This window comes from Mustela putorius, unplaced genomic scaffold (genome assembly GCF_011764305.1).
Source record: "Mustela putorius furo isolate JIRA1106 unplaced genomic scaffold, ASM1176430v1.1 tig00000585_pilon_pilon_pilon, whole genome shotgun sequence".
Lineage (NCBI taxonomy): Eukaryota > Metazoa > Chordata > Mammalia > Carnivora > Mustelidae > Mustela > Mustela putorius.
In genome coordinates, this window is record NW_025421424.1 from 12,830,108 (window position 1) to 13,334,458 (window position 504,351).

Consider the following 504,351-nt stretch of genomic DNA (forward strand, 5'->3'; position numbering starts at 1 on the left):
ATAGCTTGCTTTAAAATTGGCAAGACAGAAATGTGTTGCCTACTAACAGAGAAATCCAAATTTCACTCTCACAGGGCAAGTTTCTGTGATAGGATCAATTAAATGAGAATCAGGTGGTGGTGGAGAGGAGCCTCTAAGCAAAATTGCTTGTGCCCCAAGGCATCTTGTTTCTGTAGCTCTTAACCCTGCCACTGGGACAGACTGGGTGGTCACTGCCAGTTTTGTGGAGACTCTGGCAGACCTGTATGGGTCTGGCTAACTGGACTCCCACTCCTGCTGGCCTCATCATCCACCTCTGTTATCTACCCACCGGTAGGACAGATGACCGCCATGGTATCTCTCTAGATGAGGGACAGCTTGTCTTCTCTCTGCCTTAACCTTTTATGCCCCACAGAAATATGCCTAGTCCCCGAGGGTTAAAACTCTTAGAAGTCCACTTCCAGGGCAGCTGAGTTGAGGGGAGTTCTGAGGCAGTTAATACTATCCTAATCCTTAGCCCTTTGTGACAAGGCCAGTCTACTGCTCTTGACTCCTCCCACCTACATGGGCTGTTCCTTTTAGAATTCTCACTATTCTTCCTTAAAGTTCAAACACAGACCCTCTCATTTCTAACCCATCAGACAACTTACAAAAACTTTGAATCTGAAGGGGAAGGATTTGGGGTCTTCCAGAAGTCTTTATTTCCCTCTATTAATTTGTGGGTACATAAAGCTTGGGGTCAGACTCTCAGTAATTGTTAAACTTTAACACAAATGGATATATTAGGAGGGGCTTTATGCAAATCTGTCCTCATCCTGAGTCTGGGCCAGCACGTGCCCAGCCAAATTATCTTGTACTACGTGATACAATAATTTGATTTAAAAACAAAATTTGGATCACACTGAATATTCTCTTTTATGACCTTCATGTTTTTACTTAACTTCATGAACATCTTGCTACAACAATTTGAGGCATATATTTCGAGTTTTTTCACTATCTTGAATAGTGAAGAGATAAATACCCTTTTACAAACATCTTTGGATATACCACTGATTTTTTCCTTGCGATGATTTCCCAGAAGTGGAATTTGTGGGCCAAAGGGCACTCCACTGTACTCCAAGACCAGAAGCATATGGGGCTTTGCAAAGGGCTGTCAGTAGTCATAGGAAATAACTCAGAAGACATTCTTTTATGGCTTTTCTTTTAAATGGTCTATAAGAGAATGCAATTAAAGCTTAGAATTGTTCACATACAACAGCTACTTCGAAGTCCCTGGATAACAAACTAGATAGTACAGTTAACTGTTCTCTCTCAATATATCTTTTATTGAATATATCTTTAATATTTGCTCTTTAGCAAAACATAATGACAGCGGTAATACTAATGACTTCCAGGAAGGGTTTTCCCTAATGCTCTGAGTATTTGTGTGTCAAAAGCAGAGTCTTTATATACTTCCAAAAGAACAGCAAATGTAGTGGGGTGAGGGTTGGAACAAAGTTGCATCTCAAAGGCTTTTGTGTTCTTGGGAAGATGCCTAGAGAGGTCAGGAAGTATTTCCTGGTGGGGATAGAGCTGGCTACCTCTCCCATCAGACTGTAGCATTAAGAATACTATGTTCTAATAATGTGTGATGTTTGTCATTTTGGCTATTAGTTTGTCCCCTGGGACCCTCTTCTAACCTTTTTACACACCCTGTAGCATGTTGGCTCTAGACTTGACATTTTGTCTTTTTCTTTAAAGGCATAGGGAGACTTAGGGAATCATCTGTGTTTGCCTTCAACACTGTATTTAAGAGATAAAGAAGCAATTATTTCTCCCCTCAGGTAAGCTCATTTTCTGTCAGGAAGGTTCTGCCTTGATCCCTCCTTAGTTAATCGTAGGGACAATGTAGCAGTTCCATCACCATAGAAGCCTGTGGTCGGCTGCTACCCCAGCAACTTTAGAATGCATGAATAGAATTGCAGCATATGGATAGAACAAAATGCCAATCCCTTTGTACTCTGCAAGTCTTCGAACTGCAGACATTACCTATGCATTATGCACTGGGCACCTGGCGGAATGTTGAGATTCAGGGCGGAAGAGGAACACACTTAAGGAACTCAGACAGACAGGAGGCAAATATAGCAGCAAGTATTTATTCTATGATGCTATAATTTATAATGGTTATTTGTTCAAAGGGCAGGAGATGTGAAAGGAGACGGAACACCTTGGACAAAGGGCCAAGGAGCTTTTCTTGGAGGATATATAGGGGTTTGCCTAGCAGATGAGTGGATGAGGAGATTCCAGGCGAAGAAACAGAATGTGCAAAGTCATGAAATTGTAATAGTTCATGACGTATTGGGTTAAACATCAAGTATTTTAGTTTTGCTATTAAGATATGGAGGTGGGTGGGCAGGAAATGAGGCTAGAAGAGTATCGGGAACATGTGATGAGGGCTCTCATATGTCACATGTGGGAGACACCATTAATTGTCCCCTGATATTTGTTTCCTCCCATCTTCAGTGAGCAATAAACATGCTAGCTGGGCACATAGAAGCTCAGATTGAAGACTACATTTCCCAAACTTCCTTGAAGCTAGGTGTGGCCTGGTGGCTAAGTTCCCTAATTAGAAGATACCAGGGCAGGTCCAGGGAGTCTGCCTTGAGGTACTTAAAGACAGTGAGCATGAGAACATCATTTTTCTTTGTTTTGTCTTTGTCCCTTTCTCCATCTAAATTCTGAAAAGCAAATAACACCAACCATATGGACCAAGATAGAAAGGCTGGGAAAAAAAAAAAAAAGATAGAAAGCCTGGGTCATTGATGCTATGGGAAACCTTACAGCTCCACACCACCTATGCAGATTTCTACCTGAGAGAGAAATAGATTTCTATTTCGTTTAAACAACTATTACTTCAACTTTTCTCTCTCTTGCAAACATACCCGATCCTAACTAATACATTATGCAAAGGAGTGTAGATTTTGTGCTGTTGCTGATGGATAGGCAGTGGGAAATTTGATGGGTGAATTGCTGCAATTTTGAGACAGCATCATCATCAGCGTTGCATAAGACAACCATCTCATGAGGACACTGTGAAGGATGGATTAGTGGGAGAACCACCTGAGGTAGGGTAGGGCCACTCAATGAAGATGCATTGGCTTTGTACTGGGTCGGATGAGCCAAACTGGAATTAAATGTCCCTTCCCTGTGTGGTTGTCAATTAGGGCTGGCCCCAAGAGAAATTTCACAGGATTTGGAAGGGGAGCGGGGAACAGCAGCAATGTTTATATGGGAAGTGGATGTAGGGTTGGGTGCCTTTGTAGCTCACACATGGTCAGGAATTTGCTGGTTCATGTTCTTGGCTGCAGGGAGCAGCTGGGTCTGGATCTAGTCCAGCTACCATTGATCTCCTCTTTCAGCTCCTCTGCCTCTGGGCCAGCAGGGGTTTAGATTCTGGACAAAAGGTGAAAGCTTTGAGGTGCTGGGAGATGAGGGGAGTTTCAGCTTTCCTCTTGGGCTCTAACCTCCTCTTGTGGGTTCCAGTTTGTCCTTGCTTTCCCTCACTTCCTGCCCACCTATCCTTACTAGCTGCCTGCCCTGCTGACTGTAGGCCAGCACCAAATGAAGAAGGGGCAGCTGTACGTTGACTCCTTAACCAACTCCCCAAAACTAGCGTTTCCATAGTGTAGTGGTTATCACGTTCGCCTCACACCAACTCCCCAAAATGGCACTAAGTCAAATCCCTGGACTAGGCCTCCTCATTCTGAGTGGTTTTCTCTTTTCTGATTGAACCCTGATTGATACTGAATATGAAGATGGTCAGGGGAAGACTGGGACTTTCTTATTTACCACCGTGTCCCCAGAGTCTAAAATAGTGCCTAGAACTAATAGAACATAGTAGATGCTCAATAAATATTTATAAATGAAACAGTTGAAGAGGGTGAATAATAAGAGAACTTTGAGAGGCAGAATTAATAGGATTTGGTTGTTGCCTGAATGTGGAATTAGGAGAGAAGGGTACAACAAGCAGGACCTCATTCTTTTTTTTTTTTTTTGCCTGTTATAACTGGGTGAATTTGGTGTCATATTCTAAGATAGGGGATATGGGAGGGGACCAGTTAAGGTGTACTTGCCAAAAGGGCTCTTTCCAGGATGATACTGAGTCGAATGAACCACAAGGCAGCTCTTGTGCTGAAATGCTTGTATTCATAGAGACTCTTAAAGCTATGGGATTGAAGGGTGAAGCTGAGACAGCATCTGCAGTTCCTTTTGGCCTTAGAATCCTGTGACAGTGGGGAGAAGATAATGGGTTCCTCTTTGAATATACAAAATCTAAGGAGACTATGGGATGTTCTTAATTTAAGGAGACTGTGGGATGTTCTTAATTTAAGGAGACTGTGGGATGTGGAGATACATAGTAACCTGAAATTCAATTCATACATCAAGTAAGGGGTCTAGGCCAGGGACTGAGTTTTTGGAGTCATCTGTGTAAGAGCAGTTGTTGAGGCAATGCACATGCTTAAATGAGTTTAAATGTTATTAGGAGACAAGACTGGAGCCATAGGACCAGCAGTGTATAAGAGTCTGGCAGAAGAGAAGCCCATTAGGACAGTTAAGACAGTGGTCAGCTGAAGTAACAGGTGATCCAGGAGATATGGTCCTAGAAACTGAGGGAAGACATGGTTTCAAGAGAAGCACCATCTATTGTGAAACATTCAAGTAAATGAAAATTTAGAGGTGTGCCTAGGAAAAGTACTTTCTGTCACACCTTGGGCTGAGAAGCCAGTGTGAGGTGGGTTGGGAGTGGCTGGGAGGAAGGGAAATGGTTGTTGATGAATGAAAACTATGCTTTTTTTTTTTTTTTAAAGCTTGGCTGTGCAAGAAAAGAGAGATTTGGGATAGGAGTGAGAAAGAGTATGGGAACCAAACAGGGAATGGTCAGAAAACACAGTGGGGTTTAAAATCTCTGCGGGAGTTTTTCTGAGTGACAACAAGGTTTGCATGGGGACTTGGGAGTGGGTGACTGAGGGGTACAAAATGAATGAAGTCACTGGATTCAAGGCCAAGGAAGTTTAGGCCTGTATGTGGAAATAGTCTGTCAATACCCATTGATCTTCAAGCAGACCATGGTGAGACGGTGAGAAAGATGACAACCTGAAGCTCATGGCGAACATGCAGGAGTAGACAAGAGATGGACGTACCTCAGGGGAGGAGATGAGAAGAGCTCGTCATTCTTGGAGGGCATGGGTCTCAAAGGAATAAGGGGCTGTTCACTTAACCATAAGTGACTCTTAATCTCACAAAACAAACTGAGGGTTGCCGGGGGGAGGGGGTTTGGGAGAAGGGGGTGGGATTATGGACATTGGGGAGGGTATGTGCTTTGGTGAGTGCTGTGAAGTGTGTAAACCTGGTGATTCACAGACCTGTACCCCTGGGGATAAAAATATATGTTTATAAAAAATAAAAAATTAAAAAAAAAAAAAAAGAAAGAAAAAAAAAAAGACTCAATATTAAATGGCTACGTTCACGACCAGGGGGATCAGTGGAGCATAACTGGGGGAACCACCTATTGATTCAGTGATAAGTGGGAAGAGGGAGGTAAAACATCTCACATGGGAAGGATTAGGCTTAGGAAGGATCCAGATTTCCTCAATGGTTTTTAACCCTGGCTGCACGTTAGAATGTCCTATGCCAGTCCAGTTCTATCAGAATGTCTGATAGCAGCATCAGTAGGGCGGAGCAGCACTATGTTGTAAAGGCCCCAGGGATTTCCAGTATGCCGCCAGGCTGGCGGATCACTAATGAACAAGGAGTCCTTGGGCGTAAAGAGGTCTCACTGCTGAGGCTGACACGGGGTTGGGGTGAGTACTGAGTGGCACCTGCTTTTGGCACCCAGGGCGCAGGATGTATAGCGGGGCCTCTGAGTTTGGGGTGCATTGATGGTCTGCAGCTGAAGCCCTTGGCCAGCAGGCCTGCGTGAAGCAGGGCCCAGGTGCAGAGCATCTTATCACTGCCTGCAGCTGGGTGCTGATGCCGGGGAAGGACAGGAAGGGGGGTGGCGCCAGTGTTATTTCGCACTGGGAGGGAAGCTACTTGTTGAGTTCTGTCATCAGTCCTTGGTGCTACATTTGAAAAGAAGCATGACAAATTGGGCCTGTCTTGAGAGAGTAAACAGAAAGGAGGCTGGATTCAGGAAATCATGTCACATTAGGAGTGAAAGAAGGAACTGGGAATGGGGAGAAGAAAAGCTTTTGGGTGGTTCTGACAACCATCCCCTTGAAAGGCTGTCTGTCCTGTGGAAGAGTGATGAGGTTTACAGCATTTGGCTCCAGAAGGCAGACCAGAGAGTGGGAATTTAAAAGAAGAACTCATCTTGGTGTGAAGGAAGGTATTTCTTTTTTTTTTAAGATTTTATTTATTTATTTGACAGACAGAGATCACAAGCAGGCAGAGAGGCAGGCAGAGAGAGAGGAGGAAGCAGGCTCCCCGCTGAGCAGAGAGCCCAACTCGGGGCCCAATCCCAGGACCCCAAGATCATGACCTGAGCTGAAGGCAGAGGCTTTAACCCACTGAGCCACCCAGGTGCCCCTGAAGGAAGATATTTCTAACAATTAACTTCCACCACACTTGAGACGGTCACCGTATGAAGTGGGGCAATTCTTTAGAGTTTTTCAAGAGGTTAGATGACAGATCTCTTAAATAGTGTAATAAAATTATAGCTGTACTTTGTGTAGGAGGCTTGATATCATGGTCATTTTCTTTCTTCCTAGTCTTAGAGTCTAGGAAACTATTTAATGTGAATATTAAAAAATGAAAAACAGGAATACCTGTGTGGCTCAGTCAGTTAAGTTTCTGACTCTTGATTTTGCTCAGGTCATGATCTCAGGGTCGTGAGATTGAGTCCCACACCCAGCGTTGTGTGCTGGGGGTGGAGCCTGCTTGAGAATCCCTCTCTCTCTTCCTTTCCCTTTGTGTCTCCCTCTTCCTTTCTCTAAAAAAATGAAAGAAATAGAGAGAGAAAGATAAAGACAGACAACTAAAAAAAATCCTTGGTATATATTGGCCAGTGTCTTGGGAAAAACAAAATATTACAGTTTTTTTTTTTTAATCTAGCTTTATTCTTGGGAAGTATAGGTAACAGCATTATTCAAGCTGACAGTTTTTTTTTTTAAATTAAAAATCAAGAACTTATTTCAAGATATGTGTGTGTGTGTGTGAGTATTTATAGCTTGAGACAATAATAATATTTATAGATCCTGACATTTTCAGAAAAATCTATTGGTTAAGCCTCACAGTGTTTCTGTTTAAGTAGGTCAGTATTTTTACAGGAGTAGAAACCTGAAAAACAGAGAAATCTATGTGACTTGAGGAAGGTCATAGCTGAAGTCAGCATTGCAGCCAAGAATAACCAACTGCCATTATTTGACAGGTATACATCTCTAACAGTGAGCTCAGACTGGATACATAATAAGAGCATATAAATAAATATAGTCCCCATTCAAATGGATTTCCACATAAACCAAGGCAGATGACAATTAATACAGAAAGTCGGTGGCTTGTGTTCCTTAGGGAAAGGCAGTAGGTATGACCTTGATTTCTACTGCTAGGTCCTTGTGAAGGAACTACATCATAACTCTTTAAGAATGGCTCACTCTAACATGTTAAAAATTTTGGAGAGATTCAGAAAAAAAAACATTTTTTGGGGGGTAGAGATTTTTTAAAAAGGTTTTAAGGAATGGGAGGTCAAAAGAGGTGGTTTTTAGGAGGAGGTGGTAGAGCTAATTTCCCAGATAATTTTAAGGAATTAGATACAAAAATATTCATAGCTGCCCAGAGCTGCAAGACATGGGGACAGGTAACTGAGAGCAGGAACTTGATCTTCAAGAATGCAGACCCATCCTTTCTGAGGGTGCAAAGAGAAGGTTGGTGATACCTGCCGATGTTTAGGCATGCATAAGGGTAACAAGATGATGATGATGATTTTGTTGTGGTTTCACCTTTTAAAAAGAGTAAGTAGAACAGGTGAGACAAACTAATCCCTTCTGAGAGGGTAAGGACAGCTTACTGCTTATTAGAAAAGATAAGGAGGGGGGGCGCATGGGTGGCTTGGTTAAACGTCTGCCTTTAGCTCAGGTCATGATCCCAGGGTCCTGGGATCAAACCCCCTCACCCTGCTCTGTAGGGAGTCTGCTTCTCCCTGTGTCCCTCCCCTTGCTCATGCCCTCTCTTTCTCTCTTTTTTTTCCCCCTCTCTCTCTCTCTCTCTCAAATAAATAAATAAAATCTTTAAAAAAAGAAAAGGTGAGGAGATGAAACCCCCTCCTCTATGAAGAACATAATACCCTCTGCAGCTCCTGAGAACAGTGTGTGAAATGATGAGTCCCCAGAAAGTCTGAGTTACACAGGCCTTAACTTTAGATATCAAAGCATAAGAGAAAGTAGAAAGTTCTTCCTAAAATAAAAAATAGAAACAGTGTTAGATTCAGTGGCCATTATAAGAATTGATGTTTATGATATAGGAAGCTATTTATTTTTACTTAAGTTTTAAGCCTGTCATGCTGATGTCTAATATGCATCACATACAGGCTCTATTTTATTCAAGAACTCTATTTCTGCAGAAGAAGCATGTGTCCTAAACTGTGAACTGAAAGCTATGACACCAGAAATCTCCATTTAGGGAGATACTGGACTGGCGGCCCAGGGAATCACACTTCTTTGGGGATAGATTCATCAAACGATAGAAACTAGTGTGTCTCTAAGTTATAGGATAAGTGAAGAACCCATCCTTAAGCAAAGGCATCCTCACATGTACTTCCATCTCAGGCCTTGAAGAGCTGGTCACTCTTCTATTTAAACAGACTGTTAATGACTAGGCAAGTGGTGAATTTTCAAATACAAAAAAATGTTTAGCTCTGGTATCAGGTAAAAGGGAAAACATTTCTTTTGTCTAGGATGACTGTAATGAGGGAAAAGCAGTGATGTAGAGGTGACAGTGGCAAATGATGGGTTTGGAGTGATGGCCCTCAAACTTTGGTGTTCATCAGAATCACTTAGAAGCCTTGTTTTAAAAAATACACATTCCCAGACATTACCAAAGAAGACATGCAGATGGCAAAGAAGCAGGTGAGAGATGCTCAATGTCATCTATCATTAAATAATTGCAAATTGAAACAACAATGAGATATCACCACATGCCTATTAGAGTTGTTAGAATTCAAAAACTCTACACCACAAATGCGGCGAGGATGTGGAGCAGTAGAGACTCCCATTCATCCTGACGGGAATGCAAAATGCCACTTTGGAAGGCAGTTTCACAGTTTCTTACGAAGCTAAAAATAGCCTTACATAGGATTCAGCAATCACACCTTTCAACTAAACTGAGGAGGTATTTACTCAACTGAGTCAAAAACTTACGTCGACATGAAAACCTGCACACAGATGCTTATAGCAGCCTGAATTCTAATCACCCCAAACTAGAAGCAGCCAAGGTATTTTCTAAGTGGATGGACAAATAAACTGTGGTACATCCATACAATGGAATAGTATTTGGCAATAAAAAAAATGAGCCGTCAAGCCATGAAAAGACATTGAAGAGCCTTTAATGTACATTGCTAAATGAAAGAAGCCAGTCTAAGTCTGTGGTTGCCAGGGCCTTAGGGGACAGGGTGAAAAGAGGGAGTAGGGAGAGCACAGGATTTTTAGGGTGGTGAAACTGTCCTGTATGATACCATAGTGATCTGTACATGTCATTATGCATTTGTGAAACCCTGTTAGGGATTTACAACATAAGAGTGAACCTTAACATGTGAAAATTGGAAAAAGACATTTAGGAGGTTAGGGGGTCCCAGGGAAGAAGGCAAACTGTGACAAGACAATCTAAGGGTGTTACAGATGCATAAAACACTCTCACTGGACTGTGACCTGATGGCTTTGGAAGTGAGTAGAGTTTGTAAGATCCAAGGCAAAAAAGAACGCACAGAAGTACTGGCCTCCAGTCAGAAAGTTGTTTCTCACCGAGGTAAGAGTTAACTATTCTGATACCACTATACATGTATATATATGTTGGGATTGAACAATAAAGTAAATGAATGGTGGCTGGTGGTTGCCAAGTTTCTGACTGTTAGAGTGGGAGTTTTCAGAGAAGGGAAAATGACCTGTGTGTAATGAGTTAGAATTGGGGGCTTTAATAAAATTTCATGGCACTATTGATCCAGATGGTTAACATAGAAATATTTACAGATACGTATACACACACATAGAAACGGCAAAGGTGCACAGGGGCCAACTGAAAGCTCCAATGGCCAAAGCCAGAACATTTTGAGCAACAAAATACAGTAGCTTTAGATTATAATCCCAAGTATTAAATAAATATCCACAAGTACATACAGATATAAATATTGAGTAAATTAATAAACTGGGGAGAAGAGACAAATCTTCCATTCAGAAAAACTTCAAATTAATTATGTAGATCCTCCATCTTATAGGAGGGAGAGCATACCTTCCCCTCCTCACTTGTGGGCTGCACATAATGACTTCCTTCCAAGGGAAGGAGTAACTTTATAGTAGAGAAACCTGACAAACACTATTTAAGCCAGATGATCAAGGTCAGCAATGGTCATAAATAATGTTGATGATATGTATCATTTACATGCTGCGATGAAAATGGAAATTTACCTCTGTGTTCTTTCTCCCCAAAACTCATAATGCAGAGTCTAATCATGAGCAAAAGACTGGACAAATTCCAATAGAGGGCCTTCCTACAAAATAGCTGACCAGTACTTTTTAAAACTGCCAACAGCATCAAAAACCAATGTGAGAAACTGTCACAGCTAAGAGGAGCCTAAGGGTACATGACAACCATGTTATAATACGATTTCCTGTAACAGAAGATGAGCATTAGGTAAAAACTAAGGAAATCTAAATACACTTTGCAGCCTTAGTTAATTATAATATATCAGTATTGGTTCCTTAATATTAACAAATGCACCATAGTAATATAAGATGCTAACAGGGCACACTGTGTATAGGGCACACCGGTAGCTTCCTGTATTACTGCCTTTATTTTCTGTAAATCTAAGACGGTTCTAAAAAATAAAGGCTATTCATAAAAACACCAATTCAAAAAATACACATTCCCAGCTCCCACTGGATGATTCTGATACACTTCAAAGTATGAAAACTACTTATCAAAATGTTCCAAAGTCAAGAGAAAGCTTGACTTCTAGGCCTTTTACTAGGTCAGCATATACCTTTTAATATGCTAAAAAGCAAACATAAGATCTTAGTGAACCTTGCATTTTTTTAAGACCTCTGTCTCCTCAGCTGGGTTCATCAGGTAGAGGAAGCTGTCTGATTCTGGAAGGGGAAGCAGATGACAGCTCCACAGAAAGAAGTGGGGAGAGACGTGAAGGGTTTTAAACTCCCACAATTCAGGGGCTAGAGACAGCTAGTGGGACTATTTGTCACCATATGAGATTTACATTCAACATGTCATCAGCAATATGTAATTATAAAGATAGTCCTGGCTTCCGAGAGTTGACAGCTTCCATGTTCACTACTGGCTTTGATTATTGAATGACAGGATAACAAAACTAGAAGAGATTAGAAGGAATAATTGGCTTAGTATCTTCTCTTCTCTTGGGTAAAAACAACCTATATATTTTCCCCTGCAGTATTGTAATGGGAAAAGCAATCTTACATTCATTCTTTCTCTTTCCTTAAAAAGTAAAATAGGTAAAATGTGACAAAATTTTAGGATAAACAAGCTTGGGTCCCTAAGGATGGGGATTCCTCAAAGTGGCAACATCTGACTTACAAGTGCCCTGTATGTACGAAGCTTAGTCTGTGCTTATTAACTAAATCAGAAGAGGGAAGAGTGTTCCTTAAGGCAGTGGGTTGTCTTCACCCTATGCACCTGCAACGCTCCAGAGCATTAACTCTTAAAGTGTGCTCCCACCTCCGGCTTATTCTCTGCTTCCCGGGTCTTGAGTCACCATGTAACGGCTGGCTGGTCTCTAGTATCTGCCTTCAATAAAGGTATCATTCATCATGTCACATCGGTTAGGAAAATGTAGGCTAACAAAGTGGAGTGACAGTGAACCTGGAAGTATGGTTATTAGAGAGAGGGATGGAGAGACAAAAAAAACCCAATCCAGGGACACCTGGGTGGCTCAGTCAGTTAAGTGTCCGCATTTGGCTCAGGTCATGATCCCAGAGTCCTGGGATGGAGTTCCCTCATCGGGCTTCTTGCTCAAGGGACAGCCTGCTTCTCCCTCTCCCACTCCCCCTGCTTGGGCTCGTTTGCTCTCACTCACACTCTCTCTCCCTGTCAAACAAAATCTTTTTAAAAAGGGAATTAAATTTCCTCAATTTTAAGATGAATACTTTCTCACAATTTTTTTTTAAAGATTTTATTTATTTATCTGACAGACAGAGATTACAAGTAGGCAGAGAGGCAGGCAGAGAGAGAGGAGGAAGCAGGCTCCCTGCTGAGCAGAGAGCCCGATGCAGGGCTCGATCCCAGGACTCTGAGATCATTACCTGAGCTGAAGGCAAAGGCTTTAACCCACTGAGCCACCCAGGCGCCCCTCTCACAATTTTTATTTCTGAAAAAAAGATATACCTTACAGTTGGTGTATACATTCAGTGTGATGTTGCTCACCAAACCCTCTCAAATTACTTCTAAATTAATGTTGTGTCTTACAGGTGACCCACCTTAAGAATTGAGAAGATCTGGCAGTCAAAACATCTATGGAAGGTGAAAAGAACAGTCTGAATCATTTCCCCTGTGAATCTAGTGAGGACCATTACAAAGCAACCTTATTGGGGCGCCTGAGTGGCTCAGTGGGTTAAAGCCTCTGCCTTCGGCTCAGGTCATGATCCCAGAGTCCTGGGATTGAGCCCTGCATTGGGCTCTTTGCTCAGTGGGGAGCCTGCTTCCTCCTCTCTCTCTCTGCCTGCCTCTCTGCCTACTTCTGGTCTGTCAAATAAAATAAATAAAAATCTTTAAAAAAACAAAGCAATTTTCTTTTCATCAAATTCTAAACATGCATTTACTATTACTCTTTTAAAATTAAAATTGCCTCCAAGGCTTTTTGCTTTAGGGTCAAGATAAAATAAGAGGGGCTATATTTAACCCTTGCCTGAAACAACTAAAGAAATGGAACAAAATATATGAAATAACAGTTTTCTTTCTTTAGATTATTTATTTATTTATTTGACAGAGAGAGATTGGGAACATGGGCAGGGGGAATGGGAGAGGGAGAAGCAGGCCTTCCACCAAGCAGGGAGCCTTGATCAGGACTCCAGGATCATGACCTGAGGAGAAGGCAGATGCTTAATGACTGAGCTACCCAGGTGCCCGAAATAACAGTTTTCAAGATGTTGAAACATCAGGGCGCCTGGGTGGCTCAGTGGTTAAGCCGCTGCCTTCGGCTCAGGTCATGATCTCAGGGTCCTGAGATCAAGTCCTGCATCGGGCTCTCTGCTCAGCAGGGAGCCTGCTTCCTCCTCTCTCTCTCTCTCTGCCTGCCTCTCTGCCTACTTGTAATTTCTCTCTGTCAAATAAATAAATAAAATCTTAAAAAAAATAAATTAAAAAAAAAAAAAGATGTTGAAACATCAGTCACCAAAGATTGGTGATCTGAGGAATGGGAAGGAACTGAGGTGAGCCCTGGAATGACCCTCACGGATTGCCTGGGAGTCCTCAGGCCTGGGGTGCAGGGAAGGATGTGGTACTACCATCTGGAGAGGGAGAGCAGATTTCACATCACGGTAATGGGTAACAGGATAAGTCATGGTTACCATGAAGTGTTTTGTCCATTTGGAACATATTTAAAAACTATTGGCCACCTAGATTTCTTTATCTATAATATAGATATCAAGGTGTTTATCAGGGTTAGGTGGAATTAAGTATTAGTATTTGGGGGGAAGTGCCAGTACATCAATGCTAGAATCTTTCTGGATTTTAGAAGCATGAGAGAACTGTTTGATTATAGCTGAGTGTGGGTTATAGTCCGTGTGAATGTGTGTGTTTGCGTGGACACGCATACTCAACAAACAGACAACAGCTGTTTGGTTACAGGATGAAGCAGGCCAATTGGGAATTGTACAATTATTATTTCTTTGCCCAGACCTTACTCAGAACTTCCTGGGTTCTGCAAGATTGGCTTGTGATATGAGTAAAGAGGAATGTACAGTATTCTACCTGATAGAAACAAGTTTCTACCTGAAACAAGGCTCTTTTGACATGGTGTCTCCAATTGGACTGAACCACAAGTGGTTTTGAGTTTGCTTTTGATCTCACCATGAAAGATGAAATGCTGAGCGAGGCCATTTATCCATTGTATCTGTGGCCTATCAGGGGATAGTTACAAATAGAAGCTGGGTAGAGGAAAACATGTGCAGGCCTGGATATTAACAATGATCACCTCTAGCCTGCAGCTAACCCAAAACTGGTGACCTTGAGTACATTAATGACCCTGAGACCAGGCCCCAGCGAGAATCAAATAAATAAGAATTAGTGGTTGTGGATTTGAGCATCAGTAATTTTTTTTTGAAACATTGTGGTGATTCTAACATACATCCAGGTATGAGAACCTGTGACTAGTAATTGGGAATTATAACTAGTGACTAGTAACTGTCTGTAAGTTCGCTTCTAGATCTTGGGGTATCAATCGAAGCTTAAATTCTGGCAGATGACAGGCCGTTAACTGTCACGGTGTGACAATTTATTTTTGTTGTTAATTTTTTTCTAATTATGATAATTAGCTCCTGCATTGGCAGACATCTGTAGCTTTAAATCCAGTATCTGGAATGATATGTCCAGCTGGGGCCTGCGCTTCCCACCTCCCAGGACTAGCTGAAACAATGTGTCAGTCTTTTACTGCTCTTTCCTGATAGTTTTAATGAACTTCCTGCTATTTAAAAATTGTGCTGGCAGTGTACCCTCTCTAGGCCATTTGCTCATTGCTAACAGCTGGTTATCACCCTAATTAGAAGGAGTGTTGGCTTTCCTTTTAGTCCTGTAATTTAGGGTGCAGAAGCTGCCAAGCTGAGGTCAGTTTTGTTTGTGGGATCTGAATCTTACCAAAGTGACCTTGACAGCTAAAACTTTGTGTTAAATCTATTTCTACCATATTAGAGGATATTTTTTCTTATTAATCAGGTCATCAATTGTAACCAGATATGTTAAAACCTTACAATATTCTGCCAAATAAATTAATGAAAGTATGATAACATATCGCCTTTGGAAATATTATTTTATATATTTGTATTGTTACTATTTTATAATATGGAGGTCATAGAATTATGGAATCCTGGAGGGGATTTATAGGATCACCATCTTCCTATGGAATAAAGAAATCTCTTCTATGATGTTACAATGACCCCTGTCTTCCAGATATTTCTAGTGACTATAGTTTGTTGTTGTGTTCATCCATCATGATTTGTTTCTTCTAAGCATTTGTTTAAACTTTAGTATTTCTAATATCTATGCTGAATTCAAGAATTATACAGAAATCATGATTTATTTCTCACACCTTCATGGGAGAAGAATGACAAGTACCAACTATAGCAATACAGTGAGACAAATGCTCCTATGGCTGTAGATTTTTCTGGAAGTCACCACACTGGAAAGTAATTTTGCTTGCAACTGAGAGGGAGCAAAAGATCAGGGAAGTTTCGCAGAGAAGATGATATATGAATTAGGTCTTAAGGAACCAGATTTTCCGGCAGAAAAGATAAAGAGGGAAGACGGTAACAGGGATACAATGGAACCTCCTAACTAAAGCCTCACTTTTATCCTTGTTTCTCTAATTATTTCTCTCTCTCACATCTTTGCCTAAGACCAAGAAGAGTATATAATTTCGTTACTCAAAGTATGGTCCATGGACCAGGAGCTTGAAAGAAGTGTAGACTCTTAGATCCCACCCAGATCTACTGAAGCAAGAGCCCAGATACTTCTGTGTAGAGGCAGTTTGAGAAGCACAAGGCTTGTGCTCCATTCCTTTATCTCCCATTCAGTCTTTGGAAAGGGCTTATTGTATCTTATACAATATACAATATATAATATAACTAATGTATGTATGTAGTTTTCGTAGTCAAATAAGTTTACAAGTTCTCTAACAAAAAAAATGGCAGACCCCTTTTCTGTCCCTCTTTATTGCCACTAATCACTTCCTAGAATTAACCCCTTTTAGATCTTTCAGCCATTTTTCTAAGAGTTACCTCTAACTCGAAAATTTATATGATCACATTATTATTTATAGGTTTGTCTATTTTAGAACTAACCTGTGCTTCCTATCACAGAACGTAAAAATTTGACTTTTTTACACAACCACCTTGACTTCCCTTCCTTTCCCTTCATCCAACATAATTATAACACAGTTCTGATTAAACTAATATTTAGTATTTAGAGTGTTACGGCTATAAACGTTATTTGTTAAAATAAGTAGTGTACTTTTAGAATTTTTTCCTGTAGTTAATTATTGCCTTGCTTTGTTAATTTGTTTAGATTTTTATGTACTTGTACCTAGACCTAATTCTTCCTTATCTCTCCAACAGTACTGTAAAAATCCTATGAACACAGTCAAAATATTCTATCAGTTTCATTTGTTTTCCTTGGATCCCTTTCTTAAAATCCTATATCCTGGGGTGCCTGGGTGGCTCAGTGGGTTAAGCCTCTGCCTTCGGCTCAGGTCGTGATCTCAAGGTCCTAGGATAGAGCCCCGCATCGGGCCCTCTGCTCAGCAGGGAGCCTGCTTCCCCCCTCTCCCTCTGCCTGCATCTCTGTCTACTTGTGATCTCTCTCTCTCTGTCAATAAATAAATAAAATCTTTAAAAAAAAAATCCTACATCCTCTTGTTCTAACCTGGATTGGCTGCTCTATCGGCAGTTAACACAGCTGTCATCCTAGAACTTACTGCTCCCATCTTCCTGGGAAATTCTTTTGCCTCTCTTCTTTTCTAAATTCTCAGTTTCTAGAATCTCAGGATTTCCTACTTTTTGGGTTAAATTTTCATCTCTGTGGAGCATATCCTTCAGAGCTTCTGGAAAAAAAAGTTGTGCTAAGTATATCTGCTGGCTTTTAGTAACTTTTATGGTTTTCCCTTGCATGAGAGAGGGAACTAATTTTCCCAGAATTCTTTGCTAGCAACATCCTTGTTTAGAGTAGACCAATTGAAGGTACTTACGTAAAATTTGGAAGGAGGAAGTAGGATAGGGTTTATTCCTCTCTCATCAGAAATGGTGACAGAATAAATAAAATCTTTAAAAAAAAATGGTGACAGATTAACATGAACTTTTGCAGTGGCTTTCTTACATTTTGCTATTAGACCTAGCAGTTGTAATTTTACCAGAAGAGTTATGTGGTTTCCTGATTGCTTGGTAGCGCCTTCCTCCCACTTTAGCCCTTTCAACGACATGAGATGACTACATTAGATCATTTCCTGTTAGGACTCCCTATGATAGATATTTTTTTTCTGATTGAACACTTACTAAGAGGGCTTTGAGAAATAGACATTCTAGGGGCACCTGGGTGGCTCAGTGGTTTAAAGCCTCTGCCTTTGGCTCAGGTCATGATCCCAGGATCCTGGGATCGAGCCCCACATCGGGCTCTCTGCTCCATGGGGAGCCTGCTTCCTCCTCTCTCTGCCTGCCTCTCCGCCTACTTGTGGTCTCTGTCTGTCAAATAAATAAAATCTTTAAAAAAGAAAAATAGGCATTATAAAATAGGAATTTAAGTGGTGTCTGGCTGGTTCAGGTAGTGGAGCATGAGACTCTTGGTCTCAGGGCTGTGAGTTTGAGCCCCACACTGGGTATAGAGATTACTTAAAAATAAAACCATTTTAAAAAAGGGAATTTAGGGATGCTTGGGTGGCTCAGTTGGTTAAGCATCTGCTTTCGGCTCAGGTCATGATCCCAGGGTCCTAGGATCAAGTCCCGCATTGGGCTCTCCATTTCGTGGGGGAGCCTACTTCTCCCTGTCCCTCTGCTTGTCCCTTTCCCTGCTCGTGTGTGTACTCTCTCTCTCCCTTACAAATAAATAAATAAATTTAAACTTTGTTATTTGGAGTAGCTAATATTTGAAGAAATGATGACCTACCTAGTGGTAATTATTATTAGCTAATGACAAAATAGTTGCATAAATTATTACCTGTACTTGCATAGCATGAAGTGCCCAATATTAAGGGACAGTTTTGGGAGACAAAGTGGCTCCTGCAATATTTGGATGTTGTTGGAGTGAGGACAAAGGAACTAGTAGATTGTATATTTCTGGGTGCACTGGAGAGATTACAGAAAGAAATGATGAGGGGCACCTGGGTGGCTCAGTAGGTTAAGCCGCTGCCTTCGGCTCAGGTCATGATCTCAGGGTCCTGGGATTGAGCCCCTCATCGGGCTCTCTGCTCCATGGGGAGCCTGCTTCTTCCTCTCTCTGCCTGCCTCTCTGCCTGCTTGTGATCTCTGTCTGTCAAATAAATAAATAAAATCATAAAAAAAAAAAAAAAGAAAAAGAAAAAGAAAGAAATGATGAGCTTAGGGTTGTAAAATGTCTCCTTAAGATATTCTCAGAAAACCAGAATACTTACATGACTTCCCCCAAATAAAAGCTTACTTTTTAGAATTATGTAACAATGTAACAAAACAGTATAAGAAAACAGTGTAACAAAAATGACCAAAAGTTTGATTTTACACACTGAATAATTTGCAAAACAAGTGAATTTATTACCTCAAGAAGTCTGATATGTGAAAGAAGGTAGAACATATTACAAAAGAGTGTGTTGCGGACTGAATTGTGCCCCTCTCCCCATTCATGTGTTGAACCCCTAACTCCCAATGTGACTATATTTGGAGATAGGACTTTTAAAGAGGCAGTTGGCGTTAAATGAGGTCATCAGGGTAGGGCCCAAACCCACTATGACTGGTACTCCTATAGGAAGGGGAAGAGGTACCAGGGATGCAAGAAATAGGTCTCAATAGAAACCAAACCTGCTAACATCTTAATCTTGGACTTCCAGCTTCCAGAACTGTAAACAATTAATTTCTGTTGTTTAAGTCACTCAATCTGTAGTATTTTGCTATGACAGCTCTAGTAAACTAATAATATCCTTTCAGAGTATTTTACCTTTATCAAAACTTTGGGAGAGACATTAGTTAGAGGAGCACCAGTTTTCTTTGAAAGAGCTCTTGTGTCTGTCCCTGAAGGCCCTGAGTTGACAGCTGAAGATAGTGCCATAGAAATGGTCTCTTTAATTTCATTGTGGATGATGGATCTCAGTGACAGAGTGGCAACCAATAATGCCAAGACAAGGTGAGACTGAGACCAAATAGTGATAATTACAGTGGTTTAATCTATAGACGTTTTTAAAGATGGCTAATTGATCATGAAGACATGAAAAATTGATCCCTAAGACTGATACAGATGGTCAGCATTACTTTTTTGTGACAAGGTTTTACTTCATCTATAAAATAGAAAAGTTCTAGGTCTGTGAGTAGAGGCTTAATTTTAATCACAATGGAGAGCTAATGTTTTTTAAGATTTCTAGTCCTGGGCTCATTCTCAAATCTATAACCCCTTGATTAGAAGGGAAGGTTAGTCTCTTGGAGGAAGACTCCTATGACCCTTGCTATAACTATATTATATGTCTTCTACTGAAAAATTCCAAGGCTTTTCTGGGATAACTGCCCACTGTCTCTGAGCTGACACTACCTCCTAGAGTTACAAAATGCCACTGCAATCCACTGGTCAAAATGGAAGTCCATACAGGTCAGATGATATGGTGGATTTTATTATTATTTTCCAAATTCTCCATTTTCTCTCCCTGAAGTGTCTTCAAGAAGGCAGGATTACAGTGTGCTATGTTTGGCTATGTGATTTGCTCTGACAGGTGGAATGAAGGCAGGAGTGATATGTGTCACTTATGGACAAAAGCTTTAAGACACATTTTTTAAATGTTTTATCATGTTTTGTTTCCTTCTGTTGCAAGATAGCTAATGCTCCAGAGAGTAGCAGCAGCTATTAGCCTGAGTCCTGGATTGAAGACAGTGTAGGATAGAGCCATACCCAATAAATAATGGCATGTAACATGAATAATAAATTATGCTTTGTTTTTATAAGGCACCAGTATTTGGGGCTATTTGTCATTTCTGCAGAGCAAAGACAGTCTTGACCAATGCAGGTGTTAGATGGAGTTTTGTCCCAAGTCTTCTATCACAGTGAACCCAATGGACCCACAGATCTATGTTGTGGTTATTTCCCCAGGGCCTGAATGTATAGTTGGAATAGACATATTAAAAAACTAGCAAAAAAAAAAAAGAAAAAAAGAAGAAAGAAAGAAAAAGAAAGGAAACTAGCAAAATATTCACTCTGATGCATAGCTTAAAATTTGTTTCAGTAGAAAGGACAAATTTGTAAACCAAAAGCAATATTGAATCTCTAGGGGAGCTGCAGAGATTAATGCTACCGTCAAGGACTTGAAAGATGTATGGTTGGTGATTCCTATTACTTCTTCAATTATCTTTTCTGTTTGGTCTGTGCAGAAGACAGATGGCTTCTGGATGAGAGTAGATACAATAAACTTAATCAGGTGTTTAGTTTAATTTCCTCTATTGTTTCTAATATTTTCTTTTTGTTGGAATCAACCAACATGGTTTCTCACATCTGGTATGCAGCTACTGATCTGGGAAATACTTTGTTTCTCTAAACTGTGTAGTAGCAAAGACCAGCAGAGCAGTTTGATTTTACCTGACAAGGGCAGTAGTGCATCCCACTGTCTTCTTGCCTGATCACTGCCCTTGATCTAATGCTGCATTCTCTACTTGCTATCCTTGAGTTGGACCTCTCTTTTTTCTATAAAGAAGAGTAAATCTGCTGCCTCTGGTTTTTTAGGCTTCTGGGATCTTAGTTTGTTCATTAGTTTTATTCCAACTCTGGCTGTCAGTATGATTCAACTCACTTTCCATCAAAAACTGTCAAAAACATTTGTCTGATGCCACCTTGTCTTACTTCATATTTACAGATTTATTCTTTTTGGGTAGTGAGGATTTTGTTCATCACAAATGCTACATAAAGACTTTAAAATGTGTTAGTGTGAGAAAATTATACTTTCCTCTTTGAGGAGAAAAGTGGGAACACCTGGTCTTACAGAAACTCTGAAGCTATTGATCAGTTCACAGGGAAAGGCAGACATTCCAGCTGCAGAGTGGTAAGATATTACAGCAGAGGTGAGAGAAGGGGAAGAAAGACAAGAGGGAGTAGGTATTTGGGAAAATTCACACACACACACACACACACACACACACATGTGGAGGAAAAGAGAGGGGAAAGAGGGATTGAGAGGTGTAGAGATAAATGTTGCTTAGGTTGAGAAGATAAAGAAGTGAGACAAAATGAGGCATTACAGATGTTTACAGCTAATTAAAAATGCACTCCTCACTGTCTTACTTACATGTCAGATTTTTTCTCTTTGAAGAGGAACCATGTTGAGTCTGTAACAAGGAACCCAGACGTTTTACTTTGGGTTACATTTGTATATTTTTATTCTATTTCAATGGGATCTAGTGGAGAGGAAGTCAAACATATGCCCAGTCTGTCCTTTCAAACTGTTTTTGAATTAAACATATTGAAAAGCATCTGGATGACTTCCTCCTTTCTTCTCATTTATTTTGTCATTCCCCTTTATTGTAATATTTAACTTGCTTATCCCAATTTAAATATTTGAAGATCATTCTTTTTGATGGAAAATATGGAAGCAAAAGTCAACATGTCTTCTCTCTACCATCTCTTGAGATTACACTGAAACAGTAGTTGCCCTTAGAGTTTGTGGTCGACAAATGGAGGTTTTTAGATTTTCTGTTATAATTTTTACAGATAGAGAATTAAGGACAACAGATACCATTTCTACCTTTACGAAGTCTATACTGGTAGCTATTTATTTCAGGTTTTATGTCTATATGTCTATCCATTCCCACCTGCCTTCAATGTATAGTTTTATATATGAGCTAATCAGAAAGCTTTTATGCAATCTCATTGATTTCTTTAATTGTCTCTACACGTTTCTCCCACCAGGACAGGATTTTCAGGACTATATACCTAGAATTTCATACCTTGAAAATATTGGAACACTCTAGTGCTAAATTCCTCTTCAGGACTTCTGGTCATGTCTATCCTTTCTCTAAAATAATCAAATATCCTATTTTCTTAAGCATATGTCCAACATTTTTCATCTTTCCTTTCCTTCCTATTAAAAACTCCAAGTGACACGGTTACTTCCTGTTATATTCAATTGCCAACCACATTTCCCTTATTTCTCAGAATTAGGTCTGGTACATGAGTTCCCTTTGTGCCTTCCTGTGGCTTCCAAAAGATGAAATTACAGGGAAGGCAAGTAAAGACTGATACTTAATTTTCAGCAGAAGGGGACTTTTAGAAGCTGTTGATGTCATTAGTACAATTCCACTCTATCCTGAATTTTTAATCTCTATTAGGAAAGTAATGACTTTCCTCTAGCTTGGTGCTTTATGGAGCATGCCAATAGCATGCTCTTTCTCTTTTTATCCCCAACTAAATATTTTCTAATTTGCATGTATTATCAGAATACTAGATTCCCAGACAGGGCTTTACTCTAGAGTGACTTACTCGGGAGTGTTGCCATTTCTCTGCCTCCTTTCTTGTGTATCTGCTTTTTATTAATGAGATAAGCCCTTCCAATATTTGGTTTTAAGTTCTATCTTTACAAATCTCAGATTATATTTACTGTACTTATTAAAATTTCCTGTTAAGCTGGCCTGTTCTCTATTCCCTGTACTTTGAAATGCAGCACTCTCTCCCCTCCACTTTTTTGTTTTGTTAAAATATTATAAATCATTAGGTTTGAAGTTTATAGTGTTATGTCAGGTAAGAAATGCTAGCTGTTATGTCAAACAAACCTACCTCCAAATCTCAGTGGCTTAATATTATAAAGCTTTAATTTTTTGCTCCCACAGAGTTCAAAGCAGATGTTTCTGCTTAGTGGGTAGCTTCCATGTGGTTATTTGCAGACCTAATCTCCATCTTGCAGCTCTTCCCTTTTCTGTATTCGTGGAGTCCTGGTCTCTTCAGCCAGTAGATAGGGAAGACAGAGAGAAGGCAGCGAATCCCAAAGGAAGTTTTTAATGGGTTCAATCTGGTAGTGGAGGACAATACTTTTGCCCTCATGGCATGGACAGTAACGAGAATCAGTCATATGGCTATTCTTAACTGCAAGGGAGTCTGGGAGCATAGACTAGCTATAGGCCCAGGAGTTAAGAGAAACAGCAGCCAGTCTCTGCTTTTTATATAAAATATCTGCTTTTTTATATAAAATATTTTTTGAGAGTTCTCCATTTTGTTTTAAAGTGATTTTCTAGTGTCATAGTGTTATATTTCCCCTTCATGCCTGAATTGTCACAGTGGCTTCCTTGTTTTCAGTTTATATTTCTGACAGTACACCCTAAAAAGCCCCGATAGATGTATCTTCTTAAAATCCTGTTACCATCATGTCCTTTTCCTAACTTTCCTCATGCCACTTCATAATTTCTCTGTAATTTATGATCCGCTTTACTAATCTAATTTTTTTTTTTTTAATGGAAGAGAGACAAAAATGATGAGGGAGGTGGGCAGAGGGAAAGAAAGAATCTTAAGCAGGCTCCATGCCCAGCAGGGAGCCTGATGCAGGGCTCCATCTCACAATAGTGAGATCATGAACTGAGCCAAAATCAAGAGTTGGACGCCACTCAGACCCCCTTACTTATCTAATCTTATCTCATATTAATCCCTGCTCATATTTGTAAATTCATGGTGAGGTGGTGGTAGTGGGTCTGGGATTGAAATACCTAAATCCTTTGATGCTACAGTCCTCTTCCTTAATCCAAATCTGTAGTACAAGGCCAGGGAAATGACACTTTTCAATATTCTGGACTTCAGATTTAAACTACAAACTGCTTTCTAGAGGGAGACTGTGCAGAAACCCCTTTGCACAGGCAGCATCTTAGATGTACATAATCTCTGAGTGGCCTACCTGCACTCTCTCCCTGCACTCTGTCCACACCAAACTCTTGTCCCTAAGCATCTTACTATTTTGCTAATGGGAAAACTGAATCTAAGGAGAAGCAGTATATCAGTTAGTTTTTGCTACATAACAAATGATTACCAAACTTAGTGATTTAAAGCAACAAGCATTTGTTATTCCTTAGGATTCTGTGGGATGGCTGGGTGGTTCTTTTGGTCTAGGCTGGCTCAACTGGAGTAGATGGTTTAGAATAGCCTTGCTCACATGTCAGGGGACTCAGGGTGGTAGGGAATAGCTTGCTCCCCTTTCTACATTGTCTCTCTTCCTCCAGTGTGGTCTGGGCTGTTCATATGGTGGTCAAGAGATGGCAAGCTCCAATGCACAAATTCTTTTACTATCTCTTCTGACATCATCTTAAGCAGGCTGAGGAAGGATAAAGGAGAGGTTCCTGTTGACTTAAAACAGATCTGGTTAAAGCTGTCCACTCCAGTTATCCCTAAAGGAAATCAACAGGAAAAAAAAATATATGATGGAATCAGGAGAGAGAGAGAGAGAGAGAAAGAGAACAACAAGAGACAGAGGAGGATGTTGGGAGGTAGAGGCAGTTGAGAGAGAGAGAGACTGATCATACTCTGATCATGTTCCTAAAATGGTTGCCCAATAAATGTCCCTGCTCTTTACCTGTCCATATCAGCATAGCCTCTTTTTTTGGGAAGAAGGTGACCTGGAAGAAAATGGGAGAGGGAAGGGGATCTTGGAAGTTTCTCTAGCTCGGGGAATTTTGACCTGGTAGGGAAATAGAAAGTGGGGTGCTTTCTTGTTGACAATATCATAAAGAGTAAAGGTACTTACAGGACGTTGATGGGCATAACATTGCCAACATGTTTCGGATGCCAGTGATACTGGTCTTCTCTCTTTCCCACTTCAAAGTTTACTTCCACCTGAGTTTGTGATGCTCTGTCTTATTTAGAATGCCATCTTGGCTTCTACAACTGTTCAAAACTTGTAAGTCCTTTGTTTCAGATACTACTAGTTGCCTATCTAATATGCATTCTCTTCTTTTTTGTTACTAATAGAATCAGAGTTTTGTTTGGGGCACTTATATTTTGCCAGCTTTTGGGGGGTTAGGAAGGTTTATCTAACACAGTTCCAATTTATCTGCTGGAGATTGTCAAAAAAATTTTGCTTTCCTGATATAGGTACCACTTTTTCCTCTTTTTGCTTTCTTCCTGTCTGGGATGAAGATATTAGGCTGGAGAAGGAGCAGCCACTTGTGGCTATGAAGCAACCATAAATCTGTAAGCCACATGCTAAGGATGGAGGAAGCAAAAGTTAAAAGGAGCCTGAAGACTTGACGTCATAGTCACTTACCAGTCTAGCCTTGCCCTCTTTCAGACTCCTTGTACTATGAAAAAAATAAGTGGCTGTTTGTTTACAACATTATGATAGCTTTTGGTGACCTGCAAACAAAGGTGATTCCCAACAGACAGTTTTCAAAGCCTTTTACATATCTCGTGAAGCCCTCCCTATTTAATAAATCTTAGTCTCTCTCCTTCCTGACTGTAACAGCTATCCATTTATAATATGATATAAAAGTTTTCTGTTGCTGCTAAACAAATTACCACAAGAGACTGATCATACTCTGATCATGTTCCTAAAATGGTTGCCCAATAAATGTCCCTGCTCTTTACCTGTCCATATCAGCATAGCCTCTTTTTTTGGGAAGAAGGTGACCTGGAAGAAAATGGGAGAGGGAAGGGGATCTTGGAAGTTTCTCTAGCTCGGGGAATTTTGACCTGGTAGGGAAATAGAAAGTGGGGTGCTTTCTTGTTGACAATATCATAAAGAGTAAAGGTACTCTTTATGGGGCTTAAAAAAATTCAGGGGCTTAAAACAACAGAAATCTATTATTTTACACTTCTAGAAGTTAGAAATCTAAAAGAAGTCGGCAAAGTTGTATTCCTGATAGAAATTCTAGGGAAGAATCTGTTTCTTTGTCTTTTCTAATTTCTAGAGGCTGCCCATATTCTTTGGTTTTTGTCCCACATCATTCTAACCTCTGTTTCTTTTGTCCCATCTCTGCCTCTCCTGCTGCTCTCTTATAAGGACCTTTGTGATTGCAGTAGTCCCACTAGCATAATCTCAGGTAATCTCTCCATCTCAACATCCTTGATTTAATTGTACCTACAAATTCTCTTTTGCCATGGAAGGTAACATCTTCTCAGAGATCAGGTCCTGTCTATCGGGACCCCTGGGTGGCTCAGTGGATTAAGCCGCTGCCTTCGACTTAGGGCATGATCCAAAGGTCCTGGGATCGAGTCCTGCATCCGGCTTCTTGCTCAGCGGGAAGCCTGCTTCTCTCTCTGCCTCTGCCTGCCTCTCTGCCTGCTTGTGTGTACTCACTTGGTCTCTCTCTGTCTCTGGCAAATAAAAAAAAAAAAAACCTTTTAAAAAAAGACATGGCTACCTTTGGGGGATTGTTACTTTGTCTACCAGATAGACCCTATAATTGTATATCTGTAATACATTTTAGTCCAAAATTATATTTCATTTAGCTCTATATTTTATGTCATTTCTAATTATATTGTGTATGTCTCATTTGTTTGTCCCAGTATAAATCCTCTGGGGGTGAATATCATCCGCAGAGCTGGGCATATACTATCAATCTTAGAATTTCATTCTCTTCATCGAAAAATGCTGTATGTCTCTTTGGTGTAAACACAAACACTGAAATATCTTTATGTTTAACTGACTACAGTGAAAATTTATTCACTTTCCTCATTTCCCAGGGGTCCCAGTTCTCAACATGTAATAAAAATATGTAAGCTCTTCTTGCCATTTGAAATGACGTGGATGGAGCTAGAGTGTATTATTCTAAGTGAAATCAGTCAGTCAGTCAGAGAAAGACAGATACCATTTGATTTCACTATGATGTGGAATTTAAGAGACACAACAGATGAAAACATAAGGGAAGGGAAGGAAAAATAAAATAAGATAAAAATAGAAAGGGAGGCAAACCATAAGAGACTCAACTGTAGAAAGCAAACTGATGGTTGCTAGAGGGGAGGTCGGTGGGGGTGGACTAAATGGGCATTATGGAGGGCTGTTGTGATGATGTTCTGTGTAAGTGATGAAATCACTGAGCTCTATTCTGAAACTAATACTATACTATATGTTAACTAACTTGAATTTAAAGAAAATCTTGGAAGAAAAAAATATGTAAGCTCTTATAATAAGCCTAAAATAGAAAGCAGTCTTCATTAGTGCTTTGTAATCAAGTTTCAGGAAGAGTCTTAATGATATTTGGTTCTTTTTTGGCACCAGCTAATGGGATGTTTGACTTATTTAGCTGTTTGTTTTTTGTTTGTTTTCAAATCCTTGTTTAATTAACTGATTTTGAAACTTTTTATCATTAAAAAAAATGTCAATACAGAAAAGTAGAATGAATCATTCAGTGACTACCCATTAAGCTACCATCTAGATTGAGTAGCTTATGCATACATCCTGACTGGGGGTTGGGGAGCAACCCATTTTAAAGTAAATTACAAGTAATTGATTTTGATTCAATGCCATAAAAGTGACAAGTTATGTATACTTCCTCTGTTTTATGAGACTCATCAAATTATGATTGAAGTTGGAGGATACCTCATTATATTATAGATTTTCCCTTGTTAAATATCGGTGTACTTCAGGTCACTGTAGACCGGCTTTCTTCTCTTACTAGAACATCTCTGTAAACCATTGTTTGGTTGACTTCATGTAAATTTTATTTTCATAGCCATAGCCTCCACATTCCTCTTAATTTCTTAACTAGTTTCCTAGAAAAAAAGTCACTTAATTCTCATTTTATTTGGGGTCAGATCTCATTCCAACTTGCTTTAGCAATATTTGCAGGCTAGGAGACTAAAGGAGTAAAAGCTTTGATCTTGATTTCTTTAATTCTTTCACATTTGTGCCACATCTATACCAGGTTTTGACTGCTTTGTTTCTTTCCCAGAAGAAAAGCATTTGGACATAATTTTACTTAAAATCTGCTTGTGCAGTTCTTTTGCTCTTGCTTCTGCTAAAGGAATCATGAATGTTCTTCTTGACTATCTCCAAGAATTTTCAGCAATATTAGAACTACCCATTGTCAACCTTAAAAATGATCAAAGTATAGCTTTCAAGCAAGGAAAGCATTGGAACTTTTACTCTAATTCTCCCATTTCAGATAGCAACAAAGTATCTCAAACACACACATCTTTCACTTGAAAATTTAAGTTCAACAAAAATCTTAAACTTAGGGACTTTGGTTATTAATGAATCTGATTGTTGCTTTTACCAACATTTTGCGCTGTCTGGATGAGCAAAGCATGTTGTTTATGAAAATATTTGGGAGGTAGAACTGGTTAGTATTCTCCCTCTGGATTCCTGTTTTTCTCTGCTTCTGTTTAGGATAAAGATTCACAGAATGCTTTACCCCATGCCTAGGTGATACTGTCATGTTCATTATTCAAATAAAATGGTTTGTCTTTTTAAATGTAAATCCTTTTCTATGCTTTATCGAAGACATTCTCAAACTCTGTTCTGTCTTTCCATGTCAAGACTTTAAACTTCTGTTTAACCGGTGATTATTAGAAAATTTTAAATAACATTATTTCACATACTTTACAGAGTAATCTCGATCTTTTATTGCCTCAGGTAATTCTCCTTTTTACCATAATTTCTGACTTTAATTAGTTTAAAACCATCCTTTTTTTTGTTTTTAGGTGTTCTTATTTTATCTTAAAAAAATAAATATTAGAGTTAGAACCTATTATTTCCTACCATGTTGATCAGAAGCCAAATCTAGGGGAAAAAAACGATGTAAGTACTATCATGAAACTTCAGGTTGTATTAGAAAAAGCCTACAGACAGTCTGAAATGTTATTCTGAGAGTTGTGTGTCATAAGACCAACCACTGATATTATAAGTAAATTTTAATACAATAGTAAATATTATTTCTAGTCATATTAAACAATTAGTGTTCAACGAATTTTCAGAATCATCCAGAATTGATATTTTATTTTCAGTATTTGATTTCATCTGAGACCACAAAAGTCCTCTAGTTAGCTGCATTTAATGTCTACTCAGCTTCACTTTGTATAGTCTGAAGGACCTTAAATAATTTCAGAGGAATGTTCCTTCTCAGAAAGGAATGTTTTACACTTAGAACAATAGAAAAAATACATTGTGAAAAGAGTTCAAATGACAGAATTCTTAAGCTGTTATTGTTCTGACTTCAATTCTCTGATACCCACTGGGTGTCCTTCAGTTTAATTCTGACACTAACCACCCAGAGTTAGCACCAGACCCCACAGGTTTAAAGGTTCAGTCTTCTACAGGACTGTCCCCCCCACCCCCAACACACCAGCCACAAATCTCAGGGGCCACTCCCACTTCTGAAGACTGGCCCTAACTGCTAGGGTCCTTATGACCCTTTCAGTTTCAACGATTTACTAGAATAGCTCCTTAGACTCACTAAAAGTGTTAGATTTAGTATTACAGCTTCATTATAAAGGATTCAAGCAGCTCAGAAATGGCCAAATGGAAGACACACATAGGGCGATGCATAGTGAAGGGGCTGCAGAGCTTCTTTGTGTCCTCTCCTCATGGAATCCTTGTGTATAAGCCATCAATATGTTCATCAACCAAGAAGCTCCTCCAAGCTTAGGTCCAGAGTTTTTCCTGGGGTTTTGTTACTTAGGCATGATTGCTTAAATTATTGACCACGTGATTGAACTCCGTCTCCAGCACCCCACCTTCCCTAAAGGTCTAGCTGCCCAAAGTTCCAACCCTCTAATCATTATCATTAATTGGTCTTTCTGTGGCCAGCTCTCACCCAAAAGTTCTCTAGGCACCCACCAGGAGTCACCTCATTATACTTCTATCACTCAGTGTATTAATGTGCTATAACCAAGTACCAGAGGCTGGATGGCTTAAACAATGGAAATTTATGTTCGCACAGTTCTGGAGGCTAGAAGTTCAAGATCAAAGGGCCAGTAAAGATAATTTCTTCTGAGACTCTTCTCTTTGGCTTTTAGTTGACCATCTTCTTCCTGTGTCTTTACAGAGTCTTTCCCCTCTGTCTGTGTCCATGTATTCACCTCCTAGTCTTATAAGGACACCAGTTATATCAGATTAGAGCCCACCCTAGGACCTCATTTGACTTACCCCTTTAAAGACCCTATCTCCAAATTCAGTCACATTATGAAGGAATGGAAGGTAGGACTGTTGAAGGCCATGAATTTGGGGGTGACACAATTCAGCCTGTAACACTCAGGAAATTCAAAGTGTTTTTGAAACTCTGTGTTAAGAACAAGGGGAAAAGACCAGGTATACTCTTTATTATACCACAGTATCTTTACATACTCCATTTGCACATGTCCTTATGGAACTCCTCTAAGTTTTGGTTAAAAACTATGTCATAGAGATGGATGCAAACAAGTGCTTTTGTTCTGCTGCCTAGAGAGAGGTGAGGCGGGCCACCTCTTTGGAGGGAATACACTGTCTTCTATAATTCATATCCTGAAGACCCTGAGAAGCATCATGTTTAGTTCACTTCATAGACAAAATCTGGGAGGGTGCTGAAGGGAGACTTCCTTAATTTCAGGTCCTCTTTCTGCTGTTGATTTCTTCATTTCTTAGTGTTGTGCATTCTTTCTCTCAACTCAGGCCTTCTTTGGACGCCACTATCCAAACAATGTTTCAGGCATAATGTTATATGTATTTTTCTGAGTATGCAATTTTTTAAATATTTTTTTTTATTTATTTTAGATGGGAGGGGGAAGAGGGGGAAAGAATCTCAAGCAGACTCTCTAGTGAGCACAGAGCTAGGGATGGGGGGTACGGAGGGACTCCCATCTCACGACCCCCAGATCACGACCTGAGCTGAAATCAAGAGTCACATGCTTAACTGACTGAGCATCCCAGGCACCCCAATTTGGGCATTTAAATCACACTTTTACTTCTTCCTAAGATATTTGCACTCAAGTGTTATTTTTTCATATACTTACACTCTTGAAGTCACCCGAGGGTGGTGGCTTTCCAAGTCTAAGTTTTGTGCTCAGTGAAGTGTAAGTGATACTTTTAATTTTTTTTTCTTTCTGTGTTTTGTTGTTTCTGAATGTATCAATTGTAGGGTTGTAAAATTTCTCAAATTCATTCCAATTTTTTAATATGTATATACCTTGCCAAAGTACAAATGTCATTCCTTTGACAGGGACATTATCCATGTTGCTTGTTACAAATTCTAAATATTTTATTTAGGTCTCACCTTCCCTTTGGCTATTGAAACCTGTGATTCCTGAGGGCAGGCAGTTGACCCTGCACAGCACAGAGTAGGAGATGGAATCAGAGTTGGGGGTGGGGCTGTTCTCCTACTAGTTCCCAGGGTGAGAGGGGTAACTGAGTTTGATTTAAAGACTTTAAGACAGAAGCATTTCATTTTAGAATTAGATGGGGAGAGGGGCACAAAGCCTCCCTAGTGAGTGCAGAGAAACAGATGCCAAAAGACAACATTTTACACACAGTTAACAAATGCACACTCACATCTTTATAAAATACCAGAAGGAAAAGAAGGAGTAAACTGTGCATAAATTCAGATTTCGTTTACTCATTCTGGTTAATCATTTGAAGGAATAATCCTGACATACTCATTCACAAACATGGCTGCCTGGGACCGCAACCCAGGGTGTCTTTCATATAACATCTTGAGAGTGTACAGTAGCCAGATTATTTTCTTTTTGTATGAGTTCATTCTTTCCATGCTATTCAGTATACACTTTAAAGCAGAGTCCTACATGTCAAGCACCTAGTGGAAATAGATGGTCTGAAAGTTATTGAAGAAATTCTCCATCGAACTAAAAAGTGAGAATTTTGTTAGGTTTTTTTTTTTTTTTTAAGATTTTATTTATTTATTTGACAGAAAGATCACAAGTAGGCAGAGAGGCAGGCAGAGAAAGAGGGGGAAGCAGGCTCCCTGCCTGATGCGATGCAAGGCTCGATCCCAGGACCCTGAGATCATGACCTGAGCCGAAGGCAGTGGCTTAACCCACTGAGCCACCCAGGCACCCTGAGAATTTTGTTAGTTTTAATGATCTTAGTAACTATTTGTAGGAAGTAGGTGAGGCAATTTGTTTTCTTAACTGTAAAATAAAATTTTTGGTATAGATGATCTCCACTGTTTTTCCAACTTTAAAATTATAGGACTCTGTAGTCTCTGTCATGATTGTATACCCCAGAGCAGTAAGTGCAAATATAATTGGGGTTTATTTTTTCTTAATTAATTAATTAAATTTTTATTTATTTTCAGCATAACAGTATTCTTCATTTTTTTTTTTTAGTATTCATTATTTTTTCACCACACCCAGTGCTCCGTGCAATCCGTGCCCTCTCTAATACCCACCACCTGGCTCCCCCAACCTCCCACCCCCCCGCCACTTCAAACCCCTCAGATTGTTTTTCAGTCCATAGTCTCTCATGGTTCACCTCCCCTTCCAATTTCCCCCAACCTCCCTTCTCCTCTCTAACTCCCCACGTCCTCCATGCTATTTGTTATGCTCCACAAATAAGTGAAACCATATGATAATTGACTCTCTCTGCTTGACTTATTTCACTCAGCATAATCTCTTCCAGTCCCGTCCATGTTGATACAAAAGTTGGGTATTCATCCTTTCTGATGGAGGCATAATACTCCATAGTGTATATATGGATCACATCTTCCTTATCCATTCATCCGTTGAAGGGCATCTTGGTTCTTTACACAGTTTGGCGACCGTGGCCATTGCTGCTATAAACATTGGGGTACAGATGGCCCTTTTCACTACATCTGTGTCTTTGGGGTAAATACCCAGTAGTGCAATGGCAGGGTCATAGGGAAGTTCTATTTTTAATTTCTTGAGGAATCCCCACACTGTTCTCCAAAGAGGCTGCACCAACTTGCATTCCCACCAACAGTTGTAAGAGGGTTCCCCTTTCTCCACATCCCCTCCAACACATGTTGTTTCCTGTCTTGCTAATTTTGGCCATTCTAACTGGTGTAAGGTGATATCTCAATGTGGTTTTAATTTGAATCTCCCTGATGGCTAGTGATGATGAACATTTTTCATGTGTCTGATAGCCATTTGTATGTCTTCATTGGAGAAGTGTCTGTTCATATCTTCTGCCCATTTTTTGATATGACTGTCTGTTTTGTGTGTGTTGAGTTTGAGGTGTTCTTATAGATCCTGGATATCAACCTTTTGTCTGTACTGTCATTTGCAAATATCTTCCCCCATTCCGTGGGTTGCCTCTTTGTTTTCCTTGACTGTTTCCTTTGCTATGCAGAAGCTTTTGATTTTGATGAAGTCCCAAAAGTTTATTTTCACTTTTGTTTCCTTTGCCTTTGGAGACATATCTTGAAAGAAGTTGCTGTGGCTGATATCGAAGAGATTACTGCCTATGTTCTCCTCTAGGATTCTGATGGATTCCTGTCTCACATTGAGGTCTTTTATCCATTTTGAGTTTATCTTTGTGTACGGTGTAAGAGAATGGTCGAGTTTCATTCTTATACATATAGATGTCCAGTTTTCTGAGCACCATTTATTGAAGAGACTGTCTTTTTTCCACTGTATATTTTTTCCTGTTTTGTCGAAGATTATTTGACCATAGAATTGAGGGTCCATATCTGGGCTCTCTACTCTGTTCCACTAGTCTATGTGTCTGTTTTTATGCCAGCACCATGCTGTCTTGGTGATCACAGCTTTGTAGTAAAGCTTGAAATCAGGTAATGTGATGCCCCCAGTTTTATTTTTGTTTTTCAACATTTCCTTAGCAATTCGGGGTCTCTTCTGATTCCATACAAATTTTTGGATTATTTGCTCCAGCTCTTTGAAGAAAACTGGTGGAATTTTGATTGGAATGGCATTAAAAGTATAGATTGCTCTAGGAAGTATAGTATAATTGGTGTTTGTGAAATGTAATTCGTTTCCAACTGAAAAATATACTGTAAGTCACATGAATCTTTTTTTTTTCCATATTGCACAGTATTCTAAGATTCTTAGGTTGCCAGACAGAAGCTGGTCATGGGTAATATACATCTTAATATACATATAAATATTTTATTTATTTATTTATTTATTTTGCCATTTCCACAAGCTCACTGGAGGGACCTGGTCTAAGGATGTTTTTCTTCCTCAAACAACTCTTATACCTGCCATGAAACCAGAAATGCCAGAAGAAGAGATATATTCCTATTGCTTATGTCTTATCTTCTATCAAGGCCCTGAGTATGAATAATGGACTAGATGTTCTTGGCTTTTCCATTGAATAGATTGGGATGCTTTTGGCTGAATACCCAACTAAAAGTGACTTAACAATAAAGAATTAATTAGCTCACATAGTGTTAGAATTGGTTAATTGCGCGCTCCAGGTCAGATTTCAGATTTCTTGGCTTTTCCCTCCTGCGAGCAAAATAGCTACACCACTGCAAGCCTAGTGTGCTCACAAGACAATGTCCAAAGGCAGAAAGGATACTACATCTCTACTATCCTCTTTTTATTATGGAGGCAATCTTTCCTTGAAGCCTATAGCAGACTTCTCATAGAGGCTGTACTATATTACATCCCTGAGTGCATGGATTCATGGACATTCTGTTAGCAAAGGAGAATGTAGTCTGAATATATTAAGAAGGCAGTCAGTAATGTCTACCTCATCTGTTCTGGCCAAAATTTTGACACCAAATCTAATTGGAAGGGAAGGCATAGAAGGTATTTTGTTCACAAGTGTATACATAGGGGTGCCCCTCTCTTCATGCTTTTAGCCCACTTCCCTTAGTTTTCAGGGACCCTGGATAGCCACTGGTAAAGGTAGGATTGAGCCAATAGATGGTGTGATGTAAGAGCAAGGGACAAGGAGGGATGCCTTCATGGCTCAGTCGGTTAAACGTCCAAGTCTTGATTTCAGTTTAGGTCATGATCCGAGGGTCATGAGATTGAGCTCTGTGTCAGGCTCTGTGCTGGGCATCCTGCTTAGGATTCTCTCTCCTCTTCTCCCTCTACCCCTACTCCATACCCTGGTTGAGCACATACATGTGTTCTCACTCTCAAAAAAAAAAAAAAAAAAAAAAAAAAAGAGCAAGGGACAGGGATCCACACTGAAATAATGAATGGGTAGAGGCCCAGGGGAAGGTTGAGAGGGAGGCTGAAACTAATGGTAGTAGGAGAAGGGCTGCAAGCAGAGTCTGGGAGTTTTCCAGCCCTGCATACCCTGATGGCCTGCTTGACTCTTGCTGAGCAACAGGGAAATTTGTCACAGATTTCTATGCCTCCAAATGCAGGATCCACTGACATTTTACATATCTGTAGGATGTTTCATCTCAGATAATTAACCAGAAAGCATATAATTATCTCAATTCTCTGACCTATTGCCCAGGGGTAGATGATCCAGATACAAATAATGGGCTCTTGACTTCTGATGTTATATTTGCTTTCTTGGGATTAGGGATCATCAGCATGGGTGTTATTCTATTTTAAAAACCTATTTTGGTATTCATGTAACATGTAATTAATTGGCTCATGTCATTTGCTCAGGTTTGGTCAAGTTGTTGACTTGAAGTCATTGTGTGGGTTAATGTGTAAGTGCTTTAATGAGAGCACAAGCTTTTAGGACTGAAGCGCTGGAAGAAATATATGAGAAACTCTGGCAAGGCTGCCTACTATGTTTCTTGGCATGTAGTGTACACTCAGTACATGTTCCTTTCCTTCCATTTGGCTCTCTTCCTAATTGCCATTTTCCAAAATTCTCAGCAAAATGACCTCATCCTCTATTTTGGAACATCTCTTACCCCAACCGCAGAAGATCAGGAAGAGTATAACCAGTTATCTCAGACAAGATGATAAGAAATGAAAAGATAGAAGGAGGGGCCTGACTCTTTATCATATGCTAAACACCTATAATATAAGTGTTATGGATCCTAAGATGAGCTAAGACACCTTCCTTGCTGAAGGATCTCACAGTCTGGGAAAGGAGGTGTAGGGAGAAAGAGTGTAAGGTTTGAGGAGCATGAGGACAGAAACTTGTGCGAGGTGCAGGTGAGCACTTAGAAGGGGCACCTAGTGTGTACATGCTGGAGGCGCACCAGGGGCCATCAGGGAATTTTCCTTGGGGTGATGATCTTAGTGGCTGGTACTTGGTCCTAACAAGGACCCTTGCTTACCCAAGAGGGAGATTGAAATAGAAGATGTCATTTTTCCCCAGAAGTCCTGAAGAGAGCCAAAGAGCAGCCGTTATTCATTTTGCTATGGGCTTTTGGTCTATACATTGTGTATTAAGAGGCTCCTAGGCAGCTCCCTTTCCTGGGCACACTGAATCCTGGTGATTGTTTTGGGAAAATATATGAAAAGTCCACACACCTAAGCCACAACCCTTGGATTTGGCTTCAGTAGAGATCTGGAACAGGGATGTAGAATTTGGTTCTGAGGTGTAATCAGGATAGACGAATGGCTGGAGTAGAATGAGAAGGGTGAATGAGAGGTAGCACTACTTATTTTCACATATGTTACCTCATTTAAGCTTCAAAACTTTATGAGGGAGAGACTGCACAGCTAATTTGTGAACAAGAAAGCTGAAGCTTAGAGAAGGTGAGGGAAATGCCTACGGTCACTGAGTGGATGCCTGACAATCTAGACCTTATGGTCAGTCCTCCGCACTGTGTCTCACATGCCCCTTCCACTGTGTAGCGATTCACTTAAATATTTCATTGTGTCCTTCACTTGGAGGTTTTTTGGATCACGAAGGAAGAAGGATACCAGTCCCACCAGAAACTTCTAGATTTTGGGGGTCAATTCCTTAACAATTCTCTGCAGGATCTTTTAAGGAAAATGGAACCATACAATGAACATTGTTCTCTACTGGAGTTTGTTAGCAGAAACAAAAGTGCTGTTTACTTGACTTGGACTGTTTTCCCCTAGAACGTGCCTGGATCCTTAAAGTGGCGGTAGCCTGTAAGAACACCAGTATAGTCATTTGATGTAATCAGACATGGAACACAGGCAAGGGTCCTTTATTCATTTTTCAAATACGTATTGAGTACTTTATATATACTACAAGTACTTTAAGTTATTACATGAGTTCTTGAATTTACTGGGAAAATTAGTAATTTAAGGTGGCAGTTATATAGATCTGCATTCCAGAAAAGCAGAAAAAATATTTGGCCCCATTTTATGCCATTGCTCTTGGTTATCATGTGCAGTTGGTGATATCCTCCAATTGAAGTTTAGGTTCATGCCCTTTGATGAAATTATTGGTCAATATAGGCCTCTATGGAGAGGAGGAAGACATAGAATACTTTGAGAGCAATTAGCCCTAAAAACTCAACTTCACAATTTTTAAATTCTATATATGGAGTTCTTTGGGACATCTGACCATTTCAAGGGTGTAAATCATATGTGTCACCTTCATGCTAGCATTGTGTGGCAGGTAAGTGACAGGATTCAAGGGCTGCAGAGGCTTCCATGAGCCCCAAACCCTCCTACAACAGGACAGGGCCAGACCCACTGGCCAGAGTTCTATTTGGAACCACAAGCCCTGTTAGCTTCCTGCTTCTCATCTGTGAGACCTGGCTGCCACCCAAAATGTAAGCCCTTCTGGACAGGATTGCATGTTCTCATTCCTGGGTTGTTTTGTGCATTTTAGCCCCTGACTCATCCTCCCACCGCTGTGCCTTCCGCCAGTCTTTCCAGAGTGTCCTCTGCAATCCCCATTCAGCCGTATAGCTCCTGCCCCCTCACACACTTGTTTGTCACAGAATGTTCCCTCCGCTTCCACACCTTCACCCAAACCCAGCTCTTCCCCAAGGGTAGGGTTTGCAGAGAGAGCTTGCTCTTTCTCCCTGGCCCCAAGGACCAAAGACATGGAAAGCAGCAGGAGCATCCTCACAGCTCCCTCTGCTACTTTGGGTCTTTTCTCTGGTATTTAGTTGCAAAACCCCCTCTTCTTTTGAGGCTCTTATAGCCCCCTCACACCAGTCCTCAGTGGCCACATGTGCCAACCAAATGTGCTGTAAGTGTGGACGTTTTCCAAGTCTTAGTAAAAGAGAATATAAAATGTCTCAATATATGTATATTGGCTACATACCAAAACATGAGACTATGTTGGATATATTGGGTAAAATAAATTATTAAAATTAATTGTACTTATTTCTTTTTGTTTCATAAATGTGGCTACTGAAAAATTTTAAATTACTGAAATGGCCGCTATTTGTGCCTTCTGTCACTATGTTTCTATTAACTAACACTGGTCTAAGCACTGCTAAGTTCTATATGGATATCATACTCTGACCTCTAAGTCTTCATTCAGCTCCTTGGTGATTTCAGTGTGTTGGCTGAGGTTTTTTTTATGAATTTAAAAAAAAAAATTTTACTGATTTTTAAAATGGATTATAAAGTAAAGCATTTTCACTATATTAGAAAATGCAGATCATAAAATCTTAGTAAGTGGGCAGGATTCATTCATATAAGACAAGGTATATAGTGCGTTTTTATAATTTGCTTTTTATACTTTCCAGCTTGTCATAAATATCTTACTGTGTCATTATATATTCGCCTGTGACAATTTTTTAAATGGTTCACTGATATTTTCCTCTAAGGGTATGTGCCTAATTTATTTTGCAGTCTTTGCTAACTGGGCAGTATTTTTGAATTTTTCTGTTTAAATGAAGCAGAATGCTTGCAAAGAGGGAATGTGAAATTTTTTTTTAAAGATTTTATTTATTTACCTGACAGAGAGAGGGTGCTCTGTCCTCAGAGAGCCCAAGTAGGCAGAGAGGCAGGCAGAGAGAGAGGAGGAATCAGGCTCCCTGCCGAGCAGAGAGCCCGATGCAGGACTCCACCCCAGGACCCTGAGATCACGACCTGAGCCGAAGGCAGTGGCCCAACCCACTGAGCCACCCAGGCGCCCCTTGAAGTTTTTATTTTTAATTGTGTTATGTTAGCCCCTATGCAGTACATCATTAGTTTTTGATGTAGTGAAGTGGTTTTTAAAGAGAGGAATGTATTTAAAGATGCCAACATTTTCTAGCTATAGAAGGAGCAGGTCAGTCACAGAGGAGCCCACCTACTTATTATCTGTCACACAATTGTCACATGATTTTAGAGTAAATATTCACTAATTATTCTTAGAAAAACCCAGAAGTTAGTACTATAAATCAAAGACAAATTCAGACTCAGATGGTAAGTCTTTCTATGTGGGGTAACTACTATCTTTTGGGGACATGGTTTCCAGGTGGCGAGACTCTGGGTCTTCTCTTTGTGAGAGGGTCCTCTCTCCTCTTCTCTGGAAAATTGCTAGTAGCCAGGCACCATCAGACGGGGTTGAGGTCCCAATAGCTGGGGGTTGGGGGGGGGGTGTACAGATAAGGGAGAGAGCAGCAGGAGAGCTGAGAGCACCACCCAGTCAACTTCGGAGGGCACATGTCCAGGGGAGTTGACCAGTGAGTCTCTGCAGGGATTATGGAGTGTGCTCTGTCCTCAGAGAGCCCAAGGAATACTTGTGGGAGACTCCAAAGTGGGCACTGTGGTCTTGGTTCCCTTAATAGTCTTAATAGACTAGAAACTATTAAGCCAATGATTGCTTGGGCTAAAAAAAGGCTGAGATTTCCTACCATGATTGCTCCATCAGAGGCTCAAATCAAGTCACTTGAGGAAATACTCAAAGCAAAAGTTGTCCCTAGACAGGAAACGTGTGCAAATTATTATTTATTATATGTCTTTGTGGATAAGGCACACAATATAATAACAGTTAAACCAGACACACAATATAATAGTTAAATCAGACCTATCAGAGCCAATAATTTCTAATGTCAGGATTTCATCAGATATAAAAAAGGGGGTAAGTATGGTTGTCTTAAATGGATTTCTTGGGGCATCTGGGTGGTTCAGTGGGTTAAGCCTCTGCTTTGGGCTCAGGTCATGATCTGAGGGTCCTGGGATTGAGCCCCACATCAGGCTCTCTGCTCAGCAGGGGGCATAACCTTCCTGAGAGCAGGTACCTTTTATATATCTTTCAGTATTAACCCCCAGCATCCAGAGCTGAGCCCGACCCATATTAGGGGCTCAAGAACTATTTGCAGAATAAGTGAATAAATGATGGTATGAATGGTCTTCATAATTACACCCTATTCAAAGAAAGATCAGGTTCCATCTGTATTTAAAAAGTGCTTTGATTGAAAAAATATTTTAGTTGGAACATTAACAATGGAATCAATAGAATCATAGGAACTGCCAGTTTCTGATTTTTCTGAAAGGATCATGGTTGGAAGAACAAATATTGTTACAATGTCTGTGCTTTTGAGAGCAATCTGTACCTTCAGTGAAATCCCTATCAAACTACTATCAACATTTTTCACAGAGCTGGAACAAATAATCCTAATATCTGCATGGAGCAAGAAAAGGCCCTGAATAGCCAAAGGAGAGTTGGAAAAGAAAACCAAAGCTGGTGGCATCACAATTCTGGACTTTAAGCTATGTTACAAAGCTGTAATCACCAAGACAGTATGGTACTGGCACAAAAACAGACACCTAGATTAATGGAACAGAACAGAGAACCCAGAAATGAACCCTCAACTCTATGGCCAACTAATCTTCAACAAATCAGGAATGAACATTGAATGGAAAAAGGTTGTCTCTTCAACAAATGGTGTGGGGAAAATTGGACAGCCATATGCAGAAGAATGAAACTAGACCATCTTCTTACACCATACACAAAAATAAATTCAGAACATATATGACAGGCCTAAATGTGGGACAAGAATACATCAAAATCCTAGATGAAAAAAAAAATCCTAGAAGAGAACACAGGCAGCAACCTCTGTGACCTCAGCTGCAGCAACTTCTTGATAGACGCATCTCCAAAGGCAAGGGTAGTGATCCAAAGGGGCACCTGCACCCCAGTGTTTATAGCAGCAATGTTCTCAATAGCCAAACTATGGAAAAAAACCAGATGTCCATGGACACATGAATGGATAAAGAAGATGTGGTACATATATGCAATGGAATACTGCTCACCCATTAAGATGAAACGTGGATGGAACTAGAGGGTATTATGCTAAGCAAAATAAGTCAATCAGAGAAAGACAATTATCATATGATCTCACTCATATGTAGAATTTAAGGGAAAAAACAGAGTATCATAGAGGAAGGGAGGGAAAAATGAAACAAGATGAAATCAGAAGTCAAAGAGGGAGACAAACTGTAAAAGACTCTTAATCATAGGAAACAACCCAGGAGGGTGGCTGGAAGGGAAAGGGGTGGGAGATGGGGTCACTGGGTGATGGGTATTAAGGAGGGCACGTGATGGAATGAGCACTGGGTGTTCTATGCAACTGATGAATCACTGAACTCTACCTCTGAAACTAATGATACACTCTATGTTAATTAATTGAATGTAAATAAAACAAAATAAAATTTGAAAAAATTTTTATTTATCATGGATTAAATGGCATTTCTCCTGGATATATGGGACCTTGAGAAGCTCACAGGGGGCCCATAGCTCAAAAGACATAAGAAATGACAAACTCAGAGGGGCAAGGCAAAGGCAGACTGTGGTGAAAATAATTAGTGATGAACCACTTTGCAGAGAAACGGGGAGGGGAGGGGGTCCATGCTCACTCTCCCTCTCCATGTTTCTGACACCATGTGACTTGTGTGTTACTTGTGAAACTGCTTTTTTTTTTTTTTAAAGATTTTATTTATTTATTTGACAGAGAGGTCACAAGTAGGCACCGAGGCAGGCAGAGAGGGGGAAGCAGGCTCCCTCCTGAGCAGAGATCCCAATGCGGGGCTCCATCCCAAGACCCTGAGATCAAGGCAGGGCTGAAGGCAGAGGCTTAACCCACTGAGCCATCCAGGTGCCCCAAACATTGCTCTTTCAGAGCTTTCACTCCTTTGCTTCCTGAGGCAGCTATTCCTTCCTTTTGAAATTCAATTAAATCAACCCTAATGAGTGGCTATGCATAAAGAGGGCTCTTATTTACAAAACACAGGGAACAACAAGGCAACATTAATTAGGATTGTTATAGCAAATGAGAAAAAATGATTCTCTACCTAGACAGTGGTCAGCTTTCTTCTTTCCGACACCAAGTCTCAGACTTGAGAGAGAGAGGCCTTGTGGTCTTTGTTTTTTGCTGTGAGGATGATGTTTAAGAACAATACCACTAAATTTTTCCTTTGTTCTACAGTCTTGTGTCAGTCCAGCCAATCACAAGTCACTATTTTTATGCTTTTGCCATACTGAATTTTCTGAATAAACACAGACAACCGCATTTTAACAACAGTGATAAAATACGTTGTTGTTGGTTTTTTGTTTTTTTTTTAATTCTGTAGGCCAAGGGCCACATCAGTAGGAGGGTTTGACATACGGATTATGTTTATCCTTTGATCATCTGTCATTTTGTTAGAAGAAAGCATATGCCATCCTTTGCTCTGTTTCTAAAATAGATTCAGAGGAAGTGAGGAATTAATCTTAACCTTAAACACATTGAGCCCAGTATTTCCTATCCAACTGTAGAATGCACTATCTAGTTTCCTACACCTCGCCCTTACTAAGTTTAGGTCCTTTGGGCCAGCTGTTAAGAAGGAAGAGAAGGGGGAAGGGAACATTGCTTTAGATGGAGAAGGTGTTACACTGTCCATTATCAATCCTGGCTTATTTTCTCCCAGCTTCATTTCCCATTCCCTACCATGACAGAACCGAGCAAGACCAGAGATAATGACCCTTGTGATTTTTCAGACATTTGTTCCAAAATGGGATTGGCGTGAGTCTCTTTCTCACTGTGTTCCCCTTTGTTGCTATGTACAGTCAGCACATCTGTGACGTGTATCTTGCCCATCTTAGTACTTCCTAGAAAAGCAAAGTTTGGGCTTTTTTTTTTTAATGAAAACTGATGCTAACAAGGGAGGCTCCGAGCACATCTTCACCTCATCTACGCTGCACATGGATGCAGCTGGTGTGGTGCCGCCACATGTGGCGAATTTGTGTTTTAAGATCTTTCCTCATTGAGGTTAATGCTGCTCAGGTGGCTGGCTTTGCAGACAACGCAGTCAGCATCCTTCAGAAGCTACTGCTACTGCAGGTGGTGGTGCTTATGCATGGTGTTCTGCTCTGTGCTTAGCACCCAGACCTGGCTCATGACGAGTATTCAGTAAATGCATTGCGAACTGAACTTGAGTTAGTATCTAAGTATCTGTTGGGGGTGCTGGTGGCCCTCTGGTACAGGTGAGCTGGTCCCAGAGTTCGGATCCTACCAATGCATTTCAGTGGAGGGGCTGCTTCTGCCCTGCTTCTCTCCCACCTCTTCAGCCTGCTGCCCACTCACTTCCCATGCCCTCTGCCAGAGCATGCTTCTGCTTTCCACATGGGCACAGAGAGAATCAGAGCGTGCCTGGCAATATCTCTGGGTTCCATGCCTTGGTGACATGGCAAGACTTGGTGAAAATCTGTATGAAATGAGCTGTGGGAAGAAAAAATAACCATGAAAAATCTCCTGTGTCCAATGAAATCAAAGCTGCCTTTTTCCACTTCATTTGTGGAAATTTAAAAGCACTCCTAAAGACGAAGCAAAGATGAATACAATGAGCGCTTGTGTCACCATCATCTAGCCTCAACTGCCATCTGTTTCTTGCTAGTTTAGTTTATGAGCTTCTTCCAGTTTTGTGTTTGTGTGTGAGAGTGAAACTTTGCCTTACACAATGTGAGCTCTACGTATTTCCATCTCACTTAGGCAAAAATAAAATTCCGTAAGTGAAAACTTTACTACTGAGTCTTTTGTTATGATTGCCCTATTTTTAGGTCCTGGGACTGGCGGTTCCAGAATGTTGCAATTAAATGCTCGTAATGTAGAAAACAGCCTTTCTCCAAGGCCTCATGTCCCCTCCATCAGTGGCTTTCGGCCACTTCCTTCTGTCTGATTGAATTCTTAAATGTGTCCTTGGTGGGCTGCTGGTGGAGCTGGTGTTGCTTTGTCAGTCTGTCTACTTCTGGCACCCACACACAGCAAGTACAAGCTTCCTTTGGGCATTTGAGACCACTGGAGCTCAAACTTGTCTTAATTGCTGTATTTTCAGTGAATGTTCTTTTGTCACAGTGCAATGACCCATTTTTTTTTTCAACCACAGAGCTGATGGAGATGGGCTGCCAAGTCACATTGGGGGATTGACTCAGAGTCGGGAGCAGTGGGCAGCGCCCTGTGCACATGATAATCCAGCCATGCATGGTTTTTATAGAATACTTTCATTTTATAGACTGTAGTCTGCTATTGATGCAGTTGAGAAAGATAAGGTGATGTCATTTGTTTCGATTTGCATGCTAATCAAATCAGAATAATCAAAGGGAGCCCACAAAATTACCAGACCATCTCATGAAAATTACTCCTTGACCAAATATCATGCCTTGGTTTTAATGATTAATGAAGAATTTGAACAGAGCAGGAGAGAATAAGCCTTGTCTTTGTGATATACATGCTTCTGTCCCTGCAGTTTTCAATATGCCGGTCTTTTCCTCACTTAGATTAGAACAAACTCGACGGGATGATTTATACACATAGTATGTTTAAATGGGACTTGGAAGAATAAGTTTCAGATGTGCAGTGAAGCACACTTCCCAAAGGAGCAGTAAAGTGATTGCAGTGGTCCTTGGCCTGCTTCCCCAAGATCCTTTCCTTGTCCTTCCCTTACGGGCTGGTTCCCTGGCTTCTCTGTCACTTGGCTTCCTGTTGGATTCAGCCAGTGGAAAGACTGAGGGGTGGGAAGAAGGTATAGCCCAAGTGCATTTCCTCTGTAAGAAGTTACCACAAACTTGTGATGTAAACAATACAAGTTTAATATCTTACAGTTCCGGAGGTCAGAAGTCTGAAGTCTTACTGGACTAAAATCAAGGAGTCGGCAGGGCCGCCTTCCTTCTGAAAGCTCTAGAGGAGACTCCATTGCCTTTCCTATTCCAGTTTCTGGAGGCTGGAGATTGGAGTGGAGACAAATGGGGAACCTCTTTGCTTTGACCAATGATGTGAGAATTAGCAGAGGCCCTACCTTCCCCTTGTAAGAACGGTCTCCCTTCCCTCCCTCTCTGGGCAAGGTTATGCAACAAGGTGGAGCTGCCTGAGGGATGGCAGGGATTTGAGCTATGTGGGGCCTCTGGTTTAGACCAGTCCAGCATCTCAGTGCAGATATGACTAGCTCCCTAGCCAGAGGGTTCTGTTCTTTGAAAAAGGACTATTGAAGACAAGCTGTCAAAGCATTTGTGGGAAGAGGCTTTTTTATTTTCCTGAAGCTCTTCCATTTACTTTTTGCATGATCTTGAACAAAACAACTAGTTTTTCAGCCTCAGGGTCCTCATCTGTTAAAATGAGACAGTCAGGGGCACCTGGGTGGCTCAGTGGATTAAAACCTCTGCCTTCTGCCCAGGTCGTGGTCCCAGAGTCCTGGAATCGAGCCCCACATCGGGCTCTCTGCTCAGCAGGGAGCCTGCTTCCCCCCTTTCTCTCTCTGCCTGTCTCTCTGCCTACTTGTTATCTCTGTCTGTAAAATAAATAAAATCTTTAAAAATAAAAAAAAATTTTTTTTTAAATGAGACAGTCATACTCAACTTCAAAGGTTTGCATGAGGGTTAAGTGGGTTAGTATATGGGAGAGAATCACTAAATCAATGTAAGCCTTCTATTGGTTAATTCTAAAAATACTTACTAAGCACCTCCCATGGGCTGACTACTGTCCTAAGTTCCTTTTCTTGTGAAATTTTCTGTCTATTATGAAGGTAGACATTATTCAATTAAGAACACTAATGTAAATCTAAAAATAAGCATGGCTTGAAAAGTACACGGTTCTTTGAGATCATATGAAAAAGCAGCCTGACTGTAACCAGAGGTTCAGGAAAGTGTCTGGGCTGTAATTTGAAGGATGAGCAGGAATTAACTAAAAATGAAATTTATTATGTACTCTACAGTGGTTAACTGAACATAGTAAAAAATAAATAGACAAAAGAAAGAAAAAAATGAAATGTAAAGTAATTGGGGAAACAGCAGGTGCAAAGCCCCCTGGAGTAGGTAGAATATGTTGTCCAAGGACATGAAAGAAGCCCAAAGAGCAAAAAGGAAATACAGGATGAGACTGGGTAGGCAGGTGGGGCCAGACCATGCAAGATCTTGGCAGGATTTTAGTTCTTATGCAAAAGCCAATGGGGAGACAATGAAAGATTTTAGGCAGTCCATGTGGGTCTATGTCCTAGCAGCTTTATGATTTAGCAGATGACTCTGTCTACAGCCTGGAGAACAGATTGGAGAGGGTCGAGAGAAGATGAGAGCAGACCAGTTGGAGGAGACTCGCATGGCCTAAATCAGAGCCTGAGTGATAACTTGTATTAGGTGAGCATGGAGACTGAAGGAGAGGTAGGGTCTCAACTTGCACCTGGGATGAACAGTGGTGGTGTTCTCAGAGGCAGAGGAAATTAGAGAGAGCTCCGTTGGATGGGGGCCAATCATGAATTTGGTGCTGGGTATGCTGAGTTTGAGGAGTCTGGGTGGTAGCCAAGAGAAGATGTTCCATTAGCCACTCAGGGGAGGTCCTCTCTGGAGTTAGAGCTTTGAGCATCATGGGCTTATCAATAAGTAGTTACTTGGGCATAGGTAAGATTGTCTTCCAGACAAGCTAAAGTATAAGGAGGCTTTATTCTGTTCCAGGCACAATTCTAAGCATTTTACTTGTTTTAACTCATCTGATCTCCATAACTGCCCTTTGAGATATTTCCCCTATTTTACACATGAGGAAATGACGTAGCAGAGTGTTTCCATACTTGCTCAGGGTAAAACAATTAGTGAGTCTTGGGGCCAGGGTCCAAACCCAGGCCAACTCCTATACCAGTGTTATTAGCTGCTACAGCACACGCCTCTCTCCATCAAGGCTCATAGCTCCTTCCTAGGACGCTGACTGTTACACACGCACTTTCTAGCAAAAGCTGTGCCATTCATTTTCGGGAAGGTACAGGAGATGTTGGTGTTTCTGGTTGCCATGGTTTGCATAATATACATTCCTCACCTGCTGGAATCCTCCTGTTTTGAGTAGCAGCTGCCAGAAGCCAGCGCCAACATAGGCCGGCAGCAAAGCAGAGCACATGGAGAAGTGGGTGAGGGTGAAGAGAGGCATGCAGCAATTACCATCTCAAGCAAAGACATGTCCGAGATGCCTTTGGGTTGCCACAGGGTTCCATATCTCTCCGCGGAGGGAGGCTGACCCCACAAACAGGTAAACACTGTTTGCAATAAAACCGATTGTAATTACTCACAGCCCAGGAACGCTTGGCCCTGAGGTTAAATGATGAGCTGTCTGCGTGTCAAGGGAGACTGTCAAATGTTCCGTTCGTTGCCAAGTGAAAAAGACTCTCTAACTTTACCTAACATCCTAACAGCGCTATAGTGTAACACAGACACCTTCAAAAATCAATTGCCTCCAGCGAGTTCCATGTCCCTGAGAGTGGGGGGAGGATGAGCCTCAGATAGTTATATAAGCTCCTGATCTGAGCTACAGACGGGCGGTCTCTTTGAGTGCAACGCGCTTCTTGTCCTTTCCTGCAGTGTGGTTGCAGCCGACAATGGGTTCAGCCACAGGCAGCTTAATGCCCCATACAGTGATTAGATAGGATGAACAGGCTCACAGTGGCCGGTCCTGTTGCACGGCTGGAAAACGAAGTACCGCACGTAGCGTGCCGGCCGCTGCAGCAGAGTGCCCCCTGTCCCCAGCCGGCTAAAGATGCCAAGGGGAGTGGCCAGGCTGCACCTGGAACACAAATTCTCACTGTGTTCCTGTCCGTCACACCCCCTTCGTCCTTGGGCTGGGGATGGGTCCCACTGCCTCCTGGCTACTTTCTTCACTGCAGGACCGAGCAGTTTGCTGAAGACATAATTTCAGGGCCCAGAAGGCAACCGGAAGTTGTGAGCTAGCGTTCCGAGCAACATTTACGAGCTCCCGTTCAGGCACCGACTGTGTCTCGTTGCAGGAGCTTCAAAGAAGGAGGCAGAGATTTGCCCTCAGGAGTCTGGGGTCTAACAGGGATGTGATTATCTGTGCTAAATCTCGTGCATTCAGAAAAACTGGTAGGATTCTGAAAAGGGGGTGTCAGGGTGGCTGGCTATTCTAGGTATAGAAGGAAACTCAGTTGGTAACTATAGGTTTTTACCTAGTACATGACGGCCTTTATGGTAACTTGAGCTGTCTCCACACAGGTTAAGCTGTCTCATGAGAGAGTGAAGTTCTGTGGTGTTTGTATAAAGAGCTGAAGACCACAGATTAAGGGGGTTCTTACTTTGAGGTTTGAACTTCATGCCCTGCAGAGTCCTCTTCTACTCAGTTTCTGTTTTTCAAGCCCTTCAAGATGACCTTTAACCCCCTCTGAGAACGTTTTAGCTTCCTAAGAAGAAAGGTGAATGAAAATATGCAGACAAAGATAATTTAAGCATCATAAGAAGTTTGTTTTTGTTTTTGTATTGGAGACTAAACGAATATGCAGCCTTCTCTAAATAGAGCGTTCTATGTAAATTGACACCCTTTTAATAGAAATAACTTAAATAGAATTGAGTGATAGGATAGTCAAAATTATTTTGAAATGTTCCCCCAAAATGGAGGAAACTTCATGATTCTTAAGGCCAGATAGGATTTTTAAAAATATGGTCAAGTTATACTTTTTAAAAATGGGCAATACAAGCACATCTTAAAAAATCAAATATACCGAGTAATCCTGCCTGCCACCTCTGTCCCTAGGGACCTTCCCCAGAGGCAGCCACTGTTAACAGCTTCTTACGTGTTTCTCCAAAAAAAAGAGATATACCTAAACAAGCATGTGTGTGCACAGCAGGCTCTGTACACTGTCCTAAAGATTATATTTTGAAAGTGTTTCTGTATCATTGCTTAATTATACTTAATAGCTACAGAGTATTTGGTGTTATATATTTTATAGTATATATTTTCAATATATCTATATTTATAGATAGACTATGCTATCATTAGGTACTATACAGTATAATAGTGTATATTATAATATAGTACATTATAGTATATGTAATATACTATAGTATGTCCTATACTCTGCATAGTAGTTCTTTGTATCCATGTTCCATAATTCATTTCACCTTGGACTGATCTAGTGACACCACTATCATCTCCTTCCTTTTCTATTAGAATGTAAAACTCCACAAAAGCCAGAACTTTATCTCATTGGTACCCAGAACCCACATCCCTCAGAACTGTACCTGGAATGTGGCAGGTATTTAATAAATATCTGGTAAATAAGTGAACAAATTGCAGGAAGAATATTTGTTTAAATTTACTTAAAAAAAAACTTTTACTTACAACCAACAAATTTTTTAAAAATTGTTTCTATTATAGCAGGAACATATCTTCATTATGACATTTTGAAAAATTGGAAAACTGGAGATGTTAAGAATCATAGTCTGGTTGCTCAGACATTACCACTGTGAACATTTTGTTATCTTTCCTGTCAACCTTTCCTCTATATACATTTTAATGTAGCTGCGATTTCATTTTTCCCATCAATTTTATCCTTTCTTTCTGATAGCATACTAACATAGAACATTTTTATTCAGTTTATCAAGAATTTCAATAAGCATATTTTGAAATGGTTACTCAATAATGTAGATACATTTTTAATTATCCTTTTCTGTCTTCCTGAGTACTTGACCATCTTTTCACATTGGCCAGGGTACTTCCTGCTTGGTGTAGTGGAAGTGAGGTATGGAGCAAGACTGAGGTAGTACTTAGCCTTTGACATGCAACCAGGATCAGTCCGCAGGAGAAAGGATTTGCTATTCCTTTAGCCAAGGCCCTCTCTGGAAAGTTACAATCGAGCCTGGATGGCCCAGATGATAGAGTTCTTCTGTGGCATGAAGAATATGCTCCTTTGGGCTTCAACAGCAAAGCATGAAGCTTGCTGCTCAGTAGATAAAGAGCTGTTTAAGACAAAGGAAGCAAAGTAAAAGTTTGCTCTCTTTCTGTCCCGGGTGCAGGTGGAGAGAGAGGAGAGGGGAAGAAAAGAAAGTGAAAGAATTAAGTTTGGGTCTCGGTTTGCAGTGCATTTTATAACTGGACGGAGCTAAGAAGTTCCAGGACACCTATTCCCCCCCCAGGAAGCCTATGACCCCCCTCACCCCCCGCTGCACTTCCTACCCCCTGTCACTTACATTTAAGATTTCAGGAGACTTCTGTACTTAGTTGGGTACCTCTGGCTGATTAAGAAAAAGGGCTGTGTGGTCATAGTGCACGAGAAAACAGTCCAGTTGCCACTTTCTGGAACACTACTCTATTCCCAGAGGTGTCCAGACTGAGTTGAAAGCCAATGAGCCTGTATAGATTGTTGTGATGGAACAAGGTAACCCAGCAGCAACGCCTGGGGTGAACTGCAGGCCAGAGGCTAGAGGGGCCTGTAACAGCTGCTTAGGGGTGTTCAGCCCTCAGAAGCCAAGGCAAGGCCTAATCAGCCAAGGTGCACACAGGGCCTTGGCAAAGCCCAGAGATGAGGTTGAACTAAACTAGCAGCTGTCTTCATCAGTGAGTGTTGGCAAGTCACAAACGATGCTTGGGTCTGCTCCAGAGACCAGAGGAGGAAGCAACACTGTTTTTGAAGGCACCTTTTCATTTTTGCTTCCAAAAGTACAGATAGGATGCCCCCATATAGTCAGATGCCATCTTAATGAGAGAAGCGGGGGAAGCAGAACTATGTGAGAGATTTAGCCTTTTAACCAAGGAGGCTGAATACCACCTAAATTATCAATGCAGACTAAACTTTAAATCAGGTCAGTGAATTAATCTCCCCACCACTAATGAGTGGAATAAATCCAGAGGAATTAGAGGTTAAATAAATTATGATTACAGCTTTTTGGATATGTAAGTTGAAATGTGATTTATATTTTATGCTTCTTACTGAATACACTATTTCATTGAGTGACTGTTTCATAGTGAATTACCCATTCCCTTTTGGTTGGAATTTAAGTTTCTCTAGTTTTGCATTGTTAGAGATGCTGTATGAACAACTTTATGCATTTAAACTTGTGGTACACAGGAAACACTAAACAAATGGTTCTTCAATGAACTTTGAAATGACATTTTCATGGAGAATGTAGACTGGCGTATGTATGAGACCTGAGCTTCCATGTAACAAGGCAACACCTTGCTTGTTGTTGAAAGTGGAAGATGAACCCATAATATATTTTATTGCTAAGAACTAGAGTAAAAAGAGAGATAACTGACCTTCTCTGCATTATAAATGAACAGAATTTTTGAAGTATGGGATCGAGAGAGAAGAGAGCCAAGGGTAAAGCAGCCCATTCTGAGAAGGGGAGAATAGACTTCTAGGAATAGAAATATCAGTCAAGGAATTTTAAGTTGCCTATCTGTTATATATATGCTGTCATGGCCCCCATCTTTGACAAAGTCTTCTATTCTCACAAACACTTCTCTGATGGTTTTATCTATTTTGTTGGTTTGTTGATTGGGGGTGATGAAACTTAAGCAAAGGGATTGAATTCAATATCTGGGTCTGTATGAGGAGGAATTGGGACCACACAGGTGAGATGATCTGTGATGATCTTTGAAATGAACATTCAGTGCCAGTGGGAGCTCCGAGCTGGAAGGGACGACAAGAGCTTCAACCTCCTTGCTCCTAGCAATTCAGAAATGTTGGGAGGCCATGGAAATTTCCCAGTTAGTAGAACAGAGAACTGAATCAACCTTGTGTATTTATTAGGGGGATACTGACTAACAAATTGTATTTCTGTGTATCTTTGCCACCATCATCCAGTGGAAAGGGGGGGGTCCCCCTCACTTGTGTTAGAGATCCCCTCCTCTCCGGTGTTCTCTGTGGCAGAATACATCCATCATCAGCCTATCAGAGGATACAAACAATAGCAGGTTGGAGAGAGTTCATGGAAGAAACTACATAAGGGGATATAATTACAGTAGCTTACATTATTTATTTTAGGTAGCATAAATTAGTAGGCTAATTGGCTGCTATTTCTCCCTATTCCTGTCACTACTCAAGTTATTTGAATCCGTTCTTGTCAAGGAAGAAGCATACATTTTGTAGGGCTCTTGGGTCTGCTGCTTGGTACCAGATTGAAACCAGTCTCCTGACTATTTAAACTTCAGCACATTTCCTGGACTCTTCCTCAGTCTAGAAGTCTCTCAGAACTTGTTTTCTTTCTTCAGCATGTACCTCTCTCTGGCTTCAGAGAAGAGCTCTGTGTGTTCTGTATGAGCATGAGCCTTTTCTAGAGGTCTTGCTTTGGTCACTTAACACATTCCTTTTGTGGTGGCCGCATGAATTGCCTACCTGCTCCCCACCCTTCTATTTTCTCACCTTTTTTGTTTCCTCTTTTTGCTTCATTTCCTCTCAATTTTGCTTAGGCTGTTTGTTCACCAACCTTATTATAAGAGGTCAAGCCTCCCTGGCCTACATCTGTGTTCATTGTCAGCAAAGTTAAGCCCATATTTGATCTTAACAACTCTCTTCATAGCCAAAATGCCTTACAATGTAGCACATGAGTGTTTGGGGAGATAGACTTTCCTCTGAGTATCTTAAACATTGAGAGGTAGGAAATCATCACAGCAGATGATTAATGGAGTATGAATAGGGCTCTCAAAATAGGCTGAACATATTACCAATGAAAAGAGATTATAGAGTAGCGCACACACACACACACACACACACACACACACAAGGCAGTAAACTTAATTTAAAACATGACTTAATTTTATGAACTACTGACATCCCTTGGACAGAATTTCCAAAGCCAGACTCTGTGTCAAATTCCTTTCCTCTTGACTTGAGTGTTAGCTGTACTTGGCAAGCAGGCTGGGAATTAAAGGGCCTGCCCGGTACCACCAGATGCCTTATATCAGCCCAAAAGAATGGAGTTGAAAACAGCCTGATAACCTGACTGTAGGCAGTCTGAAGCTTGGCATAGTATAACATGAGGCTCATGGGAGAATGACGATGAACCTTACTGGCAGACTGCCCCTGCTTTCCAGAGGTGGAAAATGGGAATAGAGAGAGTGTGGAAGAGAGGTGGAGGAGACCACAAATACTTGTGGAGACCACCACTCTTGTGGCTTTCACCTTCAGAAACGAGAAATTGGAAGATATTTGAAGTGTGGGGGTCTGGAGTTTGATAGAAAACAACAAGGGACGCCTGGGTGGCTCAGTTTGTTAAGCAGCTGCCTTCAGCTCAGGTCATGATCCCAGCGTCCTGGGATCGAGTCCCACATCGGGTTTCTTGCTTAGCAGGGAGCCTGCTTCTCCCTCTGCCTCTGCCTGCCATTCTGTCTGCCTGTGCGCGCTCTCTCTCTCTCTCTCTGACAAATAAAGAAATAAAATCTTTAAAAAAAAGACAAAAACAAAAACAACAAAACCCATGATTACTCTGTAAAGCTAATATTCGCAGGAAATTTTCCTGGGTTGAGACACCTTTGCTAGGTTAAGTTCAAAAGAGTGTTTTTCAACTGGCGAACTTCTTTTTTCCTTTCCTCCTTCCTGTTACCTCATGTTTAGTGAATGCATTGAAGGCTTCACACTTTAATGTGCTTTAATGTTTCAGTTAATGTAGTGTTTAATAACAAGGTCAAACTGCATATGGATAGAACTTGATACATTGATTGTATCTTTCATGACATACAGTCGCTCATGTCATCACAACAAGGAAGGTAAGCAGGCAGGTAATATCCATCCCATTCTACACGGGAGGAAACTGAGACTCAGGAATTAACTTGCTCAAGGTTAAACTACTGCTAGAGATGGAATCAAAACCCATGTTTTCTGATTTGGAAGCACTTGCTTTTCTGTTAGATCTCTATTCACACAGGCTTTCAGCCCTGAGTAATAAGAATTTACTGATATGAACTCTTTTCTTGACTTTGGTTGTATTTGTCTTAGTATAGGATATATAAATGGTGTGGGGCACCTGGGTGGCTCAGTGGGTTAAAGCCTCTGTCTTCAGCTCAGGTCATGATCCCAGGGTCCTGGAATCGAGCCCCACATCGGGCTCTCTGCTCAGTAGGGTGCCTGCTTCCCCCTCTTTCTCTGCCTGCCTCTCTGCTTACTTGTGATATTTGTCAAGTAAATAAATAAAATCTTTTAAAAAAAAGAATATAAAAATGGATTTTCTTCCTGTAACTGTGGCATCAAGCACTTACTCAACCAACATGTTGAACATTTGGTAGAGTCAGGCCCTGAACTCAGCTCTGGGACTACAAAGGCCAAGAAGATGTAGCCTTTGCTTTTAAATTGCTTTTTGTTTATTTCAGGGGACATCACCATAGGAAGATAAGTTATCAAATTATTTAATAGATACCCATAGAGATATATGAACAAGAAGACCTAGGAACATTGAGGACACAGCATATAATTTTACTTGAGAGAGTTAGGGAGGGGGTGATATCAGAGCTTTGTCTTTGAGGAAAGGGGTCTACCAAACAAAGGAGAGGGGAAGAGTGTTCTAGGGCAAGGTCCCAGAGCATGTATGACATGAAGTGAAGAATGTGCACAGTGGTCTGAAGTGTGGTGTATGTGGTAGGGAGGTTAGACTGGGTAGGGTAGGAAGGAAGACTTGTAGAGATCTTTGTAGGTCAAGCTAAGCAATTTGTGTTTTCTCACGTAGGTACTAAGGGAAGCTGTATCTGGTTAAGAAGAGCTGTGTGGTCATATTGCACCAGAAAAGGGTCTGATTGTCTAGAGGATTTTAAACTGGAAATTTGATGTATAGAGGAAGATTCAACGAGATGGGCACATTGATACTTTTTGGGACTCAATATAACTTGTTTGAAAATTAATTTTTATACATGTAGTGTGGTGGTTCTCAAATGTTATTATGTACCAGAGTTATCCCCAAGGCTTGTTAGAAGACGGATTGTTGGAACCTACTCCCAGAATTTCTGATTCAGTACAGCAAATTAGAGAATTTGCATATCTAACAAGTTCCCAGATGATACTGATGCTGATGCTGCAAAGTCCAAAATCACATTTGAGAAGTATTGTCTTGGGGAAGGTTTCTTTGCCTGGAGAGGACCTAGAAAGAATAGGTCTAATTTATTAAAAAGCAAAATTAAAATAAGAGGTATTTTTTTCAGGTATTTGAGATAATACAGATTTTCTAAAAACCTGACCAAGGGTTGCAATCATAATCAAACAATATAAAAAATAGAAGTATGCATGAGGCATGGTGCTAAATGTTATACGAAGGAAGCATTTAATTGGACATAGCTCCTTGCTCTTGGAGGTTCATGATGATGCCTTGGGAAAGGCTACAATGGATAACTGACCATCCTTCAGTTTACCTAGTGGACCTTCTACTATTTTTATCCCAGAAAAGACTCAGAAAATAGAACTGTAGCTGAGATCAAAGTTGTCCTAAATTCTGAGATTTTCACCAAAATTATGTCGCATTGGCAAAATTTTGGGCTGGAGGAAGGAAGTGTGCAGCAATCACAGACCATTTTATCATGTGACAAAATTGTCTTATGACCAAGAATCATCTGACAATTAATTGAGCAGAGATAAGAAAAACCAAGAACTGAGTAATAAGAAGAACACCACCATTTAGAGTACGGAAGTGGTCATGTAATAAATGTGTGACCCAGCAGGGCTTTTTGCTTGTTTCTGAAACAGATGTCTCTAGAATTCTTTGCTTCAACCTCTGCTCTAGGATGCAGTATGCTTTGTCTCAATTGTAGACAGCCTCTGAACGTGACCTCAGTAGGTTTTAGTCGAGCCTTCTAGCGTCTGCTGCAAATAACCCTCTCTTGACCTTCAGTCTTTTTGCTCATTCTGGGGAGTCTGTGTCATAAATATTGATAGAGAAGATGACTTCAGAGCAATGCATACAGAATGAATGATGCTTCTGTGATGTGTTAAACCATCTTCCTGCCTTAAAGATTGCGGGGGAAGAGACAGGCATTAGAAGAAGCCATTCTTACCAGGACTCTGCACTTGATTGGCACTTGCCCTTAAAATTTTGGGCCTCTTTTCTAAGTGGCACTAACATAGCTCTCCTGGGTGTGACTCTCCGACCCCGCTGTGGGCGGATTGCTCTGCTCACAGTGTGAGAAGATACCTCTGTCCATCTGGATTATTGCAGTCAGCTACAGGCTCATCTGCCTGCCTTTGATGGCCTTGTGTGTCCTCCTTTCTCTTTAGATGGGGGTCGTTTCGACTTCTGAGCCCAGACACACAGTGGACTTGAACCCATTGCAGGCATAAAGCCAGACTTTGATTGGCAGGTGAAAGTAATTTTTGGCTACAAAACAGAACCATAACAACAAGAGCAGCAGCAGCAACAACTAACTTTTCTATGACCCTCCCTCAGAGCCAGGCACTGCTCTGAGCCCTTGACCCATATGGATTTATTTAACCCACATGAAAGATCCAGGGAAGCACATTCTTTTATTCATCTCCGTTACAGATAAGGAAACTGAGGTCCAAAGTGGGTAAGTAACTTGCCTAATTCCACAAATAGGAAGTGGCGAAGCTGCGATTCTTAATCTGTGCTCCTGACGCATCCTCCTGGGGTTTAAACCAATGCTCTTCCATTTCAGTGTTTGCTAAGCTAGTTCCTGCTCATCTTTCAGGATCAGCTCAACTGTCCTCTTCCCTGAAGCTCTGCCTGCTTTCCTTCCCACTCTTTCCCTGATGAACCAATCGCTGCTTTATCTGTGCTTCAGTAATTCCTCGTACACGCCTCGTACACGCCTGTGCTAGGTCGAGGGATACACCTGTGAGTAAAACAGACCCAGTCCCAACATTATGGATCTTTGTGTTGGAGGCCAATTACCTAATTAAGAAGGCAGGTACTGGGGGCACCTGGGTGGCTCAGTGGGTTAAGCCTCTGCCTTCAGCTCGGGTCATGATCTCAGGGTTCTGGGATCGAGTCCCGCGTCGGGCTCTCTGCTCATGGAGAGCCTGCTTCCTCCTCTCTCTCTCTCTCTCTCTCTCTGCCTGCTTGTGATCTCTCTCTGTCAAATAAATAAATAAAATCTTTAAAAAAAAAAAAGGCAGGTACTGAATATTGTAATCACATACAGTAGAGGGGCTAGCTTGACCTGTGGAGAGAAGCTTTCCCTGAGGTTGTGGTAGCTAAACTGGGGCCTAAGGAGGGAGTAAGAATTAGGTGAAGAGGGTGAGAATTATATTCTCTGCTCTGACTTGCTTATAAAATGGCAATGTTCTCACCCCCTCTGTAGATCCTTATATTCTTTTAAGACTCAGATAAAATTCTGCTTTCTCCAAGAACTTTCTCTGAATATTTTAGCTTTATAACTTATTTCTTCTTGATTTTTATATTCAATAACTTTAAAAAACGAATGTGAAGCCCAGGAAAGGGGCCCGCGTCAGAGACACTGCATTATTTCATGTAATCTTCAAAACAACCTTGCAAGTTAGGCATTAATATGTTTCCTTTCTCAGATGAGAAAACTGAGGTCTGGTGAGGTTGGGTGAATTTCCTAAAATCTCACCGTGGCAAGTGAAGGGAAGAAGTGGATTTCACATTTAAGTCTGTTCGGCTACTAGTTTTTACAGCAGTTCTCGCAAGTCTTATCATCCCCATTTCACAGATGGAGAGACTGAAACCCCAAAGGACGACTGGCCCAGGTCACAAAGCTCCCGACTGAAGCAACAACAGGATTTCAGTTCACATCTGTTTGACCCCAGAGACAGTGCTTCAAAGGTCAGTACTGAAACAAGAAGCTGTGGCCAATACTTGATCTGAGCCCATGCGCCACCTCTGTGATTGCTATCTTGGGGCACCATTAGGAGGCACTCTTATGGCTGCAGGAAGCTCCTGACTCTTGTTACCATGGGTGGCCCATGCGTGGACAAGTAGCATCACCATCACCTGGGAGTTTATTAGCAAAGGAAAATTTCAAGCCCTATCCTAGACTGAAGAAATCCATATGCAGTGTAACAGGTTTCTCTGATAATCCCATATGGTGCTCTCATCTAAAGTTTGCGTTAGAATTGCCCTTGCAATGGTAATTGTGAAAGGTTGGCCTTCCTGGCCCAAGGACAGGTCATTTCCAAGACTTGTTGGACTTTCAGGGAGAGTCCTGGGGCTCTGAACTGAGCTGGATTTTCTTTCTGAGTCTAAGGAGGTCCTGGTAACCTATGGAGACTGAGTCCAGAGTGGATTTTTGAACTGGTGTCCAATATATAAAGAGCGCCACTAGGATTGCTGTTACCTGTGAGCTAAATTTTTAGCTTGTGGCAGTTTTAGACTACAGATTGAAATGAAGAACATACCAATTTACATGATGAAACACAGCAACCTTCTGAGGAAAAAAGATATAAATACTTTGCCCAGTTTTTTAAAAAATTTATTTTATTTATTTTTTAATAACATATAATATGTTATTAGCCCCAAGGGTCCAGGTCTGTGAATTGCCAGGTTTACACACTTCATAGCTCATACCCTCCCCCATGTCCATAACCCCACCACCCTTTCCCAACTCCCCTCCCCCCGGCAACCCTCAGTTTGTTTTGTGAGATTGAGTCTCTTATGGTTTGTCTGAATACTTTGCCCACTTTAGAGAAAGTCTTGGTAGGACCAATAACATTTTCCATAAAACCTTGAAAATTTGTGGCAGGTCTAAAATTATGATCGTGTTCAGGTGGCTCCCTTGTCTGTGTTTCAGCCAATAAAAGACCGTAATAACACTGCATTTTAATGAAATCTGTCATCCTTATCTTTATAGTTCACTATTTCCTCTCATCTGTTTGTTTATTCATTCATTCATGAACATTTATGGAGTGTTTGCTCTGTGCCAGACACTAGCCCTTGGTGAGAAAATTATACTTTTTTATTGATCTGCACAGCAAAGACCTTAAAAGACTGAACAATTATGTGCAGTAATAACTAGATGATTTCACTTATTTGAGAAAAAGCTTGGCCTATTTCCTCTTCAATTGGAGGGAAAGGACTTCACAAATAGTGCTGTCGTGGCATTGTGTGTATTTGTACTTCTTGCTGGATCAAAGGGAGTGCTGGGAAAAGTACATGAGCTACACATTATGTTGGGTATGGCAAAGTCCTACAGACTGGGATGACCTCCTTCTCTACCTGGATCAGATTTTCGAGACTGCTTTTCCTTGATATCAACCTGTTCCATTTAGGACTCATGACATGGAGTGTGTGTAGGTGTGTGCGTGCGAGAGAGAGAGAGATAGAGAGAGAGATTATGCATCTAAGTCCACATAAAGGCCACAACTGTTTGAGTGGTTTGTTTTTATTTCTACTTCTTGTGGGAAGGAGGCTCATTTCCAGCTCCTAGTGCCAGAGCTGACAGCAGGTACTGAGTGTTCATTTTCCTCTCCCAAGTTTAGTCTATGGGGCTGGAAATTGTTGTTGTAACATTAAATAGTTTAAGTGCAAGTCTCAGTGCCAAGTCCTATGATGGAAGGGTCTTTCTAGTACGCACCTTTGAGACATGGGGTCCAGAAGCCTCTCCTTGTCTTTTAAAATCAGATCTTGAGGGGCACCTGGGTGGCTCAGTGGGTTAAGCCTCTGCCTTCAGCTCAGGTCGTGATCTCGGGGTCCTGGGATCGAGCCCCCACATCGGGCTCTCTGCTCAGCAGGGAACCTGCTTCTCTCTCTCTCTGCCTGCTTGTGATCTCTGTCAAATAAATAAATAAAATTTTCAAAAAAAAAAAAATCAGATCTTGACTAATTTAAGAGTTTTTGTCATTTGGGGTAACTGTGAGTTTTCCAGACTGGCATGATGTATGGCTCTGAAAAAATAGTTGACTCCAAGCCTGCCATGTCGTCTGCCTAGGAGGTATTTACAGACAGAGCAAGCAAACATGGAAATAATGAATTAGCTTGCAACTCGAGTTGTGCGAAGTTTGTTTTGGATTTTATGAGTGAGTATGTGTGTGTTGTTTTGCTTAGAGGCCTGTTATCAGAATTGCTCTGTTGTGTTTTATAACTAGAAGGTGACTACAAGCCCCTTTGTGTAGCAACAGCATCCCCAAGATGGAAAGGGCTAATCTAATCCCAGCCAGGAGACCAGCCCCCTCCCCCACCCCAGTAAGAGCCCCAGGAACAGGAAAACTCCTGCTTCTACCTTCCAATGATGTCTCTTCCATTCTCTTTCCTTTGTTCCTGCAACAACTCAAAATATGACATTACTTTTCAAATAGAGGAAGTCTAGGTCACATCAGGTGTGCGCAAGCTGGCAGATGCTCATTCTCATTTTCTCTCCCTTATCTCAGATCATGTTACAGCCTTCATTGTTTATATAACTCACTCATTTAATCATTCTCCAAACATTTGCTCAGTTTGCATGTACTGGGCACCATGTCAGGAGCTGGGGATGAGAGATGAATGAGGCATCCTTCCACTCTTCCAGAAGCTTACAGTTTCATTAAGGAACAGGCACACAGACCATAATAGTAGAAGATTTAAAAAAAAAAAAAAAAAAAAAAAAGCTTCCTTCTAGAGATATGTAGAAGTATGGACAGAGGAGGGAACAGTCAGCTTTGGTGAGAGGACTGACAGAAGAAGGCGGGGCGGGGAGGTGGGGGAGCTCTGAGCTGAATGGTAAAGAATGAACTTCAGTTTGCTCAGCCAAACACAAATCCTGTTCTCATTAGGTGACTCTACTGTGGTAGTAGTCAACAATACTTCAGTACATCATGGTATCATGTTTTCTCTTTCTCTCAGCCAAAGAGCTCTGCTGCCCATTATAGACACCCCTGACTGAGTCATTTCAGAGAGGCGGGCAAGTGTAGCCACTGAGTGGTGGGTAGCACAGAAAAACAGGAATCATAGCTCTGCCGCTTAGGTCTCCCCGACTTGAGGAAATGTGCTTAACCCCTCAGAACCTGTCTCCCCCAACCTTCAGGAAAGTGGCATAGGAGCACAAATCCCATAGAATCTGTATGAAGCTTCAGTGAGATAATGAATAGAGAGGATTTAGCCCACTGGCATCTAGAAGGTCCTCAATAAATGCTGTATTCAGATGCAAGTGTTGTTACCTCCTCCCTGCCCGCTTCTCTCACCCCTAGGTCGTGAAGCAAGGGGCTGCCTTCACAACAGTCCATTCTTGCCTATGTTGTACCAGTAGGTGGTTGATGGGATGCATCTGGAGTCAGTGGTTTTTTATTTCAATACCTAGTTAGGGGTTTAAACTTCAGAATTTTGACAAATTGGATTACTTCACAATAATTCAATTTATACAACATGGACAAAATCATAAACAGATTTACTAAGCAATCAAAACAAGCATATGTAGCTCATTATATTCTTATGTTACCATAAACAGAGTACAAGAACGTAAGCTGAGCTTTCATGATTCCTCCTTCCTTGGGAGTTGGCAGCCGACTGACGGCCAAGTGTAATAAGTCCGTTTCAGTCCAGTTCTTTGGCCTCTTGGCCTTTGGTCAACTTCTTTTTTATATGCCATGTTATCCTCATTGATTTCATTCACTGAATTGACCATGATCTCATAAAGGCATTTTTATTCACCTCACTGGGTTACTGTGGCAACAGATACTCTCTCTATCTTGCACAGCCCTTATGGACAGCTTCGTTCATCCACCCAGTCAGCCACTATTGAAATACCAAAGAGATAGAAAATGCCTATTGCTGGGAAACAGAGGATTCCTTACCTTAAAGAGTTCACAGTTTGGTGGAAAAACAGAAAAACTACCCAGTAGTTACCATGGAGTGTTAGGAGGTTAGGAGAAGGTGTCCGTGGAGAGAAGAGAGACACTCAGCACAGCTCCAGAAGTCAGCAAAACCTTCCTGAGCAAAGCACTGAAGGAAGCAGGAGTAAGAGTCCGACTGGCAAGGGAAAGGGAAGGACATTCCAGGCAGAGAGAACAGCATCATCAGGGCAGGGAAGCGGACGCCATGAAGATGGGGAGGCCCGCCAGGACAAGACTGGGTCATGCCAAGAAATTTTAACTTTTTACAGAAGGTGATGAGATCCTTTGGGATGATAAGAGATGAGGTCAGTTTTCTGCTTTGGGAGATCACTCTGGCAGCAATGTGAAGGGTGAATTGGTTAGGGGCAAGGCTGGAAAGGAGAGAAGTGACAGTCATTCAGGTAAGAAATGAGGAAGACCTGAACTGACGGGAGGGCAACCGGGAAAGGAGGGCCGAGTTCACCAGAGGGGAGGGCGGGTGGAGAGAGCCTGTCATGGGAATGCAGGGTGATCCTGGTTCTGCTGAATGAGAATGAAAAGAAGCAGCAACTTTGGGATGGGCGTTGAGGAGCGCACGTGTTGTGACGAGCACTGGGCGGTATACGTAACTAATGAATCATTGAATACTGCATCAGAAACTAATGATGTATTATACAGCGGCGAACTGAACATTAAAAAAAAAAAGAAGCAGCAGCAGCAGCTTTGGGATGGGGTGCGAACAGAAAGGACTGCTATCTTTCCTTCTTGCTTTTTCCTTTCTTGATGCTGCTGTTGAAGGAGCAGGAGGCTGGCTGAGGACAAAGCAAAAGCTGGCGCCTTGCACCCCCCCCTTCAGCCGCTCCCCTCCATATGTGTAGCATTCCTCAGGCACCCCTGACTGCCATAAAAGGATAAATAGTTAACTTGCAGAGATCACAGTCCTGCAAGGTAGGAGTCTCCCCTGGTTTGCAAATGTCCTTGAGATTTACAACAAAGAAGTTACCTTATCAATAGCCCTAATGTCACCCTCCCCTCCATGAAAAACCGAAGGAGGTGGAGGTAGAAGGAAAAGTAAATAAAGTTAAATTTCTTCTAAACCTAAATCTCATTAACAGGGATGCTTAATAGCAGGAATGTAACATTCCACCAGGAGACTCCCAATTGTGTTCAAACTATCAATCAATCAGCTCAGCCCCACCCGAAACTTGTTTGTATCTGTCTATAAAAATCCTGCACCGACCCAGCTCCGGACCTCTCGGCAACGAGCGCCCAGAGGTCCAGGGTCGAACCTGCAATAAACGACCCTTGCTGATTGGCTGTGACTCACGTCTCTGGTGGTCTTTTAAGGTGGGGGTAATATTCAACTGGCATTTCACTGTCTCTTTTTCTTTTCTCTTCTTTTTTTAAAAGATTTTATTTATCCAGTTGACAGAGGGAGAGAGAGCACAAGTAGGGGGAGCAGCAGGCAGAGGGAGAGGGAGAAGCAGGCTCCCCACTGAGCTGGGAGCCCAAGGTGGATCTCGATCCCAGGACCCTGGGATCATGACCCAAGCTGAAGGCAGACGCTTAACAACTGAGCCACCCAGGGGCCCCTTGCTTTTCTTGAATAACCGTCTCTCTCCATCCCTCTCTCCCTTTGTCCCCCTCCCTCCTCCCTGTCCCCCCCCCCTTCCTCCACCTCTTTCTCTCATTGTCTCTGTTTTCCACACTCTGTGTACAAAAGACTACTGTGATAGAAAGAGTTCGAGATTTGGATTGAGATTCGTCTGGATTAAAATGTTAGCTTTGCTAGGACTAGCTTTCTAGCCCTAGGCAAATTATTTCATTTCTCCCCTGCTTCCTTTCTCCTTCTGCAGAACAGTAACAACCGAACTGTGTGGAGAGGAGAGCGAACAGCAAAGGAGATGTAGTCATCAGAGAGGGAGTTTTTGTTAAGAACATAGAAATCGCTCTGTGTATTTTGAAGAGTAAGGAGTTTAAGGCAGGAGACTGGATACTTAGGAAACATTTAGAAAGGGCAGAGGAGTAAAATTCACTCTTTGAAGCACCCTTTCCGGAGCTTTGGAGCCACTATACTTTCCTACCTAGGCTTGATACCATTAACTGTTACTGTTATTTTTGTGGGTGCCCCTGCTGCTGTTGTTGCCCTTGTTTTGATTTTTGTTTGGAATTCAGCATCCAACCCCACTCCATTTTATGCTCTTCTTGTATTAAGGGACTCTAGTTCTGGGCGACTCAATTTCCAGCCTCCCTTGCCAGCAGGGTTCTCTCTTCAGTCCCACCAATGAGAGGCGTTTGTGTGAGATTTGGAAGGCAGAGGATAAACAGAAGTTAGTTTTCCTCCAACAATGGAAGGCACCTTGGAGTTTTATGGGTGCCTCCAACATTGTCTTGCAAATTAGCACCTCCCTGCAGCAGGTAGATGGCATCCCCTCCAGAGTTTTTGCAATTTCTTGGAACTTCTGGTAATTTTCTGACAGCAGTAAACCTGAGAACAGTGTTTCCTGCTTTCTGTAAGTTCTGAGAGGTTTTGAGCACCTAACTTCCTGTTATCTGTACCTTCCTACTTATCTAAAGTAATGCCTGTTTTCCTGACCAAACACCAACCGAAAACTTTCTGGCAACTACTCTTCAGTATCTTTGCCACCTTTCCCTGACCATTAAAACATCTGAGACTCTCAAGGTTTTAGTTCTAGGTCCTTTTCAAGGATACTCCGTAAGTGAATGTATTCAGTCCTAACTCTTCCATTTATTTTCTATGATCTTACAACTCCCCAAACTACTGTATCTCAAGCCGGAATCTCCTTTGAGATACAAACTTAAAGACCCATTTTTTTTTTTTTTAGAGAGAGAGAGAGAAAGCAAGGTCGTGGGTGTGGGAGGTGTGGGAGGTGTGCAGAGGGAGAGAGAGAGAGAATCCCAATGGATGGCTCCATCTCAGGACTCTGAGATCATTACTTGAGCTGAAATCAAGAGTTAGACTCTTAACTGACTGAGGTACCCGGATATCCCCATACATCCAATTTTATATTCTGTGTCCATTTGACTGTTTCACAGGATCCTCAAACTAGCATATGAAACAGAACTCATGAGCTATCCCTGTCTCTTCCATCTAACCTCTTTCTCTTCTAGATTTCCCTTTCTAGGAAAATGACCACCCTCTTCACCCCGAAGCTTCATCTAGAAATCTAAGATTCATTCTGGCCTCATCCCTCTCCTACACCCCCCCCCCCACAGGCAACCAGTAATCAAGCCATCTTTATCCAGTATACCTTGAATATGACCACTCCCTCCAGCCCCACCGCCATCACCCTCCTCTGATCCACTACGTTTGATAAGTGTGATAAGCTCCCATCTCCCTGTCTCCATGCCCACCCACCTCAGTTCATCCTCCACACCAGGGCCAGGACCAGAGTGATCCTTTGACAACAGAAATTTGACCAGGTTATCACTTTGCTCAAACCCTTTGATGACCTCCCTTTGCTTTTAGTGTATCCTCACCCTGACCTCCAGGCCCTGGGCAGTTCCTGCCTGCTCCACACCCCCGCCAGCCCTCCCTCACTGCTGGGCACCTGCTGTATTCTGTGGAGCGTGTTGTCCCACTCTGCCTCCACCCAATTCCTCTTCATTCTTTGGTCTTAACCTCTTCATCTCTTTTTCAACTCGCTGAGTTAGATTAGGTCTCAAATCTGTAACAATTTGTTAAAAGTCTGTCCCCCACCCCCCAGCTAGAATGTAAAGTGCATGAGAGCAGAAGACTTTCCTGTCTTGTTTATCATCGTAGCCTTAGTTCCTAGCACAAAGAAGGCATTTATTCCAGGAATTAATAGTACATGATAAATGGTCATTCTTCTTCGCCCCTACCTTCTCCCTCCCTTCTTTACTGTTTTGTCTCCTCCCATCCCTTCAAAGGCTAATGTCACTCTGCTGCTACTCCTCTGGTTATTTTTTCCCTGCTTCCCTCCCCCCCACCTCTCTTCTATCCTACTTGGCTGTTGTGCATTAGTTAGCCCTTGTTCTATTTGTCTTCCTGTGGTTCTTCCGTCTTTGAGTTTCCCTAAGAGGAGAAGCATCTATTAATCTCTCAGGATGCCCCAGAGTTGAGGTCAGAAGTGACACATTTCCAGCAGATCACCTGATAGGTCTCCCAGAAATAAAACAACCAAATAAAACAACCTCTGTCTCCTGTTGCCCTGCCTTTGTCTTAAATTGGCCACCTCAATTCCAGGAATTGGCCCTCAATCAGACTTTGATGTTCACCTCATTCTAGAGCAAGGAACACAGGCATATGACTTAATTTGTGTCCTGCCTTCTTTCCAAGATTATATAAAGCAACATTATAAAGTTAATAAGATAGAACTATTGAGACCCTTCAAAAAGAAAAAGAAGCAAGTGTACTGAACTTGAGGGATAAAATAATTAGTTGACTCTAAGCTCCCTGACAGCCAGGGCAAAGAGGGAAATGACATAAACAATGGCTCTCACTTTTAGAAAAGAGCAAACATAGCAGTTCATCAAAGGAACATTTTAAGAAATCCCACCTTGAGATTTCACTTTTTTTTTTTAAGATTTTTTTTTTTAATTTCTTTGACAGAAGAGATCAGAAGTAGGCAGAGAGGCAGGCAGAGAGAGAGAGAGAGAGGGGATGAAGCAGGCTCCCCACCAAGCAGAGAGCCTGGTGCGGGGCTCGATCCCATAGACCCAAGCCAAAGATAGAAGCTTTAACCCACTGAGCCACCCAGGCGCCCCGAGATTTCACTTTTTTTGTGGGATACTAATCATCCCAAGTGTTCAATTCACTTTAATTTCACAAACATCCTTCGGTAGCTACTGTGGGTCAGGCACTATACTAGGTACTAAAGGTTCAAAGACAAATGACATCATACCTACTTTTGTAAATGTCATCTGAATGATTTAAAATTCAAGTATTCCATGGCTTTGTCTTGTTTTTATAGTTACTTTGTAAATATCATTATGTATTTACTCCCAAAACATGTAGAACTGACCTTACATGTGATCAGAATTATAAAGTCTCTTTCTCTATTCTTTGATAATTCCCCAATTCTACCACCCTTGAACCGGAATAATCATTTCAAAATGCAAATGTGGCCATGTCTTGACTTTGCTTAAATCCCATTGATGCCTGTCACCGCTTTGGTTCTGGAATACTTTTTTTGTCAATGGAGTGCCTTGGATGGAGTGGGCATTTAGGACTTTCATCTGTCCTCTTGGAAAAGACTTTCCCCAAAGGAAGAGCTTCCTGAGCATAAGCAAATAGGGTCAACTTCAGAAAGGCCAGTGGGGGCACTCTTAGAACTGACTTCTTTTACAGTTTTCCCAGGTGCTGGCCCTGATTTTGTGCTTCATGTGGGATCCAAGTTTCTGGCATCCTATATGTAAACTCTGCAGACTGTAAGGTTTCCTTTCATGACAACCAACAGAGCACTTTCCTTTCCCAACTCAGGACTCATCTTTTGTCATGGTTCTTACTCTGAGCCTCTGCAGCTCAGATCTTAGCAAATCTTCTGCTAGCAAACAATAATATGGCCTTCTACGTTATCTAATATGAGCAGCTACGTTGTAACCTCCTGTAGCTTTAGTCTCACTTCACCTTCAGGAATCCAATGACTAGGAATCTAGGAAAAGGATTCCCAAGGGGGAGAATCCATTCTCTTCTGGAGAACTGCTTTTGCAGAATGAAAATCTTACCTTCGCACACACTGCCACTCTGCACTCCACTGATGACTTGTCAGTTACTCTCCTGCAATCACGAGAAGCAAGACATTAAAATGAATCTCTTTTGCCTCACTATATACTGTGGCTCCAAGACAGTGGATGCAGTTGCTCCCCGAACAGAGTAGGCGACGAGGTCACCCAAGCAGGATATACAAAGGAGGATTGAGAACCGGGTTTGCAACTGTCAGATGATCATCCAACTCCAAGAAAGGAGTGGGAGATTATTGACAGAATTTCTTTGGAAAGAACTGTTAGTGTGATATAAAGTCTGAATCTTCCCCATGGAGGAAGGGTGGGTATGAGTCCCTTCTCTTTAAGCCTGGTGAGAAAAGCTTCAAAGAAATCACTCAGAGATTTTTCTGGACTCAAAGTCAAGACATGGCCACATTTACATCACTCAGGGACCTGTGTCCCCCTGACTCTCTGGGGGTACCACGTTCGTGCTGGACCTGTGACCAAGAAGTATAAATGTGCAAGGCAATGGGACCCCAACAGAGAATCTGTGTGGTATAAAACTAGAAGCTTGAGGGGTCTTGTAGGCAAGTGCTGAAAGACGAACAGCCTTCCAAAGGAACAGAAAGTGAGAAATCCCAGGAAATAATAGGAGGTTGGATGTCACTGAAGAAATCACTAGCGTGTCCCAGAAAGAGGCAACTTTAAACATGTCAATACCTGTCAGCTCTAAACACCCACCACTGTCAGAGGAAGCCAATGTCAATCTCACCACCATCTGTCATATGAGGCTTTGCTTGCCTGCATATCTCTGTATTCTCCCCCACCACAACCACATCAATCCTGGACCAGCCAAGACCATCCATGTGAGAAGGAAGGGAGGCAGAGACCTAAGGGAGCCAACCCCACTTCCCTCTTGTCATCACAGGCTCCCCACCTTCAGCAGGTCTAAATCAGGAAGGAGAGAAACTTATATTTTGAATGGAATCTGGTGTTGGTTATTATAGGGAACTGGATCTATTAATGACAGAAAATCAGACTTTCTGCAATTAAAAACAAACAGAGGACTTTATTATCTAATGATAATTGAAAAATATGTGCCTAAGATTTCATAAAGAGGCAGGAAAAAATCCAGATCCACAAAACGTATTTGAATGGGCTGCATGGGAAGAGAAATTGTCCCATAATTGTCCTTAATTGTCCTTACAAGTCTTCTTATTCAGTGCATGCTTGGATGACTTCAGCCCTGGCTTACTGTCTTCCTCCTCACATGACTCATGTCATTATCCTTGGTGATTGCACCATCGACTGTCCAGCAAATATCAACTCTTTTACCTGAACTACTGGTGCTGGGTTTTTTGGCACCACATGACTTGTCTCAGCCAATGTACTGTTAGAGGACGTGAATATGCTTGTAGGCTTTGGCCTGGCTCTCACCATGGTGGGCTGCATGAGATGAACATGCCCCTACAGCCTTGACCCCAGAACAAATACATCTGCAGCAGACCTGAACCAAACCCAACACACGATCTAGGAGGTATTCATCAACTTTTCCAAGGTCATATAACCAGTAAAAGGCAAAGCTGGATCCAGACCCAGGAAGTCAGTTTCTAGAGTCTGTGCCCTCAACTGTTCTATGTGCCTCTCAACTTGTACACATCCTTGATTTCTTTGCTTTTTCACTTGTTAGTAAAATGGCCTGAAAAGTTTTAACAGGGTTAGGCAAAGCCAATTGAAGTGTCCAAAATTCAGTGGGATATCTTTTTAAATATTGGTAAGAGATGTATCATCAAAAAAAATATGAAAGATTGCAAGATTCTATCAAGTTAAGAGGAAAGTATATTTATGTAGTTTAAGGTTCCCTTCGAATTCAAGGGGCTTCATATTTAAATAGAAAATAGGTACGCATTTCAAGATCCAAGCTAAATGATCAACAATGTGGGGTTAAAGACCTCTGGTGAGATAGAGAATCAGGCCATGAGATTACCTTCTGAGAACACTCTTTCCCACCTCATCTCTGCAATCCTACTTCTTTGCTCCTTCTCACTTTCCCCAGCCACTTTTTTTTTTTTTAATAGAAGATTCTTCATATTCCCACTACCACACTACCAACCTATCTCAACTTTACCCTTCAAGTCAGGGTTTCTGCGATGAACTGACCTTTGGCATTTAAATTCTGACTTCTGGCTGCTTCTCTGATCTCTTCTGTCACCACACCCTGCTCCAGCAGTGTGGCCATTTCTGCTGTCTGCCACAACCCAAGTTCATGCTGGCCTCAGGTCTTCACATTCCCCGTGCCTGGAAAGCTTTCCCCAAATAACCAAAAATACCTCTTAGCATTCAGATTGCAGCTCAGATATTTCCATCTCAGACCTTTCCTGGACCACCTATCTAAAATAGCATCCTCTACTCTTCTCTCCTTTTTGAATGGATAGGATTCATCCTCAGCCCAGAACAATGCCTGCGGTCAGAGAATGACCCCTGAATCCACTCATGGTCTTCATTGTTCTATTGTGCTATTAGGATAAATCAGAGGTCTGTCTTTGGTTTATTTAGTTTCTTCTACATAGTAAATAGTTTATCATACTATTATGTAATAGCTTCTGTGATAGTCTATCATACTGTTATGATAGCATACATATATATCAGTAAGTATACAGAGATGATAAGCAGTACTTTGAAAAGCAATTGAATATCATATTTACCAGGAGATGAGGAATGAAAGTAAAAAATGGCAGTCTTACTTGTACATTTTTAAGGGGAAAAAAGTTAAAGCTATTGGCTTCATTATTATGTAATTGAATAATACCTTATAATGAATATAGAATATTCATAACCTATGTAATATTCTATTATGTAATAGAATATTTTAAAATAAAAAACCTATAATGGGGGTGCCTGGATGGCTCAGAGTGTTAAGCCTCTGCCTTCAGCTCAGGTCATGATCTCAGGGTCCTGGGATCGACCCTCACATCGGACTCCCTGTTCAGCTGGGAGCCTGCTTCTCCCTCTCTCTGCCTGCCTCTCTGCCTACTTGTGATCTCTGTCAAATGAATAAATAAAATCTTAAAAACAAAATCAACCTATAATGTATTGGATTTTTTTTAAACATGTTTTTTGCATGTAATTCTGGTAGATATCTACGTGTGCTTGGTTTCATTTACTCTTCCCAGCAAGGTGTTCCCATGGGGCTATTATTACACCTATTTTATTTTATTTTTTATTTTTTTTAAAGATTTTATTTATTTATTTGACAGACAGATCACAAGGAGGCAGAGAGGCAGGCAGAGAGAGAGGAGGAAGCAGGCTCCCTGCTGAGCAGAGAGCCTGATTCGGGGCTCCATCTCAAGACCCTTGGACCATGACCTGAGCTGAAGACAGAGGCTTTAACCCACTGAGCCACCCAGGCACCCCTAATATTACACCTATTTTATTGATGGGGAAAGTGATTCCATGGGTAGGACCGTCATGGGTCTAACAGGAGTACTAGGGAGATTTAGTCAGCTGTTTTGGGTTTCCAGTCTCTCATTCCCTTGATTCATTTTTACCCAGTTTGAAAGCCCTGGTTCCCATTTTCAAGGAATCTCATGGACCCGATAACTTCCCTTTGTTGACTCCTGGACCCCACACCTGGGCTTTTACGCTGCACCCCTATACTCTTTTCTTCTGGCAAGTCTGCTCAGTGCCTGGAATGCCTGAGCTCCACTTTGCATGGGGAGGATGTCTTAGTCCTCACAGGCTGCTTCTTCCACTCCATGTGTTGTATTTTTAGGTCATCCATGCCAAAGTATGTTTCAATGTATGTCATGTTCTTACTTCTTTTGTTTGCTCTTCTTCCCCTTTATAATCTCATTCTGAGTGATGCCTGCCTATTGTTAAAGTTTCTACAGCCAATGAAATATCTATTGTTCATTTAGTACTCATTTGCGAGGTAATTTTATTAAATCTTCAGCACTATAATGCTGGATACCACACTGTAGGCATCCCCAGCACAACACAGGGCTTCGCCCACAGCAGACTTTGTTGCCTATAGTGCAGTGGTCACTGGTATTCTTTGTGATTTCCCTGTAGCACTGTAAAAATCAGAAGCCTCAAAGAGATGCAAAGCTCTCTGAAGCTCAACGTGGACTGCACTCCCAAGTTTGAAACTTTTCAGGCGCTGAAATGCCAGATGGAAAAAGCTGAGTGGAGCATTTGCGGTGTGAGAAAAAAATGATAAGCATTCCCAGGATGATACTTGGGTTTGTCTCTGTAGCAGGATGCTTATCTCTCTGCAGTGGTGACTCACTGGCCCTAACTGACAGCTGGAACAATTGTGGGTAGGAGAGCTAGACCAGCCACCCAGCCAGAGATTAAGCAGCTGGGTTTAGATTAAGCACAGGGAATGTGTAAGGAAATCTGATGGTCTGGTGAGTTTTTATCATTGGCTTCTGCTAGCCTTTCCTTTCCTGCTGCTTCTCTATTCCCAGGCTGGGATAGTGAGGTCAGATGCTGAATTGGTTGTTAATTGTTGGCCAATACGTTGGTCAGAGTATAGAGAACCGTTTTCTACTTGGAATGGCCTCCTGACTTTCAGCAGAGACCTTGGTAGAAGCCTCTATAAGAATGAGCTTTTGGCTCAAGACGCTATTTATTTGGGGCATTTCTCAACTTTGAGGGCTCCAGACCTCAAAGAATCTGTGGAGTGTTTCTGCCTGATAAAGCAGAGACCAGGGACTTGGCAGAGTTCTTGTTTCTCCCGTGTCACTTTCTACTTAGATTTTTTCTTAAATCTTCTCAGCCCTCTCTCCTGATGAGGGACACCTAAGCTGACCAACCAGTCTCACTGTTGGATTACCAATATTTAAACATAAGTGTAGAATCTTTTATTTATAAACCATATGCTGTATCAAATGTTGTAGTTGATATTTGCAGCTATTATCCTTAAGAAGTAATTGCATGTGATTTTTTCTTCCCTTAGGGTGAGGAGACAAAGATAGTAAGAACCACAATGAAACCTATTTGTAGGCCAAGTACTTGATTTGAAGGAGTGGTCTGAGAGCTCCTCTGCTTGCATATCTGTATTCACCTTGCCCCACACAGGCATCGATATTCTTCCATCACCCTTTGAGTTTTAAAGAAGATCATTTTTTAAAATTAAACTAACCTTAGTGTGGGTAATACACTAATTCATTTTTCAAAAAAAAATTTTTGAGGGATGCCTGAGTGGTGCATTCAATTAAGTGTCTGATTTTCGGCTCAGGTCATGATCTCAGGGTGGTGGCATCGAGCCCCTCTTGGGGTTTTGTGCTCAGTGTGGAGTCTGCTTAAGATTCTCTCTCCCTCTCTGTGCCCCCCCAACACTTGCATGCTCTCTCTCTCTAAAATAAATAAATCTTTGGGGGGAAAACGATCCTTAAAATTTTTTTTTTTTTTACTTGAGTATAGTTGTTACCCATTTACATTAGTTTCAGGTGTACAACATAGTGATTCAGCTTCTCTAAAGGTTATGCAGTGCTCACTACAAGTATAGCTACCATCTGTCACCGTGCAATGCTATTATAATATCACTGATGACATACTCTAATTAATTTTTTAACCATAAGTATTCTATTAAAAAACCCACAAGTTTGTCAAAGACTTGAGACAGGCATGTTTTCAATACCATCAACAAAGGAGAATTGAGATACTGGATATTTAGGTCTTCATGGGTGGACCAGGCTGGAGGGTGAGATGAAGATGGAGAAGAAAAGGAAAGATGCAGAAGCACATTGCTATGGAGCAGTAATCATAATGGCAGTCACCATGGACATCTATTATTTTTTCCTGCCAGTATCTATTCTGGTTTGAGTACTCGGATTTTGCTTTGCGGGACCCCTGCCTCTTGTTGGATTTATGTCTGACAACTTTCAGTGAAGGTGCTCACCCTTCCCTGTCCAAGGCTGGGCCAGTCAAATATACTTTTTCCTAGATATGAGTCCTGGGAAAGATGCAAAGAAACAGCTGGATCCATCATCCCAAGAGCAGCACCCTCCCAAGATTCTTCATCAGATCCTACCACCAAGATTCCCAGAGCTCTTCTAATTCCTACCCATTCTGAAGCCCAAACCTCCAACTCTTCTTCAGTTAAGTGAATTAACCCATATCCTTCTAGTTGTTTGTTTGTTTTGGACAAAGTGAGCGAGAATTAGTTTCTGCTTGTTGCAACCAAAAAAAATCTGACAGCTGGATGCATCTGTCTGAAGGAAGCAGGAGGCAGTGGACTGGCCCTGGCAGACCAAAGGCTCAAGGAGAGACAACTTGAAAGGAAGGGAAAGAGCACTGAAAAAGGAAGAGGGAGGCACTAATGGCACCCACATTCTTCAGAATTTTGGCTAGAGGTACCCCTGGGTGGACAATCTTATTTACCCTTTAAAAGCTTCCTTCTTGTTAGTTAGTTAGGAAGTCATCTTTCTTTCTACCTACCTGGTCTAGAGGTCCCACTATGAAAGCTCTTTTGGTGAGACCAAAAATAATTAATTAATTAATTGCTTAGGGTTCTTTTTTTCTCCTAAATTCATAATTCATTCATTCTACAAATATTTACTTAGCATCTACTGACTGCGTGATATTTCAAGGTGAAATAGGGGCACTTGGGTGGCTCAGTTGGCTAAGCATCTGCCTTTAGCTCAGGTCATGATCCCAGGGTTCTGGGATTGATCCTGGTATCATCAGGCTCCCTGCTCAGCAGGGAGCCCACTTCTCCCTCTCTCTCTGCCCTTCCCCCTGCTCGTGTTCTCTCTCTCAAATAAATAAATAATTTTTTTTAAGGTGAGCTAAATGCAGCCCTCATAACTTAAGAAACGTAAGGTCTAGGGGCGCCTGGGTGGCTCAGTGGGTTAAAGCCTCTGTCTTCGGCTCAGGTCATGATCCCAGGGTCCTGGGATGGAGCCCCACATCAGGCTCTCTGCTCTGCAGGGAGCCTGCTTCCCTTCCTCTCTCTCTCTCTCTGTGCTTCTCTGCCTTCGTGTGATCTCTGTATGTCAAATAAAGAAATGAAATCTTTAAAATATATTTATATCTATATCTTTATCTATATTTAAGATATAGATATCTTGGGATCATGACCTGAGCTGAAGACAGAGGCTTAACCCACTGAGTCACCCAGACACCCCAGGTATAGAGTTCTTAAATCACTATATTGTATACCTGAAACTAATATAACATTGTATGTCAACTATACTTCAATTAAAAAACACATGGAAGTAAAAGAAATAGGTATGAGATAATCATTTAGAATGGGCATTTGTATTTGTCATCTTAAAAAAATTTAAGATTACTTTCTAATTCAGTTTTTAAAGTTACTTGATGAATACTACATAGCGAAGTAATAAGAAATATATTTTTTTGTCTCTACCTCTGGCTCCTACTTGTATTTGCTCTTCGACCTCAGTTCCTGATAAGATGTTATAATTTCCTAAGTGATAGGTGTGTCTACTGCAGAAATCCTAAATCCCTTGGGATTTCTTGGGCGATAGGAATATCTTTTGTTCTAATGAGGTGACTGTTTATGGTGGCCTCCTGGGTGGTCGTTGTTCACTAGAAAGACCAAACCATGATTAGAAACTTGGAACTTTCAGCCTCACCACCCTCATTCTTCAGAGAGAGGAAGGAGCTAGAAATAGAATTAATAATCAGTCATGCCTATAAGATGAAGCCTCCATAAAAATCCCAAAGGTACAGGGTTCAGAGAGCTTTCAGGTTGGTGATCACCTCCATGTGCAGGGAAGGTGGTGCACCCCAAATCCATAGAGACAGAAACTCATAGGTTTAGGAACCTTCCAGACCTTGCTTTATATATCTCTTTTCTTTCTGTTCATTCAAATCTTTTAAAAGACGTTTTGCATCACATCAACAATGGTGAGTAAAGAAAAGAAAGAAATCAAGTGGGTTAAAAACCTTTAAAAACACTTTTGAGGGGCGCCTGGGTGGTTAGTGGGTTAAAGCCTCTGCCTTTGCTTTGGGTCATGATCCCAGGGTCCCGGGATTGAGCCCCACGTCGGGCTCTCTGCTCAACAGGGAGCCTGCTTCCCCCTCTTTCTCTGCCTGCCTCTCTGCCTACTTGTGATCTCTCTCTGTCAAATAAATAAAAAATCTTAAAAAAAAACCAACAAACTTTTGATTCAATTATACTGTCATTAAGATAGACTGCATCAAAGGAAGAACCCTAAACCCAAAGATTAAGGCTCCTGTGTCAGGAAAGGAAAAATTCCCACTTGTTGGGCATGTAGAGTCCCCACTCCCCACAGACTTCATCAGTGCTATCTCTAATCTCCCCACAATCTCCCCAGGAAGAGGAGGAGGGACAGAATGGAGGGACCACTTCTTCCATGACACATTAATCTCACAGCTATGAGCATAGCAATGTGTCGCTGACTCAGAGCCCCTACTCTGCCTGATTTTCAAAAAACATACAGTGTTATATTAGTTTCGGGTGTACAACATACTGATTTGACAATTTTATACATTACTCAGTGTGTACCATAGTAAGTGTAGCTGCCGTCTGTCACCATACAATGCTATCACAATACCATGGATTATATTCCTTGTGCTATTCTTTTCATCCTTGTGACTTATTTGTTTTTTATCTGCACGTTTGTACCACTTAACCCCCTTTATCTATTTCGCTCCTCCCCCCACTCCCTTCCCCTTTGGCAACCCTCAGTTTGTTCTCTGTATTTATAGGTTTGATTCTGCTTTTCGCTTGTTTATTCTTTTTTTTCTTCTTTTTTTTTTTTAGATTCCACATATGAATGAGATCATATGGTGGTTGTCTTTCTCTGGGTCCATTAATGCTATCACAAGTAGCAAGATCTTATTCTTCTTTATGGCTGAGTGATAGAGCATTGTATAGATACCATGTCTTCTGCACTCTGTCATCTATCTGTGGGCACTGAGGTTGCTTCCAGATCTTACTGCTGTTGTTTTAAGGGGAGCAGGCTGCTGCTGGGGTGGGAGCACCTCTATAACAATGAAACAAGGAACGGCCTTGCCGATGAGGATCTTTCCAGGGGCAGAATTCCAGCGGAAGAAAATCGTTTCTTAAACTCTGGGGCTTTTCAGTGTCCCAGGCACTTTAAGTAAGAACAAGTTGAAAATCTCTCCTTAGAGGAAAAAAAGGGAAATGAAAGATAAATTACATTTCATAAAGCGTATATCAAGATCATAGGATTTTAGAGCTGGAAGGGGTATTAGAAAGAATCTAATTAAAAGTCTCTTTTTTTTGCAACAGAGGCCTCAAGAGGTGGAAATAAATTGCCCAATGTATCAGTGATAGAACTAAGAATTAAGCCTAGATCCATTACTTCCTATTGCCGTGCTCTTTCTACTGACCTTATCTAATTTTTTTTCTATTTCTTTAAATTGTTTCTTTGACTCACACATATCAATGTTTTACTTAAATCTTTGACTCATTCATATCAATGTGTTACTTAACAGGTAATATTAGAAAATCACTATGGATTGTTTTATTTCTAGATAAAACCTGGGGGGATTTGAGAGCTGCTCTCCATGATCCCCAGCCTGGCAAACTGCCACATCCACTGTCAGAATTATGGACAGAATACCTGGAAAGAAAGAAGCATGGAATTAAAATCTTAGCCTCTGCCAAATACAACCCATCCCCAGTGAATTTGCATTTTTAAAGAGATTGCACTGTTAAGCAGAGAGAAAGAGCAGGAGATTTGGAAAAAATGCCAGTTCCAAATCTATGAGTTTGTTATTTTAGACAAGTTATTTAACCTCTCTATATCTCAGTTTCTACATTTGTAAGATTACAGATAATATTGGTTCTCTTCGGAGATGGATCTTTAAGGTCAAAGTGACTTGAATGGGAATCTCCCATAAGCGTGAGCTAATCTTACATCTGAAAGCCCAGCCCTGGCACTTGGTAGATATAGAGCATTTGTTGAGTGACTGACTGACTGACTGAAAGGTACTGAAAGGTGCACTTCAGAGACTGGCTGGAAGTGTCAGATGTTGGGGGGTCGGAGGCAGAGGGTGGCAGTGGGGTGCTGTTGAGAAAAGAAGAAACCGGAGAAGGGGCATAAATCTTCCCTTCCATTCTTTGGAGTATGGCCTTAATGCACACTGATGCTTCTTTCTTTTTTTTTTTTTTTTTTTAAGATTTTATTTATTTATTTGACTGAGACACAGCGAGAGAAGGAGCACAAACGGGGAGTGGGAGACGGAGAAGCAGGCTTCCGGTCAAGCAGGGAACCCGATGCGGGGCTCGATCCAAGGACCTGGGATCATGACCTGAGCCGAAGGCAGATGCTTAATGGACTGAACCACCCAGGCACCACAGTACATTTGTTCTATGAAAGTTCTGTATAAGAACTGGGCCTGGAGCCTACTTAAGGAAAAAGGATGATTCTAAGGAGAAACATGTACCCCTATTTTATAGCAGTATTATTTACGATAGCCAAGGTATGGAAGCAGCCCAAATGTCTGTTGATTGATGAATGGATAAATAAGATGTGATACATATGGTGGAATATAGTTCAGCCATAAAAAAAGAATGAAATCTTGCCATTTGCAATGATCTGGATGGATGTATTATGTATTATGCTTAGTATTATGCTAAGTGAAATAAGTCAGTCAGAAAAAGACAAATACCATATGACTTCATTTATATTTGATATTTAAGGAATTTAAGAATTTAAGAGCAAAAGGGGGGAAAAAAGAGAGAGAAACCAAGAATCTTATAACTAGAGAACAAACTAATGATTACCTGAAAGGAGGTGGGGGTGGGTGGATGGGTTATATAGGTGATGGGGATTAAGGAAAGAACCTGTGATGAGCACCAGATATGGAATTGTTGAGTCAATATATTGTACACATGAAACAAATATAACATTATATGTTAACTAACTGGAATTAAAATTAAAACATTTTAAAAGTTTTTGAAAATAGGGAATAAAAGAGTCGCAAGAGTAATGAAATGACATCAAGGAAATACAGTAAATACTAAAATGGTAGTACACATTCTGCTAAATGGTGAGTTCTTTTCAAGGACCAGTCAGATCTGTTTATTGTAATGAGGATGGTGGAAACCTACTTCATGACCTACTCAATAAGGTGGTTGTATTAGAGTTCTAGAAAAGGATTATTCTCTCTCTCTTTTCTTTTTAAGTTTTTATTTATTTATTTGACACAAAGGGAAAGAGATCACAAATAGGCAGAGAGGCAGGCAGAGAAGGGTAAGCAGGCTCCCTGCTAAGCTGAAAGCCCGATGTGGGGCTAGATCCCAGGACCCTGAGATCATGACCTGAGCTGAAGGCAGAGACCTCAACCCACTTAGCCACCCAGGCACCCTGAGAAGGATTATTCTTGAGGGATGGCACTGAAAGCAAGTTGTAGGGAGGGTTCTGTTTGGGGAGCTTAGGGCAGAGTGTTCAGGGCTCCTGCTGGGGTGAGTCTTAGGGGAAAAGGCAAGTGGAGCTACCCTCAGGGAAGTGTATCTGCCATTGATTTCTCTCTATCGTCCTTCCCTTATGTTCACTTTCCTTCTTACCTTCACCCTATGTAGACTCCACAGCTTAATTAGCTACCTCACAGCCCCAAACAAACCCAGTCCTCCACCATCTGGCATTCTCCCATGTGGCTGTCTCAAATGCCCACAGATATTTGATGAAGAATGAATTCTGAATACAGAAGCCCGAGAAAGTGTTGCTTTATCAAGGTGGCATCTCTTATTCTAATTTGCTATTGTTGACTGGGGTAGAGAGGAGAGAATTCATAAGCCTCAGTCATTAAGCTGGGATAGTTGATCTGGAAGGGGTCAACAGATGGTTGGGTTCCATGGACAGCCCAAGCAGAGTGGGAAACACAAGTGTGACAGGCAGAAAGCAAAGATCAAAGCCCCAGGGAAGCAGGGTGTCATGGTTTGTGGTATATGTAACTGACATGGCGTAATGTGGAGACAAAGTTGGTTACTATAGTTTGTCTGTCTAATGAACTTCCCTGTCTGCTTCCTTTGGTGAACTCCTCCTCCATTTCACATCGTCTGAGCACAGCTATTAATCAAAATGTATTCTTCCCCACCTCATACCTTCCTTTATTATTATTATTATTCTCTTTAAAGATTTTATTTATTTATTTGTCAGAGAGAGAGCACAAGCAGGGGGAGTAGCAGGCAGAGGTGGAAGCAGGCTCCCCACTGAGCAGGGAGCCTGATGTGGGACTCGATTCTAGAACCCTGGGATCATAACCTGAGCCAGAGGCAAACTCTTAATCAACTGAGCCACCTGGGCATCCCTATTATTATTGTTTTTAAATTCAAATTCAATTAAGTAACACAAGTATATTATTAGTTTCAGAGGGAGAGTTTGGTGATTCATCAGTCTTATATAACACCGAGTGTTCATTACATCATGTGCCCTTCTTAATGCCCATCACCCTGTTACCCCATCCCTACCCTCACCCCCCCACCCCCGCCGACAACCCTCAGTTTGTTTCCTATGGTTAAGAGTCTCTTATGGTTTGTCTCCCTCCCTGATTTGTCTTGTTTTATTCCCCCCCCTTCCCCTATGATCCTCTGTTTTATTTCTTAAATTCCACATAGTTACCTCATATTCTATTCAAAGTCCACAGAGGTGGGCAGATGGCTTGGTTTGGGCAAATGTGTTTGTCTAGGGATAGCCAAACACCTAAATCAGGCCCTTGTTCTTTTTGGACAATCTCTGTAGGAGCTGGCAGGGAAGGCTGCTAGAACATGAAGAATAAAGAATGATGGAGACAAGTGGAGAAAAGGGTGAGGGGTGTAGAGGTAAGAGGGAGGGAGAAGGTGTGAATTGACATTGGTAGAGCTTCTGAATCAATCCATTCTAGACCTGCCTCTTGACTTCCCAGTTATTTGAGCCAATCGCTTTTCCTCTTTCCTTGCATAACATAGAGTCTAGTTTCTGTCACTTGCAACCAAGTAAGCCTCCATGAATTTAATTGCCAAAGTGGGCCAGAGCGCAAATAGAGCCAGACTGGATGTTTAGGAAATCAAGCATCAAGTGCCAGGCTCGTTTAGAGGTACTTTATATTTTGAATCCAGAGGTAACTCAACAAAGGGGCTCCATGTTCTCAGACAAACACAAAGCTTTTAAGACCCAAGATTATAGTGACAGAAAAATCACATTGAAATTTTGAAAGCTCACTGACTTGTCTGATTCTCCAACAGCTAAGTCTCTCTACAACTGTCCATGCTATACACAAACTGTGAGAACCATGGGATACTGTTTTCTACCTATCGTGATGAAAAAGATCCAGTGAAAAATATCCAGTACTGGTGAGTGCACGTCTGTGGTTGAAATGGGTATTCTTGCACTGCGGATAGGAGGGCAAATTGACTCAGACTTTCTAAAGGCACATTTTATACTGTGAGCTAAAAACTTGAAAATGTACCTGTTTTTTCCTTTTTTTTGAGAGAGAGAGAGAATCTTAAGCAAGTTCCCTGGCCAGTTGGAGCCCAATGCAGGACTCAGTCTCACAACCCTAAGATCATGACCTCAGTAGAAATCAAGAGTCAGATGCTTAACCGACTGAGTCACCCAGGTGTCCCCAAATGTACTTATTTTTGACCTAGAAATTCTGGTGTTTTAGGTCCAGTATGGACTCCAGGATGGACTCTGTGAAGTAAATTTCCATGTTAAAAGAACCCATTTTATATAACGTTAAGAGAACTCCTAAGTTGAGAGCATTCATGCCATTTGTTACCACAATTCTTGTTCCATGTTGGAAGGATCTGGCAAACACATATATCCGTTACAATTCTAGATATGATAATTTGGTATTTTTGACTTGTAATTTAATTAGTAAATGCATTCTGGAAAAGGTATACATTGCAATCGATTGAATAAACCCATACCCACCCTAATCACCTCCCACCCCCCCACACACCCTTGCTGAATATAAGCTTTGGGATGGCCAGAATTTGCATCTGTGTTGTTTACTATTTTGTCTGCACTAACTAGAACAGTGCCTGGCTTAAAAAAATACTTGAATGAGTGAATGAGTAAATTCTAGAAAATGACTCGGAAAGATGGAAAAACCACTCTTGTACTTTCTTTTTCCCATGAGTATTATCCCTGTAAAGTAATGTAAAGACTAGTGCTTTATACTTCCTAACTCATAATTATGTATTGTGAATTAGTAATTAACAAGAAGAAGGTAGAAATTTTAGCTTAGAAGACAATACTTCTGGGATGTTTACAGTTACCTATATGTTTTCATCGATCAAGGAAAATGTAGAACTTCCTCCTTTGTAGACATTTCTAGAAACATTATGGATATTATGTTGGGTTAGTAGATAACACAGTTACTGCATTCGTCATAATTAGGGTACATGATTCAGGTTCTTGTCCAGTGCTGATAAATCAATACAGGGTAGACAGTTGGCTCATTATGGATGTTCATTTTAGAGGAGTGACTGATATTTCTCAGAAATCTAAGAATCCAAATTTAGGTGTTATGGAAACCTAAGCCTTTTAGTTAAAGAAATATTCCCTTTATGGCAGGTTTTTGGGTGGTCTCATTTCAATTTTTGGCAGAACTCCCTACTAAATGTTGAATGCCTGCATTTATTTAATTTCAGTTTCAGTTCTGCTTTGACACAGAAAGTGAGATTATGTGGCTATGGAGGCCTCTTCCACTCTGGTTCTATGCACAATGAGCTCTTAGTAAGTCCTAGGGGGTAATTTTACTTTGAAGCTTTCTGTCATTACATTTTTCTCCACTGCCCAGACAGGTCTTAACCAGACACGTTATACTAGGTGTAACCATATATTCTGTATTTCTGAGTCAATCATCTATAAGGTTAACGTCACTCACTTCTAAAAACAAATTTCTGGGTGGAGAGGGTGGTTGTAGTGTCCCCTGGGGTATTCCAACCGTGAGATATCTGCTGTCTTGGTTCAGTACTATGTATAGACTGGAAAAACAAAGCAAGGCATTTCCCAGCATTTTACCAAGGATGCCCATTAGTTTCTGTACATAAGAAATGGTAAAAATCATCCTATGTTGGATGGGGAAGGAATGATATAAGTGGTCCTGTAAAAGGTAAATCCCCATCTGATATGATGGCAGGAGCAACTGAATGTAGTGAGTACAGAGATTAAACCCCCCAAAGACTAATACCACAAACCTCTTAACAAAGTTCACAGGAGTAAACAGTCTGCCCACCTCCTCTTCCACAGCCTGACGTGTAATGGGTCAAAGATACATTTTAAAAGAGACTACCGTATATCAAGAACCTCCGTGGGATAGAAAAAAAATTACTTAAGTCTCTCTACAATGGAGATGAAAGAAAGCATTAAGCAGCAATTCTTTATTTACAGAAATTTTCATTTCCATCTTTCAAAAGGTTGAGCAAAACATAGGTAAACTCCTTTCTTTCTGATGGACTCTGACTTAAACTGCTAGAATTTATGCAGGGTAATTCAGCAGGAAAAATAATTGGATTTTTCCTATCTGTTGCATGATGGGACCGAGGGACCTGTAGCTCTCAAGCTTGGTAGGCGTTCAACAACAGCACTAAAGGAGCATTAAAATATTATCCACAGGGGCGCCCGGGTGGCTCAGTGGGTTAAAGCCTCTGCCTTCTGCTCAGGTCATGATCCCAGGGTTCTGGGATTGAGCCCCACATGGGCTCTCTGCTCAGCAGGGACCCTGCCTCCCCCTTTCTCTGTGCTTGCCTCTCTCCCTACTTGTGATTTCTGTCAAATAAATAAATAAAATCTTAAAAAAAAAAGAAAAGAAAAACAGAAAACCTCCAAATATTTAAAAAATATATATATTATCCACAATAGCCAAACTATGGAAAGAGCCTCGGTGAGCCACATCACCGGATGAATGGATAAAGAAGATGTGGTATATATATATATACAATGGAATATTATGCAGCCATCTAAAAAGAAATCTTGCCATTTACAATGACATGGATGGAACTAGAAGGTATTATGCTAAGTGAAATAAGTCAATCCTAGAAAGACAATTATCATATGATCTCACTGAAATGAGGAATTTGAGAAACAAGATGAAAGATCATAGGGGAAGGGAGGGAAAAATGAAACAAGATGAAACCAGAGAGGGGGGCAAACCGTAAGAGACTCAAACTGAGTGTTGCTGGAGTGGAGGGGGTGGGGGGGATGGATGTGACTGGGTGATGGACATTGGGAAGGGTATGTGCTATGGTGAGTGCTGTGAATTGTGTAAGATTGATGAATCACAGGGGTGCCTGGGTGGCTCAGTGGGTTAAAGCCTCTGCCTTCGGCTCAGGTTGAGATCTCAGGGTCCTGGGATCGAGCCCTACATTGGGCTTTCTGCTCAGCGGGAAGCTTGCTTCCTCCTCTCTCTCTGCCTGCTTCTCTGCCTACTTGCGATCTCTGTCAAATAAATAAAATCTTAAAAAAAAAAAAAAAAGACTGATGAATCATAGATCTGTACCCCTGAAACAAATAATACAGTATACGTTAATTAAAATTAAAAAACACATGTTATTCTACTGATGAAAAAAACAGCCAGTTGTTTTAGCCCCTGCATCAACACCTTCCATATTCCCTAGGACATCGTTGAGCCTGGAGCCTCACAGAGCCAGTTCTGTGAGTCTAGTGCAAGCTATTTGTTTATTTTATGGCATACCTGGTGGGATTCATTCTGATCCTGAGCTGTGCTGATTTACTTGGCTGCTCTATAAGGCTCGTTGAACTATTTGATATCAATAATTCTCTCTTTTCTCAGTAGAAAGTGGAAGCCTTTTATTTAAAGCTTGCTTTCTATATCCGTCAGAGACCACCTGCAATATTAAACCTCTTCTTTTTGTGTGCGTCTTATCCAGTGTCGGTTCTCTCATTCTTCAAACAGCTGCACATTCAGACTTCGCCCCACACAGACCCTGATTCTTGCCCTTACAGGAAATAGTATATTAGGAGCCACTATAGCCCAGATGCCCTTTGCTCTGGCGTCAGGCAGTTCTTAAGCAGTGTGGTCCCATATCTATCTTTACTATTTCCCTTCCTGGATTCAAACTCCTCACCTGTTCCTACCATAGATAACTGGGTTCCCTTTTTCTTGGCTACTTGGAATCCCAAGCTGTTTGGATTGCTGTGATCTGTGTGTAGCTAGAGACTGAATTTGATTACCCTCTTCCTGTGCATTCATTTGTACACATTTTATACTCCATTTAAAAGACCTATATATTATGAGTCCTTTTTCATTTTATGAAAAATTATTTATAAAATTTAAATTGATTTCCTTGATTTTTATCCTATGAGCATTCAGATGATTTCTTTCTAGTTTTTTTTCCAGTATATTTATAGAATGAACATTACAATGTGAACATGAACTTAATGATGTGAAGATTTTTGGTATTAGTAAATATTTCCTGGAATATAATTTTTAGTAGCGACATCATATGGATATATATCATAAATAATACTGTGTATTATTCTTATACATGAAGTTCTGCCTGCACTTCAAGTTATTTGTTTATGATAAACTCAGTTTTGGAATTATTGGGTTAAAATCTACAAACATTTTTAAGACACTTCATACTATATTGCCAAATGGCTTTTTAATAAAAGTTATACAGATTTCCATTCCCAGTGTATGAAGCTTCTCTTTCATCATAGTTTTATGGGATTAGTATGATTTTGATAGTTTGACAAATTAAAACAATATCTAATGTTTTAGTATTTTACTTCTTTGATTACATTATGAGATTGCTTTTTAAATTTATTTAATACAATTAAAAATTTCTTTTCTATAAGTTGTCTGTTTATACTTTTTGTCCATCTTCTATAATGGTTTTGTGTTTTGATTTTTAATTTGGATGAAGTATGTAATATATAAATATTTTTCAAGATATTTATTTATTTATTTGACAGACAGAGATCACAAGTAGGCAGAGAGGCAGGCAGAGAGAGAGGAAGAAGTAGGTTCCCCACTGAGCAAAGAGCCCCATGTGGGGCTTGATCCCAGGACCCTGAGATCATGACCTGAGACAAAGGCAGAGGCCCTAACCCACTGAGCCACCCAGGCGCCCCTGAAGTATGTGTTATACTAAGAATACTTCCCCTTACCCTCTTTCAGTGCTGGTGGGAATGCAGCCTGGTGCATCAACCCTGGAAAATGGTATGGGTGTTTCTCAAAAAGTTAAAAATAGAGCTACCCTATGATCCAGCAGTTGCACAACTAGGTATTTACCCAGAGAATACAAAAATACTAATTCAAAGGGATACATGTACCCGATATGTATAGCAGTATTATTTACAATAGCCAAATTATGAAAACAGCCCAAGTGTCCATTAATAGAGGAGTGGATAAAGAAGATGTGGTATATATACACAGTGGAATATTACTCAGCCATGTCATTACTCAACAAATGAAATCTTGCCATTTGCAATCACCTGGATGGAGCTAGAGAGAATTATGCTAAGCAAAGTCAGTCAGTCAGTCAGAGAAAGACAAATACCATATGATTTCAGTTATATGTGGAATTTAAGTAACAAAGCAAATGAGCAAAGGGAAAAAGGAAAGAAAGAGGTAAACCATGGAACAGACCCTTAACCATAGAGAACACTCTAGTGGTTACTAGAAGGAAGGTGGGTGGGTGGATGGGTGAAATATGTGTTGGGGGTTAAAGAGTATACTTTTGTGATGAGCACCCAGGGACGTATGGAATTTTGGAATCAATATATTCTACCCCTGAAACCAATATTACATTGTATGTTAATGAACTGGAATTTAAATTTCTTTTAAAAAACCTTAATATTAATTAATTAATTAATTAATTAATTTTTTAAAAGGATTTTCCCTTTAGCTGCCAATTTGTCTTATATTTTTCTTTCAGTTTATTGGGTGAATCATGACATTTTGCAATAATCTTTGATATGCTGACATTTTAAATTTTTGCATGTTCAAATCATTCACCGTCTTTTATGATTTCTTTTATTGCTTTTTTACATGGATAGTCATTCCTTGTCAGATATTAGACAAACTGCCTTTTGGATTTCCTAATTGTTTAATCCATTTGTACCTAATTGTTATTTTATGTTATTTTATGTTATACATATGTATGTTATGTAATGTTATGTATCATATGTATCATATATCATATGTATCATATATGTATGATATCACATATTTATCCGATGTGTATGTTATGTTATACATATGTATATATGTATTTATTTAAATTCAATTTGCCAACATATAGTACATCATTGGTTTCAGAAGTACTGTTTAATAATTTATCAGTCATGTATAACATTCAGTGCTCATCACATCACGTGCCCTCCTTAATACTAACCCAGTGACCCCATTTCCCCACCCACCTCCCCTCCAGCATCCCTCAGTTTGTTTCCCAGAGTTAAGCCTCTCTCATGGTTTGTCTCCCTCTCTGATTTCTTCCCATAGTTTCCCCACCCTTCCCTTATGATCCTCTGCACTGTTTCATATATTCCACATATGAGTGAAACCATATGATAATTGTCTTTCTCTGATTGACTTATTTCACTTAACATAATACCCTCCAATTCCAACCACATCAGTGTAAATGGTGGGTATTCATCCTTTCTGATGGCTGAGTTATATTCCATTGTACATATGGACCACATCTTTATCCATTCATCTGTTGAAGGACATCTTAACTCCTTCCACAGTTTGGCTATTGTGGAGAGTGGTGCTATGAACATTGGGGTTCATGTGCCCCTTCTTTTCACTACATCTGTGTCTTTGGGGTAAATATCTAGTAGTGCAATTGCTGGGTCATATTTTTCAACATCTTGAGGAACCTCCATACTGTCTTCCAGAGTAACTGTACCAGCTTGCATTCCCACCAACAGTGTAAGAAGGTTCCCCTTTCTCTACATCCTTGCCAACATTTGTTGTTTCTTGTCTCGTTAATTTTAGTCATTCTGACTGGTGTGAGGTGGTATCTCATTGTGGTTTTGATTTATATTTCCCTGATGCCCAGTGATGTTGAGCATTTTTTCATGTGTCTGTTGGCCATTTGTATGTCTTCTTTGAAGAAATGTCTGCTCATGTCTTCTGCCCATTTCTTGACTGGATTATTCTTTGGGTGTTGAGTTTGTTAAGTTCTTTATATATCTTGGGGACTAGCCCTTTATCTGTTATGTCATTTGCACATATCTCCTCCCATTCCATAGATTACCTTTGGTTTTCTTGATTGTTTCCTTTGCTGTGTGGAAACTTTTTATCTTGACGAAGTCCCAATAGTTCACTTTTGCTTTTGTTTCCCTTGCCTTTAAAGATGTGTCTAGCAAGAAGTTGCTGTGGCTGAGGTCGAAGAGGTTGCTTCCTGTGTTCTCTTCTAGGGTTTTAATGGATTCCTGTCTCACATTGAGGTCCTTCACCCATTTTGAGTCTATTCCATTTTTGTGTATGGTGCAAGAAAGTATCTACTGCTAGCACCTGCCTAGTTCACATGGACACAGGCTCTGGGACAGTCTCTATAGACCCAATCTCCTGGCCTGCCCTAGCACCAGGCTGACCTTATGGCCCAAAGCTCCAGTTTTGCCCCAGTGTAAGGCTGGTCTTGTAGCCCCAGGCTCCAGGCTTATCCACATGGCCATAGGCCCCAGACACACCACAGTGTCAGTGTCTGGACTCTTCATAATCCAGAGCTCCAGGCCCAGTACGGGTAAGCCCCAACAGACCAAGGCTACATGCCCAGCTCCTTAGACCAGATCCTAGGCCCCAGATCTGATTCAATGAACCCAGGCATCAAGGCATCCCCAGTGAATCTCTGATGCCAGGCTGACCCCTGTGGACTCAGGGCCAGGCCCATTCCTGTGGACCCAGGCACCAGGCTGGCCCTTGTAAATTCAGACTCAAGGCCTACTTCAGTGTGAGGTTGACCCCCATGGACCCAGGCATCAGGATGGTCCCTGATGTCCCAGGCTCTGGGATCACCTCAGGCACCGGACTGGCCTATGTGAATCCAGACAACAAGCCTGAGCACACATTGACTCAGGCTCCAGGCGAGCCTGCCTGAGGACTCCAGGAGCAAGCCGTTCTTTTCAGGCATTTGTATGTGATCCAGTGAGTTGGGTCGATTTCCATAGGCTTCCATGTTGTAGAATAATTTATCTATTATAGAATTCTTTATACATTAGGTATGAATCCAGCATGAGACATATACTAGCTCTCTCTAGGCCTCAAGGTCTTTTTTAGAACTTGGAAAATAATTCCTATTATGAGGTTGTTCGAAGATTAAAGAGATAAGGCATGTGAATCGCTTAATGCAATCTCAAGCAGATAGAAAGTGCCTAATAAATAGAGCCAATAATGTAATTATTATTCATTGATATGCTCCTTGAGCCTGTTAAAAGATAAACGCTTTTTTTTAAAGATTATTTATTTATTTATTTATTTGGCAGACAGAGATCACAAGTAGGCAGAGAGGCAGACAGAGAGAGAGAGAGAAGGAAGCAGGCTCCCCACTGAGCAGAGAGCACAATGTGAGGCTCAATCCCAGGACTCTGGGATCATGACCTGAGCAGAAGGCAGAGGCTTTAACCCACTGAGTCACCCAGGTGCCCCGAAAGATAAATCTTTAATACTTTCTCTTTATTTCTTATTGACTAAGGATCAAGAATTTTTTGTGGGTGATCTCATCTTTGGATTCATAAATTGGGGTCTGTTTTATTTAAATTTTTCTAGGAAATCATCAGTTTTATTAAGGTTTTTAAAAGTTTTGGGGCACCTGGGTGACTGTCAGAAGAGCATGCAACTCTTGATCTCAGAGTTGTAAGTTTGAGCCCCATGTTGGGTGTAGAGATTACTTAAAAATAAAATCTTGAAAAAATAGTTTTAGAATAGTGTTTTTCATAGTATTTGCTCATGATTTCTTTAAAATGTCTTTTAAATCTGTCATTAAATCCATGTGTTTTATTTCTTTATTCTAAATGAAATTATCTAGAGGTATTTTATTCACTTTTTCCCCCAAAAGTTACCTTTTTTTTATTTTACCTATCAACTCTGCCATCAGTTGCATGTAAGTCTTGAGGCTGGCAGCATAGGCTGTTGATCAAAGTAAACAGAAGAGACTGGTGCACCATTAGAGGTCATGGATGTGGCTGTTAGGTTCCCTTTACTTCCTCCATTTGTCTTTTATCCAGTCTCTGCTTACACTCTTTAAAGAAGTTTTTTTTTTCTTTTTTTTTTTTAATTCATTTGACAAAGACAGAGAGATTGAGCATAAGCAGGGGGAGCCAGCAGGCAGAGGGAGAGGGAGGAGCAGACTCCCCGCTGAGCAGGGAACTCCGATGCAGTTCTCCATCCCATGATCCTGGGACCATGACCTCAGCTAAAAGCAGATGCTTAACTGACTGAACCAACCAGGCGCCCCTCTGCTTACACTCTTTAAATGGAGTATCCAAGGAGTAACCAAATAGACCAGTGTTCAGAAGGTACTTGGACTTTTCCATTTTTGAAAAGAATCTGAAGCAAACTTTGACTTTTATTATTCTGGACTGCTGGACCTTTCGGGCCACAGGAGCATATTTAGAACAAGGTGGCGTTATGAGCAATATAAATAGAGAATAACGCAATATAAATAAAGGTGGCTACTAGATTTCCTTTGTAAAATGTGTGAGAAAGTCCTTTGTTAAATGAGTGTGCAGGTGTTTATGTGTTGTTTTTCTCCGCACATCAGGCTTCAAAACCTGTGACGTTTTCTACCAGGTGAGTCGTTTTAATCCACCTCCTGCCTGAATGATTTTGATGGAGACTCGATGAAGGGCATGTTATGAAAATTGGGAATGACACAACGAATGATGTCTTGAGCAAGTGAGGTTGGGTGAGCTGCAGCTGCCCGCAATGGAGAATACAAGCAATTCGCAGATAGATGGAGCCTGGGTTTGGGTTGCTTAAGACAATGAAAATTCCCCATCTTTGCTAAGATTCCTGATACATTTCTTTCTAGGACGTGCTGATGATCCTATTGGAAAGTAAGTATATATTTTTTTTCTTTTATCTCTAACCGATCAGACCTTCCTGGTGATCCCCATTTACTGTGCTGGACCAAGTTCTCCAGATGGTAAGAAATGGATTTCAGATGCTCTTTTTTTTTTTTCCCCTTTGACTATTATTTAGAATAATTTCTCCACCTACACTTAAAGAAATTTTCCAGAAACCTGACAGATGGAGTAAACATCAAATGTCACATTACAGTGTTTCTTTCTAATTGAAGCCATCACCCAGTTGGGCTACAAATTCATGGACAGAGTCCTTATTGTGTAATATGTATGTTTTATATGTTTCCCCAATTCCTCTTGCTGATCAATAAAATTCTTTTGACTGTTTTAATTGTAAGGTCAATATTACATGTAGGGTACTACCTGCACCATTGTTTCTAAAATACACTTCTAAAAATACACTTCTTCTTATTTTTCCTTTTTTTACTTCAATTTTTGATTCTCAATTTAAATACATAGGGAATAAATATGGCAGTTTTCTTGTTGAAGAGTTCCCTCTTCACATCCTAGCCTCTCAAGCATGATGCTAACATGCTCATACTGCCTATATTACTTACCAAATCCAAACCTGAACTGCAAAGCTGCAGAGTCTACAAGACTGCAAAATATAGTTTCTAGAATACGGGAGCATTGTGGCTAAGTAGGTGATATTCAAAATGCCTCCTCATCATTTGATCAACATGAAGCTATACGACAAACCTTTTATGCTTAGCTTTTCTTATTTTATTTATAATGAATTTCTGAAAAATAAAGGTAAAGGAATAAGAAAAAATAAACTCATAGGAGTGAGGAAGTAGGATGGGGTAAGAGAAGGGAGAAACTATTTGCAATTCAGAATCAAAAACCTCTCTTTGCTGCTTGTGGTATTTCATTGCCCCAAGCATTTTCAAGCAATTTCAGGAGCAGAACTTTTGCTCATTTGTGTTCATAACCAGAATTCAGTGATACCTATAATGTGATATATATAATTGCCATAAATATTTGCTTCTCAAACCAAGGGTGTTGGTACTTTAGGGCAGAGCCTGCTTTATGTAAATTGGGAAGTGGGCACTATTTCTGATTTCATCTTAGTTTATGCTTTATTTTTCAAATCCCAGAGATTGTTGTCAATATATTCCTTTGCCCCAAATATCCTTAAGGCGTTAGAGTCTCAAATACCTTAACATTTATATAGACCTTCATTGTCCAGTACAATAGCACTAACAACTAGCTACATGTGGCTATTTAAATTTATTATAATTAAAAATGTATTTCCTCAGTTATGCTAGCCACATTTCAAGTGCTCCAAAGCCACATGTGGCTGTGACTCACATAGTGGCCAGTGTGGATATAGAGCATTCCTATGTCCCAGAAAGTTCTAATGGATGGTGTTTGGTATATAGGAAGTGCTCAACGATTCATTGTTCTTATATCTTGTTCCTCTAGGGCATGGCTCACAGAGACTAGCTGGGTAACAATTTTCTTGAGTTAATTTCAGATGAACTGACTGGGCTTATTTCCCACCCTCCAGGGTTCATTTTCAACAGTTACCTGGGTTTAAGGCATCTACCTTTGTTACTTACTGAGAAGTTTGTGGGATTATTCTTTGAGGTCAGGATAAGTAGCAAATTAGTAAAGAGGTTTCAGAGGAAGGTGAGGCTTCATGGCTGCCCCTCAGATCAGAGCTGTCATTGCATCTCTAATTTCATAAATAATGTAGTAAAGTTGCAAAGTAAGTATATATATTTTTTCTTTTATCTCTAACCGATCAGACCTTCCTGGTGATCCCATTTACTATGCAGCAGGGAAAAAAAACTGAATTAACTTTTAGTCCTCAATCATTTTAAATTTAGCCTGAAAAAAAAAAAATAGCCTGAATTAATCATTTAAGCAGCCCTTTGGGTAATTTTTAGTCTTTCTGTTTGGAATAAGCGCTTACTCAGTCATATTCTCACTTCAACATCCTCTTTGAAGGTGTCTAGTGCAAGAATACGTGGCTCCTGGTAGATTTGCAAGCAGGGGTGGTTGTGTAAACTGAAGATGGCAGAGAGGGGAGCTCGGGTACACTGGAGTTTGACTCAATTGGTCTCCACTTGGCATCTGATGTTGATGTTTGATGTCTATGAACTCATGGGTATTTCTGCTCGCCTCTCTCAGGGCCCTCTGTGCCATTCCAGCTACTTGGGCTCACCCCAGCTCTTGAGGTTGTTATGTCCAGAGTCGACCACCCCTCAAATGGACAGAGGACACTCTCGATAATGCAAGTTACACAGCGAGGTTTATTTCCAGCTAGCTGGGGTCCAAGTATCTGCCTGGCGCAGCGGGTTTCAACAAGGACCCTGAGCACTCAAAGCCAAGGGTTTATATAGCATTTTCAAAGCGCTTAACACACAATAATTTTCCATAGCTACATTCATATCTGGCCCCCACTCTGACAGTTTACTTTTGCATCAGTCCCTGGTGGTGTAGTGAGATAAGCTCTTTACCAATGCATCTGGTCTGTGATGCAGCCGCCTGCATTCTGGTGCTTCTGATTGACTTGTTGCTCAAAACTTGTTGTTCAAAACTTGTTTTTCAAGCTTCCCCTAGTCCCTCTTCCCTCAACTCAGTAAAATGGCTTCCAGGCCTTTGAGATGGCCGTTCTCATGCTAACCCATTCTTACAAGGTACACCTTCCGAGTTTATTCCATATCGTCCATCTGGTCTCCTGGCCTAGAGTGGTTCATTCCACATGTGGACCATTGAAGCTTCCCAATGTATTAAGGTTGGAAATGTCTAGGAGGAACATTTGTTTCCTTCAATCTGCAGGAGGGGAATGCTCTCTCATTTACAAACGAATCTACACAATTTACATAGTGGTGTGTCACTTGACAGAAGCTGGTGGTTACATTTACACTTTAAGTTTACACTTTAAATGAATAGAGTTTCCTGTAATGGGGATCTATACCCAATATATTTTATAAACTTTGTGATTATCAAGGGCTTTGCTTAATCCCTGGAGGATTAAACAAATTTTTCTGCTTCAAAGTTGATTATCTCCAGAGGGTTCTTGCTTCTCCACAAACCTAACAGGTTATGGTTTGTTCAGATTCACACTGTTTCCCCATCAGCCTCATCTCGGAACAGGGCTCTTTGTTTGCTCCCATAGGCATGGGGCATTAAATGTTGCAAAGCAACCTACTTGTTGGCTTCTGAGAATACAACTAGCCATTGCCTTGAGAATTTAAAGTGCGTGTGACAAAAGGATTCTTCCCTCCTATGTTTTCTTATCATGTATCTCTCTTACCTGCCCTGCAGTCTTGTCATTTTAAAACAGAATGAATCCAAGACTGTATGTTTGATTATCTTTTCTATACTGTCCAAATCTCTCTCCAACTGCCTTCCTGCATCCAACCACAATCCTCCGGTCTCCAAAGGGGAAGGATTTCTCTTTTTTTCCCTCTGCTCCATGGCCGCCTTTGATCCAACTGCAGCTCTTTAGCTAAGCTTTGGGGGAGAAGAATCCTATCCAGGCTTGGAGAAGTTGTATCTAAATCTTCCAGGTTTGTATCTTGATATCTTGAAGAAATTTAACACATCTGACAAGGACTCTGGCCTTGTGTGGACATAAGAAGATATCTAAATTCCTTCAGCATGCCTGCTTTATTCTGCTTCAGAACTTTTATGACTTAATGTCAAAAGTGGAAGAATGTGGGGTGCCTGGGTGGCTCAGTGGGTTAAAGCCTCTGCCTTCAGGGTCCTGGGATCGAGCCCCGCATCGCATCGGGCTCTCTGCTCAGCAGGGAGCCTGCTTCCTCCTCTCTGTGACTGCCTGCCTGTCTGCCTACTTGTGATCTGTCTGTCAAATAAATAAATAAAATCTTTAAAAAAAAAAAAAGTGGAAGAATTAAGTGAAATATTTCAGGGAAGGTAAAATTTATCAATCGATAATTTGCTAAAATATTCTTATTACAGTAATAAGTGCTGAAGACATTTGATCCTGAAGACATGATAAATTCCATTCCTTAACCCTCCAAATAATTGCTTGGATTTCTGTTGGAACTCAATGTGCCAAGAAAGGTTGTACATTTGAGGCAGGTGGCCCTTTTACCCTCATTGTTTAATTATATGTAGGACAACTTGTCAGAAGGAAATATCAGTTGGGAGATGTGAGAGAGGCTGAGGTCCATTTTACAGATGGGTGATCTTTTTGGTACCCTGAAGATGATTTTATTTTCAACTTCTTTGAAGTGTCAACTCCTAGAGTGTTTTATATTAATAGAGCATGAGGATAGAGGAAAAAGGATAGTCAGAAGTAGTGACATTTCTATAATATCAAAAGAAAGACCACAATCTAGGTAACTGTAAACATTCATGCTAACTGGCATACTAACACTTTATGAATGACTCCCTAAATTGTTTCTTAACTGGAAGACCTTTAGCAGGACTCAAACTCATTGTTTCTTCCAGTATTAGAAGTCTTCAAATAAGTGCCAGTTTTGAAAAGTTCATCTGTGTCCATCTTGGGACAGTATCCTGTGATAAGTAGTATACATTTTTGCTGTTTTCTAGATCCTTTAGTTTAGGGATAAATATATCTGGAATATTTACAGGTGGTGATATATATCACAGAGATTGAGTTGCTTGACCCTGTGAGCATCAGAATTCAAATTCACAATTTGTTAATCACGTGGTATAATTCAATTTGGGGATGCTTTTGGATTCTGGCTTATTTGGAGGCTGTTTGAATGTTACTAATGGCTCTCAATTACAAAGTGGTTTAATTCCTGTCTATTGACCTGTGTGCATGCACAAATGAAATAATAAACCATTATTTAGTAATCATTTTCCCAAACCTCTTATTTTCTAGATGGGGCTGCTGTTAAATGAGAGACCAGGAAGGGACAGAGCCAGGACTAAAATTTAGATATCTGCACATTCATTCATTTTCCATTCATTTATTCTAGTCCCTTATTTGGTATTCCAACTTCATCTGTTCATCTATCCATCTGTTCACTCCAGTGCTCTTTGTGTTGAATCCTAACCACATGTGAGTGCATGTCCTGTAATTAATTACTGGTAAACTGAGTGTGAGTTCACAAAACATTTCTAAACCTTTGCACTGAGACACTCCCCGAACTTCATACATACAGGCAAAAGGACTAACACTCTTATCTTAAAGTGTGAGTGTAAAATGTTGATCTTTAGCCTAGAGACACAGCAGAGGGGCTCTTGCAGGATGTTTGACCCATTTTGAAGCACAAGGAATAGGCCGAGTCATTCTGCTCAGTCATGAGGCCAATAGGCCAGGCCCTTCCTGAATGTCGCCTGACCTGAAGGGCAGCGTGACTCAGTGTTGGCTGATCTCTGCTCCTCCGAGGGTGATTCCCCAGCTTGGGGCAAAACGGAGGGGAGGCCAGCTTCAAAGCCTCTCTCGGCCTGTGGAAAAGCACAGTTTGGAGCGGGGCGGCTGCCAAGTCCACCACATGAATGTTCATTTTGCTTGGCTTGTGGTCAAGCAACAGCAAAAAAACAGGTTAAGAGTGAGTAATGGGTTACCCTGGCTCTTGGACTTTGTCAGCAGACACAGAGAGAGATCTGGTGTGCAGTGAGGGCCAGGATTCTACGTTGTGGATCTGTTTTCCAGGCCAGTTTGTGATCTGAAGCAAGAATGCTTTATTGGTTTCTATCTGAAATAGGTCTAAGGGAATGGTTTTAAACAGCCTCTTGATTCTTTCCTTTGTGCCACTGAAAGATCACTTAATTACTATTCAACTGCCATGTCACAGGCTGGCTGTCTCTCCTGAGGGCCAAAAGGGACAGAAATTGGAGATGGCTGAAGAGTCCAAGATGGTGTTATTAATTTCCTTAATGGCAGCAGCAGCAGTCATGGTAATAAAGAAGTGCAAGGTGGCACAAACAAAAGATGCCTGGGAAGAGGCTCCATCTAGAAGTGTCCAAACCCACCAAGGCCATGTATCATCAGTGATGCAGCCCAGGTGAGCTCTCAGCCAGCTTGCTTTTGCTGCCCCTTTTAAGGAAACCTGGTCTGGCGTCAACTCTAAGCTGCCCATTTTCTCCTATATTCCTTCGCTATGCAAATATAAACTTAGCCAGGGTGATAAAAACTGTCCTCCTAAAATATATGTACTTTAAGAGGTACCTCTGCATGCCTAAGGCAAGGAAGTGAAAATATAGAATTGGTCCTTTTTCTTTTTCCTTTTCTTAAAAAAATTTTTTTAATGTATTTATTTGACACAGAGAGAGAGAGAGGACAAGTAGGGGGAATGACAGGTGGATGGAGAGGGAGAAGCAGGCTCCCGCTGAGCAGAAACCCTGATGTGGGTTCGATCCCAGGATCTGACATCATAACCTGAGCTAAAGGCAGATGCTTAACCGACTGAGTCACCCAGGCGCCCCTAGAACTGGTTCTTAAGCATGCTAAAATTCTGTACTAACCCTTGTGCTAAGCCAGTGAGTGTGGAGAGGTCTATTACCAGGAGGGAAGGAATTAGAAGCTCCCAAAAGATGACTCTGGAGAAAGAGAATTGCTTAGAAAACAAACTTCCTGTGCTTGGAGGGAACAATGAAGTTCTAGGAGAATGGGGTGAATCCGTGTCAAGGGAGGAGCTGGAGTGGAATGAGGGAGAGAAGAGTGGCTTCTTAGACATTCCTGAAGGCCCAGGAAAGAGAAGCTCTTTCAGAGATTTTTTTTTTTTTTGGACTAGGGTGAAATAGAGGAAAACCAAAACTTGGGATAGACTTGGGGCCCAGTTAAGGGAGAGTTGGCTTCCACTGTGAGTAGGTGGTTAAATGAAACAGCTCTGGCATCAGCATGGAAATAACAGTGAAGGTGCATTAGCAAGGCAAACCTTCCCTGCCAAACCCTCTGCTTCCTTTCACCCCCATCCTCCTTTAGATTCCGAAAGCATCTTTTGTGTACCTCACTCATTAGAGGGCACTATTCTTCTTTTCTTTTTAAAAAGATTTTATTTATTTATTTATTTATTTATTTATTTAAGAGATTGAGAGAAAGAGAGAGCACACAGGCAGGGGAAGCAGTGGGCATAGGGAGAGGGAGATGGGCAGGCTCCCTGCTGAGCAAAGAGCCCAATGAGACGCTTGATCCCAGGATTCCGGGATTACAACCTTAGCCAAAGACAGCCACTTAACTGACTGAGCCATCCAGGTGCCCAGAGGGCACCATTCTTAACTATAGTCATATAGTATTTGGAGCCCAGGCTTCAAGATTCCATGTTCTAGGTTTAAATTCTAGCTATGACTCCCAGAAGTTTAGAAGATTTCTAAAGACCCTTGCTTACCAAAGGGATCCAGAATTTCTTGGAGAAATGGTTAATTCCAGGTGTGGGGCATGGAAAGATGCTCCTGGAATAAGTTATTGTGCCAGAAAACAGGGAAGGGCTCAAAGAATCATGATGACATGACCAAAAGATAAAGAACTTCCTTGGATTCCCTCTGGGAAACCCAGTCTGGGAAACATTTGAGCACCAAAAAACTGATGGCGCTGGGTTATAATATATTGATTAAAAGGGCCGCCTGGGTGGCTCAGTGGGTTAAGCCGCTGCCTTCGGCTCAGGTCATGATCTCAGGGTCCTGGGATCGAGTCCCATATCGGGCTCTCTGCTCAGCAGGGAACCTGCTTCCCTCTCTCTCTCTCTTTGTCTGCCTCTCTACCTACTTGTGATCTCTCTCTGTCAAATAAATAAATAAATAAATCTTAAAAAAAAAAAAAAGAATCAACAAACCCATGTAATACTCCAAAGAGGAAATGAGAGGTGGAAAGAGAAAGCTGTGTCTTCATAAAGAATGACAGCGGATAAATTTAGAAGGAATGATAGAACTAGAAAAATCTCTATTTGGCAGTCAACAATATAATAAATTATTCACATAAGGATCTTCAATGAGTACTGAATCTCATTGGATAAAAGATTTCTGAAGAACAGAATAAAGTATTTGAAACATCATCTTGCAGATTATTTTTTGCAATGGAGATATCTACTGGATAACACTTGAACCACAGGATCAAAATTAGTATGACTAGTATTGGGCCAAACTGATATTAGGTTCCTGATTTGATTTGATATAAAATAAAATACACATCTAAAGTCTTCAAACGTGTCAATGTCATCATTTCCAAAGAAGTTCTGCAGATGGCCAATGGGCACATGAAAAGATGCTCAACATCATTTATCATCAGGGAAACGCAAATCAAAACCACCATGAAATATCACCTCACACCAGAATGGCTGGTATCAAAAATATAAGAAACAACATGGTGAGGATGTGGAGAAAAAGGAAGCCTTGTGCATTGTTGGTGGGGATGTAAATTGTGAAAAACAGTATGGAGGTCTCTCAACATATTAAAAATAGAAATACCATATGATCCGGTAATTCCACTACTGGATATTTACTCAAAGAAAAGGAAAATGCTGATTCAAAAAGATACATTGACCCTTATGTTTACTGCAGCATTATTTATAATAGCCAAGATATGGAAGCAACCCAAATGTCCATCATAGATAAATGGATAAAGAAGATGTGGCACAGAATCAGACACACACACACACACACACACGAATATTACTCTGCCATAAAAAGGATGGTATTTTGCCATTTGCAACAACATGGACGGACTTAGAGGGTATTATGTTAAGTGAAGTAAGTCGGACACAGAGAGACAAATACCATAGGATTTCACTTATATGTGGAATCTAAAAAACAAAGCAAATGAATAAACAAACAAAAAGCAAAAACAGACTCATAAATACAAAGAACAAACTGATGGTTGCCAGAGGTGGGTGGAGTGGGCAAAATGGGTGAAGGGGACTGGGAAGTCAAAGCTTCGAGTCATGAAATGAATAAGTCATGGGGATAAAAGTTACAGCATAGGGAATGTAGTCAATGGTATTATAAAGGTAGTATGGTGATAGACAGTAGCTACAGTTATGGTGAGCACAGCATAATGCATGGAGATGTTCAATCACTGTGTATGTCATACACCTGAAACTACCATTGTGTGTCAACTCCACTTCAATTAAAAAAAAAAAGTCAACATCATGAGAAATTAAGAAAAAGAAAGCAAGGAGACTATTCTAGATTAAAGAAAACTGAAACAAAAGGAACATGATAACCGAAAACAATGCATAATCCTTAATGGGAACATAATTGGGGGGAAAACCCAACTATCTAGGATATTTTTGAGCCAGTTGTAGATTATGAGACATATATTACTGTACCAATAATATATTTCTTGGATGTGATAACGATGGTGTGATAATGTAAGAGCATGTCTAAGAAGGTACATGATGGTATATTTAGAGGTGAAATGTTAACAATTAACAAATCTAGGTGAAGTCTCTAATTGTAGTTTTTTTTTTCAACTTTTCTGTAGGTTTGAATTTTGTTAGAAGAAAAAAAATGTTCTAACCTTGGGCAAGTTTTTGAAACCTCACCAAGATTGTCTCCTTTCCTGCAATGATAGAAGACAGAATTGCCTTATTAAGCAATGTCATACTTTCAAAGAACAAATAGTAAGGCTTTAATACATATTGGTTACATTCTCCTCCCCACCTCTTCTGGATTACTAGAGGAGAATGTAAATTGCTAAGGACAGGGACTAGGTCTTTTTCATCTCTACACCCCCAATACTTTGTACATGGTGGGGTTCAAGACATGAAATAAAACTATGTATAAAATAATATTAAAATTTTGGTTTTCAATGGAGGACACCACAATAACATTTGAAGAGGATGCACTGTAATAATCTACTTTGTGTATGATTTCTACCACCAGATTCTAATAACCTGTATTAGTTTCTTATGTTCCCCAAATGGCTTGTTATACATTTTGATACTATGGCTAGAGGTACTCCACTTTGGTATCCACAAGAATCAGCTGAAGACCTTGTATATAATTTGAAGAGCTTGTGAAAATACAGGTTTCTGGGCCTCACCCCTGGAGTTTCTGCCTCAGTGGATCTGGAATGAGGCATGAGAATTTATATTTCTGACAACTTCTCAGGTCATGCTGATTATAATGCCGTTGGTCCAGAGGCTGCTCTTTGAGAACCACTGCTGATGGAGCTCAAGGAGCAGGGGGAGCCCAGGAAACAAGGGAAATGCTATAGCTCCCTATGCAGACTTTGGCAGGAATAAAAGGAGACTTCCTTCATCTGCATTAATGGAGTTTTTTGGAAAGTAAACCAAGAGACAAAAGGAGCTGTCATCCCATTAATATCCCCCTAGTTTAAAGTGATCTTCTCTCAACATTTAGATGATAACATTACATAGAGGAAGCATGGTTCCTAAATATCTACAAAATTATTATATATGATATGGTAATGATTAATATGATCATTGTATAGGGTACACTTTCACTGTAAATGTATACCCACATATTTGTAAGTGCATACGTGAAATCTAACATCTGCCTAGTCTGAGCCTTTACAAAGCAAAATGGGAATGAGAGAGAGAGAAAGAGAATCAACCTAACTACTTTAATTGGGATTTCCAAAACAACAAGAGCATAACCACAATAGTAAATCCCCTGCATTAATATATATTTCAACGGAGAGAGAAAACCAGGGCCAGGGAAGTTAGTAAATGATGTGGCCCAAATGAGAGCAAGACTGGAATAGAATGCCAGGTGTCTGGGCCTACAACTAGGTCATACTGCCTTGCTGCAGTTCCCGGAGTGCGATGGCTTTTTTGCTTCCTTTTCCAGGCCTCCTTCAGCACATGGAATAGAAATTCTGCCCTACTTCTTTCTTTCCAACCTGCAAAACTTTGAGCAGAATTTATAGTTTAAAAACTTACATAATCCAGAAAGTCAATTCTTGCTGAAAATGGGATAATGAGAATAATGGGATTTTGACTCGGAATTTTCTAAAGGAATAACACTTAACAAATTATAATATGTATATTTACTATCCCTCAAAGGAAAAAAATTACATTTTTAGAGCCTTCCAAAAAAATTTTAACTTCTCTTTTCTTGCTATTTGTGACAATGTTCTTTTTTTTTTAAGATTTTTTATTTATTTATTTGACAGAGAGAGATCACAAGTAGACAGAGAGGCAGGCAGAGAGAGAGGAAGGGAAGCAGGCCCCCTGCTGAGCAGAGAGCCCGATGTGGGGCTCGATCCCAGGACCCTGAGATCATGACCTGAGCCGAAGGCAGTGGCTTAACCCACTGAGCCACCCAGGTGCCCCGACAATGTTCTTTTTCCTTAAGTTTGGTCACCTGTGAGTAATAGAATAGCAGGAGGAAGGGTGTCTTTATAATACATACATGATCTCTAGAACATCCTTAAGGCTATTGTTCCTGCTTCTCCTAAGATGAGAATGCCCTTGCCATTTTTTAAAAGAATCATGTGTGCCAATCTGCCTAGACATCTTCTGTGCCTTTTCATGAGCCACAATCTTCATTTTCCAATACACTAATATTTTCTAAGCAAATCTAATAAAAACAATGGAAGAGTGAATAAGAAATAGGATAATCATTTCATTTTAAGGCATGCATCTTCCCTCACTGTTTTAATGAAGAGAAATGTCCTTTCCAAATCCCAGGAGTTGCTGAGAATGTGAACTATCCTGTATGGTATGTCTTTGGAATCCGGACAAGCTGAGCGCTGCCAAGGCGGAGAGACTCATTAACTAGTTGTGTGGATTAAATATATATTCCTCTAAACTTTGCAATACAATTACAACCACAGACTTCTTTTTCAGCTCCTTAATATAGTTACGTCACAGTAAGGATAACTATATAAATAGACCAGCTCACATGCTAATTTCATTACCTTTCGTATCTCCCCATTGTATATTGAATAGCAAATATTTCTATGACCCTTACTAAGGGCCAAGTACTGTTTTAAGTACTTCCACACATTAACTCACTTAATATTTAGAACAGAGGGCTTAAGTAACTTGCCCAGGGTCGCACGGAGGAAGGATTTACAATCAGAAAGTCTGGCTTTAGATCCCATGTTCTTCATTATTATTCACTACTGAGGGACGATCTTTGGATTTGGTTTTTATTTCTAACCTTGACTTCCACGAAATTCCTCAAGTACCTGCTGCTGCAGTCATATGGATTTACTTATTTTGGCCCACAGCGATCTTGGCACAGAGTCTAGGACACATTGCTGCAACCCGAAAGGATAGGTCTTCCTAGTCTTCCTTGCCTGTGTACATCCTTGCACACACATCCCTGTCAAAATCCTGCTCTTTCTTGAGAGCTCAGATAAAGTCCTATCTTTGCTGTGAAATCTTTCCAGATTGCTCAGGCAACGGTATTTCTCCTTTCCTGTGGTCAGAGCATTATTGTTAGAACCACTGTTACTGCACCCAGCACCAAACATGTAGCAGGCATTTCCGGTAACACTGAAATGAAGGCAAATGTGTATGAATGTTCAGTACACACTTACTTACATTTCCTGTGTAGACCGTCTATGTGCATATAGCCATTTGCCTCTGATTGTATGTAGTGACTGGTCTGGAGATCTGTGCTTTTCATATTGAGGAGGAAATATCGAGTATGGTCTCACATCCAATGTGGTGGCTAAGGAGTGCTCCATAGGTCATTAAGTTTGTCTCAGCATTACTGCTGAAGTAACAAAAGCAATTTAAATAATTTTTTTAAAGATTTTATTTAGTTATTTGAGAGAGAGAGATCACAAGTAGGCAGAAAGGCAGGCAGAGAGAGAGAGAGAGAGGAGGAAGCAGGCTCCCTGCCAATCATAGAGACTGATGCAGGACTCAATCCCAGGACTCTGAGATCATGACCTGAGCCAAAGGCAGAGGCTTAACCCACTGAGCCACCCAGGCGCCCCGCAATTTAAATAATTCTTAAGAAATCCTATAGTGCTTCCTGCATACATCAATCATTGGTGCTTTCCTTGGACCGCCTTCTGCAGTGGTATATGTATCATGTTTCCCCTTGTGAACTCCTTGGACAGGACTGAGTCATTTCTCCATATTCACTGTGTCTAAAATGGCAGGGGCTTAAAATACAAATGTTTGATGTTGATGGTTAGTGATAATGTCAAGATGATATCATCAAACACTGGAACATTGTGTCTTTAAAAACACTTATAATTATTGGAGGACTGCATGCATGAATGCATGGGGACTTAGAGATTATCTTATTCCAACTCATTATTTCATTATTCTAACTCATTCTAACCATTATTTCATTGGCAAGGAATCTCATATCCAAAGAGGTAAGGCCTTGCCTGTGATCTGGAGACTGAGTAGTGATGGAGCTGAGATTCAATCCCAGGCAATTTCTTTCATTGCTCATGGCATTTCTGCTCATCCACACAGCAAAATACAGGCCTTTGAAAGGAAATAATGGTTTCTTTAAAAATGCATTTAGGGGGGTGCCTGGGTGGCTCAGTGGGTTAAGCCTCTGCCTTCAGCTCAGGTCATGATCCCGGGGTCCTGGGATCGAGCCCGAGCCCCGCATCGAGCTCTCTGCTCAGCGGGGAGCCTGCTTCCTCCTCTCTCTCTCTGCCTGCCTCTCTACCTACTTGTGATCTCTGTCAAATAAATAAATAAAATCTTAAATAAATAAAGATCTTAAATAAATAAATAAATAAATAAATGCATTTAGGGGCACCTGGGTGGCTTAGTGGGTTAAGCCTCTGCCTTTGATCTAGGTCCTGATCTCAGGGTCCTGAGATTGAGCCCCGCATCAGGCTCTCTGCTCAGCAGGGTGCCTGCTTCCCTTCCTCTCTCTCTCCCCGCCTCTCTGCCTACTTGTGATCTCTCCCTGTCAGATAAATAAATAAAATCTTTAAAAAAATAAAATAAAATGTATTTAATTACATAGATTAACTGACACAGTCAAGGAACTATATAGCAGAGTTTTTCTAGACAGTCCCTCACCCTTCTCCATATTATCTTTCTTTCAGCTTGCTACCAAAAATCTTCAGGAAATCCATCAGTCCATTCCCTGCCTAATTGGTATATTCTGAACTTCATTCTGAAGTTCATCCTGAACTTCTTTCTTCAATAATTTAGAATCTCACAATGCCTTGGGCTCATGTCAGCAATCCCTGTCCAGCAGTGTAATGGAATTGGTTTAGGAAGATGAGCTAAATTTCATCTTCCTTTGTGGAATACCTTAAAAATTAAAAACAACCATGGTCGCTGTGTCACGATTTAACTGTTATTCTGACACATTGAAAATAGATGGTAGCAGAGACTTGGGGGATGGGAGAAGACAATCATTTAATTCAAAATTCTAATTAAGTGGATTCTGACTAGTTTAAATCTTGGAATTTTTCTATAATTTGTATATTGCAAAGTAATCCCAGATATAGATGCATGTGAAGTGAAATAAATGTATGTGAAATTTGGTAGAAAGAACAGAGGTTTTGGAATTAGAGAACCCTGGCTTTGCATCCCAGCTCTATACTGTCTGTGAGATGTAGTTATTTAATTTTTTTGAATCTCATTTTCTTTCCTGTAATATGGAGATAATAAGTATTTCGTGGAGTTGTCTTGCAGATTAAAATGCTCAATTCATGCTAGGCATTCTGTAAATTTTAGCTCCTCCCCTAAATCCTCCACCCTCTGTCTTCCCAGTAAAATAGAAGGTAGATTCATAATGTAATGCCATATACTGTAAATAATGGTAAAATATATATATATATACATTGATCTTGTATAAAACTAATGGCTCAACTAGCATGCTAATTAGATTCATATTGCTTGAAAATTTTTAAGGGATTAGGAAGACTCAGACATTTGTATAGAAAAGACAAAATGTTAATGGGATATCTTCTTTGGTTCCTTAATGTTGTCATTCTTTTTTTTTTTTTTTTAAGATTTTATTTATTTATTTGTCAGAGAGAGAGCGAGCACAGGCAGAGTCAGAGGGAGAAACAGGCTCCCTGCGGAGCAAGGAGCCCGATGTGGGACTCTATCCCATGACGCTGGGATGATGACCTGAGCTGAAGGCAGCTGCTTAACCAACTGAGACACCCAGGCATCCCAATGTTGTCATTCTTGACTAAAAATGACGAATCTTGCGGACAGGAGATATTGAACAAGTCGATTCTACTTACATTTTCTTTAAGTAATTTTTTTAAATATATTTTTTTAATTTTACAGAGCGAGAGCACATGTGGGGTGAGGAGGGAAGAGAGGGAGAGGGAAAAGTCTTTTTTTTTTTTAATTTATTTGACAGACAGAGATCACAAGTAGGCAGAGAGGCAGAGAGAGAGAGGAGGAAGCAGGCTCCCTGCTGAGCAGAGAGCCTGATTCGGAGCTCGATCCCAGGACCCTGGGAACATGACCCGAGCCGAATGCAGAGGCTTAACCCACTAAGCCACCCAGGTGCCCCAAGGGAAAGAGAGTCTTAAGCTGACTCCATGCCCAACATGAAGACCAATGTGGGGCTTGTGCTCATGACCCTGAGATCACAGCCTGACCCAAAACCAAGAGCTGGATGCATAATGGACTGTGCCACCCAGATATGCCCCACTTTAAGTAGTTTTTGCGAAGCTGTCCTCAGGGGCATGCATGAGTTATCCAAAGTTTCAAAGCAACTGGATGAAATGAAGGGTGATGTATATTTCTACTAATCAGCACAGCCATCCCATCTTGCTGTGACTGTCCTTGAGTTGCTTCTCTCTCGGGAGATGTTAGTGGAGCAGAATTCCAGCCTGGGGGAGAAGGGCACTCCTGGGCAGCAGCCTGTTCTGTCCTGGATGAGCCAAGTGGATTCCTCTTTGGGAGAGAGAGAAGTCGAGTTTCTATGACAATCCATGGCTGCTCTGCCAAGATTGCCAGCCAGGGTGCCTGGCTGTGCTAATTGCTATGCAGACATCCATTCATTAGACTTTGACCTAGAATTACCATCATCTTTCACAAGGTAGGCAATGAATCATTGTTTTTGGCCCTTGCCTTGTCTCCTTCGGCCTAGGTTTGATTTGGATCAGAAATGTAATCTCTGCAGATCATTACCCATCTCAGTCGGGAAGGTCCCTGAAGGGTAACTTTGGTAAGGTTTTATTTGAAATAGAGTTTTAGTTAATAATCTGAGAGCCCAGAGAGAACTGGTTGTAACCCAGCTCAGCCACTCAATGGCTCTGTGATCTTAGACAAATTACCTGACTCCTCTAAGCCAGTTATTTTATCTGTAGAATGAGGGTAACAATATTTTTGTCCTCACAGGATTAGGATCGCCATGGGTCGTGGGCAAGGATGAGGCGGGAAGATCTCTGATGCCTTTGCGGGCAACTGGAAGGAGAATGTACAGCTAAATGGATGGAGACCTGGCTGGCTGGCACCTGAGTCCCCACACTTGTAGCCAGCCACCATCTAGACTAAACAGTTCTCTCTTTGGTTGTCCTCATCCTTAGTGATTCAATGTATTTCCCTTCCTTCACCCTTTTCCCTCCTCGAATTTGAGAATACTGAAAGCTGTGAAGAAACCTGTAACAACCAAGTAGCAATGTGAATTCACAACAGGCTTTGTTACTTCTCTCAATGACCAGTACTTCCAGGGTTCATTTTATGTTTTTGTATAATTCTCATTTTATATTCTCACCTTGCTCTTAAAATTCAATAGAGAACTGTAGATGTTGAGGGCTTTACTGTGGTTGGCTTAAAATGGAATACCCTAGGAGGAAGTAAGTTCAGGTGCATCCTACTTAAAGAGGTCAAAAGAATCACCAGGAGTAAACATCCATTGAGAACTTAACATACGCCAAATACTTTGGCCATAGAGATGGCAATAGAGAGAGCAGGGCTATAGAGTATGATGTTCTATCAAGGTCACATCACAGTTGCAAAGAACTGGGGCAGGTTTGAATCCCAACTCTGTGGTGTCACCTCTCTGAGCTTCATGTTTGTAATCTGCAAAATTAAGCAGTGCCTCTAATGCTTAGCCCAGGGTCTTGGATAGTAAATAATAACATTTATTTTTCTTTTCTATGCACCCAGTGTGAACTTTGCTATTGGAGTCCAGGTATGAAGCCACTGGAAATGAGCGCTCAAGTTCCTCCAGAAAACTTTTTAGAGTGAGGTGGGAATTCAGCACCACTAATTTTCCATGGACCATTTTAAAAAGGGCAGTGTGATGGCAAAACCATTTCTAAGTGGGATTTTATTGACGTAAAAAAACAAAAAATAACAACAACAACAACAACAAAAAACTGCACATGAACATAGAAAAAAAACTTTGGAAGTTTCTGTATTTTGAAAAATATAGTGAAAATCCTATATTTTAAATGAAGATTAATTTTTTCCCTTGTGGTTACACTGTGACGTTGAATGAAACCAATTAATTCCCACTGTGTCCAGCTAAACATCATTGTCTCATTAATGCTGGAGCCAACACTGCCCCAACTGTGACTCACTAGGAGCAGTTGTATAAGTGGAAGGATTTTACCTTTCTGCATGGTTAGCTGTCCCAACCTTTGATTTTTCTCTGAGAACATTGATCCTAGTGTCTACTATACAGGAGCATTTTTTTTTTTTTTTTTTTGGCCAGGATATTCAAACAGCCTGTATATGAAGAAGTAATTTTTTTTCCTCCAGATGCATTAAAAAATAAATAAATAAATAAATAAACCAGTTATTAGTCCTTTTCCCTACCCCCACTTTTTTCTGCTGTAGTTCTCTACCTCTTCTACAAGGAACAGGAACCCAGCCCCTAAAAGTGCTGGGCAGGCAGCGAAGTCTCAACATGTTGCTGGTGTGGGAGGGGGTTCTGTGCAAGCAAGCTGGCTGCCACATCTGGGGGAGGTCTGGGTGATGAAAGATGGCAGCTGAGATGATGGGAGAGGAGTCAGTTTCCGGGAGGCAGGGGCAGGCTCCTCTCCTGTTCCCCTCCCCTCGATCCAAATACCATTTGTGTGAATCAGCTGCCACTTGGCCTCAAGGGACTTTGTGGCCAGATGCTCCCCTTCCCCCTTCTTGAAGCAAGAGCCAACCCCCCTCCTGGCCTCCCCACCTGCAGAAGAAGTCCTCTAGGGCCACATGACTGTTGTAGGGCCTGTAGGACCCAGCAGGATTTTCTCTCATGCAGAATGTTTTAGGACTTTGAGGGTAAAAATAAAGGGACTAGAATTGTTCTGAGTCACAGCGGTGAGCATCTTTGCTGGCACTTCCTCTAACACTTGAGCCCTTACTGTGTGTGGGTCTCTAGGCTAAATGCTTGATCTGCCCTATCTCATTTACCTTCACAACAACCCTAGGAGACACCTACTGTGTGCCTCTGGGGACAGGAGAGGCAGGGTTTCAACTCCAGACCCATGGTGCTGTATTACTTCCCTTTATAGATAAAGAATCTGGAATGTGAGGTACAGGGAAATCCTGCTCTTTGTAAGCCTGAATATGTGGGTTGTAGAGGAACCAGAAGAGTCCTGAGGTTGGAGTCTCGCCTAACCACTGGAGGGCAACAGGGTGAAGCAGAAGAGCCCCCGAGGCCTCTGCATTGCCCTTAGAACCCTCCCATTCTCCGGGAAAATTGCCAGTGGGGATACCGTGTCAGAAATGATAGGAAGTTTCCAGCCAAGGTTTGAGCAAGTGGCCCTAAACTGCTGCCTCTTGCTGCAGCAGATACTGCCGTGCATCCCCTGGTTGCGGTGGCTCGTTGCTCTGGGGGGCTCTGCCTCATGCATCTGATACTGCCCTGAGTAATTCCAGAATGCCACTTTGGTGAGTGGATTCCACCTTGTTGCTGCTGCCCTGACCTTGGTCTCCGGGGTGACTCAGCAGGTCCATGTTATTGCCCTCACGCCTATGATTCTCATGGTTTGCCCAAAATGCTTCTCATCACCTGGATTAGCACCCGAAAGAGCCTCTGTTAGCACACGTTTACAGAATTTTCCATTCTGCGCCCAGTCTTTCCCATCTGCTCCTCCTACCCCCATACCATTTTGAAGCAACTTGGAAATTCTAATGAACTTTGTACAAAGCTGAAACCTTGGTATCTCTATCTCCTTCGTCTGTCTTTCCCTTGTTGGTTGCGCTTCTGACCATTAAACCAGATTCACAAGATTACAGAGATGCATGAACTACAACACATTATATTAGGGTTGTTTGGTTGTAAGCAAAGAAACTAAACCTGGCTAACTTAATACCTTAAAAACTCTAGAGAAGGACTCTCTGGAGAAAGAGGAAGAGGCAGTAGGGAGAAAGGAGGGAGAAAACTCCAAACATTCTTGTTCTGTCATTTTACTAGATATTTAGTTTTCGGGAAGGAGACTGATGTCTTAACTTGTGTTTCCTTGGTAGGGCGCCATTGTTGACCATCCACCAAGACCACATGCCCTAAAGGAGTCCTTAGATGAAGGGGAAGTGAACGCCCCCCAGGCACAAATGACAAATGTCCACCAAAGGGTAGGGGATATACCTTGATCTCTTTCTAAAGCATCTCTAGACATTACTGTCAAAACTTCTACTTTCTTTGTAACTTAGGGTTCAACTTTGTGGGTAGTAAAATGAAAGAGTTTTGTCTAAAAATGAAAGTTTCCAATGAATTATGGCTTTAACTCAAAACTTACTATTTGAGTATTTCAAGCTTGGAACCGCACAGTGGCATTTATGAGCATACCGATCAGGGACGTGTAAGAACCTGTGTGCTCTGGGGCCGCACGCAGAGGTTTTTTTGTATCCTGTTAGTTTAGACAGCTTTAAGATGTTTAGACAGACATGCTTAAGGTTGAACCTCTCCATCTCTCATGAGTGCCCACACACAGGCTCACTGTTTGCATTCGTAATGTTTCCTTGGGCAAGTATGGCCTTATGCTAATCATCATCGTCATCGTCATCATCATCTATTAGGGGACTGCCCTTTCTGGAGTATCTCCCAGGATCTTGGACATGGGTCTCCCCATCTCTGTTATCATGAGGTTCCCTATGTTCCCAAGTTAGTTCTGCCAAGGTCTTTTTAACAGTTGGTTTCTTCAGCTTTCTTCCTCTGAGAAGCCAGGCCCTGGAGGTCTCATAACACAGTCTGCAGTCCGCTAGCTCCTCTGAGAGGGCTGTGGAAACTCGCTCTGACACAGTTCAGTAGAAAATGGAATTCGGCATGAATTCTGAATTCTAAGAAGTCTCATTAGCAAGATATCAAAAGCAGCTTATTCTAAAGTGCTTTTGCCCATCAGGCATGGGCTTTGAGGACAGCCTTCTTGTAAGGCTCCAGATTCCTCTGTAGACCTTTTTACTGCTTGGCCCTGTCTTCTGCCCTCATCGCTAACCATTAGCTTCACACAATCCTTTCCTTTCCCTCCACACACACGGTATTTCTGTCCCTCCATAGAACTTATTGGCCTCTGCTGTTTTTGTGTATCCTTAGGCTTCTGAGTTTGTGTACATGCTACTTTATTCTTATAACGCCCGTCCATCTACTTTCCCACGAAGCACACACCTTCTTTTACCCACCTCTTCACCTCTTCACAACCACTACCGCCGCCATCACACATCTCTGCCCACACAGCTGGTCTCTCCCTCCCTCTGTGTGTTGGCAGCAGTCTGAATCTACCTCTACCCTGGCACTCCTTTTTTCATAATTGTGCTTTTGGGTTGTCTCCTCCACTGGACAATAAGCCTTGGCACACAGCACATGTTCAGTCAGTCTGAATGATCACAGTGGGAAGGTAATTTAGGCAAAATGCAGTCAACATAAATTTATAGAGGTCACAAAAGATCCAAATTAATTTTCAGAACCTAAAGCTACTGACAACAGGACTTGAATTGAGAAGATGTCTTGATGCTAAAGAATTTGATGTTTGTTGTATTCTTTTTTCTTTTGGTTAATAAGAAATTTATTATTAATTATTATTAATTGTTAATTAAGAGCTATTTTGCAGGAGCTATGGTTGTAGGCTGGGAAACTAATGGAAATGAGTCCCAGGTGCTATAAAACTCCACAAAGACTAAAATCACCCTGTACTATTAAGAAAGCAAACAACGTATTGTGCTTCCCACTTTGCTGCTGGAACTAACCCTTTACTCTGTGACTTAAGACTGCTTTGTGAAAGAAAAGAGTGCCCCTAAAAACTTGTTAGAGATAGCCCATTTGAGTGAAAAATGCAGATGACTTTTATCTTGGACTTAAATCCTAAAAACTTCTTGAAGTGTTTTGGAAAACCCTAGCTTCAGCTGGCAAAATGTTAGCACCCTAAAAGGAGAAGAGGAAGAGTGAGTTTTGGATTTAGTACAGCACAAAGGAATTCAGAGCCCTATTTATCTCTGATTCTGACATTTCTACATATAACCTACATGTCATCCTCATTTTAAAATGTAATCACTTTTAAAAGCATCCCATTTAAAAATAATCACAGGATGATTATATTTGCAAAGTACAGAAAACATCCATACTTTATTCAAAGGCAGATTTTCGTATAGATATTACCAAGAATACAGCTGTCATGTCTTTGTCCCTCATTAAGTTAGATAATATCAGGTCAACAGTGTCCCTCCTTTGGGCCGCTGCTTCATGGTTTTTGAGAGGCTAGAGAGATTTCCTTAGGATTCTCTCTCTCTCTCTCTCTTTTTTTTTTTTTTTAAGATTTTATTTATTTATTTGACAGAGAGAGATCACAAGTAGGCAGAGAGGCAGGCAGAGAAAGAGGGAGAGACAGACTCCCCACTGAGCAGAGAGCCCGATGTGGGGCCGGATCCCAGGAACCTGGGATCATGATCCGAGCCAAAGACAGAGGCCCAACCCACTGAGCCACCCAGGTGACCCTTCCTTAGGATTCTTGAAAGTTCCAGAGAGTTTATTTCCTCTTGATCCATTCTAAGTCAATCTCATATAAACCTAAGTTAACTAGGTTCAAACACGTGGGTTTCCATTGTGGTGCAAAAATTCCCATTTCCAACAAGTATTTCAGGAGTCAAAGAAAATTTTGTGATTTATCATATAATCCCATTGGCTTGGCCCTCAGGCTTCTAAGTGTTCTCTCTCTTTTAATTTTTTTCTCTCCAAACTTTGTCCTTGAGGGTCTTGGCTTCTGCTTCAAGTGGGCTCATTAAGAAATCTTCTCAAGGGGCGCCTGGGTGGCTCAGTCGTTGGGCATCTGCCTTCAGCTCGGGTGGTGATCCCGGGGTCCTGGGATCAAGCCCCACATCGGGCTCCTTACTCTGCAGGAAGCCTGCCTTCTCCCTCTCCCATTCCCCCTGCCTGTGTTCCCTCTCTTACTGTGTCTCTCTCTGTCGAGTAAATAAAATCTTCAAAAAAAAAAAAAAAGAAATCTTCTAAAAATGATGGGGCTTGCCTTTCTACTGGCCAGAAGAGGTTCTAACCTTAGGCCCTGTGCTGTAGTGCTGTAGCAAGACCATCCTGGCCCTCCTGCAGCTGTACTCCCCCTCCCCCCCATACACACACCAAGAAGAGGGCATATGGCCAGGGGATGTGTCCACAGGGAATCCACATTCCCCCCACCCCCACCCTTTTTTACAGTGTGCTTCAGGTACCTAGGATTCCCAAGTTTCCTGCCAGAACTCCCTCTGGCTTGCTTCCAAAGGCCTGCACATGGCTCTTTGGCTCACCTATTTTGTCTTCTCGAGGGCTGATGTGCAGCTGACATGTTCACTCCCAGGACTGATGGGGGTCAAGTTTGTGGGTAGACTTGTGGACAGAACTGAAGTGTCTATGTGTATGTGAGTGGGGCTGCTGTAGGGTGGGACAGAGCCAGGCGTGTGAGGAGTAGGAGAAGGGGACCATAGTTTCTGGGCCATGGACAGGAGCCAGACTGGATCTCCCTGGTCCTTGACATTTGGTTGAGAAACTCCAAGTTGTCTGAGGGTCTTAATTCTATCATGGAACCCCCAGATCATCAACAAAATGCATTTATCAAGGTGATGTGAAGAGCACATTTTATTCAACAGTTAGTTTGATTTATAACTTTTAAAATTTTAGATATATGATGTGTGGCTTCCATTTGTACTCTTGCCCTAGGCTGACCCACTGTGATTAAAATGTATTTCCCTTCTGGTTTTTAGACTATAACAACTTTTTCCCATCTCGTGACATGTGGGTTTGCTTAAAGGAGGTTACCCTTGGATTTAAAGGCAAGATGGAGTATTTATAAATAATCAGAGAATCTTGGTGCTGCTAAGCTAACTGTGTTTCTAAACAACTTTTTGAGACCTTCACATATAAAAGATACAGTAAAAATACAAAATATAATCATTGTTATATATCCTATTAAATGAATCAAGAGAATTTACAAAATGAATACTTACATAAATTATAGGTTATATAAATATAAGAAAACCTTAATAGAGTACTAAGTGAAAAAAATAAGTTATATAATAGGGTGTAGAGTAAAATGGCACTTTTATTTAAAAAAAATATTTATCATAAGAAAAAAATGGAAAGAAGGCACACTAAAATATTAAAGGTCTTTGGATGAACTTCCTAGTTATTTTATATTTAATATATTTTGAACTATTCTGTATTGATCATATATTCCTTTTATAAAATAAAATTAAAATAATTATACAGAAGGAAAATACTCCAGAGCCAGGGTAGTAGAAGACATTGTTGGGCTTCTTTTCCCTGTTGATTATATACCAATAAAATGGTTATGTTTTGTGCTATGTTTCACTCAAGGAAATATTTTTTTTTACAGGGCCAGTTCTGTAGGGCCTGGGAGGTTTCTGCTGAGTTTATACAGTGTATGTTTCATTTAATTTCAATTTTACAGAAGGTCAAGAATCAAGTCAATACACATGGATGCAATCAAGGAAGCTTTTCACTTTATCTGGACCTCCTGTGCTGGGATGTTTGCTGGCTTCTTTTAAATATAAAGAAGTTAGTGGACTCAGAATTTCACAAATCATTAAAGAGCATCAAGGCTTCCATCATAGTTTATTTATTCTGTGGTCATTAAACAAAATGTTGGCACATATTCAGATTGGCATACTTTTTTGCAGTTGTTACACAGGTTTTCCTGAAACATGAACAAAGGTTTTAAATACATGATTTGCTGAGACAGTTCTGTAGATCACAGGCTGACTAGCTTTTGCATGAGTGGTTTTCATAAACAGATTGTTTATCAGTTTCCTGTTAAGAGAACGAAATATTTAGATTTTAAATTTCTTTACTAATTATCTCTATCAACCCCTAATAGAGTTCATGTGATTATACTACTTGGTGACATCTTCAGCCATTGCATTTTATTGGCTGAAGTATTTTCTACAACTTGAATTTTTTACGAACATAGAAGGCTTGGGCGCCTGGGTGGCTCAGTGGGTTGGGCCTCTGCCTTTGGCTCAGGTCGTGATCCTGGAGTCCTGGGATGGGGCCCTGTGTCAGGCTCTCTGCTCCACAGGGAGCCTGCTTCCCTCTCCCTCTCTCTCTGCCTGCCTCTCTATCTACTTGTGATCTCTCTCTGTCAAATAAATAAACAAAAAATCTTAAAAAAAAAAAAAAAAGATACCTGAAAAAAATTGTCAAGCCAGATGCTCTCCTGTTAGAGAGATCCTCAGTCTGGCTGACACATGGGAGAGCCAATTAACTAGTTAATTCGTTGATTTATTAAGGTTGATCATTCAAAAAAAAAAATCTCCACTGAATATTGCAGTATTTAGAACTCTCAGGAATTTCTTTTGAAGTGACAAGCTCTTCGTGAATATATTTTATGTTCCTGTTACGATGCAGTTAGGAAAACTGGAAGCAAAAGGCAACAGGACTTACAAGGAGAAATAGGGGTGATGGCATGTGTCGTGGGCTGATCTTGGGTTTTGGTATCAGGCAGACCTAGGTTTGAATTCTGGTTCTGCTACTTATTGGCTTGATTGTATGATTATGGGCAGTTTTTTTAGTTATCAAAAGCTTTGCCGAAAAGTTTAATAAAAGCCACCTTCCAGACTAGGAGTGAGTATAATGCATAATGTGTATCTGGCACAGGGTTGAGGGAAGGTGGATAAGAGGAACACAATGGGAAATGGCACAAAAGCAGTGAGGGGAGGGGAGGGAAGGAGGAAAGAGATGGTGCTTGAAAATGGACAGCAAACAATTCCCAGTGGGGTTTTAAAGTTTCTTTGTATTCTAAAGACCTTTATTTAAATAACCTTTAACTTTTCTGTTTTGGGAGTCCTTGTTCTTCAGTGTTTCCATGCAGTCTCCAATTTCAACCACTAATCCTCCTGGCTTTCCTCTGGAGTTTTATACTTCTCTTTCTGGGTGTGGGTACTAGGAGTGCGAACAGCACTCCTTGCCCGTGGAGAGAGTAGAAGTGAGAGTGACATCACTCTTGCTCTTCCCTTCTCTTTGTAGCTAGTCAAGAGAAAGAGAGGGGCACCTGGGTGGCTCAGTGGGTTAAAGCCTCTGCCTTCGGCTCAGGTCATGATCTCAGGGTCCTGGGATTGAGCCCCGCATCGGGATCTCTGCTCGCCTCGCTGTCTACTTGTGATCTCTGTCTGTCAAATTAATTAAAAAAAAAATTTAAAGAAGAGAAAGAGAAGTGAGCAACAGAGGACAATTTAAATATACATTCCTAAATATATGTTACTGACCAAGCATGCTGCAGAGAGCTCATACCATAGTGATTGTTAATACTCTAAGAGTATCTACTGTGTTCCAGGCACAGGTCCAGGAATTTTACACATATTAATTTATTAACATCACAGCAACTCAGTCCAGTAGATACTAATTTATCCCCACTCCACAGATAAAAGTACGGAGAGGTTATGTCCAAAGATACAGAACTAGAAAGTTGACAGATCTAGGAGTTGAACCTACACAATCTGACTTTAGCAAAAGCTTTGTAACCACGGTGCTATTCAATCTCACAATAGTTAAAGGCATTAGGTCTTGAGTACTTGAATAAATAACTTGGAAAATATGTAGAGATTTATATGACTGGCTGAGAGTAGGAGGAGGAATGGAATAGTTCCAAGATGGGGGACCACAGCAAGTAAAAGGCTGGGGTGACATGAGCCAATGGTCTTTGTTGTATTGGAGAAGTGGAAAATAAGATTGGATTGACAATTTGGAGCCAAATTATTCTCAAAATGTGTAATATAGTCTCTTCTGAAGAGTCTCCAACAGGATAGACTACAAGGAACCCCTGAAGATTCAGAGTTAGGCAACATGGTAAGTAGATACCACGGGAAAAGTGAATTAACAAGATTACAGATTGTACCTAAAAGGATAAGATTCAAGTAAGATGAAAAACAAAACAAACAAATAAAAAGTGTTTGATGATAGTTCAGATGAAAACAATGTAGTCAAATCTTTCATGGTTTTGAGTCTATTGGACTGGGAGAGAGTATGGTGCCTTCGGAATCAGAATTTTGAGTTGGAAGGGACTTAAGAAAAAAAAAATCTAGTCCAACTCACTTAACCAGTTAGTCAAGAAAAACCAAAGCCCAAGAGGTTGCTCCAGGACACATGGGCAGATGTGGGGAGTCAGGGTTAGAACTCTGATATTTTTGTGGTCTAAGTGTGTTACCCTGATACTGAACTTCTATGACTTCTAGATACTCTCTGGAACTTAGAACATTGTTGCAAGCGGATGCCATGTGGATGGGCTGTGTGTGAGGCCAGTGAGGCATTCAGGATGGTACTTGCCTGTAATCATGACCAGCTGTTTAACTGAAGTGGGAAATTGAGAAGAGGAGTTATTTTAGGTAAAACATACCAGAATTTCTTCTTCCTTCTCTCTCTCTCTTTTTCTTTTCTTTCTTTTTTCTTTTCTTTTCTTTTTTTTTTTTTAACCAGATCCTTTTTTGATGGGAGAGGAGCACAGATAATGACTTTGCATGTAATGGTTTTTTTGAAAGTAAAAAAAGAATGTCAACTGTGTTAAAGTTTGTTCTGAGAAGTAAGGAGATTTGGATGAATACTGACTGAAACCAGTTTACTTTAAAGGGAGAGTGTTTTTCTTTTCATTTTAGAGATTCAGAACTTTAGATATAATGCACGCAATTTTACTAAGCATTGACGAGTTCATTAGTCACTTAGAAACTCTATCAAATTCACTTTAATTTGAGGAGTCTGTGTTAATGAATGATTTTCTGTATATCCTGATAATTCTGTATAATCCTCTGTTGAATTTCTGATACATGTTATCTTCTGAGATAATTAGGTAGAGTCAGAGGACAGCAATGGTTCTGCAAGATTAATTTATTACTTTTCTTCTACATAGAAGCCTCAGGGTTTAAAACACTCCATGGTTGAATATTTACTCCTTATTTAATTGAAGTTACAAGTTATTTGTCTAAAACAAATCAAGATTAAGTATTCCATGGTGACATGAAAGTTTTCTTCTGGCATGTGTTGGTGAGAACTTGGGCACTGGCTTTTCTTTATGGAAAAAAAAACCCTTTTTATCTCATGCTGTGAACTTATAAGTTCTAATATAAAACATGTTCTTGATGGGAGCCAAACTGTTGTAAAGCCATGAGAACAACAAAACTGATTTTATATTTTAAAGTATATTACTTTTCTTCACCACTGAAGAGCTCTCCATTCCAATAGAATTAAATCTACCATTTTATTTCCTCCTCTTGTAGTAGATAATATCTCTTTTCTATTAGAAGGAATTTTTAATAGCAGAGAAATTGTTTCCTCATCATAGAAAATTTAAGAAAAATAAGAGAAAAAGAAAACAGCAAATGAAATAAGATAATAGCAACTGCCATATAAGTTTTTGAATGTCCTCAAAAATTAAAAAAAGAACAAAGCTTCAAACCTAGAACAACATTTATTTCTAATATTAAACCTAACATCTGTGGGCAATCCTTTTCCCTTGCGGGCTCTTGAAGCAAACCATTTACTTTTGACGGGTGCTTCTCGAAATCAAATATTGTTCTTTTTGAAACTATTCATTTAAGAATTATTTGACTTGGGGGTACCTGGGTGGCTCAATGGGTTAAAGCCTCTGCCTTCGACTCAGGTCATGATCTCAGGGTCCTGGGATCGAGCCCCACATTGGTCTCTCTGCTCAGCGGGGAGCCTGCTTCCCCCTCTAGCTTGCCTGCCTCTCTGCCTACTTGTGATCTCTGGCTGTCAAATAAATAAATAAAATCTTTAAAAAAAAAAAGAATTATTTGACTTGGATTTTAACCCTATTATTTTTGCAGCATAAAATAATATTTTTTTCAGAAATATTTTTTAGGATTGATTTGATCCATCAATTATTAATTAGAAAGACTCTATGATTTTTAAATCAGTGTTGATTAGAAGCAAAGAAAAGATACCTAGATAACTTAAGCAGGGAAGCTTCTCTAAATGACTGGCAAAAATATTAGTTTATACATGGTTAGGAAAAAATAGAAATGCTTATTCCTAAAAGTATAAGATTCAAAACTATATCCTAGCCAAGGTGAAACATTCTTTTTTTTTTTTTTTTTAACACTATCAGGATGGGTATATGACCTTTTTCCCCCACTAAGATTATTTGAGAGAGAGCAAGCTGGAGAGAGAACATGGAGGGGGGAGGGGAAAGGGGAGAGGGAGAAACAGACTCCTGGCTGAGCAGGGAGCCCAAAGCAGTGCTGCATCCCAAGACCCCAAGATCAGGACTTTTGCTGAAGTCAGATGCTTAACCCACTGAGCCACCCAGGTGTTCCTAGACAGCCTTTTAAGTACTGTACTTTTTTGGGAATAGATTATATTCCTGACTAAACAGAATCCAATTGAGTAAAAGTAACAGTACTTCTTTGTTAACAATACTTTTTTTAAAAAAGCCTATGGAATGTTTTGCCGTAGGCTTTTTAAAAAAGATTTATTTCATTATTTTAGAGAGAGAGAGAGAGAGAGTGTGTGTGTGTGTGTGTGAGCATAAGTGGGAGCAGCAGAGGGAGAGGGAGAAAAAAATCTCAAGTGACTGTGCTGAGGTGGAATCCGTCAAGGGGCTTGAAGTCACTCCTGAGACCATGACCTGCGCCAAAAACCAAGAGGACATCTAAACAACTGAGCCACCCAGGTGCCAGAGGTTGTTGTAGTTTTTACTACATGGGTGGGAAATTGTGAGAAGGCAACTGAGAGCCCTGCCAAAGTAGAGGTGAATTCTCTGAGTCATCGATAGTACCTCCTTTCTTGATTTCTGAGCTACAGGGCAACCCATATAATTAGAGGAAAGAAAAAGGTAAATTTTGTGCTGTTTGTAGTCAGCACATTTTATTTATTTATTTATTTAAGATTTTCTTTATTTATTTGAGGGAGAATGAGTGAGAGAGAGCATGAGAGAGGAAAAGGTCAGAGGAAGAAACAGACTCCCCGAGGAGCTGGGAGCCCGATGCGGGACTCGATCCTGGAAGTCCGGGATCATGACCGGAGCTGAAAGCAGTTGCTCAACCAACTGAGCCGCCCAGGAGCCCAGCAAGTTTAACTTTAAATTCACTCCTCTGGGCTCAGAATACAAGGAGGGTTTGGAGAGGTGAAAATGGGCATGGAATGGGGAAGATTTTCTTGGTGGCAGGTGTTACTCTCTCTAGTCGTACTCCACTAAAGCTTCAGAGAGTGTCCCAGCAGGTGACAGCATGAGACAACCACGGGGGTCATGGGATTGGGGGAAGGAGGAGCAAGAGAAAACTGAGGTGGAGTGGAATTAAGGGGTCTGGGGGTAGTTGGTGTCACTGATATTAACAGAAAGAGGGGCTGTTCAGGGGATGGGGGTGGTGATGCCACTGGCCCAGTAGCAGTGTAACTACATGTTACACTTAGAAATCATTAGGTCTGCAGCACCTGGGTGGCTCAGTCAGTTAAGCCTCTGCCTTCAGCTTGAGTCATGGTCCTGGTGTTCTGGGATTGAGCCCCACTTCCGGCCCTCTGCTTAGTGGGGAGTCTGCTTGTCCCTTGCCCTATGCCCCTCCCCACCACTCCTGCACACTCTCTCTACCTCTCAAATAAATAAATAGAATCTTAAAAAAAAAAAAAAAAGAAAGAAATCATTAGGTCTGATGCTTAGCAGGCAGAGAGGAGAAGGATAGATTTGAGAAGGAACACATAATTCAAATGTACACATGGCCCAAAAATGAGAATAGCAAAGACAGTTTATATAGTTAAGAATACTTTTTTTTTTATTTTCAGCATAACAGTATTCATTATTTTTGCACCACACCCAGCGCTCCATGCAATCCGTGCCCTCTATAATACCCACCACCTGGTACCCCGACCTCCCATCCCCCGCCCCTTCAAAACCCTCAGATTGTTTTTCAGAGTCCATAGTCTCTCATGGTTCACCTCCCCTTCCAATTTCCCCCAACTCCCTTCTCCTCTCTATCTCCCCATGTCCTCCATGCTATTTGTTATGCTCCACAAATAAGTGAAACCATATGATAATTGACTTTCTCTGCTTGACTGATTTCACTCAGCATAATCTCTTCCAGTCCCGTCCATGTTGCTACAAAAGTTGGGCATTCATCCTTTCTGATGGAGGCATAATACTCCATAGTGTATATGGACCACATCTTCCTTATCCATTCATCCATTGAAGGGCATCTTGGTTCTTTCCACAGTTTGGCGACCGTGGCCATTGCTGCTATAAACATTGGGGTACAGATGGCCCTTCTTTTCACGGCATCCGTATCTTTGGGGTAAATACCCAGGAGTGCAATGGCAAGGTCATAGGGAAGTTCTATTTTTAATTTCTTGAGGAATCCCCACACTGTTCTCCAAAGAGGCTGCACCAACTTGCATTCCCACCAACAGTTGTAAGAGGGTTCCCCTTTCTCCACATCCTCTCCAACACATGTTGTTTCCTGTCTTGCTAATTTTGGCCATTCTAACTGGTGTAAGGTGATATCTCAATGTAGTTTTAATTTGAATCTCCCTGATGGCTAGTGATGATGAACATTTTTTCATGTGCCTGATAGCCATTTGTATGTCTTCATTGGAGAAGTGTCTGTTCATATCTTTTGCCCATTTTTTGATATGATTGTCTATTTTGTGTGTGTTGAGTTTGAGGAGTTCATTATAGATCCTGGCTATCAACCTTTTGTCTGTACTGTCATTTGCAAATATCTACTCCCATTCTGAGCATACTTTATTTTGCATGCGCACTTTTATAAATCATCTGTCATTGAGCAAAGTCAGAGGGAAAGTGTAAATTCTGACTAGGTAGAGCTTTTTATCTGTCTTATTTATCACTGAATCTCTAGCATTAGAAAAAAATAGATGATTAGTAATTATTTGTTTAATAAATGAGTTAATTATCACAGACCAATTTGGAATCTTAGAAAGGAACAAATGGACTCAGATGAGGAAAATAAACCATAAACCCCCAAAGCAGAATTGAGATGGGACTCTAGCTACTTCCACTGTAGATCTCCTAATCCCTGGGGAAGGAGGGATTACAGTTCAGCAAAATCACACCTGTAGGAGACATATGGAATGGGCTTCAAAGAATATTTTATGAAGCATGTTTGCTTTGCTATTAAGTAGCTTCAATAATTTTTCACTAGATTTTTTTTTCCTCTACAGTCTAAATTTCACAAAACATTTTTATGCTCTGCAAATCAGACATTGAATCAGGGTTAGCCCTAACTGACTACCTGGAAATCATTTAGAACACTAGAGCAGGGGTTTCTACTCCCACCTTGGGGGCAGTGTCATAAAGGGCATTCTCATAGGGACTAGCAGTGAACCCATCCTCTGGTATGCACTGACCTGGGTTCAGGTAATACAGAGTGACACTGCCTGTCATCAGTTTCCAGTAAGTCTTCCTTTGACCATGTATCTACTGCTCTTGCAACTGTTGCCTATGCTCATGATGGCTCTCCCCTCCTGTGTTCCTACCCTAATTCCCTCAAACACAAGTCTCACAGCCTCCAGTCTCTAGTAAAACTCATTTTGGTACACCTCAACTCTTCTAACTACCCAGTTACACAGCCTCAGAGTCATTTTATTTTATTTATTTTTTTAAATATTTATTTATTTATTTGACAGATAGAGATCACAAGTAGGCAGAGAGGCAGACAGAGAGAGAGGAGAAAGCAGGCTCCCTGCTGAGCTGAGAGCCGGAAGCGGGGACCTATCCCAGGACCCTGAGACCATGACCTGAGCCAAAGGCAGACGCTTAACCGACTGAGCCACCCAGGCGCCCCCTCAGAGTCATTTTAAAAAAAGATTTATTTATTACTTTGAGAGAAAGAGAGCACAGGGGGAGGGACAAAAGGAGAAGAAGAGAGACTCTTAGGCAGATTCCAAGCTGAGTACAGAGCCTGATGCACTCTCAGGATCCTGAGATCATAACCTGAGCTTAACCGACTGAGCCACCCAGCCACCCTGGGAGAGTCATTTTCAACTCATCTCTGCCTGTTGTCCCACCAAGTCCAGTCGATTCTATAAAATGTTCCAGAGCTGTTTCTCAGTCTTCGTCCTTTTCATCTTCCGCCCTATTCAGGGCAGTAACTTCTGAATTGGTCACCTGACCTCCTAAAACCATGTTTTTCAGACATACCGTGGCCACAGTTTTCATCCCAAATTCCCACATCGACCCTATTTCTCTCCTCTTCAAAAACTCCCAGTGGCTTCTTGGTACCCTCTATTCGATCTTGCCTTTGAGAACCTCCATGATCTGGCTCCACGGAACAATCCGATGTTGCCTCTAGATACCATCTATCTAGTCCAGCCAGCCTGTTTCTTATTCCCTAGTTCTCCAGAAAAGCGTGTTTGTTCTGAATTCTGTGTTTTTATCCATGTTATTCTTCACTTGGAAAGCCCTCCCTTGCTACAAGCCCAGGTCAAATCCTGCCTCTTCAATAAAGACTTTTTAAAATGGTTTCATTTTTCTTTGATCTCCCATTTCCAACACATTAATGTGTTTATTATCTACATTATTCTTTTTGGTCCTTGCTCACAGGCCATTTTGCAATATGACTTAACTATTTCATTGTCTCCATTATACACTGTTTGCTTCTTTATACATGTTTTTGTCCTTAGTCTGGTACTTTATAAATATGAGGAACTCAGTAAAGATTTATGCACTTGACGAATACAGCTATGTTTTAATGGAAAGAAACTTCTACCTGGAGTTACATATTTTGGATATGCTTTTGAGCCCTGCTGCTCCACAGCCAAGTGACATGAGAAAGTCACAAAACTCCACTGATTTTCAAATTTTATTATTTTAAAGAATCACCTAGATCTTTCATTCAAGAGACATAGAAATTACAGCATCACAAGGCTAAGTCTGAACAACTGAAAGGATATCACTCCTTTGTTGATAGCTGTTGGGACTGGGTGATGGGGACAGGGGGTTTAGTAACTATCCCTTCTACTTTCGTATAGGTTTGACATTTTTCATAATACAAGGCAATCATCATCATCATCCTGGAGCACTAGTGAAAAAATGCAGGAATTCTGCATTCCTAGCTATCCCCCATGAATTTTGATTTGTGGTTTGAAGTAATTTTTAGGAATCTTGTTTTTTATAGTCATGCTGTTATAAACATTGCTCTACCTCTCTGCACCTTTTTTTCTAACCTGTATAATTGGGACACAATATCTATGCCATGGATCTACCAGAAGAAAAACAAGCTGCGTAAAAGCTGAAGTTCAGTTCTTGGCTCATAATCTGAAGCCCAATATATATGCATTTAAAATAACATAACCCTGGATACTTTGGGAAGGACCATGCTCTCATAAATGGCCAATGATCACTTATAACCCAGAAGATGAATTTAGACGACCAAAGCCAAGAATGAAAGAGAATAAAAGAAGTGAAAGAATGTGATTAAGGGTAGTACTGACACATCCTCTCTTTCCATGCTCTGCTAAGTGATTTGACCCCTTCTTGGAATGAACCGCAGCCGTATTTAATTTGAAGAGCTCAAAAACAACAAATTGCCAATAAGCAGGGCATTTCATGGATGATCTCACTAGACTGGTGACCAGACTAATTTTCAACAGCTGGAAGGACTTATGTCCCTCACACAAATCATGCATAGTTCAGACTTTGTGGAGAAAATCCCTCTGAAAAACAGACTACACACCTCCTGTAAGTGATGTATGATTTAGGATTATTGAAAAAGAATTCTAAGACTCGTATTAAACATATTCTTGTTTTAAGTCCCATTTTTATTTGCTCATAGTAATTGCTTATTAATACTAAATAGATCACATTTAATACCACAATTGCACTAGGTACTTTATCTTCTTCAGCACTTTTGGGTGTCTTTTGTTTTTGTTCTTTTTCTTTTTTAGAGAGACAGGGGAGGGGCAGAGGGAGAGAGAATCTTAAGCAGGCTTCACGCTCAGCACAGAGCCTGGCATAGGGCTTAATCTCGTGACCCTGAGATAATGACCTGAGCAGAAATCAAGAGTCAGACATTTAACTGACTGAGCCACCCAGGCACCCCAGGAATGATTTTGTTTTTAAATTGGATGGATCATACCATATATTTTTAAAAATATTTTATTTATTTGACAGAAAGAACAGGCAGAGGAAGCGGCAGAAGCAGGCTCCTGCTGAGCAGGGAGCCCAATGTGGGACTCGGTCCCAGCACCCTAGGATCATGACCTGAACCAGAGACAGACATTTAACCAACTGAGTCACCCAGGCACCCTTGACCGTACCGTTTTTGAGTTATATTGGTCCCCAGCCATCACTACCCCTCTACACCCACACTTTTTATCCCTTCTAGGCTGCTTCTTACACTCAAAACTTTTAGAGAAAACTTTCAATAAAGTAAATCTAGGCAACAGAAAGTTAAAAATGCACAAGAATTCTGGAAGTAATACTAAGGCTTTTTGTGGCTTCAGACTAGAGATAGTAGAGGCACTTGGGTGGCTCAGTTGGTTAAGCATCTGCCTTCAGCTCAGGTCATGGTCCCAGGGTTCTGGGATCGAGTCCTGTATCGGGCTCTCCATTCAGCAGGGAGCCTGCTTCTCCCTTTCCCTCTGCCCTTCCCTGCTTTGCTCATACTCTCTTTCTTAAATAACTAACTAGATAAATAAAATCTTAAAAAGAAAAAAAAAAGACTAGAGATAGCATGTCTATAGTGATAGGTCTGATAACAGTCATTCTTCAATAAGTATTCAGTGAGCTCTTGGGAATTCCTAGATGAACCAGACACTGTTTCCTCAAGGATTGCTCTTAAGACCAACAAAAATAACTATAAGACAAGGTAGAAATGATGCTGGTGGGGATGGGTTGAGTAGCAGTGGTCAGGAAAGGATGCGGTTATCACTCATTATCAGGGAAGGCTTTTCTGAGAAGGCGGCCCTTTACCTGGGCTTTTAGGAGTTTAATATGGGCAAAGAGATGTGCTCCAGCCTTGGTGAACCCCCCTACCTATTCATCATATACATTGACTACAGATCTGGCTTAGCTTAGAGCCACATTTTGAGGCCATGGTGCATAGCAAGGCTTGCATGGCTGTTGTAAGGACTGGGTCCACTGGCAACATTTATTTAACAGCTGCTCTCATTTGCCACAGCACGTAACTGGAATGAGATGGCAATTTGGTTTTTAATCCTGCAGAAAATTGACCATTGCTTAGCTCATTCTTGAAAGATCCTTTGAAAAGTAAAATTCAAGGCTTGGATTTTCCCCAGTTTATCAGCAGAGTATGAGAACATTGTGGAGATATTTTGGGTAGAAAATCTGGAGGGAAAGACAGATTCGAAATAAGGAATATCTTAAACCCATATTTCATTTGGATCAGTGTCCCCAAACAGCAAAATACTGCCTATACCTTTAAATGAAAGAAGTGGAAAAAGGTAGTCAAAGCCAACTTTGATAATAATTAGATTATTATTTGAAAGACATTTGAGAATTTTTTCACTGATACTAGTTTCTGGCTCTTTAGAGATGAGAAATACTTTAACATGTATAATGAAACTTTGGCTACCTTCATACATATTCCATAAGACATTATTAAAGAACAGCTGAGCATTTAATCTCCAAATGTGAGAGACGTAATGAGCATGAGAAACGCAATCATTAGGCAGAGATCTGGTACAGAATGTCCAAACCAAATGGAGTTGCGACCTTCCTGATGATCCTTGTTCTAGTGCCAGAGAGCCACCGGCTTTGGGGAGGTAGCCTCTGACTCCTTTTCATTTTTACTAAAAATTAAACTGGTAGTTTCCATGGAGGTGTGGGGCCACAGTTTCTACCATCTGCACACAGATGACAGCAAAGCAGCTGTAAAGAGAGATTTCACCCAGTGGCCACATCCTCCCCGGCACTTTCAAATAAGAGACAGATCAAAACGAAAGGCACTGATAGACAGCCAGCAGCCAGATCTCATTCGCTTTGATTCACGTAACCCAATTCCCCATCAGTGGGATGGAGACAGGCTGGGAGCCCAAAGCCCTGGTGCTAGTATTGATCACCTGTCTTCCCCAGCAGCCTGCAGCAGCTCTTCTCCCTTTGTTTTGTGAGAACAAGGAACCACTTAGCACAGAAGCGGGACTGCTTGGGAGATTCCTGCTGATACTTGAAGGGCGGGGGTTTTGTCAGGACATTGAACATGGTGGAGTTTCTAATTAATGTCTTCAATGCTTTTTGCTTTATTAAGTTGCATCAGTGTTAACTTTTGGGGGTCCTGGGGACACTGCTGAAATTATTCCTGTCCGTGGCACTTACACTGATTAAGTAGAGGGAGGGAAGGGGCCCCCAGTGTGGAGATAAGCAGGATTCTAGAAGAGAATAGACTTCATGTAGCCAGTTACTTTTCTAGGCCTAGGGCGGACCTCATGAGAAATGTCTTCTGTGTTCTCCTATCTAGCAATCCTTCCAGCTTTGTACTTGCTTGTAAGTTTATTGCAGTATCAACTCTTGTAAGCAGTTAATATTAAATATAAAAACATCGGACGCTTGGGTGGCTCAGTCGGTTAAGTGTCTGCCTTCGGCTCAGGTCGTGATCCCAGTGTCCAGGGATCCAGCCCCACATGGGGCTCTCTGCTAGGTGGGGAGCCTGCTTCCCCCTCTCCCTCTACCTGCCGCTCCCACTTCTTATGTTCTCTCTCTCTGACAAATAAATAAACAAAAATCTTTAAAAAACAAAACACCCCCACCAAAAAACACTACCACGTAGAAACACGTGGGATCTTTGAGCCATCTTCCATAATCTCATGTTATAATGCTAAGTAATTTTTCAGAGATTTAGTATGGAACTCTGTTTTACCTTTAATCTGTAATTCCATATAAACTTCAGAAGACTGTTTTACACTTAGAAAGTGCTAAATATTTGTTAAATGAAGTAGGTGAATCAGATTTGATACATTGCCAGTTAATTTTTTTGGTAATGGATTATAATTTTTCATTTTTTACAATGATTGTTCTTCCTATATATACTGACATGTAAAACATGTAAGAATAGTTAGCCTGTTTTCATTTTTTTTTGTTTTTGTTTTTTTTTCCTTTAGGTCTACCATTTCATCCTTTCTCACTTTAAAATAAGCTGAATTATTTGGCTCGGCAGTTTCTGTCTCATTTCCACTTTTACTAAAGATAGCTTCCATGGAGGTATGGGCCCACAGTTTCTACCATCTACCATTGTTTTCTTGGAACAACCCTCCTTCAAGTCCACCCCTCCCCCTTTCCTTCTTACACCCTAAGGCTAACTGTTGAGAGAGCACCAAATCTTCACCACTAGACCACCAGGAAGCGTCTCTAAGGCTAAATGTTGATCTAAATGGTCCTAAATTTTAGTTTCTGAGAAATGTCAGAGAAGAGAGAAATCAAAGAGGGAAGAACACATGGGTTATTTCCTAAATCTAGGAAATTTCTCTAAGAACAACTTCAAAGTCGTTGCCAGCAACAAACCAGTTTGAAACAGAAATGGATAACATGTTTTCATTCTGGCCAGATACATGATGTCCTTCTAGTGCTTCCAGTGAATCTCCCTTTGTGTTTGTGTGTGTAATAAAAACCAGTTTATGATTTTACAGGTAACCTAATGCCAAGATTACAAAATACAGCGTAAACAGTTCTCAAGAATACATAAATGTGAGAACGTCCATCTGGGTGCACGTGTGTGAAATTAATAAGGCACATCAGACTCCCATTTTGATGCTTTTTGGCTTTCTCATGTGAATTCCCCAAAACGCTGATAAGCCTTTTTGTTAAATCACTCCTGTGTTGTCATAATGAGTCTGATGTTCAAAAGAGATATGGGTTTTCTAAAGCACTGTACTTCAAAATCCCACATCACTCTGGAACATGACACAGCACAATAAAACACAAGCCTAACATCTGTAATGAATACATGGAATGCCTAAGAAACCTCAAAAAAGAGGCACCTGGGTGCCTCATTGGGTTAAGCCTCTGCCTTCGGCTCAGGTCATGATCTCAGGGTCCTGGGATTGAGCCCCACATCGGGTTTTTTGCTCCTCAGGGAACCTGCTTCCCCCTCTCTCTCTGCCTGCCTCTCTGCCTTCTTGTGATCTCTCTCTCTCTCTGTCAAATAAATAAATAAAATCTTAAAAAAAAAAAAAACCCAAAACCTTAAAAAACATTTTAACTTGGAATATTTAAAACATACAAATAAAGAATTAAAATAATTCTTTACCGGGACGCCAGGGTGGTTCAGTTGGTTAAGCAGCTGCCTTCGGCTCAGGTCATGATCCCAGCGTCCTGGGATCTAGTCCCACATCAGGCTCCTTGCTCGGCGGAGAGCCTGCTTCTCCCTCTGCCTCTGCCTGCCATTCTGTCTGTCTGTGCTCGCTCTCTCCCCCTCTCTCTCCCTGATAAATAAATAAAATCTTAAAAAAAAAATTCTTTACCAAGAAGATTTCAAGTCTTTTCCTGATACTTGAATAGCAAGAGAGGGGAATATCATTTATGTCATAACTAAAACTGTACCTTATGACTGAGTTTGCATAGGCGTAGAGCAGTCACACTTGGCTACATGTAAAGCCGTCTTTTGGGGGTCTGCTCTTAGGAATCTCTCTGTATTTTCAATCTCCTGGGTGGCAGAATGGCATCATTGTGATATGTATAGATCCTGGCATCAGTGTTTGGGCTCCCATGCTGGTTCTGCCACTTACTGGCTTCTTGAATTCAGGCAAGAGAGTTGAGCCTTCTGAGTCTTGGTTTCTTCATCTATAAAATGAGGGAAATAATATTATTTACCTTAGAGAGATTATGAGAATCAAATGAAACAAAGCACGTAGTTCAATAGCTCATAGTTCAGTGTTCATACAAACTCAATAAATAGCTGTGATCTGATCTCAGGCATAACTAAATATGTTAGCTCTCTCAGATAGTTCCTAATTGTGTGGTAATGGATTTTAGTTGTTAAAAGACATTCAAACAAAAATAAATGAAATAGGTTTTGTTTTGTTATAGGATAAGGAAATGGGGCAATTTCTAGTACTCCTGTAGTTTCTTCACATGGGTAAAGCCATCAGTCCTACAGTATTGCTTTATTTTCCCAAAGATATTGTTGGTGGCTGGAATACATCCGGGTGACACGTGGAAATAGGAAATGGAACTTTAGCCTTGCTTTTCTCCTTTCTCAAAATTACTGTAATCATGTGGTTTACATCCCATTCATTTTGTTTATCCATCTACTTGCCCGTCCATCCATCCACTTACCCATCCAGTCAGCCAGCCAGCCACCCATCCAGCCACCCATTCATCCATCCATCCATCCATCCATCCATCCCCTACTAGGTGCTAAGCATTGAGATATGACGTGAATTGATATAGTCCCTGTTCTTAAGGAGCTCACAAGAGGGGTAGGGAGGAGTTCAGGGAAGGGGGTGGTAGTTGTGATGCCAGACACTTCAGGAGATAATAATTCTACAAGGTTATCAGTATAAGAATAATGATATGCATAGGATTTTGTGGAAACAGGGACATCACAGGCTTCCCAATTGGATTTTAATATTCATCATCTCAGTATGAAGAGCTGTCTCTTTGAAATTTATATCAACATGCAAATAAAATTGAAATGTTCCACAAATTAGATCAAGGCTCTTTGTTGTTTATAGAAATACACAGTTGTGTAGCTATTTAGCTTTTCCCTGCAAGTCCAGCCTTCTCAGTCCTATTTAAAACACAATGTGTACATGTATTACTGTTAATACTTGAGAGCAGACTAATGTCTCACCAGGGCCTGAGGGCTGCAGCATGTTTAATGCAGACCAGACACTCAGAAGATCCAGCTGAGGTATGGTTAATTTGCTGAATTAAACCTTTGGAGCTTCATTGTTTGTGTGTGTGTATCCAGAGTGGAGAGATCGTAGGAACACGTATATTTTCATTTATTTGGACATTAGTTAGCTAATTAGTATTTTATTAGTCGATCACTTGTAACACAAGGGCTTTGGTCATGTTCTTATGCTCCTTTTTAGGCTGCTACTATGATGGCTGTTTGTGTCAAAAATTATCGCAAGTAAATTTCTTTTGTTAGATGCTAAGTGGTAATTTGAATAAGGGCCATCATCATAATTGCTGTTGTTATTATTATTATTTTTTTTTCCCTCAGGGCTTAAACATGTCAGAACAGAAAAGAAAATCCTGTAGTCCTAACAAGATCCTGCTCAGTTACACTTAAAATATTTAAATTCACACTGATTTGAATAAATAACATTCACATCTATTGAAAGAATGACTGCTATAGAAATCCAGCTCTAACCCACCCTATCTTTACAGCGGTTCTCTGGTATTTATTTATTTATTTATTTTTAAGATTTTATTTATTTATTTGACAGAGATCACAAGTAGGCAGAGAGGCAGGCAGAGAGAGAGGAGGAAGCAGGCTCCCTGCTGAGCAGAGAGCCCGATGAGGGGCTTGATCTCGGAACCCTGAGATCATGACTTGAACTAAAGACAGAGGCTTTAACCCACTGAGCCACCCAGGTTCCCCAAGAGATTTATCTTTGATATGCTTTATAATGTTGGTCATTCACTTCTGTGACATATAATAAGTAAATACAGAATAAGAAATGTGGGTTTCTGAATTTCTTGATAGTAGATAGGTATTAGTGCTTTTGTAAACTTAACAGTTGAAATAATAAAAAGAAAAAAAATTGGTGAGGGTTGAGTGACAGCACACATTGTATAGCAAGAAATGAATTTATGTGGCTTTCATCTCCTGTACAGTCCTTTGGTACATTAAAACTGAGGCATAACCTAGGGAATTCTCAAATCCTCACTTCCTGATTATGGCGTGATTTTGAACGTGGAAAGAGACCTAGTGTGTGATACCCATCATCTATTGCCTTCTTGTCTTTCCTGTTTCCTGAAGCTCAGATACCACCCTTACTATTTCCCATTTTTATAGTACACAAGGCTGAGGCGAAGCTCCAAACCACAGAGCAATGCAATAGAAAAGAGAGGGCGCCTGATACGCTGCAGGGCCCCAAAAGGCTCACAAGACACACAGGAAGGAGCAGACCTTCTCATGTGGCCTGACAGTAACACCGTGAATGCTTTCTGATCTTTTCACTACCAGGAAGAGAGAGGGCAGAGAGAGTAGGAAGAAGCACCATACCCCATTTTTTTCATTCATTACTCAGTCAACTAATATTTCTTCAATGCTTATGGTGTGCCAGTCACCAAGATTGGTTCTGGGAATTTGAAGATGAATAAGTTATCATCCTTGCCTTCAAGGTGTTTCAGTCTAGCGGGGAGAGATTTAAACCAGTAATTAAACTCGCTAAAGTAATTATTATAATGGGGAGCAGCTGTGTATGGAAAACAACATAGATGTGGAGGCCAATCACATTCACACCCTGTTGTGAGAGCTTCGTAACCCAGAAGAAGCGGGTGCTGACTGCCTATGATACTGTTTCTTCATCTGTTAGGAAAGGGGAACATCTTCTACTTTGCAGTAAATGTTTGTCAAGTACCCAACAGAGGGCTTGACATTGGGTAAAAGGCAGACGGCGGGTGTCCCTCAGGAGCTAATTCGGGTCTTAGGGCAGTGGGTCCCCTGAGTCCTAAGTCCCGAGTCACACGTACAAAAATGGTCTTCATGGGAACACGGGCAGAGCACTGGCAAGGAGTTGCCACGGACAGAATTTAGTCTTTATCCCCCAGCTGGTCACTGTCACTAAGTAGTAAGATTTTAAAAGAAAACCACTTGGGCTGACAGCTCAAAAACCCCGTTTTCGTCGTCCAATTTCTGACACTTGAATGAATTCCACATGACTCCTGTTTTGTCACTTAGCCCCTCATTTACTTGAAGAACCCTGCACTTCTACTAGTCCCCGTCTCCTCTATGCCTTCCGTAGCTTTTCCTCTTGCCCTTTTCGTCACTCTCTCCTTCACTGTGATTTAAGAAGTATTAAGTTTTGAAGTAATAGTATACATATTACAATATATATGAATTTTAAAAAACAGAAATAGAATTTGTTTGGTCATTGCTGCCTTTTTGTGAACAAAAAGCTATTGGTTAATGTTATGGAGTCCTTACTGTTGGGTACCGCATGTTCTATGCATCGTATCGGTGCTTCTCAGACTTTAGCATCAAGTTGTGTCACCTGGGGAGTCTTGTTAAATGGGAGGCTCTGATTCATTCAGTCTGGGGAAGACACTGAGAGTCTTCATTTCCAGCAAGCTCTCGGGTGGTGCTGCTGGCCCATGGACTGCGTTTTTGAAGAGCAAGGTGCTGTTATCATTTGATGTTGACGAAGACACTGCAAGGGATTATTTCTCTCATTTTACATATGTGGGAACTGAAGGTTAGAGGCATTCTGTAATTTTCTCAAGGTTATTTTGCTAGAAACTAGCTAAGCTCAAGCTCTAAGCCTAGTTCTGCCTCTTGGTATAGTGTGTGTTATCTGGGTTTTGGAAATGTCCTACAAAACTCAAGAGTAATCTATTGCTACCTGAAATGGAATTTTTACCTTTGTTATTTTTTTTAATGCAACTTCTTTTCCAATTAATTTTCTCTTTTTGCAAGGTTGTGTATTACATGGTGATTCAGATGTGTTGGATTTTGTTTCTAAAACTATGCAAAGTTTAGTATGATTTATTTGCCAAAATTGTAGTTTAGGAAACATGGTGCCATTGATGTAATCTGGATTGAACACAAGAGGAAATTGCTGGGGAAGGATGCATGTAAGGAAAGGAAATCCTTCGGCTGATTTATTGTTTTAACACTCAGTGTACACAGTGTGTTACGATTTTCACAGACTAATGGAAAAGGGCACAGACTCTGTCCTTAACAGATCAGATATACTTAATTTTTTTTTTCATTTTCTTATAAAGTTAATATGGTTCATAATAGAAAATTTGAGCTACGGCAGTGTAATAAAAAAAAAACCCCTAAAATCCCACTTATTTTCAAAATTTAAAAGGATACACCTGGAAAGGGCGAGCCACGACCACATTTATACAGAACAGAAAGAGTTCAATGTGGTAGCATCTTGCCATGAATAGTTTAACATTGTTTTTGGTTCTGAGGGGCAGTGGGAGTAAAAGCGGCCCAGTTAGGAGTCCCCAAAGGATGTAAGAAATGTGAATGCACTGCTTCAGTCAGCTCTGAGTTCTGGGTGTATGTTCCAACTTTGCCGAGGGTCCCAGAGCCTGGGCCTAAAGGCACAGCTGAGGACCTATGCTAATTATTCTCCAACCTGGTCCCGGATCACAAGCGCATGCGCAGTTGGCGGTTTGCGCTCCATGGGCGTCTCACTGGCCTATTTGTCCCCAGCAGCTTTCTGTGCGTCAGGAAATCGCCAGGGCTGCAGGGATGAGCAAGTTACGGGTTTGAGAGCGAAGCCGTCTCTTAAGTGAAAAACACCTGGCATCGAAATAGGCTCGGGGTTAGGTGCAGGTTTCTGCAGGCGTCTCCACACACACTTTTAAGGTGCCAAAAACCTCCTTACCAGCAACTAACTTGGAGACACAGGAATTACCTGCAGGAAGATAATTTAGGGGTTAGAATGGGAAGCAGAGAGGGGTGACGATCTCTAAAACTTTCAGCACGGCGTTCTCAAGATGCTCTGGGTCCTTTTCTCTTTTCTCGGGGGACTCCTCGTGCCCCAATTAATCTTTCGCTCCCCTCGGACCCTTTAAAAAATTGCAGTCGCCACCGGGGGGGGGTGTCCCAGTAGGAACCCCTGTGTATTACAGTGTTCAGCCCCACTTTCCCCGAACCGGGAAGCCGACACGAGGGGAAATCCCCAGACGCCGCAGGGTGGGGGTAGGGATGTACGCTCCGCAAACCCGCGGGCGCGGTGGGCGGGGGCGTTAGGCTCCCCCGCCCCGGGCACGGACCCCAGGCCGGGGCGGCGGCGCTCTCCCACCGCGCCTCTGGGGACTCGCAGACGGCTGCAAGACCGGCCGGCGCGCTGGGCATGCTCAGTCGCCGGGCGCCGGGCTCGCGAGTCGGAAGCCTGTGCGCCGCCGCCGCCGCGGAGCCGGCCGGGGCGCACCGAGAGCGCGAGGGACTCGCTGCAGCGGCGGCCGGGCGGAGGAGGAGCCGGGCCGGCACCGGACCCGAGCCCCTCGCGGAGCGCCGGACCAGCCGGCCGCGGCGCCCGCTCCCCCGCACCCCCGCAGGGCAGGGGCCGGCCACGGCTGGCGTCGGCGGGGCGTGGAGAAACCGCGGCGGCGGCCGCATCCTTGCCGCCTGCCCCGGCCGGGCCGTGTCCCGGAGCCGTCGGGCATGGAGCCGTGGAAGCAGTGCGCGCAGTGGCTCATCCACTGCAAGGTGCTGCCCGCCAACCACCGTGTGACCTGGGACTCGGCGCAGGTGTTCGACCTGGCGCAGACCCTCCGCGATGGAGTCCTGCTCTGCCAGCTGCTCAACAATCTCCGGGCGCACTCCATCAACCTGAAGGAGATCAACCTGAGGCCGCAGATGTCCCAGGTAAGGGAGCCGGCGCGGGCGCCTTGCCTCCAGCCGGCATCTCCTATTAATCTTCCGGCTAATTTCTTTGTGTAAATGCAAACATCTAGGTGCGCCCAGCTTGCCCTGCCTCCCAGCCTTCTGCTTTGGGGATCGCTTCGGCTTTTCGTACCTTGGCTTGAAATGGTTTAGGTCTTTAGCAGAATGCTGAAGTCCTGCGTCCGGAGATGGTATGAGGATTTCATAAAGACTTTCTGTGAAGCGGAGAAAAAAAAAACAAAAAACAAAACTGTCTTAGGGTGCCCGTTCCTTCACCTACTTTCGTGCGTTTGTGCGTGTGTAGGGCAACAAAAGGAATTTGATCCAGCTCTCTTACAATAACAATGGTGAGGGATAAACCGAGGTGCTGCGGTCATTCTGCTTTTAGTCTCTTCTACTTTGCGTTTCATCCCCATGTTTTCTTGAAAGAGGAACCATAACATAAATGACTCTAGGAAGTGGAGGGCGTTCCGGTACCGTTATTTGTACAGGAATGACACTGGTCAAAGGGAGGAAAAGGGAGCACCATGCAGTGGTTGTCCCCGAAAGCCCCCTGAGCTTGTGGCCAGCTGGCGAGCTAGGCTGTGTTTACAGCTCTTCTTAAGCCATGTGAGAAGGAGCGAGTCCAACCTCTCTTAGCAGCGACAGGAAACAAGAAGTTTTGCTAGAGATTATGCTTTCCTTCATTCAGGGCTTGCTCAGGTGACGGAGTGCATGCTTGGCTCTTCCAGCCTTGCCTGGACATGCCTCTTAGAGGGATTAACAACAACAACAAAAACTCTGGGGGGGGGGGAGGGTGCATCCTACAGTCAACTCAAAAGTCACAGCTCAGAGTAGTAGTTTCGTGGTCCTGTTAGAAAGTTTCCACGCAGAAAGATCGTAAACACCATTCACATCTATTTTCTTTGTAATATGAAAAATCATTTTCAGCTTAGAAGAGAGGAGTCCTTCCTTCCAGGACATATTTTAATCATTAATCCTAAATGATAGTGCCTCAGCTACTCGGCAGCCACAGCACTGCATTTTACAATGAAATGGACTTCATGAAATTGAATAATTATGTATTTAAAGTTAGAGCACACACATTCATCTCTTCTTCATGTCAGTGTTTCACCAGGGTGCCTCTGCACCCCAAATTCTGTATTACCTCCTATCCTATCTGCCTTTGGTCGGCTGGTTAGCAGTCCCCCAAACAGAACATGATTGTAAGTGGTGAGAACAATAGGATTTTTAAAAAGATTTTATTTATTTGACATACAGATATCATAAGTAGGCAGAGAGACAGGCAGAGAGAGAGAGAGAGAGGGAGGAAGCAGGATCCTCACTGAGCAGAGAGCTGGACTCGGGGCTCGATCCTAGGACCCTGGGACCATGACCCGAGCCGAAGGCAGAGGCTTTAACACACTGAGCCACCCAGGCGCCACAACAATAGGATTTTAGAAGTGAGATAAATTATTTCCTACTTTCCCATAATCCTGGGTGTTGACTGCCTGATCTGTGGACCTCTTCAGAGTTGTTTCAATTCTGGATATCCTATTAAGGTTTTGTTTTGTTTTAATTTGAGACAGACCGAGAAACAGCACAAGCAGGTGGAGGGGCAGAGGGAGAGGGAGAGGGAGAAGCAGACTCCCCACTGAGCAGGGAGACTGAGGGTGTGGGACTTGATTCTAGGACCTGGGATCATGACCTGAGTGGGCAGAGGCTTAACTGACTGAGCTAGCCAGGTGTCTGCTGTTAAGGGGATTAACAGACATTTCCATGAAGCTGGAAGCTGCTGTTCTGAGCAAAGTTCTATAGGGAGCTGCAGTTGCTTGAGTTTACAGATCACTGTTTCCCACCTAGCTCATAGCTTCAGAAGGTGGTAGGAGTCAGGATGCTTCGGCCCACCAGTAGGGAACACAGTATTGTGTGCACTTCTGAAACTTCAGTTTCCTGGAACCCTCGGGGATTGTTCAATAAGTTCTCAATAATCAATTTCTCTGGACAGCTGAGGATCTCCCTCTTTTAATCTTCTAACCTTTATTTGAATAATTAGCAGTGGATGAAAATCTTTTCAAACATGTTTTTGCTCTTTGTTGAATCTAGTCAATGTAATCTTTTTGATACCCGAGGAGCATCATTAATGAAAATTGAGCACATATGATACTTCAAGAATTTGATTCCCTACTGGGGGTATTACAATGAACACATCAGGATCCTTGCCCTAAAGGAATTATTACACTGTGCTATCAGATAAGGCATCAGGTTATAATGAGGTAAACAGCTGAATGACTTTCCTTAGGCTATTTTGCTTTTGGATTTTTAAGCCTGTCCAGTCCTGAGCTTTCTGGTTCCAAATTCAATGCAATTTTCTCTCTAATGTCCTGTGGGTGAGGGCTTTTCATAAAAGCGAACCCTTGAAGGCTAGTACCTGCATATGACGATGGCTGTCCTTGCTTTCTTGGTTCCTGACCATATTGCAGAGAGAGGAGGTTGCTGAACAGCTGAGTGCTGGACAGATGAGTTTGCATTATCCAGATTGTCGTTAAATCCTTAAATGACACTTATTAATGGTTTCATTAAACAGGGCGATCTATTTAACATGCTTATAGTGCCCAGCACTTCATAGGTGTTCATTATTAGTAAAATTACTTAAAACATTGCTTTTTCCTGCTGTCATTATTTTTTCTTTTTTTTTGACACAGAGAGGGAGATCACAAGTAGGCAGAGAGGCAGGCAGAGAGAGAGGGGGAAGCACGATGAGCAGAGAGCCCGACGAGGAGACTTGATCCCAGGACCCTGAGATCATGTCCTGAGCCGAAGGCAGAGGCTTAACCCACTGAAGCCACTCAGGTGCCCCCCCCCCCTTTTTAAAGATTTTATTTATTTATTTGACAAAGATCACAAGTAGGCAGAGAGGCAGGCAGAGAGAGAGGGGGAAGCAGGCACCCTACTGAGCAGAGAGCCCGATGTGGGGCTCGATCCCAGGACCCTGGAATCATGACCTGAGCCAAAGGCAGAGGTTTTAGCCCACTGAGCCACCCAGGCGCCACCTCCTGCTTTCATTCTAAGAGTAACAGGTTGCAATCAAAATTTTAGAATAATCGCAAGGTGTCTAAACCCCTTGGGCTGACATCTCTGTTTCTGCATTGAATGGCTCCCATCTTCTTAGCTGCTTCTGGTTATAAGACTCCTACCCCATCAGCAATATTCCTATTGTATAGTGAATAACCTAGTAACTTACTGAAATCCTGACAGGCATCCCAGCCGACTTCATTCCTCTGAATTTAGATGTCATTATTAATAGTTGTGGCTTTTGCTGTTTCTGGTATCTAAGAGTCATTCTGTCCCACTGATATAGGTTTTATGGAAGATATTAATTTGAATTTCCTTTTAGCACATGATTTTCTAGGCCAGGAAATAACTAGAAGTTTTCACTTCAGAGTCTTGTGGCATTTGAGACTGATGAACAAACATGGACAAAGGAAATTTTAGTTTGTTGATGTTTTACATATTGGTGGTTTTTAATTATCCGGTTAAGAGTCTATAAAATGAGTAGCCTCTTATATTCAGAGTATTTTTCTGAGTATAATTTCTTCCATTCTTTTACTATTTGACTTCTACCTAGTTTGGATTTAAAAAAAAAAAAACAAACCCCAAAACACAGCAAATAATTACTCAATTATAGGTTTGAATCTTGAGGTTTTAAGTTAATTACCCTTCAAAATAGAATTATAAATGGGATCCCAGCCTCATATTCTTACTGTGCTTATCTGCTGTGCTTATCTGCCTCTTTTTGGTCTTGCTATGTTGGTAAAAGGAGGATCTTGTTCAGTTCAGAAATAAGTACTTTTTTCAGAAATTTTTTTTTTTCAGAATTTTTTTCAGATTTTTTTTCAAAATTTTTTCAAAATTTTTTCAGAAATTTTAGAAATAAGCTACCTGGGTACCTCAGTGAGTTAAGCCTCTGTCTGCCTTTGGCTCAGGTCATGATTCTAGCGTCCTGGGATTGAGCCCCAAGTTGGGGCTCTGATCAGCCGGGAGTCTGCTTCTCCCTCTCCCTCTGCCTCTGCCCTTCCGCACTGCTACCCTGGTTATGCGCTCTCTCAAATAAATCTTTTAAAAAGTACTTTTTTAAAAAACCTTATTTAGAATTTGTTTAAAATGAATTAAAGGAGTAGACACAAATCAGTATTTAGTCCCCCATTTAACACATTTCTTTCATGAAGAATAAATAAAATCTAGATGATTAATAAAAGTCCAGGATATATGGCATCTGGATTTATTTTTCATCCAAACAGGTGTTCTAGCTAGGATATAAAATGCATGAACAGCTCTGGGAGGAGCTGTTCATCTGTGATGGTTGTATCAGGGGGTACATTGTGAAAGGGCATGGACTATAGCCTCGATGTCCTTTTTAGTGGCTAAGAAGGTCTCTGTGAATGCCTATCACCAATCATAGATCTGTCAATGAGATTATCTTAATCTTACTGTTTTGTAATGGAAAATTTTTCTTTATGTCCTATGATGAGAGTAATATATTTGAATTTACTGACTACTGTGTATGGTATCGGTGAACTTTGAACTTTGAATTTTCTTAAAATGAATTATTCAGGCATTCAGAGTTCTTTCAACAAATATCTGGTTCTATGTGCCAGGCACTGTTGTAGAGACTGGCTTAGGGCAATAAACAAAGGCAACCAATTTCCTGCCCTAAAACGATTTATATTTTAATGGGGGAAATGGATAATAAAGAAATGACTGTATAATATGTCCTATAAAGAGATTTCCACCCAGGAAGGGACTAGAGCAAAATGTGATTCAATTTCATAGAAGATAGGCAAGAAGGGCTTCTCTGAAGAGGTGACAGTTGATCAGGGAGGGACCTGAAGAGTAAGGGAATGCGGGAGTATGGATGTTTGAAAGATTACTGTTGGCAGAAGGTATACCAAGTGCAAAGGTTCTGAGGTCGATTTAAAGGATGGGTATATTGGAAGCCATTGTGGCTGGAGGAGAGTGAGTATAGGAAAGAGTGGACATGATGAAGTCAGAAAATGGGAGCCAGATTTTTAAGACTAATGTGTCCTTGTAATTAAGACTAATGTGTCCTTGTAAGGACTTTGACTTTCCACTCTAAGTGAAATGGGAAGTCCCCTGACCTCACTTACATTTTCAACAGGGTCACTCTGGCTGTGTGCTGAGAATAAACTATCCAACAGCAAGAATGGAAACAGGCTAATACAGTCACTGCAGCAAGAGATGATGGCAGCTCTGGTGGGAGCAATAACAGGGCAGATGGTAAGAAATAGTTCAGTTCCGCATATGTTTTGAAGGGAGAGTCAGCAGGAGTTTCTTGATGGAGCCAATTTAGGTATATGAGAAGGAGAGGGGAGCCAGGAATAACTCCAAAATTTTGGCCTGAGAAATTGGAAAGATGGAATTGCCCTGACTGAGAGGGAGAATACTGGAGCAAGATAGCTTTTGGTGGATGTCTGAAGAGGGCAGGGAGATCTGGAGCCAGTTATGTTTGGAATGCCCTGTAGACATCTAAGTAGAGATGCTGAGCAGATAGTGGAGAAGTTGGGTATATAGATGTGAATTTTGGAGTCATCAAGGTATAGGTGGTATTTAGAATCATGAGCCCTGATGATATCACACAGGGAGCAGTCTAGAAAGAAAAGGTCAAGGGACTGAGCCATTGGGCCAGCCCATGTGTCAAAGGTAGTAGGATGAGAACCTATGAAGGAGTTGAGAGGGAATGGCCATGAGGTAGAAGGGAAAACAGCAAGAGTGTGGAGAGCAAGTGAATAAAGTGTTTCTGGGAGATAATATGAGCAGACCTGTCAAATGCTGCTGATAGATCAAGTAAGACAAAGATGGAAGATGGACTGTCAAAAATGAAATTTTTTGATGATTTGACAGATCTGGTGTGTGATGGACAAACAACCTATTGGAGAAGAGCAGGTAGAAGGAAGAGGATCAACACAGAGAGCTATACAAGCATGACCCCTCTCTGGGAGTATTGTTGCTGTGGTGGTGGCTGTTGGAAAAGAAAAGAGATCTACAGGGTTGCTTTCTTATCCAAAAGAATTTGAATTTTATACTTAACGAAAAGAGCTCTTAGCTCTTTAAGTCCTATTAAGGCATCTTAAGCTCTTGTTCTGTAGGCATACTTGATAGCTTAACTTGGACTCTCTAGGAACCAGAGCCTGGGATAAAGGATAAAGTGTTGTGAGATGGTTGGTGAGGTATAATCCCATGGCTGCCAGGGTGAGAGAAGTGGAAAAGTGCGTGTGTCTTGTTTTGTGGATGGGGGGGAAACTGTATCATGTTGGCAGTGCAGATGGGTTTGATTCAGTATGGATACCAATTTCCTAATTTTCAAATACAACAGACCCTTTTCAAAATTGTTTTTCTTAAGCTCTCTATGGCATTTGACATGGCCTTTTCTGTTCCTTTTGAAACTCTTCCTTGATTCCTGTCACACTGCACATTCCTCATTTGCTCATTGCTTTTACTATCCCCTTGTTTCCTTTGCTGGTTTCTCTTTAAACATTCCATAGAAATTTGAATTGCCTCCTTCATTGTCTTTGTTCCTATTTTCTTTCCTGTGTCTTCTCATGTCGCTGTAATGTTACCTACTTTTCATACCTCGATGGACCCCAAATTTACTGATAGCCTATACCTCCCTGTCTGTTACCTCCACCTCTACTGGTGCAATCATTTCACAGTTGGAGTGGTGGCAATCACAGGATCAGACTTCACTGTGCAAAGTGCACCCCCCTGCAGAGGGAAGGATGAGCTTGATGGGGAGAATTGGACCCGAGCAAGGCTGCTGCTGAAGTTCAGTCAGTAGAAGAGGGGGCCAGAGAATGCCATGCCCGAGAAAGTTATGGGACAGAAAGGATAGAGAAGGACAAAAAGATGGACATGATATAGAGTTGGAATGGACAGGGCTTTGGGCCTCTTTGATGCAGTGAGAGCTAGGAACCTGTGGCTAGAATGAGCCTGTGTTTCAGGCTGGGCTGATGAGGGGACTTGTAGGGGGAGGCAATATAGAGGAGGTGCAAATTTCAGAGGGAAGGGGAGCACATTCAGTTTTAGCTGTGGAGTTTGAAGCTATTATTAGTTACCATCCGTATTTAGTGTCAACCATCCTATTCTTTTTTTTTTTTTTTTTAAGATTTTATTTATTTAACAGAGATCACAAGTAGGCAGAGAGGCAGACAGAGAGAGAGAGGAGGAAGCAGGTTCCCTGCTGAGCAGAGAGCCCGATGTGGGGCTCGATCCCAGGACCCTGGGATCATGACCTGAGCTGAAGGCAGAGGCTTTAACCCACTGAGCCACCCAGGCGCCCCGAGCATCCTATTCTCTTAAACTATTTTCTTTCTGGCTTATTCTAATACCTAAAATCCAACAATCGTTTGAACTCTTGGTTCTGCCACCTCTTCACTGCCTTCATGTCTTCATTTCCTTCCTCCTTAGCTTAAATTCTGCAGTCATGATACTTCCAGCTTGATTTGTGATACTCATTTGAGTAAAGTGCAACCCAGGTTAAATCCAACTCTCCACTTACTCCTGCCTGCAATGTAGCTCCTGGATCTGATGGAGGAAAACCTAGGACACTCAGACTGTTGTCCCTTTAAATTCATGGTCCCTAACCTCAGTGAGGCACTCTAGGCTACCCAGCCATCTGATTCTGTTTCTCTAGACCAGGTGTTCTCAAAGTAGGGTCTGGAGACTCCTGGTAGTGGTTCAGAGATAGATACCTTTAGGAGTTCCATAAAGTCAAGTCTTTTTTTTTTTTTTTTTTTTTTTTAATAATACATTATTTGCCTTTTCTTTAATTTTCTCACAAGTGTAGAGTGGAGTTTTCCAAAGGCTGCATGACACCGCTGATGTCATTGCTGCGATGAACCATGAATTATGTGCTTGTAGATACTATAAAGATTTCTCAGTTGAGACTACTAGTATGTTATATGTTGATAGATATAACCGCTGTAAACAGAGGCTCCTGGGGATTCTCAGTAATTATTTTTTTCATTAGTTTAAGAGTGTAACAAGATCCTGAGACCAAAAAGTCTGAGAACTGCCCTAGACCATTCACTCTTTTTCTTTTGACCATTCACTTTCTGACTCCCCTCGATGACTACTTGGACATTTTCTTGACACACAATGTTACATTAGTTTCAGGTATATAACCTAGAAATTCAAGTCTATGCATTATGCTCTCCTTAGCACAAGTGTAGCTATGATGTGTCACTATACAACATTATTACAATACCATTGATTATAATCCCTATGCTCTACCTTTCATCCCTGTGACTTTCTCATTTCACAAGTGCAAGCCTGTATCTCCCACTGCCCTTCATCCATTTAGCCCATCCTTCTCCGTCCTGGTACTTTTTCTTGTTGAAACTCCATCTTTATCTCCATTTTCCCCTCTTTTCTGGTGACCTTGCTTTCCTAGTCTACTGAGAAAACAGGCAATCAGGAGAGCTTCCTCGGTCTCCCCTTTTTGCATGTGTGCCCATAGATGACGCTTTCTCTCCTGTTCTATGGGCGCATTATCAGTGCTCCTAGTGAAGGCCAGTTCCTTTGTCACTCTATCCCTGAGCTTTCCTGCGTCATCTTTTCTCTTCTGGATCTTACCATTTGAATGCACAAATGCTGTTCATTCCCTCATTTGAGTCAGGATCTATTTTCAGGGTAGTATTTTTGAGGCTTGTTTGAACATTGGGTGTGATGGAGAGTGACTGAGGATTTCTAGGGTTTACCTGACTGATGGTCAGTCAGCCTCCTTATAACTGTTCAGTGGTTCCTTATGGACAATGGGTTAAAATCCAGGTTTCTTAGTAAAAGCATGCAAGGCCCTGTTGTCTAGTCGGCTAGAGGTGTCTGCTGTACCTCTCAACACTTTCTTCTCTGTGCTCCTGAACTTTTTGTGGCTTCTCAAATGAACGGTGCTGTTCAATGTCCTGTGTTATTGCATGTACCCACTTCTCCTTATTTGTGGGACTGAAGAGTCAGTTCAGGAGTCACCCTTGCTGATCATTTACAGCTTTGTGCCAGACTGTGTCACATACACAGGCAGAGCATGACAGTCTTCGCACCGTCTTGCAATACTTCGTGTACCTTCCAGGTCTGCTGGAGGCTGCCATGGGCTTGCTCATTTATGTACATCTCTAAAAATTGACACCAAGCCTCCTTACTTATACTCCTTATTTATACACATAAATAGCCATAAACTAAATTCATGGATGGATGGGAAGTGATGACTTTGTTTACCTTTTCAAACATACCTCAAACTTTTAATAACTTTTTAATAACTTTTAATAAGATGTATTTTGCACTATGTTATTAAAAATCAAACATCTGCTCATTGGAAGGCGTTACAAATAGGTATTACTTTACCATGTGACTACCTGACTGACCATCAGAAAGTGTCTAGAACCGTTTGTTCTTCCTCCTACCTAACATAGGTGTGGGACACCGACACTGTCGGTTAAGCAGCTGCCTTCATCTCAGGTCATGATCCCAAGGTCCTGGGATTGAGCCCCACGTCAGGCTCTCTGCTTGGCGAGGAGCTTGCTTCTCCCTCTCCCTCTACCTGCTCATGCTCTCTCTCTCTCTCAAATAAATAAATAAAATCTTAAAAAATAAATAAATAGGTGTAATAAAGGAACCTATGCTTTAGGTGGCTGTGAGGACTGAATGAATGAAGTAGCTCTGCACTTGGCATGTAACAAATACTTAAGTGTTAATGACTTTTACTGTGCTTATGACTGCTACTACTGCAGAAACCTACAAGGCATGTTAACACTTCCCATGAATTCTCCTTGTCACACCACCATGAAACCATCGCTATTAGTTACCGCTGTGTAAGAGCTACTTTCTAAGGCTGAGAGGAGTTTAGGATTTGACTAACAAGCCGGGCAGGGTGGAGGCAGGATGCTGAGTTCCTTCATCAAGGCTTTTGGCACATCTGCATGTGAATGGTAGTCAGTTTCTTTTCCCCTGCTGTCTGGTTCTCTTATAGCCTTTGCTTTAGAGGAATGTTCTCAGATTGGCTCTGTGGTTATCAATAACAGCCCCTCCATACTAGGTACTGAGTAATTCTGGTTTCAGGGTTCTGAATGTAGCAACAGGATGATTATATACATCTTTATCATGCATTGTAAAATGGGAGACCGACCTCTAACAGGTTTGTGATGGGGAAAAGAAATAAAATCGGGTAGAAAAACTGAGGAAAGTTAATGAGAGGGCAGGAGAATGACTGTAGCTGGTCCTTTTGGGCATTTAAAAAAAAAAAGATTTTATTTATTTATTTGACAGAGAGATCACAAGTAGGCAGAGAGGCAGGTGGGGGTGGGAGGGAGGCAGACTCCCTGCTGAGCAGAAAGCCAGCTGATGCAGGCCTCTATCCCTGGACCCTGAGATCATGACCTGAGCTGAAGGCAGAGGCTTAACCCACTGAGCCACCCAGGTGCCCCCCTTTTGGCCTTTTAATACTGTGCCTGGTAACCCCTAGTCCTGAGCATGTGGTTTTTATGCTGTACTCCTGAGTGGGGTCAGGAGTGCCTACATTTCTCTGGGCAGCAGGAACATCATTGTTGCAAATAATAGACTTTCGAGTGGTTGTCTTTTATTCCCCCTTTTATTCTGTATTATAGCCATTCTTCTTCTAAATGCATGGACACCTATTATTTACAGTGTTGTTTAGAATATTATACCCCCTCGTCCCATTAGCATAGATTCTGCCTTGTGTGAAGGCCAGTCACAAGTTTGCATTTTGCCTTTCCCCAATCTTAAGCATTTAGTGGACAGAACCATGAAGAGAAAAGAAGTAGATACTTTGGATTTTCATAGAAAATTATTTTAGAATTTTGTGCTGCTATGTGCATGTGCTTTCAAAATATATTTTGCAAGAATTGTAGTCAGCTTTTGAGTAGCTTGCTTAACAGGAAACCAGCAGGATATGCTGCTCACAGGGGAGTTCTCTAAAGGGTCAATTAATATGGAATAGTCAATGAAACACTTGATACTCACCTTCCATGATTTTCAAAGTACTTGTCTTAAAATAGATCAGTAACAGCTGGCTTGAATAAATAAGCATCTTGCCTCTGTGCCCACTAATGTCAGGAGTCTTTTCTTGGGAGCATGGGGCAATATGGTTTAATGAAAAGGCTTCGGGCCAGGAGTCAGAGGACCTGAGAGGCACAGCTCTCTCTGACATGCAGCCTTACCAACTAGCTGCTGCTTTGTCTCTGCCTTCCATACCTACAGCAATAATAACAAATACTGACATATCAATAATATGCCGAATAGCAGCTAACATTTTTTAATGCATATTTAGACCTCATTAAGAAGGCATTATGGTTTCTTAAAGAGAGGTTTGGGGCAAGAGGGAAGTGTTTGAATCCCAGCTCTGGCATGGGACCTGATGGCTTTGGGAAAATCATTTTACTTGTTGAGTCTCCATTTCCTCATAGGCAAGAAATTCTGAAAACCTACTTTGCAGGATTGTGGTGAGAATTAAATAATTTCTATAAAATGCTTGGGGCATAGTAGGTACTCAGCAAGATTTAATCTCCTTCCTCGTCTCCCACATCCTTGAGCCTTATGAGTCTAAGAGCCAGGAAGAACAAGATCTTATCACTCTTCTACAGAGAAGGAAATAGAGGTGTACACTGGCTAAAGGACTTTGCTCAAGGTCACACAGACAGGAAGTGGTGAAGACGGGACTTGAGTCCAGTTGTCCTAATTCCAAATGCTGTGAAGTTTATCATTCCTGCTGTCAAGCTGAGTGCTTAGATGGTGCATTGTGTGAGGAAATGCCTGGAAACATGTTCGGGAAACCAGGCCTGCCCTGCAAGTGCACAGTGACATTGTATTACCTTGCACTGAAGTTTATTGTATTTCAAAGAGAAACGTCTGAACTCATGAAACCTGTTTTCACTTATTTAAGAGTCTGATTTAATTCATGGATTATCTGCTCTTTGGTAATTTCCTAGCTCTTCTGCTTTCTGTTTGGTTCTGTTTTTATGGGAATTTGTGCATATGAATGTTGATTGATTAAGCCACCAATTTGTCTACTAAATATTAGATTTTATAGTAGATACCGAGGATTCAAAGGTAAATAAAACTCAGTCCCTGATCCAGTGTGGCTTTTAATCTATACAGCATGGATTTTACTTCAGAAATGGCTTTATAAAACCAAGGTGGGAATGGGGTAGGGAGATCGGAATTAGTGAATGAGCATGGCAAATGCTCGGTAGGGGGTAGTACATTTTTGGATGCATTGATAATTTTGCTGATGTGCAGGGTGTGACATGTGAACGTGTGTGCCAGGCTCAAGGCATTTCTGTCCTCCCCCAGACATTTGTCTAGAATCTCCTTTATGCAGGGTACTGGAGTCCTCAAGATAAATTATATGGAACTTTCTGCTTTTGTGGGGCGGGGAGAAAGCAGATCTGACCTCAGAGTCAAGTTTTTGCAAGAATGCAGAAAGGAAGTAAGTCATTGGATGCTACAGAGCAGGTGCAAAAGTGCATGCAGCTGGGTGAGTGAGATGAGACCAGGAAGAGGACAGAACATGAGTGGTTACAGGAGAGGAAGAAGGCTTGAGAAAGAAACTGGGCGGGGAGAGTATGTGTGAGATGAAGAATGTGCAGAGACATTCAAACCTCAGCAATGTCTCCAGCGGGACAGTTACTCTGAGGGGTGATGAAATATCCTCCATGACATTAATACTGGGATATGGCTGCACCGTTTGCATTTGGTGTGAAGACGTTAAATTATAGGACTTTGGTGCATAGCCTGTAGTATCAAATGGTGGTCTAGTCTCTTGAATATCTTAAATGCTGAGGGAGCAGAGACCATATAGAGAGATTCAGACTATATCACGGGCATCGACAGCAGTGTGCAAAGCCTGCTCTCTTTCTGCCTCTAATCTCCTGACTTGCCACCTCTCAGTCCCTCATACCCACTTTAATCATTCTTTATTCTCCTAGTGCTGTTTGTTGACTATCTCTCTTTGTTGGTCCATTTGTTTTTGGCTGTGTCCTCCTTGGTCCTGCTCGAATATGTGGTCAAATTTTCCACATTCATCCCCAGTTCCCTTCACCTCTGTGCCCTCAGATGGGGCGGTCACCCTGCCCTTCAGTGCCGTCACAGGCTTTCCTGCTTTTGCTTCCAAGCCAAAGAGGGTTGTCCGAGAATCTCACTCAGCAGCTCGTGTGTACCGCCCAGCTGGCCATGGTGCTCATCATTGCCTCTTTGCTGCACCTCCCGTCACCCTCTTGGCTCCTTATTTCCCTAGTCAGACTCCAGATCTCTAAATCCCAGACACAGAGTCCCCAACTCTCCCTCAGTCCCTGCAGGTTCAGTTGGTTTTTATCATTACCACCAAGTCCTCCTGAGTCTTGTCCTCGGTCTGTCCTATCCACCCCTCATCGTGGTGACCACTGTAACTGTTACTAGGAGTAGCAGCTGTCCCAAACTTCACAAGCTACATTTATGCACACATTTTTGCTTCTTCTTAGGGGAGAGTTTTGGGTCTTGAAGAGAATGTTTAATAAATTAGAAGCCTGGAAAGGACCAGGTGTTATGAAAACTTTGATTCTGGGAAAATGGACCCCACACTCAAGAGGTGCTCTTTTTGGTTTATGGTCTTCAGAGGCCAGTGGTGTGCTTGAGTGAACATCCACTGACGAACCAGAAACTCAAGCCACCTTTTTCAGTTCCCAGCGGCAGCAGGCTGTCTAGCCCCTCTTGCAGCCAGCTTACGGCATCTGTTTTTTCACAAGCTTTTTATGGGGGGGGAGGGGGTTGGTAATATTACCACTCAATTAAGACCGCTTTTCCTTAATTATGTATGCAGTGCCTGACAGAGAAAGGATAATTCTGTCACATTGATACTCCAAAATGTAGATTTGGCAGAAAATTATTAAATTCTCTGGCATTTGACCTTCAGATAGGAAAAAGCATTTGTTGACTAAAGGAAGTTAGTAAGCTTAGGCCACAGTCAGCCACACAAGAAATGCTTGAGTTGAGATTTATGATGACAGTACTTGAAAATAGAACCTTGTGTTTTCCCATAAACTGTACTTGGGGATTCAGTAGAAGATAGCAATTTATATATCCTCAGTGAGGAGGAAGCAGGAAATCTCTGGAGTTCAGGATGAGCACTAACATGAAAGATCTGGGTGCTTCCAGAGACCCCATTTAAGGAGAGAATGTGTCATAATTGCTGTTAAGATCAGTTTCATTCCTGGAAATTCTAAAATGTGAAACTGGACTCTTCGGAGTATTTGGCTCTGATAGTTAAATCCTTATTGAATTCTCAATCTTTCTGAATATATAGTTCCATTTAATGACCTTAGTGAAGACAAGAGTAATGAGAATTTGGTAAAGGATCTAATTTTTTTCTGGCCTTATTTAGTAAATGGTTCACCAGTTTCAATGATGCATATAAATTTTTCACCTAGCTAGCCCTAAGCTATTTGCCCATTTGGCAGTTACCTTCCTGTGTTTTATGTAAAATAAGCTAAATGAAGAAATGCATTTAATAATAGTAAAATAATACCCTCATCTCTCTAAAGAAGAGATAAAATAGATTTCTTATATATTTTTTCAATGTAATAAGCTTAAGTTCATTTACAATAACCATTAGAAAGTTCCTAGATTCTGACTTAAAACCCAAGGACTTTCCATTTACACACTCTTCTCATAAACTCATGAGGCAATATTGTATAGTTGAAAGCACCTGGGCCTTGAATACATCAACCTGGCTTTGGATCCTAGCTGTGCCACTTGTAATCTTGGGCACCATGGGCAGTCTGATCTTGGTGTTTTCACATTTATAAAATATCTGTTCGCAATGTTGTAAGGATAAAATTAACTGCAATAAGGTATTTAGCCCTTAGTAGGTACTCAATGAATGTGCCATTCCTTTTCCTAAGCCTGTTTTTTAAATCCAGGGAGATTACATGTTGCAAGTTAAAATGAGGAAGAGAGACAGCTGAAAGCTAAATTGACAGTAGTACAACAAAAACAAAAGAAAAACCAAAAGACACCCTATAAATCATGGACTCAAAAACCACATTAATCTTGGATTGTGGAGAAATGCTGCTAAACTGATCAACATAGTGTACTGGGCTCTGGGGAAGGATGGTCCTGTTTGGACCAGTATAGCAACTGATTGTGTTGTTCAAAGAGTTATACTGTGATGGAACTGGAAAAGGCCTGAGAGGTAATTTTAGTTCCGCTCCTTGGTTTTAAAAATGGGCAGTCTGAGCCCTCTGATGATGCAGTGATTTGCCCAGGGTTACTTGGTTTCCTGAGTAACAGTGCATTGCTTCTAACAGAATACTTAAGACCCAGGTCCTCAAGAGAAGTTTAAATCATATTAATCCTTAAAAACAAAAACAAAATATTTGGGAAAGATTGGAAAATGATTGAGTTCAGAATTTGTCCTGTGGAGTACTTATTACAAAGACCTCACTCTCTTGCCTTCAGCTCTCCCCTTTTCTCTCTCTCCCTCTATCCATCCATCCCTTGGATCCAGTAATAGAGGGGAACCTTTGGGAATAGGGATGCAAAGTGTCAGATTTTGGAGCTCAGAAAGTCCTGGAAAAATGGACAGAGCATTGAAAAAATTACAGTTGACTCTTAAACAACATGGGGCTTAGGGCTACTGATCCCCGGTGCAGTTGAAAATCTATGTGTAACTTGGGATGTCCCCCAAATTTAACTAATAGCCTGTTAATCAGAAACCCTACTAATAACAGTTGATGAGCACATTCTGTATATGCATTCTACTGTATTCTTAAAGTAAGCTAGAGGAAAGAGTGTTAAGAAAATCACAAGGAAGATAAAGTCCTGTACATCTATGTATTTAAAAAATCTGCATACAAGTGGACCCATATTCAAACCTGTATTATTTGAAGGTCAATTATAAAAAACAATTGTGAAATGAGAGATCTGTTGCTTAAAGGAGTAAACCTCCAACATCCAGAAACTTAGCTACCCAGAATTACTCCGTTCCTGAGCGCGCTGAGGTTTTGCTGTTTAAAGTCAGATAACAGTGTTTCAAATTCCCAAGAATGAATATTTATGGTAACATTAAAACATGTTATTTCTCCAAAAATCATGTGTTCCATAATACTGTGGACCATTTGTTCTTCAGCTTTGTTTTTACCCTTGAACCTGGCATAGAACAAGAGCTCCTATGAATGAATGAATGAATAAATGAATGACTATTGAATGAATTCTTAACACCAACTTTAAAATGGGTTGAATGAGAATGCCAGATTTTATGTCCCTTATCTTCATTACAGGCTGCAAAAACAATGTAATTCATACTCCGCCTGTTTCCTTGTAACAGCAGGCAGCATGATATATTTAAAGCACGTGGATTTTTAGCTTCAGACAGGCCTGAGTTCAAATCTCATCCCACTAGATGAGCAGCTGTGGGAAAATCCCTTTATCTCTCAGCAACTTAGTTTCCTTGCTTGTGAAATAGGAATAATTCTTTCTGCACAGTGCTGTGGAGAGCAAATGAGCTCAGAGAGGCAAAATGTCTTGCATAGCCCTGGGGGCACGGTAGACACTTAGTCCTAATTTGCCACCCTTTCCTTCTGCCGCCTCCTCTAATCTTTCCATGGTATAGGGCTTTTCCCACAGTCTTTTAGGAATTCCAACATTCTGTTGATCTTCGCTAAGTTTTCTCTTCTGTTGTATTCTGTCGGACATTGTTTTATTTAGGCTAATTTAAAGGCCTCACAATATTATGAGTTAAAAGTGATTTAAATTACATCGTTTTATCTACCTGTTAGTGGTTTCATATTTGACAAATGTGATATAATAAGAGCAAACAATCTACTAGGAATTGGTAGACTCCCATTCAAATTCTGGCTCTATCACTAATTAGCTTTGTGATCTCTCAGCCTCTGTTGGCTCAGATTCTGTGAACCTTCATTTTCCCTTTCATAATGGGGTTGGCATTGTGTACTGAAAAGAACCTGGTCTTTACAGTTAACATTCTGGATGTGCTACTAATAGGCTGTATGATGTAGGGCAGGCTCTTTCACTTCTCTTTCTGCTCCCTCAGTGGCCTCCTGGGAATAACACTGTCCATACTGTAGCTTGTCATGAGGATTAGGTGAGATAATGTATGACAGATTCCTGCCTCTCAGCTTTGCACATCATAAACTTTTAATCAGCAAGTAACAATAACTGTCCTTCCACTAAATACGATTATGGTTAGTATTAGTAATGCTTGTTACCCTACAGATTTGAGAGATTCACCAAGAGCATAATTATTATAGTTGAAGAATTTTAAGAAACTCAGTAATTTTCTTGGGATCATGTAGGAAGTGATAATGGAAGAGTATGCAGCTGTGAAAGTAATCCATAGTCCACTTGATATGCTCACTGGTTATGTAGTCAATCATTTGGATTACTTCCAGTTCCTTTATAGGTAGCATGACTGTAAGTGTCCATGTACATATTATTCCCCAAGTTTGGATTATTGCTTTCAACTTTATTTTCCAAAGTGAATCTCCTAGGTGAAAGGTTATAAACCTTTTGCAGCTCTTGATAATATGCTGCCTGATGGTTTGCAGAGAAGTATTTCTAATTGACTAAGAGTAAATTTCTGAAGTTTTGGTATCATTTAGGTTTGATTTTTATTTACTGGGTGACTTTGAGTAAATTAACCTCACTAAGTCTGCTTTTTGTTTGTTTGTTTTGTGTGTGTGTGTTTTTTTTTTTATCTGTAAAACCGGATGCAAGTAGCCACCTCACAATATGGGTCAAGTACTTAGATGGTGCTAAGTATTTACTGCTCAGCCTTTCTGTCATTCTTGAAGCCATCTGTGCTCCCTCAACGCCCCCCCCCCCATCACTTGGCCCATTGCCTTCTAACTGTGGATATTCTACTTTATGCCAGTGCATTCTCCCAACTGCATCTTCAGTAATCTTAACGTACATACCCACCCACATCATGTGAACCTTTTTATAACTCTTAGAATGCTTCCTCATCTCTGAGGGTTGAAGAAGGCCCTCTGAGATCTGACCTTGTTGTCCTCTAGCTTTAACCCCCTTCTCTCTTGCTTATTCTGTGGCAGCCATGTTGGATATTTTCCACTCCTGGAATTTGTCACCTTATCTTTTTCCTCCAGACTTGGAGCTTGCTATTTTGTCTGTTTCTTGGTTTTTAAATTCTTCATTTATACAACTCATCGTCCTTAGAAATACTGGCTTTAGGAATTAATGTTCCTGTTCCACCTAAGCCTCATGCTGGCAGAGCCCACCTGGATTCATTCATTGCTGAATTCCTGGGAACAAGCACAATGCCCAGGACACAGTGCTCAGTAACTCTTTGGGAATGTATAAATAAATAGTAACTTTTTAGCAATAGGTATATAATATCTTATTAGCAATAAATACAATAAAGAAGAATTTTAGGTATAATTTGTTCAAAGCCTTTGATTTCAAATTACTCTGTGAAATTAAATATCGAAGTGTTTTCCAAAGACTTTTTAAACACCTAAATATGTTTTTGTAATTTAGATCTTGCCTCCTTTTTTTTTTCTTTTTTTTTAAGATCTTACCTGATTTTGTCTTATATAATCTTCCATGTTAATGAGGGCAAGTTTAGCATCAAGTAGTCTCTCATCTTTGCCAACTCTCCTCATCTGAGGAGAATCACAGTAACGTTACCTGAACCATCCAAGAGGCTGGGCAGAGTCCTCTTAACCCAAATTGCAGTAGGACTTAATGATGAAGATGAACATTCCTAAGAGATTAGATTATGCCTGATCATTTCCTTTTGGTTTGCAAAGGTAATCTATTTTGTATTACATCGCTAGCCTCTGCAAGTTCAAAACTGCTTTGTTCATTCAGAAGGAGAGTTCATTTTCCCACTCACTCAACGATTCAAACAGTTGTTGAACTCCTGTATTCCAAGCTCTGATTAGGCGCTAAAGATCTTCCTCACTCAGTAGAAAGAGGAGCCTTTACTACTTTGACCTTTGGAGACTAGGGAACTTGTGGTGGTCTAGTCCACAGGCAAGTGGCTTAACTGGGCACAGATGTTTGTGATGGGCATTTAGGCCTTAGTAAGTGCAGGGTGCATGGATCCTAGCTGAGTTTTGTGGGTGGGGTGAGGCACTTAAACTTTGGGTTTTGTGGGTTCCGTTTGGATGGGTGCTGTAGGTAAGGCTGAGGAAGGTGTTGATCTTTTTAGTTACTTGGGGGTAGAATAGCATTTGCTGCTTTTATGTGTTTTAGTCAAAGCTGCTGGCCAGGACTTTGTACTGTAAAAGTGACAATGGTTCGAGAAGGCTGTTGTGCTAGGTTCCTCTTTTAAATTGTGTGATTGAGGCCAAGGTAGGAAGTGATAAATTGGCTTTACCACATTCAGTTAATTTTTATTTCGTGCCAAAAGAAGGCCCTGGAGGGATGAATCTTACATAATTGTGTAGTTTATCTGATATCATCATAGACCACCGATCCTACAGCCCACATCAACCGATCACCACAGGGGACCAAGAAAGCACCCTCTCGCTAGAGAGTCTTTGTCTCAAAGTCAAGCAGCTGACAGAGCTAATACTGACGGGCTAATACTGTCTATAGGGGAGAGAAGCATTACTTTAATACTTAAAGAGAAGTCCCTCCGCACCGAAACATGAGTTATGTTTGCTCTGGATCTGTTGATTTCTCTAAGTTCAGGCTGTTGGATCCTAGAACTGTGGTTTCGCCTATAGAAGAGTTGCAGATTTTATTATGAAGAAATGAAAAGAAATGGGAACCTCCTTAGTTAAGAAGTATATGCTGTGTTCTTGGTTTTAGATAGACAGATGAGTCCATGAAATAATTGTAAATCCAAACATTAAGATGATTACTAAGGCTAGAGATCAGGTGAGTTTTTGTTTTGTTTTGATTTTTTTTTTTTTTTTAAAGGAAATCAAGGAGGAACTGGAGTGCTTTGGAGAATTATTGGCCTTATCAGAAAGGGAAGAGACTGAAAAGGCTAACTAAGCCAAGAGAAAGGTTCAGAGATGTGAGATATGAAAGGAAAAGGAGATCTTAAGCCAGGATGGACAGATATAAGAAGGAAAAGAGATTCACTCTGCTAGTACTACTTGGGTGGCTCAGTGGGTTAAAGCCTCTGCCTTCGGCTCAGGTCATGATCCCAGGGTCCTGGGATCCAGCCCAGCAGGGAGCTCTTTGCTCAGCAGGGAGCCTGCTTCCTCCCCTCTCTCTCTGCCTGCCTCTCTGCCTACGTGTAATCTCTGTCTGTCAAATAAAATAAAATCTTAAAAAAAAAAAAAAAGGATAACGGGCTTATTGAAATACAGTGAAAGAGCTGAAAGTTTTTCACAAAAAATTCTGGGAGATTGCAAAATGCCCCTTCAAAGATTCAGCCAGAGTTTGAAGTAGGAACAGCTAGAAATTTGCATCGTGTGAATGCTTAAAGATTCTGGCCAGTAGAGGTTGAAATGCAGGGGACTTTGTTTTCATTGTGGAGCCTGGCAAGCATTTACTTGTGGCACCTTTTTCTATGTATAAAGTGTTTTTCTGTCCTACTGGGCTTGTGGTGATGGCCCTGGGATAGCAATACCAACAAATAACAGGAAATTTGCACTTTAGAGGGAAAGCCCCAAGTTATCAGCATAAAATACTCAAGAGCTGGCGGAGTTTCAAGGTGACCAGTTGCTGTCATCGGACAAGCAGATATCACCTGTGCCCTGAAAGCTCAGGCCCAGCTTCTTCCCAGAGTTAGACTTGCAAGGCCTGGGAAAGATGAGGTGCATTCTAGGTTTGATGTTGCCTGGTGGGAGCAACGTCCTGGCTGGGGCTATCTAACTGTTCATTTCCACCCAACTGTGATCACGCTGAGGTGGAGGAGAAGGAAGGGGAGTCTCTGAGTCTTTCTCAAAAGAAAATTGGATTAGCAGAGACAAATTAAATGTGAGGGGTTAAGCCCAACTTCTGGCAAAAAAGGTAGTGAGGACTGATCCTAAAAATGTGCAGGAGTTTTGCATCTGGAGTTGTCTGTGCAGAGGTATGGGTGTAGGTCCTCACAGACCACCAGGGACCTGGGCTTCAGAAACAGTAGGGAACAGGTCTGGAATCTGCTGGTTCATCTAGAACAAGTGTGAGGATGGAAGGATAACCTGCCTTCGAAGGCTGTCCTCCCAGCCCTCAGCAAGTACACAGAAAAGGCAGTTGCAACACCTGCTATGGCCCAAGACTAAAAATTCCTGCTTCTGAAAGCTTGTGGAGGTGCTGACTCTTCTAGGTAGAGTGCACAGTCAGCACCTCAGTGCCAGGAATGGGGGGGGGGCGGTGCTCAGGGACGAACTGAAAGATCAGAACATGCAGGTGTGGGAAGACAGATTCCTTAGTTGGGGCTTGTGGGGACTGGGGTTGCCATCACTGCAAACTAAAGAACTTGGAAGAAGGCAGGGTTACCTCAGGGCTGCTCTTTGAGAGAGAGGACACTGGGCCTAGTGGGATTGTCCCTCTAGCCTGTAAGTACACAGGGCCAAAACTAACCTGCTTGGAAGGTGCCCCCTAGCGGAGGTGTTTTTTTGTTTTGGTAGCAAAATATATGTGACCTCAGACTTAAGCATTTAACTGCACAGTTCTGTGGCATTGAATATATTCATTGTTGTGGGACCATAACCACCATCTATCCTCAGAACTTTTTCTTCCCCTATTGAAACTCCTCTGTACCCATTACACAATAGCCCCTCCCCACCCCCCATCCCCTGGCAACTACCATTTGTCTTCTTCCTCTCTGAATTGGACTCTTCTGGGTCCCTCATGTAAGTAGAATCATACCATGTTTATACTTTTGCGATGGGCTGGTTTCACTTAGCATGATATCCTTAATCAGTCCATGTTGTAGCATTTCCTTTTTTAAGACCAAGTAATAATCCACTGTGTGTATACCACATTTTGTTTATCCATTCATCTACCGAAGGATAGTTGTCCCCTTGGCATAGTATTGTGGGCACCCTGGCAGAAGATTGTGCTTTTTGTTGTTGTTGACCCTCCATCTCTTGGATGCCCTGGAGTTTCTACCAGTGTCTTTGGAGGCCTATCAGTGGATCTTGATTATGCCAAGTTCCAGAGAGACTTTTTCTTGGGGTAGCTGCTCCAAGGCCTGAGGATTGAATTTTCTTTTCAATTTGACATGTGTGGAACCAGTGACGTGTAGCTCTTTAGAAGTGTGGGCATATCAAAAAGACGGGAGATAACATTGAATCAGAGGCCCTGAAGAGACTGTATTCTCTGTAATAGCTTGAAGCTACTCAAAAACCAACAAACCCCTTCCACACAAGGCATCAAGAACAGGATCCTCCAGGTGGAAGTGGACAGAATGGAAAATTCGAAAGGATGAATTTAGCCTTTCACACTGTTGGACTTTAGATACCTTTTATGTCCTACTTCAGAATCCTCTCTGCCTAGCCTCTTAGTCCAGCCATAGCTGCAGTGGCCAGTTCTGTGCAGGCGTCCATGAACTTCGCTGTTGTATGTGGAGGGCACCTTGCTTGGGGACACTCTGTACCTCTGCCTTTTTACTCTGGGCTCCTTACCGGGGTCCATGGAACTTACAGGACATGTATGTGCAACTAGAAAGTGTTGAGTCAGCAGGGGATTCACTGCATTTGACCAATGGGGGATGGGAATAGTGGGGTAAATGCCGCCTTTTCACCCAGAGAGGAAACCTTAGAGGCACTCTTCCTTGGGTTCCTTAGGACGTTGAGTGGTTTTGAGCATCTGTCTCAATAGTAATGGTCAGCTGAGGAGTATATCCTTGTGTTTTCCTTCCCTTCTTACCCAATTCCATCCCCCGGCTTCCTCACTCCTGCTCCGAGATCACTTCCCAAAGTAGATATCTCCATCTAAGCTTTGTGTTTCCCACCTGCTTTTCTGGAGAACTCAGACCAAGACTGGACTTCGTATGTGTATAAGCCAGATACTTCAAGTTTGGAATTTAATTCCTTTGGGATTTAACATCTGAGGACTTAAATTTGCAAGGGGATTTAATTTTTGGAGTTAATTTTTGGATTGAGAAACTCCGATTAGAAGGTTTTTATTTAAATTTGCGAGCGGTTTGTTGCATTTTATTTTTTAGTTTTGTTAGTATTGTAATGAAATTCATTTCAGAACCCTTGGTGACCTATGTTGAACAACATGGCTGGGCATAGTTTGGAATCAGAATAGAGCGTAGATTTCAACTTGGGATTCAGCATGGTCTTAGCATTATTTTATTTGATAGTTGTCCGTGATTTGTTTTGGAACGTTCCCCCTTTACTCCTGGAATCCTGAGCAACTACCCAAATGACAATGGGTTCTTTACCCCTAAAGATCTTTCTCCCCCTTTGACGTACAGGCACACCTCTGGGAGCCCAGAAGTCTAATGAGTAAGGAAAACAAAATTCAAGTGGATGTTAAGGAGAATATTAATGTTTTCACAAGGAGGGACTTTCATTTGAGCAACATCTCTGGCTTTTCCTTTTCTCCAGTAGATGAATGACTTACCTGATTTGTAATCTCTTTGGGATCAGGAGTTGCACCTGTGTGACAGACCTCTATGGGCCTCTGTTTCAGAGCTACCTGTCTGCAGAGCAGATATATTCTGGTCTGTTCTCTGCCATTAAGGTCTGTTATGGAGCAGGATCTTTCCCCTTGAGGGGTGTTTTTCAGTTGTAGGAGTGGTATTAGTGAACTCATTTGGCTGCACGCCTAAGCCCTTTCTCCTAATAAAATTTTTTAAGAATAAATAAGTGACTTTGTTTTTTTTTAATCTCTGCCTGACTCAGACATATACGTCTAATTTGGTTTTACAGTCCGTTGGAGAAAAGGAGTATTACTCATTGGATCCCATAAGTTTTCAACATTTGAGCATTGAGGCTAAAAGGCTGAGGGGCATTCATGTGGTGTCACTGTGGCAGGGACATTTAAGCCAAGTTTTGAAATTATAAAAATGGAAGTGATTGGTGTCTGGGGAGGAAGGGCCTTTCAGAAAGAATGAACGTGCCCAAATATGTGTAAGATATAAATGGGATGTAACATAGCGAGTATAATTGATCTAGGAAAACAGGGATCCCAAACTATCCATACTTCCTTTCCCACTGTTGGTGGTGGTTTTTGTTTTGTTTTGAGAGGGAGCTGATTAACATGGTAATTAGGTTATTTGTTTTGACTACTCAGCGTTAAAAATAGCAATTTCACTTGCAGTTTTGGTGAGAGCATGCTAAAGGAACTGCCAGTTATACAAGGGACAAAACCTCTATCTTTCTCATTTTTTTCTCTCGTTCTGTATGTCCTGACTGAATACCCAGTATACTGGGCACTCTTGAAGTCACCAAAGGTACAAACCTATGGAACATGTGATGATATTTGAACACATGATGGGTTCAGTGCCATGAGATAATAGCACACACATGCTCTAGGCTTCTCTAAACAGGAAACATGGAAGAAAAGAGCAGCCGTTTCTGGACTGGGCACATCACCAGGCTGGCACTTACCGCTTCGAGTGCAGGAATCGCTCTTCCCTTTGTGCCTACTTCCTCTTCTTTCTCCTGTTCCTTTCCTTTCCTAACCACACCCCTGCTTCTGCAGGGGACAGCTATTTCTATCTTCTGGGAATTCACCCTGTTTCCAACTGACCTTAATGTCCTTCTAGGCTCCCGTGTCCAAGAGTCAAGATCCCTGAGAGCCTCTGGCCCTTCTGTTCCCATCTGGCAGCTCTTTCCCTCCTCAGCCTTCCTTGGGCAGAGATTCTCTGGGACCTGGGCCTGAAGTGTAGAGGGCAGAGGCATCTCTTCAAGTTGGTTAGCTGGTCTTGCTCAAGAATCCTTGTCTTTAGAATCATTGTTTACTCATTTGCATTCTCCGTATGCCTTCCTCAAACCTCTTTATCCTCCTCAAACCTGTTCATACTTGAGGGGTCCAGGATAGTTATAGCCCACAAATGCCTATTCCTTGGCTTCCCACAATGGTTAAGACTTAGGTCCACATCAGACATGCCGAGAAGATGGCAGTCATACTGTGGTATGAGAAAAGTGCATTTTACGATGTTGCAAAGGTAAAGCCAAAATTATTTCACTTAAAAAAAAAATAAGAAAGAAAGAAAGAAAGAAAAGCTTGAGAGGGCTGCTGGCCCAAGAGCTTGATCGCCAAATGCATTCTAAATTGCAAAGATTAGAGATTTTAATGGATTACACTTAAAAAATTTTTTTTTTTTTTGTTAAATTGAGGCCAACTTATACCGGTACAAGAAAGAATATATTGCATCACATTAATGATTGGGATGATAAGCCTCATCCAGAGTCTTGTAACATTTTATGAAGTTGATGGATCTGCCTTCGAAAACCTTATGACCTTTAAGAGCTCTCTTGGCCATAATGTTTGTAAGTAGGGTAACCTATTTTTTCGGCATTGTGTTAACATAGTGCCTGGGAGGTAAACAGCCAAGAAACAGTTGTAGGCATTCCCTACTCTTTGTATTTGACGTACATTTGTTGAATGCTTTTTACTTGCATGATTGGTATCCTCTCCCATTAAGGTTTAAGAATTACATGGTCCTTTTCATAGAGTACAGCAGAAAGGAAGTGACATACTGGTATTTGGAAGGCAGAGATGGAAGTTTGGCTTGAGGAATCTTTGTTGATGTTGATAGCTGCTGTAGTCACTAGCTGCGCACGGGGCATTGGCTCCCCAGTCAGCGTGGAAGGAACCAATGTGTCATGTGCTGGTTTCATCCCTGCCTCTCTAAGTAACACTCAGTGGTAATGGGTGCCTTTTGGATAAATAATAACATATATTTTGTCATGTGTCTTTCAAATCCTCAAATACTGTGATTTTTGTGGCTTATGTGTGCATTATTAACACAATTATGATATGAACAATGGAGCTTTTCTCCCCAGAGTGTGTGGGAGGTGGTGGTTGTGTGCAGACTGTGTCCCAGGTGTTTCTAAGGTATGGCCATCTGAGTAACCACCGTGTCCTCTCATAGTGCAGTCTTTGAAAATAGGCTCAGTAGCCTTAAGAAGCAGCAAAGAGGAAGCACACTCAGCTGTTCTTTTTAGTGAAGGACAGTGAATGGAGTCACAAGATCAGCTGGGGAAAGAGTGGTCTGTGATGTCGCTTTATCTCTTCTGTGGTGTGGTTGACGTGTAAGCCCATAAATTCCAACCTGGAAAGGAAGTGCAGGGAAGTCTGTTCTCAAGACGTCCTTATTCTACCAATGATTTCTTTGGCATCCTTGGCAGTCCTTGGCTTTCTTTCCCCCAGCATTCTTCTCCAACTTGAAATTCAGGCTTAGTGCAGTAAGCCACAGTCAGGCTTGTGGCTACTCCAGGAGCTGAGCTGTGACTCATTCATGACTCATTTGGCCAGCTTGGGTTTCCTTACAGTCAATTATTCAAATGAATGAAACGACCAAAAGCACAAGTTGCAGAGTAAAGCAAATGAAAGGATAGTGATTCCTGTAGTGTCACGGCTTTTTCTCTAGATGGGCTATTTTAAAAATATTTTAATTTACTTTTAACTTATATTTATTTTCAGATAGACCTATTTTTAAAAACTCAGTAAGAGAAATTTAAGGGTTAGAATTTAGAACTCTTGTAGTCTAAAAATCAGACCAGGAATCTGATTTGCCTTTTGGTTCTAATCTAATCCTAATCCTATGCACAACCTACTCCTACATTAAATATAGACTTTTTCATTGATCAAATGGAGTTTCTTCACATTTAAGCCTTAGAAGTTTTCTAGTTAAGTACTGTAATGGAAGTTGTACTAAGGCCTTAATTGATCAAGTTATTTTTAAGATTTATTTTCCAAGTTTTGTTTTTTTATTGGTATACATTAAAAATACTTTAGCAATTCACATTTAAAAAATTATTCTTTAAATCTAGGAACTTTAATTTTGTCCTTCACTAATTCCCCCACCCCATCATAGAATTCTATTCCAAAAGGGCCTAAATGTGCCCTCATGTCTCATATATTTAAAAAACAAAACCAAAAAACAATAACTCCTCTTTTTCATCTTCACATTTAGCAGCACATGGTGTTCAGATACTTTTACCTTCTTGTCACTGCTTCTCTCCTGTTGCTGAAATTCCGAACCTCATTTTTTTATTCTCACATGGTGTTCCTGCCTATGGGTTCTCCACACTCTGGATGGAATGAATTTTTTCCTAAAGCCTTTGTCTTCTTTGTTTGGTATTTCTAGAGTGAAATATTTCAGTGTCCTCAGGATAAAATCCAACATATTTGACTCCTCAAAGCCCTGTCCGTATTACTGGCTTCATGACTTGGCTCCCTTCCATTCACTCAGGGCCTGTCAGGCCATCCGTCATTATGTAGGCTATTCCTTCTAACAGGAGCACCTTCCCCTTCCAGTTTTTGGGCTAACTCCTAAATGTCTTTGGAACGCAGTGCTGGTGGTCGCTTTAGCAGCACGTATACTAAAATTGGAGCTCAGTGCTGGTGATCTCCTTGGCTGATGGCTGCTGTGTCATGGGTGCTCTCCGAGCATCTCTTCTTTGTCCTGGCAGGTTCCCCACACCCTACTGTCCCTCCCTCTCCATAGCACTCTGAACTTCTTCAGGGCACAGACAGATGGTTTCTTCTTTCTGTAACTTTTTGTAACTGCAGGGAATGAGTTAAGGCTCACTGTCATTGTGATGTAGAAATGTATTCCTGATTTCCAGACTGAGGACCAACTTTGTGTATTGGTCAGACCCTTCTCTTTTTTGCCTTTCCTGGACTAATTTGCTGCTCCTGAGCTGTAGGAGAGATTACCATAGTCTCAACATTGTGCGTGATGCTGTTTCTTTTGACTCCTGTAGAATTTTGAGTTTATCTCTTCTAATAAACCTTGTCATTCTGAGTTTTAGTTGCTGTCTTAAGTGTAAACTGTTTTTCTAGTCCCCCCCCACTCCTTAGGAGCTCAGCGGATATTGAATAGAATGGAATAAATAATGTTTGACTTAATTACTTTAAAAACTATAGGGAACAGGAATTGTGGAGCTGTTATTGCCCAAGGAGAAACCTTAGGAATTTATCTTGAAAGTACAGTCCTACCAAAATTCTCATTGACAGATGGGCTGATAAAATATTTGCTAACTATGACCTGTCTCCATCAATTAGTTTACTCTAGGAGATGAGAATATATTGTATGGAGGAAAGTGATGGAGGAAATTTGGAGGCTATTCTTACAAGTGTGTGATGGGTTCTTAGACAAACTAAGTGCCTTGGGAAATTTTTTTTAAAAGATTTTATTTATTTATTTGACAGAGATCACAAGTAGGCAGAGAGGCAGGCAGAGAGAGGGGAAGGGAAGCAGGCTCGCTGCCGAGCAGAGAGCCCAACGTGGGGCTCGACCCCAGGACCCCGGGATCATGACCCGAACTGAAGGCAGAGACTTTCACCCACTGAGCCCCCCAGGCACCCCCAGAACTATACTCTTGTAGTTAGGTTTCTTTCTTTCTTTTCCTTTTTCTTTTCTTTCCTCTGTTTTCTTTTTTTTTTTTTTTTTTAAGACTTCCAGAGCATGTAAGCATGAGCAGGGGTGGTGGGTAGAGAGGGAAGGGCAGAGGGAGGGGTGAAGCAGATTCCCAGCTGAGCAGAGAGCCTCACATGGGGCTGATCCTATGACTGAGATCATGACCTGAGCCGAAAGCAGATGTTTAACCCACTGAGCTCCCCAAGTGCCCCTCGTCCTTGTAGTTAGCTTTTATTTTTATTTTTTGTTTTTCTTTGGATTTTTCTTATAGCGCTTTTCCTCATTTGCCTTGGGGCTTAGCTACATTTTGTTTAGCATATGCTTTTCTCCTAATAGCAACCGTGACTTACTAAATCCCTAAGAGTGTACATATTCAGTCAGAAATTTTCTGAGTGTGATATTTGGAAATGTTAAAAATATGTAATTAAAATTGAAGTGGTTAACTCACCATAGCTTGTTTTGGGGACACACATTTTTCTTTCTAGAGATTTTTTGATGTGTAAAATGGGTACAGTTTTTAACTGAGCAGTTTTTGACCTATGGGATAAAACTGTGCTTGAATTAGGAGTCATTCCTCCTGCAGACACATCTTTGCCTGAAATAATTAGAGATTAAGGAATCATTACTATGATTCCGTAGTTATGGCTCAAAAATTTCACGTATGAAAGATGGCTCAGCCAAATAATTCCACATATGTGACTCAAAATATAATCCCACATATGAAAGAAGCACACAGAATTTGTTAGGTTTTGTTTGTGTTTCTATACGTGAAAGAATGGTAAAATATTCTGCTCTAAGAGTTGTAGTCCAGATCCACATTTTTCAGGATTCATTCTTAGCAGCTAAAAGATTGGATTCCAAGCTAAAGGGAGGTATAGCTGTTTCTTGTCCTAGAGATGACATCCAGGAAAGTCTGGAGTTTTACAATATTTTTATCCATCTCATAAAATAACTTTAGAAAGTTTATTCTTACTACTTATAAAAAGATATCAATATTTTAAAAAATGCAATAAACATAGAGCTATTATAGTCCCAAGAAAAACATAGAAGGCTCTTCAAAATTTCCTTGAATAAATCCAAATTTCTTGGATTAGAATTAAGAAAGAGACCTTTGAGCATGGTCATAGGGATAATGTCGGTAATTGTCTTGTATTTGCTGTTCACACAAGGCAGTCCTGAGACCAGTGGTACTGTTCTCCTATTTTATTCCGATCGCTTTGAGCCAAGCTTCTGCTGAAAGCCGAAGAAAATGGAACGAATGCACTGCTCTTACTTATGACTGCAGGGATATTGCTTTATCTAGCTAGAGTATGCTGGGTTTTTTTGTTTTTGTTTTTTGTTGTTGTTTGCATTTTTCTAGTGATGAGATTCACATTTTGTTTCAATTAAAATTTAAAGCGTTTGCAAATGCAATTACAAGAAATTGTTGTTGATGAGCCTTAACTTTTCCCCCCTCCTCTTACTAATCTCTAAACTTGGAAGTGAACGAATTAATGTGGATCTACTCTGACGACATTTGTCTCCATCATTTGAAATGAGCAGATTTTAAAGAACACTGAGGTCCAAGATACCTTCTGCCGGATAAAGCAGTTTCTGGACAGAGATGTTCTTTTTTAGTGAAAAACCACCACCATGCTGCTGTCAACGACACGGAGCACCTTAAAGCTCTCAAATCAGAGTACTGTAAATGAAGAGGACAACAAGTAACACCTTTCCCCAAACTGAACAATCTGTAAAAAAGCTGTTTCCCTCTAAGCCTCAGAACGTTAAGAGGTTATAGATACATTCACATCCTTTGTTTTGTTACACGATTTTCACATAAGCAAATTCTAGTCCTTGTGGGGATGTGCGTTACTCAACTCTGGTGTAGGTATTCATTTCCCTTTGGTGCTTTAACAAGTGATTGCCAACTTAGTTGTGCTTCAGACAACCCAAGTTATCCTACAGTTCTGGAGTCCGGAAATCCAAAATCTGCTTCACTGGGCTTAAGACAGGGAGATGTTGGCAGGGCTAGTTCTTTCTGGAGCCCCGAAGTCAGAGACCATTGCCTGGCCTTCTTCAGCTTCTAGTGGCCTCCACATTCTTGGCCCTGGGGCCCTGCGTCCATTTTCCCCGGTGTATCACTTCAATCCCTGCTTGGTCTTCACATCTCTTCTGTGCTCAGATATCACTCTGCCTCCCATTCTGTGGGGACACTTGTGATTACCTTGAGGACCCACCCCGACGCTCCAGGATGATCTGACCAGCAGGAGATCCTTTGATCTAATCTTGTCTGCAAAGTCCTTTGCCCATACAGTCACATTCACAGGTCCCAGGAATTAGGATGTGGGTGTGTTGGAGGCCTTTAGTGGCCCTACCAAAGAATATTTAGCAAGGATTTCACACCGTAGTCCTGCAGAAGCTGGTTCTCCTAAATCCTACTTCATAGTAGCTGGTTTTGTTCCTTTCAAATCACCTCAAGTCTGATATGGTTCTGCATGCTTTTTTAAAGTTGTCCATGAAAATTACCCTTCCTCTCTGTCTCCCGCCTGGCAGAGGACTCCTGCCAGCACCTCTGGCTGCTACCCAGCTCACCAAATCGGTCTCTTCTCCCTCTGCAGTGTTGCCTTGAACTCCCCTGAAGTTACATGGGAATATCCATTTTGACACTAGCATGGCCTGTCTAGTACTACAATCTGCATGCCATTTGTTAGCTGTTAGGATGAGTTAAAATTGTCACTGGCGTATGAAATAAGGGCAGGTGGAGGAAACCAGTTGACATGGTCAAGGGTGTGGGCATAGGGGTTGCCTCTACCTTTTGGTCTTCACCTTTTGTGAATAGTGCTGTTATGAACATGGGTGTACAACCTCAATGTTCAAGTATAATGTTTGCACACTTTTCTGTACCTAAGTGGCTAGCTGACTGAATTGTCATGAATGGACTCACATATATAATTAGCATAGGCTATTACCAGCACCCCAGTATCCCACTTTTGTCTCTTCCTCAAAGGCACTCCTATCTTGATCTTTAGCTGTACAGATGAGTTTTGTCATTGTAAACTTCATATAAATGGAACCACCCATAATGTACTCTTTTGTTTCTGGCATCTTTTGCCCAATATTATGTTTGGAGGTTTATCCATATTGTTTCTTGTAGTGCTGTTTTCTTATCTTATGAATATATCACATTGTACTTTTTCCAGTTTTTGGTGTTCTGCATAGTGCTGCTTTGCACATCCTGGATGTATATTTTGGTGGGCATATGTACACATTTCTGCTGGGTGTAGAATGGAAGGGCTTTGTCCTATAACTCCACATGTATTACCCTCCCATCTAGCATTTGCTAGTTTCTCCAGTTACTCTCCTCAATTTCTTTGCATTCTTCAATGTTATTTAATATTTATAAGATGGGTACCATCCCATCTGCCACCCACCCCCTTATAATCTATAAAGAAACAGCACAACTCATTTCACCGTAGCCTTAACTTTCTGAATAAGAATGAAGGCATTATTTATAGCTGCTGTCAATGAAATGAATGTAGTTATATGTAGCTTTTTACAGTTATTTAAAAATTTTTAAAGTGTATTTTGTACTTGCATGATCAGAAATTCAAAGGTCATAGATATTTTGGGTGATGATTTGCTGGGAAGTTGGCAGAAGTTGAGAGTGAGCGAGAAAACAATATTCCCGTTTTGCTGACATGGCAAATTTTATGCCATTAGAGTCTTGTTAACCATTCAGAAAATCAGAAAGCATTTTAAAAAAAATTTTGTAGGTTAATAGTTTTTGTCATAATATTGACTGGAAGGTAAAATTGGTTATCAAGTTAATTGGGTATCCTTTAGTAACAGTCAGAATTCTTTAGGTGGTCAGAATTTTTAATCATTCACTTGTTATTTATTTGTGGGTATTAAGTCCTAGAATAGTAATTATAATTTTTTTAATGTTTTTAAAAACAAAGTTGATAGTGACACTTAGGAAATCCTTATATTCTAGGCTGTATTTTAAGAACAAAATGTAGGGGGCACCTGGGTGGCTCCATGGGTTAAAGCTTCTGCCTGGGTTCAGGTCAAGATCCCAGGGTCCTGGGATCGAGCCCCGCATCGGGCTGTCTGCTCAGCAGGGAGCCTGCTTCTCTTCCTCTCTCTCTGCCTACTCGTGATCTCTATCAAAGAAATAAATAAAATCTTAGAAAAAAACAAAATGTAGGCTAATATATTCAATTATATACAAGGTGACTTGTATAGGTATATATCCATATAAATCTTTAAAAAGGGAAAGACACAACATAAATCTGAGTGTGTCTAGCATATTGTGCTTACAACATAAATCTGAGTGTGCCTAGCATATTGTGCTTTCTTTTAGATAATACACTTTCAGTTTTTAATTTAGTTTAGTAAAATTTTTCTCAAAATATCCCTTGATGTCCTACTGCTTGGGTAAATGGCATTGGCTTTTTTTTTTTTTTTTTTTTCCTGGATTCTGAGAGAAAAAAGAAGACATTAATTTCTACTCCCATAGAGTTCTTTTTTTGGCAGTTAGTCATATAAATATGGATTATGATACTTCTGACAACTTATGGCAACCTCCTTTTTTTTTTTTTTTTTTTTTAAAATTGATTAATTTAAAAGAGTGAGAGGGAATTGAGTCAGGGAAGAGACTCTTCAAGCAGACTCCCTGTTGAGCTAGAGCCCAACACATGGGGCCTTGAATCCCACAAGTGACAAGATGATGACCTGAGATGAAACCAAGAGTTGTATGTTTAACTGACTGAGCAACCCAGGTGCCCCCAACAATCCTCCTCAGAAGAGCTTAGTGTCTCTTCTGTAGGAGTCATATTTGTGAGGCAGGGGAAAGGCTGGCTTACACACAAAAAGCTAAGACATGAACCAACTAGGTAATGGTTTTCCTCTGTTAACTAGTGTTGTAGCAACGAAGAGCACTAGTATTTCTGATGTCTTATATTTTATACTTTTAATACCTTCTTACTATTTTTTTTAGATTTAAAAAATCAAAACCATATATATAATGCCTTTCTATTAGCAAATATTTCTAGAATGTTAGAGTAGATAATTTTACTGTAGAGACTAAATATTGTTCATTGTATGTGTTAACAGAACAGTTACCATCATAATTTCCATTTAGGACTTTTTTTCCCACCTGGATGCTTTGAACTTAGGGAATGTATTCCTAAGCGAGGAGTGATTATAGTATGATGGCTCAGTTGTGAGACAGGTCCTATGTTTGAGTAGAATGAACTTCTCTACCACCTTCTAGAACTTTGTTGGTGCCAGGTGTTATGTATAGTTCTGGGATTTAGTTTTTTAGGCAAACTTCTTTTTCTTAAAATTTTGATTATTTGAGAGAGAATGAGAGAGCCAGAGCATGTGTGAGAGAACAGAGCACTGGGGATGGGGAGAGGCAGACTCCCCAGCTGAGCCGGGAGCCCAATATGGGGCTCCATCCCAGGACCTAGAGATCATGACCTGACCTGAAGGTAGGTGCTTAACTCTCTGAGACACTCAGGTGCCCCTAGGCGAACATTCTTGAAGGTGGTTTCTATTTCTTTAATCACCTGTGTCCCTCTTACAACTTAGAGGTGGGGAGGGTGGGGCGGGGAGGGGGGGGGTTGGTGGTGAGTCATATTCCCTTCCTAATTCGCTGCCCTCTGCAATATGAGAAGTGGTGTAGGACAGGCATAAGCAAAGTATTATGGCATGATTAAGGGAGGTGCAGGATGAAGTTTAAAGATTGCAGGTGAGTGTTGATATGTAGGAATGTGCCTGTTGGTCCCGGGCAAGAGAGCATGGGCATAAAGGAATGATTCATGGTGTCTAAAGCCAGGCTGTGGGACATCTCTGTGCAGATGGGACTGTAATAACCACATACGTCATGTGTATAAACTTGACGTTTTGGGAAGTAGGTTGCCATGGAAGGAGTTTAAGTAGCAGAATAATACAATTGGAGTTATAAGCATTCAAGGAGCTGTGTGAAGGTGCATTGCAGTAGGGATGGGAGCCAGTTGAAAGTTTTATGATGACATCTGTACAAATTACAATTAAAAGACATAAGCATTTTGTTCATATGTACATAAGGCAAGGTAAGCTATTTTGTAAAGAAAATGTAAATCTTTTGTCTGTTCTCCGCTAACTTAAAAGCTGGAAGGGAGATGATGGGTGTATGTGTGCATATGCATACGCACATACATACATCATAAGGGAACGTGAGCATTACTCTAAGTGGTACAATTTGCTGGAAAACTCAGTGAAGGGAGAATTCCTTCTGGCCAGAGGGGAGGGAAATGTTTGTTTTACTTTGCATTTACTTTAAATTTTAAAAATTTATTTAAAATTACATAAGGTAATTTTTAAAGTAAAACAAGAAGTAGGTGGAGAACTACTTTATTAGAAGTAGAAGAGAATTCAAACTCCACTGGGTAGTATTTCTCTGATTTAAAAATAGATGGATTACGCAGATACTTACACATTTTTAAAAGTCATTGTAGCTTTTCAGAGGAGAACATGCCGTGTCTGTTCCTTCAAGACAATAGTTGGCACGTTTACTACCCTTAAATGGTATCAAGCCAGTGTTAACTATAATTTGTAGTTGACATTTCTCCTAGGTATTTTGTTTTTAAAATCCCGTTTTACTCCTCATTTAGTGGGTAAGAGTTTTGTGCCTGTTATTTGTCCCAAAGTTTTGATAGTGTATGGCCACGTTTATATCTTTGTGGTAGGTAGTGATAGTGAACTTTTGTGCTTTTTTAGCTTTTTCAATTGCTAAATGATCCTTCGTGGGATAAACCCCTTAAATGGTACCAGTGCACCGGTACTATTCTCATTTTATCACATGCTTTATACTGAGCCTAGTAGTTCAGAGCATCTCGCTACCTTCCCCTCTCCCCAAGTTTTCAATCTTGAAGTTTTCACATGAAGTGTTCTGCAAAGAAAGCATGGCTGTTTCCTGTCTGTTTTAACTATAAACTACAGACATTGCAACTGTTTCTATAATATGGAGATAAATGGAAAGGAGACCGGATATTATGAGAAGAAAGATTATCACTGATCCTTCCCACCCCCTGCTTTTTCCAAGTGATTTCAATGAATTTTTAAATAAGAAAGTCATCTTAACTGATGGCAAGCAGTGCTAATTTGTGTGTGTGTGTGTGTGTGTGTGTGTGTGTTTATATATCAAATACTTAAGTTTTCTAAGCTCTGTTTCTGGGACATCGGTTTCTGCTTCTCTTAATTTTCTGTCTTTTTGTTAGGGCACTACGTGGTTTGTTGTGGTTTTATAAGATGGTTTAAATATTTAATTGTAGGACACTTTATTGAGAAAAAAATTCGATGTGTCTTTGTATAAGCATGTTAGTATTTACAAATCAAAACCACAATGAGATACCACCTTATACCAGTTAGAATGGCAAAAATTAACAAGACAAGAAACAGAAATATTGGCAAGGATATGGAGAAAGGGGATCCCTCTTACACTGTTGGTGGGAATGAAAGCTGGTGTAGCTACTCTGGAAAACAGTATGGAGGTTCCTCAAGACATTAAAAATAGAGCTACCCTATGACCCAGCAATTTCACTACTAGGTATTTACCCCAAAGATACAGATGTAGTGAAAAGAAGGGGCACATGCACCCCAGTGCTGACAGCAGCAGTGTCCACAACAGACAAATTGTGGAAGGAGCTAAGAATCCCTTCAACAGATGAATGGATAAAGATGTATTATACATACAAACACACACACACACACACACACAACAGTGGAATATTAGCCGTCAGAAACTATGAATACCCACCATTTGCATCGACATGGATGGAACTGGAGGGGATTATGCTAAGTGAAATAAGTCAATCAGAGAAAGACAATTATCATATGGTTTCACTCATATGTGGAAGATAAGGAATAGTGCAGGGGACCACAGGAGAAGGGAGGGAGAGGTGAATGGGAAGAAATCAGAGGGAGGGGAGCCTGGGTGGCTCAGTGGGTTAAGCCTCTGCCTTTGGTTCAGGTCATGATCTCTGGGTCCTGGGATTGAGCCACATGTCAGGCTTTCTGCTCAGCAGGGAGCCTGCTTCCCTCTCTCTATCTGCCTGCCTCTCTACTACTTGTGATCTCTCTCTCTGTCAAATAAATAAAGTCATTAAAAAAGAAGAAATAAGAGGGAGACAAACAGTGAGAGACTCTGGACTATGGGAAACCGAGGGTTACAGCAGGGTGGGGGGTGGGGAGATGGGCTAACTTGGTGTAGGACATTAAGGAGGGTATGTGTGTTGATGAGCGCTGGGTGTTAATGCAACTAATGAATCGTTGAACACTACATCAAAAACTAATGTACTATATGCTAGCTAATTGAACATAAAAAATTAAATGTTAGTATTTATATATTAACATGTGCAACTGATCACATATAAATCTTGCAAAGTATTTTATAATATTTAGAGGAAATACATGCAAAAGTTTATATCCCCTATCCATCCATCTATACAAAGTCCAGGTCTGTCAGCTTGGGAAACCATATAACTTCCCCTAGAATGGGTTTTTCATCTTTAGCATGATGGAGTCAGAAGAAATTATTTTGTAGCCTTTTTGTACTTCAAGATGTCTGATTTTCCCAGGATTATAGACAACTTCCCAGTTGATATTGAGAGTAGACTAAAAGATAAACTCCCTAAACTGATCATCCTACATGACAATTTCATTAAAATAGGTTCACTGGAGTTGTGTAATAGAGTTAGTCTAGATTTGATATGTTTTATATTTCTTTCTTCTAGGAATGAAACCACGTGTTTAAATTGAGCAGTGCAATAATAAATTCATGGTGAATTTGATTTAAGCAATAGTTGAATTAAATTTTCTCTGCAAAAATACATTACCGTTCAATAAAACTTTATTATCTAAAGGTAGATGTAAGTTTTATTTTTAGGACAAATATACAGCACATTTCAAGACTTTGATTTTTTTAGTTTTTTTAAATATAAACTTACAACTGACTAATGGTTTGTTTTTGTCCATTACAACTAAAGTATACACAGTAACTGATAAACTGTATCCAGGTTATTAATCTATATCAATAATTTGAGGTATGTGTTTGATACACTGTTTCTTCATTTGGCACATGTAACTAGAAATACATTTTAAAAATACGTCTCAGAACTACCTTTTACTTTATGATTTGTTCTCATGGAGTAGCTTTTTTTCCTACCAAAATATCCCTTTACTTTAATTTCAGATATACCTAATAAGGACTTTTTTAAAAAAAGATATTATTGGGGTGCCTGGGTGGCTCAGTGGGTTAAAGCCTCTGCCTTTGGCTCAGAGTCCTGGGATCAAGCCCTGAATCGGGCTCTCTGCTCAGCGGGAAGCCTGCCTCCTCCTCTCTCTCTCTCTTCCTACTTGTGATCTCTGTCTGTCAAATAAATAAAATCTTAAAAAAAAATAAAAATATTTATTTGAGAGACAGAATGAGCAAGAGAGAGTACAGGAGCAGGGGCACAGGGAGAGGGAGAAGCAGAATCCCCTGATGTGGGGCTCGATCCCAGGACTCCAGGATCATGTCCTAAGCTGAAGGCAGGTGCTTAACCAACTGAGCCACTCAGGCAACTCAAGTACTTTTGAAATAGGATGTGCCAAAATATACTTCATTTGTTCTGCACAATGTATCTTTTATTCTCAGCATTCTTATGTTAATCCTGGTTTAGCAAGCTAGGTTTACATTTTTGAAACTTTATATAGTATTCATATATGCATGGGTTTATTTCTGAGCTCTCTATCTTTTTTTTTTTTTTTAATGCCAATACCATACTGTGTTCATTATTACAGCTTTGAAATACAGTTTTAAATCAGGGATTGTGAGATCTCCAGCTTTGTTCTTTCTCAGGATTGCTTTGGACATTAGGGGTCTTCTGTGGTTCCATAAAAATTTTAGGCTTGCTTATTTTTTTTTTTTTTTAAAGATTTTATTTATTTATTTGACAGAGAGAAATCACAAGTAGATGGAGAGGCAGGCAGAGAGAGAGAGGGAAGCAGGCTCTCTGCTGAGCAGAGAGCCCGATGCGGGACTCGATCCCAGGACTCTGAGATCATGACCTGAGCCGAAGGCAGCGGCTTAACCCACTGAGCCACCCAGGCGCCCCTAGGCTTGCTTATTTTATTTCTGTGAAAAACACCACTGGAATTTTGAAAGCAGTTGCACTGAGTCTGTAGATTGATTTGAATACTACAGGCATTCTAACAATATTCTTCCAATCTATAATCTTCCAGTCTGTAAGCATGGAATACCTTTCTGTTTGAGTTGTCCTAAGTTTCTTTCATCAGTGTCTTATGATTGTCTTTCACTCCTTTGGCTAAATTTATTCCCAGATATTTATTCTTTTTTTTTTAAAGATTTTATTTATTTGAGAGAGAGTATGAGAGAGGAGACGGTCAAAGGGAGAAGCAGACTCCCCATGGAGCTGGGAGCCCAATGTGGGACTTGATCCTGGGACTCCAGGATCATAACCTGAGCCAAAGGCAGTTGCTTAACCAACTGAGCCATCCAGGCAGTCCCATATTTATTCTTCTTGATGCAACTGATAATGGGTTTCTTTTTTCTATTTCTCCTACTTCATTATTAGTGCATAAAAACACAATTTACTTTTGTATATTGATTTTTGTATCCTGCAACTTTACTGAATTCAATCCTAAAAGCTTTTTGGTGGAGTCGTTAGTGATTTTTTTTGTTTTGTTTTGGTTTGGTTTTTTGTTTTTGTTTTTTACTATGCAGTATCATGTCATCTGTAAGTAGTGACAGTTTTACTTCTTAAAAATTTGGATATCTTTTCTTTTTTCTCTTGTCTGATCACTTTGGCTAAGACGTCCAGTACTGTGTTGGGTAAAAGTGAGAGTGGACATCCTTGCCTTATTCTTGGTCTTAAAGGAAAAGCTTTTAGTTTTTCCACCATTGAGTATGGTGTTACCTGTGGGATTTTTTTTTTATATATGGCTTTTATCATGTTGAGATATGCTCCTCTAAATCACTTGGTGAATTTTTATCAGGAATGGATACTGTATTTTGTCACATGCTTTTTCTGCATCTGTTGAGATCATATACCACTGCTTTTGGATGGAATACTCTGTAAATATTTGGTAGGTCCATCTGATTTAACATGTTTCAATGCCTTTATAGATGGGATCCTTTCTTCCAGTCAATTAGATTTAAAATTGGTAATTTTTGAAATATCTGGTGTCCTTTTATAACTGACAGAAATAGTGGTCAGATCAGTAATCTGAGAGTCCGATTATGGCTAGACTCCTGGTAGTTCATTCTTTTTCAGTCTTAGTTTCCTAATCATAAAATTCCTGTCACCTTGGACTTGACGATTATGTCAAAATAAGCATGGAAGTGCTTGGTGTGGTATCTTGCCCCTGGCAAAAACTCATTTTCCGCCTACAAGTTGTGATTTCCAGTGAGTCAGGAGAAAATGGGTTAGTATTTTTGAGCTATCCCATTATTTCTCATCAGGCTGCTTCTGCCTGGATTGCTACAGTACACTGCTGTGCACTCTAATCCATGCAGGCCTCCACCAAGTAGGCACATTTGGGTCATGTTGTCCTTCTCTCAAGAAGCGGAGATGACTTTGTGTAGCCAACATGGTCAAATCTGTACACTTCAGTTTCACCTTTAAGTTTTCGGACAACCTGATCTTGACCAACATTGCTAGGCTAGACCATTCTGCTGAATTTCCAGTCCCTACCTCAAACTTTGTCTCCTCAGCCTGTCTTTAGTGCCTCATACTCTTCTTTTTTCCCTCTCCTAGTTTTTCCTAACCATCATTTAACGCTTGTTCTCCATGTAGTTTTTGCTGAACCCCTTCTTGTGACATTGTTTTCCTTGGTTAATCTGTGAATTTCACTCATTCACTCTGCTTGCTGAGACAGACACTAGGCACCTGGATAGACCAACGAACAGAAAGCGCAAAGATCTCCACCTCCGTGGCCCTTAGTTTTGTATCAGATTTGATAGGGAATCCTGTCTTGTGGCATCTTTATGTAGTTTGTATTCAGTCATTGAATTCCTATAGTATTTTTTCCTTAGATGAATTGTACATTTCCTGATGGTTGGATTTTTTATTTATTAAAGATTTATTAGGAGTACACATGGGGGGGAGGGGAGAAAGAAGGGAGAAAGAGGTAGAGGAGGAGCGATTCTCAAGCAAATGCCCTTCTGAGCATGGACTCCAACATAGGACTCAATCCTAAGATCCTGAGATCATGACCTGAGCCAAAATCAAGAGTCAGACCCTTAACTGACTGAGCTGCCTAGGTGCTCCAGTAGCTGGATATTTTAAAGCTTTTAATATTTTCTTTAATGTCTTATCTGATATTTAACACAGAGGAGGTTAATTTTTGGAGGGTTATATTCATGGTTTGAGTTTTAAAAATACAGCTTTAAAATCTAAGTATTACTTGCAGTATATTTGAAATAAGAGATTTGTTCATCAAAAAAAAAAAAAAAGATTTGTACATCTTTGTTTTGGGTACATGTTCTTTTTTAAGAACTGTAACTACACAGGCAGATTGCTTATAGTAATCAAGGTTTTTCCTGGTAAAAAAGTTGATTGTGGGTGAATGCCATACTTCTACCTGTGGTAAGTAGGACACAGTTGATGTCACTTGAACTTAAATGGAAGTCTTTTTTTTTTCATCTTACTTTTTTTGTGCAAACACTATCCCTTACCTCTTTACCCCCCTTTTAATGTGATATGAGTCAACATTTTTAAAAAAAATTTTTGAAGTTTTTTTTTTTTTTTTATTTGACAGAGACACAGCAAGAGCGGAAACATAAGCAGGGGGAGTGGGAGAGGGAATAACAGTCTACCAGCTGAGCAGGGAGCCCGATGCAGGGCTCCATCCCAGAATCCTGGATCATTACCGGAGCCAGAGGTAGATGCTTTAACGACTGAGCCACGCAGGCGCCCCATCTGAATCAATATTTGAGAAAAAATAATTTAAATCAACAGGCAGTTCAGTCTTTATAGCTTTTGTTACTCTGAGAAATTATAGAAGTAATTGATGACTATTATTTGCTTGGTTCTGAAGCAAATAATTGCTTCTCTGACCTTGCAGACTAGGTTAAATGCTCCCCTCATTGATCTAGACTTCGATAGCCTGGTTTTGTTATTCTTCCTGTCATTGTAATTATTTATATAGTATCTGTCTTCTACTCTAAACCATAAGCTCCATGAGGTCAGGGACCCTTTCTATTTTCTGTTGACCCTCAGGACCTCAGGGCACAGAACACAGTGAATCACCTAACATACAATGCATTAAATTTGACACTCCTTTAATAAGCCAAGACACATTGCATTCCTGTAGATGTTAGGGACTGAGCAAGGCTCTGGGTTTGTACTGTAGAGCAAAACATAGCCCTTGTCTTCAGGGTACTCATCAACTAGCATAACGTGCTAAGTTCAGTTCTTACTTAATTAACATTTGTATACTGCCTAGAGTGTCCACATTGTTTTTTCTTTGAACTTAAACCTCAAAATAACTATGAAGAAGTACTGTTTCCCTTGATAGGTGAGTGAACTGGGAAACAGAGATCCAGTAACTTAGGTTCACATAGGGTTGGAACCTGCCTCTGTTTGATCTTCAGGTGCTTTTCATTTAATGTGTGCAACTCCATCCTGGTAAACCACATGGCCGTGACAGTCATACATGGTTTAATATTATTATTAACATTATTAATTAATATTTTAAATTAATATTATTTATTATTAATAAGTAATCAGAAATTACATCAGATTCTTCTGACTCCTGTGTTTTTGGGTTTGCATTAAAAAATGGGGCAAGGAATTAAGATCTGGAAGTAAGCCTGCTGCTGACTGAGTTCTCATTGAACATTTTCTGGTCCATCTCTGTCTTTTTTTCCCTTTGAGACTCTTATTATATTTTTGTGGTGATTTTTTTTTTTTTAAGATTTTACTTATTTATTTGAGAGTGAGAGCATGAAAGGGGAGAAGGTCAGAGGGAGAAGCAGACTCCCCATGGAGCTGGGAGCCCAATGCAGGACTCGATCCCGGGACTCCAGGATCATGACCTGAGCCGAAGACAGTCACTTAGCCAACTGAGCCACCCAGTCGCCCATGTGGTGATACTTTAGTGTGACTTTCAGAACTATCTAGTCTTCATTTTGGGCTTACTGGGTTGAGTTTAAAAAACTTCTTTTGAGGGGCGCCTGGGTGGCTCAGTGGGTTAAGCCTCAGCCTTCAGCTCAGGTCATGATCTCCGGGTCCTCTGCTCAGCAGGGAGCCTGCTTCCCCCTCTCTCTCTGCCTGCCTGTCTGCCTACTTGTCATCTCTGTTTGTTGAGTAAATAAATAAAATCTTAAAAAAAAATATCTTGTGTTGGTACTTGGGTCTCCCATAGTTGAAGAATTTCTGCCTTTTTACCACTTACTTTTAAGACCCTCTCTAATCAGACCTCCACAGATACAGTCTTCCCTTTTTACTGTGTTAGGCTCCCTCTCCCAGCTGAAAAGTGTTCCATAACCTTTTTGTCAATTACAATTAAAAACCCTTCCATTGTTTGAAGTCCTCCCTATAAGTTTGGCCCCTTAAACCAGTGCTGGCCTCTACGTCTCACTGTTATTCCATGTGTACTGGGTTTTTTTTCTCCAGTGAGGTTTTTTATTTTTGGAGCCCAAAGAGCAAATGCTGTTTTTCTTTTGTCTCCCACAGTGTCTACCAGAGTGCTGGGCTTATGACCATGCCTACTAATAAGTAAGCACTCAAATGTTGGTTCAAGTAACTTTAATTATAGAGTTTATACTTTCTAATTATATCTGAAAGCCTCAGTACTTTGCAAACATTAGGGCAAGCTAGAGAAAGATGGCTGGAGGAGACAGTCTTTTCTGTTGAAACAAGGACAAATCCTGTTAGCTTTGTGTGTAAAGGGTTACAAAGCAGTTCATGCTCATTATTAGCTCATTTAATCCTCACAGTAATTTTATGGGGAAGACATCATTTAATCCTCACTGGGGGGGTTGATGGTGATAGCTTTAGGACTAAAATCATTTGCCTGTGTAGCAGGTGGCTGGAGTTGAGATGCAAAGCCAGCTTGCATGACTCCAGTATGCACACAGGGGGAACAGGAGTGACCCGGCTGCAAGCTCCAGAGGACAGGGCCCAGAATGTTTATTGGGCACCAGTGTTGCAAGATAAAACTGAGGTTCTGGTGTCAGCAGCCCTTTGAATCCTTCTAAGCATGCACTTCTGATCTGCCTGGCTCTGCTCATGCAATTAAGTTTCTCTCCTGCTGCTAGAATAGCTTGCTGGCTAATTGGTAATGAAATTCTATATTTTTCCTCCTTCTCCATCCTCTTCCTCCTCTAAATCAGTATCTACTTTGTGTATGTACATAAATAGACATTATACTCCTGATTGTGTAAAACAATCTGGAGTCTTAAAAATTATAGAGGAAAAAACCCCTAGTTTTGATGATTATAAATTTTTAAAACATTTTATTTGACAGAGATCACAAGTAGGCAGAGAGGCAGGCAGAGGGTGGGGGGGGCAGGCTCCCTGCTGAGCAGAGAGCCTGAGGTGGGGCACGATCCCAGGACCCTGAGATCATGACCTGAGCTGAAGGCAGAGGCTTAACCCACTGAGCCACCCAGGCACCCCATGATTGTAAATTTTTGTTAGTACTTCCTTTATTCTGCCATGGTTGAGGGTTACTCTGTTTAGGCTGGTGGATAACTGTGTTGATAGCATTGTGCTAGAAAACTCACATGTCTTTATTCTGAGAATGAAACATTCCTCAGTGCATTCACACAGTACTCAAATGGTAAAAAGCCCTCATCTTTGGAATCTCCTGAATACCTTTAAGGCCAAATGCATTTTCTTTCTCTCTGTTGGTTGTCTGTATCTCTGGGTCTCTATCCCTTTTCCTTTCCTTTCCCTTATGAATTGCATTCTTGCTGAAGAAGAGGAAAAACTTTTCTCTAGTTAACTGATTATAAATTGTAGCATTTAAGACTTCTATTGCCTCTGTGAATAACAGTGAAATTTAATTTTTGAATTAAAAAAACTTAATTAAGATTAAAATTTAAAATTTTTTTAAATTTAATTTTCCTATTGTCTGGGCACAAGGAAATGCCAAAGGGCCATGAAACTGAGCAGTTCACATTGAAGCTGACTGCATCTTCCGTATCAGCATTTTATGTCTGGCCTTCTGAGATTTCTCTAGGGGAACATTAGCTTGTGAAATTTATCTCAAATGTTTCCTTTGCTTTTGATTTATATAATCAGATGTCAGAAGCATTTTAAAAATTATTAAAATTGAAAAACATTAAAAAAAGACATTGAGGGGCACCTGGGTGGCTCAGTGGATTAAGCCTCTGCCTTGGGCTCAGGTCATGATCTCAGGGTTCTGGGATCAAACCACATGTCAGGCGCTCTGCTGAGCAGGGAGCCTGCTTCCCCCTCTCTCTGCCTGCCTCTCTGCCTACTTGTGATCTCTCTCTCTCTCTCTCTCTCTGTGTCAAATAAATAAATAAAATCTTAAAAAAAATAGGCATTGATTTCTGTAGACAGTATGAACTCCATAAAAAGTCTTATGTTTGTGTTCTTGATGGGTTATGATCTATCATAAAAAAACCTATAAGAGCAGAAGTTGTAATAGATTCACTTAGTGGTAAACATTAGATTGCACTCCTCATTTTAGCCCCAGAGAGAATTAAACAAAAAAATCTTAATTGACTTACTTGATTCTAAGTATAATGCCACTGTACCAAGTGGTTTGGGTGCTTTGGAAAGTGTGGCTGAGGTTTTCCATGTAAGCTAGAGACAAGTAGTCGAGACCACCTTTTCACAAAGGAGTTTGACCAAGTTCCTAGGGGTTAACAAGTTTGCAGTTGCTGAGCATGAACTTGGCGCTTAGGAAGGGACCCTTTGGTATCAGTTTAGGTGTGGATCCAGATATCTAATCCTTGCCCTGGAGGAGCTAGTCGATATTTTAGAAAGATAAAATTTTAACATAGTAAGAAAAATAGATCATAAGTCTGTGGTGCTTAATGTTAGTGAGGTGAGACCAGACCAGAAGAACGTAGTTGAGGTGGAACATTCAGGAATACTGGTTGGGAAGCTGGTTCCCAGGCAGGAACACTTAATTGTTCTTTCTTTGTGTAGTTTGTGCCAGCAGGCCAGAGTCCTGTTCTCTACCCATGCCTCTTAATGTTCTTGGGATTTTATTTCCCAAGACCCACTGAAAAATCAGGGGATAAGCCCTTGAGTTCCTGGTATGTTGGGAGAAAAAAAAATTCAGTGATATGAATTATTAAATATTAGTCACTGTCTGCCCTTGGTGGTATTGTCTTATGTATTTTTAAAACCTCAGATTGTTTGCCAGGAATCAAACTTTCAAAAGCAGTCGTTTTATTTATTTATGTGCATCTCTTTTGAAAACATCAGTCTGTCCTTGAGGTTATTTCTGTGTCAGATGATTTTTAGGAAACATGTGCTTTTTTAGAAAACAATAATTTTAGGTATATTTTTGGTGTGTCCCACAAATTTCGTAAAGCTTTCACTCTTCATAGGAAAATAATGAAAACAAAACAAAGTCCTTGGCAGTTATCTTCTTGTAAAGTCCCAAATTGTTGAGTCCCTGTCCGGCTGCCTCATCTTACTACGGTATCATGACATTTGAGATTTCTTAACATACATATTTGCCTAAACTAGTGCTGTTTGTGGTAAATTTATAGCATTTGTTTCTAGATTGAGGAACAGAGGAATCTAAAGGACTTGTCCAGTTGTATATGCTAAACTTATTAAGTGTTGAAGCTCAGGCTGATAAAAGATTTTATCTCTTCCTTAACATTAGACTCAGTTGGTTGACTGTTTATCGTGGCACTTGTTCCATTCTCTCTTGGCCAATCTAACAGTTAATTCTCACCTGGATAATAATAGGGTCATTTTTCTTGTGCTAGCAGCTACCTCTGAGGTGGCCTGTTATTCTCAGATTCTTGTAATAGAACATTTTCTTTTCAAAATATGAGTAAGTCCAAATGTACCTTGAAATTATTGGATCTACATTTTATTTATTGCAATCATTTTCAAGATTTAAAACTATTTAAGCAGTTTTCAGAGAGGTTAATACCACTGGTATAATATGTTCAGAATCTGTCTGCCTGGATTAGTGTTCCTGGGAGGCATAGCCTTATTCCATTAGAAATTTCTACCTAGGTGACCCACTGTAATCTAGAGGTTTCTTCCCCCCACCCCCCGGGTTGAACTCTTTTTTTTCTTTTGTCTGGAAGTTACTCACATTAAACTTACGTGTTATATGTAGCTCACAGGAAAGAGAAAACAAACTAAGGAATATAATCCACAGATAGACCTATTAATGTTGATAGGACTACTGGTAACTTTTGTCCGACTTATACTTTTTATTTTCAAAAAAAATTTTTTTTAAATTTTTAAACTTTTATTTATTTCCTTGTTTTCTTTTTCTTCTTTTTTTTTTTTTAATATTTTTGTTTATTTGACAGACAGAGATCACAAGTAGGCAGAGAGGCAGACACAGAGAGAGGAGGAAGCAGGCTCCCCGCATAGCAGAGAGCCCGATGCGGGCCTCGATCCCAGGACCCTGGGATCATGACCTGAGCCAAAGGCAGAGGCTTTAACCCACTGAGCACCCAGGTGCTCCTAAACTTTTATTTATTTGACAGACACAGTGAGAGAGGGAACACAAGCAGAGGCAGAGGGCAAGGGAGAAGCAGACTTCCTGCTGAGCAGGGAGCCTGGTGCGGGGCTTGATCCCAGGACCCTGGGATCATGACCTGAGCTGAAGGCAGATGCTTAATGGCTGAGCCACCCAGGGGCCCCTTTTTCCAAAGTTTTATATGCTTAGCTCATAATTCCTTTTATAATCAGAAAAATCTGTTAAAAGTGTCTAACTATAATGGATTCTGATAAATTCTACTTACATGTGTTACTGTTGTGTTAGAGAATTGGGGAGAAGAAGAACATCTGCTTTATTTTCAGGACAATAAGCAGTTGAACAATGTATTTGGTGGTGTGGAATAGTCTGAATCTGCCTAACAATTTCATGGTACTCGAGCCCTACTCTTGAAAAGCTGAAATGCTAAAACCATCAAACTTGAGATGCAAACCTTATATTCTTTAGTATTGCATATGTTTAAATTTATTGTGATTAAAGACAATATACTGAATTGATTTTGTTTATTTGTTTTCCCCAGCATCAGGGTCAGTACTTTTGTGACCTTCAGACATTGTCCTTCTGCTTTTCGCTTGCTATCAGATGTCACTGCAGCAGTACTAATCTGGAGCTTTTAGTTCTGTAGCTTAGAGAAAACACATGGAGTATAACATTCTATGTAGATTTACTAAGTTCTGACTGATGGTGTGAACACTTCCTTCTTCTTATTTTTTTTTTTTTTAAGTTTTTATTTATTTGACAGGCAGAGATCACAAGCAGGCAGAGAGGCAGGCAGAGAGAGAGGAGGAAGCAGGCTCGCTGCTGAGCAGACAGCCCGATGCGGGGCTCAATCCCAGGACCCTGGGATCATGACCTGAGCCTAAAGCAGAGGCTTTAACCCACTGAGCCACCCAGGCGCCCCTGAACATTTCCTTCTTAATGTGAAATGTGTATGGTTGCCTTCCTCAGCATCCGGGAGAGGGAGCTTTATGATTTATGCCCCTTTAAGTGTTTTAGTAACTAACTACCCAGGGAGAATGGAGATATATATATAGATCTATAGATCTATAGATCTATATCTATATATCTATATAGATATCTCTATCTATCTATATATCTATATCTATATCTATCTGTATATCTATATAGATATATATATCTTATATATATCTATATATATATATTTTTTTTTTCTTAACTGTATATGCAAAGACTTAGATGGGGTGTAGGTAAGGCTTTGGATCTGAATTCCATTAACATCACTTAATGGCTGTAATCTTGGGCATTCCACTTAGTCTCTGCAAGCTCTTTTCATCATCTATGAAATGGGGATGATCATACTTTCATCATGGAGTTGTGCATATTACATCATCTGTGTAATGTGCTTAGTATAGTCCCTGCACATAGTAATTGATCAATAAATGTTATCAATAGTAATAACTGTGGATTTAATTAATTGGGTCTTATTAATTCCTGCCAATTCTTACTTTGATTGTTCAAATAATCCTCAATTGATTTGAAGCATGAAGCTTATCAAGCTTGAAATTTGAAGACTGTTTATGGAATACTTACTGTATATATTTTTTCCACTGATGGTAAAGATTGCTCACCCTCCTGTAAAGAAGTTATAATCAGACAATGTCTATACATGACAAAGGGGCTTGGGTACACCTGTTGCATTATGACTTTGAAAGGAATGGTTACAAACCACCTAGAAGAGTTCTGTTAAGTTAAAACTATGGTCTGTGATTGTATAGTCTAGATAATCTGTTTAAACCAGCAAGAAAAGTGAGATTACACCATGACTTTTCAGGAAATTCTCCATTTTTAAATATTGTCAGTGAATTTTCATACTTCACTATATGTTATGGAAATGGAATTTGCCACTAATCTGTCCCTCTTGGATTAATATGGGTCCAACAGGTTATGTAATTTATCTTTGATAATAGAAATATTAAGGGCTGAAAAGAATCATGACTAATTTTTTTTCTAGTCTCTGTCTACCATTATTTAACTTCTACCATTATTTAACTTCTGTTGCATTTAAAATCTTTTAGTGGAATTAGGAAACAATAGCTGTTATAGTCTGTTGATGGAAATGCTCTTATAATGTTTTATTTATGTGACACCTGCCTTTGGAGTAGCTGGAAGCAGATGTGAAGCATTACTCAATTACTCATTTTTTTGTTAACCATTTGGAGAATAGTTTTCTTGTGTTAGATGTCCTTGGACAGGCTCTTTTGGCTAAGTCTTGGAAATCAAAGTGAACAGGATAATACAATCTCTCTGAAAAAAATTTTTAAGGTGTTGCTCAGTGAAAAGTTAGTAAAAATAACTGCAATATATGAATTAGTCCGAGAAGTAATTGTTTTGATAGCAAGTGATTATTTCTTTTAGCCCTTATTAATGATACCAGCTTGTGAAATCTTTTTCCTGATTTCTCTTAAGAGTGTGCCGTGCATAATTTAAACTCTGAAAGTGGCTGGAGTCATTTATACAAATATCAGTTGTCATATTTGTCTATAGCAAGTATTTGTTATTTTGCTGAGGTGTGTAGGGAAATTCCTCCTTATACTAAATAATTTCAGGGTATTTTTTTTAGGTGGGTAGAGGGGGAATCTCCCAGTTGGAGTACATTAACAAAGGCAGCCCATGTTCCTTAATAAGCCAGAAGATACAAGCAAGAAAAAAAAGGCCATTTATAAATCTTACCTACTAGAAATGATTGTTTCCTTTTTGGATAAAAGTGGGAAGCAGAAACTACTGTTTTAGTAGGGGGAGGTTTAATGTAGGATTTTACAGGGAGTGAAAACTGACAATAACTGATAGTAATTTGAGGAATTTGAGAATTGCTGGAATCACAGGAAGTTGCCCCCTATGGCTCAGCCACCTGCAACCCCAAAGTGGATGATTGTTAGCTAGGAGCTAACATGTCATACATGTCAGTCCAACACATGTCCCCACTTCTACCCACTACTGTTGGAGCGGTTTATGGCTGCTTATATCCAGCCTTTTACCTTTCACAGGAGTACCTCTTATCAATAGCCTAACCTAAAACCTCCTGACAAGGAAGCTGGGAAATGGAGCTTCCAAAGTAACACACACTAATATCCATCCACGTATCCCATTGGATAGGATTTGTTATAAAAGAATAAAGAGAGATTTTAATTTTTTTTAAAAGATTTTTATTTATTTATTTATTTGACAGACAGAGACCACAAGTAGACAGAGAGGCAGGCAGAGAGAGAGGAGGAAGCAGGCTCCCTACTGAGTAGAGAGCCCGACGTAGGGCTCGATCCCAGGACCCTGAGATCATGACCTGAGCTGAAGGTAGAGGCTTTAACCCACTGAGCCACCCAGGCGCTCCAAAGGGGGATTTTAAACATAATGTTGCTTTCAAATATGGCTATAATGAACTCACTGAAGTTAAAATTTGGCCATAATTCTCTACATAATTCCCAATGTATATTTGGGGATCCCTGTAGAGTAAGAAGAGTTGAACTGAGAAAATGTTTTCAAATGTAATTAAACTTTCATGAATGCTAATTTAAATAATTATAATTATATCCCATAACATTTATGACATTTAAGGTAAAAATTTATTAACTTGAATTTGGAAATTTTCTTTTAATAATTTCAGGACACTCCCCCTCGTCCCCCTCCCCAGCCTCCCAGGACTGCTATTTTTCTATAGGCTCCATGCACATCTCACTGGCCCAGGTCATTGTGTCCCTGGTTCCTAACAGCATTACCCTCTCTGTATTTCAAGGGCAAAGATAAGGAGTGGGATATGGTGGTTAAGAATAAAATTAAATGGAAGAGAGCTATGAAGTTAAAGCTTATGCTCTAAAACTTTATAGTCTTATTAACCTATTTCAAGCAGCAATGAAAATGAAACTGCAAATCTGATAGCGAAGTTTCAGATCTCAGCGTCATTCTTAAAGCTACATGATCTTGGGCCCGTTGATTAGTTTCCTTATCTGTAAAATAAGGAAAATATGATCTTCCTCATAGTTACTATGAATATCTATTTAGGCGATTCAACATAAAGCACATAGCTCTCAATGAAGGTCAACTAAGTAGGTAGAGGTGTGATTTCTAACTTGTGCTCACTGCATTTGTTGGGGTGCATTCTGCACACTGCATAGTGCTGGACCAAGAAAGTGGGTCCAGTTTTGCCCTTTTGCTACCCTGGAGGGTTGGGAATGGGCAGAGACTCCAGGAGAGACTGTCTAGTGTGGGAATCTCTAGTTGGTTGGATGATAATGATAGCTTTCCTTTTTACAAACTGCATTTGAAGTAGGAATTCACAAAAGTGTCTTACAAATGTTAATTATATAGAGAGAATGCCAGTATCTTCTAACAGTGTATTTTCTTGGTTGAGAACTATACAGACATTTTTACCTCATGCCTTTGATGAAATGATAGAGTTCTGAAGCTGTGTGTGTGTGTGTGTGTGTGTGTGTGTGTGTGTGAGAGAGAGAGAGAGAGAGAGAGAGAGACAGATGAGAGGGTATTGCTACCACCACAGCCTGCTGTTTGCTAATTTGAGTGCTAGGAAAGGAAATGGTTATGTATAAGCTATCAAGGGGAAGATATTTTAGGTGAGGAAAGAAATCACATAATATCCTTGAGTAGTAAAGCTTAATACTGGTATAAAAACTAATAGTGCTTCTCTGTCCTAGCAATAGAATAAGAAAAATTATATTTTAATTGCAGCTAAATTGATTTAAGCTTCAAACGAGGAAATGGTTAAAGTTGACTGTTAGTAGTAAACTCGGATATTTAAGATGGTATTTGGTTTAAATGGCATCAACCATAAAATAAGCAGCTGTTAGTTTTGAATAGGCCTGCCCAGAAGTAGAAAGTAGTGGTGATAGTTGCCTTTATTTTTTTCAATTATTTTTAAAAGTTTTATTTAGAGAGAATGGGGTCTCTGGCTTGTCATGTGGGCTTTGATAGGTAAATCAGATTTTGCACAAATAAGCCTTAAATGCGTATCTCCTGTGTTTTGTTAAAGTGATAATGTAGGATGTTTTTCATTTAAGTAGCAGTTTTAAATTCTGATTACAATAATTTTATGTAATAATCACTGAGGCTCTCCTCAGGAATGTAGTGAGAAGTGCTTTCAAGCAGTTCTCATTGACTACCCATCATATCGCATCCTTGGATCTTTCCATGTCTCTGCCATTCTGTCTTCCTTCTTTGCTTTTGGGTCATTTCGGACTAATTTATTATTTAGACATGGCTTCAGTCATCTTAGACAAGCACCCCCCCCCCCCCAAGTTGTGGAGCTCACTTTGACATATGATGTTGTGCTGCGGGCCATTTCCAGTAGCCAAAAAGGAGGCCCGGGGAAGCCATCTGTAATTCGGAGACCTGGACTTGACTCTGGCTCCGAGCCACCACCACAAGCCCTCTGTTTCTGAGCGTGGCTGTGATGGGGCGGGGTGGCTGCCAGGTGTTCTTCCCAGTTTCTCTGGGGGATTGTCCATGGATCTGCTGGGAAAGCACTTCACTGTTGTTGCTAAGACTTCAGGGAATCAGAAAATGGTGAGCTGGGTGCCTGGGTGGCTCAGTGGGTTAAGCCTCTGCCTTTGGCTCAGGTCATGATCTCAGGGTCCTGGGATCGAGTCCCGCATCGGGCTCTCTGCTCAGCAGGGAGCCTGCTTCCCTCTCTCTCTCTTTCTCTGCCTGCCTCTCAGTGTACTTGTGATTTCTCTCTGTCAAATAATAAATAAAATCTTAAAAAAAAAAAAAAAAAGAAAATGGTGAGCAACCTCTGACCTAGGTGATTTCCTTTTATGATAAAGGTACAACATTTTGGTATTCTCCACATTCCGGTGGCTCCCTTGTCTTCAGTTGACTCTTGTGATTTGAGCAACTCTACAACACCAGCTTTTATCCAGTGTTTACATGGATCATGGTAGCCATGATTGGATTTGACTATATTCGTTTGTTATTATATGTATCTTTAATATTTCCTTTCAGGAAGGGAAAGGAATACTTTATTTTTTCTTTGCTCTCTCTCTCTCTTTCTCTCTTTTTTAAGAAATGGCTTAATTTTATTATAAAGATTAGAGATTTTGCATCTTAGAAAGCAATATGAAAACTAACAGCAAAATTTTATCTGAAATGAAATATGATTATTTCATGAAATCAATAGAATTGAATGAACTGAAAAATCAATGTGCTTTATAAATATGCCTTTTAAATCATTCCCTATATCACTGTGGTGAGTATAGTGGCTCAGTGGATTGCAATCTGGATGTCAATGTAGAATTGCATTTATAAAAACTATTCTTAATAAACTGTTCCAATGCAACAAACCATTGTTCCGGGCCTATTTTATGTAATCACTTTGGCAGGAAATGGGGAAGCTTCGTTGTTCTAGAGTGATTTTTCAGTCTAGTCAGAGATAAACCAGAAACTCTACCTAGAAAGAAAAATACTACATATAAATATGTGGTAGCATATGCCAGTGGTTAACTATGTCCTAACTGGAATTGAGAGCATTTGATAATGGCTATGATTTGGGTAGGAATGCTTCATTATGAAATGGTATATATGAAATGAAGATTGACCTAAAGACAACTAGGAAGGAGGAGGAATTCTAGGGAAGGCTGATATATCAGACTGTGTAATGCAGAAAGGCACTCACTACATTTCAAGGGTCTCATTAAAGATATCACAGATACCACAAATTTGTATGTTTATGACAATTTTCAGGTAGATAGTAGTCTACATTTGAACTGCTTTGGTTTCTTGATATTCTTTGAATATATCAGGTAGATTTCTAGGGCTTTTGTTGTGACTGTTTATTCTGCCTTGAATGTTTGCTCCATAGATACCTATGTGGTTAACTCCTTCACCTACTTCAAGCCTTCACTCAGGTGGTACCTTCAAGATCATGCTTACCCTGTCCCCCCAACTTAAAATAAAAATTTCCTTTACCTGCCCCTCATATTACCATGATGCAACATTGATTTGTAAATGTTGTATATAATGAGCATGTGAGGGTGATCTGGCTGTGACATCGGTCACCTCATTGATTGTCAGGGTTGATTTGGACAATCTGGCTGACTAGGTGGTTGTGCCTCTCTCTCCCTCACTGTTCCATGTGCATCCCTTCTGAAGCTGCATGCTCTGCCAAAGAGGACCACCTTCCTCAGTAGAGGAGGACTATTCTTTGGTCAAGGCTACATAAGTAGCTGTGCTGTCTTGCTGGAACTAAATAAGCTCTCATGGTCCATTTGTAGGAGAATGCAGGGTAGTCAAGCTTCTGGGACTCCAGACACATCCAAATGAGGTGCTGCATGTAGCAGTTTGCTTTTCTTAAAAGAAAAAAAAAAGTTGAATGTAATGAATAATTATATTACACTTAATTAATAATAAGTTCATTATTCCCCTCCTCTCACTTGAAGTTTCATGATGGCAGAGTATTTTATCTTGTATGTATTTTTTACATTGGTATATGTAATATACCATCACTTTGGTATGCTTGGCCTGTCACTTTGGTACACAGGAGACACTGAGGTATTTTTTGAATGAATGGATGAGTTTGGAAGAATGGGGTTGGAAGCTTTCTAGCTTAGGAGATTTGGGGAATAGGGAGTCCATTACCTAAGGTTATGAGAAGGTTTTTGTTTTTGTCTTGTTTTTATTTATTTTTTATTTTTTAAAAATATTTTATTTATTTGGCAGACGAAGATCACAAGTAGGCATAGAGGCAGGCAGAAGTGGGGAGGAGGGGTGGGAATCAGGATCCTTGCCGAGCAGGGAGCCCGATGCGAGGCTCAATCCCAGGACTCTTAGATCATGACCTGAGCTGAAGTCAGAGGCTTCACTGAGCCACCCAGGTGCCCCTGTTTTTATTTTTGATGGTGGGAGACATCATATCTGTTTTTCAATGTGGATTTCAGTTTGGGATATATTAGAGGGAATTATAGAAGGTGGTATCAGTGGGGACTGCAGATAGGGCATCTGGGCGTATTTGGAAGCAACTGAAGTCATGACTGAGAGTGTAGGCCTGGTAAAAGGGAGGGATATGGATGAAACCGTGGTAAGTGACGTTTAGAGAATGAAAAGGGCAGGAGGCAGTAGGGGAAACTGACACAGTAGTCAGAGTAGGAAGCAATTCCAGAGAAAGTATGGTCTTGAAGACGATGGAAAAAGATAGTGATACTCTTACAAAATCACGTAGGGAAGGTAATCAAAATTCTGCATCAGATTTGGCAATGGGAAGAGTTGGTGATTGATTTTCATTGGTTGGATAGTGTGGATGGCATGGGGGGTTGGTACAGGAAAGGAACCAAGAACATGAAGACCCCACTCTTTGATCGTTCATGATGGGAACTACACCTGTTGGACATCATTTAATCACGTTACATGTTTGTGTTTATTTAGACGCCCATTTCCACATGAAGTAGCAATATGTCCTTCTTTAACAAAATAAGCACCTTTGCTCAGTTTTCTAGGAAATGGAAATAGAGTATCTTGAGGAAGGAAGGGTGCCTATTCTGGGGGGCCCATGTGAGCTGTATCTACTCAATGGCTTGGAGCAAAGACAGCTCCACAAGCTCTTGTTGGAACTCATTTTTTGAGGTAGAGGAGGAAAGTGATGTATGGCAAGAGAACCATGTTATCTACAGGTTCTGGTAAAGATAGACTCTGCTTTTGATTCCTTCTCAGCTAATATAGTAATGAAAATATTAGAGTACCCATCCTGCAGGGTGAAGAAGGAAGAAGAGAAAGTGGAGAAATGACATGAGGCAGTTGAAAAGGGTTGACGGCATCTGGATATGGCTTGAGTGTGACAGGGGTCAAGGATGATTTCAAGATCATATGGGGTGGAGGAAGAGGCAAGTATTTTTGTTTTTGTTTTGTGTTGTTGTTGTTGTTGTTTTTAAACACAAATGGAGGTGTTGGTTCTCAGGAAATAATGAGTTTCATTTTAGCCATGGCTGAGGGAAGTTAGGATAGGAATTTTTGGTAGAGAGTGTTTTTGAACAAGCTTAGAAGAGAGAAATCAGCTTTGTCTGTTTTTAGTTGAAGTGCTGAGATGATGGTAAAGCTACCCAGTGCTAGCTGCTCTAGTATTTTAGGTGACTGCCCTGGTTAGTCTTCATGCTACCCTGTGAGACTGGTACTGTTATTTCTGTTTGGGGTTAGAGAGATTCTGTTATTTGCCTGGCATCCAATAGCTTTAAAGTGATAGAGCAGGAGGTCATCCTGAACTCCTGATCCTCTCTGCTTCCTTGGCTGTCACTTGGGGGGTGATTAGGGAGTCTTGGGGAATATCAGACCTCCAACAACTTTGGCACTGCTTTTGCTTTTTGAATGCCTTTGTGTCATGTTCATTACTTCAAAGATTATTTGGTTAAACTTTTGTTTCAGCTACAGGCATTTCTTGCTGTTGGAATTCTTTTGGAAACGCTGATTTTCTTCTGAAAGATCTAAGGGGCTTTTTTTTTCTCTTACAGACCAACTATTCAGGTATTTTTTAAAACTAAATATGCTACCTCTATTTTTTTTTTCCACTTCAACAGTGCATTTCCATGCCTTCACTTTGATTTTTTTTTTCTTTCCTTCTTGTGTTTTGCCTGACTTTGTTGAGGAGGAGGGGAGATTGACCTCAAGCCCTGCCTAGTCACTTAAAACAATTTCACCCAGGTAGATGATCTTATTTCAATCCTCTCTTTAAAGTTTTGACCTAAGATGTGGCTTAATAACAAATAAATCCCTAAAAATAAAGGGGCTGGTGCCTGCGTGGCTCAGTCAGTTGAGCGCCTAACTCTTGATTTGGGCTCAGGTCACAATCTCAGGGGTCTGCTCCGTGTGGAGGCTGGTGAAGATTCCCTCCACCCCAACCCCCGCCACCTTTCCCTTGCTCATGCTTGCTCTTTCTCTCTATATATAATTTTTTTTTTAAAGAAGAATTGGCTTAATCCAGGTATGTTAGACATTGGGATTTGCCTTTTAATACAGTAGCATGAGTGTCCATGGCTGGAAAATTATTAATATATTTAGTATGGCAAACATGAGTATGACTAGTATATAAGCAAGTTGCCTTACTTCAGGGGATTCTACAAATGTCAGTAAAGTTGAAATTTTTGTTTTAATTTTAACTTTATTGGTATCTTAATTGGCCTTCTCTATATAAGATTCATCATGGCAGGTGATATTATACTTTGTATAATTTCATAAGTATTTGGCGTAATTCCATAAACATTTTCATGAAGGTTTGAGTATATAGGATCTCAGGTCACTCTAAAATGTATAGAATATAGGAGAAAATCAACAATCATAACTGTCTGCATATAGGTTAAATCCTATCTTAAAAAGATTAAATCATATTATAGAGGAAATTCATCTACAAAACCCCTATGTAAGAGTTTCTATTTAGTACTTCTGTGTTTGGCTGTAGTGAAAGGGCAGGAGGGGTGATATTACCAAAAAGAGATATAATTTATTCTTCCCAAATATGAAATAAACCTCATAAACCATCACATTTAGACAAATGACATGGAATGGAAGATGAGTAAGGTTATTTTTAAGAGTGGGAAGTACATGGTGACAATTATATTTCTATCAATTACACTGATCATGTAAAGTGATTTTGTACATTTAATCATGGATGGCCTTTTTAAATTAATCACTTCAGAAACTTAGCTCAGAAAACTAGGTACAACCTTCAGAGACCCACAGGTCACCTTCCTGTCCTTTGGCAGGAAGATTAGAATTAATCTACAACAGAGGTTCTCAAACTTCTTCAATTTATGGCATATTGAATGTCTGATTTTTTTCCGACTTTACTCCTCAGCCAGAATAACAACAAAACAAAAAAAGCTAGCATTTTTGTTTTTGAGAAGCTATAGACATCTTAAGAGTACCTTGAAGAAAGAATACATGTACATTGAAAGAAAAAAACTTTCTTAAATACCCACAATTATTTACTAATGAGATGTGTATGCCTGATGAGCACTACAAAACTTCTCATCTCTTGGAACAAGATTACATACCATGGTACCTTCATTTTCTGCAACTGCTGAATACCGAGCTTCACAAAGATATCTTTGAAAGGAATGTGGTATGATCTAGTGTTAAATCTGTATACTGATTTGATCCAGTGGTTTATGCAAGGTCTGACAGATGTGAGTATTCCTCTGTTTTTTTTGTTTTTTTTTTTTTCTTTTTGAAAATTTAAGATCTCTTGCAGTGTTCCTATGAGTTTGCTGTTCTGTTCCAGGGCACCTTGGTGTGTAACTTGGGGTCCAAAGATGAATAATCTTTTTTTTTTTTTAAGATTTTATTTGTTTATTTGACAGAGATCACAAGTAGGCAGAGAGGGAAGCTGGCTCCCCGCTGAGCAGAGAGCCCAATGTGGGGCTCGATCCCAGGATCCTGGGATCATGACCCAAGCTGAAGGCAGAGGCTTTAACCCACTGAGCCATCCGGGTGCCCCCAAAGATGAATAATCTTATACTAGGTAGATAATGGAAGAGAAACTAGAAATTATTTGCCTCCTAGTGCTGTGTGAGAACATAGGTAAATTGTCAGATACAATGCCTGGCTGCCCGGCAGATATAAATTATTTGTCCCTTGTCCTGTCAACAGCTTTTATAGCCATATTTCCCCTTGTCATGGTCTGACTTATATTTACAGTCTAGTAATCTTTACTAAGTACGGCATCATATGATTTATTGCCACTTGTTTGGTTGTATTTGTAGGTGGGTGACTTGGTTATTATTAAGTCACTGCTATAGAGTGGATGGCTTTATAAAAACTTTATTTACAGGGGTGCCTGAGTGGCTCAGTCATTAAAAATCTGCCTTCTGCTCAGGTCATGATCCCAGGGTCCTGGGATAGAGCCCACATAGGGCTTCCTGATCAGCAGGGAGCCTGCTTCTCTCTCTCCCTCTGCCTGCTAGTCTGCCTACTTGTGCTCTTTCTCCATCTTTCTAATAAATAAATAAAATCTTAAAACCTTTATTTACATAAAACATAAGGGGAAAAGAAATATTCATTAATATCAGACTGAATATATACTATTTTCCTGAGAGTTTAATCAAACTCAAAAAATAGCTGTGTGCAAGATTCAAGTCTGGTCAGTTTGCAGAGGTCACATCTTCCCTGATGTGATCCTTATTGTAACCTGTTAATGGACTGATAGCTTCCTTATGCCATGGTGAAGATGCTATTTCAGAACAGCATTTATAGGGCCGTTTTGAAAAATACAGTGCTTATTTTAGCAGCTTCATTTGTGGTGTAGAGGCAGTGATCATTCTGTAACATGACAGCACTCATCAGTTCTCATCATACTTTCATGTTTTAGTGACTTAACAGATTGGGTTAAGATCTGATTGGGTCTGATCGAGTATGGCCCTTTCAATATCTAGATTTTATAAGATGTGATTTTCACATATATGTTGAAGAGACAATTTCTCATCCCTATTAGTAGTGAAGGCCCGAGAACAACTCTGAGGCCTGGCACTGATGGCTTCTAGTCATTAGCACATTTTCTAGAAGAATGTAGGAGGAATAGCACATTCATATTCAGTAGTGGGGGCATACAGCCAACCCCTGCCTAATATGTGTGAAGACCTTGTGAGTACACTCTACCATGTCTTCACATACCCTGTTAGTTTTTGGTGGGTTGTCTAAGTATTAGAGCTTGTATGGTACATACAAATGGATGTCTGCTCGTACATGTTTCTTTCAAATTATTGAAAATATCAAGTGTTGAGTTTTATTTTGCAATGTGTGTCTAATGCAGGTTTGGGTTTCTTGAAAAGTAGAGGAATTTGAGCTCATTTTAGTGAGTTACAAATGCTTGCTTGATAGATAATCATGATGCAAATGGATGAACATACAGAACAAATAGAAATTTTATGGAAAAAGAACTGTTGAGGGGCGCCTGGGTGGCTCAGTGGGTTAAGCCTCTGCCTTTGGCTCAGGTCATGATCCCAGGGTCCTGGGATCGAGCCCCGCATCGGGCTCTCTGCTCTGCAGGGAGCCTGCTTCTCTCTCCCTCTCTCTGCCTGCCTCTCTGCCTACTTGTGATTTCTGTCAAAATAAATAAATAAAATCTTAAAAAAAAAAAGAAAAAGAACTGTTGAAAGATCTAAGGAGTTTCCTAAAGAGATCAGGTTTTAACCAATCAAGATACAGATCAAAGTAAGCCTACAGGTTTTCTGCTTACCTATTCTAGGAAAAGCCAAAGGAGCCAAATAAGACTTTTGATCTGCGTTCAAAACCCAGCTTCATTGGTTATTATTAGCTTGGCTTTGGACAAGTTATTTCACCTGTCTAACCACATGTACCTACGTAGAAAATGGGAACAATACCTGGTTCATAGAATGATCCCAACAGTTAGATTAAGTAATAGCACAGAGGACCTCATTCAGCCCCGATACATCCTACTGCCTGAGGAAGTTTACTGAGCCAACGCTCTCCTGTCCTTCAGAGCTCACACATAGTTTCTTATTTGTTAAGCCTTCCCTGAGCTCTGTTTTCATTAACTGTCATCTCCTGTGTTCCCATAGACATGAACATATCCCTATACGGCACTTAGCAAATTGTACTGGAATGATTTGTTCCTGTCTCCCTCGGTGGGCTATACAATCCTTGAGAGAGCCGAGTTTTTTGGTGCCTTGCACCAAATTTAATAGTGCTCAGGAATGATAGGGAGTGAATGACCTGCTTAGTGAGTGACCGTTTCCCCCTACCAACTCACCTGCAGGCTCTATATTAATATGTCTGTGTGACTGTGCTCTGGACACCCTGCCCTGTGCTCCCCAGCACTGCGGCAAGAGCTATATGCTTGTAGAATTCAGTTGCAGGAAGTAATAATTACACTGAAAAAAGTTCTCTAGGAAACTTTTCTGACCCCACCCTTCTAGGCAGAATACTCATTCTGTTGTTTGTATCCTCAGAGAACCATGTACAGATTTCCGTCTTCTCCATCATTTACCTGAATTCTCTTCTTGAACTCCTATTGATTTGTGTTTGCTTTCCTGGTGGATAATAAGCTCCTTGAGGGTTGGCGTTGCGTCTAATTCATGTTTGCATTCTCAGGACTCAGAGTGTGTTTGTAGTCAGCCTGAATGTGTCAGACCATCTCAGACTGAGATGTTGGTCCTTCGATTTTGTAGGATGAAGAATCTTCCCATTTCTTAAAAAAAGCTTAAAAAATTGATCTGCACTATAGAGAACAGTTTAAAAGATGTTTTATGAATGTTTCCTCATTATGGGATCTACCCAAATATAACATTTGGTTATTTATATTCATATATAGTATATAATCTATTGTGTGCACATTTTATTTGATATATTTTATGGAAGATATATTTTCTGTAGATGTATTTTACAGGAGATGCTTTCTAAATACCAACAAAACTCCCAGTGCTATGAACTATGTGAGTTGTTAAAGGTGATAAAACCTAGCAGGCCAGGAATCTGCTGTTTCTGCATTGCTCTTCAGGGACCCTAGAGGTTGAAAGCTTTATTTTGGAAAAGTGATCTTTATTTTAATGGGGGGTAAACTGATATATTAGGTAACCGTGCACTTGTAGAGATTCTTGTCTACCAGACTTGGTATGTAGGGTAGAAAAACCATGCTTCACTCAGAAGGCTATTAGGCATGGTGGAAAAGATCATTTTCTCATGCTATTTTTCCTCACATTTTTTCATACTTGTAGATGAAGGACATATTTATACAAGTACTCTCTCCTTACAAAGAAAGAAATACGATGAACTCTCACCACCCAAAGATAGCCATTGCTGAATTTATTGCATATAGTTCTACACATGTACACACATGTATATTCATGTTATGTATATGTGTGTTCACATGCTTGTACCCACCCATCCATATTTTACAAAATGAGGTTGTACAACAGTTAATGAATTGTCTGTTTTCTTGCTTTTTAAACTTAATGTTAATGATTTTTATCATTTTTCAAACTATGACATCCTTTTTTAAAGAAAAAAAGTATTTAGAGATTGAGCATGAGTAGGGGGAGGGGCAAGAAAAGAGGGAGAGAAAAAAAATCTCAAGCAGACTCCCCACCGAGTGCAGATTCAGACACAGGGCTCTATCCCAGGACCCTGAGATTATTACCTGAGCCGGACACTAAACTGACTGAGCCACCCAGCTGCTCCAGCTTCCCAAGAAATTTTAATGAAGAAAATATCTAAAAGTGGCACACAAAAGTGGTTCTGAGACTTTGGGTTTTATTCACTTGTGTGAGGAAAAGAGTACTGGACAATTTTGACAAGTAACGGCAGTGATGAAAATTGCATATGATATCTCAGTGTCTACTCTCACCTTCATTTCATAAAGGAGAGGGCTGATTCCAACACACTGATATGAGCAGGGTATCTTCTCAGAATGCCAGGCACTCAGAAAGTACCGTCACAAGGGCTCGGGTGAGCGGCGCTGCAGAACCACTGCGGTTGTGCTGAGTTACTGTGCAGGGTGTTCACACGTGATGTGGTGCAGAGGCCAGATGGTGGCTCTTGGTCCAGGAGAAGAAAAGCCTCTGGGTTTAGTGGTCCCTGTTGCCTTGCAGTGAGCACCTTCCTGCCTCCACCTCCACTTCCTCCTGGACTGGCTTTCTCAGCTCTCCAACTGCTCCTGCCTTCAGGTCGCTGCTGCTCCTTCTTCCCTTGCTTTTGTCTCTTCTCTGCTTCCCCCCCGACCTTTGTCTGTTTTTCTGATCTTTATGGTTTTCTGTGCTTAGAAAATTTGATCTTTTAAGACACTGTTTTCTTATGTTATCAGTGATGTAATCAAAGGCATTTATTAAGTTGTTTGTCTCTGTAGGCAGCAGCGACACACAGCCAGCCAGTGTCTGCCCCTCCCCCCAGGGGAGTCCTCAGTACAGGGATGGTCACTTTGGGTCTTTAGCACTTTGGGGCAGTTGACTTTGCTCCTTCCTCACTGTTCTTTGGGTCAAATATAGTTTTCTCTGTAATGATCGAATTCGTACTGTAGATTATAGACGTCCTTGGGTCAGTGTGTTTTCCTCTTCCCTTGAGTCTGTTGAGTGCAGAGCAGTGTCTTACATGGAGTAAATTTCTTGTCTATTTCTGGGGACCAGCTTTTTGAGAACTTGATCAGTGTATGGAGTCAAACACTTTAGTCCCACATATGGCCTACATTATGGTCTAAGTTGCAAATGTATCCGATTTCCTCTCTGAAACATAATAAACAGTAGGTTATAGGTTATATGGGTCTGAAAGGTGTCTGACATTCCTATAGACATCACTTTTAGAGATTGGCATTCAATTATTAGGGATACAATCTTTTCAAAGATAGGATCACAAGCACCATGTAGAAGACACCCCTCCCCACACTCTGCTATACTTCATTCTAATATATTAGGCTTGGGTTTTGATTAGATTTCTTGTGGTAGGAGATTCTGTATTTAGGAATTGAAGGACTTTACAGCAAACATAGATTATAGGGGAACAAATTTGAATAAACAGATTAAAGTTTTAAATAACTATTTTATTTTCATTGACTAAGGTCAAACAGTAAAAGTAGTACACTGGGGCATCTGGGTGGCTCAGTCGTTACACGTCTGCCTTCGGCTCAGGTCATGATCCCAGGATCCTGGGATTGAGCCCTGAACTGGGCTTCCTGCTTAGCAGGGAACCTGCTTCTCCTCCTCCCTCTGCTGCTTCTCCCTCTGCTTGTGCTCTCTGTCAAATAAATAAATAAATAAATAAAATATTTTTTAAAAAAAGTAATACACTAAGTAAAGAGCCTATACCTGACATTTAAAGAGAATATACCTGCTAATACTGGCTGCTGTACAATTTGATGAATGAGGAGAACAGTCATCCTGATGATGTTGGAAGATGGATAGTTCTAGAGTGGGCATGGAGTGGGGCATCATGCATGCTTGTTTTTTCCCAAAGATTTAGTTCTTAAGGAATTGCTCGTGTAAATTGAGTCTCTAAGTGGAGAGCTTTATCAATTGAAATCTTTTTTTTTAAACTTAAATTCAATAGTCAACGTATAATACATCATTAGTTCTTAATATAATGTTCAGTGGTTCATTAGTTGTATAGAACACCCAGTGCTCATCACATCATGTGCCCTCCTTACTGTCCATCACCCAGTTATTCCATCCCCTCACCTACCGCCCCTTCTGCCACCCTCAGTTTGTTTCTTGGAGTCAAGAGTCTTTGTCTCCCTCTCTGATTTCTCCCCCTTCAGTTTTCCCTCCATTCCCCTATTGTCCTCTGCACTATTCCTTAGGTTCCACATATGACTGAAACCATATGGTAACTGTCTTTCTCTGATTGACTTACTTCACTTAGCATAATCTCCTCCAGTTCTATCCATGCCAATTGATTTCTTAACACTTGATTTATGCCTAGAATGTTCTGGCAAATGCAGGTCATCTTACTAATATTTTACAGAAACGGGTCTGTGGTTCTGCAGCTCTCTGGCTCCCCAAACTGAATGTGTATGTCTGTGTTGTTCTGGTGGAATCAGTCTTGCAAATCTACAGCCTTGGGGGGAGGTGTGTAGCACCTGCTCGCTGGGAGAGTCACTTTATAAATGGAGCCCCAGGTGAAAATGGATGCCCATTAGAGCAGATGCATGACTTTTTTTTTAATCTCATCTCACTAAATACCCATCAATGCATCACCAGTTTCCTGGTATTATTGCTAATTGCTTCTTGGGTAAATTCCTGTGAACTTCATATGCACAGTAACATGAAAGCATTTTGGTATTCCTGTATGATTCATGTTTACTAGATAGGAAGTATAACAGTTGTACAAAAGTATACAAAAGCTATATGTAATTGATTTTTGATTTTTGATCAAAGTGAGATTACTAATAAAATGTAAATAGAAGATAAGATGATTTTTATCATAAATCTTCCAGAAGTGTACAGAAGTCAGTGAAGGAGCTAGTCACCTAAAATTTCCTTTTCTTTGTCATCAGAATATCTAAAAGCATAACGTGGTAGGTAGAATAGGAACTATGAAGTCTAGGCTTCAGTTTGAATCCCTGCTTCTCCACTTATTGGCTGTGTGACATCCGGCAAGAGTTTATTTAACTTTTCCTGCCTCTGTTTCCTCCTCTGTAAAGTGGGGATAGTTTTCTCAAGGATTTTTAGGAGTGTGTGTGTGTGTATGCACACATTTATGCTTAGAATAGTGCCATAGTGCCTAGCATATAGTAAGACCTGTATAAATATTAGTTCTGCTAATTATTCAAATTTTTGCATTATTTTTACACAGAGAAGTGGTGTGAACCAGCACTTTTATAAGTACAATATCCGTAGAACCCAGGTGTTCATGGTGGTTTTCTTCACCTTTGATGAAGTCAGATTGACTTAAGCTAACTTTTTTCATCCTGTAGGTCAGAGTCCAGTGCCTCTGTAAGAAGCCTTTGAAGCCTTAAGCTTCTATTCTGTCGTGGTGGGCCCCAGTTCCTGCTCTTGCTTCCTCAGTTCTCTTGTTCTCTTCATCTCAAAGTGACTGAGACAGTTGGTCCCTTCCTCTTGGTTTCTCTTTGCTCCCCCCAGCCCCTCAGAGTAGGCACATGGATTGGTGGTAGCAGACTTTATGGGCGATGAGGGCCATGTAGGGGAGAGAGGTTGAATCATTGGTAAATAATTTACAACACCTTTGTATAAGCACAATATCTAATGGGCTAGAAGGCAGAATTTGCAGACTGATAAAGAAATTCCAAGAGTATGGTGGACTGGCGGCTTTAAGCAACCAGGACACCAGAGATAGTTTATTTTCTCTTGCCATTATAGGTACCTCTGTGGAGCAGATGTTAGGGAAGATACATTTGGTAATTGCATTAAATTGCAAGCAAATTATTTGAAACTTAACATGTCTTTTAGCCACTGTTCCATAGTTTATAGTTAAAACATTGTGGTATTTGACATCTGCCATTAAAATTAAGATTTACTACAAAAACATTTATGTTTTTCAGTCCCCCATCTCTGTCCCCACTTTTTTGTGGGTTGCCTGGCAAGATTTTTTAGCCCCCCATCTCTGTCCTGTCAATCCCATTTTTTTGTGGGTTGCCTGGCAAGATTTAGGAATAATTTTATTTTTCTAAACACTTAATTTAATCAAAATGAAATTTCTTGTACAATGAGATTATATCATTTTTCTTACTAATGAGATTTTGACTCATTTTAATTGGGATGTCTAAGAACCTCTACTGCAATTTTCTGCAGTTAAGAAAAATGTCTTATGATAGATTTTTCCTCTTAACAAAAATTGGTGCCATCTTAAATTTCTATTTTTCTCTTACATTTTTATGAGTACTGACAATTGCTTTTTTATGTAGTTTTTCAGATTCACTCTATTCAGTGAGAACTGAGATTTCTTTTTCCTCCAAGTTTATCTATGTGTGAGAATCTAAAAGAATAAGTTTTTAATATGCCATTACTTGGAGTGTAGAGGTCAGTGAATATTCCAGCTTGAAATCCTAAGGAATGTCCATTTGTGGTTAACTATGGGAAAATAGTTTGACTGTAAGGGTGCTTTTGAAGAAGGGCCTCGGCAGCCATTAGATTGTTGAGCCCAAATCAGTATTCTGCGTGCACCGTAACTGGCTTCAGTGCTACTCATCACCCTCATTTGTCGGGAGGCTTTTCTCATGATGTGATGTTCTTGCATGGAGGTGGCTTTGACATTCATTTCATATAGAAGTTTTGTTCTATTGTGATCTCCTGGGGATATTATCGAAAGTAGCAGCCTACTTAGGAAAAAGTTGGATGAGTAAGAACAATGCCATATTTGATACATGATCTTTTAAATAGGTTCCAGGTAACCTTGCTCAAAAGATCACATGGGTTCTGCAAAAGTAGATTACTTCTAAGCAAATTCTCTTTTACCATGTGATTTTTTTTTTTATTACAAAGTCGGAGATGAGTAGTCCTGAGAATATAATTTCCCATACCTATAAAAGTCAGACTTTAAAAAGGAGGACATATTTAACATTTGGTCTAGTGAAGTGTTAACATAAAATCATTTAAAATATCTTTTAGAGGCTTGATCACAAAATAAATCCCAAAATGAAATTGTGCTATAATGAAAACGTTTAGTGATAGAATAACTGACTCATAGTCCCCTGACTTAGATCTGAGTATTTTCTTTGTAGAATGACACTTGAGCTAAATTTAGTAACTTTGACCAAGTGTTTCACTGTAAACACATTTTTTTATTGTTGCACTTCCTGGTTTTGGTTGAACTATTTCAGTTTCCATCTGGAATCATCTAGAAGATCTTTATATTAGCCAGGCTCTAGAGACAAGATAGCACGTAGTTAGTCCTAAACCCTATATAGTAGGTATCTGGGAAAGAGACAAATAAAGCTAATATTGAAATACTAATGCTGCCATTTAAAATGGGTATAGGACAAAAACCCGAAATTATGTGATTTAACGGAAGTATAAACTAATGCTGTGATAATAATTTTGTAATGGTGTATCAAATTGTTACACATCTTAAACTTATACAGTGTAATGTATTAACATATCTGAGTGAGACTGGAGAAAAGAATTCTTTAGAGGGTACAGGAATGGGGGAAAATCTAGGCTAAGAAAAGGCTTTCACTGTCTTCTTTGGACTTGAAAGTATAGAATATAACTTTAGCAAGCCTAATAGTTGATTTGTAGAAATTCTGGGAGAAATATTTACTTATAAAATAATTTCATAGAATTCCTATAAGTTTTAATGAATTTTTATTAGTGGTTTTATTATAGTCTTTATGTATAAATATAGTTTATTCCCTTTTGATTTCATAAATGTTGATGTTTTCCTATATAAGGTATGTAACATTTTAAATGCAGCCTAAATTCAGATAGTAAGATGAAGTTGGAACGGAAAGAGAAAAATTAGAGAAAAAAGTTTACAGGAGAGTGGAGAGAATAGTAATGACCATTGCATATCTACAAGTTGTAAGGTTATGTGCTGATCCTTGAACTCCCTGAAAGAAGGGATTTGTCCATCTTGTCTTGTATATTTGGTATCTATTCTTGTACCCAATTTGTATCTTTGGAATTAGCTTGTTTAACAAGGTGCTTAGCACTAGTATAGGCACTCAGCCAGTGCTTAGTGAATGAAAAAAGTAATGGAACTTGAATTTCTCACAGATGATCTCAACTAATACAACAGACCTGTTAGAGAAATATGATTATTCCCATTCTGAAATGGAGAAACCAAGACTCACATGGGTTCAATGATTGCCTAATAATGACAATTCCAACACCAATGGCATTCCATTGTGACATATCAATCATATAAAATTAAGAATGTATTTTATTTCATTGGTGTGTCACTTGCCAATAAATAGCAATAAACCAGATTTAGTGAATAATTGATGCATATGAAGCATAATAATATTAGTACAATTTCACTAGACTGAGTACTATCCTATGGAAGAAGATAAAATTATCTACATTTTGTAGTTTGGGGTTTAGAAGTCAAGTAAATTTCTTAAGGTTACTTAGCCAGTAGGTGGGTGATTTGAGCACAAGCCTGTGTGATCCCCATATCCATTCTTAACCCCTATATTTCCTTACAGCCTATATTTCCACTCTGGATACAGAGTGGTTGTTCCTGGTTATTCCTGGTTATTCCCCTGTGTATCCAGTGTGTATAGTGTGTATGTATGTATGTATACATGTATAATTTTGTGTGTCTGTAGTTATATATGTCTATAGCACTTGCCTTGTTAGGCTATATTCAGGACATAGACCAATAAACTGTTACTATAAGATTTGGTACATTTTTATAATGACATGGTTTAAATGGTATATAATGTCTTAGAAAGAATGACCAACCTTATCAGGAGTTGTCAAGGAAAGCTTAAGAGAGAAGCGTAATTTGATCTGGTGTTCTGAAGGATGAGGAATATTCTAAGGACAGGAAAAAGAAAGAGTATATCATCTATTATACAAAAACTTTTCTTTAATGAAAAGGACACTACCAATAATTGCAGTAGGACAAAGAGCTTAAGAGCATCCATGATAAATCAGGGCAGTGGTCTTCCTACAGAAATGCCATTATAGGTAGAGTAACTACATTTGCAAATTAGTTTAAAAATCATATAACACAGTATTGAATTGGTATTAGATAAGAAAATTAAAACCCCTCACATATAGTCCTACCATATAGGACTATAGTGGCAATGGATAAATACTGCTGAAGAAATAGCCTGTAATTACATACCTAGTAACAGGATAGTTTTAGAATGATCTAATAGAGAGGATTCTGGAATGATCTAGTACAGTCTGTTCAAGAAATTGTATGACCTAAAAGTGTATTCAGTCTTAGGAAAAATGGCTGAGATGGGTACGGACTTGGAGACTGCAGGAATAAAGGTATTAGATTTAGAAACTGCCTATTTTATTCTTTATTACTGTCAAAATACCAATACCAGTAGCATTTTTCATAGAACTAGAAAAGATAATATTAAGATTTGTATGGAACCATAAAGAGCCCTAATAGCAAAAGTAATCCCAAGAAAGAAAAACAAAGCTCGGAGGTATCATAAATCCAGATTTCAAGATAGGCTACAGAGCTGTTGTAATCAAACAGTATGGTACTGGCACAAAAATAGACACATAGATCAAAGAAATAGAATAAACCCAGAAATAAACTGATGCTTATGTGGTCAATCTGTGACAAAGAAGGCAAGAATATACATAGGGCAAAACACGATTTCTTGAACAAATGGTGCTGGGGAAATTGGACACCTACATGCAAAAGAGTGACTCTGTACCATTTTCTTACAGCATCTATAAAAATAAACTCAAAGTGGATTAAAGACCTAAATGTAAGACCTCTAAATCCATAAATATCCTAGAGGGGAGCATAGGCAGTAAATCTGACATTGGCTATGGCAGCATTTTCCTAGCTATGTCTCCTAAGGCCAGAGAAAGAAGCAAAATTAAATGATTGGGATTACATCAAAAAGCTTCTGCCCAACAAAGGAAACCGTCAAACTACTGAATGGGAGAGAATATTAGCAAATGATATATCCAATAATGGGTTAATATCCAAAATATATAAAGAACTTATACAACGCTACACCCAAACCCCACAATTAATCCAATGAAAAAATGGGCCGAGGACCGGAATAGACGTGTTTCCAAAGACCTTACAGATGGCCAACAAACACATGAAAAAGATGTTCAACATTATTAGTCACCAGGGAAATGCAAATCAAAACCACATTGAGATGTTACCTCATACTAGTCAGGATGGCTAATATCTGAAGACAAGAAGTTAGGATGCCTGGTTGGCTCAATTGGTTAAGACTCCAGCTCAGGGGGGCTCCTGGGTGGCTTAGTGGGTTAGAGCCTCTGCCTTTGGCTCAGGTCATGATCCTGGGTTCCTGGGACCAAGCGCCGCATGGGGCTCTCTGCTCTGCGGGGAGCCTGCTTCCTCCTCTCTCTCTGCCTGCCTCTCTGCCTCCTTGTGATCTCTGTCTGTAGAGTAAATAAATAAAATCTTAAAAAAAAAAAAGACTTCCGCTCAGGTCATGATCCCAAGGTCCTGGGATCAGGTCCCATGTTGGGCTTCTGCTTCTCCCTCCACCTGCCCCTCCCCCTGCTTGCGCGCGCACACACACTCTCTGTCTCTCTCTCTCTGACAAATAAAATCTTTTAAAAGAGAGACAAATAGCATGTATTGATGAGGTTATGGAAGAAAAAAAAAAACTGGTGCATTTTGGAGAATGTAAATTGGTGTAGCCACTATGAAAACAGTATGGAGGTTTCTCCAAACATTAAAAATAGAAATACCACATGATCCAGTAATTTCACTAGTTATTTATTCAAAGAAAAGGAAAACACTAATTTGAAAAGATATATGGGCCTTTAATTAATCTATTAATCCCCTGGTTATCAGGGTTTTTTTACACAGAGTACAGATCTCCTGGTTATAAAGATAGCAGAATTTTTAAAGGCCAAAAAAAAAAAAAGGGTGGGGGGAAGAAACCAAAGGAGATTTTCTATACTCAATTAGGATGTATTTCTGCTTGGTTAAGTGTTCTACTTGGTTGATATTTTCAGAAGGAAATATTATATCGAAGTACTGGTATTAACACAAAAGTGTGTATGCGCATGTATATATAAACATACAGATAATGTGTATGATACATACATAATATAGGTCAGATATAAATCTGATCTTTAGTTCAGATCTTGTGTTAACAGTGTTTTTAGTGCAGACCCAGTATACTCTTACTTAATTTTGAAAAACTGCAACTTATTTTAATAAAACAACTTGTGACATAGTAGGCAGAGCTAAAACCTGGAGCATAAATCATAAGGAAGTCTCTCAGGTAATAAAATAAAAAATGAGAAGTATAATTTGCATATAATTTGGGGTGATACTAAATTGGGAAGAGTGTGGGTGCAGATAGAATAACAATTAGGTTAGAAATGTGGGGACAAATAGAATGTAATTTGGCACCAAAAAAAATGAGGGGCACCTGGGTGGCTCAGTCATTAAGCGTCTGCCTTCAGCTCAGCCAGGACCCTGGGATGGAGCCCCATGTCAGGCTCCCTGCTGGGCGGGAAGCCTGCTTCTATCTCTCCCACCCCCCCTGCTTGTGTTCCCTCTCTTGCGTGTCTCCCTCTGTCAAATAAAAAACAAAACAAACAAACCTGTTGATCTATGGCTGAATAATTTTGTTTCAAAGTTACTTAGTCATTTCAAATTTGTTCAAAGTTATATAGAACATTTGTAATCATGTGTAAAGAAGCCCACTGAAAGACATTAAGAGATAAAGTAAGAGGGGGTGCCTGGGTGCTCAGTGGGTTAAAACCTCTGCCTTCGGCTCAGGTCATGATCCCAGAGTCCTGGGATTGAGCCCGGCATCAGGCTCTCAGCTCAGCATGAAGCCTGCTCCTCCCTCTCTCTCTGCCTGCCTCTCTGCCTACTTGTGATCTCTGTCTGTCAAATAAATAAATAAAATTTTAAAAAATTATAAAAAAAGAGATAAAGTAAGGGATGTTCTCTTTTGTAGGTGAGAAAAGAAAGAGGGGAGGGTAGGTTGTATGGTCTAGAGCTAAGTATTATGCTGATCTGAATAGAAATTGAAACATTTGTTGTGATTGTTGTTTATTCTTAGAGAAGAGTGTTTTCCTCCAAAATGCATCTTTTTGTCTTTTTAAATTTTTTTTAAAGATTTTATCTTTTTGTCTTTTTTTAAATGCATCTTCTTTCTGAAGTTGAAGTTACTTGAGGAAGTATGTTACTCTTCATGTTTAGTTGCTTTCCTTGGGGCAGACCCCACGTTTGCTGAAGCTGGCAGGTGCCTGAAGTCTGGTTTTACTGCCACTATAGAACCTGTCATTGCCTCCCTCCAAAACCCCCCATGCTCACGGATGCAGCATTGCTTGCCAGGGGAGAGTGCTAGCAGGGGTGGGTTTGACTCTACCCTTGACCTTGGGTTATTCACTCTGTCTTCATTCCTTTATGAATAGAGTAAAATAATAGTGTCTTCCTCAGAGGGTCATTGTATGTATTGACTGAGTTACTCCATGGAAGGTGCTTAGTGTCATATGTGGGACACACATATTTGTCTCTTGCTATTGTTTGTAGAGTCAGAAGCATTATGACGCATTGCCTTGTCCTCTCTGAGAAGTGAATCTTGAGTTGCATTTGGAATCTGACTCCTGTCTAGTTTTCTGGCCAGTCATCTCTTACACTCTCTTCCCTGCTCTGGCTGTAGAGGCCATTTGAACTACATTTCCTCCCTAAAGCTAGGCCTTTGCTTCTCACCAGGTACCATTTATTATTGCCTTTTGTTCATTCTGGTACATGCATTTCAGCCACTTCCTTGAAGGAGTGAATCTTAACCTACCCTCCTTCACTGGATGGGCATTCTTCCTTTGTGTTACCACTAAACCTGGAGCTTGCCTCTCTACTTACTACACTGGAATGGAAATGCTCTCTGCTCCGTTGTGTCTCTCCTGTCCTTTCCTGGAGGGCAGGACCTTGGCCCCCAGCTTCATTGCCTTGGGCAGTATCTGCCAGGGAGGAGATAGAATGCCATAGTTGTGAAAGGCATGGACTTTGACCTTGGAGGTACCATTTGAAACCTTGTTCCATTACTTAAGGCCATGTGACTTATCTTGGTTGCCTCATCTGTAAGTGGGAATTTTAATAGTACCTACCCCATAGCACCAAGGTCAGATTAAATGAGTGGGGAGAGACTCAGGCTTTACTTTCCCCTCTGTTCTTTTCTTCCTTTCTGGATCTCTTGCTGCTCACATTCTGTGAGCTGTACCACAGGGTGAGGTGGATATAGGGAGCTATACAGCAAAGGAGGGAGAAGGTGAGGACTCCTCAGGGACTCGTGAGGACTTCTGTGGCTCTTTCTCAGGTGGCTGTTTGTAGGGGAGCCAAGACCGTGAGGTGGAGTTGCCTGCAATCAGATCTGTCTCTCTGTCTCTCTCTTTTTCTTTTTTGGGTATACAGCTCCTTTCATTTTAGATCAAGCACACTGTTTCATTCTCATTACCTGGATTCACGGATTTGTAGGGCTAATATCTAAAAGCAACACAGATTTGTGTCCATAAGCTTTTTCCTCATTTTGAATGTTGTCTGTAATGAGGAATGACCACAACTCCCCTCCTTCTGTGGTAACAGGGTAACAGGATTCTAATTCCTGGTCACAGGGAGTGGCTTTCTAGGTCAGTGTGCTGTTCCAAGGATGTTCTACATTGGAAGGACAGTCCATTTCTCACCTAGAATAAAGGCACAGGAAACTCCGGTTTTCCTCTGATGATTGCTTGAGCACCTGGCACCACCATCACTACCACTCTGCCTGCTACCACTACTTCTGTTCCACCAAGATTACTAGTACTGCTGCTATTGCTAAACTCTTACTACTACCACTCCCATGCTACTCTGTTACCATCACTGCTATTGCTAAATGGTTACTACAACTACTTCCATTCTACTAAGATTATGACTATCACTACTATTGTAGCTATGTTGTTACCGTTCCTACCACTATAAAATCCTGACTTTTAGTTACTGCATTCTACTGTCTCTTAATGGTCTGTGCAAAATAAAATGCTCTTTTTGGCATCGCTGTAATAGGGAGCCCTGCAAGGAAGTCTTCTCTAGAATGTAGAGTGGGCCATATTTAGTGTGCTTTGGGCTAGCTGGAATAGCCCAAATAGCACATAATAATGTGGTTGAGTGTTACTTTTTCTCCTTAAATGCATTGACATATAGTGCTTTCTTTAGCAGGTTAATGAACTTAACAAAACAGATGTTTAAGGCTAATTTTGACCTCTGCATTTCCCAGGCATTCAGGTTTTCAGTGCAAAAACTGGAAACACATAAGTAGAATTAAATGCTATTTGTTAACATTTTCCGGGTCCAAGGGCTAAGGCTGGGGTTGACAGATAACCTTTTTAAGTTGTTGCCAAGGGTGAGGGGTACAGTGCTCCCTCTTATGAGGACAAGGGCTGTTGAAAGCAGCGAAGGGCTTGTGTGTATGATGGTGATAGTTGGCCAGGAATCCTGAAAATCTGTTAGCAGGCTACCATTGAATATGCACCAGAGGCTGGCAACCCAGTCTAGAAACGATGCCCAAGAACATAACTGCTTAATAACTTAAAATCTTTATTTTACTTATTAAGATCATGAAATTCTAAAGTTCTTGGGGGTAACTTAATAAAGAGTAGCTATTGATACACTAATATATAAGTAAGGGGATATGATGACAGTTTAATGTAAAATTTCCCCATGAGTTCCCTGGCTACCAAGAAATGGTTGCTGTTTATGTTTTACACATACACTGCATCATGAATCATTCATTATTTATTAAAACCACGTGTCTGTGGGTACATAGGTGAAATAAATGTAGTCTCTACTTGCAAATGTTTATTGCATGTGATAGTTGGGAGAACAGATAGAGTGAAGGTGGTCATTATCACAGGTGTGACCCAGAGTGCAACAGAGTACAGGATGCATGCGTTCTTACAGTTAGGCCTGCAATTTGGAGTTTGGTCACTTTCATAAAGTTACATATGACCCATAAAAGTTTTAATCATTGAAGAAAATAGAAAATAAGCATGCAACTTTAAATGTTATGGAGTGACTACATTTATGACTAATTTTTTTTTTTTATCCTTTAAAAATACTTTGCAGCCTAGACAGCAGTCAACATGGCTTTTAATTTATTGAAAATAGGGGAAATTTGATTTAGTGACTTGAGCACAAAATTGGAGCTAGGACAAACAGTTCCCCTCCCTTCCTGGACTTCTTCCTGCATGTTCTTTAGGGTCTTCATTTATTTATAATAATAGAAGCAATAAGAAAATTATTTGAGGATACCGTGCAGTCTTGAACTGATGCTAAGTGCAGCATCATTATTTTATAATTATTCAGAAGGCATCTATGGGTATGATTTCTTTACAGAGCAGTGGGGATAGTGCCCCTTCTGTTGCGATCTGCTGAGTCACAAGGGAAAAGGACAAAGCCCCTATACAAATAAAAATTCTTTTTCTTTTGCCTTTCTTTTGTTTTCTTTCCAAAAGATGTAGAATTTAGCTCTCTTAATTTAATTTTATTTTTTTAAGATTTTATTTATTATTTATTTGACAGAGATCACAAGTAGGCAGAGAGGCAGGCAGAAAGAGAGAGGAAGGGAAGCGGGCTCCCTGCTGAGCAGAGAGCCCAATACAGGGCTTGATCCCAGGACTCTGGGATCATGACCTGAGCTGAAGGCAGAGGCTTTAACCCACTGAGCCACCAGGTGCCCTAGCTCTCTTAATTTTAAAAGGTAGATACAGAGGGACAGCGAAGATACAGCTAAAGGGACAGAAATAGAAAACCCCAGTAAGAGAGAAACTTGATTTATTACTGTTTTCTTTACATGCCTTCCTGCCTTACTAGTTCTTCAAAGGATGATTGATTCCTTTGGAAAGGGAAGGTGGAGGAGTTAGGATGACAGGGATACTAGGTACAGCTTGACAAAGTCTAAGCTGAGGCTTGGCTCACAAAAGAAAACTCTTGTACCTCCTGTTTGTCAATAGGCTTCCTCATGATCTCTTCTGTGCCTTTCAAAACTGTCAGTCAGAGGTGCCTGGGTGGCTCAGTCATTAAGCATCTGCCTTCAGCTCAGGTCATGATCCCAGGTTCCTGGGATCCATCGAGCCCCGCATCAGGCCCCCTGCTTTTGGTGGGAAGTCTGCTTCTCCCTCTCCCTCTGCTTGTGTCTCTGTCAAATAATGAAATCTTAAAAAACAAACAAACCTGTCAATCAACTCATTAACAACCACTCCCAATTCAAATTATTTAAACTCTCAAATTCACTCTCCACTTCAAAGGGATAATGAGTGTTCCATCAAGAAAGGTGAACTGGAAAGGCACTTGGGTGGCTCAGTCAGTTACACATCTGCCTTCAATTCAGGTCATGATCTCAGGGTCCTGGGACTGAGTCCTGAGTTGGCTCCACTCACAGCGGGAAGCCTGCTTCTCCCTCTTCCTTTGCCCCTCCCCCAACTCTCTCTCTCAAATAAATAAAATCTTAAAAAAAAAAAAGGAAAAGAGACTCCAAGGACTTCTATCTTCATCAGGCAGCTTTGGCTGTTGATGGTCCTTGTGAAAATTGTGGTAAGTCAGCAAGTGTGCATGGCAGTGAAGCTGTATTAGAAATCAGCCTTCCCATAAGTTACCATTTCTCGGTTGTGATTGAAATAGCTCATTTCACAACAAACTGTGGAGGTTTTTTCCTGTTACATAGCGTCAGTTAACATAACTGGTCCATTTTTTGTTAATTTTACAGAAGTAGATGCTTATTTTTTCAAGTAAAAAAGGGAAATGATCCCACTTGTATTCATATCATTGAGAAAGTCAAAATGGTTCTTATGCACAAAGAAAAAAGGCAACCGTACACCTTATAAAAGGGGTAGAGGAAAGAGGAAGGTCGTCTCAGAGCTTTATAGTGAACCTTTGCAGTCTGACTTTTAAATGTTTCCTTTCTGGAACATCACTGTTACTAGCATAGAAGTGGTCCTGTGGGAGAGGCTGCACCTTGAAAAGCCTTGTCTGTTGTGGTAGCTATCTGGTGATGAAACATTATCTAATCTGGAGATCTCTGTATCATTTGAGGGTGTCCTAGACCTTGATGGTATTAAAATTTCTTTGAAGGTTATCTGCATCTATTGAGTGCTTTTCTACCGTTTAAATTCTTCAACTTGTAATAAATAAGGAAGCTGCTCATGTACTTCGAAGGGGAAGGGTGGGTGTGGGGGCTAAAGACTGCTGCCTGTGCTGTTAGAGTGCATCACTCATCACTGGATATCCCTGACATGCTCCCTCGAAGCTCTCTCATTACTGGATCTTCCAGATGTTAAGACAAGAACTAACTGTCTCCCATCTTGGCTTCTTTTCACACACCCTGTCCCCCAGCTGCTAAGCTACCATTTTTAGAGCATTCCTTTACTGTAGGTGCAGAGCCCATGACAGAGCTATGGATATAATTCCTAGTTCTTCTCTCTTCTCTCTTTCCCCACCCACTCCAAGCATATTCAGTTACTGGGTATTTCCTTTCCATATTACTTACAGACTTTCAGTTCCTCCTCCTACCATGCTAGTCCCAGTCCAAATGGCCATAATATTTTTGTTAAATTAATATGGCAGCACCCTAACTGTCCTGTCTTGCCCGCCTAACCCATATCATCACCCTAATAAAGAGAAAAGAAAACATTTAATCTGTATACCTCAAAAGAGAGCTAGAATAACACCATATAAGGATGTGTGCTCTGTAGCAAGAAGGTCTGGATTTGAATCACGACACTATTACTTTAGCAAATGCAGTTATATAGCCTTGAGTAAACTCTGTTTGTGTGAAAGAGAAAATGAAAACTTTCCTGATGAGTTTTCATGAGGCTTAAAGGACCTAAACCTTAGCATAGAGCTTGGTATACAGCAAACACTCAAAAATTACTATAATAATAAAATGCAATCTGAGTGTCCTACTATTCTATTTAAACCCATTGAACCTCACCATGTCTTCTAGAAGAAAGCCCACATCTCTTTGGCAAGCCTTGTAAGCCCCAACTCCCCTTTCTAACCCAGCTCTAGCTACTGCCCCCCAGAGGGTTGTGTCCATTCGGTACCACTTCCATTGCCCCCAGCAGGCCATGCCTTGTCTTGTGCTCATGCACACATGCTGTGCTGTTTACCTGGTCGTCCCTTGTACCCTAAGTCTGGCATCTTCCTTTCCCTTCCCTGAATGTCAATCACTCTTCCTATTTTTGTGACTGACTCTCACCTCTCCTTCAGCTCTCCTCTCATTGGTCACTTATTCCAGAAAGCTGTTTCTGATACTCCAGGACTCCCACAGAACCCTTGAATCCTCTCTATATGGCAGTTGCCACATACTGTGTAATCGTGCTGTCACTGGTCTGGGGGCTCTGCCCTGCCAGGGTAACTCTTCTGAGGACAGTTTGGATCCTATTTGCTTTTTAAAAATACCTAGTTCTTGGGGCGCCTGGATGGCTCAGATGGTTAAGCGTCTGCCTTTGGCTCAGGTCATGATCCCAGGGTTCTGCATCGGGCTCCCCGCTCAGCAGGAAGCCTGTTTCTCCCTCTCCCACTCCCACTGCCTGTGTTTCTCTCTGTCATATAAATAAAATCTTAAAAATATACCTAGTTCTTGGGAGTTTGATTCCATTAACATATGTTTAATAAATTAAAGCAGTACCCAATTGAATATAAGTTTTATGAACTTTTGTGATGCCTAGTATATAATCTGCAACTCAGTAGTATTTGTTAAATGAGAAAATGCTGTTTAGACTTTTGTATATCTTTAATTTTGGTAACTATCTTGTGTGTATACATTTAATATTTAAAAAATCCTGAAGTTATTTAAAATTTTGATTCTTAAAAATTTGAATCCTAAATTCTAAAAATTCCTAAGGTTATCTCTTATAAATTAAATGTAAAGTTGTATAATTTTTTTTAATCAAACATCAAGTTTGGTTATGAAATAATGAGCTATATTTTTTCTTGTGTGTCGTAAACCATCTCTGAAGGCAGAATGTTTTAAGCTACCACAGATGATACAAAGGACAATCATATGGCTACTACTCTAAAAGAATTTATAAACTGGGGAGAAAAAAGTTATACTGAAATAAGTGTGTCAAAACACCAATCACATCTCTAAGCATAAAACAAGCTCATGTATTCATCAGTCATCTTCAAAAAGTCAACTTTCCTTCATCTTAGCAGAATAAGATAAGAGTTGGCTTATTAAGCATTCCACAAAGAAAAGTATAGAATTACCTGAATGGTGCATTGGAGATCATTTAGGCCAATCTGGTTTACATTAACTCTTTTGTGGTGGATTGCTTAATCAAAGGATAGAGTTATTGGCCTCTGATAAAATTGGCTCATGTAACCTGGGAGCAGCCTAGTGCTCAGACATTTGTTTCTAAATACCATTTACCACATAAGTAGGAATGGACTTGCTCGGAGAAATGACTGATTCCAGAACTAGAGCAAAAGACCTACGTGGGTTTGGGACAATTTGATACAAGAAATGGCATCTGTTAAAAGGACACAGGAATCAGTTTAAAGGGACCTCCAAATGGCCAAATTTGGGACAATATGAACTTTAAAAAAAAAAAAAAAACAAGTGGAAAAAAGGGAATGGGAGGGAGGGCACTGAAAGCTCTTTTTGTAAGAATAACCACCAATGGGGCTCAGGTCATGATCCTGGGGTCCTGGGATCAAGCCCTGCATCCGGCTCTCTGCTCAGCGGGAAGCGTGCTTCCTCCTCTCTCTCTGCCTGCTTCTCTGACTACTTGTGATCTCTTTCTCTGTCAAATAAAAAAATAAAATCTCAAAAAAAGAAACCCACTAATAAAAATGGAAGGAATGATAGAATTAGAAAAAATCACTATTTTGTAGTCCCAAGTGGATTAATCAAAGCAAGGGTTATTAGTGAATGATAAATCATGGTGAAAAATTATTGGGAAATATGACATGGCACCAAATTAATACACATAGGATTTTTATTAATTTAAAGGGGAAGATGTCCCTTTATAATAGATTTGGCAATAAACATTCTAACCAAGTGATCAAGCTAGCACCAATAATAGTGGCTAAACTTAACATTTTGTATCTTTAAACGTTATGAAATATGAATTTCACAGTATGAAGTATTTTTGCCAGAACTGTTTAATTTATATTTAGACTTAGCTTTTGGTTCACTGGAAATACAAGTGATGGAGAAACAGGTATAATGATACCATGAAAATAAGACAAATGCAAAAGGTGGGACCTTCTATAAGATGACTTGTCTAGACTCTTCAAAAAGTCTATGTCTTAAAAGGCAGTGGGATTTCTCAAAAGATACTGCAAAAATAAAGCCACCAAATGCAATGGATAAAATTTAATTGGATCTCACTGGGGGAGTACATAGCTTAAGGAGACATAGGGTGGGCAACTGAGGAAATTTTAATATGAAATAGATATTAGATAACATAGAATTGTTAATTTTCTTAGGTGTGATAATGGTATGTCAGAAAATATCTTTATTCCTCGGAAAAGCCTATTGAGCTATTTAGGAGTGAAGTGTTGTGATATCTGTAACTTGCTTCCACATACTTAAAAAAAATACATCTTATAAATAAAGAGTTGGCATATAAAAGCACATATATAGGGGTGCTTGGGTGGTACAGTGTAGCTCTTGATTTCAGCTCAGGTCATGATCTCCCGGTCTTGAGATGGAGCCCGGAGTTGGGCTCTGCTCATTGTAGAGTCTGCTTAAGGTTCTCTCTCCCGGGGCGCCTGGGTGGCTCAGTGGGTTAAGCCGCTGCCTTCGGCTCAGGTCATGATCTCAGAGTCCTGGGATCGAGTCCCGCATCGGGCTCTCTGCTCGGCAGAGAGCCTGCTTCCCTCTCTCTCTCTCTCTGGCTGCCTCTCTGTCTACTTGTGATTTCTCTCTGTCAAATTAATAAATAAAATCTTTAAAAAAAAAAAAAAAAAAAAAAAAAAGGTTCTCTCTCCCTCTACTGCTCCCTCCTCCCTCTTGTGCTCGCACGTGCGTGCTTTCTCTCTCTTTAAAAGAAGTCTTTAAAAAAAAAAGCACGTATATATGACAGTATGTTCCAGTTGTTGGGTAGGTGGAATGTTCATTGTACTCTCTTCTCAATTTTTTGGTTAGAAATTCTTTTTTTTTAAATTTATTATTTATTTATTTATTTATTTTTAAAAGATTTTATTTATTTATTTGCCAGAGACAGAGGGAGAGAGAGAGAGAAAGCGAGCGCAGGCAGACAGAAAGGCAGGCAGAGGCAGAGGGAGAAGCAGGCTCCCCGCTGAGCAAGGAGCCTGATGTGGGGCTCGATCCCAGCATCCTGGGATCATGACCTGAGCTGAAGGCAGCCGCTTAACCAACTGAGCCACCCAGGCGTCCCTGGTTAGAAATTCTTAAAAATAAACTGTAAAAAGAACAAGCTCAGTGTGATGATAGCAAAATCTACGTCTCGGGAGTGGCAGGCAGGCTGTCCATACCAGGTTGGCCAGTGCTTCTGCAGTGGTATTGGGGCTCACTTTCTCCAGCCCTCAGCTTCGTTCCTGTGCATGCACAGGGATGAGCACCTGTGAACATCAAGTGGAATATGATCCTAGTGATATTAGCCAAACTGGATAACTGTGAAAATCTCCAAATAAGATTAGACAAGCTTGAGGCAGAACCACTCATGTTACTCATTTTTAGCATTTCCAGTGTCTGGAATGTTGTAGGCATTGAAAAACTGTTGCCTGAGGAAATACCTACAGGGAAGGCCAAATTTGAGGATTGCCTCAAAAAAGTAAGAGGATTCAAGTGACCTTTTTCAAATCCAGTAAATATTTGTGGAATTTAATACAACTGAACTAGTTAAGGGGCAAATAAAGTTAAGGTTGGTTCTAGAAGTGAGAAGACCTATTTTTTTGTTTTTGTTTTTGTTTTTTTTTTTCCCCCAATATGTGGCTCAATCCCAGGACCCTGAGATCATGACCTAAGCCAAAGTCAGAGGCTTAACCCACTGAGCCACCCAGGCATCCCAGGAAGACCTGTTTTTAAATGTGTATCCAGTAATGACTGCATTTCAGTTTTTTCTTTTCTTTTCTTTTCTTTTTAACTTTTCAGAAATAATCCTTGCTTTTCTGAGTTAAGGAAGCACTTGGGTGGAAGTTTACTGTAGTTTTTCCTACACAGGATGAAATCTGGGTTTGGTGAGCAATCTTCAGAGGGTGGCATGCGTAATTGTGCTTCTCCTTGGTGAGCTATGAGTTGGGCACTTAATTATGTAAAAAATATTGCAAGAGAGCAGTTGCATAATCCCCAAGAGAGTAGTTATTGTCTATCTTGGCAGAATGCAAGGCTTTTAATCTGTAAATAAGCAATCCTATGTGGAAGAGCTACATGTAGAGTGATTCTGCATTATAAAGGTCTCTTATGAATTTTTTAGAGTGCAAGTAGTGACTCCATGTGCTGAATGGCTTCTGTCTTTGTGCTTCAAAGGGTTCATGATGCTTCCCCTGTGGTTTTAACCTCTCCTGAAATATTTAAGCCTCAGAGAAGGATTCCTGTAAAGGGTCAAACTGCTTCTAAGTTAAGCCTGTGAAAAATCTGAATGTTTCAAATACCAAGGATGTAAAATGTGCTTTCTGTAAATTAAAAAACCAATAAGAAAACAATACAACAAAATAAAGCATTGACGGTGCTTAAAAAGAGAAGGCTCAGATTAGCTGATGGGTTTCTCACTTATTCGAGGATAATGGTCTTATGTGTGCCCCTGCAGCTTAGGTCTCCAAAAAGCAGTGATTCACTTTCAGGGTATGTGTGTATTTTGCTTATGTAGGTCTGAGTCTTTGGGATACTGAAAGTAAATTTTGTTTTTAAAAATTGTCAATAGATCCACCTTCCCTTTTGTTGTAGTGTTGATGAACTGAGCCTTCTCTCTCCAAGTCAGACTTCTCCATGGGAGCAGTGTTTGTCTACTCAAGGACCTCATTCTGGCGACTCGTCTTCTCTCTTGCATGACTAACTTTCCCCTCTTTACTGACTTATTCTTATCAAAATAAAAACATGTCGTAACAGCTTCCATTGTTTTTAAAAAGGCCTTCCTTGACTTCTCTTTCTCTCTGACCACCTCTTCAATCCTCTGTTCCCCTTTGCAGCAAACTCCTGAAGAGTCTATATTCTATATTCCCTTTTCACTTCCTCTGTTCCCATCATCTCTGGAACCTGCTCCATGCACCCCATTCCACACAGAACTTCTTTTTATCAAGGTATACCTGTAACCTTCACACTGCCAGAGTCCATGGTCAGCGCTTGGTCAAATCTTACCTATCATTAGCTAAAAGAGTTTATCATGCCTTTTTTTTTTTCTAGAAACACTTTTTTACTTAAGGGAAAACCTGTGCTTCTGGTTATTACCCTTCCTCATCAGTCACTCTTGATCAGCCTCTTGGTGGGCTCTTTTCCTGATCTCCTAAGATGACTCAGTTCCAGTCCTCTCCTCTGTTTTCTCATAAAGTCCTCTAAGGTAATATCATGGATAAAAATGTTCTGTTGGAGCGCCCGAGTGGCTCATTGGGTTAAGCCTCTGCCTTCAGCTCAGGTCATGATCCCAAGGTCCTGGGATGGAGCCCTGCATCGGGCTTTCTGTTCCATGGGGAGCTTGCTTTCCCTTCTCCCTCTGTCTGCCTCTCTGCTTACTTGTGATCTCTGTCAAATAAATAAAATCTTAAAAAAAAAATTCTGTATGCTCTAAAAACTCCCAATTTATGTCCGTACTATATACCTGTATCCTGGACTGCAGATTTGTATATCTAGCTGCCTGCCCCACATCCCACTGGATGACTAGAGGTATCTCAAATTTAACATAGTCAAAATGTAACACGTGGTCTTCGCATGGTTAGGTCTTACCCTCCTATCTGCTTTTCCTATCTCCATGTTTGTTCTTCCTCCTTTCCATCTATGTTAAAAAACAGCAGCCTGAAATACCGCTTAAAATATCAGGTCACATCCCTCCTCTGCCTTAAAGCCTTCAGTGACTCTTGTCTTGGTCAGAGTCAACAAGGTCCTTTATCATCTGACCTCATACCTTTCTAGCTCCCTCCTACCTTTTTCCCTGTCACTCACTCTGCTCCAGCTGCATTGCCCCCCCCTTTATTTTTTCTTTCTTTTTTTTTTTTTTAAGATTTTATTTATTTATATGACAGATAGAGATCACAAGTAGGCTGAGAGGCAGGCAGAGAGAGAGAGAGAGGAGGAAGCAGGCTCCCTGCGGAGCAGAGAGCCTGATGTGGGGCTCGATCCCGGGACCCTGGGATCATCACCGGAGCTGAAGGCAGAGGTTTAACCCACTGAGCCACCCCCGTGCCCCTCTTTCTTTCTTTTTTTAAAGATTTTATTTATTTATGTGACAGACAGGACAGAGACCCAGCAAGAGATGGAACACAAGCAGGGGAGTGGGAGAGAGAGAGAAGCAGGCTTCCTGCCCAGCAGGGAGCCCCATGTGGGGCTCAATCCCAAGACCCTGGGATCACGACCTGATCCAAAGGCAGATTCTTAACAACTGAGCCACCCAGGTGCCCATATTGGCCCCTTTCTTAAACACACCTTAGATACTCTGTCTCAGGGCTTTGCCAGGGGATGCTACTTTAAGTTGGAATGCTGTGGCCTGTACTTCTGCCTGGCTTGTTCCTTCACCCCCTTCAAATCTCTGCTTATCTGCTCTCTTCCCACTGACACCTTCTCTAATCATTCATTTAAGCGCCTCCCCACCCCCTCCCACCAGTGCTCCTGATCCCTCCACCTGACTTTTTTCCCCATTGCACATACCACCATATGAAAATAAAATATTTCTTTTGTTGGTTTTTGTTGCTGCGTTTTTTCTCGTGTGTCTTATTTTATTAGAATAGAAGTTTCATGAGGGCAGAAACTTTATGTAACTTCTTCATATATCCCCTGTGCCCAAGCAGGTACTCAGTAAATACTGCTGAAGGATTAATTGCAAAGCAGTCTCAAAAGTTGGTTGATTCTTTTTTTTTCCCTTGTCATTTTTTTAAATAGCATTCTGTGTAGACAGAGGATATAGAACATTCAGAATGATTCACTATATACTAATAGCTATTTCCCATTCCTCAGTTTCTCTGTTTGAAGAACATAAGGACATTCCTCACGGCCTGTTGCGAGACCTTTGGAATGAGAAAGAGTGAACTCTTTGAAGCATTTGACCTGTTTGATGTTCGTGACTTTGGAAAGGTAATCACATTTCATTTTCTTTTTTTCCCCCCACGTTTCATTTTCTATGTGTTTTGTTTTAGTGGAGTACATTTTATCAAATACTTAACCATTTTTTGCTGAAGGAGGACTTGTGACAGAAGTGGTCTAGGTAGTTGCATTAAGTAATTAAATTTCACACATAGGTGACTTAGCAAAACAAAGGACATTGTCCAAATGGGGCTAGAATTATTATTATTATTTTTAAAGATTTATTTATTTGAGAATGGAAACAAGAAAGAGTGAGTGATGGGAAGAGCAGAAGGAGAGAATCTTAAGACTTCCCGCTGAGTACAGAGCCCAACTCAGGGCTTGATCTTACTACCCAAACCAAGAGTCGGATGCTTAACTGACTGAGCCATCCCCGTGTCCCAGGACTAGAATTATTTTATTTAAAGCAGTACAAGGAGAGTCCTTTACCCCAGAAGTAGCTTTTTCAATGAGCTACCTCAAAAGATAGGACTACTATTTTCCATCTTACAAATAGCCCTCCTGTCTTTTCTATATCTAAAAGGCACCTAATTTTTGGAAGTTGAGAATGATCTGCTGCCCCCTCTCTATTTTGATACTCAGGTAGGTGATGGGGAAGACATGAATCCAAAATGTTTGAGATTTTTCAGTAATTCTTATTGGTTGCATTTCAGCAGATACATGTTAGCTTGTTGAACTTCGACGATATTTGCCACATGTAAATTGTGCTAAGATTTGCTGTTATTATTTATATATACACCAAATAGTTATGTGTAATAGGTGACAGAAATTATTCTCTTAAACGCTGTGTTTATTTTTAAGTGATCAGGCAGAAATAAACTTTTTGCATGTAAGAAGTCATAAAAAAAGTAATTAAGGTGACCTTATTTTGGTTCCTGATGACATCATTGCATTATGAAAATAAGAACATGAGAATTAGGAAAAACAAAATAAAACTAAATGACACTGAGAAGTTTGCCCTTACTCTTGTAATTCCAATGCTAGTATCTCATCAAAAGGCTGTTTGAGAGTGATGCTTCATTTGATTTCTAAGATATAATATTTCAATTATAAGGTGAAAACCTATAGCAATAGATTGATTTGCTTAAAAATGGGAATAGATTGCACAAACTTGAAACAGACACATAAGAAATTAGGTGCAGAAATTTGATGCAACTATGGATAAGGCACCCTGCCCAGGGAGAGAGAATCCTTGGTTTCTTGACCCAGAGTCCCTTTATCATTTCCAGGAAGTCTTTCCGTCTTCTCTGTCAGTCTGGAAGCCTGTGCAAAAGGAAATGGGTATAAGAGCATGGTTTCTAAGATTCTTTTTTCCTCTGGCAAGCTGTGATTTAACAGTTTTGAGGCTCCCAAAAGTGATGGAGGATAACACGGTAACAAAAGCAACTGAAAACCAAGCCTTGTGGGGGTGGCGGTTGGGAGGTTGGTAGCATATTTGTCTGTGGCTAGGAAGTGAAGCCATGAAGATGACAGGGAATCAACTAGAATTCCAGGTAAGGTGGAGTGGATTGTCTTCTACGTTGTTAACCCTAAAAAACATCCTAACAGCTTAAAAAGATGTTCTCTTTATTCTTTGACTCCTCCACCTATTTTAAAAAAAAAAAAAAACAACAACTCCTTAATCTTCTTTTCACTCTTTTGGGGAAATGAAAAATGAAAATGAATTAGGGAAATGAAAAATGAAAAAAAAGATTGACTTTTAAAAGCTTTTCAAGGAGATCTTCATTTTTCATTCAGATTTGCAAGAAATGGTGTTGACAAAGACTGGGAAATCATCTAAATTCTTTGGAAACACAGTGGCTTTATAGTGGAATACCACTGGGCACTTACACAACGGAAGCTTTGTAGGAGTTGAGATAATACAGTTGAATGTGAAGGAGTAAACTGTATGCTTCTCAAGGGTAAATGTGTTTCTGTCTACTTAAAATATTTTGGCAATGATAAGTCTGAAACAGAGTTAAGCTTGGGGATGTCCTTGGGAATTTGATCCTGTACTCAGCACTCTAAAATTACATATATTTTTGCTACTGCCAGCATTGGTGCAGTATCTCTTCCAAAACTATCTGGCCTCAATAAATCAGTGAAAGTTAAAGAAGCTCTTTCATACCTTACTAGTATTACTGTCATTAAACATTATTACTCTAAGCAAAATCATCAATCCCACCACTTACTGATAACTTTCAAGATAATTGGTAACTTCTCAGTCTTTGTATGTATGTGTGTATATATATATATATATATATATATACACACACACATATATGTATACATACACACACATAAATATACATATACACACACACACACTTATATATATGACCATTAATCCTCACAGTGGCCCTCTGAGACGTCCTATTCAAATCACACATCTAGTAGAGATTGGAGCAATAGTTTGAACACAGAGCTGGCCGATTCTCCCTGGTACCATGGTGCAAGCGTTCACATAGTGGTCCAGTGCTCTCTACATATTGACCCAATCTTCATATCAGCCCCATCATGTAGGTACCATTGTCATCCCTATTTACAGATCCTGGACTGTAAGTGACAGAACTTGGACAATTCATGCAGTTTTAAATTTTTACATTTAAAAAATGTGAATAGTATGTTGATGTAGACACCAAATCATTCCTCATGTTGTGACTATAAATTTTAAAAGGATGTAGACAGGTTAGAGTTTTTCTCTTTATTCCTTGGGATTTAATTAAATTTGCAATTAATGTACAAAGAGAATATTTATAACTATATGCCTCTGTCTGCCTCGATTCATACAAATAAATCTAGAATTCATGTATATTTGGCACCTTTTTGCCTAGGAATATATTAATTATAATAACAGTATCTAATGTTTTTATAGCAATTTGAAGCTTTGAGAGTACCTCATATCACTGACCTTGTTAGAGTTTCGTTATAGTCTTGTGGAGGAAACAAGCAAGTCTTTCCCTTTTTCAGATGAAGAAACTAAGAGATGGGGAGATTTAACAGTGATTTTAAGGTGTCCTTGGTTCGGATCTGAATCAGACCTTCTGACTTCCCCGTCCTTGGTCTCTCTTGTCTGCCATCTGCATTTGGGTCTCACTGCTGTGTGAATGCACAGGGAAAAGGATGAACTCATGGGAGAAAACCAAAGGAAGATATGAAATTAAGATAAGTGATCTGTGACTTGGCATCTAATTTTTTTTTTTTTAAAGAAAGAGGAAAGATTTAGGATACTGCATGAGCCTTTAATAAAATGGGTTGTTGAAATTAAGAACTCTATCTGGATAAATGTTTCACACATTCTCATCATGCAGTCAGTTTTGAGCTAACCTTCCCCTACCTCCCCATTGTGGTGTAGGCTGCTCCCTAAGCTTTGCCTACATTATCCCTCAGTTCTAGATTCCAGAAGTCTATCCTGAATCATAGGCTTTGATACGGATAGGTTTTCTTCTGGAACTTAGGAAAATTCTGGGAAAACAGGGGAATTTATGAAATTAAAAAGTATAAGTGATCTGTCACTTGACATCTACTTATTCTATAGATATGATTTAGCATACTGCATGTGTTAACACAAATGAATGAAAGTTTTTCATTTAATTTTTGAGATAGTGAAGAGCACACATTTTGTGCAATCTAGAAAGGCTTATGATAATTTTGCCTTTCCACATTACTTTTAATTCCTAGTATTGAGCTTTTTCCCCAGTGTTAGGAGAAGATTCATTTCAATTCAAACTTGTGTGTCAAAAAAGTTAGAATAGTTCTGAACGTTTTCTATAACTTGATTTTGTTTTTCAAATCACATAGGGATGGGGAATGAGTTTTACTAAATTAGAAGGTTAACTTTTTTTTTTAAAGATTTTATTTATTTGACAGAGATCACAAGTAGGCAGAGAGACAGGCAGAGAGAGAAGAAGGGAAGCAGGCTCCCTGCCAAGCAGAGAGCCCGATGCGGGGCTCGATCCCAGGACCCTGGGATCATGACCTGAGCCGAAGGCAGAGGCTTTAACCCACTGAGCCACCCAGGAGCCCCAAACTTTTTTATTTTTTATTTTTTTTTAAGATTTTCTTTATTAGAGTACACATGCGCATAAGCAGGGGGAGTGGCAGAAAGAGAAACGGATTCCCCACTGAGCGGGGAGCCCAGTGAAGGGCCTGATCCCAGAACCCTGGGATCATGACCTGAGCCAAAGGCAGACGCTTAACTGACTGAGCCAGCCAGGCGCGCAAGTTGACTTTCTACTAAAAAAGCTTCATCTGGGGGTGCCTGGGTGGCTTAGTTGGCTAAGAGTCATCTCAGTTCATGATCTCAGGGTTGTGAGATTGAACCACAGGTCAGGCTCTATGCTGGGTGTGGAGCCTGCTTAATCTTCTCTCTCTCTCCCTTTCCCTCTGCCCTTCCCTACCCCAAAGCAATCTTATTCTGATTATATAATTTTAAAAAAAGTTAAAGTTGTCCTAGTTGTCTTTTTCCTTAAGAAATGTAATAAACCACTTCCTCCCCTAGAAAATTAGCAGTTATTAATTATAATACTTTTTACATTGCAACAGGCTCCATAAATTTCTTCACTTCCATGCTGCATAGATGATCTGCTATTCCTCTGTTCAAACTGTAATGTTCCAACTAACGATTTTGCTGTTTGGAAAGGTTTCCTACTGAGCTGTCTGTTGGCACATTTACAGTGTGGAAGCACATGGGATTTTTCTTTAATGAGACCATTTCTAGTGAGTAGTAGAAATCCCATTGCTGCTGTTGTCCAGATGAGTGATGAAGTCAGTTCCTTCCTTTGGTTGCTCTGGGTGGTGTAAGGGCCTGCTTCTTGTTACCAGCCGACTTCACGTCTGTTGTTTCAAGTGTTGTTAAGCACCTTTCAAGTGTAAGATGATATGTTTTCTTGAATCAAAAAGAATCCCACCTAACCAAAAGTAGTTCTAGCTGATTTAGTAGCAATAGGATAGTAGCAATGTGTTAAGGTTCAGGACAGCCTCTGTCAAAAGGAAATCAGAGCATTGGCTTAGAGGTGAGTTAGGGATACGGGTGAGAAAAATACTGAGAGAGAGGTAATTCTGTGTTTGGGTTAAGAATATGGTATCTGAGTTGGATCTTGGTTTGGATTCTGATTACACTCCTTACAAGTATGTGATTTTCGGCTGAGCTTGGGTTAACCTGGTTGAGCCTCAGTTCCTTAATTGATGATTGGGAAATAATGTATGTGAAGTGCTTAACAGTATCTAGGTTTAAAGTATGTATTTGATAATTACTAGCTATTACTCTTATTATTACTTTTATTACAACTTCATTACTAGTATTAATTGGTTTAGAATTCATATAAATCATAGAGGTTGAATTGTGAATTGTGTGCAAGAGTTATTGAGTTAATGAGTTAGGAAATAAACTTTGTTCTTTCTAATGTGTCCTGGGGTTAATCTATTTTATCCTGCACAGGATATTTTATCCCTTCTGTGGTCCTGAATCTCCTTTGAGAAAGCACCCTTTTCCAGTAGTTTGGGTGGTTTAATCATTGAGAATACCTCATCTCTTTGACCATAGGGCAGGGTTTGGGGATGGGGAAAGTCACTCAGTTGGGACAAAGATGATGTGTTGAGACATTTTCTGGGGCAGTTCTGTTGTAATATCCTCCAGCTACGAGGCTTAGAAGAGCCACGGCCATCGAGGTATCTGACAGTATTTCAAAACAGACCCAGTTTAGAGGAAACAGAGCTGAGGGGGAGCCTACTGGCATCATTTGTTGCTGGAATAAAGTTGTGCCCAAAGCCGAATCCATTTATCTCTGGATTTGTCCATGACGCGAGCCAACGTATTCTTCCTTTTTTCTTCAAGCCAGTTTTCCTTAGATTTCTCACTTTTGGTGGAGAGAACTAAGTGATTCACCTGCTATTGTTGATCATATGATTTCAGTTGTGTAGATAACTCTTAAAGTTCCACACAGCTTGGAGACCATTTGGTAGCCTCTACATCTTTTATCGTATATAGAAAAGGAGGTTTGAACATCTATTTTGCCATGTATAAATAAGGTAGAAGTGTAGTCCCAGCTTTGTGGTGAATGCTTTCTTGTCCTTACCATTGACTCAAGCAGTATCCTAGATCTTCAGGTCTTCAAGAGACGAAGTCATCAGACACCCTTTTCCAGTCTGTTTGTGCCCTACTGGGTCAAGCAAATGGACAAGCATGCCTCTTTAGGCTGGGAGCTCACTTCTCCAGTGGCCTCCAGCTGTATCTATGTTTTTGGGCCATACAGATAGATCTGAAGATGACCTTAAAACCACACGGTAAAAAGGACTGAAAGAGGGCTCCAACACATTGATCTGGGGTTGAATAGGACTTGGAGATATTCGTTGATTTGTACAAAATTGTCCAAGAAGTCAAAAAACACTATAGAATTCTGTGTGACCTCCGGGTTCTCACTTCATTCCTCTGAACTATAGGTTCCTCATTTATAAATGGGATAATAATTTCTATCACACAGAATTATTGTGAAAACAGGCTTTATGTAAGATCCTGGCATATTGCTCAGGAAATGATTAAATGAACCAATAGATCTAGTATAGAACCAGTAGTTTGGGTAGATACAGGTCATTCAGGGTTCTAAAGGTGGGTATATGTAAAGTCAAAAGGAAGATTCTAGTGGTGTTTTTTGTAAATTTACTTGGTTTGATACTTTCTGGCTCGAAGTATTAAGAAAATTATAATACATATGTATGTATGCATGTACACACATGTATGGTTATTTATAACTTACATTTTCCTAGGCTTTTGTGTTAAGACTATGTTTAACTTCGTCCAGCTTCCTGCTCAGTGGGAAGCCTGTCCTCCCTCTCCCACTCCCCCTGCTTGTGTTCCTGCTTTCACTGTCTCTCTGTCAAATAAATAAAATCTTAAAAATGTCTAACTTTATTTTTACTTATTTATTTATTTTTGTGCATAGAGATTAGTTGAAAGATCTGCAGGGAAGCTTTTCCTGAAGGTAGCTGATGCCTTTCCACTCAATAAATGTACCCCCCCCCACCCGAATATAAACCAAATTAGCAGCTCCATCAGATTCAGGGCAGGAGATGGTCTGGTTCTTCACCTTAAAAAATAAATTGCCATTTAAAAATAAACTTGAGGGGCATCTGGGTGGCTCACTTGTTAAGTGTCTGCCTTCAGCTCAGGTCATGATCCCAGCGTCCTGGGATCAAGCCCTGCATCGAGCTCTTTGCTCAGGGGGAAGCCTGCTTCTTCCTCTTCCACTCCCCCTGCTTGTGTTCCCTCTCTTGCTCACTGTATCTCTCTCTGTCAAATAATAAATAAAATCTTAAAAAAAAAAAAATAAACTTGAACTTGCTGAGAAAACCAAAGGATACATGGTTAATCTAATGTAGAAAAAGGCTTGGAAATTGCATAATGGAAATTCACAACTGTCTATACCCTCTCCGTTAAGAGGCATTAGTATGTATCCCCTCTTCTCCCCCTTCCCGCCACCCCAGTTTATTAGCCCAGACCTGCTGCTATCAGGCTGCCTTGACATTGTGAACTCAAATTTCTGGCCCATCTGGAATGCCTTATAATACATCTTAGGATAATGTTTGCTTGGGTGTGTCTTATAGTTGGTGTGTTTTCACTTTTTCACCCTTTGCAGCCTGACTTGGACATCTCGGGGTGCATGTATAAAGGTACAAGGACTTCTTGTTGCCCGCTGTGCTAGCCCAGGCTAGCCTCTCTCGGCATTTGTACCTGGATGCTGGTTGGTTTCCACATTCTCATCCCTACTTCCAGTGCTTGTGGGTGGTGGGAGCTTGCCCTCTGAAGCTCCACATATATTCCAACACAACAACACTTGAGAACCTGAAAGTGGTTCCCTGCTACCTGTGCATCTCCTTGGAACTTTACCTGGCTTTCCCAGTTGCAGGAAAACCTCCCTGCCCAAAGACCCATGAGCTTCGTGTAGGTGCAGGTAGCTTCAGAGACCTCACGCTGGCCTGGTTTGAGAGATTCATATTGGCTAGTGCATGTGCGTTGACCAACCCTTAGAAACATTTTTCATCTGTCTCTATGTAACTAGAATGAATTATCTTGGCTTGTAAACATAATCTCTTTTCACAGTATTTTTTTGAACTCCACTCTTGAGAAGCTGGACATTTCCCAAAGTGTTTCTCATCCTAGATTATTCAAGAGTCTCTGGGGCTTTTACAGTCCCAGAGCCCTAATCAGTCTCGTTTAGGGCTCTAATCAGAACACTACAAGGAGCTCAACTTCCTGTTGATGGTCTACTAGCCTGGTTGTATTGAAGACAGGTCCTGCGAGGTTTCTTCAGTAGCTCTTGTTCTCTGATGCTGGCATGGTCTTGTAGTTCCAGTGTGGCACAGCCTGCCACTACCCAAACCAGCTTCCTTCCACCCCCACAAATTTTAGCTTCTGCATTGAACCTGGTCAGGCCACATTGCCCAGACTTAGCAGTGCATACTGTTCAGGGAGGAGCTCATGGCATCCTTTCCAGCCAGCAAGCTTGAGCCAGAGCCTCTTGATTCAGCCACTTGCAGGGTACCAGCTTCAACTCGTAGAGCAGCATTTGGGATCTCTGGTCTCGGTTCTATCAGAAGGCCCTGGACTTTTCCCGCAAAATCAGCCAGTATCCAGCCTAGAACAGGCTAGTCTTCAGGGCTCCTGCAAGGACTCACCCTCTGTCAGTCCACAAAGGCTTTCTTTACTTTCTCTCCCTTGAGCAGTAGGTGGTTTGCTTGCATTTACATAACTAAGGGAGAGTTCTCCAGGGATTCCTTCCTAAACAAAGAAAACTTGTTCCAAGGAGAGGTTTATTATCTCCTTAAGCCTAGAAGGAGGGAACAGTTTTTGGCCCTCCTTAATAGGTGTGTCTGGTTGGCTTTTCTACAATTTTCTACAGTTTCTACATTATTGGCAGTATTCTTTTTTTTTGTTTTTGGACAGAACTGACCTTTCTAGCAACCTCTGCATCTGTTTCACTCTTTGCTAGTATAGTTACAGGGGTACTTAATACTAGGCCGGTTTTCCCATTTTTACTACCCCTCATAGAATTCTGGTACCTGAGCCATGCAGGATCTTTCTTTATACCTTAGTGATTATTCAAGTGCATTTGGTGTGTGTGTAGGGGGTGAGGGTCAGGGAGTCTGCTTTCTGATTGTTCTTGAGCCAGTTTAAAAAACACTTCACTGTTCTCTAACCTTAGTACAGTTAAAAACTAATAGAATAGCATTTTCCAAGGAAGTTCATTGTCTTGAAAAATATTATTAGATACCCTAGGAAAAATACTCTTGTCCAAATAAACTTATTAGAACTGCATATTATGTCCTCTCTCTGTGGGATATGGCGGAGTAAAGGTACCAAAGACACGCAGGGAGGAAAGCAGCTAATAAAACTTTTCCTTAAATCTAGGATTTCTTAAAATTTGTGTATGAGTAACTGTTTTGGTATCACACAATCACTTCAGACTCACTATGTATAAAATTGAACTAGGTTTTTTTTTTAGTTCTTTTCCAACCATTTCCATTTGGCTAAAGCTGTTGCCAGGGAATAAAAAGTTAAAAATGCCTCAGTTAAGGCTGTTATCCCTGGGGTTATTGAAGTATTCAATCTAAGTATTCAATCTACATTCAGGTTTAAATCACTCCAAACTAGGCTTCAGAGTAATTTTACAAAAATGCAAAAGTGATCCTATTATTCATAGGCTTAAAACTTGACAGTGGATCTGTTGCTTATAAGAGAATAAAGTCCAAACCCTTTTACAAGTCAAAGTTGTGATCCAGACCCCTTGTCTGTCTTTCTAAACATGTTCCTTGTTTTCCTACCTCCGTTACCCACCTTGCTTTACTCCCACCAAATTACTAAGTCACCACCCTCCCGATTAATATTGTTTCCTTTGCCTGGAGTGCTGTTCCCTCCCCATACCTCTACCCCTTGTCTGTAGTGACTTATTTTAAGATCACACACATTGATACACTGCTTGAAATCGGAGAATTTAAGATTTATCCAGAACTCTGGACGTAGTTGATTTTTGGACTTATTGAGTAACCCCTGGGGCCTGACTTTGCTAATGTGTCTCTACCTGTTTCTTTAGTCCTAGCTGGACCTTTGTTGTCCCCTCTGTCTTGCACAAATTTGACCTTGATACATGAAATCCACTCTATTCCTTAGGTCATTCTGAGACTTTGAGATAAAGTAAACCTGACTGTCCTCCTCCCCTGTCCTTAGCTACCAACATGGAAAAGTTACCTAACTTCTCAGGGCCTCCATGTTTTGATGTATAAGATGGTGCTGATCGTGATGCTTACCTCCCAGGGCTGTGGTAAGGAGTGTGCATCCAATTTTTTTTTTTTAAGAATTTATTTATTTGAGTGAGAGGAGGAGAGCGAGCACAAGCAGGGGGAGCAGCAGAGGGAGAGGGGGAAGGAAGCAGGCTCCCTGTTGAGCAGAGAGTGCGATGCGGGACTCAGTCTCAGGACCCTGAGATCATGACCTGAGCGGAAGGCAGAGGCTCAACCCCCTGAGCCATCCAGGTGCCCCTGCATCCAATTCTATGGCGATCTGCACAGTTAGCATGGTTAGGGCACAATTCACTCATCATCCCTTCATTCTGCGGATGTTCCTGTCCTTGTTCTGCCAGGCACTGCCAAGGGCTGCTTAATCAAGGGGCACGGGCAGTCTTCTGCTCTCAAGTTGCCGAGTTCAGGAAACAAAGGTAAAGTACAAATAAACAAGATGATTACAACCAATGATAAGTACCATTGAGGAAATAAACAGAGTAGAATGATGAACTATTGAAGGAAGCCACTTTAGACAGGATGGTAAGAAAAATCTGTTTAGAATGCCGGAGATCTAGTGGGAAGCAGATATTTGTGCTACTGTAGGCTTAGTAAGAATTAAATTTTAGCTGAATTATAAAGCAAATTTTAACTAGATTCTAGTCCCACTTCTTCCCGCAGAACCCCTTGGCATAGTCCTTTAATTTGGTCTCCATTTCCTCAACTCTAAAATCTTATCTGATTCTAAATTGACACTTACTGATAAATGTAAACAGTACACATTGTATTTTATAAAGTGATGTTCTGATATGTTCTGATAATTCTTTTTTTCTTTTAAGATTTTATTTATTTATCTGACCGAGATCACAAGTAGGCAGAGAGGCAGACAGAGATGCGGAAGCAGGCTCCCTGCTGAGCAGAGAGCCCGATGCGGGGCTCAATCCCAGGACCCTGAGATCATGACCTGAGCTGAAGGCAGCAGCTTAATCCACTGAGCCACCCAGGTGCCCCTGATAATTCTTTTCTTTAAAATATTATTTGTCAGAGAGTAAGGGAGTGAGTAAGCACAAGCAGGGGGAGTGGCAGGCAGAGGAAGAGAGAAGCAGACTCCCAGTTGAGCAGGGAACCCGATGTGGGACTCAATCCCATGATTCTGGGATAATGACCTGAACTGAAGGCAGATGCTTAACCAACTGAGCCACCCAGGTGTCTCCTGATAATTCTTAATTGTGTAATCCTCTCTAAAAATATCTAGGCTTAGGCATTTAGCTCAGATCTGTTCTATTTTCAGTAATATTGATGTTCCTTTAAAAACTTGAGAATTTGTAAAGACTTAACTATACATATACACTTATATACACATACGAAGGCATTATGAAGAGATGGAAGCATGTTAAAGAATGTTGCTTTGATTTTGCATCTTTACTTATGAGAACATTTGTAATTCCAGAAATGGAAATCTAGTTTGAGAACTTGAAACTGAGCTTCTCTTTGCTGTGTCAGGGGCTCTCCAGAGATCGACATGGAATCTTTTGGGTAGTATTTATTTAAAATTCTGTATTCTTAACATACATGTAAATATGCACACAGATGCATGTTTGCAGACATACCAAGATAAATACACAAAAGAGAGACATCATCTATAGTAATTTAATTATTATACCTTTTGTGTGTAAGTATATGCATAAACATAATTTGATTTAACATGCATGCATATACCTCAAGTACCATATGGCTGCGTATTGTAATTCCTATTACACAATGACCTATCTGAGCTTCATTATATCTTTATTATATTAAATCTTTGGTTAACGTTGTTTACCGTTATATCTTTGGTTAACATCGTTTACATAATCATATAAGCTATTTTTTTTAAATGCTTTTAAGCCAAAGGTGCTTTTCATCCTCTAAGGAATGCACCATATTGCAGAAGGTATGCGTAATTAAGTCATGACAATATAGCACACTAAATACAAAAACTGACAAATGAAAAGATGCTGGACAAGAGAAAGGTATTACTCTTCCTAAATGTGGTTAAGGAAGGTACCTCACAGTATATGCTTCATCTAGACAGAAAAGCCATCTGGGATGCTGATGTGGGCTGTTGTCAGGAACTTAGCAAGACCATGTCTTTTTTACCATTTTACTTTAAATGGTAACCCTGTGATGTTATTTGTCTCCATTCTATGGCTGAAGAAACTGAGGCTCAGAGTTACAAAAACAAATCCTAGTTTGCAGACGATGTGGATCTGAGTGTGGATCTGAGATAATGTCTGCCTAACTCTAAAGGTCCTGTTCTTACTGATCTTACCACACCGCTTCCAAGCAGAGCACAGTAGGAAAGCTCCTTCTAGGTAAAGGGAAGGTGCTGTATGAAGATACGGAAGGGGGATCCGTGTGGAATGCTTGGCATTCTGCGGAGAGTCCTCGTAACTTGTCTATAAGATGCAACTGGGGTGAGCAGGACCTTGAAGGCCAGCAGAGATTAGGGCCAGGGTGTGTGGGCTCTGGGGTCTTTCAGAGTCCACAGGGATTCTCATGTCAGGCAAGAGAGTAGTTTTTAACAGACAGACATGAGATGACCTGTTGTACACTTGGCCTGAGCACTTCCATCAAGAGGAGACTGTCTAGGACTTCGTTAATGCCAGCAGCTGGAAAGGCAGGTAAGGCTAAAGCAGTGTGGTTGAAAACTCTGCAGGCCTTTCCAGAGCGATGGCAAGAGGGGCTTAGAGGTTGAGAGCTTTTCAGCATTTAAGAATTGGTGTAACAGTGAAAGGGTCAGCAGAGGGAAGAGAGAACACTGAATCCTGAGCTTCTCCTGAGTGACTGGAGGGAAGTAGAGTTCACTGCAAGGGGAAAAGGAGGAGCAGCAGCAGGCGCAGCCTACATTGTTTGTTTAATAGAAGAGTTCTAGTGACATTTACACTCACTTTCTGTAGGTAGATTTTGTAACCCATTATCCATCTGTTTTTTTAAAAAGATTTTATTTATTTGATAGAGACCACAAGTAGGCAGGGAGGCAGGTAGAGAGAGAGAGGGGGAAGCAGGCTCCCCGCTGAGCAGAGAGCCCGATGCTGGGCTTGATCCCAGGACCCTGAGACCATGACCTGAGCCGAAGGCAGACGCTTAACCCACTGAGCCACCCAGGTGCCCTGTTAATCTCTTTTATTTTGCAAATGCTCTTACTGTATTTGACATTCTTAATGTTCCCTATATTTATTTTTCTTTTCTTGTTCTCTCTCTCTCTCTCTCTCTCTCTTTTTTCTTTGGTATTTGCTGCTTATCTAGTGGAGATTTGGTCTCTGGCAGAACACTTAAAAACTTTTTTGGGTTTAATTATTTTTTTTTTAGAAGTTGTAATATTCAATATTTAAAATAGGATACTTTCTAGGTATTTTTGATTGTTCCAGAGCTATGGCAAGTACATGCTGATTAGTACACACATTCTTTTTTAGATTTTTTTAAAATTTATTTAAATTTTAAGTAAGGGGCACCTGGGTGGCTCAGTGGGTTAAGCCGCTGCCTTCGGCTCAGGTCATGATCTCAGAGTCCTGGGATCGAGTCCCGCATCGGGCTCTCTGCTCAGCGGAGAGCCTGCTTCCCTCTCTCTCTCTCTCTCTCTGCCTGCCTCTCCGTCTACTTGTGATTTCTCTCTGTCAAATTAATAAATAAAATCTTTAAAAAAAAAAAAAATAAATTTTAAGTAAAAGAGAGAGAGAGCAGAAGCACAGAGGGCTGCAGGCAGAACAGGCAGAGTGAGAAACAGGCTCCCTCCTGAGCAGGGAGCACAATGTGGGACTCGATCCCATGACCCTGGGATCATGACCTGAGCCAAAGGCAGATGCTTAACCAACTGAGCCACCCAGGCATCCCTCATACACACATTTTTACTCACAGATTAGCTTTTGGGCCATCTCCCATCTCAGCTGTGTTCAAGGATCCTTAATCTCCTTAACCCTGTCCTGTTACCTTAAAAGTAAGCTGTAGGGGGCGCCTGGGTGGCTCAATTGGTTAAGCCGCTGCCTTCGGCTCAGGTCATGATCACAGTGTCCTGGGATCGAGTCCCACATTGGGCTCCTTGCTCAGCAGGGAGCCTGCTTCTCCCTCTGCCTCTGCCTGCCATTCTGTCTGTCTGTGCTCGCTCTCTCTCCCCCTCTCTCTCTGATAAATAAATAAAATCTTAAAAAAAAAAAAGTAAGCTGTAGTTTTCCAAGATACATATGGAGTTCACTGAGTCTGATTTGCTTTCAGTAAATTGTCCTTGTGAATTGCGTGGTCGAGAATTCCACAAGGAGAACTGGTTAAGTCCGGTAGGCGATGGAGTAGCCAGTCGACTTTTCTGTACAAGCAGCAGTGATGTCAAACCCTTGGCCTTTCATCCTTTAGCTGTTGTGCCTGTGTATTTCCTATCAACAGGATCGTCTAGAAGAGGAGGATGATATTTTCCATATTTATTCTCCCTGTTTAAGTGACTTACACACGTCTGTAGCAGTGGAGGAGTGCTGGTGTTCATGTTCTGTGCTCAGAGGAGGGGTATGGGGACAGAACGGGACGAACACTCTCATCGGCACGGGATTAGCAGAGGAAGCGTGCGTCAGGAGTGTCAGGAACACCAAACAACGACAGGAAACCATTGCTGGGAGTCATGCAGCTGTGTGGAGTCCAGCCACGCAAGCTTCCTCCAGAGAGTTTAGTTTCTGAGTTGCTTAATTTCCACCTACAGCACCTGTGTCTTTGGGCGACTGTATTGGAGAAACATTCACTGATTATGGGCCTTTCTCTGGTTTGCCTCAAAGCCATTGGAGTACTAAAATTCCTGCTGAATCAGCATAATGTCTGAGAACTACTGGTGTCAGGACAAACCAGGCACAGAGTAGAATAAATCATTAGGCTGGAATGAATGAACAGCATTTACATCCTCCAGGAATATTCCTCCTTGGAAATTGCGCATGAGCAATTTCACACTTAATGTGCTTGGGGACCCTAGGTGTAGGCTATTTGCTACTTGCTACTTTCCTCCTGTGTTTCTCTGTAAAGGACAGGAAGGATGATTCTTGCAGCTTCTGGGTGGGCAGAACCTCATAGATTGTTTCTACCCTAAGCTGTCTTTTTAAAGTAGTGGCCTACTCATACTTGATGACAAGATGATTGTCTAGAATGGTTGTGTTACGACATGGGAGAATGTGTAGTACATCATTTCTATTGGTCAGTCTAGGTCAAGTTTGGAAGACTGATGATTACATTGGCTTTGGATTGGGTAAAGTAATGAAAAAAATGCATAGAAGGCCAGATTCAGGCTAGAATTAACTCTGTGTCTTTCCTTCTGTCTATAGCTTTTAACATTGCATTAGCAACAATCTCTGCTGATGTTTTTCTAATAGCCTATTGGGTTTCTGGGAGGAAGCAGCAGAACAATGTGAACTTACTGATTTCCAGATACTAGAGTACAATTTCTTGGGGAGCTCATAATTTAAAATTTCATGGCATTATAGTAGAACTACTATAAAATGCAGTTAAAAGGAGAAGCCATTAATTAGCATTGGTTTTCCAAAAAAAATTGCTGAGGGCTTTTCACATTTGTTGTAACTTGGTTTTGTCTGTAGATTGCCCCCAAGACCTTCATAAGTGTAAATATACCCTTAGATAGATAAATAAATAATCAAACATATATATAATTTTTACCACACTGTTTTGGGCTCATAACTGGACTCCCTTCTACAGTATTTGAGAGATTGCTGGTGATGGCATAGAAATTTTTAAATAGCAACTATTTCAATGACAGGTAACGAACTATTTAGCAAATTATCATTAACAATAAATCCTTATCTATCTTTCTAAATTTGTTACTCATTGATCCTAGCATAGAATTTATAAATCTTCTGTAGGATGATCCTTTAAATACATGAAGATTGTCACTATGCTCCTGAAAGTCTTCTTAATATGAAATAGACCACTTTATAGCTGCCCACTATAAAGAATAATTTGAGGTGTTTTATGATAATACATATAAAACAGAGCAGTTAAAGATGAAAACATTTAAAATTGAAAAAGGGATTGGAAGTATTTTAGAGAAAGGGACACTACCATCCTAATAGCTCATATGAAGATTACATTTATCTCTGAGCTGTCTGAAGTCAAGAAAAAAACATTAATTCAGAATGTGAGCTTTGGAACTAGTCTTTGTGCCCAGTGGAATTTGGAGTAAAATAAAAAAGCTTAAAAATTTGAAAAAAGTAATGATAGAAATAACAAAACATATAGAAATGTAGTAGAAAGACTACCAGAGTGACTACTCCTAATCCACTATTCAGAAATTGTTGACATTTGATCATATTTACTTTACCTACTATTATTCTGTGTGATGTACATGTTTCCCCTGTGATGTGGAAGTTCCTTCACGCCACTATGCTCTTATGAAAGACCCACGTTAGTACGTGTTTTAGATTACCTGAAAAATATCCCAGAAGGATTTTTGCTTTTAGGAAATGGTAATTTGTTACATCACTCTGTGTCATTCATCTAACAAAAAGTTTCATAGGAGCACTTTACTTTTTGATAGTGGGAGGAGCCTGCATTGCTATTTTTACTGAACCATTTTAATGTAAATTATAGGTGGGTATCAGGACTTTTGTTTCTTAAATATTTTTAGTTTTGTAGCTCTCCAAATTAGGCTATTTTTCTATATTGCCATAATATCTTTATCAACATAACAAAATGAGAAGTAATTTCCTAATTTAATATCTAGACCTTACTCAAATTTCACCAGTTATCCCTGAAATATCTCTTATGGCTGGTTTCTTTGAACCAGAATTGATTCTGCCTTTAGATGTGGTACTTCGTTATTGTGTCTCTTAAATTTGATTGTTGTTTCTTCAATGTTATTCACATTTTGTGTTTAATTTTCTGAAAATACACTTAAAGTCATGATCATTTCTGATGGGCTTTTATTGGATTTAATCTGTTCTTTAAAATTAGAATAAAGCTTTCTGTAATCCAGGGTATTTTATTGTTGTTTTTGTTAACTAAAGTATAGTTGACATAATCTAGCACACTTTTAAAAGCCTTGGCTGCATTCAGTACAGGAGGAGCTCAGTAAAGTTTTTTATAAGAATCAAATAACTCAAATCTTAAAATGTTCAACAACTTACAAGTACTGAGGGACTTATGTACTAGGTTCTGAAGCAGCCACATAATTATCCATCCACAATGGATATCCATATCCATAATCCATCCACAATTATTCAATATGTTTTCATACAGTTTAAGTAGAGCGAATATACTCTTACAAATAAATGTATCAGTAAAACATCCCTTTCATCAAGAAACTTCTCAAAAATATTTGAGAGAGTCATGAGTGCTTGAGTTCTAAGATTTTCATCTGGCTTGAAAAAAAAAAAAAAAAAGAAGGCAGCATTTAAGCCATTTAGACCTTGTCAGAAATGTCAGCATTCTGATCTAGTTCTGCCTAAAAGAACCCTGTAATTTTAAAAACATTTAAAGAATTAAATGTTATATTCCTACCCATGGGGTTTCATTTCCATGGAGAATTTACTCAAATATTATTAGGTATGACTCACATTTCCAGGTTATTTTGTTCCAGAGGTTTCACCGATTTTTTTTTTCCCTTGCATGGTATTTACTTTTTTTTTTTTTTTTTTTTTTTTTAGATTTTGATTTCAGAGAAGATAATGGCTAAAAAGCAATAGTTTTGGGGTAATAGATGAGGAGAAAACAATTAGTTTTGAGAAAAATCCTGTGTTTTAGTCCTACTAGGGGTCAATCTTAAAGATGTGGTTTAAATCTTATCTTAGTAGACAGAAGTGGAACACAAACAAGAGGGTTTGCTTATAATTGGGTGCATTTCCGCCTTTAAGCTATTATTATATCTTTAATAGTTAGAGTGAGTTACCACATTGACAAGAACTCCCCTAGTTCAAAATATCATAGAATTTTATAGGCATATTTCTTCATTTTAGGACCAGAGTTGTTGTATTTGGTCAAGACAATGTTTCCTCCATCTCTGTTGTTATTATATAGCATTACTTAAATAAATAAAAACCTGTCCCTAACTTGGGTCTGGTCAATAATGTGATATTTTTATCCTTCTCTTTTTAATGAGAAATTTCCCATGTAATCCATTTCTTCCACATTGTTTCTCTCCTTAGTACCAGCTGATCTGGAAGGAATATGGCAAGCATTCTTTTTTCCCCCAGTAGGAAGTTTAGCATGCTCTCTTGGTGAAGTTGACAATTGTTTTTAGGAGACAAGAGTCAGGGACAGCCAATAATTTCCCCATTTCATTGTGTAGTCATTCTTAGTATTTCATGAAAAAACTTTGTTTTGTTACAGAAAAAAATGCCAAAGCCTATATTTGCCCCCCAAAACTATACAAATGCCCACAAGAAAGTTTACATTTATGAAACAGTGGTTGAAAAAGTACAGATTTCTTCCACACTTAATATCTTCTACTGTTCCTAAACTTGCATTATTCATTGTCATGGAAAGTGTTACTGTACTTTTGAAAGGTTCAACAAAATTCAAATTTAGGATTTCTGATAAGCATAGTAAGACAATAGAAATGATACTAATTTATTATCACATACTAAATGAGATTATCTTTTGGCTGAAAAGAATGAAAGTAACGTATAATATTAGTTACTTAAAAATACCAAGGCAATCTTTAAAAAATACCAAGGCAATCTTTATCTTCATAGATAGCTTTTCTTTAATGCCTGTATTTATATCTATGAAAGTTTATTAACTTTTCAAAATTTTTTTACTAACATATAATGTATTATTAGCCCCAGGGGTACAGGTCTGTGAATCATCAGTCTAACACACTTCATGGCACTCACCATAGTACATACCCTCCCCAATGTCCATCACCCAACCACCCTCTTCCTACCTCCCCACCCCCCAGCAACCCTCAATTTCTTTAGTGAGATTAAGAGGCTCTTATGGTTTGTCTCCCTCCCGATCCCATCTTGTTTCATTTTTTAAAAGTTCATAAACTTTTAAAGCTTGATCTAAGTGAACATAAGCAATGTAGTATGATTAAAATCTGAAGGCAGTCAAGATTTTAGCAGTGATACCAACTAATTAACCAAGAAAACAAGTTTAAGGAGAGAAAGAATGGGTCTTCAGTTGCCTCACTATGTCAAATTATTTTTCCTGTTTTGAACAGTTTCTGAGAGGCTTAAACAGAATGTTTTATGGAAGACCTTCTGCATAACACTTGACACATGAGTGTGTGTTAGAAACATATTAACTGATAAAACATATGTTTAGATATGTATGGGACAGAAGCTGTTCTTTCATACATTTATGTATTGTTCCTCTTTTCGCTGTCATTTGCATTGAATAATTTGCTTCAAATTGAGGTCAAAGGTATAAGTTTAATCTTTCTGAGGAATCAGGTAGAGGTATGAAAACATAGATAAAACAAAAGGCATAAAACATCTACTGATTACTCAATAATCAGTGGTTGTATTAGAAGTTAAGATCCATTTAGTATTTATATTTGTGTGATCAGTTGAACCATGTAAAATTACTACTATTTCACAAAAATTGAAATTTCATGGAGTTTAACCTAGTATTTGGTTCTGGATAGTTGTCCTAAAATTAGAAGAACGTCAGCATAGATGATAGCGTTGATGTTTTCTGCATGATTATTTTTAAAAACTTGAACCAAATGAGTATGTTTTTCCTTTGACATAAAAGGAACTTGAGGGAACCTGGGTGGCTCAGTGGGTTAAGTCTCTGCCTTCAGCTTAGGTCATGATCTCAGGGTCCTGGGATCAAGCCCCACATCAGGCTCTCTGCTCAGCATGGAGCCTGCTTCCCCCCTCTCTCTGCCTGCCTCTCTGCCAACCTGTGATCTTTCTCTTTCTTTCTCTCTCTCTCTTAAATAAATAAATAAATCTTAAAAGAAAAAGGGAACTTGGAAACAATAACGGTATTGCTTCTGTTTCTGTAATAGAAAAAACTTCTTGGAATTAGAGGAGACCTGGTTTTGGGTAATGGAATTCTTCAGTTCTCTTATGATTGCTTGACCTCTCACTTGTTAAATTACCTCTTTGTCAATAAACAAAAATTTAGTGTTGACTCTTTATTTGGAAATTCAAATCGTCATGAATAGGGCTTGCTTTCAGTAGGCCGCGTGTTAGTTAATATAAGGTCTGTAGTCATCTACCTGATATTGGTGAAATTTTATTTCTATTGATAAATGAAGATACCTTAGCGTTATATTGCTGACCAAACTTTAATTCCTTCAAGAACAGTGACTCATGATGTCAAAGGTAGAATTTTTTCCAGACCTTTTTTTCGGAGGAAAAACCATTCTAAGATAGGAATTGAGGGTACTGGCCCCTTATGTTCATTAGTGGTAACAACCAAGGTCGTTAATGTCTGGCATTCTTTTTAATGGATGTGCACATGTCATTTTACAAGTACCAAACCTTATTCTACCTCAAGGGGTGGTATTAAAACAAACTCTGAAAATCAGTAAAGAGTATGTTGTAGGTCTCTGAAATCTTATACATCAGAATCACGTGGAAATAAATTTATGGTTTTCTATTTCATGCAACTGTGTTAGTCTTTGAAAAGATCAATTAAGGGCAAATTTAATGATTTATTTTTTCAAATATAAACTTCTTGCAGGGGAAGATAATGACATAAGTTTAAAGAGTTTCCCTTAATTCTGTTTCCCTTGATCGTTTGGAGAATTTGAAATTGATAGTTCTTTAGGCTAATAGTTGTTCAGTTAGACTAATCTTGTTCAGACTGAATATTTGAGTTGGTGGTTCTGGCCCTTTAGCATGAATTTTTTAGAATGGTAATCTGAGACTTTTGCTTACCAGAACATGGGGAAGAATTTGTGTCCACTACTGTGGCTGATTATAAGGTTTTTTTTGGTTTTGTTTTGTTTTGTTTTGTTTAAGATTTTATTTATTTATTTGACAGAGAGATAGAGCACAAATAGAGCAGGGAGGAGAGGGAGAAGCTGGTTCTCCACTGAGCAGGGATCCGGATGTGGGGCTCAATCCCAGGATCCCAGGATTATGAATTTAGCCGGAGGCAGCCACTTAACCAACTAAGCCACCTAGGCATCCCGATTATAAGGTTTTACATGTCTTCATGATATGTATTTAAGTAACTTAAATACTTGCACTCTTATCTTTATAGTTAAAAATTACTCAAACCATTAGATTTTTGCAGTGATTATTAAAGTTATTATCCTTATTCAGTTTCAGCCAACTCTTGAGATATAAGTTAGTTAACAAGAGAATAAAATGAGAACAAATCAGGCACCTGGGTGGCTCAGGGGTTGAAGCCTCTGCCTTCGGCTCAGGTCATGGTCTCAGGGTCCTGGGATCGAGCCCCACATCAGGCTCTCTGCTCAGCAGAGAGCCTGCTTCCCCCTCTCTCTGCCTGCCTCTCTGCCTCCTTGTGATCTCTGTCTGTAAAATAAATAAATAAAATCTTTAAAAAAAAATGAGAACAAATCAGTCTTATCTGCTAGAAGCTTGACAGGCAAGTTAAATTAACCATGAAAATAGTCATTTTGATTTTTAGGATGCCTGTCTTAGAGGAAAATTGCCACTTGAAGTTTCATGTATCTTCCAATCAGCAAATCAGTATGTTGGATAGAAATTTCAGTTTGCTACTATGTTCCTGTCTTGATTTTGGTCCAAGCCAAAAAATTGGTATGTAAAAATTCCTAGAGTAATACAATACCCCCTGCCTAATAGCTCTCAACTCTTCCAAATATTGTAAATTTAACCCCTGGTTTCCAAAAACACAGCAGTGTCGAGATGTATTCATGGAGTGACCTGAATCATCATCGTAGGTCTTTGGCTCTCACCAGTACCTTGACCTTTCCTTCTCACTTTGTTATTTCTGGTGAAGAATTTCTTTGTATCATGTCAGCTCTCGAGTAGTTTTTTGGGTTACTCTGGGGTTACCTTCATCTCGCTTCTTACCTGCTCCACCTTTTCCGGTCAGTGTCATCTGTGAGCTTGCTTGTGAGTGTGCATGGGATGCACTGATGCTTCAGAAGACTTCAGGCTCCTTTGTTGTTTTGTGGGTTCCTCTGTCAGGAAAGGTGTTGGGTTATCACCATGGTAGTACAGCCTTTGAGGACCAGCTGACTACCTGAAAACCCCAGGGCAGCAGAGCCACAGTGTTCTGGACAGAGTGCAAGGAGACTGCCTGTCTCTGCTCTCTTAGTGCCTTCTAACTCTCTTATGGCCTGTACCCTCTGGGGTTCACCACGGTTCTAAGGGTAGAGACAAATAGAGTGAACACACTAACAGGCTGTTAGAAACTTCCTCCCTCTGTGTTCGGGAATCTTGCTTTGAGTCCTGTTTTCTTTCTGAGGTTGCTGTCATTAGGATGAATTTCATTGCATTAGGTTCCTCCATCCCTCATATGGTTAGATTTATGGTGGGTCGTCTGCATGTCATAGCAAGAGAATCGGGCATAGTTGACACAAAGATTTGGCTTAGGTTCTAGCAGTAACACAAGCCCTGCTCCTGTTCTTAAGGACTTTACTGTATAAATGGAGTTTAACTAACACAGATTTCATATGAACCTTATTTGTGATGATGTTGTCATGCTATTTTACCAAAGCTGTTTTTTTCCCTTTGAGGTACATATTAAACTGTGTTCTTCAGTTTTCCTTGCATGTTGATGTACCCATGTCACCACACATTTACGTGTGTAGAAGTAATTGTATCATTTTCAGACCTGAAGCATTAAAAACCCTCCAACTCTTACCTTCCATGTTATTTTTTATTTTTTTTAAAAAAGATTTTATTTATTTCACAGAGAGAGAGACACAGCAAGTACAGGAACACAAGCAGAGAGAGTGGGAGAAGGAGAAGCACTCTTCCCACTAAGCAAGGAGCTTGATGCAGGGCTGGATCCCAGGACCCTGGGATTGTGACCTGAGCTGAAGGCAGACATTTAATGACTGAGCCACCTAGGTGCCCCTATCCTCCATGTTTTTATATTTGTTTTTTCCATCTACCAACTGAATACAAAGGTCCTTGTGTCCGTAGAGGGTGGTGAAGCCACAGAATGGGTGGATTCTGGGTTCCTGAATCACTGTATAGGGAAAAGTTGCATGCTGACCAGAAACACCATTGTTGGATTATTTATGAACAGAAATCAACTTAGTGTGTTAAAACACTGGAATATGGGGTTTATTTATTACAGAAGTAACAAATTTTATCACATCATTTTTTAGTAGTTCTCAGTCTTTTTTGCCTTCATACTCCTGAGAGATGAAATGCATCAATATTTTCAAGGTGGGCATAGAGGTCGCTATAGTCAACATGTTGCAAAAGTGGTTGAGCTGGAAAATTGAAGAGAAACATCATTAGATTTAGTAGTAATTAGACCACTGTTAGAACAATTTAAGTAGAGTGAAAGTGACAGACCAAACTGGAAAGATGAAAAATGAATGGAAGATGAACAAGTGAAGACACTGAGTGAATTTATTGGAGATAATTGATTCTGGCAATGCAGTCATAGGATTATAAAATTCATGGAAATAAGGGAATTGTTTAATTTTTAAGCCATTTGTTAAAAGCTGTATAGGACGGGCACCTGGGTGCCTCAGTGGGTTAAGCCACTGCCTTCGGCTCAGGTCATGATCTCAGGGTCCTGGGATCGAGTCCCACGTCTGTCTCTTTGTTCAGCAGGGAGCCTGCTTCCCTTCCACTCTCTCTGCCTGCCTCTCTGCCTACTTATGATCTCTCTGTCAAATAAATAAATAAATAAATAAATAAATAAATAAAATCTAAGGAAAAAAAAAAAAGCTGTATAGGTCAGGATCTTCCCTGACATAGTGGTAGGGAGACCTTACAGTCCTGTTTTCCATGATGGGCATGGTTTATGCCTGTTGACTCAGTGCAATTATTAATAGTGCCTTTTCATTTTTAGTGGCCTACTTTGGATAAAAATATACAGTGTGGGGCGACTGGGTGGCTCAGCCAGTCAAGCATCTCACTTTGGCTCAGGTCAATATTTCAGGGTCCTGGCATCAAGCCCCATGTCAGGGCTGTCCACTAAGTGGGGAGTCTGCTTGTCCCTTTCCTTCTTTCCTTCCACCTAGCTGTGTGCTCTCTTTCTCTTGAATAAAAAAAAAAAAATGTAGTGAGCACAAAGCTCTCACCACCTCCTCTGAATGTGGGAGAAGTTGTTAAACACATAGGTATTGAACTCATGAATCAGTTACCATTGCATCCATGGAATGTCTTAAAGTTATATTTTATGAGGGAGTTGGAAGATTTGTGTTTCTTGTCTTTATGTATTTATTTTGGAGAGCTTTTATGAGTAGTGGGAGGGGTGGGGTTTAGGAAGGAAGAGGAATATTTTATAAAAACAGCATGTAGATTATGATCCCAGTTTTATGAAGAATATATTTCCTGAATGGAAGTTTACCAAAATGTTAAACTATATTTATTTTCAAGTGGTCAGATTACAGATGATTTGAATGTTTTTCTGTATTTTACAAATTGTATGCAAGAAATGTTTTCCTTTTATAATAAGAAAGAAATTTTATTTCAGAAATACTTAGGAAAGATTTTGAATAGTTTTCTAGGAAAATATTTGTGAATTCAATTTTTTTTTGGAAGGTTGTATATTCTTAGGAATAAGGAAACAAAAGAGAGGGCAAGAAATTTGGAATTTTATTATCTTTACAAGGGAAAAACCCTTCCTAAATACTCCTGTCAGAAATTTGCATTAAAAGTATAGGCGCAATCTCAGTTGCATTTATTTATTTATTTGTTTGTTTATTTATTTATTTATGTGCTTTTTAAAAATTAGCATATAATGTATTATTTGTTTCGGGGTACAGGTCTGTGATTCATCAGTCTTACACAATTCACAGCATGCACCATAGCACATACCCTTCCAATGTCCATCACCCAGCCACCCCTCCAGCAACCCTCAGTTTGTTTCCTGAGATTAAGGGACTCTTATGGTTTGTCTCCCTCTCTCAATTCCATTTTAATAAAAGTGCAAACCTTTGATAGTCATACCTCTAACATTAGTTGCTTAACACCAGAATTCCTGGTTGGAGGTATAATTCATTTATGCTTCTCAGGCCTGGCCTTTCCAGAAATCAGTTCCATCTTGTTGAAAGTTATAGATCGAAAAAAAAAAAAAATCCCCATAGTGTAATTGAAATCATATTTCTGTTTCATTGTATGTGATAAAATCTGAAACTTTTTAAAAGTGTCCTTTTTTAAAAATCAGCAATGACTAAAATCGGATCAATTTTTCTACTCAAAATATTATTTAAAAACACTTTATTGATTTGATTACACATTTTATAAGTGGGCATAGATTCATGTATTTGTTGAAACACATTTAGCTGATGTTGCCTAATGGTGACATTAGATACATTTGGGGAAAAAAAAAAAGACTGGTCTATTATCTGTTGACTTCCAGCAACATCCTGATTGGGAGGAATTATTTTTCAAACCAGTTCCTTTGGGGACAGCATCCCCTGGGAGTACTTCTGTTTCCCTTTGACTTCCTGTGTATTGAAAAGAACTCTTAAGAGCAAGTATAGGGTGTGTTGTGAATTTTTTTTTCTCTTGCAAATAAAGATGAAAATATTCTTACCCTGTGCCTATGAATGAAATGTTTTCTGACTTAATTGACAAGATCATTAAAAATCAAAGGTAAAATAAAAATTTCCTGTTGAGACATAAAATCTGCCCCCCCGACCTTCCCTCCCCCCTTTAGTGATTTTCTGGTTAAGGCGGGCCAGGTGTTAGAATCAAATGAAAAGTGAAGGGATATGAGAGTGACTGTTTTATAAAACGTCTCTTCAAGACAAGATGATACTAAAGATAGGAGACCATGTAAGCCAAAAGTTAGCTTCCTTCCTTTACTTCCTTTCCCTACTCTTCCTTCTCTAAATTTGGGAATGGAGAAGATTCAGTTTCCATGTGGTGCATGGTTCTCTGTACTATATCCCATCTCTTCCTTGTTTCCAACTGTACCTTGGACCTTTTCTGCTTTTGCTGCTGGTCACCACCTAGAATGCTTGGAGAACTCTTCTCTAAGTCCTCTTGCTTTGGAAGGTAATACCAGGAGCATGTCTACCTTTGCTGTAGCTTGGTTTCCTACCATGCACCAAGCCAAAAGAAAATATGTGTGTGACAGACTTTTTAGATGTTTGTAGATACCAGCAAGGAGTAACAGGAAGAAAAATCTTAGAAATGGTTGAGTCGGGGTGCCTGAGTGGCTCAGTGGGTTAAGTCTCGGCCTTTGGCTCAGATCATGATCTCAGGGTCCTGAAATCGAGCCCCTCATCAGGTTCTCTGCTCTGTGGGGAGCCTGCTTCACCCTCTCTTTCTGCCTGCTGCTCTGCCTACTTGTGATTTCTGTCAAATAAATAAAATATTTTAAAAAATGGTTGAGTCATCTGATAGTTCCATACATTAAACAAAGGAAAACTTGGAGCAGACACCTGGGTGACTCAGTCGGTTAAGCTTCTGCCTTCATCTCGGGTCATGTTCCCAGGGTCCTGGGATCAAGCCCCACATCAGGTTCCCTGTTCAGTTGGGAGCCTGCTTCTCCCTGTCCCTCTACCTGCTGTTCCCCTGTTTGTGCTCCCCCTGTCTCTGTCAAATAAATGAGAATATATATATATTTTTTAAAAGAAAATTTGAATGAAAGTTAAACCCTCTTGTAAGATAGTCCCATCACAGATACTCCTCAGTTTCTGACCTGTTCCTTTGTTGGAGTTCTTTCTGCTTTTCCAGAGAGGAATATTCTTTCAACCTCCATCTTCTGAAGGGAAATGTTTCACATAGGATTATCTACCACAACTCATGGGACACAAGCCTCATCCAGCAGCATGTGTTCCAGTGTCTGAGTTTATCAGTTCAGCATAACACTGTGGAGAGAGAGAGGTTGGGTGAAGAGACTTGGTGCAGAGAGTGTGGGTTAGTGTTTGGCTTTCTAGATCCCAACCATTTCTGTATCTGGTTGCTAGTATGGAGATTTGAGTATGTCTTCTCATTCTTCCTTAACTGGATTGCTAGTTAATTGAATTACCGCCTCAGAAACATACATGCATAAATTTATCTATCCCCTATATCAAATAGTAACTCTAAGAGTAATCTGAATCTATATTGGGTTAGTGAGGATTCAGATTCGTAAATAATAGAAATCCAATTTGAGTTACCCACTAGTACTATTAAGAGCTAATATTAAGCACCACCTTTAGGCATTTATATTGTATAAAGGGCTTCACATTCTGTGTACTATGTAGGCAGATCTGCAAATAGATCAACCTTGAATAATGTAAGTGAAGGTCCAGCCAGAGTCAAACCTGGACATAGACAGGAACAACATCAGCAGTGAACTGGTTCCTCCAGTGTTTTATTCATTTTTGTACTTGATATGAGGGCTGGAGTATAAAACTAAGTGTGTGTTGAACCAAATTGTTAAAAGAAAATACTTTTTGGGTCTTAGTTTAGTTAGAGGTGAGTAAGCGTTTATGATGTCTGGTTGGAGGATAAAGTGAGAATGCAAAAGAAAATTGGGACTTTATCTTACAAGTTAGATTACAAGTATGTTTTTATAAAACCAAAGGATAACGCTATTGTCAGTTTTTATATTTTTATTTGTTTTTACTGGGGATTCTTTTGTCTATTGTTAGATTTCTTCCAACCATTAAGCATCTCATGACCTTGGTTATTCAAGGGCAAAAGGTACTTTTTCTCTCACTTGGGAACTTTAGAATGTTTTTGTTTTGAATGATAATTTAAGAGTTTTCGTTCTGTGTAAAGTAATCAAATGACTTAAATTTATGGTGTCAAAAATCTAATTTGCAATTAGAATTAGATTTATTTCAGTTAATGAAAATAAATTAGTTTTGATCCTATCCCAGCTTGTTGCCTACCTCTTTGATTTTTCTGCATTGTCATTACCACAGTAAAGCAATTTGAGTGTCTATTTGGTAATTAAAATAATTTCAGCTGATCAGGAGGATCTCTGTCTAATCTTTGCTTGTGTTTTTACCTCCTTGTACTAGGTCTTCTCATATAAATGTTGATGCTTGATGCCCATAATTCTTTTATCAGTTTTCTAAAAACCTTTTAGGAGCGGAACATTCCAAACACAATATGGACCTGTACAGCAGGCACTCATGCACCCATCACCTAGCAGTGACAGTCTTAAACTCCGCTTCTGGGAGCTGCTGGCTCCCTTAACAGAATAAGAAGTACGTCCACTTGTCTGTGTATGTTCTCCACTGAGTTTGTCAGGCATACAGAATCAGGAGTTGGACTGATTATTCGATTTATTTATTTATTTAAGATTTTATTTATTTATTTGACACACAGAGAGAGAGATCATGAGTAGGCAGAGAGACAGGCAGAGAGAAAGGAGGAAGCAGGCTCCCTGCTGAGCAGAAAGCCTGATGCGGGGCTGGATCCCAGGGCACTGAGACCATGACCTGAGCCAAAGGCAGAGGCTTAACCCAGGCACCACCCAGGTGCCCCTGTCTGATTATTCTAAAGCAAGTCTTCAGTAGGATCACAGAATCAATCATAAAGTTCCAGATTTGGAAAATGTTCCTTTCATGTTAATTTTTGGTTAGCTATCACACATGTGGCTCTCTTATCAAGACTGATATTTTTGGTGGTTATATAGTCAAAAAAACCCTTTCTTGTGGGTGCTGAAAATAGTTGATATAACTTCTGCAAACCATAGTCCCCCCAAACTTAATCAGTTGTTGCTTCTCTTAAATTCTAGGTGTTTTTTCCATCTCACTAGTGGAATTTTTTTTTTTTTTTTTTTTTTTTTTTTTTTTTGTAGAGAGTTATTTATCCTAGAAGGAAAGACAGACAGACAGACAGACACAGTGCACAGGGGGAAAGGCAGAGAGAGAGGGAGCTGACTCCCCACTAAGCGCAAAGCCAGAGGCGCAGCTCCAACCCAGGACCCTGAGATCCTGACCTGAGCCGAAATCAAGAGTTAGCCTCTAACCTTTAACTGACTGAACCAACCAGGTGCTCTAGAAGGCCACTCTTTATTTATTTATTTATTTATATTATTTTATTTATTATATATATGTGTGTGTGTGTATACATATATAATAAATATATACATATAAATATAAATAACAAATATACATACATATTAAATATATATAATAAAATATATATTATATTATATTTATTTATTTAAGATTTTATTTATTTGACAGAGACACAGTGAGAGAAGGAAACAAGCAGGGGGAATGGGAGAGGGAGAAACAGGCCTCCTGCTGAGCAGGGAGCCAGATGCAGGGCACAATCCCAGGACCCTGGGATTATGACCTGAGCCAAAGGCAGACGCTTAACTTACTGAAACACCCAGGTGCCCCCAGAAAGCCACTCCTGTAACTCTTGCTGAATAGTCTCTTGCTTTTATCATTTTAGTACTCATACCTTCTCTATCTTGATAATTTGGTACAACTTTTCTTTCCTTTGCTTTCTCCTTTCCCCCCTGCTTATCTATCACAAACTATCTGAGTGCTGTTTACTGCTTGATACTCAAAACTTTAAAACTATATATGGGGGTGCCTGGGTGGCTCAGTTGGTTAAGGTCAAATTCAGATGAGGATCTCAGGGTGGAGAGATCAAGCCCCACCTCGGACTTGCTCTGGTATGGAGTTTGCTTAGGATTCTATCTCTCCCACCCCCTCCCACACTCCCCTGATGTGTCTTCTCTCTCTCTCTCTCAAATAAATAAAGTATATGTAAAAATACTTAATCTTCACAATTATTTCAGCTACCTTAAAAATGAGTCTGTGTAATAACATATAGAAAGTTGTAAAAAACCTGCTCTTTCTTTTTTTTTTTTTTTTTACATACCCAGTATTTATTTTGAATAAATAGGGTTATTTATTTAAATAGGGTTATCTGGTTTTCCTGGCTTATACATTCCTGTCCCTATATGTTCCAAGTGGCATTTCTCTTGAAACTACATGCATAGTTGAAGGAGAACTTCCCTTGAAAGGAGGGTATAATCTTTGGTAAAGGTATTCTGAGTAGTTTCTGCTACCTTGGTGAAGGAGTTAACAAGCAGTTTTGTTACTTTAACAGGGAATCCTAAAGTTTAAGTTTCACTTAAATTTCGTTCTGTAAATGAAATAAAAAATAAATGAGATAAACATAAATGAAATAAAACATTTCTATAATGTGTAAAATAGCAGATCTCTTAACTCTAATGCCTGTGTCTCATTCAAAAGACCTTCATTTTTTCTGATTAAAAGATAAAGACCATGATCTATTTCTAGATTAAACATGTTCCATAACTGTATTGGAAAAAAATTGTAAGCCATACTTAAGCATTATGAAGACTTTTTTTCAGATTTAAAAACAAGATTTTTAAGAAAGATTTGAGAGAAGGAGAACACACACCTGTACATGCATGTTGGGGGGAGGGCCCGAGGGAGAGGAACAGAGACTGTCAAGCAGACTCCGTGCTGAGTGTGGAGCCAACCTGAGGCTTGATCTCCTGACCTTGAGGTCCTAACCTGAGCCAAAATCAAGTCGGCTGTTTAACTGACGGAGCCATCCTGGTGCCCCCAAATCAAGATTTTAATATTTAAAATTTTGTTCTCATAGATGTCAGTGTTTTTAGGTGAATGTTTTGGGCTATCGTAAATAGAGTAAACTTTGATAGGTTCCTGGCAACTTCAGCTGCCAGACGTCCCCAGTTTGACAAAAGAATAATGATGTGGTTATTTTACAGGAAATACTGTACAGGACTGTGGTTGATGTAAAGGAAATGCCCACCAAGAAACTAAAACACTGTTAGTACTTAATGGTGTACTTTATGCTTGCGGTAAAAACGAGCTGGTATAAATAATCCTTACTCCTAGATTTTATGTTCAGAACGAATTCTAATACACTTTAATGTAGAGCATGGTAGTGACTTTGTGTTTTATTATGGCTTGCTAACAATGCAGCTAGGAGAGGAGACCACATAAAAGCTTATGTAAATAATGGGAACAGATGGCTGAGGGACAATTGTTTGACTTTGACAGTATCACATAATGAGTCAACCCAGATTTAAGACACGATAGTGCTGTAGTAAGCAGGCCAGTCACCCCCTTCCATTCGCTCTGGAGACTAGCAGTAGATTTATAATTGTCCTATTGTAATTCTTTTCGCAAATCATTTAGTCTGTTTTACTAACATTTCTCTGTGTAATTGGCTCATCATGGCAGATGGATCATGGCTAGAAGGGAGTGCAGAATGTGCCTCCTGCTCTCCAGCATCTTTAATTTGTAATGTTCTGAGAAGCTGCCTGTTTGAATTCTTAATGTGTACATACCTCTTTAAAATAGGGCTGAAGGGAGCTTTGGAATTGATGTAGTCCAGACCTTGCGTTTTGCAGGTATATTACAGAGAGATAAACTTCTGTTTTCAAGGTTGCTCATTGTGGTAGGCAGAGTAATGGTCTTCCAATGTCCATATCCTAATTCCTGGAAACTGGATATGTTACCGTACATGGCAAAAGGGATTTTGCAGATGCGATTAAGGACCTTGAGATGGGAAGATTATTTAGGGTTATCCGTGTCAGCCCGGTATGATCACCTAGGTCCTTAAAGGCAAAGAATCTTTCCCATCTGGGTCAGAGAAATGCAACATTGCTGGCTTTGAAGATTGTGGAAGAGGGTCTTGGGCCAAAGCATGTGAGCAGCATCTAGAAGCTGGAGAGCACCAGGTAATGGACTCCAGGAAGGACCACTGCCCTGCTGACATCTTGAACTTAGTCCAGTGAGACCCGTGTTTTATATCTGACTTAGAGATGAGAGAGAATTCATGTCATATTTTAAGCAGCTAAGTTTATGGTAATTTTTTAGAACAGTCATAGAAAACTAATAAACTCTCCAAGTTAGAGATAAAACAAGGTCCAGAGCCCAGACTTTCTGCCTTACCATTTAGCTCTTTTCTCAGATGATAAGTGCCTAATAGCGAATCATGTACTTCTGAAGAGGGAAACTACTGGACTCTTCTTCCCCAAAATGTAACAAAGAGCAAACAGGAGCCACTCACAGAGTGCTTATGGACCAGATGCCAGGCACCAGATGATCCAGAGAGTAACTAAATAACAGTGAATCTTGCTGCTCTGTTTAGTTCTCCCAACTCACCAACACCATTTTTGATTGAGGACTATCTAGAGCTGTGCCCTGAGTATCCAGCATTTTGTGACTGCCTGTCTTGAGGTGTGTCCAGTCTCGTCTCACCTTAACTCCCATATCCCAGATAATCTGTGCGTGGATATATAGTTGATAGGGGTCCTTTTGAATCAGTCTGGAGTCTCCAGTTAGTTTAGAACAGGGAGTAGACATGAACAAATGTGAACTAAATTCAAGATACTTAAAAAAAAAAAAAGTTTTTAGCTTTAAAGAAAAATTTGATTTTGACTTCCTGCTAGATCCTTAGAATTAAAAAATTTTTTTTTTAGTCATTGACAGAAATAGTTAAGGGTATCTCAGAATCAGTGATAAAAAATGTAAGATTTGATAACAGCAAGGACATTTTTCCAGAAACCTAACCCAGGGACTTTAAATATGCTTCATCTCCTCTGACAAATATGATCTATTGGTAATAGCTCTTTGGAACCCTGTCAGAGGGATCCTGAGGCCATGTCCTTGGTCAAGTAAGGAGTTCTTTGATCATGACTGATTTGGGGAGCTGGGACCAAGCTAATCCACTTTCTAGACATTTCTCTTCAGATAATCAGTCAGTTCTTTAATCATTCCTTGGGTGTGATTTTTTTAGCCAGTTGTAAATCCAGTTGAATGAGCTGCATGCTCCCCTCATGTCTTCATGGGGTCTAGATGGGTGTTTAGACCCTGACCAGCATGATGATGGTTTGAAAACATGAAGTGTAGGGAGTACAAACTGCATGTGGAGGTTAGTTCTATAAACTCCCACCTGGAGAACAGAAAGAGGGCTTTGAAAGAATCCAAGATAAGGGAATGTCAAGTAGTGCTTTCCTTTCCATTCATACCTACAGCAGGCCATTTGTTCATTTTATCTGTCTTAATCACAGCGAATTTTGTTTTGTGTAGAGAAGCATTGACTGGATGTCATCATGGATGATTCAGACTAGAACAAAACTAGATAAAACTGAAAGTATATTTGTATTAAAATATTGGAGAGAAGGTAAGGGTGCTTGGGTGTCTCAGTCAGGTTAAGTGTCTGCCTTCGGCTCAGGTCATGATCCCAGCGTCCTGGGATTGAGCCCTGCTCAGGCTCCCTGCTCATCGGGGAGCCTGCTTCTCCCTCTCCCTCTGCTGCCCTCATCCTTGTACTTAATCTCTCTCTCTCTCTCTCTCTGTGTCAAATAAATAAATAAAATTTAAAAAATAATGAGGAGGGGGCACCTGGGTGGCTCAGTGGGCTAAAACTTCTGCCTTTGCCTCAGGTCATGATCCCAGCATCCTGGAATCGAGCCCCGCATCTGGAATTTCTGCTCAGCAGGGGCCTGCTTCCTCCTCCCTCTCTGCCTGCCTCTCTGTGATCCCTGTCTGTCAAATAAATAAATAAAATCTTTAAAAATTAAAAAAAAAATAATGAGAAATGTAAATGTATGAACAGCTATATATGAGATATTATAGTGTAGAGTTTAGGCCATTAGTAATTTTTACCAAAGATTTTTTTTTTTAAAGAAGATTTATAGAGCAAATGGTAGTTACAATGAAAACTTTGACCTTTTTAGCACAAAAACTAAAAGTGGTAATATTTATTGCTTAGATACTGTTTTTATCTGCTTTAAAAAAAATACAGATCTAGGATGGCATCATGCCCTTTGGTTTCCATTTGTTTCCTTTTTTATATTATTATTGGTTTCAGATCATATTAGGAAAACCAATTTGATTGATGCAACATGATCTCAAAGGCTTCACCCTCATAGCCTCTGTAATAAGCCCTTTAGTGAGAGCACTTTGGCTGTAATGATCAGTTGACCTGTCTGTTGAGCATCATAAAGCTTAAGTGCCCAGAAAAGCCCTCGATTTCTCACTAAGATTGGAATGAGATTCTTACTGAGAAACAGTCACATATCATCAATCAGCTGGTTGTTTGCAGAGTTGAAGCACAGTAGAGCGAAAAAATGACCTTACGTCTTGTATGGCATTTTGTTTTTCTGGGCACTTGCACGAAGATGATTGTCTTGAGCCCCACTGTGAACTATTAAGTAGAAGGACTCGTATTCTCACTATCTTGGTTTACAAGTAAAACTCAGAAGGGTTAATGATTTTTTTAAGGCTATTAAGCTGTGGGAAAGAGAAGTAAATATTTAACCTTAAACATGTACATTATGATTACATTTGAAAATATAACAGGGGTATCTGGGTGGCTCAGTCAGTTAAGCTTCTGCCTTCAGCTCAGGTTGTGATCCTGGGGTTCTGTGATCAAGCCCCCCACTGGGCTCCCTGCACAGCTGGGGGGTTGAGGCGGCAGTGGGGGGGGGAGATCTAATTATCCCTCTCTCTCTGCCTCTCCCTTCCCCCACCCTCCTCTTGTATATGTATGCTCTTTGTCTCTCTCTCTAATAAATAAAATCTTTAAGGAAAATGAATAGATAACATTTCATGCTAATGAAATTTCTTAAGCCTACTGACCTTAGGACAACAAGGTAAACATTTACAACTAGAGAACTTGTTATCATCAATTTCACATTTAATCGAGATCTGTGTCTTGTGTTTTCATTTGTGGTTGTTGCTGGAGGGCAGAAAAATAAGAAATAATTCCTTTCTTACAGCTTGCCTATTATAACTTAGTTATATAGGTATGGACGTAGTTTACAACATTGGAAAGCAATGTTTGATAGGTTGTCTCTGCCTTTCTTAGAACACATAAGTCCTGGCAGGGAAGGGTCAGCCTTTTGCCAAGCATAGGGAGAGAGATTCAGGTAGCAGATGACATTTAGGTGAGCTTTGAAAGGTGAGTGAGATTTAGACTGGCAGACACTCTGTGGAAAGCTATTTTATTTTGGTGGAAAATAATAGAATTCTATTTGGTCAAAGCCACTGAGGTGGAAAACCATGTCAAAGTGTTGTGGATAACACAGTGGACCAATTTGACTGAATGGAAGATTTCTATAGGAGGGTAGTTGCAATTATTCATAGGGGATGAAAAAATGCTAGGTTTTCTCTATTATGAATCTTCCTACATGCCCTTCCTCTTCAGTCTGTTAAGGAGTAATCAGTTGATGAAAATTTTTCTGCTATAGTGTTATTTTTTAAATTAATCATGGTATTTTGTCAAAGATAATGATAGAGATTCTCATTTTTCTTTTATGTGTTTTGATACTGTTTTTCTCTCCTTCCATCATTTTGTTTTAGAAACTTTAAAACCTACAGAGTCAAATAAATATGTAGTAGCCACCCATTATTGGTGATAAACTTGATGCTCTTCACTACACAGCCATTCTAGTTTGACATAGCTATATGCAGTGGCCCAGCCCTTTTGCAAATGATCTAGATCAAGAATCAACAGACTTTTTCTGTGAAGGATAAGATGGTAAATATTTTAAGCTTTTTTGGGCCATCTAGTCTCTGTTACAACTACTTAAATCTGTCATTGTAGTAGGAAAGCTGCCATAGGCAGTACACATTGGATGAACATGTCTTTGTTCCAATAAAACTTTATTTAGAGAGGGAATGGGAGCTCTGTGTTGTCTCTTCTTAAGGACACTAATCCTGTCAGAGCCTCATCCTTAGGACTTCACTTGAACTTGAAATATTTTCTTAGAGGCACCATCTCTAAATAGAGCTCTACAGCCACCTGGCTTCAGGCTTCAAAATCTGAGTTTCGCACAAGGGGACCACAGGCATCTGGTCTATAACAGACACTTTCTTGGCTTTCTTTCTACCTCAATGTCTTTATTCTCTTCTGGTCTCTAAAATTTGGAGTTTCTTTGGCTTTATTCTCATCCCAGTTCTTTTTTCATGTTACATAGCCCACTTGTGTAGTTTCCTCCATTCCCATGGCTTCCCTTACAATCTCTATACAGATTCTTCCAGATTTAATCTCCAGCCTATGCCACTTCTCTAAGCTCTAGATTTCTCTAAGCTCTAGACATCCAGTGTATGTCTCATATGGCCTCAATGTTAGTATGTTCAAAATGGAACCCTTAATTCCAAATCCCATCTTTCATTTTAGAAAATGGCACCATTATCTGCAGTTTCTAAAAATGATTTCTCTCACCATTCATATAAGAAAGTTGGGCTAATTTATCCCCAAGATTCATCTTCAACTTATTTCATCTTTCTCCATCTTTTTTGTACTTTTGGGCACTTTCTCTTCAGTTGGATCTCAGATAAAAGATAATCTTTCCTGACTTCCCAGGCTAACTGGTTTCCATGAATCCCCATTCCGATAGTTTTTGCTATCACATCTACTTTGTTTTTTTGGTCATTGTAACATCTAAATTTTATGGTTTGTTTGTTTATTTATTTTTTTGTCTCCTCCATTGAGAATGTCATCCTAAGGAGAACTTTGGGCCTTGACCTTATTTTTCAGTATATCCCTACCATCTAGAATGGTGCTTGGTATATAGTAGGTGTTCAAAAAATATTGTCTGTAGAAGTACTCTCACTACTATGACCTTAGTCCAAGCCAACATCATCCTGTCTTTTGCCTGAACTATTTGAGTAGTAGCTCTCCAACTTTAGTTTTCCCATTTCCTGATGTGTCTTCTTTCAGTCTATCTCCATAAAGCATCAGCATGATCTTCTGCATCTCAGGCTGTGCTCTCCCCAGCTGTAAGCTTTTCAGTGGCTTCCCCTGAATCATGTGGTTCCTGCATAACCCTTCAGCCTCATATAACTTGTTCTCATCTACTCTGGGGACATATAGGCTGCCTGCCATCTCCTAGAACATACCACTCACTCTCTCACAACTCTGGGTCTTTGCACTTGCTAATCTTCTTTCTGGAACGTTCCTCTCCAGTTTTTCCATGTCTGGTCCTTTCTCTTTGAAGCTTCATGTCACAGTTCAAATGTCCTTTCATCAGAGAGGCCTCATCTATCTGAGATGGATTTTCCATCTTTCATGGACCCAGCACCAAGAAAAGTGCATTTGTAGCACTAAGTACTATCTATAATTGTTTCATATTTTTGTTATCTTTCTTTTCCATGTTGGCTTCATGAGGAGGTGGCATTATCTCCTTATTCTTGATTATGTTTTATGCCTATCACACTGCCTGGAAATCCACGATCAGTGAATATACATGTGATGACATTTATATTTCTCCTTTGGTGTCTGAAAGCAGTTTGTCTTCAGAATTTTGTTTCTGAGTACATGACAGAAACGATTACTTCAGGAAACTTGAATCTGAAGATTAGTAATGCCTTCTTTGCAATTTTCATCTATAGTAAGTCCAAAGCAGAAGATGGTTTCTTTCCTTTTTTTTTTTTAAGATTTTATTTATTATTTATTTGACAGGCAGAGATCACAAGTAGGCAGAGAGAGAGAGAGAGGTGGAAGCAGGCTCCCCGCTGAGCAGAGAGCCCAATGCGGGGCTCAATCCCAGGACCCTGGGATCATGACCTGAGCCAAAGGCAGAGGCTTTAACCCACTGAGCCACCTAGGCACCCGATGGTTTCATTTTATTGTGTTTCTTCAGAGACAGCTCCATGAGTCATAGAAGTGCCTCCAACACATGACTTACACAACACAGTGGATTTGTACTAACTGCCTTTTTATGCCTTTATTTATCTAAGTCATTAGGAAGGTGGCATTGTTTTCTTTCTATTATATAGGTATTAAGGAACACTTGCCTCTCCTTGTCAATTTCAAAGAAGTCAGACTACTGTTTCCTCTTTTAAGTATATTGGATTGGAAAGATTTTTAAAAATTAGCTATCAGAGGGATGCCTGGGCGGCTCATTGGGTTAAAGCCTCTGCCTTCAGCTTGGGTCGTGGTCCCAGGATCCTGGGATCGAGCCCCACATCGGGTTCTCAGCAGACAGCCTGCTTCCCCCTTTCTCTCTCTGCCTGCCTCTCTGCCTACTGTGATCTCTGTCTATCAAATAAATAAATAAAATATTTAAAAAAAATTAGTTATCAGAGAAGTGAAGGTCAGATATTTTTGTCTGGCAACCCCAGACTTGAGAAAAGAACAAGACAGTTGTTGTTATCACCGTTGTCATAGAGTTTAATCCTACAATCATCACACTTCCATGCTGATAAAACAGTTTAGAGGAAGTACTTGGGGCAGTATATGTACATATATTTTAAGGCACTACAGAAAGCCATGTAACAAAATCCCCCACCCTCATGTTTTTCCACTTAAAACTTAAAAAAGATATTTCCATTATTCTGAAAAGTACAGTTTGAGGCATCCGTATTGTCATTACCAAAATTTCAGAAGTATTAACATGTTGTGTTATTTGTTTCATATCGTTTTTGTTCTTTTTCCTGTGAATATGTTATGTATGCAGCTAAATCTTGGATACTACCCATCATTTTTATTCTTTCTCTCTCTAGAATTCAGTACATATGTATGTCTACATTGAATCTGTGTGATACCAAGAGAAGAAATAGTGCATTTGTAGGAAGTTAATAGTAATACATTTTAAAGGAAAAAGCTGGGAAGTTAAATTGTTAAACACAAAATATTTAGTTTCTTTGAAGTACATTTTGGTAGTTCAGTGGAGACTTGTAGCAAAGGCTCAGTAAGATTCATGCCCTATTTTTTCCCCAAACTTAAGTTAAAAACAGATCACTAAATATTTAAGATAACAGGAAAAAATCTACATGGTAATAAATGATCTTTCTTCTTTCTTTTTCCTTTTTCTTTTCTTTCATAATTCTGGGGTCATAAAATTTCATTAAACAAAACTAATATATATATATATATATATATATATATAAATTTGGTTCTTTTAGTCTATATATATATATGTATATATATATATATATATAGAAAAAATTAGCTATCTATCTATATATATATAGACTAAAAGAACCAAATTTATATATATATAGTTATATTTATATATATAGACTAAAAGAACCAAATTTCTGAGGGAAGTCAAGCACTTGAGTGGAGGCCTATGTAGTAAACTCCTTTTTAAAGTTTTCTCTCAATGAGAATAAAATTGCAAGAGTGAGGGGTCAGGAGGGAGACTGAGGAACAACTGCTGAGAGACCAGACTCCTTGTGAGTGGCCTCAGCCTTCACCTGTGTGGTATCGTTTTGTACTTTAAGTGCTTGTGTGTGTACTCATAAATGTTAGTTATCCTGTGTGTGTTTTAGATACATATATTATCTACATAAATGACACAGTTTAGCTTATTTTTTTTAAAGATTTTATTTATTTATTTGACAGAGAGAAAGAGATTGCAAGTAGGCAGAGAGACAGGCAGAGAGAGGTGGGGAGCAGGCTAGGCTCCCTGCGGAGCAGAGAGCCTGATGCAGGCCTCTATCCCAGGACCCTGGGATCATGACCCAAGCCAAAGGCAGAGCCTCTAACCCACTGAGCCACCCAGGTACCCCCCCAGCTTGTGTTTTTTTAAAGTGTTTTTGAGATGAATGATGTTGGTATTTATGGTTCTAGTATATTGTTTTAATGGTTCTAGATAATGCCACTATAGAATACATCCTAGTTTGATTTTTTTTGGTCTTCCTTCCTTCCTTCCTTCCTTCAAAGGAAGCAAATAAATTTGGGTCTTTGTGATTCCTGAGTAGTTATTACTGAGCACATGGTCAGCATTTTATGGTTTAAAAAAAAAAAAAAAAAGCTCTTGATGCATTTAATTGAGGAGACAACATCTGAGAGAATGCTGCCTCATTCCACGTGGATCCTGATTGATGGGTGTTGGGCCTGTGAAGACCCTGAGATTAAATAGGGAGATAGATGTTGTTTCTTCTGGGAGACTTGCCTTCGGGTGTGTCTGTACTCTGTGAAACCAGCCAGCATTCACATCAGCTCTGGGTGAGGCTTGCTTCTACCACAAGGTCCAGATGAGCCTGTCCTGCTTTCCTCACCCCTACAACTTGGCCCAGGTTGGAACCTGATCAGAGCAGCTGGCCTGGTCAGGAATCCCCCTATGCCATTTCATGACAAGTGTGGCCCCTTCTATCTTTTCTCAATTAATTGCCTATGTGGGAATGATGTCTAGAGCTTATGGGGGTGACCCTTGGGATCTGGTCTCCTGAATCTTTAGTTGCCAGTTGGAAATGTGAAGTTGAGTTCAGACAGTGGACTCGGGCAGCAGTAAAGCGCATTTTTTTTTTTTTCCCTCTGAAGACCATTTGCCAATCTGTGAGGTGATTTTTTTTTTTGTTTTGTTTTGTCTTTTGGTTTTATTGTTGTTGTTTTACCTTCCCTTTTCTTTTTTATTTCCCTCTCCCTTCTTGAGTGTTTGGCCCTGTCCCAGCTATAGATTTATTGTAGCTCCAAGAGGGATTGTCCTGTCCAATGATCACTGCATTCTTCTGTTCTGCCAGCTGTTCGAGAAGTGCTCTTCTTCTGGTCTTCTCACCCCTTGCCAATGGAAGTGTGGCCTCTCTTGTGATCTGGACCATTACAGTGGTCACTTACCTGACCTCTCTAGTTCCCGTTGTCTCCCCTCTAATCAGGAGTAATTATAAATCTCAGCTCTGTTCTGGACTCGTCTCTGCCTTCATGAGCTTTTGATGGCTCCTCCCAATGCTGAGGAAGAGGCCCACCTCCCCAGCACAGCCTGAAGGGTCTTCTCAGATGGCTATGACCAGCTTGGTCGTTTCATGTCTGCTCTTTTCTACCACGTGAGCCTCACTGTGGCTGATGGGTGATCATTCCCTAGACCTGCTGTGCATTGGCACGCCTCATGCCTTTAGTTGTGCCACTGCACCTGCACCAAATGCCCTTCTTTGCCTGTGGAAATCCCACTTGGTCTTCAGGATTTACCAGCTGCTGTTGAATGGATATTGCTGGGGGTGGGGGTTGGTAGGAGGTAGGTCACTTCAGCCTCTGAACATGTAGTGGAGTGTGTGGCACTAGAGTCCAGGAAGCCAGTATCTCAGTATCTCAGTCCAGTATCTCACTAGAGCCCAGTTCTGTGGTGCTGCTACCTACGGATGCCCACTCCAAGTCTCTCGAGAGCTGAAATGATGATCTGTGTGAATTTGACAATGAGCTGTGAACCATCCTGAGATGTCTCTGTTCTTCGGCTTGTTCATTTTGGAAATAAGAGAGTTTGAATAGACAGTCTTTCAGATTTCTTCTAGCTCTGAGAATTTCATGATATTTCATCTTTGGTACACTTTCTATACTTTCCCAATTCTCTATGATGAGAATATAGTACTTTAAAAACTTCAGCTGGCAAGTCAAACTTCTTATGACTCAAAGCAGGCAAAAGTAAATGAGTCAAAGGAAAAAAACATTAAGCCTAAATACCAACGAGCTCCTACAGGCAGGCCTGCTTGACACTGAAGTGTCTAAGTGACTGACTTTATGATGCCAGGAGGTTTGCAGAATTAGGGGACAAAGATGGGACTGCATTAGCCAAGTCAGGACAGGCTTGTGAAGTTGTGAAAGACTTCACATGGCTGGTATAAATCAGTTCAGAAATTGGCAGGTTTTTAATTGAGCACACGTATGTACTTGGCACTGGATGAGGGCATTGGGATCAGCTCTCTCACTTAATCCCCACAACCACTTGGAGGTATTGACATGGTTATTTTAACTTTATATATGACAAAAGAGGTCAGAGAAGTAAAGTTACTTACCCGAAGTCACTCAAGCACCTAATTTCCAAGTCATTATTCAAGCATAGGCTCATCAGAGTCCAAAGCCTGTGTTCTGTTTTGTTAATATATCACACTGTCTGTAAGGCAATGAAATAAGTGCCTATGTTCAGCTGTGGATGAGAGCAGGAGTTTGTAGTTATTGTTCCTGGACAACCTGGGTCTTAACGCAAATAGTGCCCCTGTCATTGGCAGATAGTACTTGAATTTCATTCCAAAGACCCCATCTCTCTCTCTCTCTCTCTCATTTTTTTAAAGCAGCTGAGAAAGATTTAGGGTGGGAGAGAGAGGCAGAGGGAGTGAATCTCAAGCTGGGCATGGAGCTGGACATGGTGCTCAATCTCATGACCCAGAGATCATGACCTGAGCTGAAATCAAGAGTCAGACACTTAACCAACTGAACCACCCAGATGCCCCACAAATATCCCATTTAAAAAAAAAAAAAAAAGCCCTCTACTGCCGTTTCACAAACTATTTTCTTTAATTTCCTTTTAAAAAAAGATTTACTTATTTGAGAGAGAGAGAGAAAGAGCAAGCACAGGAGGGAGGGGCCCAGGGCGAAAGAGTCTTGAACAGATTCCCTGCTGAACATGGAGCTTGATCTCTTGACTCCAAGATCATGACCTGAGCCAGATGTTTAACCAACTGTGCCAACCTGTTGTCTCACAAGCAGTTTGCAGTTAGTATCGCTTGTCAATCAGGATTCTCAATTGTATGCCACAGAAACAGTTTCTGATTTAAATAGAAAGGGAAGTTACTTAAAAAACATGGAGTGGCTCACAGAATCTCTAGGAGGACCTTGAAACCAGGCAGCTAGGATCAGTGCCTAAGATCACACCATTGAACTTGTCAGGTGATGAAAGCTGCCAGGGGCACTTTTCTTGCCACTTGACAGTTGTCCTGGACTCCAGCCACTGCTGCTGGAACCCTGATTTAGATGCTGCCACCAGTTGCCATGATAGTGTGCCTACATGCCTTGTCTTTTCATTTTTCTAATTTCTAAGTCAAAGTCTGGGGTTATCCGATTGGCAGAAAGTAGGTCAGGAGCTCAGGCCATAGCTGCAGGGGAGGCTGAGATGTGAGAATTGGACATTTTTATTTTTAGAGTGTGTGTGTGTGTGTGGGGGGGTGTTCTTCCTCCTAAAATAGACCTTCTCCAAACACAGGAAGATAATTCAAATATACAGTAGCCAAAGAGAATGACAGACACTGTAGCATCCAGTCATGTTCCGATTATACTTTGTTTTATAGGATGAGTTTTCTCATTTTTAGAATAAGAAAACTAAGATGAAATTTTCTATTCCCTTGGGGTAGAAACTTTGGCATTTTCTCTCATTCATCATCTGGAATCAATTATCACCAAATTCTACTGATGTTTATAAATCAGGGTCAGATCTGCCACTTCCTCTCTGTTCTGGGGCTGTAACCCCAGTCTGAGTCTTCAAGGCCTTGAAGTTGGATTGTCTCAATCACCTCTATTCCTGGTCTCTCCAACACCAGTTTCTTTTGGATCCATTCTTCAAAGTCGTTGTCAGAATACTCTTCCATAAGAGTCATTTTCATCATGCCTCTTCTTTGCTTAAAATTATTATGGTTAGTTGTTACGGTTAATTATTATCTTTGGCTGAGTCAGGAGTCAGTCCCCTTTTTTAAATGCTATGCCAATTTGGACTGTAATGATTTGGCTCTCTTTAATGGCTGATGTCAGTATCAAGGATGCAGTTTACGCTTGATTATGCTGTCTCCTGTCGAGAATGTGATCCCTGTTCTTTTAAATGTCAAAATTCTACCTTGAGCCATTTCTTTTCCATGAGGTTCCTACAGCATTCCTGAGTTCCTTCCTGAATTATCTTTCTTTGACACGTAAATATTTATTATCTACACTTCATAGAATATTATTTAGTGGCATTTTCTAATTTCATCAAGTGTTTTAATTATGATATTATTATTTACTTTCCACCCCCAAGTCCCTAAGGAAAGAGCCATGATGTATATTTATCTTATTCTTGATATTAAGCCCATAAGAGGTTCTTGATTTTGATGATAAATCGAATGAGAAATTTATAACCTGGGATGTAGATTTCTAGTTAGTGTTAAATGTTTTAATGACATTGGAAGAAAGGAACCCAATCTAACCATTTTGGATCAATTACTACTTGGGCTTCTGGGCTTTATACACATTATCCTCCATAAAGAATTTAATGCTAAGTACATTAAAAATAGTCCTGTATACATGCCCTGAACCACAGTTGTTCACATCTGGTATTAAACAGGTTCATACAATTAATTTTCATTATTCCTACTTTTTGAAAATTAGTGTAAGAAATAATGAGAAAGCACAGCAGTTTTCAGGGTAATTTAGGTAACAGAAAGAGACATACATTTAATACACAGAGGAATTGATAAGTTATCCTTATGTCTATTATAGGAATTCCCATTTTATGTATTTCTTTGAGGCATCTTCATGTTAAGATTGTTACTGTGCATAGGCATGTTATCTTTGCCAGAAGCTTCTGACATAATTTAATGTATTCAGCCTTTATGCTAAGTAACTTACTGCAAACCAGAACTTGTAGAGCTGTGCCTCCCTCTAAACCTTTGTTAATGATCTTGTTTTAATACTTCTATTTAAAGTCAAGTTTCTAAGAATTTTGTGCTGGCCATTATTAACTCTGCGTTTGCTCCCATAGGAGGAGACAGTAATGACTTTTTTGATGGCAAACATTTTGACTGTAAGTGCAGTTGGTTGTTTTGTCCACTCACAGAAAATGATGTTAGCTTATGACTTCCTGTTGCAACTTGAACAACCTTAAAATTTTCAGCCTGTATTATTCTTGTTACATAGGAATCCCTTTTAGAAGTTTAGAGGCACTTGTTTTTCAGAGGAGCCATGATTTGTAGAATGTTAACAGCTATTCATATTTATTTTCCTAGAATTTGTGCTATGATTGTTAATAGTTCTTATTGACTTGTAAGAATTGTTTGGATGTTAAAAGCATTAACTTTGTCTTTAACATGTTTGAGTTTATAATTATTCTGGTAGATAATCATTTTACATTTTTATGGATTCCAGTCTTAAAATGTTCCATTATGATTTCTCCCAATCATTATTTTTATCTTAAGATAAAATAATTTAGAGGGGTGCCTGGGTGGCTCGGTGGGTTAAGCCGCTGCCTTCGGCTTGGGGATCAAGCTCCGCATCGGGCTTTCTGCTCTGCAGGGAGCCTGCTTCCTCCTCTCTCTCTCTCTGCCTGCCTCTCTGCCTACTTGTGATTTTTCTCTGTCAAATAAATAAATAAAATCTTTAAAAAAAAAAGATAAAATAATTTTGAAAAAACTTTAAAGATTTATTTATTTTCAAGAGAGAGCAAGCAAGTGCATGTGGGGGTTGGGGGGAGGGGCAGAGGAGAGGGAGAGAGAATCTCAAGCAGACTCCCCACTGAGCACAGGACTCCATGTGGGGCTCAGTCTCACGAGCCTGAGATAGTGACCTGAGCCAAAATCAAGAGTTGGACATGTAACTGACTGAGCATGGAAGTGCCCTTGAAAATTTTTAATAACCTAGAAGTTCTTTTGGTGTAGGGTGAGGAAGTCCTTAATTTTTCACTCATCTATAGTGTTTAGCCAGTTCTTTCTTATTTTATATTTAGGTCTGGCCAGATTTTTTTCTAATTTGCTTTTCCACATGAGGCTTTTCCAAAATGTCATCCTATTATTAAATTTCAGCCTACTTCTTCATTTGTGCGGGTCACTAACCCTACTCAGTATCACATCCTGTGCAGGCCTGGTCGTCTGGCTTACTGTTACTTTGTCCACATCCTCTGTGAGTCTATGGCATAGAGTGAGTCTTGGGGCGTCACCTGATAGGGTGCTCTCTTCCAAATATTTGTTCACTTTCTAAACAACTTTAGGATGTTAAAACCTTGTTTCCTCAGTGTAGAAAGAGATTTAAAAAGGAAAAGAACTAAAGACCTTGCCAGTTTTATTTCTTTCATCATCTTTGTGTGGCTAGCCTTCAAGATCTATCTTAGAAGAAGACTGGTCTGCTAATTCAGAACACATTCATGAGAGAGGAAAGGACCTTTAAAAGTGGAACTATGCATGTTCCTGAAATATAAAAGACTTTATTTATTTATTTATTTATTTGAGAATACTATTTTTGAATCTCTTCTTCCCCCCTGGTTTTTAAAGAATTATTTTTTTTACTTTTCCCATGTTTTCCTTCTTGTTTTAATTTTCCTTTGTCTTGGTGGTTCTCCACACTTCCTTTCCCTTGCTGGCCATTTACCCTTCCTGGTGTCCGGTCCTCCTGCCTGGTGTTCCTGTTTTTCACTCATTTTCCTGCTGTCTTCTTACTGCTCATTATGGCATGATCTCAGGACATCCGGATGAATGGAAAAAATGTGTTTGGAAGCCTCGCTGTAACATGATTACCTATTTGGTGATTATGTGTGGATAGAAAGATAAGATTGTTCAGCTGAAGCACTGAGGGGGAAAATATACCATAGATTTTCTCACTGAAAAAGCCCAAATCATAAGAAAACATATTTTAGTCTTCACATATATATATAAAGATTAAAACAACTTTCATATAAGACTATATTTTGTGAAAATACAGACTTTCCATGGAATACTAAAATTTCCTTGCTTTATACCAGTTTTAAAAAGTGATCATCATTTCTTTAGTCATAGATGAAAATAGAGGATGTGGCATTGAAATTGTGGCTGGAAAGTCTGACTTGCTCTGTTCCCTGGGCAAGACCTTCATTCTCTTCTGACTCTGAGAAGAAAACCTGCAGCTCCTGCCACCCTGTATATTTCTCTTCTATTCTTACCTGGCGGTCTTTGTGGCTCTGAAAGTCTAAGAAACACACAGATAGAGCGGCATGAAGTCCTGCAGAAGAGCAGGAAGGCCTGACTGCCATCCACACCTCTCTCATGACTGTTTCCAGTCTCCCCAGAGCCTAGGTTCAGGGTTGAGCATCCTGGTCCAGGCTGCTGTGGTTGGCATCCAAGAGTATCTTGGTTTTACCCAACTAGTGGCAATTCATCCACAGAATTTTATCAACTTTTTCTTGTGTGGCAACATGATTGTTAAGAGGGAAAATTATTTCAGAAAATACGATTTTTATTTTTTATTTTTTAAGATTTTATTTATTTATTTGACAGACAGAGATCACAAGTAGGCAGAGAGGCAGGTAGAGAGAGAGGAGGAAGCAGGCTCCCTGCTGAGCAGAAAGCCTGACATGTGGCTTGATCCCAGGACCCTGAGATCATGACCTGAACCAAAGGCAGAGGCTTAACCCACTGAGCCACCCAGGCACCCCAGAAAATACGATTTTTATAAACAAGCTTTTTAGAAACATTTCATAATGGGCAATATGTTTTGTTTTGTTTGTTTGTTTGTTTTTTACTCCATGTCATTTTCCATTAATAATAAATTGTGCCATAGCCTATTTCTAGAAGCTTTCTAGCAATGTTTCTCTAGGAAATTCAGATCATTGGACACTTCATAAATAATTTTCTTTGCTCTAATGCATAAAAATAAAAAGGTGTTTTGTAAGTTTTTTTCTAGCTTTCTCGATTTCATAATGTTTGAGTTATTTGGGAAAGAATGGTAAGTTGAGTGCAAATTTGGAGTCCTAAATTATAGGATAAAATGGGATTTTGTAAAAAATCCCTGTTTTTTCTGTAAAAACAGTAGTAATCTGCATTATTGCATGAATTAGGGCCATTGCCAAATGACCTTTATGTTCTTGTTTTGGAATGTTGTTTAAATATCCTCTCTTAAAAAAAAAAATAAATAAATATACTCTCTTTTAATGCCTTTTGAATGTATTTTTTTGGTCTCTTCTCCTAACTTAAGCTCCATGGTTTATGGGTTTTTTTTTGTTGTCTTCATAATATTTAGAATGGTGTCTTACACACTGTAAATGCTCATAAACTATTTGTGATTTGACTTGATTCTAAATTAGAGATGGATTAAGGATTCTAAGAATCTGGGTGATGTCCATGCCATGTCAAGTGTACTGTCCAGGGACTATAGATGTAGTGCTGACACAGCAGTGCTCTTTTCTAGAAATGTGATCTCTCTTGTTCAGTGTGTTAAATATTTTATTCACCCCATGTTCTTCTTTTCACTGGGAGTCAGGCAATGTTGATTTCCTAGACTCTTAGGTCGTGTCTAATTATAGTCACGACTCCACCCCCACAATGTTGCTGAATTGACAGTGGACAAAGGAAACCTTTAAGGAGTAGTTCTAAGAAAGGAACTGTATGGTTTTGCTTATTTTTCAGTTGCCAAGAATAACACAAGAATCACACTAGGGGGGAACACATTACAAGAGCACCTCAGAATATTTCTTAAGGACCAAAGGCACAATCTGATAATACAATAACCCTCTTCCCTTTGGGATCGTTTCATTCAGCCTCGTGAGAAGTTTGGGAAAGCTTATTTGTAGAGAAGTTATAAAAAAATAAATTCTCCATGGTTTGCAGAATACATTAAGAACTTTTAGAATGTTCATACCCTTTGGCCCAGAAACTTCCCTCCTAGGAATTATTATCAGGAAATAATTAGATACATGGACAAATATTTAGATAGGAAAATATTCTCATCATTGTTTATAATTGTGGTAAGTTGGCGGGGAGACCTCATATGTCCAACAATAGGTTATTGATTAAATGTATTATTACATCTTAACTCTATAGAACACCATGTAGCCCTAAAAAGTCATTGTATATGAAAAAAAGTATGTGCCCTGGGTCATGGAGGCAACATGTAGGATTGGAACAGATCTAGAGTCTCTATAGCATACTGTGTGGGACTTGAGGACGAGTTGTAGGGGTAGCTGATCATTAATGGGTCTTTGGATCTTGAAGTGCCTTCACTGTGGTGGGGTTTGAGAGTAGGGGCCAAAAGTGATCTCAGACTAATTGAAAGTCTGACAGACTTTTTCTTAGCTTACAATTATACATTTAGTATAATTTCCTTTTTCCAGTAGTCATGATACAAATATATGCTAGCAAAAATATTATATTGTAAGAAAATAATGCTTAGAGTTTTAAAAGCAATTTGCAAAAGGATGTGGCTGTTTGGAATTTGCTTTTTATGTGCATTCACTGCCTTTGTCTTTTCTTTCTTTCTTTCTTTTTTTTAAAGATTTTATTTATTTATTTGACAGAGATCTTACGTAGGTGGAGAGGTAGGCAGAGAGAGAGAGAAGAGGATGTAGGCTTCCTGCTGAGCAGAGAGCCCAACGAGGGGCTCGATCCCAGGACCCTGAGATCATGACCTGAGCAGAAGGCATAAGCTTTAATCCACCGAGCCACCCAGGCACCCCTGTTTTTGTCTTTTCTAATCACTTTTCATTAGAAGGACTTTCTTTTTTCTTAAGGCCAACATGAGTGCTCTCTTCCTTCATATTTGTCATTCTTGTGTTCAGCAATGGCCCTGGTTCATGAGCATTTTCTAAGCATTAGCATTACTTAGCCCATATGTATTCCATAGTTTTATAAAGATGGACATGTTAGCATTAAAACTTGAAGAAATCCTGTATCAGCTAAGCCTCCTAGGACATTGTGTAAAATCTCTATTTTCAGACCTAATTAATTATGTATGTTGAAAGCATTTTTCTGAACAGGCATTTGGATTCTGAAATCAATCATCATTCAAGTATGTGAAAATAGCCAAAATTATATCTTGACTGATCACCTGAGCACTGTATTTCTGTAAATTATTAAATCCCAACACTTGCTTCTTATTTGTACATGTACAAGTTTCTTTAGGGGAACAGTCGTATTTGCTCAGTTTCTGTTCCTCCTGATCCTGGACACGGAAACATGTTGCCACATCACTACAAAAGAGGAAAAGGAAAACCCAGCAAGCATTTTCCATTGCTTTTAAAAACCCTTTTCTTTAAAGTTAAGTCTTATTTACTGCTTTCTCAAGGCAAAGTCAAAAGGCCGAGAATTTACATGAATTGCTGGTATCTTTTTGGTTTCACAGAGTTTAGGCTGTTTTAGGTCTTAGGAGTGTGAATGAAGAATAGTGGGGTGGCCTGTCCCACCAGCTGTGCACCACTGACTGCTAGGGGGCGCTCTTTACGAAGATTTTACTATAAGACCATATGCAGTAGCACTGGAATATCATTGCTCTGTTCTCCCTTCTTGTCTCTGGGGCAGCAGGAGCAGGGGTAGTAGATGGACTCAAGCAGGTGCTCCATAATCAGATCTCATGCAGGTCTCTCTAAAAGCCTTCTTTCAGTATATAAGAGCAGAAGATAAATCAGATTTTTTTAGTATAGGGATTAATAAAGTCTACTATATAAAAAGATAAGCAGACGAGTTCTAAGTTTAGAGTCTTACTGCAATGGAAAGAAAGTAGCTGCAGTTTCTACTCTTCCCCTTTCCAATATGTATTTGAATTGAAATGTTTGCAAAAGGAGCAAGAAGAAAGCATCAGCATTGGGGCTGAAATAATCTGACCAAAGTTCTCTGATCTGATGTGATCATTTTGACCTGAGAAACCAAGAATTTCAGTGGCATTAAAGTAGTTCTTTTTTGGATGATGATCATGAGCACCAGAAAATAAAATTCACTGCATATTATTATGTTTGTGGTTATGTCAGGTTTGCTGTGTGGTATTAGAATGAGTGACACCTCATTTGGGGAAAAAATATAATGGGTGGTTACAACTGTTTGCCATGCTTTCTTATATAGGATTCAAATTAGAGCTAGTATTTTCACAAGAAGGAAAGTTATGCCAAATATTCCAAAATATGTGCCCACCCTTAAAGGCTGAAAATAGTAAGAAGTCATTATTGGTGGAAAGTAAGTTATGTTATTAATTTACATATTATTTTATGTTTATGCAACTTTCCCCCACCATTTTTTGTGTGTGTGGGGGGTGACTTGGTTTACATTTAGCTCACTTGCTATTTAACAAATTTGTATATGAAAAAATGAAATGGATAATCCTGGAAGTTTTATTTGTGTTGCTTCAATTCTAGATTTTTTTTTTCAATCTGACAGGACTTGATATCTTTCTTTTTTTGATGAGTGAACACCAAAAACAGAGAAGGGAAATAAGAAAACTGATTTTGAACCAGGAAATTAATCACAATTGATTTTTTTAACATATGCCCATAAATTATATTGGTGCAAATAGGATATGATTTAACATAAAGTAAAAGCCAGAACTTATATGGCCAAATGAAAAATATTCTTTCAAAAGTACTGTACTTATCGTAGACAGGTTGCTATTACTCAAATTTTGGGGTCTCTCACTTCCACAGTATTACTTTTTTCTGATTGGCTTTGCTTTCATCGATTTTAAGTTTTGGGCTTTTTTTTTTTTTTTTTTTTTTTTTTAAGATTTTATTTATTTATCAGAGAGAGAGAAGGGGAGAGAGCGAGCACAGGCAGACAGAATGGCAGGCAGAGGCAGAGGGAGAAGCAGGCTCCCCGCTGAGCAAGGAGCCCTATGTGGGACTCGATCCCAGGACGCTGGGATCATGACCTGAGCCGAAGGCAGCTGCTTAACCAACTGAGCCACCCAGGCGTCCCAAGTTTTGGGCTTCTGATTATATTTTTTGAACAAAGGGCCGGCTTTGCAGAGCTTATAAAGAAAAAGTTTGAAAGCCACTTCTGTTTGTTGTACAATTCTGAAAGCCTCTTTGCATTGAGAACTTCCTTTTCCGAATAAAAGTTTATGTATACTTATTAGGAAAACTTCAACCAATATAGAAATAAATAAAAACAAAAGTGAAATTCCATAGAGGTTTCGTTTCCTCAATAGCTACTTGCTGTTGAGTTCAGTGTACGTCCTTGGGTATCCTGTTTATCATCGCACAGGCAGCTATTGGCTTGGGGGTTGGGAGGGAAGGCACATGGGCAGGGGGCTGCATCGGTTCAGTAGCCAGATCTGAGAGCACCCCTTTCTATTTCTACCCAAGACTCTTCCTCTGTACAGAGCAGTGGGACAACAAGAGATCTTCTAAAACAGCCTTTTAGAAGGTGGAATTAGAGTAAATGATCAAAAGTGCATGAGCTGAATTGTACATTCAGCTTCCTTGGAATTTTCCTTTGTTGACTTGTGTTTCTTTTACAAGACTACTTATATCAAATAGACTTGCATTTAGTTACTTACCATTTTTTAAATCAAGAAATTGTCTAGATTAATATTTGGGGGATAGCTGAAAGGTAATGCATTTTAAGACTGTGCTGTTGGATTAAATCTGTCCATGGCTTACCTCTCTGTACCACTGGGTTCTCAGACTGCGGTCCCCAGACCAATAGCTTCAGAGGCATCTGAGAACTTGGGAGGCAAGTCCTCAGGTCCCACCATAGGCCTACTGTATTGGAAAGCCTGGAGGGGAGGCCCAGCAATCTGTGTTACAGCAAGTCTATCCAGGTGATACTGATGCAGAGCAAAGTGTGAGGACTGCTCCTCCATATAAAAGCAAGGATTTAGGGACGCCTGGGTGGCTCAGTGGGTTAAAGCCTCTGCCTTCGGCTTAGGTCATGATCCTTGGTTCCTGGGATCGAGCCCCGCATTGGGCTCTCTGCTCAGCAGGGAGCCTGCTTCCTCCTCTCTCTGCCTGCCTCTCTGCCTACTTGTGAACTCTGTCTATCAAATAAATAAAATCTTAAAAAAAAAACCAAGGATTTAAAATTTTTTAAAACTTTGTATTTCTCCCTTCTCATTCTCCACTAACTTTTTAACCCCAAGTCAGAAGCAGTGGTGTTATTGAGATGTAATGTCATTTATCCTCAGTGCTGTGCTTTGTTTCTGTGTGTTTTTCTATTTTGAAAGTCATTCACAATGGTTGTTCACATAATACGTCTCTAATCATCCTTTCCAATTTTATTCTGGTGTTATTCATTGGAAAACCTCTCCTGGGCCAGAGTTCTAGTTGGTTTTGACTCCTTTTGCTTTTGGGAGCCCTAGGAGTACCTTGTTTTTAGCCCCTCACATTTGACTGCAGTGGGTTATTGACACGTCTTTCTCTTTCCCATGATATTGGGAACTCCTTGAGCATCTTACGGTTCCTTTTCTCCCTTCCACCGACGGGAATTTATGGCACATGCAGATGCTCAGTAAATATTTATTATGTGAAGGATGATGTGAAAACTAACAAAATAGTAACTTTCCAAGATTGAGTATTACTGAAAGGCAGACTGGTGTTATAAGAAAGCTAAAGCGGGTGAATGTGAGTCCCCCTGCCAGCTGTCAGACTGCTCATGTACTTCCTCCCAACACTGCTTCCTCCATTGTAAAAGTGGCCTAATTCCTACCTCATAGGTTCTTATAGAGTTCCTGACACATGGTAGCTCTGAAAAATGATTGCTAATTTTAAAATTCATACTTTATACATTTTCATGACCTTAGGCCTTTTATTATCCCACTTTGAAGTCATACTTTATATTCTTACCTTTTTAAAAAATATTTATTGATTGATTTTATTTTTATATTTTTGTTTTTTAAAAATTTATTTATTGGACAGAGAGAGCACAAGTAGGGAGAGCAGCAGGCACAGGGAGAGGGAGAAATAGGCTCTCCTCTGAGCAGGGAGCTGGATGTGGGGCTCAATCCCAGGATCGTGGGATCATGACCTGAGCCGAAGGCAGCTGCTTAATCGACAGAGCCACCCAGGCTTTCAGTGTATAAGACCATATGATTTTGGAGAAACAGAGAAAGAGAGCACTAGTGAGAGGGACAGAAGGAGAGAGAATCTCAAGTAGGCTCAAACAGATTCCACGTTGAGCGTGGAGCCTGATGCAGGGCTTAATCTCTCGACCCTGAGATCATAACCAGAGCTGAAATCAAGAGTCAGATGTGTAATTGACTGTGCGGCCAGGTGCACCTATTTTTTTACTTTTAAATTTATTTTAGGGGCACCTCGGTGGCTCAGTTGGTTAAGCAACTGGCTTCAGCTCAGGTCATGATCTTGGAATCCTGCAATCAAGTCCCACATTGGGCTCCCTGCTCAGCAGGGAGTCTGTTTCTCCCTCTGACCCCTCCCCTTTCATGTTCTCTCTCTCAAATAAATATGTAAAATCTAAAAATAAAATATTTATTTTACTCATTAGAACCAAAAAGCAGATAGACTTGATTGAATTAAACTATTTAATATTTTGAGGAGGAGAAGGTAAAAGAAAGTCATATAGTGGTGGCAAAAAATTTTAATCAGTGTGCACTTTTGATATGAAAAAGGCTCTTGTGGTAGATTTATATAAATATACTTAGGCTTTTGATTTGTCTTGTTTTACAAACAAGTTCATTTTTTGAGTTGCACTTCTCATACTATTGCAAAAATTATTGACTCTGCTTTGATTCCCAGGAATTTGGGAAGCATTTCTTTTTACATACACCTTATAACCATTATGTGCAAGTCTTTGTTGCTTATTTAGTACATGGCTATATGTCCTCTCCATTTAGGGGTCAAGGATCAAACAGTTGTACCCTTCATATATTGAAAGAATCAAATTTTTACATTTTAGTAGAAAAAGAATAGACTTTCCACAGAATTATTTGCATCAACTACTAGACTACACACGGCCAGTTCGGCATACTGGTGTAACATCTCGTTTCTAAGAGATCTGGTCCCTAAAAAAAATAGCAGGCAAGTTGTGCCACTCTTGGCTCACTGTTAGGAGTTGAGGCTGTGGCAGCTTAGCTGAGTAGAGTGGAGGCTGAAGATCTAGCTCACCCACCATTTTGGAGCGGAGAGCCTGGGGCCAGAGAAACAACACATTCTGTCTGGGTCTCACTGCACATCACAGCCAGAATGAGAAATGCAAGTTCTGTGCAGTCCCATGCTGGGTACAGGATTTTTTGAGACAGTGCCATGAGGCCGTTTTGGAAGAACCACTTTATACCATTTGATGCCAAGGACTTTTCTGATGGCGGCCTGAAAAAAATAATGTTAAGCATTTCTGTTGTTTTGGCTTTTTTGTTTTGTTTTGTTTTTTTAATTAAAACAGTCAATGATCCCATTTCTTGAACTTTTACCTCCCACCTTAGGGTGGGATCTGATGACATAGGAGTTAGGGATGAGGTGAAGAAGCAGTCAGGAGGGTTGTTTCGTTCATTACTTCTTAATAAGCATCGCTGTCCCGCGCCGCCTTATCAGAGTAACTGTTTTGTAACTTCCAGTTCAAGATGGCCCTTTGGACAAATCCTGAGGTTCTGAATATTTGACCGTTTTCAGGGCTGTCTGCCAGCCCAGGTTCCCTCTCTCTATACAGCAGTTAAAGACTCATGACTTAGGCACTTTTTTTTTTTTTTTTTCTTTAAAAGATTTTATTTACTGAGATAGTGAGTGAGCACATAGGTGGGGTTGGGAAGGGGAGAGGGAGAGGCAGAGGAAGAGAGAGAAGTGAGCCCAGCAAGATGCTGGGCTCAATCCCAGGATTCTGGGATCATGACCTGAGCTAAAGGCAGACCCTAACTGACTGAGCCACCCAGGCGTCCCATGTAGGCATATTTTAATAACTGGATATAAATGTTTGAATCTCGGCTGCCACTCTAAGGTTTTATTCTCTTAGTTCAGGTTGCTGTCACATATTCTCTGGGAAAAGAAACTTAAAAGATCATCTACATTTTAAAACCTCTTAAATATTATATTTTGACAGAGTATTTATTTGGGGGGGTGTTTGGGAAGGAAGAGGATAACAAGAAAACTATCAAAACAGAAATATTATTAGATCTGCCATTGCGCAGAAACCAATATTAAAGTAGATCTGGCCTGATTCTCCCTAAGGAATTTTATTACTTAATGTGCCATAGGGATTTTGAAGTGGTATACTGGGTCATGAAGGGTGCCATCGTGGTAAGGGTTTAAAGGCCATAATTTTCTAAGTTATTTAGACATGAGTTATCATGGTCATTCCATCTGTACACAAATATTTTCTCATTCAGGAGATCTCCTTTCCTTGAGACTGCCAGGAGGCAAATTGGCTTTGCAGATGGAACCAAGCATCCCCCGGCAGTTAGGCAATGTTGTCTGGTCCCTTCGATGTCTAAGTGTGTTTTCAAAGGTTGGTTGGAAAGAGTATCAGAAGCAGCCTCTAAAGAGGGAGACTGATGGCTCCCCAGATAAATCTGATGAAGAATTTTGAACTTTGGTGACTTTATTTTTCCCCCAGTGAACTCTAGAGCTTCTCTGGGAGAACAAGCCGGCGGAGCTGGCCGGTTTCAGCTGCGGAGCCCGGGTCCCCGCTTTCCGGCCAGCAGCGGAGGGACAGACTGTACTGTACTCATTCTTCCAGGTGAAATACTTCATCTGAGGTTAACCTGAGACAAAATGTGAAACAATCAAGTGTATCCCAGAAAACCCTTGGAACCAGGACCATCAGAGTGTGGCCCACAGACTCACTGGAGTCATCATGCCCCTTCGGGCTGATCTGCATTTCTATAGCCTTTGATTATTTTCTCTGATAAGTACTAGACCTTAGGGGAAATTCAGATTATCTTGGATTAACAGGTGGAGGAGCTAATGACCAAAAAGTATTCCTTTCTTATTGCAAAGGGAAAAGAATTCTTCCTGGACTCTTAAGGTTAAATGCTTTTCAAGATTTAAGGGCCACAGGTTACAGAGGTCTAAAGCAAGTTACACTGCTTCAAAAATAACTAAGAAATTCAACTGTTGTTACTCCTGAAGAGAAGATCAGCAAGCACGTGGCATGAAAGAGGGAAGTGACCTGAAAGTGAAATTAAATAATAAAAATAAAAGTTCATCTTTACTTTTGTCTTAAATCATAATGCAAGTGAATTTGAAAAAGCTGATTAAATGCAATATAATTTAGGCGAAAAGGAAAACTTAACGTATCACAGTTATGCATGATTCTCAGCAAAGGCTGAAAAGTTGAAAAGCAGTATGAAAGAAAAAAAAACTGAATAAATGTATTAACATAAAAACCTTATCTTCGTGGTGCTGATCCATGTATTCCCATAAAAACCTTATCCTAGTAGTGCTGATCCACACGACATGTGCACACACAGGTACCACAAATAGTTGCACATCACTCAGTAGGAAACCAGGCTACTTGTGGGCCAGTTTCAGATTTGTGGATCCTGCCTAACACTGGTTCCATCTGCAGTCCGCAGGTGAGCTGTCCCAGTCACATGGACCCGAGGTTCCTGACCCTTCTGGGTGAGCTGTTTCGACCTTGTCAAACAGCGTGATCATTGGTCCCCACTGACAGAATCACATTTTTAAAAATGCCTGGATTTGAATTTTTTTTTTTTAAAGATTTTATTTATTTATTTGACAGAGAAAAATCACAAGTAGGCAGAGAGGCAGGCAGAGAGAGAGGAGGAAGCAGGCTTCCTGCAGAGAGCCCTATGCGGGGCTTGATTCCAGGACCCTGAGATCATGACCTGAGCCAAAGGCAAAGGCTTTAACCCACTGAGCCACCCAGGTGCCCTTGGATTTGAAGTTTTCTCCAATGCTTCAACCACACTGTAATGAACTAGGGTCAGAGCAGATTTCCCGAAATTTGCTCAAGCCACACCTGTGCCTCTGGGCTTTGGTGTCTCCAGTGATGTTCAGGAGGGTTGACCTCTTCTTTATAAGGCTTGTTATATCCTTTTCTCTCCCTGAAATCGATTTGTGGCAAGGCTGTTGTTCAGAAGACTTCCTAGGTTTAGGCTCCTTCCTCCGAGCTATTTTATGCAGCCAAGGTTAGTATTCTTAATGCACTGTTTCTTGATAGTTCAACCTCCAGCTCGCAGATCTTTGCCGGCTCCCCATACAAATAATAAAGGCAAACTCCCTAGACAGGCACTCGAAGCTGTCTGCCTCCAGCTGCCTCTGCAGTCCATTTCACACTCATCCAGTGAGTGTCCTCAGGGCCAAGCCGGGCCTGTGACAGGATGAATGTCCTTATGGGTGGCCATCAGATGGAGAGAAGAGTCACCTGATGTGTATAGACAGTGGGGGTATGTAAAGTGGAAAAGGCCTGTGTGTGTGGTGGTTTCTTCCTCTCCACAAGGGCTCACTTCTCCATTTTGGGGTCTCTCCAGCTTCTGCTTCCACTAGAAAGGGCCGTGAGCATCTAGAAGTATAGGCACTGGCTCTTTGGCCACATGAAGTTGTGAGGTCCTTCGGTACCATGTCCCTCTTAAAATTCCACCTCCATTTGTAAAATGAGGGGTTCGGTGCAGTCTTCCCTTCACAATGGATCTGTTTTCTGCCATACCCTGAGTGCCGAAGTGCTCTTCCAGATTTCTGCCATCCCCTCTTGTAGCCCTTAACTACCTGTGGCTATTGAGTATGTGAAATGTGCCTAGGTGAGCTATGTTTGGAGAGCACACACCAGATTTTAAAGATTTAGTCCTAAAAAAAATTATAAAATGTTTTGATTTCTATTTTGATTACATTGTAAAATGATAAATCACAGCTATAATGAACTAAATAAAACATATGATCAAAATTAATTTCACCTCTTTTTTTCTAATGTGGCTTCTTAGAATTTTAGAGTTGAGTATGTTGTTCCCATGTTTCTATTAGTCAGTGCTTGTTCTAGAAACTTGATTTCTTATATGATGAAGAAATAATTTACCTGCTTTATAATTGTTCAAGCACGTGAACTTCCAAGAAGTATGAAATGACCATTGTTACCAGACTAGCCAGAACAAAGAGATGTGTGGGGAGTGTCATGTCATTCTCCCAGTCTCGTAGGCAGAGGTGTAATTTTTCTTTGGTGATTTGAAATATGAGAATAACTTGCAGACACATCATTATTGTCTGTGAGCAGTTCTGGGCTGGGACTGAAAACAGGGCATTTCCAGGTTGGGGCAAAGAATGTGTTCTTCTCCACTGTGAGATCCTGTCATTCTGGCATTGCCTTTCTGTTCCTGGACTCAAGTGGTAATAGCCTGTGGGCAGCATTTGGGCAGTGGAGACATTTGCAGGAGAGTTGCATGACTTTGTACATGCACGAGGTGTGGAAAACGTGTTGACTTTGACCCAGCTCTAGGATTTGTGGGCAGCTTTGAAAATTCATTCCATTTTCCAAGTCCCTGAAGTCACATAGAACTCCCCTGCGTATTTCAGATCATGCCAACAACTTCTCCTCTGTCCTGATGCTAACACGTAGGATGTGTCTGTTTAAAGTGAATTCTGTGAATGCAGCAAGGTCTCCCAGGGAGCTGGCAAGACACAGCTGCTCTGCTAGAGTCCTTACTGAGATGGGTTGGAGAGTAAGGCATGTATACCTAAGGGCCTGCAGTCCAAGTCCTGTGCTTGGTAGTGAACATTAAAATGGCCCCATAGGGGGCGCCTGGGTGGCTCAGTGGGTTAAGCCACTGCCTTCGGCTCAGGTCATGATCTCAGGGTCCTGGGATCGAGTCCCGCATCGGGCTCTCTGCTCAGCAGGGGCCTGCTTCCCTTCCTCTCTCTCTGCCTGCCTCTCTGCCTACTTGTGATCTCTCTCTGTCAAATAAATAAGATTCTTAAAAAAATAAAATAAAATAAAATAAAATGGCCCCATAGTCTTTGTAGATTACATTTCTGCTCTGCATAAAGATAGGGAATCATTTCCAAATATGGTCACATTTTCAAAACTGAAGGCTTTCTTTGAAAGCTGTGTATAAACAATTGAATTCTTTAATAATTGCCTATTAACTTCAACATACCCTAACACACCTGTATAAACTTCAGAGAAGCTTTGACTATCTATATGTATTCTGAGTTCTAACTAAATACTGTGCTCTGGACAGCTAACTCTGCACTGATGAACCCCAGGTTTCATCTCTGGTACGTGGACTCAGGAGATGGTTCAAAGAGTGTCTATGAAAAGTTACTTACAACCCCTTTTACTTGGTGTGAGAAAATGAATAATGCTGATTCCCGTTCACCTTTTTTTCCTGCCTGCTCTTTAGTATAAATATTTTTATTTTGACGCCATCTGTAAATTGTAGTAATATGAATTTTCTGCTCTGGTAGAGTTTATGTGAGTGGTTCCAGAATCCCTCTGGAGCACAGCAGGCCACGAGGTTGGACAGGGCTGGACGTGGAGGTGTGGGGAGCAGAGGAGGAGGCTGGAAGGGAACAGGGAGTGAGCCAGATCTACTGAAGACTCCCAAGTGTGGTGGTAACTTCAGTCTCTTCATGGGGGTAATAGTTAAGAATTTTAAGGTGGACATAGAGGTGGTGGCTGTGTGAGGGACTTGACAGTTGTGAATTGTCACACAGCCTCTATGATAGCCGAGTAGAACATGGGTTTCAGGGGTGTGGACCTGGCAACATGGAGACAGATTGGAAGGCTGATCTAGTAATTGAGGTAAGAAATAGATAAAGCTTGTGCTAAGCCAGAGACAGGGAAGAAAGGAGGAGTTTGATCCCAGAGAGATGTAGCAGGAGGAGGTGACGGGACTTAGATCTGTGGTGTGACCGAGAAGTCCAAATCTGGAAAGTGTTCCTTGTGTCTGGCCAGATAAGGGAGAGGAGTGAGACTGTGGGCTCACTGGGCAAAAAGAGGAGAAGCAGGTTTGAAGGAAAAGTGCTCTGTGTGAGGTCTGAGAGGCACAGAGCGCAGAGACAAGATCAGGGTGGAGATGGATCAGGAAACGGTGTAGGTGTAGGTCCGTTTGGTCTAGAAAAAATTTGCTTAATGACATCATCTCCTGGAACCTGCAAAATACCCGTTGTAAGAAAAGTATTAATCAGGAAATGGCAACTATAAAAAGCTGCTCAGACAGTAACGTGCAAATGAATCTGCTCAGAACAGGGAAGTGTTCTCAGTGGAGCAGGCGAGGACAGAGATGGGTGGCTTAGAGGGTGGTAATTCTCATCCATCAGACCTCTATTAACCTGTGGATGAAGAGTCAGGGAGACTCCTGATTGCCTCTCAAGACGTATTCCGGGGTCATCTTTTCTAAAAAGCCTTGAGCCTTCCATGCCTGTCCCTCAGGTTGAGGGGCACAGCTGGTCTGACTCTCTTCTGGGCTGCGGCTGTTCTTTGTAATACCAGGTCTGTGTTTTTGCTTACTACCTGTGTGGTAGTGGGCTTTTTGAGAGGAGGAAGTGCATCATCTCCATTTTTGTTATCTTTGACATGTGCAGTGTATCCAGAATATCTAGCCCATAGTGAGTGTTCAGTAGATGTTCACCAAGTAAATGTAGGAGATTTAGACACGGGGTGGTGAAGTAGGAAGAGTAGCAGTCTGGACAGAAGAGAGGGGACCTAGGTTATGACACTAATTCTGCTATTGGTTCTTTGACCTGAGCAAGCTAGTTACTTTTGCTGGACCTTGGCTTCCTTGTAGGCAAAATGAGATTGAATAGGAATCTAGGAAATCCATATATGGTCTTCAAGAGTTCTCCGGATTTCTCGAGATGAAATGCAGAATTATGTATATTGTGTATATACATACACATATACATGAACATATATATATATAACTTCCCCTCCTTGAGGCTTTCAAAAGGACTATGGCTTAAAATAAGAATGACTGAATAAAATGTAGTGGCTTTAAGATTTCTGTATATGGAATTGGGAGAAGTACCCTATCACTGGGTGTGAGGTTTAGCTAAAGGACTTCTTTTGAGATTGCTTTTAAATGACAGTCCACTTACATGGATTTTTGTATTTATTCAAAGCAGTGAGGGTGTGGAGGTGATGAAGTTTGTGGGGAGATGTATGCTAAAGCTTCTTTGAGCCCATTCTCTTGCACTGTCACTTCTTAGAGCTTTTAAAATTCTATGTGAACTGTATGGATTATGGTTATTATGTGTTATCTCCATAAGTTGACTCAGCATGGGGCTTTCTTTCTTTCTTTCTTTTTTTTTTTTTTAACATTTGCTTTAGAAAGTTCAAGTGTGATTGTTTTGGGGCTCTTAGAAATACATTTGTATGACAGGAGTTTTATTTTCTGAATATTTACATGGAAAATAACAGAACAGAAAATGAATGAAGGCAAATGTTTACCATCCACAGTTCTCATTTTTTTAAACATAATGTTATAAATGGATAAGCTTAGTGACTCTTGACCAGTATTAGCAAACACTGGCCATCATGTGCTTGAATAGAGATACAACCTAACTTATTAGATGTATGCACAGTCATTAGAAAGCTTTGTTTTCTATCTGGTGCTAACTTGAAGTAGACATCTCACATTTTACTTTCTGAAGTGATTTGCAAAGACCAAATCTTATTTTATCAATGAAGATGGTGACCACAATGGCATTAGGAAAGAGCAGAAGTATGGGACATTCTTTTATATGCATTTTATAGATAAAGATACAGGGGTAAAGGACCTCTTGCAAAGAGCATCTATTTAACACCCATGCTTACCTAACTCGTGAGAGGAGGAGCTGAGATTTGAACCCAGAAAATTGGAGTCTTAAGCTTATGCTCCTAACCCGTCCAGTATACGATTTTCGTAAAGGGAGGTTCTTCCCCCCCCCCCACCCCGTAGGGCTTTACTTTTGAAATTTTGAAACAATAAATATAGAATAATTCTTTTATGATCATCATTAAGGCCCATACAAATTACATATAATTTAGAGCCATTTAATCTGTATAGATACTATACTCTCTTGAACAGTGCAAGTTCATTTTTTCTGATTCATAATTTTCTTGATACAGAAATATTGTTTTGTACATCTTATCTGGCTATAATCCTTTGCTTTGTCCATAGGGGAAGTGCTGGGGACATTTCCCAGCAATATTCTATAGTGTTCAAAGCAACAACCAGGTGTTTTAGGAAGGATCTCAAATGTGCTGCTAGAAATGACACTAAGCTGTGGTGTATCTTAATGGGGTAATTTACTGTGTGAAATTAGAATTGCAAAGAAAATTAAGATAATGAATTCTGTTGATTTCCTAGGAGACTTCAGGTAAAATATATTGTTAGTCTGATAGTCACCATCTGGTTGAGTTTAGAATTAGACTGCTTATCGGGTGCCTGGGTAATACCAGGTCTCTGGGCTGCCTCTGGGTTGCACCTGATAGAGTCTAGAAGCCTGTGCTTCTGTCTGAATTACTCAGTCCATCACTCCCAGACACATCTGAGTTACATCCTTGAGGGCTTGGATTTTTCCTCCATGACCACATGGGGTACTTGTTCTGAGCCTGTGAGAACCATTGTGGGGCATCCCTGTCTCTAGCTTCAGCTGCTGGATGGTAGCGTCATGCTGTGGTGCTGCAATGTTTTCCTGAACTACTAAGCTTGACTTGTACTTGGGGTTCAGCCTATAGCCCTGGATTGCCTTGCAGAGCCCACCTTCCTGTAAGGTTCCATCCCAAGGAACTCCAATTGAATTCATGAATCTTTTTTTTTTTTTTTTTTAGAGGATACTTTATTTTTAAAGATTTTATTCATTTATTTGACAGAGAGAGATCATGAGTAGGCAGAGAGGCAGGCAGAGAGAGAGAGAGAGGAGGAAGCAGGCTCCTGCTGAGCAGAGAGCCCGATGCGGGACTCGATCCCAGGACCCTGAGATCATGACCTGAGCCGAAGGCAGCGGCTTAACCCACTGAGCCAACCAGGCGCCCTGAATTCATGAATCTTATTAATAGCCTTTCCATTGGGTCAAGGAGAGGAATAAGAGGTAAAACTGCAGGATAAAGAACTCAAGGAGATAAATCCACAATTAATTAACACTTTCTGGCAGACCTGTGTTGCTGATCCCTATGGTTCTCTGCTGTTATTGTCTATGGCCATAGCTTCCTTACCTCAGGAATGTAGAAGTAGTTGTAACATACTGCTTCTGCATGGATGACTTGTTTTAATTACAGATTACATTATCAACAGTATGAATGGGCTGGATAAGTAGAAAGTAAGAATTTCTAGAAGGCCTCATGAAGAGAGTGGTTAAAATGGGTGGCTTTATTAGTGTACAGTTCTCTTTTTGGAAACTTTTATTTTATGGCTCTTCAACTAATGGGGGTGGTAAAAATAAAATGAAGAGCTCAAGCTAAATAATAATCACCATTAGAGAGAAAAATTTGATGGAGGGGGGTTATCACTATGTATACTGCTTTTAGATTTGAGGAGATAGGTAATTCTTTGTCCTATCTAATATTTAATTTTCATAATGGACACCTTCTTTAATTACTCATTTATTCTCTGCTTGTGCCAGGCTAAGCTCTTTACATATCTTTACACATACGGTCCTCAGTCCTCACAACAAATTTGCAAATTAAGTATTAGTCATTCATTGGTTTGAGCAACCAGTATTTTTATTTTAAGTGGTTGTTATGACTCTGGCTGTGAACTAGGTGGTAAGAAAGAACAGTGAAGAAGCCCTTGGAGTTCTGTGCCCTTAAGGTGTTTTTCATTGTTGGATGAGAAAGACAGACAGTAAACCAGTCATTGGAATGTCTTGTTATGTTCTTAAGACACTCCTCAGGGGAGTATAGATTTGTAAAAAGTTTTCAAAGAGCAGTGGTCATACTTTTGACCTCTCCATCCCATCTGAGAATCTTTCCTACAGAAATACGTAGACACAATTGAAAAGATAACTGGCAAGGATTATAATTTCAGGAGTGCTCTAGTAGCAAAATGTTGAAAAAGCTCATTGGCAGGAGAATGGTTAAATCATAATGTTGTTTACACACACTGGAATGTTGCACAGCAATAAGGTGAATGAGGCAAATCTGAATGTGTTGACAGCTGTCTGGGGTATATTGTTAGGTGACAAACTCTTGTTTTGGAAAAATCTGGATCATAGGAACATAGCACCTAAAATAACAATCATGAAGAAAAAGGAACACATTTATGCAAGAGCCACACCAGATTTTTAGCTCTGTTCTCCTTTAGGCAGAAGGTGTGTGTATGGAGGGAACAATGTCTGTGTATTACCATGTTGTTTCAATTTGACAAAATAAATATGAGTCCTTTTCAGGTATTTTAAATAGCAAATCAATTTTTAAATAAGGTGATGTTACTAGGGCAGAGTTAAGTCCTACAGGAACACAAAGGAACCAGACTAGATTGGGAGATGTCCAAGAAGGCTCTGGTGGAAGAAATGGCCTGTTCCAATTCAGGATGTATGTGGTCAGCCATAGAGAGGGACACAGAGAGATTGAGAGCGTCTTGCTCAGGAGTATCCCAGTAGGCAGCTCTGGAGCTGGCCCTCTCCGTGCTTTATTTAAAAGTTTGCCCAGATTGTCCTGGGTTGTTCTTCACTTGCCATCACAGTGCATCAGCCACTATGCCTGAATACTTCTCACATTTCCACTTCTCCTCTGTCTCTACTGCTGCTGGCTTAGACTTCTATTCTCATCTGGATGATTAAGAAAACACCCCCATAGGTCTCCTGGCCCCTTGTCTATACCCCGTGTTTCCTAAGCCTGCCTGTCCTTCACTGGGCTGAGTGATCTAAAAATAGAGTTTGACCTGGTTATCTTCCTTTTTAAACTTCGTCAATGGTCCTTCATAGATTCTGGGATCTAATCCCCCTCTTCTAAAAAGTAAGCCTACAAGAGCCCTACTTATCTCTTCCACCTTCTTCCCATGGTAACTGTTATTTAGGTTATCTGGAAATATTTTCATTTCTTTACAAATGTTGCTGCTTATTAAGCAAGGTGGTAGATGTAGGTCAAGAAAAATATCCGTGATGTGGATTTAGTAGTTGGTTGTTAGCCTATTAACTTGCAAATGTTCTGACTAGTTACCCCTTTATGAGAGTTCATGTCTCTAATTTCATATTTTGTTGAGGTAACAATTTATAAATTAATACATTTCAGGGAAAAGAGTCTTTTTAATGTCCTTGGGGATATTTTCTTTTGTGAATACTTTTGAATACATGTTTCTCATGTCTGGAGAATCTGGCATTAATTTGTGTACTTGTCTATTCCAAATCCGGATATGCTCCACCTTTATGGAATACACACTGTTCTAAAAACACTACATTGACCAAACAGTCTTATTTGCTTTGGCTAAACTTGGAGTTAATGAATGGACTTGATGTACAATCAGATAGACGCAAAACTAAGAGATGGTCCTAAGAGTCACTTTAAGACATGCTGTGTGTTATTCTTCCTTCCTTCTCACCTTCATTATTTTTCTATTACTGAATGGTGATAAGTAATAGTTTTAAATAGATAAGAGGAGTTGGTTTCATCTTGTTGATTTTTTAGAAATGTTTGTACTTTATAGACACATTTAATGTAGGACTAAAGTGATATACTATCTTCTGGCTCCCTCTGGTGGACAATTGTGCAAAAATGCAAATTGCAGTCTTACGGGTGGAAATGGGTTGTGTGAATAATTCTGATTGTTGGTGGGAAAAGGAACATAAGATACATTCTTATTTTTAGATACATCATAGTTATTATAGACAGTATCCCCAGGAATAAAATGCATTTCTATTAGGGTATAAAATAGTTGTAGTAAAGTACATCATAGTAGCAACATATATGATACTACTGTTATTGTTATTTTTCTTCTTAGTAATGGCAATGCTAGATTGTATAAAATAAAATCAGAAACAGATTTCACCTCACAGCTTGAAAACAGGGCACATTAGGATAAGGCTGATGCTGAAATTTAACAGTGCCATTAATTCATGAATCTAAATACTACTCTGCAGATTATTCCAGAATCTTCCGAAAGCTAAATGTTTCAGTAACGCGTAATTTTAGAATTTTTAGCATATGGTTATTTTTATTTTGAATCAGTTTATTTTGATAAACTTATTATTTATTCATTCGTGATTAATTAGACTGAAGATACTTTTATCTTTATTATGGGAAATTAATTGATACCCAGTTTTATCTAGGTGGTTATGTTTTGCTTTCATATCAAATGTTCAACAAAGTGAAACCAGGAAGAAACTGCATAGTCTTTCAATTAAATTTTATTTTATTTGCTTTGTATAATGATAATTTTATATAATAAAAGTTTACATTTATTGTGCTAAGCATTTGATGGGTATTATCTCATTTAATTTTTTCAGTAAACTCTATGAGGCTGATAGTTAGTTTCTGGTATTGACATTTTATAGAGGCTAGTAAAGGTGAGTTAAAGAGCCAAGACTCAACCAGACATTCTTTTTCTAAAGTTGTATGTTTATAACTACAGCAATGTACTACCTCCTGAAGTGGGCAAGAGATAGGTATGTGTGTGGCTAATGCTCGTATGCGACTTCTGTGGAGTGCTGGAGACCTTGCTATTAGGTTTCCACATTTGAACTGAGAAATTAGATTACCTAAGCTCTGAGATTTTTGCCTTTTATCTTTTTCCCCTCATTTCGAATAGTCCTTATAGAAGAACCTTTTTAAGTTTTGTTTAGTTTTGGGAGTTAGGGCAAATCATACCTGTTACCATAGAAACAGGCTTCATGGGAAAAGTGCATTTTAGCTCTTTGGGTTCCTTGCTAAGTCTTTGAGAGAGATGATCTTAGTTGTAAAAGTGGTAAGGAAGGGTAAAATCTTTAGATTCTAAAGTGAAAACTATAGCAGGACACAGGTAGGGAAGTCTTCATAAGGATTCTTTAAAATACATACAAATTATCAAGGGTTTAGGAAACTCTTTTTTCGCAAATACTCAGAATGACAATAAGGTAGTTTTCTTAAAGATGGCAATTATAAAGGATAGCTATCATTTAAATACTTTTCACGTATTAGCTTTTTAATTCCTATAATTAATGATTACAAAGAAGCTCACTATGATGATAGGCCGTATCCAGATGAGAAAACCGAAGCCCAGGGAACTAAAATAGTTTGCTTGAGGTTGGATAGCTGAAGACAGGCAAAGCTAGGATTTGAACTGTGGTCTAGCTCTCGAGAGTCCACATTCTAAACCATTTAGCTATTCAGCAGTGCTGCCCAGTAGCACTCTCTGTGATGATGAAGATGTTTGAGGTCTGGGTAGCGCAATACAGCATCCACGGATGGTTACTGAGCAGTTGAAATGTTGCCAGTACAAATAAGAAACTTAATTTTTTGTTCTGTAAATTTTAAATAGCCTTGTTTGGCCAGTGGTTACCGTTTTGGACAGTGCAGCTTTACAACACCTTTCCGATTCTGTAGAAGTGGAGGTACAAGACCTTTACTATTACCCTGTCTAACCTCTTGCTTTAATGATAAAGAAACGGCAAACTAGATGCTTAGTAATCTGCTTAGGGTTTCAAAGTTAAAGGATACAATTATAATCCAGATGTTTAAAATTTTCAGAAATAGTCCTTCCCCTTCTGTACTTAGTTGGTGTCTGCAAATTTAGGTTTCTCCTGCCATTGTTAATACTAGATTGTAAGACTATTAAAAAAATTCTTGTCTTTTCTGAAATACATGTCCAGTTAACACTTTTCCTTTTTTCTCAGGTTATAGAAACACTATCACGACTTTCTCGCACACCTATAGCACTGGCCACAGGAATCAGGTAAGTTTGTTTCTCTGTGATTCATGTGTTCTATTCCTTCATTGTAATAGCTATTAATGGAATGGTTACTGTTTGTAAAGCACTTTGCATGCAGAAACCATGCCTCATTCACACATGTACAGTGCCTGATGTGTAAGTGCCTAATATACATTTGAAAGTAATTGAGCAACTAAGAACTTAGTTGTAAAGTTGAATAGTACCCATTGGTTAAACATTCTCAACTCATGGCTGACTGTTACCAATAAGGTAACAGTTTGTTTGTTTAACAATTTGTTAAAACTGGTAAAACAGTTTGTTTTCTTAACTTCCTTCAACATTTCATTACATATGATTCATCAAAAAAGCCCACAAATGCTTAAGTAAATAAATACCTGGCAAGTTATTGTAGTACATTTACTTCCTATAGTCCATAAAAATAACTCACAACTTTAGCTAGGAGTTTAAAAAGTAATCAGACAAGTATAAAATGGTATGTGTACAAGGATGTGAGTTGAAGGATTGGTACTAAATGAAAAACTTGAAAGTATATTGGCTAAATGAATTATGACCTCTCCATGCCATGGAGTATTATGCATTCAGTAAGCATGGAAATAAATGCAGACAGGATTGTCATGTTGGGCTTTCCTTGTTTAAAATACTACATACTCAAGTTGGATCAGTCAGAAGTTTGTATTATTGAAATACAGAGAAACAGTTTCAATAGCCAATCATCAAGGCTGCTTGGAAATTGAATGGATATCATTTTTTATCTTGTTTCCTCAGAGCTCCACACTTTAGTCTCCAGCCATTATGGGGTTCTGTGGTGCTATGTCTCTCCCTCTGTTGTTCCTTTCTGTGTCCAGCTCACATTCAGATTTTCAGGGAGAGGATATAAGCACTTCTTAAGAAGACTGATTGGCAGTGACCAGGCAGCCCATTCCCTGGATACAAAACACAGCGACTCCAGGAAGGATACTCTGCAGACCGGTTCTTGGAAATGGGCTATGAATTTGGCATCTTTCTACAGAAGTCATCTCTAGGCTGGATACGTGTTCAGCACCTTAAAATTTGCTCTATGCGATTCATCTTTCCATATTAATATATGGAATATATGGTATTTCCATATTAATATATATGTGTGTGTGTATACATACACACACACATATATATATAGTTATATATATATATGTATATATATAAACAGCAGATTTTGAAATCGCCTGATTCTATTTTTATGTATTTATGTATTTTTGGTTCTGAAAGGATATACATTAGAAGGTTTTCTTTTCCTTTTTAAATTATTCTTATCTATATTTCCAAATATTTATATAATGGACTTACATTGGCATAAAAGCATAAAAAGCATAATCAAATGTGCCTGAATTTATTTAAGAAAAAAAAAAAAGATTTTGAAACTCAGGCATTTCTCACACATTTTAATTTATTTGAAAAACGTAAGTTCCTTAAATGTCTTAAGTACTCAATTAATCCATAAATTAATATGAAAACACATTTTTCAGTGTATCAAATATAATTTTTTAGCAATTACTAGCTCTCACTTATTATTTTGACCCTCTTATTTTTATTTTTATGAAACATGACATCCTGCCTGCATATAAAGAAAGTAAAACTTCTGGCATAATAGTATAATTATGGTTGTGTAAGATATGCATTTAGGGCGTTATGCTGGGGTTATGAAAATAGTGCATAGTACATTAGGCAAAAAATTCAATGGCTAGAAATCGGGGATACACTAAACTGCTTTTCTTTTAATAGGGAATAAAGAAAACTTCCTACTCTCCCTAAGGCCTAGGGTTTACTCATTTGTCCAATAAGTGAAAATAAAAAAATATGACTTAAATAACTTGAAGTCCAAGTAGAATAGTCTGCCAGAATCAATAATCATAGGTGAAGGGTGCGGATATTTTGATCTTCTAATAATTTTTATCTCTGTTAGTGGGCTGAGTCATGCAGGGATGATTGGTACCAAACCATTTGTCGGTCAGATCAGATTCCCTAAGTGGAGAGAGACCGTGCTGAAGGCAGAGGCGCTGGGGCAGCTGCTGGCTTTCTGAGCTGGGGAGCTGCAGAGCCTGCAGAAAGCGGCACGTGTGGCCTGTCCACAGCTGCTCAGGTGACAGTGGCGACCACTGGTAATTGCTACAGCTCATTTGGAGTAGCAGGTGCCACAATGTCCCCAGGGGACCCCATGCACCACCACAGGATGGGCACTTTGGGAGAAGCCCAGGCTGTTTGTTAAATGCGATGACTGATCTGACCACTGTGGCAGCCAGCTGGGCTCTGCATTCAGTGAGAGCTCAATGCCCAGCCTCCTGGCTGCTTACTCATCTTTCTTGTGTGTGTGTGTGTGTGTTTTTTTCTCCCTCTCTTCCAGGCCCTTCCCAACTGAAGAGAGCATTAGTGATGAAGACATCTACAAAGGCCTTCCTGATTTGATAGAGTATGTTGGGTATCTTCAGCTAAGTTAAACCACCACCCATGTTTGCATCCTTTGTGGGTTTTAACCAGGGTTGTTAAGATAGCTTTCCGAAGCGGTAAAAAGATTTAATGATTAAGACACATAAGAATTAACCTCAAACTAGTGATGGAAAGCTTCACAAAAAATGGGCCTCGTTGGGCTTTTAGTTCCTGTTGTGTGCCCCATGCCGTGCCAGTCCCTTTGACAAGACAAGGAACAGATTGCAATGAAGTAAAATTTGGAAGTTTCTCAAAGGCATATTCGAGATGGTGGGTGAAACTGGAATTAGACAGTGAAGGGAACAGTGATGAAGAAACAAGATCTGCTTCTGGAGTTGTAGGGCAGATAGTGCGTGCTTTCTAAGTTCAAGGAAAGGCGAGATGAGTGTGGGCTGGAGTTCTTCAGGGAGTTTCATTAGATGGTGTTTGTTCTGCACAGACTCCTTCTGGGCTTTATTATTTAGTAGTCAGGAGAGGCAAAAGGCCCTTGCACCTGATTATCTTCTGCTGATTGACTGACTTGTGCAGATTACAAATAAATATGAAAAATGATCCCCACCCCTCAAGGAACTGATGACAAAGATCAGGCGTGTTTGCAAAGAATTATAGTAAGAAATAGATTGTGCTCCAAAAGGGATGCAGGTTCTGTGGAAATTCTTCTATTCATCCATCCCAGTGCACCAGCACTCCAGGCTTTGCTGTAGGACCTTTGCTCATTCTGCCTTTATGGCTGACCCCTCACCATTCCAGCCTTTGCTCAGATGTCCCTCCGTGGAGAGGCCTTCCTGACTACCCTCCCTAAATTGCTGCCAGCCCCTCACCTTGCTCTCTAGCTTTACAGCACTCCTTTCTGCCTGAGACCATCTTTGTCGGCTTCATTTATTCTCCATCTGCTCATTAGAAGGTCAACTTTGTGAGGCCAGGGACTTTACCTTGTTCTTGGCTGTGCTCCCAGAACTTTACCCAGCATCTGGTGTGCAGTAGGTCCTTAGTAACCATTTGTTTTCTGAATGATTAAGCGGAGTTGCATTCAAGCATCTCTTCTCCTGTTTGCCGGCATTCTGCTTCAGGCCTGAGCTGTCTTTTCAGTTCACACGGACTTGTCGAGTGCCTGTTTCTGTGCTAACCATGTTACATGCATTATCTCGTCCTAACTTCAACATGATGAGGTCGATCCTGTGATCCCAACTTATGAAGGAGAAAACTGAATCATGGAAAGCTAAGAAACTTACTGGAAGTCATACAGCTAGCCAGTTTTAGTCTTCGGATTGGAACCCTGACAGTTCTTACTCCAGAGCTGAGGACTTTCCTTACTGCATGAAACTCCCTGAGTTGCCCCCTCCATGAGAACCTCCAAGAGGAGAGCAGAGGAGAATGCTGACAGGATGGCCAGCAGCTTGTCCCAGAACGGGTGGCACTTGAATGGGCCTTGAAGTTTGATGTTTTAACTGAGGATGAAGGATCGATTTTTAGCTCCTCTTAAAACTTCCAAGAGCTCACTGATTGTGAGCAAGATTATTGCTGATTGTCTCACTGAATTGGCTGTAGTCTTCATAAAGTGACTATAATTTTCTGGTAATATAACCAACTCCTCTGAAGTATTAGGAAGAACATATTATTTCTTGGGGCACCTGGGTGACTCAGCTGGTTAAGTATCTGACTCTTGATTTCTGTTCAGGTCATGATCCTCAGGGTCGTGAGATCGAGCCCCATGTTGGACTCCATGCTCAGTGCAGAGTCTGCTTGAGATTCTCTCTCCCCCTCCCCCTACTTGCAATCCCTCTCTCCCTCTTTGTCTCTCAAATAAAATAAAATCTTTAAAAAGGAATATGTTATTTCTAGAGCTATTATAATGTTCTTTTTTTAAGCCCCACCAATTGTCACTTACATCTACTAACTTTCATAGCCTCCCCTCCTCTTGTTGTGTTGATGTCAGGATAAATCCTGTGAGGACGTGTACCCCAAGCCAAGTTTGGAAAAATCTGGGCTCCTGAGCCAGCTGCTCTGAGACACCAGCTCAGGGTCTGGGAAATGCAGTCTGCTTCAACTCTCCACCTAGTGGTGGAAAGTCCAAATGTGGTGTTATTCCTACAAGTGCTCGCCTTTGGTTTTCAGTCTTAGCTTTGGTATGATCTCTGTGGGCTCATATCTTTAAGTCTGACTTTTGGGATTGAAATCACCCCAAGGAAAGCCCTTAGAGACAATATTTCCCTCCCTACTGCAGAGGGAATCATTCTGTTCTCATGTGGAGAGAAACAGAGAATGCAGCAGAGAGGTTGTGAGATGGCTAGGCTGCACAGTGTCTGCTTTTTCTACCTTTATCGGGGTGTTATTCACGGCCTGGACATATAGATGACCTGGACACAGGAAAAGTAATAAAGATTAATAAATATTAATAAAGATTATATATTATATTAATTAATATAATCAATCACTTAATTAATATAATAATCACTTAATTAATATAATTAATTAATATAATAAAAATTAATAAAGATTATTGTTGATTTGTTGACCATTTGAAGAATCACAGTCATCCTTCCCCTGGCATCCCCCTGCTTCCCCACAACCGCCCCAGCTCATTTTATGCAGGTCAGGAATTCTTGACCAAACTGTTAGTAATAAAAGCTGCCTTAGTATGGGATTGAATAACAAAACTCAAAGAATTTTAGCCCAATCTTGGGTGTGTGTGTGTGTGTGTGTGTGTGTACACATACACACATGCATGTGTGTCACTCATACAGTTCTTCTTTAAAAGCTTTTTTTCCAGGGGCACCTGGGTGGCTCAGTGGGTTAAACCTCTGCCTTCAGCTCAGGTCATGATCTCAGGGTCCTGGGATTGAGTCCCGCATCAGGCTCTCTGTTCAACGGGGAGCCTGCTTCCTCCTCTCTCTCTCTGCCTATTCTGTCTACTTGTGATCTCTCTCTCTCTCTGTCAAATAAATAAGTGAAATCTAAACAAACAAACAAACAAAACTTTTTTCCAGTTGTATTGAGAAATAATCTATATCCTTGTGTAAGTTTAAGGAGTACAACATGATAGTTTTATTTACATATATTGTGATATAATTACCATATAGGGTCAGCCAACATCTGTCCATCTGGTATAGATACAATTAAAAGAAAAGAAAGAAGAAAAGGGTAAAAAGAAATTCTCCATATGGTGAGAACGCTTAAGATTTACTGTTTTAACAACGTTCCTGTGTACCATGCAGCAGTGTTGGCTGTGGTCAGAATGTCATACATTCCATCCCTAGTCCTTATTTACTGGATTGATAGAAGTTTGTACCTTTTAACTACCTTTCTCCAGTTATCCCTACCCGTCTCCTCCATCTCTGATCTCCTCCAGTCTGATCTCTTTTGCAGTAAGGTTTTTTTTGTTGCTGTTGTTCTGTTCTTTGGAGCTTTGTTTTTGTTTTGTATTTTTTTAGATTCCACATATAAGTCAGATCACACAGTGTTTGTGTTTCTTGGTCTTATTTCACTCAGCATAACGCCCTCAAGGTCCATCCATGTTATTGCAATTGGTGCAATCTCCTCATTTTTTTATACTGAATCATATCCCATTGTGTGTGCGTGTGTGTGTGTGTGTATCACACACTGCAACTTCTTCATGCATTCATCCATTGGTGGACATTGAGGTTTTGTCCATGTCTTGGTTATTGTAAAAATAATGCTGCTGTGAACATGAGGGTGCAGACTTCATTTTGAGTTAGTGTTTTTGTTTCTTTTGGATATATTCCGAGAAGTGGAATTCCTGGATCATATGATATTTCTCTTTTTAATTTTTTTTAATACAAAATTTTTAAATTTATTTATTTTCAGCATAACAGTATCATTATTTTTTTACCACACCCAGTGCTCCATGCAATCTGTGCCCTCTATAATACCCACCACCTGGTACCCCGACCTCCCACCCGCCCCTGCCACTTCAAACCCCTCAGATTGTTTTTCAGAGTCCATAGTCTCTCATGATTCACCTCCCTTCCAATAATAAAACCGGGGTCATCATGTTACCTGATTTCAAGCTTTACTACAAAGCTGTGATCACCAAGAAAGCATGGTACTGGCATAAAAACAGACACATAGACCAGTGGAACAGAGTAGAGAGCCCAGATATGGACCCTCAACTCTATGGGCAAATAATCTTCGACAAAACAGGAAAAAATATACAGTGGAAAAAAGACAGTCTCTTCAATAAATGGTGCTGGGAAAACTGGGCAGCTATATGTAGAAGAATGAAACTCGGCCATTCTCTTATACCGTACGCAAAGATAAACTCGAAATGGATAAAATACCTCAACGTGAGACAGGAATCCATCAGAATCCTAGAGAACATAGGCAGTAATCTCTTCGATATCAGCCACAGCAACTTCTTTCAAGATATGTCTCCAAAGGCAAAGGAAACAAAGGCGAAGATAAACTTTTGGGACTTCATCAAAATCAAAAGCTTCTGCACAACAAAGGAAACAGTCAAGAAAACAAAGAGGCAACCCACCAAATGGGAGAAGATATTTGCAAATGACAGTACAGACAAAAGGTTGATATCCAGGATCTATAAGAACACCTCAAACTCAACACACACAAAACAGACAATCATATAAAAAAATGGGCAGAAGATATGAACAGACACTTCTCCAATGAAGACTTACAAATGGCTGTCAGACACATGAAAAAATGTTCATCATCACTAGTCATCAGGGAGATTCAAATTAAAACCACATTGAGATGTCACCTTACACCAGTTAGAATGGACAAAATTAACAAGACAGGAAACAACATGTGTTGGAGGGGATGTGGAGAAAGGGGAACCCTCTTCCACTGTTGGTGGGAATGCAAGTTGGCGCAGCCTCTTTGGAGAACAGTGTGGGGATTCCTCAAGAAATTAAAAATAGAACTTCCCTATGACCCTGCCATTGCACTCCTGGGTATTTACCCCAAAGATACAGATGTAGTGAAAAGAAGGGCCATCTGTACCCCAATGTTTATAGCAGCAATGGCCACGGTCGCCAAACTGTGGAAAGAACCAAGATGCCCTTCAACGGATGAATGGATAAGGAAGGTGTGGTCCATATACACTATGGAGTATTATGCTTCCATCAGAGAGGACAAATACCCAACTTTTGTAGCAACATGGAAGGGACTGGAAGAGATTATGCTGAGTGAAATAAGTCAAGCAGAGAGAGTCACTGAGTCACTGAGTATGTGTCACCTTTCACTTATTTGTGGTTTCACTTATTTGTGGAGCATAGCAAAAAGCATGGAGGACATGGGGAGTTAGAGAGAAGGGGGTTGGGGTAAATTGGAAGGGGAGGTGAATCATGAGAGACTATGGACTTCTTAATTTGTTTTTAAAGATTTTATTTATTTATTTGTCAGAGAGAGAAGGACAGAGTGTGAGCACAGGCAGACAGAATGGCAGGCAGAGGCAGAGGGAGAAGCGGGCTCCTTTCCCTGCCGAGCAAGGAGCCCGATGTGGGACTCGATCCCAGGACGCTGGAATTATGACCCGAGCTGAAGGCAGCTGCTTAACCAACTGAGCCACCCAGGCGTCCCTCTCTTTTTAATTTTTTGAGGAGGCTCCCCACTATTTTCTACAGTGACTGTACTCATATATAGTCCCACCAACAGTGTGTGAAGGGTCCCTTTTCTCCACATCCTCTCTAGGATTTATCTCTTAATCTTTTGATGATGGCCATTATAACCGGCATAGGGTAATACCTCATGTGGTTTCAAGTTGCATTTTCTTAATGTCTGGTGAGGCTGAACATTTTTTCATGTACATGTTGGCCCTTCATATATCTTCTCTGATCCCTTGCCCATTTTTAAATGGGGGTTGTTTTGTGGTGGTTATATGAGTTGTAGTAGTTCTTTATATAGACTAATTGTACTAGTTCTTATATGTTTTGGATACTAGCCCCTCTTCAGATAGCCGATTTGTAAATATCTTTTCCCATTCTATAGGTTGTCTTTTCAGTTTGTTGCTGGTTTCTTTTGCTGTCGATGCAGCCCCACTTGTTTATATTTTATCTTGTTGCCTTTGCTTTAGGTGTCACACCTTCTACAAGGGTAAAAGAAAAATCTGTATGTATTCATATCACACGTGCCTCTACCTTCATGGGAAAGAGTCAAAAACAACACTTAAGCAAGATGAGGTGCTTTTTCCGGGAATGGGGGTAGTGGTCAAAGACTGTGGAGCTGGGATTAGGAGTAGCAGGGAAGTGGATTTCACAGCCTCACTTCTTGTTGAATCGGATCCCTTCTGATGCAGAGCCTGTTCCGTCATCATTTCTTATCTCTGCTCCCTCATGGACTCATCAAACCTTGCTTTCCTTTGATGTGTCATAGAAAGTGTTCAGACTGGTTCAACTCCCCCCACCCCAACCCTGTTCTCTGGTTGGATTGCCTGCCTAAACCCCTCAGTTTGGAAATTCTGGAATTAGCTGAGGACATGCCATCTACCCAATTTTACGGGGTAGGAAGCCGAGTGGCATTCCTCACTCCTTCTTCCCTCTCCCTAATTCTGACTTGGTTTCACAGGTTGGTTTTAGCTCTTCCCTCTGAGGCTCACATTCATTTACCTGAATGGGGCACCACTCTTGGTGTTGCTGGGCTCTTCAGACCTTCTGCTTTTGCACGTGTTTTGGTATCCTTTGTCTGGAATGTTCTTCCCCCTTTATTCACTGAGTATGTGTCACCTCTGACAGCAGAGGTGCCTCATCTGCAACCATATCTCTTGGAACATAATAGTATTCAGTTAGCAAATACCTATTGAATAAATTGATAAATATATTCGAGACCCAGTTCACATGTAGTATCTGTTGTGAACCCTTCCCTGACTTCTTTAGTCAGAGTTACTCTTCCCCTCGCTCCCACATCTGCATTCATCTGCTCTGTTGCACTTCTAGAATTACATGTGGGCATCCTGTGCTCTACACTTGACTATGGGAGAGCCCTCGGGTCTTCTCTAGTCTATGCATTCTTAGCACTGAAATGTCTGGGCCTCTGTAGGTCCTTAGTAAACGTCTGCTGGGTGAGTGGATGGTTGGACAACTAACCCTAAGACAAATTTTTCTCAGAGCAGAGTTCTCTGAAACGTTTGTTACCACCAGATCGCTCTCCCACAAGGCACCTTTCTTTCTTCTGGGTGTTTGAAACAGTTTATTCCTGTCAAAGGCCCAAATAATCCTTCATGACAAACATAGACAACCCGGTGATTGAACCTACTTTGAAAAATGATCCAAGCTATAGAGTGACATTTACAGTTACTTATTTTTGTGCATATCAATTTATCATATTCTATCTGCACAGGCCCAAGAAACATGATAAGGGCTGGCAGGATTGAAGGAGTTGAATTTCTTTTTCTGAGAAATATTAGTGCTTCTTTCTAACATATCTCAATGTATTAATCTCAGTTCTTTGGGATTATTAGTAATAGAGTCTATAGAAGTCTTGAACTGAAAGGGGAGACTTGAGGAATAGGAACAGAACATGTGATAGGTGGAACCAGCTCTTTCTACTTGGATTGAATGGGTTTATGATATTATATGAAGGGTTTAGGAAAAGTACATTGGTCCATCACTGTGTATGTTCTCCTGGGAATTTTAAAAAATAGGGATGGTTTTCAACTACCAGGAGCCCAGCAGATTTCAAATGGTGTTTAAAAATGCTGACATTTCTTTAAACAGAATACAATCAAAACAGATCATAGCAGAATCTGGCTGAAGAGGGGACCTGTGGAGACCCTCTGAGTGGGAGGGAAGGAGCAGGGTTGGAAAAACCATGGTGTCAGGCATCGGCAGTAATAACCCTGCAGAAACTGTTGCTTTTAAAAGACACCTTTTAAACTATGAGATCCTTTCCAACTCCTCTGCCTTTGCCATATTAGACCCCTTAATACAGATGATTAACCTGAGGCCTCAAAATAGGATAAATGGGGGCAGTAGGATAGAGTGACTGAAACACATAGAATGTAAGACGGACTCCGTTTTAAATCTGGATCTGGCAGGGACTAGCTGTGTTTTCATGGGCAAGTCAAATAAATACCATTTAGTTCTCTCGACTTCCTTATCTCTGTAATGGATTAAATAATAATGCTTACCTGAAAACACAGTGAATACTGGGCCTGGGCCAACTACCTGAGATGGTCTATACAGAGTGATCATTTCTGTGCGTGCACATAGCAAATACCAGTGAATGTTAACTGTCGCTGCCATCCGTGGTGGGTTCTGTTGTTGGGCATTGTTCTCATTAGGAAGGAGAAGGCTGTAATGTAAAGCCTTTTGATTCTTCTCGTGAATCCCGTTCTATTTCCTCTCTGGATTTTCTATTAGGCTGTATGTAGGTATTGCATTTACTGCATGATAGAAAGTGACCTGTGTATCATACCTTTGTTTCAGTGAAACGCATGTGGAGGATGAAGAAGGTCTCTACGACTGTGTTTATGGGGAAGATGAAGGTGGAGAAGTCTACGAGGACTTAATGAAAGCAGAGGAAGCACATCAACCTGTATGCTCCCACTTGCCTTATGTTTCGAGTTACTTCAAGTGTTTTATTAGGACAGTGATTCCTTGCAAGACTGATTCCTATAATTATTTATGTAACTTCTGCTGGAATAGTTTTTTGGTTTTCTTTTTACCTTTGTTAGCTTTTAACTATATAATCATGACTTACTGCATTCGGAAACACATGGGCATGACATTTTGCAGTTCAGAACAACCATAGGGAATCCCCGGTCTCGTCTTTCGATTTTCCTTGTGAAAAAAGCAAGTTTGAAAGAGAGATGGTATGCTGTGCACCTAAATAGTGGTTGAGTGGCAATAGAACATAATTCCAGGGAATCACAAAATTATGTTACCATGAAAGTAAATCTCTTGCAAAACAATTCACTCTTCTTTAAATTTGGTGTAGCATTAAATATTAAATGTTAAAGAATAGTTCTTCATATTTGTTAGGGGTGTTAAGAAATCTTTTTTTTTTTCTTTTGTTTCACTAAAGGGTTCCTAGAATTTTTAGTGTTTTATAAACTTAGTTTCAAATGTCATCATAGTCAGCGAGTGTCCCCAAAGGTTTATCTGCCATTAAAATATCTAAAACATTCAGAAAGAATTACTTCAAATTTTTTCAAACACAAGATTGTGTAAACACAAGATTACTGGGAGCCAAGGAACTGAAAAGCCAGGCTATTGAAGGATCACGTGCACATATGCCAAGATTGCCAGAAATGGACATTAGAGTGATAATGGAAAACAATAATAGCAGGCCAAGAACTAAAATTCTCAAAGAATGAAGAGTATGAGCCATAAATTGCACAAGTACATAATCTCAGTGATCTAGAATCTTTACAAGGCATTTGAAGGATATTTTGTATCACTCCTATATTTCCAAAATATTTTCATAATTTGAAAAAAATGGTCAGCTGCTTAGGGTTTTATGAATGTAGTCTTTTTTTTTTTTTTTTAATACAAAAGCCTTATCTTCATCAGCTGGATGGTAGTTTAGTTTTTTCTAGTGCTTTGATGAATTTCCTCAGCTCTCTCTCTTTATAATCTTGCCTTTAATAAAAGGCTGGAGGCTTGTCCAGTGCCCCACATAGGGAACAGTGGCTTCCATGGGATGGAAACCGGATACCTGGTCTGTGTTTAATAAATGTAATGAATGTACTTAACCCACTGTGTGAGTTGACAGACTGCCGGCGGCAGGACATTGAGTATTTCTAGGTGACAGAGTATTATCTGTACTGCCTAGAATTATCATCTGCTTTGGGGACCAGCAGATTCTTCAGTGTCTCCCAAGGGCAGTTCTTCATTCAGCAGGCAGAGCTGGGTCATTTATTGGGGACAGGCTCTATTTTTTTTTTTAAAGATTTTATTTATTCATTCAACACAGAGAGAGAGATCACAAGTTGATAGAGAGGCAGGCAGAGAGAGAGGAGGAAGCAGGCTCCCCGCTGTGCAGAGAGTCTGATGCGGGGCTCAATTCCAGGACCCTGAGATCACAGCCCGAGCTGAAGGCAGATGGTTAACCCCCTGAGCCACCCAGGTGCCCCTACTGGGGACAGGCTTAACAGCAATGATCATTTAAATGGGTAGGGTCCTTCTTGTATACTCCTTGAGGTGCTATGTGCCTTACCAGGTTATCTCATTGACACTTCCTTGGGGTTAGAACTAGAATTCTCTCAGTGTTGTAGATGAGATAACTGAGACACAGAGACAATAGGTAACCTGTTCATAAAACAAGCTAATAATAGAAAAACTGGTATTTGAACCCAATTCTGTCCAAGTCCCATACCTTTGATCTTCATGTTATGCGCTAATACCTCCAGTCTTAACACTAGTAAGTGAGCCAAACACCAAGATGTTAACTCTTAAAAAATTATTTTAAGGCTTTTATTTATTAAATATCCTTTTGTTATTTTGCAAGTATTTCTACAGCACTTGTGAAGTATGCTGTACATTAAGAAAACTGTATCACGGGGCACCTGGGTGGCTTACTTAGTGTGTTGGGGCCTCTGCCTTCAGCTTGGGTCGTGGTCCCGGGGTCCATGGGTTGAGCCCCGTGTCGGGCTCTCTGTTTGGCGGGGAGCCTGTTTCCTCCCTCTCTCTGCCTGCCTCTCTGCCTGCTTGTGATTTCTGTCAAATAAATGAATAGAATCTTAAGGAATAAAAAAAAAAAAAAGAAAGAAAGAAAAAAAAGAAAACTGTATCACACCATGTGTGATTATTTCCAGGTTCAGTAATGAAACAGATAAAATAACGAAAGAGGTGTTTTCAATATAAAGAGTGTCCATGCTCAGAAGTTTTTTTTTAATCATTTAAAACTTTCATTTACATTGTTCAAATTTTTAAGAACAGATACTTCATAAATGCAATAAATGTATCTTTCAGTTATGTCTTTTATTAGAATGGAAAGCCTAAGAAAGTCAATGATTTTGAGCACTTTCTATAGACTGCCAGAAGGATTAAGACATATGTTTGATTAAATAATTTTTGGTAATTCTAATTGCAGAAATGTCCAGAAAATGATGTACGAAGTTGCTGCCTAGCAGAAATTAAGCAGACAGAAGAAAAATACACAGAAACATTGGAGTCAATAGAAAAAGTAAGTTATCAGGTGTTATTTTTGATGCCCAAGTACTACACTTTAGAGTTAATATAGAAGACTCACTGTTTCTACTGTGTGTGTGTTTTCTACGTTTCAGTAGAACTTTGGATTTAAAGATCTCAAAGCAGATTTATTCATTCCACAACTAGCTAGTGATTTTTTAGTATTGCAATGGCACGGTGTTAGAGGCCAAGGATATAGCAGGAAACACAACAAAACTCTGGTTCTCGTGATCCTCTCTCTCCCATGGGAAGGTTTATCCTTTAAGCAAATAAGTGTGTCAGGTGGTGATAAATTCTCTGAAGAAAAAATCAGTCAGGAAGAGAGGACAGAGAGTAATGGGGGTGGGCTGATTTTATTTTATGTCAAGCGATAATGGAAGGTCTGTGGTAGGATCACATTGAAGCAGATAACTGAGGGAGTTAAGGGAGCAAGCTGTGCCAACATCCCAGAGAGGACAGTTCCTGGAAGAAAGGCCCTCAGTGGAGACTGTGTTCCACATGTTTCAAGAAGAGCAGTAGCCCATGTGGCTGACGCAGCAGGAGGGAATAGAAGCAGTGAATGTGGAGAGCTGGTGAGCCGTGGCACCCTGTAGGGGACATAGAGAATACCAGCTCGAAGCTGGAGCACGTGAGAAGAACAAGGGGCATGATCTAATGGAAGTTTTTCCACAGCTCATGCTGACATTTTGGGAGAAAAGTTAGAAGGCTATTGACAGAACATGATAGTATTTATAGAGCTGCTGAGGAATGGTCAGATTTTGAATAAATTTTGCAAGTAGAGCCAACTGGATTTGATGATGAATTAGGTGAAGGATGTCAGAAAAAGAGAGAAATCAGGAATGTGAGATTTATAGCATGAATAACTGCCGGAGTGGTAAAGACTGTCACTGATATGGGGAGGACAGGTTTGGGAATCAAGAGTCTGTTGGGACATACTAAACTTGTAATACCTCCCAGCCTCCAAAGGGCTGTGCTGAGGGAGTTAGATATATGAGGCTGGTATTAAAGGGAAAAGTTGAACTGACAAATACATTAGACCATTACCAGGATGCAATGGAATCTATAAAGTCATGGTGTTGATTGACTTCATGAATGTTGATAGAGGAGAGGTTTGAGGCCACCCCTGGCAACATCCACATTTAGAGGTCAGGAAAATGAGAACGAGGCGAAAGTTTTGGACATTTAGGAAAAGCACTGAAGGTGTGGAAGAGTTGTTTGGGAGGGGTGTTGGAGGCAATTGACCAGGGAAATGTAGTAGGGTTATGCAGTACCACAGGCTCAGTTGAAAATTAGTGGTGATAAATTCTCTGAAGAAAAAATCAGTCAGGAAGAGAGGACAGAGAGTAATGGGGGTGGGCTGATTTTATTTTATGTCAAATAAAATTTGAAAATTAGACCATCAATCTGTGGTAATGGAAAGCAATACGACAGGCCAAGAACTAAAATTCTCAAAGAATGAAGAGGATGAGCCATAAATTGCACAAGTACATAATCTCAGTGATCTAGAATCTTTTTTTTTTTAAGATTTTATTTATTTATTTGATAGATCACAAGTAGGCAGAAAGGCAGGCGGAGGGTAGTGGGGAGGGAAGCAGGCTCCCCGCTGAGCAGAGAGCCCGATGTGGGGCACAATCCCAGGACCCTGGGATCATGACCTGAGCCGAAGGCAGAGGCTTTAACCCACTGAGCCACCCAGGCACCCCAGTGATCTAGAATCTTTACAAGGCATTTGAAGGATATTTTGTATCACCCCTGTATTTCTAAAATTTTGCCTTTTTTTTTTTTTTTTGCCAATTCAACCAATAGTGTTCTTTTTTCTTACTTTTAGAAGTATTTATTGCTGAAGCCTTTTAGTCTATACTTTAAATGTGTTAACTGTATTATGTCTTTATATCTCTATTCAAGATTAAAATCTTTAAGAGTTTCTGCTTTTTTCTTGGTATTCATTATTTGGATAAACAATTGACTTTGAATAAATATTATTTGTTGATGAAAAACTCTTAGGATAAGTTGTGCTTAATTATTACTTCTCTGTTCTATCTTTGTAGTATTTCATGGCACCACTAAAAAGATTTCTGACAGCAGCAGAATTTGATTCAGTATTCATCAACATTCCTGTAAGTACAAAGATGCTAGCTAAAGTTGTATTATAAATTATACACAATATATAAATTATATATAATACATAAATATGCATTATAATATATATAAATTATATATTATAATATATGAATTATATATATTATATATACATTACAACATATGAATCATATATACACATCTATATAGTATATAATATATAAATTATATATAATAATGTATATAAATTACATATACATTATAATATGTATAATATGTATAATATGTATAAATTATATAACTTATAACTTATAATTGTGTTATAAATTCTATGAAATCCCTGTCTCTTGTTGGGTTCCAGATTCCTATTTTAATATTTTCCTGTGTACTTTAGGAATTTTAACTCTATTTTTTGCTTCCTGAGTTCTTATATCCTTATTTTCCAGAAATAAAGGATATGTCATATCATCAACCAAAGTCAGTTGAGATGCAAGCCGAACACACATGGATAAGATTCATGTATTATCCTTAACAGCTTGTCAGGAAGAGGTGGTCTGATTCAAGGAATCCCTGGTGTCACCTTCTGTCTGTCCTGTGGGATCCTCCTTATGCCTCACTCCTTGCTCTCTTGCTACTCCAGCCCTTCAAGCCTATCCTATAGATACTGCCCTGAGGGCATCACTCTGCTCTGTGGTGCTTTCTTCTTCCACTTCTAGCTGTGCTAACCTTAACTCCTGTCTCTGAAATACACATCCTTATGATGTAAGAATCCATTTTAGTGGTTTGAGGTGAGGAGCTTTTTTCCACATTTATGTAAGCATTTCCAATTTCAGACCCCCTTAGAATTATCTTATAATCTTAAAGGATAGTTACCTAGAAGCATAGAAACAAACCAAATGCTGTGCCAAGCAAGGGCATACTAGACAAGATTCAAGTTCTTAAATGTCTCAGACTAGCTTGGGTTGTAAGAGATAGCTCGTGGATGTACTATATAAGCTTTTGTGCACAAGCTTGCTTGTTGTACCTAAAAGTTCCCTCCTCTTTTGGTTCTGTTACGCTCAGTGTTGATGTGCATCTGTCAGTTAGCAACTATTGTCCTTGTCCCTGATTTTGGCCAGATGAAGAAACTCTCTTTGATTCATAGCATAGCAGGAAGAAAGATGTCACGACCACAGGTGAATATTTAGCATAAAGCAAACCACACATTCTAGGAAGATGAGGATCTTGAACCACCTTACCACTGTCACTGGAACACAGGGCACATTTACAGTCCTTAATCTTATGGCTTCAGCCTGCTCTCCAGCAAATGGACGGGGCCAACATATTCCTGTTTCCTTCCCACCCTGCTAAGGAAAAAGCTTGTGGTGAAGTCAGTGTGTGCCCCAAGCTACAGGGGAGGGATAATGGGAGAAATGGCACCTTGATTAGAACTTCATTCCCTGGCTGTGATGTGTATTTCCTGCCTGACTGAAAATTACTTGCTTATCAAGAAAAAAATGAAATCCTGACTTCTGAGTTGCTCTAGCAAACTGCCTCGTACAATTCATCTGCTCTTTATTTATGCCATTAGTTGTCTGGTTTCAAGTAATTTAGTGTGATTATTGTTAGCTTAGCACCGGGACACCACTAATTGACCAAAGTACAGATCTACATTTTTATGTCCTAAGGATGTGAATCATTACTTTATTCCGTCGATAAAACATTAAGCACTTGGATAGTTTTATTTAAAAAATTAAAGTGATTATAATGAAAATGAGTGTACATATTTTTATACAAGGAATACATTATCCTTCAATAAGTCGTGAGATAATTTTTTCCCCCACAGGACACGGACGATTCAAGTCTGATCTGAAGCTACTGTTTTCTCTGTACTTGGCCCGTGTCTCGGCCTTGTCTTCCTCGTCTTCCCTCCCCTTCTCCCCTCTCCTCTCTCCTCTCCCCCTTCTCCCCTTTCTCTCCTCCCTTTCCCTCTTTCACTTCCTCCTCTCTTTATCTGGTGGCATGTTTCTCTACTGAGGGCATTCGGCAGATCCTTGAATAACAAGGCTAGCATCGATGCGGATTTTCAGTTTGGGCGATGTATTTATTTATTTATTTATTTATTTATGGTCCTGATTTATAATTTCCTTTGACGTGCTTTTTGGTTTTTTTCCTTTCCTAAGGAACTTGTGAAAGTTCATCGGAACCTAATGCAAGAGATTCATGATTCCATTGTAAATAAAAATGACCAGAACTTGTATCAAGTTTTTATTAACTACAAGGAAAGGTAACTTTTAACTTTTAAATGTTGTGGCTATCAGTTTGTGATTATAGTGGGGGTTAGTATTAAAATTGCTCATAAATACCTATTACCACTGTCCATTCAGATAATGCTTGGGTATGGGGTTATGGACATTGGGGAGTATGTGCTATGGTGAGTGCTGTGAAGTGTGTAAACCTGGTGATTCACAGACCTGTACCCCTGGGGGTAAAAATACATTATATGTTTATAAAAAAAATAAAAAATAATTTTAAAAAAAGATAATGCCTGGGTAATAATTAGAACATGGGACAGTTAATCTCAGCGAAGTACTTTGAGTTCTATATATGTATCAAGAAAAAGGAAAAAAACAAAAACAAGGATCCATAGGTTTGTACTCTAAGTCAGAAGGTTCAGGTTCTTTATCAGACCCTTTACCCCTGAGTTCTGTAGTTTTCAGGAAGTCACTTTAATTCTCTGAGCCTCCTTTTCTCCATCTGTAAATGTTTAGGGGTAGATTAGCTGGTGCCTGTGATTGTTCCCACTCTGATATTTTATAATTCTCTCTTTAAGGCACTTACCCTTTCTAAGTTTGGGGAAAAAAAAAAGTCTTCTGAACAACTCATGTGAGTTGAAGTACCAAGAAATTTCACTTAAAATGTCATTCTCTCTTTTTAAATCAAGCACTTGTAGTTCCTAGTGCTAAGAAGTGGCTAATGAATTGCTTTGCATCAACAACAGTTGGATAAACATGAGCTCATTAGTGGTTTTTTTTGTCCCCAATGGAGAATTAAAAGAAACAATAAATTACCCAAGCTTTTTGTAAAATATCTATATTACTCCACAGTTCCCCATCCTCACGAGGCCTCACACTCCATGCGGTACAAATTCTCTTCCATCCCTCACCATTTAGGCCTCTCGTTCGTTCCCAATTTTCAGATGGTGTGTTTTCCTTAATTAAAAAGCAGGAAAGAGCAGGAGGTTTATTAATGAGGGGAGACATGAGTAGTGATTAAATAAAATTGGAGTATAAAGTAAAACTATTTCTGAGTGTGCATAAACAGTAAAAAGTTGATCTTTAATGGGAACATAAACCAAAATTTTTAATTTTGTTCTTGTAACATTCATGTGTACTCCCAAGTTCAGAGTCATTAAACCAGTGTGTAAAAATCTACCTAATAAAATATGTATGTGGAATTAATCATATTCAAATTTAGAAATAAATAATACCCTTTTAATAGTAAAATATGAGTGACCCTTATTGTGTGACTGTACGTGTGGTATGTATTTAAGAGAAATGAGAAAGCCGAGGTTTGGAGAGATGACAGGTAGTTTGCCCTGGATCACATAGGTAGTTAGAAACACAGGACAGGCGAGATTTGCTCTGTTTCTCTCCAGCTGTGGCTGTAAATACGTGAGAATTTTGTCTCTTCCCCTTCTGCTTTATTCTGGCTTTTTTTCTCCTGCAAAATCTCTCTTCTTTTTCCCTTTCAGGTTGGTTATCTATGGGCAGTACTGCAGTGGAGTGGAGTTGGCCATCTCGAGTTTAGACAATATTTCTAAGACAAAAGAAGATGTAAAACTGAAATTAGAGGTACCTGTTTATTTTTTGTTGATGAAATAAAGCAAGAGAAACCTCAAAGCAAGGGGAGGGAGATGGCAGATGGGCACAATGGGTGAAGGGGAAAGGGAGGTACAGCCCTCTAGTTATGGAATAAATAAGTCCCGGAAATACAAGGCACAGCGTAAGGAATGCAGTCAGTGATACTGTAACAGTGATGTAAGGAGAGAGATGGCAGCTGTGCTTGTAGTGAACACAGCATTGTGTAGAAACTTGTCAAATCACCAAGTTGTACACCTGAAATGAAGGAAACATTGTCAACCATACCCCGAAAAAGAAAAAGAACAAAAACAGATGTATTCCTTTTGAGATCTGTGCAATAATAAATCTCCCCATGTATTCTAAATATAATTTCATCACAAGTTTATAAAATATTTTCATAGCTAGCTCTATAAAATAATGTGATAGTAATAATAGAACAGTAGTAAAATCTACAACTTACGGCTCTGTTTTACATACATTATCTCGTTAGATCCTTATGACTCTGTGAGATACGTGCAATTAATTTTCTTCCCTTATGGATGAGAATGCTGAAGTTCAGAGAGATTATGAGTCATTTGCCTATGGTCACCTAGGTAGGAGATACAAGAAAAGTAAGATATATGAGAGATAATGTACATGTAGATTAAAAATGGTTATTAGAAATATAAGACATTTAGGATCACGTGTGTTAAAAAGGGCATGCATATTGCCTATAAGAGAGAAAATGAGACAGACATAAGTAAGATTAAGTTGTGTGACAACAAGTAATTGAGCTCCATGAGTAAGACTGATCACTTCAGTATGGGTAGAATGTGGGAAATTTCTCTGGAGAGGTTATTGGAGTTAGGTCACTAAAGAATGGGGTGAGTCTTGACAGGTGAGGTTCTAAGGAGAGCATTCTGACCAGATGGGTTGGGAAATTTTGAGAAATGGAGAGTAGGTCAGAATAAACAGAGCACATGGTAGCAATAGAAAAGAAATCTGGAGATTGTGTTAAGTTTTTGTGTTTTTCTTGTATATCATTTTTTTTTCCCCACAGGAAGAGTTTGTACTTTCAAAGAACTTTTGCAAAAGATTATTTATATGTTATATGAATTGTCATCCCAATTACATTTTCCATATGTTTGGATTTTCTTTTTTATTTTATTTTATTTTATTTATTTATTTGACAGAGAGAGAGAGGGATCACAAGTAGGCAGAGAGGCAGGCAGAGAGATAGGGGGGAAAGCAGGCTCCCTGCTGAGCAGAGAACCTGATGTGGGGCTCAATCCCAGGATCATGACCTGAGCTAAAGGCAGAGGCTTAACCCAGTGAGCCACCCAGGCACCCCTGTTTGGATTTTCTTAAATGTTGGGTAGAGATACATCATCAACTCTTAAATGGCTGTGTTTGGCTTAGTTGACTCTCTAGTGTCCCCTTTGCTGTCTTGTTCTATTTAGCAATGAGGTCAGGTGATGAAAGGGAAAAAAGAGGCACATGATTTTCAAAATAGAACTTTGATTGTTTTAGCATATTTGGTATGGTTTCATAACTCCCACAATGGGGAACTTGTTTAGAAAGTTTACAAGTCAACAGGCTCTCGAGTAACCATACTAACTCTCTATCAAGGATCTTTTCCCCTGACTTCTTATAATCCTTTGATGATGCAGATGTGTGCTGGTGATTTGAATCACTGCTGAATAATAACCCGACACCCTCTTAGTGTAAAGGTTTCCCTCTGCTCTTGGGAGAACAGAGCCTCAGAAGCATAGAGCTATAAGCCAACTTGACTCAAATTAAAATATGATGCTAAGATAAAACTTCACAACTTACACAACTAGTTCTTAACTAGTTGAGCAGTTTTTTTTATTTTTAATTTTTTAATTAATTTTTTTTTTTAAAATTTGAGAGAGAAATTGAGCAAAGCAGGGAGGGGAGGGAGAAACAGGCTCCCAGGTGAGCAAGGAGCCTGATGATGTGGGGCTCCATCCCAGGACCCTGGGACCATGACCTGAGCCGAAGGCAGATGATTAACAGACTGAGCCATCCAGGTGCCCCATAGAACAGTTTTGTTTTGTTTTGCTTTTGTTTTAAACAAAGGTATAAAACTCTGGCTCAGGATGGGAGTCTACAAGTTGTCATTCAAACCTCCATTATACTCATCATTGTTTGGATGTTCCTCTCCCTTCCTTCAGAGTCACTGTCAAAGCCCTGCCTATGACCTGCTCTGGCAACATAGTTTGTACGATATAGGTCACTCTCTGTCTGAGGGAAAGAGAGAATCTCCAGCTGAGATTGGAAGGTTTAGGGTAAGGGGCTGCTAGGTCTCCTCTTTTGCCTGAAAAGTCAAGACTTCTGACCAGGGTCGTGATTTGCAAGTATTTATCAGACACTCCCTGTGACACCTCAGTAGATACTCTTTGCTGGGACTGTCCTGACATGACAAAGGGAAAGCTACCCTATTCTCCATGTGTCTCTGCCTCCTGCATGTCTTCAGTATTTTTTGTGGTTTTTTGAGCAAGTGTGTGGATGAGTGGGGGAAGAGGTGGAGGGAATGGGAATGAGAGAATCTTAAGTGGGCTCAAGAACCCTGAGATCATGACCTGAGCTGAAATCAAGAGTTGGGCACTTAATGGACTGAGCCACCCAGGCAACCCAGGTCTTCAGTTTTGTGGGGTTTTTTGCTCTTGGTGATTTTTGTCTTCTTTTCTACTTTGGAACCAAGATAACCTACGGCGAAGGGTAACAGAGTCTCTTTGTCTTGTCCTATAAGCTAGCGCATCTCTATTCCTTTATTGTCTTCTCAGTTGGAATTGAAGTTCAGCTAATAAGCATGTGACTTCTACCGTTTATATACTTTCAGTACTAATAAACATTTCACTCCTCAGACTCAGACCCCAGTTGTAGGAAATGCCAGCAGTGTTTGTTGTTGTTTTTTACTTCCTGAGCCTGTGACGTAGAACTTCAAGGAACTAATTCTTTCTGCAACAGTTTTAAATTGACTTCTATAAAATAACAAAGTGAATTTTTAAGTACAACATTTCTTTCCCTAACACTATGTTAAGAACACACACACACACACGTATATATTAAGATACAACCTCAATTCCAAGGAACTTAAAATACAACTAGGGAGATGAGACTCATTCATTATAATAATCTTAACAGTTTAACCTCCTATTTGAGACCCATGATCCAGAACTCTCCACAATCTGTAAAAGCAAGAAATCAGTGGACTTAGGTATTCTTCTCAGTGAACTGCAGCAATTGACAAGACATAAGCTAACATGTCCAGATGTGTCCCCAGTTCTTGGTTAAGACCTATAGTCAAATACTAATTAAGTTACTATGGTCATTAGAGCTAATGATGTTTACTTTATAGCTCCTGACAATATATCCTTCCATGTGCCAGAAAAGCTAAATGTGGACAAAGTAGAAGCAAACTCATGAATAAAGCAGCATTTTCTTGAATGTAATTCTTTCTATGAACTAGAAAATTCCTTGGTCTGGGATGTGCAGTTGTCTGAGGATTTTGGACTTAGTTTCTCTCTAATAATAATAATTTTATGGAAATTTGTTGTTTTTTTAAAACTAGGTCACAGGGGCACCTGGGTGGCTGAGTCATTAAGTGTCTGCCTTCAACTCAGGTCAGGATCCCAGGGTCCTGGGGTTTGAGCCCCACATCACGTAGTGCTCCCTGCTCAACAGGGAGCCCATTTCCTACCTCTTCCATTCCCTGTGCCTATGATCACTTTCTCGCTGTGTCTCTGTCAAATAAATTAAAAAATATTTAAAATAAAGTAAAAATTACATCACAAGGGCACCTGAGTGGCTCAGTGGGTTAAAGCCTCTGCCTTTGGCTCAGGTCATGATCTCAGGGTCCTGGGATCGAGCCCTGCATCGGGCTCTCTGCTCGGCAGGGAGCCTGCTTCCTCCCCTCTCTCTGCCTGCCTCTCTGCCTACTTGTGATCTGTCTCTTTAAAAAAAATTACATCACAAATATGTGAGAAACAGTAAAATCAGAAAAGCGAGTTGTTCAAGGTTACATAGCCAAACCTTGTGATCTGAATTCATGCTTTGATATTTCAGAGTACTTTCCTCAAATTCGTAGTTAATGGCAAAAGAATGGACACAAGACAACACTATTTTTATATAAACTTTTAAGAAAGGAGATTTTTTAAAAAATTAGGCTTTTGAAACTTTGAATCCCATTAAGTTTTATACTTTAGCAAATATTTAGAGTCAGTCTTTCCATTTCATTCAGTTTCACAGATTTCATTAAGCAACAACTAGATTCTTAAAGCTGTAAAAGATACATTGGGGAAGACACTGTGTACAGCAACAGTTAAAATGCTCACAAGGCACACAGGGAGAACACAATTTTGATCGGGATTATCACAAAAGGCCTAGATGTATAGTTCTTGAAGAGGATGAAGAAATTTTGTTGGAAATTGGACCAAACACATGGTGGTTGGGGAGAACAGAATGAACAAAAGGGAGGGGCATGCAGAAGAAGGCACATGACCAGTTGGATGAGTAGGGACTTGTTCCTGATGCCCGGCCCACAGGCCGGCTAGGGGGAATTAGTAGAAGGTGGAGCTGTAAGGGTGAGTAGAAGAAGACCCCAGAGGGCCATTAGAGAAAATAATTTTCATGCAAAATATCATTCTGCTTGATGAATCATTTTAGAGTTGAAATGCTACAAGGTTTATTTGTCTTTTTGGATTTTAATTATATACTTACTACTTTTCAGAAAGGATTATTGAGGAGGAAAATAACAAGATATTTATTATATAATAAGAGTTTTGTTTATGGCCTCTGCGTCTTTTAATGCTTGCTTTATTACTTCCTTTGATAAAAATAACAAAGTCTTTAAAGAAGTTTTAAAAAAACTTTTCATTAGGAATGTTCCAAAAGAGCAAATAATGGAAAATTCACTCTTCGAGATTTGCTTGTGGTTCCTATGCAACGTGTTTTAAAGTATCACCTTCTCCTCCAGGTATGTAACTTAAAACTGTCAGTTTAGTTATTTGTTCATTTATTCATTTAACAGAGTATTCATGAAGCATCAATTATGCTCCGTATACTCTACGTTTGGGATGTATTCCCTTGCGATTTTTCAATGGTTAGTATAGCTTAGTGGGAAATAACAGAACAGCTGGAAAATTTTTCTTTTAGCAAAGATGATTCTATATCTTCCACAAAGTAACTTTTTGTGTCCTTCCAATAGAACTGGCTCCAAAAAAAACAAATGAACAACAACAACAACAAAAAAAAACCAAGGCAAAACAAAAAGATCCCTTTAACCAGGTCTTCTTTGGTTAGCAGGAATCATTTATTAGACTCTCAGTGCTGCAATACCCCTGATTTTTGGCAGGTTAAGTGTTTAGGACTTTTTGCCTTATAACCATAAACTAAAAAAGAATTCTGTCACATTCCATGTTGCTTTCTGCTATAATAAATTATAATAAGACTACATTTATTTTGAAGTGATTCTTGTTATAACCACAAAGCTTATGGTTTTCACAGTTAGTCCTCTAATGAGGGTGGAGAGTCTTATAAATTTAATTTGATAGCTGTACCAAGAGGCTCATTAGTTCTGCTCCAAGGAAATGTCTTACAGTATTAGTCTGTCAACTCTGCTGATGCGTGTGAAATGTCATTTTAAAAAGATCTACTACCTGTATGTGAAATATAATTTTGAGTCTGCTGCGCTTTATACATCTCGTATATTAAATTCCTTGAACTATAGTTGCGAAATTATTAGTCATCTCTATTTTTGTTCTACTGAGAAATCAGAAAAATTCAAACCCTGATTATTTCTTAAAAATGCATTAAAACATTTATGAGACCTAAACTCAAAGCAACTTAATCAAATTGGATTTTATGAAAAAATAATGAGGACTTAAGCAATCAGTCTCTGAGACATCATGAAACTAAAAACATGTCCAAAATAAAATAGTAATTTATTTTGTAACTTTGGAATAGTCAAATATCAATTGAAGATTTTAAAAGGTGCAGTTTTCAAGAAACATATGTTTTGGTCATTTATAAAGTTCTAGAGAGACTTTTATAAGTTTAAAATATGACTCTACTTTTTTGCAATTAGCAGGCTTTTTTCCTTAATCCCTCTTGGATTGTTTTATATTTTAAATTTCAAAAGAATGTTTAGTTTTGTGTATGGTGTAAAAGAATGGTCGAGTTTCATTCTCCTGTATATATCTGTCCAATTTTCCCAGCACCATTTATTGAAGAGACTGTCTTTTTCCCATTGGATATTTTTTCCTGCTTTGTAGATTATTTGACCACAGAGTCAAGGGTCCATATCTTGGCTCTCTATTCTGTTCCATTGCTCTATGTGTCTGTTTTTGTGCCAGTACCATGCTGTCTTAGTGATCACAGCTTTGTAATAGACTTTGAAATCAGGCAACGTGATGCCCCCCGGCTTTGTTTTTCTTTTTCAACATTTCCTCGGCTTTTTGGGTCTTTTCCAGTTCCATACAAATTTTAGGACCATTTCTTCCAGCACTTTGAAAAATACACAAAGTTGAACTCAAAATGGATGAAAGACCTCAATGTGAGACTGGAATCCATCAAAATCCTAGAAGGGAACATAGGCAGTAACCTCTTTGACCTGGCAGCTTCTTTCAAGACACATCTCCAAAGGCAAAGGAAACACAAGCAAAAATGAACTTTTAGGACTTCATCAAGATAAAAAGCTTCTGCACAGCAAAGGAAATAGTCAACAAAATGAAGAGGCAACCCACGGATTGGGAGAAGATATTTGCAAATGACACTACAGACAAAGGGCTGATATCCAACATCTATAAAGAACTCCTAAAATTCAACACACAAAAGACAAATAATCAAGTCAAAAAGTGGGTGGAAGACAAGAACAGACACTTCACCAAAGATGGCTAACAGACACCTGAAAAAATGTTTATCATCATTAGCCATCAGGGATATTCCTATCAAAACCACACTGAGATTTCACCTTACACAGTTAGAATGGCCAAAATTAACAAGGCAAGAAACAACAAATGTTGGAGAGGTTGTGGAGAAAGGGGAGCCCTTTTACACTGTTGGTGAGAATGCAAGTTGGTGCAGCCACTTTGGAAAATAGTGTGGAGGTTCCTCAAAAAGTTAAAAATAGAGGTATTAGCATTGTACACAATAGCCAAACTGGAAAGAGCTGAGATGCCCTTCAGTGGACGATGGATAAAGATGTGGTCCATATATACAACGGAATATAACTCAGCCATCAGAAAGGATGAATGCCCAACTTTTGCATCAACCTTGATGGGACTGGAGGAGATCATGCTGAGTAAAATAAGTCAAACAGAGAAAGTCAATTATCATATAGTTTCACATACTTGTGGAACATAAGGAATAGCATGGAGGACATTAGGAGAAGGAAGGGAAAAATGAATGGGGTGGAAATTAGAAGGGGAGACAAACCATGAAAAACTGTGAACTCCAAGAAACAACCTGAGGGTTTTAGAGGGGAGGGGAGGTGGGGGGATGGGTTGGCCCAGGGGTGGGTATTAAGGAGGGCACATAATTGCATGGAGCACTGGTGTTATATGTAAATAAGGAGTCTTGAAACACTGTATCAAAAACTCATGATGCACTGTATGGTGACTAACATAACATAATAAAAAGTAGTAATAAAATATTTAGTTTTATGATTTTTTAAAATAGGGAAATTTTTATTTGGGGTAACATATAGATTAAAAATCCTAGAAATGTTTTTCTATCTTGATAGTGTGGAGTGGAATTTGTCTAATGTTTAGACATTCGTTACATTAATGAGGTATGAATTTGAACATTTCCTACTTACTGCTGTACTTTAGTGGGGAAATAATTTTTGAAATACTTTATGGTTTGAAATCACAGATTTATAAAATTAGAGTATTTGAGAGTAGAGTATTTGAAACTTTGAGAATAAAATTGAAAATAGAAGTAAGAGAATATTATGTGGACAAGTTTTTATACTTAACAAATCTGATGGCTATAAATCCTCTTTATAACTAGAAACACTACTGATACTAAATTCAGCAAAAAAGTTTTGAGTGTCTTCCCTGTTCAACACATACTGTTAGGCATTCATGATATAAAACAGCTCTTGCCTTCCCAGACTGATAAAGCTCACTGTTTAGATAGGGAAAATGAAATGTAAGCTTCCGGGTGCCATACAATGTGATAGGTATACAAAAAGCACAGAGGGAGTACAAATAAAGGCCTAGTTAATTGTGCCTGGGGAGGCTGGGGATTTCTGGGGGCCTCTGTCATAGAAAGCTTCACTGAGAAGTGATTCTTAAATTGGTTGTGAAGGGAACAGTAGGAGTTCAATAGAGGCATCAGAGAGGAAGGGCTTTCTAAGGAGAGCAAACAGCATGCCTAATGGGATCAGACATGAGAACATATTTTGAGAAATGCAGTTAATTTAATGTGGCTAGAATATAGGTTGTTTGGATGGAATGGAAAGAAATTGAAAGAGGTTTGCAGAATTCAGACCATGAAGGGTCTAAGAGGTATGGTTGATGACCTGAAGCTTTTGTGGGCATCACAGATGTCTAAATAGGATAGGGACAGGATCCAGTTTGTACATTAGAAACCTAGCTCTGATGTCAATAGAATGAACAGATTGCAGTCCAGAGAGGCTACAAGTCAGAAGCAAATTTAGAATAACCCAGGTGAAAAAGAGTATGGACTTGAACCAATGTAGTGGCAGTGGGGATGGTTTCCAGGGGTAAGATCAAAGTCAGTATTGCTAGAAGATAGTATGGGAGAGGAGCACCTGGGACACTTCTTAGGTTTTGGCTTAGGTGATTCCATTGGTGGGGGTGTCCTCATTCAATAAAACATAAACAGGAACCAGAGCAGGGTTGTGGGTGAAAGTGCCTTAAGTTTGGAATTGTTGGGTTGGGTGGGCTCGTGAGATACCCAGGTAGAACTGTTTAGTTGGACAGAAGATTTCTGGGACTCGGGCGTGCGTTCTGGGTTTGAGCACATTTCTTTGAGAGGGATTGTCTTATTAGGTGAACATTGACATTATAGAGATGATTATGATAGAATTTGTAGAGTATGTATGGTAAGAATAACAGAAGCCCAAGGTGAAAATCTAGGGAATGGCAAATTTCAAAGGTACAGATAAAGAAGAAAGTATGAGAGATGGGTGAATCGGCAGAAATTTAGGATGGACTAACCACCACCACCAATAATAGCAACAAACAAAAGATCCTAATGTTCCTGAAGCTAGGAGAGAGGAGTAGTCATCAGAATCAGTTGACAATGAGGAGATCTTTCATGACATTTGGGAAGGATGTCATTGTAATGACGGGGGATAGAATTCAGGTTCATCTTTGAATGGAAAGTGTTTATAACCATTGTCTTATATCCTTTTGGTGTCTAGCTAGTGTTCTTAAAGTTTGAGATTTTTTATGGAAATAGAACCTAGTTAAATTGCATCCCATTTATTATATTATGGTGCAAATAGTGATAAAAATGGCTTATTTCTTAAAATTTTTTCTTTCTTATATTTTGGTTTTAATTGATGAAAGTAATACTGAATTGTATCTTCCAAATAGGAATTGGTCAAGCATACCACCGATCCTACTGAGAAGGCAAATCTGAAATTGGCTCTTGATGCAATGAAGGTAAGGCAAATGTATCCTTAACTTCTTTATATTTTTTATTCCTGCTTAAAAACAATAGAATACAAACTGCTAATACATATGCATTATATGCTGATATATTTCAATATATAAATATTTGTATAGTTTTGTATTTGGTGGGGAGAGATAGGTACTTATTAAAGATTAATTAATTAGTTAATTAATTAATTTTAAAGGGAGAGAGTGTACATGAGTTGAGGGAGGGGCAGAGGTAGAGAATCTTCAAGCAGAGTCCTGAGCTGAGCACGGAGCCTGATGCAGCCTAATGAGGGGCTCGATCTCACCTGAGATCATGACTGGAACCAAAATTAAGAGTTGGACACTTAACTGACTGAGTCATCCAGGCACCCCAGAAAACTGGATATATATATATATTTTTTTAATTTTATTTATCTGAAGAGAGAGAAGAGAGACCACAAGCAGGGGAAGCAACAGAAGGAGAGGGAAAAGCAGGCTTCCTGCTGAGCAGAGAGCCCTACTCAGGGCTTGATTCCAGAACCCTGATATCATGACCTGAACCAAAGGCAGAGGCTTAACCCACTGAGCCACCCAGGTGCCCTGAGAACTGGATATTTTTAACTGGAATAGATAGCCTTGCGTGGATTTAATTGTTAGACAAAGATACATAAAACCAAGAGGTATATTAAAATAACTTGTTTTTTATGAAAGTATGACAACTTTTATAACCACCAGGAATGATTTAATATAATGGTTTTATTTCACATTCTTTTTGTGGTTACTAATAAAATCCTGTTGGCTTGTGCAAGCAGCAGGTCAGCTGGTGACTTCAGAACACTGGCGTGACTTACTTTCCTCAAGTGAGGCTCTCTGCCAGGTTGACCTTCATGGATGTTGTACATCAGCACAGGTGGATTTCAGTTGGGGTCTCTATTTCTAGAGAAATCTGAAAATCAAGAGCTGTAAGTAGATAAAGGCAGACTTTTAAACATACTGGGTAATCTGTAACGCTCCAATTTCTACATTGTGCGGCACGTTGACTTTGAAAGAAATATTTACTCCTAACTTAAAACATAAGCCAATATTTGTTTTCAAGACAAAATGGTGATGTGACTCTATCAGAACAATGCTAATGGCTTCTCTGCGTCCCTCTGCCAGGGTCCGTGAGGGCTCTGCTCTTTGGCTGATTTCAGGAGCCTGTCAGGAACCATCACACAATTATTTGTTATTCTTTTCCAAAGTCATACCAAGTTTCCAATTTTTAAAGAAATCCTTTATAGATACATCCTATGAAAAGTCAGACTTTCATTTAGAACAAAGTAAGGAACTGCTTTTTTGTCTGAGGTCTGTTCCTACTGTTGCAGATGAATTTAAGAGGGTAGAGAAAAAAGAACACCCAGAAAACAGGAAAATCTAGAGCACATATAATAAAAATAGCTACTTACAGTATGGAAAGATTAGCTAATGTTTCCTCAAATATGAGAAAAAGACATTTTAAAGTAGGTGAAGAAGGCACGTGGAGAAATGTGTCCCGCATTGTTTGTTCACTTTTAATTCATTTCAGTGCTCTGAGGTTTTTCTCATCCTCTCTGCTTCTCCTTCATGAACTCTTTAAAATTGAACTGGCGGCCAGACCGAAAGCTCTCCAGGAACTAAGACACCACCTGGTTGCAGGAAACAGTCCTGCTGCACTGGACTCACTGTCTTACTTATAGTTACTTTTTTCTCCTGCTAATCCTTCATTGCACTATTGACCTTATTCTAACCCGTGTAAGAATGTGATTCTCTCAAGGTCAGTTATTAACATGTCTGGAATTTGCATTCTCCTGACCTAGTTTCCTTTTGTTGTTCTGCATGGTGGCAGATTTTGTTTGCTTTTGTTTTATATCCCTGTTCTTCTCAGAGGTGAGGTGAATGACAACGCCTTCGTCTGCCCAGCTGTACGGCAGACACTTCAAAACCTGCTTTTCAGTTGCAGCTTTGATTGATTGGATGTTCGTTTTATTGTCTTTGAAAAGTTATGGTGATTACTTTTACCGCTAATGAAATTAATGGTGCGTTTTCTTTCAAACAGTTTTCGTCTTTTCTCCAGCCTTATCCTGACTTCCTTTTATACCCTTCTCTTTATTCTTTAGGACTTGGCACAATATGTGAATGAAGTGAAAAGAGATAATGAGACCCTTCGTGAAATTAAACAGTTTCAGCTTTCTATAGAAAATCTGGTATGTAATTATCCTGCTATCCAGCTTCCCTAACTCATAAATCAGAGGACATTCTACAAGTTGTTTTTGAAGAAAAGATAGTTTACCTTGAAGTTTCTGCTGTTGTAGGTTTTTTCCTGGTTTTTGTTTGGCAGCACCCACATAGCTCTCTCATGGCACCGGTGAAATGTGTGTCATTGTCTAAGGACTTTCTGCCTTTGCTTGTCCCTCCCTCTTTAATCACACTCTGCTTCTTCCCTTGGCTGTACAAGTTCAAACATTGGAATTTTGTGTTTTTTTTTCCTTTTTCTTTTCTTTTGTTTACCCCCACACATACTCATGGCTGATTCCTGTTAATCTATTCATTTTATATATTTACTGGGTGACTCCTGTGTGCCAGACATTTTCTTTGGGACCGGGGTTATAACTGTGAACAGCAGGGTCTCATGGCTGAGGAGGCAGAAAAAGACGTTTAAAAATGCTCTACTGGGATCCATGCTGTGAACAGGGCGAGGGAACAGAGTATACTAAGGAGAGGCTTCATTTAGATGAGATGGTGAGAAAAAGTCCTTCTGAGTCATTTGCCTCTTGAACCTGAGGCATAAGAAGAAACCAGTGGTGCAGAGATCTGGGGGAGAGGAATCCAGACAGAAGCCATAGCAAATGAAATGCCCGAAGATGGGCTGGAACCTGGAGTGTTTTAGAGGTTGAAAGGCAAGAGTGTTTGGGTGAGTGAGGGGCTCTAAGTTGGGAGAGTGGTGAGTGGGAGGACTAGTTTCAAAAAAGAGCTGGTGGAGGCCCGGATGGAGCTATGGGCAGTGAAAATAGAGATACAGCTATGAAGGAAAGACTCTTCTCTTGGTGGGTGGAGCAATTTTATTGCTGCTTTCTCGGAAACATCTTTTCACGTGTATGGTCACGCCCCCCTTTCAGGACCTCATCTGCCACCTTTCCCGTCACAGGAGCCTCCAGCCTTTCCTTCACATCGTTGCACTCCCAGATGGTGGACTTCTCGATTCTGTCTCTTTCCCAACCGTGTCAGTATTGCCGTTGCCTTCAGGATTCAGGCAACATTCCTTAGCATGGTATTTAAAGCCCTCAGTGATCTGGGCTTCAACTACTTTCCTGAACTCATCCAGCCAGTACCTGCCCACATACTTTGCTTTGCAGCTCTCCTGCTGTGTTGTAAGGTCTCTAATTGGCCGTACATTTTTATCATTCCGCCTTTGATGATAATGGAGTCAAACCCTAGGATGTCTTCCCATTATTTCCTATCAGATTCCTTCAAGATCCAACTAAAATAATTCTTTCCCTTATCTCCCATTGTTACTTTCTCTTTGTAAATACATAGCATATTGCCTGGATAGTTGTTTAGCAGTGTGTGTGTGTGTGTGTGTATAATATATATGACATTTACCATTTTTGAATGTACAGTTTTGTGATGTTAAATACATTCATGTTGTTGGGCAGCCATCACCACTGTCCATCTCCAGAACTCTCTTCATCTTGTGAAACTGAAGCCCTGTACCCATTAAATACGAACTCTGTTCTCCCCTCCTCCCAGCCCCCTGGCAACCACCAGGGTTGGTGGTTGGAAATTCACCAGACTTTCTGTCTTTGTGAATTTGACTACTCTAGGTCCCTCATGCAGGTGGAATCATGTATTATTTGTCCTTCTGTAACTGGCATACTTTATTTAGCATAATGTCTTCAGTATTCACCCTTGTTGTAGCATGTATCCGAATTTCATTTTGTTTTTTAAAGAATTTTTTTTTTTGAGGCTTTAAAATATAGCATTGCTTATACTCCACATTTTGATTATCCATTCAGCTGTCTATGGACACTTGGATTTCCTCCCTCTTTGGCTGTTGTGAATGATGCTGCTGTGAACACTGGTGTGCACATATATGCTCAAGTCCCTGCTTTCACTTCTTTTGGATATATACCCAGAAGTAGAATTGCTGGATTATATGGTAATTCTAGGTTTAATTTTTTGAGGGCTAGCCATACTGTTTTCTACAGTGACTGCCCCATTTTATGTTCCCGCCAGCAATGCACAGGAATTCCAGTATCTCCACGTCCTTGCCAACACTTGTTCTTTCCTTTTCTTCTTTTTTCTTTTTTAAAAAAATAATATCCATCCAAATGGGTACAAAGTAGCATCTTATTATGGTTTTGGCTTTGTATTTCCCTAATGATTAGAGATACTGAGTATCTTTTCATATGCTTTTTGGCCATTTATATATCTTTCTAGAGAAATGTCTCTTCAAGTCCTTTGCCTATTTTTGAGTCATGTTTGCTTATTTTTTGTTTTTGTTGAGTTATAAGAATTCTTTATATATTCTGGATATCCATTTTTGTCCCACATTTTGTTGGCAAGTATTGTCTGCCATTCTTTTCACTCTGTTGATATTTTCCTTTGCACAAAACATTCACTTTTGATGAATTTCAACTTACTGGTCTTTTGTGGATAGTGCTTTCCACTAGTGGTATAGTATAGTGGCATATCTAAGAAATCATTGCAAAATCCAATGTCATAAAACTTTCCCCCTGAGTTTTCATCTAAGAGTTTTATATATTTGGTTTTTTGATCAGTGTGTTATACTGTTTAAGGTAAGTGTCCAATTTCATTCTTCTGCCTGTGCATATCCAGTGTCACCAGAATCTTTTGTTGTAAAAGCTGTTCTATCCTCATTGAATGATCTTGGTACTGTTTTCAAAAATCCTTTGACCAGATATATATGACGGCATATTTCCAGGTATTCTGTTTCATTGGCCTAAAAGATTATCTTTTTTTTTTTTTAAATATTTTTATTTATTTATTTGAGAGACAGTGAGAGAGAGCATGAAAGGAGAGAAGGTCAGAGGGAGAAGCAGACTCCCCATGGAGCTGGGAGCCCGATGTGGGACTCGATCCCGGGACTCCGGGACCATGACCTGAGCCAAAGGCGGTTGCTTAACCAACTGAGCCACCCAGGTGCCCCTAGAAGTTTATCTTTATGCAAGTGCCACCCTGTTTTGATTACCATAGTTTTGTAATAAGGTTTGAAATCAGGAAGACTAACACCGCAACTTTGTTCTTTTTCAATATTGTTTTGACTATTAAGAGTCCCTTTAGATTCCACATGAATTTTATGATGGAGTTTTCTATTTTCTGCAGAATACATAATGGGGACTTTGTTAGGGAATATCTATTTTTATATTTTCTTGCAGCACAATTAATTACATATCTGCTTTCTCTATTAGAATATAATCTCCCAGATGTTAGTGATAATTTTCAGTCAGTTTTTTTTGTCTCCTTAGCACCTTTTACAGTAGGTTTTCATAAATACTTACTTTTTTTATTGTCTGCCTCTGGGGAATTGGTTCATTATGTTTAATCATTAAGTCATACTTTTTGTTCTTGAGATCTTAGCTCAAGGAAGCTATCCTTGGCTTTCTAGAACAAATGAAGCCCCTGGCAATGCATGTTTCCTGTACTCTTTCTTCTAATTACATACTTCTGTGAATATTTTCCCCCCATTGTGGGGGGGATACTCTTTTTTCTAATTATATACTTCTGTGAATATTTTCCCCCCACTGGGCAGGGGAAAACTTTGCCCTGTATCTACTACCGTGTCTGGTACAAAATGGGTGCTCCCTAAGTATTAGTTGCTGTAACTTTGTTGTGATTTAAATTCTTCCAGTTAATTCTTGCTTTTGGTAGCTAACTTCCCTATTAAGTTATGAGTAAAATTAATTAATGTCCTCAGTATACCTCCAAGGCCCAAGGACAGACTGGTTTTGAAAGTGAACCATATAGACCTGAGCGTTTTAGACTAAGTGTGCTAAAAATGTAAAATGATAAAACTTGTAGTGTGATAAGGTAGCTGTTCCTAGCAAATATCCTCGCTAATATTTATTTCTGTTTTTACATGATTACAAAAAGTTGAGACATGTGAATTTTATATTTCAGAACCAACCGGTTTTGCTTTTTGGACGACCTCAGGGAGATGGTGAAATTCGAATAACTACTCTAGACAAGCACACGAAACAAGAAAGGTGAGAAAAGAGGAGCAATACTTATTTTCAGAATAAGTGGTTAGTATCAGAAGATTGAGAAAACAATTCTAGGACAAAGGGAAGCAGAGGAAGAAAAACAAGGGGACAGACCAACCTATGGTTTTTCTACAATTTTCTCATAAATATGTTAGAGAAAAATACCTGTGTTTTGGTATCTGTTGATTTGTCTAAGTTCTTAAGAGGGATATGACAAATATCGCTTTAGCTGAGGTTCAAAGGGACACACTGAAATGAGAATAGAGCTACAGTAATAGACAACAGAATTGTTTGATTTCTTTTTTTGGTATACGTTTGAAAACAACTAAAAATATGAAGTGCTCTAAGAAATTGGTCTAAGTGGGGACCATTTCATGATATTTTCTTGAGGGAAGTTCAGGTTAGTGAGCTTGGCCTGGTATCCCAAATTATAGACATAGGGTTGCTAAACTTGTTTGGTTGGTTAAAATGGCCATTTCTGGAACTTTTGGAAAGAGAAAGTCAGCCAGCAGGGGGCAATGTCAGCTCTTGCTTCCAACTTGATACCCAGGTGCTACAGGTAGCTCCTAGGAGACCTATCCTTTTTCAGCCTCTCCAGGAAAATAGTCTTTGAAAGTGATGCAAGTATTAGAGCTATGTAAATGTATCGTTTTCATTATCATTATTTTAAAATGTATACATGTTAATTCCTGAGAATTTTCTAAAAGATGAAAATATTGATATGGGGTGATAGGATTACAAGTTTGTTTTTTCTCCCCCAATTACATTGTCATTAAAAATTAAGAGAAGCATCAATACAAAAATATAACCATAATTTTTCTAGTTTGCATTTTGCTCATATACTGCTTGGTTTGTGTTTCCGGTGGTCCATGAAATCATGAGGAGCAACATAGAGGGTGAAAGTGTGGGTTCCACAGTCAGATCTGGTGTGAACCTTGCTCTGCCCTTCACTAGCTGTGCGACCTTGAGCAAATTATTTAACTTCTCTAATCCTGTTTCCTCCCCAGTAAAATGAAGATGAAAAATGATATCTCAGCATGTGGTCCTGAGGATTTAAATTAAGTGAGTCATCTTTGTGAAAGGGACAGACACCTCCCTACACATTCTGGTCCACTCCTCAAAATATCAGAAGTTCACTACTCTTATCATTAGTATTCTGTAAATGGCTAGTTTTTAAACGGGGGGAAAAAATTGCTCCTGGACACTTTGTGGCTTTCTCAGTTGTTCCTGAGCAACTCTGAATGTATATATTCATACTATAATTTTGTGTATTTTTAAAATGAAACTAAGGTAAAGTAAGGCCATTCATCCCGTCAAGTGTAGTGCCAGGGTATGCACAGTTCATTCTTTTCCATAGGCAACACTGCCTTGGTCTTTAACATAAAGAAACAATGTTTGGTTGGTTTAATTAAATTTTACCAAGGAAAAGTTAACGTACATTCTTCTGTCTCTCATTCTCTCAGGCATATCTTCTTATTTGATTTGGCAGTGATTGTATGTAAAAGGAAAGGCGATAACTATGAAATGAAGGAAATAATAGATCTTCAGCAGTACAAAATAGCCAACAATCCTACAACTGATAAAGAAAATAAAAAGGTGAATCTTTGAAAATTAATTACCATAATTTACTCATGACTTTGACCATTCAAGGAGAGGATACTAATGCATTAATATGAGAGGGCTTATCAGTGCAGGTGATTTTTCTTTCTCGAGATTGATGAGGAGCAGGCCTCTGTGAGACATAATTGGACAGTGTCACAACTGACAGTGATCATCTCTAAAGCCTTAATGGTCAAGTAAAATGCATTTGGCATAAGAACTGTTACAGAGATAAAGCTGACTATAAAAGTCTGATTGTTCACAGTTCATATGCTGATAATGTTATGAGCGGTTTGTGGGTGACTGTGGTGGTGTTTTAGTGAATTTGGAAGCATGATGTTATCGCTGAAGTATACATATTAACCTGAGGAATATTACTTTCAACAGTGGTCTTATGGCTTCTACCTCATCCATACCCAGGGACAAAATGGATTAGAATTTTATTGCAAAACAAAAGATTTAAAGAAAAAATGGCTGGAACAGTTTGAAATGGCTTTGTGAGTATTTCTACCTTTAAAAGTGTTTTTTCTACTACTTAAAAATCTCTTACAAGTAATGAATTGTCAATAAATGTACTCCAGCCCTTGTAGCGTGTATATAGAGACTGTGGAAACACTTTGAGCATGATTGCTACTTGGCTGGTCAGCTTGATAACTTTGGTCTCCTACGAGAGAGGCTTTGGCGAATTTCTTCAAGAAAAAGAAAGAGGGCACTCTAACATTCTGTTTGACTTTCTTCTCTTGGGCATATTTTAATTCTTAAGCTTTCTGCAGCCTGTGAAAATATTAACAATTCTGATGATAAACTTTTGATATACTGACCGTATTTTATATAGATCTTTAAAGCAGAAGTGGTTGCAAACACACACATTCATATTTGCACATATTTTATTTTTAATAGAAAAATTCATTTCTTCCCCTCATTTGATTTTTTTTTGGACTCATTTGTTGTTTGAGTCCTAGATAAATTACCTGGTGTTTTCAATGAATGTTTTAAGGTCTTGAGTTCTTTCCGTGTTCTTTCCTTTTATGAAAGTGGAAGCTCAAGGAAGAGGTGGGAAATAAGTTAGACCTGTTTCAAAAGGAATGGCATAAAGAGATGTAATTACACAAAAACACGTTATTATAGGGGTTTCTTTTTGGTTTTGATGTTTTGGATTAAAAGGTGCATAGTGACCTTGTTACAAAAACATTAAGGTGACCCTGAAATTGAAACTGTTAGCAAAAAGTGAAATTCGGGGTAGGGAGCGGGTGGGGGGTGGGTGGGGAGAAAAGCACTTTGGATTTGCCTCATTTGTATTCTAGCACTGTTTACCATTTGTGGACAAATTCTATCGGGCTCTTGTTCCTTCTTTTGCTTTGAGAAATGCTCATGTTAATATGGGGATAAGATTAGAATGTTTTATTGTAGTTCCGAATTGAGAAAAACAGATTTTCTTGAGATTATTTTATCTAACATTTTGAGAGCAGTGATGGTGCTGCTAAGATGTTTGTAAGCTCATAGAACAATTCTGGATTCGTCAGTAACCACGGTCATGAGTTGGCTGCATGGTCTTAGCTAAGTTCATTATCTCTCAGAGCCCTGGTTTCCTCCTCTATAAAATAAGGATGATACTGTTTTGGATTTCAATGATATGTTTCAGGCTGAGTGGCACACCAGCAGTCATATGGTATAGAACAATAATGATATCTATTGTTATCACTATTATTAATATTGTTTTGTATTTAGGATCTTAATCTATACCCATGAGGACTTGTAAAACCAGAAGGCACCATCCCAGTATACATCGTGGGGCTAATACTGTATTGTTCTTGATTATAGGGGTAAAGCCAAAGAGGTTAGTAGTTGTATGCATGGATGCTGTGGCTCTGCTGTAGGTCCCCTTGGCTGGGGCCTGAATAAGGAAATTGGTGGCCTCTGCCTAGTCTCTCACAGATTGTGGGCTCCATCATAAACCAAGGGTGCTATTTTAAGGAGGTTTTCAAGTGGTGACTTGTCTACTTGGGGTTGGTGACAATGGGCACAGGTAGAGCTGATCTCAAGCCTTTGCTCTTATGAGAATGATGCTGGGCTAGTATTTACTTCTGGGTTCTTTTTTGCTATATAATCTTTGGATGAATGAAAACGCTTCTGCAGAGGAGGGAAGGTAAATTTCTTGTCTGGAGCAGGCAGCTCTCCTTGGACTGTACGATAGGCAGACCAGTTAACATTTTGTTCAGTTGCCATAAATCAAGGAACTTAACTGGATACAAGAGATTTTACAGTATGGATGCTTTTATCTCTTTTGTGAAAAAGGATCTGGGGTAGGTAGATGAAGGGTGGTTTGGTGGCTCACTGAAGTATCCTCAGGGATCCAGACTCAGGGCTTCTGCTCTTCACGATAAGCATTTGGCTTCTGTGCTCAGGGTTGGTCACTTTGTTGTCCAAGATAGCTGCGGGAGCTCCAGTTATAAAATCTTCATTCTAGGCAGCTGAAGGGGACTCCTTTGGTTTAAGGATCCCTTGTAAATATGCCACAAACTTATGTTACTAATACTGACTAGAATTTAGCCGTATGGCCACATCTGTCAAGGGAGCCTAGGAAACCTTTATCATCTTTATTTCAGGCAGGATTGCGCCTAGCTGGGAATCAAGGTTCTCTTATGGAAAAAAAGGAGAGACTTGTAGACAACTACCTGTCACTGCTTTATAGTTATATACCTATGGGAGGCTGGATAGATAGAAATTGTCCCACCATAAGAAAGACGGCTGTACCATGCCCAGGGAAACTGGGATTCTTAACTTTGAGCAATTTCCAGGCACCTCACCAATATAATTAAACCTCCAAGTGGCTGTTTGTATTTCAGAATTCCATTGACTGCCCATGCAGATGGTGAGAGGGTGGAAGTACCTTTTTTGAGAATTGCCAGAGTCGAAGTGGAGGGCTTCTATAAGCAGGGATGATGCCAATTATGGCAAAGTAAAATTAGTCAGGATTTTACTCAGGCATCAGAATATGCCATTATTTTATTTTGTCCCCTCTTTTTTGAAGCTCATTATGCAGGAAAGCCCTGCTTCCTGCTCTATAAGCAGCTCTTGCTTGTCTTGTGCTCAGGAGAATAAAATAGCCTAGGTTATGTCCTGAAGCTTAGGACGACGTTACCTATGGTCCAAATTTTGCCATTTTATCTATTAAAGTTCGAGTACTGTCCTTCTCTAAGCCATGGGGAATAAAAGAAAACTAGGAAAATGGGCTGCATTCATGTCAGCCCATGAAAACCTTTGGATACCTCCTCAAGCCGGCTGCTACCAGTCCCTAGCATTAACATTGGACACCCAGGTCCTCTTAGAGCATTCTGGAGTGTTGCTTTAAGGAACTCAGGATGGAAAGGGAGGCATCAGGAGGAGTGTGGTGGGGAATCAAGGGAGGTGATATTTTAAGACTGATGAAGTGCTTGCCAGTTCTATTTACAGAAGATGGCTGTTCCGCTGTTTATAGGATGATTGGATCGTTTTTATTTTTTAAAAAAGTTGCATATCACCTTTAAGATGTTTAAAATACCACTTTTAATTTAGAACGTTAAAAAAGACCATAGAAAAGCATGAATACCAATAAACAGTAAGTATCCAGTAAACGCATATCATCTCCCTAGAGGTGACCTAAATCTCAGCCTGTGTCTTTCTCAGACATATCCCATCCCTGCTCAGTAGTCGTGTTCTCTGACCTTCTTTGGCAGTAACCACTTTCAGCATTTAGAATATTCAGTGAACCACATCAGTACTTGGCAAACCTCCATAAGAAAGGATGAACAAAGGAAAAAGCAGCAGTGACCCACTTGGATAGGGCAGGGAGAAAAATGTTTTTTTCTTTTTCTCCTGTGAGAAGAAGGGTAGCAGGACGGATTGCTCTTGAGGTTGTTGGAACAGTCATGGAACCAAAGAAATTTGGGAGCCGTAGTTCTGGGGGACCCCCACTCTGAAGAATGTATTTCAACCTTTAAGAGACTGATGTAGATACATTGTTTATTCTTATTTATTTCCAAAAGGGCTTTTGTCACCGTCTCTCCCAATTCCATTTAGTTCTCTGTGAAATAAGATGGCAAATATTTTTAATAGCTTAAGCTAGTTTTCATAATGATATAGGAGAATATGGATGTGAGTGCCTATAGCAATGTTCAAAATCTTGTCAGGAAGCTTCTGGGTATGTTTTCCCCCAATCCCTTATATCCAGTGTGTTTTTATGAATTCTCCTTTTAGATTTAAATTGATAAATATTGTCATGCCCATTTTATAGCTCAGGAAACTAATGATTACAGCAGTGTTTCAGCAAACTTGTACAACTTCAGTGTTGTATAATTTACAGTGGAGTTCAGGATCTCAGGTCACAGCAATTTCTTTACCCCAAGGTGCTAAAATAAACAACTGGACTGAAATCCTGTTATCTACAACTTGAGTCAGGTTTCCTTTTCTGCTCTCCTCATCTCCACCACTATAACTAGGACCTAGAGGATCAGGCAGTTTTTTTAAATGTTCCAGAAACAAGTCAACGTTGGGTAAAATATGAAACAAATAAATTGAATAATAGACAAGGAAGGCTTTTTAAAGAAGGAGAGTGAGAAAGAAAAAGTAAAATGGGGGAGGGGAGTATTGCAAATGGTAAAAAGTGGTAGATTCTGAACCAGCCTCCATAGTGTTTACTGAAGGAAACTGAAAGGTTCCTTTGCCTGGAATTTATTCTGACCAACTTGATCCAATTCTTTTTTTTTTTTTTTTAATTTTATTTATTTATTTGACAGACAGAGATTACAAGTAGGCAGAGAGGCAGTCAGAGAGAGGAGGAAGCAGGCTCCCTGCTGAGCAGAGTGCCCGATGCGGGGCTCGATCCCAAGACCCTGGGATCATGACCTGAGCTGAAGGCAGAGGCTTTAACCCACTGAGCCACCCAGGCGCCCCCCGACTTGATCCAGTTCTTTAAGTTCTAACAATTTATATTAATCCCTTGAATAAAGAAGGTTCCTTGAAAGATGCATTGCCATATTCCCACTATCTAAGATTCCTTCACTGTGTACCATATGCACCGTGCTACGTGGTTTTCCTAAGAGGAGGAAGAACGTAGAAATAGTAATGTGTGCTCAAAGATTAGCCCAGGATATTTAGGGCTGGTTGCCAAATTAGCAATTTGTTGCTAATTGTTAAATGCTAAGTCTGTGGTTGTGGAGAGAAGGGTATATAGAAATTACAGAGCCAAGAAGGGACTCTAGGACCAGATGTCATTGTCATGTTGGACATCTAGAAGGGCAGCCCCTGAGCTTTGTCTCCCACGGTGAACCCCTGAAAAGGCTCTCCAGATAGGGTGGGGCAGGGGGGGCAGGAATCTAGCCATTAAACTCCACAAATCTCATTTGACCAGAGTCACACTGTTTCTAATTTATTCCCCACTTACTTCCAGAAGGAATTTGAGGTCACTCACCATAAAAAGCACACATGCCACAGAATTAAAAATAAAAATTTAAATAATCAGAGGTCAAACAGAACAATGTTTCAAAGTATTCTCCTCACACTTGGGATCTACTAGACAAGAATAGTTTCCTGAAATCTACCTTCTGTAGTTTATATTATAAAAGCAGTGAGTATGTTGTTCACATTTTAAATATGAAATTATATTTTATCAAACATAATTTAAAAAACACAAGATTTGTTTTAATCTAAAGATATTGCTCAGATATTTTGACTACCAGAGAGATAATTACCGGAGGAAATTACATTCATTCTACAAGTACTTACTGAGCACTTGCCTTCTTACCAGATATTATTGGACGCCCTGGGCATGTAACAAAGAGGGAGCTATTGCAATTGAATTTAATACTGTAATTTATAAATATAATTTTTAGCTAATATATACTGGATTGAATTTAAAGACTGTACTCTTGGATATTTCTAGCCAAATAACATCTTCCTCCCAGTCCCATTTGCTCAAGTGTAAATAGAAGGAAGCCCGAGAAGTACCTTTCTCCCTCTACCTGTGGACATTTTCTCCCCAGTCTCTGCAGAGACGGACCACTTGCTTGGAATTTTCGTGTTCCCCTCCTTGGTTTAAGCCTTTCACATGTCTCATTAGCTTCTGTCCCTCTTCCCCACTCCTTACCAGTACACACTTCAGGAAGCATCCACAGTGATCCACCTGTGGCCCGCCCTTCTTAAAACCCTTTGTTGGCTATTTGTTGCCCTTGGTATAATCTCAAAATTCTTGTCAGGACCTAAAAGCCCTCCCTGATTTTATCTGCCCGTCTTCCCAGCTACATCTCATAGTAGCTTTACCTGGGCTCATTTTGGTGTGGTTAGATTGAGTGGATTTCAGTTCTTTATATTACCATATAAAGAGGTCACTCACCATAAAAAGCACACATGCCACAGAATTAAAAATAAAAATTTAAATAATCAGAGGTCAAACAGAACAATGTTTGACCTTGGGGAATGCATAGGCCCTCAGACAACCGCCTTAGAGGCTTCCCTAACCAGGATGGTCTTTCCTTCTGTTCTTTATCCTATAGACCTTGGCTTAAAATGTTGCTTTCTGAGAGAGACAGTTCTTGACCATTATGCTAAATCAGTAACCCTACCCCCGCCCCCCAGTATTCTCTCACAATTGTAATTATATGACCCGGCAAATATTACCCAAGTGTGGTATTTATAGCCTTCCCTGCATCCGCCTGCCCCCTGCTTATTAAAGCAGATCTATTACATGCCAGCCCAATTTCACCTATCCTTTCTCCTCCTAAAGAAGAGAGATTCCTTCTTGCTTACTGAGAGAGAAGCTGAATTGAACTCTGTGGCTCATGCTGGGAGAAAGGAAAAAAGAAAGCTTCATGGTTCTGGAAATGGAAAGAAAATTTGGGGTTTTGTTGTGAATGAGGCTCTGGAATAGCGGTGGGGTTTGAGGAATTTGGAAAGGGGAAAAGCACCTTTTGAAATACGTATCTGTGGATTCTGAATTCTATTCCCTCTTATGTCCTTTGAAATGTTAGATAGAGAATGCAATTGCTTTTTGGTTATTTTGGCTTCTTTATGTGTACTTTCAAGGGTCCAAGGCCAAATTGCCTGGGCCTTTCGGTTGATGGGGTTGCCATTGGCTCTACCTGTCCATTTCATGGCTGTTTCTCCCCTGAGCTAAGAACACCGTGACGGCCGGCATCTGGTCAGTGGTGTTCACATGCATGAGGAGTCCCGACCACAACTCATGTGTTGTGGAACAACTCCACACAGTGGAAAATCCCATATTTATTGTAAATCTGAAATTTTACTCAAGTTTTCTGATAACAGGGTAATATAAAATCAACAACAACAACAAAGACCTGATGGCTTAAGGATTCCTAGGGTTGGACAAAATGTAACAGCCCTTGAGAGAAAGAAACTTTTTCTAGTATAATAAGTAGGCTTTATAATTTGCATCCTTAAGTAGGAGACACTGAAAAACACATTTTCCACTAGCAGCATGAGATTTTTTGAAGTTCTAGAAGTTGATGTTACATAAAATTATGTTTTCCTTAAACTAGCCTTCAAAAAATAAGTTTGCAATTTCTTTGAACGCATTTTTGTAGCCACCCAACTTGATGTTTCCAGGTTGTTTCTTTTTTTTTTTTTCCATATATGTTTCTTATTGGCAGACTGACTTAATGCTTGGATGGAACTTATAGAACCAACCAGGATATGGATAAGGTCCTCATTACCTAGACTCTTTCACATAATGCTGACCGAATCTATAATTTTGCTGAAACCTGCAGAACAACATGCAATTCACATGCTCTCGGGACTTCCTTGCTTCTGGGAGCTATGGGCAGAACTCGGCCCAAACTCTAGTTCCAGAGTCTGAGGTGCTCAAAGCCCACCTATTTCCTCACATTTCTCTCTGTCTCAACTCCTGACCCAGAAGAAATACAGTCATGGCCTAGATTTTGTGATAGTGATGGGTGGCACAAGAGAGGGGGTCATTTCATGCACCCGTTCCCTCTGCCATTCCATCAGTCTCCTTGACATCCTCAATGTGACTCTCTTCACTCTACGCTGCTCCCCACAGTGGGCCAGTATGCCTGGACTCACAGCTTTTCCTCTGGAGCCTGGCTCGTCAAGCCAGAGATAGCATATACCTTAGCCATCCTGGGATTTAGAGAAATAAAGCTTGTTATGTTAGGTCAGTTCAAGATTAAGAAATCTGCTGAGTATCTTAAGAGGAGATGCTCTTTGCTATTGGTCAGTAAGGGATCCATGTTTTTAACAGAATATTAAAGTTTTGGCTGCAGATTTGACATTGCTTTCTACACATTGAAAAGACTGATTTTGCTTATATTTTTGCCTACATGGAGATTCCTCCATCTCCATGAAGCTATGGAAGTCAGAGAATTCCATAGCAAGTCCAAACTCCTGCTACTACTACTCCTACTACGACTGTTACTTCTTTCTCTTCTCTCTTCTTGCTCCTTTTCTTCATTAGGAGGTCTGTTTGGATCTTCTCAAATATACATACATGTAAGTAGCTTTTGAGACTCCAAATTTCTTTGTCTGGAACAGGGGCCAATGTACTTTTGTTGTAAGGGGCCAGAAAGTAAATATTTTAGGCTTTGTGGACCATATGGTCTCTGTCATAATTACTCAGTTCTATCATTGCAGTAATGACACAGCCATGGATAATAGACAAATGAACAAGTGCGGTGTGTTCCAATAAAACAGGTGGTGGGCCATATTTGGCTCATGAGCCGCAGTTTAGCAACCCCTGTGTTACAGCCCAGAGAAGATGATGTAGGCCTAGGGAAGTAGTGAGTATGTGCTACTGCTAAATGATCTCAGCTCTAACGGAACCGCCCTGTGGCCTTTTGGACTAGTGTGATTTTTTATTTTTATTCCTTTAAAAAAATGTTTTAGTAGCACTGATCCCTGCTTAGGCCATCCTGATGATTTAGCTACAGAATGTTCTCTGTTCCACCAAAACCAAAGAAAAGATACCTGGGTATATTATTTGTATTTGACATAACTTTGTACTGTCCAAACAAATGTCAAAAATATATGCCCAAAGAGCGAACTGCACCTATTCAGGTATCTGGTTTCATTAAGTTTTATTCTAAGGTTTATTAGAAAGGACCGTGAGGCCCAAAGAATCCAGGCCAATAGCAACATCACAGTAAGCTTTTCTTAATACTCAACCACATCAACGACGATACTTCTGTAGTTGGTGATGGCTTTGTGCTCTTGGGGCATTTTCCTTCCAGCAGTCATGCCATTTGTGCCTGTCATTTTTCTGAAATTTCCTTCCTGGAGAGCACACCAAGGAAAACTACAAGGGGCAAAGGAAGCCTAGAGTGGTATCAAGAGTTGGCCCAAGGGTGAGCCTTCCTGAACGAGCCATATGTGGGAGTGATGTTCTGACTTTGCTGGCACCTGGTTTGTCATTTTCTGGGTGTTCCAAGCTGGTATCAGTGTCTGCTGGAAACGGGTAGCCTCTTGGGCGTTCTACCAAAGTATCAGTCCTCAGAGCGTCTCTGGACTGTCTGCCCACATGCTGTTTTGGTTTTTTGGAGAAATTATTTTCTTTAAAAACTGTCTTTTATTCTTTCTCCTTAAAAGGCTTTTCTTGCCAGTTTTGAATATGCAGAATTTGTTTATGAATATGAGATCCCTGCTCACTTGGTCCCTTGCCCCTGGGTGGTGCTGAGTTGCATGGTACTGACCTATTCACAGTAATCTCCCAAGTTGAAGCCAGCTCAACTCTCCCTGAATCTAATGCATTATCTATAACCTTTCAAAATTGGCAGTTAAGTCAGTGTAGGGAACTAAACCGCAGTTTCTTGGCAGCAATAAAAGGAAGTAGGACACGGGACAGTGCTCAGAAAAACCACAGCTGTCATTAAATGGAGTCTTTCAGTAACCTGTTTGATCCAGAACCATGTAAAAGCATTTCATGCATGACAAAGCATTGGTAAATATTAAATAGTATTCTTGCTCTGTTATTGCCTAGTGGGGATCAACCTCTCTCCTTTTTCTCTGGTTATATTTAATACTTGTTTGACATTTTTCTGTCATTTCTGAGCATGCTTATAAAGAAGTCCTAGGCAGGAAGAAGAATGGATAGCTATCAAAAGTCCCATCATCCAAGAGCATTATTCTATTAAAAACTAAATGCAAGTAACATTGTTAGGGTGAATTAGTGTTGGTTTCCTCAGGCTTTTGTAACAGACCCTTTGTCGTGCTTTTCTTTTTTTCCTTCTTCTTATATGAATAATAGTGCAATTGGAACCGGGGATGTTTAACCTGACAATGGTGGTCACTGACTCCCAACTTGTCTGGGTAATGTAAATAACACAAAGAGTAAGTTTCAAAACTGTTCAGTGTATTGAGTCAAATATATATATATATATATATATATATATATATATATATATATATATATGGAGGAAACCATATATATATATATATTGACTCCGATCAAGTCAAGAAAGTGATTTGATCGGTGAATTCTATAATAATGAGCAAGCTTTAATTTATAAGTCTAAACCTAATAGTTAAGGTCATATGTACTACTTTTAGGATATCTTTGATGAGAAATTATTAGATCATAGGAATTATTACTTTGGGCTGTACAATACAAAATAAGCTGTGTTTGAAGATTGGCAGTTCTTTTGATGGAAACAATAGAAGACACTTTGTTTTTCCTCTTCGTAAGAGTGAGCAATAGCAGTCTAGTTGGAAAGATTAGAAAGTCATGCTTGAAACAGTTATCGAATGAAACTAAATATTGTTTATCTGTGTTTGTTTATTCATGTATTTTTTGAGCATCTCATACCTTCCCAGGAGCTAGTCTAAGGCAGGATAGATATAATGATGAATAAGGCCAGTTCTCTTCCCTTATGGAGTTTACATTCTAACAAGGCATATTTTCAAGTCAGCATTATAATGTCAATGCAAAGCAGTGGTAAATTGCAAGGTAAACGAAAGCTTACATCACACATTATTTGATGTGAGGAAAATAGAATTAGAAATTTCAACGTAGAAAACTCCAGTGCATGTCGTACTATCAGGCAAATTTTGAAAATTAGTGACATTCTGGGGGTCTAAGAAAGGCATGAGCAAAAAATGGAAGGTTTTGCCCTTCATTTAGACAAAGAAAATCATTATAGGTTAAGTATATATTGTTTGGCTTTAAATAATCAGGAAAAATGCCCTCTACCACTGATATGTAATTTAGAAAAATTAATTTGTTATAGGCGAGTTTTTCTCCCATATACTCTGAATACCAGCTTATAATTATCAAGATGTTCAGAAGCCATACTCTTTTGTAAACTCATGGACACTTTGAAGAGGAGTTTGAAGTTCCTTCATTCCAGCCATTCAATGCTCAAACCTTTCCTACAACTTCTTTCCACATGTAGTCTGTGCTTGAATGTTTCGTGTGAGGAGGAACTCACTACATCTGAAATCATTTGCTCTTTGCTTAGCTTTGACTGTAGAAAACTTTCTTACAATAAGTTGAAATCTGTCTGTTCAAATATAATTTCCTAATGTAATTTCTTGGGCCCAAATAGAAATTTATCTCTTTCCTCGATTTGTAGCCCTTCAGATGTTTGAAGGTGTCTATTCCTCCAACTTTGTGTTTTAAACATTTTTTCTCCTAAATAAGAAGACAATTTTGAAAGATGTTTTCATTAACTAGTTTAGTTGAATGCTAACCTGGATTAGATAAAGGTATAGGTAGATTGAATGTTTAATTTCAGTCCAGTATTAGGGGCAAGGTGTAATGCTAGCTGCTATCATCCCCACAAAAAAAGTAAAGGAGAGAGTTTTAATCTTCAAGGCATTTAGAAATCAATTTAAGATCTTCTGCTCAAATTATGCATAGCATTTTTCCTGCTTCTGAGTATTATAAGGAAGATTTCAGATTTTAATTCCTTCATGTTAGAATATTTAGAGTCTGGTAGCACACAGGGGTAATTCCTTCCTCTTACATAGTGCTTTATAGTCTCCAAAGCATTTTTGGATAATACTTCATTGATTATTAAGGAATACTGTGAGGTAGCCCGGAGATATTGTCTTAAAAAAAAAAAAAAGATAGAGGAGAGATTAAGTGTTTTGTGTGTGCTTTTTTAGTTAAAAAGTGGCAGAGACTGATCTTGAATCTCAATCCAGAGCTTTTCCCCCTGGCCCCACGCTGTCTCATTTATAGCAAGAATACCTACTGTTATTCTCCAAAGATGAAAGTTTGTTTTATAAGCAAGAGGTATTTTTGTGTAGTACATTCACACACTGAATGAAAAATATGATTTAGATTCTAAATATTTCCCACTTATTTTGTGCTGATGCCGTTGGGTAAGAATTGGTTATTTTTACAAAATCAAAAAATAACATCATGCCTTATTAACAATTTGTAAGGATGATTTGGGCTTTAAAGAATTTCCTTAAAGTAAAGTAAGTCAAGTCTTGATTTGTAAGTTAATATATAGAAAGAGTTTTGGTCACCTTGTAGAATTGTGCTTAATACAATCTAGACAAAGTTTTGATTTGATTTGATGGTGTTTCCTTTTCCCAGTTGTCTAGGTAATGTGATTTCAGTATCAGACTTTAAATTATCTTTTTAGAGGTAAGGACAATGGGGAGGAAAAGCCTTAATGTCTGAGACTAAGTCCTGTCTGATTATCGGGTGGATTAAGATGAGTTGTAAATATATATTTTTATACTGAGGTAACACTAAATGTATGCTACAGTAGTCACTGGAGATAGGAACATGGTGCGTAACACTCATTTTTCTCCTTCAGGATGAACTTCGGACTAACACTGAATAGCTTCTTTTTCCTGGAGAGAGCCCAATTTGAAGCAGTTATCAGAAGCATGTGTTTGACCTGTCTTTTGCTTATTAGAATAGCAGACTTTCTTCTAAACACCTTTGTCTAAGAAAACACTGGGACTAGGAGCTCAGATTATCTGCCTCAAAAATTATTAGAATATCCCAGTGGCTGGTGGTGTCAGCCTATCCACATCTTTTTATTTGCAGCATCATACTTTGCACAAAGCAGCCAGCCCTTTGAGGAAAGGGAAAAAGCTAAAAAAAAATCAGAAAGTCACAAATGACCTAAATTAATGGGCTTTATAAATTTGAAAATGCATAAAAGTATTAGTCTTATTTTATAGTTTGCTATAGTAAAACAACAAAAACCTGTTTGAATTTATTTTTCTTTCAGTCTTTCCTGACATCAATCCTATGAGAGAATTAATATTCAATGACGTTAACATTGTCTTCCAAGTACAGTGCTATGCTTTTGATATTTGTCTCATTAACTCTTTATGGAATTTATGACAGGGCAGTGATCTCTGTTTTGTTTTTTCTTTTCCTTTTTTAATAAATTAACTAAGGACCAGAGATTGGGCCACATAGCTCATGATGGCATGGAAGCTCCACGATGGTGCAAGACCAGGCTTTTCCTGTTCTTTTCTCCAAAAAGTTTCTTGCCCAAATGGCGAGTAAGGCATAAAAAGGATGTTTTATTAAACTCCATTTTCCTATCTCCTAAACTGAGATTGCAGACTTCCTGTGCTTTTGTTTCTTTCCCCCCGGAGAGCAAGAGCAACCAGAAACAAAATTCTCTCATCTATTCTCATACACCACATTTGCTTTATGTGGTCTCTGACTAATGACTCATTGGTCAGAATCAACTCAGGGATCTGTTCTCTGATAGTGCATTAATAATATATATGCATTAAAGCTCCCTCTCAGAGAATATTTGAGCTTTGACATATCGAACACTGGCATTTTAAATTAAAGCTGTTGCTGCCGGTGCATTTTAAAAACTAGATAGCTTGGAAATCGTGCTTCATACATTACGAAATAGACCTGAGGTCATAGGTAGTTTACTAAGTTAAAACTATTCCTGGCCTATTTAATTGTGGTCAGGGTTTGAATTGTATTTTCCAATTACTGTGACCTAAACATCTTTCAGATTGAGGGTGGGGAAAAAAAAAAAAGAAAACAGAACTGTTTGGGCTTTGATCTACTAGAAGGTATACCATAAAATAATCTAATGGATTGTCTACATACAATACAGACTTGGAATAATGAATTAGGAACTTTTCTGCATTCTTCAAGATAGGAAGTCTCAAGATTGGAATGATGCTTTGTGACAATGATGACTCTGTATGTTGAGCTCTAGGCTTGCATTATTGTCTCTTGTCTCGCAAACACTTTTATCTAATTATATAGCTGAGCATTCTTTTTCCTTGTGGCATTAAACTTGTGCAAGTTGATAAGTAGTCTGTACTAAGCCTTTCCCTCAGTACAGCTTATTGGGACATTTGTGTTATACACATACATATTTATGTACAATACTTATCCATATGCACAAGGCTCTCCCCATGAAAGTTTTACTTTAGGAGAGTGTAATAAAGAACCTTAACTTTGGAACCACAAAGGTCCCCTCTCTTACCTCAGCCATTTTACAGATAGATCAATTACCAGAAAACCAGATTGGTTTTCCTTAAATGCCTATGTACTGGATGATCTCAGATTTTGTATCCAGTTGGACCTAGGGTAACTTTTCCTACAGAGGAACTTGCCCATAGCCACAGGAGCAGCAAGTAGCAGAATTGAAACTAGACCCCAGGTCCTTTTAATTTCTGGTGATTCCTCTTCTTCCAAGAGCAAGCTTTTATCAGGTTCCTCTTGCATGAAATGAGGCAGTCTATATCTTTTCCTATTATCTCTGTCATGAAAAGCTGCCATTTCCGTGTCCAGGGAACGGTGGACTTGGGGTAGGGGGAAGAAGTCAACCAGCCTCCTTAGCAATAGGAGCCATTGTCCAGCATCTATTTGACATGAATATATTGTTCGCTGTTGACATTGCAGATATGTTTTCAGCAGGACACTCTTGAATACTTGATACTGGCTTGAAACCTTATAATTGTAGGATAGAGTGAAACCCAACGTGAATTTGAAATTTAATTAAACTTCTTGCTTGTTTAATTGTTTAATGTGTTGCCCAGTCTAACTTGCAATTCCATATTCAATTATAATGAAACCCCCCTTAGACCGAGTTTATTTTGGGGTTTAAAAATGACTCTAAAAGGTATTGATGCTTTAAGAGAATCCTTGGTTTTATAAAATTTCAACATAAGAGATTGAGTGTTTTAGTATTAGGTTTGTATTGACTCTTGATATTGACACAAGTCTAAATTTGCAAAGCCCACAAAAGCTAAATCCCATGGGCTTATGTTTAATTTAAAATATGGCTAGCTGGCCATTTTGAATATACTAGATAGGCTGATAATCTGAATATCTGACTGGTTGGGGAAATAGTCAAATATTAATTTTTAATGTTTATTAGTAGACTGTTTGCAATTGGTTTTTAAATTTATTTGGAAAGTAAGAATTCACATTTATGTAAAACTGCCAACAAACCTGGTATCATAGAGGTGTTTAGAGGTTAAATGCCTAATGATTAATTTATGCTTTAGTAATATTTTTAATAATTTGGAGGAAAGGTAAGGCAGCTGAGGATAATGTTAATGGTGAATTATAATGAAGGTTTAAAGATTCTGAGATTTAATAGTGGAGATCTTACTCAGCATCCTAAAAACAGAATAGGAGAACAAATGGAAAAAACTACTTAGTGGTGTTCACCGAGTGCTGAACAAGGAGAAAAAGAGCTAAGGAAAGACCCAGCCACCCCCCACCTGCCCCAGCAGTTCCCTTCCTCCATTGACATGGTCGGGGGACCGAGGCAAGGCAAGGGTCCTCTTTCTTTCTCTGGGACTTCATTCATCTTAATGAGGGGCTTTAAAAAATACTTGTGATCTGTTCTTTTCCTGCAGCACTAGGAATTTTGCTATTAAATTTGACTCTGCAGCCTTTTCTTGAATATGTTGAAGCCTTGTTGAATGGAAAAAGAACATGGGGGAGGTGTGGAAGCTAACTGTGATACAGAATTAATACTGTAATCTCATCATCTTTTATTTCTACCCAACAGTTATGACATTTTTTTTCTTGTGCTTTTTCTCTTTTGGTTCACAAAAATACGTTCAATAGTTATTACTCTGCGTGTGTGTATGTTTACAAGAATGTGTGTGGATGTACATACTGGATGATGATAGTGTGATCCCTTTGGGAAGATGATTGTTTCATGCCCTAAAGGTGATGATATGCTTTAAATTCTGCATACCTAGTCTGTAAACCATCAGGAAAATTCAATAAGTAGGACATATTCCTTCTGTGGAAATATAATGGTGATAAAGTAATACTCAAAATTAATTTAGTTTAATTACAAATGAAAGCATTCCTTCCATTCAAAATTAATAAAGAAATAAGATGGATAGTCTGAGCTGATTCAGTAGAACACATCATTTTGCAAAGCCAAAGAAATTATCTGTGAACCTTTGATCAAAAAGCGCAGATAGTGTATGATCCAGGAAACTTGATTACTACTAGTTTTCAGTGAGGAGGGCTTTTTGATATTAAAAGCAGAAGAAGCCAGAGCATTATTGTGCAGAGAATTGATTGATCGCTTTAATCAATGACTTCTTCAGAGACCGTTCTGAGACATGACCAGGAAAACTGAAATGAGCCAGCTGGCCGTTAGTGGTCAGCACTGCTCCACAAGAAGTGTCCACGGGGTGCTTGCAGCCAGAGGACAGAGAGACTCACTGGGAGAATTGTAGCCCGTGTGAAGATCAGACCTAAGTAGAGTTTAATAAAATTCTGCTTTGGAGTGATTTGTTTATCTTCTGTGAGCAATTTCTTTTTTTTTTTAATAGATTGATTTATTTATCTGTTTGTGTACTCCTCTAGTGCTTTTCCCTGTCTGAACGAAAAGCACTTTGCAAATATCAGAGCTCAAATTTTAAAAAGATCATTGATTTTTTTTCAACAGCCCTGAAGGTAGGCTGTCACACATCATCATTTATTTCCGAGATAGGGATATTGATAGCATATATTAAAATCTTTCATTAGAGATTTTTTTTTTTTTTTGGTCCAGCAATAACCTAAATTCAGAGGAGCTTTGTATTTGCCTTCATCTAATCAGAATTGCTATTTCAAAATATATACTTAACCCAGGACAATATGGCTGCTGTGCTGCTATAAGGGAAAGGAATAGTATGTCAATAAAAATTATTCCTGTGTGATAGCCACATAGTTGTCCAGGAAACCCAAGAAACAGGCTCGGATTAGCTACTGAAATTTGCCCAGCATGACCAGTGTTAAAGATTGAGCTCCTGGAAGCTACAAGTGCATGCCGCACTCCTTTTCCCCTGCACCATTGACCACCGTGTCCCTTACTCACCTGGGACCTGTCCTCTCCTGAGGCCCACAAGGGAATGACTTTTCATCTTTTAGGACTCAGATCAAAGATAGTTGCTCTCTTTTTACTCCCTCCTCTTCCTGCCTCACCTTTAACCTATTCTAAAGAGTTGACCAACCTCTTCTTTATTCTCCACCATACCTTGTACCTTTGGGTAACGCTTCATTAGATTTACTTCTGTGCATATCTTCATCTTTGTCCAGATTAAAAGGAGCTTACGGAGGGTGGGGAGCATGCTTCCCCCCCTCCCACCTTATTCCTGTACTTCGCTATGTTTGGCATTTAACAAATACTTTTTATTTATTTATTTTTTTAAAGATTTTATTTATTTGACAGGCAGAGATCACAAGTAGGCAGAGAGGCAGGCAGAGAGAAAGAAGGAAGCAGGCTCACTGCTGAGCAGAGAGCCCAATGCTGGGCTCAATCCTAGGCCCCTGGGATCATGACCTGAGCTGAAGGCAGAGGCTTTAACCCACTGAGCCACCCAGGCACCCCAATAAATACTTTCTAAATAAAAGAATGACTAGAGCAATTGAATAATAGTTTAAGAGCAAGTGCCACATAATTTTAGAAAGAAGACAGATTCTGTGGGCTACAGTGATCTGGGAAGGTCTTAAAACATGGAGCCTAAGCTAAGGGATGGATAGGATTTGGTGGGAAAAGGGAAGAATAATCATGATAAGGAAAAGTGGTTTGAAGCTGAAACTGAAACGAACATTTAAAAATATATTGAATAAATGGATCTCTTTTGAGCTGATGACAGGATGCTATAGTTGAAGATACAGTTTTCCCATTGAAAATGTTTCCATTCTCTTCATGACTCACATACGATTTTTCAAACTCTTTAGTATTGGGTTGTTCAGAGTCAGATCAGAGCTCAGCCCATTAATAGCTCAAGAGCTGGGGCAAATTGCTCAACTTTCTTTGCTAAGCTTCTAGTAGGAAATCCCAAAGTGGAGATATAATATCTACCCTACAGTATTTAATGTTATAATATTTAAGTAAAATAATACAGTTTATCATTCCATATTTCCTTGTGTCAGGCACAGTGCAGGGCTCTTTGTGCATAATAACTATTAAGCGTTTACATCAGCCCCACATTGATCATTGTTTTTGTTCTTTACAACTTTGAAAATGTGGTGATACCACAAACAAATGTGGAAAGATGGAAGATAGGATCACGAATTGTTTGGGGGGTTGGGAAGGAGCAAGGAACAGGCCACTCTGTAGAGCGTGGCTGACAGCAGTGTTTAATTGTGTAGGTACACTGTTGGGGTCAAGAAAGACTAAGTTATCTGCTTGTCCGTAAAGCTGCTGTGCGCCCTGTGGTCTCATGTATCTTTAGCTCCAAAGCTGAACATTACCCTGAGACCCCTTGTGATACTGAATGCCTTTTCCTGGGAATCGGCATGGGATGGGGAAAGGGATGGTAAGATTGAGGACATCCCACAGTTGGAGCTCTGAGCTCAGTGGGTTGGTGTGGCCACAAGCCTAAGCTGAGGGCCACGGCCTGCTGTGGAGCATTCTCACAGGCTGGGGCGGCTCTTCTGATCATCCTCCCAGACATGGGCCAGATGAGAATTCCCAGAAACCAAGACCCCTACAGATTTTTCTCTTTTTTGTTAAACTCGGGGTGACAGATGATAAAGGTTAGAAGCATTAATTTTAGAAATCAGTAGACAACACGTGAATCTTAGATTTTCGAGTTGGGTGACCCTCAACATATTTCTTAAGCTCTCTGAGCCTCCACTTCATTGTCTGCAATTGTTGTGACGTCAAAGGAGAAACTACAAGTAAGGCAGGTGTCACAATGATGCTCCGGAGATCCTAAGCACTTAGAAATTGCTGGTGCTGACAGTTTTAGTTTCTCCTCCCAAGTGAATGCAGGCCCAGGGATCTGGCCAGAGCTAAGGTACCGTGGCTGGGAGCCATCCACAGCGTTCATGGAGGAGGCCAATAGCCAGTCTTTGGGCGTAAAAGGAAATCACACCAAGCTCACCGTCTTAACTGATCTGGCAATCTGAAGGGGTCAGGCCCTGAAGGAGAATCCAGGTGTAAGCCGACAGAAGCCCCTAGGGGGTGCGGGGGGGGGGGGGACAGAAGGGCCGGTGGCCTTTGGAGGATGGTTGCAGATGGTGAGGAACTAACACTGGGAGTTCAGCTGTGAGTGCAGCATTACCAGGGCATGGGTTACCTCTGCCAGGCTGCATGGAGGGAGGACCCTGCAGGCACAGGCATAAGTCTGGGGCTGAGCCCACTGGCTGTGGCAATAACTTAGGCACGTGATGCTTGTGGCTGGAGGAGAGGCAAGGCCCACCAGAGGAACTTGGGAAGGAACATACTTTGCCCTTGCTGCTCTTCATATCTGACCTCACCTAGTGTTGGGCCATGGAAGGCTCTGTAGACTCAAGCAAGGTCAGGATTTAACTGTATTTTTATGACATTGTTTAGGGCATTGAGGGCATCCAGATGTTTTTTGACATGCCTCTGTTTGCTAGAGTGTTTTGATATTATTTGAGGGTGCTTGTGTTTTTCTTTTTTCGAGGTAGACTGGCATATGTGTCTATTTCAAGCCCGTGAGACTGTGCCGATTTTTGTTTTAGGAGCAGCTACTTGAGTTTCACTGTTCTGTATGCTTTTGGCCTCATTTGGGAGTTTAAATTATTTCAGAATGGATAGAGACTGTAGGACAGAGAATCCCAAATCACAGGACAATTTGAAGTTCATTGACAAGGATAGTGAGAAAAGTATGCTTTGCAGAATATTTTACTCTGAGTTTCTCTAATGTAATTAGTTTTGAAGGGGAAAAAAACCCAACATTCAGCAGAAAGGCAGGGATAGAGGATCAATGTAATACAGTGGAGGATGAGGCTGAGGTATTCTGCATAATGGAAACTCGGAGGCACCACTGACTCCACGGAGGACAGGGCTGACTCCCTTTTGCTGTCTGTTCGTTTGGACACCCAGACAGTAATGGCAGGTTTGGATTCATTTTCTTCAGAAATATTTGAGAAACACTATCACCCAAACACTTGGAGACATAAAGTAGCAGGGAAGGGCCTCCATTCTGTGGTAAGCTGAATGTTTACCTGGGTTTCCTGCTTATTTTGTGTTGTCTTACGTTGAGGCAACATCAGATTTTCTTCAGGCTCAGGGATAGACCCACGAAGGATGAGTTTTTTCCTCCCCCTAAGGTAGCCTTGATACCATTAGGGGCAGTGTTGTGTTTTCCTTGGTGGAAAGAGAGATGGCATCTGTGTTTGTTTTTCTGCCTCTGCCTTCGGGGGAAGGGGAGAGGGAAGCTCAGCTTCCATGACTTTTCTCTCCTTGAAGGTCAGGTGCATTTGCTGCCTGTTGAAGCCTCTGTTTTCCTTTCGTATCCAGCCCTTTTCTGACTTACACTAGGCCCACAGTAGTTCTCCGTACTGGAGTGCCTTGCCTTCTCAGTGCTATTCATTCTTTCTAGCTTGAGTGCTGAATGCTTCCCAGAGGTCCTAGACGTTGGCAAGGGTCGCTGGCCACGTGTCTCTCATCAGTCAGCCTTAGCAGCCCCTGACCTGCTCCAGGAAGTTCTTTAGTACTAGGATAGATAGTACAGCCCATATCTTGAGATCAATCATCTTAATTATTGGTCTGAATGTATACTCCCCTACCTCCATTCAGATCATTTTTGTTACCTTTATGTTTTTGTGTGCCCTGATGCAATTCTTGATCCTAAATTTGGTCTTTAAGCATGAACCCATCCATGATTCTCTTGTCCACCCTAGAATTCAGGGCATCAACTCTCAAGCTCTTCACTTGAATAAATCCTTGCTTCTACCCAGCTTATACCTTTGAACATTAATCGCTTCTCTTCTACTTTAGTGAAAGTTTTTGTTGTATCTGCTCTGGAATGGAGACTCTGGTGGCCACCTGTCTTCTCATTTCCAGTCTCCGTGTTTTGCTCCCAAAGCTCTTCTTGACTGCTTTCATATGGTTCTCCAAGCCCTGTGCAAGTTTTTCCCTCCTACACAAATTGTCCACGTGTGAGTCTTAACCTCTTCACCTTATGGCAAGCTTGTAGTGGACAGGAGTCTTCGTGATGCATAAGTTTCACAGGACATAGAATATTCTAAACCACTTTTAAAAACCTTTATTAAGGGGCGCCTGGGTGGCTCAGTGGGTTAAGCCTCTGCCTTCAGCCTAGGTCATGATCTCAGGGTCTTGGGATCGAGTCCCACATCAGGCTCTCTGCTCAGCAGGAAGCCTGCTTCCCTTCCTCTCTCTCTCTCTCTCTCTCTCTCTTTCTTTCTGCCTGCCTGTCTACCTACTTATGATCTCTCTGTCAAATAAATAAATAAAATCTTTTAAATAAATAAAAAAAATAAAAACTAAAAACCTTTATTAGTTGTGTATTTTGTCATGATAATATTAATAATGAATGAGCCTTTAACAAGTATATTTAATGTTTTAAAGTACTTGCCTTTTTGGGGGAGTAGGTTTTGGTTTTGATAAAGGATAGTAGCTTCAATTTGTATGAAGTGTATCCTGAAATCCTGCTCAGTTTATACTTTTGCATGGAGTCTAGTATGAAACAGAGACTTGAAAAGGATAAGATGTTGATTTAAAAATGTTCTTTTCATATATAATCATTAGAGTTTGAAGAGGAAATCCTTATGAGGCATGTCAGATTATCGTTCAGAGTTCCTCGTTTGTTCCCCAATATTGCTTTGTGGCAGTAGCCTCTCCGTCTCCACGTGCTTATAAAACACATTAATTCAGCAGCAAACTTCATATTATCAGACACAATTTAAAATGTGCTACAAGATCTTAAATTCACCATGCCAGCTCAGCATTCCTATTTCTTGTCATCTTTAGTGTTTGAGTTTAGGGTACAGATTTATTGGACCAGAGAATGAGAAAATCCAAATTCTCTAGAACCTGTCCCTTACGTGGAATAGCTAACACAGACGGACATGTATTTCTGTTCAGTCCTGAATACTGAGAGTCTGCCTGCCTGCTCTCTCTCTTTACCTTTCTCACCAATATTCTTTAATGGGAGAATTGAAGAAAACAAGATAATCCAGATACATTGGATATCTGTGATTGTTGGAGTAGATAAATTCACTGTTCTATTTCCAGTGTTATAAAGCAACTGGACTATAATAGGCACTTGATTTGTTGAATGTATGACTAACTGAATAAATTTTGATATCCTTATGAAATTGACTCCCCTTGATTCAGGATATGGTTTTTGGGTGGGTCATTGTTTTGTTCTACCTTTAGGAGGCCTCTGAGGTTCCCACCACACATTGTCAGTTACAATGATAATAATAAGACTAGATGTACCATCCAGCATGTGTATAATGCTTTTCATTTAATACAATTTAACAAGATGTCCATATACATGTTTCCATTTTATTTTCAGGACCAATCTGGGTGATAGAACAGGTACCAACAAATGGTGATCCTCCTTCCTTCTCCCACTCCTGAGCCATGTCCTTCTCATAGCAGGGGGTGACAGGTGTAATTCTTTGGCTAGCAAGGTGACTAAAAGCGGAAGGATAGGTTATATGCCAAAAGCCACACATCAAGTTTGTAACAAAGATCCAAATTACTTGTAGTCTGACATTTTTTTCCCCACTTCCAATGTATTATAGATTTCACTGACTACATTTCATTCGATAATTTCCTTGTCTCAGAAATTCAATGATGGATGTATATTTAAAAATTCTATGGAGTCAACATTGAATGAAATAAAGAAGTGCAATATATAATAGATAAGAAAATACTGTTCAGAGCCAAGCATTATCTTATTTTTATTGGTATTTTGAAACTATTTATTCATTTCCCTGGATAAAAGATGGTACGTGATTTGGAATATAAAGAATAAGATTTGAATGTGATTTATAAATCTATTTTCTGTTTTCATTCCTTTTATGAATCCTTAGGAATAGGTGAAGGTCTCCTTTCTAAACTGTTTTTTTTTTTTTTAACTTGGTTTTTGGAGGGCTTATTTTTTGTTCATTTTATTACCCTTTCCAGTAGCCAGCAGCATAATTAGTGTGCTGTGGTGTTGAGGGAGCAAATTATGAAAAAACAAGTAAGGATTTAGGATTGTTTACAGAAAGATTGTGTGAATCAGGATCTTTGTACATACCTATTAGCTATTGGGTGAATTTAATTTCATAATATAGGAGTCTGAAATTGTTCATGATAATAAAAGAAAGGAAAAACCCACCATTTAATGAAACTCTTAACTCTTAAGTTTCCTGTATCTTACAGGAAAGCCTATATTGGGGGAATAAAATGATAGATCTTATTTTGATTTTTGGCTAAGACTACTTGGCTTAAGTATGCTTTTGTAGAACTGGAGAATTCAGAAGCACATGAGACATTACAAAAACAACCTGGATAGCTATTCTGATATTCTTGAATGTTTACTTAGTTGGTGAAACTCAGCATATACAAAATACTTTACTAAATTAGACCCATTTTCCAGCTGGGTCAGTGATCGGTCCTGTATGTTGCGGACTGAGTGAGGCATGGGGTTTCTATTTCATACAACTTTAGGTCGGTTTTGAACTTTAGGTCTGTAGGGTTTGTGTATTTTTCTGATCTGTCTTTAGTCCTCATGGAGAAAGGTGTTATATAAGCTAATATCAATGGAGATAATAATTGCCTTTATTTGTTTTGGAAATTTCTTCTAAATTATAAGGACTGTTACCTCTAGATCTAGTACTTGAGGATTTGGTACAAATGCTTGTCTTATCTCTAGATAACTTTCATGTATTTGGAATTATTTTTAAACTTGAAAGATATTTGACTAACCAAAGCTTGGTATCTGACTTTAGGGGACATGAAGGCCATTTTAAGTGACGATATGTAGTTGGAATAGGTCCTGAAAGGCCCCCTGTAGAATTGCTTTAGCTGAATAGTACTTTAACATGATGTCCTGGGTTCACACCAGGAAGAGGTGGAAGAGGAAGGTGCACATTTGTGTTTTGAGGATGTTGTTGAAGACATTGGCTACATATCACACACTGTGCCCCTTTCATGAAAACCTTATTAGTGCAATTTTTTCTTATACTGTAGTCCCAGGAAAATTTGTACAATTATCTTAGAAGCTAACCTGTTTTCCTCTTGCTTTGGTTTCTGGGAAATTTAGCACTAAATTTGTAACCCATGTTTAATAACCAGTTGTATTTGGGATACATTTTGTACACTAACTTCATTATACTCCTTTATCTTTAATCTTCTTTTGACATTCTGTTAAATTTCAACACATTTGTTGAATGCCTTTTATGCTAGGCACCATGCATGATGTGAGGGATACAGAGATAAAAACAATCTGACACAGCGAGGTGCCTGGGTGGCTCAGTGGGTTAAGCCTCTGACTTCAGCTCCGGTCCTGGGATCGAGACCCGCATTGGGCTCTCTGCTCAGCGGGGAGCCTGCTTCCTCCTCTCTCTCTGCCTGCCTCTCCTTCTACTTGTGATCTCTCTCTGTCAAATAAATAAAATCTTTAAAAACAAAACAAAACAAAAAACAACCTGACACAACCCTGACCTTATGGAGTTTATAGTTTTTTTGGGGCAAAAGAAACATTAACAAAATACTCATGGAAATAAATATAAAAGAGGGTATTATTATAAGTATAATGAGGGAACATTACATGCTATGAGACCCTATAATGGTTCTAATTTCTCCTTTCCTGTATATGTTATATCCACTATAGTAGCAGAGATATACACACATATATACATATGTACATATTTCTTCATAGTAAATTTTATACTTCCATTTTCTTGTAAAACCTCTTCTTCAGTATGATCAAATGGCTGATTATTCTTCCATTACCACAGTGTATTTGCCCAGTACTTATCATTGGACATTTAATTTATTTACAGTTATTAACTATTATAAACAAAATGTTCTGATTTTCATTTTTTTGAAAGCCAAGATTTCCTAGTAGGTGATGTTTTAGCAAGAAAAAAGGTACAACCCACCCCCCACACTCGAGAAGTTTGGGTAGAATCCTGTTTAATTAGTCAAGAAAAGAAGATCTTAACTGATAGCAAGAGGAACAGGAACAAGGTATAGCTGAGCTATCTTTCTTTGGGTCTACCCCTGCCGGTCACTCTGTCAGCATGGGACCGCATTTTGCCTACTCCAGAAATTTCGATTCCTGCTATAGCTCTATGCTTTTGTACCTGGGGCTAGGCTACCATTTTGAAACACTAACAGTCTTTGTGCTTCCATTTAAGGAAATATTTACAGATGATGAGGTCTTTTGGTCCTTCGACTAAATGCAGCCCTCACCAAGATCATCTCTCTAAGCAGAGCGAGGGAGGGAAGAACAAAGCAATTAGTGTCCAGGAATGACTATTTCCAAACATCATGTTTGCTGCAGTCTTGATGTTCTGGAACATCCATTATCTCTACATTTACTGATGAGGCTGAATAGTTTATTACAGGCTTCTCAGTCAGTTGTTTTTCTTGATCAATTTCTTGGTTGTATCCTTTGCCAAGTTTTCTGTGGGTCAAGTTTATCATTGTACTATCACTGACTAGTAATAGCTTCTTTTATACCAAGAATATTTTTGCATATGTTGCAAACACTTAATTCTGTTTGTCTTTGCTTTTTAATTGCCTTGTGATATTTTTAGCACAGTGATTAAGAGCACAGGCTTTGAGACACATCTTTGCCTCAGATCCTGTTCAGTGACATATTATCTGTGTACTTTAGTCAGGTTGCTTGTACATATTCTTGTGATTATCCCTGTTGTTCTTTTCATCTCGAAAAAGAGGAGATGTAAGGAATACATTGAATAATGCACATTTGCTATAGAAACTGGAAAACACAGATAACTTTAAAATGGAAAAAAAAACTTGCATAATGCCTTTACCTATTGTTCTCATTTTCATATATGTAAGCAAGTAGTTATGTATATTATGTTAATCACAGTTATGGATATAGTATGGTAGCAACTTATTCTTCTATAATATATTGCAAATATATTATATGGCTAATATATATGTTCTTTTTCATTTCTGAGTGTTGTATTCTATGGCATAGGTGTACTATAATATGTTTCCTTATCTTTTAATTAAACCAATTCCAATTTTTAATTATTAAAAATGTTGTAATGAACCCTTCGTGATTATTTCTAATAAGTAGAATTTTATGTCAGAGGATTAGTAAATCTTTCAGGTTAAATTTCGGATATTTCTGTAGCTTTATCCACACTAGGTATTATTTGTTTTATCTCTTATTTAAATTTGCATTGCTTTTTGTTACCAGTAACTTAATCGTGTTTTATGTGTTTATTGACTGTTTCATTTCTTCTTTCTTAGTAAGTCGCTCTGTTGATTTCTTTGCTAATTTTTCAGTTGGGGTCTCCATTTTTTTCTTACAGATTTTTCAAGAACATTTATATATTGCAAGGACATTAATCCTTTATCATACACATCATGGATATTTTCCTACTTTCTGGGGTTTTTGTTTGTTTGAGTTTTTTTTAGTTTCTAATTCAAGGAAAATTTGGGGTTTTTAAAAATAAATCCATTCAACTTTATTTTTTACATTTAAAGATTATGTAGCCATCAATATTTCCTTCAAGTGTTCAGGTTTCTATCTAAATTTTATATTCAGATGTAGAAATAAGGTGTATGAGGACAGAAGTTCTGTCCATCTTATTCCTCATTGCTGGCTGTGTTCGTGGTACATCATAGGTATGTCATATATATTTGTCAAAGAAATAATATCAATCTTTAAGCTTTATATCCTTATAAAAATAGGTGATAGTAATGTAATTTCCTTAACCTTTTCAAAAACCTGGGAATGCATTTTCTGAAACATATTTATACTTTATTTTTTCTTTGTCTAGAACATTCTTCCTTTCACCTGCTGAATTCCTGATTATCTTTAGATCTCAATGCAAGCATTGTTTCTGTAGGAAAGCCTTCTTTGATAATCTGTTCACAAGGTCACTTTCCAAGTTGTAAGTTTTCCTAACACTGTCTTTGACACACCTGTAATTTCATAGTTGTTTATGGAATTACTTAGATATTTATTTTCCCCATCAGCACCAAACAACAAAAACTATGTTTCTGCTCATCGTTGTATCCCACTGCCTAGCACATATTATGTGTTTAACAAGTTTTTCATTTTTTGAGCAGATAAGTAAATGAACAGACTGTCACAAAAATCACATAGCACGTCTGTGCACATGTTTGGTCCCCTGCAAGACTTTATCTTCTCTATTATTGATCTTTCTGTCTGTCTCGTTGTCAGTCCCATACAGATTTAATAATGTACCTTTAAAAAACATTGTAGTATCTCTTAGATTATGATGACTTCCTACATACTCCCTATAATAATTTGTCTACGTTTTCACATTTTCCTAATTATCCTCACTCATTTATTCCCCTAGTTGAATTTTATAATGATTTCTCTTTTTGTCTTAAGATTTTATTTATTTATTTGACAGAGAGAGCACAAGTAGGCAGAGCAGCAGGCGGGGGCGGGGGAGGGAGGGGAGAAGCAGGCTCCCTGCTGAGCAGAGAGTCCGATGTGGAACTCGATCCCAGGACCCCGAGATCATGACTTGCGCTAAAGGCAGAGGCTTTAACCAACTGAGCCAGGCGCCCCTATAATGATTTCTCAAGTTTAAAAAAAAAAAAAAGAACAAAAACAACTGTGTGTGTGTTGCTGTGTTAACATGTGTTGGTTTGGGGGAAATGATCAGTTAACCCGAGAGACTGTGTATTTATAATAAAATATGCAAACTTCATATTCAGCAGTTAGCTTTTATGTACTTGAATACGCTTGATTTTCCTCTGTTAATTTTTAAATTTTATTCATATAGAACCTGAACATTTCATGCTAGGATTTTTCTTAGACATCTTTGTGCAGGAGAGAGTAAGCTTGGTAAGTTTAGGTTTGCTATCTTTAAAATAAGGGTCTGCTTATAGGGTTGTCACTTGGCTGGCACTCTGGGAACTTCTGCTTTGAAATGTCTCCTCTTGTGCCAAGTAGTAAGGTCATTTGGTGTGCCAAGGGGACTAAATTTCATCGTGCCAGCCTAGCTAGACTTTTTTTGTTTTTTGTTTTTTAAACCATGTGATTTATGGTGAGCATCTGCTTTCCTTCTGGAAGGTTTTTTTTTTTTTTTTTTTAAATAAACATATAATATATTTTTTATCCCCAGGGGTACAGGTCTGTGAATCGCCAGGTTTACACACTTCACAGCACTCACCATTCCTTCTGGGAGCTTTTCATGATTGTGGCTGATCATGCTGGTGATCATAATGGTGGATCATGATGGTGGCCTTTGTGACCAACCTGTGAAAAAACTTGTACTTTGAATCTCAAGGAATGTTGCTGGGTAAAAACACTACCCACGTGTTCCTGCACTTCACTGCTGGAGAACGTTTGGAGCTTTAGAGATACATTTTTCCAGATATCATCTGATGTGTCGTGTCTTCTTACTAGTTTCATTAGTTTGCATTTCTTCTTCTGGTTTTTCCCGGTTGTCCCAATAATGTCATCTCCAAATGATAATTCTTGTGTTTTGTTTTTGTTTTGTTTTACAATATCTCTCACATTTATTTTTGTCCTATTACGTTGATCAGATCTTCCACAACAATGCTGAATAATTTGACTTCAGCAAACTTTCTTCACATGGCAAGTTCTGTGTACCTCTAGTGTATAGCCTTTGGCTTATGAGCGTTTGGGAAAGAAGATGCTTGCAAAGGACATGCTAGAACTTCAAACACTTTCTATGCCCTTGCTAGAAGTTGTAGCTTTATCCCTGTAGGCCATAGGAACCAGCAGAAGTCTTAAAGGGAGGGAGTGACCTATTTTTATTTTTTGAAGGGAATTCTGGAAATAGTATGGGAGATGGCTTTAAGTAGGGAAAGAAAGAAGATGGAATGATTAAGAAGGCCTTTGTAACAATTTACTTGAGAGAAACTGAGGGATTGAATTAGGTACTAAGGAAAAAAGAATGGAACCTCAATTTTTGAGGAGGTATTTTTAAAGTTGAAACAATAGAAATTCATTATGGTTTCAGGAAAGGAGAAATCAGAACAGAAAAGGCGTTAAGGGAAGATGACTATGTAGAAGCTATGAGGGAGAGGGAAAAATTCATTGCACCTCTCAAGTTTCCAGGCTAGAAGATAGAGTGAATGTCAGTGGGTTGAAATCAGAATTTGGTCAGAGTCCAGTATATTAGGAAGGGTGTGGAGCTGAGTTTTGGATACCTGTGGAGCCCCTGGGAATGCAGACCCCGAGAATGGAGAAGGGGCCCAGGCTAAGGGGAGGCACATGGTCCTCAGCACAGTCTAACACAAAGCCAGATGAGAAGAGGCAAAAATCTAAGGAGAATGTGTCAAATTAAAAGGAGGTGTAAGAGCAGGAGCATACTTTGCCTTTTAAGTATTTGGTTGATTAATTGTATTACTAATGGGCCCTATATGAAGCTAAAGAAATGGGAACATTTTCCTGAGAAAGCTACCAGATTCCATTCAAGTTCTCACAAGTAAACTGTCATATATCAAAACAGGTTCCTTAAATGGAATCCTCTGAGGAGAGCTGCGTGACTGAGCAAGTGAGCTAACCTATATTTGACCCTCAGTTCTCATCTATAGATAACCCAGTCCCATATGGTCTTGCTGTGTTCGCTCTTGCTTCATTACAAGGAATGCTCTCTCTAGTGGTCACAGAGATTTTTCTAGTCAACGAAATGTGGTATTAACCCCTGTGTAAGATTTCACCTCTTTCTTTGGTCCCTGCCAACCTCTGCTACCTCATCTCTTTCATCTCTCTTTTTCACTCACTGTGCTCTGGCTAAGGGATCCTTCTTTCCGTTCAGGCCTTGGGATCTCTGTTTATGATAGGTACTTAATATGAATGAGTGACTCTGGCTTCTAGGTTTGTTGTGAGAAGTTAATGTGAAAAAATATATGAAGAGCCTGTTAATGTGCCTGGTGCATTACAAGTGTTCAATAAATACCACTTTTGGTCATTTTTGTCATTTTTGTTCTTGTGTTACCCACCTGTAACTCTAATAGTTCTCTGCTCCGATCTCTCTTTCCAACTCTTCCCATCCAGCCAACTTACTATCTTTGGTTTTTGCCTCCCCACAGGCTGTAGTCCATATGTGCTGATACCTCTCTTCATTTGGCACTTGATATGATTTCATCTAATTCCTTAGACTTTTTGCATACATGTATTCTCCTGGGCAACCCTGTTTCTTATCAAGCATCTGTGGATTTCTGGTCAAAAGGACACAGAGCATATAACTGCCTTCCTGTGTAAAATTCTCAGGAGAATGGGAATCCTCCAGGGACTAGGTCCCAAGACTACGAAGGGATTCTTAAAACACATAAGGCACTGTTCTGATTACATCATTATTTTGTGGATTTGGAATCAGCAGCTTGTAAATGGTAGCCAGTGCTTATTGAACACTAACTCTGGGCCAGGCAAAGTCCTAAGCGCTTTACTTACGTTATCTTGATTTATGGATTTATTTTATGAGTATTCCTGTCATACTTACTAACAGGCCCAAGGTCATGCTGATAGTGACTTACAAATTAGCATTTAAGCCCAGGTGGTCTAATTTCAGATTCCTGCCCTCAGCTATACTTTTGTAGCAGTTCCTTGGTCACAGAGTTAACTCTTACTCTTTAGTGTTTAATTTTAAATTTAGAAAATAATATACAGTTATAGTTGTGTGTTTTTTTTTTTTTAAATCTTAAATTCCAGTAGCTCCTCCCTACCATTTTGAGTCTCATTTCACTTATGGCAACTACTATTAACAATACTTTCAGGATTGGTTTTTCTTTCTTGTCTTTTTTTTTCTTTTCTTTTCTTAAACTCCTTAGTGTGTTTCTCCTCCCAGCTTTTTGTTTCCAAAAACTCAGCTTATTCCTAGTTGGCTCATGAAAGTAACTGATGGCGGGTGTTCCACCTCTGCCACAGGCAAGCTTATAAAATTAGTTAAATTCGGGGCACCTGGGTGGCTCAGTGGGTTAATCTGCCTTCGGCTCAGGTCATGATCCCAGGGTCCTGGGATCGAGCCCCACATCAGGCTCTCTGCTCAGCGGGAAGCCTGCTTCTTCCTCTCTCTGTGCCTGCCTCTTTGCCTACTTGTGATCTCTCTGTCAAATAAATAAATAAAATTTAAAAAAAATTAGTTAAATTCTTACTTGTTTGGGATCCATTTACATTTCTAAAGAAGACCTACTTTTTGTTTACAGTGCCAGGCTGATGAATTCTTCAAGTTTCCAGGACTCTGTAAACTGTTACTTGACAATCCATGTGTGACTCTATCACCTTGGTGTTGAGAGAAAAATGAGCAACAGGCCTTCCTGGCTAAGGAAATGGGGTTTGATGTTCTTTCAATGCATGGCTTTATGGACTCAATATTCTCATGAAGAGAGTTTTGCTTTTAGAATCTTATCTTTTCTATACTTGTCTATTCATGAAGAGCTATAATTTTTAATCAGGGACACAAAAATACCACGATGGAAATGGCCATGGTTTTCAGCATGCAGAAGAACATTTTCCTAAAAAGTGAGGTCACCAGAAGCATGGAGCTGAGAAATCCCAGATGGCACTAATATTTGATTTCATTTTTAGCACGCTCATATTCAGCAGATGGATTGGAAGGCTGACCTCTCTGACACTTCCGCATCACTGCCTGCTACTCCAATTGCCTTTGCGCATGTTTTTTCATAACACTTCTCCTGGTCCCTCGGAGATTGATGCCTGGTCGCCCGCCTGCGCTAGGCTTCATTACACCAAGGCTACGTGTGGTTGAGAGTTGCCGTATTCTATAAAAGGGGAGAAATCCTAGCTCATCAGTGTCTCAGACTTTTCACACACTCTCAAATTGCTTGTAACATGTTGGAGAGCATCATCTTAGATTTCCTGATATACCTCCGATTTAGATCTGTTTTTTAGTCTTTTTCTAATTTTTCTGCTTTCTTCTGTGACATAGATAAATTTATGATTACTATTTAAAAAACTTCTCTGAACATGGTTAATTGACTGTTTCCAACAATCTAATTATATTAAGGTGAATATTGTTGAATTCCTCTTTGCACAGAAGCTTCGGGGGCAAAGAGAATGAACCTGGGTTGGAGGGCCAAGCTCTGCCATTTCTTTCACTTTAGTATTGTCCTCAGTTTCCTTGTTTGTAAATTACTGATATCATTAGTTCTATGTCATTAGGATTGGTGTGAAGGTTAAGCAGACTAACAAACATCATGTGATCCTCACAGTATTGGCACAAAGTTAGTGTGGTTGTGTCATTTTTTTTTTTTTAATCTTACGTTCATTATGGTAGTTTGTGGTATGCCTCACAGATTCTTTTGCATATGCAGCTAATAAAAATAAAATCTAGGGCACCTGGGTGGCTCAGTGGGTTAAGCCTCTGCCTTCAGCTCAGGTCATGATCTCAGGGTCCTGGGATTGAGCCCCATCTCAGGCTCTCTGCTCAGTGGGGAGTCCCCTCCCCCCTCAACCCCCACCTGCCTCTCTGCCTACTTGTGATCTCTCTGTCAAAAAAAAAAAAAATCTAAAACACAGTTTTGTTGATTTTTATTTGGATTACAAGGAAGGCAAATTGTTAAGGAGGAAGTTTTTGATAGACTGATGTTTTGTTTCAAAACTTTTTACAAAATTACTTTATTCACTTTACAGATGATTACATCATCCACATACCTATTTAGAGATGGCTTCTGTGGGGTTGAAGCACCCTTTTCCCCTCCTGCCTGCCCTCTCTCTCTAGTTTATATTTCAGTGACGTGGCTGGGGAAGCTATCACACAGCATGAATATCCAGCAGGTTTTTGTGTTTGTCCTGGCAGGTTGACCTCTGTGGCCATTCTGTAGAGTTCTCTGGGCACCCTCCATTCTGAGGAGGATTAGTTTGCTTAAATCCTTACATGTTGCTGCTATGCACGCAACCAGATTTTGGTGCATATTTTAATGCAAAGCCTACTTTTGGCTTAGAAAACTGCATATTTAATAACCTTTTTGTTTGAATCAGATCTCTACCCCATGTAATGTTGATGAATTTAGGTTTTAGAGGACTAGACTGCTATTTTGTTGTGAAACTTTTTTTAGGAAGTTACTTTTTTTTTCCCTTTTTATAGATCGAACATAAGGCCAGACTACGCAGACTCCAATTTCCATGAGTTCAAGATGCACACCTTCAATCGGGTTACATCCTGCAAAGTCTGCCAGATGCTCCTGAGGTAAGCTTGCTTGGTCCTGGTTTTCACTTTAAATGAGCTGCTATAATTGCTCAGTGTCTCAGACTTTTCTAATATCCCAGCCAAAATGTTCTCAAGTGGGGAAATGGCCTTGACGGTTTTGAGCCAACAGATCTTTCCTCAGCCTCCTACCTGGATGCTTCCTTCTGAACCCCAGAAGACCCTCTCCCTTGCTGAGAAGACTTTGTCAAGCTCTGTGTTCCCTTGTTTTCTTCTTTGTGCTCATGGTTTCATAGAGGCAGCGTTTAGCACCTTTTAACATATCACTCTCTAATTTTACCTTTCAGAGGAACATTTTATCAAGGCTATTTATGTTTTAAGTGTGGCGCGAGAGCACACAAAGAATGCTTGGGAAGAGTAGACAATTGTGGCAGAGTTAATTCTGCTGGTAAGTCATGTTTATTGTTGTGATTTTCCTTTTAATTAGGATATAAAACTTGATAAACATCATTAAGACCTAATTTACTCTTAATAATGTGTTTATGGTGACAGATCTGCTTTTGAAACTATCATTTATAAGGACAATTAAAAAAATGTTTTAAATTCCTGTGACTTTTATACGTACCTGGGAGGCAGAAGCCCTTTGGGGGTGGGGAGCCTTGGAAGATTTTAGGCCACCCATTTTATTCAGCCTGACCCCTGAGTCTCACTAGTGCTGTAAAAATATAGCCAAAGCACACAAATGGAGAAACAAAAACAAAACCGGAAAAAAAAATTTTTTTTTCACTTCTTTCTTTAGTCCTTAAATTTCTCCCTTGTTCTCTTAAATATTCAGCTCAGAAATGGTAATGATGCCAGAAGTAAACATCACACAGACTAATTCATGAATTAATGAATTGAATACATTGTCATTTTGCAGCATTTAACAGAGAGCATGTATCCTTTGGATTTTATGTAAATATTTTCCCCTTGGTTTTTAAAAGTAATGCTCCATGATTGTTACATGAGCCAGTTGCTAAGACTGTTGGCAATTATGCATTCAGTAGCCTTTTGCCTCTCTCTGCTCCTCTTGGGCTCTCTTCCTTCTCTTTCTTTTCTGGCCTCTTTATACTTTCTCTTTCTTCTTCCTTCTCTTTGTCCTTTTCCCCTGAGTTTCTCTTGTGTTTTATCAATAAGACCTTTCAAAATCAGTAAAACTTTTTGAACAGAAGAAAGAGATCTTTAACAGCTTGAGTTCAAAAGGTAGCTATGTCAACCTTTGATTTTCCCAAAGGAAGAGGTGGACATTGAATTATTTTGGATAATATGAAGAAGAGTGAAACAGAATAATAGCTCATTTCAGAGCTGAGTTCAGAAAATGGGCAGTTGTAGAAAAGTTGTTAATCCCATTAGAGGACTGGGATCACAGCTCGTTCCTCTCACTCTGCTCCTCCGGTGGATGGTTTTTAAGATTCCCATGAGCCATGAGCTCTCCATACCAGGCACGGGCAGCTGCAAGGAGAAGCATCCCGCGCTGGTTGAGCACCTGCACTGGGCTGTCTGCCAGGCCTGTCCTGCACAAACTCATTCAGTCCTTGGGACAATGCTTCCCATTTTCTGATGGGAGTCAGTGTTCATGCAATTGACTTCAAGTCTGCTAAGACAAGGAGACAAGATCAGCCACCCATTAAGGTTTCTGAAGGTCAGATAGAGTTGACAAAGTTATAAAGTAGAAATGTTATATGTTATTATTATTATTCTTCCATTGTCCACTTGCTACATCTTATCACTTAAATTTTTGTTGTTCTGTCTTTATTTGCCCCATCCTTTAATCTCTTTGAGGACAATTAACATATTAGGTGTTGGTGGTAGGCTAATGTGTTTTTATAAAGCACCCCCTGCCCCCTCACCCCCCGCTGCAAGCCCTGTCTTAGGAGTTTCAGTCTGTGAGGAATGGGAAGTGATCTCATAGTTGGCATGGTTCTTGTCTTCTACTGGAAGAGTGTAGGAGAGTAGTTGAGAGTCAAGCAGAAATGGTGGAAAATCTCCTCTTGCCCTTTGCTAGCTATGCAAGCTTAGGGGTGTTACTTAAGCATTCTGAGGTTTTGTGTATTCTTCTATAAAAAGGAAATAAGAGGATTATCTTGGGGGTCAAATGAAGCAATGTTGATGCTTAGCACAATGTCTGGGTACAATAAAAATTCAGTGTTTCAATCCAGGATGTTATGATGAGAAGTCTGTTTTTATTTTTTGGAGTTTTTTGTTTTGTTTTTGTTTGTTTTGTTTTTGTTTCTTTAAAGGCATGGGTTTAATCTGTATTTTTGCTGTGTTTTTATGATGTGGAGCGAGCGTGAATTGAAGAAATAGCTCTGAACTTTGAAGTGATATAAGTGAATGATGCTAAAGGACTAAATTTTTAATTTTTGCTTGGAAAAAAAGATCAATAGGAAACAGTTGAGAATTCCTGATCAAGCAGATTAAAAAAAAAAATGCATTCCCTGTCTAAGTCATTATTCCAGTATCCTCTGGCCTTCTGTGAGTAATGCTGGGCTGGGAGACTGTGTGTGATGGCAGGAAAGTCCACAAGGTCCAGGGTCTTGGTCTGGTTGGAATCCCTCTCAATGCTTACGCACTGGGTGACTTTGAAAACCGTTATTTCACCTTCGTAAGTCTTAATTTTTTCCCTTCTAAAACCAGGATAATAAAGGCACCTAGTCTTTAAGTTTATATTCTTTTCAAATAAATACAAAGTACCAGGTACTGTTCTAAGTATATTACTGCTGTCAACTCACTTAGTCCTGTGTGAATCTTTTAAAGCTGGAATTATTGCTATTCTTGTCTTAATATGAGAAACCAAGGCATGGAGAAATAAGTAACTTGCCTTAGTCGCTTGAGCAATAGAGCAAAGATGCAAATCCAGGCAGTCCAACTCCTGAGCTTGTTCTGAAGCCCCCTGAGTTCTGCTCAGCTGTTTTCTCTGAGAAAGAGAGTTTCTACATTTTTTTATGCAAAAATACTTCTAAATTCAATTAAATTAGTAACTACCAAATATGTTTAGGTTTCAGTGCTTTGAAGTGTTGTGAGAAATTCAGGCCTCCCTGAGACTATGCTTGCATTTTTTCCCCATCAGGTGTCTCAGAGCTAGAAGATTAAGACACCTTCAGTTCTAGAATCTCTTAAGATGAGGAAACTGAGTTATAAAAGTAAGAAAAGGCCATTATGCCCTGCAGGTTATAGATAATGCCTGCTTATACAAATATCATTTTTTATTTTTATTTTTATTTTTTTCTTTAAAGTTTTTATTTATTTGTCAGAGAGAGAGAGAGCGCGAGCGAGCACAGGCAGACAGAATGGCAGGCAGAGGCAGAGGGAGAAGCAGGCTCCCTGCCGGACAAGGAGCCCCATGTGGGACTCGATCCCAGGATGCTGGGATCATGACCTGAGCCGAAGGCAGCTGCTTAACCAACTGAGCCACCCAGGCGTCCCCAAATATCATTTTTTAAAAAGATTTATTTATTTATTAGAGAGAGAGAGAGAGATCACAAGTAGGCAGAGAGGCAGACAGAGAGCCTGATGCAGGGCTCGATCCCAGGACCCTGAGATGATGACCTGAGCTGAAGGCAGAGGCTTTAACCCACTGAGCCACCCAGGCGCCCCACAGATATCATTTATTAAAAGGTAGTATAATTCTCTAAACTCTGTTATAGAATTCACTATAAAGCAGGAAAAAAAAAATGTAAGTCGTAAGTCTCTGGCTAAATTTACTTTTTGGAGTTTTAAACATAATTCTCTTTCTCTCTTGATTTTCTGCCTTGCACCCAAAGTTGTCCTCCATTCTTGTGTTTTATGCATCTGTGTCTCACTCTCTTTCTGTCTTTTCCTGCCCAAGATTTTAAGAGACTGATGGCATTGAATGCTCATAGTCTGTTAATTAGCGGTATGAAGTGGTAAGAACCTGTCAGGAGGCTTCCCTCTTTTGCCTCCAGATGAGGATTTGATGGGCAGCCCTTCAGAGTAAAAGGCCTTGCTTATCCTGATGAAGAGGAGTCAGTTATAGCATCTGCAGCTGGGGGTTCTGGGGGTACACATCTCCTTTCATCCATCCACTCACAGGTAAGACCTGGAGAGCCCAGCATCAGTGACAGCATCTGTCTGGTCCCCCACAGTTCTAGAAAATTCTATTGTGCATTCTTTCTGTTCCTTTTGTTTCAACTCAGTTGGCTCCTGGAGTGTCCCCCCAAAGACCCCTTGTAATACAATGTGGGGACTCAAATTAGAGTGTGTTTTTTAAATATTCGAACAGAGGCAGTGGACACCATTGCTGTCTACCCAGACACAGGGACCTGATAAGGCTGGCCTTCCAGGGTGTTGGGCCCTGGGAAGAGGCTGGCAGGGGTTGGGCAGATTTTTCCTCTTCTCCCTTTTTTTTTTTTAACTCCCTTAAAGAAATTGGATTAAGTGTTTGTTTGTTTTCCAGTGATGGATTGTCCTAAAACAAAACAAAACAAACACTCCTAAACAGATGCCCTCTAAAAGTTAGAAGTTTTGACATCCTGTCTTTGAACTACCCCCTTCCCACGCTGCAGTGGGTAGTAAGTGTGGGTAGAGTGTGAGTTTGAACTTGATGGGTTTGATGTGAGTGTGGTAGAACAGGCAGAGTTTTGCTAACATGGGCAAGCTAGGCCTTATGAGTATTTCCCAGCCCGCAGAGAACCAACATTGGCTGAAGTTTTCTACAGTCCAGGAGCTAGATACAGCAAGAACTGCTTGCACTAGTTGAGAGTGTAATTTCCTTGACTGGTTTGACATTGGGGGAAGTATGGATGTATGGGAGGAGGGCAGGAGGAAGGGCAAGATGTCTCAAGGGCTGGAGACATAGGTCACTCGGATAGGGTTCTTTCTGGAGGAGAGTGTGACATCATTTCAGGAGAACTTGACTATTTAAACAGCTAATTTTAAATAAATGAATAGTATTGATTTAATATCAATAGGTGACTTGAGATTGACCTCAACTTTACAGAGCTCTGTAACTCTTTTGCTTATTATAGTCTAACTATATTATCAGGAAGTGAAGAGAGATACTGATCAGCTCAGAGTGAGTCGGGGAGTCTACTTGAGGCCCAGAAAGCTGTGTCTAGTAGAAATGGTTACATTATAAACATTGGGTAGTTGGGGTAGAGGCAGTTCCAGAAAGTGGAGCATGCCATTTTCACTCAATATTGGTCCAGGCAGAGAAGAGGGAGTAGTTGAACAAAATGACACAGTAACTGAGGGGCTAAATGAAGGTGAGAGAACCTTTCATTCTACCTTCTAACTGCCAAGTGTGCTGGTCATCACATTCCAGACCTCACCTAACTTGACCTTTCTCTTTTATTTGGCACTGTTAACCATTCTCCTTGACATCCTGTCACATCCCCCATGTCATCCTCTGGATATCCGATTCCCTGGCATTAGCTATAACCAACATCCAGGTAGATAAGTCACCAGTTCCACATAAGGTTTTTCTCCTGAACTTTGGATTCAAAATGTCTATATTCTTCTCACATTTCCCTTCCCAGGTGCCCTGCAGTGACTTCAAATTTCAAACCAACCTCATTAGTCACTAACACAAACTTTCTCCACCTACTCCTTGTCTTAAAGGTCCAACATCCATACACTCACCTGAGCCTAGGTGTCAGCCTTGGTTTACCCACCTCTCTCATCTTCATTCACTTACCAGTTCTTTCTTCTCCTCCTAAGGCTCTCTAGAATCCACCGATATGATACTGTTATAGTTAAAAAAAAAAAAAAAATTTCCGTGTCACTTGTTTGGACAACTACAAAAGTCTCTTAACTCTTGCTGTTAATTATACTCTTTCTATATGATTTCCAACATGATCTCTATTAAAAATCAGTTCTGATTGTGTGATTCTACTGCTCCATTCCTTGCAGTATAATGCCCAAACTTCAGTTGCACGGGAGCCTCTCACTGATCGGAACCATATTTAACTGATGCTCTGACCTCTGGGAAACCCTGGTAGATGGATAACTGAGTAGACAGACGGACAAACAGATGGAGAGATTGATGAGTAGAAGTGTAGCACCAGGGTTTCTGGGCCCTGAGGATCACTGTAGTATTCGAACCAGAAGCAGGAGGCTGTGGGAGATTGGACAGGTTTTGATTCTGCCCTTGTAGAGACCAGAGTCCGACTGGATGTAGGATAAGTGAAATAAAAACCTTATCTAAATCCCTGGCTGGTACTTTAAGAATGAAAGATGGAAAACTTGGCAGACCCTTTGCATTCCTTTCTGATACTTATGTAAGGGAAGTCTCTTGCCCTGAGCATCAGCCATCAGGCCTTTGACAGGGGAACCTAGGTGAAGCTATGAGGTACCAAGAAAGAGAACTAGCTCGTAAAATGCCTGGTGACAAAAATACGCCAGTTTCTGGGGAAGTATACTCCCTGATCCAGTCAATTCCATTTTTAGAATTCTTGCTTGGCTCTTACTATCTCCTCCCCTTGAAACAGTCTCCCTTTTCTCCTGACAGTTCCAAAATCTATTCTTCCTTTACTTCCTCTTCAAACCCTTTGCCAATCCCTTTCTCTCACCTTGGCCACCCAACAGTCATGTGACTTAAATTGTTTGCTAATTAGTTAGTGTATAGATTTTATATATTTGCCAATGTTGGTAACAAAAACGCCCCTGAAAGCCTCCCGATCCCATTGGCTTTAATTCGTAAACATTTATTTTTCACACATGCACTATTGACTGTGGATTCCAAGGGAGCTTCTTTCTAAGTAATGGCTTAGGGATCCAAGCTGGTTCTTGGATCTTCGGATGATATAGAATCAACACATGGCTTCCTGGGTAGCTGTTCTTAAAACCCCTAGACTAAAGTGATAGCACTTTTTTTTTTTTTTTTTTTTTTAAATCACAGTGTATTGGTTAAAACTACTTAAATGGCCTCAACTTAATTACAAGGGGGAAGTGGGCAATGTAGTGGGGTGCATGACGTGTTTGGTGGGCATGACCGTCTCTGCCACTCTTCATTGCCTCTGGGGGACTATATGCTCCTTCACTGTAGGTAATGTGTTTCTCATCTTTTGTATTCATCCCTTATCCAAAGTGAGGGTACTTAACCTCAAATCATTACTCCATTTTCCCAAAGTAGGTATATCTTAGCCAAACACTGTCTTTAATAGTGCTGGATGTGGTTAGATACCAACGAGTAAGCATATGAAATAGCTCTTGGGCATTTCTTCTTGTGGAAGTTAAGCCTGTGGATGTTGTCTTCCCTGAATTTAGAAACCTTTTATATTTCATGCTCTATCTCCCTTAAATTTACCTAGTCTTCATTCATCCTCAAAATAATAATTACTTGGCAAAAATGCAGTGCATTTGTGAATGAAGGAAGTAATTCATTCATATTAATATTTGACTATGACAGATTATTAACTCAAATGCTTTTGAAGTATGAAGAAAAGGTGCTCTAAGTTTTTTTTTTTTTTTTTTTATAAGACAAACTATGCAACCTGGAAACAAATTTGAAGGTTGGATGATTAGTTTATGTCTTAACACTTTAGAATTTGCATGGATATAAAGGGCGGGCCATTTCACTCTCTAATTTTCACTGAACTTGAGTTGACTCCTCCACGTTCACCATGGCAACTTCAATGATCAGCACGTACATGGGCTCTGAAGTATGCTGCCAAAACTTTCCAACCTTAATAATGAATAGGTATGAACTCCATTATATAAGCTTCTCTCAACAAGTCACTGCAAAGCTCATGTAATTCTAGAGAGGTACTGCTTTCTCACAGCACACCACTGTGAAGGTCTAATCCGAAACTGTAATCTTACGGGGACATTTGTGTTTTCCCCTGCTAAAACCCTGTTGGTTCCCTTCTTACCCTGACATTGAGCAATATCACTTGCTTTGCATGCTCTCAGTTTAAACAAAGAAAGTAGCACTGGAAGGCAAATATTGCTAGAGCAGACAACTTTGGTTTAATGCATCTTTTCCTTTAGTAGGAATGCAAGCCTCAGCTGCTCTAATACTTAACCGAAGCAGGTCCCCATTTGAGTCTCTGTTTAATCGCTCTTTTATCTAGGCCAGCTGCTGCTCCTGCTGCTGCCATAGTTGTTCCTAATTGGAAGCGAGTTGCCTTGGTATCCTATCAGTTTAAACCGGCAGGATTGCTACCTAGAACCTGCACCCCAAACAGGCATCAGAAATAGCTCCTTTATAAATAGTATTGCAGTGTTTTATCAAAAGAGATAAGCTTTTATTATATAATTTTATTTCAGTCTTGTACCGCTAGGTATTTTATCAGATTATTTTTACACGAACTGAGGCTTGATCATTGATTTCGTAATGAAAAAATGACTTTGGTTTTACTTCATATTACTTAAAGCCTTTCCCATAAATTAGTCCTCTTTTTTAACTTACTGAGAAAATTTCATACTCAAGGATAGTTATTATTCCTTCCACTTAACTATTTAGATAAGTTTAAGGATCTATTGATGATTATTAAAGTGAACTGGAAAATATTATGCAGTTATATTTCCATTAGAGCTACTGAGAAGACTCGAAATCAAAGCCTCTTTCCAAGTATCATTTTTTTTTTTAAATAAGATTGCTGTAGATCCAGTTGATGAACACATTTGTATAAGTTCAAAATTTAATCAGTGCAACTGTCTTTTAATGTTTTACAAAAATATCACATTAGCCATGATGACAAGGCACCTTCAAAAGCTATAGTGGTTATTACTTTTCTGTGGCCCCTTTTGAGAGAAACAGTTTTACTGGACATTGATTTGTTTAGTTTTAACAAATAGAACTTCAGATAAGGGACAAAGCAAACTGTGCAATCATGTATGCACTGAGAGCCACTTGTATTGGCAAAACAAATATAATAGGACTGAATTTTTTGTTTAAACAAATGAATTGTATTAAGTGAATCTAAAGCCTCAGTGAAAAACATTTCTTTTACACAAATATGCACATTGAACCCTGTGCTGGCATTGAAGATGGAGTTGAGCAAAGCCTCCAAACACCTCAGTAACACCCCTTCTGTGAATTACTTCAAACCAGTTGGGACTTGATGAAAGAACGCAAGGTATAAACCCCTTGAGGGCCTGTGAGTCACCATCTAGAAAGGCTCTTGAAAGGGTAAGAACATTTTATAGTTTGATCAATAGGAGTCTGAGAATAGGCTGCAGGATAAAGACAAGTTGAGGATTAAAAACTTTTGGAAACTTGAAGAATTGAATTACTCTCCTAAGGAAGTTCCCAGGAGAAAAAGAGAGAGAGAGAAAGGAAGACTTTTTCATCAGATCTCAAGCAGCAACCTTTCTGTTAGGTCAGAATTCAGCTGAAATAGATTTGATGGTCATCAGCCCTTGTTATCTTAGTCTTGATGCAGAACTGTAACATCCAAAGCACCTTTTAAGGACCAAGTTCCTGTCGTACAGTAGTTTTGGGTCCATGTTAGGAGGAAGTTGAGGCAGTGTTGGAGACTTCAAAATTAGAGCAGCTTTTGCATAGAATATTTCATTGAAATAGATCCTTATTCAATTTTACTAGCCAGTATAAGCTTTTACTTTGAAAACGTATGAAGTGGTGTGGGTAGTTGGGTCTTCCTTTCTCTTTTCACCGTTATTTTAGTATAAGTTAAAAATCTGTTGCATTAATATGGTTTATCAGAATTTAGATTCTCTTTGTAAAGGAGGAAGACAGTTCAATGCTGTGGCCACTGGAGCACATAAAAAGTAATAACTAAAGGAGTCTGGATAAGAATTGGTTCTAAGAGTTATTTCTAGTCTTTTGGGTTTTGCCCTATTCTTAGAAAATTTACAGAACCCTACCATGTGATAGAAGTAAACAAAAGCTGAGACTTTCAAGAACCACTGCTCATGTGCTGTGCCCAGTAGAATATCAGAGTGTGAACTTCCCTAGGCAAAGTCCATGGGCCTCTTTTCTGGATGACAGGGTAAAGGGTAGACCTGTTGACCATGAGGACAGAAGGTGGTGACATGGGAAGGTAAGCCCCAAGTAAGACTTGTGTCCTTAGAGTTGGAGTTGCATCTAGCACAAAGCTCTTTTTCCATTTTTCCTACTTGGGTTATACTGAAGAGGCTTTGTGTGGAGCAGTTTTTAGTACATTTAGTCAGAATTTTGAGGAAAGCTGGTTTGCTTGATGAGACATTAGAGAAAGCTAAAGCCAACAGGAAGTGGGTAATTGAAAGAGGGAGATTGAATAAGGTGGGGAGCCCAGTCTAGATTGCTTCTGGCTTTGTACTAGTCCCATGCGAGCCTTGCTGGAACCTCGTACTCTCTTGTTTCTGTAATAGGTGCTCACTCCTACAGAGAGCCAGCTAACTTGCACTTGAACCCTATGCAACAAGATAGGAAGAGCCTGTCAGTGAGTGTCTTCTGTTCCTAGATATTATTTTCTGGGTAAAGAGATGCAAGTGTCTGAGATACCATCTCTTCCCCAGGAACTTCCCAGGGAAGCAACCAGATGAACACTGCAGAGCATGGTGTTTCCCCTGCTACCACAAGGTTGATCATAGGGTTTGTACAAAAATATGAAACATTTAAAGCATACTATAAAAGATCTACTCATAAGGACATAAAAATTCTTCTATGCAAAGAGTCAGAAAAAAATTACAGTTTTTTAATTGAAATTAGGTTGCATACTCATTTATGAATACTGAACCCAAAAGACCTAAGGTTTTTCCACTTTAGAGAACATCTAGACATAGTCCCGGCTTCCCTCAGTCTCCTTGGCTGGAAAACTTAACCTCTTCTCCCATTTGGAGCTTCTTGCAATTTATGACTCTTAGTTCTGACTCTTTCTCTAGAATCCTCCAGTAGGAGAAAAAAAGTAGTTTAGGGCTATTATGGAATATAGGTCTTCCTGGTCAAACCAGTGAAACAGGTATCACACATGCTCTGTTAGGATACCTCTGCTCACCTAACTGGGGTTCGAAGTCTGGACATAGCATCCAGCTGAATGGTACTTATATAGACCCTCTCCCCAACCCGATCCTCTGAGGCAGTCTTTCTTCTGAAACACTGCATATTTCTAAATGAGGAGGGAAAGAAGTGATATAGCTTTCTGCCCAGGAATACTCCTTTGGAAAGGCCAACTTCAGACCTGGCAAAGATGCCTTCAGAGAAAGCAGTCATGTGAAAGTCAGGGTGAAGGGATTTGAAGTTGACAGAGGAATGCAGACTTAACTTTTTTCCAGAAAGGTGACTTTTTGGTCACATGTCTTACATTTTCATTAATCAGGAGTAGTGCTTTATAAAACAAAACAAAGCAAAACAACCTTCTGTTCCATGCCCCAGGCAGCTTCCTGTGTAAAGCAGTCTGTGGCAGCTCGTCCTGTGTTCTGGTCGGAATTTTCCCCTTGAACTCTGCTTATGGAGCTTCTTGGATCGTCTTATGGGAACAGCTTACACAGCTCTTGTTTCAGCCTGCCCGTTCTTTCCTGATATTTCCCTCAATTTCTTCTGTTCTTAGATCCTTCTTTAGAGGGTCATTTTGGGTGGAAAGACGATAGGCGTAGGCTCAAAATGATGAGGTGTTTTCCTTCACAGCCTGGCAAAGCGATAACGTGAATAGGTGCTCCTGGGAATGGGGAGGGAAAGCATCAGCCCCCAGGTGTCCAGGCACAGTGGGCGCCTTTCCTCTCAGTGACCCTTTACCTTTCTGCCGCTATAGTCACCTGTAGATCTCGGGGCCCTTTATAACTACTTATCATTTTTAAGAACTAAATGTAATGAAGAGATTGTTGTTTCTATTTACAGTTAGGGAAACTAAGGCTGAAAGGAAAATTATCATTGGAATCAAATTCTGTCAGTTCTTTATTTCTCTCTTTGAAGCAAACTGTATTTCCCCCCAAATAAAAAATAAGAGTTATAGCCACTTAATGAGAAAAAAATTCATGTGCAATATTGTGCAGTGTTAAATTTGCAACTGTTATGGTTGGTGAAATACCTTTGTAACTTCGAGTGTCTGGATTCTTAAAACTAGGTGTGTTGAAAGACAAGTTCCCACCTAGCCTTCTTTCATGCATGTAAATTCAGTGCAAGCCTCTGTTTTAAGGAGCTTTATGTGGTTGGATTGACATTGCCTAATCAACAATTGAAAAAGTTAAGCATAACCTAGAAGTCATTTAGAACTATGAGTCACTTTCCTGACAAGCCAATAAGGCAAGAGAACCTGGGTTGCAAAACAATTACTAGCCCAGCCTGAGGGACCCTGGAAATATATTACAAGTATCAGTTAGGGAAACAAAGCAGCAGTGTTTTACCAAGCTGCAGAGAACAACCTAAGGTTGCTAACCAAACAAAATAACCTTACACTGACAATGCCAATTTTTACATTTGTTTCAGAACCAGGGACGCTCAAACCACCAGAGGTAAGATTAACTCTTCAATTTTTATTATATAGCTTTTGCATTTCAGGTTGTTGGCTAACTTAAGCAGGCTTGAGCTTTTAGAATGTGAAATGTGCTTCTTAAAATGGATAGAAACAGAACTAGAGTGAGCAACCAAGTGCTTGTAAATGAAATGCACAGGTTAAATCAGAGGAATTTTCAGTCAGTCCCTGCCTGAAAATCTTAGGTAGAGGAAACATGTGAATATTTAAGAATATGTGTGAAATGGAGCCTTTCAGAATCTTAGTACTTACTCAGGTAAATTTCAAATGTTGTAACTGTGTGTGGTACCAATATGGGGATACTTTTCTCTAGTTTCCTGCAGAATTCCACAAACCCCTGCAGTTTATCTGTATTCATTGGAATGAAAATCTTTGATCTTGCTCATATAGAAGGAAGGTAGCCCTCATCCCAGGGAATTGGTAGACCGGTCCCTGTCATGAAACATTGCATTGCTGCCCAACATTTGCTAGTCCTGAAAAGTTCTAACATTGTTCATCCAAGGATATGGATTCATATTTCTAGTAGTTTTCTGTTTTGAGCACAAACATGATTTGTATCATGTCTTATTGATCAAAGCAAGATCTGATAACATTTTCTTTTGGTTTAACACAGTCTCAGGTCTAATGGCTTAGAACTGTGTGATCCTTCTCACCTCTCAGGATAAGCTATTTTTTTAAAAAATATGAAAGAGTGAAAAATAGAACAGGTTCTAGACCATTGCCTTGGCCTTTAACCAAAAGTAGCATATTTCTTATCTGACCTCTAAATTTCTCTGTGACCTTATCACAGAGAAAATTAAAATATAAAATGCATATGATTACTTGTAGAAACCAAAAGTATAGTAACTTGAGAATTTCAGAGTAGAAGAATGACAGAAAAATTCTATACAAATTTATTTTAACAGGTAATTATATATCATTAAGAGGGGTGTAATATTTTTTAATAGGCTGGCATTTATGCCATTGGTAAAAATAATGAAAAGTACTATAAGACATCAAATAAGAAGTAATTGTTTCTACTTCTCTTTTGCATAAGTGTGTAATTTGCACATAGTGAGAGTGATGTGAGGGGGCTCATATGCACCCCTTCGGTGTCTCAGTTAACTATATTTTAAAGTCTAGAATCTAGATCAAGGAATAGTTCATATAAGTTCTTCTAGGGCTAAAGTAAATTAATGTGAAATTTCTTTCAGTGTTTAGTTGACCGGTGAAGTTTTTCATGAGGACTGTAAGGACGCTGCCTGTGAAAGTCTTATAGGGCAGCTTCCTTTCTCTTATCCTCATGCTATTCTTATATTATGGAAATCGAATTCCTCTTAGAGCTCTGAACTTTGCCACTTTACAAAACAAAACATTTTTTTTTCCCCAAACAGGATGATTTCACTTGATTTTATTTAAGTGAGGTGAAGTGAGTATATTTATAGAAAGTGTGCTAATAAGAAGTGGTTAATAATTTTCATATGATACTAAATAATTCTCTCCAGGCATTTTATCCTCTTAAAAAATTACATGGAAGCCTATTATGAAGTGAATTAATTTTCACATTGACTTTTTTTTTTTTAACTGCAGCATCAGTGGTTTAGTGACTTTCTTAACTTTTGAATACAATAAGTGCAATTTTTTCTTTAATGTGTGATTCTGCTAATAATCTTTTATTTTGGATGTGTAATTATAGTTACTGGCCAACCTATTTGGAAATCTTAGCTTGGTTTAAGGAGAAGTGTAACAAAAGAACATTAAGAAGCATCTGTCGCCTTATACCTCCCCACCAAGACTGTGTGGAAAGCCCTTTACCTCTCTGAGGCAGATGCTTTATGATGCTCGGGAGTCTTCCCAGAAATAAACAATGTGCTCTGTGAGCTGCATTTCTCCCACTCTCATGAAGACCTTCTTTCTCTCCATATACCAGGTTGTAGTCCTATTCTGTTCCCCTTTCGATAGCTATGATTGTGACTTTTCTATTTTTAATTTTACACTTCATTCTCAAGGGAAATGGGTCAGTTTTCAGTAGCCACAACATCTGTAGGCCTTCATGACAACACCTGGGATGTTCATCCCATGTCCCACTCTGGAGTGGACCTGTCTCTAGTGAAGCTGTCTCTAGCTGTAGGAAGTAAGATTTTCATATGTATCCATTTAACACATATGTACTCTAAATCCATTCCTTAAAGGTTTTTCTACCTTTAAAACAGATAGAGGAACGAAAGCCAGCTCCATAGCAAATTAACCTTTGCTTATTTTGTTGGTAAAATCAACGGAGAATTTAATTTCTCCCAAAAGGCAAGAAGAGATTCTTGGGTGATGAAAGTAGTTCTTTTAGAGAAAGATAGGTAATGAAGCAAGAAATAACTCAAATGCTTGTAAAATTAGGTTGGTTGGTTTTCCCCTCCCCTGCCCCTTCTAGGTTGATCAAAGAATATTGAGAAGGTTCTGAAGATCAATTCTCCTGATCTCATGGGGCTTTTCCCAGGCTTTTGAGAATGTGGGTGGGGGAAGGGACTGTGTTGGATGGAAAATGACAGAATGACAATGGAAATTGGCATTTTAAAATTGTTTTAATATGCTCTGCTAAACATATCTGAATTTCTTAAAATATTAAGATGAATTTTTTGGTGTTTTTGAAGTAAACTAAATCTCCAGAGGCATTTGGTCTAAGTAACTGAAAACATTTTTTTTTTTTTTCAATGCAGCAAGTCTTAATTCCACTGCCTACTCTTCCTGTAGAGAAGTTTGTTTTCAGGGTCACTGATTTTTAGGTGGAAAAACCTAAAACGTAAGCAGTAGGACAACAACTTAGAAAAATCACTTGTAATTTATATGTATTTAAATAGTCAAAATGCCATGAAGTTAATAATGATGATGATGATGATGATGATAAGCTGTCACTTAGGAATCCTTCCTGCATGGCAGGAACTGTTCCAGTGATTTCACATGATTCATTTAATTCTCGCCACAAATGCTACGAAGTGGTGCTATTATTATCCCCATTTTATAGGCGAGAAAACTGAGACACAGAGATATGAACTAACTTGTTCAGAATCAAATAGCAGGTGCCAAGTGACAAGGTCTGAATTTGAACTCTGGCAGTCTGAGTCTAGAATCCATATTCCTAATAATTATACAATGTTCTCTATTTTTTCAGATAGTATGATACTAGTTTCAGGTGTACAATACAGTGACACGTGTATTGTTTAGTCTCCATCACCTATTTCACTCACCTCACCCTCCTCCCCTCTGGAAACTACCACTTTGTTCTCCGTAGTTAAGAGTCCGTTTTTTGCTTGTTTTCTCTTTTCTCTTTCTTCATTTTTGTTTTTTTAAATTCCACATATAAGTGAAATCATAAGGTATTTGTCTTTCTCTGACAAAAGTATTATTTCAGTTAGTATTATACTCTCTAGGTCCATCTGTGTTGTTGCAAATTATTCTCTATTTAATCCTAACTTCAGGGTGGTAGAGCATTGGTCTTCAACTTAAGGGCTCTTTTTCACATTTTAAGGCTATAATTTTTGTTTATTTTTAAAAATGTTATTTATTTGTCAGAGAGAGAGAGAACAGAAGTAGGGGGAGCTGCAAGTAGAGAGAGAAGCAGACTCCCTGCTGAGCCAGGAGCCCGATGTGGGACTTGATCTCAGGACCCTGGGATCATGACCTCAGCCAAAGGTTGCTGCTTAACCATGAGCCACCAGGCATGCCTTAAATCTAGAATTTTTAAATGCTACTAATTCAGGGATTCCAGGAATAGAACCCACAAAGGTTGAATTCCTTTCTTGCCTCTGAGCATTTTGATAGTAGAAGGTATAAGAGCATAGAAAGACAGCTTCTACTGTACATTAAGAAGGTGAAGGGATATGTAGGAAGTAAATAACAATCCGATATCATCATTATATATTTTTCTGTTGAAAATATTGTCTGTTGTGTTCCTTGTCCTTTATAGAGAGGGCTCTAAAGAATGTTCTGCCATTTCAGATAGAAAAGAGATTTTCTCTGAAAGCGGCTTTCTTCCAGATTATCAGCTATGGATCTTTGACTCTCATGCGTCCCCTCTTTGTGCCTTGGCTACCAAGAAGCCCAGAGTGACATTTTCTTCTCACTTATAACGGCTTTCTTTATATTAGTTTTTCCATTATGGCTATCCATCTTGCTCAACACAGATTCAGTGCTGATTCTAATGGTCATGCTCCGTTTTTACAAATCCATTTTGAAAGTAGTTGGGTTAAAAACAAACTTTTAAAAAAGTTCTCCAGTTTGCTTTCACCTTGAGAATCCTGAACATCTGCCTGATGGGCTTCAAGGCCATTAAGAAGGCTGTAAGTCCCTATTTCACCCATTTAACTTGTGAATGAAAACAGCAGGGAGAATCGTAGGAAAAATCCATGGCTAATGTGTGCTTAACAAAGCCCCATGTACTCTGAATGAAACCAAGTCTCCTCCACACACAGGCGCAAACCCCAACACACAGAGGGAGAAAATTGCTTTTGTGAAAATCTAAATTATATGATAGTTATAGACTCAGCATTTCATCCAGTTAAATAATAAGAAGTGATAATCAAGTCCTTATTAATGAGTGAGATTACTAGAGTTATTAGGTGGAAATGAATTTAATTCCATGTGAAATCGAATACATAGCCATGCATTTTTCAAATATTGAAAATTTCTTTTGTTTTACATCTTATTTATAATTTATGTAATGCATAATTTTTCTTATGGCTTTCTTTTCTGTGATGAGAATCCACTTTCATGGTTCACAAGCTGCATGCCCGTTTTGTTTCTTCAAGTAAGGAGATACAAGTGACCATAATTAAAACACCATTCTCGGTTGAGTGTGTGTTAAAGTCAGAGCTTCAGTTCTGTGTTTTGAAGTTCTCCAGTCTCTGACCTCTCAGGCCTCAGAAATAGCTGAGTTAGAGTTTTAGAGTTTACATGTCTTTGCTGGGAGCATTTTTCCAACCAAGAATAGCTACTTGGGCTCCGTTCTCATGATTCCTGTCATCATTACAACTTTCAAAAAAAATTTTTTTTCAGTCATCATATCTAGAGATGGCAAATGAAAAGATGTTTCTTTTCTACAGCGTAATATCAACAACATCAAACACAGATGTTCAAGTGGAGGACTTATTAGAGAAGCAAAAAGGTTAAATTATAAAAACTGTAGAACCACATGTTTTGATCAAATTTAGTCATACTTTTAAATGGAAGAAGTGCAACATTAATTGGCCTTCCAAAAGTACTATGTACTAATACAATGTAATAATGTGGAATCTTGTTTTGCTTTGTTTTACTTTTCTGCACAGAAACGGACCAATGGACTCCGAAGAAGCCCCAGACAGGTGGATCCAGGTGTGTTTCTGATTGCATATCTATAATCATGACTTCAGTTAAGCGGTTATGAAAGTTATGGGAATTGCTGTAGAAATCAGACAGATTGTTTGCCTTTGTTCTTGGCAGTTTGGTATGGACTGTGTGACCAGAAGGCGCCAGTCTAACGTGTAAATCATTTACCTGACTGCACTCTCTGGGCCAGGTTCACAGGATGAGTAACACCAGTACCTGAACAATTGACTGAGCTGGTTATTTTCTTACTGAACAGCCTCAGGCTGCTGGGTTAATGCTAACATAGCTAGTGCCCTCCACCTTCTCCCTCTCAGATATGGAAAGAAAATCAACCGAGACAGCACTTAAAAATTAACTTTTCAAAAAAAATTTAAAAAAAATAAAAATTAGGTTTTCTAAGGGGGTGGACGGAGCTCATAAACTAGACAATCTTGGTACCCTCTGCATTTGGGAAACTGCTTTTCTTTACCCTTTATCTGTACCATTTTATAATGGAAGAATGAATTTAAGGACTTTGTGAATAAGTGTCTTCCTCGGGGACCAATTATTTGTCTACAGAGAGGATTCAGTTGTTTTCTATTTAACATCGTGAGGTTTGTTCTGTCATTGTTTTAATTATTTTTTCATCCATTAAACAATGCCTTCCACAGTTTAATTACCAAAGATTTGTTATATATATGGTCATATTATTGTGGGTAAAGGGTATTCATAGCTAAAGGATTCTAAATATATGAACTTGATTAATACATCAGGTGGGACATGAAGTAACCTTGCTGGAAAATAATCTGGATTACGTGTTTTTTTTCCCATCATAAACAGTGTTCACCTAGTTGTAAAGCTTAGCTTTCAAAGCATTGAAACCACACCCATGGTAGCCATGCCAGTTTATGAGCTGTTTGAAAAGATTTATAGGAGCTTTGTTGCCTCTGGCTAGAAATTGCCTCACTTATGTCCTGAAATCAGTCTAAATCTTCTAACTACAGAACAAAATTGAGGCTATTAAAGAAATAGGGGTTTTGGTTTATTTTAATAGTTCAAACTTTCCCAACACAATACCCTTTGCAGAGGATTCTGCAGTAATACTTAGAAGTGCCTTCTTCTGTTCTATTTAGTAGGACTGTATGTCTCTCTGCATATTTTTTTTTCTTATTTTGTGTGAGTTATATTATTTTTATTTTGGAAAATGATCTAACCTTTACAAATGTTATTTTAAAAATATTTTCTCTTTCTTCTATGGGCATTTTCATTTAATCCATTTTCTTCCAAGGAGCTGAATTTCTATAGTGTGTCAGTAGGAACACATTTGGCAATTAACAGTTCACTTTATAGCCAGAATTTTTAGGAACCCTTAGATTATTTAAAGAGAGATATAGTGAATTCATAAATTCTAAGTATAACAAGGTTTTGACCAGTAATATGAGAGTTTATCCTCAAGTTGATGGCTGTGCATAGGTTCCACTGTTCTGGTATTCCTAATTTGTCCAAAGATTTTAGAACTTCATGAAGAATAAGCTTACAAATATAAAAGAATGGGTCCTATATGTTATGTTTATAAGAGAAAAATGTGTATACATACACACACACACACAGCCCTACACATTTACATATATTGTATATCATATAGTTTTCCTTAGGTTTGGTAATTATATATGAGCATTTTCTCATTTCTCCACATTTTAAGGAAAAAGCAACCAAAAAGCAAAAACAAATAGTTGATGATCTTGCCTCTTGTAGGTGTTAACATGGTAACACCTGTTTCTCCCTGTCAGTGTCTTTTGATGTTAGGCTTGAATTATGTGTTTAGAGTTGGTTGTCTTTTGCATCTTTGCTCCTTTCAGTTGGTAACTGGCAAAACTTTTTTTGTTCAAAGTTAACCCTTGTTTGATCACTGCCCTGCACTAAGTTGGTCCTGATATAACTATCATTTAGCATACTTTCACAGTTTTTACATTCATTCCAAGAGGTTTAAATAAGAAATCAGCAAAACCAAAGCTTCCTCAGCAAGGACAAACTGCTTCCAAGGGATATTATTTGCTCTTAGTACTTCCGTTAATCTTCTCTAGCTAATTTAGTTGACATCTCCAAGTGCTAATACACTGACTGCTTTCCAGCAGTCAGTTACTTAGGGCAGTCTGTAGGAAAAAAAAAAAACAAAAAACCAAACCAACCCAGTTAACTGTAAATGTTTTTTGGAAAGGAACTTAATACATAGTTTTATGGGTAGTAGGTGCCTAATAAGTACTTGTTAAATGAATTAATGAATAGCCGTATTCTTCTTCTGTGCACATTGGCTCTCTTGCTTTTTAAATTCTTCCTGACAAAGTGGAATGACGTAGTCATGGAGTGCCGAATAGTTCAGTGGTAAGAAAGAAGCGTGGCTCTGGGGACCCAGCTCAAGTTCTCAGTTGCTGTCGACCTATGGCAATTTCTTTACATCTCTCTGCGGTAGTTTCCTCATTAAAGGACACTAATCGTGGTACCTACCTTATAAAGTCATCGTGAGCGTTGCACGAGTTAATAGGTATAAAGCACAACAGCACCAGGTATGCAGTAAATGCGAAGGGTGGCGTTGTTGTAATTATTACTTTATGATAGAGCATGGAGCTTAATGTGGGACCTTTAGTCGTGTGTAGAAGAATCAATAATATCTGCCAGATATTTCTTTGTAGACAGACCCAGAATTTTATGTTCATTTTCCACTGAAGCTAGAAGTTTCATAATTACAGTTGTTTTCAGATTTGCAGCTATTCCCTGCTTCTCTGGTGGATTTCCAAAATATTTAGTGTATCTTCTGTGTAAGAAGAGAAGCAATCAACAGTGCTGGCTGAGAGGTTTTTGGTGAAGCTGATGAAGTTGTAGAATATAGGTGAGGTTCAGTGGGGGTGAGGTCTGGAGCCGGTGACCAAGAATTCTTGAGACATCTTTGGTGCAAAATGGTGGTTTATTAAAGCAGGGGGACAGGACCCATGGGCAGGAAGAGCTGCTGCAGAGGTGGAGGGTGTTGAGGGATGGCAGGTTGTTTACCATGGGGTTGGGGGAAGGTAAGGTAAAGGGAGGTTTCAATAAAACTTTCATATGCTAAAGAGGAGGCCTTGCCATTGCCAAGGTCCTTTTGCCCTCTAGCAGAGTATTAACAGTAAGATAGTTGGGATATTCATAAATAAAATCTTTAAAAAAAAAAGATAGTTGGGATATTCAAGCCCCGCATTGGGCTCTCTGCTCAGCAGCAAGCCTGCTTCTCTTCCTCTCTCTCTGCCTGCCTCTCTCTGCCTGTTTGTGATTTCTGTCTGTCAAATAAATAATAAATAAAATCTTAAAAGAAAGAAAGAAAGAAAGAAAAGAATGTCACTTATGTCCCATCTAGGAGTGGGGTGAGGGGGGTGAGTTTGCAAGGTGTCAGCCTTTTGCTTTGTCCTCAGCCAGCCATTTGTTCCCTCATCAAAGCTAGAGTAGTGTTTGTGATTGCATTAAAGAAACAAAAGAAAGGAAAACCTCCCAAGTTGAAAACATATTGTGGGGTTCTGTTCAAACGAAGAAAAACGTAAGCTATAGGTTTGCACCATGTCTTGTTAGCACATTTCCAAACACTCACTCTTGGGGCACATGGGTGGCTCAGTCAGTTAAGCATCAGGCTCTTGATCTCAGCTCAGGTCTTGGTCTCTGGGTCATGAGTTCAAGCTCCATACTGGGTGTGGAACCCATTTAAAACAAAAACAAAAACAAAAGCCATTCACTCTTAATTAATAATTGTGGTTAATCTTTATAGAAAATATTTACAAAGGGCTTTGCAGTTTATTTTTTCTTGTCTTCTATTGTGTGCTATTTATCAATTTATGATCTCAGCTACTTTTATAAATATACTAATGTGTTAGATGCAAATTCTGGTAGCTCTTTGGATATCTTAAATATAGCAGGGTATTTTCATCAGTTTGTACTTTTCTTCCTAAGACAGATGTTGGTTTCAGGAAAAAAACACTTGTAAGAGACAGATCAATTATTTCAGGAACACGGAGGTGCTAGGCCTTTTTCAAGAACATGAGATCATAAATCTCAGAATCTGAGCACTGGTATAATATTTGTCACCTAAAGTGACCCTCAAGGTCAGAGTTGCCAATTACATTTTAATACTGAGCTTTACAAATTTCCTTCTACGTATAAAATACACAAGATTTATTTTAGTTTGCATGTGGCAAATCTGTATACCAGGCCATGTGTTCTTTTTTTTTTTTTTCCATGTGTTCTTTTGATCAAGCCCATGTTTTTGTCTTAAATTTGTGCAATTCATAGATTCTTGTATTTAAGTCCATAGTCACCAGCTTTTTAAAAAGTCAGGCCCTTGTTCTGTGTGGTGCTGCCTACAGATTAGGTAGAGTAGATGGCAAATATTTAGGTATCTCATTTTGTTTCTGATCTTAAGTTACCCATGTGATTCATGATAACCTTGAATAGTAAATGAACAGATAACAATGAACAGATAACGGTTAAATGATAAAAGAGTTCTTTCTGAGAGCTCTTGCTTTTCATATGCTTATTGTAACTTTTGGTTACAAAGGGAAACCTGTGGCTTGGAAACATTGTCTTTTCTTATTCACTGAGGAGATGTCCTACAGTTTCTTAGCAGAGACACCTTCAAAGATGGTCACTTTCGCTTTCAGGCGGGAAGGATTGATATGTAATGCCATTCCTATTTGTTCTTGTATGAAGAAAGGAATTCAGGAAAGAACTTTTTCATTACCAGCTTTGTATACCACAATAAGCACCAGCAATATCATTAATTATAAAACATAGCTCCTTTTCATAAGGAATTTATATTCTGCCTAAAGAAAGAATAGATACAGGCACAAAGTCTTAATTGCATAAATGCATGTATGTGGGTGTACATATGAAAATATTTTAATATTACATTACTCTTTTATATGCCGACTCACTATAGTGTCATAAAAAACACAGTGAATAGTCTGGTAAACATACCAAAAAAATCGAATTATGTAGTATGTGCAAAAAAGCAAATGTAATTGGAAGAGAGGAAGGAGTACATGTGGGCTCATACTGCTGTTAGTCTGGGTTGTCTATGTATGCTTTTATTTATGTAAATAGCAATTTTGCTATGCTGGCTTATTGAATCACAATTTAATACAGTTTTCCTTAATGTTTTAATTTCAAACAATTGTTGAACTCATTCCAAATCTGAACAGGGTTGTTGATTTCTTTTAGCTTTGCTTCTAAACATAATGTCAATTTGCTCAGTAGAGAAATTTTGTATTTTTAGTTTCTAAATACAAAACATTGATGAGAAAAATAGCAGCCCAGGATTTTAAAAATCACTGATCTAAAAATACATGTTTTTCCTTTTTTATGGGGGAGACGAATGTATATTCTTGAAGGCTTTAGTAAATGAGCTTTTGTCTATAATAAATAAGTAACAAAGTATCCATAGATTATGATATTTCCATATTAATCAGTCAGACCTACTTCTGTCTTTTCTGTCACCCTTAAAACTAATTTCTCATCAAATATAAATACTAATCTAAATATTGGGAGCATAATGGTAAATGGGTAAAAAATATATTTCACACTGAAAGAATGAACTTGAAAAAATTAGAACAATAGAACCCAGTGTTTAAGATTCATAGCACAGAAATGAGAAATTCAAGCTGTGAATGAGTGCTGGGAGCCTGCTCTGGTTTTTAAAATAGTTGATTTGTTCTCAAGCATCTATTAAATTATAGGCGGTAAGACTACTTTTGCACTAAGGTGATCGATCCCCTGGTAGGTATTTTCTGGACTACTACCTTTTTCATTCCTTTTACCTTGATGACAGATTTCTGAAATGTCCATCCTAGTCCCATGCTCACATCCTTCTCTGGTTTGGGGAGGACTTATTTTTTCTTTTCGACTCTCATGCCAGGCTCATAAAGGGTCACTGTTGCTGTCATCTAGCAGGTTTTTCCACCCCTTGCTAAGCCAGTGTTTTCCACCTGCTTGGGTACGTACCTCTGGCATAGGGACCAGGGTAAAGCAAATATTGGAAGACCAACACAGGGATGTTTTTGGTGGGAGACACAGCATCAGTTATGTGATTATTGAAATAAAACATTAGCAATATTATATATAGAACCTGCCTCTGGGTCATTTGTGCACTGCTAACTGATTATTTCTGTTATGATAGTAATCATGTCTTTGGAAAGCAATGTATTCGATATTTAGAAAAATATTCTAAGGAGGAGGTCTCGAACCTGGGGAGCTGCTTTTAACATTTATCACTGAATAAAGGAGTCCTTACTTGGAAAGTCAAGTATGGCCTGGGCTTCCTTTTTATATCTATGGTCCTGGTAGTCAAATATCACATTTCAGAAGAAAAAGAATATGCTCTATAAAGCCAAGTACACAAACAAACTTTAGGAATTTCTTGTGGGTCAGTGTCCTCTGGCAACCACGTAACCTTGCTCTGGAGCTTTATTCTGACGTAAGGCAAATGAAAGGAACCAGTGGAGTCAGAACTAGTGGCTTCAAATAGTATATAGTAGTTCTATATATAAATAAGGAGAATGATTCACAAGTTAATTAGAATACTGGAGGTCAGTTTGTGGAATTTCTATCAAAATGACTCATGTTGGCAATTATATCTTTCAGTACATTCAAATCCCATGTCAATTTTTTAAAATTTTTAATTTGAATGAAAAGAAGAGCTTATGTTAGCTGCTTGTTTTCTATAGATAACTTTTTTGAGATTCATTCTTTTCTACATAGATATTAGAACTGTATGGAAGCGTACCCATTTTGAGAAACTTGGAATTTTGTTGGAGAGATAAGACAAACAAAAATAAACATGTCCAACAGTAATACTGTGTGGTATGATGAACCATTAAAATTCGTAGTGTGTAGTTGACTATGTGGGAAATGTGGAAGAATTCATGTGCACTAAAGGACACAGGACAAGGAGATAAAATATCTGACAGGAACATGAAAGTAAATTTACACTGACCTGTAGGTGTTTAAAGTTGCCAGTCTCTTACTAGGTTTGGGTCTGCTCAATTCATTAGCACCCAGTATGCTTTTGTTTGTCAAATGACATAAACCCATTTCAAACTAGAAAAACAAGTTAAAAGGGGGGGGTGATTTCCCTATGAAATCTGTTTTCCATAAGAAAGAAGGACTAATGGGGCACCTGGGTGGCTCAGTTGGTTAAGTGCCTGCTTTTAGCTCAGGTCATGATCCCAGGGTCCTGGGGTGGAGTCCCGCATCGGGCTCCTTGCTCAGCATGGAGTTTGCTTCTCCCTCTCCCTTTGCCTGCCACTCCTCCTGCTTGTGTGCTCTCTCTCTGTCCAATAAATACATGAAATCTTAAAAAAGAAAAGAAAGAAAGAAGGGCTATGTTTGCAGAGAATGGGGAGGGGAAAAGCTTTGTCTACGCAGGGCTTTGTGTATGGGCATTCCTCGTTTCATTACCCTTTGCTCTGTTGCTCTTCCCAGATACTGTGTTGAAGGTTTGTGGCAACCCTGGGCTGAGCAAGCCTGTCGGTTCCACTTTTCCAATAGCATTTGCTCACTTCGTGTCGCTGGGACCCATAACTCTTGCAACATTTAAAAAATTTTCATTATTATTTTATTTGTGGTGGTGATCTGTGATCAGTGATCTCTGATGTCACTATCAGTTGTTTTGGGGTGCTCCTATAAGATAGCAAACTTAATTGATAAATGTGTCTGTTTCTTATCTGGTCCACTGACTAGTTGTTTCCCTGTTGCTCTCCCTCTCCTTGGGCCTCCCTTACCCCTGAGACACAGCAGTATTGAAATCGGGCCAATTTTAATACTTTTGTGATGGCCTCTAAGTGAAAGGAACAGTTGCATGTCTCTCACTTTAAATCAAAGGCTAGAACTGATTAAGCTTAGAGAGAAAGACATGTCAAAGACGTGTCAAGAGGCCAGAGAGGCCAAAATGGAGGCTACTTGTGGTAGTTAAATTGGTGAATGCAACCAAAAAGTGCTTGAAGGAAGTTAAAAGTGCTACTCCAGTGAACCCCTGAATGATAAAATAGTGAAACAGCCTTATTGATGATATGGAGAAAGTTTTAGTGATCTACAGGGAAGATCAAACCAGGCCCCATGTTCCCTAATCCAGAACACAGCCCTAACTCTTCAATTCTGTGAAACTCAGGAGAGGTGAATAAGCTGTGGAAGTAAAGTTGGAAGCCAGCAGATGTTCATGAGTTTTAAGGAAAGAAGTCCTTTCCATAACCTCAAAGTGCCAGTTGAAGTAGCAAATGCTGGTGTAGAAGCTGTAGCAAATTATCCAGAAGACCTAGCTAAGACAGTTAATGAAGGTGGATACAATAAACAACGGGTTTTCAATGTAGATAAATAGTCTTCTATTGGAAGAAGATGCCATCCAGGACTTTCATAGCCAGAGAGGAAAAGTCAATCCCTGGCTTCAGAGCATCAAAGGACAGGCTGACTTGTGTGTTAGCAAAAGCACTTGGTAACTTTAAAAGGAAACCATTGCTCATTTGCCATTCCAAAAATCCTAGTTGCCCTTGAGAGTTAGATTAAAACTACTCTGTCTGTGCTCTATCTGGAGAACAGCAAAGCCTGGATGACAGCATATCTGTTTTACAGCATGGTTTACTGAATATTTTAAGCCCACTGTTGAGACCTACTGCTCAGCAAGGAAGTATTCCTTTCATAATATTACCACTCATTGACTATGCACCTGGTCATCCAGGATCTCTGATGGAGATGTATACCAAGATTAATGTTGTTTTCATGCCTGCTAACACAATGTCCATTCTGTAGCTCATATATCAGGGAGTCATTCTGACTTTTAAGCCTTACTATTTAAGAAGTACTTAGATAGTGATGATTCTTCTGAAGGACCTCGGCAAAGTAAATTGATAACCTGGGAAGAATCTCCATTCTAGATGCTACTACGAATACTCATGATTCATGGGAATAAGTCAAAATATCAATATTAGGTGTTTGGAAGAAGTTGAGTCCAGCCCTCATGGCTGACTTTGAGGAGTTCCAGACTTCAGTGGAGGAAGTAGCTGCAGATATGCTGGAAAGAGCAAGAGAGCTAGAATTAGCAGCAGAGCCTGAAGATGGGACTGATTTGCCACAATCTCATGATAGGACATGAATAGATGAGGAGTTGTTTCTTAAAGAAAGTAGTTTCTTGAGATGGAATCTACTCCTGGTGAAGATTACTGAGAAGATTGTTGAAAGGATAACAAAGAATTTAGAATATCACCTGAAGTTAGTTGATAAAGCGTAAAAGGGTTTGAGAAGACTGATTCCAGTTTTGAAAGAAGTTTTGCTGTAGGTAAAATGTTATCAAACAGCATCACTTGCTACAGAGAAATTGCTTGTGGAAGGAAGAGTCTATTGATGTGGCAAACTTCATTGTTGTCTTAGTAGGAAAAAATCCCACAGCCACTCCACCCTTTAGTAGCCACCACCCTGATCAGTGAGCAGCCATCTACATGGAGGAAAGACCCTCCACCACCAACAAGATTATGATTTTCTGAGAGCTCAGGTGATGGTTAACATTTTTTAGCAATTAAATATTTTAGAATTAAGGTATGCAGATTTGTGTAGATATGATGCTAGTGCACACTTAATGGACTATGGTATACAGTGTACAAATAACATTCCTAAGCACTGGGGAACCAGAAATCCATCTATTGGGATATTTTCTGTGTTGTGGCAGTCTGAAATGAAGCTGCAGTATGTCAGGTGTGTCGGTACATGTCAGTATGTCTATTACTGCACACAGTGAGTTTCAGACATTTTCCTCTTGGGCATACGATGGCTGGACTTTCTACTTTTACTTTGTCTTCTTCCCACTTGGATACTCTTCTGATTGTTTTCTTATATGGGAAGAGGTGAATCTGGAGGAACGTACCTGAAATGGGACGTGGTCCATCCCCACATAGTCTTATCCCTCCTGGCAGCTTTAAGTTGCAGACCAAGACAAGCTTTCTTGCTTCCCAACAGCATTTTGTAAGCATGTCACTGTACCCAAAATACACGTTTGATATATTCCTTTGGATGTAGGCATTATGTTTCTAGAAGGCGGTAATCCTTTGTTCCACCATTATCTACTCACAGATTAACATACTATTCATCCATCAGATTAGGAGAACTGCAGAAATGGGACCTAGCACGGCATGTTTCATGGAGGCACATGGGAAGGAAGGTACCAGATCTTCATTGGAAGGATCAGCGTGCGAGGGGTGGAGAGTCAGAGTGTAGGCCTTGAGGCATCAGGTTAGCCACAGCCTGCCTCTGTGGCAATAAAGGAATGATGAGGAAAGAAAGGGAGGGAAGAATCTTCCTTCTTCTGTCTGTTTTAGATATTTCCACTCCCATCAATGTTTTTAGTCATTGGAGGTAGCCCTGTGCCGTGTTAGACCAAGAGCCTTGCAGTGGCTTGTGTCCTGTGTCTGTACTTATTAGTTGTACAATCTTGGGCAAGTTAGAGTGTCTTATCCTCTCTAAAGTGGAACCAATAGCAGACCTCCTACTGTCATTGTGAAGATTATATTAGGTAATAGATAAAGCATTCATTAATGTGATGTAGCACATCTCTGTAAGTGATAGCAGTGGTGATGGTTCTTACTAATACTTACACAATCCTGTAATCATTTCCATTGCTATCTAACAAGCTTCCATAAATATAAGCAGCTTAAACAGCACATATTTATTACCTCAGGGTTTCTGTAGGTCAGAAATCTGAGCATGAGTTAGCTGGGTCCTCTGCTTCAGGGCTTCTTATAAGATCTCACTCAGGATGTTAGGACCATGTCTCATCTGAAGGGTCAGCTGGGAAGATCCACTCTTCAGCCTGCTTATGTACTTATTGGCAGGATTCTTTTTGGCTATTGAATTGGGTTCTCAATTCCTAGGTTTAGCTTTTGGCCAGAGGCTGTCCTCAGCCCTTAGCTGCATGGGCCTCCCCATCATGGCTGTTTGCTTCATCAGAGTATGCAAGCCAACAAGGCAATAGAGTCTCCTAGCAAGGAGTCACAGGTCCTGCCTGTGTTCGGGGGTGTGGATTAACCACGTGTATGGATACCAGGAGGTGTTATTGGGGTTTAGTAGGGATCATTGGGCTCCATCTTAGAGTCTGTCTGCCACAACCTTTGAGATACTGCTGTTTTTCAGGGGAGGCAACCTCAGCTCTGAGAAGTTTAAGTAATTTACCCAAGGTCACAAAGCACCTGGCTAGTACCAGGACTTAATTGCAGTGTTTGGCTCCAGAGACCTCACTCTTACAGAGATTTTCTGTATCCCCTACTTATGCCGACTTTTGCACAGAGAAGAGCTTATTTCCTGGAGTTCAGCTGTATAGTACAGTGCAAAATTAGCAGTATGATCGGGTCTGTTTTGCAGAGTTCATTAGTGACTGCTGTTACAAAGCAGATTTATGGGTGATTTTATTTTATGCATTGTTAATTTTGAAAATGTTAATCTGAAATTGCTACAGTATTTCAATTAATTTGGATGATTAAAACTTAGCACCAGAAGAATCTCTAGCAGGAGATAAGGCAGCTAATTAGAGGTTCTGAAACAAACAACTGTAGACACTGGCACAGAGACACGCTGGTGGAACTCACTCTGCTTCACAGTTTTGAAATGGAAAGAATAATTTCTGGCAGTCTCAATATTCAACTTGAGCACAGTTGACTTATTTTTTTTTTTAAAAAGCCATTTTAAGGAGTTAATTATTTAAAGGAATGTAGACTTTTTTAATATTGTGCATTTCTGGAAAACTGCCTCCACATTATTTTGGAGTATTGTCTTTTCGATAATTGTAGCTGGTGACAGAAATACAAGAGACATTTGTTTCCAAGGTATTTTTCATGTCATGTATGGTATTTCATGGTTTTTATATGTTTGTTTTTTTCTGAATTTAAAAGTGAGACAGCACAGACTTTTAAAAAATATTGATCTTCGATAAATTAGTTTTGCATTTTGAAGAATTCTCAAAATTTCAGAAGCTATAAGGAAGTATAAAAAAATTTCTTGGACAAATTGCCCATAATTCCCTCACTCAGATGATAGCCTTTGTTGTTGTTTTTTTACACATTTTTCCTAGTACTTTCTTTTCTTTGTGTGTAGCCATATGTTTATAAAAGATCTGTATTTCCAATTTAGTATTCTGCTCTTATCACTTAACTTTGTCTCATGAGCATATTTGTTTATTCACATGTTCATTCAACCATTTGATAAGTATGCAGGCATAATGTTAATTTACAAGGATGAACAAGAGGTGTTTTCCCTAATGCAGCAAACAGTGTCATGAAGCCAAAGGTAAGATTTGAGATCAGGGTAATACAGGGGCTATGCTTAAAGGGAGCACATATTTTGAATATGTCGACATCGGGAAATGATGTCTAAACCGAAAGGATGTGAGTAGAGGATTGACAGAATATGAATAGAGACAGGAAGGTTGCAGGAAGAAGGAAGAGCTCCAGCAAAGGCCTTGGGTTGGAAAAAGTACAGAATGGCTAGGGTTTGAGAGGGAGAGCTGTATACAATGAGCACAACCAAGGCAAGGTCTTTATTTCCACATCAAAAACGTGACTGTATTCTGAAGGGCAGAGTGAGCCTTTCAACTAGAGGATATGTCTTCTGAGACTGGTTTAAAAGATCATCCTAGCTGAACTGTGAAGGGTTTATTGAATCATTAAATAGTCTTAAAAAAATATCGGGTTCTTTTAGAATTATTTCTTGTTGGACGAGAGTCTTTCTAATTTTCATTATTATAAATACTATTTGAAGAGCATCTTTGTGTGAATATATTTGTCCATTTGGCTGACTAGTATTATTATTTAAGAATGGAGTCAGAAAAGTGGAATTTCTGGGTTAAAATTCATGAATTCCTATACTCAGGATATATATGTTGTGCTAAATTGCCTTTTAGAAATTTTATATTGAATTATATCCCCACCATTTCTGGCATGAGACTGTGTCTCACCCTATGCTTAATGACACTTCTTTTTACTTTAAATCATTTGATGAGAAAGGAATAGGATATTACCATTTATATATAGTAGTTCATATCATAATATGAACTTCATTACTAGCAATATAGATCCTTTTTAATGTTTATTGGCTATTTGTATTGTTCTTCTGTGAATTATCTGTTTATACCTTATCCATTTTTCTATTTAGGATTTAGTGCTTTTGTAAATTATTTGTAAGACTATATCTATGTTAATGATATCAACCTTATATTTATCAAAAATTTTTTTCTGGCTTGTTTCTATAGAAACTTTTACATTTGCATGTGGTCAAAATGATTGATATTTATGGAATTTTTTCTTTTTTCCTGCTTTTGTGCTCAGAAAGTTCTCTCCTTCTGAATTCTGTTAAATACTTCTAGTCTTACTGTTTAATTTATGTAGCATTTAGCCCATGTCATTTAACTTACATAAGTAATTAAAGTTCTGTGAGCAGTTCTGGGACACCTGTGTGGCTCAGTTGATTAAGTATTTGCCTTCAGCTCAGGTCATGATCCCAGAGCCCTGGGATCAAGTCCTGCATTGGGCTTCTTACTCAGAGGTGAGTCTACTTCTCCCTCTACCTCTGCCTGCTGCTCCCTGTGCTTGCGCTCTCTCTCTCCCTCTCTCTCATTCTCTCTCTGATAATAAATAAATAAAGTCTTTAAAAAAATAAAGTTCCATGAGCAGTTCCAAAATGGACATCAAAATATTTTGAGGAGCTATAGTGTAGTACTATATACTATATAGTGCAGTACTTCCAATTTTAGTATATGTGCTGCCGAAGCGAGCACTATATAGTGTACTACTATTTACAAAATTTAAATTTACCTTTTGTGCATGTTGCCTAACAACCATATTGCATTTACTTTTCATTCTGTGCTTTATTATATAGCTACTTTCCTCAAATAATAAATTATCTTGTGCAAAATATGTCACAATATATGCTATGTATAGATAGCCAGGGAATAGTATGTGTAACAAATACAAGAATGTAATATTGAGATAATCAGGCTTTTTTGTTTCTAAACTATGACAAACTAAGAGTCCGTCTCCCCAGACTTTCTAGGAGCAGGAGAAAAAAAATGTTTTGTGTTTTGTTTAAGTTCAGAGTATCTCCCACCTCCCATTGCTCTCTTTCCTTCTGTAAATATACATCCTTCTTAATTTTATAGATCTCTTGTCATGTTTACTTACACTGCTGCTTCTGGGCCTGAGACTAGGTTTCTTATTTTACAAGATTTTTGGTTTTAATGATTTTTCATTAAAGTAAGAAAATTTCCACTTCAACTTTATTTGAAAAATGCTACAGATATTCCTCATTTTCAAAACAATGTGGAGGTTTTACATTTTAGAGCTCTAATTTTAGAAAGTTTCACACGTTGCCATGAAAACATTGTGTTTAATAAGTAGTCTTTCTTGGGGAATCCAGTTGTAAGCAGATAGAATAACGACTTTGATTTCCTACCTGGCGTATTGCTCTTGACGATCTAGTCAGGGGACATGCTTCTAGATGGATGTCCAGATAACAGCAATTTTGCTTGTAGTTTCCTACTATCTTACTTTATTTTTTTGTAATTTTTTTTGTCATTTCATTTTATTTTCAGTATTCCAAGATTCATTGTTAATGCACCACACCCAGTGCTCCATGCAATACTGCCGTCCATAATACCTACTACTATCAAGGGAATCATATGATGCCTTCAAGTCAGAACAGAACCTTCCTTCTTAGGACAGAGAATTCTTTCAGTTTGTTTGGGGCACATTGACAGATTACATGGATGAAGATAAAAAGTATTCATGTATTTCTCCATCAGCACCCCCCATTATATTGCTAATATTATAGCTTCTAACTCCTAGAGGAAGAAACTTGCCATTTAAAAAAATGTAATGCTATGCTTTGGTGATGCCATTTTTTTAAAAGTTAAGAATCTTCCATTTAAATTCAAGTAGTATCCAAGAACAGAATCTGGCCAATGGTTTTGAAAATATGAAATGGTAACACCTTCTTGGAATCTCAGACTGTTCAAGGATGTTTTTTTTCTAGCAAAACAGGAAGAAATTGGAAAAAAGCATATGGACTCAGGTTGAGCATATGAGATATTTTCAACTTGAATCGGCACTTTACTCATATTTGTAGTGTGACTTAAAATTAATTTTGGTGAAGCATTTAGATTTGAGAAAGAGAAAAAAAATCCCTATCTGGAACTAAATCAACATTTGTGGCATCTCATTAATCACTGCCTTATGTAACCACTTTTCCCACCTAAAGAGAAGCTACTGGGATGAGAAAAGTTTATAATATTAATGCCAAGTACAGATCTTCCCTCTCCAAAAAGGAGTTCATTAATCATCATTGAAGCACAAGAACAAACATACTTCATGTCTCTTGCCAATTTTTTTCAATAACATTTCTGAAAGGCAAAAAATGAACCCCATCTTCCTATTTTTTATCTTTTTTTGAAAAGGTTTTAATCCGGCTGTTATTTAATTTGTGATGATGTTATATAAATTTAACATGCTCTGAGAATGCACTTGCTTGGTACATAGCAATAAAGGGTATTGACTGAGTTTGGACCCCGAATCGCGGAAATCCGTATGCAGATTGCTGGTTTTGTTACCTTCCTGCTTGCGTGGTCCTAACAGGCAAAACTTTGGAGACACAGGGATCAGCACTGGGTAATTGGGCAATAAAGGGCAGTGACAGAAATTCTTACTATCACTGATAGGAAGCAGTATGGGTTTGAAGTTTGAAAACATGACTTTTAGTCCAGGCTCTGTGTAAACCTTTGGGCAAGTTAATAGCTTCAGTTTTCTCATCTGTAAAACAAAAATAGTCACCTTACCTGCGTCACAGGATTGCCATTTGGCACAAATGAGATAGTAACTGCTCAAGGTAGAAAACTGAACCTAGTCATGAGCTACAAACCCATGTAATAAAATAAAAATTAAAAATAAGTGCCACACTGATATGTGGCACTTAATGAATAATGAAATCTTCATTATTCTGCCATATATCTTACCTTCTCAATGTTAGAATTATGTGCTCGATTAGTAGTTGTGATAGAATTTTAGGGTCAGCTCTACAGTTATGACATCCTCTACATAGTTTTTTAAAAATTTATAAATTTTTGTTTTTCTTCCGGTTTTTAATGATCCTTTTAACTGGGACCGTAGAAATGGACAAGAAAGAACATGTCTTCAAGATGCCTGAGTGGCTCAGTTGGTTAAGTGTCTGCCTTCAGCTCAGGTTATGATCCTAGGGTCCTAGGATTGAGTCCCCCATCAAGCTCCTCACTCAGCAGGGAGCCTGCTTCTCCCTCTGCCTGCTCTGCCTGCTGTTCCCCCTGCTTGTGCTCTCTCTCTCTGAGAAATAAATAAATAAATAAATAAAATCTTTAAAAGAAAAACAAAAGAAAAGAAAGGGCATGTCTTCTAACAAGGACAAAAAGAAATCAACACTTATCTAAGGTGCCTGAAAATTTCACAGCAGACTGATTCTCATCCTGGGTACTTGGTAGCCAACAGAGTGTAAACAAAGTAGAACAACAATTCACTGGGAATTTTATTGTTCTTTCTTTGTAACTGTGTCTTTACATCTCTTTTTTGTTTCCTAATTTTAAAAAGCCATTTACAAAGAAGAAAAATTAATGAGTATTATGGCACTTAAGCCAATAGATGAAAGCATTGTCAATAAAAAAAAAAAAAAAAAGGCATCCTTAAGCTGCATGTGAGAAAACAGAGGCATAAATTCAAAAGATCAGGGAAAAAAGAAAAAAGTAATGTGATGATGTGTGTAAGTGGCTTCTCTCAGCTTTGTTCTGCTTTGTTTACGCTCTATTGGCTACCAAGTATCTAGCATGAGAATGGGTCCATGGTGAAATTTTCAGGTGCCTTGGAAAAGTGTTGATTTCCTCCTTGTTCTTGTTAGAAGACATGCCCTTTCTTGTTCATTTCTATCACCCTGGTTAAAAGCATCATTAAAATCCAAAAGAACAAAAATCTCTACGGTCATCTGCTGAAGATGCAGCCTTGAGGCTTTGGAAGATCACAGGAGACAGGCTAGGTAGGGCCCATCAACAACGGTGCACACCTTTTTTTGTCCCCCAGAAAACAGTACAGGATAAAGAGGAGATCATATGGACATGGAGCAAGGTTTGGTTCTACTCTGCTCAATAGTTGAGCAGAGTAGAACAGCATGAGGTCTTTGTAAGGTGAAGTAGAATTAAAGTGCAGGCAAGAATTATTTTCTGTCTTCAGTTTTAAAGAACACTGGCCTAACTCATCTGTCTCTTTTCCCCTGTGTTGTTCTTGACCTTCTTATCAGCTCTTGAGTTTTTCCCTTGGGGCTTTTCCCTGCATAGTCAACAGGACTGCATCAGAGATCTGGAGCCTCACACCCTTATTGCAAAAGAGTTGAGGAGAATTCAAAGAAACGTGTCCCGCGAAATAGCTTGGGAACTAATTGTTACAGGATGCTTCTGTAATAAGACACTGCTGTCTAAAGCCCATGGATTGGGTCCCAGTCCCAGTGTAGGATTCACTTAAAAATACAAACCAAAGTTAATAGTAAGCCTTAGAAATTCCCACTGAACTATTCACACTCCTTTGACAACATGTCTTTTCTAGAATTGTCACTTTCCTCCTTAACAATCTGCACATAGACCCCAGGAGGTTGCTGTTAGTTTTTCCTTCTCTCACTGCAATGAGAGAAAAGGTGATGGTTTGCTCATCTCTCATGCTTCACATTTCACTGTACACCACAACTTTAAATTCTTAGATGTGATTTATAGCTTCATCAGCATGTTGGCAAAGTGACCATGGGACAAATGTTGGAGTGTTCCATGCTCATACTTTTATATACTTCAGTTTAATTCTCACAACAAAATGTGTGGAGTAGATAGGATGCTTGTTTTGCAGACAAGGAAGCTACCCGGAGAGGTTAAGCTGTTGGAGTTCACATAACTATTTTATATATTTTGTATAAAAACAATAAAAAATTTGTATATAGGTTTCCATAACCAGTAAAAGCATTAGATGTTTTTAACTCGTTTAGGAATCTTGCTTGGGGTGGGGGGGGCAGTGTATTCACTAAACCAGTATATTTTATCAAGAGATACATGTTGTAGCTAGGATGGTCTCAGCCATGGATCATGCCAGATGCTCACGGGAGGGAGAAAGTGACCTGAGGTAGGCTTCAGGGAAGTAATCCTGGTCAGAGTAAAGAAGAATAAGCATTCTTAATTGCTAATCTTAGGAGGAGGGAGGAATGTGACCTTGATGTCAGGGGCTCTGGGGAGGCAGGGGAGGCGAGGGAGTTTGCTAAGGCATGAGTAGAATGTCTGCATCCCAGGTGAGAGAGGACCACCTGAAGTGATTGAACAGCCCATCAGGCATTCTCTGAAGGGCCTCAGTTGGGCAAAGAGGGACAGAGAGGGCAGAGATGGCCCCTCAGGTCCCTGCCAACATTGGGTCACTAGAGTTCCAGGCAAGAAAGGAAGCTCATTTCCTAAGGCATTCTAGATCTTTCATTAGTATGTCTTTGCTGTGATTTTAATATAATTAGGTAATAAAATCATAGCAAAATATCAGGAAATGACCCCAAACAAATGTAATAAATGTTGCTTCTGTTTATTCTTTATAAATACTTTCCCCATAATATCTTTATTAGGATTTGTGTAGAAAACAGGGTTGGAGCATGATTATGGCATTTTGAATAATTTATACAAGTTGATTATGTTATTTCATCTTGTTGATCATGTCGGTATGGATATAACCCTAACATAAACTATCATCCATCAAGGGTCTCAATCCTCCATTACAGTCCTGTTCCTTACAATAAATCTGCTTGCACTATTTTAGGTAAAAATTGCATCTCATTTTCCAGGGAGATGTGGAGACCTTGTTGGATTTTATTTTCCGCCATTGTTATCCTGTAACAGACATGATCTTAAGCACTGTGTGTGGGAGGCCAGACAATATAAGTGGTTAAAAGTTGGGCTTCGTTGTTGGTGTTGTCTTGACTCACGGCTTAGCTCTGCCACTTAGAGATGCACCCTAGGGAAGCTGTTCACCTCCTTTTGCCTCCTCCTGCCTTCTGTTGAAGAGAGGTAATACTGGTATCTGCCTTCCAGGATAGCTAGAGAAGGACTGAGACGATATATTCATAGAGCATTAGCCCTGCAAATGCCTGGCCCTCTCTCTGCACTTAGTAAATGATGGCTATTGTCATCACCACCATCTTCAGGATCCTGGGTCGGGCAGGTGTGCAGGGCGAGCTGCAACCTGCAGAGACCAGCCCCAGCCTCCAGATTCCTGAGGCCGGTGGCAATGCTGTGCTCTTGTTTGTTCTGCTTTTAAGCATCTCGTCCCATTAGAGCAGAGGCAGCAGTACAAGCTGCTAGCTCCCACATGTCTCACTTATAATGCTTTTGCGAAATATCATGTGCATGAATTCCAGAGCCAGGCCACCTGGAATTCAGTCCAGATTCCGCTGTTTGCCAGCTCTGTGACCTTGCTCAGGTCACTTAACCCTTCTGTGCTTTCATGTCATCTTCTTTAAAATGAGGATCATAATAAGACTCATTTCATGGAATCATCATGAGGCTTAAATGAATTCATATACATTAAGCTCTTAGAACAGGGCCTGGCACATGGTAAGTGATCTGTGTCAGTGGTTTTTTTTTTTTGTTTTTTTTTTAAGTAAAATATTTTTGGTTCTCTTGAGATGATGGTGGAAGTGGATTGTACATACGGGTAGTTTTAATACCGAAAGAGAGCTGTCAGTGTGCTAGGCAGTTAGTGCACAATTTTTAGGGTAAGAAGCCAGCTGTAGCTGGACTATCTCCGAGGTCACTGGACCCTTCACTAGCTGGTCTTGTCAGAGGTTGACCCTTCTTCCCCCTCCCCTCTGGGACTTACCCGGGATCTTCTCTTCACTAATTCAGGTATTAGAGAAGGCAAGGAGAATTGGTGATTTCTAACAGTTTGAGCTCTCTTCCCTGCAGTGTTCCGCAAGGCAAGAAAACAAAGACCTTAGCTACCTGCTTATAAGAGAGCTCCAGGGAAAATCCGGGGGACTGCCTACATAGGAGTGTGTTAGTGTATGATCTTACTGCAGAAGCATAGGAAAGTGAGAAGATAAGAGCCCTGGCCATCCAGGGTGCTGTGTCTTGAAGTCCTGGTGTATGTCCAGGCACTGCCGGTTTTACCAGCTACACGGGTGGCCAGCGCAGTCCTGGAGGCCCACACACCCCTTTCTAAATTTTAGACACTGCCTTGCCTCAGTGCACATTAGTATTCTCCAAGAGCCTAGGCTTTTGAGAAATAAGGCACTAAATCTTCTCTCTACTCCCCCTGAGATCAAGCACTTTCTTGGTTATTCCTGACAGCCAGTGGCCAGTTGTGTGACTCTGGTAAGTCCTTTAAGTTTATCAGCTTTATTTTACTCTTGAAAACAGGTGGGTTAGATTTGATGATTTTTAATGCCTGCTCTTAATAGCCTAAGATTTTTCTCTGTAATGTTGCAGAGGGAGGATGCAGTGAAGTGATGGAAGAGGAAGAGGAAGGTGTGGGGAACACACATTGCTACAAGAGCCTGTTCTCCACAGGCCATGTGGCACAGCTTATGAACAGAGTGACCTTAGGGGCTTTCTCCAGAAATACTCCTCCTCCCTGCTTTGATTCTGGAATGTGCCATCTTCTCACAGTTACTCCCACCTCCCTTAAACAGAGATAATATCCTTTGCCATTTCTTTCCTTATTTATGTATCATTACTGTGGGTACAAAGAAGATAGGAAAAACTTCCATGAAGGTTTGGCTCTGTGAGTTTTCAGTGGGGAGGAATGTCATTAGGTCCATAGCAGTACTTGACACGGATTATAACCTCCCTTCCAGACCAGGTTGGGATATGGGGATCCCCGTGGCGGCCTGCAGGAGACAGGTCCTGCCCTCAGGTGGCCATGCGCAATCAGGATACGTAAGACTAGTTTAGCTGCTGCCCTTGATCTCATGGTGGGACTGCCCAGGGACAGATTTATAGAAAGTGTATTTGTGAGTTCTGGTTATTAAGGTCTGTGTCTTATCTCCCCTCCTAGACCCATAGCAACTTGAATGGTGAGCACGTGGTTTATATCTTTACAGTCCTCAGGTAATTTTAGTGCAGGACCCCTTGCCCAAAAGTGTTCAGCAGGTTAAGCACCAAGGAGGATGGGGGTACAAGGCAATCGGTTCATGCAGTGGTAGGAGGCATATTTTGTCACTGACATTGCTTAAAATTGTTGGTCCATGGTGATAAGAAAAATCAAGCTGACTTCTAGTCGATTTTATTATTGTTTTAAGATACTTCCCAGACAGTATACTCCTTATTATCTGACACGGTATGGCCCATTCCCAACCCCCTGGCTTTCCCACATATACACACCTCTTGGGTATTTAGTAAACTGGTATTCAACATATGGACTACTGTAATGGCCTCTTAGATGCTCCTCTTGCCTCTGATCCCAGTTTCCTTTATTGCTTCCTCCATACTATCAGAAAAATGATTTACCTAAAGAAGAGCCTGGCCTCTCCTGCTTAAACTCCATCCCATCCTCAAAATCAGTTTACCGGGTATTAAGTATATAAGCCTCCCAAGACCTGCTCATACTGAACTTACTGCTGCTTTTCTTTTCTTCTGCAATAGCAGACATCTGGTAATTTTCCACATGCTCTGAATTCTTTCTTGCCTCTATACCTTGGTTCATGCTCTTGCCTCTGGCCAAAATAACCTTACCTACTTCTTTATCTGGGTAACTCCTATTTATCTTTCTGTCATTTATCTGTTGGAATTCAGTTCAGTCATTGTCTCTTCCTAGAAGCCCATCTTATAGAACTTACATTATCTGGTGTGCTGTATGGGTTCCTCTCCCACAACAACAAAGCCATAGTATTTTTGTTTGCTTTTTGAAATAATCTGGATACATGTTTACTTTCTAAAATTTTCACAAGCTCCTTAGTTAACAGCTGGAACCTTATCTTTTCCATACCTATGTTCATAGTAATTGGAACATAGTATGTGCTCAGTAAATATGTATTGAACTGAATTGTAAGTCCAACTTTTTCAAAGGGAAAATTGGTTTCTGGTGTGCAGATTGTCTAGCTTCTGTGATAAGCTCATGTATATTTTTATATTTGTATAAACACACATAGATGTGTACATATATGCAAATATATACATATATAACATGTATATCTATGTACATGTACACATACATTTTGGAGGTTATGAAGGTGGTTTGCTATCGAGGCCAGCAGTCCCATTTTTATTAAATGCTTGCTTTTCAGTTTAGTATATATAAACAATGAAAAGCATTGTATTTGAATATTGGTAATTCTACACTAACTTTGTTAATATATTTCTCAGACTGCAAGAACAATGAATAAAAGATTCTAAGCCCACAGCAGTATAGAACAAAGGCATGTTTATAAAGTGATATTTTGATAGTTTTGCAAGAATCTTCAAGTGAAAATCATTTGTCTCTAATATCAACCACTCAGAGCCAAATTGAAACAATAGGAGTTTCATTTAGGATCTATAATAGCTGCAGTAGAATATGACTATAACACTATTTGCTGGAATTATAGAGGGGAATTTGCTGGTACAGAAAGGCAAGACAATCAAATTTTTCAGCAGGGGTAAAGTACTAGCAAACTCCCCATTTTGCAAATTGACATTTTTTTGAAGCTCTGACCACTTTATTGGCAATTATCTCAAATCATGATGCATGTAATTCTGCCTATCACCTTCTTCTAACTTTTTAATATATTTGGTGAAGGAGGAATTTATACAGTCATGTTTTTGTACTATTCTTATTTACCTATATTTCAAATACCTAGAGAAACTTTAAGCATAGAAAGATAAGAAAAGACCCATAGATATTTTCAAAGCCCCTCCAGTGCAACCTATGCATATTTATTTTGTTAAGAGTAATTTTTTTTCCACCAGAAATACTTGATTTAGGACAGTGCATTTTTCAACTTCTTTATTGTAAAAAGTTTTTTGATAACCCACATTCACCCAAGACTGTTCAACAATATAACAGTTCATATATTAAAATTCTATTTGAACATTCACAAATAGAAAGCATATTTTAAAAGTCATTGCATAAACTTTGGATTGGGTTTCCAATGGAGTCTAACTAACTGGATGAACTCTAGTAACTCATATCTCGATTATAAATGCATGCCTTGGTTCATACGATTGTTACCACAGATGTCTTTAAAACAGAAATTCCTCAGCATATTTGAAATATAATTAGGTTTATAAAGAACAATAATTGAAAAACCTGGGGAAGCTTCAGCAGGGCAAAGCCATCCCTGATACCTGGGAGGCAGGTGTACATGTCATTCCTGTGAATGGTGGGAGTCTCCCTCAGTGTTGGGGAATTCTTGCTTTCTCACCAGCACCCACCCCATTCTGACAGTGCTTTTGACGGACAGTATTTTTAACAGCAGTTATTTAGAGTTGGAACCTTTTAGCTTCATTTCCTTGCCCATTACTTATGTGACTAATATGTCTTTTTCTACCCATCAGACACGTGGAGAATATGCTTCTGTTAGCATTTTGTCCAAAGCACAGTATATCACAGAGCTGCCATTTGGTTACTAAATGTTCTTGCTAAAACAATTGTCAGTCTGGTTGATTTGGGACATAGGAGACTATAAGACCGGTGCCCTTGAATAAACCCCTTCAACTCTGTGTTTTTACTAAAGTAGGAAAGCTAACTATTGGACCTTGAAATACCGATCATTGAGGAACAGCAGTTTTTGGGCTCTAGAAAGCTCTGACATAACTTAGGCCCCAGCGACCTAACTGTTTCTACTCCACGCACAACACTTTTTTCCTCCTATAGAAATTCTTTAAGAATTTTAAAAATCTTTAAGAAAGCCAAATTGAGCAGAATAAGAATTGAGAAGGTATTTATCTATGCATATTTTTGAACTACTCTAAGTTCCAGCCTTAGCTGTGACCTTTTTTTAAAAAAAAAAAATGCTTTAATGTATGATTTTAATTGGAGAAAGGACTAGATGCATTCATAATGATAATTTTTTGGAATATAAATTTGTTGACAATCTTATTTTGCAAAGTGGATTCAGTGGTGGGAGGAAACATACCAACTCATTTTATTTTTTAAAATGACATGATCCGGGGTGCCTGGGTGACTCAATGGGTTAAAGCCTCTGCCTTCAGCTCGGGTCATGATCTCGGGTTCCTGGATTGAGCCCCGCATCGGGCTCCCTGCTCACTGGGGAGTCTGCTTCCCTTCTTCTCTCTTTGCCTGCCTCCCTGCCTGCTTGTAATCTCTGTCAAATAAATAAATAAAATCTTTAAAAATAAATAAATAAAATAAAATGACATAATCACATTAAGTATAGTGCTCTGGTTTTAAAATTTCAGGTCTATAACATGTAAGTAGCTGCTCACATTATTAATTAAAATTTCATTTGCTTTCAAAGCTGTTTAATTTTTTGCTTACAGGCACATAATGACTTGAAAACCTAACCAATTACTGTTCATTTAGGAGAGAAAAATACTCCCAACCAGTCTAGAGTGCCAACTCTATTTTTCTTGGCAGATACAGTTGGAGAAATTGGTTATTACCGAGTTCCAGAATATGTTAGGTATAGATTATGATATAGTTGTCACGATCTGTGTTCTGAGGCTTTATAGTCTAAAGCCAGGGTGCCTGTGTGGCTCAGATGGTTAAGTGTCTGCCTTCATCTCAGGTCATGATCCCGGGGTCCTAGGATTGAGCCCCGCATCGGGTTCCCTGCTCAGAGGGAAGCCTGCTTCTCCCTCTTCCACTCCCCCTGCTTGTGTTCCCTCTCTTGCTGTCTCTCTGTCAAATAAATAAATAAATTCTTTAAAAAAAAAAGAAAGAAAGAAAGAAAGAAGGGCTGTGTTTACAAAGAATGAAGGAGGGGAAGAGGAGCCAATCCTCAGTTGAAATAGAGAACTTGGTAATACGTATATATACAAAATGGCCCCAATTGCCATTATAGTTGTACAAGCAGAATTAGTCAAGAAATATGTTTTAAGTTTTTAATATTATTTTTAAAATTAATTTTCAGTGATGAACATTCACATAGACTTTCATGCATTCAACCCATGCACCATACCAAGAACAGAGAGCAGAATAATTTGTGGTCCCTGACCTTGGGAAGTTTATATATATGTGGGGAGGAAACATAATAAGACACAATTTATATTCAACCAATTCTGTAATAGTTATTCAGAGGGCGACGGAAACACAGTGGAACCAGGGGGAGTATCTCCAGGCAGAGGAACCTCCAACCAGCATTTTTCAGGGCCTTGCAGGTCCTGGCATGGGAAAGTGTCTTCCCAAAGGAAGGGTGGCTTTTTCTTTGTACAGAAGTGTCTGCCACGCTCACTCAGAGGGGGTGCTCATTCTAAGTCACAAAGAGGTGAAGTACTGACTAGAGACAGCCCTGGGGGCTGGCGATTTGGAATGGCGCATTAGGAGAGCACTGGGTTGTGCTTGTGTTTATGATCAGGACAAGGAGTTTGGGACTTTATTTTGTAGGCAACCAGGGTGTTATTGAAGGGTTTTGTTTAGCAACAACAACAAAAACGTTGATTAAAGAATCTTACAAAAGAAATATAGGTTCCCTATACAAATTAGAACACTTAGGTAAGCAACAGGTTCTCATAATTGTACAAACCTGATGTAACTACTATTAATATGACATGTCTTCACAGACTTTTTTCTCTGCTTCTGTGTGCTTTTTGTTTTTAAACATAATTGAGGTGGTCTTGCATATACTACTGTTTTGTAACATGCTTTTTTCCCCCTCAGCAATTTATTTGAACATAATTCTGTATCTCTAGTTTTCCATGACATTATTTTTAAATTTCAGCTTGCTCTTCAATTGTAAAGATGTACCCTAGATTTAATTTAACCAATTCCCTACTGCTATTCATTTAGATTGTTTTCAGGTTTTTCATATCATAAACTGTATTGAAATGAATGTTTGAAAGATAATCCTAATTATGTTTTAAAAATCAACTTTTTGTTGTTATTTAAAATTCCATGAATGTTTATAATTTTAATAAGAATAGCTTTTAAAGTCCCATTTCTTCTAGAAAAAAATTTTCATGTACATCACATCACATAGCCATAGTCACGCTGACAAGTTCTTTTAGTAACACTGTTTTTCTCGACATTGTACGTGCCTCCCCTGAACCCTTGAGGAGATTGTTTTCTTGCTTTGTGTTTCCATAGCACTTGCAATTTTTCTATCCTACAACTCCTAATGCTTTATTATAATTGCCTGTATAACTTTGTTTATGTCAGTTTCCAAGTTTTGTGAGGGCAAAGACATACCTATCTTGTTTATTACTTCCATTCTGAGACAAAGTTAAGAATTTAGAAAAAAAATTTTTTAAATAATAAATACGGAGATAAATGGGTATCTTAGAAAAAGATGAACAAACAGAAGCTGAAATCCAAAATACCAACAAATAAATTATCTCCTAGGGTCCTCTTTACTTTGTAGCCATAGTGAATGATGAGTTTCATAAAGGAGGAAATAGGATGTAAAGTGAGAGCTGGCCTGTGTTTAAGAGGGAAGCTGGAAGGCTGCCAGTCATTATGGTGGCCTGATGTGTCTTTGTGTCTTTCTGTGAAGAGAGAGATGGATGGCTAGAAAAACTGGTACAGGAGTTAATTTCTTTTCTATTTACCTTGTTTCAAAATTAAGGGAGCTAAACCTTAAAATGCCTTCCCTCCTGTAAGAATCAAGATGAAAATAACAATTCTACAACTCAGCCCAGCAAAAAAAGAGATCTCCAAGCTTAGTACCTTGACAGGGGTGTTCACCGTCGATGCTGTCATGTGAGGAATAGCTACGCCGAAAAGGTCTGCAAAGAAGGGAATTCCCCTTTCTCAGCATTGCGGAGTTCGACATGCCTGGAACTAAAAGTGAAAAATGTGGAGAGGGGAAATTCACGGTGAATCAGATTATCTACTGGAATACTTTTTAGATGCCGAAAAATTTTAATTTCAGTTGTAAGAGATTTTTTCCCCTCTTATATAGGCATGTTTTAGAAGCTTTCTTTTGGGTAGAGGTCAGGGAAAGAAAATAGAAAGGTTGCCTTTTTGCATTTAGTATTCTGACTCTTTGTCCATTCAGATGGTGAAGACAGGCCATGAGAAAGGTCTGGTTTAACCCTCCCCACTCTTTTGTTTGTTTCTCATTGGAGCCTTTATAGGGCAACAGATTTTACATAAAACTCTTTATGTTTTAACTCATATGTGAGAAGAAACCCTTCAACAGAAAACAGCCAGGTAGTCCTGAATCCCTAAGACCTAATATAGAAGCTGATACATAGCTCCTTCACGAGGATTTCCTTAACAAATATGATTAAACTGGGCTAGAGGTCTAAATATTCCCAGAATGTTATATAAAAACAAAATATTTTTGTATCTATGTACTTACATGTAGTTATATTTACATAAATACATAAGCCCTTCCTCAAGCAGCTGTATTATCTGTCTCCTGACAGAAGAAACTTCTGCATCCCAAGTGGGTTTTTGTTTTTTAATTGGTTTTATGAAGAGCTGGCATCTGTAGGATGCTTGGAAGTGTAAGTGGTTCTTTTTGACAGGAACCTCTGTAGCCATTTCTTTACAAAAGTGAATTTCTTTGAATTTATCTAATCTATTTCCTATGTATAGCTTTGTGAAGTAACAAGCCTTTTCATCTCTAGCTCTATGTTTTATAATGGTATTTTCTATATTTACATGTTAGTAACTTTATTGAGACCATTTACTTGAAGAAGAATGTGTTTTCCATTAAGAAGATATATTGAAGTATTGTGCCCGGTAGGAAAATTGAGGCAAAATGATCTTTAATGAAACGCTCACATCCTCATATAAATTGTATGCCGAAATGAAAACTAGCATCCTAGCTATAGCATCTCTAGTTCTTTTATCCCGTTTGACTGCATTAAGAGCAATTAGCGATTTCTATTGTGTGATTGTACTAAGAAACTGAGTACTGAGGTTGTTGGGCATACATTTTCATTAGTACCTGTGAAGCACCTGGATATATCAAGAATAACAAGTATGAAAACTGCCTTTTAATTTTCAGCTGTTTCATGTTTATACTTAACACACTTACACTTTCATCATAAGATGTGTTGTATGAATCACATGAAAATTCTGTCACAGTATTTGCATTGAATCATGTGTTTTGCTGTACCTCTTGTAGCTCTGTGGAACTTCAGATGACCTCTGTGGAGGTGTCATACTGAGATCAAAAGTAAAATGTTCAAGGTTATATGAACCGCTGTGGTGTCTAAGAGAATATATACCCAGAGGCAAGTCTCAGGACAAAATGTCAAGAAGGATTAAGTCCCTGTGTATAACAATTCTTTCTTGGCTGCCCTCTTCTATAACACTCATTATTACCTGAGAGAGCCAGAAAGGGAAAGTACAGAGAACATAGGTTTGTGAAATTTGAAATTCTGCTTAAAAATATATATATATATATATTTTTAGGTCACGACTTTATAGATGTGGGATTTGCTCATAGATGTCACTGTGTACCATATTGACCTCACCTTTGTTAAATGGTTTTGTTTCATAAACTGAGGTCTTACTTTAATTATTCAAGGAATGGAAATGATCATCTCTCCTGAAAAGTGTGTGATAGGTTATGCTGAGGCTGAGGTGAGGTACGCAGGAGTAACAGGGACTCATTTTCTGGTCCCTTTTCAAGGGACCCTTGCTGAGAGTGTTATTGAAGGACTGGCACAGATGGCCAGAGACACAGAGGAGAAGCAGCTCTGCAGCCAGCACAGGGGGTTAAGCTAATTTTTATATAAAAGGAACTCCCATTCATCAGGAGCTCAGCACTTGGCGCCTGCATTCATTACCTAGTATTCAACAAATCCAGACATTGTCTAATGATGGAGATCTCAATAAAGTTCAGAGCAGCAGCAGCACTGTTTCAGTGCATAGCAAGTTGTGTTTACTAATTTACGGTCACTGAAAATACACTTTCTTCTGGGTTCCATCTAGCCTTCATCATTATATAGGATAAACTCATAAAGGTATTTAAAACTCTTTAAAGTAGTACACCACTAGATAAAGAAGCTTTGTATAAAATCCAAAAATACATTTGTGAAACATTTCAAACATATCAAAAATATGTTAGATGCAGATATGTTTATTATTAAGAGTAATCAAAGGCAGAAGATTTATGCAATCTGAAGAAACAAGAGTCAATAGATAGTAACATTTTGTTTGTTAGGTCCTGTTCAAAAATCTCCTGTTTCCTTAAATCTTAAACAGTGTTTAGCAGTATTGATTTACAATATTTTGCCAACGTAGAGAATATAGATGGCCATTTCATTGTTTTTAATTTCTCTCCCCAAAGTAACTATCTTGACAATGAGCACCTTTTTTAATGGGGACAAATTTATTGGTCTTCAGTTTGTTCTCTCTTGTTAAGAGTCATTTATGGCTTGTTTCCCTCTCTCTTTTCTTTTGCCCCTTCTCATATGTTCCCCTGTTTTCTTTCTTTTTTTTTTTTTAAAGATTTTATTTATTTATTTGACAGACAGAGATCACAAGTAGGCAGAGAGGCAGGCAGAGAGAGAGGAGGAAGCAGGCTCCCTGCTGAGCAGAGAGCCCGATGTGGGGCTCCATCCCACGACTCTGGAATCATGACCTGAGCTGAAGGCAGAGGCTTTAACCCACTGAGCCACCCAGGCGTGCGCCCCCCCCACCCGCCGTTTTCTTTCTTAAGTTCCATGTATGAGTGAGATCCTATGGTATTTATCTTCCTCTGGCTGACTTATTTCACTTAGCATAATACACTTTAACTCCGTCCACATTGTTGCAAATGGCCACATTTCATGCTTTTTGATGGCTGAATAATATTCTATTTTATATATGTAAATATCTCACATCTTTATCCATTTGCATTTATATTTATTTTAAAATTAATACTCAGCATTCATAAAGTTAAAAATTCTCTTGAAAAATAAATCATTCCTTGTTACCAGGTTTTAACGACATGCCAAGCACTGTGCTTGAGGTTAATAAAACAAAGATGAATGATTTAGACCATGTCTACTCTAAAGACAAAAATAATTCTTTTGGGATTTTGTAATGAATAAAATATAGTTTTCTATATAGAGATAAAAAGTTTTTACAAGAAAAAAAGAAAAGGATCTCTACTGTCACAAATTCTATTTCCTAGCTTCAGAACACAAACCAGGATATCCTTACTGTTGGAACTTGAAATCAAATTCTGTAACTAGGTTTTCAAAAGAGTTACAGCTCCAAGGGAGATGGAAACGGGGACTTCGACAAATGTTTATTGAATTTATTGCACAGAATTACTAATTTATGTTGCCCCGCAGAGCGGGTGCCCATATATAGATTTCTTTTCTGCACAAGGTTATGCCGCTTATTTGCCATACTTGAGGTCAACCAGACCTCTTTGCTCTGACTTTGTTAATATTAGGTACTCAATGCATGTATATTGAAATAATTATTTTGGTACATATTAGGTACAACCATAGAAAATTGCCCTTTGCACTTAAAAAATACTCAACAGCAGCCAGTTCCTATGGTCCAACCCAGGATATATCACATTTCTATGATGAGATAAAAACCAAGATATTGGCAAGGAAAGAGACTTTTTTTTTTTAAGATTTTTATTTATGTGACAGAAGTAGAGAGATCACAAGTAGGCAGAGCAACAGGCAGAGGGGAAGCAGGCTCCCCGCCCAGCATAGATCCCAATGTGGGGCTCAATCCCAGGACCCTGAGATCATGACCTGGGCTGAAGGCAGATGCTTAACCCACTGAGCCACCCAGGAGCCCCAGAAAGAGGCATTTTGTTCATTGTCTAGAGGAGTTTGTCTTAATTAAGGAGCAAAAAATGTATACAAGAAATGATCAGACTCCATCTAAGAACTCAGGAGATGATCATTTTTAGGGTCAGCTGTTTTTCCTGGTGTATAAAGTTAGTGAGAAATCAGTGGTTTGGTTTTAAAATTAAGTGTGCTATTAGTAAATTATGTGTTATATTCAGGTGTTTTCGTAGACTGTAATTACATGTGAACTTTGTGTTAAGTGTTACTGATTGAGAAGTAAGGCAAACAGAAAATTCTATTTTAGTATATTTTCTGTGCATAATCCTGTTTTAACCAGTGTAATGCCTTCTGGATGATTCACAACTCCTTAGTACAATTTCTTAATATTTTAACATTTGTCGTTTTCTTTGTAGTCTACACTCTACATTTTAATAATTACCACTTTTATATTTTTTATTATATCTTTAGGATGTGAGTTCCATTTCATTTTTATTATTTTTCAGATGATTGGAAGCAACTGTGTGTCTAACCATTTAAATAGCTTATTATGCTAAATTTAACAAGTTGAAACCATAACAATTCTGATACTTAGGTTGGTGGCAGAAGCTTTTTGTTTAGAGAAAAAAGGTAGGAAGCTAAAAATTCAAGGAGAGAATAAGACTAACCTTAAGGAAAATAAGACCAGGAAAAAAAAAAGAAAAAGACCAGGTAGAGCATAGTATTGAACTGATAGGAGAAGGAGGGAAAAAAATGAAGAGCTGGAAGGGCAAAACACACACACACACACACACACACACACACACACACACTCACACTCACACTCCCAGAAGTCAGTATATTCTACCTAGATTTCCAAATATCTTACATTGAAAGATTATAAAAGATAAAATCTTATAGGCAAATATCTTAATTTTTTAGTATTCCTAATCAAATTATAGGGTGGAGGTGAAATATATGCTCACAGTATGATAATCCCAAGGCTGCAGTCCTATAAGACTTTGATGGGTCTGTTGTTGCTTACTAGCATTCCCACTGGAATATTTTTTTTTTAAGATTTTATTTATTTATTTAGCAGACAGAGATCACAAGCAGTCAGAGAGGCAGGCAGAGAGAGAGGAGGAAGCAGACTCCCTGCTGAGCAGAGAGCCTGATGTGGGGCTGGATCCCAGGACTCTGAGATCATGACCTGAGCCGAAGGCAGCGGCTTAACCCACTGGGCCACCCAGGCGCCCCTGGAATATTTTGAATCTGATTTTTCCTGGTTCTGTGGGGGAACGGAAGTGATTTATTCATTAAGTATTAAGATCTGAAATAAGCATGTATAACCTTACCATAATCTTCGCTTATCTTTCCTAATCAACCCAGGATCACACCCTTACTTAGGTGATAGATTGGTGTTAAGAAGAACATCATTTTTTGCTCTTAACTAGTTAGGTGCATTGATGGGAAATGCACATAGTTTCATATGTAAATGAAAATGTTTGACTAAATTATCCTAAGAACTTTCTTTTATAGATTCACTATTCATGCTAGTGTAGAGTGTCCATAGTCTAGCTCCATCATCGGAACGCTGGTATTTCAAAAGAATACACAACACAGTGTGGTTTCTGCTACTGTTCTCTCTTCTTACTATAGATAGTATTAAGAAGGAATGTTCCTGAGATGGGGACAGTGTTTTCAGTGTATCTATGTTCTTCTATAAATATGTCGATTATTGATCTTTGGCCCCAGTGAAAAGGAATATACACAAAAATTTTACCACATTCAAATGAAGATACACAGCTAGCTGCCTCCTATGAAATATCACTGGTTTTTCAGAAATAGTTATACATTCATTTGATTTCAAACGGATACATTTATCTACTCAATCTGCTCACATACAAATTTGTAAGATTTGTAATGAAGTGGTATCTGACTTGAATCATTTTTTCATTTCACAAAAAGGTTAAGGAGGGGAAATAAAAAATCAAGGTAACAACAGGGGAGAGACTAAACCTCAGAGCTACCTGCCAGTTGTTGGGATGGTTGTGGGTGCTGTTTGGAAGTGAGCTCATGCAAGTTTTAAAGACTTAGCAGGTTGGACATTTTTCTAAGTTAATAATTTCAGTATAGTGCCATTTTATAAAGAGGAAATGGCTCCCCTGCTCTTCTGTCATCCTATTTCAGAAGTTTATTACAGAAGAATGTTTATAAGAAGGGTGAAGAGATTATGCAATCTGTGTGCATTTTTATGTAGATCTGTTGAGTGTAGGTCTCTGATCTAAGGGCTCCTGGCCTCAAAAAAACAACAAAACAAAACAAAACAAATTGACATATTGAAGTGATGGTCCAGAGACCTTTGTTTTCTCTCAAAGTTTGCCAGTCAGTAACACCAATTACACGTGCTCTTCATTTTAACTATAAATCAATAAACCATATCTGCAGACATCTGAATCTTTGTACCCTACTACTCAAGCAAGTTTATCACAGGAAGGAGAGAGGTTGAGAGAAAAGAGAATAATAAGGTCCAGGGGAATGGAAAGATGAGACTAGAACATACTATTTTAGAAAGTATATGCTCCTTTCTTTGCCAGAACTTGTGTTATCTTATGCCAACTCAGCAATTGAGCATATAGTAATGAAGTATTTTTCCCATAAATGATGCAAGTTACCTAACTTAATATTTAGGATGAATACAAATTATTAAGAGAGTCATTATTAAGGACTTTTACGAAATATGTTCACAATTTTGTACACTAAAAATTTCATTTCCTGAAAAATTTCAGTTACATGTAGCCTATTGATAGTTATAAGTAAAAACACAAATGAATACAGTTAAAAGCAAGTCAAAACTAGTTATGACGTGGTAGTTTGTCCAACAAAAACTGAACATTTTTATTATTAAAAGCTAAATTTGATTATGAAAATGTTGATTATGCAGACTTAGGCAATACAAATATATAGAACAGGAGAGGAGACGTAAGAGGTAAACAAATCACTGTATGAGTTACGAATTAGTGTTCATAATATAGACTGTTTTGGGTGTATGCCCTTGCTCAGGTGTTTAAGCAAATACAAAAAAGGCCAGTTATAGTGAAAAAGAGTATGCAAGTATGCAACTAGAACAAGATGATTGGAACATTTTAGGGGCCAGGAAATATATGGTCTTGTAGGTTTGGTCCAAGAGCTCGGATTTAATTCTCAGTGCAGTGGGAAGAATTTTAAATCGGAGAATGCTATTATAGAATTTATATTTTTAAAAAGTCAGTAGTATGGCTGTGTGAAGGACAGTTGAGCATTGTAAGAGTGGATTAGGAAAGGTCAATTTGAAGGCTAATGCTTGACCCAAGAGGTAGTAATAAAGATGAAAAGAAATGGTTGACGAGAAAGCCACTTTGGAGGTGCGATCCAATGTGTGTATGCACGTGTTTGGAAAGATGGCTCCTGGGAAAGAGGAAGAGCTAACCATTTTTCTTTCTTTCTTCCAAAAGAATTCATTGAGATAGAGAATCTAATCTTTGTCACCAAGGTGGTCACAGTCCAGCATACATCAACTCTACATAGAAATATGCTTCTCCCCTAGTGTGTATGTTTTGTACTGGCTGAGTAACTTTGATGCAATAAGTGGTGGTAGAGTGGTGAGTATGAGCATCTCAGGGACCATCTGTTTCAGGCAGTTAACCCACACTTCAGAGAATGATAGTAGGTTTCTCAGCAGGAGTGCTGTGTGAGTCTCAAAGAACAAGAGGAGTAAGTCACATTGTTCCCCTCTTGGGGGTGGCATGATCTGGGTGTGCAGACAAGAGCAAGTAGATGCCAGGAAGAAGACGTAGCATGTTAATGAGCACCTCTGACCTATTCAATAGATCTCAAAATGTTCAACAGGATAGGGTGCCTGGGTGGATCCGTCATTAAGCGTCTGCCTTTGGCTTAGCTCATGAACCCAGGGTCCTGAGATTGAGCCCTGCGTTGGACTCCCTGCTCAGTGGGGAGTCTTGCTGCTTCCTTTCCCACTCCCCCTTCTTGTGTTCCTTCTCTTGCGGTCTCTCTCTCTCTGTCAAATAAATTTTTAAAAAATCTTTAAAATTTTTTAAAAATCTAAAAAATCTTTAAAAAAGGGGATATATGTGAAAGGAGTGATAAAATAAGATAGACCATCAAGACTATGTGTATCAGTTTTGAATTTCATTAATTGTTTTCATGCAATGTCACTGACCATTTTCCTGTCCCTTGTGAACTTCAAGCTCTTTTCAGTCTCAGTCTTCATGTTTATTGTTCAACTTGCCTGTTAAATCCAACCCTCCCACACCCCCTCCCAAATAATTACTTCTTTCTCCTCAGGCCTTAGGATTTCTTCTAAAGAAACCTCCCACCTTCAGCCCTACCCACTACCTGGTCACTCTCTAATCCCATACCTGTTTCTAAATGATTCCTTATAATAGATCTATCTGGTATGACATCAGTCCATTTTTTTTTTTTTTTAGTCCATTTGTTTTTATGTTTGTTGTCTCTGCTAAAATACGAACTTTGTGAGAGAGGAACATGTCAGTCGTATTTACAGCTGCATTCCCTGTACCTAGGCCAGTATCTGCACATGGAAGATCTGTAAATATATGTTGAATAAATGAATGAACTCATTGAATAAAAAATGAAAACTAGGTTATTGCAAAGTGCCCTTAACCATTTTTGCTTATATTTTGTCTTCTCCTTTAGATATCCTTAAGGACTGGACTGTTAAATGTTCAGAGTGGTTGCAAGAAAGAAATATGCTCTGTTGCTTTGGGGGCAGGGGTTTTGCTAGAATGGAAAGAAAATGGCCCAGGACATCTCCATCAGCAGTCACTCCAGGATTCAGTGCTTGCCATGAAGGGGAGGAGTTCAACAGGCTTTATGGTATTCTTTCAGGACCAACAATTCTGGAAACTAGTGATGCCATTCACCTCTTGTCAGGAGTCAGAAACCATGGTTCCCTGCTGACTGGATGTATCTGCGTCCTGCTTTCATGTTCTATAGGAGCAAATACGATTGGCTTGTTTCTCACCTTCCATTGAGGACTGGCCCTTTGGACTGTCTTCTTTCAAGCCGCCTCACATGTTCAGCAGCTTTATTACAACCTTTGGCTTAATCACTAACCTCCCTGAGGTACTCAGGTGCTGTCATAATAGCAGAATGATGTGGTTTATGTGATTAAAACTTTCTGTAGAAAGAACCACATGTGGCTACTTGTCCACAGGTCTACAGAACTGTATGTGGACGTATCAATCACTGAAAGTACTGTTGATTGTCGAGTCCAGGCATTTTGTTCTGGTCATTGAGGAGATTTGAAGCCCTATCTTTAGAATATACCAGTAGGACTCTCTACTTCCTCCTAGAATTCACCTAATCTTGGGGAGCACACAGTCTTTGACCACTTGAAGGAGAGTTCTACCTCTTCTCCTGCTTCCCAGGATAATGCTGGACACCCAACAGGGATTCAGATGATCCCCAAACATGTATAGGAAACTTCTTCTCTGCCACAGTCCTGGTCCCTGCAGATTCCAGACAATGACGAGCCTTCAGCCAGGAGAACTGAAGTTGGTGTATGGGGTTCTAGTTACAGTTCTGCTTCTAGCCAGCTGTTTGACCTCAGACATTTTTATTTACCACTTTGAATTTTAGTTTTATATGGTAGAAGATGAGGTGGTTCGAGTAGGTGGTAAAGTTCTTACTTTGAAATCATGTGATTGTGTTCTTTCTTCTATCTTCAAAGAAGATGTTGTGTTAGCTCAAGTTGTTTTTAACTGGACTCCTCACACCCCTGACCAGGGGTCATTTTTGAGGGGTCTGACAAATGGCACATTCTTGTAGAGCTTTAATCTTACTTAAGGATTTTAGGGAAACTTTTCTTTTCACGAAAACACACATATTTGGTGGAACAGAATATTAAATTTGTGTGGAGTTTAAAATAACATGTGAAATTTTGTAGTGAGTTTTATGTTTGGTAGCCTATATAATCTTTTTAGTGAGTGGAGGGGGGAAAAAAAACTTTCAAAAGGTATTATATGTTTCACCCCTGATTTACTAATACTCCTGTAAGTAGTGCCAAACAGTGAGTAGTCAGTGTTATAAAGTGGAGGGACGTATCTCTGTCTGATCCTTGTTTTCATATGAGAATTAGTTTTCATCTGATTCATCATTGTTTTTAAAAGGAAAGAGTAGCCTTCTCTGGGTGAAAATTTTTGAAGCCATTGATAAGGGAGTGTTCCCTTCGTGAACAATTAGTTCTTTAGACCAGTTTGTTTTCCACCAAATTGTCTGTTTCTATTGTAACAGATGGTTTCCATTATGAGCCTCCTTTTGCTTCTCTATGAAGACCAATGAGTAAGTGGAAATGCACTGCTTGGTTGGAGATGTGGTAGGCAGGGGAAGCCCAGCATCCTAGCTACCTACCTTGCCACTGCTCATTCTGCTCAGTCTGGTCACCAGACATGATGGTTCGATTGTGAACTTCTGTCAGGAAGAGCCCAGACATTAATGTTAAGAGGATTTAGCTGGCAAGGTGTTATTTTGCCACAGCTTTTTCAAAAGCATGTTTGGAACCACTGGTTGTTGGTCATGATGAATTGCTCATGCACCCACAAAGTGTGATTTCTAAACCTAGCCAGGATTTGGAAACCACACCTAGGAAACTTATAGCAACATAAAAGTAGATTTCAGGGTTCGACTAGAGACTTACAAAATACATGCCCTGAAATTTTTATTGACAGGCATATTTTGAAAAATTTCCCGCTGGACCAGAGCCTATGCCCAGTTAGTTGTATTGTGTTTGGGTTTACCCGCCTCATCAGTAGATGGTAGGCTCTTTGAGGGCAAGAAACACGTCCTTGCTCGGTTGTCAGTCTACCATGCTCAGAACTCATGGGGTGCTCAGGGCATTGAAGGAAGGAATGAATATGTGATGCTTATAATCAGCTTCCCAGGGTAAATCAATATATTCTCTGACATCTTGTAGAAGTAATTATTTTTTAATGTGGCTGTGTTTAGTTTTTAAATTAGGCCTCAGAGGTGAAAGGCCAGCACCTTACTGACAGCCCATTTATCTAACTCTTCTCTAAGTTATTGCCCCGGGGAAGCCCGTTGCCTTAGGACTGTGATATCAGCACTGTGTATAAACACTAATCTATGTTGTGGCCATCACTCTTCTCAGAAGCCAAGTGGTTGATAGTGGTACAGCAGGCTGTTCATTGAATTTTGAGGGTTTATATGAAAATTGTTCATGAAATAGTTTATATCTGGCAAACTTTTAGATAGGGTTTTGCTTAGAATTAACTTTAATAATTATTATTTTTTTTTAAGTTTTTTTTTTTGACAGAGATCACATGTAGGTAGAGAGGCTGGCAGAGAGAGAGAGAGAGAGAGAACAATGAAAATTGTTCATGAAATAGTTTATATCTGGCAAACTTTAAGATAGGGTTTTGCTTAGAATTAACTTTAATAATAATAATTATTATTATTATTATTTTTTAAGTTTTTTTTTTATTTGACAGAGATCACAGGTAGGTAGAGAGGCTGGCAGAGAGAGAGAGAGAGGGAGAGAGAGAGAGAAGCAGGCTCTCCGCCGAGCAGAGAGCCCGATGTGGGGCTCGATCCCAGGACCCTGAGATCATGACCTGAGCTGAAGGCAGCAGCTTAACCCACTGAGCCACCCAGGCGCCCCTTATTATTATTATTTTTTTAAGATTTTATTTATTTGACGGAGAGAGAGGAATCACACGTAGGCAGAGAGGCAGGCAGAGAGAGAGGGGAGGAAGCAGGCTTCCCGCGGAGCAGAGAGCCTGATGCGGGGCTCCATCCCAGGACCCTGGGGTCATGACCTGAGCCGAAGGCAGAGGCTTTAACCCACTGAGCCACCCAGGCGCCCCTAAAAAATTATTTTTAAAAAATTTCTTGGCATGTGTCATTCTTAGTGGCACTGGATTCAAACTTGGAAGGAAATCTTGCTTCAGATCCCTTTCACTTGCATATTGTTTTGCAAAGCTCTAGCATGCCTTGTAATTACATTGGCTTCAGTTTTATTTAACTGGAACCTGATGACTGGTACTGGAGCATAGCCATAATTTTAATATTGCCGATTCTTCAATTTGTTAACTCATGCATAAGATGACTTGGGAAACTTGTCTGATTTAAGACTAAGTATAATGACTAGTGTGAACAAAAGTTAAAGGGCAAAACTGTCCAGAAGTTATATATCAAGGATGTAGTTAGCTGCACAGCAAAGTATTTGCTGTAGGGAATGAAACAAGCTAAAATAACATTTGGCAGGAGCACTAATTAGTCTTAGCCATTTTAATTATATTCCTTTAGATAAAGATAAGTCATTATATAAAGTTTCGGGAACTTCCTACATTGCTTAACTGTACATGTGGGAATTATATGTGATTTTTTGCATTTAATATCTGAAGGTAGTTGCATGATAAATTTTCAGATTTTTGATGAGCAGCCCTGTAACTAAACCAGTCTGTGCACTATAAATGCTATTCTGGAGCAGAAAGAAACTGAACAATGCTTGGGTCTGTGTTACCCACGAGGAAAGAAGCTGTTTTCTGGGATAAGTTGCAATTTTATAATATAATGGAATTTATATTTTTAAAATCAGTTTTTAGAATAACTTTTGGTTATTTATTTCTGTTTGAGTAGAGTTAGCGAGGAAAACTGTCATCAACTTTTGTAGATTTATAATGCTTTGCATTTTAGAATTCCTTGATGTATGAATAGCTAAAGGAAAATATGAATAACTAGGGATTTTAAGCCTGAACAAATTTTGAAAGGCTAAGGTATAAAAAGGAGATTTGCCACCGCCAGCATAACTCCAGATAAAAGGAGGCAGGTCAGTGGAGAGAAGTTACACAGAGATTTTGGAGTAAATTTTAGATAGGGTTTGTTAATAAACTATACACTCCAATGATAACTCATTTGGGTATATAGTATCATGTAGTGAATATTCTCTGCTGGACATTTTTAAAGAGAGGTTAGAACCTGTCAGGAAGAGGGAGACAAACCACAAGAGACTCTTAATCTCACAAAACAGACTGAGGGTTGCTGAGGGTAGGAGGGTAGGGAGAGGGTGGCTGGGTTATGGACATTGGGGAGGGTATGGGCTATGGTGAGTGCTGTGAAGTGTGTAAGCCTGACGATTCACAGACCTGTACCCCTAGGGCTAATAATACATTGTATGTTAATAAAAAACTAAAAATTTAAAATTAAAAAAAAATTTAAAAAAAGAACCTGTCAGGAATATTTTATAAGGAGAGAGGAAAACCCGCAGTAAATCAACACTAAATGGCTATTTGAAATATGAGGATCTGTAAATCTAATTTCTTCTCCATTCCTGATCTCATTTTATGAGTGTGATGCCTGCCTGGCATTTAGACTGTGTTAACAATTATATTGATGGTTGAGTGCTGACATGAAGTTTAACCCAATCTCTCTTCTTATTTTAATTGCATTTTTATCTATCCATTAATGGGATTATGTTCACCTTCTTGGCAATGTTACCATGTCTATCTGTCTTTTCTTTCTTTCTTTCTTTCTTTCTTTCTTTCTTTTTTTCTTTCTTTCTTTCTGTCTTTTTATAAAAAGGAGGAATATAAGCCATTGGGAACACCAGTATCCTAGCACTCCTATTATATATATGCAAGCACCAGTGACAAGGTCAAGGTGTCAGAATTCATTATGTCACAGTGGCCTTGCTTGATCCCTTTTATTCTTTGATCTCTGGAGCCCTGTTGACCTGATGACAGATCATCCTGAAATGGGAAGTGCTGACCTATCAGAAGTAAATAGCCAGAGATTATTCTAACAAATGACTAAAAAATATAAATTCCATTATAAACTCTAACTCATCCCACAAAAAAAAAATAAAAAGTGAATCAAATAAATGCTGTTATTTTGAAAGTCATTTATGGCTAAATTCAAGTAAGTAGCAATGTCTTTTTGACTATTACCTAGGCTCAACCATCACTCTTGGCAAAGAGCACACAATTCTGTTTTAGGAATGAGGTCAGCAACATACCCTATGCTAGTGTGCTTACTAGATCAACTTCCCAAATGAAGTTCATAACCAAGAAGAAAGTTATAGCAAAAGAGATACAGTGAACGAAAAATTTAGCAGTAAGTAAGACTAAAAAAAAACCAAGTCCATCATTTCAAAGACGACTGAGTTCTAAGTAAGCTTTAAGACTACTAAGGCCTCATTTCCTGACCAGAGCATAATAATATATGTAAGACTTCAAATTTTAAGTAAGGTTTTAGTAGGCTTTGTGTAATGGGCATTCCATTATGTGATGGGCATTTTTTTCCATCAAAAAAGATAAATAAGGCAGCATTGTTCCATGTCTTACATTTTGCAGCCTTCTTTGTCACCTGGGTATGCCATATGTTAACCCCTAATTTATATATGGTTGGTGAGATCTCATTAATTTTTTTTCTCTAGACACTTTATGGTTTTTCAGCCATGTTCTTGAGAATGGACTAAGTTGGGCATGTTGGCAATCACAGATGTATTGTTTCCATCAGGCACTGCTTGGTTTTGTCTCTGTGGGTCTACTGCAGGGAAGGCCAGAGTCCTTCCAGGCACTTCACTGGTCCCAGTCTTTGAGGCCACATCAGTTATTTCAGGTTTAAAAACTCTTATTCCTTGTCTTCAGCCTTTATTTTAAAATTGACATAAAAACAAATTATCAAGGGAGCCTACTAATGAAATGCTTTCCTTATTCTAAGAATGTTCAACAAAACTGAGGCTAGGGGCCCCTGGGTGGCTCAGGGGGTTAAGCCTCTGCCTTTGGCTCAGGTCATGATCTCAGGGTCCTGGCATAGACAAACCCCACATTGGGCTCTCTGCTCAGCAGGGAGCCGGCTTCCCCCACTCTCTCTTCCTGCCTCTCTACCTACTTGTGATCTCTCTCGCTCTTTCAAATAAATAAATAAAATCTTTAAAAAACAATACAAAACAAAACAAAAAACCGAGGCTAACCACAACTCTGGCCCCCCAACATGGAATAACTGTTGTTCAGACCAGATTAAAATTCTACTTTAGGCTGCATCCTCTTCCATCTTTGGAACTTCTAAATCAGTTGTGTGCAGGAAATATTTAGGTCTCATGTAAAATAAACAACAGCAACTTGATAGAAAACATAAAATAAGCTTTTTTCTCTACTCAAGGCATATACTGTGTGTTGAGAGCAAGTCTGATAAACACTTGACTGAGAAGAGTTCTGTTGAGTGTTGTTTTTGGGAAAGACAATCAAGTCTGCTGTTTGTGTAAGGGCATCTGGTCGGGAAACACTCCATGAAAGATGTGGGATGAAAGTCATCCCTCCAGGGGTTCTGGGGCACAAGAACTGAAGCAAAGGGGAGATGTAGCAACTTGTAACATGCCTCAGCAGTTACAGCAGCTAAATTGGGGTGAAGGGTCCAACGTTTTTCAGTCCTCCTGCCTTCTGATGGATGAGTTGATAAGAAGGTCTTGACTAATGCTATTCAGTTCTGCCTAATTTGCAGCTCTACTTGCTTTCTTCCTTCTGGGATGGTTGCTGAAAGAGGATTATGAGGACTCTATTAAATTGTTTGCAGGAGCATTTCATGTAGGTATTGAGGTCTGTGTAACCTGGACAACCTTTTCTAGGTAACTTGGACATCTAGAACTGAAGGACCACCACGCATGTTCCTACTCTATTGGGCATAGCATTTCCAGCAAGTTGCAGCTTTACCATGGTCCATCATTGGAATAAAAAAGTCTTGACATGTGTAATAAGCAATGGCTCGAGTCCCTGAATGTGCACCAAATGTCATGTTTATGAGTGTTCTCTCTTACAGGAGGGAGCATCTCACCTATAAATGAAAAGGTGACTGTGAAGTTGTCCATTTGTGACCAGTATTGGTGTAGTTAGGCTTGGGTGCAGTTGAAGCTGTTCTCAAAAATGAAATATTGAACTGAGACCTTCATTGCACGTTCTTTGAAATACAAAGAAAAAGGATGGATCTGTATTTCAAGTGTTGTTGATGCTATTGGCTTAGACATGCTCCTTTTATTGGGTCTGTTTTGCAAGCCTAAATTTGAGCCTGAAGAATTTCTCCATATAAATGTCTTAAGTATTGCGGTGGCACATCCATCACCTTTTTGCTTTTGAATTACAAAGATAACCTTAAGATATGAGCCTTATACTGGGCACTGTGTTACATACACAGAAAGGGTGAGCCTCCTTAGTGATGAAATCAGCCAGTGCCCAAGAGGAAAGTAATAGGCAGAAGGGATAGAGTTGATGAAAAAATTGATTCTTTTCCATTAAACTGTACGTGATATGTTTTTTATGAAGCAGGCATCAGCTGAAAGAAATATTTTTTCAACTAAAAAGAGATTGATGGTGAGGGAGAGGAAAAGTATGTAAGGGATCAGGAGATAAATATGTGTCTTATTCCATTACCTTCTCAAATAATAAGAAGGTTGAAAAGCATTCCATTGTAGTTACTTCAAATGTTTACATGGCCTTGGTGCTATTAAACCTTGGTAATGTTAATGGCCTTGTTCTTACTTTAAAGTATATTCAAGCCTCACATGTCATTATTTTCTCAATTCTAAAAGTTGTGTTGCTTATTTTCAGGCTTACCAAAGATGCAGGTCATTAAGAACTATACAGGAGTACCACTCCCAGCTCATCATGAAGGACCCCCACTGCATATCCAGGCAGGGGATACAGTCGAACTTCTGAGAGGAGATGCCCACAGTCTGTTCTGGCAGGTAAGATCTCTGTCATTTGGACCGTGGTTTGGTTTGGTTTTTGTTTCTACTTAATGGAAGATTTATGGCTGCTTAAAGAATAAAGCTCTTTCTTTAGAAACTGACTTCGTGCTTTCAGCTTCAGAAATTTTACATGAGGTAGGGAAAAGTATTTTTTATTAGCCTTCCCATGTTTACCAATGCCAAAGTGGCAGTGAACGTAAGAATGCTAAAGAAAAATAGGATCCGTGCTGTGAATCATAATTACCATTTTTATTAAAAATTCGTACTTTGCCAGAGCATTTTTTTCCAGGCCTAGGACCTGTGGGTGTGATCTAATTTGCATTGCTTTAACATATTAATGGTTCATTTCAGGGGAACCACCTAATTAGCTTGCCAGTGGCCATTTCTGGCCATATTTGATTTGTGCCTACCCACAGGAATGCTGAAGTTCTCAGAGGTGCTCTGGGCATTATTCATGAAATGTATGAAATGTGAAAAGTAAGTGAGCCTGTTGATGTTTGCTGGTGATGAAACCTCTCTTGTCCAGTAACCCTGTATTTGGTCTAAGGATTATGTTAGGTGAGGGCAGTGTGGTATAGTGTTGAGATTTGATAAAGCTGGATGGTAGAATATTGCTGTTCACTAAAGTATTCTCTATTTTCATATGTATGTTAGAAGTATTTCCCAATAAAATTAAAGAGTTTGTTAAAATGTGTGTTGAGGGAAAAGGGCATGGGCTCAGTGGAAAGATTAGCACAGAAGTGAAATTTGGTTAGGGGCAGAGAGAGCAGGGAAGAACTGGTAGATAATAATCGATTGTGTACATGCATAAATGATAGTTATTTTGTTGACTTAAAATATTTATGGTCTGCCATTCTGTTACAGATGAATGCTCCTAGATGTAAATTTCTCTCCAACCACTGTAGCCAGTGCTGTGGACAGTGGGTCTTCCAAAACTCCACTATTCCTCTTTCATAGCCCACCTATCTCATACCTCATTCTTTCCAAAAACTGAAGAGATAGAATGAACAACTGAAACTCTACCGACTCTTTAGTCTAGTCCTGCACATTCCACCCCCAAAGCAAAATATACCTGCCTGTGTACCTGTAAGATTCCTCCTACTCAAGACTTCTTTTTCTTCATAGGTTTTTCAGCCCTCAATCAGCTGACTCTTGACTCCTACGTTTTCAACTCTCTTCTCTCCACTTACTTCTTTTCTGTGGCAAATAAATATACTTAACTCCTCCCATCGTAAAACACATTAACCCAACTTTCTATCTGGCTATTTTAGTCTCCCTCTTCCAGTCTAAAGCTAAGAGGGTAATCTGTACTTCATCTCTCCCTCCTTATGCCCTATTTATAATGTAGTCTCTGGCAGAAACTAATACCACTTAAAAAAAAAAAAAAAGAAAATGCTGCGATACATAGTACATTGCACGTATTTAAATGTACAATTTGATAAGTTTTGACAAATGAATATACAGGTGAAATATCACTAGTCAAGATGATAAAAAACAGCCCCCAAAGTTTTTGGGTGTACTGCTTTGTAATTTCTCTCTCGTGCTTCTACTTGTTGCCCTTCCTCAATCCCCAGGCAAGCACTGTTCTGCTTTCAGGCTATGAGTTTGCATTTTTCAAAATCTTAATAGAGTACATTAAAAAAAAAAAAAGAATTTTATATACCGCATCATACAGTATCTATTAGTTTTTGTATGGCTTTTTTCACTCAGCATAATTATTTTGAGATTAAACCATGTTGCTTTGTGTAACAATAGTTCTTATTTTTTTAAAAACCATTTTACTGATTGTGTAATTAGAATACAAAAAGCTGTATACATTTAACGCCTGCAACTTGACAAGACTTGGAGATAAGTATAAATCCTCAAAGCCATCACCACAATGTATGCCCTAAACCTATCCTTCACTTCCAGAAGTTTTCCACGCTCTCTTCATTTATTTACTTGTGTGATAACATTTAAGATCTAGTCACTTAATGGATTTTCAATTATATAACACAGGATTATTAAATAAGTATAATTTTAAGTATATAACTCAGGATTATTAAACACAGACTCTATGCTATACAGTAGATCTCTAGGACTTTTTTTTTTTTTAAAGATTTTATTTATTTATTTGACACGAGAGAGATCACAAGTAGACAGGCAGGCAGGGGAGAGGGGGAAGCAGGCTCCCTGCTGAGCAGAGAGCCCGATGCGGGGCTCCATCCCAGGACCCTGAGATCATGACCTGAGCTGAAGGCAGAGGCTTTAACCCACTGATCCACCCAGGCGCCCCGATCTCTAGGACTTATTGTGCACAATTTGAACTTTGCGCTCTTGGACTAATACTGCCCCGTTTCCCCTTTACAACAGTCCCTGGCAGCCATCATTCTGTTTTTTATTTCTATGCATTTGGTTATTTTAGATTCTTCACATAAGTATAGGCAAGACACAGAAGTAACCTAATGTCCCTCAGTGGGCTAATGGATAAAGAAAATACCTATATATGCGTGGATAAAGATACACATATAAGGATATACAAATGGATATACAAATAAAGAAAAAATATATATACACACACACAAGGGGTATTATTCAGACTTCCAAAAGGAGGAAATCCTGCCATTTGCAAAAGTGTGGAAGAACTTGGAGGACATTATGCTAAATGAAAGTTCTTTCTTTTTACTGCGTACTATTATTCTATGTATGAATATAGCACAATCTATCCTTTAGCCTGTTGATGGACTTTTAAGTTATGACCAGTTTGGGGCTATTACAAAGAAAGCTTCTGTAAACTTTCAAGTATAAGTCTTTATATAGACATATGCTTCATTTTTAGATAAATATTGAAAGGGAAATGGGCAGATCATATGTAGATACATGTCTAAATTTTTGAGAGATTACCAAACTGTTTTATTAAGAGATTTGACTGTTAACATTTCTACCAGCTGTATTTGAGCATTCTAGGTGCTCCAATAATATCCTCACCAGCAGTGGGTGTGGTCAGTCATTTAAATTTTATCTTTTCTAGCAGGTGTATGGTGGTACCTTATTGAGGCTTTGATTTGCATTTCTCTAATGACTAATGATATTGAGCATCTGTCCATGTGCTTATTTACCACCCATATACCTTCACTGATGAAGTGCTTGTTCAAACATTTTGTCAAAATTTTTTATGGGCTGTGTGTTTTCTTATTATTGAGTTTTGAGTGTTCTGCATATATTTTAGATACAAGTTCTTTACTTTTTTAAAAGATTTTTATTTATTTATTTAGAGAGAGAACACATGCAAGTAGGGGAAAGGGCAGTGGGAGAGGGAAAGAATCTCAAGCAGACTCCCACTAAATCCAGAGCTCAATAAGGACTTGATCTCACAACCCTGAGATCTTGACCTGAGCCAAAATCAAGAGTCAGACACTTAAATGACTGAGTGACCCAGGTGCCCCCTTAGATCTTAATAAAATATGATTTCCCTTTATTTTCTCCTCGCTTGTTGCCTGACTTTTTATTATTTTACTAATGGTGCATATATAACAGAAGTTTTTACTTTGATATATTGAAAGTAAAAAAAGTTTGTTAATTTGTTACATTAAGGATCGTGCATATGGGCATTGCATTTAAGAAATGGTTGCCTATCCAAGGATACAAAGATATTCTCTTAAATTCTCTTCTAGAAGTTTTATAGCTTTAGGCTTTAAATTTAGGCTCATAGTCTACTTTGAGGTATTTTTGAATATGTGTTCATTTTTTTTTTCCAAAAATGGTGTTCATTTTTTTTTGCATATGGAGATCCTTGTGTTCCAGCACCATATGTTGAAAAGATAGTCATTTCTCCACGGGATTGCCTCTTCACTTTTGTAGAAAATCAGTTGTCTGTTTATGTGTTGGTATGTTTCTGGATTCTGTATTCAGTTCCATGGATGTCTCTCCATATTTAAACTAATACAATGCTATTTTGATTGTTGCAACAAATTAATGTCTTAAAATCAGACAGTGCTTATCCCCAGATTTTTTCTTTTGAAAGATGTTTTGGCTCTTCTAGGTGCTTTGTATTTTCTATGAAGTTTGGAGACATCTTATCTCACCAATAGAAGGTTGCTGCAGTTTTTATTGGGATTGTGTTCAATTATACATCACTATGAGAAAACTTACATCTTATCAATATTGAGTCTTCTGACCACTGAACATGGTATAGCTCTCCATTTATTTAGGTCTTTAGTTTCTCAACAATGTTTTATAGTTGTCAGAGCGAAGGACATACACATCTTTTATCATATATCCTTAATTCATATTTCATTTGATCTTATTGTACATGGTAGGTTTACAATTTCATTTTCTATTTATTGCTATGTAACTGACTTTTATAAATTGATCTTTTACCCTACAACCTTGTTAAACTCACTTACAGGAATTAATTCCAATTAGTTAAATTAGAATTATTCTAGCAGATTTTTAAAAAGATTTATTTATTTTTGAGAGAGAGACAGCAAGTGAAGGGGGAGGGGAGGGATGGAGAGAGAAGGAGAGAGAGAAAATCTCAGAATCTCAAGCAGACTCCCTGCTGAGCGTGGAGCCCAACACAGTGCTCAATCTCATGCTGAGATTATGACCTGAGCCAAAACCACTTAACCAACTGAGCCACCCAGGCACGCCCATTCTAACAGATTTTTAAAATATGGACAATCATGTTGTCAATGAATAAATGTGGTTTTACTTCTTCCTTTGTAGTCTGAATGCTTTCTATTTCTTTCTTGCCTTATGATAATGGCTGGAACCTCCAGGAAAATGCTACTAGAATTAGAGGAAAGGTATATACTTGCTTTATTCCTGATCTCATGGCGGAAGGCATTAAGTCCTTTACTATTAGATCCTTTACTATTAGGTATAATGTTATCTGTAATTTTTTATAAATACCTGTCATTAAGATGAGGATGTTCTATGCTAGGCCTACTTTGCTGAAAGTTTTTACCAGTAATTTATGTTGGATTTTACCAAAAGTTCTTTCTGCATCAATTGAAGTGATTTATCATTTTTTTATAATTTATTAATTTGGTGAATTACATTGATTTTCTGATGTCGTACCAATCTTGCTTTCCAGAGATAAACCCTAACTGGTAACAATAGATTGTCCTTTTTATTTATTGTTGTTTTATTTTCTTGTAATTTATTTGTCCAGGTTTGTTAATAGTTTAGCACCCAAAGAATGAATGAGGAGCTATTCATTTCTCTTAACTTTCTGAAAGAGTTTTTATAGAATCCGCATTATTTTTTTCATGAAGTGTTTTATAGAATTTATCAGGAAAGCTCTCCAGGCCTAGAGTTTCCTTTATAAGAAGTTGGGGGGGGGGTATTTTGTTTTTTTGTTTGTTTGTTTCATTTTGTTTCGTTTTTATTACAGTTTCCTTAGTAAATATATGGCTATTCAGGTTATCGATTTCTTTCTGGGTAAGCCTTGATGGTTTTTGTGTAGACTTTATAGTAGTGTCACCTCTCGTTTCTGACACAGGTAATTTGTCTTTGCTTTTTTGTCTTCATCAGTCTAAGTAATTGGTTATGAATTTTATTAAACTCATATGAGGTTGGTTCTATTTTTCTGTTTCATATTTCCCTGATTTCTGCTCCATTCTTTATTCTTGTCTTCTTCCTTGGGGTTTAATTTGTTCTTATTTTTCTAGTTTTTTAAGGTCCTCATTGGTTTGAGAATCCTCTTTTCTAACATAGGCATTTAGTGCTATAAATTTCTAAGTACTACTTTTGCTGCCTCCTAAATGGTTGATAAAGGCTGTATTTTTATTTTTGTTCATCCTGAAATACTTCCTAGCATTTTTCCCCCCACTTTTTCACGTTCTTCTTATGGGTCATTTTAGAAGTGCACTATTTAGTTTTCAAATAGGGGTTTCCCAGATATATTTCTGTTTTAGTGATCTTGTGCCTCTGGACGATGAACTTGCAAGTGTTGTTTGTCTTTTTTTTCCCTCCCTGCCACGGTGGAAAAGGTTGGGTAGAGTGAGCTAGAGCGGAGTATTTTCTTCCCCACCTCCCCCACCCCCCACTACTTCATATATTATGAGGTATATTACACTGGTAATACCTCAACTGGTCAGGCTTCCTTTAACAAGTTTTTCCTGAGGACACGTCTTATTAAGAAGAGCAGAGTGGGAGCACCTGGGTGGCTCAGTGGAATGAGCATCTGACTCCCTTTGATTTCAGCTCAGGTCATGATCCTGAGATCCAGCCCTGCATGTGGGGCTCCCTGCTCATTGGAGACTCCGCTCCCTTTCTTCTCCTTCTCACTCCACTCACACGCATACACATTCTTTCTCTCTCTCTCTCTCTCTCTCACTCACTCAAATAAACAAATAAATCTGAAGAAGAAGACAAAGACGAGCAGAGTGCCTTTTCTCCTCCTTCTGCCAGAAGCTGGGGATTTTCCTCTCCTGTTGACTGTATGAATCTGGCCAAGCTCCTAAAGGTAGTCTTACAATATCGTGGGTTTCCCCTATGATGGCTCCCCCTGGACTGTTTAACTCTCAGAGTTGTAAGCACTGAACTTTCGGTAATTTGTCAATACCAGTTCAGGTTTTCCTAGCCCAGCACTGGCACTAGATCCCACAGCAGTCTCTGCTGGGGAGTCTCTGCTCTGGAAAGTTGTGACTCCCTGTTCCATTCCTGGGGGCTGAGGTTTGTCCCGTGTCTTTCCCTCTCTTAGGGATCCAAGAATTGTTGATTTTTTTCAATCTATTCAGTGTTTTACTAGTTAGGCCGGGTGATGTCTAGCAAGATTCTTAAATGAAGAACTAGAAACCTGGTGTTCTTTTTACTAAATTGTATTGCCTCCTATTCTTTTTAGATGATAAGAAAGACATTATTATTTGTCATTTCCTTTCAACGGCCTGGGAGCATGAAGCTTTTCTGGTATGGTGGTATAATGGCTTTGGAAACTCTCAGGAAAATTGTAAGAGAAATGAGGCCTTTGTATGACAAAATGTATGTGTGTATCTGTTAAGGGGAAGATGGCTAATGTCTAGAGCAGAGAAAAACAATTAGCACATTTATTTCAGATCAGCAAATATATATTGAGTGTCAACTCTATACTCACTTCTCAGACACTGCTCATATTTCAATTATCAACTCCGATTTTTGGTTTGACATTATGTCTCCTGTCTTTAGAGGATCCATTCATGCTTGCTGGGAGCTAGCAATATGTTTGAATTTTCAGAGATAAATTAAAAGTTCATCTAATGTTTTCAACAAGGATGTAGTATAAGTCAGAATTATCTTATGCATACTTTTTAGCCAGTCAATGTATTTTTTAAGCCAACAGATTCTAGCCTTATTAACAGGAACAGTGGCACTGTGAGAAAAACCTGATTCAAGTCATGCATCTGTCGCCAACTAGTTGTGTGGCTTGGGTCAAGATACTCAGTCACCACGTGGCTTTGTTTCTTCTTTTGTTACAGAACAGGATGGGACCAGAGCTGTACTCACAACTCTGAGTCCTCTGGGGCTTTGCTATAATGTCAACACACAACCCCACTTCTAGATATCAGGGTACAATTGGTCTGGGTTCAGGAGAACCCTAGATAAATTTTTTTTTAAAGATTTTACTTATTTATTTGACAGAGATCACAAGTAGGCAGAGAGGCAGGCAGAGAGAGAGAGAAAGGAGGCAGGCTCTCTGCTGAACAGATAGCCTGATGTGGGGCTCGATCCCAGGACCCTGGGATCATGACCTGAGCTGAAGGCAGAGGCTTTAACCCACTGAGCCACCCAGGTGCCCCAACCCTAGATAAGTTTAATGTAAGCCTTGACTAGGGTGATCCAATGATTTCAGCTTACTCCTTGGTCTTGGATAGCACACCGGCTTATTAAGCATAGCTACAAGATAAGGTGTCACTGTGAACTTGATCAATACTTTGTATCGGATAGTTACCAAACAAAGGGAACATTTTCAAAGAACTAATATGCAATTAAAATATATTTGCCACAAACTTCATACTGAACTTGATGTAAGTGTTTTCTTTGATTAAAAAGTACTTCACATCTTACAATTCTCCAAGCCTATCGTGATGAAATCAGCTTTTGTTTTACACGTTGTACATATGGAAGGTATATGTAGGAAACTGGTCTGGATGTGAACTTACCCTTGTACTTAATGGCATGATTTAGAATGATGTGTTTTAAAATTTTCTTTTTAAAAAAACTTTTAAAAAAATAGTTTATTTATTTATTTGAGAGAGAGGGAGAGAGACAGAGAGAGAGAGAGCATGAGCAAGGAGAAGGTCAGAGGGAGAAGCAGACTCCCTGTGGAGCTGGGAGCCCTATGTGGGACTCGATCCTGTTACTCTGGGATCGTGACCTGAGCTGAAGGCAGTTGCTTAACCAACTGAGTCACCCAGGCACCCTAAAAATTTCTGAAAAAAATCTTTCCTCTATATTGAATATAGATGTGTAAAGAATGTTGCTGTTTTGATCCTTTGAAGTTACAGCAGTTTGTGTGTGTGCTTGCAGTGGTTCCGTATACATTACTTTGTTGATAATCGTATTCAAAGAAGACAAGTACTTTATGGTTTGCATCCTAAAGGATGTGACTCTGCCCTGTGTGTGCATGTGCATCTATGTGTGTATGTATTTAATTGCTTCTGAGAGGATAGTTTTTAGGCACCTCCGTTTTGGTCCCTACCCAATTGGTTTGGTCTCATTAGAGATTGCATATAATTAGCACCAGAAAAATAAGTGTTTTTCTTTTCTGTGTTACAGTTTAGGAAATTGTAGCTCATTTTGCTGAGTGGTGGTTACTGATTCTGCCATCTATTGACATCATGACCTTACATAGATTACTCTTTGTTTTATCATCTGTAAAATGTTTTATAAGGGCCTCAGTTTTATCATCTGTAAAATGCATACAGAATAAAATAAATGATATATGAAAGAGGTCTAGCCCAGTGCTCATTAAATAGTAGCTTCTAACATTCATCCATTCATTCATCCAAGTACTTTGAAGATTTTATTTTTATTCATTTGACACAGAGAGAGAGATCACAAGTAGGCAGAACAGCAGGCAGAGAGGGTGGTGGGAAAGCAGTCTCCCTGCTGAGCAGGGAGGCCGATGTGGGGCTTGATCCCAGGACCCTGGGATCATGACCCAAGCCAAAGGCAGAGGGTAACCCACTGAGCCGCTCAGGCACCCCTCATCGAGGTACTTTGGGTCTTACTTCATGTTTTGTACTGACCACAAAAAAAGACAACAGGTTTATAACCTTGTGGTTTAATGACCTAAGGAACGATCAAAGCTCAGAATAGGTGATGCAGCTGGTTTCCATGTAAAGTTTTGTGTTAACACTTTTATAATTATATTGCTACAAATACATGTAAAGTTAAAACTGTGGGTAACAATATAGATATTGCAATATTACAGTGGCTTTGCATTTGAATTTCAAAAATGTCTTTTGTACTAGTTAAGTGCTTTGGCTTATTTGGAAATTTTCAAGAAATTATGCTTTTAAGATTAAACTGTTTTCTTCTCTTCTTTCAAGTGAGTCACTTCACTCATTAGTGTAGAAAGTTGAATTTTATTGTAGACTGTCATGTTTTCTACATATTCTATGTCCAGAGAATACAAATTATCCTCCACTTTCTATCAGGAACTTTCTATGAATAGCTATTATAGTCTAGTCTATCTTATTATTATAACAACAGTAATTTCTAATGCTATCAAAGTGAGTGGGTATCTGCATTTTCATTATAACTTCTTTCAAACAATGAGTTGACAATTGAGCTGTAAAAATATTCTATGTATGGTCCTTGCATTGAAGGGATTCATTTTGGCAGCTTTTTCTTGTCATCTTTGTTGTCTTCTTTCTCTTTCCTTGAAAGTTCCATAAAATTGTCTTCAAGTGAAATGAATATAAAAGAGGAAATTGGCCATTTAGAGTACATTTCCTAGTGCAGGTGTAAGGCCTAGTTTTTACTGAGAGTAACAACATATGGAACCATTCTGATCATGTCATTGGACTGATGACAAACCTGTTGCTTTAAAGTTGTTTCAGTATGTGAGAATAAGGACTTAGGAATGAAGGAGAACATTCTTCATGCTGAGAGAGACTATTTCTATTAGAAACTTTACTTTCCCAAAAGAGGTACAAAGAGGGCAAGACAAAGAAGCAAGCAAATGTAAAATCATGCCATGCCAACTATGGGGTCTTTTTTTTTTTTTTTTAAACAGTAAAGAGCTTTATGTATTTTCTTCTTATAATAAAGCTTATGAAACAATGAGGACCCTCTGTCCTATATCATGGGGTTTTATTTGCTCCATTGCCATTTATGAATACCCAAATGTTCCACAGGGAGAATTTTGTAAGCTAACTGGAACCAAAAGACAATTATAACCAGGAGAACTGTAATCAGTGTGCCAAAAATATATATTTTTATCCACAATGAAAGTTAAATAACCTAGAAAAATAGTTGTGATACTTCACACTTACAAATCATGCATCTACATGATCTTTATTCTAAGGAGTGAAAATGTTTTTACACACATTCTGATTAATTCACAGAAATCTCCATAAAGAGGGTAAATTGAAATTGTGGTTTTAAAGGGCCAAATTTATCACCCATCTATGTATGTTGGCATTTGCAGGATTAAAATTAGACTTTTTCAGACTTCTCTTCTCCTGCCTTAGTTCCATATGTTAGACTATCCTACCTTTGTTTTAGGAGAATCATTTGTAATTCTTAACACCTCTCAAGAAAAAAAAATACATTTTTAAAGGCGGTTTAGTTCTTCTTTGGTAGAACAATCAGGAAACACAGCATTGCTTTATGTAGCAGTTTCAGCTTTTTAATTTTTTTTCTCTTTGCCTCAAAGGAAAAACTGAAAAGTCAGAAAATAAGTCTGGAGAGAGCTTGAGAGTCTCCTGAGGGAAGCATTCCTCATTACCCTGCTTGGGGAGAGGGTGGAGTAGGGGTGGCTCTTGACTTGGCCATGGGCAATTAGGTGATAACTTCCCCTTTGCAAACCTTAAGAGACTCTTAACTCTAGGAAACAAATGGAGTGTTGCTGGAGGGGAGGTGGGCTGGGGTGTGGGATAATTTCGAGATGAGCATTAAGGAGGGCCCTTGTTGTAATGAGCACAGGGTGTTCTATGAAACTGATGAATCATTGGATTTTACTCCTGAAACTAATAATATAGTATAAGTTAACTAAATTGAATTTGAATAAAAAGGATTTTTTAAATCCGCTTTGCTACCATCTTTGCCCTAAAGCGCAGTTGTCATGTATGCATGCAACAGATGACCCCTTCTTAGTTTGTAAGAAACTTGACTTCCTATATGCCTGATATATTTAGCACTGATTACAATTCCATTGCTTATAATTGGCCATTCAGATGTCCAGGTGATTTTTTTTTTTTTAAACAGATATGTTTTCCTCATTTTAACCTGGAAAACAAAACAAAACTAAGGGTTCAGTCAGGGAGAATCTTTTTCATAGAAGACATGCTTTTTCAAAATTATAGCTATTGATTCATATTTTACACTCTGTCTGAATTTACCCTTCTACTTCCCATTCTTTAGCTAAATGCTTCTTTACCATCAAGGCTCAGGTTGGGGCACCTCCTTTGAGGTCTTCTCTGAACCTGACAAAAGGGTTTCTGGCATAACACTTCCAGTGTATCCTCAATGGTCTGTTCATGGTTCTCTCTGCCTGATTAGAGCGCTCCAGAAAGTTAAGAACTGTGACTTTCATCTCTTTATCTCTAGCGCCTATCCTAAAATAGGCATTCAGTCCATAGGTCTGGAATGAATAATGCTATTCAGACTGCTGTTTCTGTACTATGTTATTTACAAGTTTTCAAACTCATTGTTTATGAACTCAACTTATACTTTACGATGTAACCGAGAGACCATTAAAATATTCCTTCATCTTGTCAGAGTTAAATTTATCCTTGTTCTCTCAGAATAGTCTTTAAGCTATTTAACCTTATGTCCTCAAATTCCTCATCTATAAAATGGGGATTTTAATACCTAAATGACACACAAGGGTATTATAAAAATCATAGGAAGTAAAATTGAAAGAAAATGGAAAAGGAGAAAAAGTTTATTTCTGTATAATGACTGATGATTTTGAAAGATAAGCTTCATTTTTCCAGAAGTGGGAAAATGATTGTTTTTTTTTTTAATTTTTTAAAATTTCATCTTCCCCATGTTTCCATATGAAGAGTCCCACTAACATATGTAGGCTCATAGAAGCCTACTCTTCCCTCCCAATTCCTGTATCCAATTCTTGAAATTTCTTTAATCAGATGTTAAACTTTCTACTCCTAGACATAAAAGCACAAATGATAAATCCTGAAGGGAATAGTTCATTTAAATAAGTAGGCTAAATCATGAGCCTTTCTCTCAGAGCAAGGTTGGATGAGGAAAGTGTAAGTAAGATGGCTCAGGAAAGGGAAGGAGAGTAGGAAGGAACACAACAAGGCAGGGGTTTACAGAAAACAAACTTTGCTTGGGGGATGATTTGCTTACTTCTGGACTCAACTGTAAGCAGTATTGACCTTTTCTGTTAAAAGCCTTAAGCAGTCTGTCCTATACCACAGGACCTGCCCAGAAACCCTCTGGGGTCAGGGAAGGGAGGTGCAGTGGAGTGGAGTTAGTAGGTCTTTACTCCTGGCATCTCTCCCTGCAACTTTAGTAGCCAAGTCATTTCAAAGGAGTCTCTTCCTTTGCTCTACATTAAGAAACTTATCTCGTTTCTTCTAGACCACACAGGAATTTTAGCTACAATAAAAGTGTGTGTGTGTGTGTGTGTATATATATATATATATATATATATATATATATATATATATGTATGTTTTTGGTTGTTGTTTTTAACTCCCTGATCTGCAGTTCAGGTGCCATTCTGTATCATAACCAGAGGCAAATAAGAAGATGAAAAGGGACGCCTGGGTGGCTCAGTTGGTTAAACAGCTGCCTTCGGCTTGGGTCATGATCCCAGCGTCCTGGGATCGAGTCTCACGTCGGGCTCCTTGCTTGGCAGGGAGCCTGCTTCGCCCTCTGCCTCTGCCTGCCACTCTGTCTGCCTGTGCTCACTCTCGCTCCTCTCTCTATGACAAATAAATAAATAAAATATTTAAAAAAAAAAAAAAGAAGAAGAAATTGAACAAAAAGTTTTTAAAAGAATCAAATCTTTGTTAAGAAAACTGATTCTTGACACCAAAAGGTTCATTGCTTTGGCACTGTAAACTATAGAATAAACATCTCTGGGAACATCTCAGATGGCCTGCCCCAGAGCATTTCTTTGTGAAATCCCAAACTTGGTTTTTGTCATGGCAGGGATACTGTTTTAGGCAGTACTGGAGCATAGTTTCAGGGTCTTCCTCAGTTGACCTTGACTTTGCTTCTTAACTGCTTCTCACCACTTGCCCATCCCTTGGATAAAGTCAGGAGAAGCCACGGCAGAATTGAAATTGTGGATGTGGCAGTAAAAAGCCACGTGAAAATAGTACAGCTTATGTGGTAATAGTATGTCATGTAATCATAAGACCTTTATTTTGACAGGTGTTTACCTCAAAATATTGCATTAAATCAGGGTCCCTAATTACAGGGAAGAAGAAAAAGGCAGAGCCTGACTATAATAGAACAGGAGAAGCCCGGGAGAGATGATTATAGACGATAATAGACATTAGTGAAGGCCCGTAAGAAACATTCTCCCTGGGTGATTGCCAACTGGCTTTGATTGAATAGATCATAAACTGAGTTTGCAGGAATGTTTCCAAGTGTACAGACTGTATTGTGGGAATTGGCAAGCCTCCGACAAAGTGGGTGAGGTCCTAACTGTTAACTCTCAAGATGGGCATTTTTGGTTAACAGCTCTTCACTTGTATTTTTCCTTTGTTTGGTACAGGGCAAAATGTAGGTTATAACGTCCGTAGGGGAGAACACCGCTGTCTAAGGAGAAGTTTAGACAGTGAAGTCTTTTTTTTTTTCCCAACAGAAAGCAACATTATTAAGGGGATAGTTCTGAGGAATTCTGTTGTGGTATATTTTCTTCTGTTATTTCATTACCATAGAAGCTGCATTCTGCCATAATTACTACAAGGACGTGTCAGTCACAGAATACCTTCAGTGGACCACCGATCCACAGTTACATCTATGATATGGCTGTTGATTTGGCACCACAAAGGGTTTCAGTAGAGTGCACAGGTCTGTGCCTTCGAGACTTGGGTCCAAATAATTTCTCAGGTTATAACATATATTGGATTTTAATTATTCATAGTAATTGGAATTCCTGAAGAGTGAATGAAGGAATATCATTTCTAACAAGTCAATCATGTATACCCTGGAGAATAGAGGACTTTACACCGAGGTAAAATGAAAGTCATTTAGGACCTGAAATGTCTTTATCTTCTATGAATAAGTGTAACCAGATTCAATTACTGACACATAATATCCCTAATTAAGAATTTGTGGATCAGATACTTCTTAGTAACAGTAACGGACAGGAGAACTGTAGGGATTTAGGAAAAGGGCTCATGTAAGCAAAGAACAGTGGTAAAAGAGAAATTCTTGAGTCAAAAAAAAAAAAAAAAAGAAAGAAAAAAATCCTTGGGTCAAACCCTGTCATTTCACGGGCAAGAATATTGAGCCATAAAAGGTTAAATGACTTACTCAAGGATCAGAAAGGCAGGAATAGAACATCAGACTCCTGACTGTCTATCCATATCAAATTTTTACCTCCTAGGTCTTTTCTCTAGTCCAAAATTCTGCAAAAATCTATGAAAATGACCAAAGCAAAATCTAATTAAGGAACCGACATCATCTGAATAAGATCCTTGAAGGTGATAACTATGTTTAGTCATTTTTAATCCCCTAGTATGTAACATAATCCCTCATAAATATCAGGTAGTCAATACACTTTTCATTAAAGTAGTGATTTTGTTCTTAGTAGAAAAGTAAATTCTTCAAAAACATCTAATGCTGCCATGAGCATTTGACATGTATGGTGCCATTACTCAGGATATTTCCTTTGTGATTACTTAAGATTAAAATCACCAAGGATAGGAAAACATCCATTGGTTGTTTGCCAGGATTAGAAATATGAATTTCTATATTTTGGACCTCTATCAAGCCTGGTTTACTTTTTGGGTTATATGGCCTCTCTCTAAATAGAATTTCTTCCAAGAGTGGTAGATCCTTGTTCTTTCCAGATTTTGTAGTAAGTAACCACTTGGGATCTGGCCTACCTACATTCAGATTGGTTTTTGCTTGCTAATTTTTTTTTTCTTTCATCAAAGGTATGCTCTTCTTTCCTTCACCAGAAACATAGTTAATAAGTTTTGATTCAGGATTACATCACATACAATATCTTACCTAGTGAAACTTTAGAGAAAAAGCCTCAGGACATGAAAAACTAGAGCCCTCTTCCCTGCTAGAGAAGTCCAGGAACCCCACAGAATACATTTTTTGGATAATAAGAAAATGTTCTACAAAGTCTCATTCTGCTATTATATTCATCTCACAAATAATAAGTGTAGAACTATATCTTATGACTTTTTAGTGGGTTTCTCTTAGTGCACATTTCACAACTTTTAGTTTTTTTGGTGTTTTTTTTGGGGGGGGTTGATACTTCTTTCTGCCAAAATCTCAGTGATGTAGTAAACACAATCTTGTGTGCATTCAAAAAGCCATCAAATATCGAAGCTTTGGTCACATGTTTTGATGATTTGATGCAATTATAAGCCCTTATAAACCAAAGATACATTTCAAAGATCCAAGATACAAGTTTTTTTTAAAGTTATTCGGAATTCTGGGCCTATGACAGCCACTTAACTATGAATGAACTAGGTTAGGAATATGAATTTTATTGTCTTTTGAAAACCTTTAGGGTTTATGCATTGGACAAAAATTTAAAATGCTATTCTCTTTTGACTAATAAATGGTAAAAGTGTTTGGCTATGTTTTTGTTCTTTTGTATGTTTGCGTGAATATTTTGGAATTCATTGTAATGACCATTATGCAATTACGCTTGATAAATTTTCAAGTTGTTCACTGGTGGAAAAATGTCCATCTTACTTGTCATGCAAGAAGCAATGACCAAAGAAGTGTGTACTTGCATGAAAACATTAGCACATTTGAAATAAGGAAATGGATTATCTGAATATAGTATTTTTTTGTTCAGGTGAAAGTTATACAGGAGTCTATGTTACTTCTGGTTTAGCAGACTTGTCTAAATATAAGGAGGATGGTGGGATTATTACCGGGCTAGGTATTTCTCTTTTAATAACACATGAATAGTCAACAAAAAAATTTAGAAGTGAGAAAATTGATTGGAAATCATAAAAAAGCAGTATTGTGGAAAAAATAGAAAAATTGTTATTTTTAGCAGTCATTAAGTGTTTTCAGACAAGTTCATTCTTTGATCCTTGTATTACCCTGGTGAGGCACATGTGGCAGACCTTGTCATCATTCTTGTTTTACCATGGAGATTTGCCCAAGGTTGTAGTTTTTTGTTATCTTTTTTTTAATAGCAGAGCTGGAAAGAGAATGAGCTCTCCGAAAGCCACATCCCTCCTGAATGGTAGTGATTTTTCCGAGTTTTCCTAGAACTAGTACTGATGTATATTTAACTACTAACAATGGTTATAGTATGGTGGCAGCTAGGGTCACAGATGGCTCCTTATCAAAGGTTATAATTTCAGTCAGCGTCTTTGTCCTGGTCTTCTCTCCTTTTCCAGTCCTTTGGTTCTATCACACATGATCACAAAGCCTGTCAGAATAATTCCAAAAATAGTGCTTGGTACAAGCTATCCATCATCCATCCACCCATCTGGTCAGTAAACTAATTTGTATATTTGCCTAGATTCCCATGATTCATGCCTACCCTGTATGTCTTCTTTCCACCCTATACCCAGACTGTACATTTCTGACAGTGAGAGAGGACTAGGTACAATGACAGTTGCTCTGGCCATTCCCCATGTCTGATAAATTGCTTAGTAATCTCCACAGCACCTTCATGCATACGTTGAAAGTGTTTAGGGCATTGTAACTTGGGAAAATTTCCAATCTTTCATAAATAACCATTAATCTGTTCCTTTTAAATTCAGCTTTCCACATCTGTTTCAAATTGTTCAGTGCTATTCCAGGAGTGCATTAAACCTCCAATCCAGGTGGTATTAAGGGGATAAATGAGCCACAGGGAAAAGACACTCTGTATTTTTCTTAGAGCAATCTTTCTCCTTTTTGCAAAGTTAGGAGCCAAGCAATTTACGATTAAGATTTTTGGAGGATATCCTCTGTCATTTTAAGCCATCCTCGTCTATGGGTTTTGAAAAAGCAGTTTCAGCTCTGCTATGTTAGCACCCATTAATGTTTTTCTCTATACTGGTAGATTATAAATATCATTTCTACCATCAAACTTAATGTAGTTTTAATTCATTATGGTTTACTGTGGATTCTTATTAGGGAAAAATGAAGAACAGTTATAATCTAAGATCAGTTAGAAATAAGGAAGTGTTTGAATATGCATTTATATTTATGATGTTCAGGAATTTCAGAGAAAGTTATCAATAATTTTAGTTTGATACATTTTTCTATAGGGAGCAACTTGCTTTTCAGGACAGAAGGCATTATTATTTTATGAATTATTATTTAATATTATTTTGCTTTGTATCTGCTCTACTTTAGTTAATGAAAATTATAAAGGTGCATCTTTTCTTACCATAGATAGCCCATAACTTATTTTCTCAGAGACTTCCCAAAGAAAATATTTTCATCAGAATGAATCAACCGGGACCGTTAGATTTACAAAAGTCTCCTCGCATAATAGAGAGAATGCTCAGCAGAATAAATGCATATAAAGATAGAACTCTATGGTACACCAGATGACATGTAACTCTGAAAGAGGGATGTTTTCAAATTGACCTCGAAGATGTGAAGGGACTGTCAAGAACCAATATTAGACAGGGGGCTAACTAGAAAATAAGATTTTTTTATCTCTGGCATTTGTAAGGGGCATAAAAGGAACGACACGTTGATTATTTGACCCACAATACACCGTCCACCCAGGAATGCAAAGAGGAAGAAAATTCAGCTGCATGCCTCTTTCAAAGTTAGTAAAAATTTCATAGATCATCACATAAAGTGCACAAAATCACTAGCTTTGCAAATGGCTTATTTCGTAGCTACAGTCTGCTGTTCCATCCACGCAGCACAGGGGACTGACAGCTGCTCCACCCATTAGCATTAATGAATTATCAATGTACATCCCACACACATCCACCAGGGAAGCAAAGACACTCCTCCTACACATTACTTTGTTTTTTAATCTTCCAAATGTTGTAGGATGCTTATTACCTTAAGTGGAAAGTCATTGAATACAGCACGTATTCTCTCCCATAGCTAGAACTGACATCTCCTAGGATGTCAGGAAATGCAGCTTTATTCATCTGTTAAGATATGTTAAATTATCTCTCACCTCTTTGTTATCTAAGGGATGTCTAAGACCATTAAAGAAATGTAACCTGCACTGCTAAGGCATTTCATTGAGGGAAAAACAATTCAGAATGACCTTGGTACTCTGTTGAGATATAATTTCCCTCTCCTGAGGAAACTCCAGTAGTGTTCTTGAAATGTAGAGAAAAAGAACAAAATGGTTTTTGATACAGTTAACTGTATGTCCTGGTTTACCCCTAACTCTCCCAATGTATCCCTTTTGTCCTGGCATGGTTATTAATTACTACCCTTTTCTCTCAAAAGATCCTGGTTTGGACAGAAAATTGCATGTTTACCCTAGTTTTAGGACATTCCTTACATGACCATGACCCTTCCTCTAATGTCTAGGACAGTTTCCATTCATGCCTTTCAGGTGGAATCTTGGTTCTATAAAGGAAGAATGACCAAAAAAAAAAAAAAAAAAAAGCTGAGCCTGTCCATACACCTTCAGAAGTTAAAAAATTCATTAATGTGTCTCCTAGTCTTACGTTTGTGTTCTCACCTCCTTTCTCTCTGTTTCATGCATTGTCTTCTTCAGCAGGCTGCTTGCTTCTATAAAATGTCAGAGATAGGTCAAGCAGTGCCATTATAAGAATATTTTCCTATGTAGAAACATTCAGTGTTTCTCAGTGCCTCACTGTGTAAAACAAAGTGTGGTATATTTTCCTCTTTTCAGTTAAGAGGAACTTAAGCTCATGCTACTCACTAACATGGAACTCTCAGGTTGAGAAATACCTCAAATTGCCACATTTATGAAATAGTCACTCTGTATTTGCATTCTCTTGTAAAAACTGACATTGTTCTGGATTCCAAGAATTCAGTCCAGTAAAGGAAAAGACCGTGTAGACCAATACCGACCTCCACGATACAGTGTACTACAAACAATCTGGAAAGGTGTCAGAAGAGGACAGGGTGAGATTAAATTGCGCCTGCAGAGTGAAGATGTTTTTATAGAAGAGATGACAGAGTAGGAATGTGTGAGCCAAGCTTTGGGGGAGGAATAAGTGAAAGGATCAATCTGTATGAAGGACCCTGTGTCGGTTTGGTTCTAGATGCTGGTCAACATGCCTGTGACGAGCTATCACTGCTTCTCTTGAACGCTGCTTTCCGTAGATGAAGACCATGGGCTCTTTTTCTGACTAATGTGAATTGACAGTTCACCATTCTTATAGCTGTAATCTTCCAGGTTGCTGATTTCTCTTCAGCTCTAGTTTTGAAGGACCATCATAGAGCTCTGCCTCTGGCCTCTCCCCTGCAAAACAGATTGGTTTCCTTTAGTGTGCTCTCAGAGGTCTGATTTTACTTTTTAAAAACAGTCACTCTTGTCTTTTCCTCTTCTGAGGCTTCTTTGGTGTAGGGCTCCCCCCACATACCCGTACATGTTGTACTCAAGTAACAGTGCATGCAGTCATGTAAAAAGGTCTGGCTAGGCACGCAGACCCCAAATATCCTGGTTATTTTCTTGTACCTCAAGGTCATGCTTAAAATAGATAAGGCACTCCGAGAATGCAGTTGAAGGAGATGAACACTTCATTCCAGCCTTATAGCTACTGTGTTCTCATCACCCTCCAATCTGTGACTCTCCTCCCTCTGTTCCATCCTTCTTGCCTCCTAGGTAGACTAATTCCTATAAGCTCTTTTATCTTCTTCTGTGTACATTTTCTTCCATGATAGTCTTGCTCCATTGACTTTCAAGTTCCCCTCTGTGTAATTGTCATCTAAAACCAGGTTATCTATTTGGGTGGCTTATGTAATCACCTCCATCCTTGGCAGCTGGACTCAAGTCTTTAGCTCCCATGGTCTCCTCTTCACCCACTCGCCAGGCAAGCCCTGTTGACTCTAGTGCCACAATATCTCTAGTACCAGTTTCCCCTCCACCTTTACTGTGATACAGTTCTCTAATGATACTCTCACCTACCACACCATGCCCATCTACAAGCCAGCTTGCACACTGAGGTCAGTTTACGCCTTCTAAAGCACAGCACTGCATCACTGAAACCCCCTCACCACTGATAAATCCAAATGTCTCCGTCACACTGGGTCCCTGCCGCCTCTTAGCTCCATGTCCCTCCATCCTCCTCTATGAGTCTAATGCTTGTGCGGAGAGGCAGTACCGAGCTCTGAACTTAGAACATCTGAATTTGAATCCTGGTTATGTCACTTGCTGACTCTGTGATCATGGGGTGATCATTTAACTTTACTGTACCTCATTTTCCTCACCTGTAAAATGGGGATCGTAATTGGGCCTACCACAAAGGATCACTGTAAAGATTATGAAATGCTCAGAGTGGTGTATTCAGTAAGGATGCACTAAGTATAAGCCATTATTAGACTTACTTGTGTTTCCTATGCACAACCTGTATTTTTACACCCCTGTCCCTCTCTCATGCTTTATTTTGTTTTCAAAATGTTCTCCTCCATTTCCATTTCTATATGTTCACACCCCACACATTTTATATTCACGTGCCCCTGCTCTCTTCTATGTAGCTTTCAGACAAACCCCTAATACTGAAAATATCTTTCCAATTTCCATAGCCTCTCCTCTGCACCCAAGAATATTTAGCTCTTTTCACCATGTATTAAATGGATGTGTATATGTATCTTCATTCTGAGAAGATTAGGGGGAGACAGGAAATGATTGATGAATTCTTGCATTTTCCTAAGTGTTTAACCAAATCAATATTAGATACTGTATTTGTTGAATAAATGAATGCATCTTCTACTTGTTCATTTACCTTTTTCCCTGATACGCAAGTGCGATACAATTCTTGAACCTTGCTCCAATGAACATCTTGTCCTTGCTCGGTTATTTGCTTTCCCTCGGTCTGAATCCTGCCTTTCCTCTTCTCTTTTCTGTTCTTTTTACCTTCCTCCAACCCTTCCCCCTTTCCTGTTATACCTTCCCTCTCTCTTTCCCATACCTCTCCCACCTTTTCCCCTTTCTCCCCCTTCTTTTCTTTTTCCTCCTCATCCTTTAATTCTGGATTCCCACTTTATAAAATTCCCACAAACTCCTAGCTAAGCTCCTTGGGCACAAAAGGATGCTGTTTCAAGAGGGAAATATTTGCTGAACATTTTTTTTGTTACTTTTCTTTGTCAAAAATAGTTGAGCATGTAATATGCAGTCATAATGCTATTTACTCATCTTAGCTACTGAGAGGAAGAAATGGTTAAATAGCAAATAAAAATAAACCCAATTTTTGGACAAGAAGAAGGCATAAGAACTTTTTAATATCATGTTCTAATTGCTGTAGTGTGTTTTGAGTGTAGTCTGTCTTTTTGCAGAAAGGATAGGGTCAGCGTAGGGTCAGTGTCATAGTGTCATAAGGTTTTGTGTATGTTTGAAGTAAAACAGAATGTTACATTGTTTCAGGTATGCAGCATAGTGATTGGACAGGTACATATGTTATGCTGCGCTCACCGCAAGTGTAGCTGCCATCCATCACCATACAACACTATTAAAATACCATTGACTCTATTGCCTCTGCTTTATTCTGTACCTGTATTCCCTGTACCTTTTATTCTGATGCCTTATTCTTTCCATAACTGGAAGCCTGTATCTCCCACTCCCTGTTACCCCTTTCATTCATCCCCCCAACTCTCTTCCCTTTGGGAATGACCAGTTTGTTCTCTGTATTTATGGGTCTGTTTCTGCTTTTTGTTTTTTCACTTGCTTTTTTAGATTCTGCATACAAGTGAAATCATATGGTATTTGTTTTTCTCTGTATGACTTTTTCATCTAGCATGATACCCATGCTGTCACAGATGGCAAGATCGCATCCATTCTTATGACTGAGTACTATTTCATTGTATGCGTACACCACATCTTCTTTATCCAGTCGTCTATCAATGGACACTTGGGTTGCTTCCATAGCTTGGCTATTGTAAATAATGCTGCAATAAACATAGAGGCTCATGTATCTTTTTGAATTCATGTTTTTGTTTTCTTTGCATGAATACCAGTAGTGGAATAACTGGATCATATGGTACTTGTATTATTTAAGCTTTTGAGGAAACTCAATACTGTTTTCTGCAGTGGCTGTATCAATTTACATTCCCTGATGAGTTTTTTTTTTTTTATTAAGAAAAATTTGTTCAAAGGTCTCCAAGAGTAAACTCATATTTTTTTTGTCCATTTGGTGTTTAGGTTTTCCTAAAAGTCTGCTAATTTCTTCCCTCTCTTTTCATTTATGATGTCATTTTAACCTACAATCCTTCCTCCAACATCATAACTGTCTTTACTTGATCAGCATCCTGTCATTTCTCCTAAATCTGAAAACTATCTAAAACATCATCATGTTGTTTTCCATTTCCACAAGTCTTGAAATGTCTCCTATCTTGTTGGAGGAATGTTCTTATGAGTTCTATTAAAGATGCCAATAGTAACCATTTAAATCACATTTCTAATTGTGAGCCTGCACAAAACCAATGTATCTACTTGTATTAGTGAACATAAAATACAAAGATTCAATACGCTGTTATCTCTAAATTGGATTGAGGGATATAAAATTAACAAGATGGAATGGTAGTTTGGGAAGTCAAACTTGAATCCTTCTTTTATAATTGTCAGATGAAACAACACGTAACGTTTAATAAATTTAAAACCTCTTTGATTCTGCTTTCTTTCCTCAACCATTGTAGGTTAATGTGTAGGAATGGATAAAACATGTAAATAATTCTGAGAATCCTGATTAACAACACTATGTACAAAGCATTATGAGATTATCATTTGTGGTAAATGGGTTCTCAAAACTGATATTTTTTTTTTCCTAATTTAGGGTAGAAATTTAGCATCTGGAGAAGTTGGATTTTTTCCAAGTGATGCTGTTAAGCCTTGCCCGTGTGTAAGTATGAGTATTTTCTTTCCATTTTTTCCTGGTTTTGATGCTGTAATGAATTGTGCAAGAATGTACAAAGGATATGGTCTTATCACTCAATAATTTTATTAATGTTTTCTGGAGGGATCATATAATTTCAAGTTGAAATACATGGTCAATGTTATTATAATTCTAAAATCTTCATGATTCCATTGTCAGGAAATATTTTTTTTAAAGATTTTATTTATTTACTTGACAGGGAGAGAAATCACAAGTAGACAGAGGGGCAGGCAGAGAGGAGGGGGAAGCAGGCTCCCCGCTGAGCAGAGAGCCCCATGCAGGGCTCGATCCCAGGACCCTGAGATCATGACCTGAGCTGAAGGCAGAAGCTCAACCCACTGAGCCACCCAGGTGTCCCATCAGGAAATATTTTTAATTGATACAGGCAAGGAGAAAATTCGACTCAGTAGTATTTACAAAATTAAATTGTCTACAAGATGTTAGAAGGAATAAATCAAAGCTACAGATTAGGTGCAATTTCCCCTTTTCCCATGGCGGTGAGAATGGTAGGCTCTAATCTATTCCTAGTCATTTGGGGCTATAGAGAGATATTATACTTCCCCTGGAATACGTGAAGGCGAAATAGCATGAAGTCCTCAAATCCTTCAACCAAATCTCGAAGTACATTTTTCTGTGCTTTAGTTTGTCATTACTATTAATTTAATATCATAATGACATTTTCTGAAAACATCAAACACATTAGATACAAGGAGAAAGAATGAGCATTCAGTCAAACATTTTGAATGAATATAACATAAAATGTACTTTCTGATGTTTTATTAGATTTATAAATTTCTGTTTAAGGTGACATTATTTTATTGTAAGCTGATGTTTAGGGTAGATTTTTCTATGAAACTTTTGAAGTTCTTGATTTGAAGTAAATGAAATTCCTTTACTAATATAGTAGAGCTGATGGTTTAAAAAAAAAAAAACAACCACGAAACTCCTTAAATTATCTTGCTGGCTATAATTTACTTCTTCCTTAGATTTACAAACTGGGCATCCTTTTCAATATCATAAATGTCTGCCATCCTTGATTTCAGAATGTAGGCTGTAAATTAATTTACCATACTCATTCCAGCTTCATTAATTTTAGAAGCAAAGGGAATCAAAAAGAATTTGCTATTCTATTGGTTCTGTGATCTAATGTCACATGTTCTTATCTAATAATCTTAGAAAATTGTTGAACCTTGATACCACTCTTATTTAGTTATGTAAGCAAAATGAGTTTTCAGTTAGTTTTCTATAATTTGTGTGAACAAGATTCAGGCTCCCTATGCTTAAAACAATGATATTCATATGTAGGCAGGAAGCAGGCTGAGATTATACATTCTAATATTAAGATGTTTGGGAACCAAAAGACATCAAATCAAGAACATTAAATGTTTCACTTATCAAGTTATGTTATCTTTTTACAGCCTCTTGAATATGGCATAAAATGAACATTTGAAGTTTTATTTTAGGAAAATTCTGTCACATGGCAGGTATTTAATACAATTGTTTGTATGAATGAACAAAGGTATGAAAAAAGAAGCAAAATTTCCTAGCTGAACCTAGGTAATTAACAGTAGTAGATACTAATTATATCAGCTTACAGCAAATGGTATTTGATGACTTAGTTAGAAGAAGGGAAACCATGTTCAGAATTTTAAGCTGGTAAGGACTTAAAGAGGAATACACAATTATGCGTGGGAATACTAACTAAATGTGATTGTTTTACAGTGCGAAGTTAACAAATAGTCACTAAAATTTTAGTGCTTACTTAATGAAATTATAGATTCATTTGTTCGTTTAGGATAAGTTAAGTGAAGATAAATGGGTGGAGAGATTGGAAGGGAGGATATGTTGAAGGAGTTTGGAAGATGGTGTCTTCTTTGACCGTGGGACATTTTGTTTATTAGGGCCCATGAGTAGTGTGGAATATTTCATTCTGAACTCAAAAGTTATTCTCCAATATGTGTTGTGCCAGTCCAACAAAAGTTCTGAAGTATACAGTTAGAAAATTAGAACTGAGGAGAATGCAAGAGGAATATAAATGAGACAGTTTCATTTCTGGCAATATGGTGACTGGAGACAAAGCCTGGAGCTACGGCACAGTGCAAACTTGGATACCTCTTTGTGACTCCAGAAGTCCTCAGTGGATGAGCAGGAAGAAAGCAGTTCCACAGAAGATATGTCTGTCTTCATCTTGGATCTGAGTTGGGAAGAAAAAAGAGAGCAATCTCCCCTAAGAATTCCTAGCTTTAGATGCAAAGACCATCAAGGAGTAGGGCTGAAATTGATACCAGCTCTGTGTCTACAATAATTCTAAGCTAGAAATAGTTTAAAATGATTCCATGCTGATTGTGTTTCCAGTACAAATACAGATTGTCTCTGGATTGGAGCCTCATTATGCACAGTCCTTAAAGAATTTCTATGGATAAAGTCCTAGGGACTTTAACACAGTATGGGATTTTCACATTCATGATTAAACAAACCATCTTAAGCAAAGTTTAGCAAAAAAAAAAATAAAATTCAGAATTAGATACACAAAGACAGCAAATATTGTAATTATCAGGTACCAAGGTCAACTTTTTGTATTTAATATGGTTGAAGAAATAAAAAAGAATAAAACTCTAAGAAGAGAACAAGCCACTTTCTCTAAATTTTGGATGTATTTCACAAAGAATCAGGCAGAATAAATGAAATGAAAACCTTAATGGAACATTACATGACATATTAGACACAGTTGGCTAGAAAATTGGAAGACAAATCTGAAGAAACTTCTCAGTGAATAATCCAGAGAAATTAAGAAGTGGAAATCTGAAAGAGAATGAAGTGATAAAGTTCAAATGCATGTTATTGAAGGAGAGAATAGAGATAGTGTGGAAAAGCAATTTTCAAATAAATAATGGCAGAGAATTTTCCAGAACTTATGGTAAAACTAATCTCAAGAGTCAAGAAAAGTGTATAAAATTAATCAACACCTACACACATTTTAGTTCATTTCAATGGCAGAACATCAAAAACAAGGAGAAAATATTAAAACTAACCTTAAGGAGAATACAGATTACCTATAAAGAGTTGATGACTTGACTCATAGCTAACACCAGCAATAATGGAGGCAACAAAAGCTTTCACTTCTGGTAGTTGCCAAGTAGCCCCTGTTGGATCATACTTCCTGCAGTAAACAGCTACAAACTCTGGGCAAGATAGTAAAGCATCAGCAGTCTGAAGGCATTGGCTAAGGGAAGAGTTGACACTCAATGAAAGAGGATGACTCTAGGCTAGCTTCTTGGTTTTGGGGCTGGCTTGAGAACAGACACTGGGCTGCACCATGCAGGGTAGTTAAAATTCAGAGAGAAACCTCGTTGTATCCCTAGCTTGAAGAAGCAGAGTGTGAAGCTTGAAGGAAACTTCAAGCTTGAAGTGGAATGGGAAGCCCGAAATCTTAGAAAGTGTCAGAGGGGGAGGGACCTCAAGTTCTGTGTATAAACTTTGCCTCAGTTTGGCTGCCTGGTGCAGACTCCCAAAGTGGCTCAGTTGAGGCTAAAAGAACAAAACTGAGAATTCATCTGCCTCTCACCACAGGGGAGGTAGTTTGCTGTTGGAGTTCAACCAAGTTAACTGCCTACTTCAAGAAAAATCGCACTCTTTCTAGAAGCATCATGGAATTCAGAGCTTCTACAGTGTATTATTCAAATTGTCTAAGATACTACCCAAAACTACTCAATATGTAGAGGAGGAGGAAAACACAGACTATACTCAAAAGAAAAAGCAATCAAAGGAGAATGACCCTGAGATGTCCCAAATGATGTAATTAGCAGGGAAAGATTTTTTTTTAAAGTAGCTATTATAACTATGCTCAAGGACATAAAGGAAAGCATGTTCATAATGAATGCACAGGAAACCTCAACAGAGAAATAGGAACTATTAAAAAGAACCAAATGGAGATTCTATAGTGTGAAACTTTAATATTTCAGGCAATAAGAATGATATGTTCAAAGTTTTGGAAGGAAATTAGTCAACTTAGAAATTTCTTTCCTTTGTAAGGATGAAGTAATGACATTTCTAGCCAAACAAACACAGAAAACTTACCTCTAACTTACCTCTAACTGTCTGCTCTAACTCATATAAGATGTGCTTCAGGGAGAAGCACATATCTTATATATATTATTTTACATGCATACTCTATATCCAGTAAAATTTTTTTTAAAACTGTGTGACTACAGCCAGAGTTTAACAATGTAAACAGCCTCTGATGAAGGTAGGAAAAAGGCATTAGGGAAAAATGATCAAAGATGAGAACACAGTCAAAGATAGGAAAGTATCCAGAAGAAAAGTCTGTATTGTTTTATATAAGAAGTGGGGACGGCCCAGGACAGATGGAGAAGGGTAGGATCCCACCCTCAGTATAGGAATCAGTGCCGAGAAGATAGTCCTGGCACTTCACCTATCAGAACATATTCACCAAAGAGTGAGAAAGCTCTGAAAGGACAACAGACTGAAATAGCCTGGGATTTGGTTCTGCTCTAGAATGTTCTATCACCCTTCGTTTTTGTGGATCTTTCCGCTTTCAACATAGAATATGTTGAAGTTCTTTTCCCTTCTCTGTCCCCTCTTTGTGTTATTGGTTTTGTTTTGTTGTGTTGTGTTTGCTTTTTTGTTTCAGCTCTCTAGGGAGAAGGATTGATTTAGGAATAAGTATGCATTTAAAGAATACAAAGTGGGAGAAGGAAGGAGGAAATACTTTTCCATCAGATTTCCGAACCTATGTATATCTTCTAAAGAGAAATGATTGAGAGTTGATTCCTATTTGTGAAAACAAAATAGTATAAGAAAATATTTGTAGGATTTGAATGGGTGTAATATATTCTAAAAATTATTTTCTGTGTATTAGGATTTTACACGGTGGTGAAATTAAACATGTGATCCATAAGATAAAAATATTTAAATACTAATAACTTTGGAGATGCTCTGGCCAGAAAGATAATTTTATTATATATAACTATTAATCTGGAAGGTCAAAATACTAACAGCCCATTATGAAAACTGACATAGCTAAGAGATGTATTTACATTGATCAGAACTCTGTTAAAAATTAAAGGTAAAAGAGATTCATGGAAAATTTCAAAATACAAAACAAATTATTCATACTCCTTATCTTTCCTTAAGAATCTATAAACTTTGTTCTCCTCTAATATGTATTTTGTTATTCTTGGAATATTGGTGTACAGTCTTTGGCTTTGTTCATTTTCTAGTTATAATCAGCAACTAGAAGTTTTTTTCTTTTTCTTTGATTGCACAACAATTGTAACATTGTTCTCTTTTGCAAAGCACCATAGGAGAAAAGGGAAAAATGAATATTTCCCATGATTTTTCATCAATAAAAGGTTTGCCAGTTGGTAGACTTCAAAATCAGAGGTTAGAATTTGTGATACAAAAGAAGAGTGTACATCCAGTATGTATTTTTACTTTGCCTGTTTTCTAGGAAAGCAGAGTGCTATTTGAGTTTCCTAACATTTTCATTTATATTTTTGTGGTACGATTAAACTGCCTTGTAAATAAATACCAAAAGCTTCCAGTTCATATTTTTCCTGTTATCTCCCCTCTTGGAGGTAAAATGAATGAAAGAATGAATTAAAGTGAAATGAATTATTTTCTTCTTATCTGACATATACTATGATTCACTCTGTATAAAACTGCGAATGGATAGTTCTAGGACTGTGCTATTTAGGGTTTTATAGAGCTGAGTCAGCGCAACTGAATTAATGATTGATTCCTAAAAGCTTCCCTTAAGTAAACTTAATCTATTTTTTTTGGCTTTTTATATCCTAGGTGCCCAAACCTGTAGATTATTCTTGCCAACCCTGGTAAGTATTAAAAATGTTTATGCAGCTAAGTTGAAATACCACAACCTTAGCTCGAGGATGCCTTAAATATGGAGGTAGTAAACCACCTTCCATTTCTATTTGTCCTGGCTAAAGGTGTTTTCAGATACAGCAAAACACGATAATGAATTTATATATCGCTGACCTTCCCATAACTTCATCAGAGTGGTGTGTGTGTGTGTGTGTGTGTGTGTATGCATTCACACACCTGACTAAATTCAAAGTTGTAACAGTTACAGAAAAGAGTGAGTCATAGGCAAATATGTATCTTATATTTTAGAAGAGTAGATTTCATGAAACAGAGAAAAAAATATATGATTCCATTGTCTGAAGCTAAAAATTAGTCCAGAAAGGATAGTAGATCGTAAATCGTAATGTGAAAGGAGCAAGATGTATTCATGTCTCATGTTCTGGGTCTACATGGAGCCCACTTGTCACTTAGAGGCTAACATTATCACTAATAGAAATAAGGAAGCAAAGGGGATGGTGATTATTACTTTTTAGACATGATGAGTTTAAGGGGAAGTGATATCTTCAACTGGAAAAACTCTGTTTAGGATCCAGAATAGTGGTGATCATAGATGTTAATGACTAATATATACCAAGAGCTTACTATGTGCTTAGTATTTTACATTTTATTTCGTTTTGTGTTCCAACATCTCTATGAGGTAGGTTGTTATTATCTTTACAGATGAGGAAACTAAGGTTAAGTCCATGCAAGTAGTGAGCACTAGAGCTGGGATTCCAAGTTATGCCATCTGTATATTGCCATATTGCCTCTCTAAGTACGAAACATGGGCTTATTTACTTAATTATGTTTGTTTCCTTGAGTTTTATGTTTGGCTCCTCTTAAAAGGACTGCATCTGTTTTATTTTCTAGATATGAAATATAGGCATGCAAATTAGATATCAGTATATGTATATAAATGAGATACTCTGAGAGTTTATAGTACTAGTTTAGTTTGCAGGTGTAGATAGAACACCTGAAATGTCTTGTATTTTTAAAGTGTTCTTGGGATGCCCAGGTGGCTCCATCAGCTCAGGTCATTATCGCAGGGTCCTGGGATTAAGCCACATATGGGCTCTTTGTTCAGCAGGGCGTCTGCTTCTCTCCCTCTCTCTGCCTGCCACACCCCTTCATGTGCATTCTTTCTCTCTCTGACAATAAATAAAATCTTAAAAAAAATTTTTTTAAAAGCATTCTATTTTCTATTCTATAACCAAAGCATAGAAAATGCCCAGTTGTTATAGGACTACACTTTCCAAAGTATGGAATTCTTCCCATCAGCCCCCTTGCTCTCCCCAACCATCGAGTCTGCGCTCTGCAACTATTACCGGCTTTCTCTGACCTCCCTGAGCTTGCTGAAGAAGTTATAGCAGGCTTTGATAGAACTGGGAATCTTTGCTACATTTTTACTTAAAGATAAATTTGAGGTTAGAACCACATGGAATTAAAAACCATGATCTTGACAGGAATTAAATTTGGAAAATAGAGCTGGTAGCAAGGATAATCAAAGGGAACACCACCAGGAGCTGATAAAATCATGAGAGTGTGGTGATCAGCTTCCTTCTCTTTTATTATTTTGCACAAAGCTAGGCATAATAGCTATCAGGGTAATGATTTTAAAGATAAATATTAATGCCACAAACTACATGGATTTCATGAAATAAACTGAAAATAAAATAGAAAAAAAGAAAAAGAAGAAGAAAGAAGAAAAAGAAATAAACTGAAAAAGAAAAAATAAACTGAAAAACCTAATCTCCTGTGCCTTGAATGGTTCCCAGGTACAGATTAGTTTTTGAACAGTTTGTTTTAAAATGCACCCTTGTAGATCTGTAAAATTCTATTGAAAATATTACTTAGAATAGTATTGTTCCTAATGATGATAAAAATCAAAGTGTTCAGATAAGGGAAGAGCCTTGGAGACAGAAACAAATAAAGATATTTCATAGTAAAATTTTTAAACTGCTTTTTTTCTTTCTCTTGAGCAACTTAGTTTATTCACACTAAACAGACAGTTTCATGGGAAATGCTTTCTGCTGGGGGACAAAATGGTCAAGAATATCAGAAATGGAAACTTCCAATTTTGGAAATACTGCACTGTTTAGAGAAAATGATGCTGAATGATGACATGTGGTTCTCAAGTCATCAAGAAGTTGGATATCCACCAACTGCATTGTCTATTCATTACATCTCCATTTAAAAACAAGTTACTCTCACAAGGTAAACTTTGTCTCTTGGGTAGAATCAAGGTGATTATCTTCATTTGCCTGGGTATGGAATTCTAGGTGAGAAACTATTTTGCATCTCAGATTTTCAGACTTTGCTCTATTGTCTTATAACTTCCAACTCAATGACATTCTGATTTATTTCCTTTCTTTCTCTCTCTCTCCCCCTCCTTCCTTCTCTCCCCCACCTTCCTTTCCAAGAGAAGAAATCTACAGCTTTATTTATTTACTTGACAGTAAATCCAAATCCTTTAGGGGTACAACATCAAATGGATTCTGTGGCCAGTGCCTTTAGTAGGAAGGTTGCTTTGGGATTTGGCACGAACCATGTCACTGTTTCCATGAGCCTGAGTTACTTTTCCCCAGATTACTCTGGTTTTGTTCCATTTGCCACCAAGAGTCATTGTATTGCTCTTTGTTTTGTACACGTAAGCATATCTCTGCCTAGAATTCAGTTTCATCTTGAGCATAAACACCTTCAATTTTTAAGAAGAGCTGTGTGCTTCCTCTGGTTCTGGAGGCCCCGCTTTCTAGACAGCAAAAACGGTCTTGGACCACAGCCTTCCAGTCATATTTGTTGGATTTAGGAGTCCTTTTCCCAGCAGACCTCCACAGTTCCAAGATGGTGGGAAGAGACCATTCTGATTTCTGATTCTTTGTATGTAGTCTGATTGTGTGTGTGTGTGTTGGCAGGCGTCAGGGGGGCGGAGGGCGGTGCACATTCTGCAGGCAGGGATGAGACGTGGGGCTTAAAACTGGGGAACCATCTGAAAATCCATATGAAGAACAGGATGCAGGTGCCAAGATTCCTACCCCATTCTCCAAATAGTCAGACAACTTACTTTTCACTACCATAGCAGGAGACAGTAGAATTAGAAGGTTTATTATGTGGGAAAAACTGAGCCATGTAGGGCTTATACTTAGAAAGAGCAATGCTAGCAGAGATTGAGGGAGATGCTGTGCTGTGGAGTAGTCAAATTAAGGAAAGTCTACACACTGACTGATGACGATCCCCAGGTCCTTTATATAGCTCAGTTCCAATACTGTGACAGCTGGGTCTAATACACACAGACTATCCTCTCATTGCATCCAGACAGGAATCTGGAAGATTTTTCTCTAAAGGAACTGAATAGACTCGGTTAAAAAAAAAAAAAAAATCCGAAAATCATTTGGGTATTATCCAGCCCCATGAATCACATTCTTGCCAAATGATTATGTTCCTACCCAGAGAGTCTGCTTTGGTGCTCCCCACCCCCACTGAGATGCCTCTCTCCCAAATATAAACAGGCAACAAAGAGAACTAGGCATTTGAGAAAAGCCTTGAACTAGAGAGCAAATAGAATAAATGGGGAAAATAAACAAGGAAAAGGCAGACATTAAAATGAGCAGAAGAAAGATTTAGTTTTTAAGCCTTTAATTTATATTCTCAGAATTAAGAGATGACAATACCTAAGGAAGTGAGCTGGATGCTTTATAAAAGGAAAATCAGAGAACAAAAAAGAGCTCTTCTAAATTACATATTAAGTAGTAGAGTTGGAAAATAAAGTCGAGCAAATCCTCCAGAAAATCAGAGAAATAATTTGATAATATGGAAGAAAAGATAGGGAAATTAGACAATTAATCCAGGAGGCACAGCCTTTGTTTAGTGGAACTCAAGAAAGAGAAAACAGAGCAGCAATTGTCAAAAAAAAAAAAAAAAAGACAAAATTTTCCCAGAACTGAAGGATATATGGCTCCAAATCAAAGATGCCACTGAGAACCCAGGACAGTACTGAAGTAAAACGTATGGCATTTAACTGGAAGGCACGTTATCATGAAATTTTACAATATAGAGCAGACAGAGTCTGAAAGCTTCCAGGGAGGAAAAAGAAATCAGATCACATACAAAGAATCAGAATGGCACTCGATTGCCAGTGAGAAGACAATAGGACAGTGTCTCAAAATCTGAGAAGAAAAGTAATTTCTCACCTAGAATTGTATACTCAGACAAGTTCTCAATTAAATATCAAGTAAAATAAAAATGTTTTTTCTGGATGGGAGGCTTTCTGAGTATTACAACCTATGTATCCACTTACAAGAAGCTGAAGGATGAGCTAATAAACCAATAAAGAGGGAGATAGAGAATCCAGGGAATGAAACCAATGGGATGTCCCAAGATTGTAATAATTCAGCACGCTTAGAGAGCAAGTAGTAGTGACTAGACCAAGAGAGTCTAGAAGAAATGAATGTCTCCGTAGAAAAAAAATGGACAGGTTTAGTATATGGTGTTGAGAAGTGTATTACTCAGGGGTTTATCATTCTCTTAGAGAATTTGGAGAGAATTTGCAAGGTAAGATATAGCGAACAAAAACTTGAGGAATTGTTTTTTGGGTGTCGGATGTTCTTTGACTATGAAAACGTGACAAAACTGGGCCAGATGATGGCTTGGCTTTGTGGAGGTTATGGAAACAAGAGTGAGGAGAAGCACCATGAAGGAACGAGCACAAATGGAGAAGAAAATTATTTTCCTTCCTGACACCTAAAATTAATAAATTAAGAATTGTAGTTTGATTTATTTAGAAATATGCAAGCACAGATTTTAAAAAAATAGATAAAATGCTTGAAATGGAACTTGGGATATAAAACTAACCAGATGGGGTGATGCTACTTTTTCATTATTATTATAGCACTAGTTGACTTTCAGAAGCTATGTTCATGTGCTCCTTTGACAAAAATGCATATACTATATACTAATTGCAGTAGGTGCCCTGGAGAGATTACAATAGTGTAATAAGAATAATAGAGTGAAGTGTAAGATGCAGGACAACATTCTTCAGATGAGATGGTCAGAGAAGGTCACTCTAAGCTTGAGTGATGAGAAGGAATGTATATGAATTGGGTGAGTGTTGTACAGGCAGTGACAATCTATGGGAAGACTCTTAAGACCAAAAAGAGGCTGGTAAATTCCTGAACCTGAAAGAAGGTTGGAGACTAGTGAGAGATAAGATGGAAGAGTGATCAGAACATCCCAGGTACTGGGGCGCCTGGGTGGCTCAGTGGGTTAAAGCCTCTGCTTTGGACTCAGGTCGTGATCCCAGGGGTCCTGGGATCGAGCCCCGCATCAGGCTCTCTGTTCAGCAGGGAGCCTGCTTTCCTTCCTCTCTCTCTGCCTGCCTCTCTGCCTACTTGTGATCTCTGTCAAATAAATTAAAAAAAAAAAAAAAAAGAACATCCTGGATACTAATAGTTCATAGGTTATCATAAATGCTTTTATCCCAAGGTACCATCTGCATAAAATGCCCTTGCCTGTCCTTCTATACTTGCTAGAAATCTCACATGTCTTCCTTCAACAAACTTTTGTATCTTAAATAAGCATTTAGTATAAATTAAAGGTGGGTATTTAAACTGAGTTACCCTAGTCTATGTGTGAATCAGAGAATTTTCTGGAATACTAATTCGTGAAGTTTTGAAATACTAAGTCATGAGTTTTGAGATGTGAAATTTTTCCCTTTAACTTTCATTGCCCAAAATCTCTGCTATATTTTGCCATTGAATGTAAAACATTGTATTTGATGTGAAAGGGTCACTATAGAGTATCTTAACATTGGATTTGGGCCATTGATTATTACTGTTAATGTTATGGAATTTGGGTATGTATAAGGTGCAAATAGTTTAGGAAGAATTCTATTGTTGAAAATATCTACCTTTTATTTTTTAAATTTGGTTAATTTTTTTTTAATTTAATTTTATTTTATTTTATTCCAGTTTTCCAAGATTCATTTGTTTATGCACCACACCCAGTGCTCCATGCAATATGTGCCCTCCTTAATACTCACCACCAGGTTCACCTAAACCCCCTACACCCTCCCCTCTAAAATTTCACCTTTTCTATGCAAATGTCCTATACGTGATAGTCCCTCCCTTACAAGTCTTTTTCCTTCTTCTTCTCAAACTCCCTGTAAGTCTCTCTCTAACTCAATACCTACTCACTCCTCTCTTTGTCTCGTTTATTTATTAGATAAATATTGACTGGGTGCTTTTATGCATTAGGCACTGTTCACTTTACCATGCTAGCTTTGTAGAGCCTTTGCTTTTCACTTTTCAAAGGACATTTTTTTTTGCCTTATTTTTTGAAGCAATGTAATTAGTTAGTATCAAAGTAAAAAACAGCTCTGATCTGCCACTAAGTTAAAATCTTGACAGATACTTACTTTCAGCTTCGGTTCTGTTTCAGGTATATTACCCAGATTTTCTGTGTCATTCTTTCTTTCAGGTATGCTGGAGCAATGGAAAGATTGCAGGCAGAAACTGAACTTATTAATAGGGTAAATAGTACTTACCTTGTGAGGCACAGGACCAAAGAGTCAGGAGAATATGCAATTAGCATTAAGTAAGTAGGACAAGTACTTTTACAGAAATAGATTTCCTGTTTTCATAATTGCATAGACCATCTGACACATATAACACTGATGTTAAAAACCAAGGTTCTAATTGCAGCAGAAATAATGCATCTATCCAGACAGTTCATTAATACTTGAAAATATCTGTTAGAAAAACAGTATTAAGTGTTATAGGCTGCTAATTGGCATATTAGATTTCTTTCATAACATTATATTTTTGTGATTTGATGTGTGTGTTTCTCGTTAAGTCTAAAAATATTTATTACTAGATTTTGTCTTATTTGATTTTGTTTTTCTATATTCTCAAACTGAACTTGCTCAATAAATTGGGCGAAGTGATTGGTCACTCTGTTGAGTAGTTGACCAATCTAGTAAACAAACAAACCCCAAAAAACCACTTCTCACTTCAAATATTAGTTGTATCTTCAACCAATCTAGTAAATATATTTTGTTAATTAGCTGTCACCAGTGTATTGGCATAGGCATATATTTTGTCTTCAGAATTAATTCCTATAATTTTATTGGGGCATGCCCTCTGGTAATTATTGATTTCTACTGATTAAAAACACATTTATATTCATACGTTATTCATTGCCCACAGGTACAATAATGAAGCCAAGCACATCAAGATTTTAACAAGAGATGGCTTTTTTCACATTGCAGAAAATAGAAAATTTAAAAGTTTAATGGTAAGCATTGATTAGTTCTTTTCAATCTGTGGTCCTTATTTTGCTCTTATTTCAGAGGTCAGTTTAATTCGATCACTTCTTAGAAATTTTGTGCGCTGAAAAGTTGTTTATAAGAGACCCCTGTAATTTTGCCGCAGAATCCTGATAATTCTAAGAATTCCAATTGAGTTTTATATTGTCCTCACTTTTTTCACTGTAAATTCAGTTTGCAAGTTTTAGATAACATTTCAGAGTCCACATGATTTATAATTCTTAGAACAATGGACAAATTCAGTCAACTTCCAGTGATTTGTGTTTCACCTTGTGTTTGAGTCACAGGGCACATCTTTCACATGCATTTCTCCTCTTCCTTCCTCTGCCTCTAACTGCTCATACAGACAGAGGAAGGCATTTTTTTTTTAATTAACATATAATGTATTATTTGCTTCAGGGATACAGATATGTGAATTATTAGTCTTACACAATTCACAGCACTCACCAGTGCACATACTCTCCCCCATGTCCATCACCCAGACACCTTATCCCTCCCAAACTCCTCCCCTCCAGCAACCTTCAATTTGTTTCCTGAGATGGAGTCTCTTATGGTTTGTCTCCCTCCAGGGTCCCATCTTCTTTCATTTTTTCTCTCCCTTCCCCCACGACCCTCCCCCACCCTGCCCTGCCTCTCAAATTCCAGAAGAAGGTAATTTTAATAACAACAAAAAAATTGTGAATGGTAAAATACCTCTCACTAGGTTCATTCCATGCAAAATACAATATAATATCAAACAGAAAAACTTTTTGTATTTTCTTCTATTTTAAATAATCTGTGCTATAATTCTGTTTCATTATTTTGGACAGTTAAGTATTAACAGGGTAGCATTTTTACCAAACAGTCGATATTTCATAGGAATTTTATATTTAAATTTAAATAGTACATTCTTACCAAGTTGCTTCTAATGAACGAAGATTACTTTATTCCTACAATTTAAAAAATTAGCACTCAATAATTTTATTAGTGCATCATATTATGGATGTCATAAAAACAGGATCTGTATGGCATTATATATATGCATTGCTGACAATAAAGAAAAAGTTAATGTTTCTTTAAAAGTGGCCTCAAGTCTGATTTTGAAGTTTGAGGGTTTCTTGAGGTAATGAAGAATTTGGACACAAGACACAAGATGCATTTGTAAGCTCACTTTAAGTATTTTGAGGAACATTGGGAAGGACCACTCATTGATTGAGCCATCAGTCAAATGATACGTATTGCATCCTCCGGAAAACATCTCAGAGCACTTTGCAGACGTTAAACATTAAAGTTAAAATGGAACATAAGAGAGCCTTACAAAATCGGCCAGCCTGAAAGCCTTATCTAAAAATCTAGAGCTGCTTTGAGACAGGGATTAGTGTTTTAAAGAAATGGAAGCATCTTGAGTTGAAAGAAGAAAGGCAGAAAACCTCTCTGGACCTAAATATCACATTCTCAATTCAAAAGTTAAGGATGGGCGGCAAGATCATATACTGGAAAATAGGAGTCCTGCCCAATGAGTAACCAGGATCCAGGTGGCCTTCCTGCTGGAAGCGACTGAATGTTCTGTTGGAACACGCAGGCTGTGCACAGAGAGAACTGGACCTGAGGAGGTTTTTCCTGAAGTGAAAACCTAGGAGGCAGGTGGCAAGTGGATGCACAAATAATGAATGACAGCCCCAGCTGAGTCCTGATAAAAGCAGGCACAGGGGGGTCTCCACATCGCTGCAAGGCACAGCGGCTTGAGCTCTCACCAGCAGAACTTCCGTGGATGGTAATGAACCTGCTCTCCACGGTATTTCAGTTACTTTGAGACTTAAAAAAAAAAGTGCTGTAGGGCCCAAAGATGACTGCCAGCTTTGCTGACTTTGAAAGTAACAAAAGGAACTCCCATCCGAGGAGACAAGCAAAGAGGATGAAAGGAATAGTCGCTGGAAAGGGCCAATCAATTCAGCTTTGTGTCCCTTGGTTCAGCTCCAGAAAGTTCATCAGCAGCTGAGGTTAAGAAGTGAAAAGCCGGTAAATACTTCATGACCTGGATTAGTGGACATAGGTCTTCGCTTTCCTATCTACATACAAAACTGTGATTCTAGGATAAGCAGCAGACCCCCAGCGTCCTTAAATAATGTGTACTAGAGAGCAGCAAAAGTTCCTGCACTGCTATTCTGGAAAGGGAATTAAAAGTACTGTCATGGAGCTAAACAGGCTCCCCTTATATGGTATGTGTAAAATATCATAAATGCCACTGCTAGAGATGCAGGCATGTTGTTTTCCTACCATATCTGGAGGAAAGCATCTTATGTAAGGGAAGCACATAGCACAGTGGGTTAAAGGGAAGGGATTCAGAATTAATAGCATAACTACAATGAAACTAAAAAATACTAGCAAAAGGATGTAATTGTAAAAAGAAAGCTAAGCAGCTGAAAAACTGTCTTGCATAATTACTTTGACAGGTTTAGCAAATAACTGTAAAAACTGCTGAAGAGACCAAGGAACCATAGTCTGGAGCTGCCCCTCCTCTTTGTTTCTGTTTGTTGAACCAAGTTATATTGCATCCTTACCTTGTGGAATCATTACGCTTTTGCAGAACTCAAAGAGACTCTACTATTCTAAAGATGCTTTCAAATTTGTAAATCCGTCGGTAGCGAGAACTCACAGTAGTGCTGTCCTTAACACCTAAACTCAAAAATACCATGTGGGTACTTGATCAGAAAGAATGGCTCCTGTTCTAGCAAACAGGACGTTTGGAAGGGGAGAGAGGATTAACAGGCACCTTTGAGTTCACTCTGGCAATGCGTAAGGGCTTCTCCAAATCAGGATCACAGAACTTCAAGGAATTGCCTTTCATCATGTTGGTGTCAAATAACACAGTTTCCATTATAAGTATATAATGGTCTGTGCGTTTGAGTTGTTGCTTGAAAATGGTTCCATATCCTTCCATTATGGATGGTAAAGTTATATGCTTCTACCTATGAAACTTATTAGGGCCTGGAATTGTAATTTGGCAAGGATGTGAAATGGAAGCAAACTCCAGAACTTGTTCTAAATTAGCCAGTTTCTCAAAGAGAAGATTGACCCTAGGTGGTTATGACCTAAGCTTTTCCCTTTGGGTTTCAATAGCTTGGCTAATCAAAATCTTTGTTTTTCTTAGTCATTAAATTCAAATTCTAAATGAATTTCTATATCCAGATTACAAGGCATTAATTTTGTTCTAATTTTCATGTATGCCAGACAATCCATGTCCAAATGCTGTTTATAAATCATCTCCATTGCCTGTTTCCTTGGTAATTGGAATGACTGACTCTCACTCATTATTTTTCAGAGAGACTTGAATTGTTGACACTGCTGTGTCAGTGTGAGATAAGGAAAGCTTAGCGATTTCTTTTGTTTAGCGTCTTCTTATTTACTTGTAGTACCTGAAGGTCAATGACTGCTAAAGCAGGGGTGGATTAGACTAAAATACAGAAAGCATAAAGGCATAAATTGGAAAACACCCATGGTGGCACAATTTAATTCTACCCAGTCAGAAAACATGTAGGAAGATTTACCCACATAAGTCTGTAAAAATGGAACTAAAATATCTTCTCTGCTTAGTGAAGTGATAAAAGAGTATTTGCAGCTTACCAAGCTGCATGACCCTAGGCCTTGGAAAAGTCATTTTTTCCTTCCATAAAATTTGGATATGGGAAGGTATGAAATGATCACCAAGTCCTTTTCAATATGGTAAGTCTGTGGATTCTTGCCGACTTCACATAAACTTTAATTCCTACTAATCCATAATATTATAATGCATAAAATTCATACTATTTATAACAAAATTACATTGAAGCTCCAAGTTATTGGCTTATAGTTACTTTCAGGTTTATTTTCATATTTTTGTTAAAGAACACATTTTACTTAGTTTAAATGATAAGACTAAAAGAACACTTTGGTAAACATTTGCATTAGCAACACAATGTATGTGTATGGACAGTTCTTGCAGAGACCTTACAAAATTTTGCCTTTTATTTTTTAAAAACCATTAAATAATATTAGTCTCTAGAATTTAATTCTAGACTTTGCAAACCATGTTAAAAATCACCATAATACAAATGCCACATTCTGATTATTGAAGCCATTTTGAGGATATAAGCTTCTTTCTGGCATTTTGATTCTTTTTCTTTACAAGTTGGTCAGATTCCAGATTCCTTTGCTTCATCAAAAACCACCATAATCTGGGCTCAAAAAAGAAATAATAGAAGAAACATAAATGATGATAGATAGATAGATAGGGATAGTTACAGGTGTGAAGTATGTAAAACCTTAGCATCTTAGTTCTAAGGTAACAAAGTTCTTGGTATATCATGGACATTTAGAAAATGCTCCTTTCCTTTTGCTTCCATTTTTTTGTATTTACATTTGCCAAGCAATACTTGCTAAGAGTAGGATGTAGTTAAGAGCACAGACTTTGGAGACAGAAATCAGCTGTTCAACCTTGCACAAGTTGATTAACTTCTCTGAGACTTGACTATCAATGGGGATTAAACCTGTTTCTTATTTATAGTGTGGAGATGGTGCAAAGCCCTGTAAAAGTCCTGGCATAGGGGATTGTGGTGATAGTTATGATTATTCACACATGCCAGACACTCTATGCATTCTCGCTATAGTCTGTGCCCTGGTGCATTCTCCACATTTTACAGATGTGGGAGTTGAAGAATCTCCATTTGCCTTACCCAGTGCTTCAGCCAAATCAAGCTGCTTTGTGTTTATGAATGTGGCCTCTACTTAATCACCTTTATGTCTGTTCCTAGATGGATTGGTCTACTTAGAGCAATCCTTTCCACCTTCCTAGCTTCTGCAGTTTTGCCTGTTATTCAGTTTAAGCCAAGCTACCTCTGTCATGAACCATTCCCTCATCCTCTCCATGGGGCTCACAAAAAGAATTGCTCTTTCTTGCCTTTGAGTGCCCATAACCCTTAACTTTCCTTCAAGAGTGAGCATTCCTAGAGAGTAGTAGCTTTATCTTCATAATCTTAATGACCCTGGAACACCCCACACAATGCATTCTATAACTCATCCAAGGTTAGCCATAAATAATGTAAATCATAAATAATAGAAATCATTGATGATTCTTTTTCGCTTCTTTTGAGTGGTTTTTGTCTCAGTTGATTTGTTTTGGGAAACTTTGAACATAACCACTGAATGGAGGTACTGAGTTGATGACAGTATGGTTTTTAGAAGAAATAAGTTACTTTTACCCTATTTGTTTTAAATGTTGATAGCAGCAACAATTAGGTTAAAAATGATATTGCTTTTTATTTTAGTTATTTCTAAGAAACATTATACCTGTAGTACTCATCTAATAATAATGTGCATTTTTCCATTATGAATTATTATTCATTTTTCTACTTAAAATAGAAGGATTCAGATTTGTGCAGACATCTTAAGAGAAATTTCTGAAATTTTAGTATGGAAGATGGTGGATGGTTATTCAACTAGGCTTGGGTATATTTAAGGCAAATTAGGTGTAAGGGAAAATGCAAAGTACTACCTTGTTGACCTCTCTAAGTAGCAGATGCTGTGCAGAGCCATGGAAGGGCACTAACACTTCACTGTAAGCCAGAAATAACGTCAGGGGGCATTTGTGGTTTATCAGTTTTGGTTTACTGTGGAAAAGAACGTTGAGGATCAAGTTTGTTTTTCTGCTATGTTGAAAGACAATGCAGGAAATGAGAAATTGCTATATATTCAGCAAACAGCTGCTCCCTTTATGTTTGTTTAGAAAAGCAAGTATTTCATAAATAAGAACAATAATTACTGTTCTGCAATTAAAGTCTAGTATGGTTTCTTTTCATTGACCACATCTGACTGAAGACTAACAGGATGCTCTCTACCCATGAATAAGAGTAGGAGGTAACTCCCATTACCAATGGCCGGCCTGAGTAACAAGGACAATTACTAGTTAGTTAGGTGCCGCGTACATCCAGAAAGCAGGGAAGGATGATCGTTGACTTACCCCCCCATATACTTATGAAAAATGTGGCATTAAATCAGTCATCCTCCTCTTGTACATAGTTATGTGTTCAAGGAGTCCATGTGTTTGAGAATAAAAGTATCCTTATCAAAAATAATCTTTAATTCTTTTATCCTGAAGGAACTTGTGGAGTACTACAAGCATCATTCTCTTAAAGAAGGTTTCAGAACCTTGGATACCACCTTACAGTTTCCGTACAAGGAGCCCGAACATTCAGCTGGACAGAGGGGTAATAGAGCAGGCAACAGCTGTGAGTACTGCAATTCAGAACACAATTTGCTGTCCCTTAAGGATTGGATTGGAGGCACAAGAACATTAAACATCTTCATTCCAAAGTTTGGAGTCTAACCAGTTAATACAGTGATCTGTTTAGCCAGGACTTTTTTGTGGAGCTAAGGAAAATCAGATGGACCCACAGGTTTATGAACGTGTCTAGACCATAGATAGTTCTCTGTGCCACATCAAAAGTCATGTTTGTGTTCAGAAAATCATCAGAAGTGTAAAGGATATGTCAATATGTAAGTTTCGTACTTTTGAGTGATTTGTATAATAGCCCAACTCCTTTTAACTCGTATGTGTTTGTGGTCATAGGACTGAGCTAAAGGTATCTAAGCAAGGCTGGTGTTCAGCTAGCCCATCTCACCTGGTATCCCAAATCTGCTTATGATCTTATTTCATTGGTTAGTTTCAGGATTTTGAAATGGCTAAGCATGTTTCTTCTGATGCCAGCATTTATAGGTAGACATCAGCCACTTTCTTGCAGAATGAGTGCTGTGCCACAGCTAATCACAAAAGCTTAGCACACCATCCAAAAGCATCTGATAGTTTGAGTGTGAGTTCAAGTCGAAACTTTTTTCTCATTACTATTTAATGTCACATAAGCTTCCCGGAGGTAGATACAGCATGTAAAGAGAACATTGTGAGGAAAAACGCTGTGAATAAAGTGTGAGTTCCTTTCCTTATGTTAATATCATTTTTGTTTTAAGTAAAATTCCTTTGGAGGAGAAATGAATACAACTTTATTACTTTTAGAATCCTTAGCCTAAGCAAAACAGGAATATCTAGGGGTATATGAAAAAAGAATTTGCACTGTGGAATATAAGTTTAACCTTTTTTTTTCCTCTGAAAGCAAAAACTGAAAGAGAAACAGGAAACATGCAGGGCTCTAACAACATCAGTAAAATTTCATACACTTATATATAAGTAAATATACAAGTACTTTTCACATCAACTGACAGATTTTTTTCTGTTTGAATCACTTAATAGCTATTCTCTTCACAAGGATCAGTAATAAATGACCAAGCTTGAGTAATGAACGTAGTCAGAATGCACTTCATTTTGAAGTTTTAAACACCTATTAAAATTTATCTTTCTGGGGGTGTCTGGGTAACTCAGTCAGTTATGTGGTCTCGGCTCAAGCCTTGATCTCAGGGTTGGGAGTTCAAGTCCCGCATTGCACTCCATGTTGGTCATGGAGCCAACTTAAAAAAAAAAAAAGTTTAGCCCAGTGTTACCCAATTATCTTAGATTCTCACATAAGCCATAATTTCCACTCATTTAAAAATGGAAGTTTTTCCTCAAAAAACAATTTTCCTACAAATATCTTTTTCATTCCTATGAATTTCTTAAGAGTCTCCCAAAGTTATGACCTTTTTCCCCAAATGAAAAGTATAAATTTCTACGGTCCTTTATTTTGCCTTCCTACCAGCAGGAAATGATAAAAGTTGCCAGGGAGGTCAGTTATACTAAAAATCCTGTTTGTTTGAGTTCACTTAGTTCTAGAAAGCCAAGGTGGGAGAGGTTGGCAATCAGGGAGAGCAGATGTCCCATATTAGTGGAAGGTCATTAGCCCTCATATTGCACTGCGTGGTTACTCCCAGCACTTTCTCTGTGCTTGGCACTTGTAGATGTTCAGAGGATGTTGTCCAACGATGAGCAGAGTTGCCTAATCTAAAATTTGTCTCTAATATTCAACAAAGTATTTAATGCCCAAACTTTATTAGCCACTAGGAACGGAGTTTCAGGCTTTTTGCCCTTTTTTTTTTCTTTTCTTTTTTTTTTTTTTTTTTTTTTTTTTTTTTTTTTAAGCACAAAGAGCATAAGCAACAGAATGATTTTGAACATGAATGTGAGCTACAGGGAATTTTTCAACAAATAGAGTCATGCAGTCCAATATTCCCCGCCCAGTCTTTTTAAGAGACTCTGGTGAGTCTACCACAGAACGCTTTTAAAATCAAAAAGTAAACACAAATCATTCATTTAAAATTAATCTTTGTCAGAGTTTGGTTTTGTTGATCAATTATTCATTTACTCATTCCTTCAGCAGATATGCATTAAACACCTAACACGGACAGGGCACTCACTGTTCTAGGTACTGGGCTATAGCAGTTGAGAAGACAAGTTCCTGCCCTTATGGAGCTTATATTAGATTTTCTTTCTTTTTGTTTTTGTTTTTGTTTGTTTGTTTTAAAGATTTTTTTATTTATTTGCCAGAGATAGAGTACACACAGCAGGCAGAGAGGCAGGCAGAGGCAGCAAGAGAAGCACGCTCCCTGCTGAGCAAGGAGCCCAATGTGGGACTCCATCCCAGAACCTTGGGATCATGACGTGAGCCGAAGGCAGCGGCTTAACCAACTGAGCCACCCAGGCATCCCTGGAGCTTATATTTGAATGGGATACTCAGCAAGTGTGAGATGGGAATTTGCTTTTTTATATAGGGTGATTGTGGAAGACCTCCCTTATAAAGCAACCAGAAAGAAACGAGGGAGTAAGTTAGTCTGTCAGTCAGCAATAATTGCACGATGGTCTGGACTCCAGGATTACTCAGTCATTACCATGCAGCACGATTATAATCTTAGATCAAATTTAGAATACTATCCCAGTGTTCCCTTTATTTTATACCGTCGTGTAAAATAACACTCAGGTGGTTCTCCCGGTTAAATGAGGAGCTCTAAGCCTTTGGCACAGTGCTGGTCCATGGTAAACACTCAGTAAATATCAGCTACCCCAATTCCACTGCTACCACCACCACTGGTATGTACCACTAACACAGCAAACATTTCCCTACATTTCTGGGTTGAATTACTAACTCTAACTCCTGGAAATTCACATCTTTGCTTTTATGATTTTTTAAAATAATACCTTAATTTATACCAAATCCTGATTGAGAGTTAACCCTTAATGAAAATACTGCTTCTATTTTTTTGGCATATTGTGCTTCTCAGAAGCAGGAAGAAGGAATGCTGTGTGAGGATTGTGTGGGATGGCTTTGTAGTCCTGACCTCTGTTCATAGCTTGGGTGTGCTGGTAAATATTATTTTAAAATAACTTTTACCAAGAAATATTACCTTGAGTTACTGGATTGGATAGGACACTGACCTCTCCATTACTTCTCAAAGGCTTTGGAGGAAGCAGAGCAGGCAAGCTAATGTCTGTGTCTACCCTGTGTTCTGGGTAGAGGGTGAGATTGGAATTCCAACTCCTCAAACCTGCTAGTTTTGTTGTTTGTTTGTTTGCTTTGTTTTCTTGAATAGTATGATCACCTTGGGAAAGAAAGTCCCAGGGCATTGTAGAAGGGGCTGCTTGCTTCTGTATTTGTCCAGGTTAGAATATTCTTGGGTATATTACTAACTGTTTTTTGAATTTGTAAAACATAAGGTAATGGCAGAACCATCTCCTGAAAATGCAAAAGAACATTCATAAAGATATTGGTTAGAATTAAACAGGAGTCTGGAGTATTGCAAGGAGTATGGCAAGGAGCTTATGCCAGTTCTGGGTTAGGATCCCATTGTAGGCTGCTCTTTCCCAGAGCTATGAGACTTTACTTTTGCCTTTGGAATGGCTTTTAAGTCTTGCCAAGAGAGAAGAACAAGAGAGAAAGGAAGAAAACACAGAATACTCAGGCAGAGCAGTGAGCTATGGTGCTTCCCTAGAAACCACAGTCACTCCTCAGAATATGTTCTGCTCTGTCCTGCAGATCTGTATAAAAATCCCATTACTCGGGGCGCCTGGGTGGCTCAGTGGGTTAAGCCGCTGCCTTCGGCTCAGGTCATGATCTCAGGGTCCTGGGATCAAGTCCCGCATCGGGCTCTCTGCTCAGCAGGGAGTCTGCTTCCCTCTCTCTCTCTCTGCCTGCCTCTCCATCTACTTGTGATTTCTCTCTGTCAAATAAATACATAAAATCTTTAAAATGCAAACTATTTAAAAAATAAAAAAATTAAAAATTAAAAAAATTAAAAATCCCATTACTCTCCCAAAACTGCCACAGCGAATCTGCCATGGACTGCATGTACAGGTGTACCTGTAGGGCTTATATATTTGAAGGGCGCCAAACTGACTTTTGCCTTTCTTGCTCTACAATGAGCACTCAATTATTTTCAGGTCTTCTACCGAGTAGTTGTCTGACCTTAGGCAAGTCACTTAGCCTGTCTGGGATTTGGCTTTCTCATCTGATGAATGACGAATGAGATTAGATATTTTATTATGTTCTTAAAAAAAATAGCACTCTAGGTTTCTCTGTGCATGAGGGAAGGAGGGAAGGTAGAATGTTAATAGACCATTACACTAGGAAAAGTTGCATGATTAGCTATTTCTGACCCATAAGCAGACTTGAAACATTTTTGCAAGTTCTTATTTATGGAGAATTAGTTGGACCATAGAGTAGAGTTGGCTAATTAGAAAAAAAATTGGTTATTACTATATTTACATAATCTTGAAGTATCATCTCACCAGAACTTAATAATAACAAAAGGAAAAATAGAAATCTTAATCGAGTTATTAAAGTTAACATCACTAGTAATAGAACAAGTAGATCACGTGTACCTCATAATGTGATGCTATAAGAAGGACATAGTGCCACTTTGGTGGGACTCTTGCCCCCACGAGGCATAATTTGAAGCTAATCATGAAGAAACATCAGCCAGACCCAATTTGAAGGACATTCTACGAAATAATTGGCCTATGTGCTCCAAAAAGGTCAATGTCATGAAAGACAAAGACTGAGGAATTGTATCAGATTAAAACAGAGACTGCAGAGACATGATAAGTACATGCAACGTGTCCTAGATTGAATCCTGGGCCTGAAATTTTTATTTATTCATTTATGTATGTAGGTATGTATGTTAAAGTACATACATGAGACAGTGAACAAATTTTGAATTTTCTAGATTAATAGTATTAATTTTTTGCTGATAATTGTACTGTGTTTCTATACAAGAAGACACTGTCTTTAGTTTTAAAGAAAATGCATGCCGAAGTAGTTAGAGGTAAAAGGCATTACGTCTGCAGTGTATTTAAAATGGTTCAGGAAAGATAACAGATGAATAAAGCCAACATGGTAAACGTTAGCATTTGAGGAGGTTGAGGTGGAAAGTATATGGGAATTCTTTGTATTATTCTTGCTATTTTAAGAATGAATCATTTTGGAAGTAAAATGTTCAAATTTGGAGATAATCCCATTAGATGTATGAGTCCAACAGGATTGAAAGAGAAATGGCAGCATCCTGTTTCCTTCCCCTGCTACCGGTGCAGGGGACGCTGGGTGCACTGAATTGGGCGTATGTAGTATTGAGTACTGGGTCGGTCCTATTTGAAACCATCTGTTCCTTATCGATGGCCTCACTTTATTTGCTTATTCATTTATTCATTCTTCTATTCAACAAATATTTATATATCACTTGCCATGTGCCAGGCCCTGTGCCAAATGCTAGAGTTAAAACAGTGAATAGGATGGACAATTTGGTGGACAAGGACAAATAGAAAACAACTTCACAAATAAATGACGAGTTTTGACAAGTCTTGTGAAGCCGAAGCACAGCCATAAGGGTAGGACAAGAGAGCCTACCTTACATGGAGTGTCAGAGAAGGACAGTTAGAAGGGACACGTAGGTGAAACATAAAGGGTCTGTGTGGGTTGGCAGGGTAGTGGAGTGAGGTAGTGGAGAGTAGGGAAAATCCACAGTGCAGAGGTAGCTTGTGTGAAGGCCCTTAATCAGCAAGTAACTCTGTATGTTGAAGGACTTGGGAGGTCAGCGTGTTTGGAGCATAGTAAATGCATTCTAATATATACATTCTAATATATACAATGTATTAAGCTTTATAAGCAGAAAATGATACGAACTGGTTTACGTTGTTTTAAAAGATCACTATCTACTCCATGATAGGGGCTCAGAGGGAGGCATGGCCAGAACAGAGATGAGTTAGGAAGTCATTGCAGATGTCCAAGGGAGGAATGATGCTGGTTTGAACAAGAGCGCAAAGTGGAGAAGGACCATGGTGGATTTCGAGATCTTCTGGAATTTGAATTAATTGCATAAGGGAATCAAGGTAGCAGCAGTACAGGGAAGATACACAAGTACTTGCCTCGGATGACTAGTAAATGGTGAAGCCATTGACCAGGAAACAGAAGAGCTATTAACAGGTATTGAGGAAAAGAGGGATACATTCAGTTCAGTTTTGCCCAAAAGTTTTAGTAACTGTGTATCCTCAATATTTCAGTAGGCAGTTGGCACCAAAAAGAGTGGTCTGGGATGAAGATAAGAGTTTTATGAATAATCAGCACCTCTGTTTCATAGTTTACACAGAACATGTAATATTCTTTTTATATAGGTTCAGTGATTTCTTCTGTTGTCATGTTCCTTCAGGGCTTAGGAACCCGACCCCTTTGCTCCTCAGTTCTCACATTACCCTTTGCACAGTGCCTTTCAGGAAGCATGTGTTCAGAAAAGGCTAAATAAATGAAGTCAGAAAATAAGGCCCATGGGAGACATAGCAGGTATTAAAATAGCATGTGTAGTTGGTATTTGAAAAAGCATGGAAAAATGGGGCAGTTTGAAAATAAAATATAGATCAGTATGTTCCTTTTGGTGTGTTGACAAATACTATAGCAATTCTTCAAAAATCAACAAAGGTCGCATTTTGTCACTGGGACCACACAAATGACCTTGTAGGACATAAAGCCGGAGCCTAGGCAGCTTCACACCAGTGTGGCCCCTTTCCTTCCACACATGGATCTCCATTATTCTCCTAACCATCTAACAAGGTTCATGAACTTCATTTTAGCCAGGGTGTTAGGAACTTGGAGAATGTGTATAATTTGTGTTTGTTTAACTCAGTAGAGCATAATAGAGCTTTCATGTTTCTGATAATTCCTGAAACAGCCTGACAGTGCCTTAACCACTGTTTATTAGTTTAGTCACGGTGTAATAGGGGATGATATTTCTTATCTCAACCATCCACTTCATTTAGTTTTTTACCTTCTCGCCCTTGTAATTCAACAACCCCATTCTCACCTACCCTTATTTTCCGATCCCCTTATCTTATGCTCAGGTTTTGGTCATTTTTTCCTTGATCACTTGGCATTTGGGTATGACTCCATTTTATTCTGATAATGTAACTGTTTGTTTTAACCCCATTGTAATATTTTCTTTGGGCTGCCATAAAAATGACCGCAAACTGGGTGGCTTAGAATAACAGAATTTTGCTCTCTCACAGTTCTGGAAGCTAGAAGTTGTAAATCAAAGTGTTGGCAGGATCGGTGTGTACTAGAGGTTCTGAGGGAGAATCTATTCCATGCCTTTTTTATAGTTCCTGGGCAGCTGTTGGCAGTCTCTGCCATCCTGAGGCTTATAGAGACATGATTCCAATCTCTGCCTTGTCTTCAACTGTCTTCAGCTCCTCTGTGTGTCATATCTCTTTCCACTATCTTAAAAAGACACTGTCATTACATTCAGAGCCCACCTTAGTGCAGTTAGAAACCCTCCCCACAAACATGGGATGACCTCATCTCTCATCTTGAGATCCTTAATTTAATCTGCAAAGACCTACTTTCCAAAGAAGATCATATTCACAGGTTCTTGGAGGACATTTCTTTTGGAATAGGTTAAGAGGTACACCGTTCAACCCATTACAAGCTTGTATCAGTTTAAAGTTCTCTAAATTTTTCCATCCTTATTTTGTTTGTTTATAACTGATGGTTTATAAATTATTTATAAATTAGAGTGGTAAGAGGACTTACATTTTTAGGGTAGACAGGTAGTCAGTCAATGGATGGGAGTTAGAAGGAAACCATTACCTTAATACAATGAAGTGTTTTAAATGGATTGTAACTTTCCTGCAGTAAAATGCACTGTCTTCCTAAGAGAAAGCACTTCTAAGCCAATGAGAGTTTCCAAGACATATGTCTGAAACTTCATATAAAATATTTGGTATGTAAGAGCCCAATAATTCTGTCTGATATTTAATAGTTTGATGATTAATGGCACACTGTGTTTTTCAGGCCCCTTTTACGTACATTAATGTTTCCAGCAGTTCTGTGAACCGTAGCTCCACAAGAAGTGCCACGGAAGGTTTCCTTTGTCACACAGATGCACTGCAAGTGCTGCTCATGTGACAAGGGAAATGACAGTTTCCGTAGGGTTTCCTGAGTTTACCTCAGTGTGCAATGCTGGCTCATGAGCTTTAATGTCCGCTTGATGAGCGTTGAAAGAAGTGGTGTTTGTGAGGTACTTAGAAGCACGTCTGGCACATGGGCAGTGCTCTGCGTCTCAGCTCTTCCTGTTCCTGCTGCTCCTGCCACCACTTCCAGGACTGTCCCCCAGCACGAAATGTTACACGAGCCTCACTGGACCCCTTTTAACGTTTCTATAAAGCCCTTCTCCTTGGGACTTCGGTCCCCCACTTCCATATCCTGGGCTTCAGCTACATTCTCTCAGTATACGCACTCTTCTATGGGCTAAGGCGGTTGTAACACATTGCTGACACTTTTATATTCTTTTTCCTCAGCGTATCTATGATGCCCGTAGAATTTACTGTTCTTGGGTGACTGATCAACTACAGCTGGGCATCTTCATTATCAGGTCATGCTGGGCTCCCCGTTTTTATTTACTTACTTCAAGAGCTCTACTAGCTACTCTAAGACACTTTTATCCTGGACCTGATAGCTTCAAAAATTAGCAGCCAGTACTCGGGATCCCTTCAGAAATAGAGCTTACAGATGGAAATTCTACAGATACAGATAACTTCATTCAAAGCCTTCTTTTTTAGTATTTAAAAGCTCAAAAAGCAGCCATACATTTTAATATTTTTCATCTTTTATACTGTCCTTTCCCATAGACCTTATGTTCTAAATTAAAAACTGGTCTCGATCACTGTGCATACTTTTCCCTGACTGACTGTGGTACCCTTGTATGGCAGCCCTGAGCTAAGGCTTTTCTAGTCTCTCTTAACCAATGAAACACACAGAAGTTTATCTAAATTGAGAATTCCTTTTTCCCTTCCTACTATCTGGACAAGGTTCCTGGCTTTGAGAGACAATGCCGAGAGCTCTCTTCTTCTGGTACCTACCACTGATACCAGCTTCCCGCACTGGATTCCAAGTCTGTGGAAGGGAGCAGGTCTTAATTCTGCAACTTGCTTCTCTCCAACAGCTTGTGAAACTGAGTACAGAACTGTCTTGGTTTTCCTTTCATCCATTCCTTTATGCATTCAACATTTTTGAGCATCTACTTGCACTACGTATTCTCTCTCTCATACCCATGAAGTGTGACCTGCAGTTTAGCTTAATGTCTGAACAATTGAGAGGGATGCAGGGGGGATTCTTGTTCCAAGCACCTTGGTGCCTCACCTCTCTAGACTTGTTCAAATGGGCACCTTTTATGATACTCCTGAGAGGTCATCCTCAGGTTTTGCTTGAACAGTCAGGTGACTTCGTGTCTAATGCAGTACAAAGCACTCAAGTTATTTTTTGAACAAAATGAAAAGTTTTTTCTTATATTGATCTAGAAACGTACTGTACCTACATATAATAGTTCATCTCCTAAGGGCTACTCAAAGTAAATATACAATATATTCTCTCTACCATGATAACCTTTGTTCTGGTGTGCTGTTTCCCTTCTTCTCCACCGTGTTTCTATCTTTGTCTTTCCTATAAACTACCGCAGATTATTCAGTCCCCCCTCATATGCATGGTGGGCCACCTCGGTCGCCATCATGGCCAACCTGCTAGAAATGCTCTCAAATTTGCCAGGATTGAGCATAAAGATTCTTGTATTGCCTGACGGGCTGGTTCAGTTTGCTCAGTCTTTCTATGCAAAGTTCAGTCTTGTCCAGTTCATTTCTCCCTCTTCCTTTTTTCTTTCTTCCTCATAGGGTATAGTTCTCCCTATTGGGATGAGTCCAGAAGCTTCTTTCCCTATCTGCTCTCACCAGTAGCCCCTCCATAGGTCGCTACACTCATTCATTCATTCAGCCAATCTTTTTTTTTTTCTTTTAAGATTTTATTTATTCAGCCAATCTTTATTGAGAGCCTAATTCAGGGAAGGCATTGTTTGCATTGTTCAAATTGCTGGAGAATATACAGCAGTGAAAGAAAAAAAAAAAAAAACCACAGTAAAACTTCTCTGCCTTTGTGGAACTTACACACTAGTAAGGAAGGCAGGTAATAGATAAAAAGAGGTCCTAAGTATATTAGAAGTTGGTGAGTGCTCTGGGAAAAAAATATAACAGTGATACTCAAGAGTGCCAGAGGCACATTAGTACTTTAAGGAGGGGAGTAGGGGGATGAGGAACAAAACTGGGGGCTCATTTTTCCTCCTTTTGGTAGCTGAGCAGAAAGCTGGTTCAACAGTTCAGAGTTGTCTCAACAGTAGGAGAGGCTGACACCACTGGCTCCAGAAGCTCCCCTTTCTAACAAACCACTTGTAGGACCCGTGTCTTGGTCTGTTCAGACCACTATAACATTACATGGACTGAGTGGCTTAAGGGCAACAGAAATGTATGGCTCACAGTTCTGGAATCTGGAAAGTCCGAGATCAAGGTGCCAGCAGATTCAGTGTCTGCTGAGAGGCTGCTTTCTGGTTCACAGAAGGTACCACCTGTCCTCACATGGTAGAAGGGGCTTAGAGAACCTGGGGAGATCTCTTTCATAAGAGCATTAATCTCATTCATGAAGGCTCCATCCTCATGACCCGAGCACCTCCCCAAAGCCCCACTACCTGGCATCACATTAGACATTAGGTTTCAACATATGAATTTGGGGATAGGATAGGGGCAACACAAACATTCAGTCTGTAACAGGGAATTTCTACTATTACAAACTTGCCTAATACTTGCCTAAAGTAGGCTGTCAGAATTTTGACTGTGGTATGTGCAGACCATCCATGCCCAACCTAAGCAATAGGACAGTGAGAGCTGAGGGTGCACTCTACTTACTTGTCTGCCTACGTGTCACCCCCACCCCACAATAAGCCCCATTTTCTCTCTGTACCACTTGGCACGAGTGGTCAATTTCCATGACTCTCTTAGGGAGCAATGATGTCATCCTCCTTGTGAAGGTGATGTTTGAGTCAAGAGTGAGAGAGGTAGTAGCCAGTGCAAAGGAAGGAATATGTAGGACCTGTCACTGTGGCCAGAGCAGAAGGACAAGTAAGGGAGGCCACGCCATGCAGGGCCTTTTAGGACTTTAGCCTTTACTCTGGAAGAAATGAGAAGCCACTGGTGGATCTAAGTATAGGAAAGACATGATTTGAACTTTAAGTATTAACAGGATTATCCTGGCTTCTTTGTTGAAAAAAGACCGTGGAGAAGTGGGGGACAAGGTAGAAACAGGAAGACCAGTAAGGAGGTCCATGCAGCGCCCCAGCCAAGAGGTAGGCAGCTTGGAACAACTGCTGCCATGTGAGGGATGGATTTTGAATGTGATGCAACAGGAAATTCACATCAGGTGTGAAATAGAATAGCAAGAGAAGATTCAAGAATGACTAAGGTTCTTGACCTGAGCAGGTGCAAGATTGGAGATTTTTTTTGAGGAGGGGCTCAGATGGAGCCTAAAGTCTAGTCATAGCATTCTCAATCCAAAATGACTACTTTCATCTCTCTATCATTTCTGTATGTGTCTGTGTTTTCACAGACCTCTAAGCTCTTCTGAAGTCAGATGCTCTGTCTTGTTACATCTCCAGGATCACCTTAGCACAATACTTGGCACATCAGTGGATTTTTTTTTTTTAAATAAACGTCTGTCAGTTATTTTTAGAGTGAGGATTTAGAATCAAGTTTGTGTCATGATAAACTAGATGTCTATAAATAATCTGAAATTCCTAGAAATGTCAAATGATTTGATTTTCCATAACAATAGGGAAGGCCTTCTATTCATTTTTTTCTTGTTAATGGCTTTATATGTTATATACCATGCAGTACTGAATACAAAGTAGCTCTTTGTTTTTTCCAGTGATTCTAGATGCAAGTCTTCCTTGTTATGCCTTTGAATTTCAGGTTAAAGGAGATTGGTCCATTTACCAGATGCCCGCATTCAATGAAATGAAGCCAATCTAAATTCTTTTTTTAAGGGACAATATATAAAATGTACAATAAACACTGAACATTTTTGGAAAATGAGGGAGCAAATTTTTGACATTATGTCTAAGACATGGCTAAGTTCTAAAATAAAACCAGGTTAAGAACCACAAATTTAAATTAAACATTCATTAAATTCTCAGCATGTTCTCTGCTTCTAGGCCATCTGTAGACAGTCTTGGTAAAAAGAGTCTACTGGATTGCTCATCAGAGTGTCCCACATAGGAACATCATTATCCTCAAGGCCACTGCTGGGCAGCAAATTCACAGGGATCACTGTATTGATGACATTACCATCGGCCCAACTGCCTGATATCTTGACTAACAGTTTCATGTTACATAAGCAAGTGTGAACACATGGTTGTTACAACCTAAATAGAAACATGTGGAATGTCTATCTCAGAGAATAATTAGCAAATGCTTAGGGTCATGTTCAGCTATACATGTAGTAGTAGTTCAGAACTACCTCATGATTTGATAACTAGTGCCATAAGGAAGAATACTGTTGGAACTTGCTCTCTATTGTGTATAAATTTCAAATATTATTGAAAATTGAGTAGATTTTCATTTGTTCATGAACATGGATAGCCTAATCCAGGCAGAGCTAAAACATTAGAACAATGTTTAGTTAGCCTTGACAACAGACGTACAGGCATCAAATACCCATTCACAAGTGCTTTTTTATTTTAGTGTGAACACTATGTCCCTCTTACTTGATACACGTCTGTGGCTCTGTTTTCTCAGTTAAGTCTCAGAACTGACTACTGTTCAGTAGTGTTTTGCCAGTTGATTATGGCTATGCTGATAGTTTCTGTTCCCAATTTATTAACAGGTAACTTCTGTTTCAGTTAAAGAGGTTGTATTTTAGGTTTTGTTTGCTTAACTTGGAAAAGTTGATAAATAAATATTTGACTGTATTTGTCATAGTTCCTAATGAGAAATATTAAGTCAATAAACTATGAGTCATTCACATTCTCATACCCCATCCATGTTGTCCAGCTGAGTGCCAGGTGTCATGTGAAAAATAGCCAGAGACACCTGCCTGAGTGTGTTGGTCTCTCTGAGGAAGGCTCTCCTTTGTGCTAGAAAGGAGCTCAAAGTGTTTGAGGAAGGAGGAAAGTTGGGCCCTCAATTAAAGCATGCAGTTTGCAAATGATTACTTCGGTGATAAAGGTCTCAACATAGACTTAACATTGTCTCAGAGGACACAGATGGGAAAAAGAAGAGTTCTTTCTCTCAAGAAGCTTCCCCACATGATGCAGTGTACTAACAGACAAGCTATCTGTAGTACTGGGTGGTGAAGTGAATATTAGCCCAGGAAGTGAAAGGGATGAGAGATAATCATTCACCTCAACGCTCTCATTTGAATGCTACTGTTACTTGGCTGTTTCTAATTCCATTCCAGGATAGGCATCTACCAGTAATTCTTACATTAGCAGCATCTTGGTATAATAGGCGCTTGATGGAGAAAACGTGTTTGTATGTGTGCCTAGAAATAGGTGGCTAAGTTGTCAATAAGGATATAAATATGTTTTTATATCTTTTTTATATATGACAGGTTAAGCCACTCTGCAAAAAAAAATTTTTTTTTTCATCAAATACCTTATTCTGACACAGTTTACATCTGGATTTAAATCCATACTTTCCAAGGGAACATGTTGTTCTATACTCTTGTCTCCATAGATACCAGCTATTCAAACGCTATTTTGCCAGCGTATGAGAATTGAGGACTCAAAGGCACTGAAAACTAATATATAGGAAGAGTGGCAACGATAAGTCATGCTACAATGTGTAGAAAACTAGAAAGCATCCCTACCCATCCTTCAAATATTTGGCTGGGAGCGATGCTCTGGGTGGCAGCAGAAACTGATTAACCTTTTACCCCTAAGAAGATTCCTCAGGCATACAGTACGCTTAATGCCAAGGGACAGACAGTGCTTAATAGCTGTTCGGCATCTCTGAAAAAATTGCAGTGATTGTAGAAATATCATTGATAGATTATGGTTCTCAGGGATCCTGGGGAATAAAACCTGAACATATTTCATGTTCTTTTCTTTGTGTTGTGCTGGCTTTTGTTGGAAGTCTTTTTGAGCAGTTATGTGTGCAGAAGATGAGCTAAATGAATAGGAGGAGGAGACAGAAGGAGCTTGCAAAATTAAATACCATGTTGAGATATTTGTCCATTCAGCAGCTTCAGTAGCTGAACGCCGGGTCTAATCCTTTGGGGGTGCAGCGGCAGTAAAAGGATTAGCCCCTGCGCCCCAGAACCCACAACTAACTGGGGCTACCACAGCAGCATGTGCAGTAATTAAGCAGTGAGCCATGGAGTGCCATGACACAAGCACCTACAGATGGCTAGAAGGGGACCAGTGTTGTCTGGCTTGGTCAGGGAAGGCTTGTGGAAAGGTCCTGAGCAGAGCTTTGGAGACAAGGGGGTTAAGGTTAACAGAGGCAAGGCAGAGGAGCAGCCTTCCAGAGTGAGCAGAAGTTTTGAGTTGAAACCAAAACCGAGGACCTTGGCGGGGGTTCCCACCAGCTGGTCTGGTTGAGAAGAATTTCTGGGACAAACTGATGGGACGATCTGGTTAGAAAGGCAGGGAACAGCCAGACTATGAATTGCCATGGACTTCAAGGCAAGAGTTTGGATTTCATAATCTGGGAAAAGGAATGATGAATCTCTGTTTATCGTGAGTAGCTGGGAGGCAGCGTTTAGAATAGGATGGAACCAAAGCTCAGACCAAGAATACTAAAAGGAGGGAGTTGTCTTAGATTAGAAATGGTGTAAGTACCTGGGTTGGGATGGTAGAGCTGAGAATTCAGTGAAGCAAGAACTTCATACTTCAGAGGAAGGAGGGCAGTGAATAAAAAGCATACTGACTTTGCAAGGGTTGTTTGCCAAGAATATGAAGGTCATTGAAAAGATGAAACTGTGGAAGGTTGAGCTAGATTACAAAGAGGAAGATGATGATTTTGGTTTCAGGCAGGTTGCGTCAGAGATAATGGTGGTCCTTCTTGGCGGTATCATGAAAACATCTGAGAGTACAGACTGGAATTCACATGAGGACCCAGGGCATATCCCAGAATCTGTTACATTCATTGAGGGGGGTGAAAAATTAGTCTCAAGTGAAGCCAGCAGAGACCAGGCTTAACCATAAGGGAATAGCTACCATTATGATGGTAATAATCTTACCATTATATTACCATTATAATAATCTTACAATATAAGATTATACTATTTTAGGTGAGATTGAAGAAGATTGTAGTGGTGGCCACTAGACATGAATGCCAGTGTGTATAAAACTTTCAGGGTTCTTTAAGGGAGAGGGTAGCACACTGATATTATGTATCTGAAACTGATTCATGTCCACTGTGCATAGTGAGGCATTATCCATATTAAGAAAGTTAGATATTTTAAAATTAGAGACAGGCTATCTGATCTTATATCTATCAGTTATTTAAATTGCATTTAATTGTGTTTTCACTGACTTCTTTTTTCTTTCTTTCTTTCTTTCTTCTAGAGCTAACTTACCTCTTGTTGTATTTCAGACTGCTGACTTACATTACCTTCATTAGAAATTTTGAAGAAATACAGTTTTCTTTTATTACTTTATGGATAAAATAGTATCAGAGAGATAATCAAGGATGGACACTTAGAAACCAGTTCAAGGAGAAAATTCCAGTACTTGCCGGAAGTAATGTGTAGAATGGGGAATACTGATTTAAGTTCTCACAAACCTGGGGCAGAAGTCTTGGCACCAGATTTTCTGCCGATAATGCAGTTAGATATGAGCCATTTTTCTCATTAAATTAGAGATGGCATCCCTTCCTCTCTCTAATAGTGGGTATAACAGGATCTCAAGGAAATTTAAACCAGTTATGTTGCATTGCAATAAATGAATTGAGCAGATTGGAAAATTAGTAGTAAAGGCATGTACCACTGAATTTTAAAATTTTAAAAATGTAATATGGAAGGTGCAGTGGATTAGAAAAGAAACTTGATTATCAACAAGAATATGCTTCAGGATAGATTAAAAGTAAATATGTAAGGCCATTCATGAGGAAAGTGTCGTGAATGCATCAGTGCTTATTCATAGCCTGTGGCTCCAAGAGCAGCTGAATCCCATGCAATTCCCATGGCTGGTCTGCTTAGATAGTACCTGAGGATGCCCTTCATGAGCTACTGCCGTTCCTAAGTATCACAGAACCCCTTCCGGACCAGAACATTACCTTCGGGAGAATTCTGGGGCTCTCAGATCCATCAGTGGCCTGAAAGAGATAGAAGATATTGCAAGATTATATGTACTCATTCTGGTTTCTTTAGCCCACTTTCACCTCACCCTTGGTCCTAGAAAGTTTTTGTTACTGTTTACATTATGTGCAGGTACAAGTCACAGAAATCCACAAACCATTGGCTTAAACAGGCTAGACCTTTATTTCTTTTTACTGTAAAAACCTGGAAGTGGTCAGTCCATGACTGTGGAGCAGGTCATCTCTTCCATTAAATCTTCAGTAACCCAGCTTCCCTCAAAGTTAGGAGCTACCGTCCTTAAGGTATGGCCTTTCTTCTCGTGGACCCAGATGGTAGCTTTGTTCCCACACAGCAGGATAGAACAAAGAACCCAAAAGAAAGGTGAATGAATGCATTTGCCAGCTGCCTTGCCAGGAAAGGTCCCACAAGTTGCCTCACAATACTCTTGCTTCTGTCTCAGTGACAGGAACTCAGTCATATAGCTGCATAGCCCTGCAAGAAGACGGAGAAATGAAGTGTGCCTTTTGGGCAAACACAGCCTGACCAAACAAAGTATTACAGGCCTGAAGGGGGGAATAAATACTGGGAGAAAATGCCTTTCTTTTCCTTTACCATGGAGTCATGGCATTAAGAGGTAGAGTTTGTGAACCACCTGGGGAGCAACCTGGAGCATAGTGCTAGACGCAGAGCAGTGCGGCAGTTAAGAGCCTGGACCCTGAAGTCCTCCTGCCTGGCTTTGATCTAGGTCATTCTAAGAGATCAAGGGGAAACGGTATCAGTACCTTCCTCTTTGAATTGTTGGGCCAATTAAATTAAGTGCTGAATATAAAACATGGAAGATGGCGTTTAACACTTCACAACCACTTGATAACTGTTCGCTTTTATTGTTTGAAAGTAATGTAAAAAGTTTCTGAGGGTAGAGTTTTTACATAGAATTTTTCCATACATTCCTGAAATTGGAGGATGTATTTACTTTTCCAGATATGATAAGATTTGGAATGATTGACATTGTGTGTGTGTGTGTGTGTGTGTGTGTGTGTGTGAAAATTAACTAGCGGGTGCATGCTTGATTGGGGGTTGGGATGGTGCATAACCGTATGAGAGACTTTCCTGTGGGCTCTGCATGTTTCGTTGGCACTACTCTATAGGCTCTTGCCTCTTTATATCAGTTTTGATGTGAAGCATATTTTCCATTAAGAATTTACAGGTTCCCCCTTTCCACTGGGGTAAGAAAGTGGGAATTGTGCATCACATCAAAAGAAGACCATCCTTGGATGGAAAGGGGCTCAAAGATGGCCCGTGGAGTGGGTATGCCGTGTTCACCTGCAAAGGGATAGATCACTCTAAATTTTAGAACTAATGTCAGTCAAAATGTAAAAATCTGGCTTCTCCTTTATTTAGAAATGGTGAGAGGGGAGAAGTGGGTAAAAGTGAAGCTTGAGATTCCAACTTTGATGTGACTGTTTCCTTATGATTATAGACAAGCAAATAGATGTGTTGAGATATTTTTTTTTTGCCATTACCTAAATGCTCTTTTGCTTCTCTCTTTTTCTTTCTTTCTCTAAGCCCCTTCTTTGTTCTGTGGGTTTTCTTTTGTAACTCCTCCAGACTACAGCTTTGTTCCCCCTTCCTCCACTCCTTTCTGGTCAGGTACTGCTTTACTGCTTTTATATGTCTTTTCCACTTGCTTCTGTTTGCAAACAAAATATTTTGACTTCTGTGTATGGCTTCTCGTATAGATGCATCTCCTCACAAGTAGTCCCTAGAGTCATACTCCCACTGTGTAGTTTCCTCTTTTCTGTCATAAAGTCATTGCCTGTCATGACATCTCACTCCTCTGGTCTTGTGTGTGTGCTCATTTTATGTATTTCCACCATTTTTTTTTTTTAATCTGTTGGGGGAGAGGTTGGAAAGGGTTAAGGCTGAAAATACAAAAGGGCATGGACCACTCTACTAAAATCATTAGTTTTCTTGAGGCTCAGAAACTGTAGTTGAGGAAAGCCAATGTTTACATAGTTCCATTAATAAAATAAACAGAAACGAAACCCCAACTTTGTGTCCAACTAGAAAAGTGAAGTTCATGTCGCGTAGGAGGATGAACAGTGCCCATCAGCTTGTGTACAGACATTCTGCTCTTGATTTCTGTCATGAGCCTGAGAACTTGATGGCTGTTTACGTGCCTTGTAGGGGAGTACGTTATAGCTAGGTCAAGTATGTTTTCTTACAGATTTTTAAAAATTAACCTGTAAGTCCCAGTGGAATCATAATCTCTAGTCCCAAAAGAATTTAGACATCAGCTAGCAGAGACCTTTCATTTTATAGATGAGAAATGTTTGACCTCGAGTGTTAGAGAGACCTGTGCAAGGGCGCACATTTACATTGATGATTGTTTTTTCCATCGCAGGGGTGTTTTTATGGGCACCAACTCTGAGAGTAGCGCCCCAGTAATGGGACAGGTTTCAGTAAGAAAACTATTAAAGTGGTTTGTGTCTGAACAGTAAAATAAAATGACCTATTTTTCCTCCCTTTACAGTTCTGAAATCTAGAGCATTGCTCTTCGTTTATCTCATGATAGACACCTGGAGACTCAAAAACTAACTGTCATGGCAAAGCTCTGAGTGATAGGCCAGTGATCCCTGTCTCCAAGTGGGCAGGCCCTTTCAGGCTAACACCAGTCGTAACCACGGCTGCCTGGGCACTGGGAACTGTTAAAAATATAGATGTGTGGCATTTCCCATTTGTTTCTTTTTTCTTATACTTCCGTTCCTCTGCCATTTAAGGTTTATAAAGTCCAACCATTCCCAGGTGAGTGATTCTCAGAATCACTGCACATATAATTGAAAACATTTTATAACCCCAAGGAGCAACAGGTAGAGAAGTTAGTATGAAATGTGTCACAGAACACTAGAGAAGAACAAGCGTACAGCTTGAACAGTTTTTCTTTCAGGGCAGGGTGGGTTAAGACAGGGAGTAACTCTAGCTCTTTAGCTCTTCTCCTACCATAAGACAGATCTGAATATAGCAAATGAACACTCTGACATCTTGTTTTAGAGTACATTTTTTCAGCAAAGTTTTCTATACCTACAGTATTTGTTTGAAAGAAAGAGGACAAATTGATGGTGTTTATGCATCCTTCCAGTGAAACATGAAATCCTTTATAAAACAACAACTGAGTTTGTCCCCAAATAGTTTTAACCACCCCCCTCCAAAAAAGGTTGATCAGGGGAGGAAGAGCCAGTTAGCTAGAAGTAATGGCATGGATTCAAGAGGAGAATTTCAGAGCAAAACCTTTGGTTGTTTTGAGTCTCCACTGAAATTATAAGGTAAAAATGTAAAGCTTTTACCTGCTAGGGTCTCGTTAGAAATGGATTACTGTGCCATCAATAGGAAATTTATGCTAGTTATTTTAGATCCTATCTCGACTTGCACTGTAATTTAGATATTAACTTTTTTTTTTTTTTTCACAAAAACTAGTCTCTGTTTTGAGGTCTTTGTGAAGAATGAAGCAGAACAATGGTTCTTTAAACATTATGAAGTGAACTTGACTACTACACCTGACCGAATTGAAACAGCAATTGTGCTGCTTTCAAGCTCCTCCGCCATTATCACTAGTGTGTAGTGAAATCATGGCCGTGCATTTTGATAGCATCTAGAACACTCATCTGCATAGGCGCTGGTGGGTGTGAAACCACAAGTCAGTTCTTACTCGCCATCATCTCTTTACAGTGCTAAGTCCGAAAGTGCTGGGCATTGCCATCGCGCGGTATGACTTCTGTGCCAGAGACATGCGAGAGTTGTCCTTGCTAAAGGGAGATGTGGTGAAGATTTACACGAAGATGAGTGCGAATGGCTGGTGGAGAGGAGAAGTCAACGGCAGGGTGAGCTGACCTTCTTGAGGAGCTCATGCGGGTGAATGAAGGGGACCTAGCAGTCACTGGCACCCCATGTGGGGGCCTTCACCCCACAGAGCCAGGGCTCTGGAGCATGGTGGGGGACCTCCCTGAAAACAGGCACTCAAGAAAAATATGTTGAAGGAATATGATAGTGGCATAAATAAAGTTCACCTGACCAAATTTGATGGCTTCCTGTTTGGAAAAGGATTGAGGAACATTTCAGTTCTTTTTAGTCTATAAGCTTCAGAGTATAAATTTTATGTGGACAACAGAATATTTATAAGAGGCTGCTGATCTAAATTGGAAAGAACGGGACCTAACACCTCTGTCTTTGTACCCTGTTCTGTAGCAGAAACGGGAAGCGTTAAGTAGGAGAGCTCTTGTTACACTTAATTTACGTATTTGTTTGTGTGACCAGATTAGAACACTGTATTGGCTTATTTTATTCCTCTGTCTCTATCACTCATGCTATCAGGCTTCTAGGGCAGTTAAATCAATCCTCCTACAGTGGCCATAAAACCTCAGCTTAATCGGGGTGTTATAAAAACGAAATACTCTGTTTGTAGAACCCTCTGGAATGCCAGATGCAAAGTCATGTTGCTACGGTGGCTGCTTTTCTTTTTTAGGTGGGCTGGTTTCCATCCACGTACGTGGAAGAGGATGAATAAATTGCACTCCAGCGTCGTACCCGGCACCAGAAATCTCAGAGAAGGGATACGTAGAAGCCTGCACAGCATTGTGAATTGACTGAAGTGTTTAAAAAGCCACATTTCTGGCTATTCAACCTCCTCCCTCCTCTTCCCCTCCTAAGTCTTAATGCTGGGATTTCTAAAGATGCTGGTACTGACAGATTAATGGCTTGCCTCGAGCTGTGCAAGAAACAGCCTGCCAGTCTGTCATTGTCGGGGACCAGGGCAGAGCCCAAAGCTTCTTTTCCCAAAAGAGCCCTGCAAACACATTGGCTCATGTTGCTTTTTACTCCGTGTGGTCAGACACCATGAATGCCAGCTATTAGTAAATGTGGAACACATATTTACTTTCTTCTCACGTGCCATTTACCAGAATTTTAGATGGTACAAAGAAGCAGAAGTTTCATTTTGCTTTTCCCAGCATGAGGAAAAATTCGAGTTTTGCTATTTGGGCAGCTCACGGGAAAGGTCCAACACTACTCCTGTCTTCAATTGCCTCACAAGGTGACTCACTGCCTGGCAAACACTTTTACCCCCAGATGTGACTCGTGATAAACTAGAAGAGGCAAATGCTCAGGTTTGCTTCATGAGTGACGTATCCCAGAGGGGTTTTAATTATTCATTTGATGTTCTGATTATATTTGCAAACTTCTTTTTGAAAAAACATACATAAAAGCAAGCGTCTTCATATTAAATTTTCACAACCTTCATGATTTCGTAGGGTTATTTTGGAAATGTGTGCTTGATGAAATAATCTGGGTTGGGTATGTTCTAGGTAGTTTCAAGTAACTTGGTAAGGTGATGTTGTTTACAGAAACAGATCAAGGGCTATCATTGAGAATAATCATTTTATAGAATCAACATCTATGAACAAAGGCCTTCCCACCTGTCCCGACACCTGACCCCCCAGCCCCTGCCCAGAAAAAAGAAAAAAAAAAAAGAACCTGGTACATATCTGCTGAATTTCACATTTTCCTGGACTATTTACAGTAGCACAAATAACTTCGCTGAGGATCTTGTAAAGGAAACACAGCTGGGTCCTTCATGCATTTCTGGGACAGGAGGGTCACTAAGCCTTTCCTGGTCTTACTCACTGTGGGCTCCCGGCTTTCACTAAGTCTTTCCCATCTGCTGGCCCTTTTGGGATATGCGCTAACTGGTAGGAAGATCAGTTTTGCAGTGCACTGATTTGACCAAGCTTTTACTTTTTATGTAAGAAGTTTAAATATGTTCTTCCTGGGATATACAGAGTCCTCAGTCAAGGCAGTCAAGTTAAGACATTAACTTGGCCTTTTCCTGATGAAATATTTTCTTCAGAGCAGAAGTCTCCTTCTGACACGATTCAGAGAGTCTCTCATGTTTGAAGACAACAAAGCCAAAACATTAGAAGCATTAACCTACTAGAGCCAAACTAAGAACATATGGTTCTGAAATTTTAGATCATCTCTGACATACGAGGTAGGTGTGGCCTGCCCTCTCCCCGACGCACCTTAATTCTAGAACTCAATGTTGAGTAGACACATAATCCTTCAGAGACCTTTGTGAGCTAGGACTTCTCAAAAGATAGATTCAGGACCTTTACCTCAGAATTATGTAAACTGTGATCACGTTGTAGAAAAGTTATTATTTGCTAAAACCAGTTAAGTTTTTGTATATGTGTAAATGATCACAAAAGTGAATTTTATAAAATGTTCTGTATAGTCAAGTTGTACCCTCAAGGTCTTCTCTTGGAGTGGATTCTTTCCTGTGAAGTCTTATCTGCAACTCTGTGTCTCGGGAATGTTTTGTCTGTTACTGCCAGCCACATGTCGTTGTGGAGAAAGTCGCGTCACACAAATCGAAATGCTCCTGTGTACAGTACTATAGTGTGTACTGTTTACTTTATTGTTATTTTAGCCAATAGACACCTCCCCCTTACAAGCGGTGTTTGGTCTTCTCGTTGCATTTCATGGACCTGGGGGCTTCCTAGCAGAGGACTTTAGGCCCCTTTTCATGACATTACCGATTACATCTTTGTCTATGTTTAATACTTTGTATTGGAAATTTTAAATGCTGCGGATTTGTGTAGATTTCTAATACCAAAGATGGAAGTAAATGTTTTTTTCTGTATGCTTTGTCTTGCCGGTAAGCAGCCATTGTGTAATATGGTGAGTTAGAGTGGTATTTTACTTTGTAATATTTTGTAAATATGTCGATACAATAAATAGTTACTACTTGCATTAAATTGGTTTCTTGAGAGTTGAAGAGCTTTCTGTGAACGATTCCATAATTCAGCATATACGAACCTCATAATAAACATGGGTATAAAAGCCCTAATTCTGTTTAGATTTAGTTCGGGATTGCTGCCTCAGTTATGAACAGTGACCTTATAAGATATGCTTGGTGGTCACATATAATATCCCCTGACCTGTTTGCTATGTGTAGCACACTGTTCTAAATGCTTTCTGTGGACTAACTTACAACAACGCCAGAAGGTAGAACCCAACATCATTGCCGTGTTTCAGATGAAGACACTGAGGCATCACGAGAGGTTTGCAACTTGGCCCAGATCACACAGCTGGTAAGTGTGGAGACTGGGGTTCTGACTTAGGCAGTCTGGCTTCAGAGCCTGAAGAGCCACTATAACACTGTATAAAGCAAAAGAGAGAGATGTTTTTAAGATCACATAGCTAAGAAGAAGCTGTTTGATGCAAGATAACAGTTTATAAACAATTGGAGATGAACACAATTCAGGAACATTTGCCTGTTTTGCCTCATAGAAGAAAACCGCAACAGATATTTCCTACAAAGACTGTGTCAGAGATTGAACTTTTTCTGTCTTGATTCAAATTTTGCCCAGAAAATAATGAACTGCTAAAGCAGAAAGATCCGGAGGCAAGTTTCCTTGGGCAGAGCAGACCTGAGGATTGGCAGCAGGCTGGCTCAAAAAAGGGTGGAAGCCTGTTCCCTCTAAGGGTCAGGAAAGCCTCATTTCCCAGGAGTAGACAGTAGCTTGAGCTCACCAGCACAACAGCACTCGGAAATACAAAATCCCCTATTTCCTTATGGTGTAGTGGGTTATCCAGCCCTACTCCCTTCACTTGAAGAACCTATGCCTTTGATGTCTCTGTTTTATCCCTTCTCTTTGACATTTAACATCAATGTGACTTTTAGACCTTCGATCAAATCATTGCCATCCTCACCACCACTGAGGACTCCCTCTTAATGTATTAGTTAACATGGGAATACATGCTTTATAACATTCCAGTGTATTTTGTCTTCCATCCGGGAATTGAAGTAAACCACGTAGATAATTAGTCTCCAGGACTATCTGACAGCAGTACAGAAGAGCCGTGAGAGCTTGGCCCCAGATAGCAGACCACACGTGTGGGTCTGTATCCCGTCCAGGCCACGCGAGGCCTCAGCCAATCAGGATAACAAAGGCATGTGTTTCAGAGAATGGTTGTGAAAGCGTGTCTGACATAGCCTGAACCGTTTTTGTCATCATTATCATCACTCTTGTCATATGGATTTGCTGACAAATTTGGGTGGTTGCCATATTAATCTTTGAATTCCTTTAGCTTAATTCAGACTTATCTATTGGATTAAGGAGTAGAACTCCTCAGACCTTATTAGTCTATCTAGGAAGCAAATTCAGCCATTTGATGTCACAGGAAGGCTGGGAGTTCTAGCCTCCGTCAGATCTGGGTTCAAACCCCAGCTTTGCTATTGACTTTTCTGAAGTCAATTTTCTCTTCTATAATAAAGGGATAATTTTATGTGTCTGAGGGGCTTGTATAAAAGATAAACCATTAACATGAAAGAGATGCCCAGGAAAGAGCCTGGTATATGGTGGGTACTCAAGAAGTGATACCCTTCCCTTAATGAACTATAAAATACTCAGGAATCAAGTTATATATACTTGCAGCTTTTATTTTGAATACTAGAGCTAATGCTTTGTTTCTTAGACATGGTTTAATTCTGAGCATTCAAATTACAGATGGAATAAAATGTCTATCTTCAGGAAGATTAATATGCAAACCCACAAACAATCTCAGAAGTTGAGTTTAACAGCTCCACGTTATTTTCACTAGGAAAACGGAGTTCTCACCCAGCTCATAATCATTGAGACTCAATCCATTAGTCACCTCATTTTTCACTGAAAATAGTTTTACAGGATTGGATGGATTCTGATTAAGAACATTATGCCCTCACGTCTTGCAGACTTTGGAATGTACCTTATTGCAAGTAATGGACAAGTCCTAGAAAGAAGGTAAAAAAGGGATCTTATCTCTAGTTAGATGCTACAACTTTCTGTCAGGAAGTTCTAGAGTTTCTAGGCACAATTCAACTTGGGTAACTCAGCTGTTGAGAGACCTCAGTGCAGAAATAGAATGTACGCAAAATTTCCTCATGCCCTGTGTTGTAATAGACATCAGGGTCCATGTTGAGTCCTGAGCTGGGGGAAGGTGAGCTCCAGAATAGCCAATGTGTCCAACCCATCGACCCCTTCCAGAGCCTTGTCCCCTCTCCCCCGGCCAAGTGAGTCTGGGCAAAGCACAGAAGATCTTCATCTCTGAAAATGAAGAGGTTAACTTGTTGAATTCTGTTACTTCCATTTTAGCTCCACAGTTTTGTGAAATTCTGGGTTTTTTTCCCTCATGTTCAGAATAAATTCAAAGCCTTTATCAAAACGTGCAGGTTTTAAAATAGACCAGCACTAACCATGCAAGTCAAATCTAGTTGTATTGACAAGTAACTGCATAATCATTTCGTGGCTGTAAGTGGCACGAGGGTGACTCCATGGGTGTACCTTATTCATGCTGGTGTCAAGGGACCGTCTGTAGAGTGGATTCTCGTATGGGGACTTGTGGGCATCAACTCGAGATTCTGTGGCCCAACTGCTAAGCGAGTGTTGGACTTGGAAATGGTGGAGTTCCATGTGATGGTTTCCACTGAACCTCAGAAACCACAGCCACTCACAAGACCATTGCAGATTGGCCAGTTCGTGGCTGGTGACATGATACCGCCTTTCTCAGAATTGTTTGCATCACCCCAACACCTCTGTCACAGCCACAGTATGTTCGAGTTACTACTGCGGCATGCCCACAGGGGGCAGACGTACAAGTGGGCTACATGTCATCTAGATTTGCCTCCTGCCACTAACACACAGTAAACAGAAACCTCCCCGCATTTGCAGTCTGCAGCCCACAAGATCCTTTCAGACTTCAGTGCATCAGACTTGGAGCAGTACCTGAAAGGCAGGTAGGTTGGTCTTGTTCTCTGTCCATTTTAGAGATGAGAAGACTGAGGCTTGCCAGAATGATCCAGCCTGCCCAAGGTCAGATTGATGGAGGCCCTCAGGCTGAAAGTCTTAGCAAAGTAAGGACTCAAAGCCAGGTCTCCTGGATCCAAACCATATAAATGCTCTTCACTCTCCTCTGTGAAACGGCGATGCATAGGAGCTTCTGAGTTTTCAAAATCATTTCTGCAATTCCTAGGGCCTTACTTCCTAGAATCATTCAGGGAATCTGTACTGTGGGCAGCTGCTGAGATCCTAGGCCAGGTGGAAATGTGGCTGAGTCACCACCCTTGCACCTCTCTCTTGCTGTCAGCATGTACTGATGAGATTGAAATCTGTCCATTTTTTTTCATTTAAGATTTTACTTTTAACAAATCTCTACACCCAATGCAGGGCTCAGACCCATAACCCCAAGATCAAGAGTCACATGGCTCTCACAGTCCACTGGCTGAGTCAGCCAGGTACCCCTGAATTGTGTCAACCTAATAATGACTCAAGAGTGGGATCAGAGAATGTTTTTGAGTTTAGTGATCTGAATGGGCTCTCCTCAGAAAGGGGAGAGTTTTGTTGTTGTTTTGCTTTGTTTTCAGCGATAATTTTAAGATGTCTTCTTTTCCTGATTGGATATTCTATTTTAGTACTCGTATGTCTAGGTAGTATACTAGATGTTTGGTATATCTAATCTAATTTATCTCATGTAACCCTTCTAAGAATTCATTAAACACTGGTATTACCCATCTAAGTCATGAAAACTAATCCTGACTGACGGAGTCTTGTACATTAGGGCTGAATACTAAGACACTTTTACCTGTTTTACTGTTGTATTTGACTTTTTTTGTCTAAGAAGCAATAGGGACTAAGGGTTAAGGACTCACAAGGCCTGAGAACCAGACTATCTGGCTCTACCACTTATTAGCTGTATGATGTTGGGCAAGTTGCTTACGCTGCTTGTTTCTCTATAGTTAAGAATGGGGTGACAATAGCACCTTATTTCAAAGGGTTTTTATGAGGGTAAATGTAGAAACAAGAGAGTTTTAAATTTGCATCTGGGCCACCATTTTTAATTAGATTTTTAATATAACACCTATAAAAATAACTGTTCCAGATTTTAAAAGTTAACTCAGACATGAAAAACAAAATCTCTTTTGTATGTATATTGGCCTTTGGAGAAGCACGTTGAGTTAATTCCTCACATTAACAATGCTTTAAGAATGATGTGTTTGGAGCACTAATCGAACACAATGCAGAGTGTTTTATCTACTGCTATGTAACAAACTACTCCCACAGGTAGCAGCCAAGGACAACAAACATTTCTTTTCCCAGGAATCGGAGTCGATTCTTTGGGTATTTTGGCGCAGGATCTCCCGTGAGGCTTCCATCACAATGTCTGCTGCAGTCCTCTCATGGTTCCAAGCTCGGTCATGGCAGCCTCTCCACAACATGGCAGCAAGCTTCTCCTAGAATAAGCCAGCCAAGAGTGTGAGACCAAGAACACTGAGGTGAAAACTAGTCTCTTTATAACTTAATCTCAGAAGGGAGAGCCCATCGAGTATGTTCTACTCTGTTCTTTAGAAGTGAAGTACTAAACCCCGCTCACACCCAAGGGGAGGGGACTTTACAAGGCATAAATACCGGGAGGAAGGGCTCATCGGGGGCCATACTAGTGTCTGCTTACCATAGCTGAGTAAATGGAAAGATTATTTAAGCCAAATACGTGGTCCATCTAAAGGGCTCGGGTTCGTTTGGAGAAAATTAGTTGAATAAAATTGTGTTCTTGGTAAAAAGATTTCCTGACGATTTCTTAAAATCAATATTTACTGTGTTTCAAGTTCTACAGAGAATATAGGGGTGCTTAAGAGAGTGAAGTCTCCTTAGAGGAGCTCATTTTGTTTATCTTTTCTTATTTAGGAAATGCCCTTCCTGAGGCTCAAAGTGTTGAGCTAGGGAAAGGGGGCTGGGGGGCACAGGGAGGTGGAGAAGGAGAGTTTTCAGACATGTAAGAAGTGGGCTCAGTCTCACAGAAACAAAAATGGAAGCAGCAACTAGGGATGTCTTGGAAGAAGCTGTTGAAAATTTTAATTTTTTTTTTTTTTTAATTTATTTGACAGACAGAGATCACAAGTAGACAGAGAGGCAGGCAAAGAGGAAGGGAAGCAGGCTCCCCGCCCAGGATTCTGGGATCATGACCTGAGCTGAAGGCAGAGGCCTTAACCCACTGAGCCACCCAGGTGTCCCACTGAAAATTTTAAAATTATAAAATCCCCAGGAATCTGGCAAATCATTAGTTCATTCAACTAGTATGTTTTGAGCTCCTTGGACGTACTTCACCATTCTTAGGCTTTGAGGATATGGTAATCAACCTGACACAATTCTTACACTTGAGGAGCTGACTTGCTCACAGATGGTGACAAGCAATAAACAGATACACAAAATCCAGTATCGATAAGTGTTACTGGGTGGAAGGGAAGAGAGTTATTCTCTGGAGGGCAGTCAAGGAAATTATATTTGAGAAAAACTAAATTTACGTGAGAAGGAAAAATATGTGGCTGAGGGCATGGTGGTGGGAGAAGAATCGTCGGGTGCAGGGGTTGGAGAGAGTTACAAGGGAGGGAGAAGATGTCAAAGAAGGTGACTGGTCAGGTCTTGTGGTAAAGGAGGAGATGGAAGCCATTGGAAGTTTGGAGGCAGGGGCATGAAGTGATCCCATTTCTGTCTCAGAAAGCAAGCACTGAATGCCATGGACTGAGGTGGAGCCGAGACTTTGAAGTCAACCCTGTTTGCCATTTTTCTCCAAGAAGCGCCTGTCTTAGCTTGCTTGGGCTGCTTTAACAGAGTACCATTCACTCAGTAGCTTAAACAACGGAAATATACTGTCTTCTAGTTCTGGAGGCCAGAAGTCCAAGATCGAGGTACTAGGAGGGCCAGGCTCCCTCAGAAAGCACGAGGGAAGAATCTGGGTCCTCTCTGAGCTTCTGGTGGTTCCTTGGGTTGTGCCGGAGAATGCTAATCTTCCCCTGGGTGTGTCCCAATTTCCCCTTTTTAGGTAAAGATACCAGTCATATTGGGTGAGGGTCTCCCCCTTCTCCAGTATGACTTCACCTTAATGAGTGACATCTGAGGCTCCCATTACCAAGTCATGTTGTAGGTCTTGGGGGCTAGAACTACAACATGTGAATCTGGTGGGGTAGAGTGGAGGGAGGGGCACAGTTCAGCCCATAATGACTCTCTTTCTTAGATTCTCAGATTACTAGAGAGATTTCCTAAAACATATAAAAGCTTCAGCAGAGGTTAGTAGGGAGAAGAGGCAGCACGGTGCGGGAGGAAAATGCCAGAGAGAGGCGGGTGCCCCACCGCTCCACAGAGCATGCCCAGACTCTGTGCTGCTCAGCCCAGCAGGGTGTAAAGGAAGGAAGAACTTTAGTAGAAATTGAAGTAGTTGCCAGTGGAAATAATACCACTTTTATCCATGTATTTTTCAGCTTCTCAGCATTCAGCCCCAAGTGAATTATCCCTCCTTTTTTTTTTTTTTCCTCACCCTCGGTGTCAGGATCACACATCTTCTCTCCAGGAGAGGAAGGTTCCTAAGCACTTTTGTGCGATGAGCTCATTAGGAACAAGCAACCTATTTAAGTGAATTAATGGAATGCTCCAGACTTCTGTGCAGATTAAACCTGCATGATATGAAGAAGGGAGGAAAAGAGTGCCGTGGTTTTGTAGAGAGGTGGGAAATGCCCTTGGTGTTTATTACACTTAATGATGAGATATCGTTGCCTGGGTGGTTTGAAGAAGAAAATTTACATTAATGATATGTGATGAAATGAATCTACCTTCGTGTAAAAGAAATTGTTTTCTTTACCTTTCTTCAGTCTGTCTGGTCTACTCCTATCACACGGTTTATTTTGATTTTCCTTAAAATAACTGACATGATCCCATTTTTTCAGGTCCCCTACCTGGAAGATGGCATTTGCAAGTGGAACCTAAAGGAAAGAGGGGAGGGATAAAGCTTAAATTAACAACCCTGGAACAATGCCTTGGCTGCTCCACCATCAGTTCAAAGCGGCTGAGCAGGAAGACCAAAACCACAATCTGGTGTGCTCTCTTGGGACTTCTGAGCACGGCCTGAAATACAATTAAAATTATGCAAAATGTCCAACTTGAACTTATAATCACATAAGTTATTTTTAAAACAATTAGCACGTTCGAAGTTCTGAAGATGTTAAAATTACATACAGCTTTTTCCAAGACAATTCTGTAATACGACTAACAGGATGGGGGTGGTGGGAAGAGCCCAGGAGCGAGACTATGGCAAAGAAGCTTTCAGTCTTGCCACTTTCCACTAATAAGCCAAGAAACTCTGAGTGGAACCTGTAGCCTTTCTGAGGTTCAGTTTCTTCTTCTGTATGATGAAGGCATCCAAATTGATCATTACTGTGTCTACTTCTGGTTTTCGCATTCTATCTTTCTGCATCAAGCCAGTCAGTGAAGATTTGGCCAGGGAATCAGATTGGTAAGTGTGACAGAGAACTGAGGCTCCAACAAAATTGGAATGGACAGATTTAAAGGCAGAGATTTGAATCAGTTTCTTCTTATTCCTACTCCCTCCACCTCATTCCAAGTTAACTTCATGTCACCTAGACAATTGCAAGAGCCCCCATCTGTCATCCCTACTCCCATTCTTGCCCCTACCCAATCTTGTGATAATTTTATGTCATTTCCTTTCTCTTTTTAAAAAATATTTTATTTATTTGTTTGTTTATTTATTTATTTATGAGAGTGTGAAAGTGGGGGGAAGAGCAGAAGAGGGGCAAGCAGGCTCTGTGCTGATCATGGAGACAGACACAGGGCTTGATCTCACAATCCCAAGATCATGACCCAAGCTGAAATTAAGAATCTGAGGCTCAACCAACCCACAGAGCCACCCAGGCACCACATCATTTCCTTCTTCAAAACTCTTCAACAGCTCCCTTCTATTCAGTGCATGTGTTGAGTACAGACCCACGTGCATGAGTGCTGGAGATACGTGGTGAATGAAACAGATAATCCCTCCTCAGATAGAGCCTACTTTACAGTGGCAGGAGCGGGCAGGCAGACAGTAGACAAATACAGATGACATAAGATCAGGAAGCGATAAATACAACGAAGAAAATCAAAGCAGAGGAAGGAGACAGTAAGAGGAAAGTACTACTTCAGACATGGTAGCTGTGGAAGACATCTCTGGGGAATATTTGGACAGAGATCTGAAGAAATGGGGGAAGGAGCTGTGTGGGTATCAGGGTAATAATGCACTGTAGGAAGAGCCTGTGTAGAATCCCGGGGCAAGGTGGGCTTGGTGTGGTACTTCCAAAAAACAGCATGTGGATCTGCGGTTCTAGAGCAGAGTGAGCAAGGGAAGGGATGGAAGATGATAAGTTAGCTAACCATGGACCAAATCATCTAGGGCCTTCTGGATAATGGTAAGGGCTTTAGGTCTTACTTTGGGGGAAAACCAGTGGAAAGTTTTGGGTAGGGAAGTGACATGATCAGATTTTTTTTTTTCCTTGCTTCTTGGTGGAAGTTTTAAAACTTTCAAAGGGAGAAAAGAGAGGAAGAAGAGAGTCCATAAAAGTGCTATTGTGTAACCTAGGTGAGACACAATAGTGTGTTGTACTGGGATGATGTCACAGGACATGTGAGAAGTATTGGGATGTCAGATATATTTTGAAGCCCTGCTGGCCTTGCCTATGGCTTGAATGTAGAATGATGAGAAAAAGAATCGTTAAGGCTGATGTCAACATTTTTGGCTTAAATAGTGTTTAAGCCATGTATCATACGTGTGATACATGGCTGTGTATGTGTGTGGTACATGGTTGTGATGTGTGTGTGTGATACATGGCTGGTGTGATACATGGTGTGATACATGGCTGGTGAAGGGTGAGCAGCTAATTTGGGAAAAGTGGCAATAAACCAGTCCTGGGTGTAGAAAGCTTAAGATGGCTGTTAGCCATCGAGGCACAAATGCTAGGTAGGCAGTTGGGTATGAGTCTATAGTTAGAGGAGCGGTTGGAGCAGGCTTTGGAGATAAGCAGCATATTTGAAGTCATGGGACTAAATGAGAGCCTCTTAACAAATGAGTGCAGGAGAAGCAAGCCAGTGACTAAGCCCTGGGACACTCCAGTGTTTACAGTTTGGGTGGAGGAGACTCCAGCAATGGAAATAAATCACAGAAGACCATCTACAAACTTTCCCCACCACACCTACCAATCTATGTACATCACCAACATCCTTCCTTCTTGTTGTTGCATGAACTGCCCATGCTCCTCTCCAGAGCCACCAATTCACTGACACAGGGAAACCCATTCCTCTTCTGTCCTCAAGAACATCATTTCAATGTTTACTCCCTTTCCATGCTGCAAATTCAGACTTTATTTCTCTACCAGACCTTCTCATCAGGATACAAATAAGCGTCTCAAAAAAATAAATAAAAAGGAAAAGCTCTATTTCCTCCCGTATTCTTCTGACTGCTGTCCATTTTACGATCTCCTCTAGAGGAACATCCTTCAAAACAACTGGATAAAGTTGCTAACATTAATTCTTACTCTATTCTTTCTTGAACCTACTTCAATCCAACCTTAGACCTCAACACTCCACCAAAACCTTCTCCAAAAAAAAAAACTCCACATTGCCAAATCCAGAATCAACTTTTTGCAGCATTTAAACTGTTGGCCACAACTTTCTTCTTGAAATAATTATTTCACAAAGCTCCTAGAATACCATTCTTTCTTCTTTCCTTTCCTACCTCACTAGCTGTTTCTTCCCAAACTAATCCATTCATCAAGTATTTAGTGCCTATTCTGTGCCTCTATTGTTCTTGCCACTAGAAATACAGCAGTGAACAAGCTAATGTTCTTTGTGTCATGGAGCATAGCACATTCCAGTAGGGAGAGATGGACAATGATATTCTGAAAGCCAGATGAAGACAATGCTTCAAGAAGGAAGGCAGATCAGTGGCAAGTAATGGTAAGAGATTGAGTAAGATAAGGGCTGAAAATTAACCACGGACTTGGCAGTTGGGGGTCTGATGCTCATCCTGATATGAGTTTTAGTGAAGGAGTAAAATAAAATTGTTTGGAGCAGATTCCAGATAAAAGAGCGGGGAGAGGGAGAGGTGGTAGCAAGCATACTCTGCTCCTTTCAAAACATTTGGAGATGTCTTAGTCTTCCTTCTCTCTAAAACATTTCCTTGTACATTTCATTTCTCAGGTCTCAGCTTAGATGTCATTTATCAGGAGAGTATTCTCTGACCGCCTAATCTAATTTGTTCTTCCTCTGTCATTTTCTTTCTCAGGCCTATCTTATTTTCCATCACTACTCTATCATGTTTGTAAGTATAGATTTGAATATTTGAAATGTACTTAGGTCTGTCCCACTGTCCCACTATTCTTTAAGTTCCATTAAGACTGTTTTAAGCTCTACAAAATGAATGCCTAGGATGTTACTGGCACAATGTATTTGTTGTTTGTGAGAATGAATGAATGAACGAACGAATGAACCAACGAACGAAAAAATGGCTAATCGGCCTTCTTTCTCTGGGGGCAGTGCAGGATTGTGCCATGTCAATTTAGTGAGTATGGAACTACATTTCCCATAAGTCCCATTTCCCTTATGTCTGCAGAGTAGTGTTGGGCAAAACAAGAACTTGTTTAAAATTTGAAAAGCAGAAGTAAAGCAATAGTTACTACTCTCAGAAGGTCTTGCTGACAAATATGTAGAGGAAATTTCAGAAGTGCCCAGGGGTTCTGCTTATCATTTCTTTTCTCCATTCTTTATCTAGTTCTCCTTTCTGGCTACTAGATCTGACTCCTTCCTTTAAAACCAGTGTTTGGCTGCTGATCCTTAGAGGTGGAACTACACAGTGGCCATGCTTCCTACAGACCTATCAAAAAGCTTCCCCTTTGTGCCCCCAGTAGGGCTCTTAGAGTCTCCCCAAGCCTGGACTTGTCTACCTTATACCAGTGTCTCAGGAGAACTAGTTAGTGACTTTATCTTTGTTCCTCCAACTCCTTTCTAGATATAACTTCCCTAATATTTGCCATACTTGTGTAAGGTCTCATTCTGTAATAAATCTCTTATCCAGTAACAATCATAATGGGTCTAATTTTCTGATTAACCTTTGGTAGTTAATTGGTTTTTTATTGGTTATTGGTATTGATATTCATGGTCTCAGCCAAATGGAATTCTCTTCAAGGCTAATCTCACCATAGCGTGTGATGAGTACTCAATACACCAGCAGCAGGGACCAACCTCAATGTCAAATATGGCACCATTCCCCAGGGTAGTCAGCCAGCCATCTGATTACTTTGGACCACTTCCATCATGGAAGGGCAGTGCTTTATTCTCCCTTGAATAAACACTTAACTCTGTATATGGATTAAGCTTCTTTGCCCAGAGTGCTTCTGCCAAAGTCATCATCTATGGATTTACACCTACAGATAGTTCATTATTCTATAATCTATTGCTTCTGACCAAGGAGTTCATTTTGTTATTAAGTTCAGCAATGGTCTCGCATTCACAGAATTTACTAGTATTACCATATTTCCCATAACACTGAAGCAGCTGACATGACAAAACTAAAGATTCAGTTATGGTCCCACCTGGTTGGCAACAATGGAGTAATGTATGTATGTATTTTTCCAGGATGTAGTATATACCCCAAATCAGGGACCAGTATGGGCTGTTGTTTTTCCTATAGCCAAGATTTTCAAATCTGAAAATGAAATGGTAGATATGAGAATGGGTCCTTTACAATTACCCCCTTAGTGCCCTTTAGTAAAATTTTGCTTGTCATCCGTATAGTTTTAGGCTCTTCTGGTTTAGAATCTTTAGTTCCTGAGGTCATAATGTTTCTATCAGGGTATTCAACAAATCCATTAAGTTTGAAGGTGAGACTGCCACCTCATTACTTTGGGCTGTTCAAGACACTGAACCAACAGGCAAAAGGGAGGTTAGTCTACTGGGGTAATTGATCCTATCAAGGGGAAATTAAGTCACTACACAGTAGGTCAAGAAAGAGTGTATTTAGAATCAGAGCTCCTCTGGGGGTGCCTAGTAGTATCCTCATAACTTGTGATAAAAATTAATGGAAAGCTGTGACAAATCAAACCAGTAAGCTCCAATAATGTTTAAACCCTTCATGCATGAAGTTCGGGGACCCCCACCCAAAGAGAAACTATGACCAGCTGCGGAAAAAAGAAATTTGAAATAGTGGAGGAAGAAAATTAGAAATAACAGTTATAATCACATGACCAGTTGTAGAAAGGAGGAATGTGGTAAGATTTATTTATTTAAGTCTTCCTTGACTTAATATAAATAAATGTATTTGGATAGATAGAAGATGGATAGGTAGATGATAGATAGATAAGAAAGGAAAGAAGGAAGGCAGCCAGAAAGAAAAGAAAGGAAGATATTTAGCCAATTTTTCTTCAATTATCATAAGATACATTAATAATGATTAACCTTACTATTCAATATTTGAGTTACATGCTATCAGAGTAGGAGTGTGTGACTTGGCTAGAAGAGGAATGACTATCACCAAGAGGTAAATAAAGGGACATAGGAGACTTTGTGTATCTTCTTTCAGTGTGTACCACACTAAGTAGAAGCCTGCTTTCATAATTGTCTTCATTTAGAAATTCAGTCTGCTTACAGAGGAGTATATAGATGCCAAGTTAACAAGGAATGAGTTGTGCTGGTTTATGGTGTATTGACTTGATTAATATGGAAAATACATTTCCCAGAATGCCCTTCTCTATGGCTCCAAATGAGAGCCAACCAAGGAACTTAGATGAGGGCTGGAGGATGGAAAGGAAGTAGTATACTCATTTACTCACAAAGGGTTCAAGATTCAATGTCATGGTTTTCCATTAATTTTTATCACAAGGTCCAAGTGGTCATGGGCAGGGAGCCCAGTGGGTCCAGATTTTCCTGACTCTCCTTCACTCAGCTTCTAGCTCTTCTTCCTGTTTGCTGGCCCTGTGGACCAACAGTAGTGCTGCACCTAATACTGGAGGCTTGACTACTGTGGATGCACACAGATAGCATCACATGGGGACAACAGATTCCAAGACATCTCTATAAACTTCCTCTTGGTGGCCCATGGCCAGCTATATGTGCTTAGCTTCTTAGATATTCCTACAAATTCTGCCCTGCCCACTTCACCAGTGCTTCAAGAGGGCTAATTAGTAGTGTGTTTATTATCCTTCAGTTTGCTTTGCCAGACCTTTATATCTGCTATTGTATGAGATCTAATTTCTATAATGAATCCTTTATCTTGTAACACTTACACTGACTCTACTTCCATGGCTGACATACCCATTGACTATTTAAAATTATCAATTAATAACTTTCACTCTGTCCAACACCTGATGCTCTGAATATCCCTGTGTCATCATGTAGCCCCAGATCTTCTCATATGAGAAGTATCTGAAAGCATTTTGCTTTCTTTCTTGAGACCGGTTTCAAAGAGAAGAGTTAAGAATTCACATATTCTCTGCTATAAAAAACTCCATGTAATTTAGGACTTTTCATATTAAGTTGCTAGATGTTAAGGTCAGAAACACAGCAGGGCTGTCCATTATCACCACTGCTCTTCAACATAGTACTAGAAGTCCTAGCCTCAGCAATCAGACAACAAAAAGAAATAAATGGCATCTGAATTGGCAGAGAAGTCAAACTCTCACTCTTTGCAGATGATATGATACTTTAGGTGGAAAACCCAAAAGATTTCACTCCAAAACTGCTAGAACTCATACAGGAATTCAATAATATGTCAGGATATAAAATAAATGCACAGAAATCAGTTGTTTTTCCATACACTGACAGCAAGACAGAAGAAAGAGAAATTAAGGAGTCAATCCCATTTACAACTGCACACCAAACCATAAGATACCTAGGAATAAATCTAACCAAAGAAGCAAATAATCTGTACTCAGAAAACTATAGAGTACTCATGAAAGAAACTGAGGAAGACACAAAGAAATGGAAAAATGTTCCATGCTCATGGATTGGAAGAACAAATATTCTAAAAATGTCTATGTTACCTAGAGCAATCTACACATTTAATGCAATCTCTATCAAAATACAATCAACTTTTTTCAAAGAAATGGAACAAATAATCCTAAAATTTATATGGAACCAGAAAAGAGCCCAAATAACCAAAGGAATGTTGAAAAAGAAAGCCCAATGGTACTGGCACAAAAACAGAATGCACAGATCAATGGAACCGAATGGAGAGCCAAGAAATGAACCCTCAACTCTATGCTCAACTGATCTTTGACAAAGCAGGAAAGAATGTCCAATGGAAAAAAAGACAGTCTTTTCAACAAATGGTGTTGGGGAAATTGGACAGCCACATGCAGAAGAATGAAACTGGACCATTTCCTTATACCTCACACAAAAATAGACTTGAAATGGATGAAAGACCTCAGTGTGAGATGGGAATCCATCAACATCCTTGAGGAGAACACAGGAAGCAACCTCTTCAACCTCAGCTGCAGCAACTTCTTCCTAGAAACATCACCAAAGGCAAGGGAAATGAGGACAAAATGAACTATTCGGACTTGATCAAGATCAAAACCTTTTGCACAGCAAAAGAAACAGTCAACAATTCCAAAAACAATTATAAGAATGGGAGCAGATATTTGTAAATGACATATCAGATAAAAGGCTAATATCCAAAATCTATAAAGAATTTATCAAACTCAACACCCAAAGAACAAAGAATCCAATCAAGAAATGGGCAGAGGGCATGAACAGACATTTCTGCAAAGAAGACATCCAGATGGCCAACAGACACATGAAAATGTGCTCCACATCACTTGGCATCAGGGAAATACAAATCAAAACCACAATGAGATACCACCTCACACGAGTTGGAATGCCTACAATAACAAGTCAGGAAACGACAGATGGCGAGGTTGTGGAGAAAGGGGAACCTTCCTACGGTGTTGGTGGGAATGCAAGCTGGTGCAACCACTCTGGAAAACCGCATGGAGGTTCCTCAAAAAGTTGAAAATAGAACTACCCTATGACCCAGCAATCGCACTTCAGGGTATCTACCCTAAAGACACAAATATAGTGATCCAAAGGAGCACATGCACCCAAATGTTTATAGCAACAATGACCACAATAGCTAAACTATGGAAAGAACCTAGATGTCCATCAACAGATGAATGGATAAAGAAGATGTGGTGTGTACGTACACACACGCACACACAATGGAATACTATGCAGCCATGAAAAGAAATGAAATCTTGCCATTTGCAATGATGTGGATGGAACTAGAGGGTATCATGCTAAGAAAAATAAGTCAATCAGAGAAAGACAATTATCATATGATCTTTCTGATATGAGCAATTTGAGAGGCAGGGCAGAGGAAGTGGGGGTTAGGGAGGGAAAAAATGAAACAAGATGGGATCGGGAGGGAGACAAACCATAAGACACTCTTAATCTCAGGAAATAAACACAGGGTTGCTGGGGGATAAGGGGTAGGGATAGGGTTACTGAGTGATGGATATTGGGGAGGGTATGTGCTATGGTGAGTGCTGTGAATTGTGTAAGACTGATGATTCACAGATCTATACCCCTGGGGCAAATAATACATTATATGTTAAGAAAATGAGTAAATAAAGGCACAACATGGGGTGGGGGAGGGGGAGTTGCTAGGTGTTTGGAGGATAGACATCTAAAGTTTTATTGAAATACTAGAGTTAGAAGTGCCAGAGAGCTCTTTTAATCTGCCTAATATAGTTATTATGAAGAGTCAAAAAACAAAGCAAATATCCTTGCTAGTGGCACTAACTGTTCCTTATGGAACATGTAATGGGCATTTTGAGAGTGACTTATCTGTTCTTGAATGTCATATTATTTTTTCCTGAATATTAGGTACTTCCCGCACATAATACCAATACCCTTGGCCTCAGAGAAGAGTAAACTTATGTATCAAGTGCTACTTATCAGCTCCTTTGGGGTAGAACTGGAAAGGACACCAAATCATCAACAGAATGACATTTTATAAAAAGGAGGCATCTCTGAAAGAAGATAGTAAAAAACATTTCTAAAAACTCAAATAAATTATTGGCTGGTCAAGTGCTCATTTCTATTTGGAGTGTGGGTTATGGAGAATTGAGTACTTTTTCTGTGTATTTTGTAGAATTACATCTCATGCTGTTTGATAAAATCTCTGAGAGCTGCCTTTGCCATAGTCCCAGCAAGAAACACATGTCACATGAGCCATCGAGACTTTAATGGAGAGACTATTTACAGCACTCGGGGCAGGCTTAAAGGAAACCAGTGAGGCTTGGTGAAGCTCCCTGGTCTAGCAACAGTGGAGAACAAGGGCCTTAACCCAAAGGAGAAAGAGGGAATGAGTAGCTTTGGGAGCCTAGAGACCTGGAGGAAGCTGGGAGAGACAGCCTGAGACCACTCACTGCCAACCCTCAGCCCAATAAAGCTGTGGAATGAATAGCTTTGCTTCAATGTCTCCCACCCACCAGTCCTTCCCAACGCCTCCCACTAGCCAAGGTCAATCATAAGCCAGAGGTTCAAGGGGCTCTGGTTGGAGCAGACCTTAAAGATCAACCTGTTATGGCGCATGGCAGAGTGAGGAGTGGATCTAGGGGCAAATAGAGAATGTCCACACAGGCTATTGCATCCATATTTATAGAGGAGGAAACTATCTTATTCCAGATGTCACCTCCATGCTGTTACATGTCACCTGGGGTTAGCTTCCAGCCGTGGACATGCCTGAATGGACACTCTGCATTCCTAAGGGTACAGTCAAGCTCCTTCCTGGTTGTACATCAAGTGAAAACTCCTTGGTGGTATTGTTTTTGAAGTCTCTTTTGGATTTTGTCTTTTTGAAGAGCCACGAGGGCATAGATTTTTAATTTAGCTGCTATGCATCAAAACGTACTGGAGTGTTTTGGAACTTCTACATTTGGGATGGCCCAGAAGAAAACAGTAATTTTATGATTATTAGGAAAATTAGTTGAGCACAAAACCTATCCGTGATGTCTTCACAGTGACCTTTGGTATTCGTAAAAGAATTTAATTGGATATTACCTTTTCTTTATTCACCACTGGAGTTTTTATTGAATGTTCCTGCATTCCAAATACCAAGTGATTCTAATGAGCAAAACAATTCAAGCCATTTTAAGCAGATAAGTGACATTCAATAACCACAAAAAGTCTGTGGATGGGCTTTTGCTGAGAATTAACAAGGGTTTCCCTGTGACAGTGGGCCTTGAAGCAGTCAGGCCTCATGTCCCTGCCCATCTGCTGGCTACAGCAGGCTGGGATTTCCTGCGGCAGGAGGCAGGAGCCTTGGATTCTGTCACTGGAAACAGTAGGCCGCCGCTCTACCATTAAAGCTCTGGAGTAATTTCTTTGTCCTTGATGAAACTACTTGATTACTGTCCCTCAGTGTTAGGTTTTCTCATCTTCTGTCCATTTGCTCTTTCTCCTACTTCATGTCTCTGCTAAGATGTTTATATCCAGGGCTCTCATTATCTCCTTGCATC

General features: G+C 39.5%; 1 protein-coding gene and 1 long non-coding RNA gene across 5 annotated transcripts; both read left to right on the forward strand.

Moving 5' to 3' along the window:
• The first annotated feature begins 61,605 nt into the window (after positions 1-61,605).
• Positions 61,606-100,055, forward strand: LOC101687235. Its single transcript, XR_001177101.2, has 4 exons — positions 61,606-62,126; positions 80,582-80,689; positions 90,412-90,460; positions 99,769-100,055. It is a non-coding gene; the product is annotated as an uncharacterized LOC101687235 (long non-coding RNA).
• A 34,664-nt stretch (positions 100,056-134,719) lies between these two features.
• VAV3 (vav guanine nucleotide exchange factor 3) lies at positions 134,720-486,739 on the forward strand. 4 transcript variants are annotated; one of them, XM_045081970.1, is made up of 28 exons: positions 134,721-135,067; positions 220,462-220,578; positions 288,892-288,950; positions 291,325-291,390; positions 299,807-299,915; positions 302,415-302,507; positions 304,561-304,629; positions 306,754-306,857; positions 308,325-308,424; positions 313,316-313,411; positions 318,003-318,071; positions 320,183-320,269; positions 324,204-324,289; positions 325,750-325,882; positions 326,273-326,382; positions 359,337-359,438; positions 359,744-359,844; positions 371,764-371,789; positions 377,104-377,149; positions 420,659-420,795; positions 444,048-444,113; positions 449,964-449,998; positions 456,498-456,614; positions 457,226-457,313; positions 463,457-463,586; positions 481,500-481,583; positions 483,660-483,811; positions 484,453-486,739. In XM_045081970.1, the coding sequence occupies exons 1-28, from the start codon at positions 134,864-134,866 to the stop codon at positions 484,492-484,494; spliced, it is 2,628 nt and encodes an 875-aa protein (XP_044937905.1). In that variant the 5' UTR covers positions 134,721-134,863; the 3' UTR covers positions 484,495-486,739. The 4 variants fall into 4 exon arrangements, with proteins under 4 accessions (XP_044937907.1, XP_044937905.1, XP_044937906.1 ...); XM_004777507.3 differs by lacking the exon at positions 481,500-481,583 and having other exon boundaries at positions 134,722-135,067; XM_045081971.1 differs by lacking the exons at positions 481,500-481,583; positions 483,660-483,811.
• The last annotated feature ends 17,612 nt before the right edge of the window (positions 486,740-504,351 follow it).

Bases quoted from the DNA above. Each gene is read 5' to 3' on its own strand.
- VAV3 (XM_045081970.1), top strand. From the start codon at position 134,864: ATGGAGCCGTGGAAGCAGTGCGCGCAGTGGCTCATCCACTGCAAGGTG. The intron at 359,439-359,743 runs GTAAGCTTGCTT...TTTACCTTTCAG, and splicing joins GTCTGCCAGATGCTCCTGAG to AGGAACATTTTATCAAGGCT. The intron at 483,812-484,452 runs GTGAGCTGACCT...TTTCTTTTTTAG, and splicing joins GAGGAGAAGTCAACGGCAGG to GTGGGCTGGTTTCCATCCAC.